Source organism: Sorex fumeus, unplaced genomic scaffold (assembly GCF_029834395.1).
Source record: "Sorex fumeus unplaced genomic scaffold, SorFum_2.1 ptg000035l, whole genome shotgun sequence".
NCBI lineage: Eukaryota > Metazoa > Chordata > Mammalia > Eulipotyphla > Soricidae > Sorex > Sorex fumeus.
The window spans coordinates 10,822,672-11,399,387 of NW_026606092.1; the positions used below are offsets into that span (position 1 = coordinate 10,822,672).

General features: G+C 38.8%; 1 protein-coding gene and 1 non-coding gene across 2 annotated transcripts; one reads left to right on the forward strand and one right to left on the reverse strand.

Moving 5' to 3' along the window:
* The first annotated feature begins 95,867 nt into the window (after positions 1–95,867).
* Positions 95,868–96,216, forward strand: RPRM (reprimo, TP53 dependent G2 arrest mediator homolog). The gene has a single exon (XM_056117692.1). The coding sequence runs from the start codon at positions 95,875–95,877 to the stop codon at positions 96,202–96,204; it is 330 nt and encodes a 109-aa protein (XP_055973667.1). The 5' UTR covers positions 95,868–95,874; the 3' UTR covers positions 96,205–96,216.
* A 212,078-nt stretch (positions 96,217–308,294) lies between these two features.
* Positions 308,295–308,401, reverse strand: LOC130027047 (U6 spliceosomal RNA). The gene has a single exon (XR_008792986.1). It is a non-coding gene; the product is annotated as a U6 spliceosomal RNA (small nuclear RNA).
* Between the last annotated feature and the right edge of the window lie 268,315 nt (positions 308,402–576,716).

Sequence of the window (576,716 nt, forward strand, 5' to 3'; positions counted from 1 at the left end):
TAAGAACTAATATTTGTTCCTATGGTTAATTAAGAAGTGTATGATGAGTTGGTAAGCCATTATACAAATGTCAGTACAGGAGAGATAGTACAATGAGTAGGGCACTTGTTTTGTATGCTGCTGACCCTGATCCCCCAAGCCCTACCAGGAGTGATGTCTGAATTCAGTGGTAAGCTCTTAGTACAGCCAAATGTGCCTCCTCATCCTACCCCACCTCCAGAAAAAGAATGGAGGGAAATAATAAATAAGAATCACTAGGTCACAAACAGAGGCCAGAGATTTAGAACAGAGGGTGAGGCTCTTGACTTGCATGTGACCGACCTGTGTTCCATTCGCTGGGTCCCAAATAATCCCTAGAGCGCTGCTAGGAATGATTCATGAGTAGAACCATAGGTAACCACTGAGCATTGAGAGGTGTGACCTCGAGACAAACAAATAATTAGTCACAGACTTTTCATCAGAATTTAGGCAGGATAATAGGAAATGGCAAAGTCCTAAAAAGAAAATATTTTATTACACTCTTTTTGCCTTTGGTCCACACCCAGCTGTGCTCAAGTTTTACTCCTGGCTCTGTGCTCAAGGATCACTCTTGGTGGTACTGGAGAACCACATAGGGAACATGGTATTAAATCATGTTGGCCATGTGCAAGGCAAGTGCCAAACCATTGCACTATCTCTCTGAGCCCCCAAAGGCTTTCAATTGATAATTTATATTGATTATAACCATGAGCTAAAATAATCTATAAACAAAAATTAAAGCAATCATTTATCACCATACAGTTTGTAAGAAAGATTAAAAAGACTCATGAAATGAAAAGCAATCTTTTCTTGAAGGTGCAAAAAACCAATATTATTCATTGCTAGGAGATGGAGGGAGAAGAGCAATAATATGGTCTCCAGTCTTGTCAAGTGTAAGATCACTCTTTTCAATAGGTAAGAAACACAGAACTTTTAGGATAAACCTTTGGAGGAATTTATAACAAAATCTACCATAAAAAGTCAGACAAAAAATGGGGGGGAAATCCTCAAACATAACAGAGAAGGATATTAAAGTGCTAGAGAAGAAACTAGGAGAAAAATCTCCTAAGCACAAATAATGACAATAAACAACTTTCAGTCACTGTCACTGTTCTCCCGTTGTTCATCGATTTGCTCGAGTGAGCCCAGTAACGTCTCCATTGTGACAATTGTTACTGTGTTTGGCATATCAAATACACACTGGTAGCTTGCCAGGCGTTGCCGAGCGGGCGAGATACTCTCAGTAGCTTTCCGGGCTCTCTGAGAGAGGGGCAGAGGAATTGAGCTCGGGTTGGCTATGTTGGCCACTTGCAAGGCAAACGCCCTACCCGCTGTGCTATCACTCCAGTCCAACTTTCAGTCATTACCCTAAATATTGATAGTGTTATTTTTTAAAAATTAAACCTTTTAAATAAACCATTAAAAAATCCAGATATTACTGTCTTTTTGAAACTCAGCATTTTGTGAGTTCAAGTGTGTGATGCATTTGTTGGCCAAGAACCGCCTCCCCAGGACTCACTAGCAGAAGAAGAGAGATGGGGGAACTCACAGATAGATAGTCAAGTGGCCCTTTCAATGCAAAGCTGTTATTATACTTATAGAACATCTGAGGGGGTTTGAGGTATAGGACTATACGTAGTGTGATTGATTATTTACAGAGGTAAAGCATTTCGACAGAGAAGGATCTCTTGGTAGGATTACCTCAAGGAAATACTCTGTCTCTCAGAGGCTATATGAAGAGATTTTTTCCAGGGGTGACAATAATTATATTACTTGTACTCTTTCCCTTGCTACTAGTACATTTTTAAAAATTAAGTTTATTTCTATTAATACTTACAATTATTTGTATAAACACAGTAAGAGATATAGATTCCAAAACAGTTCTCTGGGTTATGAGGAGAAATGAGGCTTTTACTGTAAATCCCAGACTAGATCCTCAGACCAATTTAGCTTTCCTTCGACCTGGGGGTTCCTGTCTCCTCAGTCATAATGGCTTGCATCAAGACCAGGCCCTTATGCTTTCTAGATCGTTCCATTTTGATGCTAGGATAGCTTTGCCTCTTGCCACAGGTCCATCCAAATTAAGTTCCACAGAAGGACAACCTTTTTGAAGTGTTAGGAACTACAGCAACCAAAGCGTTAGTCAAATAATTATGATGGATGCCCAGGAGTAGATATATTTCAGGGTCTATTAACTCCCAAATATTAGGAGCATAACATTAACAATTTTTTGTGTTTAAGTGAAGAACATTGCTCTGTAGCATAATGTGAAAAGGTTATATGGAAATAGGAGAGCAAGTAATTCACTACAAATACAAAGTCCAGAGTGGTCAGAAGTTTTGACTTATAAGTAACCAAGCCTGTCTTGGGGAAATTGTAACAATAAAAGGTAAAACACAAAAGAAAGGTTAAAGATAAACTCAGGGGATAAGAGGTGCTCATGGAGCACTGTAAGCTTCTCTATGGGGAGGATAAAGGGACAATTCACTGATGAAGCCTAAAACAATTAGGGTTAATTTCCAGCAGCATCTGATGCAAATATAGACTCAAGGCAAAAAATTGGAAGGAAGTCTGACTAACTTCAAAGGTGTTTTCAATGATGTGATTCCACTGGCAAATGCAATAGAAACAGAAATAAAACAGTGGGATTGCATGAAGGAATTTCTGCACAGTGAAAGAAATACAGGCTAAAGCAAAAATACATCTGATGAGTGGGAGAAAATTATTTGCACTCAACATATCAAATAAAGGTTTAATATATAAGATACATAAATAACACACACACATACACACATGTAAACACACATATATGCCATTCCAGAAAAAAAATAGGGAGAAGGAATTAACACATACTTCTCTGAAGACAGATGAATAGCTAATAGGCACATGAAAAGTACTCATTATCATTTATCAGGAAAATCCAAATCAAGGCAATAATAATATATCCTTTCACACCAGTGTATGGCACACATCAGAAAAACTGGAAACAATCTCTATTGGTGGGAATGAGTTGAAAAAAGAATTCTCATCCACTGCTGGTGAGAATGCTGTCTGGTTTGACCCTTGGAAAACAGAATGCAGATTTTTCAGAAAATTAAGAATAGAGCTGCCATAAGACCCAGAAACTCTGCTTCTTGTTATCTACCTCCAGAACACAAAGCATTTATTTTAAATGATATATGCACACCATTATTCTTTGCAGCACTTAGAAAAATACCTATGACGTGGAATATCTAATTTTCTAGGTATATATCTAGGTATATATGTATCTAGTGACAGGTGTCTAATATCTCAGTATCTGGTGACAGGTGAGTGGATATAGATGATAGATAGATAGATAGATAGATAGATAGATAGATAGATAGATAAGTAGACACATAATGGTACTGCAAGGAAAGATGAAATCATGCAATTTATTGCAACCTAACCAAGAATATTTTATTTAGTGAAGTAAGTCAGAAAAGAAACAAAAATACTGGATTATCTCACTTGTCAGTGAATAACATAAAAAGAGAATGCAAGATTGCAAGATAACCCTTATTCCTGGATTATATAACTGAGAAGGAAGAATAGGGAAGGAAAGAAATCAAAATGGGAAAGTAATAAGAGGTGGACAGGAGACAGCAGGAGAAGGAAGCAGTTTCCTCAGATTCATTGGTGATGTAGAGCTGTGTATATCTACATGTCTGAACAAAAAGATTGAAGACATTAGAACCAAGCTTCAACAACCAATAGTGTGCCTATGAAAGAGGTAGGCTGAATGGTGAGACAAAAACAGGGGATATTGGTAGAGGGAAGAGGATACTGGTGATGACATTAGTGTCAGAATATGTATACCTGAAACTCAACTTTGAGTTGGGTCAGTCACATACAAGACAAATGCCCTACCACTATGCTAATTGCTCTAGCCCCAGAAGAATAATTTTTACTTAACTTTTTGTTGATAAGGTGCCTATGTATGTCTGCTAAGCTCTCTCTTCTAATTCATCCTTCAAGGGCAATATTTCCTGCTTGAGTTTTTGCTTCACTGGTCTTACCATCAGTGACAGAGGAGTGTTAAAGTCTTCCGCTTCTATTCCTGTCAATATCTTTCTTCAGTTCTATTAAAGATTGTAGGAAATTGTCCCTTTATTTACACTGAATGCCCTTATCCCCCAGAAATCCCTACTTATATTTTGTCTCAAGCACTTTAGCGAACTTCTATTGTGGCCTGTTTGACTTATTTCAGTTTCCCCAAATTATAATTAAGCACCATTAAAACAGGGCTTTTGTGGAATGGCCTTTGTTCACTATATGTGTCTAAATATGTGTCTAAAATAGTACTTAGAAGATCAAAAATTTGTAACTTTCTGTCAAAGAAATTAATAACACTTCATGCTTTATCTTAGTTCAGAAAGCTTAAGGTGTGATCTTTATGAACCCCTTCAAATATACTGTTCTCTTGCTAACGTTAACAATTAATGGGCTGTTTTTTGTCCTATGTTTTGTTTTATTTATGAAATTATAGGAGATTAGTTGGATAAGGACCCACATTGAACTAAATATTTTCTCTTTCTGAGATTTTTCTAATATACATAGCAAAATCGATGCAAGGCTATGAATACACGAGAATGCCCTAGTAATTTTTTATTAGATGGTTAAAATTGTTACTGCATATTCCCTTTTTTTTAATAAACTTTCAATGACTTGGTAGAGATTTCCCTTTTTTATCTTCCTTTTTCATCTTGTGTATACCCATATGAAATAAAAGTCTCATAAGGCTTACATATGAGACTTATAAGACCTTGAATTTTGTTTCTCTGTATTAAAATGATTTTCTGGTAGCATGACACATCTGGACTTTATTGTACAATGAAATTTTCATTCATTTATAATACAACTGATTAGACTGACAGTGTGGACCTAAATAGTTTTCTACTGTTCAAGTTGAGAAATTTCTTCTGACATCAAGTTAAAGGACATGTGTGGGAGTGTTGAAAGCAAAATGAGAGGTGCAGAGGTGGAACTAGCGGGAACTGGACAGTGCCTCTCCTGTAGTAGCAGATTCGGGAAGACTTCTGGATACAAAACTTATGGCCACCCTCAGAACCTGGTTCACCAGGTCTTGGATGAATCTCAGTAGAACAACTCGGTATGAAACTCTGCTGATAGTAGTGATGTCACCAATAAAGGGTCAATGGCAGCCCGAGGTTTCTGATAAAAAAAATAAGTAACAGAATCTGCCTTGAGCAGAAAATGATTGCAGATCCCAAATCTAATTAAATTGACTATGGTACACAGAGAGCTGAGCTCTATTAACACACTACAAGAGTAATCTTTGGACTCTCTAAATTCCCACCCTATAGCCTCTAGACTAGTTTCTTTGGCTCTAGCTATCCTGTGTGGTTATAAGGATGGAGACTTTACAAAGATAGAAATCACATTTTCCAAGAAAAACACAATAAGCTACTAGCCTGCAACTTTCCATTTTCACACATACAAAAATAAAGTCTGGGAAGAAAGCCTTTAAGCATCACATATAGAAGTTAGTAGAAAGCAACAGATAATAAAATAGAGTTCAACTTCCAAGTAATGGATCAAGACAATGCTGGGGCAAGTGTTTATACACAAGAACAGGAGTTTTACATACACACAATAAAGGAATTTCATCTCCACTAAATTAGGTTTTCAAGAACACTAAAAGAACTTCTGTGTAATGAAATGAAATAGCAAGACATTAAAAACAAGATGGTTGGGAGAGGAGAATAATAATGGAGACTTGTAGAATGTTTGAGATGAACAAGTTTTCAATTTTGAATATAACAGCACCTTATAATTTTGCATTTGAACCTCAGAACAACCAAATTACTTAGAAGAAATAAATGAGAATGGGCAGATTCAAATATCACAGAAAAGACAGACCTCAAATAAAACACAAAAATGTAATATTATTAGTATCCCTAAATATCAGTAGCCTCGATTCATCAGTCAAAAGGCAGGAAGAGGGAGTTACGCTATGGCACATAAGTGAGAAGAAAGGCAATTACTGGGTGATCCCATTAATATATTTGGTATATGTAGAAACAAAATAATGAAGTAGACAAAACCAGTTCAGAGCTAAAAATTGAATTTTGACCACAAAACTAAAATTTTCTATAGGAGAATAGCTCAGGGAGGCAACTGGTTGGAGCTTTATAGGATGGAGTCGAAGAATTTTTATTATATTAGTAGTGATTATTATATGAGAATTAGAAGTTAAGAAGCATTCTTAGAGTGGCCAGAGAGATAGTATAGTGGATAGAACTCTTGACTCAACTCTATATGATACCTGAGCAAAGAGCCAGGAGTAAGCCCGGAACACCATTGGGTGTGGTCTTTCAAAAACAATAAATAATTAAAAATAAATAAAAAGATGCATTCTTGTAAATAAAATGGTATAAACCATTAGCTTCTTGATAAAAAAAAAACAAAACAAAAATAAAAACTGTTGAAAGGAAAATAAGTCATTCTTAGGTCCTCCTGAACTCCAATGTGTCACATTATTTAGTCATTAAAATTGTTAGCATCATCTCCATGTTATTTTTCCTCATAGTTTACTTTGTAAAGTTTGTGTATATTATGTTGTATAGTCATACATCACTAACGATAGTTTTTAGCCATTGTTTCTTATATAGACTGTTTCAGGAATATGAATGTTAAAATCATAGCAAGAAATTTATTAATGAGCAGAGTATTTAAAAATAACTCGATTTATAAATATTTTTAAAAATTAATTGTACTATATATTGTCAGAACAAAAATATGACAAAAGAAAACAACAGTTTTATGTTTAACTATGCCGTGGTAAAATATTTTGATCATTTTGTTTTTGGATTTTTTTCTTCATTTTGGTCACAGCTGGTGTTGCTCACGTCTTTACTTCTGGCTTGATACTCAGAAATTACTCCAGAGGGTGCATAGGGGACCATATGGGATGCAGGAGATGGAAGTCAGGTCGCTGCATGTAAGGCAAGCACCCTACCTGCTGTACTATCATTCCGGCCCCAATTTATTGCTCTTCTTAGTTTATTCTCTCACAGTGAATTAGAAAATTATCATTATTGGATTTCAGGCATACAATGTTTCAAAACCAATCACTTCACCATTGTCTACTTCCCTCTATGAAGTACCCGCCTCATCCCCAAATATTTCTCTCCCATTCTCCAGTCTGCCTCTATGAAAGGCATTTTTTTTAAAAATATATAACATTTTTCTCTCTCTGGTTTATAGTACTGTTACTGATAGATTTTTACGCATACACTTTTCTACCTTCCCCTTCCCATGTTCTCTGATTGAGCATGAACTCTGCACCATTGCTATAGTCCTTTCTGTGTCCTATTTCCCCAGCTCCAAACCCACAAGTGACCTACATCCTACTGAAGACCTGTTCTCATGTTAATTGTTTCCATTGCCTTTGAACACCTGTTCTTCCACCATTATCTTTCTTTATATTCCTGCATAAGAGAGAGATCATTATGTGTTGTTATCTCTTCCTCTAACTAATTTCACGCAGCATGATGCTATAGAGATCCATTCAGATAAAACCAACTTTGATTTTTATCTTTTCTTATGATCAAGTAATATTTCATTGTGTTTATGTACTCCAGTTTCTTTAACCAGTCATCTGTTCTTGGAAACTATAGCACTGCAGCACTGCCCTCCCATTGTTCATCAATTTGCTCGAGAGGGTACCAGTAACATCTCCATTGTGAGACTTGTTGTCATTGTTTTTGGCATATCAAATACACCACAGAGAGCTTACCAGGCTCTGCAGTTTGGATGGGATACTCTCGGTAGCTTGCCGGGCTCTCCAAGAGGGACAGAGGAATCAAACCTGGGTCGGCTGCATGCAAGGCAAACACCCTACCTGCTGTGCTATTGATTCCTCCGTCCCTCTTGGAAACTAGTTTCCAGATTTTGATAAGTGGATAAAATTGCAAAAAATATAAGGGTGCAAAAATCTTTTTTTGCATTGTGTTTTGGGCCCTTGGGGTATATTCTTAGAAGTGTAATTGCTGGATCAAATGAGAACTCAATTCTTAACTCCTTGAGTATTGTCCATATTGTTTTCCAGAAAGGCTGGGCCACTTGACATTGCTCTTTGATTTATTTCATTTTATTTTTTGCCTCCATTATCAAACTTCTGGTTTACAATTTATTTTCTGAATACATTTTTCCTCCATTAAGAATTCATATGATTTGAGAAAGTAGACTATAGACCAAACATGATTGCCACCCTATCCTCTTTTGCAAACCACAACACCCAATAGGAGAGAGAGAACAAAAGGAAATGCACAGAGTCAGGGTGGGAGGGGGGTATGGGGGGTGGGAGGGATACTGGGATCCGTGGTGGTGAGAAATAGGCACTGGTGGAGGGATGGGTATTTGATCATTGTATAATTGAAACCCAAGCACAAAAATGTGTAAGTCTACAACTGTACCTCATGGTGTCTCACTGATTAAAAAAAAAGAATTCATATGATATAAAAAAAAGAATTCACATGATGTGTATATTCAATTCCCTTCCTAGAACAAATGCTTACATTCCTCTGAATTCATGTATTAAAGCAATACTTGCCAATAGGATGATATTTGGAAATAGAGCAGTTGGGAACTAATTAGCTTTAAATAAGGCCACGAAGGTGGGTCTTCCATGTGGGACTAGCAGCCTTAGGAAAAGAGAGAGAGGTGCTGGAACAATAGCATAGACCATAAGCAACTTGCTGTGCATGCAGAAGTCCCAGGTTAGATCCCTAGAATGCCACGTTTTCTCCTGAGCCCCACCAGGAGTCCTGAGCAGCACTGGGTGTGGCACAAGCAAGTGAGCAGAAGAGAGAGAGAGAAAAGTGAGTGAGAGAGAGAAATTTCTCTTTCTACCATGTGAGAACAAAGAGAGAAGATGACTTTCTGCAAGCTGAGAACTTGCTGTTAGAACCCTGTCATGTTGTCACCCATGTTTCATATTTTCAGCCTCTATAACTGAGCTAAATAAATTCCTGTCCTTTGTGCCAACCAGTCAAAGATTTTCAAGTATTTATGGGTGTGAAATGCCCAATCTGTATATTTTCTTATCTCACCATAATGTATGAATGGGTTATTTAGCATAACGAACTCTATGAGTTAGATTTGTATATTTTTATGACTTATCAATCTTTGTTTAGCTGGAGCTCCTCATCTGAAATACTCCAAAGACACAAATTTCAATGGATCCTTTCACTGTTCTTTCAGAGGTGGCACTTTTGACATCAAATGCTGAAGCTATTGTTTATGTGTACTACGTTCATTTTCTAAAACAATGAATAAACGAAGGCATCAAGATTTTAATTTATCTTATTTAAATTCCAGTTAAGAAACTTCCATTTGATATGGTATAAAATTGAAAGAATGCAAATCTGGAGTTATTAGAATCCCTTGGGCTGGAGCGATAGCACAGCAGTAGGGCATTTGCCTTGTGCACAGCTGGCCAGGCCGAGCCGGGTTCAATTCCTCTGCCCCTCTTGGAGAGCCCGGCAAGCTACAGACAGTATCTCACCCACACAGCAAAGCCTGGTAAGCTACCCTTTATGTATTCAATATGCCAAACACAGTAACAACAAGTCTCACAATGGAGACATTACTGGGCCCACTCGAGCAAATAGATGAACAATGGGAGGACAGTGACAGTGGACAGTGGAGCTTAAGGAGGAAGGATATAATCAGAACCTAGAGCTGTAACAGAATAGTTTCTTGACCGTACAGATGATGTTAAATCTGAAACTGGCACCACATCTGTAATGTTTAGTTGTACAAATCAAACTAACTTCATTTTAGTTTACATATACTTATGTAGGATATTTTGCATTTGCAATAGAGTACTCATAAATATATTTGCATATACCATATATACAAATATGGGAGGAAATAAAATTCCATTTTATATTTTAAATGTAAAGCATTATCTTTAGAGAGTATGAATAAGAAAATGTTTGATTTGAACTTTCAAATAAATGGGAAATAGGCAAGAGATCAATGGCAAAGAGAAACACAGAGGCTGTATGGATATGCCATAAGTTAACAAATGTATCCAACACCTCTCCTTTACCTTTAGACCTTTCAGATTTTGACTTCTCTTCTATCAAATGAAGAACTAAGGTGTTTTTAAATAACTGAGACTTCCTTTCTTGGAATTCATCTTCATAAGTACAAAATCATCTAGGTGAATTTTGTTGAATAGAAAATAACAAGAAATAAGACAAAATGCATGGTTTAAAAAAGTCAGTAAATTATGAGGTGTTTTGTTTTCCAATAATGGACAAATATAGCACTAATATTTTATTGTTAGTATAAACTGATTATTTTCCTTTTTATCCTCAATCATTATATTTGCTTTCCTGTTTATATTTGAATGAGTCATCTGTACATTGTATTAATATTAATACAGTATAATTCTAGGTAGATATCTTAAATTCTAACATAATTTAAATTGAGTAAAAGTTAATATTTTTATAAAATAGTAAATGCTAATATTTTATTTTTTATATTTTATTTCCATCTTTTTGGGGGTGGAGGCGGTAACGATTCTAGGGGACTGGGAAACTGGGGAGCTCCCAGTACACAAAGCAGGAGTAACTTTCATACTTTGAGCTCTCTCCCAAGTCCTATACCATTATAATAAGTTCTTATTTTACTTCATTTCAAAATTATTTAAAAATGTTATGAATAAGCGTTGATCATTGAAATTTTAAAGAATATTACCCAATCATCCTCTAATATTTCTAAAAGAATATTTTGGGGTCTAGAGCGGTAGCACAGCAGGTAGGGCATTTGCTTTGCACCCATCCAACCCAGGTTCGATTCCCAGCATCCCGTATGGTCCCCCAAGCACTGCCAGGAGTAACTCCTAGGCATCACCAGGTGTGACCCAAAAGAAAAAAAAAAGATTTTTTTTTCTGCTTTTGGGCCATGTCTGACAGTGCTCAGGGCTTACATCTGACTCTGTCTGTGCTCAGGAATCACTCCTGATAGAGCTGCGTGGGAGGTAATATGTGGTGGCAGAAATTATGTGTCAACTATGTGCAAGGCAAGCACCCTCCCTGCTCTATTCTCTCTCTCTCGCCTCAATAAACATTTTATATACCTAGTAACTGGGCTAATGTAATAGCCCACTTTGGAAGATTTTCTTTAATATATTATTTCTCTATATTGCAATAAATATGTCTGGTTTTAATTTGACCATTATGAGATTTTACAACATAATCATTGTTTCCTAATATTTAGTACATAATCTGAATAATCTAATTTAAGGATAATTTTATACTTCAAACTATACAAGTAGACCTGTATAACATTTTATCAAAACTCAAAAGAATGATATAAACAGAAACCATAAATATAGAAAGATATTTATATTTTCATCACCTTCTAAACTTTTCTCTTTCCACTAGTAGGTCATGGTTGCATTTTATATTTTGCATAGTTTGAAATAATACATTTTCTATGGTACTTAAATTATTTTGTCATTAATATTTAGGTAGATTTTATATTACTTTTTATATTGTTTTTGTTTCTGAAAACTTGAATTTGATTTGCCTCTTGGTTTGACTGAATTTTGTAGGCAAATAGTTTCTTTTTTAAAATCTCAAGACTGCTGTAAACATGAGTTTTCACAAACTTGAAAATTATCAACGAAAACATCTACTTCCCGAAGTTCTAAGAGTAGGCAAACTAATATGTAAGCACCAGCAGATACAATGTCTTGTAAGAACCCACCTCTTCATTATGCCCTTCTCTGTATCTTTATGAGGTAGATGTGCAGAGTCTCCTTGGGGTATGAACTTGGGTAAGTTCTCCAAGCTCCTGACCCAATCACCTCCTAAAAGACTTACTGCAGCATATTTGCACAGCTGAAGTTAGGTTTCAACATGTAGATTTAATGGGGAAACATAGATATTTGGACATAACAACTTCTATGCTATCCTATTCATTTTACTGGAGAAACTATGTACAGATCTTTATATTTTCTGTCACAGAGGCAATCTTCAAATTATCAGTCAGTCACTGTCACTGTCCTCCCGTTGTTCATTGATTTTCTTGCACGGGCCCAGTAACGTCTCCATTGGAGACTTTGTTGTTACTGTGTTTGGCATATCAAATACATCACAGGTAGCTTGCCAGGCTCTGCTGTGCGGGCAAGATACTCTCAGTAGCTTGCCGGGCTCTCCGAGAGGGGCGGAGGAATCGAACTCAAGTCGTCCATGTTGACTGCATGCAAGGCAAACGCCCTACCGCTGTGCTATCGCTCCAAATTATATTTGTAATTATTTGATTAATGCCTTGTTCATACACCAAATTTTAAACCAAATGAAAGTAAAAATTATGGGTGTTAATTGCCTGTTTGGGTTTTTTTTTTTGTAAGTTTAGCACCTAGCCCTATAACTTGTTTACAGTGCATGCCAAATAATTGTGTAAACACAAAAAGGAGGGCAGTGGCCATGCTCTATCTCTCCCCAACGCCCATATTCAGTAGTCTCGGGACACTTCCCCCACCCTGGGAAGACCGATGGCCATGAGCAGGCGAAGGATGGAATGAAGGCCAGGCTGGTTGGTTTCAGTTGCAGTTTATTCCATTCCTATCTACATCTCCTCTGATTCTCCTCCTACTTCTTCCTCCCCCATGCTACTTCATTCTCCTCCTTGATCTCCCTTCATTCTCCTGGCTCTGGAATCTGGATCCCCCAGCCCACTCTTACAGTTCAGTTAAATCCCAAAACCATGAGAGTTTGGCGCTCACACATAGGTGTGGTCACAATCAATAGAGGTAAAGTACTTTCCCTTGGGGGATACCTCTTCTAGGACAGATACCCATTCAGCAGGACGGCCTGCCCAAAAGCAGAATCTCATGGGTGTGTTTCTCCTCTCCTTGTCCAACAAACATATGAACATTTATAATATTAATCATTTTGTATGGACACAGTAAGAGAGGCATTCGGTCACCGGTCACTGTCCTCCCGTTGTTCATCGATTTGCTCGAGCAGGCGCAGTAACGTCTCCATTGTGACACTTGTTACTGTGTTTGGCATATTGAATACGTCACGGGGAGCTTGCCAGGCTTTGCCGTGTGGGCGAGATTTAAGCTTATAGAATTGCTTTACTGTATCATCTCGATCTCAGAGTACAGTGCTCGGGCCAGTTTAGTCTTTCCTATCCCTAGCAGGGTCCTAGTCTTGTCGACAACATTTGTCCATGATCAAGCTCTTAACTTACAGTTAATAACTGTGGCGCTTTGGCTTGGCCCATTTTGACGCCAGGGTAGCTCACAGCTTGCCCTGGGTCCATTCAGTCCCTCATTGGGACCTTGCTTTTGGGGTGCTAGGGCAACTGAGGCCAAAGTCAAGAAAGCAGATGCCTGGGAGTGAATAATACTCGAAGCCAATTAAATCCTATGTTACAAAAACATAATATTAACTGTCTTCCTGTATCTATACAAAAAGGACATTGTTTTAAAGTAAACTATTCAAAAGACATAAGGAGCGGAGAAAGACAATATTTCACTCATACATATAAAATCATAGATCTCTGAGGAATCTGACCTTAGAAGTTAAACAAAGTCTGATTAGGGGGAAAAGCTGATTAACTGGTTGGGGAGGAGAGCATAGGGAAGTTTACAGAGAAACACAATGGAATGGAAGTGCCTCAGGAGGACTGTAACAAACCTGAATTCCTTGTGGCAAGGGAAACAGGACATGCCAATATAGTCCTAAAATGTTTAGAGCTACATTCCAATAAACACATAGGAATGGAGGTGCTTCAGTAGTACTGTGATGGGTATCACCCGAAAAACCTAAGCTCTCTGTAGCAAGAGAGAAAGGACAACCAATGTTATACTAGAATAATTATGAGGTTGGATAAAATAAATGATTTGAAATAAAATATTTTTTCATATTCAATAAAGTTGCTCTGTACTTACGAATTTATGTTTTAAAACATCTTATATACCTAAATCTCTGTACTTGAAAAATGGTTATTTGGGGGTATGGTGCCACCAGCAGGTCAATCTGTACCTGCGAGGAGAGTGCATCAGCAGCCTGATGGCACCGTCAGACTTTCAGATACCCCTAAATTAGTGCTGTGCCTTTGGTCAGACCCCAAAAACTTGGGGCAAAGTTTACCAAGAAAATAAATGGCCAGAAGTTAGGTATGTGGGAGACACACCTCCGGCTCAGCTATATAATTGGAGGCATAATGGCCTCTCTGGTTCCTTATTGAACTGCTTAAAGGCCATGATCCCAGAGACTAAGAAAGGAATCTCGGAACCCAAAGGTTTTTGGCAGAAATGCATCCTGCTTCTGCAGTAGGTTACTGGCACTGAGCCACTCCAGGTGGGAATAGGTTTCGTGTCTTGGTTGGCCTGTTCCCCATGGCGGCCCGGTGACCACCATTCTCCAGAGGCCACTGGACAGTCAGATTTGGGCCTGCAGTGACCAGACAAGTGGGGCCTCACCAGATGGGGGTGGAACTGGCCCTTTTCTCCCCATCCCAGTGAGACCCTGAGTCGCCGCCTACAAACTGCCTCTCTGGCTCCTGATCAAGCTAATTAATGGCCATGATCCCAGAGACTCAGAAACAAATCTCAAAACCCAGTGGCTTTTGGCAGAAATGCATCTGGACCGCATACAAGGTGGCCACTGCCTCAGAGCTTATTGGAAAGCCAGGTATGAGCCAGCGGTGAAGGGGCAACTGAAATCTCATGGGAAGGGGGACAGTACCAGCTCATCCTTCACACCCTAACGAGGTCACAAGTTGCTCCCCACAAGCAGCTCTCTGGCATGGCCATGGCTCCAGAGGCAAAAGACTTAATCCAGAGCCCGGCAGCTTGCAGCAGAAAAGCGAATGGACCATGCATTAAACTCCGGCGCCATGCCTCCCAGGGAGGGAAAGGGTGTTGCTCCCTTCTGCCTCCCCCCTTCCCCACCCCACCGCCTGGCAGCAAGAGCATATAGGAAAGCCAGGTATGAGCCAGCGGTGACGGGGCAACTGCAGTCTCATGGGAAGGGGGGTGCTACCGGCTCATCCTTCACGCCCTACCGAGGTCACAAGTTGCCCCCAACAAGCGGCTCTATGGCACGGCCATGGCTCCAGAGGCAAAAGAACTTAGTCCAGAGCCAGACATCTTGCAGCAGAAAAGCGAATGGACCATGCGTTAAACTATGACATCATGCCTCCCTGGGAGGGAAAGGGTATTGCTCCCTTCTGCCCTTTTCACCCCAGCAGCAAGGTAGCCGCTGCCTCAGAGAATATTGGAGGGCCAGGTATGAGCCGGAGGTGACAGAGCAACTGCAGTCTCATGGGAAGGGAGGGCGGTACCGGCTCATCCTAGGTCACGAGTTGTCCACCACAAGTGGCTCTCCGGCACAGCCATAATACCAAACACACAGAAACCAATCTTTTAATTATCTGGCTCTTTGCAGAAATCCAAAATTGCGTGGCCGCTGTCATGGTCGAGCGACAGTATATGCTTCTCATACCAACTATAGAAAACAAAGTATTTCACAATGCCTTTTCAACAATTCTGATTGTTAGGGGAAAATTCTAAACAATAATGTTCATCATTTGTTGAATAATGAATGCAATCAATGTAGAGAATAGTTGAGTGGAAATCATCTGCCTCACAGGCATTGGTAGGGGTTGGACGGGGGTATATTGGGGTTCTTGGTGGTGAAAAATGAGTACTGGTGAAGGGAGAGGTGTTTGAGCATTAAACCTGAAACTTAGTAACTTTTCCCACAGTGATTCAATAAATAAAGATGCAAATGTATACTTATAAATAATGAAATATTTATTTAAAGTTTAAAAAAATTTGGGGCTGGAGTGATAATACAGCAAGTAGGGTGTTTGCCTTGCAGGTGGCCGACCTGAGTTCAATTCCCAGAATCCCATATGGTCCACCGAGCACTGCAAGGAGTAATTCTTGAGTGCTGAGCCAGGAGTAACCCCTGAGTATCACCGGGTGTGACCAAAAGGCAGTAAATTTAAAAAATTTAAAACAATAGAAAATTATTGTTAGATATTATAATAGAAATTCAACTCTTAAATTAATATTTTTATTTTATTAAAATTATTTTTCATGACTATATATTTTAGGGGTACAAATTCATGCTGTTTAAAAATATCTACCACTAAAGTGCCTATTTTAATTAGACATATGTATACAAATATTGTACTGTACTGCTTGATTAACCTATGGCCTCATATATGCAAGATAAGTGGCCTACCACTGCGCTAAATACCTGGGCCATGGGATAAACATAATCATTTGGGCCAAAACGTTCATATGACTTTTAGTGTCTGAAGATTTTGAACTACTGTTTAACCAGCATTTTATTCTTTACTAAATTACAACCAATCCTTATTTTTTAGAAATGTGTCAGGTAGTTGCATGTTTCAAAATTTAATACATATACAATAGAATAACTATTTAAATATAAAATATATTCCAATGGAAATTACTCTGTGTCAGAGTAAGCATGTCTGCATTTACTCCTAATATGGTCATCATTGTACAACATTAATCAAATTAAGTGAAAATTGAATGCAATTAATGGCTTAGGAACTACAAATATTCTCTCAATTAAAACGAAAAAAATAGTTGGTGCTGCCTTTCAGGATTAGCAAACAATAAAATTGAACTATTTTTTTAAAAATATTCAGGTTACTGAGCACTTCCCAATAACCCAAAAGATTCCAAAGTACTCTTCCCTTTTTCTTATTAGAGGTGGCAACTTTAATTTGCCCTATAAATGTAGCTAAAATGTAAGCCTGAAAATTTCACAAAGGTGAAGTTTTGAAAGCAACATGTTATAATGTATTTCCACTTATGAATAGCTATATGAAGGCCAAAGGATGAGGAAAGAAATAACATAAAATTATTATCTATTCGATTATGTCAAAACAAAGGAAAGTCAAGGAAACAAAGTGATTTCTGGTGACAAAACCCAGACATTTTAATTTTTACAAACTTTTACTCATAGTAAGTCATTAGAATGTCTTTTAAAAATGATTCAGTGAATAAGTAAATTAATGACTATACACTTGCTTTTGTTTTTTACACATCACACTTCATTCATATTTAAAGAAGACACAGAGAAATGAATCATAAAGAGAGGGACAGACGTAGAATGACTTCACTCATTTGTGGAATATTAAGTAACATAATAGAAGACTAGCACCTAAAGACAGTGATAGATAGGGCCAGGAGGATTGCACCATGGCTTGGAAGCCAGCCTCACATGCTGGGAGAAAAGGCAGCTGGGATAGAGAAGGGACTACTAAGTAAATGATGGCTGAAGGGACTGCTCAGGATGGGAGATGCATGCTGAAAGTTGACTATGAACCAAACATGATGGCCTCTTAGTAACTGTACTGCAAACCATAACACCCAAAGGGAGAGAGAGAGGGAGAGAGAGAGAGAGAGAGAGAGAGAGAGAGAGAGAGAAAGAGAGAGAGAGAGACAGAGACAGAGAGACAGAGACAGAGAGACAGAGACAGAGAGACAGAGACAGAGAGACAGAGAGAGACAGAAAGAGAGAGAGGGAATGTGTCTACCACAGAGGCAGTAGGTGGGATGGACTGGAAGTGGAGGGAGAGATACTGGGAACATTGGTGGTGGAGAATGGGCAATGGTGGAGGGATGGGTGCTCCATCATTATATGACTGAAGTGTAACCGTGAAAGTTTGTAAGTCTGTAACTGTATCTCATGGTGATTCAATTAAAAAATAAATATAAAGGAGACACAGAATCATACCTGCAATCACAATAGACTTCATTCTTATGGATATTAGGGGACAAAACAGACCTATACACAACATGATGCATGCTCTCTCTATTCTCTCTGTCTGTTGGTCTGTCTGTCTGTCCCTCTCTTTCTCGCTCACTTACACACACACACACACACACACACACACACACACACACACATAGAAACACACACATTGCCGTAATGTAAACTGAAATAAAATATTGCTGCATGGAGGAAAGAACTTTTTAAAAAAGCTTTATATTTAGGAGTTTAATTTGAGAAATTCTTGCCTGGAGGAAGCACAACATAGAGTTCTGATTAGCAGTTCCCCCACCCTTTTCCCACCAGGACAGATTCCTACTTTATATGTTTTAGGAGCAGATGAGCTATTCTCAATAGAGAAAAATTTTATATTAAAGTAATCATTAAAATAACAGAGCATTTATCTTTGTCAGACATATGGCAGTTCTTAACATCTTGGATTTTTAAAAAAGCATATTTTTCACTCAGAATCTTGTCTCAGATGAGAGGAAATGTAAATTAAGAGATCAACTCCTAAGAAAATATTTGGTTAGAAAGACATTTGGTTCTTCATGGCTATAGCAGTAGACATAGACTCTTCAAATAGTCACCTCTGGGAGCTGGAATGTAGATGAGCCTTTGCTGCATGGATTTTTTTTAGAATCGAAGAAAAAAGACTTTTTTTTGGATGACTCAGAAAATTCTGTAATTATGTCACCTCAACTCTGCCTTAGTAAGAGGACAATAATTTCTTTTTCCTATATAATGATTTATTAGGATACTGGTTTTTAATTTTTTTCTAATTGAATCACTGGAAAATAGACCCTTACAAAGCTTTTCATGATTAGATTTCAGCCATAAGTTTTCCTAAGGATCTTATATAGTTTTCCTATAGACCACAGAAAGATTTGTCTTCTATCCAGTTTCCTAACAGCAAGAAGGATCCTGATCCCCACCTTTTTCCAGAGTTGTGGATGTATTTTCTTCCCTTTTGTTTACGTTGGGGCATAATATTTTAGGCACTGATGCTAAGAAGAGTATTTTTCCCACTGGTTAGGACTTCCACAATTGAAAAAAAAACATTATTTGTTATTCTTTCTATGAGATTTAGCTATATAAGGAAAAATAAATGCATGGAAACTTTCACACCATGCTACACACTCCTTTTCTCAAATTATATTCAATCATTTTTGCATTATCTTGAACCTTATTTTAACGTGCTTAATTTATTTCACAATTTAAAAGTATGAAGTTCTAATAGCATTACAATTAGAATTGTAGTATATTACTTTCTCAAAATGTTCTCTGAATGACATGATGGTATGAAATGACCTTGCTTCTATTCAGGGACTATCAGTCTTTTTTTAGTGTAATCTTGAGTTTTAATAGGAAGTCTTAAGACTTGAATGCATATATTAAGAAATGAAAAGGTGGTGGAGTATTTGTGCTGGACAAAAGTATTCCATGTTCTGCTTAGTTTTGTTTTTAAAGCATAAAACCACCAGGAAAAATCCCTTTGCACTAGCTAGATATTCCATTTAGGGCCAACATCTCGCTTCACCCAATAATCCATCTAGGGTCAACAATTTAGGATGGATGGATCTTAATTCTTAGATTGTCAAGAGTGGCACATAAATCCATCATCTAAAAGCAAGGATTTTAGATTTCCTCCAGCTATGAGATAAAATCTCTGGAAAAGAGGTTTTCTTTTTTCCACTTTTATCTAAACAGATATAATTTAAAGACCAGAGAATACAATACCTTAGTATGGCTAAGGCTGTTACTTGAGAATGCCCAGAATTTATTAGCTATGTAGCATATTCAAAGAGATATTTGCTCATTGTTTTATTTAATTGTCATTTTAGTAATGCAAATTATATTATTTAAGTTTTTGTGGCATTTATGTCATTTTTATGGTCCTGTGTACAATTATTTTGTAATTTGTCAGTGACAGTTATCAAGTGTATAAAATGCACAACTATTTTTTAATTTGCCAGTGGCAGTTATCAAGTGTATAAAATGTACAAAACACATTTGCATCATTCCTGGAATTGCTGGGAATTAAGCAAATGTTTTTTGCATCTGTGAAATTCCCAAAAAAATATTCCTTAATGGCTCTTGTTAAATTGACCACAATATCATTGTAGTTCCTGGACCTCTGTTAAACTACAGGTGCAAGAATTCTCATCATTTGAGATAAAATCATGTCACTCTTGTTCTTATTTTGTCGTCTTTGCAGGCTTAATAATTAAAGTCATTGATTTTCTGCCTACATAATCTTAAGGTCTTTATTTTTATTCTGACAGGTCTATAGTGAAAGTTACTTAACTGTAAGTCTTCAATTAGTCTCTATACACTTCATTTTCCTATTGTGAATTTTCCTCACAGAGGAGAGGTATGGATTAATAAGTGATGCATCATAATTTACTCTGGATAATTTGACTTTCTGTGACCTAATGATAATCATTTTAGCAAAATGCTATTATAATGGTTCTATGCCAAATGCATTTTCTTAAATTTGAAATTACAACTTATAAATTTAAATGTTATGAAAAATTAGAATAAAACAGTATTAAATTAAAATTAGTTTTGTTTGTTATGTTCCTTGAGCTGCAATTAAACTGTAGCCATCAATTATGAAATAAAAAATATTTTATTAAGTCAATTATTGATATAATCTTGAGAATTGGACTCAAGAATTGACATAAAATATATCACTTATCTCATTTACTAGAATGATCACAAACGTGCAAAGGAAATTAGCTGGATCTTGCACAATCTGGGTTGAAGAGTGAGGGTCCAACTCTACAGAGATCTTTTTCAATAGAGTGCTCCACATCTCTTGAATCAACTAACTGTGAACACAGAACATAAAATTATACTCTAGAGTTGGAACAAGAGTACAGTGGGTAGGGCACTTGCCTTACACACAGCTATTCCGGGCTTGATCCTTGGCATCAGATATGGTCCTCCAAGCCCACCAGGAGTGATCCCTGAGCTCAGAACCAGGAGCAAGCCATGAGCACTGCTGAGTGTGCCTTCCCTCCAAATATATGTGTGTGTGTACAGACACACACACACACACACACACACACACTCACATATAATGATCACGACCATCCTTGTTGTTCGTCGATTGCCTTGAGCAGGCCCCAGTAACGTCTCCTTCATCCTAGCCCTGAGATTTTTTAAAAAGTGCCATATTCAAGGCTATTTCAGGGTTAGGAGAATGAGACCTATCACTGTTACTGGTATTTGGCATATTCGGTACACCACGGGGAGTTTGTCAGACTCTGCTGTGTGAGCAGATTACATTCAGTAGCCTTCCAGTTTGTCCAAAGTAGGAATGAGATAATAAGATGTCACACAGCCGCAAATGCAGCTGCGCATTTCCGGGAGCTGGGTTTTATAGTCTCTGGGTCTTGACCATTGATGGGATTACACGGCACCAGGGGGCCAGTTGGTGGGTGTGACCCCTGCCTTCTGGAATTTGGAGGATCTGGGTGGAGGATGCTCAGCCCCAATCCGAGCAGGCTTGGAGATCTCAGACCTGGGACCTGTATGCCTTTGTTCCTCTGCCGGTACCTTCATGCGTGTGGAGAGTGGTCTCAGCATGGTGGTGGCTGGTTCTGGAGGTCTTCGGCTGCTGGAGCTCTGGTCAGGGTGGGGGAGGGAAACTCAAGCCACTCCCCTCCAAGGGGCACCGGCGAGGACAGCCAGGCATGGGGGCAGGAGACTCTGCACTCTTCTCTTCCAAGAGCTGGGTTTTATAGTCTCTGAGTCTTGGTCGTTGATGGGATTACATGGCGCCAGGGGGCCAGTTGGTGGGTGTGACCCCTGCCCTACTGGAATTTGGAGGATCTGGGTAGAGGATGCTCAGCTCACACACACACACACACACACACACACACACACACACACACACATTACTGTATCACTGTCATCATCAATTTGCCTGAGCAGGTGCCAGTAGTATCTCCATCTGTCACAGTCCTGAGATTTTAGTAGCCTGTCCTTGTTCATCCTTCCTAATGCTGCTGTATTGGAGGCTCTTTCAGGGTCAGGTGAATGAGACCCATCATAGTTACTGTTTTTGGCATATCGAATACATCTCGGTAGCTTGCCAGATTCTGCCGTGAGTGCAGGTGAAATACTCTTGTTAGCTTTCTGGGCTCTCTTAGAGGGACAGAGGCTTTTGCAGGGCACAATAGAGGCCACAATAGTTCATTACAGATAATATTCAAACACCCACCCAACCAGCAAGCATCTTCCCACCACAATAAGAGAAAAGTGTGTGAAGGTTGTTGTATTTCATTCTGGGGCCATTTAAGCCCATATATAAGAGAATACAAGCAAGTGTGTTAAAACCAAACACATGTTTGCTGCTTTAGCTACATCAGTGGGCTAGACTATATAAGAGGCCATGCAGCTGCGAATGTGGTCACGTGCTTCTGGGAGCTTTGTTTTATAGTCTCTGGATCTTGACATTGATGAGATTATATGGCACTGGGGGCATTTTGTGGGTGTGACTGCCAAGCTACTGGAAAATGGGGGATCTGGGTGAAGGAGGCCCAGTCCTGATAGGAGCAGGCTTGGAGATCTCAGCCCCAGTTCCCGCATACCTGGGTTCCTCGGCCGGTTCCTTTATGCATGAGGGTCATCCCAGTGGCCTTGAGCATCACTGTGGCTGGGTTCTAGAGGTTTTCAGCTAACAAAGTTTTGCTTGGAGCAAGGAGGGAAACTCAACCCACCCCCTCCAAGGGGCCCCAGTGAAGACAGCCTAGTGCTGGGGCAGGATATTCTGTGTCACTCTCTTCTGGGAGCTGCTTTATAGTCTCTGGATCTTGACCATTGATGAGATTACATGGTGCCAGGGGAAGTTTATATATATATATATATATTTATATATATGCATATGTGTATATACATATATATCTATATATCTATATATCTCAACTGTAAGTAATATGACTTACGACTGAGAAAAGGCTGACATTCCTGACCTCAATGTTGTTCAAAGGTCAGTTGGATTTTAAAGTGAGATTGCCATGGAAAACTAAAGTTTACTTTTGTTTGGTTTGGTTTGGCTTCATATTTTAGCCACACCTGGCAGTGCTCAGGACCACTCCTATCTCTGTGTGCTGAGGGTACCATGGATTGACACGGGGATCAGTACCATGCAAGGCAAGCACTTTAATCCCTCACGACTATCTCTCTGGCCCCAGTAAATCTGAGTTTTAAGCAATAAACTAAAGACACATCACTGAATACAAAAAAAGTGAATGTGTATATATAATTATATATAAACATATTCCAAGACACATATCTTGATTATAATATCCTTGAAAATCATCTTTTGGTATATATACATTCAAAAACCACAGAACTAAAAAAAAAGACAATTGAGCTAGAAAGTACCAAGAAAGTACTAAGAAAAGTTAGAATACTAACTTTTCTCCTCTGTCCCCACTCTTTTTTTTTTAGGCAACATGGCTTATAATAAGTACTGTAAGTGGTGTGGTTTCATGCATAAATTATTCCACTCCCTAAACTAGAGTGTCTGCTCTCCCCAATGTTGTTCCTGCGCCCCCAACACTGCCCACCCTGCCTCAATCCTCTTCCCTTCATCCTTAGTGAAAACCTGGACTAGGTTTCTGTTGCCTTTGGGCTTTTGTTGTAACATTTTTATCAAGTATAAAATAGTTATATCATATATAATTACTTTATATCATAGCACAGCGGGTAGGGCGTCTGCCTTGCATGCAGCCAACATGGCCGACCCGAGTTCGATTCCTCCGCCCCTCTCGGAGAGCCCAGCAAGCTACCGAGAGTATTCGCTATGCCAGACACAGTAACAACAAAGTCTCCAATGGAGACGTTACTGGGCCTGCTCGAGCAAATCGATGATCAACGGGAGGGCCTTTACTTTACTTTACTTACACATATATATGCCTCTCAGAGAGCCCGGTAAGTCACCGAGTGTATCTCACCTGCACGGGCAGAGCCTGGCAAGCTCCCCATGGCATATTCGATACGCCAAAACCAGTAATGATAACAAGTCTCATTCCCCTGACCTTGAAAAAGCCTCCAATAATAGGAAAGGATGAGTAAGGAGAGGCTGCTAAAGTCTCAGGGCTGGGACGAATAAAGGCGTTACTGGCGTCTGCTCAAGTAAATTGATGAACAATGGGATGAGAGTGATACAGTGATATATTATATATAAGACATATCATTGTGTCTGCCTGTCTCTATTAATTGATTTCACTCAGCATGATATTCTCCAGAGCCTTTCATGAAGCAAAAAATTACATGATTTTATCTCTTCTTAGATTTGCGCAGTATCCCATTGTGTATACATAGCACAGTTTCTATATCCAGTCATCTGTTCTTGAACACTTGATTTGTTTCCAGATTTTCGCTATTGTGGGCATAGCTGCAATGAAAATAGGAGTGTAAATATCTTTTCTGAATAGGGGTTTTGGGATACTGGAGTCGATGCCAAGAAGTGGAATTGTTGGGTCACATAGATGCTCAATTTTTAGGTTTTTGAGAATATAGTTTGCCTAAAGCTTAACTATAAATAAGTTTGTAAATCATGATGTATTGTAAAAAATTAAAATTTAAATGAATAAATCTGTCACTGTCACTGTCACTGTCCTCCCATTTTCATCAATTTGCTCAAGCGAGCCCAGTAACGTCTCCACTTTGAGACTTGTTGTTACTGTGTTTGGCATATTGAATATGTCACGGGTAGCTTGCCAGGCTTTGCCATGCGGGCGAGATACTCTCAGTAGCTTGCCCAGCTCCCTGAGATTCCTCCGCCCCTCTTGGAAATAAATAAATAAAATCTTAAAGTATCTGTATTGTTTTCCAAAAGTTTCGATCAGTTGACATTCGAACCATCAGTGAATACAGGTCCTTTTTCTGCCCCATCCCCCGCCTGCCCACATCCATGCCAACAAAGGTTGTTAATGTTTTATGATGTGTTTCAATCTCACTGATGTGAGGTGGTATTGCCTTATTGTTTTGGTTTTCATATTCCTTATTATAAGTGATGCAGAGCATTTTTTCAGATACATTTTATGCAACTATATATTTTCTGAGGAAGTTTTCATTCATTTCCTCCAACATTTTTTAATCAGATTGTTAATATTTTTCTGTTTCATATAAGGAAGTATCAATTCTGTGAGCTATACAAATAAACACATATTCTAATGAACAGAAAAACTAGTGATAAAAGAATAAACTTTCTGAGTTTAAATAAACAAGTATACTTGGATTTTTGATTCATCATGACACTAAGAACCATAGCCTTGACAAGTTAAGACATTTATATCAAATATTTTTATATCATAATCTAAATTTTGGGCTAGAGCGATAGCACAGCGGGTAGGGCATTTGCCTTGCACGCAGCTGACCCAGTTCTCATTCTTCCGCCCCTCTCGGAGAGCCTGGCAGTCTACCTAGAGTATCTTGCCACATGGCTAAAGCCTGACAAGCTACCTGTGACATATTCAATATTCCAAAAACAGTAACAACAAGTCTCACAATTTATTGTGAGACGTTACTGGTGCCCGCTCAAACAAATCGATGAACAACAGGAGGACAGTGCTACAAGTTCTAAATTTTAGAATAAATTAAAAATATGTTTATGTATCAGTGAGTTAAATAATTGAATACAGTTCTCTTCTTTAGACATCTCTCTGGAAATATTCTTGGTAAAAGTTTCCAGGAGTATATGAATATGATTCAGAAAGATAGAGAACATGTTTGGCATGTGTTAGACCCTAGGGTTGGATTTCCAGTATCACAGCAACCCCAGTAATACTGGTTAAAGTTGTGTTGGATTTTGCACCGCCACCCCCCCCCCCAACTGTAATAACATTGCTTCATGGTTCTGAGCACTAAACTACAGGCCAGCACTGGGGCAGAGTGTTGCTAGCAGTAGATCTGGGACTTCTAGGTGGAAAATGCTAGACATCTTTACAACATAATGTGGTAAAGATCGCGATCACGATCATCCTGTTGTTCGTCAATTGCCTTAAGCAGGTCCCAGTAACGTCTATTCGTTCTAACCCTGAGATTTTAATAAATGCCATATTAAAGGCTCTTTCGGGGTTAGGAGAATGAGACCCATCATTGTTACTGGTGTTTGGCATATTGGGTACACCACAGGGAGTATGTCAGACTCTGCCGTGTGGGCAGGTAACATTTGGTAACATTTGGTTGTCCTGGATGTGAGAGCAATCTGATTGCGACATCTGTCACCCCATTGATTGCCAGGGTTGATTCGGTTGATCTGGTTGTGGTAGAGATGTCTTTAATATATAGTTGTAGAATAATTAATATTCATAAAACAGAAATGCCTTCACCTTCAATGTTATCAAACACACACACATACAAACATATTGTCAGTGGTTTTCAAATTTAAGTTTAGAGTAGACAGTGAAACAATGAAACATTCAGAAATAAATAGAATGTCTTGTCTGTGAAACTGAAGAAGACAAATGTTTCTTAATTAGGAGATAAAAGCAGTGACAGAAAAATATATAAATCTAACTGGTATAATTAAGTCTTTCTGCATTGTAATAGAGATTATTAAGATTATAAAGGTGACCACAGAGAGTGGGAAAGGCTTCTGTCACATTTATTCAACAAAGAACTCAGCAAATTACATAATCAACTCAAATTAAATAATGAATAAATAATAAGCCAACAAAAATTCACAAAAGGCTTCAGCAATTAAAATATATTCTATTTAATGTGTTCTCATAGTCAATAATATGAGATAAGTGTTCTCATCAATCATACCAAAAATTAAAGTCATGAGCAAAACCAGCATCAATACGGGGACTCTTGAAAAGAATGTGGAAAATTTTTTGGGGGGTACATATAAAAATTTAAATTCTTCTCAAGTGTCACTTAGTTTATATCTTTCACTAAAAGTAGTGGTTAAGGGGTTTGCCTTTGCATATAACTAAATTTTCTTTGATCCATGGCCTCACATATGGTACCCTGAGCACTGTGATTCCTGAGCACAAAACAAGCAATAAGTCTTCCATGCCACTAGATGTTCCTTACCAAAAAAATTTAATTGTTTAAAGACTTTTCCAACACTGTTGAAGGAAAACCTTTAAGTCCTAAAACCTGACCACAGAATCTTCCTATGGTGGTATTCTTCATGGGCAGCTCACCTAACAACCAACAGAAATGTTTCTGATATCATATTGCTAATACAGAATGTTAAACAATCCATAATAACCATCAGAGTCAACTTTCCATTGCCTATGCAATAAATTATGACCTAAACAAGAGAGAGTATTTGGTGAATTCAATTTATGGTATGTCTCATATGTCTAGTATGAGAGTAATGTGATAAGAATTATTTTCTAAGAATCACTAATCAAATTTAGTCAGACCTAACCTTTCACCTTAGTATAGACTTCATTGAGATTTCCTTTTAGTGAGAAACAATGTTTTTAACTCTGTAAAAAGAAACTGATGCTAATATGTTGACCTCACCTGAACTTTGCCTCCACAGGGTCTTTAATTATTTACATCTACTCTTTTCACATGTTTCATTGAAAATCACTCATAAAATATTGATGTCAAAGATACCATAGTTGTCATGAGATTTACTTTTTGGTTTAGAATTTATATTGAAAATCTTGTTCTTCATTATGTCAAACTTCTACTAAAAGCAGAAATGCACTCAATTTTAGTTGAGTATCAGTATTCACAACAAATTATAAAAATCAGCAGGAGTGGAATAGAGAGTTGGAAATGCAGAGAACATATAGTTAAGAGATTACATATAGTTAACATATAGTTAACTATATGTTAACTATAACACATAAAAAACAATCTGGTTAAATAAATAAATAAAAAGATACATTTATATCTGGAAAAGATCAAAAATATCTAGTGACTACTTTTTTTGTTTGTTTTTGTTTTTATTAGCTTCTGAGAATATGAATTAGCAATATCAGATCATTACCAAGTATCACAATCTAAGCAACAGAAAGATAGTATAGAGCAGAGAAATGGGAACTCCCAAACAACAAGTAACTGGAAAATTTCCATTTTAAAACACAATATATTCTTTGGGGAATTCTTAGTCATGTAAATATAAGAATAATCCATGAGTGTCATTGATAGATACACACTGGCTCCACTTCAATAGTGAATTCCATAGGGACACATAAGAAACATGTAAGTGTGTAACATGTAAGTATGTAACAACATAAGTATATAACAGCATAAGTGTGTAACATGTAAGTATGTAACATGCATGTAACAACATAAATGTGCCATGTAAACCCACACATTCTGAAATTTGAAATTACTGAGCAAAAGTTATTTTTATAAAAAACAGAAACCCAAGGGATGAAAAGATTCTCTGAATAGATTACAAAATAGAATTAAAAGAGGATCCATAAAGATAGTCCAGTGGGTAAGGTGCTGGCCTGGCCCATGGCTGACCCAGGTTTGACCCTCAACACCATACACAATCCCCTGAGCACTGCTTAAAGTGATCCTTCAGCACAGAGTCAGGAGTAAGCTTTAAGTACAGCCAGTTGTGGCCCCAAGCCCCAAAATAAGGGAACAAATCAAAAACCTAAAAGAGAAAATCTTCATCATTTCTTTTTTTCTTGTTTTGGGCTTACATGCAGTGGTTTTGGGGTTTATTTCTATGCTTAAGGCTTAGCCTGGCCAGCTGTGTGGGTGACTTGCTATACCTGAGATCAACCCAGGGGCTCACGCATGCAAAGTATCTACTCAGCCTGTTGAGCTAGTTCCTCAGTAGCTCCAAGTTTTAAATTCCTCGTTGCTGGTGAGGTGAGGTCTCAATCACATTTTTCTTAAACCTGTGTACATGGCTAAACACAAAAATAATATTTCTGTGTGTAAGCATGTTCACTTCATTCATTGATTTTTATTTTTGATATTTATTTTTATGTTGAGTTTCTCTCTCTGACCTGAGCAGAGCCCCGGCAGCTGAAGACCTCTGGAACCCAGCCACAGCCATGCTAAGACCACTCTCCACACGCTCAGACAAGCCTCACGTATGAAGGAACCAGCAAAGGAACCCAGGTGTGCGGGACACGGGGCTGAGATCTCCAAGCCTGCTTGGATCAGGACTGGGCCTCCTTCACCCAGATCCCCCAACTTCCAGTAGCAGGACAGTTACATCCACCAACTGTCGTGTAATCCCGCCAATGGCCAAAATCCAGAGACTATAAAACCAAGTATTCACGACCGTGCGACCTCTCATTGTCTAAATTTCGCTCTCAGAGAACCTGGCAGGCTACCAAAAGTATCCTGCCTTCATATATGCCTCACTGGGAACACCTGTAAAGGTGATTAAAGGCTGCACCAAAAGCCTCCATCCCTCTCGGAGAGCCCGGCAAGCTACTGAGAGTATCCTGCCCACACAACAGAGCCTGGCAAGCTACCCATGGTATACTCGATATGCCAAAAATAGTAACAATGATGGTTCTCATTCCCCTGACCCTGAAAGAGCCCCCAATATGCCATCGGGCTATACTATCATGTGACAGGGATGAATGGAGATGTTACTAGTGCCACCTTGAGAAAATCAATGAACAAATGGGATGACAGTGACAGTGACAATTTTTATGCTATTTACTCTGTGCCATAACTCCCCACCACATAGTCACCCTTCCTTCATGGAAACCTCAGTTCTGTTGTAAGAGTCCAAAGCCATATTTTCATTTGCACTATCCACTCTAGTCTTTACTTCTTTACATATCTCATATTGGTGAAATCATAAAGAATTTATCCTTCTCCCCTTGACTTATTTCACTTAAAATCTAGTTCCATCTAAGTCACGGCAAAAGCAGTACTTCAACATTTCTAATGAATGAGTAATATTTCATTATATGGAATATTACATCATGATCTCTTTAGCCACTCATTATTTGTTGGATATCTGGGTTGTTTCTAGATCTTGACTATTAAAATTAGTGCTGCAACGAACATACTGGTTCATATATCTTTTGGAGTTAATGTCTCTACTTTCCTTGGGTAGATACCAGCTCTTGGTGGAATAGATGATGTATATTGTAGCTACATTTTTGTTCAGAACTATCCATATCATTTTTCTAGTTGATAGTCAGTTGATAGTCCCACCAACAGAGAATGAGGGTTCTTTTTTCATCAAGTGCCTGTCAACACTGGGTAGTTTAGGGCTTTTAAAAATGTAGCTATTCTCACTAGTGTGATACAATATCTTATTCTCATTTTTATTTGCATTTTTCTGATAGAAACTTGAATATAATTGGAAGAGTTATGCTAAGTGACGTGAGTCCAAAATAAAAAGACAAATGTGAAATATCGCACTTATATGTGGAGTATAAAGAAACAAACTCTGAGATGATGTTAACATAAATGTGAGCTGAGGATGCTAAAGGGTCAGGGGAGGGGAAAGTGTCTTTAACATAAAGGCAGAAGGAACTTGGTACCCTGATGGTGGGCATGATGGTCAATTATAGTAAATAAAGTAGATAATAATCAAAATGAATGGTATAATAAAGATGATTATAATACATGAATGCATGATGACTATAAAGCTAATATCGGGGGTATGGTGTCGCCAGTAGATCTATCTGTACCTGTGAGGAGAGTGCATCAGCAGCCTGATGGTACCTTCAGACTTCCAGATACCCCAAAATTGCTGCTGTGCCTTTGGCCAAACCCCAAAAACTTGGGACAAAGTTACCAAGAAGGTAAAAGACCAAAAGTTAGGTATGTGGGAAACACACCCACAAACCACCTCCGACTCAGCTATATATTTGGAGGCAAGGCCTCTCTGGTTCCTGATTGAACTGCTTAATGGCCATGATCCCAGAGACTCAGAAACAAATCTTGAAACCCAACGGCTTTTGGCAGAAATGCGTCTGGTCTCTGCAGTAGGTCACCGGTGCTGGGCCAACCCAGGTGGGAATAGGTTTTGTGCCTTGGCCTGTTCCCCCTAGCGGCGCAGTGACCACCATCCTTCAGAGGCCACTGGACAATCAGGTTTGGGACCCCAGTGATGAGACACGCAGGGCCTTACAGGATGGGGGTGGAGCCAGTCCTGTCCTCCCAACCCAATGAGACCCCAAGTCATGGCCCACAAATGGCCTATCTGGCTCCTGATCAAGCTGTTTAACAGCCATGATCCCAGAGACTCAGAAACAAATCTTGATACCCAGTGGTTTTTGGTAGAAATGCGTCCAGACCCCACAGTACGTTACTGTCGCCGGGCCACCCCAGGGGGAAAGGGTGTTGTCACTCCCCCTTGGTGGCTGTCATCCTCCAGAGGCCACTGGACAGTCAGGCTTGGGCCCGCAGTGACGAAACTTGTTGGGCTTCACGGGATGAGGGGGGAGCTGGACCTGTCCTCCCCACCCCAACGAGACCCCAAGTCATCACCCACGAACGGCCTCTCTGGCTCCTTATCAAGCTGCTCAACGGCCTTGATCCCAGAGACTCAGAAACGAATCTCAAAACCCAGCGGCTTTTGGCAGAAATGCAGCAATACCTCACAGTAGGTTACTGTTGCCAGGCCACCCCAGGGGGAAAGGGTGTTGTCCCTCCGCCTGCTTCTCCCTGGCGGCTCAGTGGCCATGATCCTCCAGAGGCCATTGGACAGTCAAGCTTGGGCCTGCAGTGACAAACCTTGTTGGGCCTCACAGGATGGGGGTGGAGCCAGGCCTGTCCACCCCACCCCAACAAGACCCCAAGTCATCGCCCATGAATGGCCTCTCTGGCTCCTGATCAAGCTGCTCAACAGCCATGATCCCAGAGACTCAGGAGCAAATCTTGAAACCCAGTGGCTTTTGGCAGAAATCCCTCCAGGTTTAAGTGTTAAAATTTCAGAATTTCAAAATCACATGGCCCTACTGCAGCCACACAACATCATATGTTATTCATAACCAGCAATAGAACACAAATTGTCTACTGTTGCTTTTTGAGCAGATCCTAGTGTTGGGGTATGGGTCTGGTGTCAAAATATTGAATGTGTTCAAAGTAGAGAAAGAGTAATGTGGAAATCATCTGCACCACAGGTAGGGGAAGGGTGTGGGATGGGGGTATACTGGGGTTTTTGGTGGTGGAGAATGGGCACTGGTGAAGGTATGGGTGTTTCATTGTATGACCGATACTTAGACCCAAAAACTTTGCAACTGCTCTCATGGCGACTCAATACATAAAATTATAAAAAATGAAAAAAAAGTAAGGTGGAGTTAATGCACAATTCAATCAGCTAATCAGTGGCTGAATAAATAGCAGTACTCCTACATTAAAAAAAAGCTAATATCAATAAAATGGAAACAGAATATGATCGAACAGTATAAGAGCATATTACTGCTACAAACTGTGTTTTTTTAAAAAGTAAATTATATGGTATATGTAAGTTCACTATCTCACAGTATGAAAATTGGCATAAAAGACTATCATCTCTAATTCAAGTCTATGGTATAGTGAGATAAAAATGAAAACTACTATTAAACAACCATTAATGCTGGTTTATTAAACCACTATTATACCATTAATGCTATGCTTTTGCAACTTGGAGTTAATTGACTCTGAAAAATATTCATTCCTGGGTATCTGTTCTATCGACTTAAGCCTCAGTTGTCCTTACTTCCTAGCACCCCAAAAGTAGGGTCCCCATGAGGGACTGGACTCAGGGCAAGCTGTGAATCTGGCATCTAAATGGGCTAGGCCAAAATGCCATAACACTTAACTATAAGTTAAGAGCATGGTCCTGGACAAATTCCATCAGGATACAAAAAGTAACAACTAGATAGTACCCTGTTAGGTTTAGGAAAGATTAATCTGGCCTGAGCACTGTAGTCTGGTATCTATATTGAGATGTCCCCAGGAGAGCAACCCTACAAGCTTAATCTATCTCTTACTGTGTCCATACAAAATGTTAATTAAGTTATTGGACTAAGGAAAGGAGAAAACCCCCTAGATGGTATTTCACCCTTGAGTGGAGGGCTTTCATATGTCGATTGTGCTACCCCCACATGCAGGAGTTAGGGAGAGACTAGGGAGAGACCAAGGCATGGAGTTAGGGCATGAAGAGATAAGCAAGAAAGACAGGAGGAGACAGGAATGAGGGGCTTAATGAGATTAGGACAGGCACATGGGGAGAATGGAATAAACGGCAACTGATCACCAACCTGCCTGGCCTCATTCCCTCCTTCATCCACCCAAGGCATTACCTGTCTGGGTGGGAAAACACGGGAAACCACAAAACGCAGGCAGCGAGAAAGAGCCATGGGATTCCTAGTTGCTTAGTGAGTACACACGTCCCATGCCCCAAGGAGAAAGGGATTTAAAGTTGAACTGAAATAACTGATGACAAAGGGGGATGGCAAGAGATTACAACAGGTAGAGCACTTGTGTTGCCCTTGGCCAACTTGGGTTTGAATCCCATCATCCCATATGGTCACTGGAGCACTATCAGGAGTGCTTCCTGAGCACAGAGCCAGGCACTGCCAGGTATGGCCCCCAAACCAAACCAAAACAAAACAGAAGAGAGAAAAAAAATGATGAAAACAAACAACTGTTGAGTACCAGTGAATGGTAAACAAGAGTTTATTGATTATCTATTTTATTTTATTCTGTCTTGGGGACCAAACTCAACAGTGCTCAGGGCATACTCTTGCTCAGAAATACAATTGTAGCACTGTAGCACTGTCCTCCCATTGTTCATCGATTTGCTCGAGTGTGCCCAGTAATGTCTCCATTGCGAGATTTGTTGTTACAGTGTTTAGCATATTGAATATGTCACAAGTAGCTTTCCAGGCTTTGTTGTGCGGGCGAGATACTCTTGGTAGCTTGCTGGGCTCTTCAAGAGGGGCGGAGGAATCGAACCCAACTCTGCAGGGCTGGCCACACACAAGGCAAACACCCTATCGCTGTGCTACCTCTCCAGCCCTCAGAAATGCAATTAATTCTTTTAATTGTACATTTAATAATAAAATATTTTTGCTAATTTTTCTCTTATAGTGCATATATTACTAAGCTCTGTCTATTGAATTAAGGTCAGACTAAGATATCAGACTATGGGCCATATAACATTTCCAACATTATATAATTATAAAAAGAAAATAGTGATCTTTGGAAATAATAGCTAAGGTCTGGGGTGGTAAATATCTTACTAAATAAATCTGAATTCAATCTTATCTCTTTATTTATCTCTGATAATAAGACATAGCAAACTAAATAACCATTCAACCAAAACCAAAACACTGCATTTCATTTAACTTAACTTCTGTATGGAGGGATTTTAGAGTGTAAGAGACACTTAAAAGACATAATGATAAAATGCAATATATCAAAGGTCCAGGTCCCTTCCCAGACATCCAGGCCTCTTCTTTTACCCCTGAGTGAATGACGTCACCAGTCCAGTCCCATGCCATCTATTCACCTCCTGTGAATGATGGTCAGATCCTATTCCTACACTGCCCTCTCCATCCTGTATTCACTTTTCTTAATTTCCAGCCACAGTCACATGCACATGGATGAGTCTACTGAGCTCAGTACCTTGCCACTACTTCCCAACTGTACGCCAGAAATTCCTGCCGTCCTAGGCTTTCCTAGTCTCTGGCCTCTTCCATGTGCTTGTGGGTAAGACTCCTGTGTTCAGTACCTTGTCAGTACCTAGGTGTCCGGGTCCTGCCTGAACTTGAGCTTTCCTGGGCATCTATCTGAGCCCTGCCTGTACTCTGCCCCTGCCTGACCCTGAGTGGCCCACCTGTACTGAGCCCCATGTTCGCACGCACCACCCTACATGATCCTGGAGGTTCAGGGAAAGAGGAGAGAGTGCAGAGTATATGTACTCAGAAGTAATGAGGAGAGTGAGCAGGGGCAGAGAACCTCCTTTTATCTACTGCCAATCATACTCATAGTTATCCCATTGTATATTCTGATTCACTACCTGTTTCACTGGCAGAGATTTACTAAAGTGACCTGGTGCTCCACAATTCTTTTCCTGTTGTATCATTCTTCCTCAAGGAGTGGTTACCCTAAATTTTGGGGGGGAGGGTTGGGGTGAAGGTTTGTCTTCTGAAACTGCTTCCTGTTGACATGGGGGTACTGGTCTTCCTTTGGCCCCTAGGGTACCACTCCTGTTCCCTAACTGAGGAAGTGGTGGAGACAGTTTCTATGATGACTGGTTGAATATTCATTGGGGTTCCAGAATACTGGAGAGACAGACATGGTTAGACAAGTGACAATTAAAAATCATTTAATTAAGACCACAGAACATTGGAGAAAATATTCCTGTATAAAGAGATAGAAAGTATAAAGAAATCCCTTACATCCATAGAAATATATAGAACTATTTATAAGTGAAGAACACACTTAACTAGTGACTTTGAAGAGACAGTTCAGATTTTCTAGATGTTGCACTTCATATTTCTTGTCCTTGTGGTTCACTCTGTAATGTAGGTTCATTTCCACTGGTGAAGAGCTGCCTTTATCAGAGTTTTTGGTGTCCTGCTGTGAAGGAGCTACGCCCCCCCCCCTTTTTAACACTTTGCTCCTTTTCTAATGCACTCTGGTAAAATAACTTTAGTATTTCATTAAAATATGAGGCTAGGCTTGTATTTTCCACAGCCTGCAATATAATACATGCATATATAAACTTTGGTGTTGGTGATCAAACATGGGTCTCATGCACTTGTGCTCTATCATTGAGCTACATATCAGTCCCAAATGCATATATAAGCCATCTGAAATAAGAGTAATTATTAGAGATGAATACTCACGTATTTATGGGTATAGAATATTTGTGATTTGACTTAATGTAGTTCTGAAATAGTATTAAGTATAGGGTTTTCAAAGTTGTTAATATTCATTTTATCATAACCAAAATATGATAAAGTTTACATATTCCAAGATATATAACTTCCCAGACATATTGCAGCATGTTATGGATGTTATTGGAAAATTGTCCCTAAATTTTCAGATGGATATGTATCTGAAATATATTAAATATTTATTTTATAAAGTCCATATTTATTTTATAAAGTCCATTATACTCAATAAACTACATTTATCTGTTGGCAATAAAGCAAAAGTACTTGATCACCTGACCTACAAGATTTCATGAGTTTTAAGTATAACTATAATATCTAATTTCAGAAATATACAACCAACATATCTTAGATAAATATAAATGTCTAGCAGTGAATACCATTACACAAACATAATGTGTCACATGTACACAGACGCCCTTAAATGATTTTCCTATTTTGGGAGTAACTACTTTAAAACAAGTTAGTTACTCCTCCACCTATCTCAGGCTTATTTTAAAAAACAGCATATCTAGATGTGACTTACAAATGTCAACCTACAAAAAATTTGGGAAGAGGACCATAGAGCTTCATTTCATACTTATAACACCAGCTACTATTAGAAACCAAAGAAAAAAGTTCATCACTAGATGTTTATTATTTTATCTCTCTAAATATGTGTGCTGCAACTGGAAGAATTATTGCAAATGACAGAACAACTCATCATAAACTGCTTCTGATTCGTCTCGGTGAACTCAAGTTCAGTTATCTGCAAACTCAACCCACTGACTTTCCTTAGACTTCCACAGAGTAGTGGAAAGTAAGAACCTCCCTAAGGAACCTAGATTCTAGTTAGGTGTTCTAATTTGACAATGTTTTTTAAGCACTGATTGCTCTGTGCAAGCACTGGGTTTTACTTTATTTAACCATCTGTTCATTCAAAACATTTATGATGCATGTAATCTTTGAACAAAAGCAGAAAAATTGTTCAGCTGTACTTCCATCCAAGTGAAGAAGACATGATTTTACCAAATGACATACTGGTGAGCACATAATCACAAATTGTAGCAGATAAAATTCTTTGCATAAACATGTATATATGTATGTATATTTGCATGTATGTATATATGTATATATACATATATATCTGAAGCTTTTTTTTTTAGACAGGGGATGGGGCTATTCAGGGAAGCTTTTCTAAAGTATAGACAAACTCTTGTCACTTGAAAGAAGGAAGAAGAATGTTCTGGCAAAGTTGGTAAAACAGGACATTTTCAGATAAATGGGGACTGAAAGAATAAACATGGTGTTACAGGAAGTCATATGTGTTACTGTGCAGAGAACTAAGGGAGAAATGAATGGAGATGATATGTAAAAATAGTAAACTAACCTTTTCAAAACTCTATGGCAAAGTAAAAGAATTTGAATATTAAGGACAATCAAAAGCCATTGAAGGTATTAAACAGAAAAGTAGCGAGTTCAGACACATATTTTAAGATTACACAACTTCCAGCTTTGAAAATGAGTTATAAAGAAACTTAAACCAAAAGATTATAAGTGACTGCTGCAAATACATAAGCAGAAGATTACAGAATATAAGAAAAATGTAGGGACAGTGGAGGTGGGTGGAGAAACTCAAGAGATAAATTCAGAAGATATAATTGACAAACTTTGAGGAAAGAGATCAGATAGAGAGGAAGAAGACTATATATGGGACTTGTCAAGCAAACTTTTAGATTTCTTTTTTAATAGCTAAATGGTGGTGGCAGCACATTTGTGAAGACAGAAAACAATAAAATAAAACTAGATTTAGGATATTTGGACTGAGATGTGCTGAATAGAGTATTTGGAAATCTGGAAATACTGGATATCTCAAAGAGGAAAATAAATGTAAACATATGTCTTTAAACAAGTATCTGTAAATGTAGGAATAATTTGACAGAAGGTTAAAAAGTCCTAAGGTTTAGATGAGATTTCTTTCCTCCTTATTTCTTTCCCTCCCTCCCTCCCTCCCTCCCTTCCTTCCTTCCTTCCTTCTTTGTGACAAAAGGGTTAGGTTTTCTCTGGAGGTGCTCAAGGTCTACTCCTGGTATGGTGTTCAGAGATAACTCCTGGTGGTGGTCAAGTGACCATATATGGTGCTGTGGATCAAATTGAGGTCAGCTGCATCAAGGCAAGTAACCTAACCACAGTACTCTCTACCACTGCACTCCTAAATGACATATTTCCTACAATTCTTTAGCTGAATAAAACCAGTTGAAAATTGATTGATTTTTACCAGAGAATTTTATTTATTTTTTTCTTTTTTATGTAGGAGTACTGCTATTTATTCAGCCACTGATTGGCTGATTGAATTGTGCATGAACTCCACCTTACTTTTTTTTTCATTTTTTATAATTTTATTTATTGAATCACCATGAGAGCAGTTACAAAGCTTTCGGGTCTAAATCTCGGTCATACAATGAAACACTCGTACCTTCACCAGTGCCCATTCTCCACCCCCAGTATTTTCTGAATTTAAGAATATTCAGATACTGCATGCATTTTCTAGTTCAGCAGCTTATCCTGTCTTCTACCAAGTTTCTTAACATATTTGTAATATCTGCTGGCATTGAAGGCATTTGAGATTTCAAAATATGGATTGAGAGGAAAGAGGATGTAGGCCAGCCTTAAGAAATTTAATTACATAGTGAACATCTGGGCAGACACAGATGAAACCTACAAGGGAGGTTGAAAAATGACTAAGGTGTAAAAAGTAAGTACAGAGTCATTTATTTTTTTGGAAAATTTTATTAAATTATGTTATAAAATGATATTTTGCTTAAAGATGCTCTTGATAGGACAATGCTAACAGTAATAATATATTATAAAGTAATAATATTTTAATACCCTAATTGACTGGATTTAGTTTTAAAATTAAATATTTTAAGGTGCTTCAGAAATCCTAAAATAAAGCAATTTTTATATGTACTTCATGGTTTCAGATGTCCAAAACTATCACATTTCAATTGTTTAGTTTTAAATATTTTATATCTCTGTTTCTTATATATAACAAATATATATAACATATATATAACATAACCGAACTGGCAGAGGAACCCAGGTGTGTGGGACCCGGGACTGAGATCTCTAAGCCTGCACGGTTTGGGACTGGACCTGTCAGTAGCTAGACAGTTACACCCTCCAACTGCCGTGTAACCCCAACAAAGGCCAGCATCCAAAGATTATCACAACAAGCTCCCGGGAGAGCACAAGGCAGAGTCTCCTACCCTGTGTCTGACTATCCTCGCCAGGGCCCAACAGCTGAAGACTTCCAGGTCCCAACCAAGGCCTTACTGGAGCCACTCTCCACACACTTGGATAAGCCTCAGACATAACCGAACTGGCAGAGGAACCCAGGTGTGTGGGACCCGGGACTGAGATCTCTAAGCCTGCACGGTTTGGGACTGGACCTGTCAGTAGCTAGACAGTTACACCCTCCAACTGCCGTGTAACCCCAACAAAGGCCAGCATCCAAAGATTATCACAACAAGCTCCCGGGAGCGCGTGGCCGCATTCGCGGCCGCGCAACTATTTATTTAATTTTCTCTAAATTTTCAGGATACCTTAAATATCCTTAAATATCCAACCCACACGGCAGAGCCTGGCAAGCTATCCGTGGTCTATGCCAAATAGACTAAATTGATATGCCAAATCCAGTAATAAATGGATCTCATTTCCCTAACCCTGATTATGCAGAGTCGAGAAGGATATGGAAGGAGAAGCTGATAAAACACCAAGGCAGATATGGGCTGCCAAAACGCAGAAAAACAAAAATGATTGTCTGTACTTTTAATGCTCGTACGCTGGCATCTGCTGCATCCATTGAAGACCTTATGGTACAAGCACGAAAGATCAAGTACGACATCATTGGTCTGACCAAAACGAGAAGACATCAATCCCATCATGCTGTTTTCGACACTGGAGAAGAACTGTTCCTTGGAACATGTGATAAAACAGGCGTCGGTGGTGTCGGTATCCTTGTCAACACAAACTTAGTCACAAGCATTGATTCATTTGAATGCCTAACAACCCGAATCGGACGATTACACTTGAATAAATGTGGCTCACTACCGGCAGTTTCTATCTTTGTTGTCTATGCACCAACATCCAGTTATGGTGAAAAAGAAACTGAGAAATTCTACATGGAGCTGGAGAAATTCTATAAAGAAGATCACACATTCTACAAGATCATTGTCGGTGATTTTAATGCCAAGATAGGACCAAGAAGATCAGTCGATGAACTCCACATCGGAACCCATGGCCTGGAATGGAACGAACAGGGTGACAGACTGTCTGAGTTCATCATGTCAACCAAAACCTTCCATGGTAACTCACAATTCCAAAAGGCTGAATCTAAACGTTGGACATGGGAGTCTCCCGATGGACGGTTCCACAATGAAATAGACCACATCATATTCAATCGGCGGTTTTGCCTAACCGATGTTGCTGTTGTCCCAAAATTCCAAACGGGATCAGACCACCGTCTTCTTCGTGCAAAATTCTACCTCACAGAACGAGGAGAAAAGAATGCAAGGTTTAAGAAGAAAACTCCCAGAACAACCACCAACTGGGAACTCTTTGGCTCTGTTGCAGCAACATGGGAAGATGCCGTCATTGACAACATTGATGAGGAATACGATCGAATGATTCAGCACCTCCATGATTGTGCAAGGAATGCCAAGAGAGAGATAACCACAAAAAACCGTCTTTCTTCGAACACTCTTGAACTTGTTCGCCAACGTGGCGTGGCACGTGCCTCAGGCAACCACAAGCAAACGTCCGAACTGGCAAAACAGTGCAGAAAAGCCATCAAGGATGACCTCAAAAACAGGAGAGCAGCAGTACTGGTAGATGCAACAGAAGCTGGGAAAAACATTCGTAATGCCCGCCTGTCCTTCACCAACTACAAAACCAAGATGACTGCCCTCCGACATCATGATGGATCTATCACATCTTCCAGAAGGGCAATGGAGAAGATTATTCATGACTTCTACTCAGATCTCTTTAATAGCCACATCCACTTGCCCACATACCACATACCACATGATGGATATGTCGTTCCCAATGTTCTCCCTTCCGAAATCCAACATGCCATCTCGTCGGTAAAGAAACAAAAAGCACCTGACCCAGACAAGAAGAACACCGGAAGAACTTACCATCAGTACTCATCAATACATTAGCTCGACTCTTCACACGCTACCTGTCTGAATGCAAGGTTCCATCCCAATGGAAAACCAGCAAGACTGTACTACTATACAAGAAAGGAGACATCCACGACATTGGCAACTATCGCCCAATCTGCCTATTGTCTGTCATCTACAAACTATTCACTCGAGTCATCCTGAATAGGATTAGCAGAACACTAGATGAAGGACAACCATGTGAACAAGCTGGATTCCGAAAAGGATTCAGTACCATCGACCATATCCACACAATAACCAAGCTCATTGAGGTATCTCGGGAGTTCAAGATGCCGCTCTGTCTAACGTTCATTGATTTAAAGAAGGCCTTTGATTCTGTTGAGACGGAAGCGGTCATGGAAGCCCTAGCCAATCAGGGCGTACAAACTCAATACATCAGGATCCTTCGTGAGCTCTATTGCGGATTCACTACCAAGATCTCACCATTCTACAAAGAAGTAATCATCCATATCAAGAGAGGGGTTCGGCAGGGTGATACCATTTCACCAAAACTCTTCAGTGCCACCCTCGAGAACATCATGCGACGACTAGAATGGGAAAACATGGGAGTGAAGATAGATGGTCGGCAACTACACCACCTCCGCTTTGCTGATGACATCGTTCTAATAACACCAAACATCAGCCAAGCGGCACAAATGCTTGCGGACTTTGACCGTGAGTGTGGAAAGGTCGGACTACAGCTGAATCTTACGAAGACAATGTTTATGAGAAACAGCCTTGTTCCTGACGCTCCATTCGCTCTCAACGGAACCACCATCTCCGAATGCAACAGTTATGTATACTTAGGTCGAGAAATCAACATGATGAATGACCTGGCACCTGAGTTACGCAGGAGGAAGAGAGTGGCTTGGAATGCCTTCAAGAGCATTGAAGAAATAACTAAAAGGACAAAGAACCTCCAGCTACGAGCACATCTCTTTGATTCCACTATTCTTCCTGCATTAACATATGCCTCAGAGACCTGGACCCTACGAAAACAGGATGAGAACACTATTCGGGTCTCTCAAAGAGGAATCGAAAGAACTATGCTTGGAATATCATGATTCACTCAAATGAGAGATAGAATCCGGAGTTCTGATCTTCGTCAACGCTCAAGAATCAGGGACGCTGTCTCATTTGCCAAGACATCAAAAATCAGATGGGCTGGACATGTAATGAGGTTTACAGACAACCGCTGGACTAGAGCCATTACTGATTGGATTCCACGAGACATCAAAAGATCACGTGGACGCCCACCTATAAGATGGTCAGACTTCTTCGTTAAGACCCTAAATGATCGGTTTGAGGCTCTACATGTTCCTAAAACGAACAGATACCATTGGGCTACGCTAGCACGCAACCGGGATGAATGGAGACGTTACTGGCACCCCCTCGAATAAATCGATGAATAACGGGGATTAAGTGATTCAGTGATTAAGTGAAGTTTCTTATATGTAAATGGGATGATAACTACTTCATGGGGTTGTTATGAGAATTAAATGAATCACCATAAATAAAGTACTTAGAATAATGCAAGCACATAAAAATAACACTTAATCAATGTTTTTTATTATTTAAAATTGAAGCTTCTATTTGTTTCCCATTAATAATTATAAAATTATAAAATTATAATCAGAATGACTTCAAAATACATTTTGGTAATGATATAGATTGAATGTTGATGCCCCTCCAGTTTATAATTGAAACTTGACACTAATCTGATTAGTTCAACTATTAATTAGTAAATTAAGTAATTAATTAGTTAATCTGTTCTTTGAGGCAGGGCTTTTAGGAAGTGGTTAGTTATTATTACTGAACTCTTGTGAATGGAATTAATACCTTTAGAAGGATGCTGAAGAGAACTCTTTTGCGTCTGACAGAGGACACAGCAAAAATGAACCAATAAGCAGACTCTTACCAGACAGGAAATCTTCTATCACTTTGATTATGAACATTCCAGTCACCAAATTGGTAAGAAACACATTTATATTATTTATAAGCTACCAAGGCTATGGTATTTCATTATAACACCTAAACTGATGAAAACAGGAGATCATCCTTCTTTCCACTCTACTCATGTATTGATTTTTGAAAAGCACCAAAGTTTAATCATTTTAAAACTGATTTGATCACATATTATTGAGTATGTTTCTCCTGTCTACAAGATGATATGTTTTACCTGGAAATACAGGAAAATCTCTTCCTGTTGTAACAGAGCTTATATTTTAATGAGAAGATAGACAAATAAACTACCATACCCTTTATCTCCTCCCACCTTCTTACTCTCATGCTGTCTGTCTGTCTGTCTCTCTTGTTCTTTCTCATAAACACTCACAAAGATTATCTAACTGTCACACATACAATTTCTTATTTTGAAAGAGGTTTGTAAGAGGCAAGCAAAGTAGGCTAAGCGCATCTGGTTGACACTAGGAATTTACTAGACAACCATAACCTCTTTCAATTAGGAAATTGCTACTCAAACATAGAGTGTGGTCAACATAAAATCTCCCTCACATTCTGCCACAGGTGAAAACGTCACCTTCCATCATGCCAGGACTAAGCAAAGCATGCACTCAAAGTGCCAGTCATTTTAGTCAGACATGGGACAACATTTCCTGGTTGTACTTAATCCAAAGACTGCTGCTGTGTGAGTCAAAGTTTAGTTGCACCACAACAAGGTTTTATTTTTCATGTAAAATTGCAATAGTATACCCAAGAGACTCTAGAAATCTTCTTGTTTTATTTTTCCCATTGTATTTTTCTCCTATCTTATAAACGAGAGATTTAATTCTTTTAACATTAATTTTGTTTTGAATTTTTGTTTAGAAACTCTGGTTTATAAGGTTATTCATAATAGAGCTGTTTCAGGCATACAATGTTCCAACACCAATCCCACCACCAAATGCCCCCTTTCGTCCTAATATCTTTACCACCACCCAGCCTGCCTCAAAAATAAATCAATAAAATTCAATCTGTAATGATTGACTGCTAGGTTTGTAACCTTTATTAATCTAGTAGAAGGAAATCATAAGCACCATTAGTGAGTGCCATATGCAATGCCACGTGTTGGGAAGTTTCTCCTGTCCTTTAAAGCAGCTCTTTTAATGCTTTTTGCAAAACTGGTTTCAAGGCTAGGAATTCCCTAAACTGCTTCCTATTCATGAAGCTCTTTGTCATTTCTTCAACTCTGAATGATAATATAGCAGAGTATTATTGGTGAGGTGTTCATTTTATTAAGTTCTTTAACTATATCTTTCCATACTCTTCTTGTTCATGGAGTCTCATCTGACAGAACTGCTATATATCTTATGGGCTTTTGTATTTTTGTAGTTTATTTCCTTTTATGATATTTCTGCTTTCAATATTCTGTCTTTATCTTTGGATTTTGTCAATTTAACTTCACTGTGCCTTGGAATTTTCCTAGTTAATTTTGTTTTCAGTGAGACCCTTGAGGTCTCTTGAATCTTCAATCTTGGTGCCTATATTCCTCAACTGTAGGAAATTCATATCTATTATTTTTTTACTATTGTTCCTTCACATTTACATTCCTGTTATTTAGAGACTCTGATTTTTATATTACTCCTCCTGAATTCATTCCATAGTGCTCTGGTGTGCTGCTCATTTCTTTTCAGACTATTTTCTACCTTCTGCTCTTTTCTAGGGGTTTCCTCCTCATCTTTGAGGTCCTCAATCTTTTGCTCAGCTGCTGTTATTCTGCTAATCAGAGATATTTAATTTTTGTATCACCTGGAGTGATAGCACAGAGGGTAGGGTGTTTGCCTTGCATGCGGCCTAAATGGCCGACTTGAGTTTGATTCCTCCGCCCCTCTCTGAGAGCTCGGCAAGCTACGGAAAGTATCTCACCTGAATGGCAAAGCCTGGCAAGTTATCTGTGACGTATTCAATATGCCAAACACAGTAACAAGTCTCACAATGTTACTGCGCCCGCTCGAGCAAATCAATGAACAGCGGGAGGACAGTGACAGTGACAATGCTCTTCATTTCTATCATTGTGATTGTAGTTTTTTTTTTTTCCTTTTGACTCATATTTCCTTGTGCTCTGCTATGACAACATATGTCATCATTTCTTTGAGCTCAAAGAACATCCTCATCATGGTGCCACTAATAATTATCTGAGGATTTACTTAGCTTGTTTGTGTTTTTGGTGATACTCTTTCACTCGTTGAACTTAATGAGCTTCTACTTGTCCCCATTGGTTATCTAGTTTATTACTGTGCTGGCAGTGAGGTTTTGTAGTTAGACCTTCTAGAAGATACTGAGGGATTAGACTGGAGGTTGCACTCTTTTTTCTTTTTCCATCTACACAAAACGACAGGAAACATAACTGTGAGCAGCATAAGTACGTTGAGTAGATCTGCTTATGTGATCACACACTTCAGGAGCTGTGGTATGGTTTCTTCTTATGCAGGTCAAATGTGGAGGTTACTGGAACCTCACTAGAAGAAAGCACTCTGCCTCCCATTCCAGAATAGGACCCAATAATGTCAGAAGAAAACAAATCTCCCTTAGAGTAATGGAGCAGCAAGTAGAAGGTCCCATATATTTAATTTTTAATGCATTCTCACTAGAATATATTCTCCATAAAAGCAGGATTATTCTGTTAATTGCTGCATCCTCAGTATTGATAAAACTATCAAGGCCATATGGTATTCAACAAACAATTTGCTATATTAAGTAATTAGATAATTTGCTCATTTATGTATCAACAAGTTTGATATATAATGACAAAATCACCAGTCATTGAATCATGACTACTATAAATTATATGAAGTTTAGTAATATCATTATAGAAATACTTCGAAATTAAAGCACATATAAATAAATGTCTGCTAATTGCAATAAACCATAAGAAGTGTATGTTAGTCATGACAATAGCCACGGGATTTATACATATATCTACTAAATATTCCATGTGCCAGGGGACACTTCTCTTCAGACTTAAGTTTGATGTGACTGCCAAAGTCCAGTTAAGTACTAAAATTAATTTTATTCATTGTCAACATGGGCCTATGTGTGTAAATAATCCAAAGTGAGAGATCACTTTTCTTTTAGCTAGCTGCAGTGTTAAAGATACAGGCTATTAAACGGTATTCTAAGAAACAGTGAGTAGAAAATGAACGATCTCTGGGTCTTTCAGTCAAGATTTTTATCTCTGGCATAAAACCAAGTGTCCAGTTGGACCAATCCCATTAAGGCTCCTAGAGATTGATGTGGAGTCATATAGATCATACTTGTACTGATTCAGAACACTGAGCTAGAAAGTTCTTGGGAAATTAAGACTGAGGAAGGAAAAGAGGGTATAAAGAAGATACAAAGAAAATGCTGCCAGATATTTCAGGTTTTTTTTTTATTTTCAGTATAATCTTAACAGCAAAGTACTGTTCGGAAGTGAGATATATTTCACTTTCTAGGACCTTATTTCATGAATAACAACCTCAGAACTTACTTATTTAAAACAACAGTCATTTATCTGCTGAAGATTCCATAATTAAGCAATTTGGACTGGAGTCGACCAAAAAAAGCTTATCTCCATTGAGCCCATTTTTTATATTTTAGATAATTGAAATGTCTGGAAAAGTCAAGATTTTCTTCCCAGGGTGTCTTTTTCTAATGTTTTTTTTTTCACCCAGACTTTGTGAATAGAAATGTTACACATCGGGGGCTGGATTTATAGCATAGCAGGTAGGGCATTTGCCTTGCACGTGGCCAACCCAGGGTCAATTCTCAGCATCCCTGAGTACCGCCAGGAGTAATTCCTGTGTGCAAAGCCAGAAGTAACTCCCCCACCCACCCCGTGCATCGCCAGGTGTGACCTAAGAAGAAAAAAAAGTTACACATCACTTCAATTATAGTCTACTATTCAAAGCAGACAAGAAATCAGCCTGTTTCAAAATATGATGTGTGTGTTGTTGATTTTAACTCATACAGGACAAAACTCAGCAATCTAAGACATAATTTGATGGGGTTTGGTCTATTAAGAGTTGTACAATAGAGGCTGGAGTGATAGTACAGCAGGTAAGGTGCTTGCCTTACATACAGATATCCCGGTTTGATCCTTGGTACACCATATGGTCCACTGAGCCATCCAGGTGTGACTCCTGAGTGCAGAGGCAGAAGTAGGCCCTTTCCACTGCTGGGTGTCACAACACACACAGACAGACACACACAGAGTTGTACCATAATTATTGCTAATTCCAGAACATTTTTATGATCTGGGAAAGAGTACCCATCCCTAACAGAAGTCACTCTTCATTCATCCCTACACATGTCACTGAAATTCATGAATCTATTTTCTGTCAGTATGTATTCACTATTTGGGGGATATTTTTTTTCTTTTTAGTTACACCCAGCCGCAGACCCATGGAATATTTTGATGAGTATCACTGAGTATCACTGTCCTCCCGTTCATCGATTTGCTCGAGCGGGCCCAGTAACGTCTCCATTGGAGACTTTGATGTTACTGTGTTTGGCATATCGAATACATCATGGGTAGCTTGGCAGACTCTGCCGTGCGGGCGAGATACTATCGGTAGCTTGCCGGGCTCTCCGAGAGGGGCGGAGGAATCGAACTCAGGTCAGCCTTGTTGGCTGCGTGCAAGGCAAACACCCTACCGCTGTGCTATTTAATGTTATATAATACATCACCTTCTATTTCTAGGTTCATACGCTTTCTATTTTCTTTCTTTTCCTTTTTTTTCTTCTTTTTTATGTTTTTTGTGTCATATCTGGTGATGCTCAGGGATTACTCATGGCAGTGCTTAGGACCCAAATGGGATATCAGATATTGAACCCTGGTCGGCTGGTGGTCCACATTCTAGGCAAGTGCTCTATCCACTGTACTATCTCTCTGGACCTAGGGTTCACACAATGTTTTTAATGTTTTTAAAGTATATATAAATTGAACCAGAGAGCTAGACAGTGAGACTAGTGCCTGCTCTGCATGCAGTCAACCTAAATTTGATGCCTGGTACCACATATGGTCCCCAGTATGTCTTACAAAAGTGATCCCAAAGCACAGAGCCAGGAGTAATCCCTGAACACATTCAGGTAAGGCTTAAAAACCAAAATAAAATTGCCTTAATATATAATATATATTGCAATGTAAGTATCTCATTGCTTTCATGTGAACAAGACTAAAGGCATTTTCTTTTGTTTGCTTGTTTTTGTTTTGTTTTGTTTTGTTTTTGACACTTTGGGTTGCACCAGATGACTAGCTAACACCTGGGCCCTGTACCCTCTCATCTGCCTGCATCTTAAATATATATATTTAAATACATGTACATAAGATTAATATAAATTTATATGTACATATATATTTTTGAATATCATCTCTTTAATTACAAGTATGTCATCTTTTTTATAGTCTAACCATTTTCTTTTTTCTTTTATTTTTATTTATTTATTTTTTATTAGTGAAACACCATGAACCAAGTATGTCATCTTTTGATAAATGTCTATTCAGACTTTTTTTGCTGTTCTTTTATTTTTGTTTGGGGAGTCACATTCAGCAATGCTCAGGGATTACTCATGGCTGTGCACTCAGGAATTACTCCTGGCAGTGCTTGGGAGACCTTATGGGATGCTGGGAACTGAAACCAGGGTGGTGGCATGCGGGACAATGTATGTCTCTACCTGCTATACTTTGGCAGCCCCAATAAGACTAAATTTTTATCTATCCATTCAATTGATAGACATCTGGGTTTCCACATTCAAACATTATTTTTAATGTTTTTTTTTCTGACTACCTCTGTGCCAGTTTTTGTGAATATATGTACATGTGTTTAATTTTTGGAGTTGCCTCTTGGAAATGGAATTGTTTTGTCATAAAAATGGTACAGTTACATTCAGTTATTTTTTGTTATATGATGGTTTACAGAAGCTTACTGCTGTACATTATACTTTTATGTGGATCTGGAGGTGGGAATAAATTAAATTTGATATACATTTATGACAGGGCAGGCCAAGTAGAAGAAAGCCTTGGGGTAACTTATTCCAGTGAGCTCAGATTCATTACTGTGGTTCCAAGGTATTAAGATATTTCTTCAGATGGAGCTGCAAAAGAAGAGTGATTCTAGTTCTGATGAACCTGTGCATTTCCTGTCACCTACATATATATACATATATATGTATATATATATAGTTTTATAAGAAAGAAAACATTTCCCACACTGTCCTTCGGTGTCATTGATGGAATTTTCAGTTGAGATCATTGGTATGACTTTGTGCAAGAAGGAACACAACGTAATGGAGACTTACAGAGGCAGGTGTTGTTGCCCCCTTACCATTGTCAATTGTTACATTAAATATGATTCATAGAACAGTTGCCACAGTATAGGCATCACTTGTGAACTTCTTAAAAATGCAGAATTGTGAGACTTAATCTAAATAAATTTAACATACATTTTATTAAATTTTGACAATACTTCCAAGAATATTCATGCACATAAAGTTTGAAAGGCAATACCAGAGAACAATCTTAATTTATTAAGTGCCTATTGAACTTAAATCCAGAGCTACTTCTATTCATAGTTTTCATGTGAGAATAACAATATTAAGTATTATTATCAGTAGCAATAAAGCAAGTAGTTGGCATGTATGAGCTATGTTTTAAGCATTAGACCAAGTGCTTCCCAGTATTTTTCTCATCCTATACCTATGATAATCAACTATTTCTGTCATATTTTACAGATGCCAAAATAAATACTCACAAGAACTGGAAACAGTACTGTAGCACTGTAGCATCGTCCTCCTGTTGTTCATCGATTTGCTCTAGTGGGCCCGGTAACGTCTCCATTGTGAGACTTGTTGCTACTGTGTTTGGCGTATCGAATACATCATGGGTAGCTTGCCAGGCTTTGCCATGCGGGCGAGACACTCTCCATAGCTTGCCGGGCTCTCTGAGAGGGGCAGAGGAATCAAACCAGACTAGGCCTGGCTGGCTGTGTGCAAGGCAAATGCCCTACCTATAGTTCAAGCCCCGACAATACTACTAAACAATATTACTAAACTATAAGTAAAGATATGAGTGGTTCTAGAGAGTATAATGCTTAATAAGTTAGACAGATAGATAAAGACACACAACATGTAATTTTAATAATATGTGGTATCTAGAGAGAAAAATAATGAACTAAGACAAAACCGGACCTGTAGATTATAAAACAAAATTAGTGATTGAAAAAGAAAATGAAAAAATAGGGAGATAAATAAAGCAAACTAAGATGAATTAATGTAAACTCCAAAGTACAGTAACACAGAAGATTTAGTTTAAATCTTGTATTAATGACAGGTGAGGTGAGATATAATTATTACCATAATGAAATCTAAGTGTAAAATTAAATTTAATGCAATATATGCTAGATTCCAGAGTTGAAAATATATGTGTAAATGAGAATAGACATTTTATTATATTGTATTAAATGGTTTTAATTTTCTTATTTACATAGGTCAAAATCACATAGTCATCACAAATTGGCTGTTACTGATTTATTTTCTCATCATTCTATTTGCTATTTCTTAAAGTTTTGTTGGAATAAGCAATATAAAGTAAATGTATTATGTGCCTAAGGGGCAGTTTGGGATTGGGAGGGAAACTGGATATTGGTGGAAAGATCACACTGGTGACATTGGACTACTAAATCTTGAAATGACTGTATAATGAACAACTTTGTAAATCATGCTGTTTTAAATAAAATTAATTAAAAACTTATTTAAAAGGTGATATATGATATGGTTTAAGATGGAACTTTTAGTGGTGAATTTAATGTAGTGTATATGCATGCTAAATTTCCATTGTACCTTCCTGAAATTGATGTAATGTTTAATACAATGCTTTTTCAATAAAAAATAATAAAACTACAAAATAAGAGTTCAGGAAGGTCATACTCCCTGACTAACGTTACAATTTTCAAAAAGAGCAGGAACTCAGATTCCTAATTATCTTATTCATTAGTTTCTCCCCACTATTCTATCTTCCTTTCCAATGTCTACAAATTACTGGGGAGGAACAAAAAACAAAGAAAGCAAATGTGTAGATTTTCTATAATTCCTTTAATTCCTTAACTATATGTGTTATAACCTATTCATGAGAACATGAATTTCAAAAGGGCAAGCATTTGGGGGCGTGAGTGAGGAGTCATCCTTCATACTGTTATCATCAATATCTGGACTAGTACCTAGTACATTAAGATCTCACTAAGTTTCTCAAAAGGGAAACTCAACGGGTACTTCAAATTTCTTGTATTATTAAAATCAACAAAATTTTACATTTACTAATTTATCACCCAACTCCACAGCTATGGGTTTACCTGTAATATGAATGCTGACGCCTGGTTTGTTGTGGCACTGATGCGTTTCTTTCCAATATAAACAGAAGTGACAGGGTATTGTGCATCCACAGTAACTCCTCATAATGCCATCTTATCACACAGCTTTTTGACACAGCACAACCTTGAAGCTGTATTTGTAGCAAAAAAACAAAACAAAACAAAACAAAAACGTATCTTATCATTTGTTGTTTTATTTGGAAACATCAATGTGAAAATGTCAGTGAAAATGGGTCACTCACACTGGAGCATTTTGTAAGAACTAAAATTGGGCATAATGGTAGTCTAATATGCATTCAGAGAAGTTAAGATGTATTACCCAAGGGACTAATAGAGCAGGAAATTCTTAAAACCGAACATTCTACTTCATCAATCTTGCGCATGATTATTTTATAGTGGAACCACTTGTTATTCACCTCAATTCCATTAGGCGACCAAATTACATGCCAAACTAGCTATATAAATAGAGCCCTGAGTAGGTGGGCCACAGCCAAAGGAAAACAAGAGGATAAAATCATTTGTATAATTTCATCTTTTAGAGCAAAAATTGTCTTTTTCATTTATGCCATTAGAGTTAGACAGAAAGAGGTATGAAAGGGCACAATTATTTAAAAATACTTCGGAAACAGAACCCTTCAGTGTTTCTTTAATATAATAAAATGATATAAATCTTTATCAGACGTGCTGGAAATTGCATTGCAGTTATTAAGGCCATGTATGAACTGATTTATTGACATGGCTCTAGTGTCAATTAATGCTAATTCCAATCTTGATCTGCACACAGTCTTATTAGCATTAATCAGAATATCTTATTTAGCTAGGAATGGTGAATGGATAAATAGGTAATGAGATGAAGGTGAACATAAGATCTTGTTTGTAATCTGACAAGAAGGGCGAACATGCACAGCCAAAGGGGAGCTGTTCTAATTAATCCTTTCACAATATTTTACAGACTTGTCTCCAATACCTCAGGAGCAAGATAGTTTCATACGTCAATAGGACAATACACCTTTCAGACAGCTACGTAATTTGTGGGGCTCAGTACCAAACGAAAATGTGAGGCTGCTTGTACAAAAAGCAAGCATGGAATGGAGAAATGCCATTAAACGGATTAAGATATAAAGCTTTCTCCTTCCTTCTGCAGTCTCTTCAGATCAGTCATGATGTTTTTATATTTGCTCCCTAATTTCATTTAAAAGATATTAAGGTTTTAAGTTATTAGCATGAATTTTACCATTTATCTTTATATGATGAAATGCCAGTTTTAAACGCAATTAACGAAGCATTTAACTCATCCTGAATCACCAAAACTAAGATTAATTTCAGGCCATATCCCTTGAGAATGTCTGGAGCTGACCATAAGAGACAAACCAGTTTCAGGAAAACACTGTTTCCAAGAACAGTTGATATATTCCTGGGGAAGTGCCCATCCTCAGATCTATCAGAGGCCCGGCCCACATCCCTGGAACAACCTGTGCTGGTAGGTAACCATGGCTGGGTACAACTTAGTCCCAGCTCCCGGAGATCAATGCAGTATGGCCAGTGTAGGAAAGTCAGGCATTCTTACACCACAAGCTGCATCATTCCAACCCACTGGAGTCAAGGACACAGTAACTTCAGCGCAAAACATCTAAATATAATACTGGAGCTAGTTGAAAGTCTTCCAGGGTATTGCCGAGACAATTTTAGGATGTGAGGATAACTGGTACTGTGTTCTCCCACTCCAAATGTGGGGGCTTGACCTCAATCCTTATCTCTCTATCCTCTCTGGAAGACAGATGTCAGCAGTGTTAGGGTGAAGGCAAAGAATAGATTAGCAAGTCAGAAAGGTTCCAAAGAGGTAAAGAAATGAACAAACTAGAGCCCATTTCTGGGACTTTGGGATCTTTTGCACTGTACCAGTTCCAAACCATGAAATAACTTTGTATAACACATTCTTCTATGGAGGCAGTTTGGACAGGGACAACAGTTTGTCTTTCAAGTTGCAGCTGCCCCTTTTATTGTAATGGAACAATGAATTTTCAGCTGAGCACATGCACATCTGAGATAAAAAGTGGGCATTTTCGAGTCAGCTTTATCATGATATATGCCATGTCACAAAGTTATGGTTAATCACGCATTAGTGTAAAATCAGTATATGTGCCATTCTTTATTTTTGTCTTCTAGCCTGCTACATAGAACATGAATATGAACCCTAAGAACATGGGATGTTCTTCAGGGATGAGCAACTTGGAAGCTCAAAGGAATGAAGCTCTTAGGATTTCATGGCATAGAGCCACCTCAGGAGCTGTAGACTGCCTGCCATTGTTTCTGAGAAAACATACCCCAGCAATTTGTTTACATCTTCCCTTTTTCTGAGTCTCTGCTTCTATCAGATGAATTACAATCCTAAAAACAGCATAAAAATCACAACCCGATCTTCAGGCAATAGCACCCCCTTTGACCCTTGTTGGGAGTGTGACTTATACAACTCAAGACTTCTTCCCTTTTCTACCTGCCTTACCATTTGCCCTTCAACGGTTGGATAATGGTATTTCTCAAAGATTGTATTTTACATCTTATTAATTAATCAGATTACATCTTAGAAGGATATGATTCCATTTATTCACTGAAAAAGTAGGATGTGCTGAATACTTAAGAGAATTATATGCTTTAGTAGACTGGTTCAAATTTGCTATTTTAAAGAAACTGAATTCCCAACTATTGAACATTTCATTGCTGTAACTTAGTGTATGCTGCTCAGGAAGCTTTTTCAAGTCAGTTCTAAATAATAATAAGATTAGGGTTGGAGCGATACTATAGCAGGAAGGACATTTGCCTTGTATGCAACCAACAGAGGTTTGATCCCTGGCATCCCATATGGTCCCCAGAGCACCACCAGGAGTAATTCCCAAGTGCAGAGTCAGGAATAACTCCTTAGCATCACTGAGTGTTATCCAAAAAGCCAAAATAATAATAATAATAATAATAATAATAATAACTCATGAGTTTTCATCTAAACTAAATGATAATTTTTGTTAAATTAATTCATTCAAATTATTGAAGCGAGCTTTGGAAAAACAAATGTGATTCTCTATACTGTGGATGATAAAAGGAAATATTATTCATAAATTGACCACATTTTCAAGTGTTTAAAAATACTACCTTTCTAAGTCATACAACCTATAAAGAATGCTTGTTAATGTTTTATGTGCTTGCAGATATGTAATTTTTTAAACAAGGCTAAGAGGATAAGCAATCCAGAAGCAAAGAAGGTTTGTCAGTAGTAAGATATTTTTCTACATATTAGAAATTTAGGATAACCTTTAACGATAACCCAATGGTTTTATTTGTTATGTTTCTATTTGAGGTGATTGCTCCCTTGCTTATGGTGACAATGGGATACTGCCTGCATACTTGACCAATGAGGGGGTAACACTAACTCAGATCTCACAATGCAGTGCTGCTTATCTCTGTGGCACTGGGCCACGAGAGCCACACTTGGCAGGAAGAGATATCCAGGCTATACCTAACGGTGCCCAGGGTAAACATGAAGTGACCAGTTTCAAACCGTTCACTGTACATGCATTGCACATGTCCCTAATGCCTGAACTCTCTCCCCAGTCTGCACAGAGTTTTTATTGAATCTGTATCAATCCTACCTTCAGGGTATGCTTCTTAAATCTAACTATGCCCAAACGAACATCATCAGTTTTCTGACACAGAAACTATGCACTTATGTAATTTGTTCTGTCGTTTTCTATTGTGTTTGTCTTTTGTTCACTCAATCACCAGGCAGAGGAAGATAAGCCTCAGCATATTTATGGGGAGCACATCAGAAGACCCTGCTGTGAATTATGAGCTCAGTGGATGATGTGTGCTCTCAGTTGGAAGCTGAAGGAGTGAGAACACTGGTGGAACCCTTTAGAAAAGGCGCATAAAATGCACCTGCTTGTCTGCTTCATTTAACTTTCCCTAATGAAAGTCCCCAGGGGGCAGTACCTGGAAATTCTTTCCTTTCCTACTATAAATAGAGTAAGGTGTTTAAAAGTTCCCATTTAAATGTGAGCACTGTTATCACTAACAGTTTGCAAGAACATAATATCCTTCGGGCATATAAATGAGCCCATCCTCCCATGTCTTCACAGTGAACGTGGACAACAGGAAGGCAGTTCTCTTGCAGTGTGCTGAAAATTTTATTCTCCTATAGGATCAATGTCACAGGCATCTTCTGCTTTCTTCACCTAACACCTGCTCACCACTCACAAAAACCTCAGCTCAGGCATTACAACTTCTAAGAAGCGTAAAGATTTCCTACTCCCAAACACACATAAAGTGCACACTCCAATAAGAACAGAGAATGTGTATTAAAGCACTTAATCTGTAATGTTAACACCGATTTACTTTATGCCTCTCAGGCAAGGACAATAACTGATGTTCCACCAAGTCCCCAGCCCTAATGCAGCCACCAGAGCACGCACATTCAATAAAAAAGTGTGGGTCACTGCAATAATCACAAGAATAATTGTCTTCCTTAAGCTGTGCGAGACTGTTCAGCACCTCCCTGGCAATGCATCTTAGTCTCCTTTTATCTGTTCATTTAACTGCATCTTTAACACAGGCACCACCAGAATCCACCTCCACCCCTCTAGTATTTTCATACCATAAGTCTTTTTTGTTTGTTCCTTCGTGGCTTGGGGCCACACTTGATGGTGCTCAGGGCTCATCCCTGGTGATGCTCAAGGGGGGCCACATGTGGTGCTGGGGATCAAACCCAGTTATAAAATTTTGATTCTATATTGCCAGACCCAGTTAGCAGAAAATAAAAATAACTTTACTGAGTTTACTAAACTTAACTACTAATCTTCCCAACAAAAACAACATTCTATGCAGCCTGAAGTGTGTTGTTTTATTATTATGAATACTTACCAAAAAAGCCAAGAATGATCAATTTCATTATGTCATCTGCCCAAAATGGAAATAATTATACTGATGAAGATTATTAAAATAAGTAAAGCTGAAATATATGTGACGTATCATTTTTAAATGAATGTCTTCTTTTAATAAAACAGGTGGATGTTCAGCTGATATTAATATCCTGTGCAAAGCAAGTGTCCTACCCACAGTCCATTACTCAGGCCCTCATATTAAAGTTCTGATGTAAGCTCATTTTCAGACCTGTTTAAAAGCAGTAGCTTCTAAGTGGCTATATGCAAGACAATCAGTTGAATATGGAATTATGAGTGTAAACATTTTCAGTCAAAGATATTTTTCTTCAATCTCAGCCTTTTAAAATTTGTATTAATAATATTGCGAGCCAAACTGCATAGATATTAAGTCCCTAGAAACACACGTAAAGTTAGCAACAAGCTCAAGATTTTATTGGCTGTGTAATTCTACTGTGAGGTGTAAAATATGGAAAGTAATGAATATGTGTTACCTTCCCCAAGCAAAGGAACGGATGTTGTAACCTTTCTCACATCAGTGGTGCCTCATGACCTTTTCCAACTTTAGCAACGAGGATCAGTATTCACCCATCACTTAAAATTGGAGACACACAGGTGATCACAATCACCCACTTACCAACAAATCTATGGTACAATCAGATCTCAAATTCTTGCTCCACAAAGAGATGCTTCCTGCCATTCTTTCCCAACAGCTACAGCATTAGTAAGGCCCTTGCCCCTACTTGGAACAATATCACATGATTTACCTCAGCAGGAGTCCTCTTTGGAAAACTCAGTTCAAACTGCTCTTTAGAAAACTTATTGGGAACTGTTTGAAAATTCTTCAATAGGGCCTGGAACAATAATACAGTGGGCAAGTCATTTGTCTAGCATACGGCTGACCTGGATTCAATCCCCAACATCCCATATGGTCCCCCAAGCATCACCAGAGTGATTCCTAAGTGGAGAGCCAGGAGTAAGCCCTGAGCACCGCCGGGTGTAACTCCCCCCCGAAAATAAAACCAAAAATCTTCAGTAACCACCACTGTCCCTCCCCCAAGCCTCCCAAAATAAAACTTTCAAGTTCAAGTTCAGTGCTTCAGCTCTCCTCTCAGCTGCCCAGGGAGAGCACCCATGCTTCCCCGAGCACAGCAGGCAGAGTGCACTTCTGGGAAGTCACGTGCTGCTTTCTTTTAGTGGATTCACCTTTCCTATATGGGGCTTTCTCAGAGTATTCTTCCTTTGAAAAGGAGTTCAATATCTGCCTCCAATGTTATATGTCAAATACCTTTCAATACTATTGGAAAAAAAAAAAGAAAACAAAGCTTGATACTTCAGTCTGATGCAGCTACCTTTCAACTTTCATGCTCAAAACACAAATGCAAAGTACAGTCCAAGTTGTATTTAATATCTTTTATCATATAATGTTTTACTTTATATACTTTTATAATTTTATCTTTGGCTTTCATGATATTAGAATTATAGGCGGTATCTTTTTACACTATTGTAAAACTCCTGATTTCCATTTCCATGTGTTCTCTTACCACAGTATCAGTGGTCTGAGGACAGAAACTATTATTATTTTATAATGCATTGCTCTACACTGCTGGATGCTCTGTGTTAATTAAATAAATGAATTCCAACATAAGGTGGAAAAGATTAGCATAATAAAAAAGAAGCAAATATCTGTTTTGTTTAGTTTAAAATGATTATATTATGCCTTTTGGATTACATAAACATGGGCAAGGAACTTAGATTTTTATGCTCTAACTTTTCCATTAGGAAAATAATCTATTAGTCTGTATCATCTACTGTGCACAGTGTTCCTGTGTAAATGAAATAGACTGCTTTAAAAAGGTATGCTTGAAGTTGGAGCAATTGTACAGGAGGTAAGGCACTTGTGTTACATGTTGCCAGCCTGGGTTCCATCCCAGCACCGTATATGGTCCCAGCCAGGAGTGATCTCTGAATGAGAACCCTGGTGAGTGGATGTGGCCCCCAAATAAAAACAACAACAACAAAAAAAACACTTATTTTGGAGCTCCTTCACAGGTAGTACTAAATACTGATACCCACCATAAGTATGTGGAAGATTTAGGTGTCATTTACTAAGTGTTATTAACAACTTTTAAAAAATATTTAATTGGCTTGCTCTTTAAGCCCGTGTTCTCCTTTGATTACAGATTTTGCTTGCTGGTCTCAATGTTTCTTTTCTTGCTTATTTTCTTTCTGGAGAAGTCTGTAGAACTTTTTATGTTTTATTTATTTATTTTTTAATTGAATCACTGTGGGCTGGAGCGGTAGCACAGGAGGAAAGGTGTTTGCCTTGCAAGTGGCCAATATGGCCGACCTGAGTTCGATTCCTTCACGCCTCTCGGAGAGCCTGGCAAGCTACCGAGAGTATCTCGCCTGCACGGCAGAGCCTGGCAAGCTACCCGTGACGTATTCGATATGCCAAACACAGTAACAACAAGTCTCACTATGGAGATGTTACTGGGCCCACTCGAGCAAATCGATGAATAACGGGAGGACCGTGACCGTGAATCACTGTGAACTACAGTTACAAAAGGTTCATGTTTGAGTTTCAGTCATACAATGCTAGAACCCTCATACCTCCACCAATGTACATTTTCCATTACCAGTGTTCCCATTATCCCTCCCCATCCTTTCCATCCCTCCTTCCACTCCTCTATGGCAGACAATTGCCCGCTTTCTCTCTCTCTCTTTCTCTCTCTCTCTCTCTCTCTCTCTCTCTCTCTCTCTCTCTCTCCTATGGGTATTATGGTTTGCAATACAGATTACAGATAATGAGAGGTCATCATGTTTGGTCCTTTATCTATTTTCAACACACATGTCCCATCCTGGGTGATCCCTCCATCAATCATTGACTTAGCTATCCTTTCTCTATCCCAGCTGCCTTCTCCCCCAGCTCCTGAGTCAGGCTTCCAACCGTGGAGTAATCTTCCTGGCCCTCTCTCTACTGTTTTGGGGCATTAATCTCAGATTATGATAGTTTATATTTCATAAATGAGTGCAGTCATTCTATGTCTGTCCCTCTCTTTCTGACTCATTTTATTTAGCATGATCCTCTCTCCATGGCCATTCACTTATAAGCAAATTTCATGGCTTCATCTTTACTAACAGCTGCATAGTATTCCAATGTGTAAATGCACCAAAATTTCTTTAACAAGTTGTCTGTTCTGGGGTACTCAGGTTGTTTACAGATTCTAGCTATTGTGAGCAGCACTGCAATGAACATACAGCTGCAGATCTCATTTCTACTGTGCTGTTTTGGACCCGCAGGATCTATTCCCAGAAGTGGTTATTGCTGGGTCAAGTGGGAGCTCAATTTCTAGATTTTTTTGAGAAACGTCCATGTTGTTTTTCAAAAAGACTGGACCAGTTGGCATTCCCATCAGCAGTGAAGGAGAGTCTCTCCCCACATCCATGCCAACACCAGTTGATTTTGTTCTTTCGGACATGTGCCAGTCTCTGTGGTGTGAGATGATATCTCATTGTTGTTTTGATTTGTATCTCCCTGATGATTAATGATAAACAACATTATTTTCATGTTCCTTTTCACTATTTGAATTTCTTCTTCGAGAAGGCTTCTGTTCATTTCATCGCCCCATTTTCTGATGGGATTAGATGATTTCTTCTTGTAGAGTTTAATCAAAGCTTTGTATATCCTTGATATTTACACACATTTCTCCCTTTCTCTGCCCTCACATTTTTCTAAATTAGTTTCAATACAAACTACCTTTTTTTACACAGAAAAAGAAATAAGAATAAAAAATATAATTGACTCAAACTACAAAGGAAGATTATGAATTAGCTTTTTGTTCACCAAAAAGGAAACTCTTAGTGCCAGGGATGTGGTTCAAGTACTGAAATTTGTGCCTGACTTGTTTAAGGCCCTGGCTTCAATCCCTGAGACCACATGTAATCCCCCAACCCCAGAACCAGGAGATATAGGACCCACAGAAATTTTATAGAATTTTGAATCATATTGCCAAATCCAGTTAGCAGAAAATAAAAAATAACTTTCCTGAATTTACTAAACTACTAATCTTCCCAACAAAAATCAACAACCTACCCAGCCTGAATTGTGTTGTCTTATAAATTCTAATAAAAAGCAAGAATTATCAATTCCATTATGTCATCTACCCAAAATAGAAGTAATTATACCTATTAAGACTATTAAAATAAGTAAACCTGAAATATGTGGATGTATCATTTCGAAATGAGTGAATGCATTTTTTCTAATAAAACAGGTGGATGTCCAGCTGATATTAATGTCATTATATTCAATCGTTTAATTTAGCATCTGCTGTTTTTGCAACCAGCCCTGCAGAGTAAGATCAAAGACGGATCACATCTGCAGTTAGTAATAGACAATAAAGTCAGCCATGCTCTAAAAATCAAAGATCTTCACTCCACATGACGTGCTAGCCATCATTCACGATATGTTCAGACCACTACAGGTATTCTACATTAATCTAAGAAACAATAATGAACTTGAAGTGCCATAATAAAGCCACAGCGATGAAATATAATGGATTCTGATAGCGTCTTGTCATTTCATTTTCTCATTCCCATAACTTCAGCTTTCTCGGTGTAGTACAAGGAGAAAAATATGTATCACAGATGCTTCTCCTTCAAGCTTGTTGCTATATATTTTATAGCAAGATAGACCTGGCAAAGAAGGCTGTACCTGCCGATCCAGTAAAGAAATTTTATGTGAATAAATCCTACCTGCATAGATAAGATATATGTGAGAAGCCCGCAAGGGGGCAACCAACTTGTTAAATAAATGAAGCAATACTTCTAGGCCAGCAGGTGGCGCTGCAATCCGTCATTGTTAAGTCAAACGTAGCCACTTTAGAAAATCCATATTATTCTGTTTACTTCTAATTTCTTATACGAACTCTGCCTGTCGTTTTAATTTCGTGCAGTGTGCCAAGATCTGTCCAATTGTTTTAAATTATCATAGAACTGAAATCAAAAGACACTACTAAATGTACAGAGTGACCAATTCTTTTATAATATTTTATAATTGTTATCAGGGCTGGAGTGATAGCACAGAGGTAGGGCGTTTGCCTTGCATGCAGCTGACCCCCACCAACCCAGGTTCGATTCCTCTGCCCCTCCAGGAGAGACCGGCAAGCTACCGAGAGTATCTCGACTGCATGGCAAAGCCTGGCACGCTACCCGTGGCGTATTCGATATGTCAAACACAGTAACAACAAGTCTCACAATGGAGACTGGGCCTGCTTAAGCAAATCAATGAACAATGGGTGGACAGTGCTACAGTTATCAGCACTGTAGGTTATTAAATTTTAACTTTGGAAAATACTTATTTTAGATACGTATGTGTGATAAAAAGCAGTAAGTTAGTGTAAAGTTAGATCAAATGGGCCTAGGATTCTCAGACAATAATAGAAATGCTTACTAACTCCTTAGCATATATCTTAGGAATACTGATAGCAATTTATAAAATCAATATAGCATTTATAGCATGACATAATAAACATAATTTTAAGTAATAGGATATGTAACCTATTCCAAAGATAGAAATGATCTGTTAACATGAATCATATATGCCCTAATGTGCTCAAGGCAGAAAATTACTAAATCATTATAACTATTGTACTAATTAAATACAAGACACTTGATCTTTTCAACCCAGCTCTTATTTCAAATGAAACTAATTTTCTGCTCTAGGAAGGATAAGAATACAAAACCCAGAGTGACACCACCAATACTGATGCAGGAGAACCTTCATCTCCATCCCTCAATAGTTATTCTAAAACAATAATAGTGCTGGGAGAATATGGAGTTCACTTACACGCTTAAACCATGCAATGGAAGATAAATAACATCGACAATGGTAAAGTATCTTTTAAAAATAGAATAGCCATACAACAGAAAGAAAACAGTAGCCTTATTTCCTTGCATCCTATATCATCCAATTCTCAAACTGAAGTTACTCAGTGCCAGCCTCTAACTTCCCTGCTGTAAGAATCCCAACACTAGTAAAGCAAGGTCATGAGAAGCCACCAGCGAACTATTCCCAAGCTCTGTAACGTCTTACAAAGCTCCTCTTTACCTTCACTGTACCCAGGCTAGCAAAGGCCAGATTCAAACAGAGAAAAGCACTAGGAACAGGGAAGAAAAATAGAAGCTACCAGTAGGAGTATACAGTAAGAACACCATGGTTCATGCTGACATGTGCTCAGAGATCACTCCTTGTAGTGCTCAGGAACTATATCTGCGCCTGGGGTCAAACTTCATGCAAGGCAAATGCCTAAACCCCTAAACTATGTCTCCAGCCCCAACCTACACATTTTCGAGGTAGATCCTCACTGATATCTAAAGAATGAGATACATTTTGTTTTTATGATATGTTATAGAGCAAAGTAAGTAGAAATGATTAGACTTACCAGTCTACTACCACTAATGTGCCGGTAGAGAATTCTGCAAGAAGAAACCCAATAAATCTGCTTTTTTCAGACTCAATTTCTTATCCAGGTCAACTGCAGTTTCCTCTTATCCAGGATTAAATTCTATAAAGAGAAGTTCCTCATAGAGAAAAATACTTGTTATTTAGAATTGAATAATACTTATTGGAGTGTTTTTTAAGTTAAGAATTGAGAAGGGCGATAGAGAGTAAAGTAAAATTAAATCCTTTAAGACAAGTTTATTTAAGAAGAGAAAGGACACCTTCTGAGTAGCTGTGTACAAGGGAATTGGGCAAGGATAAAGGGAGTTTAAACATATTTTGGCGTGGCTGGACAGACGCTATAGCTGGTAGGGCATTTGTCTTGCATGCTACTGACCTTGATTCAGTCCCTGGCACCCCATTTGGTTCCCTGAGCACTATTGGAACAAAGCTTGAATGCAGAGAGCACCACAAGGTGTGGCCCAAAAACCAAACAGAAAAATTATACTTTTTTCTTTATTATAAAAATTATATTTAAAATTTATATTAAATTTTAAATTGTTTTGAATAAGTTATTTTGTAGCTCTGAACTTAATATCTTTTAATGATATCCATGCTTAATCGTGTCAGTTATTTAACAATTTCTAAGTTCTTATCTAACCCATTGTAGAAATTTTACATGGTGACCTTATTATAATTTTTGAGGATGTTCATATTTTATTCTATAAAATTACCATTTCTATATACAATATGCAAATATCTATATACAAATATCCAGACATACCCAGTTCCCAACTGATGCCTTTCTCTTCTATTATTTTGTATTCTTGGGAGTTTCTTTTTCAGGGGTGTGTAGCCATACCTTGTAGTACTTAGGCTTACCTAGGGTATCAGATGATACCCTGCCTCTGGGCTCAGAGATGACTCCTGGTGGGCTCAGGAAACCATCTGGGGTGCTGGAGAGTCAACACAAGTTGGCCACATGCAAGGCAAGCATGCTCTTCTCTGTGATATCAGTCTGGCCCAAATACCTTTTTTTAAATATTTTACTCAGAAATTAGAAGTGATTAGACAGGAAATCCTTCTACCATCATCTTAGGAAACTTGCATTATACCTCAAAGCTATAGTCATACTTATTTCCTATTACTATAAAACCCACATCACTATTTCTATTTAAGGGCCAACACCCCTTTTCTCCCTTACTCCAACTTTTACAAATTTCCCACTTCCTAACTCCTTGGGTCCCTTCCTGCATGTTCTTCAGCTGCCTGAAACATTCTGCCAATTTTAATCATCATTCTTTCATTCTGGTATATGGTCCCAGCATGCTTCCACTGTGCCACTCTGCTAGGCTGGAGCAACAGCACAGCGGTAGGGTTTGTCTTGTGCGCAGCCAGCCCGGCCGGCTGAGCCAGGTTCGATTTTTCCAACCCTCTCAGAGGGCCCGGCAAGCTACCTAGAGTATCTCGCCCACAGGGCAAAGCCTGGCAAGCTACCCGTGAGGTATTTGATATGCCAAACACAGTAACAACAAGTCTCAAAATGGAGATGTAACTGGGCCCGCTTGAGCAAATCGATGAACAACAGGAGGACAGTGTTTGTTTGACAGTGTTGTCTTTCATTCTACTTCCCATGGAATTATTCATCAGGCTCAGAGAATTTTATGAAGAAAATAGGGGCCAGAGTGACAGTGCAGCAGGGAGTGTGCTCGCATTGCACAGTTTGATCCTCAGCATCCCTAACTGAGAGTCCCAAGCCCCACCACGGGTGATACCTATATGCAGAGGCAGCAGTACGCCCTGAACAACGCTAAGTATGACCTTAAAACCAAAATAATAAAATAATAATAATATCTACGTTTATCATATCAAGTATAAATTATGAAGAAAAATAATTAAAACACTCTGCCAAGCATATAATAAATAGTAATGGTATATATGTAGGAGAAGTGGTATATAAATAGGAACTTTGCTTTCAACTATTCCAATTCAAGTCGTATTTGAGTAAAGTGCAACAATCTTTCTTTCTCTGACACTAACCCCAAACCCTATCATTCTTTCTGCAGCCAGTAGCCAGAATGCCTCCTCAAACATAAATTTAATTGTGAAATTCCTTCCATGATAGAATACCTGGATAACTCCCACATGTCTAACAGGGTATTTAGTGGGTTGACGCCTGTCAATATACACAGCTTCTTGTCACATTCCTACTAGATATTTTCATCAAAATGAATACTTCTTATTTTTCAGTCATCCTTTTTCCTTCTTACCCTAAAATTTTTGAATATATGAAAATGTATCTCTTTGCAGAGAGTAATTTCTGAATCCCTTTTGTCCCGTTAACCACTAATAAATATTTAGGACACTTTGAACATCAAAGCTTACTTAATTCCACTTGTCAAATTTCACTGGGCACCATCACTAAGTGATCCCAGAGGGTTTTATACTTCATGTAGTATCTGTAACATTTTATAATAATTTTATTTTCATTACTAAGCTATCTTCCTTATCAAATGAGGTTCTAAGAAAACAAGACTACTTTTCTGACCAGTGATTGGTACATAGGTGCTGTGCAGCAAATGTTTTTTGGCTAAATCACTGAAAATAATTTTTCAATGTTTTATGACTGGTAAACATTTCTTTTCAAGATAATGTTTAATAAAGTTCTATAGAACTTTTCTTGCAAGATAACTAGAAAGTTTAAAGCACAGAAAGTTGTACTAGTAGCACATGTGCATAGGATAGCAAAGGGGTCTCTTTTCCTAAAACAGAGAGGACTGGACAGATGAGTGGGCATATTCAACTGGAAAAGAAGGTGAAACACAATATAATGGATGGTCTCTGTGATTTATAGACACTTCCTTACTGAAGCTTTTAAAATTGTAAAACTCACTTTTAATTTGATGAATATAGAAAAAATAATGGTGAAACAGCCTGATCTACAATATCTCTTTCCCAAAATCCAACCTGAAAGAGAGAAAATGAAAGGATTATGGATGATAAAGATACTTAGCACTTAACCATAACACTTAGATAATCTTGAATTTTGGGTTATTTTGGAGGGATGCCACACCCATTGGTGCTCAAGTTTTACTCCTAGGTCAGTGCTTAGGAATCACTCTTGGTGGTGCTTGCAGTGCAGGGGATTTAACCAGGGATGGCCTAGTGCAAGACAAATATTCTAATCCCTGTAATATCTCCCCAGCCTAACATTCAGAACCTTTTAAGTCTTAAATTTTAAGGTGGTAAATGCTCTGAACTTATAAGAGAAGACCAAGGAGCAACACACCAGAAAGAAAGGGTTGAGGGTGGACAAGTCAATGAACTGTATTTTGTCTTTTTATTTTCCTTTTCCTGTACCAGAATTGACCAGGATCACTGGGCAAGAGAGAAGCTTTCTGAGTATGCTTTCTAGCAGCATAGGATTATAACATGCATTGATCATAATAAAGGAAGAACCAAGAACATGAAAACAAACATATGCGTGTTCCTCATCTTGAATCCTTTATAAATTCGTGGGAAAGTATAGATATTCAGAGACAAGTTGCCGTTGTCTCTGAATAATGGCAAAAAATGGAACAGCAATCCAGAGAATTTGCCTGGAACTGGAGGGTGGTGAAGTATAGGGAAGGGATGAAAATTAATGGTTTGAAATTTGATTCTAGAAATGCCCATCTATAAAAGAGCATCTCTCCAACTCCAAAATTCTCCTGTAGAAACACAAGTGAGGGACCAGGATTTCCCCCTCTCAGAAAGGTAGCATTATTAGCAAGAAGTGTTTTGACCAGCCAATCATCATGAAAGTCAGACATTTAACAAATGAAACAATAGAATAAATATAGAACTAAAAATATCAATGTATAATAAAATAACAATGTGCCTTTAGAGATATGGGCAAGACAAAAACAAGCCATGAAATACAAAAACTGATGATTGTGGGCTTGAAAAATACAATCACTAGAATAAAAAACTCAAAGGATCTATTTTAAAACAAAATTTAATAGACCTTGAAAATAATTTCATATACTTGAGGATTAGGACAAGAAATTCTTTAGATAGGAATGACCCAAAGAAAATGGGAGGAAATAATTGAGATAAATATGTATTGCTGACATTATAATGCCAACATTAAGGATTACAGAGAGATAATAAAGAATAAATAAGATTAGTTGAAGAAATAATGGAAAAGAAATCCCCAGATTTAGAGAAAAATAGAGTTCAAATTAGGAGTAATGCAATGTTATAAATATCCTTTAGAAAACAGGGCTAGAAGCTTAGGCTGAAGCCTTTTCTAAAATCTTGAGAAAGGAGTGAAAAATAAAGCAAGAGAAATGGAAAAGTAAGTACAAGTTTGTGTGTTTTCAAGTTAACTGTAGTCTCACAAAAATAAAGGGAATGGAGCAATAGCACAGCAGGTAGGGTGTTTGCCTTGCACGCGGCCAACCCGGGTTCGATTCCCAGCAACCCATATGGTCCCCTGAGCACCTCCAGGAGTAATTCCTGAGTGCATGGGCCAGGAGTAACTCCTGTGCAATGCCGGGTGTGACCCAAAAGGCAAAATAAATAAATAAACAAATAAATAAAAACTGGGCACATAGGTGTAATAGATACAGATATTAACATAGATCTAAACTATAGATATAGACATAGAAATTTCTGAGCATATGTGGCGCTGCTCTGGGGTTGCTCCTGTCCCTGCATGCAGATCACTCCTGGTAGTGTTCAGAGAAACATATGGGATGTTGGTGATTGAACCTGCAATGGCCACATGTGATGCCAACATCAAACCCTCTGTACTATCCCTCTTACATCTATGGATAACAAGTGCTCAAAGAATAAAATTAATGTTCAACTTTTCCCACTTTCTCTTCTTCATTATCTCTCTCTGTCATGGTTTCACAGGGATCAAATTTTCCTGAACTGATGTTAAATTTCTCTTCTTCCAAACAACTGGGCCACTTCTGTAGCAGCATAGGTAATTTCCCCCACTCCTGGCTTTTCCTTCAACTTGCAGACATTGAAAAAAGTCATAGCATCCCTTAATTCTACTTCAATCAGTGAATTCACAGTGGCTGAGATGATCAAGACTGTGTCAGCCTTATCCTGGGTAAGTTACCGAGTTTGATTGAGCCAGTATAGCCAGCAGTGGTCTCTGGGGCTCCCAATAGATTCCTTGTGAGGTACTAGCACCCCACATAGTGAAATAGAAGGTCTTATGGCATAGAAGAGCTTTTTTAACTTACAAAATAAACTTATCCATGGAGAAAACCACTTAGAGATTACTCTCCAGTAAGAGGAAAATTTATCCAGGAGGAAGAAATAGATGTAGAAATTAAGAAGTCACCGTAGTAATAAACTGTTTTGTTGTCTAGAAGAAAAAACCAATGAAAGGTAAAAATATAAAACCCAGGCACCAAAATGACAAAGTCAATGGGAAATATAGGGTGCAGGAAGAATATTAGTGGATGATAGATAAATTTACATCCTTGATATTTGGCATGATTTCATGGGTATATACTTACCAAGCTGCATATGTTATGAGGTCCATTTATTTATTTATTTATTTATGCTTTTGGTCACACCCAGCGATGCACAGGGGTCACTTCTGGCTTTGCACTCAGAAATTACTCCTGGAGGTGTTCGGGGTACCATATGAGATGCTGGGAATCGAACCCAGGTTGGCCGCATGCAAGGTAAAAGCCCTACCCTCTGTACTGTCGTTCCAGCCCCATGTGTTCCTTTTTACATAACAATCATACATATATTATTTTTGAATAGGGTAGAAGAAAGCAGCCTGAAAGAAGTGAAAGAGATTTTAAATTATTTTCTTATTCATCAAACAAAGATACTGACAAAGCTCTAGATATTAATATGAAAAAGTAAGCAACATTTTCATGAAAAATTTAGGGTTAACTTGAACAAACTTGCAGGCTATCGAATGTAGCCTGCCCACAGGGCAGAGTCTGGCAAACTCCCTGTGGCGTACCAAATATGCCAAATACCAATAACAATGATGGGTCTCATTCTCCTAAAGAGCCTTGAATATAATCTCAGGGTTAGGATGAAAGAGACGCTACTGGGGCCTGCTCGAGGCAATCGATGAATAACAGGATGATGAAATGAAAATGAAATGAAATGAACTCTAAGTAAAATTTGAAATTATATCTATCAAAGATGCATAAAAAATGGTTTGTTTAAAAAGTAAGAAATACATAAAAAAAAGTTGGTAAAAAGAATTTCTAAATAGCATGACAAAAATTAAGTTCTAGGGGACTAAACAGTGATATTAATAAATATAAATCTACAAAAATAACTAAAATTCAAAACCAAACCAATCAAAACCCAATCAAATTATGAAAAAATATAAGACTAATACATTGTTATAAGAAATATATTTAGCTACCAAAAAGGACAAGACTGAAAAATGTAAGCGCATTTAGTTCTTTCAGTATGAGTCCCTCTCGGAGAGCCCGGCAAGCTACCGAGAGTATCTCGCCCGCACGGCAGAGCCTGGCAAGCTACCTGTGACGTACTCGATATGCCAAACACAGTAACAACAAGTCTCACGATGGAGACGTTACTGGGCCTGCTCGAGCAAATCGATGAACAACGGGAGGACCGTGACCGTGACCAAAGTATGAGCTCTGTAGATACGTATTTTATCTTAGGTGAAAATTCAATACTGTGTTTGTGACTCAGGCATCCAACAGATGGCTTTGCCACTTGATATTTCTTTTCTAAGAAGATGTTAGAATTTTTTAAGTTAAATAACATATGCCGAGAATTATTAATCAATGTTCAATGTCCTGATGTTACTAAAATCTAATATATATCATATGGAGACCAAATGTTCAAACAAAATTAAAATAAACTCAGCTGGGAAGAAAACAGTTTTACACATTTTTTGCCAAACATCTGCTTTTCTCTCCCTAAAGGCAAATATAAAATGAGTAATAATAACAATAGTAATAATAGTAAATCACTTTTGTTCCTCCTCGAAGGCAAATTAAAAATGAATAATTATCGTCATTTCTTGGTTACATATTCTTAATAAGTGCAGGTGTTATCCTGTCTTTTGATATGGATTAAATCATTTACTCTGCATAGTAATTTTATGAGACAAATACTGCTATTTTCTTAACAACATCGATGAAGAAATCAAGGAACAAAGGCATTAAATATCACAAAGTAAGGAAAGGCACTATGACTAGAACATAAAAAAATTGGGCTTCAGGTCTCACATTATTATTGTTTGTTTTGTTTTTGTTTTAGAGACACATCTGTTGGTGCTCAGGGCTTACTCCTGGTTCTGCATTCAGGGATCACTCCTGGAAGTGCACAGGGGACTATATGCAAATGTCAGGGATCAGATCCACATTGGTTGTGCGCAAGGCAAGAACCTTACCTACAGTGTTATCTCTCCAGGCCCAGAGCTCACACCCGTATGTATTGCAACATTTCACTGCTGTCAAGGGATTTTCAAATATAACTTTTGTTTGTTCTAGTATAAAGCATTTGCAGTTCTCTCAAGAAGAGGCTCTTTCTTCTACAGACGTTGCTCATTGTGCCTGAAAGTGGTAGAGATATTCTGCATACCCTGCTTATTGTTGCTTCCCAAAGAGTAGTTCTCCTTCTATCCTAAAAATGATGTGGAGCCCAAAGCATCAGTTTCCATCACTTGTATCTTTGCCTTGTGCAGCCAGCTACAGGCTCTAGGTTTCATATCTTTCCCTTGAAGACTTTATAATCATTATCATTTTTTCAGTACTTCCCCTGACATACATTGCATTTGTTTTAGTGTTGTGATACTTTCAAGAACCGTATGCTCTTAGTTCAGTTACTTCTGAGAACTGGGAGACCTGATCCCAGAAGTATCTTAGCCACTTTTGCCCATAGTCACATAGCAGGTGATTCACACAAAGATCAGCATTTACTGCATTTCCTCCATATATCCACATATGCAAGACATTTTCTCAGTCACCATATCCTCTGGTCTTTCTAACATTGAGTACTCAGAATCTAACTAACTTTCAGCCCCATGGGGCCTGATTGTTTTGTCTGACCATCAATGCCTGCTTCCATTGCTTTCCTCTTACCAATGTAAGATTGCATGATTTATAATTATAAACATGGTCTTTTAACTCCAAAAAGAATTTACATAACTGCATTGTTTTGTTGTATGCATTTGTCGAGACTCGAATCTTGGTTAAAAATTCAGCTGGAGCGATAGCACATCGGGTAGGGCGTTCGCCTTACAAGCGGCCAACATGGCCGACCCGAGTTCGATTCCTCCGCCCCTCTCGGAGAGCCCGGCAAGCTACCGAGAGTATTCGATATGCCAGACACAGTAACAACAAAGTCTCCAATGGAGACGTTACTGGGCCCGCTCGAGCAAATCGACGATCAACGGGAGGGCCTTTACTTATTCACCTTCATTTTCTCTGAACCTATATTCACACAGTTGATACTGACTTGTGAGTTATATAATTGGCATGAATTTAATTTTGTGACCACACTAATGTTGTGTCATCCTGGTTCATTCACTTTTGTATCTTCTAAAATCATGTTACTGTCTGGCATTCTACATCTGACGCATTTCCCTCCCTGGCTTCCTCTGCATTGAGACAATAGAAATCATTTTAAAAGAGATGCAACCTTGGCAACCTCTTTGAATCTATACCCAAATTCTGCTTTTCCCCCTAATATCTGTGAAGAACTTGCTTCAACTCTCTAATCTACGATACATACTTTTTTTTTATGAAATCCCATCTCTTCTCTTCCACACTTCATACCACTCTTTTAAAAAGTTATTTTTGAACTGCAGAGACAGCACGAGAATAAGGTACTTGACTTGCAAGCTGCTGGTTTGCACTTCCCCTACACACACAAAGAAAATTCTACCTTTTGTTATGACCTAGCACTTTTTTATTTTCTTCAGGATTATTCTGAGCATACAAACATATTTTAATGGTCCTATAAATTGGGGAGAGTAAGTCGAGAGTGAGAGGGAGAAGAGGGGAGCAAGGACAAGGGGGCTTAGGAGAGAGGGAAAGGAGAGCAGGTCGGTGAGGGAGAGAGAGTCTTCCTACCTCTTCAGAGAGTGCTCTTGACCAACAGTGCCCTACTCGTGACTGTATTTGACTGGCTAGTTCTCCTTGAAACGTTTTCTTCTGTTGAAATCTATAATAGTTCTCTTGTCTAATTGTTACCTCTCTCACTGCACTGTCTCTCTTTCCTCTGCTGATAGGCGCTACTCACTCCAGCTTCTAAAGCAGTGCTTCTAAATTCTGGTTGCATGAAAGCCTCTGGGAAGTTTTTCAAATGTATTGATGCCCAGACCTCAACCTGCTGAATTAAGTCAGAACCTCTGGGGCAAAATGATGGGCTAAGACAATTCTGTTAAGATCCCAGGTGATTCTATGCACAGCAGGTGGACAACAGCAGCATAAATACTAGAGTACCCCAAGGCTCTATCTGAAACCTAAGAGTCTTTTCCATCTATGCTTTCAAATCCATGGGCTTCAAATGCTGTTGACACGTGCATCTTCTAAATTTGTATCTTCAGCCCAAACCTCTGTTCTTATCTCTGACATTCTGTGTTTAACTCCCTATGTCATTTCTATGTCCCTGTTGTCATCTATGTTCAAATGTGTATTATATTCTCCAAAATTGACATGTTTTTACTTTCACTCTCACTTCCATAACTAGCAAGTCTGTCTTTCCAGCTATATGGACCCTTAGAGGAGAATTTTATTACCTCAGAGTCAACATTTATGCCTCTTTCTTATAGCACATCACAATACAATCTGTCAATGTTTCCATCGATAAGTACAGATTCTTATTTGTTCTTGTGACATAACTAAAGTAAAAGATAAGGATCTTTCCCACTCTTAGACTGGAAGCCAAGATTGCATTCCACACACTATTAGTCTTTAGTTTATATTGCACACAAATGATTGTGTTCAATTCATATTGTACAAATAGTCCTCCAGCTAATACTGAGATGTGGATTCTCTCAACCAGCTGTCTGTCATTCATCTACATGTAACCAGTAAATCCCTGTGACTCACTCACTGCTGGCCCTCCTCATGCTTCCTTTGGAACCAACCACCCTACATACAAGCTGTAGATTTAGGCTTGTGAAATTACAATTCTTTTAATTTTTTTTTTTTTTTTGGTTTGGGGGCCACACCCAGTAGAGCTCAGGGCTTAATCCTGGCTCTCTGCTCAAAAATCACTCCTGGTGGACTCAGGACACCATGTAGAATACTGGGGATCAAACTTAAGTCAACCGTGTACAAGGCAAGTGACTGCCACACTGTATTATTGCTCTTCCCCCTCTTATGTATTCCACGCTATGCTCTAATTTGAGTTCTTTATTAGCATTATTATTAGAGTTTGAACCTAGTCTACTGGCTGTCATCCTTGCACCAACAAGTGGTCAAAGGGATGATTTAATAATACTGTTTAAATTACATTATTCCATGCTTTTCTCTGGTCCATGACACTCATCACCTGAATCCCTTTTGATGACCCCTTGTTACAACTGTGAACTATTCATCACCCCCGCCCCCGACCCACATCCTCCTCCTCTTTTCACACTAAGCATAAAAGTTACTATACTATTTCAGAAGCATACCAGGAACGTCAGAAAAATTCTTACTTTTGTGTGTGGTGTACCATCTGTCTAGAACCTAGAACCTATTATCTCAAATATCTTTTCTTTTCATACTCCATCAATTGTATTTTGATCACCAAAGTCTTTCCTGGCCACTCAGAATAAGTTGTCACCCCTCATTCTGTACTCCCTTTTCCCTAGTGTTTTCTTCATATTTGTATTTGTTTTTATTTTTCCCAAATTAATTACATGATCCTTAAGATCAGGGTCTTTATCTAAGCCAAGAATGACTTTTAGAGCAGTGTATACACTCAATAATCACTTGCTGAATAAATGAAAGGAGCTGGAAAGGCAGGATTCCCTGTATAACCTCTTTGATGTCATTATAAGTAGTTGTATACCAGGAAGCCAGAAAAGACTTTTGGAAACTATGTACAACTCAGACACCGTTCTCCTGCCCCATCTTATTAGAATTAACCCTTTGATTTGGGGTAGACAAGTAAAATTGGATCAAAATTTAAAATGATATTGCAATACTGAGATTTAAAAATAAATAATAGTTATATTTGCATTCTCTGGGTTCTGCTTTAACAGTTTGCACTTGAACTTAGATACTCTGTCTCTTCTGAATTCTCTGAGATTCTGAAGAGCAGTTCATGAAAAATAAATCACGCTACAGCAACTACAGCTTTTATCAAATAAAATCAAAAAACATAATGCAAAGTAAAAACGATGCATTAAAATATATTTTATAATAAAAGTCTCACTAACCAGGAAAATTCAATCCTTCACATGAATTAAAATATTTCATTATAAGTAGAACTCTCATTTTTGCCCCACTTATCCCTACTTACCCCTGGCTAAGTGAATAGAATAGAGCTGAGTTTCTTTGTGCAAAACTGAGTTTTCTTCCAATCCAAGAGCTGTTTGGCCTGTCAGTCCTGAGACTCTTAAGGGTCAAAGTTTAGCATGTTGTAACTGTGAGAAAAGAAGAAACTTGTTATTGGTTCTTCCGTGACTGTTAAGCTCCTTGACTAAGCGGAGATATCATATGCACACAGATAAATGCTGCGTTTGAGGAAGTGACACTTTCTATTTACCTGGATATAACCACAATGCTTAAAAAATTTTTCATCAACTCCAAGTAAATGCATTTACAAAATTAGAACCCCTATTATTATTATGGTATTATTATTATTAATTTTAATAGGGGCTAACCCAGAGTTGCTCAGGGAATGGGGTAATGGAGATCAAATTCAGATTATGGAATATGCTAGCTATGTCTCTGCCACTTGAACTGCCTCTCTGGTCCTTAAAATATCTTTTATCTAGGGGTTGGAGCAATAGTTCAGCATATGGGCCACTCATCTTGCAAACTGCTGACCCATGTTCAGTTCCTGTCACCCCATATGGTTCTTCAGCACTGCCAAGAGGAATCCCTGAGTGCAGTCAGGAGTAAGCCCTGAGCAATGCTGGGTGTGGCCCCAAAACAAAACAAAACAAAGCTGTATCTAGGATTTGACTTTACTGCTATGAATGAACATTATCCAATTGATGAACTACTTATAGCTCTTAAATATGAGCAACAGTTATAATTTTACTCTTACTTTACATCTCCAAGACAAGCTCCCTAAAGAAGTTTTTAAACATTCTACCAATTTGAAGTCAGCTGGATATATGAAATCTGGCATACTATCTCTCTCACACACACTAGATGTCACTGCATGACCTGAAATATTGGCTGTACTTTGATTTCTTTCTTTACTATCCTTAAAGGCAAGACTAATACATGGTGAAAATATATTATTTTAAAGTTATATTTTTCAATTGGTACCATTCCAACATTAAACTCTAAAACATTATGGTTTTTCTTTCTACCATTTCCCTTTTTCTAGAATACTAATATAATGTAAATTCTTTTATGTCATGAGTTGTCCCTAGTCTAAAAAATAAACTAAAAGATAAACCAAAAACCATAGAATTAGGGCTAAAGGAATAGCTCACCAGGTTGGATACATAATTTGGGTGTGGGAGACCCAGGTATGATTCCTGCCATGGCATGGTCCCTTAGCACTGCCAGTTGTAACTTAATAAACAAAAATAAGAATTATCGCAGAGATTTAATTTGATTAAAATTCAACATATTGGGGCTGGAGCAATAGCCAGCTGGTAGGGTGTTTGTCTTGCATGCAGCCGACCCAAGTTCGATTACCAGCATCCCAGCATCCCTGAGCACCGCCAGGAGTAATTACTGTGTACATGAGCCAGGAGTAACCCCTGTGCATAGCCGGGTGTGACTCAAAAATCAAAACAGTAGTAACAATAATCATGATCACGATCACGACCATCCTGTTGTTCGTCGATTGCCTTGAGCAGGCCCCAGTAACGTCTCCTTCGTCCTAGCCCTGAGATTTTTAAAAAGTGCCATATTCAAGGCTGTTTCAGGCTTAGGATAATGAGACCCATCATTGTTACTGGTATTTGGCATATTGGGTATGCCACAGGGAGTTTGCCAGACTCTGCCGTGTGGGCAGGTTACATTCGGTAGCGTCCCGGTTTGTCCAAAGTAAGAATGAGATAATTAGATGTCCGGGAGCTGGGTTTTATAGTGTCTGTGGGTGTGACCCCTGCTTACTGGAATATGGAGGATCTGGGTGGAGCATGTTCAACCCCGATCCGAGCAGGCTTGGAGATCTCAGTCCCAGGACCCACATGCTTTTTTTCCTCTGCCAGTACCTTCACGTGTGTAGAGAGTGAAGGCCCCTGGCGCCGTGTAATCCCATCAATGGCCAAGATCCAGAGACTGCAAAACCCAGCTCCTGGAAGAGAACAGTGCAGAATCTCCTGCCCCCGCACCTGGCTGTCCTCGCTGGGGCCTCATGGAGGGGGGCGGGTTTCCCTCCCAGCCCCGACCAGAGCTCCAGCAGCCGAAGACCTCCAGAACCAGCCACCACCATGCTGAGACCACTCTCCACACACGTGAAGGTACTGGCAGAGAAACAAAGGCATGCGGGTCCCAGGTCTGAGATCTCCAAGCCTGCTTGGATCAGGGCTGAGCATCCTCCACCCAGATCCTCCACCTTCCAGTAGGCAGGGGTCACACCCACAAATAATAATAAATAAATAAAATAAAATTCAACATACATTTATTGAGTATCCTTATATATTAAATGCCAGAAGATACCTGAAGACAGAAAATATAAAGAATATATAAACAAAGAACTATGGGGCTCTGAGAGGAAGGGTCTCATAGTGAGGCAACATAATTTAATCCCTAAAGCTTCATTTGAGCTTGAGCGATAGCACAGCGGGTAGGGTGTTTGCCTTGCATGCAGCTGACACGGTCAACCGGAGTTCGATTTCTCTGTCCCTCTTGGAGAGCCCAGCAAGCTACTGAGAGTATCTCGCCTGCACCACAAAGAAAGGCAAGCTACCCGTGATGTATTTGATATGCCAAACACAGTAACAAGTCTCACAATGTTACTGGGTCCGCTTGAGCAAATCAGTGAACAACAGGAAGACAGTGACAGTGACAGTGAAAGCTTCATTTAAAAAATTCTTCCACATATTTGAGGTAGGTAATTACCTGCTCTCTCTTAACTTAGGAAAATATGGTTCAACTATATTTAGTGCTCCATGAGATGAAAATAGATGTCAGTGAAAGAAAATTCAATGGTCACATAAAGTCTGAGAAATATTTGGCTATTTAAAAATCAAGACATAGGGGGTATGGTGCCGCCAGCATGTCAATCTGTACCTGTGAGGCGAGTGCATAAGCAGCCTGATGGCGCCTTCAGACTTCCAGATACCCCAAAATTGCTGCTTTGCCTTTGGCCAAACCCCAAAAACTTGGGGCAAAGTTTACCAAGAAAGTAAACGGCCAAAAGTTAGGTATGTGGGAAACACACCCACAAACCACCTCCAGCTCAGCTGTATAATTGGAGGCAAGGCCTCTTTGGTTCCTGATTGAACTGCTTAATGGACATGATCCCAGAGACTCAGAAACGAATCTCAGAACCCAGTGGCTTTACGTAGAAATGCGTCTGGTCTCTGCAGTAGGCTACCGGTGCTGGGCCAACCCAGGTAGGAATAGGTTTCGTGCCTTGGCCTGTTCCCCCTGATGGCCCAGTGGCCGCCATCCGTCTGAGGCCACTGGATAGTCACATTTGGGCCCCCAGTGACGAGACACACAGGGCCTCATGGGATGGGGGTGGAGCCGGGCTTGTCCTCCCCACCCCAATGAGACCCCAAGTCATCGCCCATGAATGGCCTCTCTGGCTCCTGATCAAGCTGCTTAATGGCCATGATCCCGGAGACTCAGAAACAAATCTCAAAACCCAGTGGCTTTTGGCAGAAATGCATCTGGACTCCACAGTACGTTACTGTTGCCGGGCCACCCCAGGGAGGAAAGGGTGTTGTCCCTCCGCCTGCTCCCTCTTGGCGACTTGGTGGCTGTCATCCTCCAGAGGCCATTGGACAGTCAGGCGTGGGTCCACAGTGACGAAACTTGTTGGGCCTCACAGGATGGGGGGGGGTGGAGCCGGGCCTGTCCTCCCCACCCCAACGAGACCCCAAGTCATCGCCCACGAACGGCCTCTCTGGCTCCTCATCAAGCTGCTCAACGGTCTTGATCCCAGAGACTCAGAAACAAATCTCGAAACCCAGCGGCTTTTGGCAGAAATGTGTCAGGACCCCGCAGTAGGTTACTGTCGCCAGGCCACTCCAGGGGGGAATGGGTGCTGTCCCACCGCCTGCTCCCTCTTGGCGACTTGGTGGCTGTAATCCTCCAGAGGCCTTTGGACAGTCAGGGTTGGGCCCACAGTGACGAAACTTGTTGCGCCTCACGGGATGTGGGGGAGGGGGGGGAGCCGGGCCTGTCCTCCCCACCCCAACGAGACCCCAAGTCATCGCCCACAAACGGCCTCTCTGGCTCCTCATCAAGCTGCTTAACGGCCATGATCCCAGAGACTCAGGAGCAGATCTCTAAACCCAGCGGCTTTTGGCAGAAATCCCTCCAGATTTAAGTGTTAAAATTTCGGAATTTCAAAACCACAAGCCCTACTGCAGCCACACGACATCATATGTTATTCATAACCAGCAATAGAACACAAATTGTCTATTGTTGCCTTTTCAGCAGATCTGAGTGTTGGGGTAAAATCTCAAATAATGGTGGGTCTGGTGTCGAAATAGTGAATGTGATCAAAGTGTAGAGAGAGTAATGTGGAAATCATCTGCCGCACAGGTAGGGGTAGGGTGTGGGATGGGGGTATACTGGGATTTTTGGTGGTGGAGAATGGGCACTGGTGAAGGTACGGGTGTTTCATTGTATGACTGAGACTTAGACCCAAAAGCTTTGTAACTGCTCTCATGGTGATTCAATAAATAAAATTATAAAAAATGAAAAAAAATCAAGACATATTTTTAATTGCAGAATTTCTGAAAGCTTCTAATATTTGAATGTGAACTGTAAGTTTTGAAAACATGTGCTAGGGCCAGGGTGATAGTATAGCAGGGAGGGTATTTGTATTACACGTGAATGACCTGGTTCAATCCATGGCATCACATATGACCCCTGAACATAGAACTAGGAGTGAGCTCTGAGCAATGCTAGGTGTGGTGAAAACCTTAAAATAATTTTTAAAATATATTTTTAAAAAGTGGGCAAGAGTACATTATTATATCTTATTTAATGGTAACATCATTGAGTAAAACTATCTCTTATTAAACAGAATTACACTAAAAATAGATTAAAATGGCAATAGATGCTTGAATATAAAAAGTTAATATTTATGACTTTTAATATTTTATGGGTTGGAGCAATAGCACAGCAGGTAGGGCATTTGCCTTGCATGCAGCCAACCCGGGTTCTATTTCTCCGCCCCTCTTGGATAGCCTGGCAAGCTACCGAGTATCTCGCCTGCATGGCAAAGCCTGGCAAGCTACCTGTGATGTATTTATATGCCAAAAACAGTAACAACAAGTCTCACAATTTGTTGTGAGACACTACTGGTACCCGCTCGAGCAAATCCATGTACAATGGGAGGACAGTGCTACAGTGCAGTGCTAATATTTTATAGTTTAAATAAAAGTAATATTTTTTTCTTAATAAAAGTTATAAGTAAAAGTAATATTTTTTTCTTAAAAGACTAAAAAGGTAGGATATTTTTTAGTTTTGACTTTCTCTTTTGCGTGTAATTTCAATCTAAGAATGAACAGATATTTTATACAACACAAGTTGAAAACTCATTATCAATTATTTAGCTGAAACCAACAATGAGACTTAGGAGAAACTTCATGTGCACAATAAATGTCTAAATATTCTCTCAGATTTCCTGAAGGTTAAGTATTGATTGCTGGTAGGCATTAGGGGGTCCTTGAGAACAAAAAGTTCAAAAGGCTTTAAGAGAAAAACCTAACTTTTGTAAGCTTGTTGAGCTTAAGAAAATAAGACAATAATGCTATGGGTCTGCTACTGGCAAGTGGGAATATTCTGTCTGAATGCTGATCAGTTGTAGAGATTTTGCATTTGCATTTTTCGGTTCTACTCTGAGTTATTTTCTGCCTTCTGCGCCACTGGTACTGGATGTACCACATCAACAGGGCCACTGAAAAACCATTTCCTATTAATTTAGTCCATGGAGCCCTGCTTGATAAAGACTGAAAAAGAAGGAGAATAGTGAGGTCAGAGTATTTACTCCTCTGGGCATTTATTCACCCTGAAAAGGCCCTGTTCTCTCTTGAACACCATTTCTCTTGTTTTCTCCTCTCATATCTTTCTAGGTAAATTTCAGTCAATAAAAAAAAATTCATGTGGAGCCAGAGAGATAATATAGTGGGTAAGATACTGGCCTTGCAAGCAGCTGCCCTGGGTTTAATCTCCAGAATCCCCTGTGGTCCCCTGAGAACTTCCAGGAGTGATCCTGGAGTGCAGTCAGGAGTAAGACTTGAATATCATCAGGCGTGATCCCCAAACCAATTAAATTAAAATAAAATAAATAAAATGGCCTTTCTTTTAAAAAGAAAGGAACAAAAAAAGGAAGGAAGGAAGGATGGGAGGGAGGGAGGGAGAAAAGAAAGAAAGAAAGAAAGAAAGAAAGAAAGAAAGAAAGAAAGAAAGAAAGAAAGAGAGAAAGGAAGGAAGAAAGGAAGAAAGAAAGAGAGAGAAAGGAAGGAAGAAAGGAAGAAAGAAAGGAAGAAAGAGAGAGAGAGAGAGTGAGAGAAACAGAATATTTACTCCCTTGGTTTCTTCCTTGCAAAATTATTTTAGATTAACTTTTCACCTCTGTGAAAGGCCTTTGTTCCCCTCAAGTAAGCCTTTGATGGGTATTGATAAATGTATGTATAGGGAAACCACCATTACAAACAAGTCAGAAACAAAAGAATTTCAACTTTTCCTTAGCCTCCTTTGCTTCCTCACTCATTACCAGTCCCACTAAATCATTTTCAATTTTGGCATCATGGACTCCAGTCCCTTTTTTGGTTGGGTGCTGGCAGTTTGGGTCATACCAAGGTGGTGATCAGGGCTTACCCATGGTCAGTCCTAAATTAAGGATTTCTCCTGGCTAGGCTCTGAGAACCATACATGGTACTGGGGGATTAAAGCCCAGAAATCCGAGTGCCAGGCAGGCACCTTCACTGCTGTACTATATCTCCAGCCCATCATTCTCCTTCTTTAGAGATTTATATAAATAGAACAACTTAGTATGTGCTCTTTTGCTCTTTATTAGGAGAGTTTTATCCACTTAGTATTTTGAGATCTACCCAGTTTTTTAGGAGTTATCTTGGGTTTTTATTTCCTTTTCTCAGAAATTATTTTGTTAAAGACATTTAAAATATTAGTCCATTCATATATTGGAGAACATTAGTTTTTTCTAGATATTGATACTGTACTTTTAGCTACCACTAATTGTTTTAATAAGTCTTAGAATAAGATAGTATTTTATTCTTTTGGATAAATGCTAATTGTGCTGTCGGATGTAAATGTCAAACAAGTTAAGAAAAATTGCCAGATGGGCCCAGAGGTATATAGTACAGAAGATGAAGCAACTGCCTTGCGTGCATGCAACCTGTTTTAATCCCTAGAATCCATATGGTCTGCCAAGTCCCACCAAGACTTATCCTTGAGCACAGAGCCAGGAGTAAACCCTGAGCTCTGTAGGCTGTGGTCCAAACCAGCTCCCACCCTGAAAAATTGTTCAGCTTATTTTTTAAAATGTCTTTGAATGTTCCATGTTGTTTTAATTTTGATCTAACTTAAGAAAACAAAACAAAACAAAACAAAAAAAAAACCAACCAGATTACCTCATTTTTTTTATTTTGGGAAAGTTTTATTGGAATTTCAAAAAAAATAATATGAAAATTCCTGGGAAAATTATTGTCTTAAAATCCAAAGATTTGGGACTGGAGCGATAGTACAGCAGGTAATAAGACAATTGCCTTGCATGCAGCCAATCCAGATTTGATTCCCAGCATCCCATATGGTCTCCTGAGCACTGCCAGGAGTAATTCTTGAGTGCAGAGCCACGAGTAACCCCTGTGCATTGTCAGGTGTGACCCAAAAAGAAAAAAAATTCAAATATTCAACTGACTGGATTAGATTTCTGGTACCCCAAATGGACCCTCTGATCCTACCATGAGTGATCTCTGAGCTCAGAAAAAAGAGTAAGCCCTTAATTCAGCCTTATATGGCCCAAAGCCAGAGAGAGAGAGAGAGAGAGAGAGAGAGAGAGAGAGGAGAAAAAGTCCAAAATTCAGATGCATATACAGGGTGTATTTTTTTTTATTTACTTAGATTTTTAATTATTTTCTCTGCAATGTTCAGTAGCATTAGGAAATCATGTTCTTCTTTTGTCAAGAATTCATTTTGCTAATAAGACCAGATAATTCAATATTCTGGCCCAGCAATGTTGTGGAAGGGGCTACTGAGATTTAGTCTTTAGTGCTCATGGGGTTATTTCCTTTTAAAATTCTGATGGAATTCATCAGCGAAGTTTTCTGAAAATTTCTGGGGAAGGATTTTTAATTAAAAGATTCCTTTTAATAAATATCAACCAGGGATAGACCCAATATTGTTTCAAATTGTATCCATTTTTGAGTTGTGTTTATCAAGAAACTCATTTTTTTGTTTAAGTTGTAGAATTTAAAAATAAAACTTGACATTCTTTTATTTTCCTTTTAATATTTTTATGCTTATCTTTGTTACTGCTCATTTTTCTTCCTCTTCCACTAAAATCATGATCATTTTCACTGAAAATCACTTCTCAGTTTAGTTGATACCTTCAAGGGGCCAATTAATTTTGCTGATTTTTATTATTGTTCATCTGTGTTTTAATTTCATTGACTTCTGCTATTTGTTTTATTATTTCCTATCTCCTAGTTAAGGGCTTATTTTGTTCTTATTGAACAGGAAGTCTTGTAGCTCATCCTCAGTTCTCACCCCATTAGGTTGGTTCTTCAATGCATAGGCCCCAAGATGTGATGTTACTTGGGTCTTAGATTATGGGGCATCTCCCAGGCCATTTCAGGATGTGTAATTCCATCCCAGCCTTAAGGACCACATGTGTCAGTGTCTGGGGCCATAGGCTCACTATGAGATACTGGAGGACCGGGTATCTCTGAGCCAGGAATCCCACCAGATTCAATCCATGAAAGGCATTATCCCTGATTTATTTCTTCATGAATACTTCTTTATTTATACCACTTAAACTATAAATGTCTCCCTAAACAGTCTTTTGCTACTTCTTAGAGTTTGAGATGTTCTTTTCTCATTAGCATTCATTTCTCAATTTCGTTTTTGCCTTTCCACTAATGTGTAAACTCACACAAGAGGGGCACAGCACACACACAGCGGCGGTGACTCTATCTCTCCTGCCGCCCGCGTTCGGTAGTCTCACCCTTCTCCCACCCCAGAGAGGTAGATGGCGATGGTCAGGCAGAGGAAGGAACGAGGGCCAGGCTGGTAGGTATTAGTCGTAGTTTATTCTGATTCTCTCTTCATCTGTCTCTGCCCCCCATTCTTCCTCTCCCAGCTACTTCATTCTCCTTCTCCTCTCCCCTTCATCCTCCTTCTGTTCCTTCTCCTCCGCTCTGACCTCTCTTCTTCCTTCTGCCCCTAGCCCATTCCTACAGCACAGTTAAATCCTTTCTCCATGAGGAATTGGGGGAACAATTACACATAGGTGCGGTCACAATCAATAGGGGTAGAAATCTTAGCCTCAGGGAAGGCCACTCCTAGGACAGATCCTCTCTCAGCATGAGGACCCACTCTAGAGCGGAATCCCAAGGGTGTGTCTCTCCTCTCCTTGTCTGACAAGCATATAAGCATATATAATAAATCATTTTGTATGGATACAGTAAGAAATATCTTAAACTTATAGAATTGCTCTCCTAGGGCCATCTCGATCTCAGACTACGGTGCTCAGGCCAGATAGTCTTTCCCGCCCCTAGCAGGATCCTAGTCTTGTCGTTACCTTTGGATCATGACAGCATTTGTCTATGATCAAACTCTTAACTTTATAGTTAAGAATCGTGGCACTTTGGCCTGGCCCATTTCACTGCCAGGGTAGCTCACCGCTTGCCCTGAGTCCATTCAGTCCGTCATCGGGACCCTGCTTTTGGGGTGTTAGGAACTAAGGGCAACTGAGGCTTAAGTCAAGAAAACAGATGCCCAGGAGTGAATAATATTCAAGGCCAATCAAATCCTAAATTACAAAGCATAATGTTAACGGTCTTCCTGTATCTATACAAAAAGGATATTACTTTAAAGTAAACTGTTCATAAGGCATAAGGAGAGGAGAAAGGCAATATTTCACTCATACATATAAAATCATAGATTTCTGGGAAACTGATCTTAGAAATTAACAAAGTCTGATTAAGGGGAAAGCTGATTATCTGGGTGGGGAGGAGAGCATAGGGAAGACTGATAAACACAATGGAGGTGGAAGTGCCTCAGGAGCACTGTGATGGGTGTAACCAGATTGATGGGTGTAACCAGATAAACCTAAGCTTCTTGAACTCCAACATACTAATATACGTGGATTATTTTAAAATAGGTTGTCAGATTTCCAAGATGATTGCAGTATAAACTGAATACTAATTCATAATATTTCAGTCCTAAATTTAATGAGACTAGTTTTAGGATCAAACAGATGGTCTATTTAGGTGAATGTGTGACATGTAATTAAAGTGTTATGAAAAATTCTATAGTTGTAGTTTTCTGTAAACATTAATTAGGACAAGATGGCTGTAGGTTATTTTTATTTGTTCTTTGAGTTCTACTACTATCTCCACTTTCACGTGAGCATCTTATCCTTTTTTCATTGTTATTCCTAATCCGCAAACTTGTTGACTATTTTCAGCTAAGTGGAATTTTTATCTGGAAGAGAGATATGAGCGCTTGACTGAGTTAATCATCTCAGTGTCTCCCTTTATATGTATGTGCTTGAGTGTGTGTGTGTGTGTGTGTGTGTGTGTGTGTGTGTGTGCATGCAGGCATGTGTGCATGTGTGTGTGTGTGTGGACAAAATTGTTCTCTCTCCTTTGGGGATTGTACAATCCAGTTTGTAAATTTATTTGTGAATTTCGGCCATGGCCCCAGAAGCACAAGGACTTAATGCAGAACCCAGCAGCTTGGAGCAGAAAAGTGAACGGACTATGCGTTGATCCAGCCCATCAAGTCTGCCGGAGGGGAAAGGGTGTTGCCCCATTCGCCCTCTCCTCTCTGGAAAGAAAGATGGCGGCCACATGGGAGCCTTGTGGACAGCAGGTATGAGCCGGGAGTGTGGGGGCGACTATAACCTCATGGGAAGGGGGGCGTTTCGCTCCGCCCTTCACGCCCTACCGAGGCCACCGGTTGCCCCCCGCGAGCGGCTCTCCAGCACGGCCACGACTCCAGAACACAGAAACCAATTTCTTAACTATCTGACTTTCAGTAGAAATACTTCCAGGGTCAATAGGTAAAATAGCAGAAATCCAAAACCAACATTTAATTCTTGAACCCAGCTGTAGAAAGCAAATCACGTCACAATGCTTTTTCAGCATGTCTGATTTGGGGGGGGGGGGGTAAACTCTAAATAATAGTGGTGAATCTTTTATTGGAACAATGAATCTAATCAAAGCAGATAGAGTGTTAACTAGAATTCATCTGCCTCACAGGGATGGGGAGGGGTGGGGGGTGGGGTTTTATTGGGGTTCTTCATGGTAAAAAATAAGTATTGGTAAAGGGAAATGTGTTTGATATTTGCATGACTGAGACATAAACCTGAAAGCTTTGTAACCTTTCCCACAGTGATTCAATAAATAAATAAAAAAAAATAAATAAATAAATAAAAATTTATTTGTGAATTTAATTAAAAATTTTTATCCAGAATTCTTCAATTGCTTCACTGAGTCTTGGATGAATGCCAGTGACTTGATATCTTCATCCAATGTGTCCACATATGGGGTTGTTTTCCTCTGCTTCTTCCTGCACAGATGCTACTACTACACTGATCTTCTGTCTGTCACTGATCTTCCCATCAGTGCCTTGTCCCAAGTATTTGGGTTAATGGAAAATATTTTCACCTTGTTTGATGATAAATTATGCCCTGGGCTTTTATTTTATTATCCTAGTTGCTCTGTGTATTTTAGCAGAATTTTGAGATGGTCTATAAACCATTTACTATCAGCATCATGCATCATCCACCCTGGATCCTTTTCCTTTTTGGAGGGGGGCACACACGACAGTGCTCAGGGTTTACTCTTGGGTCTGCTCTCAGGGATCACTTCTGGAGGCGTTCAAGGAACAAGAATGGGTGCTAGGAATTGAAGGCAGTTGGGCTGTGTATAAGGCAAACACCCTTTTTTTGAGCCCTTGCTCCCCAAATCCTCTTAACTCTTTTAATATTAAAAGAGAGGGGTTCAACAGGGTGACACCATTTCACTGAAAGTCTTCAGTGCCACCCTCGAGAACGTCATGTGATGACTGGAATGGGAAGGAATGGGATTGAAGATAGACGGTTGGCAACTACACCACCTCCACTTCGCTGATAACATCATTCTAATAACACCAAACATTAGCCAAGCGGCACAAATACTGGCCGACTTAGACCGTGAGTGTGGAAAGGTCAGATGAGAGCTGAATCTCATGAAGACAATGTTTATGAGAAAAGGACTCATCCCTGATGTTCCATTCACTCTCAATGGAACACATATCTCTGAATGCAACAGTTATGTGTACCTAGGTCAAGAAGTCAACATGACGAATGACCTAGGAATTGAATTACGCAGGAGGAAGAGAGGGCATGGAACACCTTCAAAAGCATTGAAGAAATAGCTAAGAGGACAAAGAACTTCCAGCTCTGGGCATCTCTTCAACTCCACTATTCTTCCTGCATTAACATATGCCTCAGAGACCTGCACCCTACAAGAACAGGATGAGAACGCTATTCGGGTCCCCCAAAGAGGAATCAAAAAAGCTATGCTTGAAGTATCACACTTCATTCAAGTGAATCCAGAGTTCTGACCTACATCAATGATCAAAAATCAGGGATGCTGTTTCATTTGCCAAGGTGTCAAAAATCAGATGGGCTGGACATGTAATAAGATTTGGAGACAACCACTGGAGTAGAGCCATTACCAACTGGATTCCACAAGACATCAAAAGATGGCGTGACCGCCCACCTACGAGATGGTCAGACTTCTTCGTCAAGACCCTGAACAATCGGTTTGAGGCTCTTCATGTTCCTAGAATGAGCAGACACCATTGAGCTACACTTGCATGCAACAGGGACGAGTGGAGACATGGTGTCCGCTTGAAAAAATTGTTGAGTAACAGGATGTCAAGTGATCAAGTGATCAAATGATGTTCTTATTTATTTTTAGTTAACAGTTTTAACCAACTTTGATTTTCTTTTTACAAATTACCTATAATAGTTTTTGAGTATATTATGAAGTTCATTTTTTCTGTTTTGTTTTGTTTTTGCAGGGAGTGGGGGTGGGGGGCACAACCAGCACTGCTTAGGAGTTAGTTCTGTCTCTGTCTTTAGGAATTACTCCTGGCAGCTCCGAGGGACCGTAGGAGGTGCCGGGCATCAAACTTGGGCAAGTCACATGCAAGGCAAGCACTCTATCCACTGTACTCTCACGAGTCCCTGTGGTTCATCTTCTAATTTTACGTTTTTTATCTTTTTTTGTTTTTTGGGTCATACCTGGTGATGCACAAGGGTTACTCCTGGCTCATGCACTCAGGAATTATTCCTGATGGTTCTCATGGGGCCATCTGGAAGTCTGGGAATGGAACTCGGGTCAGCCGCATGAAAAGCAAATGCCCTACCTGCTGCTGTGCTATCACTCAAGCCCCATCACCTTCTAATTTTAAAAATAAAATAATATTGTTTTGGAGATTAGAGAGCTAGTATAGTGGGTGGGTGCTTGCTTTGCACGTGGCCAACCCAGGTTTTTTTTATGCTCCCCAATAAAATTTTAGTGCTCTGTTGCAATGGTTCACATTTTTATGTTCAGTTTATGCATGTATTTGTTACATTAGTGCCATAAAATGACTCATTTATATGTTATGATCTGTTATTGTTTATAGAAAAATTAATCATTGTATTTTCATCTAAATAAATTCACCAAATTTAAGTGAAAATTGTATTTTTCACTTAAATTCCTAATTAGGTGAATTATATTTATTGTTATATAACAAATCAACATTAATAATGTTTATAAAATTAAGTACTTTTTACTAGATTAAATCATAACTGGTTGGAGTACAAATATTAGACTGAATTAATAGAAAGTTTCCTTTAAACTTCATGTCTATTCATAGATTTGGTCAGTCTACGTTTATTTTTGGTATTTTCTTTCTAAAGTAGGGTGTTGGGGTAAAGATATATTTGATAATTCTTACACATACATAATCCAACACTAAACTGTCTGATTAAATATATGCATTTATTTGTCAATCATACTACAACAAAAATGGGGGTAGTAGAAGTACAGGAGATTATTAAACCACTTGTATGAATCTATCAACTTATTTCTAAATATCTGAGTATTACACATACTTTTATATTCATATTTTTATATTCAAATAATCTTTGTATTATAGGAGATAAGAGAAATGAAGAAATTGAATGATAAAAATGTAGGCTAGGGCTCTCTTTTTCCTTGGAGTTATTAATCATCTAAATCTTAGAATAATTTAAATAATGTTAACTATCGGCTGGAGCGATAGCACAGCGTTAGGGCGTTTGCCTTGCAAGCGGCCAACATGGCCGACCCGAGTTCGATTCCTCCGCCCCTCTTGGAGAGCCCGGCAAGCTACCGAGAGTATTCGATATGCCAAACACAGTAACAACAAAGTCTCCAATGGAGACGTTACTGGGCCCTCTCGAGCAAATCGATGAACAATGGAAGGGCCTTTACCTTTACCTTTTAATGTTAACTATATTATGAATGCTGCACCAAGAACCTGGATGAGTTTCTTTTTGTTTGTTAGTTTAGTTGGCTGTTCTTGGTCATCCTGACAGTGCTTAGGGTACTTTACTGTGCTGAATGTTGTCAGGAATTATTGCTGGCAGTGCTCAGGTGCTGGGGACAAAATCAGTCTTGGCCACCCCTTTTCTATCTCTCAAGTCATACAACTCATTCAACAAAGCCACTACATGAGCGCCAAGGTGCATAACTACAGGGAAGACTCTTCAGAGATGGTTTTGCAGATGGATTCATGAACCACCAAAGACATCATTAGCTAAATAGGGGCACATGAAGCTGACCAATGACTATCAACATGAAAGAGGGGCACATAGAAGTCTGAAAAACATTTTATTTGCAAAGTTTGCTGAGGCTCCAGTTGCAGTTGGGCATTCAAGCTCTGGGCTGCAGAGATAAGTAGTGCCTAAAAGAGCCCCCTTTTAAGAGGGACAGTCACTACTCAGTATGTGAATATGATGTTCAACACAGAGACAAAGTGCATGAAAGTCCCAGTTGTCTTAGTGAAGCAATCAAGGTTAACCTGAAGACCTCTCTGATCATTTCCGTCAGTTTCCTTTTGGTAACTGTGCTTCCACAAAGAGGTCCAGTTCAACCAGAGAAACCGAACTCCCAAAGTGTATGTTTGTACATTACTTCAGTAGATTATTATAAAAACAAGGAGCCATTCAGTTCTTGTGCAGCCAGGGGTGTCTATTTGTTTTTAGTTTAATACCTAATAATCATGACCTGATATTCTTCATGGAGCTTTGATCCATTTGAATCATTCTGAGCATTGGAGAAATTCTTTTAAAACTGTGAATAACTTTTACAGTTAGTTGGCTAAAACACTGCCATGTCCTTTTATGTCTCTCAAGTATAACTCCAAAGTCAATAATATATCATAACAAACCAGGTTCTCAAACTCTTCAGTCATTTCCCATCTTATAGTTGTTAATACTGCAAAAATACAGAATCATTACAGAGGGGAAATAAGTCAGAAAAGGAAAACTCATGTGCTCTTATTCCTTTGTGTGTCCAGAACACTTCACTTAACTGGCTCTTTGATTCATTCTTTACTTCACTGTTTACCACTCTCCCATGCCCCAGTCTGGACTGGATGCTTCTTGCATAACTTCCATGAAATGTATCATGGTTCACAATATCTGCCTACCTGTTAGTTTGCTTTCCTTATTGCTAAAGCTTAGGAACTTCTTAATTATTTTGAGGTTACTAAAACAAAAGTACTACAGATTATAGTACTTAAATGAGGAACATTTTTTTCTCACCATAAGGTAAGAAATCCAACATCAGTTTTTGTCAAAATCAGTGTCTAGTGAGAAACTTCCCAATCCACAGATAGATGTATTTGTGGTACAAATTCTCATGAAATGGGGATAAAGAAATGTTGAGGGAGCTCTTAAAAGGGAAGACAATTCTTTACCTAATCACCTCCCAAAGGCTTCATCTAATAACATCACATTAGACAATAGCGTTTCAACTTATAAATTCTATGGAGACATATTACATCTATGAGAGTAGTGTACACCTAGATAATGTCACATGTAAAAAATGGTTCAGAAATACTTCCTAAACTCACCATTGTTAAATTATAGTGTTATGATAAACAATAATACTAGTATTCATGTTTTGAACATATTGCCACATACACCTGACACCAGAGTACCAACATTCCTCCATTATTCACTTTAGTTCCCTTCTTATCCTTCTGTCACACCAATGACCACTGCTTAGTAGACTCTTACTCTGATGGCATGACTTCTAGGTCTGTTTTCACTGCCCAATGTCTATTCCTTTTGTGATTGAGATCATTTGGCATTTGCTATTTCACTTAGAATGACACCCTGAATTTCCATCCAAGTTGCAGTGAACCGCAAGAGTGTATCTTTACATATTATCACATTTACTCATAAATTGACTTTAAAGATAGATCTTTTCCTTGGATGGAACTGACAGCTATCGTGCTTGAGTGAAAAGCCAGAAGGAAGGGGATAGATACATAATGATCTCTCATATATGTGTGACTTAAAGATACACATCATGCTAGCAACAAAAGTCCAAAGGTAATATAATGAGAGAACTGCGTCATGCAACTGACTTGGGGCTGGGGGTTGGTTTTGAGAGGGAGGGGTGTTGGGAACCTTGGGAGAGGGAGGTGGATACACTGGTGAAGGGTGTGGTGTTAGAATCACGTGCATGAGAAACAAACATTATAAATGAGTACTATAAACCACAGAATCTCAATCAAGAAAAAAAAACTTTAAAGCAAGAGATTTTTCACCCATGGGAAAAGGTGTGCATATAATAAAAGTTAGAGTATTGTTATCATGACCATGTCGAATAAAAAACATGGAAATGACACCACTGCTGCTTGATGTCTGAAAATAGATAACCATCTATTGCTTCCACAAATTTACACAAAATATGAATCACCACGGGTCCAAATATGGAGATTTAAATTTAACATGGCTTTTGCCTTTCTCCTTTGCTTCCAGGATGATCCCTTGTTCATATACTTATATAAATATTCAAAAAAAACAGTACTCGTCTTGTGGAAGTGGAAGATATAATTCTGCCTCAAATTAATTGAACCAGTGTTGAGAAATTGGAAATATTGCTTCTTTCATGCCTCCTTGCAGCCATCTGCTTCTCCCCACTCTGAGGCGGGTGAAAGTCCTATTTCTTTAATGCTGAAAGGGATGCACCAGTGGCACTAAAGGCTTTCTTTAAGTAGCTCAGTGGCTTTTCCACTTTAGAGTCTAAATCATGCAGACTTTAATGAGTGGGCAGCAAATCTAAATAAAATAATGGCAAAATTTCTGAGAAGGCAAAAAGTCTATTCTGCACATCTAAAAATAGAATGCCAAGGTTCTAAGATGTTTCATTCCGAAAACTTCTTGGCAGGTGCAGTGGTCAGGTTCTTAAAATTAAGCCTGTTGGTGAATTACTATTTGCCTTTCTTGGCTCTTCATCTCAACAGCAAAAAGGCATTAAAAGATGAGAGCATCATAGCTGCTATACATTGTATTATCTATATTATTTCACATTTGTATGCACTGAATGAAAGCTCTGATTCAAGATATCACCTGTTCAGTCCCACAAGGGCAATTTTCCCTCTCCTCCCATAGGAAGAAGACAACTGCTACCAGAACAGATTTAGGTCTGAGATTTAGAGAACACATTTAAACCAAGAGGATGCTAAGATCAGAAGATAAAATTAGAAAGACAGAGTCTCTACACATTTGAATCTTAAAATTTAAACATTTTATTAGGCTGGAGTAATAGTACAGCAATATTACAGTTGCCTTGCATGCAGCCTAGCTGGGTTTCAATCCCCAGCACCCAATATGGTCTGCAGAGTTCTCCAGAAATGATCACTGAGTTCAGAGTCAAGAGTAATTCCTGAGTTATGGCCCAAAACCAAAATGAAAAAACAAAAAAAGTAAAACAGACATTTTTTATTGTAGAAAGATTAAAATTAAGTATTTAAGTTCTACAATATTTTTTTAAGTTCTTCAATATTATTAATTACTGATTAATAGAATATTCAGAATGGGGACAAATTCACATCAAAATAGGTTCCAGATAAATGAGTGTGCTAAATAAAAGCACTGTAGCACTGTCCTTCCGCTGTTCATAGATTTGCTTGAATGGGCACCAGTAATGACTCCATTGTGAGACTTGCTGTTACTGTTTTTGGCATATCGAATACATCACGGGTAGCTTGTCAGGCTTTGTCATGCGGGCGGAATTCTCTCCATAACTTGTCGGGCTCTTGAAGGTGGGCAGAGGAATCGAATCACGGTCGGCCGCATGCAAAGCAAACGCCTTACCCGCTATGTCATCACTCCGGCTCCCTCTAAATAAAAATAATGAGAATATTTTAATGTTTTAAAATAGCGTACAAGTAATAAATCCTGGATAAGAGTGAGTCTTTTAAATTTAGAAGCAATGTTAAAAAAAATCCATAGCTTCCTGAATCTGTGACACACATTACTTATGTTAATATTAACCACACATCAGACAACATTTTCTTACAGAGTGTCAGGGGCCAATATTTACAAAACACTTCAGCTTCCTTTTCTTTCCACAGTACATCTGGGAGATTATCTTCTTTATCTTAAACCACTAATTCACCCTTTCAAAAATTTTACTGAAAAAAAAAAACCTGCCCATATTTAAGTTGTTTTCCTGTGCTCATATGGACATGTGTATACGTTAGAGAGGTCAATTTAATATCAAATCTGCTCTTACATTTTGAAGCACACATTGCCATATTACTAGGTATGGACACTATGTTGTACAGCAGATCTTTAGATCTTAATCACTGAATCTCAGTGAAATTTTATACCTGATAAAAATTTTATTTTTATTTTATTTTTTATTCTCCCCACCAACCTCTAACAATCATTATTCTGAGTTTAATAACCTACATACTTCATGTACATAGAGTCACATCGTGTTTAGCCTCCTGTGATTAAATGATTTTATTTAGCTGAGGTAGTCCTTATATAATCATTGCATTAACTTAATTTTGTATTTCTTAGTAATTCATTTTATGACCTTCTCTATGCTAGGGTTTTATAATTGACCAAAATAATGAAGGCATAGATGTGTTTGTACTGTGAATGGACTATCAGTTACTCCCATCCACTACTCACCATCGTGTTCAAGATCAGCCAAGCAAAGAACAAGTTGGATGCAAAAGGTCTCCCCAGGTGGATGACTTCTCAACGTCTTCTATAGAATGACTATAATATCTATAATCTGAGATTCAGAGTTGCTACTTTGGGCCTAGTGAGAATTCAAAATACAAGCTCTGCTGGGGATGATGTTGGACTGAAAAAATGAAGGCATTATACTTTATTAGGCAAACTTAACTTTAGGATAGTGACTATGGACTGTTTATAAGAGGAAAAAAACCAAAAAAGTTTGCAACAGATTGCAGTGCAATGTCTTTATGGATGTTTTCAGAGTTTACAACCAGATCATTAAAGCTGAGTGAGGTTGATTTATCTAACCCTGCGTAGGCAATATAGTTCTTACACAAAATTGTTTTCCTCGTTTTTTTTTCTTTTTCTTTTTGGGTCAACTCAGGGATATTCAGGACTTACCACCCTGGCTCTTTGCTCAGGGATAACTGCTGGAAGGGTTCCAGACAACGTATAATTTGCCAGGGATTGACCCCAACTGTACTATCTCTACAGCCCCAGATTATGTTTTTTTCCCCAAATTATGTTTTAATATTTTTAGGTATTGCTCAAATTAGCTAGGGTAGAGGCTGTATAAGGCCTAAATACTTTATATGCAATTACTTAATAATTACTCTCAAAAAGTGCCAGGATGTGAAATATTCCTTAAGACTAATAATGGGAATCATAAAGTGGTGATAATGGGATTGCAATTATATGGAAAAAGGACAATAAACAGATGAGATGTGGATATCACCCACAAACCTGGATCTTCAGCTATTAAGCATTCCATACAAATAATAACAGGTATGTGGGAGTATCTAAGCTTAGTAAAGCTGATATGAAACCAACATCTCAAACTGGAAAACTCTTTAAAAAGAAAAAGGACAGTTCATTCTATTTTATGAAGATAATAGAACAGTTAAAAAGTCTCCAAGAAAAGCTCTGAACATGGAAGATTATTTCTCTGAAGAAAAAAATAAGAGAGTTTAACAAGCAAATAGGATATAATTGAGAAATAGTTCAAAGTGGCAGTAGAGTTCATATGTTTTATTGAAAATTTAGTAAATGCATTCTATCAAAAGTGGACTTGACCTCAAAAACCACTATAAAAGCTGCTTTATGCTCTCCGGATAGTTTTGTCTTTCCCTCTCTTCTAATTTCCCTTTCTTTTGTTACCGTTAGAAAAAAAAAGTGAGGGGAGGAAGGAAGAAAGAAGGGAAAAAACTCCAAACATCAAGTATTCTAGCATTTATGAAACAACCTGACAGGTTTATAACATCTCAATGAAACCAACAGCAAAAATCATAAAACGAAGTCTCAGTCTGATCCCGACAACATGGGCCGTTTTGTTGAAAATGACTAATGTGAAATCCATCAGCTTATGGAAACTAGGGAGGGCTTCCAGAAGCTGGTCAGCGCTCCTGGAGATAAATGTTTCTGAGCAATTCTCTTAAACAACTGAGACTCTGCCAAAGGTGAAAAACACTGCAAGCGCATCCAAAAACTCACTGCAAAGAGGACCACGAACCAGTGACCACTCTCCCTCACCAGGGAGGTGATGTTGGTCGGAGTAATCATCTCCACACAGACCTTAAAACATCTTCTGAATCCCTTCCATCCCCTCACAAGTCACTGTAAACCCTTCTTTCTAGGTGCATGCCTCCCTCCTTCCCTTCTTCCCTGCTTTGCTTATCCCTCTCCCTCCCTCTCCCCCCGGGTTTTTCCTTATTCCAAAAGCCACTACTTTAATTAGCGCGCGCGCACACACACACACACACACACACACACACACGAGACTACATCACAACACCGCCAGATCTCCACCAGGAATCCCTAGCAGGCAGCCACAGGCGAACCCTGAACATTCATAAACCTATCCAGCACTTGCCCATCTTTGCCAATTTCCAGCCCCAGAGGTGCGAGGGGGACGCAGAGCACACACGGACGGTGTCACCCAGCTCTTTGCAAACCTCCAGCTCGCCGGGTCCCGCCCCACGCCCTTGACTCCCTCCAAAAAGCCAACAAAGTACAGTGAACCGCGCCCAGCCTTTGGAGTTGGCAAAGCCGAGCCCGGGAGTTGACGCTTGCCTTCCTTCTTCCCCTGCGCCCCAACGGCTGCCCGGGCAGCGCGGCGGCACTGACGGACGGGGGCGCTGTTCGCTCGTAACAGCGTCCCCGCCGCCGCGGCCGCCGCACCTCCCACGGCACTAACTGTACCAGCCCCGCCAAGTTGTGCAAAACCCCCAGCGGAGCGAGAGCCGGCTACGAGGAGCACCGCGCGGGCGAGGAGCGGACGGCGCGCTCGGGCTGCAGCGTGCGTCGGAAGAGCCGCGGGGAGAACTCCCCGGCCCAAGCGAGCGAGCGGGCGGGCGGGCGAGCGAGTTGGAGCGAGGGAGCCGGCGCTCGGGCCTCGGCCAGCCTGGCGCTCGCGCGGCGGCACCTGTTTCCTCCCGCGCCACCGGCGTCTGCAACCCCCCGCTCCCCGCTCCACGACCAGCACCCGGCTCGCACGATGAATCTGGCGCTGGGCAACCAGACCGAGGTGGCCGGCCTGTTGCTGGCCAACAGCAGCGAGGCGCTGGAGCGCGCCGTGCGCTGCTGCACCCAGGCGTCCGTGGTGACCGACGACGGCTTCGCCGAGGGCGGCCCGGACGAGCGCAGCCTGTACATCATGCGCGTGGTGCAGATCGCCGTCATGTGCGTGCTCTCGCTCACCGTGGTCTTCGGCATCTTCTTCCTCGGCTGCAACCTCCTCATCAAGTCCGAGGGCATGATCAACTTCCTGGTGAAGGACCGGAGACCGTCGAAGGAGGTGGAAGCGGTGGTCGTGGGGCCCTACTGACCCGGCCCTCGGGGGGCCGCTACTGCCGCCGCCTCTGCCTCACTCCTCCCTTCCCCCAACTTCGCCGCCGTACCCCTTCCTTGACCCTCCGACCCTGGACGCAGCAGACCTGTCGTCGTCGTCGTCGTTGATGGTTTTCTGTTTGTTTTTCTCTCGAGTTGCACCCGTCGAGAGGAAGCGCCCCGTTTCTCCGAAACCCTCCCGTGACCGACTGTTGGGAGGAGGACGTCCCGACCCCGGACTGGGCAGCAAGTGGCACGGAGCGGCAGTTAGGGCGCAGAACTAGGGGAGCCGCCGCTGGCTGGGGAGACCGACGGGGCGAAAGGCTTTCTGCACCCGCAGGTGGGCCGCACACGGAGGTCAGCTGGTAGGGGTGGGCAGGGGACAGACCCAGAGGCACTAAGGGCTTCTCGCGGGCCGGAAAAGTCACCTGCTCCACGCAACAAATCCGATGGAGACCCTTTGAAATCCGAGTCGGGAATCACACCTGCTCCAGGCTCCTCTGAGACCTAGCTGGAGGGGCCATAGATGTCTTCAATTGTCTTGTTACGGGGTGTGTGTGTGTGTGTGTGTGTGTGTGTGTGTGTGTGTGTGTGTGCGTGCGCGCGCGCTTGAATACAAACATTTGATAAGCCTTTGGGGGGTTTTCTTTTCTTCTTCTTTATCTGCCCTAGTGGCCTGTTTGCCTGCCTGGGGGTTTAGGAGTTTTGTCTTTGTGGTGAGGTGGGGAGTGGGGTGGGAGTGGGGATGGGGTCTCCATCAGCCTGTGAATGTGAAGGGGGGGGGGTGAGTGTTTTCTTTTCAAAGCATTTCCAGCTGGGATATCTTTGGAGGGGTGGGTGCACCACCCTGGCCCCAGGGCAAAGACCTGGGCTACATACAGCTTACTAGTTCACAGACTGACTGCACGGTTTACTACAAAAGTGCTCTTGACTTTTGTGACGCCATTTCTTTTCTTTCTTATTTGACGTTTCCTTAATAAATGCGATGTTGAAGTGTTTCCTTGCTGGCCTCGTGGTGGTCATTCTGTGCTCTGGGTAGAAGGGAAACCCAGGTTACCTGCTGGGGAGTTTGCTCCTGGATCTCCTGATGCCCAGGGAACTAGTGAGGCTAAGAGGGTGCTGGGGCACAGGAGAGGTATCCGGGAGGCAAAGGCCTTTGTTTTCTCTTGAAGTTCCTGTTTTAAGTTTCTTTTGGGCTTGGTTCTTTAAGCCTGGGGAGACCAGGAGAGCTCCCCTGTGGGAAGATGACACTTTCGCTTAGTGCCGGGTGGGAGTGCAGGACCGCTTAACTGATGTAAAGAAGACCCGACTCACACAGCCCTCAGGGATGGCGTCAGCTCCCTGACCGGCGTCAGCAACGCAGGAGGGAGCTGGAATGCTGCTCCCAGAAGAAGAAAGAGGAAGAGAGAAAAGCACAGGAAAATTGCTGCTGGCTGCTAATACACAGTGCTGCTAATTCTCCCAGGGGCAAACCATTGTTACTAAAATCACGAGTTGCATGGTCTTTGCCGTATTACATTTTCTAGCCAAGGAAATGGCATGAGATTAATGGACCATCCCGCTTTTAATTTAGAGAGATCAGTCCCCTGTCCAGAAAAGGGGTTTTCAGGAATTAGATGAAGTCCTGAAGATCAGAGATAGGTATGAAGAACAAACAAGGAAGGGTTGGGCAAGAGTGGAGTTACAGATGGTTGCTGGCACCCATTGGGCCTAGAAATGGAAAGAAGAGCCTAGAAAGCAGCGAGTGAGAAAATAAAAGAGAAAATTATTCTCAACCTTATATATGTTGAAATTTGGAGCACTTTCTTTTAATGACTGGGATAGCCCTAAAACATTCAAGCATCTCAGGGTTGCTGTCCTAAAGCATTTAAAGATTTCACTGTAGCAGCTCTAATAAGGCTGGCTAAAATTAAATAATATTACATGGCTTGTTTACTCTGAAACACCCACAGTCTTTCTGTCAGGGATTCAGAGTTCTACTCTGAAGGTAGGGGGGCCCTTGAACATTATGTCCACTACAAAAAGATTGGTTTCACCCCCAAGGAAAATCTTGTCACATTTATAACCTCAAATGATGGGGGGGTGGGGGGAAGAAATAGAAACTGATTAGAAATTGATAATAGTCTTCAGGGATAAAGGGGAAAGATTTTGAAATTTTACCTGTTGCTCCTGTCTAGCAGATGAGGAATTGCTTGGCTTCTGTGTTAAGGGCTTATTTCTTTATTATTTATTTTGCTGCTATTTGCTTATTTGTGATTTTTGTATCTGGGAAGGGGAACAGGGTCAACATATAGTCAAGGATAAGTCGGGCACACAGTTCAATTTTGCTAAATGGGTTGGACAGACACTAGAGGTTTCCTAATTTGGGCAATTTCTTTAGGACCAAATAAATATCCTGCTTTCACATTTCAAAGGGAAAAACAAAGCAGAATAACACGTGCAGCCAGGTTTATACTTTAAAAATTAAACTAAAAACTAAGCAAAAATCACTTTAAAAATTAAACTAAAAGCTGATTTATTTTATTTTTTGTGACTTCAACAAGTGCTGAGAGCCCATCTTCCTGCAAATCCATTAGCCCATCAGTGAATTCAGTGCTTTGGTAAAATTGATTTAGGATCAAAATCCAATCAGCTAGAGTTTATAGAAATCACACTGCCTGCTCTGCTGTGTACCAGGTACATGCTCAGAGTGAGTTTCAGACACAAAAAAGGTTTTAAACCTACAGGTCAATTTTCACTTGGCACCAGGAATTTTTTTCATTTAAAGACCAAATCCTAAAAACTGAGTGAGTGACCCATCCATTCTCCTGACTGCTCTCTGCACTGCTCTATTACCTCTCTGCTCTCACTGTTCTCATTTCTGTCCCTTTTCTTCCTCTGTTTTCTTCACATCATTTTTCCTCTCCTGTGCACCTCAGGAGCAAAATTTACATACAGCTTCTCTTTATCTCAACTATCCAGAATCATTTTCTTACCCCAAGAAGTTGTATTTGAGGAACCAGAATCTGCACAATTGAGCTCTTAAGCAGAAAAGATGCATGAACAGAATTGTGCTTCCCCCGAGGTCTATGCATTATGGGGAAATGCACGTGGTCTGAATCTATCATCGCCCTGAGGACCATTTCCTGCCAACAATCCTCCTCTGCAGCCCTGACATCCATTTGTTACTTAGAGGGCAGTTCTGGGTTTTATAGATGAGGTGATGTGTGCAAGGAGGTTTTTACACTCTCTTTTCCCCAAAGGTCATACACAACCACTTTCTCCAGCCCCACACCACTCCCTGTCTCACTTTATATTTGACTCTTTTCCCTGGTCCAAAGAAAATGCATTAAATGAAGCTTTTTAAGCCTTCCCAGAGGTCATGGAGTGCTGGCCCTTTCACACAGAGAGGCTACAAGGAAAGTGTGTTTTTAAAGTTGCTTATTGTGCATCACAAAGAAATGGAGCACATTTAAGAGACTGGGAATTGGGAGGTAGGCAAACAGGAAGATTTTATCATCCCACAGTAAGGTTGACTATTTCCATTCCATGCTGAGGTCAACTATTTAGACAATAATTATTGGGAGTTCACTATTTGGGAGGCTATGAGAGAGATGACTTTCTATAAAAACTTGGTATGTTAAGAGGTGGGAATAATAGTACAGCAGGTAGTGTGCTTGCCTTGCAAGTGACTGACCAGAGTTTGTTCCCCGGTATCCCATATGACCCCCTGAGCTTCACCAGGAATCATTTCTCAATGCAGTTATGAGTAAGCCCTGAGAACCTCTGGGTGTGACACACACACCCCACACACACAAGCAAACAAACAAAAAAACCCAAAAAACCCAAACCAAAAAATCCCCTGGTATCTATGAAATATCCTGTTGGGAACCCCTTTTGGATACATAGCAGAAGCAGGGCGAGGTTTCTCTAAGACAGGAAAGGTAGATTAACAGGATAGTGATTCTTAGGCTGAGCAAACAGCCTCTAGAGCTTCTGAACCTAGTGAGGTGGCCTCCATGTAAGAACCTAAGCCAACTATTAAGAAATATTAATTTTTCTAAGATGCATAATATGAAACTTACTGCTCTGAAAATGAATCAAAGACCCATTTGCTGGCCACCATGAGAACTGTTTGAGGGAAGTCAAGGCATGAAGTCCACCCCTATAGTTACCACACCTGCCCTTCATAGGTTTCAGTGTCTAGTTTCTGATTTCCAAGTCACTTTCTGGCCTCCCACAGAACCTTGTGATACTGTGTTTTCCCCTGCTAAGTGAAGAAAGAAAAAGCACGGTGGGCTGGCATGTCAGAAAGTTCAGTTCTGTTCTCTGGGTGACTGAAGTGACTTCATCCCTACAGTGAGGAAGATGAATTCTGAAAGGACTTTCTAATTCTATGAGTCTCCTTAATTGAATAAGGTATTATCTCATTATATTTCATAAATCTTTTCATCATGTATCTGCGAAATATGTTTTAGCATTTTAATCTTGGTCCTTCAGAAAGATAAAATCATCTTTCCAAAAGTCAAGTGTTCCTTGTTTCAGAATATTTACAGTAATAGATCAAGATTTTAGATCAGTGAAAGAAAAATATTCTGTTAGACAACTGACAGACATGAATAACAGTCAGATGCTTTGATATCATCTAACAAGTGTCTTAAACATTCCAAATTTCATCCGGAGAGATAATACAGGGAGCAGGGTGCTTGTCTTGCAAGCAGCTGGCCCAGATTTGGTCCCTGGTACCCCAAATGGCTGCCCCAGAACTCTGAGGAATAATCCCTGAACAGAGAGCCAAAAATAATCCCTGAGCACAACCAGGTATATCTCCTAAGTCAAAAATAAAGTAAAATTCAAGCTCTGTAAGTTCTCAAGTTCTCTTAGTAAACTAAGCAATGAAAGCAACATCCAATGAACTGGGCCATTAATAATACGTAAATAATTCTAGGTATCCAAACAATCAGAATAATATGTATTCTTGTTTACAGAAACTTCTTGGGCATTTGAAGACTAATTAACAGCCAATCTTTCTCCCCCAAAGCATTTTCCCTTTTGGACTTAGAGTACAACAGCTGTTCCACAGGAAGTTTAGAGCCATCCATAGCTTTAGCTCATTACTCTTGTCACTTTGGGGAATTGTAATGGCGGGAAAGGATTCCAGGGTTCAGTTTTTTATGTAAGCCTCAAACTTAGTTTAAAAGTCTGTTGAAACACCAAGTCTACATCAACCCCTGAAATAGGAACAATACATCTTTATCCACGTGCCAAATGCCGCTTGACTCTACCAGAACTCAAATAGAATGTATTTTTAAAAGTCTGCTTTAACAATAGCAGTTGTTTCCTAAGGTCTGTATTTAAATGCTCAGTGGATGTCTCTATAGTCAGTCTCACTTTGTTCTTTTTTCCAGGTATTTTTATATTAGTTGCTTAAACTGCGTGATATTCCAGTATTAATTTTATACATCATTAAAAATGTTGGAAAATATTGCTAGAAAAACTGTAGCACGTAATATTACTGAAAAATCATATATTACTGAATGCTGTTCATAATAGTCCCAATTTATTGCATATTTCAGAAATTAAAATATTTTAGAACCTCCTAGAAGAGCTATTGTAGAATTGTAGTGATTATATTGATGTTGTAAATTACAAGAAACATTTTAAATACTCAGTAAATTTGCAAACTGTAAACTTGATTCTAATAATGAGAATAAACAAAACATCTTTTTATTTGACTGCAAACAAAGTAGCATGATAGAGAAATTTCTTTCTGAAATTTATTTCAAGAGCTTGCTCACTGAAATACTTTTGAGTGAGTAAATGAAAATACCAAGTGATCAATACTTAAAAGGTCAAGCCATCTCAGAACATTGGAGCAAAACTCTGTCCTGCCCCCACCCCATTTTAAAACAAGTATCCATTATATAGTAATATTTCTGAACTCGATTTTAATAGTGTTCAGTGAGCACCCTGAGTACCTGCAACTTATGATTTAAAAAATGAGATGCTTCCTATCCATTAAAAGCCATAAAATTTGAGCACAAATAAAACACACATAAAATTAAGGTATGTATGCCCTATCCCAATAATGAATGTTTACTATTTACTATTTCTGGAATTCATAGTAACTTAAATATGCATACACAATGATGCTATAGCCTACATGATGGAGTGAATTATTATAGGGATTAGGGTTACAATTTTTATCACCATTTTTTTATCTGCCTTCCGCTCTTATAATTTCTCTGTCATTATGTACTCCTGCCTGTGCCTACATACAAAGGTACACTAGCCAGAAAGAGTCATTGATTTTTATCAAACCAATAAGGCTACAGATGTCTGATTGCTTTGGGTAAAGAATTCCTCTGGGACAGAGAGTGTCTCTCTTGCTTTATTTATTGTCCTATAAATTGGGCACGCACGTGTATTTCACATACTAAATTGCATTGACTAAGGCTGATGAACATGATCCCATATACACGTTTTCATAAACAGCATATGGTAAATTATACTCCACGTGCTTTATATACTGATAAAAATATCTTTCTACAGACAGAAAGTAAGCATAATGTAGTCTCCAATTCTTTGTTTTACACTATTGATTTGTTTATAGAAAAACAATGCATAAAAAACATTGCAAGTATATTGCCCAAAATGTTCAGTGATTAAGATTTATATGAGGTGCTTGAGGTCTTACAATAAATCTTTCTCTTGAGATATATGTTTTAATCTTCATCTAGGAATTGAAAGAAAAAAAGAAGTTAAAAACCCAGGGGCCAGAAATGTCAAAGATTATATATTGGACATGCCTGAAAATCTTTAAAAGCTAAGTTAAAAGAAACTAGAGGCACCCTAAATTTGAAGAAGGTCAATCAAAACAAATGAACCTATCAAGTTAAGGCCCTAGAAATTTACAGGCTGATTGTGGATTCTCAAAATAGTGACAAGAAAATTTTATATTTAAATGACCTAATAAAAGGATCAAAGACTATCAAATAGAAAAACTAAGCAAAATAAGAATTGTGAAAAATAATTTGGGGGGAGCATTTTTTTTCAGATTGGCGACAGTACTCAGGGCTTGTTCTTGGCTCTGTGCTTAAAGATGCCACCTGGCAGTTCTCAGGGAACTTTGTGAGGTACTGAAGATTGAATTCAGATTGGGTGCATGCAATGCAAGTGCCCTACCTTCTGTACTATCTCTCCAGCCCCCCAAACTTTCTCCATTTTATTGTCTGTTGTCTTGGACTAATTGCAAGCATCCTGTTGGCTAATTCAATTTTCTTACATCTAAATGTCAAAGGGGACTTGCCAGATCTTTTTATATTTATCATCAGTAGACATTTATTATTTAGTATCCATTACAGGCATGACTCTGTGGAACATAGAAAGTTGTATGCAAGGCATCATTGGAATTTAAAGGGACCTTATGAGATTCCATCCTGCTTTCTTATTGATTTGCAATTAATGTGACCTTGTAGACCTTGCAGCTATATGAGCCACACACATTGGGGACAAAGTGGTTCCCAGTCTTTTCTATAATTAATGTGTGGGACTAAACAACACAAACAACCTCATTCCACTTTCCTCCATGTCTTCAGGCAAGCAAAGCTTGTAATACATTATATATTCAAACTGAGGAACGAGGCATGAATATGGAAGTACTGTAAAAAGTATTTCCAGTGGGTTTCTCAAGGCTACCTTTATTATTCTACAAATTCACTCAGAAACAGGAGTCAAGAATTGCATTCATTTCCTTTATCCTGAATTTTTAACGTCTGAATAGCAAAAATGACCAGGATGGGATGAGGGAATGGGGGTTGGGAGGGATACTGGGATCCGTGGTGGTGGGAAATGGGCACTGGTGGAGGGATGAGTATTTGATCATTGTATAATTGGAACACAAGCACAAAAATTTGTAAGTCTACAACTGTACCTCATGGTGTCTTACTAATAAAAATAAAAAAATTAAAAAATTTAAAAAAATGACCAAGTACAAAATCCCCACCTCTTCAGTTCATAGATGAGCTTTCTAACAAAATGACATCACTCCATTATAAGTTACATAAATAGATTCTAAATTCATGAAATGTTCTTGCTAGAAGGGGCTATATTAACGAAGGCTAATAAGTTTACAACCAACATAGACACAATCAAAATAAATTAAAAAATATTGTACTAGCATGTAACTCAGAATTCCAAAAATACAGAACACAGGTATAATATCGTCTGTTTTTTTTTCACATTTTCTGTCTTTCTGAAAGCCTTTTTTTTTGACATCATTCAGAAAAGAAAACAAAGGGCAAAACTTAACTCTAGAAGAGAGCTCAGCTCTAACCAGTTTAAAACTATCACAGCAAATAAAACATACAAAAATAGTCTTTTTCTGGGTGAACACTGACCCACTTTAGGTCATGTGTCCATTTTTTGATGGATGGAACTAGGAGGGTCTGCTTGGTTAATACCACTACTTTGGTGAGGGGATAGAGAAGGGGAGCAGAGAGTCAGTTCTAGTCAGACCACAAGAATGTAAGTTTTCACATGAGAGACTCAATTGTCAGAGGAAGCAAAGAGCTGGCAGTTGGATGACCTCAAATGATTATCGTCATCTACTTCAGTGAAACCCAAATCTGGAGAGAATGTGTCCTTTCTTCAAGGTCCCACACAGCTTTCCAGTGGACGAACTCAGAATGAGACCTGCGTCACCTGATGCTTGATTTGCTACCCTGTTTAAAACTAATCTTTCAAGGGGAATAGAAACCTTTTAGGATTTCTTTCCAAGAATCCCTGAGTTAGTGTATTTCCAAGCATCCTGGATTTCCAGATCAGGTCTGTGCCTACCTGTATTTGATGATACAGAGGTCCACCAGTCATTTGAAAACTGTTTATGAGAATAAAATTATTACTGTCCCTACATCTAAATATATAAAGATGTCTTTAATAGGGAAGATAATGCTGATAGAACTCTACAAGTATATGTGGCTTTTTAAAATTATTACCTATCTTTTGAAAGTCTGTTACTAAATGATCCTAATCCACTGAGTTGATTTAGCTTTCTTATCTGCATAGAAATTGAACTGTCATTGTTCATTTCTTTGGATTGCCAGCTGTTCTGCCTCTGCATACTCCTGACTTAGGGAAATTACTTTGCTGTAACTAGTTGCTTGGTAAGTATCTGTGCTCCCTGTGAGACTTTTAGTAGTGGGGAGCTTCATTCTTATTCAGGAATGGAGAATGGAGAGGGAAGTTGATGATTGAGGGAGGAAATCTGTCAACCATAAAGACTGGTGTTTAGAGCTTGTTTCTCACTCAGTTTATCACAACAGGTGAGTTCATATGGTCTTCAGAGTTCTAAGGGTGAATGTATGGATATGAGAACTAGAAGCACAATGTTCTCAGTACAGGGTCTTTGAATTTGCAACATACATAATGGTCTTTAAGGGACTTTGACACAAATATAAAAGTTGTTTATAATTATTAATATTCTTTGGAAATTTATTCTCTTTTTCTTAGCATGACAGTCTTCCTATATTTTGACTACTTCTTTTCCAGTAAATGGTAACTTTAAATAAAAAAGGGGAAAAAACAGGCTTTTCATAATAAATGAATTTATTCACTTTGTGTTTAATAATTGATTGCTTTATGTCCAAGAAATTTATATATACATATACATATACATACATATATACATATGGGCTGGAGTGATAGCACAGCAGGTAGGGTGTTTGTCTTGCAAGAGGCCAATATGGTCTACCCGAGTTCGATTCCTCCGCCCCTCTCAGAGAGCCCAGCAAGCTACTGAGGTATCTCGCCCAAACAGCAAAGCCTGGCAGGCTACCCGTGATGTATTCAATATGCCAGACACCGTAGCAACAAGTCTCAAAATGAAGACGTTACTGGTGCCCACTCGAGCAAATTAATGAACAACGGGAGGATAGTGATACATACATATATATATATGTATATATATATATATATATATATACACACACACACACACACACATAGCTGGAGTGATAGCACAGTGGGTAGGGCATTTGCCTTGCACGTGGCCAACCAGCTGAATTGTGTTCGATTTCTCTGCCCCTCTTGGAGAGCTGGGCAAGCTACCGAGAGTATCCTGCCTACATGGCAAAGCCTAGCAAAGTACCCGTAACTTATTCAATATGCCAAACATAGTAACATAGTAACAACAAGTCTCACAATGGAGACATTACTGGGCCTGCTCAAGCAAATTGATGAACAACAGGAGGACAGTGCTACAGTGCGATATGCACATATATATATGCATATATATATATAGAAAGAGAGAGTGATAGATTTCTAAATCACTTTTTTTGTTGATTTTTAGTTTCTTGCATTTATATTTGGCATCTAGTCTTTTTGCACCTTAATATTTGGCCATTGTGTCAAAATTCATTACACAGTGATTAATAAAATCTTGTTCTTATTGTATCATACAGATTCATATGCTATCCTTGTTTATTTGAAAAGATATATGTATCTCAGTCTATTTGGATTTTCTTTTTTTCTGTTGAATATTTAATCTTTTTATCCTCATTGAATAATAAGAGGATTTTTTATTTGTTTTTTATTTGGGGGCCACATCTGGTGCTGCTCAAGGCTTCCTCCTGGCTCTGTGCTCAGGTATCACTCTTGGAGGACACAGGGGAACATATGGGGTGTTGGTGATCAAATCCCTTGGATGGTCACATTCAAGGCAAGAATCTTACTGGCTGTATTATCTCTCTGGCCCAATAATAAAGGTTTTTAAACAAAATTACTTTACTAAAATTTTATAATATTAGAAGATTCATAAGTAGAGTCATTTAGGTGTGACAGAGAAGTTAACTCTGGTAAGTAAGAAGGAACCAGCCAAGGAACCCAGGTGTGCAGGACCCGGGACATAGCTCTCCAAGCCTGCTCAGATTGGGACTGGGGCCTCCTCCACCTAGATCCCCCCACCTTCCAGTATGTAGGCATTATACGCACCAACTGCCCCCCAGCGCCATGTAATCCCATCAACGGCCAAGACCCAGAGACTATAAAACCCTGCTTCCGGAAGCGCGCGGCCACATTTGCAGCCGTGTGACATCTTACTATCTAGGTCTTACTCTGGAGAACCTGGCAGGCTACCAAAATTATCCTGCCCACACGGCAGAGTCTGGCAAACTCCCTGTGGCGTATTCAATATACCGAAAACCAGTAAGAATGATGGGTCTCATTCTCCTGACCCTGAAAGAGCCTTGAATGTGGCACTTTTAAAATCTCAGTGGTAGGATGAAGGAGACGTTACTGGGGCCTACTTGAGGCAATCGATGACCAATAGGATGACAGTGATACAGTGAAGTAAGAAATCTATGACTTCAAAATAACTATATAAGAAACCAATTGATAAAACTGAAAAATTTTAAGAATTGCCATATAAATTCTTGGTGCAGGTGAGTGCTCCCAAAAAATACTCAGGAACCCAGGGGAGCCCTCAGAGAATAGGAGGCTGATGATGCATTGCTACATAGGTATTGCAGTAATTTTTTGGGTCCTCCAAGATACACCCCGGGTTGCTCTGGGAAACATATGATGCTGCTGCATGTAGGCACTGTGCCTTAACTTTTGTATCGTCTCTCCTGTAGGCCCTTGAAGGATAACTGAGGGATGCCTTTCAGTTTTGGGGTAAATATCTTCTTTGAATTTAAAGCAAATCTACAGCTACTTCTGTATGAGATTGAATACTGAAAGGACTATAATACACAGATCAAATTGTATTGAATTCTCTGCATTTCTTAACAGCATTTTAATTCACCAACATCATATTTCCATTCTACAAAGCAAATAAAGACTTCACTGCCTACTGAGATAAAGAAAAGCTATTCAAAGGATGAACTTTGGTCCTTTGATGTTGAGTTTCATTTCATGTTTAATGTGCTGTGCAGAGAAAGAAAATGCTAACATTGTTCTATGATTCAATGATTTTGGAGATAAAGGTACTTTGAATTTATAATTCTATGAATTCAGTACAATACTTAGACACTGAAAGAATGTGTAAGAAAATTTTATCACAAATAAGGACATTGTCATAGAATTTGGGTTTCCTGGAATGGAGAAGTCATTTGAGACAACTTGAGTGAAGTTAGAAACATTTAATATTCCAATGATTCAATGAAATAATATGCAAAATATTACATTATTATTTAAAGATCACCAAAAATACTAACTTATATGACTTTCTTGTAACCTAAATTTTCGATTAAGAAATAATATGTATTGGGACCAGAAACAGCTAAGTACGGCTTTAATGATCCCCAAGCACTGATCCAGGAGTAGTTCCTGTGTACTACCAGAATATGGTCCCAAAACCAAACTAAAAAAAGAAACAAGTAAAACAAAAGCAAGCATACAAAGAAATGAGTGTCTAATTTATTGTTTTTTTTACTTTTAAACTGATTCAAAAGCACTTAATCATATAGTGTAATATGGTTCTATTATCTATGTTCTTGTCTTACGGTTATCTTCTTGCTAGATTTCATTGTTGATATAACTGATTTTCTAATTCTGCTCACAGAAACTTGGTAGGCTTCAAGTAATTCATTATTGATTATGATCATCATTGTCCATTCAATCTATTAATTGATAAAAATGACTAATGTTAATCAATTTGGTGATTTGTACATGTTATTTCAAATTTTCTCCATGTCAACCTACTGATTCTTCTGGTAATCATGCATGGTGCTTTGTCATCAACAACTTGTACCTACCACTACAGCTTTGAGTAATGATTTTGCATAGGGGAGTTGGGAAGCAATTTACCATTGTGATAAATTTAGAGTTTACTAGTAGTAGATAGTTCTAGGAAGTGGAGATAGGCATTTTAGGCGAAAATTCAAAAGGAGACACTGCTTGTCCAATTATTTAAGATTAATACTAGGAAATTTACAGAAAATTTTAAAATAATTCACGGGCCGGAGCAGTAGTTCAGAAGATAGTGTGTTTGCCTTGCACAAGGCTGACCCAAGTTCAATCCCCAGAACCTTATATGACCCACACGTGTTAGGAGTGATCCCAGAGCTCTGAGTACCACTGGGCGTGTCACCCAAACAAACAAAATTTTCTTGAATTCTGTAGTTATGAATTCCTCTAGTGTTCCTTTATAATAAATTAAACACTTTTTAATTGAAGTTAACTACCTTACATTAAAAAAATAATTTATTGATATTTTTGTCTGTTTTGGGACCACACCCAGCAATCATCAGGGGTTACTCCTAGCTATGTATTCAGGAATCACTCCTGGTAGTGCTCAGGTGACCATATGGAATCCCCAGAGATCAAACCCAGATTGGTTTTGCACAAGACAAACACCACACCCACTGTACTATCACTCTATTAGCCTCTATTTTATACTTTTGACTATCATATTCTATTCTAAAATATTTTAGTAAATCAAAATTTTACTTTGAAGTTAAGACATGTTTCTAGACTGTGCTTGCTTATCAAATAATGCTTTATCTTATCAAGCACTTTTGTATTTGACCCATTTTAAGAACATTTCATGTCTCAGATTACAGTCATCATGATTAACATGGATTTTTCTTAATTTATAAGGAAACTTGGTCATGGGGGGATAGGCTGATTGACTAGAAACAAAACAAAAAATATCTGAGGGACTTGAGTAACATTCCTGCTTTAATAAGAGAAAATTTAAGCAGGAAGACAAAATCACAAGCTTGGGGTTTGCAACTACAAATACAGAATGATAATGTGTCTGGCTTATCAATCAGTCATGAATATAAAACATGTACTTTTGGTTCAAGAAGGAAATGTAGTCAAGTCAATAGAATATTGTGAATGCTAAGGGAAAAAAAGGTAGTGGGAATTTAATATGCATTGCAAGCAATATTTGGGTTGCATGGAAGCAATGAATCTTGCAAAAGTCCCGGCCTCCTGTGTTGATTATTCCGTCCAATCTTAAGAGTGGTTCTGGCCCTAATGCAATGTCTATTTTAAGGTTATTAACAAACTTAGTATATTCAAAAAAGGGAACAACACTGGCAGGGGTTCAAAAATTGTATTAGATAAAAAATGGTCAAAAGAGTTGGCATTTTACCATTGGGGAAAAAAGAAAGCCCCAAGGATTACAGAAAAACTGTGCTCTAATGTCCAAGAAACTAACACCAACAGAATCACATTTGTTTAATGTAAAGGCCCTCCCGTTGATCTTCGATTTGCTCGAGCGGGCCCAGTAAGGTCTCCATTGGAGACTTTGTTGTTACTGTGTCTGGCATATCGAATACTCTCGGTAGCTTGCCGGGCTCTTCGAGAGGGGTGGAGGAATCAAACTCGGGTCGGCCATGTTGGCTGCTTGTAAGGCCGCCCTACCTGCTACCCAAATAATAAAAATGTGAGTAGATGAACCTGCATGCAGAGTATTCAACTCACTTGCAAAGTGTTTGTAACTTTGTAGGTGGTGCTGTAAAAAGATGAAATAAACTGTTTTTTGGAGAGAATAAATTCCCAGTGTCAGAATGACAGAGGATCATTCAGCAGGAATATTACAGAGAAGATAGAGGAGGTCAAATAATTACAACTCTTGTATATTTGTTTGTGGGAGTTTTTTTTTTTGGTGGGGAGTTGAGGGGATATACCCGACAATGCTCAGGGATTGCTCCTGGCTTTGCTTTTAGGGATAATTCTTGGCAGTGCTCAAGGAACCATATAAAATGCCAGAAATTGAACCCAGGTCGGCCTCATGCAGGGTAGGTGCCCTACCAAATATAAGATCACTCCTGCCTGCCTGTTTGTTTCTGAGCCACACCTGCAGTGCTAAGGGCTTACTCCTGCTTCATCACTCCTCCCGAGGCTCCGAGGACCATATGAGGTGCTAAGCGGGGATCGAACCAGGGTGCAAGTGCAAGTGCAAGGGAATTGCCTTACCTACTGTATTACCCGATGTACTATCTCTCTGACCTCAGAATAAATCTCTGAGTTGCCTTTCAAACTGTGCTTTTGTAACTCAAGACTGTTTCCTGTTGGACAGAGAAGAATGAGGACTGGAATTTTTTGCCTGACCAAATCAAGAAGCAACTGGCTCAAGGATTGAAGACCGCCCCACGTTATGGAGTTAATCAGAAATCAGACCTGAACTGATTAAGAAGGCGGAGTCTCTTTTTCCCTCTTGCATGCCTACCTCACAAGCCACCACTGGGCTAATGTCATCTTTTATTACATACTGGATGTAAATAACAGTTTCTGATCCCGTTTCTGCTTGGGTCACTCTTAATTGGTCTGTCCAAGAATTAACACTCAGAATGACTTTGATAGACATTTTTACTGAGATAGAGTCTCAGCTTTCTTCAAGTTCAAAGGTTAGCTCTTACTTAAATTCCCTGCCTCTGCAGGGAAATGAAGCTGGCTCCAGGGTGTTTATTTATCCAAAACAAAAGGAACCCTGAGGTACAGACTCTCTTGAATTTAACAGGATTTAGTTTCCTTCCTATATGAGCAAAACTTGTTAATGGATAAATCATTCTTTATAACCAGCTCAGTATGTGGTCTCTGCCACACTAAGTAATCAGATTTGGAGAACAATTCATTATTTCTAGGGAAGAAAACCTTATAGGCTTATGTCTCAAAATTTGAGAAAACCTGTCTTGGAATCAACACGACTAATAGAACAGTTCTGGTACTGAAGGACAGGAGGTATTTGCCAGTTGCTTTCAAAATTCCAAAATATCTTTTCACAATCCTGCAGTTGCTTATTATGTCATACATCCTAAAGGGGAAAAAATTCCTCACAAGAATAATATTTCAGGCTACATTGCTTTCTAGAAGGAAGTCCTCTTAGTAGCTGCAGACAGTTTGGAGAAATGAGACCTGGCTTTATGAATGCAGATTGATTCTATTTACCAACTGGATAGAGATTAGGTAGTGAGTTTCATTGAAGAGCAATTTATTCATCATGAATAAAAATAAGTCCCGTTGGATTTGTACCATTGAGCTGCTTGTCTTTGATCCCTCAAAAGAGATCTTCAGATATGAATTTTCCAAAAATTCAAAAAGTAAACACATTATACTTTTTAGCAAAGTTTATAATATGATCCAGATATTTTTATCATAATTTTTCATAAAAAATTACACAATATTTGTTAGAATTTTCTTAATTATGATGTCTTGAATTATATTTGTACATATAATATATATATATATATATATATATATAGTTTGTTTTATTGGACCACATTCAGTGATGCTCAGAGATTACTCTCCTTCCTGATTCTGTACTCAGGAATTACTTCTGGAAGGCTCAAGGATTATTTGGGATGCCTGGGATTGAACCCAGGCTCACCACACACAAGGCAAACATCCTACCCACCATACTTTGTATCTCTCCAGCCCCAGCATTTTATAATAAAAGAGAAAGAATATGGAACCATACCCAAATTGTCTGTGTTTCTCAGTGACACCACACTTACACTTAAATTATTATAAAAAATGTCCTGACTTAATTTTACAGCCCTTTTGACCTCTCAATCTTATATCTCAAAGACACTGCAATTGTCAATGTCATCTTAGGATCTTGCTTGAATACTCCTTGCTATAATACAATTTCATGTACTGTCCTTAGTGTGGACTTTAGTTTGAAATTCTGCCAAGAATACCATCATTCTGTGCTAGAGTTTGACTAAGCATAGCCCCAGAGTGTTTCTCAAAGGATATATTTTATAAAAAAAAAAAAAAAACTATTTCCCATTTATAAAAAAAAAACTAGCATAGGCGTTGAAGTGGCAATAAATCATTTTCAAATTAGAGACTTAGAAGTAACAGATGATTTGATCCTAAACCCTAATCAGAGGAAAGAATACATCCCAGATAGAATCTTGTCATTTATCCATGTCATGAATCTCCTAGGCACCTAGAGACACTATGGGATGAGTGGAAATATGTTCCAAACTGTGGATTAACATAAATAACTGGCATTCCTGACTTCCTCAGCTCTACCAAGTATTCATCCTTGAGGTCTTCAACCATTTCAGTGTAGTTTTTTTTTTCCTAAGCAGTTTACAGAGTATAATAGTAACCACCAGATATCCAGCTTTTGGGATTTTTTTTAACCTTAATCTATAGCATGTTCAAAATGATGCCCTGACAATCTTTTGTCCAGAGAATGATAGCATTTTCCCTGAAGTCCAGTATGACAGGTCTACAAGGTTACTTCCTTTTCATGCAGTCAGGTTTTTTCTGTAGAATTAGATTTACACTAAAACCCAGTCAAAATTTTGCTATTAGGTATCCTTAACGTTGCTCAAAGGCTGTGACCACCACCTTTCATCCAAAGTTTAATGCTGCTTTGAAACTACTATCTCAACATTTGCAGCACATGGTTTGGGAATAATTTTCATTATCAAGATAACCCAGCAAGCTACTGAGAGTATCCTGCCTGTAGGGCAGAGTCTGGCAAGCTCCCCATGGTGTATTCGATATCCCTGACCCTGAAAGAGCCTCCAATGTGGCACTTGCTAAAATCTCAGGGCTAGGAGGAATGGAGGCCTTACTGGTGCCTGCTCAAGGAAATCAATGAACAATGGGATAACAGTGATACAAAACAGTAATCAAGATAACAAAAAACTTAATCCATTTCTAAGGATTTAGATACTCTTGGCTTCTCTCATCTGGAGACAAAATACTGGGTGAGTCAGCTTCCCAACTCTGCTCAATCTCTATTTTTTTCCCATTTCCCTGATCTGCTATGAAGACACTACTATACTCTTGGGCCTTAAGTTGCACTTGGTGAGTAATAAGGTTCAAATAAAAAAAAGAAAAAAATATATATATAAGATTAAGAGTCATATCTATCAAGTCTACTCAACTGACAATGCCTTAAAAGAGAGGCCTTGCATTTATGCACAAAGGCTAAGAAGATAATCTAGACGTTATTTTGATCCCGAATTTGAGAAGCACAGAATATGCCACTACTTTAATGCACAATTGAATTTGGGGTGGGTGAGCTAATAAAAGCTCTAAAAACATCAAATAGATAACATTACATTGTTCCTCTCTATGTAATGCTCTTGTGACACTGCAGGCCAAGTTCATATTACTTTTTACATTATTTATCACTCTACTTACAGGTTCACTCATCTCTCTCATTACTTGAGTTAAATCAGGAGTTGGTTTTCTGTGGAAGAAAATCCTGTAAGAGAAAAAATACGATAATACTATGAAATATAATAGATTTTTAAATATATTTCTTTCCTCAGATATTGAAGTCTAAAGAAAAAATTTTGTATAAAATTTTATTTATTTTTGGGTCAGATCCATTGATACTCAGGGTTACTACTGGCTCTGTGCTCAGGAATTACTTGTGGCAGTGCTTGGGGAACCATATGGGATGCCAGGGATTGACCCCTTGTTGGCACCATGCAAGGCAAACGCCCTACCTGCTGTACTATTGCTCCAGTCCCTGTCACTGTCACTGTCACTGTCCTCCCATTTTTTATCAAATTACTCAAATGGGCACCAGTAATGTCTCACAATAAATTGTGAGACTTGTTACTGTTTCTGGCATATCGAATACGTCATGGGGAGCTTGCCAGGCTTTGCCATGTGGGCAAGATACTCTCAGTAGCTTGCCAGGCTCTCTGAGAGGGGTGGAGGAATTGAACCTGAATCCAGTATAGAAATATTGTATTCAATCTTATCAAAGGGAGCAGAGTGAGTCATAAGATTTCTAAAAACCTTTCTAGGAGATCTTATGAAAGGATAAAGCTACCATTTATGTGTCAGTGATTAGGAATTATGCATATTTTTTGCAGCAATAATCTGGCATAGCTATGACTACTTATCAGGCAGAGCCAGAGACAATCCATGAGTTTCTTATTTATAGGTAAATATGTCAACACATTTTTTTTTTCATCATATGGCAAGGCTTTCAAATTGTGAAAAATTTTAAATCCCTTTGTGAGTGGCAGTACTGTGTCTAATTTGGATTCCATTTCCTTTGGTTCTAGGAAATTGGGAAGATGAGTGTAAAATGACTTTGGTTCCTGACACCAGTTGCATAGATTTATTTTAGTGATTGATTAGAAGATCACATGGTTGTGCTAAGCACTGTAATGTTGCATCAATCTTTAGGAGAACTGAAACTCCCATTGATTCTGCCCTGCTGTCTCAGGGAGAAAATTTTGAAAGACTGCATCCGGCCATTAACAGTAAAAGCAGAGCTAATAGTTGTTTCAATTGTTGAGCAATAGCCGGCTATGAAAAGTAGCAGGTAAATCAAGAATATTTCACAGTACTATTTTTTGAAATCCCTCATCTATTTTATGTGGTCCATTAATTTAACATTAAATGCAGAAAGTATAAATGATTACTGTAATTAATAATGAAAGGAATGTTTATGTCGGAAACATGTAATTTTCATTTTCTTATTTTTTATATTTTGGGAAAGCCACACCCAAATGTGTTCAGGGCTTACTCCTGGCTCTGTACTCAGGGGTCTCTCCTGACTGACTTGGGACCCCATGGGGTACCAGGGATCAAACCCCTGTTGGCTATATGCAGCAAGTGCCCTGACCACTGTGTTACCACTCTAGTCCCACCTACCGCCGCAAATGAAAGAACTACAGTGTGGAAGTAGTTTTACCATAGGTTTACTGATTAAAAAAAACTGCCAAAATTTCAAATAAAGACTAAGCCATTTTTAATATAAAACAATACATACCCTTTCACGCTTTTCCATATCACATCCTCATTTCCCATCAAAGATTACTAGAATTTATTCTAGTAGCTCAGGTTGCAAGGCAGAAACCCAACCTGGACAGGAAGCTTCCATGCTTCCATGCTTACTTTGACAAGAAAATTTACATACATCAATGAACTTCATGTGCATAATTTGGACATGTGGGAGAAAACTGGAATAGACAGAAAATATCCTGGGTTAGAACATATTCATTTTTATTATTAACATCACTAAGAAAGCAATGTATTAACTGTAGAGATAGGTTACTTTAAAATATTATGTTCTTTAAATAAAACCACAGTCAACACATTCATATAGATTTCCATATACATCTCAACATTTTATTCTATAGATATTTGTAGATACCTGAATGTAGCATAATTGAGCAGAAGTATATGTACAATGAAAGGTTTCTAAAGTTTCAATGATTGCCTACCTATCATCATCATCCTGTTATTCGTCGATTGCCTCGAGCAGGCCCCAGTAACGTCTCTTTCATCCTAGCCCTTAGATTATATTCAAGGCTCTTTAGGAGAATGAGACCCATCATTGTTACTGGTATTTGGCATATTTGGTGTGTCACGGGGAGTTTGCCAGACTCTGACCTGTGGGCAGGCTATCGAATATAGCCTACCTATCATCATAAGTATTTATATATTCTTTTCTTTCATGATTGACAGCACTGAATATTTTTTTAATTTTTGGCAATTTTAGGTGAAAATTTAAAATTTTTAATTTTTATTACATTTTGTGTATAACTGTGCTTGTATTTTCTGGGCACTATACTGTTTCCTTAAAATTTTCTCTTTGTTCATCTATTACTAATTTACATATATAAGCTTTTTTGCATTGTCAATATTGACCTTTTGGTTTTATATGTAAATTGGCAATATTTTCTCCCCACCTATGACTTACCTATTGAATTAGCTCCAAATAAAGACATTACACATCCACAAAGTCAATATATTTTCATTTTCAACTGCTATATAGCCATTGTAATAATACTTCCAATTTTAAAATTATTTTATAATAGTTTCTTGTTTATCTATAATTTTTATTGACATACTGTAATGCTAATACATCTATCCTCTTAAATATATAGAATTATTTAAATACCTGTAATTATTTCTTATACTTTTATATGTATCATGGCTAGTCAAAATTTATTAGTAATTCCAAGTATTCCTGAAAATTCTGGAGTGTTTCCTCTTTGCTTTGAATATTAGTAGTCAATTATCAGGGTTATGCTAAGGTCAAAAACAATTTTTGTTTACATTTATTTTTATGTTAAATAAAAAGTGCTTATATTTATTTTAAGAGTCAAATGCACATAAATATTTAAATCATCTTATTCTTGGTGACTGAGATAAAACATCATAAAAGCACTTGTGTCACGTGCCTTTGGAGGTAAAGATCTCTTAAATTTTTTTTTATTTCCCCTGTGATTATTGAATGACAGTCTTCTAATCTTTGAGTCAAATATATGCTTTATATTTTTTGAGGAATGCTCTACGTTTATAACCAAATTTTCTCTTTAAAAGATTGCATATGCTATTATTTTATTATCTATTAATTTTAATTATTTGATTTCTAACGTTTGTTTTGTTTTGTTTTGTTTTGTGGCCACTTGTGGCTTGAACACAAGACTTGCTCTTGAATCTCTGCTCAAGGATCAATTCTGGTAGGGCTCTGTTTTATTCCTGCAGTGCCTGAATTCAGATCTCCTGAATACAACGCACTTTACTTACTGTACTATATCTTCAGTCCTGATTTCTAATTTTTTTTGGGGGGGACTGGTGGTGGGGAGTAGGAGGCCACACTTGACAATGCTCAGGATTTTCTCCTGTACTTGCATTCAGGATTCACTCCTGATGGTGCTCAGAGGATCATATGGAATGTCTAGTCTGGAACCTGAGTGGGCCACATGCAAGCCCTGATCACGCTACTATAGCTCTGTTCCCTGATTTCTAATTTTGTGTTTCCTGATTAATTGTACTGTCTTCTCATTATCATCCAATTATTCAAGGGTTGTTTTGTTTTGTTTTGTTTTTAGTTTTATTTGTGCTTTCAGAGAATCAGTTCTTGGGAAAAATAGGTGCAGAGCCAAGAGCCAATATCTACTGAATTTAATTAATGGTTGAATGTTATTTGTTTATACTATTTCCTTAAAACAAACAAACCAACAAAAAATAAAACTTGTCTTTATTTCACTCACTTCTTTTTTTTATCGTTATAACACATACCATTTTCCCCCAAAGGTTCCAGTAAGCAATACCTTTCTTCTTTGAATATCACAGAGTTTATAAATTCTGTGTTGTTGGGGTTACTTATGCCTTCTTTATTTATAGGAGAGATGCACCTTAAAATTAAGCACCAGACAGTGCACTTTTGCTGTTTCATCCCTTTTCCTCCTCCCTCAATGTTATCTCATATCTTGTGCCACAGGGAAAAAAATATTTTTGTCATTAAGCAAATAACAATTGGTATAAATTTCCATAAAACTTATTAGGAAACTGATGGTCAGACTGTGAGACAATCAATCTAGCAGATGTATGAGTCAATACTGAAAATGGGATTATCTGGTTAGAGGCTACATCTTCCCTTTATTGAACATTATGGTTTTATTGTCTAAATGAATTACCATGATTTGTACTACAACAAGTGGTTCCAATTTTTTCAAATCTTTAAGTCAATATTGTCAAGACAACAAATTATTTGTCTTTGGGGAGTCTTGGGGTCATACTCTGTAGTGCTCATTGTTTGCAATGAGGTCATAGATGACCACTGACTTGATAATTTTTGAAAATACATAATTACCTCTCAGTCTTTGCTTCATCATTTTAATGGTGTGAAATTGTATGCACTCAGAGATTTCATGGAGGTTAAGTAGGATATTACAGGTAAAGTGTCTAGTTTAATAATGTCTAAAACCTATATTTTAAAAGGAAGATAAGATGATCTAATTTTTAATGTATAGTGTCCATGTGTATACAACTCATCAGAATCTTTATTTGATGTTTGAGAAAGCAAAAAAATTAAATCATTTTTTTCTCTACTCAAATACATACATACATACACACACATTGTTTAACTCTGATTGTTCTCAGACTATTAGTTCAGCAGGTAAGTAGGCATTTGCCCAGCACGTGTTACACTTACATAAATATTGAGACTGAAATCAAGAATTTAAGAGCTTGTTTTATTAAAGTTGTCCAAATAGTTGTTATACAGGTGAGTTGTTCATTCATTCTGATATTACACACAGTATATGGAAAGAATGGAATTTTCTTGGTTGTGGACAGTTGTATTTATTATGCCAGGAAAATAGGAAGCTGCCTGGTTATCTCATGTGTGAAAGTACACTACATTAGCATTAATCTGAAGTAGGACAGAAGGTGTGAACTGCCTTTTAAGTAACTGTTTGGGTTTTGGCTTCTCATAGAAAATCAGAAAATCTGACAGCACTAGATTTGTTCTCTGATCTTTGGTTCACAATACCCATGCTTTCTGCTTTACTTTAATCTGACCTTTTGTGTTCAGTTATCATACCTACCTATATTCTGAATTCATAACCCAGATCCTTATTTTAATATTACCAATAGTTAATAACTTGGGTCTGGAGCTAGACCACATGGTTCTAACCTCAGAGTGATGTTCATTAACTTACATGGTCAAGTTATCAAACCTCTTTAAATTTCAGTCTTTTTCACTTGAGGAAAGATGTATTGATACTTAATTTTAACGTTGTCATTTGGACTAAAAACATAGTACACACATATAAAATATATGATCGTATGTAGTGATCAATAGTGAGAGTGATAAGGCTCTAGGGAAGTGGGCAGAAATCCTCCTTAGTTATTTTCTGAAGGTTTAAGACACTTTCTAGGATTCAACAACTTTCAGAAAGCCAGTCAAGAAAACATTACTCATTTCTAAAAGGCAATAGAAACAATGAGCAAGAGAATTGCTTTTTAGTTGGAAGCTTGCCACTGAGAGGAGGTAGAGGGATAGATCAGGGAAGGGTACAATATGACGTTGTCCTTCATAACTATGAAGGAGAGTGAAAGATGAACGGAGACACAAAGAGTCTACCACAAAGGCCAACAATGGAGGATAGGAAGGAAATTGGGGTCATTCCAGTGGGAAATAGTTGCTGGTAGAAGGGATGGGTCCTGGAATATTGTATAACTGAAACTCAATCATGAATAACTTTGTAACTTTGAAATTCCTTTGCAGTGATTCAATAAAAAAAACACAAGACAAAAATATTACTCATTTTCTTAAGTTTGCCTTAATCAAGATTTATATACATATATGTTACTAGCACTAATCTAGGCTTCAGGTTTGCCTGCACATGTTTTGTAATTTTTTCTTCCAGAAGATGTCTCAAATTTTGGCTCAAAATTTTTTCAAAAGCATGTATATGCGCAAGTTTGGCAACTCCAGAGAAAGAGATAGCATTATGATGCAATTTCAGTATTTCTGGGAAAACACTGATACTGAAATCTTAACTTCCATCTCATTATATTTAATGTTTTGCTCTTCAGTTATATTCTTTTGAGGTTAAGCTTTGTCTTGTTCTTTAAAACCTTATCTCAGTATAAATCCCTCAGTATTTTTAAAAAGCCTTAACTTATCCTGCAAAAAAAAGCAGAAAAATTTTAAACAAAATTGTTGTGGCTGATTAGGTAGCTAAAACAAAGAAAACAGAAGATCTTCCATTGTAGCTTCATTTCTTTGACTGATATAACCTTGTTGTTCATTTTTTAGGTTAAAGGTTTTGAAAAAATATAAATATGCAAGTATATAATTTATATTTATATATACAAATATATTAATATAAGTATTTTTATATGTATAAGTGGAATCACATGTCTCTTTCTGAATAACTATACATTTAAATTTATCTAATTTAATGGTTGCACAGTATTCCTCTATATGTGATTGTGAATGAAATATCTAGGCAATTATTGTTGATTATTGTTTAATATTATATTACTGTGAATGCTCACACATCCAGTTTTTCCCTCCCCATAGACAGACATAATTATATACGAGCATCTTGGTGTCCTTTTCACTCAAAAACTGCTGAAGACATCATTGTCAGATAAGTCAGTGATCGTGTAGACATCAAATGGAGAGATTATGAAATTTAACACAGGGGACGATAAGAACATTTCAGGCAATTGCCAGATTTCTTTTTTGGACAAATTATTTATACATATAACATCTACTGAACAAAGAACGTAGGAGTAGAAAGTGGTTTTCACAGGGAAAGTGATGGCTTCGGTTTACACAGGTGATATTTCAGATGTCCATAGGGCATCCAAGTTGAACCTTCCAGTAAGTAATTAGCCATAACTGCCTGAAATTCAAGAAACAGACCTCAACTGCTAAGTTTACTCTGCAGAAGTTTGTGAAAAAAGCACAGTATCAGAAATGAGTGGCCTTGTCCAGGAAGTACTTAAAATAACATTCTATATGAGTTAGAAAAACGAAATTTAAAAATACAGTTCTGGGGCCAGAGTGATAGGACAATGTGTAGGGCTCTTGACTTGCCAACTGAGATTCAATCACCACCAACCCATAAGGTCCCCAAAGGCCACCAGGAGTAATCACTGAGTCTAGAGCCTGGATCAGCCCTGAATACTACCAGGTGTAGTCTCTCTGTCTCTCCAAAATACTGTTCTGACTGTGAACAATATTAAGTACAAGACAGCAAACTGTTTCCAACTTGAATGACTCCAGCTGATTGATAATCATTAATGTACTTATTAATAATAAATGCATATCTTTTAGTGTGTTAAATTATTTCTTAAATTACAAAAATGGCATTTGGTAATTCTTCAGTTTGCTCAGAAAGCTGCTTGTTATGTTCAGGGAAATGGGCATATTCTTAAATCACCTGCTTCATTTCATCAACAGGAGCAGTTGGAGGGAAAAGCTCTAAGCAGTCTGAAAGAGGAGCAAATATTGACGGTGAAAACCCTAAGTTATGAAACTTGATAAAAACATGTCAAAGATAGCACATTAGGAGATTATCCCTCAGGTACATTCCAGTTCTGAGTGTGATTCTGATGTATGCCGAAGTATTTAAGTTCGCTTAGGAAGCCAGATGCTATTTAAAAATCAGCCAGAAGCCAAAGGAATCCTCTGCTTCTTCCCTGGATTCCCTACCAGCTCTGTTTCATAGATCTGCGACTGTATTCACAAGGGCACTAGGGCTGGAATTCTAACTGCATCGAGAAGGGAAGCGGCAGACACTCTGACACTGCCTCGAGACATGCTTTTCAATTTCTTAGTAGAAAATGAACATTTTCCCAAAACTTAGTTTTAGCTCAGAAGAAAAACAGAGTATACTTGAATTCTTTTAAAATTCTAGTGGTGATGGAGCATATCAGGATATGGATCTGGATTCAGGATCTAGAGTGCTACTTTACTCTCACCTTCCCTTTGCACACTAAAAAGTAGTTGTGACTGTTTATCTCATTTTTACTTAATTATTCAATGTTATTTTGGTGAAATGAGGCTGAAAATACATAGCAATGAGAAACTTGACATCACATGTTTTCAAGGTGCTTGGAGATATAAAATATGATAATAAAGTATAAATAAATCATATTTTGTATTAATAGTTTAAACTTCTAGGAAAGTATCTTTGTGGAACACTGTTTGGAGCTTAATTTAAAATCGTGTACCCTGGGGGGAAGGGAAAATTAAAATAAAATTGTGTACCCCATTGTCTTGCAGTCCAAAATTGAAATTGTTTGTGGAAAATTCTAGGAAAAGAAAATTCAAAGTGGAAAATATAGTCAGACAAGTTTCCAGTAAATGATCATGAAAGTTTCTCCCAGTCAATTGAGACTAGCTATTATAACTTAAGAGAGAGATTTCAATGACCTGTGTACTACTATACTAGAAGGTCAGCTTAACTCTAAAAGAAAATGCCTTTGAAGACGCAGTTGATATGCTTTCATCAGAATATAATAGACATCTGCAATCAGATTCCATCCAGAGAATTTTCTAGGCACCGTTGAAAGTGTGAAGTACAAAAAAAATTTTAAGGTCAGAGATGCAGGACTCAATTACCTGTGGGAATCAGAAATCATCATCTGTCTGATACATCATCTAAAGATCCATCACAGATCTTAAAGAAAGCCCAGTGACAAAATCAGTGTGGGCTCAAAATTTCTTATGAATCTCTTAGTTTTAAAATTTACTAAATTTTACCATGGATCATTCAAATTATATAGTTTTGAAAAAATTAAAATTACAGGCATATATAACAAAAGAACTGACTAAATGAGGAGGTGGAGTGGAGAGCACTATAGAAAATAAAAAATGAATGTTTTGATTTGAAATATAGCATAGCAATATTTTAACTTTCAGTTTTGTATTATGAAAGTTATGAGAAAAAAGAGAGACTTTGGTCAACATAAGAAAGAAATTTTGGGGCTGAAGTGATAGCACAGAAGGTAGGGCGTTTGCCTTGCACGCGCCCAACCTGAGTTCAATTCCTAGCATCCCATATGGTCCCCCTAGCAATGCCAGGAGTAATTTCCGAGTGCATAGCTAGGAATAACCCCTGTGCATCGCCGGGTGTGATCGAAAAAGCGAAAAAAAAAAAGAGAGAGATTTTTACCAACTTGTGACTCAGGTACATTCTCAAGAAGCTTAAAGATGTTTTACCTTAGATGAGAATCACACTTGGCCACATGAAAAGTGCTTTAGATTTAACTGGAGTCCTCACAGATTTCAGGCTTGCAAAGCTGGCACTTTCTGCCTTGATTGTAGCTATATTTCCACAAGAAAAAGGAGGGTGGAGGGACTGTCTGGCTCCTCCCTCTTAAATGCACACTGTTTGGACTTCTGAGTGAACAGCAGATCAAAAATGCAATGGAGATCCCTAAATCACTGAACCTTACTGATGTTGTCGCCATCAAAACATCACTCACAGCAGTTTGCTCCAGCAGCTGCCTCTTATTTCAGAGGATTTTTTCTCCCCCTCTATGTAAACAACTTTGTGCTTGGTTTAATCTCATGTTTTGTTTATCATGGACTCTAAATGTACAAGGTCCGTTTCTAATTTTGTCAGTAAGCAGTCATATCGTTATTAACTCAGAAAGAGATTAAAAATGACTAAGGACCACTAAAGTGGAAAATCAGTTATAGTTATTGCTTGTCAGTTGAGCAGTTCCATTGTACCATAAATGGAATATTGAAGAACAATAAAGCAAAGTGATCTAAGATGTTGAAAAGATCTATTTTATGGAAAGCAAGGAGACATACAAAAATACAAACTATTTGGAAATTACCTACTTCAGATAAAAATGGAACTGATTTTAGGGTGCTACACTATCCCCCATTAGTACTGAGTGGTAGTGGTAACCTACCTCTCAGGTGCATTGCTCATGTAAGTTCATACCATGCATTCTTGGACCAAAACAAGCTCCCACATACAAAGCAGGTTACACAATCCATTGATCCATCCACCTGCCCATCTCTGGAGAAATTTGAATGACCTGATCTAAGACCAGACATTGAAGTTTTTCCTCCCTACTCCACAAAATCATGACAAAAGCAATTTTGGTTTTGTTGTTGAAAGAAAAGTTATACCATATAATATTGAATTTACTGCTAGATCGGTGCCAGTTAAAGGACGCAAAGGACCTTTATTCATTACTTATTTAGGTGTGATGAATCTTTGAATGCTGATGAAAGTGAATCATCAAAAACTTGATAACTAAATAAATACTGTATATAAAAATAAATTACACTCCAGACCCAACCTTTAATATAAATGAAACCTTTGCATAGTGGAAACAGTTGCTCAAAGGGACTTTTCAACCCAAAAGAAGGACAAATCTTCCAAGATTTAAATTCTTGTTCATTTTAGGGTCATACCTTGTGTATTTAGGGTTTATTCCTGGCTCTGAGTTCAGGAATCACTCTTGGTAATGCTTAGGGACCATATTCAGTAGTGGGATTTAAAGCCTGGTTGACTACATGTACCATAAGTTTACATGTACCTTACCCTACCTTCTGTACTATCTCTCCCATCCAGATTTTAATGTTTTTAAGGATAGGACTGTTTTATTTGGGAGCAATGTTGCAGGCAAAAATTAAAACTCTTGGTAATCTGAACACATATCAATTATACTAACTGCCAGTGTATTACAAGAGCAATATGAAGTGCTAATAAAACCAGCCTCATTCCAAGATGCCCTTACTACTTGCTAGCCCTCCAAAACGGACTTTTATTTGCAGAGTAATGGATCTTTCAATAGTTTTTTAAAAAATATATATAGTGTTCTTTGATTGATGATCTTCCCAATGTAAAAGTAATTTTTCTCTCTTTCCAAACATCGTCTTGCTGATCCATCAAGCACTGGATTAAGGAGTTGTAGCAGTTTTTCTGGTCAACTTCCTTAGAAGGATATTATTTACTCTTAATTACTTTTTTAGAGTATCTTTTTCCAAATACAATCATATTTTGGGTTAGGTCTTCAACATATGAATTTGTGAAGGTAGATATAAACTTTCAATTCTAGTATTGACTTTGTTGAATTTATTGAGATGAACAAGAGAGAAGAATCTGGAAATATACTCAGAAACATAAAACAAAGAGAGTGAAATAGATCTGAGGGTGTTAAACTGTACAATATCTCCGTTTTATTTTACTATAATTTCAATGAAACACAAAAAGAATCAAATATTGGAATTAAATGGACTTAATATAATTTTGTGAAATAGGTGTTTCTTAATTACTACAATAGTAGATCAATATCTGTCAGCAAATAGTCAATATATGTCAGCAGATTTTATAGTTGTCAAATTATTGGGCACAGAAAATGGATAATATGACTAAAAATAATTCCACCTAAATTTGAAAGTGTATGAGTACTGTATGAATCATCATACTAATTTTGTTTCTAAACAATAAGTATTTTCATACCTAATGGAAAAACAGTTCTCGATATAAAATGAAAATAGAATTCTGTTCTATAAAACGTAAAAAGGTATTAAAAATTTCTTATTAACCCACTCATTCATGTTTGACATTACTATGGACAAATATTAAAAAATATTCTTCAGTTTAATGGGGTCAAAAACAAAGCATATCATCATTTGCAAACTTTCATAAGAAACTACAATGGCTATGTGGGTCAACCAAGATACTTTTACATTTAATTCACACGTTTTCAGGAAATGAGGGAATACTAATGACTAACTAAAATCATTAACAATAAATTCATGTAAAAAATACAATGTCCCTTTAAGTGGGGTTTCTAATACATAATGCCCTTCCATTTAATTTCCATCTTTAAAAAAATAATCCAAGACCTGGCAATACATATAAAAAACTTTAGGTTCATATATATAATATTCATTTTTCTGATTATATTTTGTATATCTAGGAAACAAAAAGTCTGGAAACTATTTACACATACATGTATTCATTCTAATTTATGATACTGCATGTTAGAAACTAAAGTTTTAACAATATTAGGATAATTAAAGATCATGGTACAGAGATATCATATTACCAATAAAACTGTGGTTGTAATGAGGTTTATAATATAGTAGATAATAACTATAGGTACTTCAGAACAGTGTTACATAAAAATATGGAAAATAGGAATAAGCAAGCTTTAACTGCTACGTGTTAATGGTGGTATTTCTTAGTGTTTGAAACTATGGGTATTTTTTCCCACCCTTTTCTCTTTGGTATACATTTCTACTTTGAACACATAATAATTGAGGGAGAAATATAGGAAAACAATCAGTGCTAGTATCTGATACCTTTTCATTCCATTTGGTCTTTTTCAGTTTCTCTAATTTTGTATAGTTTGAAAGTCAGCAGTTGAGAGCTCAGCTGTTAATCTGGCCAGCACTCAGTGTTCTCCTAGCCTCTTCAACAAAATTCACACGAATCTACTAAGAACTATTATCTGCTGAGTATCCATGTTATTGCAATCAAAAACTCAATGAAATCTTACATATCTCTGGTGCAAGTTTGCGATGTCATTAGGATACATTATACACTAGAAATAAAAATTGGGGAGCAATTGAAACAGTACTTGAGTAGTACTTAATCTGATATCAGGATGTTTAATATCAGTGACCAGTGGCTTTCAAGTTTCAAGTCTTTTAAAATAAAAACTACATTTTACACTGCCAGGATGATGTAGATACAGGATGAGAGATATATGCGGAGAGTGGTCTCAGCATGGTGGTGGCTGGTCCTGGAGGTCTTCGGCTGGTTGAGCTTTCCTCCCCACCCCGACCAGGGCTCCACTCTCCGCACACATGAAGGTACTGGCAGAGGGACAAAGCCACGCGGGTTCCGGGGCCGGGATCTCCAAGCCGACTCGGATTGGGGCGGAGCATCCTCCACCCAAATCCTCCAAATTCCAGTAGGCGGGGGTCACACCCACCAACTGGCCCCCTGGCGCCATGTAATCCCATCAGCGGCCAAGACTCAGAGACTATAAAAACCAGCTCCCGGTTTTTTATTCATCTTATTATGACATCTTATTATCTCATTCCTACTTTGGACAAACTGGCAGGCTACCGAACGTAGCCTGCCCACTCGGTAGAGTCTGGCAAACTCCCCGTGACGTACCCAATATGCCAAATACCAGTAACAATGATGGGTCTCATTCTCCTAAAGAGCCTTGAATATAATCTCAGGGCTAGGATGAAGGAGACGTTACTGGGGCCTGCTCGAGGCAATCGACGAATAACAGGATGATTTGTGATTTGTGTGAATTTTTAAGGAACTTTTCTAGTATTTTTCATAGAGAACTTAAATTCCAGTCAGGTGTGCACAGATAGTCCCTTTTTTCCATGAATGTGGCAGCATTTATTTATTTTTTGGGGGGTGTTCCACACCCAGCTGTGCTCAGTGCTTATTCCTGGCTCTATCCTGAGGAATCACTTTTGGCCGCTCTTGGGAGACATTATGGGATGCCGGATGCTGGAGATTGAGCCCAGGAGGGCCTAGTGCAAGGCATACTCCATAAACACTGTTTTGGCCGCAGTGGCAGTCTTTATTGTCACGTGTTTTTGATAATAGTCACCTTAATAAGTCTTAGGTGATCCTATTGTGGCTTCATTTTCCTTATAATTAATTATTTTAATACATGTATATTTATATAATTAAATTATGTTTTTAATTACCTGTTGGCAATTGAATATCTTTTTAGAGAAAAGTCTATGTATTTTTGCTATTATTTTTACTATCTATTTTTATTTTATTTTTTGATATTTTACTTGTTTTTAAATATTTTTAACACTTTTGGCATTTTTATACCATTATTTATTTTTATATTTAGAAAGTTTAGAAATACCAAAGACAATACTGGGAAAGAAAAATAAAATTGTATTGCTTTTGTTTTGAATTTGTTGTTGTTGTTAGCTGGATTTTTTGGTAACACCCAGTGTTTCTTAGGGTCTACTTCTTGCTTTGTGCTCAGTATTGCTCCTAGCAGTGCTTAGAGGATCATGTAGTTCCAGGAATTGAGCCCAGGCTAACATTATTTTGAGAAACTGTGACTTGCATAAATTAGAGGTAAAATACCATTAATTTGCATCTACATATCTAATCTTCCCAGTATCATTTATTGAAGCTATTATCCTAAAAGAGCATTGAAATGACTCTTTTAAAATCTCAGGGCTAGGTAGAAGGAGATGTTACTGGTGCCTGCTCAAAACAATCGACGGACAACAGGATGATCATGATCGTGATTGTGATCGTGATCGTGATTATCCTTTATCCACAGAGCATTTCTGACAACTTTGTCAAAAATTAATTGATCACACTTGCAGTTATTTTCTGGAGCTTATTCCACAGATGTATGTGTCTTTTAAAAACAATGCTACATTGATTTGATTACTAAAGCTTTGTAATATAGTTTGAATTTGTGAAGCATTATGGATCCCACTTAATTTTCTTGCTTGAGAAAATTTTGGCTATTTGGGGTGTTTTGCAGTGCCATACAAATTGTGGAATTTTTCTATATGTAAAATATGCCTTTGAAAATCTGATAAGAATTATATTGAAAATATAAATTTCCTTGAATATTGCAGACATTTTAGGCTTATTCATCAGCCACTCTATTTTTTTTTCTTTTTTTATTAGTGAAACACCATGAGGTACAGTTGTAGATTTACAATTTTTTGTGCTTGGGTTTGATTATACAATGATCAGATACCCATCCCTCCACCAGTGCCCATTTTCCACCACCATGGACTGTGGTCTGCAAAAGAGACATTGAGTGGCAAACATGTTCAGTTCATGGTCTACTTTCAACATGCATCTCCCCTCCTGGGAGGATCCTCCAAACACCCTTTATTTGGTGTTCCCTTCTCTATCTGAGCTGCCCTTTCCTCTAGAATGCCCGACTGGCCACTAAGCTATGGAGTAATCCTCCTGGTGCTGATCTCAGCTATTCTTGGGTATTAATCTCATATTTTGTTACTTTATATCCCCCAGATGAATGCAATCTTTCTATGTCTATCCCCCTCTTTCTGACTCATTTCGCTTAACATGATACTTTCCATATTGTACCACTTGTATGTAAATTTCGTGACTTCATTTTTTTCTAACAGCTACATAGTACTCCATTGTGTAGATGTACCAAAGTTTCTTTAACCAGTCATCTGTTCTTGGGCATTCAGGTTTCTTCCAGTTTCTCATCAGCCACTCTATTGAATGGAAATTTTAATCCATTTATATTAACACAGCTATCAGTAAGTATGGACTTAGTATTTTGTCAATTATGTTCTAGTTGTTGTATAATTCTTTTATTCTATAATTCATTGCCTATAATCTGATGGCTTTATAAGTGTTATATTTTCATTTCTTTGCACTTACTATATATATATATTAAATTGTCACTACCATATGAAAGGTTATATGAAACATCCTATAGTTTTAGATTTGGGAGGAAACACAGGTTAAGTCATATGAGTGTATGCTTTATTTGTAAAGATTTCTGATTGTGCTCAAGGCACCTGGCCCTTACTCCTATTACGTCCAATCCACCTCTTCTTAATCCCAACAACCCTGATTTCTTTCCTTACCTGTCCTCATTTTTATAATCAGGGCCAAAAGTAATCTCTATATTTCCTCTTTCCTCATTTTTTTCTTTTAGATATTGGTACACAGCTGTCAGTGCTCAGGGATTAGTCCTGACTCTGGACTCAGGGATCACACTGGTAGAACTTGGAGAACAACATGGAGTGCCAGGGATTAAACCTGGGTTGGTCATGTGTAAGGTAAACACCCTACTCACTGTACAATCTCTCCAGCCCTAATACCCCACTTTGATATCTTACATCCTCTTCTCCAGCGATTATTTATATCATAGAGAAATGAGGTCCTCTGGTATTTGTCCATCTTCTGACTGATTTCGTTTAGTATGTTATCCTCTATATTCATCCAAGTTGAACCAATTCTTATTTCATCATTCCTTGCAGCTGCATAATATTTCATATATCACACATTCATTATCCTGTCATCTGAATAGATTTTAACATGTGCCTTTTTTGCATCTTATATATGACTTTCTAGATTTTTGTGAGATTTCTAATATGGATGGAATAATTATAGATAATTGTGTATTTCACTTCTTATCATTTATATTTTATCTATTCTATTGATGTGCTATACTGAAAATGGAAATTACTTTCTCTTATTGAAAAGTATCAATCTTTATATATTAAAATAATTATTTCTGTACTTTATGCAGTTTCCTAATACCAGAAAATATAGGAAAAGAAGAAATTTTTTATATATATTTAAAAATTCTCAAATTGATAGATTCCTCAATAAGAACTTCAAAAAATAAGATATATTAAACTTTCTCATTTTATTTTATTATTTTATTTATTCATTCATGCAAAAATATTTATTAAATATCACTGTGCGTCATGTTTTGTGTCTTAGTCAAGATTTCAACGGAATTTATAATCTAAAACATTACTGAAGCAATCACCTTCATTGTTAGGTAGTAATTTGAGATTACTGACTCATAATTAAATTACAAGTTAAATTCTGTCAAAGTGAATTATATAATTCTAGTACTTTAAATAGAGTATTATAATAGCTCCAACATGGTCTTATTAGAGTTAGTAGAAGGAATAAGGAGACTAATGAGCAATTGACTTTTGAGCAGAAATTTTAAGTAGGCAATTAATAGAAAATCATGTTCCAGACAGAAAGAAGAAAAGTATTTAGGGCTTGAAAATGAGTGGAAATGAGACATTTATAGTAGTAGAGGCAGTCTAAGATAAATAAAGATTAGAGAAAATGAAGAGAGTTCAGATACTGCAGAGCTTTATAAAAAAATTTTGATCTTTCCTCACAGCAACTGGAAATCTTGATGGTACTTTCAAAAGATATCTGGTTTTAACCTAGAAAACTGGAAATCAAGAATTAATTAAATATTGTAAATTATGAGGCTACTTTGGTGGAACAGGTGAGAAAATATAAATGTATTTTTTATATTTTACATACTTTACATTTGCAGAAAGTAAAAATAGTTTATTTGGTATTTAAGATAGCTGTTAAAACTAGATTAATAGAGTGTGAGGGAATGAAAACAGAAAGTTGCAAATGGAGTTGAAAAAATAGCACCCAGATTTATGACTTTGATTTTATGTATATGTTTGCATCATTCATTGAGGAAAAATATATCAGAAAAGACTAAAATTTATTTTTACAGCTTTTATAACTTTTTATAATATTCTCAAACATATTGACATGAAAAGTTTTTTGTTGTTGTTGTTTTTGTGAGGAGGGCACACCACGCAGTGCTCAGGGCTTACTCCTGGATCTGTGCTCAAACATCATTCCTGTTGAGGCTTGAAGGACCATAAAAGATGCCAAAAATAGAATCTGGGTCAGCATCCAAGGCAAGTGCTCTACCTGATCAGGCCCAGGCAAAGAAGAATTTTTTTTTAATCTCATTAAACTAGGATTGAGAAATAAATGATAAAAATATAAGATTTATCTTGTTTGGGTCTGGTTCTGCTACTTCACTTTTCTGTCAGAATCATCATCTTTTAAATTGTGTGCATTTTCATGGGAGGCCATAACAATTCAAACTAGGTAGTTTAGAAATGTGTTAGAAATATAATCTTAAATATAAAAAAATTGGGGCTAGAGTGATAGCACAGTGGGTAGGGCGTTTGCCTTGCACACAGCCAATCCAGGTTCGATTCTTAGCATCCCATATGGTCCCCCGAGCACTACCAGGAGTGATTCCTGAGTGCGGAGCCAGGAGAAACCCCTGAGCATCACCAGGTGTGACCCAAGAAGCAAAAAAAATAAAATAAATTAAAAACAAAATTAAAATATAAAATTTGTTACTTCACAATTTTGGATTCAACATTCACAATTCAGATGTCCCGAGGGTTTATTTCTTCCCATGGACTCAGAGGGAATCTATTTCAGGTTGCTCTGTCATAACTTGGGAGTTCGTGGAAACATAACTCCAATCACTATACTCTTGTATGGTGTTCTTCGTGTCTGTGTCTATAAAATGAAGTTTCCTTCATTTTATAATAGCAGTTTTTGGACTAGAGTTTTCTTTAATCTAGTATGACCACAACTCAACTGTATTATATCTGCAGAGACCTAATTTCTAAATATGGACACATTTATACATATGAGGGTCAAGAACTTTAAATTGATGCAATTTTTGTTTGTCTGGGGGCCACACCTGTCAGTGTCTAGGACTTACTCATCATTCTATACTCAGGAAACACTCCTAATAGTAACAGGGACACATGTGGTGCTGGATATTAAACTCGGGTCACCGTTTATAAGGCAAGTACCCTATCTCTCCAGTCTTTTGCCTTTTTAAAAGAAAATTTTAAAAATTGATTGAGAGTCTCTGGATTACAATACTTTTAATATTGGTTTCTTATGTACTAAATTCCAAACACCACATCCTTCACCAGTGTACCCATGCTCCTGTCTGAAGAATCCCAACACCCCTCACTCTCAAACCCTGGTCCCTGCCTCAATATGTAGATCAATTCTCCCATTATGTTGCCTTTGGCCCTTTGTTGCTACCTTGCTGTGTCTCTTTAAGTTTCACATGTGAGAGAGATAGTTCTGTATTCATCCTTCTCATTGTCCTCTAGATATGGAAATGCCCAATTAAAGATGAATGGATCAAGAAGCTGTGGTAAACAAAACATTATGGCCTCTAATTATCTGCATTGCAACCATAATACCCATAAGTAGAGAGAGAAAAGGGAAATTGCCTGCCATAGAAGTAGGGAGGGGTGGATAGGGTTGGGAGAGATATACTGGGGATATTGGGGGTGAAAAATGTATATTGGTGGAGGGATGGGTGTTCTAACATTGTACGAATAAAACTTAAATATGAAAGTTTTGCAACTGTAGCTCATGGTGATTTAATAAAAAATAAATAAAAAATAAATTTAAAAAGATCACTGTCACTGTCATCCCGTTGTTCTTCAATTTACTTGAGCTGGCGCCAGTAACATCTCTATTCCTCCCAGCCCTGAGATTTTAGCAGCATCTTCTTACTTGTCTTTTCCCAAGGATTGGAGGATCTTTCAGGGTCAGGGGAATGAGACCTATTGCTGTTACTGTATTTGGCATATCGAATATGCCATGGGGAGCTTGCCAGCTCTGCCTGTGCGGGCGGGATACTCTTGGTAGCTTTCTGGGCTCTCCAAGAGGCATAAATGGGTAGGACATATCTTATAATGTGTCCGGAAAGCAAACATATTATAATTTAAAAATTAATTTAAATATAATTAAAAAAGAATTTGTGGTAAATAATTGGATGCTATATACCTCTAAAAAGAAGAAAACATGCAATTTGTAGCAACATGGATTGAACTAGAGGATATCATGCTGAGTGAAGTCATACTAAAACACCTTTAAAAATCACAATTCAATGCACACATAAGGGATAATAATCACATCTATCAAACTCAATGATTATTGTGAGGATAAATGGGACACTGTACAAAAGAAACTTCACATGATTCTTCCCACATAGTAAATGCTCAATGTTAACTTACATATAAGAAAAATTAGAGTTAGAGGGAAAAGAGATGTTGTCAATTCATGAAATTTCTTTCCAAAATTAAGAACATAAATAATTTGATAAATAAGTTTGCTCTTTTTCATCACACAATGTATATTTTCCTTTCCAGATTAATCTTAGGGCCAAAATTGGGAAACTAAGAACTAAAATACCATGAAAAATTAGAAGGAAAGCCAACGAATGCTGAAATATAGCTATGAAGCCACGAGGCAGAAAGCAATTAGGTATTTTTTTTTTATCTTTCTCAGTCTGACAGAAGGCTTTTTTTTTTCCCTTTATTTTATTTTATTTTATTTTATTTTTTTTAAAGTTGTAGAATTACAATTTTTTGTGCTTTGGTTTCAATTATACAATGATCAGATACCCATCCCTCCACCAGTGCCCATTTTCCACCACCATGGATAATATCCCTCCCACCCCCATCCCCCCATCCCCCCTGTCTCTGTGGCAGGGCAATCCCCTGTGTTCTCTCTCTCCTTTTGGGTGTTGTGGTCTGAAAAAGAGGCATTGAGTGGCAAACATGTTCAGTCCATAGTCTACTTTCGACATGCATCTCCCCTCCTGGGAGGATCCTCCAAACATCCTTTATTTGGTGCTCCCTTCTCTATCTGAACTGCCCTTTCCTCTAGGATACCCGGCTGGCCTCTAAGTTATGGAGTAATCCTCCTGGTGCTGATCTCAGCTATTCTTGGGTATTAATCTCATACTTTGTTACTTTATATCCCCCAGATGAATGCAATCTTTCTATGTATATCCCTCTCTTTCTGACTCATTTCGGTTAGCATGATACTTTCCATATTGTACCAGTTGTATGTAAATTTCATGACTTCATCTTTTCTAAGAGCTACATAGTACTCCATTGTGTAGATGTACCAAAGTTTCTTTAACCAGTCATCTGTTCTTGGGCATTCAGGTTTCTTCCAGTTTCTGGCTATTGTAAAGAGTGCTGCAATGAACAAACAAGTGCAGATGTCACTTCGACTATACATTTTTGCCTCTCTGGGATATATTCCCAGGAGTGGTATTGCTGGGTCAAATGGGAGCTCAATTTCTAATTTTTTGAGAATCGTCCATACTGTTTTCCAGAAGGGCTGAACCAGTGGACATTCCCACCAACAGTGAAGGAGTGTCCCTTTCTCGCCACATCCACGCCAGCATCGGTTGCTTTTGTTCTTTTGAATGTGGGCCAGTCTCTGAGGTGTGAGATGGTATCTCATTGTGGTTTTGATCTGCATCTCCCTGATGATTAATGATGTAGAGCATTTTCTCATGTGCTTTTTTGCCATTTGGGTTTCTTCTTTGAGAAAGTTTATGTTCATTTCATTGCCCCATTTTTGGATGGGGTTGGATGTTTTCTTCTTGTGGAGCTTAACCTGTATTTTGTATATCCTGGATATCAACCCCTTGTCAGATGTGTATTCGGTGAATATCCTTTCCCATTCTGTAGACTGTCTTTGTATTTTGGTCACTGTTTCTTTGGAGGTGCAGAAGCTTCTTAGTTTAAGATAGTCCCATTTATCTATCTCTGTTTTCACTTGCTCGGCCAGTGGCGTGGCATCTTTGAAGATACCATTAGCTTCAATGTCATGGAGGGTTTTGCCAACTTTATCTTCAATGTACCTTATGGTTTCTGGTCTGATGTTGAGGTCTTTAATCCATTTTGACCTTACTTTTGTACATGGTGTTAGGCAGAGTTCTGAGCCTATTTTTTTGCGTGTAGCCGTCCAGTGATGCCAGCACAATTTATTAAAGAGGCTTTCCTTACTCCACTTCACATTACTTGCACCTTTATCAAAGATTAGATGAGCATATGATTGAGGAGAGATGTCAGTGTATTCAACCCTGTTCCATTGGTCTGCAGTTCTGCCTTTGTTCCAGTACCATGCTGTTTTAATTATTACTGCTTTGGAGTAGAGTTTGAAGTTAGGGAGGTTGATTCCTCCCATTTTATTTTTCCCAAGAATTGCTTTAGCTATTCGTGGGGGCTTATTGTTCCATATAAATTTCAAGAGTGTTTGCTCCATTTCTTTGAAGAATGTCATGGGTATCCTTATAGGGATTGCATTGAATTTATACAATGCTTTCGGTAGTATTGCCATTTTGACAATGTTAAGTCTCCCGACCCATGAGCAGGGGATAGCTTTCCATTTCCTCATGTCCTCTTTTATTTCCTGAAGTAGCGTTTTGTAGTTTTCTTTGTACAGGTCCTTTACTTCCTTAGTTAAGCTGATTCCTAGGTACTTGATTTTCTGGGGCACAATTGTGAATGGGATTGTTTTTTTCATGTTGCTTTCTTCTCTCTCACTGTTTGCATATAGGAAAGCCATGGACTTTTGGGTATTGATTTTATAACCTGCAACTTTACTATACGAGTCTATTGTTTCTAGGAGTTTTTTGGTGGAAGTTATTGGGTTCTCTAAGTAGAGTATCATATCATCTGCGAATAGTGAGAGCTTGATTTCTTCCTTTCCTACCTGAATGCTCTTAATATCTTTTTCCTGCCTAATCGCTATTGCAAGTACTACCAGTACTATATTGAACAGCAGTGGAGAGAGTGGGCATCCCTGTCTCATCCCTGATCTTAGAGGGAAGGCTCTCAGTTTTTCCCCATTGAGGATGATGCTTGCTGTAGGCTTGTGGTAGATGGCTTTAATTATGTTGAGGAAGGTCCCCTCTATACCCATTTTGGCTAGGGTTTTCATCATAAAGGGGTGCTGGATCTTATCAAATGCTTTCTCTGCATCTATTGATATGATCATATGCTTTTTATCTTTTCTTTTGTTGATATGGTGGATTATGTTGATTGATTTCCGAATGTTAAACCATCCTTGCATCCCTGGGATGAATCCTACTTGGTCCTGGTGTATGATCTTTTTGATGAGTAGTTGGATTCTATTTGCTAGTAGTTTGTTGAGGATCTTTGCATCTGTGTTCATCAGGGATATCGGCCTGTAATTCTCTTTCTTTGTGGTATCTCTGTCTACTTTTGGTATCAGTGTGATATTTGCTTCGTAGAAACTGTTCGGAAGTGTTTTTGATATTTCAATTTCGTGGAAAAGCTTAAAGAGCATCGGGAGTAAGTCCTCTTTAAAGATTTGGAAGAATTCACTAGTGAATCCATCCGGGCCAGGACTTTTGTGCTTGGGGAGACTTTTTATTACCATTTCAATTTCCTTGATGGTGATAGGTCTGTTCAGGTATTCCAGGTCTTCTTGATTCAGCCTTGGGAGTCTGTAGGAGTCTAGGAATTTATCCATTTCCTCGAGGTTTTGATGTTCTGTGGCATAAAGCTTCTCAAAGTACTCCCTGAGGATCCTCTGAATTTCTGTGGTTTCTGTTGTAATGACCCCCTTTTCATTTCTGATTCGGTTTATTAGGGTTTTCTCTCTCCCTTTCTTTGTGAGTTTTGCTAGAGGCTTATCGATCTTGTTAATTTTCTCGAAGAACCAGCTTTTGGTTTCATTGATCTTTCGGATTGTTTTTTGGGTTTCCATCTCGTTAATCTCTGCTCTGAGTTTTATTATTTCCTTTCTCCTGTTCGGGTTGTGCTCCTTTTTTTGGTCCTTCTCCAAGCTCTTAAGCTGTGAGGTTAGGTTACTTATGTGTGCTCGCTCCTCCTTCCTGAGGAATGCTTGTAGAGCTATAAACTTTCCTCTTAACACAGCCTTTGGTGTGTCCCATAAGTTTTGGTAACTCGTGTTCTCATTTTCATTCGTTTCTAGGAATCTTTTGATTTCCTCTTTTATTTCCTGTCTAATCCACTCGTTGTTCAATAGTGCACTGTTTAATTTCCAGGTGTTTGATTTAGTTTTCTGTTTTTGTGTGTGATTTACTTCTAATTTCAGCGCATTATGGTCTGAGAAGATTGTTGATACAATCTCTACCTTCTTAATTTTATGGAGGCATGTTTTGTGGCTCAGCAGGTCTATCTTGGAGAATGTTCCTTGTACGCTTGAGAAGAATGTGTATTCAGCTTTTTGTGGATGAAGTGTCCTGTATATATCTACTAAGTCCCTTTCTTCCGTTGTTTCCCTCAAGTGAAGTATGTCCTTGCTAAGCTTGAGTCTGGTTGATCTATCAAGAGGTGACAAAGCAGTGTTGAAATCTCCCACTAGTATTGTGTTGCTATTGATGTCTTTTTCCAAATCTATGAGTAGTTGTTTTAAGTACTTTGCTGGTCTCTCATTAGGTGCATATACATTTATTATTGTAAGTTCTTCCTGTTGTACAGATCCTCTGATCAATAAGAAATGGCCTTCACTGTCTCTTATGACCTTCCTCACTCTGAAATCGATGTGGTCTGATATAAGGGTGGCTACCCCAGCTTTTTTATGGGAGCTGTTTGCCTGTAGGATTGTTTTCCAGCCTTTGACTCTGAGTCTGTGTTTGCTTTGACTATTGAGATGCGTTTCTTGCAGGCAGCAGAATGTTGGGTTCAATTTTCTAATCCATCCTGCCACTCTATGTCTTTTAATTGGTGCGTTTAGCCCATTGACATTGAGAGGGATTATTGTTATGGGATTTTGTCCCATTGTTCTGTTAAAATTTGGTGTATTTGAGGGGCCTTTCTTGCCTTAAAGTAGCCCATTTAGTTGTTCTTGTAACCATGGTTTTGAGTCTATGAAGTTCCTGAGCTGTTGTTTGTCTGTGAAACTGTGTGTTGTTCCTTCTGTTATCAATGAGAGTCTTGCTGGGAAAAGTATTTTTGGAGAGGCATTTATTTCATTGAGTTTTTTTACTATGTCCCACCACTGTTTTCGGACCATGAGGGTTTCATCAGAAAAATCAGCTGTGAATTTTAAGGATGCTCCTTTGTAAGAGATTTCTTTCTTCGATCTTGCTGCTTTCAGAATTTTGTCTCTGTCTAAGGTTTTGGTCATTTTGATCAGAATGTGTCTTGGGGTATTTTTATTCGGATTTCTTCTAGCTGGTACCCTTCGGGCCTCCTGAATGTGGTCACAAGTTTTCTTCAGCTCTGGAAATGTTGTAGCAATGATGTCTTTGACAGTTTCTTCTTCATCGAGGTTTTCTTCCTGTCCCTCTGGGACTCCAATAATTCTTATGTTACCCCTCTTGGCTTCATCACGATCTTCTCTTGCCATCTGTTCCCGAATTGTGAGTCTCTTTTCCATTTTCTGCTCTTTTCTGGAGAGTCTCTGAACTTCATCTTCGAGCTCACTGATTCTGTTCTCAGCCGCTCTTACTCTGCTGCTGAGGCCTTCCACTGAGCTTTTCAATTCGCCTACGAGATTTTTCAGGTCTGACATTTCTGATTGCATTTTCCTCATTTCTGCCTTCAGATTCTCTTGTCTTCTATTGGCATTGGTTTCCATTGTTTCTTTTAATTCCCTAAGCATCCTAAGTAGCTCCCTTCTGAATTCCTTGTCAGAGAGGTTGTCTAACACTACAGTACTGTTGGTGTCATCTGGGCTAGACTCTTCAATATGAAAGTTTAGTGGGCTTTTGCGTTGCTTTACCATTGTGAGAGGTGTGGTTTAGTCCTTCACATTCACTGTTACTATTCTGCTTGATATGCAGTGTGAGTTAAGATAGGCTTATGAGTTATTGGCTACTGTGTTTCTAGTGGCTGAGCTAAAATAGAGAAGTTTCCATCTAAGAAGTTAGCTTATGGTTCCTATGGCATATGTAGTGGGAAAATATTTCGCGGCCGCGTTAGTGGCCGCGCCTCCGGAAAGAGTCCCTGGCACTGGGCGAGGAGTTGGGAACGTCTCCTGTTTGGAATTGGAGCCATTCAGCTTTGTTGCCAAGAGCTGGCCCTCTGTGCCTGTCCCACGCAGATCAGGGGTTGAAAACCGGCTGTCTAGGGGCTGTTTCTAGCTGCGCATGCCTAGAGAAGGACCCAGGCCCTTTCTGAGCGGGCTGTACCTGTTGGAATTGGAGCCGTTCAGCTTTGTTGCCCAGAGCTGGGCCTCTGTGCCCGTCCCACGCAGATCAGGGGTTGAAAACCGGCTTTCTAGGAGCTGTTTCTAGCTGCGCGTGCCCAGAGACGGACCCAGGCCCTTGGGGGCGGGCTGTACCTGTAGGAATTGGAGCCGTTCAGCTTTGTTGCCCAGAGCTGGGCCTCTGTCGCAATTAGGTATTTTTGACCACGTGGGTTTTTGCACTGACATTGACCTTTGAAATAGAAGTGTGTTGAAAAATCTCTAATTACACTAAGATATATATTTCTTGAAAGCTTGTTGGATTTTCTAGGCAAAAGAATATATGTAAGAATGATTATGACTGTATGTTTTAACTACAGAATAAATATTTTAATTTACATATTAAATAGAGCTTAAATTTTACTTAGGATAAGAAAATAGAATTCAAAAATAATGTATTGGTTATCAGTCTTGAGATACAGGTATTATAGAATCAAGGTAAATCAAGGCAAATATTAACCAAGTCAAATAATTAAAAGTGTCCATGGTATTGGGCAATTAACCTTACTACTGAGAGCAACAGAGAAGACATTCTATAAAAAGAGTTCTTCAGTCAATAATTCAGTAGAATTATGTCACTGTCACTGTCCTCCCGTTGTTTATCGATTTGCTTGAGCGGGCCCAGTAACGTCTCCATTGTGACCATTGTTACTGTGTTTGGCATATCGAATATGTCACAGGTAGCTTGTCAGGCTTTGCCGTGCGGGCAAGTTATGCTCGGTAGCTTGCCGGGCTCTTTGAGAGGGGCGGAGGAATTGAACTGAAGTCCGCCATGTTGGCCACATGCAAGGCAAACGCCCTACCTGCTGTGCTACTGCTCCAGCCCTAGTAGAATTATAAATTGTTTTATAGTTTTATAACTATAAAATATAATTATTATAAATTTATATATATATATATTTATAAGGGCTGGAGCGATAGCACAGCGGGTAGGGCGTTCGCCTTACAAGCGGCCAACATGGCCGACCCGAGTTCGATTCCTCCGCCCCTCTTGGAGAGCCCGGCAAGCTACCGAGAGTATTCGATATGCCAAACACAGTAACAACAAAAGTCTCCAATGGAGACGTTACTGGGCCCGCTCGAGCAAATCGACGATCAACGGGAGGGCCTTTACCTTTACCTTATAGAGAGAGAGAGAGAGAGAGTCTCATACCTTTGTGCCTGGCTGTCCTCACCAGGGACCCTTGGAGGTGGCAGGTTGAGTTTCCCTCTCCACCCTGAGCAGAGCCCCGAAGACTTCCGGGACCCAGCCACAGCCATGCTGAGACCACTCTCCACACACTAGGACGAGCGTCACTCATGAAGGAACTAGCAGAGGAACCCAGGTGTGCGGGACCCAGGGCTGAGATCTACAAGCCTGCTCGGTTTGGGACTGGGCCTCCTCCACCCAGATTCCCCATCTTCCAGTAGCTAGGTGTTACACCCACCAACTGACATGTAACCCCATCAATGGCCAAGATCCAGAGACTATAAAACGAAGCTCCCAGAAGCACTCAACCTCTTATTGTTTAGTTCTCACTCTGAGAGTACCCAGCAGGCTACCAAGAGTATCCTGACCGCATATATGCCTGACTCGGAACACCTGTAAAGGTGACTAGAGTCTGCCTCCAAAGCCTCCATCCCTCTCAGGGAGCCCAACGAGCAATGAAAGTATCCTGCCCGCGTGGCACAGCCTAGCAAGATACCCGTGGTGTACTCGATATGCCAAAAACAGTAACAATGATGGTCCTCATTTCCCTGACCGAAATAGGCCCCAATATACAATTGGGCTACACTAGCATGTGACAGGGATGAATGAAGATGTTACTGGCACCCACTCAAGCAAATTGATGAACAACAGGGTAATAGTGATAGTGATTTATATATGAATATCTGATAAGCTCGTAACTTTTACATTAAAAATGTTTTTGGATTTTGTGATATTTATAGAATTCTCTCCTAAGAGCAAGAAACTTAAAATACACATACTATTTTCAATATTTTAAAAGTAAAAATATCAAATTTTTAATAGGGATTAAAAAGATAGTGCAGCAGGTTAGGAGTTTGCCTTAAATATAGCTGACCCAGGTCCAATCTCTGGGACCCATACGGTCCCTTGAAACTTCTTAGGCATGATCCTTGAGTGCAGAGGCAAGAGTAAGTCCTGAGCACAGCCAGGGTGGCCCAAACCGTTCTTCAACAAGTAATAAATTTTGACTAGATTTCTATATATCTTCAAATTATTTTTCAAAGAATGTTCCTTTTAAGAAATAAATTTGATATTAAAATATGAATATTTTACTTAAAATTATGTAGATTAATTAATATTCATTTTTAAATTAGAATTTATATGGAAAGAGAAGCTACAAGGAAGTATACATTTCTTATTTTGCTTTTTGTGTCACACCCAGCAATGCACAGGGGTTACTCCTGACTCTGCACTCAGGAATTACCCCTGGCTCTGCTCAGGGGACCATATGGGATGCTGGGAATCTAACCTTGGTTGACCGCGTGTAAGGCAAACGCCCTACCCTCTGTGCTATTGCTCCAGCCCCGGAAGTATACATTTTTCTACAAAAATAATTATACCAGAATAAGAGAAGATTTCCTAAAACTCAATTTAGTGTGCAATATTAATTATCAAAGGTATTGCATATAATTATTCACTAAATTATACTTAACATTAAATCAGGGAAAAAGAAAAACACCTTAAATCATTCAATTGCCATCACAAATAAACTAATACAATGTATGAGAACCTCATAAAATCATCATTTATTATTTTTTAAGTAAGGAAAGTAAAAGTTAAATTGTTTTAAATTATTTTAAGTTAGTCTCTGAGTCTTGAGTCTTGGCTGTTGATGAGATTACAGGGCGCCAGGGGGCCAGTTGGTGGGTGTGACCCCCGCCTACTGGGATTTGGAGGATTTGGGTGGAGGATGCTCAGCCCTGATCCGAGTAGGCTTGGAGATCTCAGCCCCGGGACCCGCATGCCTTTGTTCCTCTGCCAGTACCTTCATGTGTGCGGAGAGTGGTTTCAGCATGGTGGTGGCTGGTTCTGGAGGTCTTTGGCTGCCGTAGCCCTGGTCGGGTCGGGGAGGAAATCTCAACCCGCTCCCCTCTAAGGGGTCCCAGGGAGGACAGCCAGGTGCGGGGGCAGGAGACTCTGCGCTGTTCTCTTCTGGGAGCTGGTTTTTTTAGTCCGGCAGCTGAAGACCTCCAGAACCAGCCACCACCATGCTGAGACCACTCTCCACACACATGAAGGTACCAGCAGAGGAACAAAGGCATGCGGGTCCCGGGCTGAGATCTCCAAGCCTACTTGGATTGGGGCTGAGCATCCTCCACCCAGATCTTCCAAATCCCAGCAGGCATGGCTCACACCCACCAACTGGCCCCATGGTACCGTGTAATCCCATCAACGGCCAAGACGGTCACGGTCACAGTCACGGTCCTCCCATTGTTCATCGATTTGCTCGAGCGGGCCCAATAACGTCTCCATCATGAGACTTGTTGTTACTGTGTTTGGCATATCGAATACATCACGGGTAGCTTGCCAGGCTCTGCCGTGTGGGCGAGATACTCTTGGTAGCTTGCCGGGCTCTCCAAGAGGGGCAGAGGAATCGAACTCGGGTCGGCTCGGCCATGTTGGCTGATTGTAAGGCAAATGCTCTACCGCTTTGCTATCGCTCCAGCCTTTACAGCCAAGATTCAGAGACTATAAAACCCAGCTCCCAGAACCGGACATCTTATTATGAGATCTTATTATCTCATTCCTACTTTTGGACAAACTGGCAGGCTACCTAATGTAACCTGCCTACACGGCAGAGTCTGGCAAACTCCCCGTGGCATACCCAATATGTCAAATACCAGTAACAATGATGGGTCTCATTCTCCTAAACAGCCTTGAATATAGCACTTTCTTAAAAATCTCAGGGCTAGGATGAAGGAGGTGTTATTGGGGCCTGCACGAGGCAATCAACGAATAACAGGAAGGTCGTGATTCGTGATTTTAAGTTAGGGATGAGAGTATGTTTTTGCCATTTTTCTTCACTTAAATGTAATGGTAAGTCTTTACATTCATTCCTACAACATAATTTTTGGTAATCGTTTTGATATATTCAAGTTAATATCTCACCTGCAACCGTGTATCCTGCAACCGTGTATTATCCTAAACAGAAAAGAAATTCTATAGCTCCAATTGCTTTGAAGCGATAGCACAGTGGTAGGGTGTTTGTCTTGCATGCAGCCGGTCCAGCTGACCCGAGTTCGATTCCCCTGCCCCTCTCGGAGAACCTGGCAAGCTACCAAGAGTATCTTTCCCACATGGCAAAACCTGGCAAGCTACCCGTGACGTATTCAATATGCCAAACACAGTAACAACAAGTCTCACGATGAAGACATTACTGGGCTCGCTGGAGCAAATCAATGAACAACGGGAGGATTGTGACCGTGACCGTGTGTGCATGTGTGTGTGCATGCATGCATGCATGTATGTGTGTGTCTGTGTGTGTCTGTGTGTGTCTGTGTCTGTGTGTCTGTGTAGACTCAATGGGAAAAAGAGAAAGACAGCAAGGATAAATAGACAAATCATTAAATCAGGTGGGGTTTTATGATACCGTCTAATAAGCATATTATATTTGATGGCCATTCAATATTTTCCAAAATAAAAATTAATCTGATGAGACCATTGTTGTCTTAAAATCATAACACATTATGATCCATGAATAAAAATAAAATAATTAAAAACATTGCACAGATTGCTATCACTGCCTTACTCACTCCCTCTTTCCAATCAAATCAAAACAGAGTAGAATGAGACAGAGTTTCAGAAAAGTACTAGCAGTAGAATCAGGTACATGACAAGTGGTGAATGGCGCTGCCCAGCAATGGCTACAACTAGGAACCCTGTGGTCATTAATCTAAGCCACCCATCAACTTGTTTAGTCATTGACCTTGAAGAAATGAATTTTAAGAAATGAATTTATTTCTTTGTCAAATACTTTCTGAATAGGTGCTCCCAGTTTAATCAATTTTCAGGCCCTCACTCAGGTCCAGATTAATTTGTACAGCTGAGAAGTTAATTAAACCCCTTCTTCCAACAAAACAGATTCATTCCAAACCATTTGATGCTAGCTTACAACCATTTCTCAAAAATGCTCCTGGAAAAAAAAAATCCTGTTGGTGAGAATGGAAAATGAGAATCCTGGGGATTCCTCACATCAGCTTTGAAATGCTATCCTGTGGCTTTTAGACAGAGCATTAACAAATTTCAGTGACACACCAGTGTACTATTGACCTCCTAGCACGTGCTTTCAAGCTTATACTTGAAAGCAAAGTTGTTGGTTTTATGGAGAAAAAAAAAGGAACAACAAAATTCCTCTATGATTTCTTCCCTTTCATTTCCAGTTACCTGAGTATTTCTTAATCAGGAGACTAAAAAAGAAACAAGAAATAATTAATTATTTAAAGATGTTACACAAGAGGGAAAAAATTAGTTTGAAGCCAGAATGTTCTTGAAGGTTTGAACATTCTTCTATATTTTTAAAACTTCTTAGAAGCCATTACAACTCTAGTTTGAGGGGGAAATAAATGAAGTCAGTGTCACTGAGTATAATGTCATTGTCTTCTGCCTATAAATCATCAATGATTGAAGGCAATAGTATTTTGCATGCAACCAATTTGTTCTTGTAGCCATCACATATGCAATATGCTACCTGTCTCAAAGAAATGGGTGACCTCTTTAATGTTATCCTTTGAAAAAGAACAGAAAGAAAAAGGAAATCTTTCTCCCCTTGACTTTCACAGAAACAGAAAGTTGGAGAACATCCAGAGATGTGACACTTGCCTGTTCAATTCAACTTTCACCAAAACCAGAGAGCAAGAGGCTAAAACTCAGGAAGTGAAAGGGTAGATGGGTCATATGACCTTTTCTTTAATGGGATAAAACACGGTCTTGGGAACAGTGGGACAGAGCAGCTGCCGTTTTCTTTACCTTTTTGTGCAACTTGAATATGAATCAGGCAGAGACAACAGATAGTCCAGTTTTAGATCGCCCTCAGTTGTACAGTCGCCACTTAAGGGTCAGTTTGAGAAATGTTATAAATTGAAAGATTTCAACACATTACATGCCTTATGTTTAACTGTAACATATTATGCCCCAGAGCCAAAATGACAGTAAACCTATCAGAGAAAATCAGAACAGTGCCAGAGGCCGAAAACAAATTAGAAAGGATCCTAGAAGGTTATTAATTTATTAACTTAAACTAGGCAATCCCAGAGGGATTAAATTGGGTGGGTGGGTGGGAAGGCTAGCTTAAAGTTTAGTTTAATAACATCTGTAAAAACTGTCCTGGTAATGTATAATGTACATAATTCTGTCAAGACATATATATTTTCCCCTTTATAAGCCCTGTGTTTACGAGAACTTGTTGACTTAAATATAACCAATTTGCTTCGTCTCCAAAATTAAAATGGTTGCGATCAATGGAGAGGCAAGTCTCATAGTAAGATAATATAATTATTGTTAAGTGAGTTCTAGATACATGTGGTCTAAGAAGTTATCTTTCATTTCAAATACATGAAGCAGAGAGGGCCGGAGCAATAGTACAGTGGAAAGGGTGTTTGCCTTAAACACAGCTGACTCAGGTCTGATCCCCAGAACCCCAATATGGTCCTAGGAGTCTGCCAGGATGATCCCTGAGGACAGAACCAGGAGGAGCCCTTGAGCACAACTGGATGTATACCCCTCACCCCGCCAAAGAATTTCCCCAAAGCTTATGTATCATATATAGTCAATTATAACAGTATTAAATGCTATTTGTTTCTACTCATGATGTAACAAGAGCATAGAAAATTATAAAGATGCTCATTCATATCTGTAACATTTTAGCAAGTTTCCACCATAATATTTACATATGATTTCCTATATGGATAAAACATATTGACTACCTTTTAAAATGATCCCTCCACTTGTTTTTAGAAGCTCTGGGATTTAAAGTATGTGGGAATTTTCTCAAACTTCAATAACCCATATAGCTGTCTCTATGTCTAATAACATATTCAGTCGATCCAACCCAAAATTTATCTTTCAAAGAGGAAGCAAGTCATTTTATGCTGTGAAAATCCACCCAATTGCATCATTGTTGTTTCCACTAAAAATATGAATGCACAAAAAAGCAATTTCTACAAAAACAAAATTCTCATAACATAATATTTTTATATCTTTTAGTGTACACACTCCTGTTGAAGATATAATTTATATTTGTTATGATAAATTGGCTGGAGTGATAGCACAGCGGGTAGGACATTTGTCTTGCATGCAGCCAACCCGGGTTCGATTCCTCTGCCCCTCTCTGAGAGCCCGGCAAGCTACCGAGAGTATCCCACCCGCACAGCAAGCTACCCATGATGTATTTGATATGCGAAAAATAGTAACAACAAGTCTCACAATAGAGATGCTACTGGTGCCCAATAGAGCAAATCAATGAGCAATGGAAGGACAGTGCTAAATTAAAGACTGATGTAATAGTTACCTTGTGTTGTAAAATTTGGGATCAGAGTGAAACATTTTGACAAAGATAGTTATTGTGAAGCAATATAAATTAAAACAGTTGGATGAATAAGGTAAATCTATTTTATAAATGTAAGATGTCATTATTTTATTGTTATATTATTTTAACTAAACTATATATATTGGTTTAACTTATATTATTTTAACAATAATACAAGATAAAGAAACTTTCAGCTTCAAACTTAGTCTATTTATTAAATAGTTTATGACTAAGTTTAACAAATTTCTAAAAAGAATTGGTTAGCACATCAAGAAACAGTAATTTTATTTAAAAAACAAGAAAATAATTCTAAAGCTTGGTTGTTTATATCACTCAGTGCCTCAGTGAATATAACAATGCACATATATTTCCAAACTGTGTCCTTGCAATGGATATCCATGGTTATTTATTCTGGATGATATGATCTATTTTTAATTTGTGGGAGCCTCCCCCTCAGTCTTCTGGCAGCCTGAGTCCCACTTCTGTGTAATTCACAGTCAAAACCAGTCAGCCATTCGATATCAGGGCCTGAGCTTGCCTTGTTTTTATGGTCCAGGGATTGTCAATGCAAAGATGCTTGAGGCCTTTGGGGATGCATCCAGCAATGTTCGAGGACCACGTGGGACCAGGTATAGAGCCCAGGTAAAGTACATGTTAGACATGTGTCCAAACCCCTATACCATCTCCCCTATGCTGCACATTTTTTTTTGTGGTGGGGACCCAATGGGCTTGAACCCAACTCAGGTACTTGCAAGGCAAGCATGTTCATTACCCTTTAACTCTCTCTGCCTGACTCCCAGCCCCTGTTTTTAAGTTTTAGAGAATTCTCAATACTAACTACTCCATAAAGACTGATCTAGTTTACATTCCCACCAACAGTGAAGATTTTTTTGGTTTTGTTTTTGTTTTTGTGTATGGTTGCAGTGCTTAGGGCTGAACCTTGGCTCTGTGTTCATGGATCAATACTGGTTAGGCTTGGGAGCAAATGTGGTGCCAGTGATGAAATCTGGTTACGTGAGCAAGTGCTTTATCCTCTGTACTATCTCTCCGACCCCAAGGTTTTGTTCTGTTTTTTCCCTCATTCAAATCCCCACTTACTCATGTTGCTTCTGACTAGTTTTGATTAGACCATTTTCCCTGAATTGAGGTAATATCTCATTGTCTTTTGTTTGTTTGTTTGTTTGTTTGTTTGTTTGTTTTGGAGTCACATCTGGAGATATACAGGGCTTACCCCGGCTCTGTGCTCAAGATTCACCCCTGAAAGGCTCAAGGGACCATTGGGATGCTGGAGATCAAACCTGGCAAGTGCTTTTCTACAGTACTATGGCTCCGGCCCCACCTCATTGTCTTTTTGATCTGTGCTTCTCTGATAATCAATGAAGAGGAGCCTGTTTTCATGTACCTATTGGTCACCTGCATTCTTTTGATGGGAATTGGATGTTCAGCTCCTCTCATTTTTTATGAGCTTGTTTTCTGATTGTTGAGTTTTATAAGTTATCACATATTTTAACATTAACTCTTTGTCAGATGGATGCTCTGTGATTAGTTTTTCCCATACAGGTCATATTTTCATTTTAATAATAGTTTCTATATCTGTTCAGAAGCTTTTTAGATTGATGTAACCCCTTTCAGTTATTTTTGCTCTTGTTTGTTTTGCCAATAGAGTCAAATTCCTGAAAAAGTCATTGCAGTCAATATCACAGAAAATATTACCTATATTTTCTTCATTGTGTTTTATGGTTTCATGGCCATGTTTGTGTAGACAAGGACACCAACACCACCAATGCTTCTATTGTTGCATGTTTCAAGGAACTGTTCTTCTCCAGTGTTGAAAATGTCATGATGTAATCAATGCCGTCTCATCTTCATCAGACCAATGCCATTTTAAACACTGGGGAAGAACTGTTCCTCGGAACATGCAACAATAGAGGCATTGGTAGTGTCAGTGTCCTTGTCAACACAAACATAGCCATGAACATTAATTCATTCAAATGCCTAACAACCTGAAGCATTCGATAACGCTTGAATAGACATGGCTCACTGCTGGAAGTTTTTATTTTCATCGTGTACGCACCAAGATCCAACTACGATGAAGAAGAAATTGAGAATTAATACGTGGAGCTGGAGAAGTTCTATAAAAAATAAAAAATACCACACCTTCTACAAGATCATTGTTGGTGATTTTAATGCCAAGATAAGACCAAGAATGTTGCCCAAAGAACTCCACATTGGGATCCATGACCTAGAATGAAATGGTGATATTGTCTGAGTTCATTATGTCGACCAAGACCATCCATAGTAACTCACTGTCCAGAAGGCTGAATCTAAATGTTGGACATGGGAGTCTGACACTGTACAGTTCCACAATGAAGCTGATCACATCATATTCAGGGATCTGTGTTCAGGGAGGAAATTGACAGTATTGTCTGATTGATGTCCCTGTTTTCCCAAAATTGCAAACTGGATCGAACCACCCTCTCCTTCTTGTGCAAAATTCCACTTCACAGAGTAGGCAAAAAGGACTGCAAACTCCCAGAATGACCACCAACTAGGAGCTCTTGGGCACTATTGCAGCAATATGGGAAGATGCCGTCATTGAAAACATCGACGAGGAATATGATTGACTGGTTCAGCACCTCCATGACTGCATGAGAAATGCCGAGAGTGCAAAAACCACAAACAGATGCCTGTCTTGGGAAACTCACAAGCTCATTCACTAATGTGGTTTGGCACAAGCCTCAGGCAATCACAGGCTAATGTCAGAGCTCACAAAGCTGTGTAGAGAAGCAATAAAGAAAGACCTCAAAGAGAAGAGCAGCAGTGTTGACCAATGCAGCAGAAGCCAGGAAAAGTATGGGCAACACTCGTCTGTCCTTCACCAACTATAACACCAAGATGATCCGACATCCTGATGGATCTATCACATCTTCCAGAAGGGCAATGGAGAAGATTATGCATGACTTCTACTTGGATCTTTTAGATAGCCATGTCTGCCTGCCCACATACCAAATTCTGCATGATAGATATGTCTTTTCCAATGCTCTCCCTTTTGAAATCTGACACGCCATTTCATTGGTATATAAGATTACAGCACCCGGTCCAGACAAGGTCAGACTCGAACACCTGAATAATCTGCTGTCAGTACACTGGCTTGGCTCTTCACATGCTACCTGTCTGAATGCAAGGTTCCATCCCAGTGGAAAACCAGCAGGACCGTTCTGTTATTCAAGAAGGTTGACATCCACGACTTCAGCAACTATCACCTAATCTGTCTGTTGTCCATCGTTAACAAATTGTTCACTCCAATCATCCTGAATAGAATAGGCAGAACTCTAGATGAAGGACAACCATGCAAGCAAGATGGGTTCCAAAAAGGATTCAGCATGATCAACCATATCCACATGGTGACCAAGCTCATTGAAGTTTATCAAGAATTCAAGATGCCATTTTGTCTAGCGTTCATCGATTTAAAGAAGGCCTTTGATTGTGTTGAGACTGAAGTGGTCATCGAAGACCTAGCCAAATAGGGCGTTCAAACTCAGTACATCAGGATCCTCACCGAGCTGTATTACGGATTTACCACCAGGATCTCACCATTCCACAAGGAATTGATCATCAACATAAAGAGAGGTGTTTGGCAGAATGATACCATTTCACCAAAACTCATCAGTGCTACCCTCGAGAATATCAGACGACTCCTGGAATGGGAAGAAATGGGAGTGAAGATAGATGGTCGGCAACTACACCACCTTCACTTTGCTGATGACATCGTTCTAATAACACCAAACATTAGCCAAGCAGCACAAATGCTGGCCAACATCAACCATGAGTATGGAAAGATTGGAATGCAGCTGAATCTCACCAAGACAATGTTTATGAAAAACGAACTAGTCCCTGACATTCCATTTGCTCTCAATGGACTCAATGGAACGAACATCTCCAAATGCGTCAGCTATGTGTACCTGGGTCAAGAACACAACATGAGGAATGACTTGGCGCCAGAGCTGCACAGGAGAAAGAGAGTGGCATGGAACATCTTCAAGAGCATGGAAGAAATTGTTAAGAGAATGAAAAATCTCCAGCTCCAGGCACATATTTTCGACTCCACCAATATTCCTGCACTAACATACACCTCAGAGATCTGGGGCCTACAAAAACAGGACGCGAATGCTACTTGGTTATCCCATAGAGGAATGGAAAGAGCTATGCTTGGAATATCACATTTCACTCAAGTGAGAGAAGGAATCTGGAGTTCCGACCTCATAGACAATCAAGAATCAAGATGCTGTCTCGTTTGCCAAGGTGTCGAAAGTCAGGTAGGCCAAACACGTAATGTGATTTAGAGATGACTAGAGCTGCTGGACTAGAGCTGTTACTGACTAAACTCTTTTGTCATAAACTATTCATATATGTGAAGATTTAATTCAGCGTCTTTCAATTTCATTTAATTGATATCTAAGTCTATTTTATAATTCCAATACTACACTGTTTTGATTAGAATAGACTTATTATATAGTTTATTTTTATTCTTGGTATTTTTTGTTTTTGGGGATCACATCCAAAAATGCTCAGAGGTTGCTCCTGACTCTGCACTCAGAAATTACTCCTGGGGGTGCTTAGGGTACCATATGGGATGCTGAGGATACACCTGGATTTGCTGCATGCAAAGCAAATACCCTACTCACTGTTCTGTCTCTCTGGCCCTAATTTTATAGTTTAAAGTTGAAGACCAAATTTTTCCATTTTTATTTGGTTCAGGATTGCTTTGACTATTCAGGGTGTTTACAAAAATGTTGTTACATACTAAAAGAATTACAAACAAAATTGTTCCATATTGATTCCAGTATGTTTGCTCAACAGCAGAGCCTGGCAAGCTCCCCGAGGTGTATTCGATATGCCAAAAACAGTAACAAGTCTCACAACGAAGACATTACTGGTGCCCACTCGAGCAAATCGATGAACAATGGGAGGACAGTGCTCCAGTGCTACAATGTTTGTTCTGTTTTCTTGAAGAATATCATTAGCTTTCTTGTTTTGTTTTTATTTTATATTTTGATAGGGATTGCACAGAATCTATATGGTATGTTGATAAGATAAGCATTTAAAGGTGTTAATTTTTCTAATCCATGAGCATCAAATGTTTCTCCATTAGTGACATAGTGTTTTCAATGTACAAGTCTTATATATTCCTTATCATTTATTCTTAGATATAGAATTATTATAACTATTTTGATGTATTTTTAATTTATTTCTCTTCTAGTTTTTTTTTCAGAAAGAAGTGCAACACAGTAAAAGATTTGTAGCCACTTTTGTTTATTGGTTTACTGTCTTGTATTAGTTACTGAATTCTCTAAAATTTTTTATGTATCTTATCCTGTCACCTGCAAATAATAGTAGTGTTACATATTTTTTCTAATTTGCATATCTTTTCTTATCTTGTGTAATTGTTTAAACTAGGTCATGTACACTATGTTGAATAGTGAGAGTAGACATCCTTGATATGTTCTTTTTGATAATTCAAAATCCCTCTTTAATTAGAATACAAGGAAAGGAGAAACAAGGAAGAAAAAATAAGTAGTTCAACAGATATTTATTGTAATCTTTAAGCACCAGGCATTGTTCTAGTTGAAAGTTTTACAATTACAAATGAGAAAAATCTGTCTTCCTAAAACAATTTTTCTTGCTGGTAAGGGTAATAAACAGATATATAATACATTAGACGGTGATAAATACCATGTATAAGAGCTTGGTCTAATTGATGGGGATAACAAAGTACTGAGGCATGTCAAATCACGAATTTGTTCTTTTAGAAGTTAAAAAAATATATAGTCTAATGCCTGAAATTCCATTTTATTCAATCAACATGTAGGATGTACTTTCTTAAGTTTAAAATATTCCAAATTTCTATCCGTTTATGCTTTGATATTCCTCAGCAAATAGACCCACCTCCACCCTTACCAGTTAAATTTCTTCTTAATTATTCCTTTCACTTCACTCCCCAAATTTTATCTTAAAATCTTTGACCAAAATGTCTTCAGCTAGTACCAAAGAGATACTACAGTGCAGGTGTTTGCCTTGCACACAGTACCAGGCTTCCATCCTTTATGGTTGCCCCACCCCCATCCCCAGCATTTTCAGGGGATCCCTGAACGCAGAGCCATGAGTAATCCCTGAGTGTTGCCTGGTATGGCCCCCAAATTTAAAAAAAAATAAATTAACCTCTGCAGCTTAAAAATCCTATAGACTTAATCTGCATATCAACTTATTGTGATCAATTTTCCTCTTTTAATATTTCTAGTAGAACTAGTCTTTATTAGTCCCATGGTTATTTAGTGGCTTATTGTTATTTAGCTTTCCATGAACATGATCCCTGTAATTTCAATCTTATCATTTGGGGACGTAAAGTTGGCAAAGGGATGGACATCCGATCATGCTTAGGGTTTAAGCATGGCTCTGTGCTCAGAAATCTATTTTGATAGTGCTCCGGGGACCACATATGGTGCCAGAGATTCGATCCTAGTTGCACACTTGCAAGGAAAATGTCCTACCACCTTTATGATCTATAGGGAGGTCATCTCAATTTTTTTGTTTTATTTTGTTTGTGGGTCACACCAGGCGGTGCTTAGGGCTTCCTCCTTTCTCTGCCCTCAGGAAAGAATCCTTGCGGGCTTGGGGGTCCAGATGAGATCAAACCCAGGTGGGTTTCATACCAGGAAGTGCCCTACCCTCTGTATTATCACTTTTCCTCCCAACTTCCTGAAATATTAGTTTTAATGACACCACAAACGCTTTAGAAATACAGGTGGCAGATCGCACTAAGTAAAGCACAGTATATTCACCCCCAGAGCAAGGAGGTGTGGCTACTCTAAGATAAAAGTTCTCAAAATATCAGTTTCCAATGTCAGAGAGTAAGTGTAGGGGTTAAGGTAAATGGTTCAAATACATACCCCCACCCTCTTCCACATGGTCCACCATGAGTAACTGAGCACACAGAGTTTGGCCAAAAAACATTTACAAAGAAAAAACCAAACCAAACAGAAAAATTTCAAATGAATTAAATATTTTTCTTGCTTCTATGAATTCAGATTTTAGATTTTATCAATTCTAGTAAGTTTGGTGCTCTGAAATGCGTTAAAATTCCAGGAAACGTGGCCTAGATTTCCTTGTATTCAAGAACACAAAGAATGCAAGAAAGTGGTCCTGTCCTCCTCAGCATTAATGAGTATAATTCCTATACTCAAAAGTGAAAGAATCCATGACTGCTTATAAAATATAAAAGTAAAAATTGTGTAAAAATAATGAACATACAGTGTATTTTATTTTACTTACTTTGTTGTACTTACTTCATTTCTTAAAATACAAAAAAATACTTTGGTAAAGCAGAAAAGAGCACTTAAGTATTTTTCAGTAAGTTTACTGTCAAAAAAAGAAGACTAATGGCTTTGAATTCTACAATTCAGTGCAATTTTGTTTTAACCTCATTAAACGATGGCTTACCTCAACTTAGACATGCCAAGGAAAACACTCAGTGTGAAAACAAATGGAAACTAGATTTGAATTTATAGGGAGAATTTTAAAAACAAACATAATTTTGAAGATTACAGTACAGATTAAACTTGCATAAATGTGTTATAAATAAAATGATTACCACTAAACTTGTTTTATTGAAAGTTCTATTTTTGAGACTGTAAATAGCTAAGGTTCACTTTAGAAATCTCTAGACTATAAGGACCCAGAAATTAAATTATAACACTAGCTTTCTTAGACAGGAAGTTATATGACCTAGGAAAGACATTAGTGTAGAATCACATACTAGCACAAAATAGGAATTTATATTTTGTACTAATGATTAAAATATATGGAAATCATTACTCTGATCAATTGGAAATTCTATTTACCTGTGGTCTTGTGTTCAATTTTAGCTTTATGTGTTTTAAAGATATGAGATCTATGAACGTGAGACAAATAAATTTAAAAGACAATGATCTGCTTTCTGGGCATGCGCAGCTAGCTTGATCCCCTAGAATAGCCGGTATTCCCCCTTATTCTGCGCGGGATAGGAACTGAGGCACATCTCGTGGAAACAAAGGTGAACAGCTCCAGGCATTCTCTCCACATTCAAACAGGTACCGCCAGGCGCCCAGTGCCAGGGACCCTTTCCAGAGCCGCAACTGCATTAGCAGCCGCAAATTATTCTCCTACTAAATATTCCATAGGAACCATAAGTTACCCTCTTAGATGGAACCTTCTCTAGGTTAGCTCAACCACTAGAAATACATTAGCCAATAACTCTTTAAGCCTATCTCAATTCATTCTGCATATAAAGCAGAATAGTAACAGTGAACGTGAAGGTCTAAACCACACTAGTCACAATGGTAAAGCAACGCAAAAGCCCACCAAACTTTCTTATTGAAGAGGCTAGCCCAGAAGACACCAACAGTACTGTAGTGTTAGACAACCTCTCTGACAAGGAATTCAGAAGGGAGCTGCTTAGGATACTTAGGGAGCTAAAAGAAACAGTGGGAAGCAATGCCAATAAAAGACAAGAGGATTTGAAGGCAGAAATGAGGAAAATGCAAACGGAAATGTAAGACCTGAAAAACCTGGTAGGCGAATTGAAAACCTCAGTGGAAGGCCTCAGAAGCAGAGTAACAGCTGCTGAGAACAGAATCAGTGAGCTCGAAGATGAAGTTCAGAGACTCTCCAGAAAAGAGCAGAAAATGGAAAAGAGACTCACAGTTCTGGAACAGATGGCAAGAGAAGATCGTGATGAAGCCAAGAGGGCTAACATAAGAATTATTCGAGTCCCAGAGGGACAGGAAGAAAACCCTGATGAAGAAGGAACTGTCAAAGACATCATTGCTACAACGTTTCCAGAGCTGAAGAAAACTTGTGACCACATTCAGGAGGACCGACGGGTACCAGCTAGAAGAAATCCGAACAAAAATACCCCAAAACACATCCTGATCGAAATGCCCAAAACTTTACATAGAGACAAAATTCTGAAAGCAGCAAGATCGACGAAAGAAATCTCCTACAAAGGAGCATCCTTAAAATTCACAGCTGATTTGTCCAACGAAAACCTCATGACCCGAAAACAGTGATGGAATATAGTGACAAAACTCAAAGAAATAAATACCAAAAGTACTTTACGCAGCGAGACTCTCATTCATAAGAGAAGGAGCAACACACAGTTTCACAGACAAACAACAGCTCAGGAACTTCATAGACTCAATACCATGTTTACAAGAACAAATAAATGGGCTACTTAAAGACAAGACAGGCCCCTTAAATACACCAAATTTCAACAGAAAAATGGGACAAAACCCCATAACAATAATCTCTCTCAATGTCAATGGGCTAAACACACCAATTAAAAGACACAGAGTGGCGGGATGGATTAGAAAATTGAACCCAACATTCTGCTGCCTGCAAGAAACACATCTCAATAGTCAAAGCAAACACAGGCTCAGAGTCAAAGGCTAGAAAACAATCCTATAGGCAAACAGGTCCCATAAAAAACTGGGGTAGCCATCCTAATATCAGACCACATAGATTTGAGACTGAAGAAGGTCACAAGAGACAGTGAAGGCCATTTCTTATTGATCAAAGGATCCATACAGCAGGAAGAACTTACAATACTAAATGTATATGCACCTAATGAGGGACAGCAAAGTACTAAAAAAAACTACTCATAGATTTGGAGAAAGACCTCATTAGGAACACAATATTAGTGGGAGACTTCAACACTGCTTTATCACCTCTTGATAGATCAACCAGACTCAAGCTTAGCAACGAAATACTTCAACTGAGAGAAACAATGGAAGAAAGGGTCTTAGTAGATATATACAGGACACTTTATCCTCAAAAAGCTGAATACACATTCTTCTCAAGCGTACATGGAACATTCTCCAAGATAGACCTGCTGAGCCACAAAACATATCTCCATAAAATTAAGAAGATAGAGATTGTATCAACAATCTTCTCAGACCATAATGTGCTGAAATTAGAAGTAAGTCACACACAAAAACAGAAAACAAACACCTGAAAATTAAACAGTCCGCTACTAAACAACGAGTGGCTTAGAAAGGAAATCAAAGAGGAAATCAAAAGTTTCCTAGAAATGATGAAAATGAGGACACGAGTTACCAAAACTTATGGGACACAGCAAAAACTGTGTTAAGAGGAACGTTTATAGCTCTACAAGCATTCCTCAGGAAGGAGGAGCGAGCCCACATAAATAACCTAACCTCACAGCTTAAGAGCTTGGAGAAGGAACAAGAAAAGGAGCACAACCCGAACAGGAGGATGTAAATAATACAACTCAGAGCAGAAATTAACGAGATGGAAACACAAAAAACAATCGGAAAGATCAATGAAACCGAGAGCTGGTTCTTCAAGAAAATTAACAAGATCGATAAGCCTCTAGCAAAACTCACAAAGAAAGGGAGAGAGAAAACCCTAATAAACCGAATCAGAAAGGAAAACGGGGCCATTACAACAGAAACTACAGAAATTCAGAGGATCCTCAGGGAGTACTTTGAGAAACTTTATGTGATGGAACATGAAAACCTCGAGGAAATGGATAAATTCCTAGACTCCTACAGACTCCCAAGGCTGATCCAAGAAGACCTGGAATACCTGAACAGACCTATCACAAACAAGAAAATTCAAATGATAATAAAAAGTCTCCCCAAGCTCAAAAGTCCCGGCCTGGATGGATTCACTGGTGAATTCTTCCAAATCTTTAAAGAGGACTTACTCCCAATCCTCTTTAAGCTTTTCCATGACACTGAAATATCAAAAGCACTTTCAAACAGTTTCTACAAAGCAAATATTACCCTGATACCAAAAGCAGACAGAGATACCACAAAGAAAGAGAATTACAGGCCGATATCCCTGATGAACACAGATGCAAAGATCCTCAACAAACTACTAGCAAATAGAATCCAACTACTCATCAAAAAGATCATACACCATGATCAAGTAGGATTCATCCCAGGGATACATGGATGGTTTAACGTTCAGAAATCAATCAACATAATCCATCATATCAAGAAAAGAAAAGATAAAAAGCATATGATCATATCAATAGATGCAGAAAAAGCATTTCACAATATCCAGCACCCCTATATGATGAACACCCTTGCCAAAATGGGTATGGGGGTACATTCCTCAACATAGTTAAAGCCATCTACCACAAGCCTACAGCAAGCATCATCCTCAATGGGGAAAAGCTGAGAGCCTTCCGTCTAAGATCAGGGACGAGACAAGGATGCCCACTGTCTCCACTGCTGTTCAATATAGTACTGGAAGTACTTGCAATAGCAATTAGACAAGAAAAAGTTATTAAGGGCATTCAGGTAGGAAAGGGAGAAGTCAAGCTCTCACTATTCGCAGATGATTTGATACTATACTTAGAGAACCCTATAACCTCCACCAAGAATCTCCTAGAAACAATAGTCTTGTATAGTAAAGTTGCAGGCTATAAAATCAATACCCAAAAGTCCATGGCTTTCCTATATGCAAATAGTGAAAGAGAAGAAAGTGACATGAAAAAAACAATCCCGTTCACAATTGTACCCCAGAAAATCAAGTACCTGGGAATTAGTAAACGAAGGAAGTAAAGGACCTGTACAAAGAAAACTACAAAACTCTACTTCAGGAAATAAAAGAGGACATGAGGAAATGGAAAGCTATCCCCTGCTCAAGGGTCGGGAGAGAGTTAATATTGTCAAAATGGCAATATTTCCCAAAGCATTGTACAAACTCAATGCAACCCCTATAAGGATACCCATGACAATCTTCAAAGAAATGGAGCAAACTCTCCTAAAATTCATATGGAACAATAAGCCCCCACGAATAGCTAAAGCAATTCTTGGGAAAAAGAAAATGGGAGGAATCAACCTCCCTAACTTCAAACTCTACTCCAAAGCAGTAATAATTAAAACAGGATGGTACTGGAACAAAGGCAGAGCTGCAGACCAATGGAACAGTGTTGAATACACTGACAACTCCCTCAATGATATGATCATCTAATCTTTGATAAAAGTGCAAGAAATATGAAGTGGAGTAAAGAAAGTCTCTTTACAGATTGTGCTGGCAAAACTGGACGGATACATGCAAAAAAATTGGCTCAGAACTCTGCCTAACACCGTGTACAGAAGTAAGATCAAAATGGAATAAAGACCTCAACATCAGACCGGAAACCATAAGGTACATTGAAGACAAGGTTGGCAAAACCCTCCATGACATTGAAGCTAATGATCTTCAAAGATGTCACACGACTGGCCGAGCAAGTGAAAACAGAGATAGACAAATGGGACTATCTTAAACAATGAAGTTACTGCACCTCAAAAGAAACAGTGACAAAAATACAAAGACAGTCTACAGAATGGTAAAGGTTATTCACCCAATACACATCTGACAAAGGGTTGATATTAAGGATATATAAATTACTGGTTGAACTCCACAAGAAGAAAACATCCAACCCCATAAAAAATGGGGCAATGAAATGAACAGAAACTTTCTCAAAGAAGAAATTCGAATGGCAGAAACGCACATGAGAAAATGCTCTACATCATTAATCATCAAGGAGATGCAGATCAAAACCAAAATGAAATACCATCTCACAACTTAGAGACTGGCCCACATTGAAAAGAACAAAAGCAACCGATGCTGGCGTGGATGTGCCGAGAAAGGGACACTCCTTCACTGTTGGTGGGAATGCCGATTGGTTCAGCCCTTTTGGAAAACAGTATGGACAATTCTGAAAAAATTAGAAATTGAGCTCCCATTTGACCCAGCAATAGCACTCCTGGGAATATATCACAGAGAGGCAAAAATGTATAGTCAGAGTGACATCTGCACTTGTTTGTTCCTTGTAGCACTCTTTACAATAGCCATCACTTGATCACTTGATCCCCCGTTATTCATTGATTTGCTCAAGCGGGTACCAGTAACTTCTCCATTCATCCCTGTTGCGTGCTAGCGTAGCCCAATGGCATCTGTTCATTCTAGGAGCATGCAGAGCCTCAAACTTATCATTCAGGGTCTTGACGAAGAAGTCTGACCATCTGGTAGGTGGGCGTCCACAAGATCTTTTGATGTCCCGTGGAATCCAGTCAGTAATGGCTCTAGTCCAGCAGTTGTCTGTAAACCTCATTATGTGTCCAGCCCATCTGATTTTTGATGCCTTGGCAAATGAGACAGCGTCCCTGATTCTTGAGCATTGACGTAGATCAGAACTCCGGATTCTATCTCTCATTTGAGTGAATCATGATATTCCAAGCATAGCTCTTTCGATTCCTCTTTGAGAGACCTGAATAGCGTTCTCATCCTGTTTTCGTAGGGCCCAGGTCTCTGAGACATATGTTAATGCAGGAAGAACAGTGGAATAGAAGAGATGTGCTTAGAGCTGGAGGTTCTTTGTCCTCTTAGTTATTTCTTCAATGCTCTTGAAGGCATTCCAAGCCACTCTCTTCCTCCTGCACAACTCAGGTGCCAGGTCATCCTTCATGTTAATTTCTCGACCTAGGTATATATAACTGTTGCATTCACAGATGGTCTTTCCGTTGAGAGCAAATGGAGCGTCAGGAATGAGGCTGTTTCTCATAAACATTGTCTTCGTAAGATTCAGCTGTAGTCCGACCTTTCCACACTCACGGTCGAAGTTGGTCAGCATTTGTGCCGCTTGGCTGATGTTTGGTGTTATTAGAACGATGTCATCAGCAAAACGGAGGTGGTGTAGTTGCCTACCATCTATCTTCACTCCTATTCCTTCCCATTCCAGTCGTCGCATGATGTTCTCGAGGGTGGCACTGAAGAGTTTTGGTGAAATGGTATCACCCTGCCAAACCCCTCTCTTGACATCGATGATTACTTCTTTTTAGAATGGTGAGATCCTGGTAGTGAATCCGTAATAGAGCTCATGAAGTTTCTTGATGTATTGAGTTTGTACGCCCTGATTGGCTAGGACTTCTATGACCGCTTCTGTCTCAACAAAATCAAAGGCCTTCTTTAAATCAATGAACATTAGACAGAGCAGCATCTTGAACTCCTGAGAAACCTCAATGAGCTTAGTGATCGTGTGAATATGGTTGATGGTACTGAATTCTTTTCTGAATCCGGCTTGTTCACATGGTTATCCTTCATCTAGTGTTCTGCTAATCCTATTCAGGATGACTCGAGTGAACAGTTTGTAGATGATAGACAATAGGCAGATTGGGCGACAGTTGCCAATGGCGTGGATTTCTCCCTTCTTGTATAGTAGTACAGTCCTGCTGGTTTTCCACTGGGACAGAACCTTGCATTCAGACAGGTGGCATGTGAAGAGCCAAGCCAGTGTATTGATGAGTACTGGTGGTAAGTTCTTCAGATGTTCTGATCTAATCTTGTCTGGGCCAGGTGCTCTTTGTTTCTTTACCGAGGAGATGGTATGTTGGATTTCGAAAGGGAGAACATGGGGAACGACATATCCAACGATTGGAATGTGGTATGTGGGCAAGTGGACATGGCTATTAAAGAGATCTGAGTAGAAATCATGAATAATCTTCTCCATTGCCCTTTTGGAAGATGTGATAGATCCATCAGGGTGTTGAAGGGCAGTCATCTTGGTCTTGTAATTGGTGAAGGACAGGCAGGCATTACGAATGCTTTTCCCTGCTTCTGCCTCATCTACCAGCACCGCTGCTCTCCTGTCTTTGAGGTCATCCTCGATGGCTTCTCTGCATTGTTTTGCCAGCTCGGAAGTTCACTTGCGGTTACCTGAGGCATGTGCCAAGCCACGTTGGCGAATAAGTTCAAGCACGTTCAAAGAAAGGCGGTTTTTTGTGGTTATCTCTCTCTTGGCATTCCTCGCGCAATCATGGAGGTGCTGAATCATTCGATTGTATTCTTCATCAATGTTGTCAATGATGGCATCTTCCCATGTTGCCACAACAGAGCCAAAGAGCTCCCAGTTGGTGGTAATTCTGGGAGTTTTCTTCTTAAACTTTGCATTCTTTTCTCCTCGTTCTGTGAGGTAGAATTTTGCACCAAGGAGGCAGTGGTCCGATCCCATTTGGAATTTTGGGACAACAGCAACATCGGTTAGGCAAAACCTCTGATTGAATATGATATGGTCTATTACATTGTGGAACCATCCACCGGGAGACTCCCATGTCCAACGTTTAGATTCAGCCTTTTGGAACTGTGTGTTACCATGGAAGGTCTTGGTTGACATGATGAACTCAGACAGTCTGTCACCCTGTTCGTTCCATTCTAGGCCGTGGGTCCCGATGTGGAGTTCATCGACTGATCTTCTTGGTCCTATCTTGGCATTAAAATCACCGACAATGATCTTGTAGAAGGTGTGATCTTCTTTATAGAACTTCTCCAGCTCCATGTAGAACTTCTCAATTTCTCTTTCACCATAATTGGATCTTGGTGAAGAGACAACAAAGATAGAAACTGCTGGCAGTGAGCCACATCTATTCAAGTGTAATGGTCCTTTTCGGGTTGTTAGGCATTCGAATGAATCAATGCTCATGGATAAGTTTGTGTTGACAAGGAAACCTACACCACCGACGCCTCCTTTGTCACATGTTCCAAGGAACAGTTCTTCTCCAGTGTCGAAAATGGCGTGATGTGATTGATGTCTTCTCATTTCAGTCAGACCAATGATGTCGTACTTGATCTTTCGCGCTTGTATCATCAGGTTCTTGATGGATGCATCAGATGCCAGTGTACGTGCATTAAAAGTACAGACAATCATTTTTGTCTTTCTTTGTTTTGGCAGCCTATTTCTGCCTTGGGATTTTATCAGCCTCTCCTTCCATATCCTTCTCAATTCTGCCGTATTCAGGGTCAGGGGAATGAGATCCATTTTTTATTTTTTTACTGGATTTGGCATATCAAATAGACCATGGAGAGCTTGCCAGGCTCTGCCGTGTGGGTGGGATATTTAAGGTAAAGGGAAAGGGAAAGGTCCTCCCGTTGATCATCGATTTGCTCGAGCGGGCCCAGTAACGTCTCCATTGTAGACTTTGTTGTTACTGTGTTTGGCATATCGTATACATCACGCGGAGCTTGCCAGGCTTTGTCGTGCGGGCGAGAGACTCTTGGTAGCTTGCTGGTCTCTCCAAGAGGGGCGGAGGAATCTTTAAGGTACCCTGAAAATTTAAATGAATGTAAATAAAAAGTCATTCGTGGCCACGCTCCTGGGAGCTTGGTGTGATAATCTCTGGATCCTGGCCGTTATTGTGGTTACACGGAAGTTCGTGGGTGTAACTGTCTAGCTACTGGCAGGTCCAGTCCCAAACCGTGCAGGTTGGAGATCTCAGCCCCGGGTCCCACACACCTTGGTTCCTCTGCCAGTTCTTTTATGAGTGAGGCTCATCCAAGTGTGTGGAGAGTGGTCCCAGCATGACCTTGGCTGGGGCCTGGAGGTCCTCAGCTGTTAGGCCCTGGTGAGGACAGTCAGGCACAGGGTAGGAGACTCTGCCTTGTTCTCTCCCGGGAGCTTGGTGTGATAATCTCTGGATCCTGGCTGTTGTTGGGGTTACATGGAAGTTGGTGGGTATAACTGTCTAGCTCCTGGCAGGTCCAGTCCCAAACCATGCAGGCTTGGAGATCTCAGCCCCGGGTTCCACACACCTGGGTTCCTCTGCCAGTTCTTTTATGAGTGAGGCTCATCCCAGTGTGTGGAGAATGGTCCTAGCATGACCTTGGTCTTCAGCTGTTGGGCCCTGGTGAGGACAGTCAGGCACAGGGTAGGAGACTATGCCTGTAATTTCCAGATTATAGCCATAATCTGGAAAAACCTGAGTGCCCAAGAACAGATGACTGGTTAAAGAAACTTTGGTACATCTACACAATGGAGTACTATGTAGCTGTTAGAAAAGATGAAGTCATGAAATTTACATACAACTGGTACTACATGCAAAGTATCATGCTGAGCGAAATGAGTCAGAGAAAGAGGGACAGACATAGAAAGATTGCATTCATCTGGGGTACATAAAGTAACAAAATAGGAGATTAATACCCAAGAATAGCCGAGATCAGTACGAGGAGAATTACTCCATGGCTTGGAGGCCAGCCGGGCATTCTGGGGGAAAGGGCAGCACAGATAGAGAAGGGAACACCAAATAAAGCGTTTTGGGAGGATCCTCCCAGGATGGGAGATGCATGTTGAAAGTAGACTATGGACCAAACATGATAGCAACTCAATGCCTCTTTTGCAGACCACAACACCCAAAAGGAGAGAGAAAACAAAAGGGAGTGCCCTGCCACAGAGGCAGGATTGGATGGAGGGGATGGAGGTGGGAGGGATACTGGGATCCATGGTGGTGGAAAATGGACACTGGTGGATGGATGGGTATTTGATCATTGTATAATCGAAACCCAAGCACAAAAATTTGTAAGTCTACAACTGTACGTCATGGTGTTTCACTAATAAAAATATATAAAAAAAAATTGATCTAAGACCTTTAAATCCCCCAAACTGTTCCATAATAACAAAGATAAACATAATGGAACTAAATACAGTAACCTGTATTTATACAGCTTTTCATTTTAAACGAATGATATAATAAGTATTCCTATTTTATCTCCATTCTTAATGTTAAATTATAAACTATGATTTAGAAATATACTAAGTGGCCTAATTAAAAAATGTTAAAAATTATAGAAATTTAGAACATCATGATTAACTGGGAGTCCCCATTTTCTTTTCTACTTCCTAAACCGTAACTGATTATAATAATTACCTTTAAAATAAGATAAGATATTATAGCAAAATGATTAATAAGAAAGAGCCAATCTCATATTATTGAACAATAGGATGTAATGAGAGAAGTATTGATAACTGTAAATTGTGCTCTTTAATATTTTAAATATAAGATTGATAACATGATTTAATCCTTGCTGAGATTACAAAAAATTGTTGACTGTTTGGTTGTTCTTGGCCACACCTAGCTCTGCTCAGGGATCACTTCTGGTGGGGCTCAGGGTTTATGGGTTCCCAGGGATTGAACCCAGGTTGGCCATGTGTAAGACAGGAGCCCTACTACCACTCTGGACCCACCAAATGTTCTTTATTGGGTACAGCTATGTCATTTTCCACAAGTGTTGCTATACTGACAACTTACATAAAAGTGGCATATTTATATGTACCATTATTTTCTCAGTACTGGAGTGAAAGCACAGCGGGTAGGGCATTTGCCTTGCATGCAGCCAACCCAGGTTTGATTCCTCTGCCCCTCTCAGAGAGCCCAGCAAGCTACCGAGAGTATCCCACCCGCACTGCAGAGACTGGCAAGCTCCCCGTGGCGTATTTAATATGCAAAACCACAGTAAAAACAAGTCTCACAATGGAGACATTACTGGTGCTTGCTTGAGCAAATCAATAGACAACAGGAGGACAGTGCTAGAGTGGACAGTGCTATTATTTTCTCAGATACATAGAATCTCAAATATGTTTCTCCTTTGAGGACCAGCTTCCCTGTGTGCCGCCCTAGCTCCGCTGCTTCCCCCAAGTGGTGAGTGGGAAACCCCAATCCCACCAGAGCAGAGGTGCCCCTGCTGACTCTCAGGACCCTGGTTTCTGGCCCCGAGTCCCCTGCACACTGCCCTAGATCTGCCACTTCCCCCAAAAAGGAGGAGCGCCTGAGAGTAAGGAAGTATTCTAAAAGGGGGAAAAAGGCAACCATCATCAATTGAGCTCAACCAGAATCCATTCTTGCACCAAGAGTGAACAGTGATAAAGAAATGGAAGGTTCCACCTCCATAATTCCACAACAATATGAAGAAACAGCGAAAATCCCCACCACAAGAGAAGATCAAGAAAAGTTTCCAGAAGTCCCAATAAGGGTTACCCACAAATATGATCTCTCAGTAAAGAATTCAGAGAAGAAATGTTGAAGATGTTCAACAAATTCAAAGTTACAATGGAACAGACATCCAGTAAATTAATGGAGGACATGAAAGAAACAGTGGAAAAGACTTCCAAGGAAATACAGGGAAAAAATAATAGCAGAAATTTCAAAGTTACAAACAGAAGTGACCCGAATAAAGGAATTGGTAGATGAAATATAAAATCTCAGGGGGTGCCATCAACAGTAGAATGGCTACAGCCAAAGACAGAATCAGTGAGCTTGAAGATGAGTTGCAGAAAGATTACAGGCAACAGCAAACAATGGCAAAAGACCTCAAAATAGCTCTAGGGTGAATCAGAGTCCTAGGGGATGACCTCAAGAGGAAAAATGTAAGAATCATCAGAGTACCAGAAGAACAGGGAGGTAAGAACAGGGAGGTAACCCCAATGAAAAAGCCACAGTTAAAGACATCATTGTTAAGAAGTTTCTAGAGAGGGATTGCATTCATCTGGGAAAGATAAAGTAACAAAATAGGAGACTAACACCCAAGAGTGGCCGAGATTAGTACCAGGAATTTTGCTCCATGGCTTGGAGGCCATGCTAGGGAAAAAAGGAGCTCACATAGAGAAGGGAGCACCAAATAAAGGGCGATGGGAGGATCCTCCCAGGATGGGAGAAGCATGCTGATAGTAGACTATAGACCAAACATGATTGCCACTCATTGCCTCTTTTGCAAACTACAATACCCAATAGGAGAGAGAGAACAAAAGGGAATGCTCTGCCACAGAGACAGTATGGGATGGGGGGAGGAGGGGTTGGGAGGTGGGAGGGATACTGGGATCCGTGGTGGTGAGAAATGGGCACTGCTGAAGGGATGAGTATTTGATCATTGTATAATTGAAACTCAAGCACAAAACTTTGTAAGTCTACAACTGCACCTCACGGTGTCTCACTAATAAAAATTAAAAAATATATATATTAGCATAGAAAAAAAAGAAGTTCCCAGAGCTGGAGTATGCAGGTATCCAGATCCAAGGAGCCTGAAGGGTGCTAGCCAAAAGAGATGCTAATAAAAAGACTCCAAGACATATCATGGTCAGAGTGATGGATGTCACAGATAGAGACAAAATATTGAAAGCAGCAAGGTCAAAGAAAGAAATCACATACAAAGGAGCACCCCTTAGACTTACAGTCGTCTATAAGAGGAAACCCTCCTGTCCCAAAGACAATGGTGGGATATAGTGAAAAACCTCAAAGAAATGAATGCTTCAGCAAGAATACTTTATCAGGCTAAACTCTCACTCAACCTTGAAGAAATGATACATTATTTTGTGGATAAGCAACAGCTCAGGAACTTGATAGACTCAAAAACAAACTTAAAAGAAGGACTAAAGGGGCGACTGTTAAGACAAGAAAATGCCCTACAAGCAGAACAAACCCCTATAGTACCATGGCACAAAATCCCATGGCTATAATCTCCCTCAATGTCAATCGTCTAAATTCACGAATTAAGAGACACAGAGTGGCAAAATGGATTCGGAAACTAAACCCAACATTCTACTGCCTACAAAAAAACACACCTGAACAGTCAGAGCAAACACAGACTCAAAGGATGGAAAACAATCCTGCAAGCAATCACTCCCTCAAAAAAGCCAGCTTGGCCATACTAGTACCTGACAACATAGATTTCAGGTTGAAAAATATTAGAAGGGACAGTAAAGGCCGATTTTAACCAATCAAGTGATATGTTCAGCAGGAAGAAATCACACTCCTTAATGTATATGCACCTAATGAGGGACCAGCTAAATACTTAAAATAACTGCTAACAGATTTTAATGAGGACATTGCTAGCAACACAATAGTAATTGGAGACCTCAACACTGCCCTATCACCTCTAGATAGATCAACATGATTAAAACTCAGCAAGGAAACACTGGCCCTGAAGGAAAAGATAAAAAGAGAGGGCTAATAGATCTATACAGGGTTTTGCATCCCGAAAAGAAAGATACACCTTCCTTTCCAGTGCAAGCAAACATTTTCCAAAATAGACCACATGCTGGGTCACAAACATAACTCAATAGAATCAGGAAGATAGAAATTATATCAACTATCTTTTAAGACTGTGGTGCACTGAAGATAGAAGTTAATCAGACACAGACAAGGAGAACAAAATTAAATACCTGGAAATTAAACAACTCAATGTTGAACAATGAGTGGGTTAGGAAGAAAATCAAAGAAGAAATAAAAAAATACCTGGAAACAAATGAGAATGAAGACATGAGTTACCTGAACCTATGGGACACAGCTAAAGCTGTGTTAAGGGGAAAATTATAGCTCTGCAATAATTCCTCAGGAAGGAAGAAAGGGCCTACATAGATAATTTGACTTCCCAGCTCAAAATCTTAGAAAAGGATCAACAAAAGAAGCCCAAACCAGACAGAAGGAAAGAAATAACAAAACTTGGAGCCGAAATTAAAAACATGGAAACCCAGAAAACAATCCGAAAGATCAATGAAACCAAGAGCTGGTTCTTTGATAAAATAAACAAAACTGATGAAACACTAGAAAGACTCACAAACAGAGAAAGGGAGAGATCCCTAATAAACTGAATCAGAAATAAAAAGGGGGACATCACAACAGAAACTAAAGTAATTCAAAACATCATCAGAGACTACTTTGGAAATCTGTATGCCACAAAACAAGGGAACCTAGAAGAAATGGATAAATTCCTGGAATCCTATAATCCCTCAAGGCTGAATCAAGAAGATCTGAAATACATGGATAGATCCATTATTATCAAGGAAATTGAAACTGTAATCAAAAGTCTTCCCAAAAACAAAAGCCCAGGTCCAGACGGATTCAGTAGCAAATTTTGCCAAACATTTACCGACCTGAGTTCGATTCCTCCGCCCCTCTCGGAGAGCCCGGCAAGCTACCGAGAGTATCTCGCCCACACAGCAGAGCCTGGCAAGCTCCCCGTGACGTATTCGATATGCCAAACACAGTAATAACAAAGTCTCCAATGGAGATGTTACTGGGCCCGCTCAAGCAAATCGATGATCAACGGGAGGGCCTTTTTTTTTTTTTTATTTAAAGAGGACATGTTGCCATTTCTTCTCAAGTTTTTCCGGGAAATTGAAGAAAAAGAAACTCTCCCAGGTTCTATGAGGTTCATATCTCCCTAATACCAAAAGGAAACAAAGACACCACAAGAAAAGAAAACTACAGGCAGATATCCCTAATGAACACAGATGCAAAGATTTTCAACAAAATACTAGCAAATAGAATTCAACAAGTCATCAAAAAGATCATACACCATGATCAAGTGGGATTCATCTGAGGGATTCAAGGATGGTTTAACATTCGGAAATCAATCAACATAATTCATAATATCAACAAAAGAAAAGATAAAAAGCATATAATCATATCAATAGATGCAGATAAAGCATTTGACAAGATCCAGCCTCGTTTATGATAAAAACCCTCACCAAAATAGGTATTGAAGGGACTTTCCTCAATATAGTCAAAGCCATCTACCACAAGCCCATGGCATGCATCATACTCCATGGGGAAAAACTAAAAGCCTTCCCTATAAGATAAAGGACGAGACAACGATGCCCATTCTCATCACTTCTGTTCAATATAGTCCTGGAAGTACTTTCAATAGCGATTAGGCAAGAAAAAATATTTAAGGGCGTTCAGGTAGGAAAGGAAGAAATCAAGCTCTCTCTATTCACAGATGATATGATACTATATTTAGAGAATCCTAAAGCCTCTACCAAGAAACTCCTAGAAACAATAGACTTGTATTGCAATATTGTAGGCTATAAAATCAATATACAAAAGTCCATGGCTTTCCTACATGCAAATAATGAGAGAGAAGAAAGTGACATGAAAAAAGCAATCCAGTTTACAATCATGCCTCAGAAAACCAAGTACCTCGGAATCAGCTTAACAACAACAAACAAACAAACAAAAAACTACAAAACGCTACTTCAGGAAATAAAAGAGGACACAAGGAAATGGAAAGATATCCCCTGTCGTGGATTGGGAGAATTAACATTGTCAAAATGGCAATATCCCCCAAAGCATTGAACAGATTCGATGCGATCCCTATAAGAATGCCCATGACATTCTTCAAAGAAGTGTATCAAACAGTACTGAAATTCATATGGAACAACAAACACCCCCATATAGCTAAAGCAATCCTGGGAAAAAAGAATATGGTAGGCATTACCATCTGCAACCTCAAACTCTACTACAAAGTGGTAATAATTAAAACAGCATGGTACTGGAACAAATAAAGAGCTGCAGACCAATGGAACAGAGTTGAATATCCTTTTACCATCAAATATATGATCATATAATCTTTGATGGACCAGAGTGATAGCATAGCAAGTATGGCATTTGCCTTGTATTCAGCCGACCTGGGTGCAATTCCTTCACCCCTGTTAGATAGCCCAGCAAGCTACCAAGAGTATCCTGCCCGCATGGCAAAGCCTGGCAAGCTACCCATGACATTTTCAATATGCCAAAAACAGTAACACTAAGTCTCACAATGGAGATGTTACTGGTGGCCACTTGAGCAATCGATGAAAAATGGGAGGACAGTAATACAGTGCTAATCTTTGATAAGGGAGCAAGAAATGGTAATTGGAGCAAGGAAAGCCAAGGAAATGGTGCTGGCAGAACTGGAAAACTACATGCAAAATAAATGGGCTCAGATCTCTACCTAACACCATGTATGAAAAACAGATCAAAATAGATTAATAAATCTCAACATCAGACCAGAATCCTTGAAATACATTAAAGACAAGGTTGGCAAAACCCTCCACGACACTGAAGCTAATGATATCTTCAAAGGTGACATATCACTGGCCTAGCAAGCAGAAACAGAGATAAACAAGTGGGACTATCTTAAACTAAGAAGCTTCTGCACCTCAAAAGAAACAGTGACCTATCTACAAAGACAGTCAACAGAATAAGAAATGATATTTACCCAATACCTATAGGATAACAGGTTGATATCAAGGATATACAAGACACTAGTTAAACTCTATAAAAAGAAGACTTCCAACCCCATCACAAAATGGGGCGATGAAATAAAAAGATACTTTCTCAAAGAAGATATCGAATGATCAAAAGGCACATGAAAAAATTATCTTCATCACTAATCATTAGGGAGATGCAGATCAAAACAACAATGAGATATCACCTCACACCACTGAGATTGGCCTACATCCAAAAGAACAAAAATTGGCCTATATCCAACAACTGGTGTTGGTGCGGATGTGGGAGAAAGGGACTCTCCTTCACAGCTGGTGGGAATGTCGAATGGTTCAGCCCTTTTGGAAAACAGAATGGATGATCCTCAAAAAATTAGAAATTGAGCTCCCATCTGACCCAGCTATACCACTTTTGGAATATATCCTGGAGAGGCAAAAGAGTATAGTAGAAATGACATCCGCATTCGTACATTTATTGCAGCACTGTTTACGATAACCAAAAATCTGGAAAAAACCCAAGTGCCCAAGAACAGGTGACTGGTTAAAGAAACTTTGGTACATCTACACAATGGAATTCCATGCAGCTGATAGAAAAGATGAAGTCATGAAATTTACGTACAAGTGATTCTACATAGAAATATCATGTTAAGTTAAATGAGTCAGAAAGAAAGGGACAGGCAGAGAAAGATTGCACTCATCTGGGGAATATAAAGTAACAGAATGGGAGACTAACACTCAAGAATAGTATATATAAGGCCAGGAGGTTTACTCCATGGCTTGGAAGCTGACTTCAAATGCTGGGGGTAAAGGCAGATCAGATAGAGAACAGAACACAAGTAAAAGGTATTTGGAAGACCAGCTCAGGTTGGGAGATGCAAGCTGACTGTATAGTCTACTGTATAGCCTACTTTATAGCTGATCGAACACAATAACCACTCAATGCCTCTAGTACAAACTACAACAACCAAAGGAAAGAGAGAACAAAAGGGAATGCCGTGCCACAGAGGCCACAGAGGCCACACAAGCGGGGATGGGGTGGGGATAGTGGGAGGTATATTAGTATCATTGATGGTGGAGAATGGGCTCTGGTAGAGGGATGGGTACTCGATCATTGTATGACAGAAACGCAAGCACAAAGGTTTGTAAGTCTATATATACCCCACGGTGATTCCTAATAAAAATTTTTTTAAAAATTTAATTCTGAAACTAAAATTCAAATTTAGATCTTTCTGCCAGAGAGAAAATAATCTGCTCTCTTTATTCATTGGAGAAATGTCTTGTCTTGAAAATAAAGAAAGTTAAACTTTAAACTGTCCTTTGCAAGGAGGGACCAGTAAGGGTTCTATCTTAATCTCTTCCAAAAACGGGGGGGGGGGAAGTTTCCCTGAAATCAAAATTTTAACAGTTAAATGTGATAATCATACCCTAATAAATTGTCTGCCCTTTACATTTATTCCTCCTTGAGTGGATCATTTATTGTTTCGCACCAAATTCAAATGCATTTTTCATACACACTGAAATTTTATGATCATTCTTATATTTTCTTATTAGGTTTCTAAATTGTTGAAACATGTGAATAATTTATTTTTGTTTTAAAAAAAACTGACATTTTATATGATCTTCCTGATCTTTCATGTGTACAAAGATAGTTTCTGTGTTACACAGTCTTATATTTTATAATACTTAGAAATTAAAAATTTTGTATACCTGTTTCTATAGACTTCAGTATAAGGTTAAATGAAATATTTGAAGTGTTTTTCCTGTCTTTTAGGACAATATTTTTTACATTTCATTGGAAGTATCATGCTGTATGTATGTAACATTTGGTGATTAACTTTTTGACATAGTAAATAGTGTCTCTTTCTATTTCTATTGCTAAGCTTATATCATCAATGACTGGTTGTATCAACTGTTTTCCTTGAACATACCAAGATAGTAAGGCCCTCCCGTTGATCATCGATTTGCTCGAGCGGGCCCAGTAACGTCTCCATTGGAGACTTTGTTGTTACTGTGTTTGGCATATCGAATACGTCACGGGGAGCTTGCCGGGCTCTCCGAGAGGGGTGGAGGAATTGAACTCGGGTTGGCCATGTTGGCTGGGTGCAAGGCAAACGCCCTACCACTGTGCTATCGCTCTAGCTTTACCAAGATAGTAATAGATCTTAAAAACTTTTAACTTGTTCTTACAATAAAACATAAATAGATGCATGAACAATCAGGGGAAATTTTTTTAAATAATTTAGATGCATATGATTTTCTGTTATATTTGGTAATATTTTAATTAGGATGTCGACATCTGTGATCTTGAGACAGAATGGTTAAAACTTATTTTTATTTTCTGTGGGTTTATAACTAATGTTAAATCAAATGTTAACTGTTGAGGACCTTTCTTATTTTTTTCACTTATTTTTCTTTTCTTTAGAAGAGTAAATAAAATAGGGATTATCTAACCCCAATTGGTGAAAATATATGGTAAACTAATTTAGGATTTAAATTTGTTTTTGTTTTGTTTTGCTTTTCTTACATTTAGACACAGCCACAATGCTGTTAATAATAGAGTTTTGGGCATACAATGTTCCAACTCCACCCACCAATTGTGTCAGTGTAGCCGCCGCATTGTCTCACAGTCTCCTCCCGCCTGCCCACCACACTCCCCTGCAAACTCTTTTTTTATTTGATTATTATAGTTTCTGTAACATGTTTACAATAATGTTTCTGCTTGTGGTTTTGATATGCACAATCTTTTTTGTTATTTTGCCATTTTACACTGATGTTTCTCTCAATGATTAAGTTGTTGTCTGCTGATTCAGTATCATTTATTTTAATAGAACTACTCCAAGTATTTCTTTCTTCTTAAATTTGAACTGTAAAGTGTATTCTTCTAAGAAATTTGTATTTTCAAAATCATTGTAACAGGGGCCAGAGCAATAGTACAGCAGGAAGTGGGGATAGGGCACTTGCTTTTGACCTGACCAAATAGGACTGGATCCTCAGCATCCCATGTGGTCCTCAAAGGACAGCTAGGGACCTGATTTGTGAGTACAGAGCCATAACCCTTATGCATTGCTGCGTGTGGTCAAAATAAAAAGACCCTACAAAATTATTGGTAGAATGTTATTTTGTAAAGATAAAGGCCCTCTCGTTGATCATCGATTTGCTCGAGCGGGCCCAGTAACATCTCCATTGGAGACTTTGTTGTTACTGTGTCTGGCATATCGAATACTCTCGGTAGCTTGCCGGGCTCTCCGAGAGGGGCGGAGGAATCGAACTCGGGTCGGCCATGTTGGCTGCATTGTAGCTTACTTTTTATTCATTTTTCTTTCATCTTCATCTTCTAATCTGCCAGAAGTGTTTGCTTCCATTTTTAAAAGAACCATAATTTCTTGTTGTTGTTGTTTTAAAAAAAATACTGTTATTTACATAGTTATTCATACTTGAGTTTCAAGAGTATAATGTTGATGAAAGGTTGATGAAACTGCTCCTTCAAGAAAATAAGGTAGGGGCCACAGTGATAGTACAGTAGAGTGGCACTTGTCTTGCATCCTGCCCACTGGTATTTGATCTTTAGTATTTTATATGATTCTGGGTTCCCCACCAAGAATATTTCTTGAGCACAGAGTCAGAAGTAACTCCTAAGCATGCCAGATGTGTACCCAAAATAAAGAAAACAGGACTAGAGAAAGAGAGGGAGAGGGAGTGGGGGAGAGACAGAAAGAGAGACAGAGAGAGAGACAGAGAGAGAGAGTATTGATACAGCATAGAGAAATTAGGTGCTGTAAAAATAATTTTTAAGTAGAAGATAAGGCACTTGATTTACTTATAACTGCAGTGAGCACAATTCTAGTTCATATTCCTGATATAGCATAATGGTCCCATGAATACTGCTAAGCATCAATCCTTAGTCTGCAGAGCCAGTAATACCCCCTAAGCACTACTAGGAATGACCCCCTAAATACAAAACACAACCTAAAGTTTGCAAAACTGAGAGCAAAAACGCCACCATCCTATTAATAACCTTGAGTATTATTCTGCTTTTATATTGCATATCATTTTCAATTTGAATATTTTTTGGTTTTTACTTTTCTCCTTCTACTTTTCTAGAACACCCGATTACTGTTTTTTCCCATTGCGCAAATTGGAAGCTGAGTTGATTTATTTTTAGTCTTTCATGCTTTCTAATAAATGCATTAAAAACTTTGCTTTCTAATTTCAGTTTTAGCTAAATACCACATATATTGATCTGTAGTGTTTGCATTATCACTAAGGTCTAAGTACTTTCTAATATAATCACCATTTTTTTCTTGAAGTATTTCATGTACTATTTAAATCTAAGTAATTTACATTTTTTTAGCTGTATGGATTTTTTTTGCTATGCTTTTCTGACTTTCAGTGTTACTGCATAACAGATGTTATTCCATCTGTTATAGACAGAAGCATAATCTTAATGCTTGATTTTATGCCTAAATATGTTGTCATTTGTTAAGTTTTACATATTAAAAAATACCTTAATTTTCAGGAATAGGTGACTGTACATACTGCTTTTCTAAGAGATGTTGTATATGATTAATATTTATATGAGTGTATATTTATGTAATATATATTCACTATATTCATACTTTTATATAATGTATGTGGTATGCACATAACTTTAAAATATTAGATCTAAAAATTACTTGAAGATGCACGATTAAGCGACCATGATGACTATAGATATAATTTAATTTTATCAGATAAAATTTTGTATCATAAATTTGGAGTGACACTTGTTTAGTACATTATTGAGTCCATAATGATGATTTACTTCTGCTTTTCAGCTTTAACTTTCATTTTCCATAATGGTTTTGATTTTAAAGACTATTTTATTGATATTATTATGGTTATTCAGCTCTTTTTGTTTCGTAGTTATCTGATATACAGCTTCCCATTCCTTACAGTCATCTTGGTATTTTTTTTAACCCTCTAAAGCTGTAGGATAATAAATTTATTTGTCCTTTACATTTTTTGTCTCACATTATGTGTTTTTTTTTCACACTATGTGTTTTTAATTAAATCTCATAAAACACAGGCAGATAGATTATTTCTTAAAGAACTCCAAGAATTTTTTGCCAACTTACAAATTTAGTCAATTTATTTTAAATTTATTTCTAGCATTTTATTTTATGAAACTTTTATTTTAATGAATAAATCTAGACTGTAGAATCAGCCCTTCAATTAATTTTTACCTGTAGTAATACTAACTTAACTATAATTTACAATATCACTACATAAAATTGATAGTGTTAGAAATAATAGAACTTACTCTGTTTCTAATATCTTTTCGTATACTTGTGTATTTGTATATATTTAGCTCTATGCAATTCTATACATGAAAAATTTGTGTAACTAACAACATTGTAAAAATCAAAACAGCTAGTCATTAGTTGCTCTACAAGCTAATAAAATCATAAATAAGCACAGGTGTAAGAAGACCAATAGCTATACCTGATAAAAGATATAACTTCTATGTGACAAAACGTGCCATAAATTATTCAATGGCAATTAAAAGGTAAAGGCCCTCCCGTTGATCGTCGATTTGCTCGAGCGGGCCCAGTAACGTCTCCATTGGAGACTTTGTTGTTACTGTGTCTGGCATATCGAATACTCTCGGTAGCTTGCCGGGCTCTCCGAGAGGGGTGGAGGAATCGAACTCGGGTCGGCCATGTTGGCCACGTGTAAGGCGAACGCCCTACCCGCTGTTACCAGTATAAAAATATTTGCCACAGATTTGATAAGGAAAAGTTGAATACCTTTAAGATACAAAAGCTACTCACTTAGGGACCAAATAGTCAACAAGTTAAGGTGCTTGCCTTGCACATGGCCTTCCCTGCTTTGATCCCTGTCACTGCAAATGGTATCCTGAGAACTGCTAGAAGAGTTCCTTGAGCACAAAGCCTGAACACTGTCGTGTGTAAACAAAAATTACTTAAAATGATGACTCCCCAAACATGAAAATTTTAAATATCTTACAGAAAAACAGGTCAGCAGTTATTTGTCAACTTTAATGAAATGATTTCTTCATGGTTTTGGAATAAAAAATGCATACAGCACAGAAGGAAGATGCAAACGACTGATGACTAAATAATTTTTCTTGTAAATTATTTTATTTACTTTTGTTAACATTCTTCTATGAACTCTAAAATTCAGGATATGTTGAGCAGATGTACCAATAAGACATTCTACCAATGTACCAATGGTAGATGGTAGATGTACCAATAAGACAGACTACCAATGGTAGATGGTAGATGTACCAATAAGACAGACTACTCTCATAAAACACAATTAGACACATGGTTTTGGATTTTACATTTTTCAAGAAGTAAACAGCACATTTTCTTATTCTAAATACAGTAGTAATTTGGGGATTATTTATTAATGTTGAATAAGAAAATAACTACTTATGAACCACAAACTTAGAAACCAAGGTACTTCTTTTGTATTGCTGTCTTGAGTTATAAGAACATTTCTATACATTTTAGAAAATATACCCTAATTCCAGTAGAACTGGTGGTAGGATGTCTTATTTATAGCAAAAGTTCTTAAAACAATTACCTAGCATGATTAAGCTTTCGAAAGGCTGTATTTATTTTTATTGTGGAAACTTGTTCTTTTCATTTTTTGGTAAACTTTTTTTATTGTAAAAATACTATCTAAATTATTGTAAAGTAAATTGCAATATACATAACAGCATAATAAATAAAATATTTTAATTCTCATCATAGTTTTTATTTTTGTATACTTATTACAGTGTAAATCTGAAACTACAATTTTAGCAACACTAAGATTATACTTTATATTTTGTTTTGTAATTCAACTTCATATTTTTGTAAATATTTCTCATAAGTATGCTGTTCAAAAATAAAAAATCTCCCAGTTTCAGTTTTATAAATGTGTTGTATTTTATTTTTGAGATAAAACTGAGCATATCCTTCTATTTTGTTCCTGAAAACTTTTCATTCAAGAAAATTTTATGTGATCCTGGACATACGAAATAAGTACATACATCAAACACTTACTGGCAATAAACCACAAATTTATTTTAAGACAAAAATTTTTGCAACACTCACATTTCAGTTATGTGACTTCATGTGGGGTTGTGACCAACAGTTTAAGAAGCCAGGATATTCACAGAAGTCTTTAAGCAACCAGAATCAAAGATTATCATTTCAAAAATTTCAAAGTATCTCCCTGTAATGCAAGGAAGGAATCAGGGTACACAAGGCAAAAAATTAGTCCACTGCTTTTGTAATCCTGATAAGACTTGGATGACAATTTATAAGGGGTTGTGAATAATCAGCCTCCCAGATACTCTGAGATATTCTGCTTCATCTTCATTGGCATTCTTCTAATGTTGCAGTCATACATATTTGGCCCAGGCTTTCTTTTTTAAATTTTTATTAGTCAAACACCATGAGGTACAGTTGTAGACTTACAGATTTTTGTGCTTGGGTTTCAGTTATACAATAGTCAAGTACCCATCTCTCCACCAGTGTCCATTCTCCACCCCCACCAATCCCAGTATCCCTCACACCCTCAAGCCCCCATCGCACCCTGCCTCTGTGGCAGGGCACTCCCTTTTGTTCTCTCTCTCCTTTTGGGTGCTGTGGTTTGCAAAAGAGGCACTGAGTATTAATCATGTTTGCCCGGGCTTTAGACATTCTGACCAAATAAGCAATACTATCTGTTGTGACTTTTGGAGGCTATTAAAAAGTTAATAGTCTTACTTGTGTTCTTTGAATCTTAAAATCTTATTTTTTCCTTCTAAGCAAAGAGTTAATCTTGTACAAACACTGAGTTGATATATTAAGAAGCCAAAACCATAAAGCATTGCTTTCCAGAGAAGTCTAGAATTCCTACTACCTAAGAGAGCAAAGTATTTTAAAAAAAATCAGTTTTTTAAAAATTATTCCATATACCCCCACAAAGAACACAGTGCACTCTGAACCAGGGTTCTTTTCCCTACTTGACTTAAAACACTTAAAAGATATGCTGTCCTTTGTAAATATCAACAGAAGAAAAATGTCACATGATAACCTTTCAATGGCTACAAATACCTATTTGAAAGTTGTGAGTGAAAGGGTATTTTTAGAACTAAGAAAAAACTCCAGTTAGAATAGGAAAAAGAATATTTTTAACTGTGAAAACTAGTGAAAAATAGATTGCTAAATCTGAATCTCTTGTGTCCTAGTCTTAAATGCCCATTCCAATATCTTTGTATAAATAATTCCATGTATTTCTATACAAATACCTAAACCAAAAACAATTAAGCACTAATTTTTTTCCATAAGCACTTTCATGTCTTTTACAGTGTTTCTTGTCACAATTTTATCTTTTTTTTGTCAGCTGCAGAGATCAATTTAAACAAAAAAATATCTTTACCCTTTCAGCATTTTAACCAGATGCCTATCATCTTTTTTTTTCAATATAATTAATTAGGAAACAGTATCTTGGCCTCATTTTAAAAAAATAAGGCCTGCTCAGAATTCTATAGAGCTTATTCCCAATGAGAAATCACTTTAGAGTTCTTCGGATTTGTTCCCTCCAAATCTCCTTTATGTGAGAATTGGATATAAGTACTAAAATTGAAAACAATGCTCAGTATTCATTCACTTACAAGCTGTTTAATGTAAGATACAGTGAAATTGCTCAAAAAATATTTTCCCATAAAATATCTAAATGCACTTATGTTTAAAGACTAATAATGCTCACTAATTTTTCCAGCAGAAGTCAGTTCATTGATATTTTGAGTACTTGGACTTGAACAAACAAGGTTCAAATGAACTCAATTAAGGTTGACCACAGCAGGATGTGACTAAAGCTTACATCATCATTTCAAAAATGTGCAGTTTATTGTCTAGCAGTCAATAAATGAGATCTTTCAATTCCCAAATATGATATAGTAAGAGTGTATGTGCACAAATAATACACATATATTTCCAGTTTCACCTGGATTAGGAACATAGAAATAAAAGATCAGTGTGCCGCATGGGGCAATGGAGTAGACATTTAACTACTGTGTCTTCTGACAACTCCCAGAGTAGACAACTATTTTACTCTGTTCATCTGGGGAGGCTTTCCTGTAGATACACTATCAAGAGACTCCTACTTTCTTGGGCTCTCTCTTGGTTTTGGTCATCAGAGTGCTCAGAAAGTATACAGAAGAAAAGGTATTAAATCAAGGTACAGATTTTCCATGATGTTGTCTTAAATTGGCCGTGTTTACAAACAATTCGGTAATCTTTCCAAATAGCCTAAACTATCTAACAATCTTCTGTGTCCTGGTAGACAATCTCCTCTCATCCTTAGTATCTATAATGTGACTAGCCCTGGTTTATTGTGGTACTTTAGGGTTCTTTTTACAATTTGCCACTGTTTTTTATTCATTTTTATAGAAATCTTTCTCAAATTATCCTAACTTATGTATAAGCCAAAATATTTATGCTAAGATTTTGACAATTATGTTTTTTTTGTTGTTTTTGAAGAGCAACTCCTCCCTTAAGAAATACCCCCATTCTTATTATGGTCCCAGCTCTGTGTTATATTTGAATAATATAGAGTCTACTTAACATTAAAGTTAACTTCCTTATCAAAACCTATACTAGGCCATTTACTTCCCTGCTTTAAACATTTCCCTGGCAATTATAATTGCTTCAGTATAGGATAGGAAGATTGGTATGATTCAGTCCTTGCTTACTTCTCCAGCTTCATTTCATACTGCTATTCCATTGAGTTCTGTACTGCAGCCTACCTGACACAATCAAGTTCTTGAACATTGAACAGTACAACATTCTCTCCATTATACTCTCACACATACGTTTCTTTATTTCCTTGTATTACTTTCTGATCTCAGTCTTTATGTCTACAGGAATGTTGCTCATCAATTTGGGTCATACACTCCCCTTGCTCTACGTAGCACTCTGAGCATATTATTTCTGTTTTGATTTTTTTTACTCCATTGCCAGGGCCACAGAGATAGTACAGTGTGTAAGGCACTTTCCTTACACACTGCTGACTCAGGTTCAATCCTCAGTAACCCACGTGGTCCCAAGAGCCCTGCCAGGAGTGATTCCTGAGCCAGGACCTAACCCTGAGCATCACCAGGTGTGGACCAAAGATCAAACCAACCAACAAAATAACCACATTGTTTCTCTCTAAACACTTCCAGTGATGATTTTCTTTGCAGTTCATAGTTTTGAATATATGTGTGTCTTCAAATTTGGACATAATATTTTAGGTTTGGAATATTTTCCATAGCATAGCAGGTGGGGCATTTGTCTTACACGGGGCCGATCCAGGTTCAATTCCTCTGCCTCTCTCAGAGAGCCCGACAAGCTACCGAGAGTATTCTGCCCACACGGCAAAGCCTGGCGAGCTCCCCATGACGTATTTGATATGCCAAAAACAGTAACAATTCTCACAATGGAGATATTACTGGTGCCTGCTCAAGCAAATCGATGAACAACAGGAGGACAGCGCTACAGTGTAGTGCTACACTTAGGTGCACTGCATAAATTTTACATTTGAAGGTTTGTGTTTAGTAAATAAAAAGTTTTGTTATTAAACAACATTTTCAATTTGGGAGGTGTGGGTGGGGAGTATAGGGTTGCATAGTTCTCTTAAAGCCTTGCTCTGTGTCATACACCAAGACTCACAATTCAGCCAGAGTGAAGTAGTGAAGAGACTCAAATATGTGATGTATTTATTCCAGTTGTTACCTCCTGCTTGGATAAGGTAGACATTATATAGGAGAATGATCTGCCCAACCTGCACCTGGGGGATGCTCACATGTTCTAGAGGTTGCCCAACAGGCAGTTACATAAACTTTGCGAATCATCCTGGGCTGGAAGTCAGGTCCTGTCAGGGAAGCTAGGCCCAGCATCAAGAAGCATAACCGAGGTCATGTACACACCTGGTGGCACAAAGAGCTTACATCTAGCTCTGTGCTCTACGAACACTCCTGGTGATGATTGGAGGGCCACATGTGGTGCCAGAGATCTATGAAGGCAAGTGCTTTAACCCATCCAGTCTCGCAATTTTTGTTCTTAGTCATTATTCCATACTCACTTTTATTCTGAGGCGAAAATAAGATTTTATTTTTTGATAGCTAATAAATTTTTAACCTTAACTTATCTGGACTTGAATGAAAACAACCGATTATTCCAACAACAAAGTTGGTTTATTCATAGAGAAACAAAGAAAGAGGCACGTGGAAGAGTCCATTCCACGCAAAACTAAGACGCAGGCACTTTCTTTAAGTCTAAGTAAGCCTCTGGAGGACCTATACCTGAATTGCACTGGAGAAATAAAAGGTTCACCTCTTCTGGGAGATGCTAGTCATATTGCATCCTGTAGGATTAAGCTGGTTTATGAAAAACTGAGCACTTTATTTTATTTACCTACCTGACCTCATTTAACTATGCTACTGAATATTATTGTTCACCATTCTATCATTAGGTTTTCCTTGTATTATGTCAGCAATTATATATTTTATCTTTTATTCTACTTCCTCTTTGTTTACAGGCTTTTCATGACAATAAGTTATGTGTACAAATAAAATAGATCTTTGTAATTTCACTGAACTTACTAAATTTTGAAATGCTTTTTATTTTTTTTTTATTGTAGCAGTGACTTATTTGTTCTTTCATGCTATTTTTTCTAAATATTTTATGATGCGTGGTTGTTGATGGATATTTATAAATGAAATGAGAAGTTGGGTTATATAATTATCACATGCTTCCTCAGAATTGCTCATATCTTTTTTCCACACCTAGCATGAAACAACTAGCTGTGGGCTCTGGGCTTTGTGGATAGAAAGACTGGCCATAGCACAGTCAGATGAGGCATAAGCCAGTGAGTCAGTGCCCTTCTAATTGATAGAGTAATGAAGTCTTTATGGCAAGGGAGGGTTTATTTTCAACTACTCATAATTTCCCCTTTCTCCTCCCTCCATCCTTCTTTATAAGCATACGTCATAGCTTTTTTTTCTTTTATTTTTTTCTGTTTCCTGCCTCTTGGTATTGCTATATTTTGGTTATATGGTAGTAATTTAATCCAGATGGGTATTCATTTGCCAGCTTGTCAGGATAGGTGTTAGTCAGAGAATACCATTTCCTATGTCCAAATAACAAACAAAATTCAGCTGATCTTAAATTTTTTTTGAGATGAGTCACATACATTCCCTAACCCTGAGACTCACTATCCATCCCTCTGCCTTTACAAAATAGTCACCAGTATTAGTTACCCTTTTTGTGTCATGCTGTGGGTTCTCTTGTAGAAAATTCTAATATGTACTGGGGGATTAAATAGTCAAGGAATATTTTGGGTCTTGACTCACTTCTTTTCAGGCACAGAACTGCTTTGTTGCAGAACTTTGGTAGTACCATTCACATTATTTTTCATGCTCTAAATAATGCCCTTGGGACCAGAGAGAGGTTGTACAGCATGTATGGCATTTACCTTGCACAAAGCTAATCTGGGTTTGATCCCTGGCACTATATAGAGTCCCTAGAGCCCTGCCAGAAGTGATTCCAAAGGACAGAGCCAGTAGTATGCTCTGAGGACTGCTGAGTATGGCCCCAAACCAAATAAAGTAAGATCAGAAATAAGACAATTTCATTGTCTATTCTCACAATTTTACATAATTAAATATTAGAGGTCTTAGAGTAGTTAGAAATCATCAGTATATAAAGATATCCCGATTACTATATAGCAAATGCTTTGCTTGTCACTGGACTTTGATTCATATTGCTCTTTTTGAAACCTGAATTTTACTTGATTAGATCTCAGTCATCATTGTTCAAATTGGAAGACAATGAGGTGAAGATTAAAGGGTCCAAGAGGGAACAACTTGCTACTGGGAAGGGTGGGCTGAAAAGGGATTTGTTAGAGATACATGACAGAGGATGGGGTGGTTGAGAAGGTGGATTGATGGGAATTGGAAAAAAGGTCACTGTTACTGTCACTGTCCTCCTGGTGTTCATCAACTTGCTCGAGTGGGTCCAGTAACATTATGATACTTGTTACTGTGTTTGGCATATCAAATATGTCATGGTAGCTTGCCAGGCATTGCCGTGCTGGAGAGATACTCTCGGTAGCTTTCTGGGCTCTCTGAGAGGGGCAGAGGAATCGAACTCGGGTTGGCCATGTTGCCCACATGCAAGGCAAATGCCCTACCTGCTGTGGTATTACTCCACAAAATGTAGAGCTCATGGACTCCCAAAATGTAAATTGTTAATAGTCAAATTCCTGCATAGACTCAAAAAGCTTAATCAGAAACTAAGAGCTTAGAACACTGTTAAGTGCAGGGTGGAAAACAAAAGTACTCTATTGCAAAGTAGAAAAGACTGAAAAAGTGCAACTGAAGCCTGTATCAGTCACTTGAGAGAGGGGTGTCAAAGACTTACACACCCTGCTGCTCTGAAACAGCGTGTTTCAGCTATGCCCAAATTATGGGCTCTGAAAGTAAGTAGTTTGCAATAAAATAAATAAAAATAAAAGATAAGGAAAGAAATACAGATTATAAAAATAAATAAATAAATGGGAGACTGTAACAATAATATAGCGGGTAGGGCATTTGCCTTCCACATAGCCAACTCAGGTTCAATCCTCAGCATCCCATATGGTTGACTGAGCACCGCAAGGAGTAATTCCCGAGTACAGAGCCAGGAGTAATCACTGAGCATCTCTAGGTGTGATCCCTTGTTCCCACAAAAAAGTGAAACTATCATTATTTGCAGACATATAAAATATAGAGAACCCTCTACTAGAAACAAATATAGAAGGTTAAACAATCAATACATAAAATATTAGTTGCAATCATATACACAAAACATGTGATAAAAAAAGAAAACGATCCATTTGCATAAATATTTGTAAGTCTTACAAAAAGAATTAACCACCTAGTAATATACCTATCAATGGATATTAATAATCCCTATACAACAAAAACTACAAGCTAATGCTAAATGGACAAGAGATTAAGATATGGATAGATACTTCATGCTCATTGATGGGAGAAATTAGCAGATTCAAAATGCAGATTCAGTGCAGTCTTTGTCAAAATTTAAATCCTACATTTTAGAAAATAGAACAAAATTAGTGAAGTTTATATAAAACTACCAAGGACCTGAGGTAGGAAAACCAAACTTAAGGTAAAAATAATAAAAAAAGAGGTTTCACATTACCTGACTTCAGATTATACTAAAAAGTGACAATAAATTTTAAATTATGGTATTGCATTAAAAATAGCTACAGTGATCAATGTAAAAATCCAGAAATAAACTCACACATATATTAACATATATTAACACTTAGTTTATTATGACAAATGTGCTATTGCTGTGTAAAGGAGTAGAAAAATGTCTCTTGGGCCAAAGAGATAGTACAGGAATTTGACATTTGCCTTGTACACAGCCAATCCAAGTTCAATTCCTCAGCACTACAAGGTCCTCGAGACACCACCAGCACTAATCTGAGCAACTCAAAAAGAAAACAAACAACTTCATTTAAAGAAAAAGTGTATATGAAAAAATCTTCTCCAAAGAACATACATAGATGTTCAACAGACACATGAAAAAATTCTCTTTATGTTAGGCAAACAAAAGCCACTATGAAATATTATGTTACACCTATGAGAATGGTGAACATCCAAAAAGAGTAACAATAGCAAGTGTTGGTGAGGATGTGAATAGGAACACCGTTGGTGTGGATGTAATGTGAGAAAAAATCTAAAAATACATTGACCAATAACATTTCTGATATCTAAAGAATAGAAATTTGCTAACTCAAAGAGGTATACATATGTTAATATTTATCTCAACACTATTCACAATAGGAGTACAACCTACTTATTGAAGAGACGACTGGATAAACAAGATGTGGTATATGCACACCATAGAGGATTGCTCAACTGTAACAAATGGTGAGATTTTGACATTTGCAGCAAAATGAAAGAAAATTTAGGGGATACTATTCAAAGAGAAATAGGACAGGAGTGGAAAAAGGTGGAGGAGTCTAACAGAGGTGGATGATAAAAAGTAATAAGGGTGTGAGCGATAGTATAGTGAATAGAGCACTTTGAGTTGCATGCAGCTAAAACCCTGGCATCCCATATGCCCCCCCCCCCCCCCGCACACACACACAGCACCAACAGAAGTGATCCCTGAGCACAGAGCCTTTTCCCTCCCTCTATCTCTCCTCTACCTGGAATCAAATCCAGGCCTCACCATAAGAAAGGGTTGTGCTGCTGAGCCACATTCTAGATGAGACTTCCTTCTGACTTTGTTTGTTTAACACAATGCCCTAGTTTCATCCAAGTTGTAATAAAATGCAAAATTTCATCTTTTCTTATAGGTGCATAATATTTCCTATATATTATATATGCTATATGCCACAGGTTCTTCATCCATTCATCTGTCATAGAAGATCTGGGTTATTTCTATATCCTAGCTATTAGATTAAAAATACACACACATATGAAAATATATATTAATTCATGGTTTTGAGTTGGGAGTAAATGAAAAGAAGTAGAATCTACATAGATCATATCAATAGCAAATGATGATAAACTCTGGAATTCAACCGAGAACACTAGATTGGGGCAGGGGGGTGGCAGGAGGACAGTAAATAGATTAGAGGTGAAAAAGGATCTTGTGTGAGTGTCATTAGGTGAGATAACTGTGTACACTAGGACCATAAATGTAAACACTTTGGTAAACAACTACCTAAACTATAATAAAATAATTTAAAAAGTAAAAACAGGCCAGAGGCATAGTACAGAAGATAGGAGGCTTGCCTTGCATGCCGTCAATCCAGATTTGAGCCCTGTGGTTTCATATGGAACCAATATGTTTCCTTGAGCACCACCAGGAGTAGCTTGAGTGCAGAGCCAGGAATAACTCCTGAGCATTGCTGTGTGTGGCCCAAACAACACCTTTCCCCCTCCCTACACACACACACACACACACACACACACACACACACACACACACACACGTAAAAGCAAATTCTTCATACTGTTTTCCATAGAGGCTAAATCAGACAACATTATCCCTTTTAAAGGAAAGACTGCCACTGAGCAGTATTAAAATTGAATATAATGAGTGGCAGGAGAGATAGCAAAGCACTTGCCTTGCAAGCTTCAGTCTCAGGTTTATTCTCCAGTACCCCATATTGACCCCCAAAGCCACTAGGGGTGATCTCTGAGCACAGAACCAGGAATAAGCCCTGAGCACTGCTGGGTATGCTCCCCTCCCCCACAAAAATATCTGAAATTGCAAAACTGATTGGCTGATGTTAGCATACAACAGAATTGCTTGCAGTCTATTACAACATGAATTTCTGGGTCTTCTGATTGAAGTTTTGATTCAGAATGTCTGGGTGGGCTCTGCGAGTAACAAGTTCCTGAATGATTGGGATTATATTTTACAAATCAAAAAGTAAATGGAAGTAAAAATTAAAACAAAGTACACCAACATTTTACATTTGACATGGGAAGTGTCAATCTTTTATGGTAACTGCTTTTAATCTTTATTTTAAATTTTTAAATTTTTATTTATTTATTTTATTAGTGAAACACCATGAGATACAGTTGTAGACTTACAAATTTTTGTGCTTGGGTCTCAGTTATACAATGATCAAGTACCCATCCCTTCACCAGTGCCCATTTTCCACCACCACGGATCCCAATATCCCTCCCACCCCCATCCTCCCCATCCCACCCTGCCTCTGTGGCAGGGCATTCCGTTTTGTTCTCTCTCTCCTTTTGGGTGTTGTGATTTACATAAGAGGCATTAAGTGGCAATCATGTTTGGTCTATAGTCTACTTTCAGCATGCTTCTCCCATCCTGAGAGGATCCTCCTAACACCCTTTATTTGGTGCTCCCTTCTCTATGTGAGCTCCCTTTTCCCCTAGCATGTGTGGCTTGCCTCCAGGACATGGAGCAAAATTCCTGGTACTAATCTCGTGCTTTTAATCTTTAAGGTAATTTAAATATTAGAGTACATAATAAACAACCAGTTTAATGAATTACTGATTTTGATTTATAAATTGAAGTTGAAAGGTATAAAAGTGTGTGACCAAGTAAGAAAATAGTTTTGGAATATGTTAGAGATCTTTTCAGTTGTTTTGATTTAACAATTAAATAAATTTCTATTTAATTAATTAGTTTTACAATAATATATTGGGAAAGTTTGCTCTTAGACAAAGTGCTAATAAACTAAAATTGTAAATGCAGGTTTAAAATGCTTAAGTTGTATAACTTCCCTTAAAAGTTATATCAATATTTATTACAATAGTAAACATTTAAATGGGGGCTGGAGAGATAGTGGTGTAGATTATATGCTTGATTTGCATGCAACTAATCTGGTTTCAATCTCCTGCAACACATAAGGTGCCTGCCAGGAATGATCCCTGGACAAAGAACTAGAAGTAAATCCCGAGCAGCATGGGGTGAAAAATAAAGAAAAATTAAATAAAGGAAATCCCAAGACTTGCAATCTTGGCCTCAAAATTTAAAGATTAGCTTGAAGTTAATCTGAAAACTCAATGATACAAGTCATTTTTAAAAAGAAGTAATCTCTGAATATTTTTTTTTTCTGTACACAAAAGTCACTAACGAGGATACCTTGGAACTTCTCCCCAAAATTGTATGGAATATTATTTCATGTTCCTTTCTACTACAGTACTACTATGGAATTGGGAAAGAATAAAAATTCTGCTTATAAATTGCTTTTAACATTTTCCTTCCAGCAATTTTCCCTTCTTCTCAGTTCAGAGACAGAGAGGGAATACTAGTTGTATTAGTTTATAACCTGTTAGTATTATCTTACTCACATTTGAAAATTTACCAAAGCCCAGAATACTGTTAAACTTGGATCTTTGTTGTTGATTTGTGTCTAATAATCTCCTCATGCCCAGAGGAACTTCAGAATTTTAAGATACAAACTGGAAAAATATTGAGGTGCCAAAAATAAGTACAATGTAGACACTATTATAAGCATAATTTGTATAACAATCTTTTATCAATTTATAATATCAAATATTGCATTTATATATCCCCTATATTAGTCTTGTGTTTCCACCACCTTCTGCATGATGAGCAAAATTTTCAATTTTTTTGGTTTTAGTAGGGTGGAGGGGTTGGGCTATACCTGGCTGTGCTCAGGACTTCTGAATCTATGCTTTAGAATAACTCCTGTTGGTGCTCAGGGGACCATATGCAGTGCTAGGAATAGGACCATAATAATTCATGTGCAAAGCAAGCACCTTAATCCTTATTCTATCTTTCTGACTTTCAATATTTTCTTAAGGTTCCATTTTGAAACTATTTCTGAGAATTTACATCTATAAATCATTTCTAGTGCTCATTGAAAGAGTAGGAATTCAGTATTAACTATAAGATTGGGCCCAAAACAATAACCTCAAGGTTGATTGCATGGGAAATTGATCAGCACTAGGTAACTTCTGAGAATAATCCTATAGGGCTTTCAAATATAGGAAGAACATTCCCTTTATCGATGTGTGTCCTCCCCACAAACTGAATTAGTCCAGTGGAGTTATATCCACATCTATACAAAGATATATGTGCCCTCACCGCACAAACCCACACTCACATGCCATTTCCCCTAGGTTGTGCTATTGCAGTCAGATTAGCTACGTAGGTTCTAGTATCAGCTTTCCAAAAGATTGAGAATTATCATCCCTTTTCAATCTCTCCTTCTCTATCTTCATAGAGGTTTTAATCCTTGTTCCTATGTAGAAAGTCATTATACTTTTTGCAATATGTATTCAGACAGCAGCCACTCCCATCCAGCATGTATTTTTATATTAAAAAACTAATGGGAAAGGGGATCAGATTTCCATAACTTTTTTGTCACCAGAAACTTAAGTCTTTGAACAGAACTTTGAGGTGAAGGTCACACCAAACTCTACCCAGTCATAGTATGCAAGCATCAAAATGCAAGTGGATATCTGGAAGGAATGTGATAACCCACTAAATCTAGATCCAGCAGAGGCTTTCCTCCAGCTGTATGAAGTTGGAGCCCGCTCACAGCTAAAATGAGATCACATATATATATGTAAATGTTTTTTGGAAGTGTTTTCATTTGTCCATGGGAAAATTAAGTTTCACCTTTAAAACAAATGATTAGAAATGCTTGTTAATCTGGTATTTGAGATATTTGTTTAATTCAATTTATTTTCAATTCTTAGACTTAGCTACATTTATTAGCAACTGCTAGTTTTTTATAGTTACTATTATCAATATCATGGTAGTTACTGATCCTGATCCTGAACAGTGTTTCAACACTAACTATAAGAAATAAACTATTCTTTCCCAGTTACCAAACTCATTATTAGAGATAAAAGATAGACTAATCATTTTTATAATTTTATTTGAGAGTAGTTTGTATAAAAAAATGAAACTCATAGATTTTTCTTTTTCTAAATCACAAGATCATTTTTTGAAAAAATGCAAGACAAGAACCATACTAGTAGGTCTATCAATTAAAAAGCTTTTACCTGCAAGGAACAACTTGATTAACAAATATGGTTATTAATTGTCACATGAGAAAACATCCAGAGGCAGGACAGGTTTCTGGGCTAGATGACTGATGACTCAGTCTGTTATTAAGATCTCCGGTCCATTTTTCCCCTCTCTGCTCTCACAAACACACACTGGCTTCATCTTAAGCCTTAATATCCTCAGTTTCATAAGATGGCTGCTGTCAACAACTGGGATCATATGTCTCTTTGTTCTGAAAAACAGAAAGAAAATCCTCTCTAAAAAGCCTGGAAATAAAAGACCTTCCTATCAGTCAACTTGGCCCAATTTAATACAAGCCACCAGGGTTTTGCACTGCACCAATGAGCCTAAATCAGTGCTTACTGAAGCCTCCCCAGTGACAGGAAAGATTTGCAGTATTGGATAAAAAATGAAGAGTTCTTAGACTAACTGACTCTGAATTTCAATGGAAGTCTGATAATATGTATATCTAAAATGGGAAGTCATGGTGTTTCACTAATAAAAATTTAAGGAAAAAAAACCAAAATAAAATGGGAAGTCTTAGAAATACATCATGATTACAATCACCCCGTTGTTCGTCGATTGCCTTGAGCAGGCACCAGTAACGTCTCCTTCCTAGCCCTGAGATTTTAAAAGAGCCATTTCAATACTCTTTCAAGGTTAGGAGAATGGGATCCATCATTGTTACTGGTATTTGGCATATTGAGTACGACAAGGGGTTTGCCAGACTCTGCCGTGCAGGCAGGATACTTTTGGTAGCCTGCCAGGTTCTCCAAAGGAAAAAAGAGATAATAAGATGTTGTACAGCCGCAAATGCGGCCACACGCTTCCAAGAGCTGGGTTTTATAGTCTCTGCATCTTGGCTGTTGATGAGAACAACCTGGCGCTGGAGGCAGCTGGTGGGTGTGACACCTACCTACTGAAAGATGGGGAGTCTGGGTAGAGAAGGCTCAGTCCCAATCCCAGCAGGCTTGGAGATATCAGCCCCGGGACCCACATGCCTGGGTTCCTCTGCCAGTTCTTTCATGCATGAGGCTTGTCCAGACATGTGGAGAGTGGTCCCAGCATGGCTGTGGCTGGTTCTGGAGGTCTTTGGCTGCCGTGGCTCTGCTTGGGGTGGGAAAGGAAACTCAACCCGCCCCCCTCCAAGGGGCCCTGGTGAGGACAGCCAGGCATGGGGGTAGGAGACTTTGCCATATATTGTATGCATTAGTGTATTATATTATCAGTGTATTATATGTAATACATATAAATACATACACATATATAATATTTTTATTCTGATATCATTCCTCAATTTTCTATCCTTGCTTCAAACCTCAATGCAAAGAGAAATTTTTCATACCTAATTTTAAATGTAAGAGCAAGGCAGAAAACATCTATTAAAAATATTGGAGTATAGGGGTCATTATTGGATAATGGAAAGTTTTCTCTGCACTTTTTTTAATGTAGGAGTATTGCTATTTATTCAGCCATTATTAGGCTGATTGAATTGGGCATGAAATCCACCTTACTTTTTCCCCCCCCCCTTTTTATAAATTTATTTATTGAATCACTGTGAGAGCAGTTACAAAGCTCTTGGGTTTAAGTCTCAGTCATACAATGATGAATCACCCATTCCTTCACCAGTGCTCATCCTCCACCATTAAAAACCCCAGTATACTCTCCATCCCACCCCCCACTCCCACTTGTGGGGCAGGTGATTTCCACATTACTCTCTTTCTACTTTGATTTCATCAATATTTAGACCCTAGACCCACCATTATTATTTGGGATTTTACCCCAACACTCAGATCTGCTGAAAATGCAACCATAGACAATTTGTTTTCTATTGCTGCTTATGAATAACATATGATGTCACATGGCCGCAGTAGTGGGCATGCGATTTTGGAATTCCAAAATTTTAACAATTAAATCTGTAGGGATTTTTGTCAAACCTGCTAGGTTCTGAGATTTGTTCTTGAGTCTCTGGGATCATGGCAGTTAAACAGCTTGATCAGGAGCCAGAGAGGCTGTTCATGGGTGGTGACTTGGGGTCTCATTGGGGCGGGGAGGAAAGGACCAGCTCCTTTGTGAGGTCCCACGTGTCTCATGACTGCAGGGCCAAACCTGAATGTTCAATGGCCTCTGGAGGATGGCAGCCACCGAGCCACCAAGGGATACCAGGCAGAGGGACAGCACCCTACCCCCCACACACACCAGGGGTGGCCCAATGTCGGTAACCTATTGCAGGGACGGGGCACATTTCTGCCAAAAGCCACTGGGTCCCAAAATTTGTTCCTGAGTTTCTGGGATCATGGCTGTTAAGCAGCTTGATCAGGAGCCAGAGAGGCTGTTCATGGGCGGCAACTCAGGGTCTCGTTGGGGCGGGGAAGAAAGGGCCACCTCCACCCCTTTCCTGTGAGGCCCCACGTGTCTCATCACTGCAGGCTCAAACCTGACTGTCCAATGGCCTCTGGAGGATGGCGGCCACCGAGCTGCCAGTGGGAACAGGCCAAGGCACGAAACCTATTCCCACCTGGGAAGGCCTGGTTCCGGTAACCTATTGCAGGGAACAGACGCATCTCTGCCAAAAACCACTGGGTTCTGAGGTTTGTTTCTGAGTCTCTGGGATCATGGCCATTAAGCACCTTAATTAAGAGCCAGAGAGGCTTTGCTTCCAATTATACAGCTGAGCGGGAGGTGGTTTGTGAGTGTGTCTCCCACATACTAACATTTGGCCTTTTACTTTCTTGGTAAACTCGGCCCCATGTTGTTGGGGCCGGGCCAAAGGCACAGCAGCAATTTGGGGGTATCTAGAAGTCTGAAGACACCATCAGGCTGCTGATACACCCAACTCACAGGTACAGATTGACCTGCTGGTGGCACCACACCCCCTTCTCTGCACTTTTTTATACTCTAAAATAATCAGCTCATATATTGTGGCCTATTTGGCCCTCACTGAAGCACAATTGTATTGTTTGGTGATATAACAATGTGCTGTAGAGAGCTATAAATTTGTATTTATTTCCATTCCTTGCCTTCAGTCATAGAGCCTTACCCCTGTCACCAATAAAATAATAATGAAATGTGTAAGTCCTCCTGGGGGTTAATATATATCCCATATAATATACATTTGATTAAAAAAATAGACATCCATTTAAAGACTCACTCAGATGATTCATAAAAAAATAAAGATCCCCCAGCTCTAAAATGAGAAACATCCTCTTACCCTGTGGCTCTAACAAATTTAAGAACATTTTTAATTAGAGCTGATGTTTGTTGTAGAATCACTGGCTAGATGTTTTAGATACAACTGTACATTTCTAGAAGAAAAATCATTAAGTCTGCAGTGTCTGTCCCCCATGCCACAACTCCTCATTATTTTACATTGTTATTTCTCAGCACAGTCATTCAACACGTGTCATAGTTAGAAATAAAGGTCTTTTGCTATTCATTTTGAGCTGCCCCTCTGATCCATTCCCCACAATGATAACACAGAGGGCTGGCATGGTCAACAGAAAAAGAGGGAATTTAATATTCCCAATGAACTATAAAGTGCCATCATCATATTAACAATAAAAAAATAAGAAATCACTTAGCCTGTCTGTAACAATTGACACTTGACCCAGAGGAATAGCTTCATATTTGTATCCATGGAAAGGAGCATCCCTTTTGTTATTTTTTGCTATGTGGCTCTTGTACAATTCACTGGAGAGTCTCATTATTCATCCTTGCACAACATTAAATACTCTGGCTGAGTATCCAGATCATTCACATGAAAATATTTTCTAATGTATGATGATTATTTCCCAGTTACTATATTAAGCAGAAAACAGATATACATACATTTATAAGAAAAATTAATGAATCAGTGTGTAATTGTGTAAGGTGTCTTTAATTAATACCATATATTTTCCATAATCCTTGACCAGCTGGAATGAAAACTGGATTTGTAAACTGAAGTTTGTCCTTTCCACTTTGCCTTCAAAGCTACTTTATCTTTGTTTCCTTGCTAATAGATGAACTATGTAACAGAATTTCTGTATCAAAATCTTCTTAGAATGCAAACTATTGGGGAAGGGATTTTCTTCTGTGTGGTTTACTGTGTATGTCCTGTGCCTTGAGAGCTCTCAGCCCAAAATAGGTAAGCAAAACCTCTATCACAATTCCCATCAGCTCCATCTCCTGTCCAACTCCACTTTTATTGCTTTCGAGCACGAATGATCTACTACCACGGTGACCATCTACATCCTGTAGTCCAAAATTCTATCTGTTGCCTCATTTTGCAAACAAAGTTGCACTGAAAACAGAGCCAGCTGTGCCATCGGGTTTTAAAAAGCCTATGGTTTTTTGCACATAGCAACAGAGTTAAACTGTTATGACAAAGATAGACACCTTTTGGACCACAGAACCTAAACTACTGTGGGGGTTCTTAGCAAAAGTGCTTGCTGACCACTGATCGATTGCTGTTATGTATCAGTAAATTCTCTTACTCAGTAGAAATATCGTTCTTAACCCCAAAAGCTGTTTCAACTGTCTGGAAAAAATAATTCAAAAATACAAATTGAATGTTTTTGGATCCTAATTTCTTTGCCTAAGTATTCACCAGTTGATACCTTTTTATAGACACGTAATTTTTCTCAATTTTCAAGTTAAAAAATTTCACATTAAATTTTCAAGTCTGCTCTTCCACACACTCATAACATGCATCTCAATCAGACTGTATGTTTCTTTACAGCAACTTGGGCTGGGACTGCTAGAGAAAGGATTGAAAGTAAGAAGAGAAATTCTTCTCAAATGATTTGGAGTGTAAGAAATAAGAAACAGCGTTGAGAAGAATACCCTAAGGATGTATCCTTGAATATATCTGGATCTACAAGTATTAAGATACAAGTATTAACGTTTAAAGGGTCATAATAACTAGGAGTATCTCATGCCCCTTTACCACAACTTCCTTATGTATTCTCTACATGTGTTAGGCAGAATTCTAAGATGACACCCAAATTCCTCATTTCCTAGTGATCAGGCCTTACTTAATTTGCCCATGAGTGTGGATGGTACTTGTGAATATGAAGTTAGTCTACCTAATAAATTATTAAATATATCAAGTAATGATGAAATGTTAATTTATAGGATTACTTTCTATTTTATGACTCCTTGAGCATACTGGAGAGTAACAGAACAAAGCACGGGAACACCTCAAGAAGGGGTCCTAGGAACTGGAGGGAGAGTACAGCTGGAGAACCTGTATCTTCTAGAAGCTGGGAGACAACCTCGCTGACAGACTCAGTCAAACAGCTGCAAAGAAATTGATTATGTTATTAAATGAAGAGACCTAGAGCTTTATTTTTCCCTTGTGAGTCTCTAAATGAGGACACTCAATTTCATTTCAGTCTTTTGAAATGCTGAGCAGATAATGTAACTAAAATGCACCAGGATCCTGACGCACAGCACCTGTGAGATAAGAAATTTGTGTTGTAAGCCTCAAAATGTATGGTATTGTGCTATGTAGCAAAAAAAAAAACCAAAAACACTTCATTGATGAAAGTAAAAAAAATATTTAAGCATTTTCTGTCTGCTACAAATATATTTCAATTGCTATTTTGCTTGGAATTAAAGGTCATTTAAATTTAAAAAATAGTTATTTAAGATTTATCTAAGGTTGGAGAGACACATTTATTTGGAACAACAATGCTATCTTTTTGATCATCACAACTGGAACAGCGTCTGTTCAATTCTAAGGTTAAATATCAGACCCTTTTTGATGAGACTATGAGAAAAAAGTAAGTTAATGGTTAGACTATATAAGCATAGAGTGGTTAACTTAAAATTTTTTCCTAAATCTCCCACTCTTTCTTTCCCCTCTGTGCTGTGTTGTGATGACCACTAAGATAATAAAAAATTTGGGTACTTACACACTTTCAGTTGTGATGCTTGCACATGTTCTCTTTCATTGTTCTGCTTGCATATATACACTCCAGAAGAGAGGTCACACACCTGGCCATCGTGACATTTTTAGTTACAGTAATTTCTAGGGGTTGCACACATCAGTTGCAGTGCCCACGCACCTGGCTGCAAATCACTAAAGATCATATGTTTTATTGCTGCTCTAGCAATCCAAACAGCAGAGAAACCCAAATTCTATTTGGAACATAGACTCAACATAGGAACCTCATGCTGGTAAGGCAGGAGTTTTTGTCACTGAGGCTTCCCTGAATTCTTCCTTGATGTTTAGAGTCAGGAAGGTGACAATGGTTTAGCATTCCTTTAGCTTGAATTCAGTATCTTTCTATTTCAAAATCAAGCTTATTCAGACTCTAACAGGCAATTTAGTAGTTTAGATATTTGCATATATCCAATTTAAATTCTTGTAATACCATTGTAAAAAATAATATTAAGGGAAACTGTAGCACTGCACTGTACTGTCCTCCCGTTGTTAATTAATTTGCTCAAGCAGGCACCAGTAATGTCTCACAAAAAATTTTGAGACTTGTTACTGTTCTTGGCATATTGAATGCGTCATGGGTAGCTTGCCAGGCTTTACCATGCAGACCAGATACTCTCGGTAGTTTGCTGGGCTTTCTGAGAGGAGCAGAGGAATTGAACACAGGTCGGCCACATGCAAGGCAAATGTCCTACCTGCTTTGCTATCAATTTCAGCCTGAGGGAAACTGTAAAATCTAGAAAAGAATATTCTGATCTTGAAGTATAAATTTTGGGGTGATTGTAGCAGTCAGCAAAATATAGGTTATATTTCCTTAATAAATTTTCTCCAATTCACAAAGGTTCACAAAAATATATGATGGATATTTGCTGAAACACTTTGTTCATAGTTGTTGGGGCTCTACTCTAAAGCTCCATTTCTCTGCTCTCACATTGTGTGAGACATCAAATGAATGTGATAATTACCTCTGTCCCTTGAAGCTTTACTTGGTATTAACATTATCACTTTTACCTGTATTTATTGGTTAAAATAAATATTTAATGAACTTCATGAAGTACTATAATAATTGTAATTTAGTATATTATTTGCTATTTCATGGTAAAAATAATGTGTATGTTAAATATAATTTATTTTCATTATAACACATAAATTTATAGTCTTAAACATTTTTACTCATTTATTTTTAAAATTAGTACTATTAAATTAATAACATTTTGTGTTATTAAATATTATTAGTCAATATAAATGTATATAATTGATACACATTCACTGATACAGGTTTTTCCTTTAGTGAAGACAGAGCTTAAAAGTATGATCTTTTTTCATTGCAAAGTAGTTTTTAAAAAAATAACTATTTCTTACTATTATGACTATTATGAAAGCAATCTATCTTTCACCTCAACAAAATTTTTAAGTGTAAAGGCACAGAAGAAAGCCTTAACACTAACGCTTCCCAGATTTCTTACCAGTGGGAATCAGCCTGTGCTGTTTTAAAGATCCACATTTCCCTTGGAGAAAGCATTGGATTTCATGACCACTGGCACAAAAGCTAAATGTTGCGTCATGTTTCAAATCTCAGTTGATAATTTAAAGACACACTTTAACAGTACTTAGGAAGAATTAGTCACAAGATTTTCAGTTTAGAAATACCAGGGCTGCCAGTATAGAAATGCCTTGAATGCCATCCTTAGCTGCTAGTAATAGGTATAAAGAACCCCTAAATTATTGCCAAAGTAACCATCATCTGAGCAACCACAAAGCTTTACTCTGAGTACCTCACTAATGGTCTCAGTTGAGCTACTACCGTCTTATTCCTAGATTCCTAAAATTACCTCTTGACTCCTATCCAAGATACCATCCTTGTCTCCCTGAGATTACTTCTGAAGAGACAGTTCAGAGAATGATATCACCTTTGTGTTCAGATGCTCCAAAGACCCCTCATTCTGCAACCATTTCCCTTAAAATAAATGCTCTATCCTCAAAAACTTCCTATAAGAAGGACAGGAGCAATAATACAGTAGGTAGGATACCTGTCTTGCACTTATTGAACCAGAGTTCCGCTCCCTGGCATCCATATACCCATCAGAGCCAGCCAGGAGTAATCCCTGAGCTCAGAACCAGGAGGAAGCTCTGAGCACCCCTGGGTGTGGCCCCCAAACCCAAAACAAACAAAAATTAACTGCCTCTAAGATTTTTTATACCTCCAATTTCTCTTTTAAATATCTCCCTTCTACTGGAATGCTCTTCCTCCAATATAAGAATACCATATTTTTTCATCAACTTGAGTTATCAGTTCAAATGTTATCTTCTCAATGAATTCACTAATAATTATTATTGTTTAAAAAAACTGATTCCAATGCTGGCCCTTTCCCCATTTTTCATACTGTTCCACATTTTTCTTCTTGGAATACGTATCTTTGTCTAATTGGTCATAATTATTTTTTATTTTTTATTTTTTATTTTATTTTATTAGTGAAGCACCATGAGGTACAGTTGTAGATTTACAAATCTTTGTGCTTGAGTTTCAGTCATACAACGATCAAATACCCATCCCTCCACCAGTGCCCATTTTCCACCACCATGGATAATATCCCCCCCCCCCCCCCCCGCCTCTGTGGCGGGGCATTCCCTTTTGTTTTCTCTCTCATTTTGGGTGTTGTGTCTGCAAAAGAGGCATTGAGTGGCAAACATGTTCAGTCCATAGTCTACTTTCAACATGCATTTCCCCTCCTGGGAGGATCCTCCAAACACCCATTATTTGGTGCTCCCTTCTCTATCTGAACTGCCCTTTCCCCTAGAATACCCGGCTGGCCTCTAAGCTATGGAGTAATCTTCCTGGTGTTGATCTCAGCTATTCTTGGGTATTAATCTCATATTTTGTTACTTTATATCCCCCAGATGAATGCAATCTTTCTATGTCTATCCCTCTTTTTCTGACTCATTTCGCTTAGCATGATACTTTCCATATTGTACCACTTGTATGTAAATTTCATGACTTCATCTTTTCTAAGAGCTATATAGTACTCCATTGTGTAGATGTACCAAAGTTTCTTTAACCAGTCATCTGTTCTTGGGCACTCAGGTTTCTTCCAGTTTCTGGCTATTGTAAAGAGTGCTGCAATGAACAAACAAGTGCAGATGTCACTTCGACTACACATTTTTGCCTCTCTGGGGTATATTCCCAGGAGTGGTATCGCTGGGTCAAATGGGAGCTCAATTTCTAATTTTTTGAGAAACGTCCATACTGATTTCCTAAAAGGCTGAACTTGTCGGCATTCCCATCAACAGTGAAGGAGTGTCTCTTTCTCGCCACATCCACGCCAGCATCGGTTGCTCTTGTTCTTTTGAATGTGGGCCAGTCTCTGAGGTGTGAGATGGTATCTCATTGTGGTTTTGATCTGCATCTCCCTGATGATTAATGATGTAGAGCATTTTCTCATGTGCTTTTTTGCCATTCGGATTTCTTCTTTGAGAAAGTTTCTGTTCATTTCATTGCCCCATTTTTGGATGGGGTTGCATGTTTTCTTCCTGTGGAGTTCAACCAGTACTTTGTATATCCTTGATATCAACCCCTTGTCAGATGTGTATTCGGTGAATATCCTTTCCCATTCTGTAGACTGTATTTGTATTTTGGTCACTGTTTCTTTGGAGGTGCAGAAGCTTCTTAGTTTAAGATAGTCCCATTTATCTATCTCTGCTTTTACTTGCTTGGCCAGTGGCGTGGCATCTTTGAAAGTACCATTAGCCTCAATGTAATGGAGGGTTTTGCCAACTTTGTCTTCAATGTACCTTATGGATTCCGTTCTGATGTTGAGGTCCTTAATCCATTTTGATCTTACTTTTGTACATGGTGTTAGGCAGAGTTCTGAGCCTATTTTTTTTGCATGTAGCCATCCAGTGATGCCAGCACAATTTGTTAAAGAGGCTTTCCTTACTCCACTTCACATTTCTTGCACCTATATCAAAGATTAGATGATCATATGATTGAGGGGAGATGTCAGTGTATTCAACCCTGTTCCATTGGTCTGCAGTTCTGCCTTTGTTCCAGTACCATGCTGTTTTAATTATTACTGCTTTGTAGTAGAGTTTGAAGTTAGGGAGGTTGATTCCTCCCATTTTCTTTTTCTCAAGAATTGCTTTAGCTATTCGCAGGGGCTTATTGTTCCATATAAATTTCAGGAGTGTTTGCTCCATTTCTTTGAAGAATGTCATGGGTATCCTTATAGGCATTGCATTGAATTTATACAATGCTTTCGGTAGTATTGCCATTTTGACAATGTTAAGTCTCCCGACCCATGAGCAGGGGATATCTTTCCATTTCCTCATATTCTCTTTTATTTCCAGAAGTCGCGTTTTGTAGTTTTCTTTGTACAGGTCCTTTACTTCCTTAGTTAAGCTGATTCCTAGGTACTTGATTTTCTGGGGCACAATTGTGAACGGGATTGTTTTTTTCATGTCGCTTTCTTTTCTCTCACTGTTTGCGTATAGGAAAGCCATGGACATTTGGGTATTGATTTTACAGCCTGCAACTTTACTATACAAGTCTATTGTTTCTAGGAGTTTTTTGGTGGAGGTTATTGGGTTGTCTAAGTATAGTATCATATCATCTGCGAATAGTAAGAGCTTGATTTCTTCCTTTCCTACCTTAATGCCCTTAATATCTTTTTCTTGCCTAATCGCTATTGCAAGTACTTCCAGTACTATATTGAACAGCAGTGGAGAGAGTGGGCATCCTTGTCTCATCCCTGATCTTAGAGGGAAGGCTCTCAGTTTTTCCCCATTGAGGATGATGTTTGCTGTAGGCTTGTGGTAGATGGCTTTAACTATGTTGAGGAAATTCCCCCTTTACCCATTTTGGCTAGGGTTTTCATCATAAAGGGGTGCTGGATCTTGTCAAATGCTTTCTCTGCATCTATTGATATGATCATATGCTTTTTATCTTTTCTTTTGTTGATATGATGGATTATGTTGATTGATTTAGAATGATAAACCATCCTTGCATCCCTGGGATGAATCCTTCTTGGTCATGGTGTATGATCTTTTTGATGAGTAGTTGGATTCTATTTGCTAGTAGTTTGTTGAGGATCTTTGCATCTGTGTTCATCAGGGATATCGGCCTGTAATTCTCTTTCTTTGTGGTATCTCTGTCTGCTTTTGGTATCAGTGTGATATTCGCTTCGTAGAAACTATTCGGAAGTGTTTTTGATATTTCAATTTCATGGAAAAGCTTAAAGAGGATTGGGAGTAAGTCTTCTTTAAAGATTTGGAAGAATTCACTAGTGAATCCATCAGGGCCAGGGCTTTCGTGCTTGGGGAGACTTTTTATTACCATTTCAATTTCCTTGATGGTGATAGGTCTGTTCAGGTATTCCCGGTCTTCTTGGTTCAGCCTTAGGAGTTTGTAGGAGTCTAGGAACTTATCCATTTCCTCAAGGTTTTGATGTTCTGTGGCATAAAGCTTCTCAAAGTACTCCCTGAGGATCCTTTGAATTTCCGTAGTTTCTGTTGTGATGACCCCCTTTTCATTTCTGATTCGGTTTATTAGGGTTTTCTCTCTCCCCTTCTTTGTGAGTTTTGTTAGAGGCTTATCGATCTTGTTAATTTTCTCAAAGAACCAGCTCTTTGTTTCATTGATCTTTTGGATTGTTTTTTGGGTTTCCATCTTGTTAATCTCTCTCTGGTCTGAGTTTTATTATTTCCTTCCTCCTGTTTGGGTTGTTCTCCTGTTGTTGGTCCTTCTCCAAGCTCTTAAGCTGTGAGGTTAGTTTATTTATGTGGGCTCGCTCCTCCTTTCTCTTTCTGAGGAATGCTTGTAAAGCTATGAACTTTCCTCTTAAGACAGCTTTTGCTGTGTCCCATAAGTTTTGGTAACTCGTGTCCTCATTTTCTTTCATTTCTAGGAATCTTTTGATTTCCTCTTTGATTTCCTTTCTAAGCCACTCGTTGTTCAATAGCGCACTGTTTTATTTCCAGGTGTTTGATTTAGTTTTCTGTTTTTGTGTGTGATTTACTTCTAATTTAAGCGCATTGTGGTCTGAGAAGATTGTTGATACAATCTCTATCTTCTTAATTTTATGGAGGTATGTTTTGTTGCTCAGCATGTGGTCTATCTTAGAGAATGTTCCATGTACGCTTGAGAAGAATGTGTATTCAGCCTTTTGAGGATGAAGTGTCCTGTATATATCTACTAAGTCCCTTTCTTCCATTGTTTCCCTCAGATGAAGTATGTCGTTGCTAAGCTTGAGTCTAGTTGATCTATCCAGAGGTGATAAAGCGGTGTTGAAGTCTCCCACTAGTATTGTGTTGCTATTGATGTCTTTTTCCAAATCTATGAGTACTTGTTTTAAGTACTTTGCTGGTCTCTCATTAGGTGCATATACATTTATTATTGTAATTTCTTCCTGTTGTACAGATCCTTTGATCACTAAGAAATGGCCTTCACTGTCTCTTGTGACCTTCTTCAGTCTCAAATCTATGTGGTCTGATATTAAGGTGGCTACCCCATCTTTTTTATGGGAGCTGTTTGCCTGTAGGATTGTTTTCCAGTCATGACTTTGAGTCTGTGTTTGCTTTGACTATTAAGGTGTGTTTCTTGTAGGCAGCAGAATGTTGGGTTCAATTTTCTAATCCATCCTGCCACTCTGTGTCTTTTAATTGGTGCGTTTAGCCCATTGACATTGAGAGAGATTATTGTTATGGGATTTTGTCCCATTGTTCTGTTGAAATTAGGTGTATTTGAGGGGCCTGTCCTGTCTTAAAGTAGCCCATTTAGTTGTACTTGTAACCATGGTCTTGAGTCTATGAAGTTCCTGAGCTGTTGTTTGTCTGTGAAACTGTGTTTTGTTCCTTCTATTATGAATGAGAGTCTCGCTGGGTAAAGTATTTTTGGAGAGGCATTTGTTTCATTGAGTTTTTTCACTATGTCCCACCACTGTTTTCGGGCCCTGAGGGTTTCATCAGAAAAAATCAGCTGTGAATTTTAAGGATGTCCTTTGTAAGAGATTTCTTTCTTCAATCTTGCTGCTTTAAGAATTTTCTCTGTCTAAAGTTTTGGTCATTTTGATCAGGATGTGTCTTGGGGTATTTTTGTTCAGATTTCTTCTAGCTGGTACCCTTCAGGCCTCCTGAATGTGGTCACAAGTTTTCTTCAGCTCTGGAAATGTTGTAGCAATGATGCCTTTGATAGTTTCTTCTTCATCAGGGTTTTCTTCCTGTCCCTCTGGGACACCAATAATTCTTATGTTAGCCCTCTTGGCTTCATCACGATCTTCTCTTGCCATCTATTCCAGAACTGTGAGTCTCTTTTCCATTTTCTGCTCTTTTCTGGTGAGTCTCTGAACTTCATCTTCGAGCTCATTGATTCTGTTCTCAGCAGCTGTTACTCTGCTTCTGAGGCCTTCCACTGAGGGTTTCAATTCGCCTACCAGGGTTTTCAGGTCCGACATTTCCGATTCCATTTTTCTCATTTCTGCCTTCAAATCCTCTTGTCTTTTCTTGGCATTGCTTTCCATTGTTTCTTTTAGTTCCCTAAGCATCCTAAGTAGCTCCCTTCTGAATTCCTTGTCAGAGAGGTTGTCTAACACTACAATACTGTTGGTGTCTTCTGGGCTAGCCTCTTCAATAAGAAAGTTTGGTGGGCTTTTGCGTTGCTTTACCATTGTAACCAGTGTGGTTTAGTCCTTCACGTTCACTGTTACTATTCTGGTTGAGTGAGGAGAATGTTCCCGGATCCGTTCAGCTTTGTTGCCACGGGATGTGATGTTGCCTCAGTTCCCGTCCGGCGCAGGTCAAGGGAGAAAACCGGCAATTCTAGGGGATCGCATTCCCTGGGGGAGTCCCAAGCCGTGGGGGCTAGCTGTACCTGGTTGAATGAGGAGAGACTGCCAGGAGCCGTTCAGTTTTGTTGCCGAACAATGGGCCTCGGTTCCCGCCTGGCACAGATTATACTATTCCCTCTTATAGTGGGAAAGGATTTTGGATAAGGTTTTATCGATGGTAGGCACCCTTCTACGTTTCTGAGTTTGACCTTCTTCTCAGTCAGGCGTTATTCTTTGTTTTATAACCGACATTGAGTGAAACTTTTGGAGGAGGTCCTATTTGGTACTGAGTTTATACAGCTATTTTCAAACAGGCCTTTGTTGGAAATTGAGTAGGCGAGTGGGCTGTTGTTGGATTGAAATAGAAGAGGTGGGAAATTTTTGGTTGGTATTAGGCGGCAAGTTGTGGGATGAGAGTCCTGAGTGCTTGATGTGAGTGATATAATTTCGGCCGCGTTGGCCGCCAACTGAGGAGAAGGCCACGCCCACTTTTAAGAGGCCACGCCCCTTTCCTGGTGGCCACGCTCCTAGCCTGTCCCAGGCGACTCCCACCCAGGATCCTGGAATGGAGGAAGGGTGGTTGACAGTCTCCCCACTGGGCTTCAGGCGGGAATCTGAGGCGTGGCTGTGGGGGCAGGAGCACTTCCCGGCTGGGTGCCCCCTACCCACCTGGAGGGGAGGGGCCCTAGTAGGTCATAATTTAAAAAAGTATTAAATATATGATCCTCCCCCCACTTGCTACTCTGCTGCAAGGTACACCCCAATAAGAGCCTTTGTTCGATGAAAGCTTTTGCCTGCTGGATCTCTAAATTTTGACAACTGCTTAAAGCAATGCTCAATAATAGTAATCACTCAAAGATATGTATTACATAAACAAATGACTGCAGCAAATAGCTACTATAGATAGATTTGCTGATATTAGTATTAATAATATCATTGTTTTCAATAATAAATCAAACCTAATGCTAAATTTAAATGCCCTCAGGCAGCACCTGTCTATAGAATGGACAAAAGTTTTCTATAGCTGATTTTCTTGTGGCATAGCACAGATTAGTATAGTTGTATACATCTTATAAATAGCTCCACGGCTGTTTATAATGAATTTTATTGTATAGTAGTCTTGCGAAATAAGTTTAAAAATTATTACTACATCTTATAAATTCAGCAATTGACTCTCAAGAACTTTAGGATACTTAGTTAAGACCCAAAGAAGCCCAGATTATTTTCTCCAGATCTATTTTCTACTTCAACATAACCTCACTAATTATTATACAGAAAGCCCTACTTGTATACCTTAGTTTGTAATTCTGTTACTTTCAGAGGAAAGTTGTGTAGGAATCTCTTTCTCATGTCCATATTTCACAAACTGTAAATGGAGCATTGGGAACTTGTTTCATCCATCAAAACTTCCTGATGTTAATTTTCTTGAAACTTTCTGATTTTAGTCCTGATGGTATTGTAGCACCGTAGCACTGACCACTTGTTGTTCATCGATTTGCTCGAGTGGGCCCAGTAACGTCTCCATTGTGAGATTTGTTGGGACTGTGTTTGGTATATTGAATATGTCAAGGGTAGCTTGCCAGGCTTTGCCGCGAGGGCGAGATACTCTCGGTAGCTTGCTGGGCTCTTCGAGAGGGGCGGAGGAAATGAACCCCGCTCAGCCAGGCTGGCTTCCCGCAAGGCAAATGCCCTACCGCTGTGCTACAGTAGTAATTGTTTAACAGGAATCACGTGTGATTCTGACCCTTATGCTTCTTTGGAGCTGAATTCCAGTTTGAAGTCAGTAGATATGAGTGTAGGGTGGAAATTGCCTGTGAGTCTTTCTCTTTTATGGCTCTCTATCTAGCTCTCTGCTGGTATATGTGCTATGAATGGCGAGATATATTGAAAAAAATCATTCTATTTAGAGCATTCGTAGTCAATTTTTATACATCTGAATGTATAATATGTATATTGACATAAGACACTAGCTCTCAAATTGGTTGTGCAGACATAACAGATAACGGATATTAATAAAGGAAAACGGTACTCAATGGATAATGGAAAATGACAAAACCTGAGTCCACTTTAGCTAGGCATTCTTATGCAAGTATTACAGAATTAGCACCTCATTCATGAGGGCAACTGGTAAAGTCAGTACCCCTCAGAGCATAAGATGATTTATATTGACCTAAATCAGGAAGGACCTCTGTGATTTTGATGCTTAGAAAATAGACACACTTTTTTAAGGTTTATCAAAATATATAATTGACATATAAAATTGTAGGGAATTTGTTAATAAAGTATTTCACCAAATTTGCTTCCTGAATTTTCATTGCGGTCTTTGAAAAAATGTCTAGCAGGTGTTACTTTTACCTGCGGCACATCAATTGTTAGAAAGCAAGTTAAAACCAGATTATAATAGTATCAAAGAAGAAAAATCTATAGCCTGCATGCCTTCCTTCCTTCCTTCCTTCCTTCCTTCCTTCCTTCCTTCCTTCCTTCCTTCCTTCCTTCCCTCCCTCCCTCCCTCCCTCCCTCCTTCCTTCCTTCCTTCCTTCCTTCCTTCCTTCCTCTACCTGATGACTGTTTTGGGATATGACTCTAGGAGGACTTCTTTCCCTTATCTTATTTTTCTTTGTGGGGAGGGGAGACTTCCAAGCAATGGTCAAGAGGCTGGGGATCCCCACCAGCATTTTGTAGCAAACTTGGCGGCCTGTGGTTGAAAGTAAAGACTCTGGGAGGTGCAACATGTGGTACTGACATGTTCCTCTGACATGTGGTACAGGGGACACTTGGGTGACCTTTGATGTTCTGGGAGCCTCCAGGACTGCACCTGGCAATGGTTTGGGGGAACATGTGACACCAGGAAACAAACTAGGAAACAAACCAAGAGCAGGCTAAATTTGCTTCTTCATTACAACACTGCATTATTCCCCTGCAGCTCCTTACTGATTTACTACTCTCAATACACAAAATCCAATTTAGAAGATTGTGGAATTTTTCATGAGGGTAGTTTAATCTTGTTATTGGCTTTTTCTGGTTTTTTTTTTTTTTTTGGTTTTGGGACCACATTGTTGATGCTCAGGGGTTACTCCTACTTTTGTACTTAAGGCTCATTCCTGACAGGCGTGGGGGACCATATGGTGTTCAGGGGATCAAACCCAGATTGGAAGCATAAGAGGAAAATGCTCTACATGTTGTATTATCACTCAAGCCCTGGCAGTGGTTTTTAGAAATTGTAGCATCTCACGTCTAAAAACTCATCTGTTTGCATATATTAGTAAAGAAAATATTAAAATTTATAGCCAGGAGGACATACAAATTAAAATTTTAGTAACTACTTAAAAGTTGTGTTGAATGACACTCTCATTTTATTATAATAAGTAAAAATAAACTTTCCTGTGCATTTTAAGCACATCTAAAGTCTCAGAGTAAGCAAATAAATGTAGTGGGTTGTTAATGCATAAATTTACCAATAATGTTTAGTAGTTATTTCTAGAAAGAATAAAAACGCAGTTGATACATAAAAATGAAACTATTTTAGAAGCTAGCTGTCACATGAAGTTAAAGTACCCATTGGGGACACGTTTTCAAAGCACACATGTAATGTAATTTTATATGTGCATATATAAGCAGAGTCTCCTGCCCCCACACCTGGTTGTTCTCACTGGGGTCCCTTGGAGGGAGGCAGGTTGAGTTTCCCTCCCCCCCCGCCCCCGAGCCGAGCCCCAGCAGCCGAAGACCTCCAGAACCAGCCACAGCCATGCTGAGACCACTCTCCACACATCCGGACAAGCCTCATGCATGAAGGAACTGGCAGAGGAACCCAGGCATGCAGGTCTAGAGCTGAGATCTCCAAGCCTGCTCATATTGGGACTGGGCCTTCTCCAGCCAGATACCCCATGTTCCAGTAGGTAGGCATCACACCCACCAGCTGCCATTGGCGCCAGGTTGGTCCCATCAATGGCCAAGATGCAGAGACTATAAAACCCCACTTTCAAAAGCATGCGGCCACATTTGTGACTGTGGGGTATCTTAATATCTCATTTTCCCTTTGGAGAACCTGGCAGGCTACTGAAAGTATCCTGTCCACACGGCAGAGTCTGGTAAACTTCCCTTGTCGTACTCAATATGCCAAATACGAGTAACAATGATGGATCTCATTCTCCTAACCCTGAAAGAGCATTGAAAATGGCTCTTTTAAAATCTCAGGGCTAGGAAGAAGGAGACGTTACTGGTGCCTGCTTGAGGAAATCGATGAACAGCAGGATTATCGTGATCGTGACGTGCATATTGCTTATGTATATGTATGTGTATTATACTTCCTGAACTCTCCTATTCTTTAATTTGATCATCATGGGGCAATTGTGACACTGTATGTTATTTCAACCTGTTCAGAAACCAAAATAACTAAAAAGAAATCTTACAGAGGAACCCTTCTTTCTCCCTTTGTTTTGTCTCCGTTCAAAGGTGGCTCCCTTTCAGGGAATGCCTTTCATCTCTTTCAAGTACAAGTCTTCACATTTCAGGCTTAGAACAAGGTGTCAGAACCAAATGCTCTGAAGTAATACCAAAAAAAAATCATTTTTCTTTTCCTTCTTCAAATCAGAATTTATGAGATCAGATTGTCAACACTGAGATATTTGAGGCAGGGGATAGGAGGGAAATAGGAGTTTATTTTTTTGAAGTTTGTCGAATGTCTAGGCTAGTTACTTTAGCTTAGTATAGCACAAATAATTTGCATAAAGCATTTCAGACTTGCACAGAAGTATTCAAGTATTCAAAAGTATTCAAAAAGTAGGCAGAGATCACAGTTGTTAGGAACCAGAATCTGAATTTATTTTTGCCGGAGACCCGAAAACAGATAATTATGGCAAGGAAACTCCATGTCCAAGCAGAAAGGCGAAATGAAATTCATGTGGCAATGCAGTGATGCTGGACCTTATCAGCCTTGATAAATCTGTCACTTTCCAAGCTCAGAGTGAGATAGAAACCTACACATGCCTTTTTCCTCCTAGAAGCACCAGGAATATTTTCCTCTTTTTATTACGTCAAGCTCATCGGATCCCTTATCTCCACAAAGCACCTCTGCCTTCCCCAGCTTTCATTCACATCTCATTTCTAAAGCTCACAAAGTTCAGAGAAGGACAGCAGTATACCACTAAATTACTTTTATCTTCTATTTCTCTTTGCTATCTCCTTTTAAAAAATCATATTACCTATAAGGGTATATTAAGACTCAATATCATTTCACTAGACCCTGTAAACACTCTGCATATTCAACACTTAATTAAATTGTTATCTGATAGATTTATACCAAAGTTCACAGTAATGGAGCAAAAGCTTCCAGCAATAATCAGATGCCAGAATAATTAAAAGGAACTTTGGGGTCCCAGTTTCTTAGACCTCTTCAATACATGCTACCCCTGGGACAAAGCCTTTCCTTTCCTACAAATATTCACGAGCAAAACAGGAAAGGGAACATAAACAATATTGAAAGAAAAAGGGAAGAAAAGAAAGTTTGATACTATAAAACACCAGGCATTGTACAATTTCCTTCTAACAGCAGTTAAAAAATCCTTTGGGTGTATAGGTAGATTCTCAAAGGATTTATGATCAAAAGAAAGGTGGAATTGGGATTCAAACCCAGAGTAATTGAGAGTTTAGCAATAAGGAAAACTGCATTCTTTTAATGGGGTGGGTAGGAGGGAATGAGAGAGAAAAACTTATCAAAGGGGGTAGGTGCATAGAGAAAGACAAGTTATAAATCAGTCTGTGTGACACTTGGATATTTCTTAACTTCCCCACCTCACACATACACAAAGACACACACACACACACACACACACACACACACACACACACACACACCAGTCTCCCACCCCCACTCCTTACAGAAAATAGATGGATTGTTGTTTGTTGTTTTGTTCTGTTTTGTTTTGTTTCGGGACCACATCCAGCAGTGCTCAGAGGATACTTCTGGTTCTGTCTCTGCATATCTGATTAAGGGAGGAGAGAAAGACTGTGGGGCTTAGGGGAAGGGAGCAAGGGACTGTGTATTGAACCTGGTGGACCTCAGTACAAGGCAAACTCCCTACCTGCTTTACTAGGTCCTTGGCCCCAGATGAATTTTTGTTATTGGGGAAATAAACATGGAATCCACTAAATTTTGGAGCAAAATACTACCTTTTTCAAGTAAACTGCATAATTATTTTAAATTACACAAAGAAAGTATCAATATTTTTCATTTCTCTGAAAATTGCCTATTACCTTTAATTCACTCCCCAGTTAACAACAAAGAGAGACTTATACATGACAAAACCAATAAAGAGTGCATGAGTTTAAGAGAATAAGTGAAAGGAAGTCTTGTTTTCTTCTGCATACTTCAGGGTGTTCTGCTTTATTGTCATATCAATTCAGCAGAAAATTTCCCTGTGTGTTAATAAGTTATTTAAATATCCTTTTTGAAAAAAGTCTAACCCATGTGGAAAACTAAATACTATTTTTTTTTTGCTTTTTGGGTTGAAACATTGTGAGAGTTGGTCTCACAGTGTTACTGGGCACGCTTGAGCAAATCGATGAACAACGGGAGGACAGTGACAGTGACAGCTTTTAGGGTCACACCCAGTGATACACAGGCGTTACTCCTGACTCTGCACTCAGGAATAATACCTGGTGTTACTCAGGGGACCACATGGGGTGCTGGGAATTGAACTCGGGTCAGCCTTGTGAAAGGCAAATGCCTACCTGCTGTGCTATCGCTCCAGACCCGAAAACTAAATACTTTTTGAAGCTTCTCATGCACTCATACAAAACTTGAAATATTTTTCAAAGATATATGACACTATTTTGATTAATTTCTTGAAAAATAAAAATTCTCAGAATCAATAAAATTTTTCATGGTACTGAAGCAGCTATTTATTTTCCTGTGAATGAATGCACCAGACTATTTATCACATCGCCAGTGAGTTTACGTATTGTTTACTATTGAAAGAAATTTTTAAGTGATAAGTGCTACATGATGACCACTTGTATTTTTATGATTATATATTGCTTTATTCCCAAGTCAAATTTTTTGTTTCTGTACTTATACATTATACATTTTTGTCTACCTATGGTCCTTGGGATATTGACTTCCCTAAGCTGTGCATTTAGTTAGTAAATAGCTTTGGTACTGATTTAAATATCAATCTTTTTTTTTATTTCTTCCAATATGCTAAAAATAGAAAACAAAATAGTCTTTAAAGCAGAGATTTTAAGCTAGCAAGACAGCACACATACTTATTTTATAGACCGATACAGATTTTTTTAGAAGAATTTCTTTTAAAAGGAGTCTTTTTTTTTTTTGGCTAAAGGTCAATGTGTTTTTCTCACCTTTAAAAATTGGAAGATCTGACAGAAGTGAACCTTAATTCATAAAGTAACAATCCACTGGAGTGAGGTGTGTTTCTTTTGAATGAGGACACTATCCAACTGACTTCAGTCCACAGCTTCTATTGTCTTATGTCTAGGTCGTTTCACTCATTTATAATATCTGCCTGATTAAGCTTCCTTGCTCTGACAAATAGCCTATTTTTAACACCTGAAAAATAATTTTTAAAATGTAGTCTGTATTCATTGTTTCCCCAAAGAGCTAACACAGGAAAAAAACTTTATAGAGAAATAAAATGTCTTCAGACTTATTTTGGTCCAAGTATTAATCACGTACCTATGGGCACAATTAGTTCTAAAATAACCAAGATCTTATAAACAGAGAATAAGAACAGGAAATGAACACATTTGAGAAGGGGGTGGAGATGAAGAAGAAGAAAGGGGGAAAAATCCATAAACTTTAAACAGTTTTCTCGAAATTGTGTCTGCTAATTTACAAATGAAGAGACAGACAAAGACATTTGCTAACTAACATTGGTTCTCAAGTCAAATTCTTTTCAAAGTTTTTCGGGTGTTTTTTTAAATTTTTTTAAAATTTTGGGGTCACACCCGGCGATGCAGAGGAGTTACACCTGGTTCATGCACGCAGGAATTACTCCTGGCGGTCCTTGGGGGACTATATGCGAGGCTGAGAATCGAACCTGCGTGCAAGGCAAATGCCCTACCCGCTGTGATATTGCCCCCCCCCCCCTTTCAGGTGAGTTTTTAAAACTTAAGGGGCTAAAGAGATAATGCAGTGAGTGGGAAGACACTTGTACATAGCTGACCTGAGTTCGATTGCTGGAACCATATATGGCCCCTGAGCTCTGCCAGGAATGATCCCTGAGCACAGAGCCAGGAGAAACCCCTGAGAATTGCCAGGTGCCCCCAAACTAAAAATAAATCAATTAAAATAAAATTTCATCCCCTGTAGCCACATTTTAATAGTTTATATTTTTACTTTATATGTTTATATTTGTACATTTCATATTATTTCCTCAATCCAAATAAAATTCTTTTTCTACTTAGACAAAGTATAGGTTTTTTTCAGGCACCAGTTTATTATAGCTTAACTCCTGGAATAGAACAGGTTCATCTTATTTCAGCTCAAGATTTATACAATTTGTTTCTTTTTTAACACTCAGAAAATAGAGATAGAATAATTTTTAAGGCATAAATTCAATAAAACAATGACAGCATCAAATATGACTACTTCAAAATAGTAACATTTTGTGTAGCTATAAACATCACCATAAAGAGTGTATGTGTGTAGTCATTACATATGTATGTAAGCAAATATACAAGTTCTCTGAACTGTGGATTTCATGCTATGTGGACAGTGAAAAACTGGTTTCCTTGGCAATGGTTACTAAGCACTTGAAAGATTGGAATTTTCCTGTGCTTTACTTATTGTTGTTTTCTTTTACCAGGCACCTCATTATTTTTAAAAGATAAAATTACTTCAGAATTGTCTGAATTTGATAAAATTACTTACTTCAATTTAAGTTGCATATCTGTTATGAATTTGCTGTTGAAAAACTGATTTTTGAGCCAGTTTCTTAAAATATTGATAACTACAGAAATTAATTTTAAAATTATTTCTCAGAGTTTTATAATTGAGTGAAATCCATGATGAATTATATAATTCAGTGCTTTCAGTAGAAAAATAGTTTTGCATAAGAGTATATGGAACCTCAATTCACTGAGTTTAATCTTTGATCCTTATTAATAATTCACCACACTTCCAATTTTTAATTGACCATTGATTGATTTTTCAGTTTTTTATCACTTATATTAAGCATACTTTTCTTTTATAGTGAGTAAAATTAAAGTTTCACTTGGGCTTGCATGAGTTTATTTATTTCTATGATTTCTGATCTGCCCCTAATATATGCATCTATTGTTCAGACCTCAATATTTCACTTTAATAATACGCTCAAAAAAAAATAAGAAAAGCAAAGCTAATAACTGAAGAAAACTTACCCAGTGGCTAAATAAAAATTATTTGAATCTGAAGTGGGTAGGTAATGTAAGGGATGACATGGCTAGGGAGGGGATTGATTCTATCAGGAGACTAACCTTGGCAGATGGAGTTCTTTATTAGCTTTGCAGAGACTCCCTCCAGTTTCTTGAGGAGACCAATCGTGGTTATTGGCATTGCTTAGTGCTACATGTTACTGGATTACATTGATTTCTACTTTTCCACCAGTAAATCTGTGGCATTATTTTCCTATAGACTATAATCCCACATGGGTAAACAGATTAGAAAGTCATTCGTACAACTTTTCTTTCAGCTAATAGAAAATAAAATTTAAATAACTATAAATTAGGGCGATTGGTTGGTTCAGTATTTAATGTCAGTTTCAAATGGGTATTTAAAAAGCTTAGATAACATTTCAGTAAAATGTTAATTCCAAAATTTATACTTTCATTCCAAAAGCCATGTTTCATGTCTTCTTAAAGATTTTTTAAGATAGACCAGGCTTCTAGGTATTGCTAATTAATCTGTCATTCTCTCATCACCTAACAGATACCTTCTAATCACTTGTTCCATCTCACCCCACATGCTTCACAAACTGATGTAGTCCACCACGTCCTCTACTCCAAGATTTGCTTTCAGAAACACTTTACATCACTTTTCAAGTTGGATCACTTCTCTGCAAAATTCCCTGCTGTGTTATGTGACCCGACTCTGCCCTGGTTTTCTTGCTATTTCTCTGACTAGTATTACATGCTTGTTCTAAGACCTTTTCTTCCATTTCTGTACTAAAATATAATAATCCTCCAAAATCTGGCACACGTCTTCTCTTCTCTGTAATCCAGCCCAGGTAGCCCTACTGTCACCTACCGATTCGAATTATACATGTGTAGGGACTTGCCTTCAGTGTCACTCCAATTCCAGGTCATATTGCCAGTTTTATATTATACTCAAAGAAGCCTAAATTCCATGGGCAACATAATCATAATTAAATCCATTATTCTTGCCTTCTACCTCCTTTCTTACTTCCTCTTTCTGGTTAATGACATTATCACACTAAAAGAAATCTGTGCTTAATATCAATGATGTCCACTATTTTTTTTCTTTTTTTTCTAGGCACAAAAGAGCATTTTTATTACAGATATAAATTTCCTTAAAATTGGGTATGGGTATGTGATATAATGAAAAACAAACACCTTTGATGCTTTGAGAAATTTAAAATGGGAGATCATTTTGTTAACAAAATGTCTAAGTCCACTTGGACAGTGGTGTGTATCATCTGGACATTATATTCAAATCACTATTTAACTTCACAAAGTAGTAAGGAATAGGGATATTTTAATAGTATCTAAATGACAAAGGTAACAACTTTTTTATGTTTAAATATGCCTATGGTTATTCTTTATTACTATATAACACAAATGGTTAATGATGTTGTGGCCTGTTCCATGTACATATGAGCCCATACCTCCTTTATTAGGGAAATAAAACTTCTCTCTCAATGAGAATGACTATATATGCTTTCCAGATCTTGATTTAATCTGACAAGCACATCCAGTTATAAAAATATTAAAATATAATCCATGAGTTTGGAGGTGAGGCTCCCAGATATACTCTGGGCAATGTTATTAAATCAAAAGGGAAGAATATGTATTGACAGGTAACTAGATACGTGTTACTACTAACCACAGTTACACTTGTCTGTTAATTTTCACAATATCAAAGTGTTTTTCTTTTTTTTTTCTGTTATGAGGCCACACAGCCTTGTTCAGGACTTATTCCTGGCTCTGCACTCAGGGATCACTCCTGGCCAGGCTCAGGAGGCCATGTGGGGTACAGAAAAGCAGTCCAAGGCAAGTGTCCTACCTACTGTTACTATCATTCCCAGTTTTCAATATCAAAATATTTTGATTCTTTACTTTCTGACTGTCACCCAGTTCTGGCTCTTTTTTTTGTTTTGCCTGAGTGATGTTATTGAAATACTTTTCACTAGGAACATTGCAATCGCTTAATAACCAATTTTCTTCCTTTTCCTCACTTTCTTTGAGAACTGGAGCATTTTATTTTTTAAATTATTTCTTTTAAAAATGTATTATAGATAAAATGACAAGTTTCCAGTACTGTTAACTTTTATGATCTTGGTGCAGCTACCTCATCTCACCACCACCAAAATATCCAAGAATCTCCACCTATGAGATTTAAGACTTTCCGTTTTAACTTTGGTCATAGTATATCTTCCCAACATCATTTTTCACTACACAATATACATTCATATACTCTATTATTGGGGGGTGGGGTTACTCCACAGGACCCTCTGTTGTTTCTCAGTTTCCAGGGTTGGCTTTTCAGTGTCAGGGCATCGGAATGAGAGGCACCTGGGCCCTGCAGTGCAGGGGGGTTACCCAGCCCACCATTGGTGCAGAGCCCCTGGTCTGTTTCCCGTGGTGTTGGGGACCTGGAGAGCTGCATTTGGCCAAGTCTCAGAAAGTCCTGTGGAGGCTGAATCAAATCATAATCACTGTACTATCCTCTAGCCCGTGTAATTCTTTCTTTTCTTATACTTTCACTCTCTTTCTACTTCCTGAGGGTAGACTGGAAAGGTGTCAGCCTCACATCTGATCACTGTTGTTTTCCTATTTCAAACATAATTTGAAAAAAGGATGCTTTTTAAGACTCCTCATAGTTCCCAAGACAGTCATATTGAACATTTTTGATCCACTGGAATTTTATTTATATTTATTTTCAACATTTTGATGTATAGTAATGTATAATTGTTCCTGTGTATGAATTGTCTATAAGAAATCATGTGCATATGAATATACATATTCATGTATATACATCTCTTCCCCACTGAATCATAAAATCTTTTAATGTAATGATTATGTCTTTCTGAATGAATCTGGGGATGTGGCTTAAAAGGCAGAGAGGGCTGGAGGCTGATCCAGGTTCGATTCCCATCCTCTCTTATGGTCCCCCAGCACCGCCAGAGGTAATTCTGCAGAGCCAGGAGTAACCCCTGTGCATCGTTGGGTGTGATACAAACATAAATAAATAAAATAAAAATAAATAAAAGGCAGAGAACTGAGACCTGAGCAATAGTACAGAGCTAAGGTGTTTGCCTTGTGTGTGGCTGACCCAATCCCCGGCAGGACTTATTGTCCCCTGAGCCCTGTCAAAAGTGATCTCTGAGCACTGCTGGCAGTACCTCCTCCCCCAATAAAACCCACACATATGATATACACACACACACACATATATATATATACATATATATGTAGAGAGAGAATGATTGTGTAGAGTGTTCATAAAATATTCTGCTCCACAGAGATCGTATCCATATGCAAATATTAGGACATAAATATGAAAATTGTCTTATTTAGTTCTATTGCATTACTAACAATTAAGCCAACATACTTTCTAAATCAGATTCCCAACCTCTTCACACACCTGTCATTACCTATTTTAAATATCCTATTATCTAAATGAGAGTCCTAATCAGAGTAAATGAAACAATATTGTCATATTAGTTTATTGACTTGGAATTAAAAGAAGCTTGAGTGCTATATAATTGGCAGGGTTATCACCTAGTAAAAAGTATTTCCCTAAAGAAGACATGTCAGTTTTAATTTTCAGTTGCTTGATTTCAGTCAGTGAACTCTACATAGAAAACCTAGACTTATCAGATGGTTTCTTACCATTTTCAAATTAAGCACAGTGCTACTAGTGTCAGGAGATAAAAAATATTATCTCTGTAGTTCTAGATATATATTTCTTGATTATTTTGAAACAAAAATACATACTTATAAGTATATAACTATATATGATATATATATATATATATTTATTCACAGCAGAGCCTGGCAAGCTCCCTGGATGGTATTTGATATGCCAAAAATAGTAGTAACAAGTCTCACAATGGAGATGTTACTGGCGCCCCCTCGAGCAAATCAATGAACAATGAATTGGAGGACAGTGACAGACAGTAAAATATACATATGTATATGCATAACTCAAGAAAAATATTTGATTATTATTATAACCTGGAGCGATAGCACAGCAGGTAGGGCGTTCGCCTTACAAGCGGCCAACATGGCCAACCCGAGTTCGATTCCTCTGCCCCTCTCGGAGAGCCCGGCAAGCTACCGAGAGTATTCGATATGCCAGACACAGTAACAACCAAGTCTCCAATGGAGACGTTACTGGGCCCGCTCGAGCAAATCGACGATCAACAGGAGGGCCTTTACCTTTACCTATTATTATAACCAAATTTGTGAACTACTAAGTTATTACAAAATGAGCTTTGCTTGTTTTTATACAAAATTTAAAATAAAAATCTTGGAGTTTTTTTTTTGGAGCAATTACATTAGAGAATCCTGTAGAGTATCTTTCACTTGGCCTAATATTAGAAATTATCCCAGTTTCAGGAGTAAATCCTTTTTGGCCACAATTTACTTCATGAAGTCAGGACCTGCTCTCATAATTGTTTGATCTTAAATACATGACGTCAATATCCAAAGAAGAATTGTCAAAAGAAACCCAGAAATAAGCTAATAGGTTTGATTGGTCCATGCCTTTAGAATGCCTAAACTCTAGACTTTCCATCAAGTTGACCAGCAAATTCTCTTTATTGTCAAAATCACCTGAATTTGCATCCAAATTAGAGAATTATCAAATAAAAGACCCCAATAAGAGACAGAAACCTGTCTCACTCTGCAACTGACCCATCATCAGATTATTCAAGCACTAAGAAACCAGTTGTTTTAAAAACAGAATTGATATTTCTTTTCAAAAGTTACATTCAACAATGGAATAAATTAATACTTAAGCTTGGACTGGAAACACTTAAGGATAAATACTGCTGGATAACTTGCACTCATTCTTGAGGAGAGGCAGTGATTAGGTCTTGATTTCAGTGGCCTACAAAAGCTACCCCCTTTGATCACTTGGCTCCAATATTGATCCTGCTTCCTCCGGTCAAGGAATCTGAGGAAATTATGCCTGCAAAAGATTTATTTTATTTTAAAAGCCATTATTTTAATATTGATATCATAAACTGCATGTTCTAGAAACACTGAAGTTTGCATGTATTTCTTAGAAAAATTTTTAAAGGCTAAAGATGTGTCATTTACTCAAAGTATACAATGCATTATTAACCTTATTTACCTTTCCAAGAATATTGCCTTAGTATAATATATTAAGAAAGCTTCAAAATTTCTTATAAATGAAAGGTCAACATATTGAAGCATATGACTTAATTAGTCTATGTCATAAGAAACATTTAAATCTTCATACTTGATTCCTGGATTTGATTCTTTCTGAGACTCTAAAGGATTACACAAAATGCACCTGGCAACAAAGATAATAGCAATTATAAAAAGGCAAATGATTCAAACATTTTAATGTTATAATACTTATTGCAGAAATGTAAACTTTATATTGGATTTAAATATTGCTTTCTAAAAAGTATAATAATCACAATAGCTAATTAATGAATATGTGCATTTAAAAATTACTGAGAATTTTTACATTCTCACACACAAAAATAATGGTTAAATATATGAGAGGATGATGTGTTAATAACTTAATAATCATTTAAAAACATAGAATATTTATTCCAAGGAATAAATAATGATGGAAACTATATCAATAGAATATCTATAGAAAATGTAAGGAATATCTGTTCTTTAACAAAGTTTTATGCTCCCTTGATTTTATTAATTTTTTTGCTATGTTCATGTAAATGTAACTTTTAATTATTGCTCATTTTATTCACGTATAAGAAATGCAAAAACCAAATACCACACATTGGCTGGGATAAATTATATACATTAATTTGCTTCCTGTTCTGGAGACTGGACTTCAAGGTCAAGCTGCTAATGGTATTAAGTGTCACTGAGGACTCTCTCTTTGACTTCCACATAACCAACCTCTTGCTACCTCCTCAAGTAGTCAGCTCAGTGCCTTCCTGGGGTTTCTCCTCTTATAGATACCACTAATGTGATTTTGGTTATAGCCCCACTCTAATAATAACATTTTAAGCTAAGTGCCAATTAAAAATTATACCTCCAAACCTAATGACATTCCCAGGTACTGGGGATTGGGAGTTCAACATTATCAGCCCATAACAATTATCTGACATGGATAGGGCTGTCAATATATACCTGCTGTATAGATTAAAGTGTAAATTTAATGTGTAGATATGTTAAATAAGCATGTAACGTAATAAGTAAAGATGTATATGATCCAATCTCACAATTGAGGTTTTTGTTGGATCATATATATTCTTCCATAATTTTTTTCCTTGGGACCCAAGCAAAAGTACAGTAGGTAGGGCATTTGTCTTGCACATGTTTGACCCAGATTCTACCCCAGGCATCCCACATGGTCCTCTGAGCACTGATTAGTTCCTAATCTACTGGCAAAGCCAGAGCACACTTGATGTAGTCCCAAAACAAAAACAACCACAAAACTTTCCTTCTTCATCTACTACTCTGGTAGTAGTCCTTTTCCCCCTTTATTCTATGTATTAGTTTTCCTTATGTTGGTTGTTGCTGCAGTATGCAAAGGTGGATCACACTGGGTGATATAGAGTAGAGATCAAACTTGCAACTCCGTTATGTGTTCAACAACTGAGTCACATCCCCAGGACAACATTGCTACCTGATTTCTGATTTCCTTCTCTTTCTTTCTTTCTTTCTTTCTTTCTTTCTTTCTTTCTTTCTTTCTTTCTTTCTTTCTTTCTCCCTCCCTCCCTCCCTCCCTCCCTCCCTCCCTCCCTCCCTCCCTCCCTCCCTCCCTTCCTTCCTTCCTTCCTTCCTTCCTTCCTTCCTTCCTTCCTTCCTTCCTTCCTTCCTTCTTTCCTTCCTTCCTTTTCTTTCTTTCTATTTTGTTTTGCTTGTTTGTTTTTGGGCTACCCTCAGTGTGCTCAGGGGATTAGTTTGCTCTTTGCTCAGGAATTACTTCTGGTAGATCTTGGGGGACTATCCCAGGGGGATGTCAGGGATGGAACTCAGGTATCCTGCATGCAAAGCAAAAACCTTACCTGGTATACTATAGCTCTGACCTTTAACCCAAGTTCTTAATGTCTCAATTTTTTTCCTAAGCATGCTAAATTGATAACAAAAATTTTGGTGATTCCATTGTTTTTTGTGTAAATTTGACCTTCCTTGTAAAATCTTAATTAAAATATTCCCTTCTTATCCTCATCATGGCCCAGAACTCTGTTTTATAGCCTTATGACATTGAATGGTGTATACAAACATCAAGTAACCAGATACATTGTATCTTTAACCATGATCACGTGCTCCGTTCCTAATTTTCTCATTTTCCTGGGAATGTGTACAATTTTTCATGTTCCTTTCACCAGAATTAAAATATTGAACCTGAGGACTCAGCTAAGAGGAGTTCTTTTCCTTTTGTTCAATACACAGTTTGAGTGCTTCTTTGGTTTCTTTTATTAGAGACTGAGTAAAAGAAAAGTTGGAAAGCTTTAAGCTATCACAAACATAAAGATAATTCAGAAAATCAACTGGTTCAAAATTCACTAGCATTCTATTTGGTCTCCCAAACCTACTGAAATGTCCCTGAGCTCAAAACCAGGAGTGAGTCCTGAGCACTGTGAGAAATGTGACCCCCAAACGAAAAGAACAAAAACAGCCCTCAAAAAACCCCAAATACCTGCTCCCAATCAAATGGAAGATCACTTGTATAGTGACAACTTCCATTTAATACCTTGAAGAATAGGAATTGTAAACCACATTTACAAAGGAAATTTTAAAAAGTTAGTAAGAAATACAGAATAAGAGGCCATAGGAATAGTGTTTGTCTTGCACATGGCCAACATAGTTTCTAGCCCTGGGACCCCACACTATCCCCCAATGCCCACCAGTGTGGAATATAGGTTGGTTGCATGCAAGCTGGACTATCAAGCAATGTGAAGTATCATATTAAAGCATAAAGAACAAGAGTGAAAAATCAGAAAAGACTTAAAGATAGATTGTATCTTATTAAAAGTGTTAGAACAAAATAGTTAAGGAAGTATGTAACAGAAGCAATGTTAGAAGACATGCCGTCAAAAAATTTTCCAAAGCTACTGAACGTTTTAATAAATGATAATAGGGAAATTGGATGTAAATGAAGTTGAAACTTACCTTGTATCAAATATAAACAATAACTCAAAGATTCCCAAACTATAAACTCCTTAAAAGTAAGTACAAGGAAAAGCATAATGGCATTAGATTTGCATTTGTCATAATTTCTTTAATACAGCATGAAAAGTACAAGCAACAGCAAAGAAAATAGGTAATTTCAAATATGCAAATATGTTAAAGATACAAAATTTAATGCTAATATTAGATAAAAAATACACCATCAGCAAGATGAAATGATAATTACAAAATAGGACAAAATACATATAGATCATATCTAATAATGGGTTAATATCTCAGAATAAAGTACACACTTGCTGGCTCAGCTGAACAAAACCATTGAAAAACAAACGTAGAAAATATTTGTACCACTATTTCTCTAAAGAAAATGTTCAAAAAGTTAATAAGCAATAGAAACATGCTCCATATTGCTAATTATTATGAACTAGAAGATTTTAACCACAAAGAGATACCACTTCACACAGATAAGATACTATCCAAATAGGAAATAAATGAGGATAAGGCTATGAAGAAATTGGAACTCTGTGCATCATCAGCAGAAATGTAAAATAATATAGTTATCACAGAAAAGTGACAAGAGAGTTTGTCAAGTCATTGGAAATAAAATTAACATACAAACCAGCAATTCTACTTCCTAAGCAATTGAAAGCACAGTCTTGGACAAATATTTATATATTCATGTTTAGACTATAATACTTACAAGGAGGAAGCAACACTAGTATTCACTGACAGAAGAATGGATAAACAAAATAAGATAGAAACTTAAAGCAAAATATTATACAGCCATACAAAGTAATACAATTCTGACACATTTTACAATGTGGTTGAACATGATCCTGTTTTATAGGATAATTATATGTTTTATTTTTAAATTGTCTATTAGCAGACTGTATATAACCTTACATCTTTACTTTATGAAGACAATATCATTTAACATTAAAAAATAAATTATATATTATTTAATCCTTTTCCAGAATTCTACATTTCTTTGTACAGACTGAGTTTTTCATGAACAAATTTCTCCTTTCCAAATGTTCTTTCTGCCTACACCTTTCTTGTAGAGCAAGTGTACTGACAATGACTATTCAGGGGATTTCTTTGAAATTCAGTTTTTATTTCATTTTTTCATTTCATCATCCTGTTATTCATCAATTGCCTCGAGCAGGCCCCAGTAACATCTCTTTCATCCTAGCCCTGAGATTATATTCAAGGCTCTTTAGGAGAATGAGACCAATCATTGTTACTGGTATTTGGCATATTTGGTACACCACGGGGAGTTTGCCAGACTCTGCACCGTGGGCAGGCTACATTCGATAGCCTGCAAGTTTGTCCAAAGTAGGAATGAGATAATAAGATGTCATAAAAAAGATGTTCTGATAAGATGTCGCGCGGCCGCACCAGGGGGCCAGGTGGTGGGTGTGACCCCCGCCTACTGGAATTTGGAGGATCTGGGTGGAGGATGCTCGACTCCAATCCGAGTAGGCTTGGAGATCTCGGCCCCTGAACCCTCGTGGATTTGTCCCTCTGCCAGTACCTTCATGTGTGTGGAGAGTGGTCTCAGCATGGTGGTGGCTGGTCCTGGAGGTCTTCGGCTGCCGGAGCCCTGGTCGGGGCGGAGAGGAAAGCTCAACCCGCTCACCTCCAAGGGGCCCCGGTAAGAAACAGCCAGGCGCGGGGCCAGGAGACTGCACTGTTCTCGTCCGGGAGCTGGATTTGATAGTCTCTGAGTCTTGGCCGTTGATGGGATTACACGGCGCCAGGGGGCCAGGTGGTGGGTGTGACCCCCGCCTACTGGAATTTGGAGGATCTGGGTGGAGGATGCTCGACTCCAATCCGAGTAGGCTTGGAGATTTCGGCCCCTCAGTTTTTATTTAAATTTTCAAAATTATATACATTGTGCATAGTCTGTTTTAGAAGGTATTTTTGTTTTTCACACCGTTAACTACTATTTCTTGATGCATTTGATATCTGAAGAGAAGTTCCCCATAAATCTTTGCTACGCTCTTCTGTACATAATGTTGACTTTTCCCGCTTTGGTTGCCTTCCAGATTTTCAGTTTGTCTTTTGTTTTCATCAGTTTGAATATGATATGTCTCTCTGTGTACATGTGTGTTAATATGTGTATTGATTTAATATTTTTTAATAATCTCTGAATTTCTTTTTTGTTTGTTTTTGAGTCACATCTGGCAGTCCTTAGGGTCATGGATCACTCCTGTAACCCAGTTGGCTGTATGCAAGATAAGTATCCTACCCACTGTACTATTGCTCGGGCCACAATTTTCTCTGAATTACTAAGTCTGGGATTTGATGTCTATCATATCATAGATTTAGAAAAATTTTCTTAACTTTTAAGTACTTTTTTTGCTCATATCATTTTTTTCCTTCTAGAATCCTAACATGTTAAAATGTTTCATTCTATCAAGATCTCTTGAAGTCTCTCTCTCTCTCTCTCTCTCTCTCTCTCTCTCTCTCTCTCTCTCTCACACACACACACACACACACACACGCACGCATGCACACGCACACACAGACACACACTCATCAATCAAACACTTCAGTTTACTCGTTGTTTTTTAGTTGGGGTCATTTCTGTTGCCTGACCTCCTAATTATCTTGTTATTTTATCAAATATACTGTTGATGAGTCCTTTAAAGGATCCTTTATCTCTGTGACCAAGCTATTAGTCTCTCCTGGTGCGCTCAGAGAACCATATATAGTGCCAGGAATCAAATAGTGCATAGCTGCATTAAGATAAAAACTTTCCCTATTGTACTACTTTGGACAAACTGGCAGGCTACTGAATGTAGCCTGCCCACACGGCAGAGTCTGGCAAACTCCCCGTGGCGTACCCAATATGCCAAATACCAGTAACAACGATGGGTCTCATTCTCCTAAAGAGCCTTGAATATAATCTCAGGGCTAGGATGAAGGAGACGTTACTGGGGCCTGCTTGAGGCAATCGACAATTAACAGGATGATTTGTGATTTGTGATTTTTGTGATTGTACTATCACTCTGGCTCCAGCACTATCCTTACAATATTTTGGTCTAATCACTTGCTATGTATCCAATAAGTATGATCACTGTCACTGTCACCGTCCTCCCGTTGTTCATCAATTTGCTCTAGTGGGCCCAGTAACATTGTGAGACTTATTACTGTGTTTTGGCATATCGAATACGTAATGGGTAGCTTGCCAAGCTTTGCCGTTCAGGCGAAATACTCTCGGTAGCTAGCCAGGCTCTCCGAAAGGGGCAGAGGAATCGATGGTGGAGAAAATAAGTAAGACAAAGATTGTAAAATTAAAAATAGTTCAGTAATTTTTCTTTTAAATGATGGCATTATTTGAAATGATGGATTGCCCTCTCTTTTTCTGTTTATCCTGGCACAGACCTGAAATTATTATTTTACTATTTAATTATGTGTATGTCACTTCAAAAATAATTAAATGGTCCTCATGGGTTCAATGTTCAGAAATAAAAATTAGGACAATTATTTCATACTTCACATCAATAAAAATTGACTTGTTTAGTGTGTCATGGTCACGGTCCTCCCGTTGTTCATCGATTTGCTTGAGTGGGCCCAGTAACATCTCCATTGTGAGACTTGTTGTTACTGTGTTTGGCATATCCAATACGTCACGGGGAGCTTGCCAGGCTTTGCCGTGCGGGCGAGATACTCTCAGTAACTTGCCGGGCTCTCCGAGAGGGGCTGAGGAATCGAACTCAGGTCAGCCATGTTGGCTGCGTGCAAGGCAAATGCCCTACCCACTGTGCTATCGCTCCCACCCGTTTAGTGTGTATGTTCACATTGTTCGCAAAATAAATAAGTGAGGGGTGGTGGTGGTGTGGTCTCTCTTGCTTGCCACGTGCATTCAGTGGTGGCCATGAGCCGCTATCTCACCCTGGCCTGCTGCCACTACCAACAGACACATGACACATGACGGAGGGAATAGGGCCGCCAGGCTGGTTGCTGATCAGTTGCTGTCTATTCCATTCTCCTCACGTGTCTGTTCCAGTCTAAGTGCCCCATTCCAGTCTCACACTGCCCCTCATTCCAGTCTCCTCCAGTCTTTCCATGCTCTGTGTTGCAGTCTTTGTCTCCCACCCAACCTCCAGGCATTGGGGGTACCAACTACACTCAGGTGAAATAGCACAATCAACATATGAAAGCCCTTGCTTCTGAGGGAAGCTCTTCTAAGATAGCACAGAGATCTCATGCAGCTATAGTCTCCTATTTTGTTACTTTATGTTCCCCAAACGAATGCAGTCTTTCTATGTCTATCCCTTTCTTTCTGAGTCATTTCACTTAACATCATACTTTCCATGTAGTACCACTTGTATGTAATTTTCATGACATCATCTTTTCTAACAGCTACATAGTACTCCATTGTGTAAATGTACCAAAATTTCTTTAACCATGGCTTGGAGGCCAGCCACACATGCTAGAGGAAAAGGGAGCTCAGATAGAAAAGGGAGCACCAAATAAAGGGTGTTGGGAGGATCCTCCCAGGATGGGAGAAGCATGCTGAAAGTAGACTATTAGACCAAACATGATTGTCACCCATTGACTCTTTTGCAAACCACAACACCCAATAAGAGAGAGAGAACAAAAGGGAATGCCCTGCCACAGAAGCAGGGTGGGATGGGAGGGATGGGGGGTGGGAGGGATACTGGAATCCATGGTGGTGGAGAATGGGCACTGGTGAAGGGATGGGTATTTGATCACTGTATACTTGAAACCCAAGCACAAAAATCTGTAATTCTACAACTGTACCTCATGATGTCTCACTAATAACAATTTTTTAAAAAAAGAATAGAGAATGGAAATTTTTAATAATGCACCAAACAGTAAGGAAATAGAGAAATCACGTTTAAGATATCCATTCTAAAATGAATAAATTGATCTATTTACTTTAAATACTTTCAAAAACAAACTTGATGATATTTATGTTTTAAATAATATGTAACATAAAACAGCAAACTATCTGAAACAATTACTCTTATGCTTTTTTATTTGTTACACATAATATGTACTTATTAAGACAACAAAGTATCTGAAACAATAACTTTTATGCTTCTTTATATTACAATAATATGTATTTATTAAAACTGACAAACTATCTGAAACAATTACTTTCTATGCTTTTTCATCCAGTGTTTTTAAAGTATTAATCATTTCTCTGGTCAGAAAGTAGGTACAGGGAGTTAGGCACTTGTCTTGCACATGGTTAACCCTGGTTCAAATATCCAACACCAAATGTCCCCCATCTGCTGCCAGGAATAAGGCCTGAGCATGAAAGGTGTGGGCCAAGCCACCCTCCTCCCCAGATCTCAAAGTTACTTCTGGAGTAAATGACAAAATCAGAGATAGTTATACTATCTTCTTGGAAAACAAAGAAAAGAAAGAGGAAAGAATAAATGGAGAATCAGGAAAAGAGATCAGAATGCACTGGTGAAGCATTTTGCACTTTTTATAGGTGTTTTAGTTAGAGTTACTATGACAAACTGCACAAACTGGATGAGTTCTAAATGACAGAAACCTATTCTTAAAAGTCCAGGAGGGGTGAATTCTCAGACTAAGTCTTCAGCATGGTTACTTAGAGCCTCTTTCTAGTTCATAGTTAGCACCTTCTTGTTAAATCCTCACCTGGGGTAAGGATAACAGATCACTGCAGGGGTCTCTTTTGTAATAACAATGGTTCCACTGGCTCCAGCATCATGACCAAACTCCAGGGCAAAGGACCTGCTTTTACTTTATGTTGTTGTTGTTGTTGTTGAGGGAATTTGGATAAGACAATTTCTGACAACTATAGCTCTAAAGCAATGTCTAGCAGTATGAATATGGATACCTTATGCACTAGTAGCACTGCACTGTCCTCCTGTTGTTCATTGATTTGCCTGTTGTTCATTGATTTGCTCGAGTGGGCAGGCACCAGTAACATCTCACAACAAATTGTGAGACTTGTTGTTACTGTTTTTGGCATATCGAATATGTCACAGGTAGCTTCCCAGGCTTTGCCGTGCGGGTGAAATACTCTCAGTAGCTTACCAGGCTCTCTGAAAGGGGCTGAGGAATTGAACCCAGATCAGCTGCATGCAAGGTAAATACTTTACCCGCTGTGCTATCCCTCCAGCCCACATTTCAAATATTTCCTAATTAAACATTCTGGACAGTTCCTGTTTATGTTATATGCATGTAAATTGTTTTCGTCCAAATAGCAATAACAAATTATTCCAAATATCTGTAGTTGACATAGTTAAGAGATGTTCATACAGATGTGACTTACACGATTTGTAATAATAATTTAAAGAGAAAAAACATCTCACTGGTGACTATATAAAACTTCTCACTGGTGATTATAAAAGTCATTACTGGTATGTGACTTTCCCACCAGGTACAGATTAAGGGGATAGTATTTGTATTTAGCCACATGCCCACCTTGCATAGAATGGTTGAAACTGTTACTTTCCAGTTGTCTTCAAAAGATAATATTCAAAGAAATTTGAAATTCTTAGGTTACTGTTACAGTTTGACCAATTCAGAAGCTTTTAAAATGATGAATGAATTTACCAGATTGATATTGGAATGATTTTACCTTTTAAAATTAGTGCATTCTTCTAACACTAGACTTTAGCAGTAGTATATTTCAGGATAATATTAAAATGTCAAGATGTCAGAGAAGTCAGTTCCATTTTCAAAAGATTCTTTAAATAGAACTTTTCAGTAGTCTGCAGAACTGCAGGTAACTAGGAGCATTCCAGTTTGTATTTGGGAACTCGGTTCTTAGTTCCTGTAAGTTATTAAATATTTCTAAAGCATAAGCTTATGTGACTATCCAAGTCAGTCATAAACAAAATATGTGTCTCTAAATGTCATTGAAAATCTATTCAATGATATTATATTATGACAATTTAACTTAACAGTATACAAGTGATGCAAATTTAGTGCTGTGACTAGGATTTAATTTCCATTAAAATTACTAGAAAAATAGCAAAGTAATGAGAACCAATATCTATGACTATTAAATACATTAATTTGATAAATATGGTAAAATCACAAAAGCATTTTTTAAAAAATTAACACAATTGATATCATTTCACACCACAGAGACTGGCCCACATCCACAAGAACAAAAGCAACCGGTGCTGGCGCGGATGTGGCGAGAAAGGGACCCTCCTTCACTGCTGGTGGGAATGCCGGCTGGTCCAACCCTTTTGGAAAACAGTATGGACGACTCTCAAAAAATTAGAATTTGATCTGCCATTTGACCCAGCTATAGCACTCCTGGGAATATATCCCAGAGAGGCAAAAAGGTATAGTCGAAGTGACATCTGCAATTGTTTGTTCATTGCAGCACTCTTTACAATAGCCAGAATCTGGAAAAAACCTGAGTGCCCAAGAACAGATGACTGGTTAAAGAAACTTTGGTACATTTACACAATGGAGTACTATGTAGCTGTTAGAAAAGATGAAGTTATGAAATTTACATACAAGTGGTACTACATGGAAAGTATCATGTTAAGCGAAATGAGTCAGAAAGAGCGGGATAGACACAGAAAGATTGCATTCATCTGGGGAACATAAAGCAACAAAAAGGGAGAGTGACACACAGGAATGGCTGAGATTAGTACCAGGAATTTTGCTCCATGAATGGAAGACCAGCCACAGGCTCTAGGTGAAAAGGAAGCTCAGATAGAGAAGAGAGTACCAAATGAAGGGTGTTGTGAGGGCCCTCCAGGGTGGGAGAAGCATGCTAAAAGTAGTCGATAGACCAAACATGATTGCCACTCAAAGCCTCTCTTGCAAAACACAGTACCCAAAAGAAGAGAGAGAGAACAAGGGGGAATACCCTGCCACAGAGGCAGGATGGGACGGGGGGGGGGGATGAGGGTGGGGGGGATGCTGGGACCCATGGGGATGGATGACGGGCACTGGTGGAGGTATGGGGACTTGATCATTAAAAAAAAAAAATTAACACAATTGGGGCCAAAGCGATTGCCTTGCAATTGACCTATCCAGCAACCCGTAGGGACCCCAGATCCTGCCAGGAGTGATCTGAGTAGAGTTAGGAGTAAGTACAACTGGGTGTAGCCCAAAAACAAAATAAAAAATTAACCCAATTATGAACCAATATACACATTTGACAGAGTGAAGATGGAGAATTAAGCTTAGAGTTGTTCTGCAGAGTTCAATATTCTATACCTATATTTTAATATTTAAAGAAGTGATAGATATCCCAAAAAATTCAAGTCAAGTAAGCTTTGCAAATGTCTCAAGAAAAACAAAAAATCGTCAGTAGAGCTTACCTTCTCAAATTGCTTCCAGTAATTTTATTTTGAATTCTCATATTTTATTATTAGTATGGAGATAGTAGAATTTCTTGTAAATGTTTCAGTCTTGCCAATATGAGAAAACTAAAAAATTTAATTATGATCCTTTATTAGTATAAATTAGCATCTTAATAGGTATAAATTGATAAAGCAATGTAATCATCAAGTTGAAAGAAACACCTACGGTAATAAGGTTTTACCAAAATAGTTGTTGAAGTGCTGTGATAAATCTAAATTATTTTTTCTGGTAAGTGTGTTCTGGATTCTGAATCATGATGACACATTTTTAAAATGAAAGCATTAAATTAAATATTTCCAGTGCACATTCATTGAATTCCAGGACAACGGGAGTATACATACAGAGACAAGGAAGATAAATAAATATCTTCTACAGTAATCAAATTAGCACTGTAGTACTGTCCTCCCATTGTTCATCGATTTGCTCAAGTGGGCCCAGTAACCTCTCCATTGTGAGACTTGTTGTTACTGTGTTTGGCATATCGAATACGTCACCAGTAGCTTGCCAGGCTTTGCCGTGCGGGTGAGATACTCTCGGTAGCTTGCCGGGCTCTCTGAGAGGGATGGAGCAATCAAATCTGGGTCAGTCGCATGCAAGGCAAATGCTACCTGCTGTGCTATCGCTCCAGACTAATCTGGATCACTGTCCTCCCGTCAGTTTGCTCGAGTGGGCCCAGTAACGCCTCCATCATGAGACTTCTTGTTACTGTGTTTGGCATGTCGAATACGTCACGGGTAGCTTGCCAGGCTCTGCCATGCGGGCGAGATACTCTCGGTAGCTTGCCAGGCTCTCCGAGAGGGGTGGAAGAATCGAACTTGGGTCGGCCATGTTGGCTGTGTGCAAGGCAAACGCCCTACTGCTGTGCTATCGCTCCAGCCCAGACTAATAATATTCAAATTAATTGAAGAAATTCCAGATCTGTGTTTCATTCTGTATTCTCTGGAACATATTTCTCTGTGTTTCTTCTAGGCCATCTTATAGAGCAATAAAGCACCCCTTAAACATACCTGCAATCAAATACTTCTTTATGAGAAACTGATGCATACAGCAGTTTAAAAGCATTTCATCCCATAAAAACTTTACCCAGCTTTAAGCATTACAACGTTTTACTTGCTTTCATACACAAGTTTATTGAGCATGTTCAGTAATTAATCATCTCAGCAGCTCTCAACAATAAAACACAAATTGATCAATCATTGATGAGCAATTATTTATTTTTTCGCTGTTATGTATCAGTGATGAAGGAAGACAATAAAAGAGAGTAATAAGATATATTTCTTGTCCCTTAAAGATTTAATACAATGACACATTAGTGAACTCTTAAATGTGGTTTGAAAAAAACAGTTAAATAGTAAAGCGAAAGAGAGTGTTTATTCAAAAACAAATAGAAGAAATAGGTAAGACGTGTGTGTTCATGGTGACAGCCACATGAATTTCAAGCTCTCCTTCTTGGGACCCCTTTCCTGTATGTCCTCTGAGGTGATATTCCAACTATCCCATACGTAAAAGAAATATTTGGAGAGTACAAGGACCTGAATATTAAAGTTGAAAAGACTTTTCCAAAAAAGATAAAATGGCCTGAACAAGTGGCAGGTCTATTTTTGACCTATATAAAAAAATTTTAGTCATTGGACTCTGGTATAAAATATGATTTTATCTATCATTCATGGCTCTCAAATCTGCTTTTTCTGAAAGTCTTTTGAGTGAATATTTTCTATACAGCAAAACTAAGCAAAAAAAATCATCAAGTTAGCTAAATGAGAAGCAATTTACCTATTGTGCTAATAAGATGCTTTAGACACTTTGCAAATATCATTTCATTTCATTTTCACAACAAACCTGATTTATTTTAGTATCTATTTTCTATAATATGTGTTGGGAAGAAAGCATAAGTACTCTTATTTCTAGAAAAGGCAGAGCTAGAATTCAAAACCAAGTGTCATTTTCAAAGATCTTTATATTTTGCAAACAGAGGGAAAATATTATATTCAAAGGATTGGTACTAATAATTAACATTCACTGATCACTTGCTATGAGTCAAGCAGTCTTCTGAAATTTTGAAAGATAATTCAGGTTTAAGTCTCATGAAGATCTTGAAGATACTATAATTGCCTTTCTGTTACATATTAAAAAATTAATGCTTAAAAGGTCACAGTGCTAACAGCTAACATAGCTTTTATGTATGCTTTAAGAAACCCAAACTTTTAGCCACTAAATAAAAATGAGCTAGTGTGACTTTACAAAATCATTCCTCTTTATATTCAATGTTTATATGCTCATATGTTTATTTTCTAATTGCCACTTTACACAAGACACTATGCCATATCCTAGAGACACAGAGAAAATAAAAATCTCAAATCTCTGTGTGGTACAAAATATACTGTTCTATTGAATGTTCTACCAAATGCCTATTGAATGTTCTTTTAAAGAAAAAACAAAGTAAAAATATGATATAAATATACAGAGAAAAATTATGACTGGGCACCTAAACAATTATTAGAAAATATGGAAATATGAGCTGAGTTTGTATCAGCAGTACATGTATTTTTTTTCCACAGCACCTTCTATTTATTTAAAAAGTAACCATTTTATATACTTACAATATTTCTATTATCTCTAATCAGACTCCTCTGATATAATATTCTAAGAGGAAAAGTTTGGAAATATTACCTTTGTTCGGGTTAACTGACAAGTTGAGCTAAATTATTAGCTCACTTCACATTCTCATGAAAAAAACTCAATAGACGTTTCTTTTTACTCTATTGGACTATGTGATATTTGGTTTGGACTATGTCGAATAAGAGAAAGCTGTCAGTTCATCCTTCTCTAGAGGATCCTCTTCATTTGATTGATTGGGAATAGAGAAATTCAATATTTTTGGACATTTCATTTCAGAATGTACTCTATTGTTCTTCATGTTTCTCTTTCAGCAATTGAAACAGCCTTTATTATGAGCACAGACTCAAAGTTTCTTGGCAAATGAATGGGTCAGTCTGAAAAGCAGTAACTATCAATGTATATTTGGACAAAACGATTTTAGGTGTCTTAAAATGTCAAGCTAATCCCCAAGGAGAATGGAATGGACGGGAAAAGTAGAAGTCTTTGGCTATAAAATACAAATTGAATCAGTTAGAATATTGAAGAAACTTAATGATTATCCAAACATAAGCAGGGTAGTAAGCAAGACTGGTCCCCAAACACACTGGATGTCTGACTCAGTTGAGGCAGGTGAAATGCAAACTGTCTCAGATTTCGCCAATCCTTCCAAAAGTGAGTCATAACCACTGACTTCTAGGTGACTCTAGATCTGCTGAAAACATATAGCAAACTTAACTATTTAAAACTTAAACCCTTTTAAGTTTTATTACATACTTGCTAAATTTCCATATTACATTTTCGCTTCTCATTGTGATCTTAATGCATACATAGCTCCCCTATTTCAAAATAAAATCCAATTCCTTGGCTAATTAGTTATAGGAACATAGAAAAATATTTCATCATGAACTAAAAGGCCAATTTGCCGCTGACATACCAATAAATCCAGCTGAACATTCTACTACCTTGGCAAGATTGCAGGATTAATTCTGGCAGGATTAAAGAGAAACCGTTTTAATGGGTATTAAGATTAAATGTTCCTTATCAGTTTGAGAATTTACTACTTGGAAGATATTTGTTCAAACTTTATCCACTCAGGAAAAATAGTCAAGCCCTCTTTTAAACCATGAGATTAAAAAAAGCAGTCCACTATTTTATATTTTATGTTTGGAATACTTAAAAGTTAATTACAAGCAACTTTGAAATTCTTAGATTGCAATCACTTGTTTTCCAGATAAGTTAGCTAAGAAAGAGCAGGGAATAAACCCTTCGCAAATGTTAAGCTGAGTTGCTCTAAGAAGCAAGAAATCACATATCAAAAAATAATTGAATATATTTAATATTCAAACACCAATCTCATCACCATTACACCTTCCCACTACCATATTTCGGATGTTTCCATTTTGATCCTCAACATGTGCCCTAAAGAAGAACCGAAATGATATATGATGTATTGTTTTTTAAGAAAAACTGCTAAAAATGCTACAAAAAAGTTCCTTAGAGGAAAGAGTGTGAAGACTGTTGTATTTTGCCCAGGGACCATTAAGCACTTCTATAATGGATAACTAACATTGTTATCCACTGAGTTGTTAAAGATAGAGCCTTTTGTGCTTTTATACGTATATCTGTCAAAAAAAATATTTTCCTCTAATATTGGTTTCCTACTTCTTTGAACCCAATCAAATGTGATGTGGTACTCTTGGAGTATGGGTAGGGTGTGTCCTATGAAGTGTTTTGTGGTTGAGAATGTAGGTGAGGGTTGGCCTGAGTTTTTGAAGTGATATCTTCTGAGGTAGGCGGTTCTGGTATGAGCAGAGAAAGAGCCCAAGGAAATGATTTTGTTTGTTTGTTTGTCTTTGAGACACAACTCAGTGGTAGTTGGACTTACTCCTAATTCTACACTCAGAGAATACTTCTGGCAGGGCTCAGGTGACCATATGGGGTGCCAGGGATCAAACCCGGGTGAAACACATGCAAGGCAAGTGCACTACCAACTGTGCTATCTTTCCAGTCCCCAAATTAAATGATTTTTAACATTTATTTTGTGTATCCTTAATTTTACTTATTCCATTAATTTATTTTTAAACATACTCATCAAATTATGGAAGGGTTTATGGAAGAAATAAATATATGTTTATGAAAGTTAGACCACATGGGGGAGAGTGAAAATTATAAGACAATCACATATAATTCATCCATGCCTTAGATTGCCTGTACCAAAAGCCAAACAAAAGAAGAGGCCATGTTAAGGAAGTGTCTGTACATTAGTTAGGCCAGAGAAGAGAAGGTCAGGACAAGTAGTTTGGAAGAGATATACTGGTGCGTAATGTGAGTTCTCAATACATAATTGATGCTTGAAAAATTTGAGATTGCCATGTTTAGGTTAAATTTTGTGTCCAGAGCTCCAATTACCAGAGAGGATGGGGGGTTAGTGTGGTAGTGGTGGTGGTGGTGGGGAGTACATCAATCAGTTCTTTATATAAAATTGGATTCTATGGTTATTATTCTCTTCTTCCATCCCCAGAACTAAAGGAAGAAGAATTGTCTGGTGTTCAAGTCAGAGACATTTGCAAAAATGTCAAAAATGAATATCTCACCTCCACAACATATTTATTTGTCCTAGTTTACAGGTTTTTTTCTGTGTGCCCACAAGCAGTTAAACCTCATTTAACTAGTAGATGGTTCAAGGCAAATTTTGAAATGATTCTCCTTTGGCAGTATCCCAGAGTAGATGGATCTGCCTGCTCTTTCAGAAATGCAGCTTGACTCTTAACATCATTCTTGGGACTCTGCCACCGTCCTCAAAAGCTGTCATCTAGAATTTATCTTCCTCTGGCTCTTCTTCCTCTCTCATGCAGGCAAGATAAATGACAGGAACCAATTCTAAGCACTCTCTTTAATACATTTTTTATGAAGCCATAGAGATGTAAATTTCTCTAATCAGTGAATTATTTCAGAATCTATACAAATATATTCTTAATAACATCAGGACCTGTGAGTCCAAAAAAGAAAAAGTGATAAAGTTAAGCATTGCACACACACACACACAAAAAAAAAATCATGTATGACCATCACATAACCAACCTTTTTGCTCCCTGACTCATTAGAGGCATCTCTACTCATTTTTAAAAGAAGAAAATACATGATCATGGAGCTTTTTTTTTTCAGTGAAATTTCCCCCTCTGAAGACAATGCTCTCAAGATGCTCTTAGCCAGTTGCCAGCTGATAAATGCATGACCTATGAAGCTCAATATTTCTTCCTGACAGCCCATTAGGTGAGATCTAAGGCCTAGGGCTTTAAAACGGACTGTCTGTAATGTTGTCCTGAATATTTGGAATTTTAAGATAATGTTTTGTTATCCTCTCGAAGGAAATTACACTGATTGCAGTGATACACAATAGATACTTCCAGAAAGATGTGGGATTACTGCCGAACCCTGTCCTCAGGAGACCAGCTCAAATCCCCTAAGCTCTGCTCCTCTGGCTCCCATCTGAGGTGGAAGCCTGTTGTGTGCTCAGAACAGGGCAGTAATTAAATCCTGAAGCTTTTAGCTGAGGTGATTTGCTTAGATATTAAGAATGCTTTTATGTCTTTCAGGTTAAAATAAGCAAGGCTTACATATATGAATTTTAATGTGTTCCTGAGAAACACAAAACAAACAACTGGCATTTCTAAGTCAGGAACCAGAGGAGAACTGAGCCATTCTATGTGTTTGGGGAAATACTTTTAACTTTTTTATGCATCATTTTCTACATCATGCTCTTATTACAAATATTTATTCCACAAATTAATTTGTCATTGTTAAAAGATAACTTCTTGAGATGAACAAAACCTGTCATTTTTCTTAAAAAGAAAAGAGAGGAAGACCTTGTGAATATAAATTCATTTCTGGGAACAGTTGCTCTCAAAATGAAATGAATATCACCAAGTAAGCCTTAGAATTCATCATTTTAAGGTGCCTTGTTTGGTTTACATATTAATCCACTTTCCCAGATCTCCTTTTGTGACCTAAAGGTTTCAGTTATGCACAATGGCACAAAGACAGCCTGCTGAAAGGTCTGTTCTTTCAAAATGTCACTCTTCACTGTGGAATATGTTTTATTAAGGGTAATAGGAAACGTGCAGGTCTGGTGGTGAATTTACTTTTCTTTCCTTGGCTGAAATTTGAACATGGACTTAAGAGGGAAATTTCTCATTAAATTATAAAAGCAAAATGGGTAGGGAATATATATCAGCCTCCAATTCAAGGAGAGGACACCAGCCTAATAGCCTGGGAAAGTGGCTGTCACACTCGTGGGTGGTCGCCATCTGAGGTTGGGAATCAGGAGGTCAAGATGAAGCTTAGTTTCAGAAAAGCCTAATTAATAAGCAAGGGAGAAAGTTTCCTGGTCATTATAATAGGGAAACTATTCTTGTTAGAGTTATAATAACGATGCATCAGCGTAATTCATACAATATGCTTTCACATAGATAATATTATGTAGACTACATAATGCAAAGCATAAGGATACTAAAAGTTAAGGAAATATGGTTAGCTTGTCCCATGACTGCATGGTGGACATTGGTCTTAGCTTCCAGAAGGATTCCTCTTATGTGGGGGAAAAATTCACTAAAGCAGGTGGCTTTTGATTCCTGATGAATTTAAGTCTTACTGTCTTTGATGAATAAGATGATGTTTATTCATCAATAAGAATGGGAGGGGATTCATCTTTGGAATCCTACATATAGCCATATTGGATTTCAAACTCTGAAATTTCTGCCTTCCATGCCAACTTGATGAATTGTGACTTAAAGTTTTATAAATTCTAATGTTGTTTGGAGGGGGGCTTTGGTGTTTGTTTTTATGAACTCTCACTGAAGGGAAGGCACAGTAGAGGGTTTAAGATGAAATATTCGTGGACTCTGAGATTTCACCTAACAGACATGGACATATATCAGGAGAACAGAAACTACTAGGTAAGGTCTTAACTTCCCTAATGCCATGCTTCTGTGGCAAATCTCACTGCCTGCTCCCTATTTCCCTTGCTCTCCAATTCCCACCCAGACTTCCGTTGCAGTAATCAGTGACCATGCTAACTTCTGCCACTCGCTGGGTCTAGGCATGAGAAGATTCAGTTGAGATTGTATGCACAACGCCATCAGGCACTGAGGCCTTGTGTTGCCTGAAGGTATCATTTGAATATACAGTAAGGGTAGCATTCAACACAAATAAAAATCATGAATGACAACTTAATTTGCAAGATAGGAAAAGGAAATGATTTGCCCTGCATTTTGACTAAGGGACTTATCTTCACACCTTGAATTTGGACACACAAGTGATGTTGTCAGGCCTCACTCTCAGAGGCATCGAGTGCAAAACACTAGTATAGGATTAGCAAAGTCTCAATTTCCCCATCTAGAAAATGGAAATAATCATGAAGACTGCAACAGAATTGAAGTGGAGGAAAATGCTTTAAAATGCATACGAAGGGTTAACATAGAACCTGGATCTGTGAGTAGATTAATAGCACTAATTATTGGTTTCAAAAGCTATAAAATGAACAAAAATATGGTATGACTTCATGCACTCCTGTGAACACAGAGCAAGTTCAAGACAATAATGTAATTCATGCTCTTTGAAAACACAAAATCTTTACTAAAAATAATTTTACCTATTCTATCTTAAAGTTTAAAGATACGAAGATACCAAGTTAAATTGCACATTTTCCAGGGTTAATGAAGTCATTGGTGTCTCAAGAAAGACAAAAAGAATCTCATTTAAAAAGAATAATTTATAAAATGTTGGGGGAAATTAAGAGAAAGCACTTGTGAGAGAATATCTCTCCGCTCTGGCTGGGGACTGAATGGAGACACTTTCTATAAAGACTAGATTTAGACTGTGCCCTGGGTGAAAAGAACTACTTTATACTTCACTTTAGAAGACTCTCAAGGAAAATATTCTATCCTTAGATGTAAACAATCCCTACAAACAATTTACATAAAAGAAATTTGTGGACTGGACTGATAGTACAGCAGGTAGGGCATTTGCCTTACATGCAGCCGACCTGGGTTCGATCCCTGGTATTCCATATGGTTTCCCAAACACTGAGTGCAGAGTCATGAGCATTTCTGGGTGTGATGCAAAAAGAAGAAGAAGGAGGAGGTGTAGGAGGAAGAGGAGAAGAAGGAGGAGGAGGAGGAGGAGGAGAAAGAAGGAGAGGAAGAAGAGGAAGAAGAAGAGGAAGAAGAAGAAGAAGAAGAGGAAGGAGGAGGAGGAGGGGGAGGAGGAGGAGGAGGAGGAAGAGGAGGAGGAGGAGGAGGAGGAAGAGGAATGGATGGTGGAAGAGAATTAAAAAAAATTTCAGGGCCAGAGACATAGTGCCTTGAGTATAATGCTTGCCTTGCATGAGGTTGACTAGAGTTCAATCGCTTCTACCTCATATTTTCTCCAGTGCTCTGCCAGGAGTGATCCCTGAACACTGAGTCAGGATCAAGCCATGAGCACAGCAGCATGTAGCTCCACAACCAAAACCAAAAAAAAAAAATGCTGGACAGAAAGTAAGAGGAAGGAAGGAAGGAAGGAAGGAAGGAAGGAAGGAAGGAAGGAAGGAAGGAAGGAAGGGAGGGAGGGAGGGAGGGAGGGAGGGAGGGAGGGAGGGGAAGAAGGAAGTGATGTAGGCAGGTAGACAGGGAGGGCCCCCTCCTGAGGCAAGGACAAAAGCCAGCCCTGCAGAAAATAGGAAAACAGGAACTAAGGCTTGATAAGACCCTCACCTGGCTCCAGCAACAGACCCAAAGAAGCTCCTCTAGGAACAAAAGGCCAGGAAAGGAATTTCAAAGAAGACCATCACCACACCCATCCTCCCTGGCAACCTCCTTAGCAATGGGACATTTACCTGGGAAGAAGCCCCATGTGGGGGCAGGTTGGAGGAACCCTATAAAGGCCACCTTGAACAAAGGAAGCGCACGCATTTGCTGCCCGAGTCCCTGTGCTGCTTGTGCCCACGTGGCCTAGCACATGTGGTTCCTGAGCACATGTGTCGCCCGCATCTCCCCTCTTGAGATGTGTACTTTCATGCTTTCGTGTCTAACTTTACTCTCTCACTCTCTCTCCCTCCCTCCATACCTAAAAATCCTCCAAATAAAATCTATTTACTTCACTGCTTGTCTACTCCTGAAATTCCTTTCTGCGAGGCGAGACAAGAACCCAGCAACCCTGGGTCCTGAGTGGCAGAGGCGGATGGGGAGAAAGTGACTGTCTTTCTCCTCCCCGCTTCACATAAGTCACCCATGGGGCCCACGGACATCAGAAGGGAGGGAGGGAGGGAGGGAGGAAAGGGAGGAAGGGAGAAAAGGAAGAAAGGAATGAAGATGTAACAAAATTGCTACTTTTCTATTTTAGAAATTTGGGTGTGGATATAAAATTTCAAGTAAGATGTGTTAATGTACCCCCTTACTAAACCTCAAATGTTATTTCATACTTTGTGCCATTCTGAGAGTGAGGGGTGAGATAGTAAACTACTCAGTGGCATTTTGAATAAACTTATCCCTCAAAAATAAATCAACCTATGGTTTGTAGAGATCTGGACCCTCTGTGGCTGTTAGCCAGCAATTCTTTAAGGACACTGCACACAAATTCTATCTATGACCACACATGAGGACAAATCTATGAGGTTTATTTGACATATTGTTGCCATTGCTAGACTGTAATATGAGAAGAAAATACCTGCTAAGAAATGCACACCCACTCTCTACAGGAAACTTGTAGCAAAAAAAAAGATTTTATTTACCTCCAGTGTGATTAAAACAAAATATTACAGAATTAGTGTGCCACACACCATATCTGAAAGCAAGAGTAATAAGCTTAATATTCAGAAATCATTTTCCCCCAAGATAAAATGAATAGCCAGTAGGAATTAATATGTCCTCAACCTAGTGTTTTCAGATGAATTGTTTAACTCTGTTAGAGTTTTGCTTGCTAATTTGTGAACATATGTCTTTCCTTGAGATTTAAAGGAAAGGTAAGCATTATTTCTAATTGATTGTTATACCTTCAGCATCAAACTAGAAACTTTGAAACTTGGTGCTTGCATTATCTATAAGATTATTGCTTGCAGATTTGAACTGCTATTCCTGTAAGAAAAATGTTTCACTTTAACAAATATTAAAAACAAACCAGGCCCCTTTTTTAATAATTATTATAACTAAAGCTTTTTTCCAGGATAATGTTATACAAACTTTGACATTCATTAACCACTGCCTGCCCTGAGTTCAATTTTCTTCTTAGGAGAGGCAGCATGATACACAATATTGGATCTTAAAGTGTGATCTCCTGATGCTCAACATCAATATTGTTTAGGTACAAGTTTGGAAGGCAAATTTTTGGGTTTTGGTCCAGATTGAGTGAAGAACAAGGCCTGGAGTAAGGCTGAGACATTTATACTCTGAAGCCAGAGCAATAGTACAGTGCTTGCCTTGTAACCAGCTGATCCAAGTTCAAACCCCAGAGCAGTCTCCTGAGCCCACCCAGAGTCGTCCCAGAGCTTAGAGACAAGAGAAGGCCCTGAGCACTGCCAGGTTTGGCCCCAAAGCAAAAACAATCAGAAAGAAGTTCGTGCCTTCTGTGTGGTTTTCATCACAAATTAAAGTTTGAAGACCACTAGTGCAAAAGAATCAAATTATGTTAACAAGATAATAGCCCCAATCTATAACTGGCTCTGTAAATGTCTGCAAATTATTTAACCACCTTACTAATCCATTTTTCTATGCAAAATTAAAGATAGCAAAACCTGTTTCAATGATCTTCCATAAAGAGTATAGGAGATATATTTACTAGGACACACATTAAAATATCTTTACTAAGAGTCCTTCACAAATGTCTAATATTCTTTCTTTACTTGCTTCTCCTTAAACTCTGCAGCCCAAATTGGTTTTCATAAACAACAATTATGACAGCTGTCTTATTGGGAAAACTTATGCCTGCTACAATTAGCTCTTTGCAACTAGAGAAGCTGTTATACTGTTTGTTAAGTACTAAGCAAATATTCCTTTGCACAGCATATCAATGATCAGCTGTGTTTAATTTCATATACGATACAAATTATCTACTTAACATGGATGAGCCAATCCAAGGGGAAACTAGACCAATAAAACTGAACTGGTTCCATACAAAGGATAACTGTTTTGTCAGTCAAGGCAAGGAGGAAAATCTATACTGAATATGCACCTTTTAATTACCTCCTCTGTTAGGCAACATGACTCTGGTGTGTATGGTGCTATATATCTGACAGTAAAGAGGTTAAAGAGTAAAGAATTGTTTTAGAAAGGGCCTTGTCAGGGAGGCTTGGAGTGGAACTTTCCCCAAGGCATTAATTACCAGAAATGACCACCTGGAGGCTGAGCTGGCCCCTTTGCTCAGGGTCTCAGGTTGCACAGCTCAGTGATGAAAAGCTTCACCATCTGTGATAACCACCAGTCACCAGTATCAGCAAGGTAATGAGATAAAATCCTTCCCTTTGCACTTTAACCCAAATGGGTGAGACAAAGATTCAGCAAAGGCAGCATGTCAGTAAATTTAATTTAGACTTCTGCAGTTTAGACTTCTGTTTTCGTCAATAAAATAAACGTGTTTGCATTTAAAATCATTGGCCAGGGCAGAAGCAATGAAAGACTGATGTCTAAGCTTCTAGGTAATTCGAGATTCTTGCCAGTGCCTGCATTCTTTACAAGTGCAAGAAAAACGAAATAGCTAGTGAAATGAAATAGTCCATTGCCCACTTCAAAGATATAGTCTGGTCACCATGACCAGTGATCTTATATCGTAGCCTAGCTCATAAAAGCTTACCACTTTTTGACTTTTATAAAATTTCTTTTTGAGATTGTGAATAATGATGTAATTATGTTGAGTCTGAATTATAGATTTGCATTTTCTAAGCAGAAGATACTGTCTTCACTAAATGACTTTTTAAAGAGTTTCCTAATGAGCAGTGGTGTTCAATATGTTGGTAACTGTGAGCTCTACATGTATCAAAGTGCTAGCTATTAAAATAGGTTTCCTTAATTAAAAGGAATTAAATTATCTTTAAAGGAACCATTTGATTTTATCAAATAAACACATTACAGTGATGTGGGGGAGGAGTCAGGCTCACTGCAGGTGGTAATGGAGTGACTGGAGACTAAATCAATTAAAGCTTCCAATGTTCTTCCTCCCTTTCCTAAACCACCTCTTTTACTTGCCTCTAACTGGACAGCACATAGATCTTTGATGTTCCTGATGATTCTGACTTTTGCTCCAGGTCTTCATTTGCCTTTGGAAATTTTGACTTCACAAATATTCAAGATACCTGATTACCTCAAGCACACATCACCATCCCATATTGAGAATTATAAATAAATTAAGCCTGAGTTCTTTGTTCTTGTGTTACGCAGCTGTGCAAATTAACATTACACATATGCCAAGTAAAAGACTTCAAAAGACTCTAAGAAAAGCCTACCCCTCTGAGTATTTTTCTTCTGGAAATCCTGGTAAAAAAAATTGCATGTGAAATCTGAGCATTATAAGACTTCTAGTTATAAAAATGTATATATTTTGGACATTGTTTATTTTTGATGAAGTGAAAAAAATTCTTTTAAAGTTAAAAACAAATTGAACTGGAGAGATAATACAGCAGGTAGGATACTTGCCTTGCAAGTGGCTGATATGGGTTTGATTCCCTGGCACATACGGGACCAGAAATAAGCACTGTGGCCCCAAATCAAAAAATAAAATAAAGTTAAACACTAATATCACTTTAAGTGTATTCCCTTGTAAATCTTTGAAACATTGTAAATCTTTCTTAGCAACACTGGATTTTGTCAAGTGAGAAAAATAAAATTTCTATTGATGTTAAGAACATGCAGTACTTATATCCTGTTTTCATTATCAGAAATAAAAAACAGTCATTAACCCTGTAACATAATCTATATTAAGCCTGAGTGAATTAGTTAAAATAAATAAGCAGCAATTAAAACAAAGAATCTCAGCCTAAAATTTGGCTATATTTGATATGGAGGGAGGCTGGAGAAGATTTATTGAAGAGATCAGAAGATACATAAATAAGATATTTATAAAAAATTACAAAACAGGACTATAAAACAAACTACAGCATAGTCATTTTCTGCATCTTTCAGACGAAAAAATTAAACCAAACTATTTTTTGTAAAGTGAAGAGGGTACTGGTAAATAACTATTATTTATTAGATTGCCTGTTCATCATCTCACATCAATAGGCTTAAAATAAAAATTTTCCATCTCATTAAATGTTGTGGGCAATTCAGAGTTGATAGTATAACATGCAAATGACATAAAAGGGAGTATTCATAATTTCAGTATTAGTCCCAAAGCCAAGCGTACCCCAGAATGTCAGTAAACAAGAGAAGAAATAGATTGAGATACACTGTCATAACTAACTCGTGACTTTGGGAAGCAATGATCCATTTGTCATTCTCTTCTGCATCTCCAGAAGCACAGAGCCTATACTTAGTATTTGCTAGGTACTTGTATATTCTTGATAAATAATACTAAATAAGGACCAGAGCGATACTATAACAGGTAAGGTGTTTGCCTTGCACACCACTGACCAGGGTTCAATCTCTGGGATCCCATATCATCCCCAGAGCACTACCAGGAGTGATTCCTGTGTGAAGAACCAAGAGTACCCCTGAGCATTACAGGGTGTAAACAACCCCACCCCAAAAAGCAAAAAAAAACATACTAAATCAATGGATGAATGAAGAAACAAATCAATGGGTTTCTGAGTGAATATTCATAAACATTTTTGAATATTTACATATAATTGAATAGAGTCCGAGTGACAACTCAAAGGGCTGAGCGAGTGTTTTGCATCCCGGAATCCCAAGTTTGATTCCAGATGCTGCATGATTTCCCAAGTACCACAGGTTGTAACCCCAAACATAGAGGCAGGCATTGCCCATTACTGGGTATAGCCCCAAGCACACACCAGTGCATATACACCGAGAATGGAAAAACAGAAAAAGCAGAAGTGAATAACTGCACACATTAGTTAACAAATGTTTGCAAATTGCTGTCAGAGCTGATGAGACTGGCCAATCCAGTCAACTCTATGTAGAAGGTAGTCTCTACTGAACGTTTTAATCTGTGAATTCTCCATAAGTAATTTTTTCTCAGATTGGCTGATCATCTGCTCTTTTCTAAACAAATCAAATGAAGAAAAAGCATTGGGCTAAAGTAATTCGATGAAGGTGTTTCATATGTCCACTTCTAGCCCTGGTGAGCAGTCTTCCAGACAGGGCACACAAGTAAAGAATGGATAGAAGCTGAATTTTCAAATAAAAATGGTGAGCGATAGCACAGTGGGTAGGGCGTTTGCCTTGCACGCAGCTGACAAGGCAGACCGGAGTTTGATTCTTCTGCCCCTCTCGGAAAGGGTGGCAAGCTACCGAGAGTATCTAGCCTGCTCAACAAAGCCTGGCAAGCTATTCGTGATGTATTCGATATGCCAAACACAGCAACAAGTCTCACAATGTTACTGGGCCTGCTGGAGCAAATCGAAGAGCAACGGGCAGACAGTGACAGTGACAGTGATTTCTGATAGACTAGAGTGCATAGCATAACTGGCCTGTAGAAAGCTCTGAGTTTGATCCCTGGCGCCATATGGCAATATGGCTCCCTGGTGACCTTGAGTTCCATTGGGCTCCAGCAGAATCATTTTGCTGAGTGGAGTATTGTTCCATCTGTCCCAGTTGGCTGATAATTGCCATGAATGGCCCTCCAATTCTCTGAGCATTGCTTGGGAGGTCCCCCATATGGTTTGCAAAATGGTGGTCAGCTTCTATCAAAATTCATCTCTATTTGCAGCTTGGGAGATGATTCAAATTTCTTTGTTGTCTATATTTTTACAAGGGTGGAAATTGCATCATTTGTAAACCCCAAATTTAAAACTTAATATTTTCATGGTTTCTTTGAGAGAAGTCTAGTGAGGACCTCACTTTATGATAATATAGTAGAGCCATCACTATAACTATATTATGTAATTTAAAGTTGTGGAGAAACTAAATATTAAACGCTTTCACCACAAAGTGTATAATGATTTTGTCACATAATACAGTGTCACTCAGGTTGCAATATTATAGTCAAAGTGACATCTGCACTCGTTTGTTCAATGCAGCAATCTTTACAATAGCCAGAACCTGGAAAAAAACCTGAGTGCCTGAGAACAGATGACTGGTTAAAGAAACTTTGGTACATTTACACAATGGAGTACTATGTAGCTGTTAGAAAAGATGAAGTCATGAAATTTACATACAAGTGGTATTACATGGAAAGTATCACGTTAAGGGAAATGAGTCAGAAAGAGAGGGATAGACATAGAAAGATTGCATTCATCTGGGGAAAATAAAGTAACAAAATAGGAGACTAACACCCAAGAGTGGCCGAGATTAGTACCAGGAATTTTGCTCCATGTCCTGGAGGCAAGCCACACATGCTAGGGGAAAAGGGAGCTCAGATAGAGAAGGGAGCACCAAATAAAGGGTGTTTGGAGGACCCTCTCAGGATGGGAGAAGCATACTGAAAGTAGACTATAGACCAAACATGATTGCCATTCAATGCCTCTTTTGCAAACCACAACACCCAAAAAGAGAGGGAAAACAAAAGGGAATGCCCTGCCACAGAGGCAGGGTGAGATTGGGGGATAGGGGCTTGGAGAGATACTGGGATCCGTGGTGGTGGGAAATGGGCACTGGTGGAGGGATGGGTATTTGATCATTGTATAACTGAAACCCAAGCACAAAAATTTATAAGTCTACAACTGTACCTCATGGTGTTTTACTAATAAAAATTAAAACAAACAAAAAAATAAAATCACTGTTGTGCATATTAAATTTATACAATGTTATATGTCAGCTGTATCTCAATTCAAAATGTGACAAATAGTTTAGAAGATATTTACAGCAGATATTTTTGTTTTCACAATATATTAGTGCTCATTTCAAATTTGTTAATCAAGTCAATTCCCTTGGAGAATACTGAAAAAAAATGCGAGTAGGGAAAAAAATAACATTTTCCCCATGTGGTAGGAAGTAGGATTAGACTAGCAAAAATGTATCCAAATAAAAAAAAATCAGGGTCTAAAAAAATCTGAGGACATTGGTGGCAGCATGCTAACACTGTTGACGGGACTGGAGTTGGAACATTGCATGCTGCACATTAACTATTAACAGTTTATAAATCATGATGTCTAGGAAACAATAAAATTATAATATATTCAAAGTAAAAATAAACAAATAAATAAAATCTATTACTTTAAAAAAAAAGAATCCCAGCTCTTTATTTTTTGCTGATTTTCATTCTTGTATTCTCTCATCTCTTTTGCCCCTTGGTTCATTATTAGATTAATAAATCATTAAAAAAAAAAACTTAGGCCCTCCCACTGTCCCCTGGAAATTGTAGTGCAGCTCAGGTGTTCTGAAAATATCAGAAGGAGGTGGTCTTATCCTTACATTACTGAAAGGTTTAAGCAGTGTGAAAAATAGATCTTTAGGGCCAGTATAGAAATGGCAAGAGATTCCCTCACAAAAAAAAACTTTCAGGGATACTAGGCTTTGTTTGAAAAAGACATATTTTATCAATAATTAATTTTCATAGACTATTGAAGAATTATTAGAAGCACGAAAGATCAAGTACGACATCATTGGTCTGACCGAAACGAGAAGACATCAATCCCATCATGCTGTTTTCGACACTGGAGAAGAACTGTTCCTTGGAACATGTGATAAAAGAGGCGTCGGTGGTGTCGGTATCCTTGTCAACACAAACTTAGTCACAAGCATTGATTCATTTGAATGCCTAACAACCCGAATCGGACGATTACACTTGAATAAATGTGGCTCACTACCGGCAGTTTCTATCTTTGTTGTCTACGCACCAACATCCAGTTATGGTGAAAAAGAAACTGAGAAATTCTACATGGAGCTGGAGAAATTCTATAAAGAAGATCACACCTTCTACAAGATCATTGTCGGTGATTTTAATGCCAAGATAGGACCAAGAAGATCAGTCGATGAACTCCACATCGGAACCCATGGCCTGGAATGGAACGAACAAGGTGACAGACTGTCTGAGTTCATCATGTCAACCAAAACCTTCCATGGTAACTCACAATTCCAAAGGCTGAATCTAAACGTTGGACATGGGAGTCTCCCGATGGACGGTTCCACAATGAAATAGACCACATCATATTCAATCGGCGGTTTTGCCTAACCGATGTTGCTGTTGTCCCAAAATTCCAAACGGGATCAGACCACCGTCTTCTTCGTGCAAAATTCTACCTCACAGAACGAGGAGAAAAGAATGCAAGGTTTAAGAAGAAGACTCCCAGAACAACCACCAACTGGGAACTCTTTGGCTCTGTTGCAGCAACATGGGAAGATGCCGTCATTGACAACATTGATGAGGAATACGATCGAATGATTCAGCACCTCCATGATTGTGCAAGGAATGCCAAGAGAGAGATAACCACAAAAAACCGTCTTTCTTCGAACACTCTTGAACTTATTCGCCAACGTGGCGTGGCACGTGCCTCAGGCAACCACAAGCAAACGTCCGAACTGGCAAAAAAGTGCAGAAAAGCCATCAAGGATGACCTCAAAAACAGGAGAGCAGCAGTACTGGTAGATGCAGCAGAAGCTGGGAAAAACATTCGTAATGCCCGCCTGTCCTTCACCAACTACAAAACCAAGATGACTGCCCTCCGACATCATGATGGATCTATCACATCTTCCAGAAGGGCAATGGAGAAGATTATTCATGACTTCTACTCAGATCTCTTTAATAGCCACATCCACTTGCCCACATACCACATACCACATGATGGATATGTCGTTCCCAATGTTCTCCCTTCCGAAATCCAACATGCCATCTCATCGGTAAAGAAACAAAAAGCACCTGGCCCAGACAAGATCAGACCTGAACACCTGAAGAACTTACCATCAGTACTCATCAATACATTAACTCGACTCTTCACACGCTACCTGTCTGAATGCAAGGTTCCATCCCAATGGAAAACCAGCAAGACTGTACTACTATACAAGAAAGGAGACATCCACGACATTGGCAACTATCGCCCAATCTGCCTATTGTCTGTCATCTACAAACTATTCACTCGAGTCATCCTGAATAGGATTAGCAGAACACTAGATGAAGGACAACCATGTGAACAAGCTGGATTCCGAAAAGGATTCAGTACCATTGACCATATCCACACAATAACCAAGCTCATTGAGGTATCTCGGGAGTTCAAGATGCCGCTCTGTCTAACGTTCATTGATTTAAAGAAGGCCTTTGATTCTGTTGAGACGGAAGCGGTCATGGAAGCCCTAGCCAATCAGGGCGTACAAACTCAATACATCAGGATCCTTCGTGAGCTCTATTGCGGATTCACTACCAAGATCTCACCATTCTACAAAGAAGTAATCATCCATATCAAGAGAGGGGTTCGGCAGGGTGATACCATTTCACCAAAACTCTTCAGTGCCACCCTCGAGAACATCATGCGACGACTAGAATGGGAAAACATGGGAGTGAAGATAGATGGTCGGCAACTACACCACCTCCGCTTTGCTGATGACATCGTTCTAATAACACCAAACATCAGCCAAGCGGCACAAATGCTTGCGGACTTTGACCGTGAGTGTGGAAAGGTAGGACTACAGCTGAATCTTACGAAGACAATGTTTATGAGAAACAGCCTTGTTCCTGACGCTCCATTCGCTCTCAACGGAACCACCATCTCCGAATGCAACAGTTATATATACTTAGGTCGAGAAATCAACATGATGAATGACCTGGCACCTGAGTTACGCAGGAGGAAGAGAGCGGCTTGGAATGCCTTCAAGAGCATTGAAGAAATAACTAAAAGGACAAAGAACCTCCAACTACGAGCACATCTCTTTGATTCCACTATTCTTCCTGCATTAACATATGCCTCAGAGACCTGGACCCTAAGAAAACAGGATGAGAACACTATTCGGGTCTCTCAAAGAGGAATCGAAAGAACTATGCTTGGAATATCACGATTCACTCAAATGAGAGATAGAATCTGGAGTTCTGATCTTCGTCAATGCTCAAGAATCAGGGACACTGTCTCATTTGCCAAGACATCAAAAATCAGATGGGCTGGACACGTAATGAGGTTTACAGACAACCGCTGGACTAGAGCCATTACTGATTGGATTCCATGAGACATCAAAAGATCACGTGGACGCCCACCTATAAGATGGTCAGACTTCTTCGTCAAGACCCTAAATGATCGGTTTGAGGCTCTACATGTTCCTAAAACGAACATATACCATTGGGCTACGCTAGCACGCAACCGGGATGAATGGAGACATTACTGGCACCCGCTCGAATAAATCGATGAATAACGGGGATTAAGTGATTAAGTGATAAGTGATTGAAGATTAATCCAAAATGTCAGCATTCATTTTGAAATACAGAAAAATTCTATGAAACAGTTTTAGGATTAGTTAAAAACATAAAATATGTTCCCCAAGAAAATAGGGTTTGTTTGATTAGCAATTTTTTCATACACTTAAAATCAGCAGGCTGGAAGCCAAAGAGCTTTTAGATGTTTTTTTTCTGCTTACCCACCAGGAACTTTAAAGATACAAATGATGGGGGTTATGAGCCTCTGCAGGTGTCCAGGAATGAAGATAAGTATCTCTTCAATAACCATGTGTTTTAAGAATACAAAGTATTGTCAAAAAAACCCTAACTTCTGTCTTTGCAACATAAAACTATAGAATTCAAAGGGAGCACAACATTAATATTAAATTTCGAAGATCTCTAACCTGCTGAATGTAATCATTTTTTCTTAACCAAGAATTTTGAATTTTTCATTGTTTTTAACTGTAACAGAAGTTAGAGAAAAAATAGTTTCTCTAAATTACATTTAGAAATAAGGAAAATCTTTTTTGTAAATATTTTATCTCAAGAGAGATTTCTTATTTTATTGTCTATGGAAGTATGTACAGATTTTCAAAGCACAGTCTCATTAATTTAATAAAATACACACACACGTCTATGTAATTCCATTATGTATCAATATAAAGAATATTGATGTTTGTCCAGAAATTTTAAGATGGAAAAGTACCAACTCACTTTCCTCCTTCTATCTTTCACTTCTCTAAGGCTTCATTAGTATCTCTTGTTTCCTTTCATTGCTGGATAATATCTCATGTTTTCTTATTACTGTGTTATAGATATTGGGACTGTTACAATTTGGGTAAATCATGAATAAAGTTGCTGTTAATATTTTGTGCAAATGTTTTGTGAATATTTACTTTATTTCTTTTGGACAAGTGATTAGGAGTTGGAGTGCTGGGTCAGAATGGGGGCTGGGAGTTCGTGAGAATTTTCCGCAGGGCTTTCTGCAACAGCATTACCCTTTTACATCCCTGCTAGCTATGGATGAGAATTCCAGCTGTTTCATATCTTCATCAGGACTTGCATTGCTAGTTTTTTGAATATCATGCATAGGACTCCACATGCTATTTTATTTGCATATTTTCTGGTAATTAATGAGGAATAATTTTTCTTGTGCTTATTTGCTACATTTATCATCCTTGGAGAAATGACCATTCAAATATTTACCCCCTGGAAGGTTGATTTTTCTTATTACTAGATTTTTAACTATACTGTATTGACTATATAAATATCCTGAGTCCTATATAAATAATGTGAATATTTGTTTTTAGTGCATAGCTTGCCTGCTTATTTCATAAAATTTTAAAAAATTGTAGTCATGTTGGAAATAATTTTTAGTCCTTTGAATTTATTTCTGGTCAATCAAAGTTTATTGCTAAAAAAATATGTTCTGGGCTGGGTATTATAGAGGGTAGGGCATTTACCTTGCATGCTCCTGACTCAGGTTTGATCCCAGGCATCGCAGATAGACCCCCTGGCACCACCAGGAGTAATTCCTGCAGAGCCAGGATTAACACCTGAGCATCTCTGGGTGTTGTCCCCCCAAAAACAAAAGAATGTGTTTTTTGCTTTATTTTTATCTTTAATTAGCTAGTTATAATTAAAATAAGCTAATTAATAGAGATACTATGTCTTATCTAACATTTTAATTTTTATGTTTATTTATGAATTAGTGAAACACGGATTTTGAAATTTTTGTATTTATAATTTGGGACAATTTCTCTATTATTTAAAAATTGTTGGGGCTGGAGTGATAGCACAGCGGGTAGGGCGTTTGCCTTGCACGCGGCCAACCTGTGTTCGATTCCCAGCATCCCATATGGTCCCCTGAGCACCGCCAGGGGTAATTCCTGAGTGCAGAGCCAGGAGTAACCCCTGTGCATCACCGGGTGTGACGCAAAAAAAAAATTGTTCCCTGACATATTTTGAATATTGTCATTTAGTTCATACTTATTCAGGGCTATATTTTATAAGAAATGAACTACTTTCCATTATAAAATGTCCTTTCTTCATAATTATCATTTTATAGCTATTTCATTGAGATTAATATATTTGTTCAGCTTTATTATAATTAGTATTTCTCTATCATATCTCCTGCTTTTGATTAATCTGCATATTTTTATTTGAAGTGTTTATTTTATGAAGACTACTTAGCAGTTATACCATCTCATTTCCCACATTCTCTCTTCTTTTTAATTGTATTTATTCATCATAAAATGCTGATTTGCACATTGAAGTTTATGTATGCTGTTATGCAGTCTTACTACTTGTTTTCTATATGTTCCATATGGGATTTTTGGTCTCTTTTTATGATCCATTATTGATTTCTTATAGATTAAATATTTTAAAATATCCCATTGTATTTCCTTTATTGTGATTTGTAATCTTCTTGGAGTTAAAATGTGAATTTCTAGCATACTCTGAATTAATATCTTAACAATTTCCAATGTTTACCAATGATATAAAAAACACATGATAATTTGCTACAGAAATGCTATTTCTTTTATATTAGTCTGTAGTTTTCTTCCTTGAGATATCTTTGCTAGTCTGAAAAACAGTAGCCTACAGAATTTTGGAAGTGTTTATAGTCTTTGTTTAAAAGGTCATTGGTTATTGAGGTAGGTTATTGAGCAGGTTATTGCCTGCTTGAGACAATTGACGAACAACAGGATGATCATGATCGTGATCGGGGTTATTGAGGTAATCTCTTGTTATAACCATTTACCTATACTATAAAGAGATTTTCAGTTTCTTCTTGAGCAAGTTTTGCTAGTTTGTGTAGCTGAAATTTGTTCATCTCATTTCACTGATTTGATTTGTAGGTATACAATTGCTAATGGTATTCCACATACTCCTTTCTATTTCTGTAAGTTGATAGTAATGTCCTTCCCTGCCACTTTCTCTTATGATTAGAGTGAAATACTCATTTCCTGTTTCTTTTGACCAATTTAAATAAATAAGAGAAATAAGCGTCTTATTTCTAACCTTTCCCCCTAAACTTTTGTTATTAGTCATTTTTTCACAACTGTTATCCTTCTAACTGACAGTAGCAACTAAATTTTGGTTTTTGAATTTTTTAACAAACGACACTAGAATGCCGTATTAGCATTGAGTTACATGAAATAAAAGTAAAGTCTTCCACAGCTGGAATAGAGAAGGGAATACTAAAAATATGATGGCTTGAGGAACTGGTTGGGATGGGAGATATGTGCAGAAAGTAGATAATGGACCAAACATGATAACCTCTCAGTGTCTGTATTGCAAACCATAATGCCCCAAAGTAGAGAAAGAGTATAGGGAATAATGTCTGCCATGGAGGCAGGGGGAGGGTGTAGAAGGGGGGGTATATGGGGGATATTGGTGGTGGGGAATGTGCACTGGTGGAGGGATGGATGTTTGATCGTTGTGTGATAGTAACCCAAACATGAAAGCTTGTAACTATCTCACGGTGATTCAATAAAATTAAAAAAAAAAAAGTAAAGTCTTCCTCCTGCATATATGCCTGACTGGGAACACTAGTAAAGGTGATTAGAGGCTGCCCTAAAAGCTTCCATCCCTCTCAGAGAGCCCGGCAAGCTACCGAGAGTATCCCAAACGCATGGCAAAGCCTGGCAAGCTACCCGTGGTGTAATCAATATGCCAAAAACAGTAACAATGATGGTCCTCATTCCCCTGACCCTGAAAGAGCCCCCAATATGCCATTAGGCTACACTGGCACGTGACAGAGATGAATGGAGACATTACTGGCACCCGCTCAAGCAAATCGATGAACAATGGGATGATGGTGATAGTGATAAAATCTTCCAGAAACCCAACAGGTATATTAAGATAAATTTTTATCATGCTTTGTAAATAAGGTCATTCTAGTACAGTACCTGTACTAGAAATGTTAGTCGTTGTTTTAAAGGCTATCAAATATGGGACATGAAACAAGATAATTAAAATGTTGTAAATTATATATAAATATGTTTATATATGTTTATGTATATACACACACACTAAAATTCAGCTAATATTTTTACTAAGGACAACCCATGATTCTACGAGGCTAAACAATTGATTCTATATTTTGTCTGCTTTTTTATTTCTTGAATTTTCTGTGTATAACATGTCACTGTCACTGTCCTCCCGTTGATCATCGATTTGCTCGAGCAGGCCCAGTAACTTCTCCATTGGAGACTTTGTTGTTACTGTGTTTGGCATATCGAATACGTCATGGGGAGCTTGCCAGGCTCTGCCATGCGGGTGAGATACTCTCGGTAGCTTGCCGGGCTCTCCGAGAGGGGCGGAGGAATCGAACTCGGGTCGGCCATGTTGGCTGCGTGCAAGACAAACGCCCTACCGCTGTGGGCTGGAGCAATAGCACAGCGGGTAGGGCGTCTGCCTTGCACGCAGCCAACATGGCCGACCCGAGTTCGATTCCTCCACCCCTCTCAGAGAGCCCGGCAAGCTACCGAGAGTATTCAATATGCCAGACACAGTAACAACAAAGTCTCCAATGGAGACGTTACTGGGCCTGCTCGAGCAAATCGATGATCTACTTTACTTTACTTTTATTTCTTGATCTTATAAGAAAAAAAACTTTTGCATTACTTTGTTCCTCCATTTTCACTGGTATTTACTTAAAAACAATTATTTTAAGATCCTTGACTGTGAACTCTAACATCATATCATCTCTAGATTTATTGTTTTCTCAGAATTGCAGAATGGATCAGACTTTACATATTTCTACTTTAAAATTTCTATTTTGCACTAAACATCTTAATGTTTTGAGCATTGTCATTTTAACCTACTGGCAGTATTTCTTGTGACATGGAAATTTTAATTATATTCTACATGGTTATACATGGTTCTTCATCTGCTGCTCATACAGCAAATGCTGAAGAATTTCTATGTGAACTCTTAAAGAAATTTTATTTATGCTATATTCTGTCCCTCATTTTACAACTGGGATTTAAAAAAACACTAATGTTCAGAAAGGGAAAATAATTATATGGCATTATATGTAATTTTGGAACAAGGTCTTAGCTTTTAATATTCAAAGCAGTGTTCATTAAAGTTATGAGTGCCTGGGGACTAAGCCATAACACAGCGGGTAGGGCGTTTGCCTTGCAAGCATCCAACCTGGGTTCAATCCCTGACATCCCATATGTTCTCCCAAGCACCGCCAGGACTAACCCCTGAGCATCATCGGGTGTGACCCATAAAGGAAAAAAGCTTTGAGCACCATTAAGTGTGGCCCCCAAATAAATAAAATATAATTATGCTCGTGTCTTTAATTTCTTTTGTTTTATTTGGGAGGGGGGCACAACTGATGGTACTCAGTGGTCACCCCTGGCTTTGAGCTCAGGAATTGCTCTTGGTGGTGCTAGGTGGTGCTAGAATGCTGGGGACTGGACAGATCAGCCACATGTAAAGCAAATGCCCACCCACTGTACACTGGCCCCACCTTTAACTTTGTTGGCTTTCTACTCAGTTTTAGAATTATATGTTTCATTCTGGTCAGAATGAGTAAGGTAGATATATTTTATGAGTTTATTTAGTTTTTCAGGACATAAAAATATGTTTAAGTTTGACACTAGTTTCATTTAAAGATATTAATCTTTGAAGTCTTCAAAATCAGATTTCTGGACAATCAGAAAAAAACACATTCAGCTATTATGGGTAAAACTTTTTACCTACTGAAAGGACTAATGATTGGAGTTGGAAGAAAACTCAAAGAGTTTGAGCACATGTTGTACATGTAGAAACCCATCTCTGGATGTGGACCTAAAAACAAACAAAAGAAAGTTTAATGATAAGGGACACTCCTTGATTTCTTATTATCCTGTGCCCTACCTTCTATTAATGTTCTAATTTCTGACTTTTGTTAGGATAGTTTCTTCCACTAGACCCATTAGCAACCATCATCAAAATAAAATTTTCTTAGCAATTTTTCCTTTTTTATTTGCTCGAGTGGGCCCAGTAACATCTCCATTGTGACACTAGTTACTGTGTTTGGCATATCGAATACATCATGGGTAGCTTAGCAAAATCGATGAACAATGGGAGGACAGTGACAGTGACAGTGATTGTTTTTATTAAAACAGTTCAATACTCAACACTTAACCAGGGAATCAGACTTTGGGAAGCCTGCCCATCCCAGTACATTCACTGTATCACTGTCATCCAATTGTTCATCATTTTACTTGAGCAGGTGCCAGCAATGTCCCCATTCATCCTGGCCCTGATATTTTAACAGACTCTCCTTACTCGTCTTTCCTAACGCTGCCATATTGGAGGCTTTTTCAGGGTCAGGGGAATGAGACCTGTTATTATTAATGTTTTTGACATATCGAATAATCCACGGGTAGCTTGCCAGGCTCTGCTGTGCAGCTTTACATACAGACTTTAAAATGTTATCTCTTGACTGTCAAAAGAACTTGCCCTAAACTCAAACCCTTTGAGTAAAGAGATACCAAACCATTCATATGATTTTCTGTTTTGGTGCCCACCCAGTGGTGTTCAGGGCTTAGTCCTGGCTCTGCACTCAGAGATCACTCCTGGCTGGCTATGCTTAAGAACCTCAACTCCTGCACTATATCTCCAAAAAATTTACATTATTAATCTTATAATATGTACCATAAAAAAGTTTATTAGAGGTCTCAACCATTTCCTAAGAACTGTAGAAGGAAATTTCAGTGAAAGAAGGAGGCATAGATGGTTCTTGTGACCATCCCTGCCATATGTCAAAGAGAGAAAATTTGATCACAAAGGAAGAGATAGAACTACAAAAGACAAGTTCCACAGGTCAATTAAATTCAGTGGAAACATTTAGGAGGTGTGTGATATATTTCAAAAGTTTCCAAAGTATCTTTTAGTATTTGTTCTTAGTTTCTTGCTTAAAAAGTGAGTTTAAGTTTAATAACAACTCAATACTCAGCAATGTTAGAATGATAAAGTATTCCTCTACCACTAAAAATAAAAATAACCCCCATGTTTGCAGTTTGCATCAGTTTCATAAGCAGCATCTTTTTTCTGATTATTTTTGTCTTGTCTTTCAAATGAGATACTGAATAACTACAGCGGGTAGGACGTCTGCCTTGCACGCAGCCAACATGGCCGACCCGAGTTCGATTCCTCCGCCCCTCTCAGAGAGCCCGGCAAGCTACCGAGAGTATTCGATATGCCAGACACAGTAACAACAAAGTCTCCAATGGAGACGTTACTGGGCCCACTCGAGCAAATCGATGATCAACGGGAGGGCCTTTATTATTTATTCTCTCACCCACACAAATTCTAATATATCTAGTTTCCTCCAGGTTTGTATCTGAAAAATCTGTTTATTTGCAGTAACATGTTTCATGTAACATGTACCATAAAAATAAAAGCAAATTAAGTTTCTTTACACATTGGCTTAGATAATAGGACTACTGATGACAGTAGTTTCAAATAAATTCCTGATATTTTGTACAAGGTTGAATATATTTTATTGTATTTCCAAAGTGTTAAAGCTTATTTTCTTTATAAAAATATTTTACACTGAATATCATGCCTGATCTTATCATTTTAAATAATCCAATTTTGATCTTCACATGAGGGGTTTCCTGGGAATGAACTTTTGGGAAGCTATTTAGTCACCAGTGCTGAAGTAGTTCAAAGGCACAAAGACCACATTCCTTTCTGATGCAAAGGATTTTCTGTCTAGAGAAAACAAATGCCACTCAGAAGCAGTTTAGGTACTACCAGGAAAAAGGTGGACCCCCTTAGAAAAGAGATGCTTCAAGAGAATCTGAAGGTCGTAGTAAGAATATGAGCTGTAGCATTGTAGCACTGCACTGTAGCACTGTCCTCCCATTGTTCATAGATTTGCTCGAGCGGGCACCAGTAATGTCTCCATTGTGAGACTTGTTATTACTGTTTTTGGCATATTGAATATGCCGCAGTGAGCTTGCCAGGCTCTGCTGTGCCAGTGGGATACTTTTTGTAGCTTGCCGGGCTCTCCAAGAGGGATGGAGGTATCGAACCCGGGTCAGCCGCGTGCAAAGCAAATGCCCTGCCTTCTGTGCTATCTCTCCATCCCAAGAATATGAAATGACAGCAAGAATCCAAAGCTCTTCTTGACAGCACCCCTGGCAACAGAGAAGCTCCAGGTTTTAAGTGATATGGGGAGAAACCCTACAAAAAAAAAAACAGGACTTGTTTGTTTGGGAGCGCACACTCAGCTGTTCTCTGGGCTTACTTTGTGTTCTACATTCAGGGCTGCCTCCTGGAAAAGCTTGAGGTACCATATAAGGTGATGCAGTTTGAACTCAGGTCACCTACATCCAAGAAAGGCCTTACCTGCTATACTATTACTCTGGCCCTATAAAACCACTCACTAAAGCCATGCAGAGCACTTTTTACTCTGAAATTCATCCAGATCTCAACCTGGGATGCATACTCTTGACTTTTTGGAAAAGCCTGAATTCTTTCTTGAGTATCTCTTTCTCTTGCTCACTTGCTCTCGCTCCCACTCTCCTTCTTGCTCTTGCTCTCTACCCTTATTTATCTAAAGGAAATTTCATTAAATAAAACGATTTTACTTCACTGTAATCCCCTCATAAAATTCTTTCCTGCAAGGGAATGGAAAGTGATAGGATGTTCCTTGAAAACTTGGACGAAGATTAGAAGAGACTTACCTTCTTCAAGGAGCATATAGATCAAATGGACTCCAAGTGTAATTTGACTGCTGCCTTGTGGGTCTGGTGGGATGATAGTGTGACGCCACACATATGCTCATTGCTGATTTTAAATTTCTAATTCATAGCCAAGAATTTTCGGGAGGACTGAGGAAATTTGCATACAGAGGAAGAAGCACCGTCTTCTCAAGGCTACCTCCCTCACTGTCCACTTCATTTCAGTAACCTCCAATGTAACTGTCAAGACAGCTAGCAATGATGTGACCTGGAACAAATTCATGAACCATCAGGGTATCTCAGCTCTCTCATTTTTTTAAAAAAAATTATTTTGTGGATATCACACCTGCCAGTGTTCAGGGACTACTCCTGTGCTCCACAATCACGCTAGGAAGGACCTCAGGAGACCATATGGAGTCCTAGGGATTGAACCCAGGTTGGCCGAGTGCAAGGTAAGTGCCTTATCTGTTGAGTAGGGATCCATCTCTCTCACCTATATCAAGTTGGTTTTATCTATCTGTGTGCACAATTTTTTTTTATGATTCTAGCAGTATACTTATTATAATTTCTTCTGGTTTTATCTAATATTATATATTAATACACATTGATTCCATTTTAATAAGATTTTTATTTTGGTAAAATACACACATAGATTAAACTATAGCTTTTAGTCTCCATTAACCTCATCTTTGGCTACCCTACAATTAAGACAAGGAAACTTTCTAAAGTAGATCCAATGGGATTCAGTTCAAGTGTCAAGCAATCAAGGAATACTTATTCTTTTGAAGTCTCACATATCTTAGCATTTCAACTTTAATGTCATCTTGCTAACTTGATAATCAATGAATTTAATTCCTCTTCTAACATTGTGAGATGTTCATAGTTCATAGTATATTGATTTCACCTGCATGATATCTGTAAGCTTAGTAGAGATGCATCCATATTTTACTAATTTATCTAAATTGTCCTCAAATGTATTGGCATTGGCGCTTCTGTGTGTTTACTTCTCACAGTGTATCTTGGAAGCTGGTATGGTATAATAATTCTTCTAGTAAGGATGCAGACAAAACAATATTCCCTTGTTCACAAATATGTAACAACAGGGTGCCATTTAATTCTGCACAGTGACACAGCCAATCATAGTCATTCTGAGTAGTGAGTCAATCTCCATAGAAACCTCAGAAATAAAATGTTGGATAGAATTCCATTAGTTCAAAAACAGAGAATTTGGGATTAGTCAAGGTATTCCTAATATTCTTTATATCACTCTATTTTTGTGTGACGCTAACACAATTTGTTTTGATAAGTGAATTTATATTATGTATAAGACACACAGAGGTTAAGTCAACAATTTAAAATAACTTCAGTCATACTTTTATTTCCAATAGATGTATTTCTAAAATCCAGCAGAAATACTGCTAAATTTCTTCCAAAGTCTAACTTACTCTCAGAAGTCTAGCTTACTTTTAACCCTCAAAAAAAGCAATCTAATTGAGGACACAAATGAAGATATTTTTGCAACTAAGATAACTTTGCAAAAAATAGTGCATCATATTCTATTTCAAAATTAATTATTTGAGAGTGGAGATATAGTACAGCTAGTAGGTCACTTGCCTTGTCTTTGGTCAACCTGGTTGTATCCCTGGCACACTATATGGTGCCCAGAACACAGTCTAGTGTGATCCCTGAGTTCAGAGCAAGGAGTAAGCTCTAAGTACCTTTGGATGTTGTCCCTGAAAAGCCTCAAGAAAACCAAAATTATTTATTTTATTTTATATGATAGAATTTTTTCTTTAGCTTATTCTTGAGATTATCATATGATTCAGGATATTTGCGGAAAAAATATTATGTGAAGATGAAAAGATGGAGGGAAATAATTTAGTGGGAAATGGTTTTCAATGTTGTATAAGTATGTTCATATTTTTCTAATATAAGAACTCAGAATTAAAGTATTATCATGAAACAGCATACTTGGACTCAGTCATTGGGGGAGTTCCATAAAGCAACCCATTTCTAAAAGAGTCAGTAGGTTTAGGTTTATAGAGAAATTAATAAGAGATACTATAGTGGCAAAGGTCTAGCAAAAATGCATAGGGAAGCAAGCAGTAAGAATTTGCATGGACAGAGCTACATTTTGGTCTTTCTGAAGTTGAAGCAGTCAAATAACGGTGATCTGATGGGACACAGCTAGAAAAATTAAAACCTTGGATAGCCTTTTTGTGTTCCCATTCAACTATTTCCTACTTCTTTTCAGAAAAGCCAGCACGCAAGAGAATTGTATATATAATCAATATATATGAGACTTTAGGAGCATAGCTTTTAGTGAAAATGTGGAGGAAGGGTCCCAAAAGCCTAAAGGACAACATCCGACACAATTTCCCATTGGCATCTTATCAAACATAATTCAATTTTTAGAAACTAAATCGTTCATCATCCACTTTTAAGATCAGCATTTTTATAGCTTATCCCATCATTTGCATGTAGTGTTTTCTTGAATTTTCATATTATTTATTTTTTTGTTCGAGTGGGCCCAGTAACGTCTCCATTGGAGACTTTGATGTTACTGTGTTTGGCATATCGAATACGTCACGGGGAGCTTGCCAGGCTCTGCCGTGTGGGCGAGATACTCTCGGTAGCTTGCCGGGCTCTCCGAGAGGGGAGGAGGAATCGAACTTGGGTCGGCCGTGTTGGCTGCGTGCAAGGCAAACGCCCTACCACTGTTTTAATTTTTTTTTTATTATGAAACACCATGAGGTACAGTTGTAGACTTATGACCTTTCATGCTTGGGTTTCAGTTATACAATGATCGAGTACCCATCCCTTCACCAGTGCCCATTCTCCACCACCAATGAACCCAGTAGTCCTCCCATCCCCCCACCCCATCCCCCCCACTCCCCCCACCCCACCCCACCTCTGTGGCAGGGGATTCCATTTTGCTCTCTATTTTCTTTGGGGTGTTGTGGTTTGCAATAGAGGTATTAAGTGGCTATCATGTTTGGTCTATAGTCTACTTTCAGCAAGCATCTCACATCCCAAATGAGTCCTCCAAACTTCCTTTACTTGGTGTTCCCTTATCTATCTGAGTTTCCTTTTCCCCCAACATCTGCTGCCAGCTTCCAAGCCATGGAACAGACCTGGTACTTATCTCAACTATTCTTGGGTGTTCATCTCCCATTTTGTTACTTTATATTCCCCAGATGAGTGCAGACTTTCTACATCTGTCCCACTATTTCTGACTCATTTCAGTTAGCATGATACTTTCCATGTAGAATCACTTGTTTGAAAATTTCATGACTTCATCTTTTCTAACAGCTGCATAGTATTCCATTGTGTATATGTACCAAAGTTTCTTTACCAGTCATCTGTTCTTGGGCACTTGGGTTTTTTTTCCATATGTGGGCTATTTTTAACAGTGCAGCAATGAACATAGAAGTGCAGATGTCATTTAGACTATATTTTTTTGCCTCTCCAAGATATATTACCAAAAGTGGTATAGCTGAGTCAAATGGGAGCTCAATTTCTAATTTTTCGAGAATTGTCCATATTGTTTTCCAAAAGGGCTGAAACAGTTAGCATACCCACCAGCAGTGAAGGAGAGTCCCTTTCTCCCCAAATCTGCCCCAACACCGGTTGCTTTTGTTCTCTTGTATGCAGGCCAGTCTCTGTGGTGTGAAATGATATCTCATTGTTGTTTTGATCAGCATCTCCCTGATGATTTGTGATGTAGACCATTTTCTTATGTACCCTTTAGCCATTTGGATTTCTTCTTTGAGAAAGTTTCTGTTCATTTCATCACCCCATTTTTTGATGGGGTTGGATGTTTTCCTCTTGTGGAGTTCAACCAGTGCTTTGGATATCCTTGATATCAACCCCTTATTGGATGGTTATTGGGTGAATATCCTTTCCCATTCTGTAGATTGTCTTTGTATTTTGGTCACTATCTTTTGTGGTGCAGAAGCTTCTTAGTTTAATATAGTCCCATTTGTTTATCTCTGTTTCCACTTGGTGGGTCAATGTCATGTCATCTTTGAAGATACCATTAGCCTCAATATCGTAGAGGGTTTTGCCGACCTTGTCAGTAGGGTGTATACCTTGCGCACAGCTGGCATGGCCAAGCTGGGTTCAATTCCTCCGCCCCTCTTGGGGATCCTGGCAATCTACCGAGAGTATATTGCCCACATGGCAAAGCTACCCATGACGTATTCTATATGCCAAACACAGTAACAACAAGTCTCACAATGGAGACTTTACTGGGCCTGCTTGAGCAAATCGATGAACAATCGGAGGACCATGACCGTGACTGTCTTTAATGTATCTTATGGATTCTGGTCTGATGTTGAGGTCTTTAATCAATTTTGATTTGACTTATGTGCATGATGTTAAGTCGAGGTCTAAGCCCATTTTTTTGCATGTGGTTTTCCAGTTATGCCAGCATCATTTGTTAAAGAGGCTTTCCTTGCTCCACTTCACTTGCAACCTTATCAAAGATTAGATGTTTATACATTTGGGGTTTTGTTTAGGGATATTCCACCCTGTTCCATTGGTTTGCGGCTCTGCCTTTATTTCTTTTATTTTTATTTTGTTCTTTAATCTTACAAGACTTTTGTAATTGACTTTCTAATCACTAACACCATCTTTGGTCTGAGAATAAATGTGATAAGTTGTTGATAGTTTTCAAATAGGGGTAATCGTGAGACATCTCTTCCTAGATTCTCCCATTGATCTAAAATTTGGGGGGAGTTTATTTCATAAGAAAAGCAGTATTTTCACAAATTACAGTTATTGAGATTTTATAAAAGATACAGTTGGTGGGACATTGAGAGAGCATAGAACTAAAAACAAAAGCAGTAAGCATTACTTCAAACTCTATGTTAGATTGGACTCCTCCATTAGTTATGTAACAAGAACCACTGGTAGTAGGCTTTCAGCTTTTTCCTCTCCAGGATCCTATACCAGTGGGTAAAATTTTGTTCCCTTCTTTTCTTCTTTAAAATGAGGTCCCTTTGTTTTCAATTTTCAGAGAGGTTTTAAGTCAAGTTATATCATGCAGTGACAGAACTTCAGGAAAACATACAAAATACAGGTATGGGGACTGCTAAGGGAAACGAAGCTGGAATAATCATTACAAGATACAAATATCTTGAGGAGAAAGGAAGCAGGTGAGAGGACAGAGGGGATTTCTGCAGACTATGCATTTAGAACTTTCTCATTTTTCGTTCCAGTAAATATTTTGAAATATTGTTGAAATTTTTTCCCATTGGTGACTACTTCTTCAAATTATACCATTTTTTAAAACTAGAACTAGAATTTTTCACTGCCAAAGTTGTGAAAAATTACTTTTTTGGAGAACATCAGGAGTCTAGATCTTGTGAAGTATATGATTTGTACCTAAATTCAGGTCATCTTTCTCTCCCTAGGCTTAGGGAGATTATTTACCACAATTGCAAATACTTGAGAGGTTTCCATGGGTTTGGGGGGTAAGTACTGCCCACTTCTTTCTAACCTCTCTCATCTTATTTTCAGATGTCTTCATCTATATGGCAGAAACCACACACAGTAAATCATTAATAGCTTAAAATGAATGCATTTTCTATCAGATATCTAGATCTTTAGCTAACAAGAGAAAGCATTTGGGTGCCTAAGAGAGCAGGGGTTTTGTAAATGGGAGAGGTTATACTAGCAGACAAAAGGAGAAATCAGCAGAGATTCTTTAACATGATTTATAATTGATGAATTTTACAATTCACATTTCTGTAGGTGGGCTGCACACAATTTTCAGTAAAGTTCTAAAGAAGAAGATAAAAGGGAAAGAGAATAAAGATGAAAAGTAAAGTAAATAAGTAAGCTTTTTGGCCCCCAATGAATTGATTAATAATCCACAAATCACTTGCTTTAATTAAAATTATGAAATAGTGCTTGAATCCTCCTGTTCTCACCTTCTGTTTCAATAGTGTTCACTAACCTCTTGCTATATCTTGATCTCAGTATAATTTAGGTCCCTTTCTTTATAAGTTTTAATCTGCATATAGTTAAATTTGCAAGATCTAAAATAGTCTCCAAGGACCAAATCTTGGTGGAATTTTGGTTCCACTGACAAATGGTTTGAACTTCAGGAAGCCTCAGTTAGGCCTCAGTCCTGAAAGCCCAAAATAATACGTGTGTCTGTCTAAACCTGAATATCAGTCATTATCTACCTGGACCCTTTCCAAAATTCCACCTTACATGTTCAATTCTACTATGGTTCATGATGAAAGACCATCAAGAAAGTCAAATGGAAAAAAGTCAAGACACTGAAACAGTTGTCAGATGCACAGGAGAGCTCATAAGTAATCACATTACAATAGCAGCTATTTAAACAACAACAACAAAACATAAAGCCCTCCTTTTTGGGGAGAAAGAAAGCACAATCTTTAATTTTGAGTGATCCTGCTTCTAGATGTTCTTTTTTCCCTAAATGATAAGCTCACAACCTATCGGCTTTAGCTGCATGCAGGACTGTCTGAGAGCTCCTTTATACCAAGGTGTGCTTATTCTTTCTCTTCTGCAATCTGTTGAATCACTCAGCGTGAAATGTTCTCTTGTCTTCTTCTTCTTCTTCTTCTTCTTTTTTTCTGGTTTGCCTATTGTGACATCGTAATTTAGAGAAACCTGTTTTCTTGCATTTCACCTCAAAAGATATATTTTATTCTCCACCAATTCAATCCACATCTGTTATTAAATTTAAAAAAATATTTTAAGCACCATGATTTACAATGCTGTTAGTGATAAGGTTTCATGCATGGCAAGTTGAAACACTACATCCCCCACCAGAGTGCACCCCTCAACTCAACCCCCTCATGCTCCCAGCAAGGCAAGCTCAGTTTTGTAGACCAGTCGGCCTTAGCAAGTGTGTGATAGCACTCTCAATAGTCTTTATTTCCTTCCCTTTCTTTTAAAAATTAGTATCATACACACACAAAAAAAATCTTGCTTTACAAATCACTAGCTCATCCTTATAGATTATGGTGAACTTAGTGAGTAATGTTCACATCTGCCATTCCTAAAACAAATACAAGAAATCATTTTTAAATGTTTAATGCAACTTCCTAATTCCACACTGTCACCTTCTTGAAGGACCATACTTTTTTCTAACTATTGTGTGCTGAATATCAGGTAAAATCCTTTCTTGTTCAAGTGCTCTACAATTTCATGCCTCCTCTACTTTCTCTTTATAAATTTTCATGTAATTTTCCTGGTTTTCAGACTTTAAATTGTCCTCCTGGCCTCACAGATAAATTTTCATGTAATTTTTTCTGGTTTTCATATCTTCAATTATCCTCCCCACCTCACAGTTGCAAGTAGAAAAATAAGAACCTCCTTTGGGTTGACATTTAAAGGTTTATTATTCTCTCTTTGATAGATGAGTTTAATGCTCATTAACACCGAAATGAAACAGCTGAGAAAAAAACTGCCTTCAGAGATCCTGGGATAAATAATGTAACAGTCTTTTCTTCTCCCGAATAAAATGATATTATTCAATCCCACATACTTTTAAGGCAAACTTTTAAAAGTTTAAGACTCTCTGTTTTCAGTTTTCTAAGGGGTGCTGAAGTCATCTTGCAGTCTGATTGCTTTGTTAGGATTTCTTTCCCCTCAAAAGAGATGCAGTAGGTACTCCCTCCCAAGCCCTCCCCAACCATATATATCCATAGTATTTAAATCTGAAGCAACTTCAAAAGCTCAACTCATTTTAAAACAAATATAAAATATGTAATCCTTCAGGAAACACCATCAGTTAGTCCCATTGGGATGCAGAATTCTCACTATTTGAGGAAAGAACTTAATTGGAAATTTAACATAAATATTTAAATCAGATTGTTTTTGTTGTTGTTTGTTGTTGTTCATTATTTTAATACTCCCTTCCTGCTATGTGCTTTTACCATCTTCTTTCTGTGCACCTTTGCTAGAACAACTTGTTTCACTAGTTCTTTAAATAATGTTCTTTCACTCTACATCAGCCAAGAAAGTGTCAATTCTATAAGATGTTAATGGTGTTGATCCCAGCTGCCCTTTCCCCTGGCACATGAACTGGGATAGAGAAGGGACCACTAAGTAAATGATGGCTGAAGGACTTGCTCGGGATAGGAGATGCATGCTGAAAGTAGACTATGGACCAAACATGATGACAACTTAGTACCTGTATTGCAAACCATAACACCCAAAGGGGGGGGGGAGAGAGAGAGAGAGAGAGAGAGAGAGAGAGAGAGTAAAAAGATATGTGCCTGCCCCAGAGGAAAGGGGTTGGAAGGATTGGGGGTGGCAGGAGGGATACTGGGAACATTAGTGGTGGAGAATGGGCACTGGTGGAGAGATGGGATCATTGTATGACTGAAACATAATCATGAAAGTTTGTAAATCTGTATCTCATGGTAATTCATTAAAATTTTTAAATGATTAATTACATTGAAAAATATTTAGCTTATTGATAAGATAAAAGAGAAATTTCACTATTATACAAATGTCATTATTCATGACCAAGTGGTGTATCTTGCAATAAATACTACAGACATTAAAATAATAATAAAAAATATATTTTGAACAACAACAACAAAATAGATGTTAATTGTGTTTAATATATGAGTCAACCATTGGAAATAGTTTCAGAAAACTTTTGAGTTTTCTCTATCAGAAGCTTCTGCTTACTAAAAGCATTAAGACCTGGGTTTCTGAAGGTGAAAATAACTGGAATTCTAAACAAATACTATCAAATTCCCTGAAATAATAAAATGGTGTAAGCTTTGTTAAGTGGGTACCAATGATCTGAAATCTTCATTCTTGGAACTTAATCTCAGTGGATAACCTGTCTTCACTATGATAAGCTTTGAAAATAGAACTTTTCCAGGAATTGGAAGTATCGATAGACACCTGTTCTGATGCTTATTTCATTCCCACTGAGGGTTCCCTTTCCAGAATTTTCCACATGCTCAAATTCTCCTTGCTCAGGTTTCAATTCTTAATGACAATCCAGATTATCTCAGGGTTCAGTTTAATGTACCAGACTGCACTCAGAGATAACAAGATAGCTTAAGTTTTGATATCAGATGGACTTCACTGTTTCAGCAGTCTGGACAGTGGAGCAGTATTTTCCATAAGCTTGTCTGGCGTATAGCATTAAGAACTCAGTAGGTTCTCTAACATGGGTCTCGGTCCTTATGTTTCAGCAAAGAAATAAGAATCAGGTGTCACAGACTTCATTCAAGAAAAACTGAAAATTAATTCATTAATTTCCAGCTCTATCAATCTAATTTTACATGACATATATTTTCCTTTAGTATGTTACTGGGCCCGCTCGAGCAAATCGATGAACAAACGAAGGACAGTGCTACGGTGCCTCAGAAGTTTATTAAAGAATTTCTCCAACATCAATGTGCCTGTGACTCTCTGAGAATCTTTTTATGATATAGATTCTGACATAGCAGGATTTGACATGAAATTCTAATAACCACCCAGGTAATGCTGAAGTTAGTCCATTGATTAAACTTTTAGACTCCAAGAAGACTACAGAAGCTTAGATTTTTTTTCCCAAATTTTGGTAGGCAATAGAGTTGTCTGGAAAAATTGCTTAAAATGAAGTTTCAGACTCCATTCTCAGTGAATTTCAGGGAGAAATCAGGCAAATGTTTGCTTGGTTTTGGGGTCTCCCAAGTGATGCCCCAGTGGTCCAAGGGTAGAATCAGAGGTTATGGCTCCGAGGGGCTCTGGAGTGCCACCCCCAATGCTGCACCAAATAATGCTCAGACACAAAACTGAATTCATCTGTATACAAGGCTAGTTCTTTAACTCCTTTGCTATCTCTCTAGGCCCCTCTATTTTTGTCTTTTAAAGCAGCCCTGTAGCTCAGGCTTTGGGGTGGCAGCAGATGATGGTCTGGGAAAAGCAAATTCAGGGTGCACTAGATTGAACTTTGTCTTAAACATTCTAGTCTCCGGTGCCAATCTTCACTTTAAAAATTACTGGGTCTGTCATCTGAGATCAATAATTTAATGTCTCTTAAGAAAAGTTGCCAAGGCTAAAATAGCTTTTGTATCCTGGACTCCATTGATGTCCCCATGTGGCTCTGAAATTCCAGTGATATGTATGTTCCTGAGCTGTGGACATGTAAGTTGTGCACATGGCAGTCTGCTCTGACCATTCCCAGAGTGATTTTATATCCAGATGTCAACATCTCCTCCTGATGTAGGTAATGAAGCTCACTTTTCCATCTTTTGAAAAATTCACAGAGGATCCCAGGAAGAAGCTTGAGAGAGACCTGGAACCTCAGATGCCGAGAAATGCTGCAGTCCATCTCCCTAGAAGTCAGCAGAGACCAGGGCTTTGTCTATGTTCTTAGATTTCGCTAGCATTCAGGTCAGCAACAAGCACATGTCCAGATTTGATTCTCTAGAGTTTTTCTCTCTTCACACTCCAATAATACCGTTCATGTTATTTTTCTCTTGATGTCAAAGCTTTGTTTTTTTCACAATACAGTGACCAAAGTTTTGTTTTTGTTTTTCCTGCTTTTCGAAAGTAAAAAAGGTGAGTGATTCTAGGTTTGCACCAGATATGTCTTGGAGGCTAAAGGAAAGACAATTGATCAACCAAAAACAGTTTAAGTATCAAGTAACACTGGTTATACCTTTCCTATTTCTTTCATTTCATTGAATTTCATTTCATTGAACTGAATTTCTATTCAAAATCCTAATTCCATTAACCAGCAGCAAATATCCTCTAATCCAAATGTATTCCCAATACCCACGGTTCCCTGGCATTCAGAGTCTATTGTTTGAGCTACAACAATTTTCCTTTAGAGAGAAATCACAATTCAAAGGCACGTGAATACAGTCCTTCCTTGGAAATTGTCTAGCATACAATTTCTACAAGTGTCCTTTAAAAGTAAAAGCAGCTGAGATAGAGAATGGACCATCAAGTAAAGATGCTTGGAGGACTCGCTTGGGATGGGAGATGTGTGCTGAAAGTAGACTATAGACTGAACATGATGGCCATTAATGCCTACACGGCAAACTGTTGTCCCCAAGTTTCAGATCCCCAGTTGCGGAGAGATCAAGTCCACATATGATAATGCAAAAGTAAAAGGAACTTTATTACTAACCTGAGCCAGTGCTAGTTTGAGCTAAGGTTCAAGTCTCAGCCAATACAGTGGAGTCTTGACGAGGAACCCGACTCCAAATCACAAGCAGCTTATACAGGGTTCAGAGTTAAGAGGCAATTTATATTACTGGGCTGGAGCGATAGCACAGCGGTAGGACGTTTGCCTTGCACGCAGCCAACATGGCCGACCCGAGTTCGATTCCTCCACCCCTCTCGGAGAGCCCGGCAAGCTACCGAGAGTATCTCGCCCGCATGGCAGAGCCTGGCAAGCTCCCCGTGACGTATTTGATATGCCAAACACAGTAACAACAAAGTCTCCAATGGAGACGTTACTGGGCCCACTCGAGCAAATCAATGATCAACGGGAGGGCCTTTACCTTTTTACCTTTATATTACTGATTTATTTTTAACATTAGTCCTATTACATTGCTGGTCAGCAATTAGGCAATGGTTAGTAACAGTTTCTAAGGAGGGTACAGTGACCCTTCATGACAGGCCAGACCCAAGTGCCCAATTCCTTATCTTGGCAAATTACTCAACTGGGAGTTTACCAGAAACTGCAAGTTCTGCTCCAGGGAAACAAAAACTGAGGTCTAGTTGAGACTTAATGTTAGCTACAGCTTGTCATGGCTACTAAGGAGCCTTCTTTTTGGGCCTCACACAAACCATAACACCCAAAAGGAGAAAGAGCGTTAAAGGGAAAGTGCCTGCCACAGAGGTGTGGGGTGGGGGAATATTGGTGTTGGAGAATGGGCACTAGTGGAGGGATGGGTACTCAATCACTGTATGACTGAAATGTAAGTACAAAAGTTTGTAAGTCTGTAACTGTACCTCATGGTGATTCATTAAAAAAAATTTTTCAAGAAGGGGCTGGAATGATAGCACAGCAGGTAGAGCTTTGCCTTGCATGCAGCCGACCCAGGTTCGATTCCCACATCCCATATGGTCTCCATAGCACCTCCAGGAGTGGTTCCAGCCCCTGTGCATCACCAGGTGTGACCCAATAAAAAGCACTGCACTGCACTGCCCTCCTGTTGTTAATCGATTTGCTCTAGCGGGTCCAGTAACATCTCCATTGTGAGACTTGTTGTTACTGTGTTTGGCATATCCAATACTTCACGGGTAGCTTGCCAGGCTTTGCCGTGCGGGCAAGAGACTCTTGGTAGCTTGCCTGGCTCTCCGAGAGGGGCAGAGGAATCAAACCCGGCTCAGCAGCGCCAGCCGCACGCAAGGCAAACGCCCTACCATTGTACTATTGCTCCAGCCCCTCCCCCCAATTTTTTGGTACATCTTTTCATTTTTATTTTTATTTTTTTAATTTTTTTCCTTAAATTTTTATTAGTGAAACACCATGAGATACAGTTATAGACTTACAAATTTTTGTGCTTTGTTTTCAGTTATACAATGATCGAATACCCATCTCTCCACCAGTGCCCATTCTCCACCACCATTGATCCCAGTATCCCTCCCACCCCCTATCCCCCCATTCCACCCTACCTCTGTGGCAGGGCATTCCCTTTTGTTATATCTCTCCTTTTGAGTGCTGTGGTTTGCAAAAGATACATTGAGTGGCAATCATGTTCGGTCTATAATTTACTCTCATCACGCATTTCCCATTGTGAGTGGAACCTCCCAACACCCTTTACAAAAAAATTTTTTTTAAAAAGTAAATGGGTTGGGCCAAAGCGATAGTACAGTGAGTAGGGCAATTACCATGCAGACAGCCAAGCTGGGTTAAATCCCTAGCATCCTCTATGGTCCAGTGAACACTCACAGGAGTAATTCCTGAGTACAAAGTCAGTAGCAACCCCTGAGCACTTCTGGTATGGCCCCAAGCCAAAAATCAAAATAAATATCTTACTTTTAAAATATAAAAGAAATGAAATACTTTTTCCTCTACTCTACAAAATCTTCCGAGGATATTTCTACCTTCACCAAAAGCCTTTTTCTCTACTAATCTTTCCAGGAAATGACCAGACAGTGAGAGTCTGTAATGTATTCCTTGAATCCCAGAAAACTAATTATATAACATTATAAAAATTGCTATTTACTGGACTGGAGAGATACGAAGGTTACAGAATTTTCTGACTTGTGATTGGCCCTAGATTGATCCCTGGATGCAAATGATTCTCCTGGAACCACTAGTCACCACTAGTTTGATCCCTGGAACCAAATGATCCTCTTGGAACCTGATTACAAAGCCAGTAGTAATCCCAGAGTACTTCTGGGTATAGTACAAAGGTTAAAAAAAAAGTGCCTACCATCTTTGAACAATGTGCACAATGACACAAAGCACATACAAACAAAATAATATAAGTAAGCATCAGGAACATCCATCTTAGGTGTATAGATAGAAAATCCAAGAAAACTTTTTTTTTTAACTGTAGGGGCTGGTTATGGCTACTTAGATTTCTTTCTGTAAAATGCTTTTGAATTTTGTTTGTACATCTATTCTCATGGAAGGTTTTTGCCCTAGAGTGAACTCGTTAGGTAGAGGCTTTCAAGCAAGTATTGAAGACATACATGATTCAGTTTAATCAAATGGCAGGTGACTTTCCAACATGTCTCTCAACAACCAACTTTTTAATTTTGAATTTGGAAACGTTTATGCTTGATTTGTTGGTTCACTCAAACAGATGATTTTTTTTGAGTATCAGCAGTCTAACATAACTATCAAATTACTATGCCACACTTTTTATTCCGTGGACTAGGCCCTGTGCCAGAAACAAGACCAGGAGCAGGGAAATACTTGTGTTTCAGCTGGAGAAGCAGGCGTCATCTTACACTTTTGGCTAACTCCCAAGCCCACATGTTAATAGGAATGGAGACTTAAGGAGATGGAGCTGAGAACTAACCACAATAAGGAAAAATAGAAATACTTGTATGTGAAATAAGATAAAACATTCTGTAACTACTTGTAGGCTACTGTGTGATCTAATATTATGAATGAAAAAAGAAATCAGAGACACTATCTCCAATGAGTTAGTGATGAAGAAAAACGTTTCTTTTTCAGGTACATGGTTTAGAGTAGCGTTGATAGTTCTCCTTTAGGCAGACAATGCTATACCACTTGAAAAGCAGATGCTCTCAGCACTCTCTCTCTCTTCATTGTTCAGATATTGAAATCTTTTGAACCTAAAATTCAAGGTCACATATTATATGAATATAGGTATAATAAAAACAATGTTAATGCTCTTTTTCTAACTCATGGAGACAATCATTTTTCAGTTACAAACCAACTGAATATATTTCATTGTAGTTTTGGTAATTTCATCAATCTCACCTGATGAATAAACAAGACTGCCACTGTTGGCTGAGTCAGTAATAATAGATCCTAAACCCTCTGTCAAATAAATCCCCAGGAATCAGTTTTATTGTCTTCCTAAGAAAACACAGAGGGGGAAGCCATTTTTTGTTAAGATATTTTAAAAATTTCTCTTTAAAAAACAAGTTGAAATGGGGAGTGAAACCTAAAACAATATCAAGACTTTAGATTTTCTAACTTTCATAATTAGTAGTAGGAAAACATACTGAATAGTTATACTATATTTAAATGTTAGTGTTCTAAGTAGGTGATAATAAACTGCAATGCTATGCTATGTTTTCATGAATGTACAGAATGGCCCATATGTAATTTTGTATTTCTAGAATATAAAGTTGCAGCATTAAATTTTATTTTTTTAACTAGAGAATTTGTTAAGGAAATTTTCTGTGTAGTAAGGTACAAAATGGCACTTTTAAGGGACAAGGGCATAACATGTATGAAAAATTCTAAAAGTTGAGTTTCTGTTTGCTTTGTTAATTCTGGGGACTTCAGTGTTCCAGTCTCCCAATACTTTGTTAAATGAACCAGAAGTTTAATACGAGGATCTGAGAATATAGAGCTGCTCAGGGCTTATGGTTCCAGGAACACCAGGGCTATCCAGGAGTGCTTACGGAATGCTAGGTTCACACTAGCTGATTCTTGGAGACAATGGGGTACCAGAATTTGAAATTAAAAATTCTCAATAGCCAAAGAAATTCTGAGAAAAGAACAATTAAAGTGTCACTTTTCCTGACTTTAAACTATATTAAAAACAACAGTAATTAAAATGGTGTGGTATTAGAATAAAAACAGACACATAGAAAATAAACTAGAATAAAGAAACTTTAAATGAATACACAGGTATATGGACATTTATTCTATGATACAGAAGCCAATAAGACCTCACAATAAAGGAAAACTACTTCACAGGATGGTTTTGGGAAAACTGAAAAAAAAAACACAGATAAAAATAAAAGAGACTAGCTAACTAGTTAATATCACATGGAAGAATTAGCTCAAAATCCACTTTGGATGTCAGACCTCAATTCATTAAATAAAGGAAACATATACTCCAGGATCTCAACATTAGAGATGTTCTCCGGGACTCAACTCCAATGGCAAGGGAAACAAACACTAGAATAAGTGGTAATGCAGCAAATTAAAAAGCTAGTATACAGCAAAAGAAACTTACCACCCAAACAGTAAAATAAACTACAATTAGGAGAAAATAATGTCATTGCATATTATACATCTAAAAAGAGGTTAATGTGCAAATAAAAAAAACCCTAAGAACTCACAAAACTCACCACCAACAAAAAATTTCAAGATAGCCCAGTCAAACTTTGTCAAAAATTTGGATAGCTTCTTCTTCAAAGATTTACATATTGCTACAGAGGCATGTAAAATGTTTAACATTACCTACTATCCAGGAAATGCAAGTCAAAACTATAGTATCATACCAGTCTATGCCATAAAGATTAGAAATAGTGAGACCAAGAGTTAGTACAGAGGATAAGGTACTTCCTTGCCTTGGATGTGGCCAACCTGAGTTCATTCCTGGTACCCAGTAAGGTGCCTGACTCCTCCAGGAGTGATTTATGAGCTGAGAGCCATCCTTGAGCACAGCTGGGTACACTCCCAACGAAAAATAACAACAACAACAACAACAAAATTGATTTCAGCATGCTATATGTACCTCCTTTTTTATTGAATCACCCAGAGAAACACAGTTACAACATTATTCATTATTGGATTTCAGTCATACAATGTTCTAACACCCATGCCTTTACGAGTGTTAATTTCCCACCACCATTTTCCACAGTTTCTATTTTGCCACCCTCACCTCCAGACTGTCTCTCTGCGCCCCTCCCCCACCTCTCTCTCCTTTTAGGCATTGTAGCTTGCACTACAGGTAATAAAGGGTTATCCTGTATATCCCTTTACATGCTTTCAGCACTCAGTTCTCCAGAGAAATCATTTCCAATTGTTTTTGCCAGAGTGTTTTCTTTTCTGCTATAACTGCCCTTCCCTGACACTTGTGGCAAGCTTTCCACCATGGACCAGTTCTGGCCCTTGTTTCTCCTATCTTTGGATATTAGTCTCATACTATGTTTTTGTACATCGCACAAATGAGTGCAATCATCCTATGCCTGTCTCTCTCCTCCTGACTCATTTCACTCAGCATGATAGTCTCTGGATACATGAACATATAAGCAAATTTCAATACTTTATTTTTCCTAGTGACTGCATAGTATTTCATTGTGTAGATATATCATAATTTCTTTTTCCAGTCATCTGTTCTGGGTATTCAGGATGTTTCCAGATTCTGGCTATTGTGAATAGTGCTGCAATGAACATAGAAGCACAGATGCATTTTGTGCATTGTGTTTTGGGGACCGTAGGGCATATTGCTAGAAGAGGTGTTGCTGGCTCTGTAAGAGCTCAATTTTTTGTTTTTTTCAGTAATGTCCATATTGTTTTCCAAAAAGGCTGGACCAGTCAGCATTCCCACCAACAGTTTGCTAGATTGTAAAACAAACTATTAAGCAAAATAAAAAATAGTAGTAATTATGATTACTAATATTTTAGCTAAATGTTTTAGATACTTTTATTTTTAATATTAATTAAACTAGCTTTAAATTTTTTCTAAGGGAAAATGTTTAAAGTCCCAAAGAGATCTTAGAGAATGGATAATAACATTGTTTAAAATTAAAACTGTTTAAAATTATTGTTTAAAATTAAATTTTTAAAAATTAAAATTGTTTAAAATTAAAACTTGAGAACTATTTTTTGTATGCTTCATCATTTAATGTCAAAAAGTATTTTACTTTATAAAAAGTCATCAAAGATTTTCTGTGGCAATGGATACCAAAAACACTATTACTGTTAAAGTACTTGCCTGTATCTTTCATTTCATTGTAGCAACCATCAAACTATTATTATAAAGTACCCATGGTGGTAATAAGGCCCAACTCACCATACCAATCTCCCTGTTTTATTTCTATTGCACTTTGTAACTTTATGTGGAAGAATTTTTCCCCTTAGTATGCACCCTATAAAATAAGAAAAAGCTCAAGGCATAATTTTTTTATGAACTTGATAGATGCCATAGTAATTAAAGCATCTGCCTTGCACATGACCAACCCTGGTTCATTCCCTGGACTGCATCTGATCCTTCATGCACTGCCAAAAGTGATTCCTGAGCAAAGAATTAGGAGTAATTAATGCCTGAGTACAGCTGCATATATCTCCAATTTATTCCCCACTAGTTTATTACTGGTTTATTATGTTCTAGAACTTCTGGAGTTTAGCTTCATATCTCTCATCTAGACTTACCACATGACCTACCATACCCACCACCAAAGTTCCAGTGCCTCCCAACCACCAAAGAGACCCTCTGCTTATCTCTCCTACTCTTCACCTCTTCTCCCTTCACTTTCCCTCTCATAGTCAACATAGTTTTTGTTATTGTTATTGTTATTGTTATTGTTCTTGGCCGCAACCAGCAGTACTCAGGGTTTATTTCTGGCTCTGAACTAAAGAATTACTCCCAGAGAGCTCTGGAGATTATATGGGATGCCATAGATTAAACTTGGGTAAGGCTCATGCAAGGCAAATGTCCTACCCACTGTACTCTCTCTCTGGCCCCTAGTCACCATAGTTTCACTAAGTCAAGAAATTTAGCTTCATTTTTGCTAGTCTGTTTTATTCATATTACATGTATGAAAGAATCTATAAATAATTGGATTTTACTTCTTTATTAATATCATATAGTATACCCACTTTGAATTCTAACCATGATGTCCTCAAAGGCACAATTTAATCTTTTTCATGGCAGAGTGCTAATTCACTGGATATTAATAGTACAGGTTCTTTTACAGTCATCTATTGATAAGCATTCAGGTTGACTCTATGTTTGTACTGTTACAAATAATGCTGATATGTACATAGAGGTGAAAATATCCTTTTAATTAGTGTCTTCTGATACTTTAGATTCCTGGGACTAGTATTAATGTGTCATATGCAATTTCCATCTTCAGGGGTGCTTTTGTTAAAAATAGATCTCCAAAAAGTAAAAGAAAAGAAACATATCAAACATTATTTGATAATACATCACTCTAGGTATATAATGCAAAATTTCTTGATAATATTCCACTTCATCTGTTTAGTGCAAAATTTACCATGGCAACATGGTACCAAATTTTGACATAGATATGTTTTATTTGGATTGCAATTTATTTCCTGTTCATTTCATTTATCTACATAGTTTAAAGATATTTGGTTTGCGACTACTGAGATAATACAATATTCATTTCAAATTATTTGCAAATTGCATTCTATTTTATGTTAGATGGTAAGAATAAATCCAAAGTTTAAATGAATCTGAGACTGGAGAGATTGTACAGCAGGTAAGGCACTTGCATTGCACATGGCTGACCCAGGTTTTATCCTCAGAAAACCATATATTCACCAAGCACCACCTGAAGTAATTCCTAAATGCATAGCCAGGAGTAACCCCTAAGCATTGCCAGCTGTGGCCCAAAAGCTAAAAAGTTAAAGATTCAATAAGAACTCTTATGGCCCCAAGGAAACAGTGCTACAGGACACTGTATTTTTCAGGAATAGTTTTTCAGTAGTTATAAGTATGTTATAACTGTTTCCTGGGTGGAACAAGTAGAAACTCAGACCCATACCCTACCATCTCTGCTTTCCTTTTACTTTCAAAACAGCCTGAAGAACATAAGATCTGTCAGGTTATGTTTTAGAAGGAAATGTACAAAAAACGCATTATCATCTAGGAAGTCAGATAAACAAATGTGTCGAGGTACTCATTCTTTTTATTCCAAAACCCACATCTTGTTTTCTAAAATGTGGACAATATAAAAACATCAGGCTCCTCCTTATACCTGAAACAAAGGGAGGTAGATTCGCCTTCCCACATTGCACTTTGGAATGCAGTGAAGTCTTTCTTACCTAAAACTGCTGAGTGATCCTTAATGTTTTTTTAATGTATGGGACAGCAAACCCTTGCTCAGTTTTAATGAGCCTGGACTGCCTGAAGCCCAGATAACTGAGGTTACTCATCACAGAACACACTGTAAAGGAGTGGGAAGAGCAACAGTTCTCAGGTAAAGATTTAATTACACTAAAGAAAGTTTTCAAAACCACCTTAATCTTGATTTCATTGTTTACAAAATTAATGAGGTTCAGGGGCCAGAGTGGTATTAGAGCGGGTAGGACATTTGCCTTGCACATGGCCAATCCATATTTTAATTCTTTAAACCTACGTGCCCCCCAACCTCACCAAGAGTGACCCCTTAGTGCAGAGTTGGGAGTAAAAGTGAGCCCTACAAGTTGTGGCCAAAAATAAACAAACAAACAAACAAACAGAATAATAATAATAAAGTGAGATTCATACCCATAATTTAGTCTCACCAGATATAGTGAGACTAAATTTGATTATATAAATATGTCCTCCAACAGAATATGTAACACCTGTTAATCATCTAACAAACCCTCCATAAAAATTCATTTTCCTGTCATTAATGATTGAGGACCATGCTAGCAGTTTGTGAGGAAATGAAGTCAGTGGATAAAAAAATTAACATGCCATCTCTCTCACTCCAAGATACAATCCTACCTACCTGGTGAATACAGATTAGCACCTTTATTAAATTTGAAGAGCATGATCAATATATTAGCATGCTAAATGAAAAAGGAGTCAATATTTAACTTGGTTCTTAACAATAAAATTAGTGTACTTATGATAAAATTGTCACAGAAAGAAATCCAAAGAGTAATAAGAATAAAAGTTTAAGCTTTCTAAAACTCAAAACTTCAGCATCATTTCAAAAATAATCAGTGTTGTCTCATCCATATTTTTCATGTTCTAATAGTTATCATAGCACATAATTTATAAGGATAATAATAATTCTATGCAATTATATAAAACAGGTAAGAATATACACAAATTATATAAATATTTATAATGCATACAAAAGGATACTACACAAATGGGTATATACATGCACATATTTTAATTAAATATAATGAACTCTCCATAAAAAATTATTTTTCTGTCATTAATGATTGAGGACCATGCTAGCAGGGTGTGAGGATATGAAGTCAGTATGCTTTATGTATAATTGTATAATTTTATAACTGTGTATAACTATGCAGAATTTTTTCTGTATTTTAAACTTCTTTATGCAATTATAAATGATATAATAAACATATGTTAAATGTATTGGGCTCTCTAAAATAATAGACATGTTATTAATTAAGTTTGGTTTCACCATCTATTCTCCAAAAAGTGTTCGTCCCCCCAAATTGGGATGTGAGTGTCTATTCACTCTCAAACTCTCCAATTTGATCATTGAAAAGGGGAAAGGAAATCTAAGTGCATTAGCTTAGTAATTTGTGAAGAGGATAAGTTACCAGCTGCAACAGAAATACAAAGGCTTGTAAGAGTACTATGAACATTTGAATGGCAGAAAATTGGATAATCTTGGATTTTAAAAAGATAAGACATTACAAGATAACATCAAGAAGATACAGTAAACCTGGAAAACAAATCTATCATGAGCAACAAAATTGAAACTAATCAAAGGTCTCCTCTTAAACTAAAACCTCAAGGCCAGTGATGAATCTAATTTTTTTTTTTTAAATTTTGTGGCCACACACTATGATGCTCAAGTGTGACTCCTGGCTGTACACTCAGGGCTCATTCTACCCTCATGAACTACTCGTGAAAGTGCTCAGGGGACCATATGGGATGCTGAGGACGGAACCTCAGTTGACCGTGGAAGGCAAGCACTCTACTCGCAATACTATTGCTCTGGGTCCTCTATTTATTTATTTATTTATTTAATTGAATCACCATGAGGTAGAGTTACAAAGCTTTCACAATTGAGGTTTGGTCATAAAATAATTGAACACCCATTCCTCCACCAGTGTATATTTCCCACCACGAATGTCCCCAGTATCCCTCCTGCCACCCCCATTCTACCTCTCACCCTCTGCCTTTATGGCAGGCACTTTCCTTTTTACTCTCTCTCTACTTTGGAGCATCATAGTTTGCAATACAGATACTGAAAGGCCATAATGTTTGGTCCTTTGTCTACTTTCTGCACATTTTTAAAGAAAATTTAATCATTTTTTCTCAAACTCTTGAGATTAAAATAAAGAAAAAGGATTAAAATAAAGAACAATGTCCTAACATATTATATGAAGCCATTTCCCTGATTCTAAAATCAGACGAGGGCATCATAACAAAGGAAAATTGAAGTCTTTCATGTTTCATAGACATAGAAGCCAATATCCTCCACAAGAGCCAGGGAAGGAGTGCAAAGGACTTGAGTACATGTTTTCAAGCATGAGAATCAAGTCTGATCCCATGCATCACATGATCCTCCTGAGCACCACCAATGGTCTTTGGTAATGCTGGACCCAGGCAACACTCTGCTGCTAGCCCAAGCACAAAACTTTTAGGTCCACAACACTAAATCAAGAGTTTTGCTGGGAGTGGTCCCTAAACAACCAAACAGAACACCCCCTTTCCCACCCTCATGGCTTCAAAAAAAGATCATACAAAAAAAATGAAATCAATAGAGCATAAAAGCAATCATACAGCATAATCATGTAGATTTTTCCCAGGGATGCAAGAATGGTTCAACACATTTACTGTATCACAATTAATGTGATACACCAATCCATGAAAATGAGACTCCCCCACCAAAGTAGATCAAAATTATCTCAATAGATTTAGAAAAAGCATTGACAATATTTAACATACTTTTTGATTAAAAACTATCAACAAAATAAGCATACAGGTGAGATAGTTCAATATAATAAAGACAAAAATATAGTCACCATCATAATGATAAAAATTGAAAGTTTTTTCTCTAAGTAGCACTGTAGCACTGTTCTCCTGTTGTTGATTGCTTTGCTTGAGCGGGCCCAGTAACATTGTGAGACTTGTTGTTACTGTGTTTGGCATATCGAATATGTGACGGGCAGCTTGCCAGGCTTTGTCGTGCGGGTGAGATACTCTTGGTAGCTTGCCAGGCTCTCTGAGAGGGGTGGAGGAATCGAACTCAAGTCAGTCGTGTCGGCCATGTGCAAGGCAAATCCTCCACCCGCTGTGCTATCACTTCAGCCCTTTTCTCTAGGTATAAGTAAAAAAATAGGCAAAACATAAAGGAAGTCCACTCTTAGCACAATACTATTAAATATAGCATTGGTAGTTCTTACCACAATAATTAAATAAGAAAATAATATAAAGATAATTTAAATTGAGTAAAGGTAAAAAGGTAAAGGTAAAGGCCCTCCCGTTGATCGTCGATTTGCTCGAGCGGGCCCAGTAACGTCTCCATTGGAGACTTTGTTGTTACTGTATCTGGCATATCGAATACTCTCGGTAGCTTGCCAGGCTCTCCAAGAGGGGCAGGGGAATTGAACTCGGGTCGGCCATGTTGGCCGCTTGTAAGGCGAAAGCCCTATGAATAATATTTTGTTTTAACATGATTATATACATAAAAAGTCCCAAAGACTGGAATAAAATTTTCTTAAAAATAAAGAAAGGAAGACCCACAGAACAGGATAAGCAGAACTCTCTGAGACCTTGGACTCCAGGCTCGGCGGACCCAGGGACAGAGCTTCTCTGCTTGCTCCCACCACCACAGCCGTCGCCACACTCCAGGACGCTTTCCGGACCCGCGCGGCAGCTCCAGCCGAGACCCACGCACGACTGAAGACCCACAGAACAGGATAAGCGGAACTCTCTGAGACCTTGGACTCCAGGCTCGGCGGACCCAGGGACAGAGCTTCTCTGCTTGCTCCCACCACCACAGGTGACAAAGGGATTCTAATCAGGAGCCCCACCCTACCCTGCCCCATCTGCTTCCATCAACCACCCAGGGATCGAATTGTGCACAGGAGACCCACCCTACCCAGATAAATACCCCACTGGCAGACTTCCACTCTCTAGACAGTACTTCCACTACCCAGCCGTCGCCACACTCCAGGACGCTTTCCAGACCCGCCCGGCCGCAAGCGGCCGCACGACACATCATAAGACACTAAATACCCATCTTCCGGAATTGTCGTACCATATTTGATAGGGTTCGAATATGGTAACACCTACAAGCGTGATTAGAGGTCGCCCCAAAAGCCTCTATCCCTCTCGGAAAGACTGGCAAGCTACCCAGAGTATTCCGCCCGCACGGAAGAGCCTGGCAAGCTATCCGCTGTGTATTCGATATGCCAAAACCAGTAACTACAACTGGTCTCATTCACCTGACCCTGACGGCTTCACCAACATGGTAGCACTGAGAAGGATGAGAAAGGAGAGGCCGACAAAATCTCAAGGCCGACCTAGGCTGCCACAACGAAGGAAGACAAAAATGTCATCTGTACTTTCAATGCACGTACGCTAGCATCAGATGCATCCATCGAGGACCTGATGGTACAAGCGCGAATGATCAAGTACGACATCATTGGTCTGACTGAGACAATAAGGCATGAATCTCACCATGCCGTTTTTGACACTGGAGAAGAATTGTTCCTCGGAACATGCGATAAAAGAGGTGTTGGAGGCGTCGGTGTCCTTGTCAACACAAACTTGGCCAAGAGCATTGATTCAGTCGAATGCCTAACAACCTGAATCGGACGTTTACATTTGAATAGATGTGGCTCACTGCCTGCAGTTTCTATCTTCGTTGTCTACGCACCAACATCTCATTATGATGAAAGAGAAATCGAGAAGTTCTACATGGAGCTAGAGAAGTTCTATAAAGAAGACCACACCTTCTACAAGATCATTGTGGGTGATTTTAATGCCAAGATAGGACCGAGAAGATCAGCTGAAGAACTTCACATCGGGACCCATGGCCTAGAATGGAACGAACAGGGTGAGAGACTGTCTGAGTTCATCATGTCGACCAAGACCATTCATGGTAACTCACAGTTCCAGAAGGCAGAATCTAAATGATGGACATGGGAGTCTCCCGGTGGACGATTCCACAACGAAATAGACCACATCATATTCAATCGACGGTTTTGCCTGACTGATGTCGCTGTTGTCCCAAAATTTTGAACGGGATCGGACCACCGTCTCCTTCATGCAAAATTCTACTTCACAGAGCGGGGAGAAAGGGCTGCAAAGTTCAAAAAGAGAACTCCCAGAATGACCACCAACTGGGAACTCTTTTGCACTATTGCGGCAACATGGGAAGATGCCATTGTTGACAACATTGACGAGGAATATGATCGACTGGTTCAGCACCTCCATGAATGTGTGAGGAACGCCAAGAGAGAGATAGCCACAAAAAATCGCCTATCTTCAAAAACTCTTGAGCTAATTCACCAGCGTGGTTTGGCGCATGCCTCAGGCAACCGCAAGCTAACGCCCGAGCTCGCAAAGCAGTGCAGAGATGCGATCAAGGAAGACCTCAAAGAGAGAAGAGCAGAAGTACTGGTAGATGCGGCAGAAGCCGGGAAAAGTATTCGTAACGCCCGCCTGTCCTTCGCCAACTATAAGACCAAGATGACTGCCCTCCGACGTCCTGATGGATCCATCACATCCTCCAGAACGGCAATGGAGAAGATTATCCATGACTTCTACTCAAATCTCTTCGATAGCCATGTCCACTTGCCGACATACCAAATTCCACAGGATGAATATGTCGTTCCCAATGTTCTCCCTTCCGAAATCCGACACGCCATTTCGTCGGTAAAGAAACAAACAGCACCCGGTCCAGACAAGGTCAGACCTGAACACCTGAAGAACCTGCCATCAGTACTCATCAATACACTGGCTCGGCTCTTCACTCGCTACCTGTCTGAATGCAAGGTTCCATCCAAATGGAAAACCAGCAGGACCGTACTACTGTTCAAGAAGGGAGACATCCATGACATTGGCAACTATCGCCCGATCTGCCTATTGTCTGTCATCTACAAGTTGTTCACTCGAGTCATCCTAAATAGGATTGGCAGAACACTAGATGAAGGACAACCATGCGAACAAGCCGGGTTCCGCAAAGGATTCAGCACCATCGACCATATCCACACGATAACCAAGCTCATTGAGGTTTCTCGGGAGTTCAAGATGCCGCTCTGTTTAACGTTCATTGATTTAAAGAAGGCCTTTGAATCTGTTGAGACGGAAGCGATCATTGAAGCCCTAGCCAATCAGGGCATTCAAGCCCAATACATCAAGATCCTCCATGAGTTGTATTGCGGATTCACTACCAGGATCTCACCATTGTACAAAGAAGTAATAATTGATGTCAAGAGAGTGGTTCGGCAGGGTGAGATCATTTCACCAAAACTCTTCAGTGCCACCCTCGAGAACATCATGCGATGACTGGAATGGGAAGGAATGGGAGTGAAGATAGATGGTCAGCAACTACACCACCTCCGCTTTGCTGATGACATTGTTTTAATAATACCAAACATCATCCAAGCGGCACAAATGCTGGCCGACTTTGACCGTGAGTGTGGAAAGGTAGGACTACAGCTTAATCTTACGAAGACAATGTTTATGAGAAACAGCCTTGTTCCTGACGCCCCATTCGCTCTCAACGGAATGACCATCTCCGAATGCAACAGCTATGTGTACCTAGGTCGAGAGGTCAACATGACAAATGACCTGGCACCCGAGCTGCGCAGGAGGAAGAGAATGGCTTGGAACGCCTTCAAGAACGTCGAAGAAATAGCTAAGAGGATGAAGAACCTCCGGCTCCGGGCACATCTCTTTGATTCCACTGTTCTTCCTGCATTAACATATGCCTCAGAGACCTGGGCCCTACGCAAACAAGATGAGAACGCTATTCAGGTCTCCCAAAGAAGAATAGAAAGAGCTATGCTTGGAATATCACGTTTCACTCAAATGAGAGAACGAATCCGGAGTTCTGACATCCATGGACGATCAAGCATCAGGGATGCTGTCTCATTTGCCAAGGTGTCGAAAATCAGATGGGCTGGTCACGTAATGAGATTTAAAGATGACCGCTGGACTAGAGCTGCTACTGACTGGATTCCACGGGATGTCAAAACACCGCGTGGCCGCCCACCTACCTGATGGTCAGACTTCTTCGTCAAGATCACGAACGATCGGTTTGAGGCTCTTCATGTTCCCAGAGCAAACAGATGCCATTGGGCTACACTAGCATGCGACAGGGACAAATGGGGACGTTACTGGCGCCCGCTTGAGCAAATCGACGACTAATGGGAAGTTAAGTGATTAAGTGATGGTCCCAGATATCAAACTATATTCCTATAGTACTAGAAATTATGGCATTAGAATAAAAAGAGACACATAGTTCAGTGAAATCAAACTGAGAGCTCAAAAGTAAACCCACACATAAAGAAACTAATTTGGGGCTGCAGAGATAGTATGGCAGGTAGTACACTTGCCTTGCATGCGGTTAACCCCGGTTAAATACCCAACATCCCAGAAGGTCCTCCGAGCACTGCCAGGAATAATTCCTGAGAGCAGACAGAGCCAAGAGTAATCTCTTGCCAGGTATAGCCCCCAACCAAAATCCAAAGCACAAAGAAAAAAACATACAACAAATCTAATTTACATCACTAAACATGTAATAGTGTAAGGAATGCTTTTTTCAATAAATAGTTGTGGAAAAACTGTACAATCAACACATACCAAAAAATGTTTAAAAGGAAGTATGGAATATTATAACATTTGACTTGCACACAGCTGATCTTGGTTCTGTTCCAGAGCTGCATCTGTTACCCCAAGCATTGCCAAGAGTGATTCCTGCGCACAGAGCAAGGAGTAAGGCCTGAGCACCACCTGAAAAGAAAAAACAAAAATTAAAGTTTAAAAAAGGATCCTCCCAGAGTTTTCGCGCCGTTTCTCGGACCCGGGACTTGGATTCCACAGTGCAAGCCCTGAGGCGTCCCCTGGACACCGGGAGACAAAGCAGATCTGAGACTCTCTGCCTCTCCCTTTCTACCGCCCAAACCGAGCTGGTCTCTTCTCCCCACCCAGTCTTTACTCCTGGGACACACAACAGGTATCCATGGGGCTGCGGCCACTTTAAAAGTGGGTGTGGCTTTAAAAAGTGGGCATTGCCTAATTTTCACTGGGCCAACACTTACGTGGCCGCAGGTAGTTTACTCAAATCAAGAAATTTGACCCCTACACTTACACAACAACACGAAGAAACAACGCAAATCCCTGCCACAGGGAGACTACGAGAAAATAAGTCCAGAAGCCTCAGTAGGTGCTAGCCACCTTAAGGACCTCTCTGACAAGGAATTCAGATATGAAGTCATTAAGATGTTCAATCAACTCAATGAAACAAACAGATATCCGCTAAATTTAAAGAGGACATGAAAGAAACAATCGATCACACAATCGACAAAATACAGCAAGAAATGAGAGCGGAAATTGGAAAGCTTCGCAGAGAAATGGCACGGATCACAGATTCCATAGATGAAATCCAAAACTCACTCTGTGCCCTCAAAAATAGAATGACCGCAGCTGAGGAAAGAATCAGTGAGCTGGAAGATCAGCTGCACAAAGCAAAACGCCACAACAAACAGTGGCAAAGGACCTCAAAATAGCTCTACAGAGAATCAGAGTCCTAGGAGACGATTCCAAAAGAAACAACATTAGAATCATTGGACTGCCAGAAGCTCAGGGAAACAATCCCAATGAAAAAACCATGGTTAAACAAATCATCGCCGAGAAATTCCCAGAGCTCCACAATACAGCCATTCAGATTCAGGAAGCCCAAAGGGTGCCAGCTAAAAGAGACCCTAACAGAAACAATCCAAGACATATTATAGTTAGAATGTTCGATGCTGCCGATAGAGACACAATACTGCAAGTAGCAAGGGCAAAAAAGGAAATCACATACAAAGGAGCAACCCTGAGATTCACAGCAGACTTATCAGAGGAAACCCCCAACCCTGAAGGTAGTGGCGAGATATAGTGAAAAAACTCACTGAAATGAATGCTTCACCAAGAATACTCTATCCGGCTAAACTCTCACTCAAAATGGAAGGAACAGTACACTATTTTATAGATAAACAGCAGCTCAGGAACTTCATAGACTCAAAACCAAACCTAAAGCAAGGCCTAAAGGGGCTACTATAAGAAAAGACAAACCCTACAACCACAACACACCCGCACAGAAAGATGACACAAAACCCCATAACCATACTCTCTCTCAATGTCAATGGTCTAAATTCACCATTTAAGAGACACAGAGTGGCAAAATGGATACAGAGACAGAACCCAACATTCTGCTGCCTACAAGAAACTCATCTCAACACTCAGAGCAAACACAGACCCTAAGGATGGAAAACAATCCTGCAAGCAAACAGCTCCTGCAAAAAAGCTGGGGTGGCCATACTAGTATCCGACAGCATTAATTTCACCTTGAAAAAGACTAGAAGGGAAAGTAAAGGATATTTTCTCTTCATCAAGGGATACGTACAACAGGAAGAAATCGCACTCTTAAATGTATACGCACCTAATGAGGGAATAGCTAAATATTTAAAACAACTGCTAACAGATTTTAAGGAGGACATTGCAGGTAACACAATAGTACTTGGAGACTTCAAAATCCCCCTATCACCTCTGGACAGATCAACAAGAACAAAACCCAGCAAGGAATCATTGGCTTTGAAAGAAGAAATAGAAAAGAGAGGGCTTATAGACCTATACAGGGCTTTACACCCCAAAAAGAAATAATACACATTCTTCTCCAGTGCACACGGAACATTTTCCAAAATAGACCACGTGCTAGGACACAAAACATACCTCAACAGAATCAGGAAGATAGAAATAGTATCAGCCATCTTTTCGGACCATGATGCACTGAGGATAGATGTGAATCGCACACAGACACAGAGAACCAAATCAAACACCTGGAAATTAAACAACTCAATACTGAACAACGAGTGGGTCAGGAATGAAGTCAAGAACAAAATCAAAAGATAACTGGAAACAAATGAGAATGAAGACACGAACTACCAGAACCTTTTCCCCTTAATACGGGATAGAGCGAAAGCCGTATTAAGGGGAAAATTTGTAGCTCTGCAAGCATATCTTAGGTCTGTAGAAACGATGCACATAAACAACTTGACCTCATAGCTCAAGACTGTAGAAAAGGATCAACAGAAAGAGCCTAAATCAGGCAGAAGGAAAGAGATCATAAAACTTAGAGCAGAAATCAGTGACATGGAAATGAAAGAAACAATCCGAAAGATCAATGAAACCAAGAGCTGGTTCTTCGAGAAAATAAACAAGATAGATAAACCGTTAGCAACACTCACAAAGAAACAGAGAGAGAGAACCCTAATAAACCGAATCAGAAATGAGAAGGGGGATATCACAACAGAAACCAAAGAAACCCAAAAGATCATCAGAGACTACTTTGAAAGTCTGTATGCCACGAAACAAGAGAACCTAGAAGAAATGGACAAATTCCTGGACTCCTATAATCTCCCAAAGCTGAATCAAGAAGATCTGGAGTATCGGAATAGACCTATTAACATCAATGCAATAGAAACTGCAATCAAAATTCTTCCCAAAAACAAAAGCCGAAGTCCAGATGGATTCACTAGCGAATTTTTCCAAACATTTAAAGAAGACCTGCTGCCAGTCCTTCTCAAGCTTTTCCAGGAAATTGAAAAAATGGAAACTCTCCCAAACAGTTTCTATGAAGCCCATATCTCTCTAGTACCAAGAGGAAACAAAGACACCACGAGAAAAGAAAACTACAGGCCGATACCCCTGATGAACACGGATGCAAAGATTCTCAACAAAATACTAGCAAATAGAATTCAACTACTCATCAAAAAATCATACACCATGACCAAGTAGGATTCATCCCGGTGATGCAAGGCTGGTTTAACACTCGGAAATCAATCAACATTTTCCACCATATCAACAAAAGTAAAGATAAAAATCATATGATCATATCAATAGATGCAGAGAAAGCATTTGACAAGATCCAGCACCCATTTATGATGAAAACCCTTGCCAAAATGGGGATAGAGGGGACTTTCCTCAATATAGTTAGAGCCATCTACCACAAGCCTACAGCAAGCATCGTCCTCAATGGAGAAAAACTGAGAGCCTTCTCTCTAAGATCAGGGATGAGACAAGGATGTCCACTCTCTCAACTGCTGTTCAATATAGTACTGGAAGTACTTGCAATAGCGATTAGGCAAGAAAAAGATATTAGGGGCATCCAGGTTGGAAAGGAAGAAATCAAGCCCTCACTATTTGCAGATGATATGATAGTATACTTAGAGAATCCTAAAACCTCTACCAAGAAATTTCTGGAAACGATAGGCTTGTATAGTAAAGTGTCAGGCTATAAAATCAATACCCAAAAGTCCATGGCTTTCCTATATGCAAGTAGTGAAAGAGAAGAAAGTGACATGAAGAAAATAATCCTGTTCACAATTGTGCCCCAGAAAATCAAGTACCTAGGAATCACCTTAACTAAGGAAGTAAAGGACCTGTACAAAGAAAACTACAAAATGCTACTTCAGGAAATAAAAGAGGATACGAGGAAATGGAAAAATATCCCCTATTCATGGATCAGGAGAATTAACATTGTCAAAATGGCAATGCTTCCCAAAGCACTGTATAAATTCAATGCAATCCCTATTAGGATACCCATGAAATTCTTCAAAGAAGTGGAGCAAACACTCCTGAAATTTATATGGAACAATAAGCCCCCACGAATATCTAAAGCAATTCTTGGAAAAAAGAACATGGGAGAAATCAACCTCCCTAACTTCAAACTCTACTACAAAACAGTAATAATTAAAACAGGCAACTGCAGATGTCACTTCGGCTATACTTTTTTGTCTCTCCAGGATATATTCCCAGGAGTGGTATTGCTGGGTCTAATGGGAGCTCAATTTCTACTTTTTTGAGAATCGTCCATACTGTTTTCCAGTAGGGTTGAACCAGTCGGCATTTCCACCAGCAGTGAAGGAGGGTCCCTTTCTCGCCACATCTGTGCCAGCACCGGTTGCTTTTGTTCTTGTGGATGTGGGCCAGTCTCTGTGGTGTGAAATGATATCTCATTGTGGTTTTGATCTGCATCTCCCTGATGAGTAATGATGTAGAGCATTTTCTCATGTGTCTTTTAGTCATTCGGATTTCATCTTTGATTCGTCACCCCATTTTCTGATAGGGTTGGATGTTTTCTTCTTGGGGAGTTCAACCAGTACTTTGTATATCCTTGATATCAATCCCTTGTCTGATGTGTATTTGGCAAATATCCTTTTCCATTCTGTGGACTGTCTTTGTATTTTGGTCACTGTCTCTTTTGAGGTGCAGAAGCTTCTTAGTTTAAGATAGTCCCATTTGCCTATCTCTGTTTTCATTTGCTTTGCCAGTGGTGTCACATCTTTGAAGGCACCATTAGCTTTAATATCATGGAGGGTTTTGCAGTCTTTGTCTTCAATGTACCTTATGGATTCCGTTCTGATGTTGAGGTCTTTAATCCATTTTGATCTTACTTTTGTACATGGTGTTAGGCAGATATCTGAGCCCATTTTTTGCATGTAGCCATCCAGTTTTGCCAGCACCATTTGTTAAAAAGGCTTTCCTTACTCCACTTCACATTTCTTTCTCCTTTATCAAAGATTAGGTGATCATATGATTGAGGGGATATGTCAGTATATTCAACTCTGTTCTATTGGTCTGCTGTTCTGCTTTTGTTCCAGCACCATGCTGTTTTAATTATTACTGCTTTGTAGTAGAGTTTGTAGTTAGGGATGTTGATTCCCCCCATTTTCTTTTTCCCAAGAATTGCTTTAGATATTCGTGGGGGCTTATTGTTCCATATAAATTTCAGGAGTGTATGCTCTATTTCTTTGAAGAATGTCATGGGTATCCTAATAGGAATCGCATTGAATTTGCACAGTGCTTTGGAAAGTATTGCCATTTTGACAATGTCAATTCTCTTGATCCAGGAACAGGGGATATTTTTCCATTTCATTGTGTCCTCTTTTATTTCCTGAAGCAGCATTTTGTAGTTTTCTTTGTACAGGTCCTTTACTTTAGTTAAGCTAATTCCTAGTAGTTGAATTTTTAAAACCAGAAATTTTTAAAATAATAGAATTCCAACAAATTAAAAAGTTTCTACTGAATGAAATAAAATATCACCTAAATTAAAAGATATTCCTTAAAATAAAAAATATAGTTGCAAATTTTACACATGAGAAGGGATTAACATCCCAAATTCATAATTTGTAAAAAAAAACTATAAAAACCCAGTTAAAATTTTATATTAGATGATTTGAAAAGATACTTTTCCATAAAAAACACATAAAGATTACCTAACATTACTTGAAAAGATTCATCTTCTCTAAGATTTTTATCACTATCAGTGAAATACAAATCAAAATAACAATGACCTAATCATCCCAGATCTGTGAGAATGGATGGTATTTAAAAGACACACAAAAAAACAAATGCTAGGCTACACAAGGTTATCCAGCAGCAGGGCACTTATCTGGCACACATTCAACACAGGTGTGATCCCTGAGCACTGAATCAGGAGTAAGCCCTGAGCACTACTTGTTGTGGCCCAAAAGCCCCCTCCCCAAACAAAAGAAAATCTATATGCAGCACATAATAATAAGAATGTAGAGAAGGGAACATTTTTACATTGTTGCAATGTAAACTGACCAACCATCCATGACCAACCATCATGGAACTCTACAGGAAAGTGAAAAAGCAAAACACAACACACACCCATACAATCCATATGATATAGTTATTTTAGTCTGTGTATTAACCTGAAGAACATGATAAGGCTAAGACATATGCACCTCGTATCCATTACAGATTTACTAACAATAATCAAGAGGTACAAAGAACCTAAATGCCCATCTACAGGTGAAAGGATCAATGTATACACAAAGGAACGCTACTCAGTAATAGAAAAATTAAATTCTTCCTTTTATCACAACATACCGGGGTCTAGAGGGTATGAAAATTAATGCAATGTGACAGATGGATAAAGACAAAACCAACAGATGTCCCTGTACACATAGTGCACAAAGAAAGACAGTGAATGAACTCAACAAGGAAAAACAATGTACATGTTTAGTTGAGTATAGAATCTTATTCATTACCATAGAAAGGATGAGAGAAGATGAACAGGCAAACTGAATCAGAGTCAACTGTGTGGTGAAGGATAGGATTAGACATCCCCCTGTTCCCAAGCCTCTTTAGCAGTGATGAGATGACATGGTGGCCACATGTGATATTTGGGCACTGTGCCAAGCAGAACAGTGCTAGGGTATGCAGCTACTCAGGACTTGTGAAGCGAGGGATTGCCAGAGCCACCCTAGCAATGGTCAGGACTATACCCAGTGATGCTCAGGGTACCCTGTGTTGCCAGGTTTCAAACTCATAATATGGCATATGCAAAGTCTGCCCTCCAACCCTGAGCCATCACCCCTCACCTCTGTGTGTGCAACTTCTTTTACTTGTTGGTAAAAGAAATGTACCATTTCTGGTATAAACTGCCTCCTAATGTAGTGTGTACAATTTCTTTCTTGTACTTTACAGGGTTCTCTCCTCCCTTTACTTCCTAAATAACAACACTTCACTCCTGCATGATACACTACAGTAGGATTTGATTTTACAAAACTGGCTTTATGGGTCTTTTCCAAGCTGCCCCAGTTGGGACTTTCAATGCAGAAAAGAGTCTCTTGTTAAGAAGTTTTCATAGAAAAAAGACTTTGAGTGCCTGTGATCTTCACTCAGTTCTAGTGGGGCCTTTGTTTCTGCTAAATGGTCTCTTGATAGAGCCAGGTCAAAGAGCTTGAGTTGATGTTTGAAACTCAGAGGTGGTGGCCAGAAGCTCCTTTACAGATTTTATCTTTTTTTAAAAAAAAAAATATATTTTATTCTCAAAAAAGTAGTTCACAATAGTTCATTACAGATACTATTCAAACACGAATCCCACCACCAAGCATTTTCCCACCACAATAAGAGGGAAGTGTGTGAAGGTTGTTAAATTTCATTCTGGAGCCATTTAAGCCCAAATATAAGAGAATATAAACAAGTATGTTTGAAACCAAACAAATGTGTGCTACTTTTGATAAGTAAGTGAGGTAGAGTGTAAGAGGTTGCATGGCTGCATGCTCCGGGACATTCTTTGGTGCGCTCTTCCAGGAGCTTTAGTTTATAGATAGTCTCCCAGTCTTGGCCATTGATGAGATTACATGGCACTGGGGGCAGTTTGTGGGTATGACTGCCAAGCTACTGGAAAAGTGGGGAGCTGGGGGAGAGGAGGCCCAGCCTCAATATGAGAGGGTTTGAAGTTCTCAGCCACAGGTTCCTGCATACCTGGGTTTTCCTGCTTGTCTGCTCTTGAGTGAGGTTCATTCCATCTTTGGTGAGGTTTGTTCCCTCTTGGGTTAAACTAGTCCGAACCTTTGGAGAGTGGCCACGGGCATGGCAATGGTTGGATTCTGGAGGTTCTGGGCTGCTAGCGATCTACTTGGGGCGAGGAGGGAAACTCAACCCCCTCCCAAGGTGCTTTGCTGAAAACATCTGGTGTGGGGTCAGAAAATTCTGCGGCGCTCTCTTCCAAGATATAGATCACATCTTAATTTGATGATGTTTGAAATAGATTTCCATTACCCCTGCCTATTTGAATTCCTACTTTATTTTTTTTGGCTTTTTGGGTCACACCTGGTGATGCACCGGGGTTACTCCTAGCTCTGCACTCAGGAATTACCCCTGGCAGTGCTAGGCAAAAGCCCTACCTGCCGTGCCATTGCTCCAGCCCCCTGAATTCCTACTTTAAAACAAAAATCATAAAATAACATTTGTCAAATTAAACTAAATTATTTTTCTATACAACATAAAGTGTAAAGCACATCATAGATAAGAAAGATAAATATATGAGACCAAAGAAAATCAACTGTGAGACACAAAATGCCTTTGTATTCAGTAAGAAAAACATTGTGATGAAAAAATAAAGAATACTGGTATTGTAGTGATTTGGGGAAGTGGGGGTTGAGGGAGGTAGCCTTGAGACAGAGGACCCAGTTCTCTGCTCAACCCACCTCAGCCACCCTGGGGAGGAAATGCCCAGCATGGGTCAGGAGTAGAAAGTTGGCTCAGAGCACCTACCTGACACAGACACTCACATTCAGTCAGTCCCACGAAGCAGTTGACAAGTCACGCCTGAACCCTCTTGTTCCACACAGGCCAGGAATGGGGCCCATCACCTGAGTTCTCATGATGCCGAGTACTCGGGTTGGAGGGAGGATAAGTCAGTCCTCACCTCCCCATGGGTGTTCCCAGTCAACTTGCATCACAGGAAAGAAATTCAGTAAGAACAGAAACAGTGAAGCTTTATAGTTTTATTGAACAAATTTTAGAAAGACGTGAGAGGAGAGAAAGAGAGAAATGTGTCTGAGAGAGAAGCTGGGTTTCTCCAGAGTAGAATAAAAGAAGAGAATAGTTTTGGGGAGAAGGTTATACACAGTTTTTTTTCAAATTGTCTTGGTCTAGAGTTTTCTGACTAAATGAAGGTTAATGTAAGCATTATTTTGGAAAGCCTTGCATTGTCGACCATGCTTTCATATTCTTACCAGAACCTTTAAGTCTCTTGCAGCTCTCCTTTTTCAGAGGGAGGCTTCAATCCTTCTCTGGGTGGTGCCTGGGCTGTGTTTCTCCAACCCCAAAGAGCTCAAGATTTGCAGTTTAAAACAAATGTGTCTCTCATGACTCTGGGCTACTTCAGAGCTTGGCAATTTCTTTTCCAAAAGCTCATTACTAGGGCCCTCCTGTCTATCTGCCTTCAGTGTTAGGAATTAACAAGAAACCCAAGTAGACATAAAAAAACGAAGATGCTCAACCTCATTAATAATTCAGATGTGGCAATTAAAACAACAAAGAGTTTAATTACCAATAACTTCCAGTACAATTTAAAATATTAATTCAACATGGATGATATTGCAGGGAAATAAGTAATCTCATGAATGTTTGGAAGGAATATAATTGATGGGAAGGATAGCTATAGAAATTTCAATTGAAAATGAATCAATAGGACACAAAAATGAATCTCGAACCCGAGCAACTTGATGCAGAGATGGCCCTTTGCAATAGGCCATTTCCACTGGGCTACTCCAGATGGGGGCATGTGCTATCTCTCCAGTGGCCACCATTTTCTAGAAGTCAGCGACAAGCTCCAGGTCTGGGTGGCAATGGCAGCAAACATCAGGCCTAATGGGAGAGGGGAGGAGTGGGCCCTTCTCCTTCCCCCAACCCCGATGGGACTCTGAGATGATGCCACATCCGGCCACTGTCTACTTATGCTCCCACACAGCCATGATTCAGAGACACACAAACAAATCTTGGACCTGAGCAACTAAATTATTAAATTTTAGAATTCCTAGAGACATTATATTGTCTCTACAATATAAAACAAGCAAAATAAAACACATTGTCTAGCATTGCCTTTTCAGCAGGTGGTGGGACTGGTCTCAAAATATCAAAGGTAACGAAAGTGGAGAAAGAGAGTATTGCGCAAATTGTCTGTCACACAGGCACGAGGAGGTGTGGAATAGTGGGGGTGGGGGGAATACTGGGGATTTTGGTGGTGAAAAATGGGCACTGGTGAAGGAATGGGTGTTTGATGACCATATGATCAAAGCTCCGCCCGCAAGGCAGAATCTCGCAAGCTATCTGTTGTGTATTCGATATGCCAAAACCAGTAACTACAATGGGTCTCATTCCCCTGACCCTGAAGGCGTCACCAATATGGCAACATTGAGTAGGATGAGAAAGGTTAGACCAATAAAATCTCAAAGCCGAACTAGGTTGCCACAACGAAGGAAGACAAAAATGATCAGCTCTACTTTCAATGCACACATGCTAGCATCAGATGCATCCATTGAGGACCTGATGGTACAAGCATGAAAGATCAAGTACAATATCATTGGTCTGACTGAGACAAAAAAGCACCAATCTCATTACGTCATTTTCGAGCTGGAGAAAAATTGTTCCTCGGAACATGGGATAAAAGAGGCATCGGAGATGTTGGTGTCCTTGTCAACAAAAACTTGGCCATGAGCATTGATTCATTTGAATGCCTAACAACCCGAATTGGATGTTTACATTTGAATAGATGTGGCTCACTGCCTGCAGTTTCTATCTTCGTTGTATATACACCAACATCCAATTATGATGAAGGAGAAATAGAGAAGTTCTACATGGAGCTGGAGAAGTTCTATAAAGAAGACCACACCTTCTACAAGATCATTGTGGGTGATTTTAATGCCAAGATAGGACCGAGAAGATCAGCTGAAGAACTTCACATCAGTACCCATGACCTAGAATGGAACAAACAGGGTGAGAGACTGTATGAGTTCATCATGTCAACCAAGATCATCCATGGTAACTCAAGGTTCCAGAAGGCCAAATCTAAACGTTGGACATGGAAGTCTCCCAGTGGACAATTCCACAACGAAATAGACCACACTGGAGCATAGCACAGCGGGTAGGGCGTCTGCCTTGCACGCAGCCAACATGGCCGACCCGAGTTCGATTCTTCCGCCCCTCTAAGAGAGCCCGGCAAGCTACTGAGAGTATTCGATATGCCAGACACAGTAACAACAAAGTCTCCAATGGAGACGTTACTGGGCCCGCTCGAGCAAATCGACGATCAACGGGAGGGCCTTTTACTTTAGGGCTGGAGCAATAGCACAGCGGGTAGGGCATTTGCCTTGCACGCAGCCAACATGGCCGACCCGAGTTCAATTCCTCCGCCCCTCTCGGAGAGCCCGGCAAGCTACCGAGAGTATTCGATATGCCAGACACAGTAACAACAAAGTCTCCAATGGAGACGTTACTGGGCCCGCTCGAGCAAATCGATGATCAAGGGGAGGACCTTTACTTTACTTACTTTACTTTATATTCAATCAACAGTTTTTCCTGACCAATGTCGCTGTTGTCCCAAAATTCCAAATGGGATTGGACCACCATCTCCTTCGTGCAAAATTCTACTTCACAGAGCGGGGAGAAAGGGCTGAAAAGTTTAAGAAGAGAACTCCCAGAACGACCACAAACTGGGAGCTCTTTGGCACTATTGTGGAAATATGGGACGATTACATCGTTGACAACATTGACAAGGAATACAATCGACTGGTTGAGAACCTCCATGATTGTGCGAGGAACGCCAAGAAAAAGATAGCCAAAAAAAATGCCTATCTTTGAAAACTCTTGAGCTTATTCGCCAACGTGGTTTGGAGCATGCCTCAGGCAACTGCAAACAAACACCCGAGCTCGCAAAGCTGTGCAGAGATGCGATCAAGGAAGACCTCTAAGAGAGAAGATTAGAAGTGCTAGTTGATGCGGTAGAATCTGAGAAAAGTATTCAAAATGCCCGCCTGTTCTTTGCCAAATACAAGACCAAGATGACTGCCCTCTGACGTCCTGATGGATCTATCACATCTTCCAGAAGGGCAATAGAGAAGATTATCCATGATTTCTACTAATATCTCTTCAATAGCCATGTCCACTTGCTGACATACCAAATTCCACAAGACAGATATGTCTTTCCCAATGTTCTCCCTTCCGAAATCCAACATGCCATATCGTTGGTAAAGAAATGAACAGCACCCGACCCAGACAAGGTCAGACCTGAACACCTGAAGAACCTACTGTCAGTACTCATCAATATGCTGGCTCGGCTCTTCACATGCTACCTGTCTGAATGCAAGGTACCGTCCCAATGGAAAACCAGCAGGACTGTACTACTGTACAAGAAGGAAGACATCCACGACATTGGCAACAATTGCCTGATCTGCCTATTGTCTGTCATCTACAAGTTGTTCACTTGAGTCATCCTGAATAGGATTGGCAGAACACTAGATGAAGGACAACCATGCGAGCAAGCCGGGTTCCAAAAAAGGATTCAGCACGATCAACTATATCCACACGATAACCAAGCTCATTGAGGTTTCTCGGGAGTTCAAGATGCTGCTCTGTCTAATGTTCATTGATTTAAAGAAGGCCTTTGATTCTGTTGAGACGGAAGCGGTCATTGATGCCCTAGCCAATCAGGGCATTCAAACTCAATACATCAGGATCCTCCGTGAGCTGTATTATGGATTCACTACCAGGATCTCACCATTCTACAAAGAAGTAATCATTGATGTCAAGAGAGGGGTTCAGCAGGATGATACCATTTCACCGAAACTCTTCAGTGCTACCCTCAAGAACATTATGCGTCGATTGGAATGGGAAGAATGGGAGTGAAGATAGATGGTCGGCAACTATACCACCTCCACTTTGCTGATGACATTGTTTTAATAACACCAAACATTTTCCAAGCAGCACAAATGCTGGCCGACTTTGAACATGAGTGTGGAAATGTTGGACTACAGCTGAATCTTACGAAGGCAATGCTTATGAGAAACAGCCTCGTTCCTGATGCTCCATTTGCTCTCAATGGAACGACCATCTCCAAATGCAACAGTTATGTGTACCTAGGTCGAGAACTCAACATGACAAATGACCTGGCACCCGAGCTGCGTAGGAGGAAGAGAGGGGTTTGGAACGCCTTCAAGAGCATCGAAGAAATATCTAAAAGGACCAAGAACTTCGGGCTCCGGGCACATCTTTTTGATTTCACTGTTCTTCCTGCATTAACATATGCCTCAGAAACCTGGGCCCTATGCAAACAGGATGAGAATGCTATTCGGGTCTCCCAAAGAGGAATTGAAAGAGCTATGCTTGGAGTATCATGTTTCACTCAAATGAGAGAAAGAATTAGGATTTTCGACCTTCGTTGATGACGATCAAGAATCAGGGACGCTGTCTCTTTTGCCAAGGCATCAAAAATCAGATGGGAAGGTCACGTAATGAGATTTAGAGATGATCGCTGGACTAAAGCCGTTACCAACTGGATTCCACGGGATGTCAAAAAACTGCGTGGCCGCCCACCTACCAGATGGTCAGACTTCTTCATCAAGATCATGAACGATCAGTTTGAATCTCTTCGTGTTCCTAGAATGAAGAGATGCCATTGGGCTACACTAGCACGTGACAGGGACAAATGGGGACGTTACTGGTGCCCACTCGAGCAAATTGGTGATTAACGGGAAGTCAAGTGATCAAGTGATGATCAAAGTTCAAACATGAAAGTCTGTTATTGTACCTCATGGTGAATCAATAAAAAATAAAATAAATAAATAAATAAATAAATTTAAAGGAAAAAATGAATCAATAAAAATAAAAATTTAGTTAATCTTTTACTTCAAAAGCACTTGACTATGGATTTGTTGTTTATATTATAATTGCTTATATATTTCACAAACCCTGTATTGAAGCCTGCTTCTTGTCATTGTCCTGTCAAACTGCTTTAGCTTCAGGCAAAGTGAAAAGGGCCTTTTATAGCTTTCAGCCTCACTGCGCCTCAGTGAATGATGGATTTGTGTCCAAGAAATATTTAAAAAAAAAGGGAACTTGGGGACACCAGTGCTGGGAAATGTATACTGGTGGTGAGATGAGTGTTGGAACACTGTGACTGAAACCCTACCATGAACAGCTTTGTAACTGTATCTCAAGGAGTTTCAATAAAATCAAACAAAACAATAACAAAAAACCCATTGCTTGAAGGAAACAGGAGGTGGAATTGAAGAGTATAAGATCTTAATTGTATTCAAATCTCTGGTAGTAAATGAGAAATAAGTAAATAAAGAACAAGAGCAAAGAGAATGAAATCACACTTTAAAACCAGGAAGATTTTTTAATGATAAGGGGAGAGAGGGACTTTAAGACAGTAGAGGAGGAAAGTTAATTGTAGAGGAAAACTGGTGAAAGGTGAGGTATTCATATATTTTTTTGCATGAAACCCTGCCATTATCAATATTGTAAATCATGGTCCCTAAAATGAAAAACAAACAAAACAAACATGTGGCCAGAGTAATTGTATAGCCAGTAGGACACTTGCAGCCTATCTGGGTTCAGTTTCATGGCACCCCATACAGTCCCTGATATGGGCCAGAAGTAATCAATGAACATAGACCAGGAATAATCCCTGATCACTTCCAGGCATAATCCCCCAAATTATATATATATGCATACATATTTAATATATAAATATATAATGTATATAATTTAAAACATATATATAATTTTTAAATATATAACAAAGAAAATATCACTATTAATAGAAAAATGGGATTTAAAATTTTTATTTGGTTTTTAAATTTTATTTAAGTTACCAGTGATTTATAATAATGATAGGGTTTATAACTGATGATAGGATTTCAGATGTTCAACTTTCCAACACCACACCCTCTACTTGAGTGTCTGTTTCCTTCAAACCAGAAGTGTTTGTTAGAAGAACAAAGGGTTCTGAAGTCAGGAAGCCCCCAAGGAGGGCCAAAATGAGGCAGAGAGGAGAGTGAAGGCCACTTTCTCCTGATCCACCTCCACCACCCCAGAACTGGCTGGGAAGTTTACAACTGATAAAGTCTGCAATGAGTCCCTGCATGGCACAAGTCAGAGCCCCACCAGTCCCTGATGCCCTCTTGACCTTTTCTGCAAGGGAGTTAATCCTCACTCCCCAACTTCTCAGGGAGCCCTGGTCTCAGGCTGGAGTGAGGAATTGCCCTTTGCAGGAAATCAAAGCCAGTCCTAGGTCTTACCCAGCCTTTTGGATCCTTGTCCTTTTCTCAGGAAGAATTTCAGGAGATGAACAGTGAAGTAAAAACAGATTTTATGTGTAGGCTCTTTGAGGAAGGGAAGAATAGAGAGAGGGTAAGGTGCTCAAGAGAGACCGAGGGTTCCTCTAAAGGCAGAGAGCCTTGAATGGCCTTTTTTTTCGGGGGGGGGCTTTTTGGGTTCACCTGGCATACTCAGGGGTTACTCCTGGCTCTGCAGTCAGGAATTACTTCTGGCGGTGTTCAGGGGACTATATGGTTTGCCGGGGATATAACCTGGGTGGGCTGCATGCAAGGCAAACAGCGTCCCCACTGTATAATCACTCCAGAACCCCTTGAGTGAATGGCCTTTAAGATTGGCTTTTATATAGACATTCTCAGCATTGCCTTGGTCTGAAGTTTTCTGCCAGAGGTGAGGGTTGATCAGGTATTAAGGAATAGCTTTGAAGGTTTTAGTGAATCTCCTTTGAGTCTTTTATCACAGTCTCTGTATTTGCTGAAGTTTGTCTCTCTAGAGCCCATTGGTCTGTTACTGGTGCCAGCAAGACCTTGATTTTTGTGCTCACAGGCGGGCTTTTTTCATCTTCAGGATTACTGGATTTAGTACTTCCCAGGAATTCCATTGCCATTGCTATCTGCCTGCTTGTCTCAGTTTCATAAGGCATTGTCTGCCCCACACAGGAATTGGAAGCCATCTGAGATCATTTTGTATTCCCTCCCAGTTCTGTTATAGAACAGCCAGTAATGTGGAGCAATCACAATTACCCAGCTACTAAGATCCTAGACTTTTCTTTTCAGGCCACTAATAGACTGACTAAAGACCCAGAAAGCCAAGACTCAAATAATGACAGACAGACTATGATTGAGAGATGTAAATTACCTTAACATTTATGAGAATCACCAGAGAAAACCCTGCTGAACATGCCCAGCCTTTATAGAATGCATGCTGTGATAAGCAATCAAAATGAAGCTGTACTAAAAGGAAAATAATAGGCCTAATCTTCATGGTATCCTGATGCTTATTTCAATAACTATTAGCAATATAAAGTATCTATTGTAGTTTTCTACTATCTAAACTATGGATGAAAAAAAATATGTAATTACACATAAACACTCATTTGATCAATAGCTATGGCATTTAATTGTTCTCCAGTTGAGACAACTAAATGAAAAATTTTCACCCTCCTGTGACATTCATTGAAAGTACAGAGCTAAATATAATCTTCTAGGTGACACCTTTATGAGCAAGACCATTTTAGTCCCGAGATGTGATCTTTAGTCATATACAAATATTGCTGCAACAACTGTGACTCTTTAGACACTTTTTAATTATCATAATTAATTAGGATAGTTATGATGACCATCAATGTCATCTGTAGTGGTCAGCATTGCATCAGCACAATGTCCAATGAGGGGCATTTTTGGGATGCCATTTAAATTAGAAAAATAGGTTAAGTGGCAATTTTATTAGAGACCATTTAATTAAAGCCATAAAAATAACTCAAGGACAATGAAGTAGCATTCAGCGCCAAACTTTTTGCCTGGTACCAAGCAAATCAATTATTTTGACTTCACATAATCTAATTCCTCACTTTCTCTGTATTTTGCAGTTGGTCACATTTGAAAAATTACAATGGTGTGTTACTGCAGTCAAAATTGCAATTGGAATCAAAGCAAAGGAAACCACCTAGAGATAGGAATGATTTGTGATACTGGAAATGCCTGGTCAGGTCCATAGGTCCTCACCATGGTGCCCAGTTCATTTGACCACATGGGAAAGAATTCAATCACAAGTCAGAGGAATAAAAAATAGAAAAGACTTATTAAGCAGTAGTATTCACTCAAGAATCAAAATGTAGGTATACTAAAAGAACGAGAAGTTTTGTTTCTAAGTAACACAGTTTACTAGAAGTCATAATGTACACTCAAGAAACTCCAGATAGGAGAGTGCCTAGTTTATATGGTTAAAGGAACAGGGAAAATTAGTTAAGCATAGCAATAGTCATAAATATGCAAGGAAGAAGGACTCTGGGGTGGAAATTTCCTGGAATCCATGTACTACTCAGATTCTTGTTATATTGGTCCCTCCAGTTGTCATAGCAATTGTAAACTGTCATAGTACAGGCATGACTTTTACTGTACTTCTTTGTATTTATTATTGAACATCTACAAAAAATATGAATAGAAACTATAAAACAAATATAAATTGAATTAACAATATAATATAAAGTGATGGTAAATGTTGTTTTTTGCTTTTTTAAAAAAGCAAACTAGTCGAATTTCAATGTTAATATAAAAGTAATTGTTTCAAGGAATACTCTTTTGAGACTTCCAAATCCCAATGTTGTTTAATAATTTAATCCTACCATACCCCCTTTCATATTAAGACATTATAAAACCTTGTTTATAGAGCATATTATGACACCTGGTCTTCATTTTACACAAATCTATCATTCAACTATAAATCTGCCTATTTTCTTTTGTATAAACACACAACAATTAAAGCATTATTTTAGTATTAAAAGGCATCACCCTAATAATGCATGAGTAAATGAATAAATGTAATTCTCAGGTACAGAAAAATAGGTACTTATGCACATAATCACGATCACGGTCACGATCATCCTGTTGTTCGTCGATTTCCTCAAGCAGGCACCAGTAACGTCTCCTTCTTCCTAGCCCTGAAGTTTTAAAAGAGCCATTTCAATGCTCTTTCAGGATTAGGAGAATGAGACCCATCATTGTTACTAGTATTTGGCACAATGAGTACGACACAGGAAGTTTGCCAGACTCTGCCGTGCGTGCAGGATACTTTTGGTAGCCTGCCAGGTTCTCCAAACTAAAAATAAGATAATAAGATGTCGCAGGGCCGCGAATGCGGCCGCACACTTCCGGGAGCTGAGTTTTATAGTCTCTGCGTCTTGGCCACTGATGGGACCAACCTGGCCCTGGTGGCAGTTGGTGGGTGTGACACCTACCTACTGGAAGAGGGGGGGTCTGGGTGGAGAAGGCCCAGTCCCAATCCGAGTAGGCTTGGAGACCTCAGCCCCGGGACCCGCATGCCTGGGTTCCTCTGCCAGTTCTTTCATGCATGAGGCCCGTCCGGACGTGAATGCACATAATACATAAGTTAAAAGCAAGATAAATTTGCTTCTTTCTATAAGTTGAATACTTGTGACTTTCCAAATTATATACTGAAACTTAAACCCCAAGGCAATAGAATTAGAAGATTATAATTTGGGATGGAGATTAAAGTATATAAATGGACTCAAGGAAGCTCTCTTATACCACCCTTTGTGAGGTTACATTGAGAAGACTGTCAGTGTGCTGTTCCGCAACTGAGAGAAATACATTTTCTGTCATATGTAAGCTTACATATGCTGCTGGAGCGATAGCACAGCAGAGGCATTTTCCTTGCATGTGACTGACCGGGGTTTGATTCCTTTGCCCCTCTCGGAGAGCCCGGCAATCTACTGAGAATATCCCGCCCACATGGCAGAGCCTGGGAAGCTGCCTGTGGCGCATTTGATACGCCAAAAACAGTAACAAGTCTCACAATGGAGATGTTACTGGTGCCTGCTCAAGCAAACTGATGAACAATGGGACTGCAGTGCTACAGTGTTACAGTAAACTATGCAGCTTATGCTGTTTTGTTAGAGCAGCCAAAATGGTCTAAAACAGCTGCCATTGTTGGCTCAGAGACCAGTAAGAAAATGACCAAGAATATGAATTAATTGAAAATGAGTTAATTAAAACTTTTTCCCAAAGAGTTATATGTAGATATCAGGAAGATTTTAACAATTATAGGATCAAAAATATAAATTCAGGGCTGGAAGGATAGTACAGCGGGTAGGGAATTTGCCTTGCACGGGACCAACTCGGGTTCAATTCCCAGCATCCACTACCGTCCCCTGTGCACTACCAGGAGTAATTCCTGAGTGCAAAGTCAGGAGTAACCCTTGTGCATTGCCGGATGTGACCCAAAAAGCAAATATATATAAACTCAAGTAGAAATAACTAAAAAATAACCCTAAAGTGTTTATGATCTGTGGCCAACTGAAATTATTATGACTTGCCAAAAGGAAGCAGTTACCACTCATCACCCAGAAAACGGTGAGCAAGTAAGAACTAAGCCACCTTCTTGTTTCACATGCATTTTCAATGTTTTAAAGAATGGATGATGGGGTTGGAGCGATAGCACAGTGAGTAGGGTGTTTGTCTTGCACGCGGTCAACCTGGGTTTGATTCCCAGCATCCCATATGGTCCCTCGAGCACCGCCAGGAGTAATTCCTGAGTGCATGAACCAGGAGTTACCCCTGTTCATCACCGGGTGTGACCCAAAAAGCAAAAAGATAAAAAAAAAAAATAATGGGATGAGTATTGTGTGAAAACCTTTTAAATTTTATTACTTGTAAAGCAATTGAAAAGATTAAAGTACAGTATGGGCCAAACAAAATTTTATTTGCAATCCAGATCTGTCCTGAGTATCTAGATCATATAATCTTTCATAAGTGCTAATGGTCTTATCTAGAACCAATCCACAGGTCAAGAGACATTGGTGACCTCTGAAGTAATAAAGGAAATACCTATAAAAGGAGCTACATGGGAAGATATCACTGATGCTAGCTAGTGGATGAGTCCACTGTGACCTATGTCACAAAGATAATGAAAAGAGTCTCCAAGAGTATTGGTTCAGTATAGGCTTGCATGGCAGAGGGTAGTTGATCTATACAACTAAAAAAATCTGCTACTGGGAATAATATATCAGGAAGAAGGTTAAGGGAAGTAACATATTTTTGGAGCTGAGAATTTACCCAAAAACCCTCTTACTCCGTAGTCACCACTGAGAGTAGAAGGCTGAGCCTTGCCATTTTTTCAATATAAAATTCACTGCAGGGGCTGTAGCAAGCAGGCAGATAGGCCGCTTGCCTTGCATAAGGCTGACTCAGGTTTGATCTCCTATGTGCATCCCATATGGTACCCCCAGATACCAGGAATGATTCCTGAGTGCAGAGCCAGGAGTAAGCTGTGGGCACTGCCAGGTGTGGTCCTAAAACCAAAACAAATAAATAAATAATTTTTTAAATTTAAAAATAAATAAAGTTTTTTGAGGAGTTCAATGAACTTCCTTCTGAGAAGGAAGATAATAAGATTTGCCAGAATAGTAGAAAAACCTTAAATTATATAGACTTTGATTATGGTTGGTTATGGTCAAAGGAAGAGGGCTATAAATAAAACAAATAAACTCACATTGTTAGAATTTCTGCCCAGGTAATGAGAGAAGCAAATTGCTTCCACTTCAGATGTACCACGTGACCAATGACTATTAAATGCTCTCTAAACAGCCTCCAAGGTTTTTACACTAATATCAGAAAATGTGTGGTTTTTAAATTGCTCTCTTAGTCTCGACCTGAATTTAAGGTTTAGTCTGTGTGCCTTTATAAATCATAGTCAGTGTTCTGACCAATCTTCCTATGCCTTTACCACACATTATTTTACTGAAAATCTCTTCATTCCTAAATACATAAACACATCATGAATCCATGTTACATTTGAATTTATTGGGGTGGGGGAGGTGATGATGCTGGAATGAAAGGCTAATGTTATTCTGACATTCTACCTGAGCACTGATGGGGAGGAGGCCTATTTTGGCTTTTCTTTAGCCAGCAACTGAAAACCACCACTCAGATCCATCATAGGGCATGTGGGACCAGCAGAGGAGTCATTTTAAGAGTCATGTCCTCAAGGGTCACATGTTCAGCTACTGAGACCAACCTCATTTAACCCCAAACAAACTCTGCTTTGCTTAATGGGACCTCTGTATGCAGCAGATGAATATTGTCGTTTCTTCCTCATCTAGGAGAAATAAGCTATGTTTAGATATCCAGGGAAATGTTAGCCAGAAATGAAATTTACCCTTTTTAAACAGTTCAATGATGAACAATTTATTTGTGATATTTTTGGTAAGAAGAAAACTAGCAGGTCAAGGATACTAAAGCTGAAAGTGGGAAATGTATGGGTGTGTATCATTTATTTCACAAAATAACTTAAAGGAAACTTAATTGAGGTAGCTGGATGTTGTCTGTCTTATAGAGTTTTTAAATTACTGGATTTTGTAAATCTGAATATTCTGAACTGTTGAAGTTTGCATAAATTCTATAATTGTGTTCTGTTTAAAAATTAAACTTTGGTTCAAAAATAAGGTTCAAATGCAGTGCAGACTGATAAAAGAACATGATTAGGACTCAATCAAATTCCAGTCCATATCGACAGCAATTCCCCATTTTCAATTCTTCCCTGAAAAGGACAGACATCAAAATCCAAAGAGGATGCTAACACTTTCCTTACTCTAGAGAAAATTTGCCTCTATTTTTAAAAAACTGATCTCAAATTTCAAAATTCTCATTTAAAAACTTGAGACAATTGGTTTGGGGTGGGAGAAGAAACCTAATGCGTCTGCTGGCATGATTCCAGCCTCTATATCATCAGCCTACATGCCTAGGAGTAACTCCATTAGCTGGAGGTGAAAAAGCTAAAATGCCCTTTAAAACAAGGAAAGGGATTGGAAGAGAAAAAAAACACCAAACATGTGAAATAGTGGAGGAACATTAATCTACAATCAGTCACTGGTTAGGACACCACAAAAGCATTCTGTTTCCATGTCAGAGCAAAGAAAAAATAAAATGACTCAAGGAAATAGGGAAATAGGGTAGTGGACAATGGTGAAGGAATTGGTGGTGGATACTCCTGGAACTCAATCATAAATATCTTTGTAACTTTGTAATTCATGGTGATTAAATAAAAAATAAATAAATGTAAAACAAAATACTGATCTGGAAATGATTAAGAAAATAAGAAAAGAGCATTTTATTTTTTTTAATTTTTGTTAGTGAGAAATATGGAATGCTTCACGAATTTGCATGTCATCCTTGCGCAGGGACCATGTTAATCTTCTCTGTATCGTTCCAATTTTAGTATATGTGCTGCCGAAGAGAGCACAAAAAGAGCATTTTAAAACCTCAGTCCTCAGGCCCTAAAGTCTAGGGCCTACCTTATAGATATCAAAATGTAAGAACTATAAATTTAATTCCTGGCATCTAAAAGACTATGCTATAGGTTTTTAACTCTAACATCAAAAATAGAGTGTGAATGAACCAGTTACTAGACTCTAGGAATGGTCATGAGGCTGGATGGAAGGAAGAACAATATGAATTATTTCTAGATGTGCATTTATATTTAAATCATGAGTTGTTACTAATTGTCTTAGGAAAATATGATTACTTTATTGCAGGTCTGAATCTCTGACTACCCTTTCTCAGCCACCTTGTGCAACATAAAAAGCATTAGTCATAATATAATGAATTATTTGTGGGTCCTCCATATAACAACTAATAACATTGTGACTTCATGCTATTATTAAGTCTGCATCAGACATGGGCTGATTCAAGGCAGTAAGATTCATCTTTGTCACAAAAGAAGTTCCTTCCAAATAGTACCATGCAGGAAAATATTCACTACTATAACACTAGAATGTAACGGTGTTCTGAATCATTCTTTGATTTCCTACAGTCTCCGATTGATGACATTTATTTTAAAAAGTTACCCAAAAGTTTCTCAATATTCTCATGAGGAAATTAAAAGCAACTCTCTGTAAATTACATGAGGGACCTGAATTCTCCCTTATCCTTGGGTGGGGATAGGGAGAGGCACAAATTATATTAATCTCATAGAATAAATAAATAACTGACTGGTCCTGACACTTTATTGCAGAAATTAATCCCTTCTCACCCCACATACTCAGGGCCACTTAGCTCTCACAGCCTTTTGGAGAAGAACCTGTATGAATTCATTTAATCAAATATTTAACGGTCTGATCAAATTTCTTAGAGAGTGTAAAGCTTTCCAATATGGTCAGAAAACTGGAGCACAGTGATTTTACCGGCTTTAATCAAAGGTGCTGAGTATATATAGAAGTAATACAACACCATTAAGGGGAGAATTTAGTCGTCTCCGTGTTCTCTTCTCCTCTAAGACTGACTTCTTTCCCTGCCATGCTTTTAAAAGTGCTATATACATCCCTCTGTGGAATGCCAGAGCAGCTTGTGAAATGGAGGTGACATCTAAGAACTTTCCAATGAATTTAATTCCCAATTACTGTCTGGGCAGATAAAAATTAGGAGGCACTACTCTCTAACTTACCCTCAGAAAATGCATATATTCAGACAACTATCAAGTCATCAGCAGATACAAAACTATCTATACCAGTCTGGGCATGCTATTCATATTGATTGAAAAAGAACAAGGACAAGTGAGTGGTAAAAGTAAGTTTATCCTGTAGAGTCCCGTATAACCAGTGATCATTTTCAGGAAGTATAATTGGTTTTGACTGAATAATGGCAGATGATTGCCTCAGATAAGTGGTCTGTCATTTAGTTGCACTTTACAAAAGGTTGCTGATTAAGAACTATATAAAGAATTTGCCCAGAAGGTTAATAAACACAGTCTCAAGAATAAGATCCTTTGGCAGGATAGGAAACAGAATGGATAAAGAACCGAGGGTAAGAAAGCAGTTTCACCTAGTGATGAGTGACCTGAACCTCATATGTCATGAACCTCAATATTAGAGACAGGTTGCTTATTAAGTTGAAAGATTAAAATCTTAAAGAAAGGTTAGAGAATGATGACTTTCCTGATAGTTTAAAAGCTCTCAAATTCAAGCTCTCCTTCACAGAGAGTAAGATAGAGAATAATAAATGCTACCCTTTATAGAGCATGTACCACCTGTGACTGAAAAATGGATCTGGGACAAGAAGTATGAGCAGAATCACAGTCTGGAGAATAGACTCACCCAGAGAAATCAGAGGATGTAATGGAGAGGAAAAAAATTTTAAGGGGCAACTCACCATGACTTAGCTCTAGTTTGGATACAATATGATCAATGTTAGGCAATTTCTACATTCTTAAACACATCTTAATCAGAGACTTTTAGCAGTTTCAAGAATTAAAATGTATTTTATACAGGTATGTAAACTAAGGAGGGAATGCAATACAAATATTAATTTCATATTGTTATTGAAAGCTAATGAAGATGAATGAAACTGTAACACTTACTTGTCCAAGTCTCTGCTAATGACAGAATAAATGTAGACAATATTGATAGAGAAATTAAGTACATAATATTTGTTAGGACATACACTAGTGATTCAATTTTAAAGTTAAGAAATTTCTAAATGAGCTCCTTTTTTTATTACTCCACTTTATAAATCATAGACATACTGTTCTGCAGTTTAACATCCAACTTACTCAGGACCATAGAAATAGTCAACTTAAAAACAACAAATTTTTATGTATACTTTTTCAATAGATACATTTTTCATGAATGAGTTAAGGATTTTACTGAATTAAGATTTCACTATGATTTTCAATAGGAGAGGTAAGATATGACATCCTAGCCTCATTCCCAGTCTTAGGTCAAAAGTGTTTTTAAACATACGCTATATTAGCCCTGGGTATTTTATTGTATTTGTGTGTGTGTGTGTGTGTGTGTGTGTGTGTAATTGGGGGTTGGGTGGCACACAGCTCTGCTCCTAGCCTGCACTCAGAGATAACTCCTGGCCATATTCAGGGGACCATGTATGGTACTGGGGATAGTATTGGCATTGGCCCATGCAAGGTTCCTGCATTATATGTCGGCCCAAGGAATTTTATTGATATCCATTATTAGGATGTTCTTCAGCTCTCTATTTCTAGTTTGTTGAGTGTTACCATAATTTAGTTAAAAATGATAGATAAATGTACCTTGAAGAAGATGTGGTTTATGTGCATAATAGAATATTACACAGCTATAAAGAATTGTATCATACAATTCACTACAACATAGATGGAATAATAATATTTTATGTTAAAGTAATACATAATAAAGACAAACATGGGGTGCTTTCAAGTATATGTGGTATTTAGGAGAACTGGATAGAGGATGCAATAGTTTAAGGGGAGGATGCTGAGATTACCCTTGGCCTCAAAGTATAGGGACACAAAAGACACAGAAGGAATGAAATCAAGCAGGAAAGAAGAAACAGATTGATATGAGTACACTGATATTGTAAAGGAGTGCTATAGATAAGTAAACAAATACAGAGTCAACAATGCTGAAATCATGAGATGCAAATCTTAATAGTCAAACTTAGAATGTGTCTTTTGAAGAAGCAGGCTACAGGTTGAGATGGGGAGAAATAACCTAGGAAAAGTAGTGGAGGGAAGTTGATACTGGTAGTGGGATTGGTGCTGGAACATTGTATACCTAAAATTAAACTACTAATAACTGTGTAAAGAATGGTAAATAATAAAATTAAATTTTCAGCATCACTTGATAAGATTTTATGGTACTTTGTTGACATTGGCAATTACATTGGATATATTTAAAGCTTAAATAAGTCTCCAACATATGGACTGCATATCATTTGGCATGTATATATTTTTTATATCAATGGAGTTGATAAAACTTTGTTGAGGTTTTTTGCATATATATTCATAAAACATTGGCTTATTATTTTCTTCACTTGTGAAATATGTTCTGATATTTATACTCAGGAAATCATGCCTCAATAGAACTAGAATTTTTTCCTAATTTACTGGGGGTGAAAAGGAAGTATACTTATATTAATTCTTGGTATATTGTAACAGTAAAATAATCTGCACATATTTTTCCTGAAAAGTTATTAATTATTGAGTCAAAACTGTATTGTTGCTATTTTGGATTTTGAGTCACACCTGGAAATGCTCAGGGGTAACTCAAGTCTTTGAAATCAGGAAGTACTCCTGGCAATGCTCAGAGGACCTTATGGGATCTCAGGGATGAAACTCTGGTCCGCTGTTGGGGACCAGAATCCAGAATGCTGGAGTTTCTGAGATGGAGTGTCACACTTGGACCAATCTCCTAAGAATTTACCTGAAGGAAACCTTTTATATCTGTTAATATTTATGTTCAACCAAACCCATGTTAATTCTTATTAACCCACCCATACCCTTATGAATTTGCTACATAATCCCTGTCAGATCCCAATAAAAATGTTGCCAGCCTGATGGCCTATGGCCTATTCTTCCATCCATCAACAGAAGGAAACACATATTGGCCCTGAATGCACCAAGAGACCAGGTCACGATGAGCACGGTAACAAAGAAAGTTGGCCTCATGCAAGGTAACTGACCTAACCACTATGTTAACTCTCCAATCCCTAAATCAACATTTTTTACTTAAATGAATTGAATAAAATTTTATTTTTTATAAAGTTTTTCACAAAGATTTATTACATTCAGTATTCCAACATCAACCCCACCACCATTACACCTTCCTATCACTATTATTTCCAATTTTCCCAAACAACATCCAAGCCTGCCCTAGTAGCAGGTCCTAAATTATTTATTTTGTATTGATTGTTATGATTTTTTTAATTCACTAAAAATTATCAAAAAATATATCCTTAGATCTGTGTGAAGATTGTTGTATTTCACCCTGGAGCTATTAAGCCATTGTATAAGAGATTCTAGCATGTTGCTACAGATTAAACCTTGTGTGTTATATTTTCTTAATCGAGATTCGTTGCCTCCTACTTTACTTCCCATTCAATCTGGTTGCTACTCCTGGTTTATCAGTGGTGAAGAGAATGAAAAGTCATGTGCACGTTCTCCAGGAATTCTAAAATTTTGGTGGAGTTGAAAGAACTACTGTGACTCCACTTTGGAAAACCAGACTCAATTTTGTGCTCAGGGTCATGAGTTTACAACCTAGTAAGAAGAACATGCCAGACCCCATGGGCATGGACATAAACATCTAGCCCACAGATAACCAGGATGATTCAAGTAAACGTAACAAGATGTATTGACTGCTCCATTTTGCTTCTGTGCCCTTTGTTTGTTTGTTCAAGGCCATGAAAATGCACATGGTAGTGGTTTATCTATCTTGTTTATTTTCTCGAAGAACCAGCTCTTTATTTCATTGATCTTTCAGATTGTTTCTTTGGTTTCCATGTCATTGATTTCTGCTCTAAGTTTTGTGATCCCTTTCCTTCTGCCTGATTTAGGCTCTTTCAGTTGATCCTTTTCTAAGGTCTTGAGCTGTGAGGTCAAGTTGTCTATGTGCATTCTTTCTACAGACCTAAGATATGCTTGCTGGAGTACTATGTAGCTGTTAGAAAAGACGAAGTCATGAATTTTACATACAAGTGGTACTACATGAAAAGTATCTTGTTAAGCGAAACAAGAAACAACAAACAAACAAGGGCACAGAAACAGAATAGAGCAGTCAGTACATTTTATTACGTTTACTTGAATCATCCTGGTAAGAAAGAAAGGGATAGAAATAGAAAGATGCCATGATTGCCATTCAATGCCTCTTTTGCAAACCACAACACCCAAAAGGAGAGAGATAACAAAAGGGAGCGCCCTGCCACAGAGTAGGGTGGAATGGGAGTGGGGGGGGGGGATACTGGGATCTGTGGTGGTGGGAAGTGGGCACTGGTGGAGGGATGGTATTTGATCATTGTATAATTGAAACCCAAGCACAAAAATTTGTAAGTCTACAACTGTACCTCATGATGTCTCACTAATTAAAATTAAAAAAAAGAAAAAAGAAAATGCACATGGCAGGGTCCACCTATACAAACAAGCATGCACCCAGGCGTCTAGGCAGGAGTGCATACAGTTTAAAATGCTCTCCCTGAGGGTGATCATGGTTCCTAGTCTCTTAGTCTTGTGAACCCTCAGTGCTAAGTCCCTTTTATGAGTGTGTTTTGGTGTGTGAATAAAACCTTGAAATATCTGTCCTACCTCTATATGTCTCAGTCCGCAGCTAAGCTCAGGTTTATGGCCAGTTAACATTTGGAGGTGCCACCAAGAACTCTGACAGGGTGATACAGTTCAAATTAAATTTTTAACTGGATGGTGATTTTGGGATCTGGAAGCATCTCTGTAGATTGCTGATCTCTTTCAAGATCTATTTATGAGTCTCTGGATCATGGCTGATTAATGAGCTTATATTAGCCAGAAGCAGTTCATGGGTACGACTGTCAGACTTCCAGAAGAACAGAGAGATGCTGGGAGGTCACCCATCTCCAACTTGTGATTTTGGTCACAAAGGCTGCATACTTGAGTTTTTCAGCAGAGTCATTCCTGGATGAGGATCATCTAAGCCTGTGGAGTTAAGCCATGAGCATAGTGGAGATTGGTTCTGGAGGTTTTCAGCTGCCGGGGCTTTGTTTGTGGAGGGCTCACCTGACCCCCTACAAGGTGCCCCAGATATGAAACTCCACGTGGCCCTAGGTCTGGAAACATCTCTGCAGCTTGCTGATGTCTTGCGAGACTTATTTACGAATCTCTGGATCATGGCTGGTTAGTGAGCTTATATGATGCCAGAGGCAGTTCATAGGTATGAATACTAGAACAGAGGATAAGGGAAAGTCACCCACCCCAAACTCCTTAAAAACCTGATAATTTCAGTCACAAAACCCACGTACCTGAGTTTTTCATCAGAGAATCAACATCTTTAATATCTAAGATATTATTATGGCAATGTTGCCTATTTGTTTTGGTAGTTTATGTTTTTCTTTCTTTCCTTTTTCCTTTATATTTAGGGCACACCTGGCTCTATGTTCAGAGATTGACCCCTAAAAGTTCTCAGGATACCATAGGTAGAATCCAGATTAGCCATGGGCAAGGCAAGCAACTAATCTGTTATACTGTTTTCCCAGTGTCCACAGTTTTACATTCTTTCAAATAATTCATCATCATATTATGGTAAAATTTGTATGCAAAAATATTTTTATAACATTTCTTTTTCAATTTTGCCTCTTTTATTTTTGCATAAATCATTCACATTTCTATATTTAAGAATTAATTGAATTTCGGTCCCTACAAAACACCAATAACATTTTTAAAGACATTGATCAAATTCTGTTGAAATTTATATAGAGTAATAAAGTTCTCTAAATAAGCAAAGCATTAGTATATGGGAAAATGATGTAAGAATAAAAATGAGAGGCTTCTCTCTACCCAACTTTTTTACTATAAAGCAATAGTAATCAAGCTAGTGTGGTAATGGAATAAAAACAGATTCTCAGACCAACAGAATAGATATAAAATCCTAGAAACAAATTCCCAAGTATATGGACAGTTAATCTTTGACAATAGAGCAAGGAGTGTGAAGTGAAGCAAGGAATCCTCTTAAACAAATGGTGTTGGAAAAACTGGTAAGTCAAATTTTTAAAAAATGAACTCCTTCCACAGGAGTCAATTCAAAACTGGTTAAAGACCTTGAAACCATTCCTGAATCAATAAATTATATTGAGGAAAACATAGGTAGCTGTTACTGAATCTAGAGGGATCTTCAATAATTCAATGCCATTGACCAAGAAAATGGAAGCAAATATAATTGAATATGACTTACATAAAAATTAAGAATATTTTGTAATACAAAAAAAATAAGTAGAATAAAAAGATAGCCCAAAATTGGGAAAAATATTATTCAATAACTCATCTGATGATGGATTACTATCTACAGTATATCACTTGATCACTTGACATCCCATTACATGTCCAGTCCATCTGATTTTCGATGCCTTGGCAAAGGAGACAGCATTCCTGATTCTCGATTTTCGATTGTCGATGGAGGATGGAACTCTGAATTCTTTCTCTCACCTGAGTGAAGCATGATACTGCAAGCATAGCTCTTTCAGTTCCTCTTTGGGAGACTCAAATAGCGTTCTCATCCTGTTTTCGTAGGGCCCAGGTCTCTGAGGCGTATGTTAATGCAGGAAGAATGGTGGAATGGAAGAGATGTGCCAGGAGCCGGAGGTTCTTTGTCCTCTTAGCTATTTCTTCTACAATATATAAAGTATGTAAAACTTAACAAGGAAAAAATCAACCCCATCAAACATTGGGGAGAAGAAATGAACAAAAGCTTCCTCAAAAAAGACATAAAGGTGATATATATATATATATATATATATATATGTATATATATATATATATAAATGCTTCCTGGAGAGAGAGAGAGTACAGCATGTAAGGCACATGTTTAGCATATTGCTGACCCAGGTTTGATCCCTGGCACCCAATATAACCTCTGAGTGTTGGCAGGAGTAATTGCTGAGCCAGGAGTAAGTCCTGAACACAGCACTGCATGGCCCTAAAATAAACAAACAAACAAAAAAGCCCTACTTCCATTATCATCAGGGAAATACAAATTTAAACAACAATGAGACAATGTCTCACATTAGTAAGATTGGAAAACATTAAAAAAATAAAAATAAATAAACACCAGTGTAGGGTCAATGTGAGGGAAAACAAACCACATCCCTTGCTAGTAAGAATGCCAACTTCTTCAAACTCTTGGGAAACCAAATGCACACTTGTAAAACAACTAAGAATTAAACTTCCATATAACTCTGCAATTTTATTTCTTTTCATCTAACCCCCAAATTCTATTTCATAAAAGATATTTGCATTCCTAAATTCAGTGCAATACTGTTCACATAGCCAAACCATGGAAAAAATTCCAAATGTCCAAGAAAAAAAATGACTAAGAAACAACAATATGGTCTGCACAATAGAATACTTTTCAGTTTTAAAAATAGAAAAATCATGTACTTTGCTTGCAAACAAAGGTGTGTCAAGCTGAGTGAAGTTAGTTAGAAGGAGGGGAGCAGATATAGAATGATCTCTCTAAGATGTGGTACATAAAGAAACAGTACAGAAATAAATGCAAAAAGACAAAAGAGGGCTGGAGAGTAGCACAGTGGGTAGGAAATTGTTTAGCATGTGGCTGATCTGGGTATGATCCTTGACATCCCATATGGTTGCCCCGGCATGCACGGTCAGGACTAATTTCTGAGTGACTGTCAAGACTTACCACTGAACATCACCAGGTGTGCCTGCCCAACCCCTCCAGAAAAACCTCAAAATCAAAGGAAACTGAAAACTGTTCTAGAGAACTAATCTTACTACTATGGGGGTTGGAGGTAGTGGTAAATCAATACAGACTCACCCAGTGATGGGGTGGGTATTACTGAGAAAATACTGGACATGTATGTACACTCTAGGGGTGAGTCTGGTGTTGTAATGTTGTATGCATGAAACCCTGCCATTAACAGTATTATAAATTATGGTGAATAAATTAAAAAATAGAAGAAAGAAAGAAAGAAAGAAAGAGAGAAAGAGAGAGAAAGAGAGAAAAAAGAGAGGAGAGAGAGGAGAGAGAAGAGAGGAAGAATAAAGGAAGGAAGGAAGGAAGGAAGGAAGGAAGGAAGGAAGGAAGGAAGGAAGGAAGGAGGAAGGAGGAAGGAAGGAAGGAAGGAAGGAAGGAAGGAAGGAAGGAAGGATGGAAGGAAGGGTATTTCTTTATCATCTACGAAATCTTAATGATGTCTATGAAATATTATTGGCAATTATTTCCTCTTTCATACTGATAATTTGTATCTTCTCCTTTTTCTTGGTTAGCATGACTAGAATTTTTATAAATCTCTCTGATACGTAAAAACTGCTATATTTTGTTTATTTTTTGTAGTTCCATTTTTATTGAATCATATCCTCATTTTTATTGCACTTTATTATCTATATTGTAGTCTCCAAATGTTCTTTATCTAGGGTAAGGAGATAGCTCAATAAGCTGTGTGCTTATTTTGCATGTGGGAGTTCAACATCTCATGGTCATCAAGGGTCAACAGGAGTGACGAACTCATGAACAGACCCTGAGGATTACTGGACATGGTCCCCCAAACATAAACGAACTAAATAAAAATTTCTTTCTCTATTTTCCAAGAGCAAAGGTTCACGTTATTAATTTTATTTTTATTTTGTTTTTGGTTTGGGGCCTCACCCAGCAATTCTCAGGGAAAACTCCTGGCTCTGCACTCAGGAATTACTTCTGGAGTGCTGAGAAGACCATGTGAAATGCCAGGCATCAAATCCAGGTTGGTAACAAGCAAGGCAAGTCCCCAACCCACTGTACTATCACTCTGGCCAGTTTATCAATTTTTATTCTCATCTAGCATATTTATTGATCCTACAAACTTGCTTCAGAACTTTTGCTTCATATTCTTTACATATTTTGATAAATTATATGTTCATTTACATTTAGCTGAATATATTAAAATTTTTCTTTTAAGACTTATGAGTCATGTATTTTGGAAATTGTTTTTGCTTAAATTTCAGAAATAGGAGGACTTTCTAGTCTTCTTGATGTAATCTATAAAATAGTTCTATTATGGTTTGAGAGCATAATTTGTATGATTTCTATTCTTCTATACTTGATGTTGTACATGGCTCATTTCATGACTCAGAATGTGTTATAGCTTGATGAATGTGCTCTATAAACCTAAGAGGAATTTGCACTCTATTATTGCTAGATGGAATATTTTATAATCCTAGTTGTATCAAGTTGATGCATAGTAGATATAAGGCCAACTATATCGTGCTTATTATTTGCATAATTGAAATTAATTATTGACAGAAAGGTGTTAAAATAATTAAGGCTGGAGAACTAGTACAGTAAATAAGGTATTTGCCTTTCATGCTGCAGACCTGAGTTAATAATATCCTTGAAGCGCATTATAAGTCTGTTTTCTATAAATGGATATAGGCTGGGATGTGGTTTAGTGATAGACCTCTTGCCTTGCTTATAGAGGACCTAAGTTCAATCCCTTGCACTGCAAAACAAAATAAACAGTAAACAAAAGCTATGTTAAATAAATATGCCTACTCCAACCTTTTTTTGATCAATGTTGTCATGATGCATTTTTCCATTACTTTTAATCTATCTGAACTTTTATACCCAAGGATAATATAATACAATATTTTTTACAAAAAATTTGGGTCTTAATTTTTTACCATGATGACATATTTTAAAAGTTTATCATAATTGGGTTAAAATCTACCACAATTTTTAGTGCCTTACTCTTATTCTTTTTTTCCCTCTACTTTTTTGTCTTCCCAGTGTTAAATTGTTTACATGTTGCTATTTACTTAGTGTCAGTCTATCAAATATACTTTTATTACTTTTTTGGGCTTGAGCAATAGCACGGTGGGTAGGGTGTTTGCCTTGCATGCGGCACACCCAGGTTCCATTCCTCTGCCCCTCTCAGAGAGCATGGAAAGCTACCGAGAGTATTCCACCTGCACAGCAGAGACTGGCAAGCTCTCCGTGGCTTATTCAATATGCCAAAACCAGTAACAACATGTCTCACAATGGAGTCATCACTGGTGCAATCTCAAGCAAATAGATGAACAACGGGAGGACAGTGCTACAGTGCTACTTTTTTAGTTTGGGGGCCACACCTGGCTCTGCATTTTGTGATAACTCCTGGAAGGGATCAGGGGACATTTTGAGGGTGCCAGGGATCAAACCCAGGCCTCTCACATGCATGGCAAGGCCCTTTTCTGCTGTACTATTTCTTCAGCCCTTGTAATATAAACTTTTGAATGTGTCTTTATTCATTACCCTAGAATCTACAGTAAATATTTTAAATTAGCATGTGTCTACCTTCATTGATATAGTGCTTCACGTGTAGCATAGGATTATAAAAATGTGTTTTCAACCCTTCTCTTTGGTCTCTGATGTCATTCATTTATCCATATTCTATTGTCACCAATACACTATTATTATTATTATTATTATTTTTAACACTTATATTTTAACTTAGGAAGGAAACATGTTTTATTTTGTTTTTACTCATTAATTCTCTAATGATTTCTTTTGCTAATGCATTCATGTTTCTGAACTATATTGCTTTGCTCTTTAAAAATTTTTTGGCTTTGGGCCACACCCAGCAATGCTCAGGGGTTACTCCTGGCTCTACCCTCAGAAATCATTCCTGTGGGTGCTCAGGAAATCATATAAGATGTCAGGGATCTAACGAGCAAGTGCCTTACCTGCTATACTATCTCTCTTCTCTTAACCATTCTTTTTTCTTTTTCTTTCCCTCCCTCCCTCCCTTCCTTCCTTCCTTCCTTCCTTCCTTCCTTCCTTCCTTCCTTCCTTCCTTCCTTCCTTCCTTCCTTCCGTCCTTCTTCCTCCCTGGATAACACACAACTGGGCTCAAAAGCTTAATCTCCGCTCTGTGCTCAGGGATCCTGAGCTAGGAGAACTAAATGAAGTATCCAAGAATTGAACCCAGGTGAGCTGCATGCAAGGCAAACCCTGTCTTAGCTCTCTGCCTCACTCTCTTAACCTTTTTTACAGAAAAGTTCTGTTAATTATGCATTTTTTGAGAAAGTCAGTTTCACCTTCTAAAGAATAATTTGACTAAATAGTAAATTTCCGGTGGGTGGTTTTTCCCTTTCAACATTAAATATTTCATCCCTTCCTCTTGGTTTATGTGGGATCTGATTGGAAGTTGGCTTTAATTAATGCTCCTTCATAGCTAAGGGCTGGAGCGATAGCACAGCGGGTAGGGCGTTTGCCTTACAAGCGGCCAACATGGCCGACCGGAGTTCGATTCCTCCGCCCCTCTCGGAGAGCCCGGCAAGCTACCGAGAGTATTCGATATGCCAGACACAGTAACAACCAAGTCTCCAATGGAGACGTTACTGGGCCCGCTCGAGCAAATGACGATCAACGGGAGGGCCATGGGTAAGATATATTACCTCCTCTAGCTTCTTTCAAGACTTTCAATTTTTTAAAATATATTTTTCTGTAGCTTGAATATGACATTCCTAGGTATACTTAATTTGGTTTGGTATTTATTTTCTTTGGTAGTCTGAACTTCTTGCATCTATATTTTTTATCTGTCATGAATTTTGAAATCTGCTTACTACTTAAATACTTAATTCAATATTTTCCTGACTATTAAAATTTTCTTTAAATATTCCTTCTATACATTCTCTTTCTTCTAGGTATGCCTGACTTTTCAACAATATATATGTTACAACTTTTAGCATTGCTGCTTCATTCTTATATGTTCTAGTCTTGCTTTGCTTTTATTATATTTTTTCTAAGTTTGTGAAGTTTCTTTCATTTTATATTCTACTTCACTGTTTATTTTTTAGACAGTTTAAATCTGTTAATGTGTGCATAAATTGCATTACTTTGGGTTAGCGTTTTCTATTTCTAGTATTTAAATACGTTTGTGTTGTTCATCTATTCTTGTATATTTTCTAATTATTTTATTATTAATCTTTGCAAATTAGTCATAGTTATTTTACATACTATGATAATTTTAAAATTCTGAGCTAATTATGATGTTTCTTTACCTTCCACACTATGATTTTATTTGGTTTGATCATGTCCCAAATTTTAGTAAAAACTGAACTCATTGTATTGAGATAAATAAGCTTTTATTGTGAGTATATTAATTAATCCTGGTGGGAGTTGCACTTTGTCTAATGCTAACCAGGGATTTAAATTTTTTTCTCATTCGCCACCTGTTACCCTATCTATCCCCCACTACCCCATCCCCATCCCATCTCACCCCACTGCTACTTCCTTAAATATTCCCTATTAGAGAAAGTGTCCATCTGATAGGTCTTCCGGTTGTAAGTTATTACATTATACTAGAATCCTATCATCATGAAGATAGGAAATACAGGAGGTAAACATTGTATAATTTTCTAATTAAATATCAGTCTCAGTGATAGAGCAGGAGCTGAGATCCAGAGCACAGGTCTCTAAATTTCTGCCCCTGGAACAGGGAATCATTCAGAATGTAGAGTAGGATGGCTGGGAGTGAAGTTTGGTGGCAGATAAAGGGAGAACTCCAGCCACCCCCTTTTATCTATTATCTATCCATCTATCTATCTATCTATCACTTCCCTTCCCCCCCCTCTCTCTTTCTTTCTCTCTCTCTCTCTCTCTCTCTCTCTCTCTCTCTCTCTCCATGTACACTCTAGACTGTCTTCTTTGTCCCCAGACCTCATGGATCAGGTAAGGCTTCCAAGCCTAGGCACAAGACCCAGTATAGGAGAGTCACTCAGGGCCAGAGAAGGGCAGAATACAAGAAGGGCTCAGAGCTCAGTTTCAGGCAAGGCTTGGATGCCTAGGTAATGACATGGTACTGAACAAAGGACTCTCACCCACGTGCTTGTGTTCAGAGACTAGGAAAGCTGGGGCAATACAACAGGAACTGCTGGGACACAGTTGGGAGGCTCAGTGACAAGGTCCTGGGCAAAGGAGTTTCATATGTGCCCATGTAGACTGATCGGATACTGAGGAAAGAGTACACAGGATAGAGTGAGCAGACATGGACCAACAGAACAGTGCAGAGACAGGACTTGACCACTGTTCACAGGAGGCAAGTAGACAGCGTGGAACAGAACTGGTGATGTCTGTTCACAGTTAAAGGAGAAGCCTGGACATATGGGAGGGACCAGACCTATCTACTTTATCTGTACAATTAGCTAACATTCAGTATTCCAAGTTTTGTATGCAAATCTTTCATACAATTCAAAAAAACCCACCAGCACAAGGAAAATCCACTTTTGTGTTAACATTAGTGTACATGAGATTCTAGAATGTGACTTTTACGTGTTTTTTTACCATCCTTAACTCCCAACCCTGCCTGAAATATACTTAGTTTGCTTTCCTGAAGTCATAATTTCTATAAACTATTTCCTTTTCATGGGGATTCAGGAAGTGAGGGCTGGGATGGAAGAAACTCTTCTGCTGAGATAAAATTTAAATAACGCACGAAGGTACTAGCAGAGGAACAAAGGCATGCTGGTCCTGGGACTGAGATCTCTAAGCCTGCTCGGATCGGGGCTGAGCATCCTCCACATAGATCCTCCATCTTCCAGTAGGCAGGAGTCACATCCACCAACTGCCCCCTGGCGCCGTGTAATGCCATCAAAGGCCAAGACCAGAGACTATAAAACCCAGCTCCCAGAAGTGCATGGCTGCATATGTGGCCGCACAACAACTTATTATCTCATTCTTGCTTGGACAACCTGGCAGGCTACTGAATGTAACCTGCCCACATGGCAGAATCTGGCAAACTCCCCATGGTGTACCCAATATGCCAAATACCAGTAACAATGATGTGTCTCATTCTCCTAACCCTGAAGGAGCCTTGAATATGGCACTTTCTAAAATCTCAGGGCTAGGATGAAGGAGACATTACTGGTGCCTGCTCAAGATAATTGACAAACAACAGGATGATTGTGATCATGAACGTGAATCATAAAATTTAAACAATTAAAAAATTCTCATTCCTACACAAAAACCCAGGGCCAAATGGTTAATTAGTGACTTTTTCCAAGAGGATGTTCTGCCCATATCCTTCTCAAGTTCTTCCAGAAAGTAAAGGAAGAAGAATCTTTTATAAAAATTTCTATGAGATCAATGATATCCTGATACCAAAAACAGACAGAGTCATGGAACATTATCCAGGATAGATCACATGTTGAGGTACAATGAAAATATCCACAAAGTCACAAAAATAGAAATACTGTCAAGTATCTTTTCAGACCACAGTGCTGGGAAAGTAAAAATAAATCACAAAAAGGAAACTCAGGAAAAGCTCCAATATTTGGAGACAGAACAACACACTATTAAATAAAACTTGTATCAAAGATTCCTTGAAATGAATGGGAATAAAAATATATAATATCAGAAACTAGAGGATATAGCAGGAAAATCAGTACTAAGTTAGAAGAGGGAAGTTCATAGCAATACAGGTTTATTATGGGAAAGAAGAAAAAGTTAAAATCAAGGGTTGGCATGATTGTATAGTGGGTTAGGTATTTCCCTTACTTGTGATCAACCCAGGTTTGATTCCCGACACCCTGTATGGTCCCCTGAGCTACCAGGAATGATCCCTAAGCACAGAATCAGGAGTAAGTCCTGTACATCGCCATGTGTGGCCCTCAGAAAACAAAAACAAAAGTTCAAATCAATTTCTCAAACACATGTCTTGAAAAACTAGAAAAGAAATAAAAACTAATTGCAAAGTAAGTGGAAAGAAAGAAAGATCAGAGCAGAAACCCATTGGTGGAGGGAAGCAGATGAAGGGTATGGTGATGCAATGTTCTATGCATGAAAGTTTATTTCTTAAAGGATTTTAAACTATCATGCCTCAAAAAAGATGGGGGAGAGAACAGAGTAGAAGTCAGTGATGGAGAAATTAAGAAAACAATTCAAAAGATCAATAAAATTAGAATCTCCCACCCCCCACCCCAGTGAGTAAACAAGATTGATGAGTCCTTATCTAGACTTACAGAGGGAAAAAAGATAAAACCCAAAGAAGTTGGTCCAGAGATGAAAGTGGAGAACCTATAAGAGTTGTCTCAGAAGTATAAAAGATCACAAGAGGAGTTGTGAACAACTATATGAACAATTATACAAACAACTATTTGCCCTTAAGCTGGAGAACCAAAAAGAAATGGGTGAATTCTAAAAATCAGACAACCTCTCAAGATTAAATCAGGAGGAAAGGAGGGTATGTGAACAGACCAATCAAGAGAAAAGAAATTAAAAGAGTAATTAAAAAAATTTCCCCCCAAACTATGGAGCTGGAATGATAGCACAGAGGGTAGGGCATTTACATTGCACATTGCCAATGAGTGGGTTCTATTCCCAGCATCCCATATGGTCCCCTGAGCACTGCCACGAGTAATTCCTGAGTTCAGAGACAGGAGTAACCCCTGAGCATTACAGGGTCTGACTCAAAAAGAAAAAAATCTCCCCCTAAACAAAAGCACTGGAACAGATATGCTCACTAGAGAGTTCTCCAAAAACTTCAAAGACTGGATATCTATGCTCATTGGGCTTTTATAAAGAATTTGAGACATGGGAATCCTTCCTAACAACTTCCATAAAGCCAACATTATTCTAATACAAAAAGTAGAAAAAGATTTCACTTAAAAAGATAATTAAAAACCTGTATTCCTAATGAATCCCAAACAAGGGGTTCAATCATCACTGAAATCTCCAGACTTACACAGTCAGGAATGGGGGACCTTCCTCCATCTCCCTGTGCCTCTGGTAGTTTGACAGTTATGCCCAGGTACAGCCTCAGGTGCCATAAAAGTTCATTTATGCCCATGATCCAGGTACCCCCAAATAAATCTCTTTGTGAGAGCAACACAGAACAATACACCTTAGAGATGCCTCTGGACCCCAAAGGTTTCATCCAGTTAAAAAAATATTTAATTAAATTAACCTCTATTCCTGGAGTATTCAGCTGTGATATTTCATACTCTACACTATTGATGTACCAAGAGTAGCACACCACATTTTATGGGGTATAGAATAAAAGGCGACCTATCTCACGAAGAGAAAAATATATATGCATATGTATGTAACATATAAGCACACAAGGCTCAACTTTTAATAACATGTTAGTAAACTTTTTTTACAAGGGATTAATAGTTTGAGGGTGAAATACAACAATCTTCATACACTCTCCTCTAAGGAAAATTTTTTAATCATTTTAATGGATATATTCATAACACAAAATAAATTATCTAGGTCCTGTTAGGGGGCAGGGTTTGGAGGTTGGAGTGGAAACATTTGAAACTGGTAGTGGGTAGGTGTAATGGTGGTGGGATTGGTGCTGTAATATTAAATAGAAAAATATTGTGAACAACTTTATAAAAATAAAATAAAAAGAAATGATTATAAAAACAAAAACAAAAAATGAATGAAATAAACGTATATTTGTCAGACAAATATTCAGTGAAGCTTTGATAATCCTCCTTATAGAAATCAGGAGATAAAAATACATCACTGTTATCCAAATTGGAAAAGAAGTTAAACCATTACTATTTGTAGATGCTAGGATACTATAAATAGAAAACCCTAAAGACTCTAACAACAACAAAATAAAACACTTAGAAACAATTAACAAATATAGCAAAGTAGCAGGATACAAAATCAATACACAAAAATCAGTTGTATTTCTATATGCAAATAATGAATTAGAAGAAAAAGAAACAGAAAGATAGCCTCATTCAAAATAATTCCTAAAAACATCAAAGACCTAAGAAATTATGAAACAAGGGATATGACTTATTCAGTAGAAACTACAAGTCACAATTAAAATAAAGAAAATCAGAAACCAGAAATGGGAAAATGTTCCATAATAATGAATTGAAAGAATTAACATGGTCAAAATGACCATATGACCCAGAGCTCTATGCAGATTTAGTGCAATTCCTATTAAGCCTCCAGTGACATTCTTCAAGTACTTAAATAAACCCTGTTAAAATTTATAATAAAATTCCCCAAATAACAAAAGCACTGTCGCACTGTCATCCTATTGTTCATCAATTTGCTGGAGCAGGCCCAGTAACATCTTCATCATGAGACTTGTTGTTACTGTGTTTGGCATATTGAATATGTCATGGGTGGCTTACCAGGCTTTGCCAAGCAGGCGAGATAATCTCGGTAGTTTGCAAGGCTCTACAATAGGGGCGGAGGAATCAAAGCCAGCTTGGCCAGGCCAGCTGCACACAAGGCAAATGCCCCACCACTGAACTATTGCTCCAGCCCAACAAAAGCAATTTAGAGAAAAAGATGGGAGGTATTGTATTTCCTAGCTGCAAATTATAGTACAAAGATGCAGTAATTAAAACTGTGCAGTACTGTTAGATTCCCAGACCAATGCAACAAAATTCAGAGTCCAGAATTAAATCCTCAGATTTATGGACAATTAATTTACAACAAAATGACTGGTTACATAAAACATAACAAGGAAAGTCTCTTCAAGTAATAGAAAATCTTTGCACACCATACATCTCATAAAGGGCTCAATGGAATAGAACTGAGCCCAAAGATAAGCCCTCAGATGTATGGACAGTGAATACATGACAGTGAGGCGAAGTATATTAAGTGGAGAAAAAAATCCTTTTCCAACAAAAGCAACCAGTGCTGGCGCAGATGTGGCGGGAAAGGGACCCCCTTCACTGATGGTGGGAATGCAAACTGGTGCAGCCCTTTTGGAAAACAGTATGGATGATTCTCAAAAAATTAAAATCGAGCTCCCCTTTGACCCAGCAATACCACTCCTGTGAATATATCCCAGAAAGGCAAAAAAGTATAGTCGAAGTGACATCTGCACTTGTTTGTTCATTGCAGCGCTCTTTACAATAGCCAGAATCTGGAAAACACCTGAGGGCCCGAGAACAGATGACTGGTTAAAGAAACTTTGGTACATCTACACAATGGAGTACTATGTAGCTGTTAGAAAAGATGAAGTCATGAAATTTACATACAAGTGGTACTACATGGAAAGTATCATGTTAAGTGAAATGAGTCAGAAAGAGAGGGATAGACATAGAAAGATTGCATTCATCTGGGGAACAAATAACAAAATAGGAGACTAACACCCCAAAGTGGCCGCGATTAGTACCGGGAATTTTGCTCCAGGATTTGGATGCCAGTCACACAAGCTAGGGGAAAAAGGAGCTCAGATAGAGATGGGAGCACTAAATAAAGGGTGTTGGGAGGATCCTCCCAGGATGGAAGAAGCATGTTGAAAGTAGACTATAAACTATAGTCCAAACATATTGCCACTCAATGCCTCTTTTGCAAACCACAACACCCAAAAGGAGAGAGATAACAAAAGGGAATGCCCTGCCTCAGAGGCAGGGTGGGATGGGGAGGATGGGGAGTGGGATGGATATTGGGATCCGTTTTGGTGGGAAGTGGGCACTGGTGGAGGGATGGGTACTTGATCATTGTATAACTGAAACCCACGCACAAAAATTTGTAAGTCTACCACTGTACCTCATGGTGTTTCACTAATAAAAATCAAAAAATTTTTAAAAAATTTTTTAAAAAAAAGGAAAATTTTTCCCCCCAAAACCTCGAGTAATTGTACAGAAGGTAGGGAATTTGCCTTGCATACAGCTGATCCAGGTTTGATCTCTGGCACTAATATGATTATATGACCCCGCCCCCCAACCCATCAGGAGTGGTCCCTAAGTGCAGAGCCAGAATCACCACCAGATGATTTTTGTGTGGTCAAAAAGAAAAGAAAGAAAGAAAGAAAGAAAGAAAGAAAGAAAGAAAGAAAGAAAGAAAGAAAGAAAGAAAGAGAGGAGAGAAAGAAAGAAAGAAAGAAAGAAAGAAAGAAAGAAAGAAAGAAAGAAAGAAAGAAGGAAAGAAAGAAAGAAATGCAGGAAGGGATGGATGGAGGAAGGAAGGAAGGAAGGAAGGAAGGAAGGAAGGAAGGAAGAAAGGAAGGAAGGAAGAAGAAAAAGATTATCCTTTTTTAAAATTATTCTAGAAAAGCTGGAATCACATGCCAAAAAAAAGTAAAGTTATGGCCTAGTCCAAAATTAATTTAAAATATTTTGAATGTGGGCCAGTCTCTGTGGTGTGAAATGATATCTCATTGTTGTTTTGATCTGCATCTCCTTGATGATTAATGATGTAGAGCATTCTCTCATGTGCCTTTTAGCCATTCGTATTTCTTCTTTCAGAAAGTCTCTGCTCATTTCATTGCCCCAGTTTTTGATGGGGTTGGATGTTTTCTTCTTGTGGAGTTCAACCAGTACTTTGTATATCCTTGATATCAACCCCTTGTCGGATGTGTATTTGGAGAATATCCTTTCCCATTCTGTAGACTGTCTTTGTATTTTGGTCATTGTTTCTGTTGAGGTGCAGAAGCTTCTTAGTTTAAGATAGTCCCATTTGTCTATCTCTGTTTTCAGTTGCTTGGCCAGTGGCTGAGTTGGCATGGATGTGGCGAGAAAGGGACCCTCCTTCACTGCTGGTGGGAATGCCGACTGGTTCAACCCTTTTGGAAAACAGTATGGACGATTCTCAAAAAAGTAGAAATTGAGCTCCCATTTGACCCAGCAATACCACTCCTGGGAATATACCCCAGAGAGGCAAAAAGTATAGTCGAAGTGACATCGGCACTTGTTTATTCATTGCAGCACTCTTTACAATAACTAGAATATGGAAAAAACCTGAGTGCCCAAGAACAGATAACTGGTTAAAGAAACTTTGGTACATCTACACAACGGAGTACTATGTAGCAGTTAGAAAAAATTAAGTCATGAAATTTACATACAAGTGGTACTACAATGGAAAATATCATGCTAAGCGAAATGAGTCAGAAAGAGAGGGACAGACATAGAAAGATAGCATTCATCTGGATAACATAAAGTAACAAAATAAGAGACTAACACCCAAGAGCAGCTGTGATAAATACCAGGTTGTTCATTCCATGGCTTAGAAGCCAGCTGCACTCTGTAGGGGCAAAGGCAGCTCAGATAGAGAAGGGAACACCAAATTAAGGGTGCTGGAATGATCCACCCAGGATAGGAGATGCATGCTGAAAGTAGTCTATAGACAGAACATGATTGCTACCCAATGTCTCTTCTGCAGACCACAGCAGTCAAAAGGAGAGATAGAACAAAAGGTAGTGCCCTGCCACAGAGGCAGGGTGGGATGGGGGATGGGAGGGGTGGGAGGGATACTGGGATTGGTCGGGGTGGAGGGTGGGCACTGGTGGAGGGATGGGTTCTCGATCTTTGTATAACTGAAACCCAAGCACAACAACTTGTAAGTCTACAACTGTACCTCATGGTGTTTCACTAAAAATAAAAATAACAAAGTAAGTTTAAGAAATTGATCAAATAAAAAAATATTTTGAAGACTTTGATATCAAATCTGTTTCTGTAAAATACATTAAGGAAGATATAGGTGAGACTTTCCAAGATTTAGACCTTAGAGGAGCCTTCAATTATGTAACCCTGTTGGCAAAGAAAACAAAAGCAAAATTAAATAAATATGGTTAAACTGAAAAGTTCTGCACTGTGAAAATATTGAGGCCTACAAAGATTCTCCACTGACTGACAGAAACTTTTAACACATCACATATAAAAGTGTTAATATCCAAATACTTGGGGCCGCCGAGCGAGCGCAGCCGGAGGAGGGAGGAGAGCGCGGACCCCCAGCAACCCCAAGCCCCAGTGCGCGTCCATCCGGAGCAGCGCGCCCGGCAGCACACCGGCCCCTCCCATCCAGGTGGGTTGGAGGACCCGAGCGGAGCCCCGCCCCTGAACCCGGACGCTCGGCGGGCCGCCCAGCGAGCGCAGCCGGAGAACAGCGGGGATCCCAGGATCCTGGGAGGGAGTGGCCTGGGATTGTGTAGGGGCGTGGCCTCTAAGAAGGGGGCGTGGCCTAAAAGTGGGCGTGGCCTACTTCCTGGCGGGCGGCCACTTACGCCGCCGCAGGTATATCACTCACTTCAAACAACTTGGACCTGCATCCTTTCATCCTTTTCATCAATTTGTTACCTAATACCAAACAAAATTCCTCACCTCTTCTACTACAATTCAACAAAATCCCACTCGCCTACTCCATTTCCAACAAAAGTTCAGTTGGAAAATAGCTCTATAAGTTCAGTAGTAAATAGTAACGCCTCCAAAAGTTTCACTCAATGTCAGTTATAAAACAAAGAATAACGCCTGATTGAGAAGAAGGTCAGACTCAGAAAGGTAAAAGAGGCGCATCTAACAGCAACAAAGCTGAACGGCTCCTGGCAGCCTCTCCTCACTCAACTAGAACAGTAGCAGCGAGTGTGAAGGACCAAACCACACTGGTCACAATGGTAAAGCAATGCAAAAGCCCACCAAACTTTCTTATTCACGAGGCTAGCCCAGACGACACCAACAGTACTATAGTGTTAGACAACCTCTCTGACAAGGAATTCAGAATGGAGCTACTCAGGATGCTTAGGGAACTAAAAGAAACAATGGAAACCAATGCCAATAAAAGACAAGAGGATTTGAAGGCAGAAATGAGGAAAATGCAATCGGAAATGTCGGACCTGAAAAACCTGGTAGCCGAATTGAAAACCTCAGTGGAAGGCCTCAGCAGCAGAGTACCAGCGGCTGAGAACAGAATCAGTGAGCTCGAAGATCAAGTTCAGAGTCTTGTCAGAAAAGAGCAGAAAATGGAAAAGAGACTCACAGTTCGAGAACAGATGGCAAGAGAAGATCGTGATGAAGCCAAGAGGGGTAACATAAGAATTATTGGAGTCCCAGAGGGACGGGAAGAAAACCTTGACAAAGAAGAAACTGTCAAAGAAATCATTGCTACAGCGTTTCCAGAGCTGAAGAAAACTTGTGACCACATCCAGGAGGCCCGAAGGGTACCGGCTAGAAGAAATCCGAATAAAAATACCCCAAGACACATCCTGATCAAAATGACCAAAACTTTAGACAGAGACAAAATTCTGAAAGCAGCAAGATCGAAGAAAGAAATCTCTTACAAAGGAGCATCCTTAAAATTCACTGCTGATTTTTCTGATGAAACCCTCAGGGCCCGAAAACAGTGGTGGGACATAGTGAAAAAACTCAATGAAATAAATGCTTCTCCAAAAATACTTTACCCAGCGAGACTCTCATTCATAATATAAGGAACAACACACAGTTTCACGGACAAACAACAGCTCAGGAACTTCATAGACTCAAAACCATGGTTACGAGTACAACTAAATGGGCTACTTTAAGGCAAGACAGACCTCTCAAATACACCAAATTTCAACAGAACAATGGGACAAAATCCCAAAACAATAATCTCTCTCAATGTCAATGGGCTAAACGCACCAATTAAAAGACATAGAGTGGCAGGATGGATTAGAAAATTGAACCCAACATTCTGCTGCCTGCAAGAAACACATCTCAATAGTCAAAGCAAACACAGACTCAGAGTCAAAGGCTGGAAAACAATCCTACAGGCAAACAGCTCCCAGAAAAAAGCTGGGGTAGCTATCCTAATATCAGACCACATCGATTTCAGAGTGAAGAAGGTCATAAGAGACAGTGAAGGTCATTTCCTATTGACCAAAGGATCTGTACAACAGGAAGAACTTACAATAATAAATGTATATGCACCTAATGAGAGACCAGCAAAGTACTTAAAACAACTACTCATAGATTTGGAAAAAGAAATCGATAGCAACACAATACTAGTGGGAGACCTCAACACCGCTTTGTCACCTCTTGATAGATCAACCAGACTCAAGCTTAGCAAGGACATACTTCATCTGAGGGAAACAATGGAAGAAAGGGGCTTAGTAGATATATACAGGACACTTCATCCACAAAAAGCTCAATACACATTCTTCTCAAGCGTACATGGAACATTCTCCAAGATAGACCACATGCTGAGCCACAAAACATGCCTCCAAAAAATTAAGAAGATAGAGATTGTATCAACAATCTTCTCAGACCATAATGCACTGAAATTAGAAGTAAATCACACACAAAAACAGAAAACTAAATTAAACACATGGAAATTAAACAGTGCGCTATTAAACAACGAGTGGCTTAGACAGGAAATTAAAGAGGAAATCAAAAGATTCCTAGAAACGAATGAAAACGAGGACACGAGTTACCAAAACCTATGGGACACAGCAAAAGCAGTCTTAAGAGGAAAGTTTATAGCTCTACAAGCATTCCTCAGGAAGGAGGAGCGAGCCCACATAAATAAACTAACCTCACAGCTTAAGAACTTGGAGAAGGACCAACAAAAGGAGCACAACCCTAACAGGAGGAAGGAAATAATAAAACTCAGAGCAGAGATTAACGAGATGGAAACCCAGAAAACAATCCGAAAGATCAATGAAACCAAGAGCTGGTTCTTTGAGAAAATTAACAAAATCGATAAGCCCCTAGCAAAACTCACAAAGAAAGGGAGAGAGAAAACCCTAATAAACCGAATCAGAAATGAAAAGGGGGTCATTACAACAGAAACTACAGAAATTCAAAGGATCCTCAGGGAGTACTTTGAAAAGCTTTATGCCACAGAACATCAAAACCTCGAGAAAATGGATAAATTCCTAGACTCCTACAGACTCCCAAGGCTGAACCAAGAAGACCTGGAATACCTGAACAGACCTATCACCATCAAGGAAATTGAAATGGTAATAAAAAGTCTCCCCAAGCACAAAAGCCCTGGCCCGGATGGATTCACCAGTGAATTCTTCCAAATCTTTAAAGAAGACTTACTCCCAATCCTCTTTAAGCTTTTCCACGAAATTGAAATATCAAAAACACTTCCAAACAGTTTCTACGAAGCAAATATCACACTGATACCAAAAGCAGACAGAGATAACACAAAGAAAGAGAACTACAGGCTGATATCCCTGATGAACACAGATGCAAAGATCCTCAACAAACTACTAGCAAATAGAATCCAAATACTCATCAAAAAGATCATACACCATGACCAAGTAGGATTCATCCCAGGGATGCAAGGATGGTTCAACATTCGGAAATCAATCAACATAATCCATCATATCAACAAAAGAAAAGATAAAAAGCATATGATCATATCAATAGACGCAGAGAAAGCATTTGACAAGATCCAGCACCCCTTTATGATGAAAACCCTAGCCAAAATGGGCATAGAGGGGACTTTCCTCAACATAGTTAAAGCCATCTACCACAAGCCTACAGCAAGCATCATCCTCAATGGGGAAAAACTGAGAGCCTTCCCTCTAAGATCAGGGACGAGACAAGGATGCCCACTCTCTCCACTGCTGTTCAATATAGTACTGGAAGTACTTGCAATAGCAATTAGGCAAGAAAAAGACATTAAGGGCATTCAGGTAGGAAAGGAAGAAATAAAGCTCTCACTATTCACAGATGATATGATACTATACTTAGAGAACCCAATAACCTCCACCAAAAAACTCCTAGAAACAATAGACTTGTATAGTAAAGTTGCAGGTTATAAAATCAATACACAAAAGTCCATGGCTTTCCTATACGCAAACAGTGAGAGAGAGGAAAGCTACATGAAAAAATCAAGCCCGTTCACAATTGTGCCCCAGAAAATCACGTACCTAGGAATCAGCTTAACTAAGGAAGTAAAGGACCTGTACAAAGAAAACTACAAAACGCTACTTCAGGAAATAAAAGAGGACATGAGGAAATGGAAAGACATCCCCTGCTCATGGGTCGGAAGACTTAACATTGTCAAAATGGCAATACTACCGAAAGCACTGTACAAATTCAGTGCAATCCCTATAAGGATACCCATGACATTCTTCAAAGAAATGGAGAAAACACTCCTGAAATTTATATGGAATAATAAACCCCCACGAATAGCTAAAGCAATTCTTGGGAAAAAGAAAATGGCAGGAATCAACCTCCCGAACTTCAAACTTTACTACAAAGCGGTAATAATCAAAACAGCATGGTACTGGAACAAAGGCAGAACTGCAGACCAATGGAACAGAGTTGAATACACTGACATCACCCCCCAATCATATGATCATCTAATCTTTGATAAAGGTGCAAGAAATGTGAAGTGGAGTAAGGAAAGCCTCTTTAACAAATTGTGCTGGCATCACTGGACGGCTACATGCAAAAAAATGGGCTCAGAACTCTGCCTAACACCATGTACAAAGGTAAGATCAAAATGGATTAAAGACCTCAACATCAGACCAGAAACCATAAGATACATTGAAGACAAAGTTGGCAAAACCCTCCATGACATTGAGGCTAATGGTATGTTCAAAGATGACACGCCACTGGCTGAGCAAGTGAAAACAGAGATAGATAAATGGGACTATCTTAAACTAAGAAGCTTCTGTACCTCCAAAGAAACAGTGACCAAAATACAAAGACAGCCTACAGAATGGGAAAGGATATTCACCCCATATGCATCTGATAAGGGGTTGATATCAAGGATATACAAGGTACTGGTTGAACTCCACAAGAAGAAAACATCCAACCCCATAAAAAAATGGGGCAATGAAATGAACAGAAACTTTCTCAAAGAAGAAATCCGAATGGCAAAAAAGCACATGAGAAAATGCTCTACATCATTAATCATCAGGGAGATGCAGATCAAAACCACAATGAGATACCATCTCACACCTCAGAGACTGGCCCACATTCAAAAGAACAAAAGCAACTGTTGCTGGCGCGGATGTGGCGAGAAAGGGACACTCCTTCACTGTTAGTGGGAATGTCCACTGGTTCAGCCCTTCTGGAAAACAGTATGGACGTTCCTCAAAAAATTAGAAATTGAGCTCCCATTTGACCCAGCGATACCACTCCTGGGAATATACCCCAGAGAGGCAAAAATGTGTAGTCGAAGTGACATCTGCACTTGTTTGTTCATTGCAGCACTCTTTACAGTAGCCAGAAACTGGAAGAGACCTGAGTGCCCAAGAACAGATGACTGGTTAAAGAAACTTTGGTACATCTACACAATGGAGTACTATGTGGCTCTTAGAAAAGATGAAGTCATGAACTTTACATACAAGTGGTACAATATGGAAAGTATCATGCTAAGCGAAATGAGTCAGAAAGAGAGGGATAGACATAGAAAGATAGCATTCATCTGGGGGATATAAAATAATAAAATATGAGATTAATACCCAAGAATAGCTGAGAGCAACACCAGGAGAATTACTCCATAACTTAGAGGCCAGCTGGGTATTCTAGGGGAAAGGACAATTCAGATAGAAAGGGGAACACCAAGTGGAGGGTGTTTGGAGGATCCTCCCAGGAGGGGAGATGCAGGTTGAAAGTAGACTGGACTGAACATGTTCGCCACTCAATGCCTCTTTGGCTGATCACAGCGCCCAGGAGGAGAGAGAGAACAGGGGGGAATGCCCTGCCACAGTGGCAGGGGGGATGGGGGGATGGGGGATGGGGGATGGGGGGGGAGGGATATTATCCTGGTGGTGGAAAATGGGCACTGGTGGAGGGATGGGTATTTGATCGTGGTATGACCGAGATCCAAGCACAAAATTTGTAAATCTACAACTGTACCTCATGTTGCTTCACTAATAAAAAAGAAAAAAAAATATCCAAATACTTAAAGCACCAACACAAAGAGACAAACAACCCCATCAAAAATGGGGAGAATTGCCCTCTGGAAAGAAAGATGGGAGCCGCTTGGGAGCTTAGTGGAAAGCCAGGTATGAGCTGGTCACGGTGGGGCGACTAAAACCTCATGGGAAGGGGGACGTTCCCGGCTTGTCCTTCACGTCCTACCGAGGTCACCACTTGCCCCCCACAAGCAGCTCTCTGGCATGGCCATGGCTCCAGAAGCACAAGGACTTAATGCAGAGCCCAGCAGCTTGCAGCAGAAAAGTGAACGAACTATGCGTTAATCCATGCCACCATGTCTGCCTGGAGGGGAAAGGGTGTTGGTCCCTTTCGCCTTCTTCCCTCTGGAAAGAAAGATGGCAGTCGCTTGGAAGCTTAGTGAAAAGCCAGGTATGAGCTGTTTGTGGTGGGGCGACTAAAACCTCATGGGAAGGGGAACGTTCCCAGCTCATCCTTCATGCCCTACCGAGGTCACCAGTTACCCCCCATGAGTGGCTCTCCGGCACGGCCATGGCTCCAGAGCACAGAAACCAATCTCTTAATTATCTGACTCTCAGCAGAAATACTTCCAGGGTTAATAAGTAAAATAGCAGAAATCCAAAGTCGCGCGGCCGTTATTGCAATAATGGCCTCGCGACATCATTTAATTCTTGAACCCAGCTGTAGAAAGCAAATAATTTCACAATGCCTTTTCAGCATGTCTGATTTGGAGGTGTAAACTCTAAATAATAATGGTGCATCTTTTATCGAAACAATGAATCTAGTCAAAATAGAGTGTGAACTAGAATTCATCTTCCTCACAGGCATTGGTAGGGTTGGGGGGGTGGGGGTTTATTGGGGTTCTTTGTGGTGAAAAATAAGTATTGGTAAAGGGAAATGTGTTTGATATTTGCATGACTGAGACCTAAACCTGAAAGCTTTGAAACTTTTCCCACAGTAATAAATAAATTTTAAAAAAAGAAGGAAAAAATGGGGAGACTTGTATACTTCCTCAAAGATGGCACAAAGGTGACAAATCAGTCTATGAAAAAATGTTTTTCACCACTATCAGGGAAATGCAAATCAAAACGTCAGTGAGATATCACTTCATACCACTGAGAATATTCTATATAGAAAAGAATGGAAATATGTGCTAGGTGGGTGAGACTGTTACTCCTTGAAAAATCGTTTGAAGATGTCTCAAATGTTAGTAATAGAGTTTTAATATGACCCTGTAATTTCACTCCTGGGCAACTATTCCAAGAACAAAAAAATACATTAATTCAAAGAAACATATGCATGGTATTTTCACTGCAGCATTATCAAGATCTGGAAACAAACCACGTGTTCAACACCAAATGAGTGGATAATGAAAGTGTGGTATATGTACTATTTAGCTATGAGGGGAAAAAAAGAAATCTTGCAGTTTGCTACAACTTGGATGGAACTGGAAGGTGTCATGCTAAGTCAGTCCAAAATGAAATAAAATAAATAAATAAAACTACTCTCTAGAAGCCAACTTTCTAAAAGAAAAATCAGATATAAAGAGATAATATATGGGGCTGAAGAGATAGCACAGCGTGTAGGGCACTGCTGCCTACCCTGCTTTGATTCCCATAATCCCATATGATCCCCTGAGCACTGCCGGAAGAAATTTCTGAGTGCTAAAGCCAGAAGTAACCCCTGTGCATCACCAGGTGTGACCCAAAAAGCAAAAAGGAAAAAATATATAATATGTATTATGACAAAAGCATTTTAATATGACTAGCTGTATCTACTGTTACTGTGTTTGACATATCGAATACATCACAGGTAGCTTGCCAGACAGTAACAACAAAGTCTCCAATGGGGACATTACTGGGCCTGCTCGAGAAAATCGATGAATAATGGGAGGACAGTGACAGTGATATCTGTATCTAACAGCCTGGAAGATCAGAAAAAGAGAACAATTGATCACTTGATCACTTGACATCCCATTACTCATCGATTTGCTCCAGCGGGCACAAGTAACATCTCCATTCATCCCTGTCATGTGCTAGTGTAGCCCTATGGTGTCTGTTCACTCTAGGAACACGAAGATCCTCAAACCATTCATTCAGGGTCTTGACAAAGAAGTCTGACCATCTCGTAGGTGGGTGGACACGTGATCTTTTGACATCCAGTGGAATCCATTCAGTAATGGCTCTAGTCCAGCATTTGTCTCCAAATCTCATTATGTGACCAGGCCATCTGATTTTTGATGCCTTGGCAAATGAGATAGTATCCCTGAACTTCAATTGTCGATGGAGGTTGGAACTCCGGATTCTTTTTCTCACTTGAGTGAAGTGTGATACTCCAAGCATGGCTCTTTCAATTCCTCTTTGGGAGACCTGAATAGTGTCCTCATCCTGTTCTCATAAAGCCCAGGTCTCTGAGATGTATGTTAATGCAGGGAGAATGGTGGAGTCAAAGAAATGTGCCTGGAGTCGCAGGTTCTTCATCCTCTTAGCTCTTTCTTTGATGCTCTTGAAGGTGTTCCACGCCGCTCTCTTCTTCCTGTGCAACTCAGGTGCCAGGTCATTTTTCATGTTGACTCCTCAACCTAGGTACACATAACTGCTGCATTCAGAGATGTTTGTTCCATTGAGAGTGAATGGAACATCAGGAACAAGTCCATTTCTCATAAACATTGTCTTCGTGAGATTCAGTTGCAGTCCAGTCTTTTCACATTCATGGTCGAAGTTGGCCAGCATTTGTGCCATTTGGCTAATGTTTGGTGTTATCAGAACGATGTCATCAGCAAAGTGGAGGTGGTGTAGTTGCCGACCGTCTATCTTCACTCCCGTTTCTTCCCATTCCAGTCATCACATGACGTTCTTGAGGGTGGCACTGAAGAGTTTTGGTAAAATAGTATCACCCTGCCGAACCCCTATCTTTCCGTTGATGATCACTTTCTTGTAGAATGGTGAGATCCTGGTGGTGAATTCTTAATACCGCTCATGGAAAAAGAGATACTAGTGCTATATCATAATATTTGCTAATAAAGTTATTAATAGATTAGTCAACCAATATTTGTTTAGCACCTACTACTTGATTAGTATCTGTCACTGTCACTGTCCTCCCATTTTCATCAATTTGCTCGAGTGGGCCCAGTAACGTCTCCATTGGAGACTTTGTTGTTACTGAGTTTGGCATATCGAACACATCACGGATAGCTTGCCAGGCTCTGCTGTGTGGGCGAGATACTCTTGGTAGCCTGCCGGGCTCGAACTCAGGTTGGCCATGTTGGCTGCGTGCAAGGCAAACACCCTACTGCTCCAGCCCGACTTGATTAGTATAAGATTAATAATTTTTAATTATTAATCATTGTCCTAACTTGGTATTCAAAAACATAAATATAAAAAGTTGTGCTCATTTTATTTTTTGAAAATTGGTTCAAGAACTCATCACATTCCTATTTTAACAACAAATGAGTGTCAGATTAGTGCTTAGAACTCAGGTATTCCTAACTAATGGACTAGACTAGATACTTTTACTGTTATATAAAAGAAAGATTTTTTTTACTTTTTTATCAACAGATTCAGCAATCACTTGGCTTAGAGCACTTCCAGACAGAAGAGGGTGGAAAAATTCCAATACCCATGATATATTTTGAAATAGGTTTTCTATCTAGAGTTTCCTAAATCTGCTAAAGAGTTTCAACTGAAAAATGATTGTGTTGTAATAACTAGGTGGTCTAGTATATTTTTCCCATTTCTAAACTGAATGATACCTAAAGTAAAGATTAGATTGTACACCATAAAATGAATTGGTAACTTAATCTTATAGCAGTCAAACACCAAAACAATATAAAGTGGGTGAATATTGGAAAATTGGTTCTCAGGAAATGCTTTCAAGACTTAAATCTTCTAGTGTAGAAAGCGGGTTCTATAATCTTTGATATTACTATTAGTATGGAAATAGTCATAGCACAGCGGGTAGGGCGTTCGCCTTACAAGCGGCCAACATGGCCGACCCGAGTTCGATTCCTCCGCCCCTCTCGGAGAGCCCGGCAAGCTACCGAGAGTATTCGATATGCCAGACACAGTAACAACAAAGTCTCCAATGGAGACGTTACTGGGCCCGCTCGAGCAAATCGACGATCAACGGGAGGGCCTTTACCTTTTACCTTTTATGGAAATAGTATGGAAAAATAATAAATTAAATCAACTGGTTTATTTAGTATAAGTAATCATACACCATATACACCATATATAGTGAAGAAATGACTTATAGATCATCTATGAAATGAGTGAGAAAAGTGACCTGAAATTCAAATGAAAGTTTTATATTTTCAACAATGAACCAGAGGACAGTCAACTCAGGGGGAACTATCTTGTTTCATCAAAAATCTTCTAAGTGAAGTTATAAATTTCTACTTGTGCTTAGCAATAATTTTTGCTTTTATCACAGCTCACCTGACCGCTTTTATATTTTCTAGAAAAAATTCTGAGAAAATGATTGAATAGATAAGGGATAAATTATTTATTTCTTATTCATTATATTGTTGTAAGCCTAGGTATAGACATGGGATAGAAAATTACATCTATTGACATTTAAATAATAGATAATATGAAACATATCTTTCATATGATTACATCTCATTTATAGAAAACGCCAAAGACTCCGAACTATAAAGAACTCTTAGTAATAATAATCAAATTCAATGAAATTGTAGAATAGAAAATTGACTTACAAAATCAGAAGTTTTTATACACTAAAAATAACTTATTAGAAACAGTAAGGAAATGAACCTATTTACAATAATTTCACAAAAATATGGTAATAAATTTAATCTAAAGCTTGAAATATTTACACAGTAGTAAGACATTGATAACAATGATACAAATAAATTATGAATGTGTAAGCAATAAAAACAAAAATAACCAGGGAGGGTTGTACTATAATTAAAACATTTCTGAATAGCAAAGAAAAATAATCAAAGGCCCTCCCGTTGATCATCGATATGCTCGAGCAAGCCCAGTAATGTCTCCATTGGAGACTTTGTTGTTACTGTGTCTGTCGTATCGAATACTCTCGGTAGCTTGCCAGGCTCTCCGAGAGGGGCGGAGGAATCAAATTCGGGTCGGCCATGTTGGCTGCGTGCAAGGCAAACGCCCTACCACTGTGCTATTGCTCAGGAATTACTCCTGGCGGTGCTTGGGGTACCTTAAATATCCTTAAATATCCAAACCGCACGGCAGAGCCTGGCAAGCTATCCGTGGTCTATGCCAAATAGACCAAATTGATATGCCAAATCCAGTAATAAATGGATCTCATTTCCCTAACCCTGAATATGCAGAGTCGAGAAGGATATGGAAGGAGAGGCTGATAAAACACCAAGGCAGACATAGGCTACCAAAACGCAGAAAAACAAAAATGATTGTCTGTACTTTTAATGCTCGTACCCTGGCATCTGCTGCATCCATTGAAGACCTTATGGTACAAGCACGAAAGATCAAGTACGACATCATTGGTCTGACCGAAACGAGAAGACATCAATTTCATCATGCTGTTTTCGACACTGGAGAAGAACTGTTCCTTGGAACATGTGATAAAAGAGGCATCGGTGGTGTCGGTATCCTTGTCAACACAAACTTAGTCACAAGCATTGATTCATTTGAATGCCTAACAACCCGAATCGGACGATTACACTTGAATAAATGTGGCTCACTACCGGCAGTTTCTATCTTTGTTGTCTATGCACCAACATCCAGTTATGGTGAAAGAGAAACTGAGAAATTCTACATGGAGCTGGAGAAATTCTATAAAGAAGATCACACCTTCTACAAGATCATTGTCGGTGATTATAATGCCAAGATAGGACCAAGAAGATCAGTCGATGAACTCCACATCGGAACCCATGGCCTGGAATGGAACGAACAGGGTGACAGACTGTCTGAGTTCATCATGTCAACCAAAACCTTCCATGGTAACTCACAATTCCAAAAGGCTGAATCTAAACGTTGGACATGGGAGTCTCCCGATGGACGGTTCCACAATGAAATAGACCACATCATATTCAATCGGCGGTTTTGCCTAACCGATGTTGCTGTTGTCCCAAAATTCCAAACGGGATCAGACCACCGTCTTCTTCGTGCAAAATTCTACCTCACAGAACAAGGAGAAAAGAATGCAAGGTTTAAGAAGAGGACTCCCAGAACAACCACCAACTGGGAACTCCTTGGCTCTGTTGCGGCAACATGGGAAGATGCCGTCATTGACAACATTGATGAGGAATACGATCGAATGATTCAGCACCTCCATGATTGTGCAAGGAATGCCAAGAGAGAGATAACCACAAAAAACCGTCTTTCTTCGAACACTCTTGAACTTATTCGCCAACGTGGCTTGGCACGTGCCTCAGGCAACCACAAGCAAATGTCCGAACTGGCAAAACAGTGCAGAGAAGCCATCAAGGATGACCTCAAAAACAGGAGAGCAGCAGTACTGGTAGATGCAGCAGAAGCTGGGAAAAACATTCGTAATGCCCGCCTGTCCTTCACCAACTACAAAACCAAGATGACTGCCCTCCGACATCATGATGGATCTATCACATCTTCCAGAAGGGCAATGGAGAAGATTATTCATGACTTCTACTCAGATCTCTTTAATAGCCACATCCACTTGCCCACATACCACATACCACATGATGGATATGTCGTTCCCAATGTTCTCCCTTCCGAAATCCAACATGCCATCTCGTCGGTAAAGAAACAAAGAGCACCTGGCCCAGACAAGATCAGACCTGAACACCTGAAGAACTTACCATCAGTACTCATCAATACATTGGCTCGACTCTTCACACGCTACCTGTCTGAATGCAAGTTTCCATCCCAATGGAAAACCAGCAAGACTGTACTACTATACAAGAAAGGAGACATCCACGACATTGGCAACTATCGCCCAATCTGCCTATTGTCTGTCATCTACAAACTATTCACTCGAGTCATCCTGAATAGGATTAGCAGAACACTAGATGAAGGACAACCATGTGAACAAGCTGGATTCCGAAAAGGATTCAGTACCATCGACCATATCCACACAGTAACCAAGCTCATTGAGGTATCTCGGGAGTACAAGATGCCACTCTGTCTAACGTTCATTGATTTAAAGAAAGCCTTTGATTCTGTTGAGACGGAAGCGGTCATAGAAGCCCTAGCCAATCAGGGCGTACAAACTCAATACATCAGGATCCTTCGTGAGCTCTATTGCGGATTCACTACCAAGATCTCACCATTCTACAAAGAAGTAATCATCCATATCAAGAGAGGGGTTCGGCAGGGTGATACCATTTCACCAAAACTCTTCAGTGCCACCCTCGAGAACATCATGCGATGGCTGGAATGGAAAAACATGGGAGTGAAGATAGATGGTTGGCAACTACACCACCTCCGCTTTGCTGATGACATCGTTCTAATAACACCAAACATCAACCAAGCGGCACAAATGCTGAACGACTTTGACCGTGAATGTGGAAAGGTCGGACTACAGCTGAATCTTGCGAAGACAATGTTTATGAGAAACAGCCTTGTTCCTGACGCTCCATTCGCTCTCAACGGAACCACCATCTCCAAATGCAACAGTTATATATACCTAGGTCGAGAAATCAACATGATGAATGACCTGGCACCTGAGTTGCACAGGAGGAAGAGAGCGGCTTGTAATGCCTTCAAGAGCATTGAAGAAATAACTAAAAGGACAAAGAACCTCCAGCTACAAGCACATCTCTTTGATTCCACTATTCTTCCTGCATTAACATATGCCTCAGAGACCTGGACCCTAAGAAAACAGGATGAGAACACTATTCGGGTCTCTCAAAGAGGAATCGAAAGAACTATGCTTGGAATATCACGATTCACTCAAATGAGAGATAGAATCTGGAGTTCTGATCTTCGTCAATGCTCAAGAATCAGGGACACTGTCTCATTTGCCAAGACATCAAAAATCAGATGGGCTGGACACGTAATGAGGTTTACAGACAACCGCTGGACTAGAGCCATTACTGATTGGATTCCATGAGACATCAAAAGATCACGTGGACGCCCACCTATAAGATGGTCAGACTTCTTCGTCAAGACCCTAAATGATCGGTTTGAGGCTCTACATGATCCTAAAACGAACATATACCATTGGGCTACGCTAGCACGCAACCAGGATGAATGGAGACATTACTGGCACCCGCTCGAATAAATCGATGAATAACGGGGATTAAGTGATTAAGTGATAAGTGGTGCTTGGGGGACCATATGGGATGCTGGAAATTGAACTCGGGTCAGCCGTGTGCAAGGCAAATGCCCTACCCACTGTGCTGTCACTCCAGTCCATCAAATGGAAGACTTTTAATCACTTGATCACTTGACTTCCCGTTAATCGTCGATTTGCTCAAGCAGGTGCCAGTAATGTTTCCATTTGTCCCTGTCGCGTGCAAGTGTCGCCCAATGGCTTCTGTTTGTTCTAGAAACACGAAGAGCCTCAAACCGATTGTTCATGATCTTGATGAAGAAGTCTGACCATCTGGAAGGTGGGCGACCACATGGTCTTTTGATGTCCTGTGGAATACAGTTGGTAAAAGGCTCTAGTCCAGCAGTCATCTCTAAATCTCATTATGTGTCCAACCCTTCTGATTTTTGACGCCTTGGCAAACAAGACGTGTCCCTGATTCTTGATAGTCAACAAAGGTCAGAACTCCAGATTCTTTCTCTCATTTGAGTGAAATTTGATACTCCAAGCATAGCTCTTTCAATTCCTCTTTGGGAGACCCGAATAGCCTTCTCATCCTGTTTGCTTAGGGCCCAGGTCTCTGAGGTGTATTTTAATGCAGGGAGAACAGTGGAATCAAAGAGATGTGCCTGGAGCCAGAGGTTCTTCGTCTTCTTAGTTATTTCTTCGATGCTCTTGAAAGCATTCCAAGCCATTCTCTTCCTCCTGCACAACTCAGGTGCCAGGTCATGCATCATGTTGACTTCTCAACCTAGGTACACATAGCTGTTGCATTCGGAGAGAGTGGTTCTATTGAGAGGTAATGGGGCATCAGGAACGAGGCTGTTTCTCATAAACATTGTCTCTGTAAGATTCAGCTGTAGTCCGACCTTTCCACACTCATGGTCGAAGTCGGCCAGCATTTGTGCTGTTTGTCTAATGTTTGGTGTTATTAGAACAATGTCATCAACAAAGCAGAGGTGGTGTAGTTGCCGACCATCTATCTTCACTCCCATTTCTTCCCATTCCAGTCGTTGCATGATGTTTTCGAGGGTGGCACTGAAGAGTTTTGGTGAAATGGTATCACCCTGCCAAACCCTGCCTTGACATTAGTGATTACTTCTTTGTAGAATGGTGAAATCCTGGTAGTGAATACATAATACAGCTCACGGAGGATCCTGATGTATTGAGTTTGAATGCCCTGATTGGCTAGGGCTTCAATGATCGCTTCCATCTCAACAGAATCAAAGGCCTTCTTTAAATCAATGAACGTTAGACAGAGCAGCATCTTGAACTCCCAAGAAACCTCAATGAGCTTAGTTATCATGTGGATGTGGTTGATCGTGCTGAATCCTTTGCGGAACCCAGCTTGCTCGCATGGTTGTCCTTCATCTAGTGTTCTGCCAATCCTATTTAGGATGACTCGAGTAAGCAACTTGTAGATGACAGACAATAGGCAGATTGGGTGATAGTTGCCAATGTCATGGATGTCTCCCGTCTTGTACAGTAGTACAGTCCTGCTGGTTTTCCATTGGGACGGAACCCTGCATTCAGACAGGTAGCGTGTGAAGATTCGAGCCAGTGTATTGATGAGTATTGACAGCAGGTTCTTCAGGTGTTCAGGTTTGACCTTGTCTGGTTCAGGTGCTGTTTGTTTCTTTACCGACGAAATGGCATGTCGGATTTCAGAGGGGAGAACATTGGGAACGACATATCATGAGAGACTGTCTGAGTTAATCATGTTGGCCAAGACCATCCATGGTAACTCACAGTTCCCGAAGGCCTAATCTAAACTTTGGACATGGAAGTCTCCTGGTGGACGGCTCCACAACAAAATAGAGCACATCACATTCAATTGACTGTTTTGCTTAACCGATGTCACTGTTGTCCCAAAACTCCAAATGCGATCATACGACCATCTCCTTCATGAAAAATTCTCCTTCACAGAGCGGGGAGAAAGGGCTGCAAAGTTTAAGAAGAGAACTCCCAGAACGACCACAAACTGGGAGCTCTTTAGCACTATTGCTGCAACATGGGAAGATGCCATTGTTGACAACATGGACGAGGAATACAATAGACTGGTTCAGCACCTCCATGATTGTGTGTGGAATGCCAAGAGAGAGATCGCCACAAAAAAATGCCTGTCTTTGAAAACTCTTGAGCTTATTCTCTAACGTGGTTTGGCGCACACCTCAGCCAACCGCAAGCGAAAGTCCGAGCTCGCAAAGCAGTGCAGAGATGCGATCAAGAAAGACCTCAAAGATAGAAGAACAGAAGTGCTGGTAGATGCAGCAGAAGCCAGGAAAAGCATTCATAATGCCTGCCTGTCCTTCGCCAACTACAGGACCAAGATGACTGCCCTCCGACATCCTGATGGATTTATCACATCTTTCAGAAGGGCAATGGAGAAGATTATCCATGACTTCTACTCAGATCTCTTTGATAGCCATGTCCACCTACCCACATACCAAAGCCCAAAGGATGTATATGTCGTTCCCAATGTTCTCCCCTCCTATTTTTAATTTCTAAGTAAAAACAATGTTCTAAATACTAATTTCAAATTTTCAGCCAAAACATTATGTGATAGTTTATGTAAATAATATGGGTTAAATATACATTCATATACACACATACACAAACACACACACCCCAAAAATAAAATATACAGGAAGATTGTATAATGTTATGTAAAGAAAATTACAAAATGGAATAAAAAACTCTATCTCCTTTTTCTCACTTTGGTGGTGTGGGGACACTTAAGCAGTCCTCAGGGGCCCTGGGTACCACTCCACAATGATCCTCAGTCTGGCCTTCCTGCTGGATAGTTCAATGCTCAGGCCTCGTGATGTGATGCTGCTTTGACCCAGCAGTAACTAGAGGTGCTCATGGGCCACCACTATACTCAGAAGTTCTTGGGAAAACACATGGTTCTGAGGATCAAGCTTAGTCTTTACAGATAGGCACTTTGCCCAGGTCTTAACCCTTTTCAGAAGATTTAGTCTTTTTTTTTCTATTTATTTATTATTAATTGAATCACAGTAATAGACACATTAACAAATTTGCCCATAATTGGATTTTGTCATGTAATGTTCTAACATCTGTTCCTTCATCAGTGTACTTTTCCTATCTCCAATAGTCCTAATGTCCCTCCCCACCCTCTGTCCTGCAATTTTCTAATCTTTCTCTCTTTCTCCCTCACCCAACTCTGTCTCTGTCTCTGTTTATGTCTCTGTCTCTGTCTCTCTCCTTTTGGGCGTTATAGTTGGCAATGCAGATAATAAAATGTTTTCAAGTATATCCCTATACCCATGCCCTTCAACCCCCACACACTCTTGTGTCAAGAGAAGATTTGGTCTTAATCCTGAAAATGTGCGACATTCCTGTGTCTCTTGGGAAGGTTACTTCACTTTCTTAGTTTTTCTCTGAAAATAAGTTGTTAGCATTTTGGAGAATGCCATGGACTTGTCAGTCAGATAAACAGCTCTCATTACAAATCCTTTCACTTTCAATGTTCTTTAATAAAATGCTGAGTGTGTTCTAAAACTTCATAGAAAATGAGTTTTATCCAGAAAATGCCAATAAAAAACACTAATGCACAAGTTAAAATAAATATGCACTATGTTGAGGGAGGTTGTGAGCAAATACTCATTTTTCATATTTAACTGCATCTAAAACTTCCCTGATAAACTAATTGCAGTGACTACTTAATTAGGAGGAGTGGTGGGCATGTGAATAGTGAGAATTTGATGAGAAAGAGCAATAAGAGGCAAATTTCTCAAAATGTTTGGTAAAAATGTGAATCTATTAATTTTCCAAAGCACAGGTAAGAAATTAAATCTATGAGATAAAAGATCCATGTTAGGACCTGTCACTTAGAAGGAAGTTATTTCAAGGCTAACAGTAGTGATAGATATTGTTATAATATTCCGAACGGGATCAGACCACCGTCTCCTTCATGCAAAATTCTACTTCACAGAGCTGAAGAAAAAGGGCTGCAAAGTTTAAAAAGAGAACTCCCAGAACGACCACCAACTGGGAGCTCTTTGGCACTATTGCGGCAACATGGGAAGATGCCATTGTTGACAACATTGATGAGGAATACAATCGACTGGTTCAGCACCTCCATGAATTGCGAGGAACGCCAAGAGAGAGCCACAAAAAAACGCCTGTCTTCGAAAACTCTTGAGCTTATTCACCAGCGTGGTTTCACGCATGCCTCAGGTAACCGCAAGCGAACGTCCGAGCTCGCAAAAAAGTGCAGAGATGTGATCAAGGAAGACTTCAAAGAGAGAAGAGCAGAAGTGCTGGTAGATGCGGCAGAAGCCGGGAAAAGTATTTGTAAGGCCCGCCTGTCCTTCGCCAACTACAAGACCAAGATGACTGCCCTCCGACATCCTGATGGATTCACCACATCCTCCAGAACGGCAATGGAGAAGATTATCCATGACATCTACTCAAATCTCTTCGATAGCCAGGTCCACTTGCCGACATACCAAATTCCAAAGGATGGATATGTCGTTCCCAAAGTTCTCCCTTCCAAAATCTGACACACCATTTCGTCAGTAAAGAAACGAACAGCACCCGGCACAGACACCTTCCATCAGTACTCATCAATACACTGGCTCGGCTCTTCACATGCTACCTGACTGGATGCAAGGTTCCATCCCAATGGAAAACCAGCAGGACCGTACTACTGTTCAAGAAGGGAGACATCCATGACATTGGCAACTATCGCCCGATCTGCCTATTGTCTGTCATCTACAAGTTGTTCACTCCAGTCATCCTGAATAGGATTGGCAGAACACTAGATGAAGGACAACCATGCAAGCAAGCTGGATTCTGCAAAGGATTCAGCACCATCGACCATATCCACATGATAACCAAGCTCATTGAGGTTTCTCGGGAGTTCAAGATGCCACTCTGTTTAACGTTCATTGATTTAAAGAAGGCCTTTGATTCTGTTGAGAGGGAAGCGGTCATCGAAGCCCTAGCCAATCAAGGCATTCAAGCCCAATACATCAAGATCCTCCATGAGTTGTATTGCGGATTCACTACCAGGATCTCACCATTCTACAAAGAAGTAATAATTGATGTCAAGAGAGTGGTTCGGCAGGGTGAGACCATTTCACCAAAACTCTTCAGTGCCACCCTCGAGAACATCATGCGATGACTGGAATGGGAAGGAATGGGAGTGAAGATAGATGGTCGGCAACTACACCACCTCCACTTTGCTGATGACATTGTTTTAATAACACCAAACATCAGCCAAGCGGCACAAATGCTGGCTGACTTTGACCGTGAGTGTGGAAAGGTAGGACTACAGCTGAATCTTACGAAGACAATGTTTATGAGAAACAGCCTCATTCCTGATGCCCCATTCGCTCTCAAAGGAATGACCATCTCCGAAAGCAACAGCTATGTGTACCTAGGTCGAGAGGTCAACATGACAAATGACCTGGCACCCGAGCTACGCAGGAGGAAGAGAATGGCTTGGAACGCCTTCAAGAACGTCGAAAAAAATAGCTAAGAGGACCTAAGAGGACGAAGAACGTCCGGCTCTGGGCACATCTCTTTGATTCCACTGTTCTTCCTGCATTAACATATGCCTCAGAGACCTGGGCCCTACCCAAACAGGATGAGAACGCTATTCAGGTCTCCCAAAGAAGAATAGAAAGAGCTATGTTTGGAATATCACGTTTCACTCAAATGAGAGAAAGAATCCAGAGTTCCGATATCCATTGATGATCAAGAATCCGGGACGCTGTCTCGTTTGCCAAGGTGTCAAAAATCAGATGGGCTGGTCACATAATGAGATTTAAAGATGACCGCTGGACTAGAGCTGTTACCGACTGGATTCCAAGGGATGTCAAAAGACTGCGTTACTGCCCACCTGCCAGATGGTCAGACTTCTTCATCAAGATCATGAACGACTGGTTTGAGGCTCTTCATGTTCCCAGAGCGAACAGATGCCACTGGGCTACACTAGCATGCGATAGGGACAAATGGAGACGTTACTGGTGCCCGCTCGAGCAAATCGAAGACTAATGGGAAGTTAAGTGAAGTTAAGTGAAAGATACTTTACAAAATAGTTTTTTTAATGGTATTCATTCTAATATGCAAACATTGCAGAAAAAGACAATTTGAGCACAACTTCCTGGTGGCTGGAATAGGAGAAATCAACTTTTATTTATTTATTTATTCATTTATTTTTTATTTGATTTTTGTACTACACTTGGTGGTGCTCAGAAGTTTCTCCTGGCCGTGCGTTCTGTAATCATACCTGGCAGACTTAGGGGACCATTTGGGATGCAAGGGGTTGAACCCAGGCCATCCACACAGAAGAAAAGTATCCTTCCAAGGTAAGGGTAGCATTGTACTACCACCATGGCCCTAGGTAATTTTAAAATGTCTTTGTAAATAAACTTTTCCTCAAGAGTGTACCCTATTAATCCCCATTTTTAGTCTCCTTGTTCCATCATTTTTTATCTTGCAAGTGGATTTTCTTATTAAAAATTATTTTTTCACACAGAACAAGTTGTGCTATTCTAAGCATTAAAATTATGGCTTTATGTTTGGTCTATAGACCACTTTTAGCATGTCTCTCCCACCCTGGGAGGGTCTTCACAACACCCTTTATTTGGTGCTCTCTTCTCTATCTGAGCTTCCTTCTCACCTAGCACATGTGGCTGGCCTTCAAGTCATGGAGCAAAATTCCTGGTACTAATCTGAGCCCTTCCTGGGTGTTAGTCTCCCGTTTTGTTGCTTTATGTTCCCCAGATGAATGCAATCTTTCTGTGTCTATCCCACTCTTTCTGACTCATTTCGCTTAGCATGATACTTTCCATGTAGTACCACTTGTATGTAAATTTCATAACTTCATCTTTTCTAACAGCTACATAATACTCCATTGTGTAAATGTACCAAAGCTTCTTTAACCAGTCATCTGTTCTCGGGCACTCAGGTTTTTTCCAGATTCTGGCTATTGTAAAGAGTGCTGCAATGAACAAACAATTGCAGATGTCACTTCGACTATACATTTTTGCCTCTCTGGGATATATTCCCAGGAGTGCTATAGCTGGGTCAAATGGGAGATCGAATTCTAATTTTTTGAGAATCGTCCATACTGTTTTCCAAAAGGGTTGGACCAGCCTGCATTCCCACCAGCAGTGAAGGAGCGTCCCTTTCTCGCCACATCCGCGCCAGCACCTGTTGCTTTTGTTCTTGTGGATGTGGGCCAGTTTCTGTGGTGTGAAATGATATCTCATTGTTGTTTTGATCTGCATCTCTCTGATGATTAGTGATGTAGAGCATTTTCTCATGTGCCTTTTTGCCATTCGGATTTCTTCTTTGCGAAAGTTTCTGTTCATTTCCTCGCCCCATTTTTTGATGGGGTTGGGTGATTTCTTCTTGTGTAGTTTAACCAGTACCTTGTATATCCTTGAAATCAACCCCTTGTCGGATGTGTATTTGGTGAATATTCTTTCCCATTCTGTAGGCTGTCTTTGTATTTTGGTCACTGTTTCTTTTGAGGTGCAGAAGCTTCTTAGCTTAAGATAGTCCCATTTGTCTATCTCTGTTTTCACTTGCTCGGCCAGTGGCGTGACGTCTTTGAAGATACCACTAACTTCAATATCGTGGAGAGTTTTGCCAACTTTGTCTTCAATAAACATTATGGATTCGGGTCTGATGTTGAGGTCATAAATCCATTTCGATCTTACTTTTGTGCATGGCGTTAGAGGCAGAGATCTGAGCCCACTTTTTTGCATGTAGCCGTCCAGTTTTGCCAGCACAATTTATTAAAGAGGCTTTCCCTGCTCCATTTCACTTTTCTTGCCCCCTTATCGAAGATTAGATGATTATATGTTTGGGAGGAGATGTCAGTATATTCAACTCTATTCCATTGGTCTGCAGCTCTGCTTTTGTTCCAGTACCATGCTGCTTTGTAGTAGAGCTTGAAGTTAGGTAGGTTGATTCCTCCCATTTTCTTTTTCCCAAGAATTGCTTTAGCTATTCGTGGGGGCTTATTGTTCCATATAAATTTCAGGAGTGTTTGCTCCATTTCTTTGAAGAATGTCGTGGGTATCCTTATAGGGATTGCATTGAATTTGTACAGTGCCTTGGGAAGTATTGCCATTTTGACAATGTTGATTCTCCCCATCCATGAACAGGGGATATTTTTCCATTTCCTCGTGTCCTCTTTTATTTCCCGAAGTAGCGTTTTGTAGTTTTCTTTGTACAGATCCTTTACTTCCTTAGTTAAGGCGATTCCTAGGTACTTGATTTTCTGGGGCACAATTGTGAATGGAATTGTTTTCTTCATGTCACTTTCTTCTCTTTCATTATTTGCATATAGGAAAGCCATGGATTTTTGGGTATTGATTTTATAGCCTGCCACTTTACTATACAAGCCTATTGTTTCTAGGAGTTTCTTGGTAGAGGTTTTAGGGTTCTCTAAGTATAGTATCATGTCATCTGCGAATAGTGAGAGCTTAATTTCTTCTTTCCCTATCTGGATGCCCTTAATATCTTTTTCTTGCCTAATCGCTATTGCAAGTACTTCCAGTACTATATTGAACAGCAGTGGAGAGAGTGGGCATCCTTGTCTCGTCCCTGACCTTAGGGGGAAGGCTCTCAGTTTTTCCCCATTGAGGATGATGTTTGCTGTAGGTTTGTGGTAGATGGCTTTAACTATATTGAGGAAAGTCCCCTCTATCCCCATTTTGGCAAGGGTTTTCATCATGAATGGGTGCTGGATCTTGTCAAATGCTTTTTCTGCATCTATTGATATGATCATATGATTTTTATCTTTTCATTTGTTGATATGATGGATTATGTTGATTGATTTCCGAATGTTGAACCATCCTTGCATCCCTGGGATGAATCCTACTTGGTCATGATGTTTGATCTTTTTGATGAGTTGTTGATCTTTTTGATGAGTTGTTGAATTCTATTGGCTAGTATTTTGTTGAGAATCTTTGCATCCGTGTTCATCAGGGATATTGGCCTGTAGTTTTCTTTTCTTGTGGTGTCTTTGTTTCCTTTTGTTATTAGAGAGATATGGGCTTCATAGAAACTGTTTGGGAGAGTTTCCGTTTTTTCAATTTCCTGGAAAAGCTTGAGAAGCCCTGGCAATAGGTCCTCTTTAAATGTTTGGAAAAATTCGCTAGTAAATCCATCTGGACCTGGGCTTTTGTTTTTGGGAAGACTTTTGATTACAGTTTCAATTTCCTTGATGTGAATAGGTCTATTCCGATACTCCAGATCTTCTTGATTCAGCTTTGGGAGATGATAGGAATCCAGGAATTTATCCATTTCTTCTAGGTTCTCTTGTTTCGTGGCATACAGACTTTCAAAGTAGTCTCTGGGGGATGGGGGGTGGGAGGGATGCTAGGACCCGTGGTGGGGGAGGATGGGCACTGGTGGAGGGATGGGTACTTGATCATTGTATAACTGAAACCCAAGCACAAAAATTTATAAGTCTATAAGTGTACTTCATGGTGTTTCACTAATAAAAAAATGATAAAAAAAATTATGGCTTTATAATTTTAAGAACTCTAGCAAAGTTACTTGAAAAAAATCTATTTAGAAGATATTACAAGAGAAGTCTCTAGTGTGGTGACTTTTAATTGTCACATCACAGAATATGGCCATTCAATGTTGTAACTCAGTTCTTGTGAGAACATATTTCCAGTTTTCGAGAGCATACAATCTGGTATTCATAATATTCACTGGCTGTCCAAAACATGGAAAAATATATTTCATAGTGGAGAAATATCTTTTTCTTAAAAAAAAGTTTTGTCAAACTCCAACTTTTCCATTTCAACATTCACTGAGCCTATATCCAAGCACTCCATAGGGAAGAGTTTATACAATGCTGCCATTCATCAGCTTTATTTTTCTGAGTTAGCTCTACCAATGTAGAAATTATCACTTAAATCTACTGTTGCACAAAAAGTTCCAGAGTCTGATATTTCTAAGCAGCATTCCATTTTCCAGGACCTTTTTAATAGTTCATAGGATTGTCACTGTCACTGTCACTATCCCTGTCCTCCCGTTGTTCATCGATTTGCTCAAGCAGGCCCAGTAACATTGTGAGACTTGTTACTGTGTTTAGCATATCGAAAATGTCATGGGTAGCTTGCCAGGCTTTGCCATGTGGGCAAGATACTCTCGTGGCTTGCCAGGCTCTCTGAGAGGGGCAGAGGAATCGAACTTGGGTCAGCCTTGTTGGCCGCATGCAAGGCAAACGCCCTACCCGCTGTGCTATTGCTCCAACCCCATTGTTTATAGGATTATCAACCACTATTAAAAACGGACCATTATTTTAAAGTATTTCATCCATTTAATACTTGGTTAACAAGAAGGGAAAGGGTCATGATATAGTTTCAAAGGGCTGTGTGTTCTTGTATGCAACCAGCCAGAGTTTAATCCTTAGCACCACGTGGTCACCCAAGAACTACCAGGAGTGACCCCTGAGTAACATTCTAAAAGTGGTCCCTGATCACTGTTGATATGACCCAAAATATAGAGCAATAAAATATTAATAATAAATATTTTTAGTTTAAATCAGGCGTAGAGGCCTTCTGCCCTCAGAGAAAAACATTTGTGCTCAAGTTTATCAAAAATTAGTGTTGTATCATAATGACTTAGACTTCCTTCTTTCAAAGATTAACCAGGTTATATTAAACATGAGATCTTAGCTTCTCTTGTCTTACTCATTTGAAAACATTACTGCTCTTAATTATGGAAGTTCTCATAATTATATCAATACTTATACTAACAAATTTGCCACAGTTTACTGTATATTTATTTTATTTCATCTTCAAAGATTTTTCAGAAGATAGATATTGTATTCATCTTACATGCAGGAAAAATGAGATTCAGAGTACCTAAGTAAATAATAAATAACTAAAATGAAAACTAGATACCTGCTAGTAGCAAATATAGGATTGGAAACTCCATATGTGTAATTTCTTCCCCCAAAATCTTGCCCAATGTATTGTATTTCCTAACCTCAAGACATCATGTGTATTCTGTCTCTGTCTGTCTCTCTGTTTCTTTCGTCAAACACTGAACCATACTCCCAACTGCTTCCTCTTATCACCCCTTACAGAATATGAATTAATATGTACTTAATGTTGCAATACAATTCCTCATTGAATTTCTGGACATTCTTAGACAATCCTTCTAACACTGTTTATATAGCAGTTTTGAAAGATAGAGACAGGTTTCCTCTGGGACAGAGGGTTATTTGTTTCCTGCTTATGAAGCTAAATATTATTCTTTCTTGTGGAGTAAATGGTGGACAGACTTTGATAGATATCTCTTTAGAAGATTCAAGGGGTGGTTACTCTCTAACACAAATGCACATGGTGTACTGCATCCACATAAACCCATAAGAATTGGAATTAGATAGGGAGCTTGATTTACATAAATATAAAATTGATATCTCCCTAAAGTATCTCATGTGCACAGCAAAGCCTGGCAAACTCCCTGTGACATATTCGATATGCCAAACACAGTAAGAAGTCTCACAATGTTACTGGGCCCGCTTGAGCAAATCAATAAACAATGACAGGACAGTGACAGTGAGATATATATATACATATATATATATGTATATGAGGGGTCTCATATATATATCACATAAATATAACATTTATATGTATTTGTATGTGTTTGTGTATATGTGTGTATTGATATGCATAACAACATGTATATGGTATCTATATATACATATATGTATATTTTTGTGTCTATATGCACATACCTGTAGTATTTTGAATATATATCTAATTCAGTAGTATTCAAATATTTGACAGCTTTGCCAACCATGGATTGATTTCAAAAATCTGCTATTAACAAAATGCCACTAATGAGAATTTTTCAGGTCTCTGATGCAGTTTCTGATATAGTAACAGGACTTAACTAATCATACAAATGCCTTATCTTTTTATAACAATAAAAGCAATTTCTATAGAATAAGAAATTATGAGTGAGATCATTATGAGTGAGATCATTTTCTATTCTGAGCATCCAGACTACTATGAAATATAATTAGGGATATCATGTTAATAATTATAATAAGAAGCAAGAAGATACTCCCCACTATCTAAAGTGACTGAGATTGGATGTCCTGTTCTATTTTTTAATTATAAAAAGATAGTGTGCAACATTTCACTCTTTTTTTAAAGAAGTTTTTTTTTCTAACATTATTTCAAGTCTATTATTTGCCTACTAAAGATTATAACATCATCTGAGTCACAAGTAACCTGTCACTGTTTTTTAGGCAATTTAAACTGCAAATGCCTGCAAGAATTAATCATCCTCTATTTATTTTGCTCTCAGATTATCTTCCTAAATTAGAGGCTTGTGATCTTTAAACTTCTTTTACTTAATTTATGAGCATAATGATGCAATGTGCATAATGGAAGAAAATTCTGGCTTTTAGAAGACAATATAGAGTAATAAAATATGAGGCTAAGTTAAAGGGAATTAAGATGGCCTTTAGAGTTAGGAAAAAGCCAAGAAAGGGCATTAAAAGACATTAGAGTATCTCATCTTTTCCTTTCTAAGTAAAGTCAGGGAACTATAATGTATTTATAAATTCTATTTGACTAGTAATGTCAAGAATATTAGAGAAGGGTGTGAATCAAGAAATAAAGGAATAATCTTATTAAGTATGGGCAATCTAAAGAATATTTAAAGGTAATTAGGCAGTTAAATTTGTTGGCTGTTTAGTACATCAAAGAATGAACACAGCAGCCAGATTCTTTTAAAACAAGTATCTCTATCCTCTCTGTAAAATCTTAATTTCACCCTCAGAGTCATTTTATACAGAGGGCGTAAGTCTGGGGAAAAGAAAATGGAAGGCATTGTTGAGCATACTCTATTCTCAGAAAAATCTGGACCTTTTCCTATGATCCAGATTGTAACTGACAACAAAGTGTATTTTTAAATGAATAGAAGGGGGAAAACCTCTATCTTATTACACTATTTTTGTTTTGTTTTGTTTTGAGGTCACACCCGGCTGTGCTTAGGGCTTATTCCTGATGGAGCTTAGGGTACCAAAAGGGGTTCCAATAGAACCCAGATTGGACATGTGCAAGATAAATGCCTCATAATCTATGTTAGAGCCCTAGCCACTACTGTACTTGTTAAATTCTCCTATTTCCAGTAACACCAAACCCTAAGAATTGTTTATCTGGTCAATGTTCCCCCATTTGAGTAAGCTTCAGAATTGTCAAAGAATTTGTAAAAACACAGACTCTTCCCTATGTGTTGGTTCAATGTGCATATAGAACATTAATTTGCTTCATTGGAAACTCCAAGGTGGTGTTTCTGCTGCTGAATCTGTGATTATTACTGTTGCACAAGTCATCATCAAAAGTGAAGACTGGGAAGTGAACCAGTCTTGGAGGCTTTTAGCTATTACTCTTTTTTCCTCTTAAAGATTAATGGTATGAGTAGAAGAGAAGATTTTTGTTTATGAAATTTGCTATCTTATTACTATAATGGCCCTAAAAGATAATGTATATATATATATATATATATTTATTTATGGCCCATTAGGTCCTCTGAGCCCACCAGGAATGACCCTTGAGCTCAGAGCCAGAAGAAAGCCATAGGAACTGCTGGGTGAGGTCCAATTCCCACCCTCTCATCCCCTTCACCCCAATCCCTCAACTCCCCCCGCCACCGCCAAAACATAATCAAGAGACAAGAAGTAGACCAAGAAAGATGTCCAGGTCTAGCAATTAAAGTAGGTACCTATCTGGGGATTCTGACAAGCCGTCAGGGACCCCTAATTTCTCACTTTAGGAGTAAGAGTTCTGCCAGTTCAAAATGAGAGTTGATCCTCACAATACCCTTTATTTGGTGCTCCCTTCTCTATCTGAGCTCCCTTTTCCCCTAGCATGCATTGCCACTCATTGCCTCTTTTGCAAACCACAACACCCAAAAGGAGAGAGAGAGGGGGGGGGGAAGGGAATGCCCTGCCACAGAGGCAGGGTGGCATGGCGGGGGGGGGGGATTGGAGGGGGGAGGGATACTGAGATCCGTGGTGGTGGGAAATGGGTACTGGTGGGGGATGGGTATTTGATCATTGTATAATTTAAACCCAAGCACAAAAATTCGTGAGTGTACAACTGTACCTCATGGTGTCTCACTAATAAAAATTTTTAAAAAATGAGAGTTGAATAGGAAAGGGTTGAATGATATCTTTGGGACCCAGGCAATGCTAAAACCACACCCTCAAATTAGCATCTTACCAAGTGCAGATCTTCACCTAGAGTCAAGACAGCATTTTTTTTTTCCTTCAGAGACTCAGGAAAACAAGAGCTACTATCATGAGTCCCCATTTGCTTCTGATAGTTGGGGCATTGACTCGACAGCCATTTGGTGTGACAGACAGCAGTGACTTCTGGGAGGCACCAGAGGTCTGTCATTAGGTTGTATAGCCAGTAAAGTAAATTAGTGACTACAGATTCTCCACAGCACTTCAGAGTTACACAAACTCCATGCCAAAGTTAAAGTGGAGTTAGTGAGTATAAATCCTGCACTGCAACAGACATGCATAAAACCAGTCACTTCTCAAGCTCACAGTGTCCCAGACATGATGAAGAAACAAGGGGCTCACCAATAGACAAAACCCAGAAAGAACTAAACATGGAGCTCTTTAAACTCCCTGGTAAACACTTCAGAGACAAAACAATGGAGGAAATACATAATCAAAAGAAAGAAAACCGTATTTAATGATGACATAATATCTGCTTATAAATCACAAAGCATCTCCTCCAAAGGTACTAGAACTAATAAGTGAGTTTAGCAAGATAAAAAAATCAATTTACAAAACCCAACGACTATATTAAAAACAAATAACCGCCAACTGATTTTTAAGAAACATTTACATTACTGTGAAGAATCATGGAATTTAGTTTTGAAAAGTGAAAAATATGTACTTCAAAAATTACAAAACGGTGCTGATATTTTTAAAGTAGATTTAAGGAAACAAAGAAAGAAATAGTGTGTCCAAAGAACAGAAGATTCAATATGACTTAAGGTGTTAGTTCTACCAAAATTAATCTAGAGATTCAGAGCAATCCTAATCAAAATCCCAGAGGATGTTTGTAAAACTTTAAAAGCTAATTTTAAAACATATTACAACATTCAAAGGACTGAGAAGAAACAAAGTATTTTGAAAAACAAGGTCAAAGTTGGAAGACTCAAATTTTACCTGATTTCAAGATTAATTATAAAGCTCCAGTAATCAAGAAAGTATATCATTGGCCTAAAGGCAGATACATAGTTCAATTAAATTGAATCAGAGTTCAGAATCATGAAGTACATAATTTTTTACAAAGGTATTGGTAAAATACAATGGGAAAATGAAAGCTGCTTTAAAAAAAAGGTGAAATTATAAATCCAAATTCAAACTAAATGAGCCTGAACCCTTATCTTGCACCATATATATTTAAAATTTCAAAATCCATATGCAAAAAATAAAACAAAAAGCTTCCACGAAGAAGCCACAGGGGGAAAATTTCTTATAACTTACAAAGAGTTATATTCGCCAGCGTGGTTTGGCGCATGCCTCAGGCAACCGCAAGCTAATGTCCGAGCTCGCAAAGCAGTGCAGAGATGCGATCAAGGAAGACCTCAAAGAGAGAAGAGCAGAAGTACTGGTAGATGCGGCAGAAGCCGGGAAAAGTATTCGTAAGGCCCGCCTGTCCTTCGCCAACTATAAGAGCAAGATGACTGCCCTCCGACGTCCTGATAGATCCATCACATCCTCTAGAACGGCAATGGAGAAGATTATCCATGACTTCTACTCAAATCTCTTCGATAGCCAGGTCCACTTGCCAACATACCAAATTCCACAGGATGGGTATGTTGTTCCCAATGTTCTCCCCTCCGAAATCCGACACGCCATTTCGTTGGTAAAGAAACAAACAGCACCCGGCCCAGACAAGGTCAGACCTGGACACCTGAAGAACCTGCCGTCAGTACTCATCAATACACTGGCTCGGCTCTTCACTCGCTACCTGTCTGAATGCAAGGTTCCGTCCCAATGGAAAACCAGCAGGACCGTACTACTGTTCAAGAAGGGAGACATCCATGACATTGGCAACTATCGCCCGATCTGCCTATTGTCTGTCATCTACAAGTTGTTCACTCGAGTCATCCTGAATAGGATTGGCAGAACATTAGATGAAGGACAACCATGCGAGCAAGCAGGGTTCCGCAAAGGATTCAGCACCATCGACCATATCCACACGATAACCAAGCTCATTGAGGTTTCTCGGGAGTTCAAGATGCCGCTCTGCTTAACGTTCATTGATTTAAAGAAGGCCTTTGATTCTGTTGAGACGGAAGCGGTCATTGAAGCCCTAGCCAATCAGGGCATTCAAGCCCAATACATCAGGATCCTCCGTGAGCTCTATTGCGGATTCACTACCAGGATCTCACCATTCTACAAAGAAGTGATCGTTGATGTCAAGAGAGGGGTGCGGCAGGGTGATACCATTTCACCGAAACTCTTCAGTGCCACCCTCGAGAACATCATGCGACGACTGGAATGGGAAGGAATGGGAGTGAAGATAGATGGTCGGCAATTACACCACCTCCGCTTTGCTGATGACATTGTTTTAATAACACCAAACATCAGCCAAGCGGCACAAATGCTGGCCGACTTTGACCGTGAGTGTGGAAAGGTAGGACTACAGCTGAATCTTACGAAGACAATGTTTATGAGAAACAGCCTTGTTCCTGACGCCCCATTCGCTCTCAATGGAACGACCATCTCCGAATGCAACAGCTATGTGTACCTAGGTCGAGAGGTCAACATGACAAATGACCTGGCACCCGAGCTGCGCAGGAGGAAGAGAGTGGCTTGGAACGCCTTCAAGAACGTCGAAGAAATAGCTAAGAAGACGAAGAACCTCCGGCTCTGGGCACATCTCTTTGATTCCACTGTTCTTCCTGCATTAACATATGCCTCAGAGACCTGGGCCCTACGCATATTCAGGTCTCCCAAAGAAGAATAGAAAGAGCTATGCTTGGAATATCACGTTTCACTCAAATGAGAGAACGAATCCGGAGTTCTGACATCCGTCGACGATCAAGGATCAGGGACGCTGTCTCATTTGCCAAGGTGTCGAAAATCAGATGGGCTGGTCACGTAATGAGATTTAAAGACGACCGTTGGACTAGAGCTGTTACTGATTGGATTCCACGGGATGTCAAAAGACCGCGTGGCTGCCCACCTACCAGATGGTCAGACTTCTTCGTCAAGATCATGAACGATCGGTTTGAGGCCCTTCATATTCCTGGAGCGAACAGATGCCATTGGGCTACACTAGCACGCAACAGGGACAAATGGAGACGTTACTGGCGCCCGCTCGAGCAAATCGACGACTAACGGGAAGTTAAGTGATTAAGTGATAAGTGACAAAGAGATAGCACTCAAACTTAGTAAAGCAATGAAATTGAAAATAAATAAATAAAATAAAATATTGCCAAGTCTGGAGTGATAGTACGGTGGATAAAGCACTTGCCTTGCATACAACCAAAGGAGTTCCATCCTTGCCATCCCACATGTGGCCTGAATACTCACAAGTGACTTCTAAGCACAGTCAGGATTAAGCCTTCAGTGTAGCCCCAAAACCAGCAATAATAAGAGCAAGAATAATACCATGTTTTAGTATAGATACAAAGCATCTAGAACTTCATCTATTGCTTATAGAAATGCAAAATAATAAAAACAACTTGGGCAAATAGTTGTATAGTTATCTATAAAGTTAAATATATGCATATTCCACCCACTAACCCTCTTACACACATACCCAAGATAAATGAAAATAAAAGTACAAAAGATAACCTATATCTAAATGCTTACATTATTCATAATTTCCATTAAGTAGAATTAGGTTAAGTGTTCATCAATTGGATAAACAAACTATGCTCCATTTCTACAGCGAAGTAGTCATATGGGGATAAGGAAGTGGGATTAATCTACAAATGGAAACAGCATCAAGAAACATCTCAGTCATTTACAATATGCCGACCTTTGTTTAAACTGGGCATTAGATAAAATATAAATAAAATGTGATGTTTGTGATATAGAAAGAACACTTTTAAGTATTCTGAGTCATTTCTGGTAATTGATAGCAGAGAGATCTCAATGTGCTGACTATATGTTTGCATACAGGATGTCTAGGTTTGATCACCAGCACTTCATTGTTTCTGAGTACCATCCAAGAGCTACCCTATCACTGCCTGCCTTGACCTCAAAAGAAAACAAACCTGGTAAAATGCTTGTCTTGCATGTGCCTGACCCAGATTCAGTACTCCATGCCCCATATGGTCTCAAGTAATTTCTGAGTGCAGTGCTAGGAGCAAATCCTGATATTTCTGGGTGTGGCTCTATAACAAAACAACAACACAAACAAATTCTGACAATTGTATTAATTTATTTTTTAATAAAAAGACCCATCATTTTTTATAGATGTGTGGTAAAATATTTGGGAAGTGAGCAAAAAGCTAGAAGTATAGATAAAATAGTAAATGTGGGGGGCGAGGGAACAGAGGAGGGGGGAGTAGGTGACCATGCAGGGGTTAAGATGCAGACTCTGTATGCAGACGGTCCAGCTTCTATCCTCATCACTACCAGGTACCGAAGCATTGGCAGATGTTACCCTTGGGACCCTTGAGCTCTGCTGGGGTGGCACTCGTAATCTTCACATCACCTGGGGGCCCAAGAAGCAGCAAATATTCAGTTTCTTGCATTGAAACACTCACACAATCAGCTGGGTGTACCCCCCAGGTGTCTCTTGAATACTGCTTGGAAGCCCTTCTGCACATCATCAGCCTAGGACTTTGGCTATTCTTTTGTTGTTGTTTAGCCACACCCAGTGTTGCTCAGGGCTTATTTCTGGCTCAGGGATTATTCCTGGTGGGCTCACTGGGGGGGTGGGGAGACCATGTGGGGATCCACTCCTGGTTAGCTGCATACAAGGCAAGTTTCCTACCTGCTCACGCCCCATAGGTTTGCAGTTCTTTAATCAAGGGAAGGGGTATAATGTCTTAGGGAGCACCGCAGGATAGGGAGTTATTATACTATGCTGACAGCTTTTTAAAAGCTGTTTAGAAGTTTTTGTAATAAAATAAAATGGGAAAAAATGTTTCTTGAACTTATTTTAGCTGACTCTAACAAGTACGTCACAATTTCAAACCTTAATATAGCCAACACTTAAAGGTATGAAGAGATTTGACCTTTATTATTTTTCCTTTTTGATATAAATTTTCTTTTGTCATTTCTAATCTTGTAGTTAATAAGCCCATAAGTTATATTTATCTTTAAAGTATCTTAAAACCAAAATTCTTTTCAGAATGATCCTTGAAAATGACCTAATATGCCTCTCAGATCTACTCCAGTGCTGTTCAAACTTGATACTAAACTCTTGGGCAATTGTAAAAGTTTTTATGTGTTGAAGTGAACACTAATGTTTTAAATATAACAACAAACCTTCAAAGTATTCTATCACTGAACAAGGACCTGTAGAAGACTTTGAGAAGGGAATGAAATGAAAGGAAATCATTACTCTAAATTTTATTAGATAGAAGAAAATAATGTAGAAAGCGATGTAGAGAAGCAAATATCTTGGTTTGAGTGCCATAACCAGTGGTGCTCAGGGCTTACATCTGCCTCTTCATTCTTACACTTTCCTGACAGTATTCAGGAAAACATGTGTATGCCAAAACATGTGTATGCCAAACCTATAAAATCCAGATAGGTTGCATGGAAATCAAGTACCTTAACCATTACATTCTCTTTCTGGTCGTATTTATTATTATTATTATTATTACTTCACTGTGAGGCACAGTAACAAAAATTTCATGTTTGAACTTTGATCATACGGTCATCAAACACCCATCCCTTCACCAATGCACATTTTCCACCATCAAAATCCCCAGTATCTCTGCCCCCCATTCCACACCACCCCTGCCTGTGCGTAGACAATTTGCAAAATATTCTTTCACTGGTTTAGTTACCTTCGACATTTCAGGACCAGGCCTACCACCTCTCATACCTGCTGAAAATGCAATGCTAGACAATGTGTTTTGTATTGCCTGTTATGGATGTAATGTAACGTCCATGGCCACAAGAGTGGCCGCACACTCTAGGAATTCTAAAATGTTAATAATTAGGGTCTGAAGAAATTGCTGCAGCAAGTTGCTCAGGTCGGAGATTCATTTGTGTGTCTCTGGATTGTGGTTGTGTGGGAGCTTAAGTAGATGGTAGATGGATGTGGTGTCATCTTGGCGTCCCATTGGGGTGGGGGTGGGGAGGAGAAGGGCCACTCCTCCCCTGTCCTGCAAGACATGGGATTTGTTGTCACTCATACCTGGAGCTTCTTGCTGGCTTCTAGAAAATGGCGACCGCTGGAGTTCTTAAAGGGCAGGCATAGGGACAACACCTTCCCCTGTCTGGAACAGCCCAGTAGAAAGGGCCTATTGCAAAGTCCAGGGCCATCTCTGCAGCAAATTTCTCAGGTTCGAGATTCGTTTGTGTGCAGTTGTCCTATTTTTAAAATCAAGAAACACTATAAAATTAACAAAAATTTAATCTGAAGTCAATGTAAGCTTAATTAGTAGTAAAGGTTCTGAAAAGCTATCACAAAAAATCAGTTTTGTGCAAGCTTTGAAATTAAATTAAAATAGATAAATTAGAACAACATTCAGAACAAAATTAAATAGTACTTGATCTTATCTTTTATTACTAAGATTTATGCTTTGGGGCCACACCCAGCTGTATCTCATATCCTGGCTCTGTGCTGAGGGGTCACACCTATTGGTGCTCATGAAAAACATATGTGATACCAGGGATGTAACCTAGAGGGTAGCATTCAAAGCGAGTGTTTTACTCTCTGTACTATCTCTCTGGCCTCTGTACTAGATGAAATAGGGATCCTTCCCAAAATATTTGAGGCAGCATTGATATAGTAAATAAAGTTTCATAAAAATGTATTCCTGAAGCTCAATTCTTGTATTACTTTGTAACTGCACAGTGACTGATAAAAATTACTAAATTTAAAAAAAATAAGCTAAATGTAGTTTTATAAACTTAAGTGGAATAAAATAGAAGAAAATTCACTGGGTTCCACCAATCAGATTGATTAGATTGACTAGGTTGCTGAAGATGGATTGATTTGGTTTCATTAATAAAAAAAACTTTTCTGAGAATAATGTATGAAAGAAATTACAGGACATTTGGGAATAATATTGGAATTATGTGAGTTAGATAAATGATAGAAATGAGCAAGAGCATAATAGAAATGATATAACATGGGACTTGGATTGTCTATCTAGGTGACTTAAAAGAGCTATGCATTCTTCACTTGGAATTATCGAAATAAGAACTTTGAGGTTTAAACATTAAGTACTTCTACATTATGATTTTAGTTAAGGAAAATTATCTCAGCAGCTGTTTTAGGATAAACATGGAGAGCAAATATTGAAGTGATGGAGATCAGTAAAAGTCACTGAGTTCCATCCAGCAAATAAGGATCTGAATAAGCAGTAAAAAGCAAACTGTCAGGAGTTTAGTAACTTGCCTCAAAACTTCAAACATGAATGGTTGCAGTCCATGTCAAGCATTTTTTTTTATTAGTGAGACACCATGAGGTACAGTTGTAGACTTACAAATTTTGTGCTTGGGTTTCAATTATACAACGATCAAATATCCGTCCCTCCACCAGTGCCCATTTCCCACCACCACAGATCCCAGTATCCCTCCCATTCCCCCATCCCCCCCATCCCACCTGCCTCTGTGGCAGGGTATTACCATCTGTTCTTTCTCTCCGTTTGGGTGTTGTGGTTTGCAAAAGAGGCAATGAGTGGCAATCATGTTCGGTCTATAGTCTATTTTCAGCATGCTTCTCCCATCCTAAAAGGATCCTCCCAACACCCTTTATTTGGTGCTCCCTTCTCTATCTGAGCTCATGTTAAGCAAATTTTTACACAATTCCATTTAATACTAAGAACAGTTCGGCAGGATAAATGGCAATGTGCATGCTTTGCATGCTTGAGACCTAGGTTTTGATTCCTTTTCATCCCCAGAATCTAAAAAAAAAAAAAGAAAGAAAGAAAACAAAAAATCCCCCCCACCCCCAATATTATAGGATATTATAGAAAAGTTTCATTGTGTAAATAATATTAAAGAATTTTGGGGTCAATTTGTTTGGTAAATATTTTAGACTTATATCATTTTTTGCCAAAACCCCACAAACATCAAGACTCATAAAATTGTTTCTCCAACTTTTTTTCTTTTTCTGGCCAACAAGCAGAGGTTTAATAGAAAATTTTTAATAGTGTGGTAAACTCCCCAGTGGAAAACAGCCTGAAATGTCTAGATAATCTTCCTCCTTCAGACTTTTGGACAGGACATAGAATCCTTCTAAGAAAGGAATCAAAAATAATTTGCACATGTAGTTAAAAAACAAGAAGAAAAAAATCCAAAGAGATCTTAGAGTACTCTGGGGTTCCTGGAAGACAAATCATTTGGAAAGAAAAAAGACTTATGTACGGTTAGCTAGACTGAGGCATGTCTGATGCAATAGTTTATGGAACAGCAGAGTTGCTATTACTAAACTTAACTCAGCCTTAGTTATGCCTCTTGTAGGGTGGGAAGTTAAGTGAACTTTACAAGAAGATATTTGGCAACTTAGGTAACATTTTGGTGCCTCTCCTACATATACTGGAGGAAAATTATTTTGTAGACCTTTACACATGGGTCAAGAAAGGAACTTCAGTATATATGAAACAGAGAAGAGAATAACCAAAAAAGCCTAAAGAAATAGTCCTTGGGAAAGACAATAATAATGTCAACAGAAGTTTGAGGTAACACAGATATGTGCAAAGTAAACTGAGAGATCTTAACAGAAATCTGAGTCTTTAGTTACATGTACTAATATTAAGAACTATCAAAAAAACTAGATACAAATAACTGCTGCATTCAGAGTGAATGGAACGTCAGGAACTAGTCCATTTCTCATAAACATTGTCTTCGTGAGATTCAGCTGCAGTCCAATGTTTCCACACTCACAATTGAAGTTGACCAGCGTTTGTGCCGCTTGGCTAATGTTTGGTGTTATTAAAATCATGTCATCAGGGAACAGAGGTGGTGTAGTTGCCGACAATCTATCTTCACTCCCATTCCTTCCCATTGCAGTCGTCGCATGACATTCTCTAGGGTGGCACTGAAGAGTTTCCGTGAAATGGTATCACCCTGCTAAACCCCTTTCTTGACATGGATGATCACTTCCTTGTAGAATGGTGAGATCCTGGTGGTGATTCCATAATACAGCTCACAGAGGATCCTGATGTATTGAGTTTGAATGCCCTGTTTGGCTAGGGTTTCAATGATCACTTCAGTCTCAACAAAATCAAAGACCTTCTTTAAATCAATGAACGTTAGACAGAGCAGCATCTTGAACTCCCAAGAAACCTCAATGAGCTTGGTTAATGTGTGGATATGGTTGATCATACTGAATCCTTTTTGGAACCCAGCTTGCTTGAATGGTTGTCCTTCATCTAGTGTTCTGCCAATCCTATTCAGGATGACTCAAGTGAACAGCTTGTGACAGACAACAGGCAGATTGGGCCATAGTTGCCAATGTCGCAGATGTCTCCCTTCTTGTATAGTAGTACAATCCTACTGGTTTTCCATTGGGACGGAATCTTCCATTCAGACAAGTACCGTGTGAAGAGCCAAGCCAGTGTATTGATGAAGTACTGATGGCAGGTTCTTCAGGAGTTCAGGTATGACCTTGTCTGGGCTGGGTGCTCTTTATGAATGAAATGGCGTGTCAGAGTTCGGAAGGGAGAACACTGGGAACGATCTATCCATCCTGTGGAATTTGGTATGTGGGCAGGTGGGTGTGGTTATTGAAGAGATACAAGTAGAAGTCATGGATAATCTTCTCCATTGCCTTTCTGGAAGATGTGATAAATCCATGAGGAAGTTGGAGGGCAGTCTTCTTGGTCTTGTAGTTGGTGAAGGACAGGTGGGCATTGCAAATGCTTTCCTCGGCTTCTGCCACATTGGCCAGCCCTGCTGTTCTTCTCTCTTTAAGGTCTTCCTTTATCACTTCTCTGCATTGCTTTGTGAGCCTCGATGTTCGCTTGTGGTTGACTGAGGCTCGCGCCCAGCCATGTTGGCAAATGAGCTTGAGAGTGTTTGAAGACAGGCATCGTTTTGTGGCTTTCTCTCTCTCAGTGTTCCTCGCACAATCATGGAAGTTCTCAACCAGTCGATGTCATCAGTCTTCAATTCTTCGTCGATGTCATCAATGACGGCATCTTCCCATGTTGCTGCAATAGTGCCAAAGAGTTTCCAGTTGGTGGTCATTCAGGGAGTTCTCCTTTAAACTTGGCAACCGTTTCAACCCACTCCGTGAAGTAGAATTTTGCACAAAGGAAACTGTGGTCTGATCTCGTTTGGAATTTTGGAACAATAGCAAACTGTTGATTGAATATTACGCGGTCAATTTCATTGTGGAACTGTCCATCATGAGATTCCCATGTCCAACTTTTAGATTTGGCCTTCTGGAACTGTAAGTTACCATGGATGGTCTTGGTTCACATGATGAATTCAGACAGTATTTCACATTGTTCATTCCATTCTAGGCCATGTGTCCCAATATGGAGTTCTTAGGTTGATCTTCTCTGTCTTATTTTGGCATTAAAACCACCGACAATGATCTTGTAGAAGGTGTGGTCTTCTTTATAGAACTTCTCCAGCTCCATGTAGAACTTTTCAATTTCTTCATCGTAATTGTACATTGGTGCATAGAAAACAAAGATAGAAACTGCCAGCAGTGAGCCACATTTATTCAAGTGTAATTGTCTGATTTGGTTTGTTAGGCATTCAAATGAATCAATGCTCATGGCCAAGTTTATGGCCATGAGCCATAAACAGGACACCAACACCACCGATGCCTCTTTTGTTGCATGTTCTGAGGAACAGATCTTCTCCAGTGTTGAAAATGGTGTGATGTGATCAATGGCTTCTCATCTTCATCAGACCAATGATGCCATACTTGATCGTCTGCACTTGCACCATCAGGTCCTCAATGGATGCTTCTGATGCCAGCGTAGTGCATCGAAAGTATAGACAGTCCATCTTTGTTTTGGAAGCCTACTTCAGCCCTGAGATTTTATCAGTCTGTCCTTCCTCATCCTTCTTAATGCTGCCATATTGGGAGCTCTTTCAGGGTCCGGGGAATGAGACCCATTTTATTTACTGTTTTTGGCATATTGAATACACCACAGATAGCTTGCCAGGCTCTGCCGTACAGACGGGATTCTCTCGGTAACTTGCCAGGCTCTCCGAGAGGTATAGAGGCTTTTTGGGCAGCATCTAATTGCACTTTCAGGTGTTCCCAAGGTTCAAACTATTTGAACTTCATCATATATGGTGCAGTAATAATAAAAATGGGTATTAAGTGTCTTATGATGCGTCCAAAACACAGTCTAGAATGTGTCAATGGCTGGGTAGTGGAGGTAGTGGAGGTAACCACTGAAGTATTTATCTGGCTCTGGCAGGGTGAGTCTTTTGGGTGTGATCTCTGGGTCATGGGAGATTGGTGGAAAATGGCAGATCTTTGTTTCTGGGTTCCATTGAGTCTGGAGTCCAAGGTCACAACAGAACAAAAATCTCCAAATGCAGCAGTTATGAGCACCTAGGTCGAGAACTGAACATGATGAACTACCTGTCACCTGAGTTATGCAGGAGAAAGAGAGCAGCATGGAGTGCCTTCAAGAGCATCAAAAAAATAGCTAGAGGATGAAGAACCTCCGGCTCCGGGCACATCTCTTAGACTCTACCATTCTTCCTGCATTAACATACGCCTCAGAGACCTGGGACCTGTGAAAACTAGATGAGAACACTATTCAAGTCTCCCAAAGAGGAATCAAAAGAGCTATGCTTGGAGTATCACACTTCACTCAAGTGAGGGAAGGAATCTAGAGTTCCAACCTCCATCAGTGATCGAGAATCAGGGATGCTGTCTCATTTGCCAAGACGTCAAAAATCAGATGGGCTGTACACATAATGAGATTTGGCTAGAGCCATTACCAACTGGATTCCATGGGATGTCAAAAGATCGCATGGCTGCCCACCTATTAGGTGGTCAGACTTCTTCGTCAAATGAACTGAACAAATGGTTTGAGACTTTTTGTGTTCCTAGAGCGAGCAGATACCATTGGGTTACACTAGCATGCGACAGGGACGGATGGAGATAATACTGGTGCCCACTCAAGCAAATCAATGAGTAATGGGATGTCAAGTGAAGTGATCGAGTGATCAAAATAACAAGATCTGATTAGTAAACACAGAGTTGCCAATAAGGTGCTTAAGAGATCAGTAAGTAGCAGGTGTGTTATAGGTTACTAATCCCTTTTCTCCCTTATACAGCACCCTAGATAACAGGCTGGAGCGATAGCACAGCGGGTAGGGCGTTCGCCTTACAAGCGGCCAACATGGCCGACCCGAGTTCGATTCCTCCGCCCCTCTCGGAGAGCCCGGCAAGCTACCGAGAGTATTCGATATGCCAGACACAGTAACAACAAAGTCTCCAATGGAGACGTTACTGGGCCCGCTCGAGCAAATCGACGATCAACGGGAGGGTCTTTACCTAGATAGCCAATGTTGTTGATGAACACCCTATTGTTCATTTGCTGTTATATAATCATATTCTACTTATAGTCAAGATGATACTATATTTAACCAGAGAGATATTAATAGGGAATTGCTTGCCTGGAACATGTATTAATAAGGGATTAATTGCTTGCCTGGCAAGTAGACAACCCAGGTGCAAATCCCCAGCATCACACATGGTCCCCTAAACATCTCTTTAGCACAGAACCAAGAACAGCATCTGGGGACCAATGACGATGGCCTAATTCTTACCCACCACCCCCACCCTCCCAAAAGGTGGTGCTATATGCTATGGTCAAATTAGAGAACCAGACAATGAGTCCAGGGAGTTTCTATAGGTTTATTTCAAAAATCAAGAAGATAGTTATGATTAATATAGGGGAATGAAGTGTGATAACCTAAAAATACTTCTACACTCTATCAGGGACAGTATCATGAATGACTTAAAATTCTAAATATGAATATCTCCTATTGCATTGACAATATTCTCACCTTAATAAATACCCACATTTCATCTGCAAATCAAAAAACTTCAACTTTAAAAATAATCTTCAGGACTAGAGAGGTAGTTTAGTGGGTAGGGTGCTTACCTTGCATGAGGTTGACCTACGTTCAATCCCCAGTATCCCATTTTGTCCTCTGAACATCACCTGGAGTAATTCCTGAATGCAGATCCAGGAGTAACCCCTGAGTATGGCAGGCGTGACCCCAAATAAACATAAAATAATAATTTTCAGTCTTGTGAATTTTTGAATGAAAGATCATTGAAATTTTCTCTGTCAGTTAGAATAGCTTAGAGGAGGAGTGAGAATTGCTTCTCATTAGTCAACACATACTTGGTGAACATATATTGTGTACAAAGCCCTTCTCTGGGTTCTAGGATATACTAAGAGACAAGATTCCCTTGGGGATAGATTAATAATGAACAATTCAGATATAAATGTAAATACATATTTGTATATAATATCTATCATTTGACAATAAGAAAAATGCCATGCAAACCAGGAAGAGAACCAGAAAAGACCTTGTAAAAAGTGATATTGAATTCATTAGAATGATATCTAATCAGGAGTGCAGAGTCTTTTGATATAAAACTTGATTTTGAAGTTATTTTATAAAATCAGAAGAGATATAAAAATATAGGTGACATGTTCAAAGCTTACAAATGATTGAAGCAGTGGTAGGATTTTTGTCCTCGGACCAAAGTGATCAGAGCTTCTGTAAATTGTCTGAATGGATCCAGAATCAGAATTTTGTAGGATAAGAAATTAATTGAGGGAGAACAGAATCAAGATGCCCAAAAGGAGAGAATTTGTGTTGCTCTTCTTAGACATCAGTATTTGGATGACACTTGACAAAAGCTAACCTGAAACCATGACTCATCAAGTTTCACATCAAGTTCTCTTAAATTGAGAAAATGTTTTATGGAGAAGTTTAATTCTAATATTGTTTAATTCCTTTCATAAATCTCTAATTATTTTATCTTACTTAAGTATTTGTTGGTTTTGAGGTAACAACCAGCAGTGCCCAAACATTACTTTTAGCTGTGCACTCAGGAATCACTCCTGGCAGTGCTAAGGGGACTATGTGGGATGCTGAGGATCAAACCTGTTTCAGCCACATGTAAAGCAAACATCCTACTTGCTGCACTATCATTTTGGCCTTCTCTGATTATTTTAAAGATAATATAAAACATACTCCAAAGACAATGAAGAGAAGGTTTATCTGAGACTAAGTTTCCATAATAATGCAGAAATTAGGGTAGCACTGTAACACTGTCCTCCCATTGTTCATCAATTTGCTCGAGCGGGCAGCAAGAACATCTTCATCATGAGACTTGTTACTATTTTTGACATATCGAATACATCACGGGAAGCTTGGATAAATACTACTAACAAAAAACAAACTACTGTTATTTTTTGCTTGTTCATATTCAGGCCACATCTGGTGGTACTCAGGCCTTACTCTTGGTTCTGTGCTCAGGAATCTCCCTGGCAGTGCTAGAGAGACCACGTGGGATTCCAGGGATCGAGCCTGGGTTGGCCGCATGTAAGGCAAGTGCCCTGTCTGCTATTCTCTCTGGCCACCTACTGTCATTTTTAATGAAAAAGATGTGATTAAAAGTGATTTTAGTTTCTTTCATATGCTGAATTTCTCTAATATATGACATACATATTTTTATTACTGTAAATAAAAGGAACCAAGGCCACACATTTCTTTAAACACATTTCATTATTTCCCCACTGACACAGAACTAAATATAAAATCTCTCTTTGTCTTCTGTCTACTCTAGCATTGCACTTCTTTTCCATTTTCCCAACTTACTCATCTTTTCTTTTCCATATATTTCTTAGCTGTAGACTTGTAGAGTAATTTATACACTCCTTTATATCTTTTATTATCACTTAGTATTGCCTAACTCTATGTGAAGCATGAGTACCTCCTGAGAACAAGCCCTCTTAAAAGAGTCGTTTCATTGTACCACATCCAATGTAGACAGGAGAAAAGAAATTGCACCTATCTTGTTCTTCAAACAATTACATCCTGCATGTCTAAAGCTGCACTCCTTGTGGACTGCACTCCATTACCATTGACTATCATTCTCCAGTAATTCTTCATTTATAAATAATTTAATAACAGATTCATAGTTTTCCTCTTCCTCCTATGTTCGGCCATTATTCAGACTGAAAGCAATCTCTGGCTGAATCCGCATAGAACTCAGCAAGTATTCTAGCCTCTTCTCAACTTATGACCATCACTGTCACTGTCACTGTCCTCCTGTTGTTCATCAATTTGCTCGAGCAGGCCCACTAACATTGTGAGACTTGTTACTGTGTTTGGCATATCGAATACATCACAGGTAGCTTGCCAGGCTTTGCTGCGCAGGTGAGATACTCTCGGTAGCTTGCCGGGCTCTCCCAGAGGGGCGGAGGAATCAAACTCAGGTTCAGCTGTGTTGGCCGCATGCAAGGCAAATGCCTTACCCATTGTGCTATGGCTCCATCCCATCATCCCATCAATTTTATTATATTAATTTCAGTCATTCTCATGTTTCCTGAACATTTTGTTGAAATGTGTCACTACCAAAAAATAAAATGACTAATACAGATACCCCAGTCATTTATCCATGAGCTTGCAAGTCATTCTTCCAGTGAATTTGCCTAATTACTCTTGCGATAGATTTGTAACCCTGTAACCAGTACAGAATTTCAACGATTCTCATAACTCTTTTGACCTATATTTCTTTAATCTGGCCAAACCTCAATTCAGAATTAATTTTTTCTGATTTCAGCAGTCAACAAACACAAATGTCATCCAGAGCAAGAAATATTTGCAGATAAGCAAGTAAAGTACAGGGTTACACATAGGGCAATGGAATAATGGGAGAGAAACCATGCATAAATTATCTTCAATTTTTTTTCTAAATTACCTTAACTAAAAAAGTGCATTAATTCCCTTCTTATTGAGAAATTTAAATAGCTGACTAAGTATTAGATAAAATTTCACTTTACTTCATCTAAATTATGTCTGGTTAGGAAAACTGTTATATGTAACTGAGCCAAATTAATGTTGAAGTCCAGTTCTTTTCAGTTTCTTATAAAATAAATTTATGTGCAACATTTTCTAAACATAAATAAGATAATTACCAAAAATGCATTTGTAAAATCTGAATAAAGTCTATTTTCCTTTCTCCTGTTCCTGTCAGCAATGTGTCTTAAGCATTTAAAAATAATAAAACTGCATTTTAAAATTAAATGTTCTAGCTCAACTTGTTACTAAAATAGAATTCCTTATCCTCATATTATTTTAACTATTTTAATTCATTTATAAAGAGCTTTAGCAATACTAAGACTAATTTTTTTTCTTAATGCAGCTTTGATCAACAATAAATAAAATTTCAAAATAATTGAAAGGACTACTCATTTTTTAAAAATCACCCATAAGGTACATTAAGATTTATTCCATTTTATTGTTTTCAGGTAAAGTAGTTCTAAAATAAGGAAGCTGCTGTTTCTTTCTTTCCTTCCCTTTCCTTCCTTCCCTCTTTCTTTCTTCCTCTCTCCCTTTCTTTCTCTTTCTTTCTCTCTTTTTCTTTCTTTCTTTCTCTCTTTTTCTTTCTTTCTTTCTTTCTTTCTTTCTCTCTCTTTCTTTTTCTTTCTTTCTTTCTCTCTCTTTCTCTCTCTCTCTTAAAACTAAAATAAAATAAAATAAGGAAGCTAAAATTAGTTCTCAGTAGGAAATCAGATAATATTCAAACATGTATTGTCCTTTACGTTGACCCATAAACCATTTCCAATGATGTCCCTGTTGCATCTAAAAATCTCCTTAGAACAACCTCTACAGTAAGTTCCTGAGCCTCTCAATAGAAAAAGACAAAACAAAAACTCACTGTTCACAATATTTTAAGTGTGACCAAAATCATTGTTATTATTTTTATTCTCTAATATTGACAATAAATAAAATGAACATTTAAAAAAGAAAACACTCTCAAATGTTATAATTTATAGTTATTAAAATATATTCTTTGGAAATCACTTTCAATAGGGGAATTTCAAGTAGATTTCAAATTCAATCTTTTATTATTAAAATATTAGCAGACACCAACCAGCATATTTGTCTCTTTATTTCATTCAATTAAAAATAACTGCCAAGCACATTACATAAAATCAATGACGTGCATGATTCACTTAATGTCAGGTAATTCTAGAAAAGTTGATCACTAAGTTGTTAATAAAACATTAATGGTGTTAGTGATGGCCAGCAAAAGCCCATTTTTACACTAGATGACTGCAATTATGTAGCAGGTTAGAGGGATCATTCCCATTCATAACTTGAACCAAGCTCCTGGAAGGAAACAAAGCAGAGTCTCTTATCCCCGTGCCTGACTTTCCTCATGATGGCCCGACAACTGAAGACCTCTGGGACCCAGCCAAAGCCATACTGAGAACACTCTCTATATGCTTGGATGAGCCTCATGCATAAAGGAACCAGCAGAGGAACCCAGGTGTGTGGGGCTGAGATCTCCAAGCCTGCACGGTTTGGTACTGGGACTTCCAGTAGTTAGAGTTACACCCACCAACTGCCGTGTAACCCATCAATGGCCAGGATCCAGAGACTATAACACCAAGCTCCTGGAAGCTTATTATTCTTATTATTCTTATTATTCCCGGACTTCTTATTCTCTAATTCTCACTCTCAGAGAACCCGGCAGGCTACCGAGAGTATCATACCAGCACATATGCCTGAATAGGAACACCTGTAAAGTTTCTTTGTGTTTTCAGGCTACCGAGAATATCCCACCCACATGGCACAGCCTGGCAAGCTATCCGTGGTGTATTCGATATGCCAAATCCGGTAAATTAAATGGATCTCATTCCCCTGACCCTGAATATGGCAGCATTGAGAAGGATGTGGAAGGAGAGGCTAATAAAATCTCAAGGCCAAACTAAGCTTCCAAAATGAAGAAAGACAAAAATGACTGTACTTTCAATGCACGTACACTGACATCTGATATATCCATCGAGGACCTGATGGTACAGGCGCGAAAGATCAAGTACTACATCATTGGTCTGACCAAGACGAGAAGGTATCAAGCACATCACACCATTTTCGACACTGGAGAAGAATTATTCCTTGGAACATGCGACAAAAGAGGCATCGGTGGTGTAGGTGTTCTTGTCAGCACAAACTTAGCCATGAGTATTGATTCATTTGAATGCCTAACAACACGAATTGGATGATTACACTTGAATAGATGTGGCTCACTGCCAACAATTTCTATCTTCGTTGTCTACGCACCAACATCCAATTTTGGTGAAGGAGAAATTGAGAAGTTCTACATGGAGCTGGAGAAGTTCTATAAAGAAGACCACACCTTCTACAAAATCATTCCTGGTGATTTTAATGCCAAGATAGGACCGAGATCAGCCGAAGAACTCCACATTGGGATCCATGGCCTAGAATGGAACGAACAGAGTGAGAGACTGTCTGAGTTCATCATGTCGACCATGGTAACTCATAGTTCCAGAAGGCAGAATCTAAACGTTGGACATGGGAGTCTCCTGGTGGATGATTCCACAACAGAATAGACCACATCATATTCAATCGACGGTTTGGCCTGACCGATGTCGCTGTTGTCCCAAAATCCCAAATAGAATTGGACCACCATCTCCTTCGTGCAAAATTCTACTTCACAGAGCAGAGCGAAAGGAATGCAAAGTTTAAGATGAGAACTCCCAGAACAACCACTAACTGGGAGCTCTTTGGTTCTGTTGCGGCAACATGGGAAGATGCCGTCATTGACAACATTGATGAGGGATACGATCAACTGGTTCAGCACATCCATGATTGTGCGAGGAACGCCAAGAGAGAGATAACCACACAAAAAAAGCCTGTCTTCGAATACTCTTGAGCTTATTCGCCAACGTGGCTTGAAGCATGTCTCAGGCAACCACAAGTTAACATCCAAGCTTGCAAAAACAGTGCAGAGAAGCAATCAAGGAAGACCTCAAAGACAGAAGAGCAGCAGTGTTGGTAGATGCGGAAGAAGCCAGGAAAAGCATTTGTAATGTCTGCCTGTCCTTCACCAACTACAAGACCAAGACGACTGCTTTCCGATGTCCTGATGGATCTATCACATCTTCCAGAGGGCAATGGAGAATTATTCATGACTTCTACTCAGATCTCTTTAATAGCCATGTCCACTTGCCCACATACCAAATTCCGCAGGATGGATATGTCATTTCCAATGTTCTCCCTTCCAAAATCTGACACGACATCTCATAGGTAAAGAAACAAAGAGCACCTGACCCAGACAAGGTCAGACCTGAACACCTGAAGGACTTACTATCAGTACTCATCAATACACTGGCTCGGCTCTTCACATGCTACCTGCCTGAATGCAAGGTTCCATCCCAATGGAAAACCAGCAGGACTGTACTACTGTACAAGAAGGGAGACATCCACGACATTGGCAACTATGGCCCAATCTGCCTGTTGTCTGTCATCTACAAGCTGTTCATTCCAGTCATCCTGAATAGGATTAAGAGAACACTGGATGAAGGACAACCATGCGAGCAAGCCAGGTTCCACAAAGGATTCATTACAATCGACCACATCCACACGATAACCATGAGAAAGCTCATCGAGGTTTCTCCGGAGTTCAAGATGCTGCTCTGTCTAACGTTTATTGATTTAAAGAAGGCCTTTGATTCTGTTGAGATGGAAGCCGTCATTGAAATCCTAGCCAATCAGGGCATTCAAACTCAATACATCAGGATCTTATGTGAGCTGTATTATGGATTCACTACCAGGATCTCACCATTCTACAAAGAAGTGATCATCCATGTCAAGAGAGCAGTTCGGGAGGGTGATACTATTTCACTGAACCTCTTCAGTGCCACCCTCAAGAACGTCATGTGAAGACTGGAATGGGAAGGAATGGGAGTGAAGATAGATGGTCGGCAACTACACCACCTCTGCTTTGCTGATGATGTCGTTCTAATAACACCAAACATCAGCCAAATGGCACAATTGTTGACTGACTTCAACCGTGAGTGTGGAAAGGTCGGATTACAGCTGAATCTCACAAAGACAATGTTCATGAGAAACAGTCTTGTTCCTGACATTCTACTCACTCTCCACTCTCAATGGAACAACCATCTCCGAATGCAACAGTTATGTGTACGTAGGTCGAGAAGTCAACATGACAAATGACCTGGCACCTGAGTTGCGCAGGAGGAAGAGAGCAGCTTGGAACGCCTTCAAGAGTGTCAAAGAAATAACAAAGAGGATGAAGAACCTCCAGATCCGAGCATATCTCTTCGATTCCACTGTTCTTCCTGCATTAACATACGCCTCAGAGACCTGGGCCCTACGCAAACAGGATGAGAACACTATTCGGGTCTCTCAAAGAGGAATTGAAAGAGCTATGCTTGGAGTATCACGTTTCACTCAAATGAGAGAAATAATCCGGAGTTCCGACTTCTGTCAATGCTCAATAATAAGGGACGCTGTCTCGTTTTCCAAGGCATCGAAAATTACATGGGCTGGACACGTAATGAAATTTAGAGACAACTGCTGGACTAGAGCCATTACCAACTGGATTCCACAGGACATCAAAAGATCGCGTGGATGTCCACCTACAAGATGGTCAGACTTCTTCACCAAGACCCTGAACGATTGGTTTGAGGCTCTTCATGTTTCTAAAACAAGCAGATGCCATTGGGCTACATTAGCACACAACAGGGATGAATGGAGATGCTACTGGTGCCCACTCGAGCAAATGGATGAGTAATGGGATATCAAGTGATCAAGTGACTTGAATTAACATTAAACCTTTGTGAGAGAAGGTAGAAAAATTACTATCTCACATAGATTTACTGTTACCTAAATAATTTTTTTAAATTATGTATACAAATATATAGACCTATATTGTCTATTTGATAATTATAATAGTTCTGTCCATTTAATGACACAAAGCATCACATCGAAAATCAACAATACCAGTGCCCATATTCCACCACCACTTGATCATTGTATAACTAAAACCCAAGCACAAAAATTTGTAAGTCTACAACTGTACCTCATGGTATTTCACTAATAAAAAAATTTTAAAATAAATAAATAAATAGCACAGCGGGTAAGGCGTTTGCCTTGCCAGTGGCCAACATGGCCGACCTGAGTTTGATTCCTCCGCCCCTCTCAGAGAGCCCGGCAAGCTACCGAGAGTATTCGATATGCCAGACACAGTAACAACAAAGTCTCCGATGGAGACGTTACTGGGCCCGCTCGAGCAAATAAATAAATAAGAAAAAGAAAATCAACAATACCACATTTTCTTTGTGGAGAGAGGCTGGATGGGAGAATGCTCTTAAAATTCATACAATTATTATTTTGGAAAACTATCCTTTTGGTATAATTTTTGTACCCATTGAATTCACTGTAATAATCTTTAAACACGGACTGAAGTACAGTGCTGGGCGTTCCCTGACAGAGTGGCAAGGAAAGGTTTCCTGAAGGAGCTTGTACGTGAACATAGATCTACAAACCAAGATGAAGCTTGTCATTTGAACAAGGAGAAGCTGAGTCCAGGAGGAGGAAAGATTCATATAATGGAAAGCTGAGTCGATTCCAAGGAACTGAAAGATCTCTCTTGTGGCCAAATGTATGACAGAGAGAGAGAGTGACATAGGGACCAACTGTAAGAGAATAAGAGAACAGAACAGAGACACACAAGAGTCATAGGCACACGTGGGCAAGACAAAGCAGAACCTAGCAAACCTGGTTAGGACGTCATGGCATTCTGACCTGTGTGAATGGGAACACTCTTTCCAAGTCTACATAAGCCTGTGCTTGAGTATGAGAGTGCTGTGGGCAGGTAGAAAGAAGAGACCCTGGTAAAGAGTTTTGGGGGAAATAACATTTATAAAAACTCTCCTAGCCCGAAAGCTCATGCCTTGTTTGTGTGGGGGCATAGGTTTGCTGCCCTCATAATGAATGAATGAATGAATGAATGAATGAAATGAATGTATGAAATGAATGAATGAAATAAAATTAAATTTGGGTCATGCAATTATTAGTTATAGCAAATCTTGCTTGCACTTCTCTTGAACCCTACCAATCTGACCAACACTGGACTTCAATCCAGGTTCTTGGTGCTTTCCAACAAACTACTCATTTGGGAAAACCTGGATTTGATCTTGGACTATGAAGTTGTACACAAGTGAAAGAAAGAAGTGCTGGGAGTATGGTTTCCAACTCAACTTGTGTTGAATTAAATTTACTTTCCAACTCTTTTTCCCTAGAATAGCAAAACTGCAATGTATTTTTCAAAGTCCCAGGAGAAATTCAACTGAGGCTGATACTGCCAGAAAGCGATCTTTCAGCTGACATTTTCTTGTACTTTGGGAACTATTAATTCACTAATTGGACTAAAATTTTCAACTTAAGTATTTTTTTAAAGAATAACTGTATCTTCTCATTCTTTTATTCTTATGTGCAAAGTTTTATTCATGTATGTAACCACTTGCCTATTCTTATTAAACATTTACTGGTGAATCACTGCAGTAGTTAGTATTTAATGAATAAAACATACTTCGTCTTAACTCCACAGCTAAGTATAATATATCATAAATTAATTAGATTACTTGGATTTAATTAACACACTGTTTTATATGCTACTAATCAGATTGACTAAAATTAATTTCATTTTATATTGAATCTACTGACCAAGGAAAGTACCATTAAAGATGAAATGTTTGCAGATGTGTGCAAACTCTAAATTATTCTTGAAATAAATATGTCTTTAACAGAATCAAATACATGTAGTATTTTAAAACCTTTTTTTGGTTTTTATTTTTGTTTGTAGACCACACCTGATGATGATACTCAGGAGTTACTCTGGGCTCTGCACTCAGGAATCACTTCTGGTGGTAGTTGGGGGACCATATGGGATGCCACGGATCAAACCTGGATCAGCCATATGCAAGGCAAGTGCCTTACCCACTATACCATCTGTCTAAGTAAGTAAGTAAAGTAAAGGCCCTCCCGTTGATCGTCGATTTGCTCGAGCGGGCCCAGTAACGTCTCCATTGGAGACTTTGTTGTTACTGTGTCTGGCATATCGAATACTCTCGGTAGCTTGCCGGGCTCTCCGAGAGGGGCGGAGGAATCGAACTCGGGTCGGCCATGTTGGCCGTGTGTAAGGCGAACGCCCTACCCGCTGTGCTATCGCTCCAGCCCTAGTCCTATGTATTTGAAAATCTTTAAGGACATAAAATAGTAATGTACATTTAAGATAAAAGTGGAACATGTGTAGCATAAATGAATATTCAAATTATTTTATAAGTAGCTCCAATTTATACTGTTATGTTAATGCAATTTTTAAAATGTTCTCTTTTTACTGAAGTAGAATATTATTGTTCTTCTTATTATTATTTAGAAAATGTATTTTGAGGAATATAAGGAGAGAGAATTGTTGAAGGGAGAACATGAGCTTTTCTCCAGCGAGAGAAAAGGCTTTAGAGTATACATATCAGGTCAAGATGTGAGGGATCAGGGCTGGAGAGATAACACAGCAGGTAGACCAGTTGCTTTGACATGGCCAACCCGGGTTCGATTCCCAGCATTCCACATGGTCCCTTAAACACTGCCAGGTGTGATTTTTGAGTGCAGAGCCAGGAGTAACCCCTGTGCATCGCCGGGTGTGACACAAGAGCAAAAAAACAAAACAAAACAAAACAAAAAAGATATGCGGGATCTCCAATAAAGAGAATGTGGACCACTGTGGACCACTTTTCTTTTACAGTTGGTTTTATGGTAGGGCTTTTCTTGGGTATGTGGGGGTTGTAGGGGTGGGGGTGGGGCACCTGGGCTAGTCACACCAAGGAGTCCAGAGGGTTTACTTTTGCTCAGGGATTACTCCTGGTGATGTTCTAGGGACCATAAGCAATGCTGACAAATGAATGGGGGTTGGGGCTATGCAATACAGGCATATTAATCCTAGTAGCATCTTCCCTGACTTTTTCGGGCTTTTTCCAAACTGCCCCTACCTGGGTAGAGTTTGTTACTGGGGTGAAGTCAAGGTCAAGAACATCAAGAGCTTTGAATTCTTGATGGTCATTTTATTCTCTCTTTTTCTGCCTCTCTCTCCCACTTTCCTTCCTTCTTTATTCTTCTATTTATTTCTTCCATTATTTCTTTTCTCTCTTTTCTCTCTTTCCTTCCTTCCTTCCTTCCTTCTTTCTTTCTTTATCTCTTTCTTTCCCTTCCTCCCTTCCTTCCTTCCTTCCTTCCTTCTTTCTTTCTTTCTCTCTTTCCCTTCCTTCCTTCCTTCCTTCCTTCCTTCCTTCCTTTCTTTCTTTCTTTCTTTCTTTCTTTCTTTCTTTCTTTCTTTCTTTCTTTCTTTCTTTCTTCCACTCTCTCTTTCTAAGGAATCACTCCTGGCAGTGATTCCAGATCAAGTGATCATAAGGTCCTTTTGACCTGCTATACTATCTCTTAGGGCCCTCATGATATATTTTTAATGTTCTTATCATAACCTTTAGATTCTCTTGAATCCTTTTCTGAGAGTGGTTGTTCTCAGGGCCAGAGAGATGTACAACAGGTACATTTTCCTGGCATGTTGATGACCGAAGTTCAATCTCTGGTACCCATATGATCCTCCAAGCTTGCCAAAAGTGAACTCTGAGCACAGAGCCAGGAATAAGACATGATCATCACCAGGTGTGCCTCACCTCACAAAGAGACTTTGATTATTCTATATTTTCCTCAGTCCTCTAATTAATTCACCATCTCTTCACAGTCAAAGTCCTCCTGAAATTCAGTAAGATATCTTTCTTCCCCGGGGAGCAAGAAGAGTCACACAAAATCTTTTAATCCCAAATAAGGAGGTTTTAAAGGATGCACATACAGCTGGCTGGAGGCAAGGATTGTGGTGCTAAGCAGTGTTTGATAATTCTACAGAGTTTATTGTCATTAGTACATTTGAAATAATCATGAAATGTGTAAGTATAAAACATTTTTATACAACAAACCTATTTGAACATGAATTCAGTGAGTGACTATTTATATCTCAAGAATTATGCTTTACTTTAAAGTTAGACAAATAAAGAAACAGAATCTTACGAATAAATATACGAATATGTTTCTGATAAAGGGGTCATCAGTTTTCCAGATCTACTGGGAAATCTTTATCTTCTGGATGTTCAGGGATAAACTTTATGAAATATGTCCCCTAGAAATGTGTAAGTATTTATTTGTTCTATGCTCAATGAAAGAAAAATAATCTTCTTCTTTATATACCATTTCACATAAATAGAATTGTGTCAAGATGGAACTAGGACCTGCCTTCCCCTCTTTTATTGATCATTCCTGGAAAAGGAACATAGCTCAAGCATTACTACTGTGTTAGATTTTCTCGTCTCAGGGTGAAATTCAGATGTTAATTTCATTCCAGTCTTGTTGTTTCCAGCAAGTATAATCAACTGAGAGACTATTTTTTTATTCTCCTAAAGACTTGACCGACCAGAAGTCAATTAAAATAGTATATATTTACCCAGGAGGCTAAATATTTCCCACCTTAACATAGTTTTATTTGTTTACAGTTTAGGGAGTTTATGTTTGTTTTTTTTTTTCATTTTTAAGTACCTAACACATAGGATATCAACATGTTCAGATTTAGATCTAGAAAATTAAGGGGGAAACTCTGTAGGCATCATAGATCTTCAAGAAGTAAGACTGCTCTTCTGATACATAGGCTAACAGTCTTATTTCTGTTTAAAATGCACTGCTTAGAAAGAGATAGAGAAGAGAGAGGTGCCTGCTATAGAGGCAGGCGGGGGGTAGAGAGTGATCAGGGATTTCAGGGGTAGGGGGAACTGAGGACATTGGTGCTGGGTAATTACACTGGTCAAAAGACAGGCATTGGAATATTGTATGACTGAAACTCAATCATGAACAGCTCTGTAATGTTCCATCTCATGGTGATTCAATAAAACTAAAAATTAAAACAAAAAGAAAAAAATTGTATCATAAAACTAGTAGTGGTGAGGGCGGGGCCATAGTACAGCAGGTAGGGAACTTTCATTTCAGATGCCCAACCAGAGTTCAATCTCCAGCATCACGTATGGTCCCCTGCGCTTGCCAAAAGTGATCCCTAAACACAGAGACAAGAATAATTTCTAAAACCCTCTGGGTGTGACCCTAAAACTAAAATCAAAACAAACAAACAAAACCTCATGAAAATACAACAAAAAGTCTAGTAAGGGTGAGAAAAAAATTGATGATGTAGAAAAAATATCACTTATCACTTAACTTCCCGTTAGTCATCGATTTGCTCGAGCGGGCGCCAGTAACGTCTCCATTTGTCCCTGTCGAGTGCTAGTATAGCCCAATGGCATCTGTTCGCTGTGGGAACATGAAGAGCCTCAAACTGATCGTTCATGATCTTGATGAAGAAGTCTGACCATCTGGTAGGTGGGCGGCAATGCGGTCTTTTGACATCCCGTGGAATCCAGTCAGTAACAGCTCTAGTCCAGCGGTCATCTTTAAATCTCATTACGTGACCAGCCCATCTGATTTTTGACACCTTGGCAATTGAGACAGCGTCCCTGATTCTTGATCATCGACGGATGTCGGAACTCCGGATTCTTTCTCTCATTTGAGTGAAACGTGATATTCCAAGCATAGCTCTTTCTATTCTTCTTCAGGAGACCTGAGTAGCGTTCTCATTCTGTTTGCATAGGGGCCAGGTCTCTGAGGCATATGTTAATGCAGGAAGAACAGTGGAATCAAAGAGATGTGCCCAGAGCCGGAGGTTCTTCATCCTCTTAGCTATTTCTTAGACGTTCTTGAAGGCGTTCCAAGCCGCTCTCTTCCTCCTGCGCAGCTTGGGTGCCAGGTCATTTGTCATGTTGACCTCTCGACCTAGGTACACATAGCTGTTGCATTTGGAGATGGTCGTTCCATTGAGAGAGAACGGGCTGTCAGGAACGAGGCTGTTTCTCATAAACATTGTCTTCATAAGATTCAGCTGTAGTCCTACCTTTCCACACTCACGGTCAAAGTCGGCCAGCATTTGTGCCGCTTGGCTGATGTTTGGTGTTATTAAAACAATGTCATCAGCAAAGCGGAGGTGGTGTAGTTGCCGACCATCTACCTTCACTCCCATTCCTTCCCATTCCAGTCATTGCATGATGTTCTCGAGGGTGGCACAGAAGAGTTTCGGTGAAATGGTTTCACCCTGCCAAACCCCTCTCTTGACATCAACGATCACTTCTTTGTAGAATGGTGAGATCCTGGTAGTGAATCCGCAATACAGCTCACGGAGGATCCTGATGTATTGGGCTTGAATGCCCTGATTGGCTAGGGCTTCAATGACCACTTCCGTCTCAACAGAATCAAAGGCCTTCTTTAAATCAATGAATGTTAAACAGAGCGGCATCTTGAACTCCTGAGAAACCTCAATGAGCTTGGTTATTGTGTGGATATGGTTGATGGTGCTGAATCCTTTGCAGAACCCGGCTTGCTCGCATGGTTGTCCTTCATCTAGTGTTCTGCCAATCCTGTTTATAACTATGTTTCTTATTAAAACAAAATGTCTTTGTTCACTATTAATTTAGCTTGGATTTAGTTTTAAAGCTTGATTAATTTAAGATAATGAATGGAGATCTACTGCTCAACCAAATATCTCGAAAGAAGAAAATATAAATAAATGTGTGAGAGCCACAGATGTGGGATTTGCTGGTTCAGGGCCGTTTATAGGTGCAGGTGTCACTTAAATTCAGAATATTCCTGAAGAAACATTGAAGTTATAATTTCAAATCATTATCAGTTTAAGACCCTCCCTGGAGCATCTGAAAATTCTTGATCCTTGGCAGTGCTCATGGGTCCATATGAGATACTGGGGATCGAGCCTGCGTCACCTGCATGCTAAACAAGTGTCCTACCTGCTGTACTATCTCTCCAGCCCTTGTACGTACTTTCCAAACTAAATTTACTTTCTCTGTTTTAGTCTTCATGGTGTTTGTTGTATCCCAATTCTGGCATCAATTCAAATGTGAAAAATAATTACTGCCCCTTGACTCCCACCCAGTATAAATATACATAAACTATAGTTGCATGCAGTAGAGTTATTATCAAATTTGTATGAGCCTCAAAGGAAAAGTGAAAGACTAAACCTCAATTAACAATTTAATAGATCCTGTTAGATAATTAAATTCTTTATGTTTGTTAAATATATTTATATGTATATACATATATCTCATGCACCTACAAATAATTCAAATAATACATAAGTATGTAGGCTAAGAAATAAATATATTAAACGTTGTAAAGGTTTGCTTTTTTCCCTTTTTTCAAAAATAATTCCTAGGTGGCATATTGTGTTATTGTATGATACTTTAATTGTCACCTATATGGTATCTACAAACTTTATGAAAGAACTCTTTGGGCTCAGGATTTTATCATGCTCTGTCATTTATGCCAATTCTTTAGTATTCAGTTATGTATTTTCCAGGGAATATTAGCTATGAATGGTGAAGAAATACACACACACATATGAACTGTATATATACATATATATATGCATACACACATATACTCTCACTCTGCTGGAGGCCCTCCCGTTGTTCATCAATTTGCTCGAGTGGGCCCAGTAACGTCTCCATTGGAGACTTTTTTGTTACTGTGTTTGGCATATCGAATACATCACGGGTGGCTTGCCAGGCTCTGCCGTGCGGGTGAGATACTCTCGGCAGCTTGCCGGGCTCTCTGAGAGAGGCGGAGGAATCGAACTCGGGTCGGCCATGTTGACTGCGTGCAAGGCAAACGCCCTACAGCTGTGTTATCATTCCAGCCCTATTTATAAATAAATGTGTGTGTGTGTGTTTTATTTATAAATAAGTGTGTGTGTGTTTTCCTTAGGGAAAACAATGGACTCTAGCACTTGGATAATTGAACTTGCCTCCTAAGCAAGACTTTTTCACATACACAAGTATTCATTCACATACAAATGTAGACTCATACTCTCACTCTTGCCCATGTTCTCAATCTTTTCTCTTACACTCTCACATTACAATCTTGTCACTTTATCACAAACATAGGACACTTTTTCATTGAACACTTATCTATATTTTGTCTCTTTCATCTTTCTTAGATACAGTCTTTCACGTCCTCTCTCACAGCTTCACATGCTCTTTACACTGATGCACACTTTCTCATATTTAGATTACTTACTTTCTTACATACTATCTTAAATGCAATAATTTACTTTATCTAAGTTTTTCACTAGTATTTTACTCATCATCATTTTAACTTGGATCACATTACAAATATGTTATATTTATAATCCTACTTCCAGGTCTTAAAACATATACTTTTTTTGAAATAGTTGAAATGGGAATAGTGGATATCACATTTATATGTGGAAGATCATGAAGGTGTACAACTACATTCTGATAATAATTCGTAAAAAATATGCAGAACTATGTTCATTACAGCATTATTTATAATATCTAAGATCTTGAAATAACCCGAGTGTCTTGACAGATGAGTGGCAAAAACAGTTTTAGCATATAGACACAACAAAATACTTTTAATCTATAAGAAACTATGAAATCTTGTTATTTGCTACTAAATGAATAAAACTGGAAAGGGCCTTCAAAGCAAACTATATCAGAAGGAGAAAGTCATATACCACCTGATTTCATTAATATTAGGTATATAAAAAAAAAGTAAGAGAATAGAAAATGGTCAATGAAAAGAAACACTTAAACTCTGACAACACAATTAAGGTTACCTAAGAAAGGAATGTGGAAGGGATAGGGAATGCAGTGTTTCTCAACTTTTTTCAGACCATGGCTCCCTTCTAACCTTAGTTCCTCCTTATGACCTTTTATCATACCATTGGCTCACAGGTCTTTTACCCAATCGTCATTTTTAACTTTGATCACTTGGAATATCCCAGGGGCCCACCTGGAGGCCAAATGTCCCACAGTTGAGAATCACTGGTTAATATATAGAGGTCAAGTGTTAGGGGAAAATTGGTAGTAGACCAAAACATTTGTTAATGTTTTGGTGGCATGGTATTTAGCCTTAAAAAGCATAAACAGTTATGCTTTTGTAAACTAATTTTACCTTAATAAACTAAAAATAAAACTCATCTAACAGTATCAAAGATTATAATGATTGATGAATGTTTCAAGAAGTTTTCTGGTAAGCTAGTACATCGCTCCCAGGTTCTAATTTATTATCCTTCATACAATTATTGAACCCAAAGAGAGATAAAAATTATTACTTTGAACAAATGGAAAATCTGAGACCTAGCCAGATGAAGTAATTTCTTACAGTGTAAATAGTTAAGCAGACACTGTGGCAATTAGTTTCAGGCAGTTCAATGCAACCATATAGCACAGTGATTGAATCTAGTTTGTAGACTAACACTTCCAACACTTGAAGCCTTACCCATTATCCCACTGGCAAAATCATTTCTCTAAGGATCAATCTGTTCATCTATAAAACTAGTACAAGAGCATCTATATCAGGTTGCAGTAATGGATAAATTAGGTAATCTATAAGATGCCATGATTCTGCTAACTGGTTCATAAAATATGTTCAAAAGATGTGAACTATATTGACTGAAAAATTGGTATATCTATATCAAAATATTGCTTTAAATCATTTATTCATTAATTGTTAGATATTTAAAAGGGACGGGGTCATGGCATTCTATCTAAGGTATTTATTCCCAGTAATTGTATGAGACTATTGAACTCTATGCTACCAGGAAAAATAAATTTATTTGGTCAGGAAATAAAAGAAATATGAATTGTTTCAGGTTCTTTGAGGTAGCATCTAATATACTACTAATATACTAATATACCGGCAAGCTACCGAGAGTATTCGATATGCCAGACACAGTAACAACAAAGTCTCCAATGGAGACGTTACTGGGCCCGCTCGAGCAAATATACTACATGAATCCTAAATATTTAAATAGTGAATGCATGACATAACTTCTTGAAAGCAGATTCATGACACCTTTTCTGATTCTTGAACCATCAAATAAGGCCCCTGAAGTTCATACCAAGTATACATCCAGAAGACATTGGAAGAATCTGGAGAACCGTAAATAAACTGGAAGGTAAAAGAACAAAGAAATGCATACTGGTCTAAAAAATGGCAACAGAAAAGATAATTATTGAGATAGAAACAGAGAAAACATAGTATGTCTTATAGTTCTGTTTTCAATGAACTATTAGAAAATAATAGTTGCAAAATAGAATCAAATTCTATCTTATCTGCTCTGTTTATAATAATTCATTATACATTTTAGAGATCAAAGTTTACATTATAGATAAGAGTATAAGCATATTTTTAATTACATACCATTACTGAAAATTAGTTTTATATATGTTTGAATTATTTATGAGTTTCCAAGAAAATAATTAAATCATGTCCATTCTCAACACACATACACGGAAAGTCTGGAATCAGGTGTTGATTCTGACTAGAAATTGAACAAGGATTGTGTTATCATACTGTCAATTATGCTGCAGATTTGATAGGTGGCAATTGGAAATTATTACACCCACCTGTGTGATGTCCTATGAGCACTGTGGTCTTCTCTGTTTCCTGAAATTTTCTTTTCTTTTTCTCAAACAATTTTATTAAGACACAATGGATATACTGTTGATAACTGATATCTTTAATGTGTACAACCCAATGAGTTCACATCTTTGAAACTATTACAAGTTTATACGATATGTATATCTATCATCTCTAAAAGTTTCTTCCTGTCTTATTTATCTTTTGTGTATGATAAAATCCTTGACATATGATCTCTCTTGCTAGAAGATCTTTTTAGTATATTGTATATTATTATTAGCTATTGATTTTTTATAGATGGTTCAGTATTACTAACTACAGGTACTATAGTATATTTCAAGAATTTATTTCTAGAAATTGCTAGATTCCATACATTTCTACAACCCATTTATTTCATATAAGAAACTTGAAACCTTCTGAGTAATACCTGAATCTTCCCTCTCCCCCGTACTGGGTAAGTACTATTCCACTTTTATGACTTTGACTATTCATATTTTTGTATTGTGTATAAGTGCTAACTTGTAGAATTATTCCTTTGAATTTTGGCTTATTTTCTTCAACATAATGTAGTGAAACTTAATCTATACTGTCAAAAAGACAAAACATTTTTAAAGAATAATTAATATTGCTGAATCTAAACGTTGGACATGGGAGTCTCCCGATGGACAATTCCACAATGAAATAGTCCACATCATATTCAATCGGCGGTTTTGCCTAACCGATGTTGCTGTTGTCCCAAAATTCCAAACGGGATCTGACCACCGTCTTCTTTGTGCAAAATTCTACCTCACAGAACGAGGAGAAAAGAATGCAAGGTTTAAGAAGAGGACTCCCAGAACAACCACCAACTGGGAGCTCTTTGGCTCTATTGCGGCAACATGGGAAGATACCGTCATTGACAACATTGATGAGGAATACGATCGAATTATTCAGCACCTCCATGATTGTGCGAGGAATGCCAAGAGAGAAATAACCACAAAAAACCGTCTTTCTTCGAACACTCTTGAACTTATTCGCCAACGTGGCTTGGCACATGCCTCAGGCAACCACAAGCGAACATCCGAACTGGCAAAACAGTGCAGAGAAGCCATCAAGGATGACCTCAAAAACAGGAGAGCAGCAGTACTGGTAGATGCAACAGAAGCTGGGAAAAACATTCGTAATGCCCGCCTGTCCTTCATCAACTACAAAACCAAGATGACTGCCCTCCGACATCATGATGGATCTATCACATCTTCCAGAAGGGCAATGGAGAAGATTATTCATGACTTCTACTCAGATCTCTTTAATAGCCACATCCACTTGCCCACGTACCACATACCACATGATGGATATGTCGTTCCCAATGTTCTCCCTTCCGAAATCCAACATGCCATCTCGTCGGTAAAGAAACAAAAAGCACCTGGCCCAGACAAGATCAGACCTGAACACCTGAAGAACTTACCATCAGTACTCATCAATACATTGGCTCGACTCTTCACACGCTACCTGTCTGAATGCAAGGTTCCATCCCAATGGAAAACCAGCAGGACTGTACTACTATACAAGAAAGGAGACATCCACGACATTGGCAACTATAGCCCAATCTGCCTATTGTCTGTCATCTACAAACTATTCACTCGAGTCATCCTGAATAGGATTAGCAGAACACTAGATGAAGGACAACCATGTGAACAAGCTGTATTCCGAAAAGGATTCAGTACCATCGACCATATCCACACAATAACCAAGCTCATTGAGGTATCTCGGGAGTTCAAGATGCCGCTCTGTCTAACGTTCATTGATTTAAAGAAGGCCTTTGATTCTGTTGAGACGGAAGCGGTCATGGAAGCCCTAGCCAATCAGGGCGTACAAACTCAATACATAAGGATCCTTCGTGAGCTCTATTGCGGATTCACTACCAAAATCTCACCATTCTACAAAGAAGTAATCATCCATATCAAGAGAGGGGTTCGGCAGGGTGATACCATTTCACCAAAACTCTTCAGTGCCACCCTCGAGAACATCATGCGACGACTGGAATGGGAAAACATGGGAGTGAAGATAGATGGTCGGCAACTACACCACCTCCGCTTTGCTGATGACATCGTTCTAATAACACCAAACATCAGCCAAGCGGCACAAATGCTGAACGACTTTGACCGTGAATGTGGAAAGGTCGGACTACAGATGAATCTTACGAAGACAATGTTTATGAGAAACAGCCTTGTTCCTGATGCTCCATTTGCTCTCAACGGAACCACCATCTCTGAATGCAACAGTTATATATACCTAGGTCGAGAAATCAACATGATGAATGACCTGGCATCTGAGTTGCGCAGGAGGAAGAGAGTGGCTTGGAATGCCTTCAAGAGCATTGAAGAAATAACTAAAAGGACAAAGAACCCCCAGCTACGAGCACATCTCTTTGATTCCACTATTCTTCCTGCATTAACATATGCCTTAGAGACCTGGACCCTACGAAAACAAGATGAGAACGCTATTTGTGTCTCTCAAAGAGGAATCGAAAGAACTATGCTTGGAATATCACGATTCACTCAAATGAGAGATAGAATCCGGAGTTCTGATCTTCGTCAACGCTCAAGAATCAGGGACGCTGTCTCTTTTGCCAAGAAATCAAAAATCAGATGGGCTAGACACGTAATGAGGTTTACAGACAACCGCTGGAGTAGAGCCATTACTGTTTGGATTCCACGGGACATCAAAAGATCACGTGGACACCCACCTATAAGATGGTCAGACTTCTTCATCAAGACCCTAAATGATCGGTTTGAAGCTCTGCATGTTCCTAGAACGAACAGATACCATTAGGCTACGCTAGCACGCAACCAGGATGAATGAAGACGTTACTGGCACCCGCTCGAATAAATCGATGAATAACAGGGATTAAGTGATTAAGTGAAGTGAATTAATATTGCATTGTATGAACTCATTCCACTGTTTTATTTTGTTCATTTTTCAATGAATAGTTAGGTTGTTTATTTATCTTGGTGGGCTGGAGAGATAGCACAGCGGTAGGGTGTTTGCCTTGCACAGAGCCGGCCTGGCCAACCCAGGTTCGATTCCTCCGCCCCTCTCAGAGAGCCCGACAAGCTACAGAGTGTATCTCACCAGCTAGGCAAAGCCTGGCAAGCTACTTGTGACCTATTCAATATGCCAAACACAGTAACAGCAAGTCTCAGGATGGATACATTACTGGGCCCCTCGAGCAAATCGATGAACAACAGAAGGACAGGACAGTGCATTGTAAACAATGCTGCAAAAATATAGAGTGTAGCTATCTTTTCAATACCAAGTTTTTGATTGATTTGGTAATATAATCTCAAGTGGCTTTGCTGGGTTTATTTTAGAGATTTGCTTTCTAATTTTATTAGTTCATGAAACCACAATTTCTTTTAATAGTGGCTGCACCACTTTACATTCCCAGAAGCAGATCACAAGAGTTTTCTTTATTCTACATCCTCATAAACATTTGTTTTCATTTTTATTTTTTATAGAAGAAGTACTTTAACAGGTATGAGTTTCTATTTCATTGTGATTTTGATTTGTATTTCTCTGATGATTCATGATGATCAGGAATTTATTTTCTGTAACACTTATGTGTTTCTGTGAAATCTAGGAGTCAGTTGTATATTTATGAAGTTAGCTTGAAGACCCCTGGGGATAGAGGATGCTAAATGAAAAAACTGTGTGGGATTTGTACACGTGGCTGAAAAGCCTGACCTGTATCCTCATAGATTACATAGAAGAAGAGAGAGGTTAGCCCATGGGATTACAAAGCAAGTTGAAAGTTGTCTGTTTTTAGTGTAATCAGCAGAGTGGCTGTTTTGATATAGAGTTTCAGCTACCTTGGATGAGTCATTAAATGCTTCTAAAGGAAATTATTGTGCAGAAAATGGTTGAAATCTCAATAGCATTACCATGAGAAAAACTACCAGTCACATTTATGAAATTTTGAGTTGCTTGCCACTAATAGTCTATAGTTCATATAGTAAGTTTTCAGGTACTTAGATTTCTTGTATTTTGAAATAATTTGGATAACTTTAGATTTATTGTAAGGGAGTTGGTGAAAGATAAGAATGCTATGGAGCTAAAGTGATAGTATAGCGGGTAGGGGAGCTTGTCTTGCACACAGCCAATCAGATTCAATCCCCAGTACCCCATAAGATCCCCAAAGCTCACAGGAGTACTTCCTGAGCACAGAGCCAGGACTAAATCCTGAGTACTGTCAGGGTTGTCCCCAAAACAGTGTGTCCCAAAAACTGAAGAAAAAAAAAGGAAAAAAAGAAAGTTATTTCTGGATGCAGTGTTGAAAATGTTGGGAGAGAGGATGTGAAAATAAAAGCAATGTTTTAAAAAGAAGGCTATGAAGGTCATTAAGACTTACATTAACCATGAAAAATATCTTTGGGTTTTGAAGTCTTTATGACTTAGTTAATAATATAAGGTAAGGTAAAGTCCCTCCCATTGATCATCGATTTGCTCGAGCGGGCCCAATAACGTCTCCATTGGAGACTTTGTTGTTACTGTGTTTGGCATATCGAATACGTCACGGGGAGCTTGCCAGGCTCTGCCGTGGGGGCGAGATACTCTCGGTAGCTTGCCGGGCTCTCCGAGAGGGGCAGAAGAATCGAACTTGGGTCAGCCATGTTGGCTGCGTGCAAAGCAAACACCCTATCGCTGTGCTGGAGCGATAGCATAGTGGTAGGGCATTTGCCCTGCAAGCAGTTAATAATATAAATCAATATAAAATCATGATCAATATGATGCCATCACATATGTCATGATCATGATCACGATCATCCTGTTGTTCGTCTATTGCCTCAAGCAGGCACCAGTAACGTCTCCTTTTTAGCCCTGAGATTTTAAAAGAGACATTTCAATGCTCTTTCAGGATTAGGAGAATGAGCCCATCATTGTTACTGGTATTTGGCATATTGAATACAACAAGGGAAGTTTGTCAGACTCTGTCATGTGGCAGGATACTTTTGGTAGCCTGCCAGGTTCTCCAAAGGAAAAATAAAATAATAAGATGTAGCGAGGCTGTGAATGCGGTCACGCACTTCCAGGAGCTGGGTTTTATAGTCTCTGCGTGGCCGTTGATGGGACCAACCTGCCACTGGCGGCAGCTGGTGGGTGTGACGCCTACCTACTGGAAGATGGGGGTGGGGGTCTGGGTGGAGAAGGCCCAGTCCCAATCCGAGTAGGCTTGGAGACCTCAGCCCCAGGACCCGCATGATGCCTGGGTTCCTCTGCCAGTTCTTTCATGCATGAGGCCTGCCCAGACGTGTGGAGAGTGGTCCCAGCACGGCCATGGCTGGCTCCGGAGGTCCTCAGCTGCTGGGGCTCTGCTCATCACATATGTAAAACCAATAAAGAAATAGATGCTTGGGGGGGGGGGGCGGGGTAGGCGGAGAGAAGGATGGAACTTATAATCAATTTAGCTTTCAGTTTTCTTCACTCTATAAGTTGACTGCTTTAGACATATGGTCAGAATAGATAAGTAGCTGCGTTATCTACCTCAGTCCTGCAGGAAATACTCTCTACAACTCAAAATTCATAACAAGCCACTGAATAGCATAATCTAAGGTGAGATCTCCTTCCCCATATCTACAGTGCCAGGTATAGAAGGTACTACAGAGAGCAAGATTATTCCCACTTCAGGGAAATGCAGATGAGGATAAGCAGATGTAGGACCAGGTGGACTTGCATGATTCTGTCTTATCAAGAGTCAGAAAAACAAGAAAATTTCAGGGGAAATTACTGTTGGAAATAGATTTTCTCAGTCTCTGGGAAAAACATAAGGAAGAATACAATTGAAACTTATAGTTCAGCTGATGTCATAAAAGTCAATAGAAATTATGGTGCCACTAACAGTAAGAGTGTACATCACTTTCCTATAAGTCTGTGGATTTAGTCTTGCCTGTATTTGTGTGGAAATAAGTATGCTATGGAGAAATATACATTGTCCTAACTTGTCTGCAGAAGAACCCTGCACATTATATTGATCTGTATGTTATATGATTCCAAAGTCAGCTTATTATATTGACTCAGTATTTATTATTGAATTAAATAAAAAGACATTATCAATAAAATATGTTATGTCTTGAGTATATCTGACTGATACAGTTTTTCAAGCCTAACTGAATAGTAATAACACTGGACTTTGAAAGATGATCAGAAATTTTGATAAAGGCTCTCCAATGTCCAGGATTTTTGGTGGACATCTCAGGAACAGAAATTCTGATTGCCTTTGATGCTACTCAAAGGAGAAGAGAATGTAACTGAAATTATTAAAGTTTGACTTTAACTCCCAAAGGTACTGAGGAAGGTAGAATCTATAGCCACCACCATCTTGCTTCATATTATTGATTTGGCAAGAAAAGTAGGCATATGAATAGCAACAGAAACAACTCCAAGAAGAATGAAAAGATAGGAAAAAATGGAAAAAAGGGAAGATAATGGGAAAATGATAGTGAATTGTGAATTATTTCACTATCTTTTCTTCAGTCCCACCAGGAGGAAAAGCTCCTGAAGCTGGATTTAACTAGGTATAGATGCATTAAATAGCTATTACACTAGCATCCATCATCCATATATCTTTCCACAGAAAGAGTTACATTTGAACATACATTTGAATTACATAGCCTTTTCTTTCTCCTCTGCTTTATTCCCCTCAAATTAAAATGAAATTTAACTAATTTTGAAGTCATATCTGATTCTCCCCTGACATTTAATGAGCTTCAAATTTTAAATATTTTAAACTTTATTTAAAGCTATTCTTCTACTGCAAATTCATTACTTAATATTTCTGTCATGTCTTTTTTTATTCTTTATTTAAATATCATAGTCTCCAAAGTTGTTCATAACACAGTTGTTACAGGCATTTAATGTTCCAACACCAGTCCCACCACCAGAGTGACCTCCTCTCCATCATGTCCCCATTTTCCCAATCACCCCACACACACCTGTCCCCTTAGTGCGCACAAAATAATTTATTTCATATTGCTTGTTAAAACTGAAATGGTTATGGAACTATCAAAATACAAAAAAAGAATAAAATGCTAAACTACTAAAAATAAGATAAAAGAATGTTGGGGAACAGTTTTCCCCCCAGTGGTGCCCAGACACATTACGCACCAGGTCCGGGCAGACATCGGATGAGGGAGAACAGGCACGTGGAAAACCACCCTCCTGGAGCAGCTGATGGCTGTTCACTTTATTTCAAATACACACCTATTTTATAGAGGGACTCGGCTTACAAGAAAGTCCAATCACATGAAGTTCAACATTATTGGCCTATCACCAATCCTCTGCCATGCCCCAGTCCAATCCCAGTCAATGTTGGATGCTGCAGTTAGGATAACTTGTTAAGCAGTCACTTGATCACTTGATATCCTGTTACTCATTGATTTGCTCGAGTGGGCGCCAATAACGTCTCCATTCATCCCTGTTGCGTGCTAGTGTAGCCCAATGGCATCTGCTCATTCTAGGAACATGTAGAGCCTCAAACCAATCGTTCAGGGTCTTGGTGAAGAAGTCTGACCATCTCGTAGGTGGGCATCCACGCAATCTTTTGACATCCCGTGGAATACAGTCGGTAATGGCTCTAGTCCAGCGGTCATCTCCAAATCTCATTACGTGCCCAGCCCATCTGATTTTCGACACCTTCGCAAACAAAACAGCATCCCTGATTCTTGACAATCGACGGAGGTCAGAACTCCGGATTCATTCTCTCATTTGAGTGAAGCATGACACTCCAAGCATAGCTCTTTCTATTCCTCTTTGAGAGACCCGAATAGCATTCTCATCCTGTTTTTGTAGGGCCCAGGTCTCTGAGGTGTATGTTAATGCAGGAAGAACAGTGGAATCGAAGAGATGTGCTCGGAGCTGGACGTTCTTCATCCTCTTAGTTATTTCTTCGATACTCTCAAAGGCATTCCAAGCCGCTCTCTTCCTCCTGCGCAACTCAACTGCCAGGTCATTCTTCATGTTGACTTCTCGACCCTAGGAACACATAATGGTTGCATTTGGAGATGGTTGTTCCGTTGAGAGTGAATGGAATGTCAGGAACAGGAAGGAGAGATGATAAAATCTCAAGGCTGAACTAGGCTGCCAAAACGAAGAAAGACAAAATACTAAGCAGTAAGTAACAGTTTCTGTGTATAGGGCTTATGTGACTAGGAGGTCAAGTGAGGCTCAAGGCCGAACACCTGGTGCTGGTTAACACCCTGTTCTTGCCAACTTAGCCCAGATACTCCCTCTTTCAAGGCTTTGCTTCTGAGCTGCTTTGCAAGGTCAGATTTTATGTGCACCAGTGTCTGTCACCATGCTCCACAGATGAAAATTTGTGAAAATTGCTATATCTCGGTATGGGTTTATTAAGTCCTTATCTGTGGTTTACTAAGTGTTGTTATTGAGCCTTTGTGTTACTGTTTCTATATATGGAGCTTAGTTGACTTCTATGTTACTTTCCAATTTATATTTTAGCGCCCTGGCTCACATCAGATCCAAAATTAAGTTGTGAGTCTATAAAACTGGGCCAATAAATGAGCTTGGATAATTCGCAGCTGTCTATCCCTTTGATTTTCATATGATAAAGTACTTTAATTTCAACTGGAAGTAAAATTATATTTTTCTAAAATTTGAAATAAAATATGCATTAAATTTGCATTCTAGTTCGTTCTGAAGAATTTAGCATTCTATAGTTGTAAACAAAAATCAAAGGCATAAAGTTAATACTACAGAAACAATTTCCCCACCATCTTTTTCTTTTTTCAGGAACCAAGTTTTCAGTGGCAGTTTTCAGATGAAATTAATATGTCCTGATATTTAGCCAATGAAATCGGCTGTTTTTCATTTATACTCTAATGGATTGACCAGATGTATAAAGTTTTTCACTGAACCTCAGGAATTATACAACCTAATTTTCACTATGTCCATGTCAAAACTGAGAGTCTGAAATATTTCCTAATTTGAAATATTTCCCTCAGGGGATCTGTTACATTGGACAGATATCCTGACTTCAAGACTTCCTACACTTCTTTTTAATTTGCCACCTAAGTAGCAGAGAGAGAGAGAGAGAGAGAGAGAGAGAGAGAATAGAGAGACTGTAGATGTCGAATTAGGTATCTATATGCTGAAAAGATTAACAAATAAATTTACCACAAATTTTAATTGGAAATTTATATGATAACCATCTTTATTGATATGAAATGGAATTTTATTCCGATTGTATTGGATCTACAGAGCAATTTGAGAAAAATTTATATATTTCATCAGTTCACAGTTGTCGCATCTACACTTCATGGAACTTTTACTTCTTTTTTTCCAATTTGCATTGCTTTTCACTTTTTCCATTGTTTTAATGACTGGGACTTTTAAGACATGCTTATAAGTAGTCATGGTGAGTATTGTTTTCTTTATAATTTCAGAAAAGAAGATTTTATTTCTTTTTCACCTCTAAGTATAATTTTTTTTTTTTTTTTAGTGAAACATCATGACACCATGAGGTACAGTTGTAGATTTACAAATTTTTGTGCTTGGATCTCGGTCATACCACGATCAAATACCACCAGTGCCCATTTTCCACCACCAGGATAATATCCCTCCCCCATCCCCCTATCCCCCCATCCCCCTCCCCCCCCCCCCCCCCCCCGCCACTGTGGCAGGGCATTCCCTTTTGTTCTCTCTCTCCTTTTTTTTTTTCATTTATTGAATCACCTTGGGAAAGGTTACAAAGCTTTCAGGTTTAGGTCTCAGTCATGCAAATATCAAACACATTTCCCTTTACCAATACTTTTTTTTTTACCATGAAGAACCCCAATAAAACCCCACCCCCCACCCCTCCCAGTCCCTGTGGGGCAGATGAATTCTAGTTAACACTCTATCTGCTTTGATTAGATTCATTGTTTCAATAAAAGATTCACCACTATTATTTAGAGTTTAACCCCCCCCCCCGAATCAGACATGCTGAAAAAGCATTGTGACGTGATTTGCTTTCTACAGCTGGGTTCAAGAATTAAATGTTGGTTTTGGATTTCTGCTATTTTACTTATTGACCCTGGAAGTATTTATACTGAAAGTCAGATAGTTAAGAAATTGGTTTCTGTGCTCTGGAGTCGTGGCCGTGCTGGAGAGCCGCTAGTGGGGGGCAACTGGTGGCCTTGGTAGGGCGTGAAGGGCGGACCGAAACGCCCCCTTCCCATGAGGTTTTAGTCGCCCCCACTCCCCCGGCTCATACCTGCTGTCCACAAGGCTCCCATGTGGCTGCCATCTTTCTTTCCAGAGAGGAGAAGGCGACTGGGGCAACACCCTTTCCCCTCCGGACAGACATGATGGCCTGGATTAACGCATAGTCCTTTCACTTTTCTGCTCCAAGCTGCCGGGTTCTGCATTAAGTCCCTGTGCTTCTGGGGCTGTGGCCATGCTGGAGAGCCACTCGCGGGGGGCAACTGGTGACCTCGGTAGGGCGTGAAGGACGGACCGGAACGCCCCCTTCCCATGAGGTTTTAGTCGCCCCCACTCCCCCGGCTCATACCTGCTGTCCACAAGGCTCCCATGTGGCTGCCACCTTTCTTTCCAGAGGGAGGAGGGCGGAAGGGACCAACACCCTTTCCCCTCCGGGCAGACATGATGGCCTGGATTAACGCATAGTCCTTTCACTTTTCTGCTCCAAGCTGCTGGGTTCTGCATTAAGTCCTTGTGCTTCTGGGGCTGTGGCCGTGCTGGAGAGCCGTTCGTGGGGGGCAACTGGTGACCTCGGTAGGGCGTGAAGGACGGACCGGAACGCCCCCGTTCCCATGAGGTTTTAGTTGCCCCCACACCCCCGGCTCATACCTGCTGTCCACAAGGCTCCCATGCGGCCGCCATCCTTCTTTCCAGAGAAGAGAGGGCGAATGGGGCAACACCCTTTCCCCTCTGGCAGACTTGATGGCCTGGATTAACGCATAGTCCGTTCACTTTTCTGCTCCAAGCTGCTGGGTTCTGCATTAAGTCCTTGTGCTTCTGGGGCTGTGGCCGTGCTGGAGAGCCACTCGTGGGGGGCAACTGGTGGCCTCGGTAGGGTGTGAAGGACGGACCGGAACGCCCCCCTTCCCATGAGGTTTTAGTCGGCCCCGCTCCGCCGGCTCATGCCTGCTGTCCACAAGGCTCCCATGTGGCCGCCATCTTTCTTTCCAGAGAGGAGAGGGCAAATGGGGCAACACCCTTTCCCCTCCAGCAGATTTGATGGCCTGGATTAACGCATAGTCCGTTCACTTTTCTGCTCCAAGCTGTTGGGTTCTGCATTAAATCCTTGTGTTTCTGGGGCTGTGGCCGTGCTGGAGAGCCGCTCGTGGGGGGCAACTGGTGGCCTCGGTAGGGGGCGTGAAGGACGGACCGGAACGCCCCCCTTTCCATGAGGTTTTAGTCGCCCCCACACCCCCGGCTCATACCTGCTGTCCACAAGACTCCCATGTGGCCGCCACCTTTCTTTCCAGAGGGAGGAGGGACCTCTAAGTATAAATTTATTAGATTTTTAGTACATTTAGGACTCTTTATTTGAGAAAACTTTCTTTTATAACTATTTTTTTAAAATCTTGACTTTTTACAATCACCATTGATCTCACATTTTGGAAATGATATGTAATTATATTAAGTATATAATTATAAATAATATCACTTGATCACTTGATTCCCCGTTTTTCATCGATTAACTCGAGCGGGTGCCAGTAACGTCTCCATTAATCCCTGTTGCATGCTACCATAGCCCAATGGCATCTGTTCATTCTAGGAATGTGCAGAGCCTCAAACCGATCATTCAGGGTCTTGACAAAGAAGTCTGACCATCTTGTAGGTGGGCATCCACACGATCTTTTGGTGTCCCGTGGAATCCAGTCAGTAATGGCTCTAGTCCAGCAGTTGTCTGTAAACCACATTACATGTCCAGCCCATCTGATTTTCGATGTCCTAGCAAATGAGACAGCGTCCCCGATTCTTGAGCATTGACGGAGATCAGAACTCCGGATTCTACCTCTCATTTGAGTGAATCATGATATTCCAAGCATAGATCTTTTGATTCCTCTTTGAGAGACCCGAATAGCATTCTCATTCTGTTTACGTAGGGTCCAGGTCTCTGAGGCATATGTTAATGCAGGAAGAACAGTGGAATCGAAGAGATGTACTCGTAGCTGGAGGTTCTTTGTCCTCTTAGTTACTTCTTCAACACTCCTGAAGGCATTCCAAGCCACTCTCTTCCTCCTGCGCAACTCAGGTACCAGTCATACATCATGTTGATTTCTCGACCTAGGTATATATAACTGTTGCATTCGGAGATGGTGGTTCCATTGAAAGTGAATGGGACATCAGGAACGAGGCTGTTTCTCATAAACATTGTCTTCGTAAGATTCAGCTGTAGTCCGACCTTTCCACACTCACGGTCGAAGTTGGTCAGCATTTGTGCCACTTGGCTGATGTTTGGTGTTATTAGAACGATGTCATCAGCAAAGCGGAGGTGTTGTAGTTGCCAACCATCTATCTTCACTTCTTTCCCATTCCAGTCATCACATGATGTTCTCGAGGGTGGCACTGAAGAGTTTTGGTGAAATGGTCTCACCCTGCCGAACCACTCCCTTGACATGGATGATTACTTCTTTGTAGAATGTTGAGATCCTGGTAGTGAATCCGTAATAGAGCTCATGGAGGATCCTGATGTATTGAGTTTGTATGCCCTGATTGGCTAGGGCTTCTATGACCGCTTCTGTCTCAACAGAATCAAAGGCCTTCTTTAAATCAATGAACGTTAGTTAGACAGAGCTGCGTCTTGAACTCCTGAGAAACCTCAATGAGCTTAGTAATCGTGTGGATATGGTCAATGGTACGGAATCCTTTTCGGAATCCTGCTTGTTCACATGATTGTCCTTCATCTAGTGTTCTGCTAATCCTATTCAGGATGACTCGAGTGAAGAGTTTGTAGATGACAGACAATAGGCAGATTGGGCGATAGTTGCCAGTGTCGTGGATGTCTCCCTTCTTGTATATTAGTACAGTCCTGCTGGTTTTCATTGGGATGAAACCTTGCATTCAGACAGGTAGCATGTGAAGAGCCGAGCCCATGTATTGATGAGTACTGATGGTTAAGTTCTTCAGGTGTTCAGGTCTGATCTTGTCTGGGCCAGGTGCTCTTTGTTTCTTTACCGATGAGATGGCATGTTGGATTTCGGAAGGGAGAACATTGGGAATGACATATTCATCATGCAGAATGTGGTATGTGGGCAAGTGGACATGGCTATTAAAGAGATCTGAGTAGAAGTCATGTATAATCTTCTCCATTGCCCTTCTGGAAGATGTGATAGATCCATCAGGATGTCGGGAGGCAGTCATCTTGGTTTTGTAGTTGGTGAAGGACAAGCGAGCATTACGGATACTTTTCCAGAATTCTGCCGCATCTACCAGCACTGCTGCTCTCCTGTCTTTGAGGTCATCCTTGATGGCTTCTCTGCATTGTTTTGCCAGCTCGGACGTTTGCTTGCGGTTGCCTGAGGCATGTGCCAAGCCAAGTTGGAGAATAAGTTCAAGAGTGTTCGAAGAAAGGCGGTTTTTTGTGTTTATCTCTCTCTTGGCATTCCTCGCACAATCATGGAGGTGCTGAATCATTCAACTGTATTCCTCATCAATGTTGTCAATGACGGCATCTTCACATGCTGCCGCAACAGAGCCACAGAGTTCCCAGTTGGTGGTCATTCTGGGAGTTCTCTTAAACTTTGCATTCCTTTCTCCTCATTCTGTGAGGTAGAATTTTGCACGAAGGAGATGGTGGTCCAATCCTGTTTGGAATTTTGGGACAACAGCAACATCAGTTAGGCAAAACCGCCAATTGAATATGATGTGGTCTATTTCATTGTGGAACCGTCCACCAAGAGACTCCTATGTCCAACATATAGATTCAGCCTTTTGGAACTGTGAGTTACCATGGAAGTTCTTGGTTGACATGATGAACTCAGACAGTCTGTCACCCTGTTCGTTCCATTCTAGGCCGTGGGTCCCGATGTGGAGTTCATCGGCTGATCTTCTTGTTCTTATCTTGGCATTAAAATTACCAACAATGATCTTGTAGAAGGTGTGATCTTCTTTTTAGAACTTCTCCAGCTCCATGTAGAACTTCTCAATTTCTCTTTCACCATAATTGGATCTTGGTGCATAGACAACAAAGATTGAAACTGCCGGCAGTGATCCACATCTATTCAAGTGTTCAAATGAATCAATGCTCATGGCTAAGTTTGTGTTGACAAGGATACTGACACCACTGACGCCTCTTTTGTCACATGTTCCAAAGAACAGTTCTTCTCCAGTGTCGAAAATGGCGTGATGTGATTGATGTCTTCTCGTTTCAGTCAGACCAATGATGTCGTACTTGATCTTTTGCGTTTGTACCATCAGGTCCTCGATGGATGCATCAGATGCCAGCGTAAGTGCCTTAAAATTACAGACAATCATTTTTGTCTTCCTTCGTTTTGGCAGCCTATTTCTGCCTTGGGATTTTATCAGCCTCCCCTTCCACATCCTTTTCGACTCTGCCATATTCAGGGTCAGGGGAATGAGATCCATTTTTTTCTATGATTTTATAGAAATTATTACATAATATAAACTATGTATGCTATTATATAATTACATAGAATCCCCATATTATATAATATATAATATTTGCATAAACAAGTTTTGACCCCATGCATGCCTTCATATTTTTGAAGCATTTTCTCTACTATTGAACAAAATATACAATCTTGCAAACTCATTGCTTCTATTTATCTAGTTATATATTGTTTAATTTTGAAATATTAAGTAATCTTACATTCCTAGAATAAAATCCTCATGGTTACAATGTATTATCTTTTTTATATATTGCTGAATTTCTTCTGTTAATTTTTTTTTCTTTTTGGGTCACAACTGACTTTGCACTGGGGTTACTCCTGGCTCATGCTCTCAGGAATTACTCCTGGCAGTACTCGGGGTACCATATGGGATGCTGGGAATTGAACCTGGGTTGGTGCAAAGCAAATGCCCTACCTACTGTGCTATCGCTCCAGCCCCTTCTGTTAAATTTTGTATAACGTTTTTGTAAGAATTAAGCAGAAATGCAAATTGCCTAGGAAACGTTCTTTGCAGAAATATTTAAATTTGGACTCAATTAATTAGTAGAAGTCACATTCTCCAGTTTACTCATATGACCATCTTGAAAAGTAATGTTTACTTCCTCTAAGTTGTCTAATTCATTGTCATAAAACTTTTGGAATGCCAGCTTACTTTTGCATTTATAAAAGGTTATAGTATTTCCTCTTTCAGTCAGCTACTATTTCATTTTTTTAGTCTATGTTTAGAGCTCATTGATTTTATTAATATTTTAAAGAATTATTTTTAGGTTTTACAATTTTAAACTTTATTAACTTGTTTGTTTAAAGTTTTCCCATTCTTGAAAGGATATTCGCTGAATACACATCCGAGAAGGGGTTGATATCAAGAATATACAAAGTACTGGTTGAACTCCACAAGAAGAAAACATCCAAACCCATCAAAAAATGGGGCGATGAAATGAATAGAAACTTTCTCAAAGAAGAAATCCAAATGGCTAAAAGGCACATGAGAAAATGATCCACATCATTAATCATCAGGGAGATGCAGATCAAAACAACAATGAGATATCATTTCACAACACAGAGACTGGCCCACATCCACAAGAACAAAAGCAACTGGTGCTGGCATGGATGTGGCGAGAAAGGGACCCTCCTTCACTACTGGTGGGAATACCGACTGGTCCAGCCCTTTTGGAAAACAGTAGGGACGATTCTCAAAAAATTAGAAATTGAACTCCCATTCGACCCAGCAATACCACTCCTGGGAATATATCCCAGAGAGGTAAAAATGTATACTCGAAGTGACATCTGCACTTGTTTGTTCATTGCAGCACTCTTTACAATAGCCAGAATCTGGAAAAAAAAACCTGAGTGCCTGAGAACAGATGACTGGTAAAAGAAACTTTGGTACATCTACACAATGGAATACTATGTAGCTGTCAGAAAGGATGAAGTCATAAAATTTACATACAAGTGGTACTACATGGAAAGTATCATGTTAAACAAAATGAGTCAGAAAGAGCAGGATAGACACAGAAAGATTGCATTCATCTGGGGAACATAAAGTGACAAAATAAGAGACTAACACCCAAGAGTGGTCGAGATTAGTTCCAGGAATTTTGCTCCAGGATTTGGAGGCCAGTCACACATGCTAGGGGAAAAGGGAGCTCAGATAGAGAAGGGAGCACCAAATAAAGGTAGACTTACAAATTTTTGTGCTTGGGTTTCAATTATACAATGATCAAATACCATCCCTCCACCAGTGCCCATTTCCCACCACCATGATCCCAGTATCCTTCCCACCCCCCATCCCTCCCATCTCACCCTGCCTCTGTGGCAGGGCATTCCCCTTTGTTGTTCTCTCTCTCCTTTTGGGTGTTGTGGTTTGGGAGAATCCTCCCAGGAGGAGAGAAGTATGCTGAAAGTAGACTATAGACCAAATATGATTGCCACTCATTGCCTCTTTTGCAAACCACAACACCCAAAAGGAGAGAGAGAACAACAAAGGGGAATGCCCTGCCACAGAGGCAGGCTGAGATGGGAGGGATGGGGGGTGGGAAGGATACTGGGATCGTGGTGGTGGGAAATGGGCACTGCTGGAGGGATGGTATTTGATCATTGTATAATTGAAACCGAAGCACAAAAATTTGTAAGTCTACAACTGTACCTCATGGTGTCTTACTAATAAAAATTTTTTAAAAATCCCATTCTTGTTTCTTTTTTTCTAGTTTTCTCTCTTAGTTCCTCAAGATGAATAGATATGATGATTGGTTCTGTTTTTGTAACAACTTCTTTTTTATTAATTTATTCCATTTAATATTTAATATTTATAGAACTGACATGAATTTATAATATTATCTATGACATATGGGTACATAATTATAATGTGATATTTGTGTGTACTATATACTTTCTTAATTTATTTATTGAATCATCGTGAGAAAAGTTACAAAGCTTTCAGGTTTAAGTTTCGATCATACAATGATCAAACCCCCACCACTTCACCAGTGCACACTTTTCACCACCAAGAACCCCAATCTATCCTCCTTCCCACCGCTTCTGATGCCTGTGAGGCAGATGATTTCTACTTATCTCTCTCTCTACTTTGATTACATTCATTATTTCGACAAAAGATGCACCATTATTATTTGGCATTTTCTCCCAACAATCAGAACTTCTGAAAAGGCATTTTGAAATAATTTGTTTTCTATTGCTGGTTATGCAGACCATATGATGTCTGCATTTTGGATTTCTGATATTTTACTAATTAAGTCTGGAGGGATTTCTGCCAAAAGCCGGGTAATTATGAGATTGGTTTGTGTGTCTCTGGGGCCATGGCTGTGCCGGAGATCCGCTTGTGGGGGACAACTCGTAGCCTCAGTAGGGCATGGAGAACGTGCCGGTTCCACCCACTGTCCCATGAGGCTGCAGTTGCCCCGTCACTGCTGGCTCATACCTGGCTGTCCAATAAGCTCTGAGGCAGCATCCAATAATTTCTGAGGCAGTGGCCACCATGCTGCGGGGGAGAAAAAAGGCGGAAAAGACAGACACCCTTTTCCTGGTGGGAAGGGGGGAACGGCATCATAGTTTAATGCATAGTCCATTCATATTTCTGCCTCAAGCTGCTGAGTTCTGAATTAGGTCCATGTGCCTCTGGGGCCAATGCTGTGCTGGAGAGCAGCTTGTGGAGGGAAACTTGTGGCCTCAGTAGGGCATGAAGCTTGTATGTACTATATTATAATGTAGACCACTGATTCTTAATTTTCCTTCTTTTCTATTTTATACTTTTTATATGCTTTTGTTTTCGTGGTTTGGGAGGTGCCACACCCAGGGCTTAAGTTACCTTATTGGTGCCAGGGATTGAACCCTAGTTGGCTGCGTGCAAGGAAAATGGCCTCACTGCCACCTGTACTCTTTTGCCAGTCTTTCTATTTTATACTTTTGAAGTTATAACCAACCCCCACAAGTACTACTGTAGCAGTATTCCAACAGATTTTACCATCATATATTCATTATCATCCACTTCAAAAATATTCTTTGCTTTATTTCTCTCCATAAGTTATGGAAATATGATAATTTTAAATCATTTAATAATTCTCTAGTTACCATTGTTACTTATTTCTTAATTCCAAATGTATCACAGAATATCTTATATGTGATAGAAAACTTTAAAAAATTTGTTGATATAGCTGTGCTATTTAGTCCAGGTCTATTTTGACACATTCTGGGTGCACTTGAAATGAGTGAGAACTCTAGGTGCTGGATACAATATTTTGAACATGTCGTTAGATGAAGCCTATGGTTATTTTTCTTGATTCTTTGTATACTTATACTATCATTATAGCACAGCAGGTAGGGCTTCGCCTTACAAGCGGCCAACATGGCCGACCCAAGTTTGATTCCTCCGCCCCTCTCGGAGAGCCCTGCAAGCTACCGAGAGTATTGGATATGCCAGACACAGTAACAACAAAGTCTCCAATGGAGACGTTACTGGGCCCGCTCGAGCAAATCGACGATCAACGGGAGGGCCTTTACCTTACCTTATCATTACTTAAAGAGGTTTATTAACACATCCAAGTATAATGTTTGTATATCTATTTTCTTTAGTTTTATTAAGTATTGTGTGCATATTCTACATTATATTAATGTGGCAGGAAGAGAAGGGGTAAAGAAGTTTACACTAAACTGAGATATATCAATTCTGGGCAAGAAACCATTTACTTTATGAAATGTTGTTTATCTCTTCTAATACGCTTAGTTTTAACCTACCAGCTTTGCTAAGTTAATAATTACAGGGTGTATATTTCATCATGCCCGTACTTTCTGTTTATTAATGTGTATATTTTACAATCAGCATGCATTGTTGTCTTCTTTTGATATGAACTATTTTCTTTTATTGGAGTGTTTAGTCCAATTACCATTAATGTAGTTTTATATAGTTGCATCTAAGCATGCCATTCTCCTTTCATTTTCTAATTTATTTGAGTGGGGTTTTTTTTCATTCTTGAATTTATCCTTCCCTTCCTGCTATGAGAATCAAGAGTTTTATAATTCTATCTTCATCTATTGGCTTTTTAGTTACATATTTTAATTTTAGTGCATGTACGTTGTATTAAGTTTAATTATTATCTTGGGCTGGAGCAATAGCACAGCGGGTAAGGTGTTTGCCTTGCATGCGGCCCACACAGACGACCCGAGTTCAATTCCTCCGCCCCTCTCAGAGAGCCTGGCAAGCTACCGAGAGTATCTCGAACACACGGCAAAGCCTGGCAAGCTACCCATGATGTGTTCGATATGCCGAACACAATAACCAAGTATCACAATGTTACTGGGCCCACTCGAGCAGATCGTGAACAATGAGAGGACAGTGACAGTGACAGTGAATGATTATCTTAGAATTATACTAAACATACAATCTCTCATAAGTAAGCTAAATTAATAATTTGCCACTTCCCTTTAACTGCAAAAATCTTACATTAGTTAATTTTTTACCCCATTGCCATTTTTTTTGCTATAATACATATTCATTTTTCTCCAATTTGTTTTATGTCTCAAAGTTTTTGCTGTTGTTTTAAAAACCAATGTTTGTATTTACTGACATAACTACCCTTCCCAAGTTGTTTATTCATTCTTTTTTTCTTCTGCCACAGCCAGCTGTGCTCAAAGTTTACCTCTGGCTCTGCTTTCAAGGATTATTCCTGGCAATTCTGAGGAGATTCTATGTGATGCAAGATCAAATCCAGGTCAGTTTCATGGAAAGCAAGTGCTCACCAGCTTTACTATTTCTGCAGGTCCTCTTGGTTCATCCTTAAACTTCTTTTTCAATCTGCAGTCATTTCCTTTTTGACTAAAGATTTTCCTTTAGGATTTTGGTTTATTGGGTCAGTTATAAACAAATTCTCTAAACTTGTTTTGCTTGACAAAATCTTTGTTTTATATCCTCTCTAAATATGTCCACAGATTATAGAAATTTAAACTGGTAATATTTTTCTTTTATAATTGAAATGTCTTATAAATTTATTTTCTCATTTTCCTACAATGACTGTTATATTTAGCTTTATGTAGTCTTCTAGATATAGTTTGCTCCCTGCCCTTGTGTACTTTAAAGAATTTTTGTCTTTGTTTTCCAGAAGTTTATTTAGGATTTCCTATACAAAAATGTTTTGGTGCTTTTGTTTTGCTTTGTTTTGGGGATGCATCTGACTGTGCTCAGGACTTACTACTGGCTCTGCACTCAGGGATCATTTCTAGCACTCAGGAGACCATATTGGGTGTCAGGAATTGAATCTGAGCTGGAAGCACGCAGGACAAGTGCCGTACCCACTGTACTATCACTCCAGTCCTCAATAAGTTCTTAATTTAAGATTTTCAATTTTTTAGTTCAGACTTTCACAATCAATTATTTTTATAGATAACCTCTGTTGGTGCTAAGCCAGGACATTAGGACGAGACTCTGGATGCTGCCCTGCAAGCAGGAAGCAGAACCAAGGCCCCACTCTGAGTTAAGTGAGCAAGGAGTACTTATGAGTATGATGGCCTGGAGAAGTACAGCATGCTCTCATGCGCCCGCCTGGGCATTCATTATTTTGACAGTAAAAGGCAGCAGTTTCCCCCTCTCTTACACATCCTTAATCTGGTTTGACCTTCAAGTATCAGTGTGAGCCTTCTCTTTGCCCTATGTGTAACCAACCACAGAATGTGGGGACGTGATCTCTAGAGCTTACATGTTCAGCTTCATATCTTCCTCTGACGTTTTAATCATGACAACCTAGCTTTGACAAGACAACATATACCCTGATGTTCTTTTGATGAATGCTCATACTATAACTGTTAGTACTCTCGATAGTAATTCTTTCTCTCTGATAAAGTTATTAGGATGTAACTGATTTAAAAAAAATAGAATAAAAGGAGGTCTCTGGCAGATGCTCTTCTTCTCTAGTCAGATCGACGCCTTGACCCTCCATTCCTCTCCTGTGTTTTCTCTCTGCGTCTCCAACTGACTGGTACATCACTTCATGCAACCACCTCACTACTGAATCTATAATTTATTAATTCAGTTTGTCCATCTTTCCTTCTGTTCTATTTTACTTATCAAAGTTACTTCATACATACTTCATAGTTCTATTGTAGACACAATGCAACAGCTTCATCACTAATTCTTCCTTCATTGTCATCACATGATGTCCTTTAAACTTTTATTGTATGATCAACATTATAAAAGAAACTTAGGGCCTTCAGATGAGAACATTTTCTTCAAGAGAAGGTTGATCTTTTTCTCTGGTAGGCAGAAAGGTTAAAGGTCTAATCACCTAAATCCAGTAAACAATTTAATTGTGTTACAACTGGGTTGCAAATTTAATTAGACTCAATTTATCTTTTATTTATCCCTGTTCCTCAGGTTAATTACCCCCCTGGGTTTATGATTCAGAGTTTGTCAGGCCTGTTTCCTCTTCCCAGAAATATTTCAAAATATTCCATTCTTCCCCTAAGAGATGTTGGCTTACTCTTTAGTCTTCTGTATATTACTGAAGCAAAAATGTGTGTGTGTGTGTGTGTGTGTGTGTTAACTCAGCATTCTCTCCCCATTATGACATTGATCCAGAGTCCCTGGCATTGATAGAGATTTCATTCTTTCAATTCTCCTTCTTATCTCTGATGATACTGATTTCTATTTCCCTCAAGACAGTCATCCCTCCTCTCTGTCAAGAACATTTTTTTCCTTTATAACTTGAATCACCAAATACTTATCATAACAAAAAGTCAATAATATCCAGATTATTTAACTACAGTTTTAGCATGGCTGTTCTTCTAGTTCTCAATACCCTTACAACTCTCTGATATGTTCTGTAATATGATTTTTTCACTTATTCCAATCATTTTCTAAGGAGGATTGTTCACTTGCTACCTACTTGAACCCACATGAAAGAAAAAGCACACAAATTACTTTCTGACTTGAAAGAGCAATAGCACTGCTGAAAGATACTCCCCTGGTACTTAGAAAGTAAATAACTAATTGATTCACAGCCAGAAATGGCTTGTTATACATACTATGATATAAGAACTTGAGTCAGCACTTAGTCTTCTGTCCCTATCCATGCACAGCTTCCCATAAATCTGTCCTTATTTAGTTCTAAACTTTTTTAAAAATTTTTTAAAATTAAAAAAAAATTTTTATTAGTGAAACACCATGAGGTACAGTTATAGACTTACAAATTTTGTGCTTGGGTTTCAGTTATACAATGAGCAAGTACCCATCCCTCCACCAGTGCCCATCATCCATCACCACGGGTCCCAGCATCCCCCCACCCCCCATCACCCCCATCCCACCCTGCCTCTGTGGCAGGGTATTCCCCCTTGTTCTCTCTCTGTTCTTTTGGGTACTGTGTTTTGCAAGAGAGGCATTGAGTGACAATCATGTTTGGTCTATAGACTACTTTTAGCATGCTTCTCCCACCCAGGGAGGGTCCTCACAACACCCTTTATTTGGTGCTCTCTTCTCTATCTGAGCTTCCTTTTCACGGGGAGAGAGAAAAGAATTAGACAATGTGGGCACCATGTTTGGTAACTTTCAAATTATTCATTCCATTTCTTGATCTTTTCTTTATTCTTCTGTACACAGACATACTAACAAATAGAGATAGTATTTACTGCAGTATAACCAAAAAAGTTAAGTTCAGGGCTGAGAGCAATAGTACGCTTGCCTTTCACACAGCCGACTTGGGCTCTATTGACAGAACAGCACAGCCAGGAGTGATGCCTGAGCACCATCAAAATAAATACACAAATGAATAAATAATTAAAAACAAAAATTAAGTTCAAATTCTAGAGTTCAAGAGCCTACATTTTCTTTTTAAAAAAAAAAAAAATATTTGGGGGCCGGAGCGATAGCACAGCAGGTAGGGCTTTGCCTTGCATGCAGCTGACCCAGACTCGATCCCCAGCATCCCATATGGTCCCCCAAGCACCGCCAGGAGTAACTTCTGAGTGCAGAGCCAGGAATAACCCCTGAGCATTGCAGGAGTGTGACCCAAAAAGGCAGAAAAAATTATTTGATCTCTGTGAGATATACAGTTACAAAGCTGTTCATGATTGAGTTTCAGTCATACAATGTTCCAAGACCCATCCATCCACCAGTGACACATTTCTCACCACCAATGGCTCCAGGATCCCTCCACTACCCCTGCCCCAGCCCCTCTCTATGGCAAGCACTTTCTCTTCTTTCCTTCCTTCCTTCCTTCCTTCCTTCCTTCCTTCCTTCCTTCTTTCCTTCCTTCCTTCCTTCCTTCCTTTCTCTCTTTCTCTCTCTCTCTCTCCTTTTGGGCATTATGGATTATGGTTTGTAATACTATAATACAGATACTGAGAGGCCATCATGTTTGGCCCTTTACCCACTTTCAACACACATCTCCCATCCAGAATGATGAATTCCAACCATCATTGTCTTAGTGGTCCTTTCTCTATCCCAACTGTAAAGCCTACATTTTCTGTTAACATCTATGTACACTATTTTTTTTTTACTAAATAAATGGAGACATCTTAATTAAAATATAGTTATATTTAGGGAATCCTTCCCTTGCTAGATTCAAAAGCTTAAAATATTAGAAAGGGACTATTTTTGTGCAGTTGTGATCAATTTTATCAAATTGGCTAGTCTATGTCTATTTGTTTGCTCATATTTGAAGTTTCTCTCCATTGAGTGAAAGGTGATATTCCAAGCATAGCTCTTTCAATTCCTCTTTGGGAAACCCGAATAGCGTTCTCATCCTGTTTGCTTAGGGCCCAGGTATCTGAGGTGTATGTTAATGCAGGAAGAACAGTGGAATCAAAGAGATGTGCCCAGAGACGAAGGTTCTTCGTCCGCTTAGCTATTTCTTCGATGCTCTTGAAGGCGTTCCAAGCCACTCTCTTCCTCCTGCGCAGCTTGGGTGCCAGGTCATTTGTCATGTTGACTTCTCGACCTAGGTACACATAGCTGTTGCATTTGAAGATGTTCGCACCATTGAGAGCGAATGGGGCATCAGGAACAAGGCTGTTTCTCACAAACATTTTCTTCGTAAGATTCAGCTGTAGTCCGACCTTTCCACACTCACGGTCGAAGTCGGCCAGCTTTGTGCTGCTTGGCCAATGATTGGTGTTATTAAAACAATGTCATCAGCAAAGCAGAGGTAGTGTAGTTGCCGACCGTCTATCTTCACTCCCATTTCTTCCCATTCCAGTCGTCGCATGATGTTCTCGAGGGTGGCACTGAAGAGTTTCGGTGAAATGGTATCACCCTGCCGAACCACTCTCTTGACATGGATGATTACCTCTTTGTAGAATGGTGAGATCCTGGTAGTGAATCCGCAATACAGCTCACGAATGATCTTGATGTATTGAGCTTGAATGCCCTGTTTGGCTAGGGCTTCAATGACCGCTTCCGTCTCAACAAAATCAAAGGCCTTCTTTAAATCAATGAACGTTAGGCAGAGTGGCATCTTGAACTTCTGAGAAACCTCAAAGAGCTTGGTTATCGTGTGGATATGGTCTATGGTGCTGAATCCTTTGCGGAACCCGGCTTGCTCACATGGTTGTCCTTCATTTAGTGTTCTGCCAATCCTATTCAGGATGACTCGAGTGAACAACTTGTAGATGACAGGCCATAGTTGCCAATGTCGCAGATGTCTCCCTTCTTGTACAGTAGTACAGTTCTGCTGGTTTTCCATTGGGATGGAATCTTGCATTCAGACAGGTAGCGTGTGAAGAGCCAAGCCAGTGTATTGATGAGTACTGGCGGCAGGTTCTTCAGGTGTTCAGGTCTGACCTTGTCTGGGCCAGTTGCTGTCCGTTTCTTTACTGATGAATTGGCGTGTAGGATTTCGGAAGGGAGAACATTGGGAACGACCTATCCATCCTGTGGAATTTGGTATGTCGGCAAGTGGACATGGCTATTGAAGAGATAGAAGAGTAGAAATCATGGATAATCTTCTCCATTGCCATTCTGGAAGATGTGACAGATCCATCAGGACATCGGAGGGCAGTCATCTTGGTCTTGTAGTTGGCGAAGGACAGGCAGGCATTATGAATACTTTTCACGGCTTCTGCCGCATCTACCAGCACTTCTGTTCTTATCTCTTTGAGGTCTTCCTTGATTGCATCTCTGCAATGCTTTTTGACCTCGGACGTTCCCTTGCGGTTGCCTGAGGCATGCACCAAACCACGTTGGCGAATAAGCTCAAGAGTTTTCGAAGACAGGCATTTTTTTGTGACTATCTGTCTCTTGGCATTCCTCGCACAATCATGGAGGTTCTGAACCAGTTGATCATATTCCTCATCAATGTTGTCAACAATGGCATCTTCCAATGTTGCTGCAATAGTGCCAAAGAGCTCCCAGTTGGTGGTCATTCTGGGAGTTCCCTTTTTAAACTTTGCAGCCCTTTCTCCCCACTCTGTGAAGTAGAATTTTGCACAAAGGAGACGATGTTCCGATCCCATTTGGAATTTTGGGACAACAGTGACATCGGTCAGGCAAAACCGTCAATTGAATATGATGTGGTCTATTTTGTTGTGGAATCGTCCACCAGGAGACTCCCATGTCCAATGTTTAGATTCTGCCTTCTGGAACTGTGAGTTACCATGGATGGTCTTGGTCAACATGATGAACTCAGACAGTCTCTCACCCTGTTCGTTCCATTCTAGGCCGTGGGTCCCGATGTGAAGTTCTTTGGCTGATCTTCTTGGTCCTATCTTGGCATTAAAATCACCCACAATGATCTTGTAGAAGGTGTGGTCTTCATTATGGACTATCACACTTGGGATATCACGTTTCACTCAAATGAGAGAAAGAATCTGGAGTTCCAACCTCCGTAGACGATCAAGAATCAGAGACGCTTTCTCGTTTGCCAAGGTGTCAAAAATCAGATGGGCTGGTCACATAATGAGATTTCAAGACGACCGCTGGACTAGAGCTGTTACCAACTAGATTCCATGGGATGTTAAAAGACCGCGTGGCCGTTCACCAATCAGATGCTCAGACTTCTTCATCAAGATCATGAATGATTGGTTTGAGGCTCTTCGTGTTCCTAGAGTGAACAAACTCCATTGGGCTACACTAGCCCGCGACAGGGACAAATGGAGACATTGCTGGTACCTGCTCGAGCAAATCGACGATTAACGGAAGTCAAGTGATCAGCGATCAAGTGATATTAGAAGTTTAGAAGTTGCTCTGGAAGAAGTTTTGGTTATAATTATCAACTCCAGTTGTGATTAATCTAGATTCATCTAAAGCATATTCCTCTCTATAATGAGAACAAACCTCATCAAATTCACTGAACGTCTTAAAAGAAAGCCTGGAATTCCCAGAAGCCAGAAGAAATCTATGTTTTGATTTAAGAAGGCCACATGAACTTTTCTCTGGATTTGGGTTTTCCCAAAGCTACTCTACCCTGAAGGATTTTGAATTGCCAATTGTGAAACTTGTGTAAGTAGATTCCCAAAGATAAAAAATCAACATTGAAAAAATTATTTTTAAATTTTGAGAATGCTCAGTGGTTACTTCTGGTTGCATTCAGGAATTACTCTTGGCAGTGCTCTGGAAATAATATTTGATACTAGGAATCAAACTAGTGGTGGCTACATGCAAATCAAATGCCCTACTCACTGTCCTAATTCTTCAGACCCTAAATCATAGACTTTTAAAAGGTGAAGTTATCAACTAGGATCCAGGGGATGGAGATGATATCCGTGAACTTCAGAGAACCAAACCCACAAGAAATTCTTTAAATTCTTTAAAATGTAAAGAAACTTTCTTTGAAAGGTAATGAAACATGTACTTTTAGGTTCAAAATTGCTTGGGACCTTTAATTCTGTTCTTTTCTGATTGTTCCCATATAAAATTAAAATGTCTTTGATCATTGTATTTCTGAAACAGATAACTTACTTAGCTCCATAGATTTATTACTAAAGAAACCAATATTACAGCAGTCATCTACAGGGGGTCTAGGACTCTTCAATATAAACTTAGCCTAGAATATCAGCTGGAATAGTAAAGGGATCACTAAGAAAATGATGGCTGGAGGAATCAGTGAAGATGGGAGATGTGTGCTGAAAGTAGGTAATGGACCAAACATGATAACCTCTCAAAATCCGTATTGCAAACTATAATGCCCAAAAGTAGAAAGAGAGTATGGGGAATATTGTCTGCCATGGAGGCAGTGGGAAGGTGGGAAAGGGGGAGGGTATACCAGGGATGTTGCTTGTGGGGAATGTGCACTGGTGGAGGGATGAAAAAAAAAACAGCCTAGAAAATCAAACATGAATTTGTGCAAAATGTGCTTTGCTTTATACTTTATCTGTGCAAGATTTCAATAAAGGAGGATTAATGTGTTTCTCATCTTTGCAACTCTGTACCCTGTCATATGTTCTTACATAAATTCTTAAGTTTTACCCTTCGTTCCTCAATGAGCGCCCCTCATGTTATATCCTTCTACTTTCTTTGTTTATACCTCATTCTGCTTCTTAATGAGAGGATTATTTATCCTCTCTTCATACACTCTAGATGGTAGGGACTAGCACTTTATATGTTAATGTTCAATTTTCAGTTAGAATTTCTTCAGAACTAATTATGAGAAAATGCCAACCCAATTTGACTTCAACAGCAAAGAAATGAAATTATCTGATGTGACAATTCAAGATAAAATCATTCTAGTTTCATAAATTCAGTATTCAGCTGTCTTGAAAGACAGATTTCCTAAACATTTTGTGCGACCATCATGAACACATTGACAGTCACATGACATCTGCTACCATTTCAAGTGTTAAGGGCAGAATAATTTTTATTCCTTTCTCCCTCGTCCAGTTCTTCCTTTTCCCTTTGTATTTTTTCCTAAAATTGAAGATAACACCAGCATGTTATTCTGGCGAACAATATTAGCATTAAAACTTAATTTTCATTTAAACTTTTTCCTGGGGGGGTAACACCTGGAGACATTTAGCTCTGTGCTTGAGAGTTATTCCTAATGATGCTCATGAAACATTTGGTGCCAGGATCAAACCTATACCTCTACTTTTAAAATGCAAGCTCATCCCTTTTAGCTATGTCCTCAGCACCACTTAAGTTTTTAGAAGGACTTCCCAAACAGCACTCAGAAGACCCCAGGATCCCTCCAAAAAATCTCAGTCAAGTGGACTGGCATGTTAATGCAAGTGCCTGACAATTGTGCTGTTTGGGCCCTTTGGTACTGGAAATGACCTAGGTCACCCCGCTGGAGCTCAGAGGTCTCTAGGCCTATATTAGGCAGTGGTACTATGCATTGAACCAGGATCAGCTACGTGCAAGGATTTTACCTTATTCTTTGTACTGTCTCTTCATACTCCTTAATTTTTAATTTAATTTTGATTTTTTTGCTTTGATGGTCACATTCAGCTCTGTGTTCCAAGTCACTCCTGATGGTGTCCAGGAACCATGTGGTTCCAGGGATCTAAACCAGGCCTCCTGCATACAAAGTTCATGCTTAAGCTCTTTGAACTATCTTCCTAGTGTCACTTACTTTTTCATTAGCCATTTTAGTCAGTACTACAATGTAGATTTTATTAGGAAGATGGGACATTCAAGAAAAATAGTCATTCTAAGATAAAGTAATGTATAGTGTTACTAAGGTCATATTACACACCTTTTAACACTCATTAACAATCTATTTATATAACAATTTTCATTCCTTTTTGTCAAAATAATGATTCTTGTGACTTTCTGTTGCAAGAAAAATCTTGATTAGAAATGTAATATCTCACTTTTCAGAAATGCATTATGTGCTTATACCTAAACTAAACTGGGAAAGGGAAAAAGAACAATTTGTTGGCTCAGATAAGTCATGATTCAGCTCTGGACCAGTTCTGATACTTAGCTTTCTAAGGTTCAATGGCATAACTGAACTAAATCAGGGTTCTATTATAAAAGAAAAAGGAAATTTTCTGGCTATTGAATAGGAAACCAAAAGTGCAGATTAAAAATTGCTAAAGGAATTTTTAAACAATCATTTTATATCTTAACAAATTTAAGCTTTTAAAATTATTTTTTCCTGCACAAAATCTTACTTGGTTTATGTGAAGCTAAATGACTTCTATATTAGGCAAATGATGAATCAGAGTACCTAGTCATGTAATGGAAACACAAGAGAAAACATATTAATATATTTCAATAACAATTTCCTTACTGACTTAAAATCTGCCTGCTATCAAAACGTTATGAGCTACATACTCTGAATTTCAAATGGGGTAACATTTGTAAGATCACGTTGACTTCTGTTGGTTCAATTGGCTAATGACCAATATATATCTGGAAGTCAGCAAGTTTATACTTAGTCATTTAATGCAACATTTGGCTAGTGTCACTGTTATTTGGCTTACACTGAGACTTTTCTCTCGTATTTCATTTCCTTTTCTTTGCCAGCTGTTTAAGTTAATTGCAAATTCCTATCTGTTGTCAAAGATGACCTGTTCCAGACTTTAACTCACATATATATATATATGTTTTGATAATTATATAGATATTTCTTTTCATGACCAGCATAGGATCAAAGAAAGATAAAATTGTTAACACAGAGCCTAAATTTTCCTTATCCCCCTGAAATACAAAAAAAACCCTCAAATCATCAGTATATTTGAATCAATATATTTTATAAAAATCATTATTAAAAATTTATAATTGTATTATTCACTTAATCACTTAACTTCCCGTTAGTCGTCGATTTGCTCGAGCAGGCGCCAGTAACGTCTCCATTTGTCCCTGTCGCGTGCCAGTGTAGCCCAATGGCATCTGTTCGCTCCGGGAACATGAAGGGCCTCAAATCTTTCATGATCTTGATGAAGACGTCTGACCATCTGGTAGGTGGGCGGTCACGCGGTCTTTTGACATCCCATGGAATCCAGTCGGTAATAGCTCTAGTCCAGCGGTCGTCTTTAAATCTCATTACGTGACCAGCCCATCTGATTTTCGACACCTTGGCAAATGAGCCAGCATCCCTGATTCTTGATCGTCGATAGATGTCAGAACTTCGGATTCTTTCTCTCATTTGAGTGAAACGTGATATTCCAAGCATAGCTCTTTCTATTCTTCTTTGGGAGACCTGAATAGCGTTCTCATCTTGTTTGCGTAGGGCCCAGGTCTCTGAGGCATATGTTAATGCAGGAAGAACAGTGGAATCAAGGAGATGTGCCTGGAGCTGGAGGTTCTTCATCCTCTTAGCTATTTCTTCGACGTTCTTGAAGGCGTTCCAAGCCGCTCTCTTCCTCCTGGGCAGCTCGGGTGCCAGGTCATTTGTCATGTTGACCTCTCGACCTAGGTACACATAGCTGTTGCATTCAGAGATGGTCATTCCGTTGAAAGTGAATGGGGCATCAGGAGCGAGGCTGTTTCTCATAAACATTGTCTTCATAAGATTCAGCTTTAGTCCTACCTTTCCACACTCACGGTCAAAGTCGGCCAGCATTTGTACCGCTTGGCTGATGTTTGGTGTTATTAAAACAATGTCATCAGCAAAGCAGAGGTGGTGTAGTTGCCGACCATCTATCTTCACTCCCATTCCTTCCCATTCCAGTCGTCGCATGATGTTCTCGAGGGTGGCACTGAAGAGTTTCGGTGAAATGGTATCACCCTGCCGCACCCCTCTCTTGACATCAACGATCACTTCTTTGTAGAATGGTGAGATCCTGGTAGTGAATCCACAATACAGCTCACAGTGGATCCTGATGTATTGGGCTTGAATGCCCTGATTGGCTAGGGCTTCAATGACCGATTCCGTCTCATTGTATTATTATAATTTTATAATAGTCCAGTAGTGAAGGTACTTGCCATGCCTAGTTTTATCCTACTTTGATTCCCAGAATCATTTATGACTAACCCTGAACAGATAACTAAGACCAAGTCCTGAGCACCACCAGGTGAGGGACCCAAAGCCCACAGTCAATTTTAAATGACCATTTTTAGTATATTGTTTTACCAATCAAAGAGATGTGAGAATTTAAGAAATGTGTTAGATTTACTCAATCATTTCTGTTTTACTAATCAGATCCTAAATTTGCTTAATTAAAATAATGCAGTCTTCTAGTCAAACGTACTCTTAAAATTTAAATCTCCATTTTTTTAAATCTCCAAAGTAAATTTGAAAGGATTTTACTAGCCTTATAAATTATGATTCATACCACCAGCTAATTAAATTGGCTTTGCATTAATAAACTTTAAAATTTATTGGTTGGAAACAAATATGTCATTCAAGCAATGTTGGATAAGGAAATGAATAAGGGAATGAACAGAAATTCTTCTCTAGGTAAAAATAGTCAAACTACACATGCTAATGAAGTCAAAGACCAGCACCTTCCAAATTTCTATTTCCATATATTATCAAAAAAGCAGGATTTCAACCATAGTAAAGGTGGTTTTTTATTTTTTTTTATTAAATCACCAGGAGATAAGCAGTTACAAAGTTGTTTGTGATTGGGTTTCAATGATAGAATGTTCCAACAATCATCCCTTCACCAATGTACATTTCCCACCATCAGTATCCCCAATTTCCCTCCTTCTACACCCCGGTACCCAGTCTTTAGCACTTCAGCCTGTACAATAGAAAACACTCTCTCTCTGTCTCTCTCTGTTTCTCTCCCCATCCCCTTTCCCTCATTCTTCCCTCTCTTTCTTGCTCTGTTTTCTTCTGGTCATCCTGGTTTGCAATACATGTATTGTAAGCTTATTATGTATAGCCCTCTACTTACTGTTGAGTAATCGTTTCCAACTGTTATTGTCATAGTGGTCCCTTCTTTCCCCAAACCCCACCTGTTACAAGCTTTCAACTGTGGCCAGTTCTCCTGGCCCTCATTTATATTGTCCATGGTTAATAATCTCATACTGTGCTTTTTATATCCCACAAATGAGTGCAATCATTCTGTCTGTTCCTCTCCTTCTTACTCATTTTACTCAGCATGATACCCTCCATGCCCACCCACTATTTATAAGCAAATGTGATTATATCATATTTTCTAACTGCTGCGTAGTATTCCATTATGCAGACGCACCTTAGATTGTTTATCTAGTTGTCTGATCTTAGGCACTCTGGCTGTTTCCAGATTCTGTCTATTGTGAATAGTGCTGTAATGAACATAGACATGCAGATGGCATTTCTGCTGTATTTTGCGGTCCCCAGGATATATTCCTTGATGCAGTAATTCTGGGTCATGTAGAAGCTCAATTTATAGCTTTTTGAGGAAAGCCCATATTGTTTACCCAAAGACTGGAACAGTCAGCATTCTCACAAGCAATGAATGAGAGTCCCTTTTCCCCCTTATCCACACTAGCACTGGTTGTTCTTGTTCTTTAGGATGTGTGCCAGTCTGTGATGTGAGGTGCTATCTTTGTTGTTCTGATTTGCATCTCCCTGATGATCGGTGATGTAGAACATTTTTTCATGTGCCTTTGGCCATTTGCATTTTTAAGGAAGTTTCTGTTCTTTTCTTTTCTCCATTTTTTGATGGGGTTGGATGTTTTTCTTGTTAAGTTCTGTCAGTGCTTTATCTCTGATATTTACTCCTTATCAGAAGGGTATTAGATAAATAACTTTTCCCATTCTGTGGCAATTGTGCCTCAGAAAATCAAGTACCTCAGAAAATCAAGTACCTCAGAATCAGCTTAACTAAAGATGTGAAGGACTTATACAAAGAAAACAGCAAAACACTAACTACTTCAGGAAATAAAAGAGGACATGAGGAAATGGAGACACGTCCCCTGCTCATGGATTGGGAGGACTAACATTGTCAAAATGGAAATACTCCCCCAAAGCACTATATAGGTTCAATGCTGTCCCTAGAAGGATGCCCATAGCATTTTTTCAAATAAATAGATCAAACACTCCTGAGATTTATATGGAACAATAAAACCTCACAAATAGCTAAAGCACTCTTTGGGGAAAAGAAGATGGGAAGCATCACCTTCCACAACTTCAAACTGTGCTACAAAGTAGTAGTACTTAATATAGCATCATATTGGAACAAAAACAGACCTGTAGACCACTGGAATAAAGTTGAATTTCCTGGAACAGACCCTCAAATACATGATTATTTAATCTTTGATAAAGAAGCAAGAAATATGAAGTGGAGCAAGGAAAGCCTCTTTAATAAGTGATGCTGGGAAAACTGGGCAGCTACCTGCAAAAAAAATATGAACTCAGACCTCTGTCTAACCCCATGCACAATAGTCAGATAAAAATGGATTAAAGTCTTATAAAATCTTACTGATGATTTCTTATTTATTTATTTATCCACTGTCTACTGTCCTCCTGTTGTTCATTGATTTGCTCAAGAGGGCCCAGGAACATCTCCATTGTGAGACTTCTTGTTACTGTATTTGGCAGATCGAATACATCATGAGTAGCTTGCCAGGCTTTGCTGAGCAGACATGATACTCTTGGTAGGTTTCCGGGCTCTCTGAGAGGGACAGAGGAATCGAACCCGGGTTGACCGGACTGGCAGCATGCAAGGCAAACGCCCTACCGCTGTGCGATCGCTCTTTATTTATTATTTATTATTCATCTAATTCAACTTCTCAATTTTTCAGGGACCCTGATGATTACGTAATGTCCCTCTTGAATTCATCTTATAAATGGCCTGGACACTCCCAGTGAAAATCAACACAAACTGGATAACTGTGCAGTGCTTTGTATTCAAAATAGCCCTCTCCCGTTGATCATCGATTTGCTCGAGCGGGCCCAGTAACGTCTCCATTGGAGACTTTGTTGTTACTGTGTTTGGCATATCGAATACGTCACGGGGAGCTTGCCAGGCTCTGCCTGCGGGCGAGATACTCTCGGTAGCTTGCCGGGCTCTCCGAGAGGGGCGGAGGAATTGAACTTGGGTTGGCCATGTTGGCTGCGTGCAAGGCAAAATGCCCTACCGCTGTGCTATCGCTCCAGCCAAAATCCAAATATCAAAACAGGTATGGAAATTAGAAAGATAAAAAAAGGAACTTATATAAAAAGAAAACCCATATTATTCACAGCAGATTTATCAAAAAGACTGCTAGTCAGTAAAGAATGCAGGTATATAGTACAAAACTCAATGAATTGAACAAGTCAACAAAATACTTATTCTGTGCAGGTGGATTACCATTCATATTTGAAGGACTGATACAGTGCTTCAGGGACAGGCAACAGCTTAAGGAATCCATACCCTTGAAATGAGTCTTACAAGATGATTGTATGTCTAAACATTATATGTCTAAATTACAACTATCAATAACTTTGTAAATCAGGGTTCTTTAAAAAAATTTGGACTGAAAACAAAATGATCTCAGTGCTAATACAACAGGTCAAACTTGCAAAAAGCCAACCCAGGTTTGATCCTTGATACTACATATGGTCTCTCATACCCCACAGGTGTGCTCTTTGAGCACAGAGCAAGGAGTAAGCCCTGAGCACTGTTAGGTGTGGCCCTAAAATAAAAAACACAAAATATTTCCAATGAAAAACTAGTATCCAGGATGAACTATGCTGTGAATGCAAACTGTAAACAAGATCTTGAAGACAAAGTAGCATAAGATCATAAGATACTTCAATTATACTATTTGTCTTGATTATATGTTGAAATACATATATATGTATAGATATAAGGCACAATATATTTTGGGCACATTTTTGTACTAAATTAAACATATTAAACTTTAAAAATCAAAAAAACAAAAAAAATGAATTAAAGACCTCTATTACAAACCAGAAATCCATAAGGTTCATGGAGGAAAATGTGCACAGAAATCTTATGAGAAATCTTATGATAAAACAATCTCTCAAACTTCACATCCAATTTGATTTTGAACTGTACATGAGATTATTTTGTTTCCTTTGGAGGGGATCAATACTGTACTACACCCGGCAATGCTCGTGGATGACTCCTGATTCTGTGCTCAGTTTCATCCCTGGCAGTACGTAGGGGATAGATGCAGATAACAGGGATCAAACTGTCGCCAGCCATATAAAGGAGATGTTTTACCCTCTGTACTATCTCTCCAGTCCCAGATTTTATTTTAGACTGTTTGCCTTCACCTAATAGTTTTTCTCAGCTTCCACCAATAAATTATGAATCTGCCCTGCCCATAGGTCAAGTCTATTTTCCTAGAAGGAAATTTTAGCATACCATGCACCTAGGCAGGGCTACTATTAACAAATGGGTTTGATACATACATACTTAGTAGATAGTATCCCTGTGGTCAGAGAAATAGTACAATGGCTAAGTACTTGCCTTGCATGCAACTGACCTCGGTTTGCTCCTCGGCACCCCATATGATCTCTTGAGTTCCTTCAGGAGTCAACAGTAAGGGGGGCTAGAGCAATAGCACAGCCGGTAGGACATTTGCCTTGTATGCGGCTGACCGGGGTTTGATTCCCAGCTTCCCATATGGTTCCCCGAGCACTGCCAGCAGTAATTCCTGAGTGCAGAGCCAGGAGTAACCCCTATGCATCACAGGGTGTGACCCAAACAGCAAGAAAAAAAAAGTAAGCCCTGAGTACAGTCATGTGTAACCCAAAAACCAAAAAAGAAAATCACCTAATCAAATACCTACTGTATGAACTGATGCACAGAAAGCAAGTATTCTTTCTGAAGCATAAACGTTTCTAATGCTTATTAGCATAACTTTAAAAAATTCAACTTTGTTGCTAGAGAGCAAACAGCTGGTGAGGGGACTATGACAAGAAAGGAGGCTTAAACAAAGCTGTGAATTTTACAGTTTTTCTAATAAATGTGTGATTTGGCCAATCTGGAAGCACAAGGGGGAAAATGGAAAATGAATGAAATGCTACTTTAAAAACCTGAGATCTTCTCTTTCATTATATGGTCAGAAGTTTAAGTATTATGAGCTATGTGTGTTAATAAAAGTAGATTAGTTTTATCAAGCAGCTTATTTTACACTAGCTGCTTTCTGCAATAGCAGGAAGGTTTCCTTTCATTGATGAGGAAACTAAATTATGAGAACGAACTTACTCAAGGTCGGTTATATGCCAACTGAATGAAATATTAGGAATTCACACCTGGGTACAACGATCCCAGAGAATTTTAATATAATACAAGACAAAGTTAACTCCTGGTTAAGAATGAATTCACTAATTCTTATGTACCTTGTTTTACATTACAAGAGTTACAAGGGAATTTAGGAATACAACCTTCCTATTCATAATCTAAGTCCTTTTTGTGTATCATTGAATCAACTTTGCTATGATTTTGCCTAGGACATTAGAATCTATCTTCATCCAAGATTTTTTGGTTTTTAGTCTTCTTATTTTGTGTGGTGTTTTTGTCTGGTTTTAATAGTGTTAATTTTTGCCTCATACATTATGTTTAGCAGCACTTTGGGGAAGAATTGAAGATAGAGACTAGGTCACCTTTCAAGGTGATATAAAATTCACCACTAAAACTCTGTGGACCTGAACTTCTAATTTGGGAGGGCTTATTTTTTTCTTTTATCTACTGTTTCAATTTTCCTGCTTATATTTGGTCTGCTCAAAGATTTTCTATTCTGCTTTTGATTCTATTCTGAAAATTACGTTATTATAAGAATGTATCCATTTCTTCTAGATTTCACATCGTTGGCATGCAGATATTCATGGTAGTCTCATGAGCTTCTGAGCTCATGAATCTCTTTATAATATTATGAGTCTGTTTATAATATTTTTCTTCACTTTTTTAGTGAGTCAAAGTCTATTTTGTTAATTTAGAAAATTGACGTTGGCTTCACTATTATTTTCTATTCTTTTTACTTCTAGTCTACTTGTGTGAATTCAAATTTTTATTATTTCCAACCTTCTATTTATGATTTGCCTCATTTGTTCCTACTTCTCATGTTTCTCTGAACATAAGATTAGATTAATCAAAATTTCTTTCCTATTTAATGGTAGAGATGGCCTTAATACTACTTTTGCAACATTTCAAACAGTGTAACAGCTTAGGCCTTCATTTTTATTTTCTTTTTTGAGATATGTTTATTTTCCTTTGGATTTTTTTCATTGATTCAGTAGTTGCTCATTCATCTATTGTGAATTTCCATATGCTGCAACTTTTTCCTGTTTTTTTTTTCTGATTTCTAGTTCTATACCACTGTGATCAGAAAAGACACTATATGATTTCAAATTTTGTGTGCCTCTACTGAGATTTTTTTCTTGTCCCTTTGTATGATCTATGCTCAAAATTCTTCCATGATTAAGAAGATTGAGAAGGTCTGAGATCGAAAAGAATGCACACTCAACTTTTCTCTGCTGAAATAATCTGTAGTGTATAGTAAGTCTAATTATTCCAGTTTCTCCCTCTCAGAGAGCCCCGCAAGTTCCTGAGAGTATCCTGCCCCCACGGTAGAGCCTGGGAAGCTACCGGTGATGTATTTATTACGCAAAAAACAGTAACAATAATGAGTCTCCTTTCCCTGATCTTGAAAGAGCCCCCAATATGCCATTGGGCTTTTCTAGCAAGCAACAGGGATGAATGGAGACCTTACTGGCGCCTGCTCCAATCTATGAGCAACGGGACAAGTGATACAAATGATACAATTATTCCTGTAGGTTGTTTTTTCTATGGATTTTCTATCTAGTCGATCTGCCTGTAGATGATAGTAGGGTGTTAAAGTTCTTTCCCAACTTTTATTATACCATTGTCGATGTAAATTTTTATGTCTGTTAATAATTGCTTTATGTATTTTAATGCCCTTTAATTTGGTGGTTGTCTTAATGTTTTAACATTAACGAGTGTTAAGTATTCTTGAAACAATGATTTCTTGGCCACTGTAAAATTATCATCCTAAATAAGCAAAAGCTGTTTATTTTATCTTACTTAAAGCCTATTTTATCTAAGCATAAATCACGATCACAGTCATGATCATCCTGTTGTTTGTCAATTGCTTCGAGCAGGCACTGTAATGTCTCCTTATTCCTAAGACCTGAGATTTTAAAAGAGCCATATCAATGCTCTTTCAGGGTTAGGAGAATGAGACCCATCATTGTTACTGGTATTTGGCATATTAAGTACGACACGGGAAGTTTGCCAGACTCTGCCATGCAGGCAGGATACTTTAGGTAGCCTGCCAGGTTCTCCAGAGGAAAAACGAGATAATAAGATGCCACGTGGCTGCAAATGCAGACACGCGCTTCCTGGAGCTGGGTTTTATAGTCTCTGCATCTTGGCCGTTGATGGGACCAACCTGTTGCTGGCGATAGCTGGTGGGTGTGAGGCCTACATACTAGAAGATGGGATATCTGGGTGGAGAAGACCCAGTCCCAATCCAATCAAGCTTGGAGATCTCAGCCCCAGGACCCACACACTTGGGTTCCTCTGCCGATTCCTTCATGCATGAGACTAGTTTGGATGTGTGGAGAGTGGTCTCAGCATGGCTGTGGCTGGTTCTGGAGGTCTTCGGCTGCTAGGGCTCTGTTCGGGGGGGGGGGGGGTGGGTGGGACAGGGAGAGGGCAACTCAACCCGTCTCCCTCCAAGTATAGATAACACTACCATTTTAAGTTATTATTTGCTTGTAGGATTATTTTCTAGCTTTTTATTTTGAGCATATGTTTATCTTTGTATCCATATGTTCCTCTTTGCTAGCAGAAGGTTGAAACATGACTTCTTATTTATCCAACCACTTGGTGCCTTTTGATTGGTTAGTGGAAGTGACTGACTTTTTAGGAGATTATTAAAATAAAATTGTTTATTGTCACTTTGTTTTGTGTTTTCTTTGATGTCTATCTTTTATGTGCAATTGTGCTCCACTTTCTCTGGCTGTCTTTTTCTAGGAGATTTTGGTCTGAGATTGCACTGAAGTTCTTGCATTCATGTTTACACATGAAGGTCTAAGCTACAACCTCTTTTTGGTTTCTTTGTTTTTGATTTAGTGCCACACCTGACTGTGCTCAGGACTTACTCCTGCATCTGCTCTTAGCAAATGTAAGGAGAAAGTAAGTAAGGGGAACTTATGCGGTATTGGGCATTGGACCGGAGAGGTCGGGGGACGGCAGCATAGGCAAAAAACAAATGTCCTGTTGTACGATGCCTCTGGGTGTTCTAAGCTTATAACCTATTTTAAATTTTTAGCAAATATTCTCAAGCTCACCATAAGAATCTCCATTATCATTCAACACTTTCTCATTTTAAGTTTTCGGTATGTTATTGCTTCAAAGCTGTGCTCTCTTTACACTCTAAATAGTCTCTTATAAGGTCAGTTTAGTTAAGATGAACTCCTTTAGCCTCTGTTTATCTCTACAGTTTTTGTTTGTTTTCACAGCTCTTTCAGTTAAGATAGCCAAAGAGTATTCTTAGTTCAAGATTTTGTCTATACCGTGCCATTTTCTCTCTAACTCTGATGCTTATTTGGGGGTGGGAAGAGCAGCACACATGCTGTTCTATGGGCTTATTCTTGGATCTCATCTCAGGAATTACTCTTAGTGAGGCTCGGGGGTCATATGCAATGCCAGGGAATGAATCCCTATTATCTGCGTGCAAGGCAAGTGACTTGTCTGCTATTCTATCTCCCCAGCCCCATCCTATTCTCGTTTGACCTGTAGAGCTTCTACTGGAAAATCGCAGATATTTATATCAGTTTTTGCTTTTTCGGTTGCTGCTTTTAAGATTCCCTCATCTTTGATGTTTGCCATTTTAATTATACCATTTCTTGGATATGCTTTCTGAGTTTATTTTATAAAGCTTCAGGAATATGGTTATGAGCTTGTTTATCCACTTTGGGAAGTTTGTTATTTCTTTTGTTTGTTTGTTTTGCTTTTGGAGTCACACACGGTGATACTCCTGGCTCTGCACTCAGTAATTACTCCTGGCTGTGCTCAGGGGACCATATGGGATGCTGGGAATCGAATCCAGGTCAGCGTGTGCAAAGAAAATGCCCTATCCCCTGTGCAATAGCTCCAGTACAGTTTGTTACTTCTTAAAGTGACTGTTCTACCCCTACTCTTTTTCCCTTCTGTAAACTCTGTGATGAGTATGTTGTTCTTGATATTGTCACATTGAAGTTTTATTTTAATCACAATCTATCTTTCTCAGCCCTAAGATTGTTTTTCCTTACTTGAAAACTATTTCAGAAAACTATCTTTGGTTCCTTTGTTGTCCTTGGTTTCTATAAAAACCAAGACAAATAAAAGTAGTTATTTAAATGTGTACTGCCCTAGATATATTCACTCCCTAAGGTCTCTTTCATCTATTCTTTGTCAACTATCAATTAACATTTTCACATTAGTCACACAGATGATTTATGTCACTAGAATAGCTAATAAATACCACCTATGCAAAGCAGCTTCTATCAAAATAAGAGAGAATGCTAGCCTTCTTGTTTCCACAATTAGTACATATTATGTGTTTTCAAGCCAAGCTGCTCAAATAAAAGGCAGAGAGTACACTGAATGTTAATGTTTGCTTACCAAAAGCAAATTTCTAAATGCTAATTTGGCCAATTTTATTTTTCCTAAGAATAAAATCATGCAAAAATTTTTCAAAAATAAGTTGGCAATAATAAAGCTAGCCGTTTATAGCAGTTTATGGCATATATAATACACATACAATGAGGATTGTTTTGTTTCAAGAGAAAAAATCATTTCAAAAGAGAATGCAAGTATTTTACAGTACATAGTTTGTGCTGTATTGCTATATTATTCAAATTCCTGTTTGATGGAAATTATAATGTTTTTTTCACACTATAATAATGAAAGTACTCTTGTCTTTCAACAGTTTCATTATGCAATATTATATTTACACACAGCTGCTAGATGTTGTTGGCAACACAAATTGCAATATAATTTCTGGCCCCATAGATTTCATGTTGTTCTTATTCTTAAAGACAATGTAACATAGTATGACAATCTAAAGGAGAATCGGGCTTATGAACCATTCATATATACTCAAGTTGACATAATTAAGGAGATGCTAATAAAATAGTGAAATAAAACTTTTATATAATGTAAAATCAAAAAGAAAAGTAATTGAAAGCATTTCATTAGTCATGTTGTAAAAAAATAGGCACCGTCATTTTTTTAAATAAGATGAGAAATTGGGAGTCTTATTGGTAAGCATTTGATAATATTCATCTGAGCCTAAAAATATAAATAGTAGATATTTTAACAAGATTTATAGTCACAAGCTAATGATATTTTATCAAGCTTGAGCTCCTATAATGTTAAAAATATGAAAAAGAAAGCAAAGCACAGATTTCTGTACAAGTAATATTCCCACACATTAAAAATGGGATATGCAATGTGTATTATATATGTATATATATAAACATATTTTATAAACTTAACTTTTTTCCTAAAAGGATAAATAATAAGTTGTGAAAAGTACCTGGCAAAGGGAAATAAATTATAGAATACAAACATAGCTTTTAGATCTATTTAAAATTTTTACCATTCAATATTTTTCAATAATAATAGAATAAAAAATAAATTAAAAAATGAAAAATGACTTTATTTGAATGAATTGGATGAAAACAGACACTGCAAGACATATTCTAAATATAATTATAGAGGTTTATTTGGCTTCTCAGACTTTCTTTATTTTAAATATTCTTTAGAGGTCAAATAAATGGTAGTACAGTTGCCACTCAGATTACTAATTCATTCTCTGGTATTTGGGTGGTATTGTCGCATTGCAAAAAGCTTCTCACACTGTGTGCTCTTCTTATGTTTATCCTGTTGGGCTCATGTTCACCTTCTTAAAGTACAAAGCTTGAGGGCTGTATGGTTGAAACCACAGTCTGAGATACACCCAAATCCCAGATCAACTGATTCTAAAGGTTAAAGAGTCATTGGGTGAGAAAGTAAAGAACCCCCAGTTGATTAATCAACCCCCAGTTGATTAAAATTACTTTGATTACTTCATTTTTTGTCACAAGGGTAAGGTATTTATAGAATTGGTTCCCAGAATTTAAAGACCAGATCAAAGTCATCCCAAATTCTCAAATCCACCTTAGTTTAGGCTGTTCACATCACTAAATTAAGCTCAGACTCTGCCTTGGTGTTTTAAATCAGATATAACTTCGTGACTATTCACTGTGGCCCTGGATTCAAACAAATGGGACTTATTTTGTCATAAACTTAAGTAAAACAAATATAAATAAAACAAAACAATTTGGCACAGGTAGGAAACAATAACAAAATATCTAGTATGATAGTATGAGTGGAGGCAGAGATGGGAAAAGAAAAGTTTATGTATTAAAATAAACTTTTAAAATGTCCTAACTTTTCTCCTGTTTCATTACTATTTCAAGAGACATAACTTTTATTGCACTCATTGTTGTATTCTTCAGTACCTCTGAGCCAGAACTGTTATTTTTTCCCCTAATTTGTACTCACATGGGTTGATAACATGGCATCTTGGCATCATAACCCTGAATGAACAAAGGCACATGAGCACTACCTCATCTCCTAAATTACTTTAACACTATTAGGAATAATGCGAGTCCTATGGTACATAATTCATTGTCTCACTAGATTTACTATATTCTGAATTAAGTACTAATATAAACTACAGAGTATGAACATTGTTCCTAAAATACATGTTATCTTCACATAGACATCAAAATACAGTATGGGTTTCTTAGGAGCACGTAGGAAGATGAAACTGTAGATATATTTGCAAATTCTTCTAGGAGCTCAGCTATTTGTTCTTCTTTATTTAGCTTTAGAGAACCTATAACATTCCCTCAGGGGCTGACTTCTTGAAATTGCCTTTTGTCATCTGAAGTTGGATACTTTCCCACTTAGTTGAAGAAAGGAGAAGAGCATTTGCACATCTCCAGGTTTTAAGATGAACTCCTTAAAATTTCTTCTATTATGCTGGTGCTTCCTGTTCCACATTTCAAAAGGTGCCTATTTTTAAAATAATAAACTAAACTTAAAATAGCTTTCTTTTAAAAATTAAGTAGAAAAATTGGTAAACTGATACAGTTTAAATTATTCATTGTTAAACAATTTTAAAAATCACACGACTAAAGAGCAGCCCTTTGATGTATTTAAATGTTCAAGAAGTGACTGTTGTCTGTCAGAATTGCAAGGTTTTCCTCTGATAACACCCAAATGAACTTCTACATATACAAAACTAAAAACAAAAATACACATTTGGAAGAACTGTATAAAAGCTCCTTCTGAAAGTCATTCTGGGCTTGTTCTTCAAGCCAGTGGTCTCTGTTGAACACTTACCTCACTTGCTTGTTCTTTTGTTTTCCTTGTTTGCCAATTTCCACTCTGGAGAATCCTATGTTCTCTCTTGAATACACACATCTCCCTTTCTCTACCCTCACATCATTCTAAATATGTTTCAATAAAAGCTTTCTTGCTTCACCATTTCACCTCTGTCTGAAATTCTTTTCTGAGGAAAAGGTGATGGACACACAGAGGCCTCTACTTAGATTAGGACTGATGTGAGATAGTCAGGGCATTCCCCTGAGAGCTGGTAGCCAAGGTGGGTCAAGCAAAGAGATCAAAACACTCTTCTTGAGTCTACCGCCTGTGCTTCCCACTTAGCATACCACTGGCAATAAGACCCTCTATTTTCTACCACAGATCCATGTCTGTAACAAGAGGGATAATTTCACATCTACACAATGGAACACCATGCAGCTGTTAGAAGAGATGAAGTAATAACATTTGCTTATAAGTGGATAGAGATGTCAAGTATCGTGCTAAGTGAAATGAGTCAGAAAGAGAGGAACAGACATAGGACTGCACTCATTTTTGGAATATAAAATGACAACATAAGATTGATACCCAAGGACAGTAGACACAAGGGTCAGAGGGATTGCTCCATAGTTGGAAGCCTGCCTCATGAGCTGGGGGAGAAGGCAGATGGAATAGAGAAGGGATCGCTAAGAAAATAATGGTTGGAGAGATAGGTCCGGATGGGAGATGTGTGCTGAAAGTAGATAAAGGACCAAACATGATAACCTCTCAGCATCTGTATTGGAAATCATAATGCCCCAAAAGAGTGAGAGAGTATGATGGAAATTGTTTGCCATGGTGGCAGGGGGAGGGTGGGAAAAGAGGGATATACTGGGGAGATTGGTAGTGGGAAATGTGCACTGGTGGAAGGATGTGTTTTTGATCTTTGTATTATTGTAACTCAAACATGAAAGTTTATAACTGTATCTCATGGTGATTCAATAAAATTTTTTAAAAAAATTACAAAGAGGGGTGCTTTCATACTTAGGTGGCATAACTAACTATGAACACCAATAGATAATCCTAGCACTCTTTAGCAAATCACAGATTGTAGCGACCAGAAACCCTTTTTCTGTCCTCTCACAATTCTTTCCATCCTTTAGGAAATCAAAGAGCATGAACAGCCCTTTTATGTAGTGAAGTAAATTCAATCAGTGTTTATGAAGATTTGGGGTCACGTTCTTTAGTTAGGGCAAAATTGGAAACTGAGAAGTCTCAACTGAGGAATCTCTCAAGTGTATAAAACACTAGAAAATCAAAATCCAGTTGTCCTCTGCCGTGATTTCCTGTTAACACTGTTGCCAGTGGCACAGTAAAGTCGGGAGCTAGGGATGTTGACTCAAGAAAACAGTGTTTCCATCAATCTGCTCAACCCACCTCAACCACCAGTACTTTGGAAATGCCTGCAATCCTAAACTCAGCACAGTCACCTTGGGTCCATCACAGAAAAGAATTTCAGGTGGAGGCAAAATGGTGATGCGTGAAAGATTTTTAATTGAAACCTATTTAGAATATAAGGGTAGAGAAAGGAGAAATTGTGTACATGTTTGAGAGAGAACACAGTCTTCTTCAAGGTGCAAATAAGCAAGCAAAGAAACTAAGAGACAAGCAAGTGAGATATGTATTTAAAAGCGAACAAGGCCTCAAAGAGCAAGTCCAAGAGAAACTTTTATAAGTTTTCTGGAGTTTTTCATATGTAAAGATGACAGTGGGTAGTATAACAATTTAGCCTTGCACTGTTAATGGTCTCATAATTTCATGAATTCTTCTGTAACTTCTCCTTTTCTGAGAGGTGCAAACTTCTCTGGGTGTGTCTTTGAATTTTTGCATCTCAGTGGTGCCTTAATTTCTCCTTTCCAAAGAGCACAAGATGTACATGTCAAAGGGATGTGTTCTTCATGACAGTCAGGCTACTTCAGTGCTAGGAAATCTCTGCTTAAGTTTCAATCCTTAGTATTTCCCAAAAGTACATTACCAGGGTTCCCATTTCATCTTCTCTCTCTCTCTCTCTCTCTCTCTCTCTCTCTCTCTCTCACACACACACACACACATCCTTCAAATCAGGTTCAAATGTTACCGTAATGGTACCATCCCAGGGCAGGAACAATAGTACAGCAGGTATGGTGTTTTCCTTGCATGAGGCCCACCTGGGTTCAATCCCTGGTGCCCATATGATCCCCTGTGCACTGCCAAGAGTTATTCCTGAGCCAGGAGAAAACACTTGAGCATCACCAGCATGACCCCCAAAAGACAAAAAAATAGCAATAGCACAGCAGTAGGGCATTTGCCTTGCTCGCAGCCAATATGGCCGACCGGAGTTCGATTCCTCCACCCCTCTCGGAGAGCCCGTCAAGCTACCGAGAGTATCTCGCCTGCACCGCAGAGCCTGGCAAGCTACCCATGCCATTCAATATGCCAAACACAGTAATAACTAGTCTCACGATGGAGACGTTACTGGGCCTGCTCAAGCAAATCGATGAACAACGGGAGGACCGTAACCATAAATACAACCATTCTCTCCTCCAAGAGTTCAGATCTTCTCACCCTGTTCCGTTTCTTTTTTTTATTTTAAACATAATCTAACAAGATTATTTGTTTGTTTTTATTTTGCATTGTAGACCACACCCAACAGTGCTCAGGGCTTACTCCCGGCTCTGCTTTCTCAGGGATCACGCCTGGAGGGATTAAGGAACTATGTGTGACCCAGATGATGTAGGCAGGTAGGTTTATGGAAGGGCTTCTCTGCAACGAACTTTCTGGGAAGTAAAGCCACTAGTCCTAAGGACAACCCACCAGATGGATAAAGAAAGCAATTATCTGATAACACTTTCTCCAGCAGCAGACCCAGAGGAGACTGGAACCCTCCCTACAAAAAATGACTAAAGAAAATTACTCCAGAACTCCCAATTCCTTTCTTAATCTGGGTATCACTTAGCACAGAGAAGGCTGGACCCACTCTCCGATAGAACTGCAGCACTGCAGCACTGTGGTCCAGTTGTTCATCGATTTGCTCAAGCGGGCACCAGTAATGTCTTCATTGTGAGACTTCTTGTTACTGTTTTTGGCATATTGAATACACCACAGATAGCTTGTCAGGCTCTGCTATAGCGGATGGGATACTCTAGGTAGCTTGCCGGGCTCTCCAAGAGGGATGGAGGAATTGAACCTGGGTTGGCCACGTGCAAGGCAAATGCCCTACCCGCTGTGCTATTGCTCCAGCCCAGCTGAGAGAACATCCAGCAGAAACAAAGTTTAAGTAAAGGAGTTTCAACAACCACTCTCACCTCTACCCCCTTGGCAACAACCCTAGCAATGGACTCTTATCTAGCTAGAAAGTCCCACATGGGGTGGATTGGAGAAACCCTATAAAAGCCAACCTTGGGGGCAAAAGAGAAAACCTTGAAAGATGGAAGAGAATGCATATGCTGCCCAAGCCCATATGCTGCTTGCATCCATGTGGCTGAGCATATGTGATGCTCCAGCACATGTGGCACCTGCATCTGCAATCTTGAGATGTGTACTTTCATGCTTTCATGTCTAATGCTGGGAGGTGTTTAGGGATTCTCTCCACCTTTGGAGAAGCCTGCACTTGTTCTCTCTAGAGCACATTACTCTCTCTCTCTAACTTTCTGTCCCTCCTTCCCTTTCCTAAATCCTCAAAATTAAATCTGTTTTACTTGACTGCATGTCTACTCCTGAATTTTTTTCTGCAAGGCAAGACAAGAACCCAATAACACTAGGAAAGGTAGAACTGACTTTCTTTTCCTGCAAAGAGCAATTCCTTTCTCAACATGACTTCCCAGCAAATTAGGTAGTAGGGATCAACTCCCATGCTGTTAAGACCAAGTAGATGTCAGGTGTGACCTGGCGACCAACTCCTAGGTCTGATGGGACTCTGATCCATGCCGTACAGGGGCTCATTGCAGACTTTATTAGACGTAGCCTTCCAAGACAGCCTTGGGGTAGCAGAGGCAGATCAGAAAAAAAGTGACCATCTCTCTCTTCTGCCTCAGTTAAGCCACTCCTGAGGGCCACCACTTCACAGAGATTGAACCCAGGTTGTTAGTGTACCACGCAAACACCCTACTTGCTATACTATCACTTGGGGTTCATTGAACAAGATTTTTTTCTCCCTTTTTTTTGGGGGGGGGAGTGTTGAACCACATCTAGTGATGCTGTACAGGTTACTCCTGGCTTTGCACTCAGGAAATACTCATTGTACTGGGGGGACCCATAAGGGCTGCTGGGGAAAGAATCCCATCTCAGCCACGTGCAAGGCAAAGCCCTACCCACTATACTATCACTTTTGCCCCTTAACCAAATTCTTAAATACTATATGTTTTATGTGTACATATTTCTCTCTAACCAACTTATCCACTCACACACATACACAAACACACTTAATGGTGTATATCATAATGGTATGCATAAATTTTTATCTGTTTTCTTCAATTATGGGTCCCTGATATGTCTAGAACGGTGTCTGAAGCATAACAAATAAACCCAAGGCATTAAATGATTACATAAAAGAGCAAGTCAGGTCAAGGTCAAAGAGGCCCTGGGGCCAGCACTTCCAAATGGTGTCCAAGCAGTGTAAAGACTGGCAAAATCAAACAAGGTCAAAGAATTAATGCAGTAGCACTTGCTTCAGTCTTTGGTAGTAATTGCTGGGGTAAGTCTGGTCAGCAGTGGCTTACGATCCCTGAAGGATCTTACTGCATTTTTGTTTATATCTTTACCTACTAATCTAAGTGTCCTGCCCTGTTGCACAAATGTTCAAATGTTCCCTCTGGTTTAAAGAGTTTTAAGTTAGGAGAAGAAAGGCCTGGGGGGGGGGGGGGGGGGGGCTCCACAGCTCCCGGAGAATGTTCCAGGTCCCAAAAAGAGCCGAGGTCACTGGGAAGTGATGGGGTAGGTGCCACATCCCGCCTCCTCCAGATGGAACCGCGGTGACCATGAGCCTCTACAAGCATAGCTCGAGTATGCAGGAACCAGGACTTGGACTTTTACTCCATCTCCCTATATACAAAGTGATCAATAGAAAGTAAATCATCCAACGTTTCTCCCTGAAAATCAGGCTTAACTCTTATACAAACCACAACACCCAATAGGAGAGAGAGAACAAAAGGGAATGCCCTGCCACAGAGACAGGGTGGGGTGGGGGGGTGGGAGGGTTACTGGGATCCATGGCGGTGGGAAATGGTCACTGGTGGAGGGATGGGCATTCAAAACAAATAAATAAATTTAAAAAAATAATAAAAAAATTAAATTTAAAAAAATAAAGAGTTTTAAGTAAGGAGCCAGAGCGATAGCATAGCGGGTAGGGTGTTTGCCTTGCACGTGGCCAACCCGGGTTTGATTCCTCCTTCCCTCTCATAGAGCCTGGCAAGCTACCAAGAGTATTCCACACAGCAAAGCCTGGCAAGCTCCCCCGTGACATATTCAATATGCCAAAAACAGTAACAACAAGTCTCACAATGGAGACATTGCTGGTGGCTGCTCGAGCAAATTGATGAACAATGTATGGACAGTGCTACAGTGCTTTAATCATAACACCTTGTATTTTTATTTCCTCTTGAAGTGATACTTTCTTTGATAGGAAAAAAGAACCAAAAGACACACATTAAAAATGATTAGTGTTATTGAGCAAATACAACCTACTAAACACCTTATAGGTGCTATCATTTTTTATATAATATAGAAATACTGTTATTTATTCAGTCATTGATTAAGATGATTGAATTGGGCATGAATTCCAAATTCACTGTATCACTGTATCACTGTCATCCCATTGATCATCAAATTACTGAGCGGGCGGAAGTAACATCTCTATTCCTCCCAGCCCTGAGATTTTAGCAAACTCGTCTAGCTCATCTTTTCCCAACAATTGGAGGCTCTTTCAGGGTCAGGGGACTGAGACCTATTGTCATTACTGTATTTGGCATATCGAATACACCATGGAGAGCTTGCCAGGCTTTACCCCAGTGGGCGGGATACTCTCGGTAGCTTGCCGGACTCTCCGAAAGGCATAAAGAACAAACCTGTAATGGCTTTCAGATTGATAGTTCTCTCGCTCCGTGTGGTTTGTATTGGTTATCTTCATGCAACAAGAACTCCAAATTACTTTTTTTAATTCAAAATGTTTATTTTATTATTTTATTATTACTACTTTCCCCTTTCTTATTGATTCACCATGAGATACAGTTACCAAGCTTTCATGTTTGAGCTTTGGTCATATAATCAGCAAACACCAATCTCTTCACCAGTGCATTTTCCACCACCAAAACCCCTGTATTCCCCTCCCACCCTGTTATCTTAATGTTCAACTTTACAAGAAATTTTCTAGAGAAATAACATAAGTTTTATCCTATCTGCTAGATTATAAACTACTTGAATAAGTAATCATGCTTATGTTGTTATCATTGCCTTCCATAAAGCTAAACAAATCATTTTGAGTAAATGAATAAATAAAATTAAGTGATTACACTTTCACTTACATATCTTCATTAATTATAATTTTATATCCAGTCATAATAGATGAGGCTAGGTCTTGAAATATATTAAGTACTTTCATATCTCAAGATTATGTCTTAATGTAAATACAATGATCATTAGAAATTTAGTTTATACTGTGGAATATCAGACTGGATCTGTTTGATTTGAGTCTGACATAGAATCTTTAGTAAAATACTCGTGATGTCAAGTGTTGCTCTATTTTCAAAATGGACATTGAAACAGTATTAGATAAAATTCAAGACTTTATACAGTTGACAATTTTAATGAAAATACTATGTTTTTAAAACATAAGATTTCTTCATCATACATTATGTGTTATTATGGAAGCAACAGCAATTTAACCTGTTTTATTTTTATGTGTGAAATAAAATAGTATTATTTAAATAAATTTATTCGGAGAGGAAAGAGAGAAATACTTGTTCACAATGGAAAACTTCTTTTTATTTTTTAACTTTCTTTAAATTTTTTACTACAGTCGGTCCTCCCGTTGTTCATCGATTTGCTCAAGGTCATCGAACACAGGTCGGCCATGTTGGCCGCTTGTAAGGCAAACACCCTAACTCACTTTAAATTATTTAAATTTTTTAAAAATCCCATTAGATAGAAATTCACGGTCACGGTCATGGTTCTCCTGTTGTTCATCGATTTGCTCCAGTGGGCCCAGTAACGTCTCCATCATGAGACTTGTTGTTACTGTGTTTGGCATATCGAATACGTCACGGGGAGCTTGCCAGGCTCTGCCGTAAGGGCAAGATACTCTCGGTAGCTTGCCGGGCTCTCCGAGAGGGGCGGAGGAATCAAACTCGGGTCGGCCATGTTGGCTGCGTGCAAGGCAAATGCCCTACCGCTGTGCTATCGCTCCAGCCTTAGATAGAAATTAATCAATAGATATTACCATTTTCTAAGCTTAAATCTAGTAAGATGTTAAGAAACTAGGAATGGTTAATTTTCTTGTAGTAGAATGTGACTATTTATTAATGACCATTTTAAAACAATTAATTTTTAGTTGTATTGATATTCTAGTCATGGTCTAATTCAGATTAGTAAAATCTAAAAAAAAAATGATTTCAACTTTAATTTTTAATTTATTACCAAAACTATTTTATAGCTGTATAGAGCTTGTCATAAGATAACGAGAAAAATAATATTAAAAATCTTTTAAGCATTTTTTTATTAAACATGCTAGTAATTTTATTTATGTACAATTTGGCTTGTAAAATATGTATTCAAACATTGGGGCTGGAGTGATAGCACAGCGGGTAAGGCATTTGCCTTGCCCGTGGCAGACCCGGGTTTGATTCCCAGCATCCCATATGGTCCCCCAACAGTGCCAGGAGTAATTCCTGAGTGCAGAACCAGGAGTAACCCCTATGCAATGCCGGGTGTGACCCAAAAAGAAAAAAAAATTTATGCAAACACAAAGACAGCAATGAAATGTAACATTCTTTTGAGCTAGGAAAAAGTGATCTATACACAAATTTTAGGGGAAAATATTGATGAGTTGCTAATAAAACAAGTTGAAATGCCTTACATTTATTGGCAATATCAAGTACAACATATTCCAAGTCATAGTTGTTTCTATTTTTATTTTTTCCCCAATTTTTTTTATTTGGCCCTTGGACTACACTCATTGATGTTCAGAGGTTATCCCTGGCTTTACACTCAGAACTTGCTACTGGTGGTGCTCAGGGGACCATATAGGATGCTGATCAAAACAGGGCTGGCAGTATGCAAAGCAAGTGCCCTACTCGCTCTATTATCTCTTCAGCACCTCTTCTTAAACATTTGGTGTATTTTTAAGAATGCTTTCTTTCTGTCAAACAAGCTTTAAAATCAAGGAATATGAGAATTCCTACTAAAATTTTATTATAGCGATTATCCTAAATCTATATATTTATTCAGGATTAATTGTTATATTACAATATTAAATCATCACATAAAGCATGGCAAAAATCTGCAATTTTTCCATATTTGTTACCACAATTTTATATACTTTAGAAAAATACGGAGACTGAACTTTTGTTGTTAAATTTATTTATAAAGTTTTTGCTGTTATAGAAAATGGGTTGTTTCTTCAAATATACAGATAGATAAGAAGTCTATAAAATACTACTTAAACTCAGTTGTTCTTGAATTTGATTACCAATATAAAATCATCAAGTCACAATCAAGAAGTGGTGTATGTACTTATGTACTTATATCAGAAAATAAATATTTCCAAGAAAATGAGATGGCCTGATCAGTAACATATGTACAAACTGATGATTTTTATATTTAACTTTTTTAAAAAGCTAAGACAGCCCCACTTTAAGTCCAAAATCAAAAGAGAAATAATCTGAAAATATCCCATAACATAGATGACTGCTGCAAGAGACAAGGCAAAAAAATGGACAGTGAGCTTTTTTCTTGTATTATTTGCTAAAAATTGCAAAAGGTACACAGAGAGATACAGTTTGGGTTTTGAAGTTTCAGTTTAATTCTCCTCTTCAAATCCTGTGCAAAATACTTATGTACTGATGAGCTTATCCTTACAAATTAAAGGTTGCCATTTTAATGACAAAACAATTACTAAAGAAACAAATAGGTGACTTTTATTTAAAAATAAGATTGCAGCTTGTGTACATCATTTTAAAAACTTCTGGTGCTTAACTGTCATGGAAACAGAATCATTTGCTAGACCTTGTTTTTCTCCATATTCCGAATGTCTCCATATTTTTTTTCTCCTTTATATTTACGAATTACTTCTCCACCTATTGAAACCCAGTCATTTCCAGATTTTGAGAGATGAAGCAGACACTTCATGGAACTCTAAGAATAGTATGTCCAAGTTAAGAAACACAGATGGAATAGCTAATGCTGTCTTGCTTCATCTATACTGCCAACATTGCACAATTTATACTTTTATCAAAACCATACAAGTTTTTACCTCTGTAAAAAAAGAAAGAAAAAAAAGGCAGCTTTGGGGCTGGTTCTGTATATAAAACTATATATGTACATATATACATACATACATACACATTCATGCATACATCTATGTAGCACTGTAGCACTGTCCTCCTGTTGTTTATCAATTTGCTCAAGCAGACCCAGTAATGTCTCCATTGTGAGACTTTGTTGTTACTGTGTTTGGCATATTGAAAACATCATGAGTAGCTTGCTAGGCTTTGCTGTGCGGGTGAGATACTCTCGGCAGCTTGCTGAGTTCTTGGAGAGGGGCGGAAGAATTGAACTCAGGTTGAACCAGGTTGGCCGCATGCAAGGCAAACGCCCTTCACTCTGTGCTATCACTCCAGCCCATACGTATATGTATATGTAATTATATTGCTATCATATATAATATATACTAATCTCTCTCCATAGAGAGAGACTGTATTAGAAAGAAACTGAAATAAAAATGACCTCATTTCATAAGCTCTGAATGTTTCTGTTCTAAAAGTCATTAAATAACAGATAAAATTAATAGAAGACACTATTGAGAAAGAGTGATATTTCTTAAAATAGGTTTCCCAACAGAATCCTGATTTTATTAGTTGAGTTGAGCTCAATGTTTTTTCTGTCCAATTCTAAGACAGCTCCTACAGAGACATCATATTTATGATGCTTCCCTGGGAGAAGTTGTTCTCTTGCATCAATTATCTGCACAATCAGAACTTTATTAAAAGCCTTTCCTTTGAAAAAGTTTCAGAATTCTATTGCCACAGATTTCAGAATGCCTACTGATGGACAAGGGATTGAAGACCAATGTTTTGTACTGTTTCTCTTCCCAACCACATTACCTTTAAAGATCCCATCTATAAAGTGTAAATAATTAACACACACTCAGGGTACAAAAGCTGACCAAAACCTCTTTTATGTGGCTATCAATGGTAACAATGTGTCATATTTCTTCTTCTAGTAAGCATTTTCCTGAAATCAAAGATGCTGAGAATTCAAATGAATTGAGAAATATAAGAATTCAGACTTGCCATTTTCATTACATGAAAAGATTGGATGTAGTCTAATTTTACAATCTGATATCTATTTATGAATATGTGATCGAATAAAACTGAAAAAAAATCACCGGGGATGAGATTATAGTACAGTGATAAAGGCACTTGCTTTGCAAATGAATGACCTAGGTTTTATCCCTAGTAACCTATATGTTCCACCAAACACAGGAATAATAACTGAGTGCAGATCCAGAAGTAACCCCTGAGTATCATCAGGTGTGGTCCCTAAACAAAAATAAACAAGTAAAAAGAAATGGCAGGCAATAAAAGGTAGACTATAGACAATATATATATATATAAAACTTGGTTTTTAGAGTTCTTTTTTAATAAATTAGAGAGTGATGACTTGGAGTACCTATTCTCGTTAGAATTCCATTTTCAGATCAAAGCTGGTGTTAACTTTTGTGCTACTCTCTCATTCTGAACTTCAAAGTTTCTGTTATTTCATTTTTGCTTGCTTTTCTTTATTAGTAGTAGTATCATCATCATCATCATCATCATCATCATCATCATCATCATTGTAATTGCAGAACTAAGCCAAAATCTCCTACTAGTAAGAAATTCACTTTACCACTAGCTATATCCCCAGTTCTATTATCTTATTCTGGAGGACATATCTACAGACAATGTTTTTCTCAGAATATTTTATCATTGACAAATAATGTGTAAAAATAAAGCATAGAGTACACTACATTGATGAAATTTGAAGTAACCTAGGGTACAGAGCAGATGGTGATGTATATTAGGGCGAAGTAGGTTATGCCACGGTAACAAGTAAACCCCGAAACATGAGTTGCCTAACAAAGTCCATCTGTTGCCATATCATAGAAAATGTTCACTGAAAGGGTATCTTGGTAGCTTCCATGAATTGTGATATAGTCCTCCTATCTGAAGTTGTTGATATCTTCAATGCATGTGAGTGTTGAGTATGATAGTAAGTGGAGAGAACCAGGAGAAAGATCTTAAGTTTCTAATTGTCAGACTGGAAGGTATACAAGTGACTTAAATCACGACCAGAACTCAGTCTAATAACAAGCTTCATAGAAGAGGGAGACTAGGAAATGCTTGTTTTTTCCTGGCACCCAGAACAGAGGAATGCTAATCACTATCTCTATTACAAGTCTTGAATTTGGGACTCAAATAGGTGACACATAGTTTACCAGGGAACCTTGGGCAAGTTGTAGTTCAACTCTCTCTAATCACTGATTTTACCATCAATAACATGGAAATTGAAAAACATCTTGCAGGACTGATGGAATGATTAAGTTAATTATGTGGAAGAAGTGAGCCCAGATGGCAGAGATAAATGCCCTCTGAATTGCTCTGAGTCAAAAATGTTACGAAACAGAAATGATGCAATGAGTCCATGAGTGATCCCACAAAGCAATAATTTGGCAATAATCTACCCTGAGCTTGCCCATGTACAAAGAGAGCTGGATTCTGTGGCTATCGGGCTAGGGAAGGGGTGAAGAAGACCAAAAAAGCACTGCAGCATGGTGGTATGTGGAGACTGCTCATGGTGACACTGTGAATGTAGTGAAATCTGGGGGTTAAAGATGCACCCGTTGCCTTTTAGAGCTCCACCTGCACAGAACCTAGAGGGGAGGTATCTACTGAGTTACAACTTCGAGGGTTAAATTATGAATTCACTGTGACTTGGATAGAACTAGAGTATGTCATATTAAACAAAGTAAATAAGAAAAAGACAAATACCAGGTGACCTCACTTACCTGTAGTATATAGATTAACAAGAAAAGGCAATGTAATACATCAAAGGGGATATCTAGACTACTATCATCCTTAGATTATAGCATAGGGAAGGAAAGAACTCAAGGGCGGGGGTATTAAGAAAAGGGTGATAAGAGGTAACAGGTGTCAAGAGGCCTCAGAAAGATTGGCAAACTGGGGGCTAGAGCAATAGCACAGCAAGTAGGGCGTTTGCCTTGCATGAGCCCAACCCAGGTTTGATTCCTAGTATCCCGTATGGTCCCCCGAGCACTGCCAGGAGTAATTCCTGACTGCATCGCTGAGTGTGACCAAAAAAAGAAAAAGAGAAAAAAGAAAGAGAGAGAGAGAGAGAGAGAGAGAGAGAAAGAAAGAAAGAAAGAAAGAAAGAAAGAAAGAAAGAAAGAAAGAAAGAAAGAAAGATTGGCAATGCTGAAGTATGGTAAATACTGTATGCCTGAAACTCATAAATAATTTTATGAATCACACTAGCTTAAGAAGAATATTTTTAAAAATAAAATAATCAGGGGTTCAAATGATAGTACGCAGTGGGATGCTTTTGCCTTGCAATATGGATTCAAATTCCTGTATCCTATATAGTCCCCCGAGCACCACCAGGAGTAATTCCTGAGTACAAAGCCAGGAATAACCCCAAACATCATTGGATATCCCCCCAAAAAATAAAAACAAAGACAATTGAATAGAAAAAAAATAAAATAAAGGAATGATAATACAAATCTCCAATATAAAAGAAAACAAAAGTGTGAAAGAGGACATAAGAAAATTACAAAACTAAAGAACATGGTCGGTGAAATAAAAAATTAATTAGAAGGCTTCAGTAACATAATGACTGAAGCCAAGAAACAAACTTGTAAACCTGAAGACAAGATGCAAGAAATAATCAAGTTGGACTAAAAATGTAAAAAGACATCGCAAGAGATACACAGAAATTCCAAGATCATCCATGACTAATATGAAAAACTTTATGCCACAAATTGGATAAATTAAAATAAGTAGATAGATTTTTGGAAAGCTATTACTTCCCATCATTGAGTCTCGAGAAAGCATAGCAATTAAAGAGACAATTACTAAGAAGGAAACTGAAACAATAATCAAACCTTCAGAGACTTCTAATTTCCTCAGGTTCTTCTATAAAGTTGAAGGAACAAAATTACTTTCAAAAGATTTCTATGAGACCAAAATATTCTCATACCAAAAATAAAAACATGCATATTTTTATTGGTCTATACCTAAAAGTAAAGGTATAGACCAATATCCCTGATAAACATAGATGCAAACATCCTCAACAAAATATTAGGGAACATAATCTAATTGCATATTAAAATATTCATACACCAAGACCAGTGGGGTTTATCCCAGGGATGCAAGGATAGTTTAATATACAAATCAAACAATGTAATACACTACACCAGTATAAGGAAAAGTAAAAATCATAGCATTGTGGTTTTGATCTGCATCTCTCTGATGATTAGTGATGTAGAGCATTTTCTCATGTGCCTTTTTGCCATTCGAATTTCTTCTTTGTGAAAGTTTCTGTTCATTTCCTCACCCCATTTTTTGATGGGGTTGGGTGATTTCTTCTTGTGGAGTTTAACCAGTACCTTGTATATCCTTGATATCAACCCCTTGTCGGATGTGTACTTGGTGAATATCCTTTCCCATTCTGTAGGCTGTCTTTGTATTTTGGTCAATGTTTCTTTTGAGGTGCAGAAGCTTCTTAGTTTAAGATAGTCCCATTTGTCTATCTCTGTTTTCACTTGCTCGGCCAGTGGCGTGACATCTTTGAAGATACCATTAGCTTCAATATCATGGAGAGTTTTGCCGACTTTATCTTCAATAAACATTATGGATTCTGGTCTGATGTTGAGGTCATAAATCCATTTTGATCTTACTTTTGTGCATGGTGTTAGGCCGAGATCTGAGCCCACTTTTTTGCATGTAGCCATCCAATTTTGCCAGCACAGTTTGTTGAAGAGGCTTTCCCTGCTCCATTTCACTTTTCTTGCCCCCTTATCAAAAATTAGATGATTATATGTTTGGGAGGAAATGTCAGTATATTCAACTCTGTTCCATTGGTCTGCAGCTCTGCTTTTGTTCCAGTACCATGCTGTTTTAATTATTACTGCCTTATAGTAGAGTTTGAAGTTAGGGAGGTTGATTCCTCCCATTTTCTTTTTCCCAAGAATTGCTTTAGCTATTCGTGGGGGCTTATTGTTCCATATAAATTTCAGGAGTGTTTGCTCCATTTCTTTGAAGAATGTCATGGGTATCCTTATAGGGATTGCATTGAATTTGTACAGTGCTTTGGGAAGTATTGCCATTTTGATGATGTTGATTCTCCCCATCCATGAACAGGGGATATTTTTCCATTTCCTCGTGTCCTCTTTTATTTCCTGAAGTAGCGTTTTGTAGTTTTCTTTGTACAGGTCCTTTACTTCCTTAGTTAAGCTGATTCCTAGATACTTGATTTTCTGGGGCACAATTGTGAATGGGATTGTTTTCTTGATGTCACTTGCTTCTCTTTCACTATTTGCGTATAGGAATGCCATGGATTTTTGGGTATTGATTTTATAGCCTGCCACTTTACTATACAAGCCTATTGTTTCTAGGAGTTTCTTGGTAGAGGTTTTAGGGTTCTCTAAGTATAGTATCATGTCATCTGCGAATAGTGAGAGCTTAATTTCTTAATTTCACACCACAGAGACTGGCTCACATCCAGAAGAACAAAAGCAACCGGTGCTGGCGCGGATGTGGCGAGAAAGGGACCCTCCTTCACTGCTGGTGGGAATGCCGGCTGGTCCAACCCTTTTGGAAAACAGTATGGACGACTCTCAAAAAATTAGAATTTGATCTGCCATTTGACCCAGCTATAGCACTCCTGGGAATATATCCCAGAGAGGCAAAAAGGTATAGTCGAAGTGACATCTGCAATTGTTTGTTCATTGCAGCACTCTTTACAATAGCCAGAATCTGGAAAAAACCTGAGTGCCCAAGAACAGATGACTGGTTAAAGAAACTTTGGTACATTTACACAATGGAGTACTATGTTGCTGTTAGAAAAGATGAAGTTATGAAATTTACATACAAGTGGTACTACATGGAAAGTATCATGTTAAGCGAAATGAGTCAGAAAGAGCAGGATAGACACAGAAAGATTGCATTCATCTGGGGAACATAAAGCAACAAAAAGGGAGAGTAACACCCAGGAATGGCTGAGATTAGTACCAGGAATTTTGCTCCATGAATGGAAGGCCAGCCACAGGCTCTAGGTGAAAAGGAAGCTCAGATAGAGAAGAGAGTACCAAATGAAGGGTGTTGTGAGGGTCCTCCCAGGGTGGGAGAAGCATGCTAAAAGTAGTCGATAGACCAAACATGATTGCCACTCAAAGCCTCTCTTGCAAAACACAGTACCCAAAAGAAGAGAGAGAGAACAAGGGGGAATACCCTGCCACAGAGGCAGGATGGGACGGGGGGGGGGATAAGGGGGGGGGATGCTGGGACCCATGGGGATGGATGACGGGCACTGGTGGAGGGATGGGCACTTGATCATTGTATAACTGAAACCCAAGCACAAAATTTGTAAGCCTATAACTGTACCTCATGTTTTTTCACTAATAAAAAAAAGAAAAAAAATCATAGCATTATAAAATATATAGAGAGAAAGCATTTGAAAATGTCTAACACTGGTCCATAATATGGTTCTAAGAAAAAGAAGGATAGAATAAACTTCCTCAAATATAGTAAAAGTCATTTATCACAAATACACAGCTAACATTAAGGTGGTGATAAACTATAAGCCTTTCCTCTATGATGAGGCATGAAACAAAGATGTGATTTCTCACCACCATTATCCAACATAGTTTTAGAATTTCTTGCCACAGCAACTAGACAAAAAAGTGATTGTAAGGATTTCCAAATGGAAAAAAAAGTCAAACTATCACTATTTGCAGATGACGTATTATTATAGTTAGAAAACCCTAAACACTAACAAAAACTATGTAAAGAAAGTGGCATACTACAAAGTTAAGAAGCATAAATCCATGACATTTACATATGCAAAAAGTAAAGCATAAGAAAGGGAAATTTAAAAATTGCATTTACTACTTTATAAGGCTGGAGCAATAGCACAGCGAGTAGAGCATTTGCCTTGCATGTGGTCAACCGGGCTGACCTGAGTTGGATTCCTCCACCCCTCTTGGAGATCCCGGAAAACTACCAAGAGTATCTTGCCTGCATGGCAGAGCCTGGAAAGCTACCTGTGACGTATTCAATATGCCAAACACAGTAACAACAAAGTCTCACAATGGAGATGTTACTGGGCCCGCTGGAGCAATTCGATAAACAACAGGAGGACAGTGCTACAGTGCTACCACTTTATCATTGGTTATGGCCCAAAAAACAAAACAAAACAAAGACAAAAGATAAAATGAAAATAAAAGGATGATAATACAGACCTCCAATATAAAAGAAAACAAAAATGTGAAAGAGGACACCCTCAAACCCTGCCAAATAGAGTACCTGAGAAACAATTTAAGAAAGGACATGAAGGGTGTCACAGTCACTGTAACTGTCCTCCCGTTGTTCATCGATTTGCTCGAGTGGGCCCAGTAACGTCTCCATTGTGACAATTGTTATTGTGTTTGGCATATCGAATACATCACGGGTAGCTTGCCAGGCTTTGCCGTGTGGGCAAGATACTCTCGGTAGCTTGCTGGGTTCTCCAAGAGAGGCAGAGGAATTGAACTCGGGTCAGCCATTGTTGGCTGCATGCAAGGCAAATGCCTTACCCACTGTGCTATCGCTCCAGCCCATGAACTACTTTTATGAAAATAAAATATATTTTAAAAAATTAAGAATTGAGCTTCTATATGACACAACAATTCTACTTCTCAACATCTACCCCAGAATCCATAAGTTATACTTTGAGAATATATTTGCAGTCTTTTGTTCATAGCAGTGCAATTCACAGTGCAATTCACAAAGTGCTATGACAAGACCTGAAACTCAAGTGGTCAAGACAAATTAGTAGTTAAGGAAACTACCATTTAGTACTACATGGATAGAACTGGAGGCAATAATTTTGAGCAAGACATCTAGAGGAGAAACAATGCAAAAATTATTCTTCTCATATGTGGAATATAAAGAAACATAGTAAAGGAATAACATAGTAAATTATTAATACAGTAAAGGAATAACAAATGGCCAGTGGCAAAGTACTCTGAAAGCTGACCTACAGAACTGAGTTTGTGAAAGGGTGGGACCTTGAGACATTGGTGGAGAGACACTGATGCTAGAAGATAGTACATCTGAAAAGTTATTATTAACAGTACTGTAAATTATGGTACTGACATCACTTAATCACTTAACTTCCCGTTAGTCGTCAATTTACTCGAGCGGGCGCCAGTAATGTCTCCATTTGTCCCTGGCGCGTGCTAGTGTAGCCCAATGGCATCTGTTCCTCTGGGAACATGAAGAGCCTCAAACCGATCGTTCATGATCTTGATGAAGAAGTCTGACCATCTGGTAGGTGGGCGGCCACGCGGTCCTTTGACATCCCGTGGAATCCTGTCAGTAACAGCTCTAGTCCAGCGGTCATCTTTAAAACTAATTACGTGACCAGCCCATCTGATTTTTGACATCTTGGCAAATGAGACAGCGTCCCTGATTCTTGATCCTCGACTGATGTCAGAACTCCGGATTCTTTCTCTCATTTGAGTGAAACGTGATATTCGAAGCATAGCTCTTTCTATTCTTCTTTGGGAGACCGGAATAGCATCCTCATCTTGTTTGCGTAGGGCCCAGGTCTCTGAGGCATATGTTAATGCAGGAAGAACAGTGGAATCAAAGAGATGTGCCCGGAGCAGGTGGTTCTTCATCCTCTTAGCTATTTCTTCGACATTCTTGAAGGTGTTCCAAGCCGCTCTCTTCCTCCTGGGCAGCTCGGGTGCCAGGTCATTTGTCATGTTGACTTCTCGACCTAGGTACACATAGCTTTGCATTCGGAGATGGTCATTCCTTTGAGAGCGAATGGGGCATCAGGAACAAGGCTGTTTCTCATAAACATTGTCTTCGTAAGATTCAGCTGTAGTCCTACCTTTCCACACTCACGGTCAAAGTCAGCCAGCATTTGTGCCGCTTGGCTGATGTTTGGTGTTATTAAAACAATGTCATCAGCGAAGCAGAGGTGGTGTAGTTGCTGACCATCTATCTTCACTCCCATTCCTTCCCATTCCAGTCATTGCATTTTGTTGTCGAGGGGGGCACTGAAGAGTTTCGGTGAAATGGTATCACCCTGCTGAACCCCTCTCTTGACATCAACGATCACTTCTTTGTAGAATGGTGAGATCCTGGTAGTGAATCCGGAACACAGCTCACGGAGGATCCGGATGTATTGGACTTGAATGCCCTGACTGGCTAGGGCTTCAATGACCACTTCTGTCTCAACAGAATCAAAGGCCTTTTTTAAATCCATGAACGTTAAATACAGCGGCATCTTGAACTCCCGAGAAACCTCAATGAGCTTGGTTATCGTGTGGATATGGTCGATGGTGCTGAATCCTTTGCGGAACCCGGCTTGCTCGCATGGTTGTCCTTCATCTAGTGTTCTGCCAATCCTATTTAGGATGACTGGAGTGAACAACTTGTAGATGACAGACAATAGGCAGATCGGGCAATAGTTGCCAATGTCATGGATGTCTCCCTTCTTGAACAGTAGTATGGTCCTACTGGTTTTCCATTGGGACGGAACCTTGCATTCAGACAGGTAACGTGTGAAGAACCGAAGCCAGTGTATTGATGAGTACTGACGGCAGGTTCTTCAGGTGTTCAGGTCTGACCTTGTCTGGGCCGGGTGCTGTTTGTTTCTTTACTGACGAAATGGCGTGTCAGATTTCGGAAGGCAGAACGTTGGGAACGACATATCCATCCTGTGGAATTTGGTATGTCGGCAAGTGGACATGGCTATGGAAGAGATTTGAGTAGAAGTCATGGATAATCTTCTCCATTGCCGTTCTGGAGGATGTGATGGATCCATCAGGACGTCGGAGGGCAGTTATCTTGGTCTTGTAGTTGGCGAAGGACAGGCGGACGTTACAAATACTTTTCCAGGCTTCAGCCACATCTACCAGTACTTCTGCTCTTCTCTCTTTGAGGTCTTCCTTGATCGCATCTCTGCGCTGCTTTGCGAGCTCGGATGTTAGCTTGTGGTTGCCTGAGGCATGCACCAAACCACGCTGGCAAATTAGCTCAAGAGTTTTCGAAGACAGGCGACTTTTTGTGGCTATCTCTCTCTTGGCGTTCCTCGCACATTCATGGAGGTGCTGAACCAGTCGATCGTATTCCTCGTCAATGTTGTCAACAATGGCATCTTCCCATGTTGCCGCAACAGTGTCAAAGATTCTTAGTTGGTGGTCATTCTGGGAGTTCTCTTTTTGAACTTTGCAGCCCTTTCTCCCCGCTCTGTGAAGTAGAATTTTGCACGAAGGAGACGGTGGTCCGATCCCGTTCGAAATTTTGGGACAACAGCGACATTGATTAGGCAAAACCATCGATTGAATATGATGTGTTCTATTTCATTGTGGAATCGTCCACCGGGAGACTCCCATGTCCATCGTTTAGATTCTGCCTTCTGGAACTGTGAGTTACGCATGGATGGTCTTGGTCGACATGATGAACTCAGACAGTCTCTCACCTTGTTCGTTCCATTCTAGGCCATGGGTCCCGATGTGAAGTTCTTCAGCTGACCTTCTCAGTCCTATCCTGGCATTAAAATCACCCACAATGATCTTGTAGAAGGTGTGGTCTTCTTTATAGAACTTCTCTAGCTCCATGTAGAACTTCTCGATTTCTCTTTCATCGTAATGAGATGTTGGTGCATAGACAACAAAGATAGAAACTGCAGGCAGTGAGCCACATCTATTCAAATGTAAAATCCGATTCGGGTGCTGACATAAAAATTTCAAAAGTAAAATAAAACCAATTAACTGCATTGATCAACTAATTTAATGCTCAATGCATAGGTCCATTGCTGCTCACAATAAAATAGCTTAATTTTTTAGTATGGCAACCCTAAAACTAAAGCATATTTCAAGTTCAGCACCAACAGATATAAAATAATTTTTTCAATAGTCAAAAGATTATTTTTAGTTTAATTTTTTTGCAGTAACATTGATTTACAAGAGTGTACATTTTTATATGTATTAGGGGTATAATCATATCTCAAGACTTCTATGGCCTTACAATTAACCTGTATAAATCTGAACTTATTCTCTTTCATGGTTGATTCACCAGATCAAACTTTCCCCACACACTCACCTTCAGTTTATCATTTCATTGTCTTCTGTGCTCTCTAATGAACATTTCAATTGCAAAATTCTTAAGGGTTTTAACCTGATCATTAACCTGTGTAGTTCTGGTATTTGCTTTGTATATTTCCTTTACTCTTACTTATTTTAGGAATATTGGAGATAATTTTGTTTATTTAGTGTGTCTTTCTTTCTAAAGGGATGTTATGTTTCAGAATGTAGGTTGAAAAAGATCCATGACCCCAGATGTATTCATAAAACAATGAAATTGTTATTCCTTCCCTTATTAATCTTGTTTTCCCTCAAACAAAAACTCAATTTACCAGACATAAATAATTGTACCTCTAATATTAAACATCACTGAATCCAGATGTAGGAAAGACAGATCCATCTTCCAACTCCTTTTGTTTGGGGGTAAGGAGTGAGGGTTTGAATGACACCCAGCAGTGCCTGGGGCTTACTCCTGGCTCTGTGCTCAGAGATAATCCCTGGCAGGGCTTAAAGGATCATATATAGTGTCAGAGGTCAACTGGGGTCAATTGCATGCAAGGAAATACCCTATACTGTTTCTCTGATCCCCAATCCCTTCTTTCTAAACAGCCAAACAAGAGTTGTATAAAGAAGTGCATGAGAGCTTGTATTGCTTTTTCTCATACCAATGAAGATTGGGTTCATACTACAAAGGATCTGTCAACACAATCATTCAGGGTGCAAGACAGACAGCAGCTAATAGGAAATGGGTATTATTCCTGGAGTGTGTTTGGTCCTGCAGGGTTTGGATTAACTCAAGATGGATATTTTCTCTTTGGTGCTTTGTTACAAATCATTTCTGATAGAACCAGAGGTGCTGCAAGGAAGTATTCAACAGCCACAGAGGAGTTATTTAAAATGAAATATGAAGCATTCCGACTGATTCTGGATTATCTTTGCTGTGCTTAATGAATTTTTTAAAAGGAAGTAACAGATTTTCTGCTTTTAGAGTTTTTGAAAAATATGCATATGCATTTATCAACTCAACGAAGACAAAACTGTTGAAATACTCTCTAAGAAAAGAGAAATTGATCTCTACTATATAGAGTTGCTATTGCACATTGAATTCCTGTTGTTTTACCAGAGATCACAGACAATTTGGACTCAAGCATGTTCAAATTCCACTAATATCTTGGGGTCCCTCCAGTAATAAGAACACTGATAAATGACTACTACAACCTTCAGCTCTTCCTAACGTATTACTCCCCTCCCCAAACTAGAAAGGTTGGAAATTCTCTCACGCCCCCAAAGGCTCCTCAGAGCATGGAAAATTAGGAGGCAATTCTTCTCATGTTCTAACAGGTCATGTTAGTCGCCCACAGATAGCATGTTAGCAGGATTGGATCCTGGAACCCAAAGTACAGAAAGAAGATATGCATAACATGAACTGATATTTTTTAAAAAGCCTAAAAGGGCAATGAGTCTATTTAGCTGTATGTCTCAAATAACTCATGTCCCCTCTCAGAATCACAATTGTTCATCAGAAAAATGTAAGATTCCTGACCTTCTCTTCATAATCATTCAGACAAGAATTTTCAGTTTTGTCTTTAACATCTCATGTCTCATCCCTGAGATAAAGTGAAAGTAGCAAATAATAAAAGAAGGGACTGTTAATCAAGTTCATTGCAGATAGAAGACAGAAACAATTGTAAAGAAAAACTCTGAATTGTAATGAATGTCAGGTTTCATGTATTAGCCAGAGATAGCTCAATGCATGGAACATGTTTTTGAAATAATAACGTGGAAATCATGTGCCAAATGTACATTCTCTGTCCAATGTCCCTTTGAGTTGAGCTCCTGAGCACTTTAAAAATACAGCATACCTAAGAGGAGTAAAGTTAAGTAGGAATGCCTTTTTATACTGAATGAGCATATTGGGAGATATCTAATCATTTCAAAACTCATGATTAGATCCCATTAAGTTTTGTTAGGTACAAAGTAAGGCAAACGAACCAAAGAAAATAATTTTTTTTTTTTTGCTTTTTCGGTCACGCCCGGCGACACACAGGGTTCATGAACTTCTGGTTCATGCACTCAGGCATTACTCCTGGTAGTGGTCAAGGAACCATATGGAATGCTGGGAATCGAACCTGGGTCGGTTGCATACAAGGCAAAAGCCCTACCCACTATGTTATCCCTCCAGCCTCCCAAAGAAAATAATTAACTACTGAGTGAAACTTAAGTATGCTGAGGAAAGGTAACAGAATCAGAGTTACTAGAAAGCTAGAAATAAAGGAGGGTCTGAATCACAAACATATGTGATAAAATTCTATGGACAGAATCAGAAACAGGATCTCCAAAGAGACATTTCTCTATACACTGACATAAACTTCCTCAAAATAAGATCTTCTGAAAATGCAGTTGATCCACAAATCTGTGGTTGGCCTAAGTTTGTATTTGAAATTTCAGTGGCACCCGCTGTGACTGGATGAAGGCCCACAATGCCTCACGGACAACAAGTTAAAGGCAATTTTCTTTTCATCACTTCACCTTGTTTCTCTGTTAGTGATAAGAACTTGAGTGTCATCTTCTATCACTGAGCATTTTCACTCACTTCTTTCACTGAGTACATGGAGCCTCTTCAGTGATTCTATATGAATTTATATTAATGGTATCTGAAACTAAGAGATCAAGGTTCGTATAGAGTTCGTCTTTATTCTTACAGAGAAGTTGAATTGTCAAAAGGATGACAACCTAATATTTTATTGTTTGGGTTTGGGGGGGTCTTTATTAGGGGGGAGGGGCTGGGAGAAGGCACATTTGACAGTGTTCAGGGATTAGGCCTATCTCTGTGTTCAGAGATCAATCCTTTCAGGCTTCAGGAGACCATATGGAGTGCTAAGGAATCAAACGTTGGTAAGCCACATGCAAAGCATGCATCTTACTTTGGTATCTCTCCAGCCCCAAGCCAATCTAATATTTAAAACCAATATCTTGAACATATCAGAGTGAGGAATAGTAAAGAAAACCCATCCCTTTGCCAAGTTTGTATCTGTCAATTTCTTAAGAAATTCTACATAAAGATTGTTTTACATTCTTTTGTGCATATGGGAAGTCAGGATTGTTTTGCATTCTTTTGTGCATATGGGAAATTTTCCAGAGTCTCAAGCAAATAGACTCAGATTTTTCTAGAACAGATCTTTTGTCCCACTTAAGATGGTTTCACAAAGGCTTAGTTCTGGACTCATTATATTAATTCTCAGTTCTAATTATGATAACAAATAACATTTGTTGAATAACTCAAGCTCCCTGTGACGTATTTGGTATGCCAGACACAGTAACAACAAGGTCTCCAATGGAGATGTTACTGGGCCCGCTCGAGCAAATCGATGATCAACGGGAGGGCCTTGTGGTGTGGTGGTGAGTAACTAATTATATACCAAGTGCTATTTTTAACATTTTATACCTTTTTCATACTTAAAAGCAGTGTGAAAATTAAGATACTTTGTAGGAGTAACACCATTTATACTATATTTTACAGAGAGGAAGATAAGATACAATGGCTTTCATAACCTGCCCATGGATATAGAACTGACAGGTGGTGCTGCTACGATTTGTAAAGATCAGAATGACTCCAGAAATTAACTATCTTCAGCTATTGCTTATACCTGGGACAAAATATCCTTTGAAGGACTTTACAGGGGAACTCTTGAGTAGCAAGCTCTAGTGAAACTCAATACTTAATAGCATGGGAACCATTGCTCAAACTGTATTCTTCAGAATTTCACCTTCAGGAATATTGATAAACACAACAGTGAAAGGAACACCTCTGCAGAAATAAGTTGAGAAATGCTGAGTGTTACATCCTTTTGCATCGAATTACAATTCAAGTGTGCAAATCGAAGGCATTTGGAAATCCTCAGTAAATAAGAAGTCCTGAAATACAAAAATTTATTTGACTTTGTTTAACCTAGCAGATATCAAAAAATCTTGGAATGATTATTTTGCTTTTGACCATGTGCCAACTGATGTTCTAAAGAGAAATCTTTGTGTAACAGCAGAGTAAGAAAAGCTGGTGTAGACCTTTGACAATACATTCAAGCTACTCTAACTCTGCTTTGTGAATTCTGTGCATAGTGACCCCTGGAAAATGAATCTTTTTCTTGGTGACTTTGAATTTCATATATCACTGTGATTTATTGAAAGTTGTTCATAATGCAGATGTTTCAGGGTTTCAATGCTCCAACACCAATCCCACGACCAGTGTGACCTTTTCTCTATCCTAGCAACTGTGGACAACCCAAAGAGCAGGGTAGGCTATATGGTCCTAGAATAATGGCTCTCAATTAGGGATAGCTCAGTCCCCCAATGGACATTTCTATTTTATTGTGCTAAGAACAATCTGATATTGGTAGAACTAGAGGTTGCTATTGGTATCGAGTCAGTAATAATGAATGATGCTGAGATACATCAGACAATGTGTAGGATGACCCAATAGAACAAAGAATGATAGGGTCCAAAATGTCAATACTCTTTTTATATAGATAGCACACTGCTGACATATTTATGGAGAGATTTTCCCACTAGGGATAGCCGTGAACAAACAGCACATGGCAGTGTTACTGCTAGATACACTATGTTGTTGATGATTTCCTGGGCTAAAGGACTTTCTTCTTATTTCTACAGAATAGTGGTGTAGTGAAACTTCTAGCTGAAGGAAAAATCTAAGACATACCTCTCAGATACAGGAAATCTGGCCTAATTTCATCTTAGAGGAAAGTATGAGGAGATGCTAGAATCAGACATCCTTGTCACCATCTGTAAGTCTGCAATGTTCCCCACAGTCATGAGGATACTGCCTACCACTAAGTGCAATAACTGAGTCAAATAATCAATGAGTGTTTCTTTTACTGCAAGACAATGCTTTCTGCAGTGACTTTGGGAATCATAGGGTAAAAATGTATGCATTCACGAATGGGTGATATAGAGGACTGAATAATAGAGTGAATGAGGAACATGCTTTGCACATGATCAACCCAGGTTCTATTCCTGATATCCCATATGGTCCCCCCAACCATGGCTAGGAGTGATCCCAGAGCAAAGTTCCAGGAGAAGTCCTGTGCACCACATTGAGTGATCTGGAAACCAAGCAAAGAAAAGAAGAATTGATGATGTAACATAATGATAGAGTATATGTCTTGCATATACAAGACCATGGTACTGAAAACAAAACAAAAGATAAACTAACCATTCAGAATAAATAGAATTTTGGAAGTTAGAGAGATAGTACAGCAGGTAAGATACTTGCTTTGTATATATCCAATCTAGATTTAATTTGTAGTACTCCATATGGTCCCCCCGAGAACCACCAGGAGTGATTCCTGATTGCAGAGCCAAGAGTAAGCCCCTGAGTATTGCTGGCTGTTGTCCCAAAACAAAGTTTTTTTTTAAAAAGAAGAGAAAAAATACAATTTGGCCTAATAATTTTAGAAGAAGGAGTTAAAAGAACTATTAAGCAAAGTATCGTGTAAATACACTGAATGGGAATAAAATTAATCATATCCTTGAAGAGCCAACAAACAATATTCTGTTGACTTGGTGAGATACCGAGAGGCCTAGAAGAGGAAGACATTGATAGTTTAAGGTCATGCTGGTCCCCAGAAACTTAGCTGCTCTGAAAAAACGTTCATGGAGGCGCATATTACCCCAAACTCAATGTACATAATGATTGAAGTTTCAGCTTCTGAGAACTTAACTTCTTACACATTCTGTTCAAAGTAATGTAGTGGGAGCCATCTGCCACTAAGCTTCTGGCTCACAGTGAACTCAATCCATCTCTTCCAGGTGCCTAAAAATCCCAATGCCAAAATTATAAGTGAATCAAGGACCTGAGGTTTCTAAAATTATCCAATTAAGAAATATTTTTAGAGCTTGGTTTAATTTTTCTAAGACTGAAACTTTCAGCGGTCTTATTACTACATAATTAGTATGCTATCGAATAAAATACAATTGGGTATATTTTCTAAAGATTTCTAACTACAGTTTAGCAACTTTGTTGATACAATCAAAGTGTATGTATCTGTACTCTTTTCAGGATTTAAATGATTTTTAAGCTTTATATTTGTTTTGGTTTGGTTTTAATTTTTTTTTTTTTTTGCTTTTTGAGTCACACCCAGTGATGCTCAGGGGTAACTCCTGGCTCTGCATTCAGTAATCACTCCTGGCAGTGCTCGGGAGACCATATGGGATTCCGGTGATTGAACCTGGGAGGGCCACGTGTAAGGCAAATGCCCTAACTTGTGATACTATTACTTGCTGTACTTACTATCACTCCTGCCCTTTGATTTGGTTTTAGAGTCACACACAAGACCATGCAGGGCTTACTTCTGGCTTTGTGCTCAAGGATCACTCTTAGAGGGCTCAGTGAACTGTATGTGGTGCTGGGGATTGAACCAGGATAGGCTACTTCAAGCAAGTGCCCTGCCCTCTGTATTATCTCTATATTTCCTTGAACATCTTTTTAAGTATGATAGCATTCTAAACCCTTCGCTAAAAATTGCAGGTAACCAAGAAATATTACTTTGTTGTTCTTTGTTCTGATGATAAAATACATAAATTAGGGATGCTGGAGCGATAGCACAGCAGGTAGGGCGTCTGCCTTGCATGCAGCCAACATGGCCGACCCGAGTTCGATTCCTCCGCCCCTCTCGGAGAGCCCGGCAAGCTACCGAGAGTATTCGATATGCCAGACACAGTAACAACAAAGTCTCCAATGGAGACGTTACTGGGCCCGCTCGAGCAAATCGATGATCAACGGGAGGGCCTTTACTTTACTTTTACTTTACTTATAAATACTGTTATTCAAAATTATTAATCAAGAACCACAAAACAGATGCTCCAGTGATTATACATGGAGCACAGTAGATGAACACTTTCTCTCAGTAGCAGGATTTTAAGGAGCCAAATATATAACACAGTGATTAATGCACTTGATTTGCAAGAGACTAACCCTCTTTTAATCTATGGAACCTCACATGGTCCCATGAACATTATCAGGTGTGGTCCCAAAAACAATACAGAAATAGGACTTTAAGGTTTTGTTAGTTATAAAACCATTCCTTCCACCTCTTTATAACTGATAATATATTAAGTATCCATTGAATAATTCAGAGAGTAAACCTAATTTTATTATGCTGTGACTTTAATAATATGATGGGAATGATAGCTAATGTGTATTTTGAACTTTCTATTTGTTAGATATGCTACTAAACTATGTATATATTTATATGTATATATTCACAAGTCTAGCACCTGAGATAGAAAGATTATACAATTTTCATAAAGATATAAGGCACATTGAAGCCATAAAGTCAGATATGTCTGACTTGAGAACTTACTGCCTTAATTACTGCTTTCCCCAAGCAATGAATACCTACATCTTTTGGTTTCCTATTGACAGTAGACCTCGTAGAAAAAAGTTTTTTATGTATTTAGACGTCAACTAACATCTTAAATTCTACCTATTCTTTATGCCAGCTGCTTCTGGGACCAATTTTTGGTGCATAGAAACTACTTTTCTCTTTTAATGAAAAACATGGAACTTTACAAGTTTCAGTACTCAGATCCTTTTCCTGATGAGACTAAAAAGGTAGCACAGAGTTAAAACAAGTGTTTTTATAATACCAATTGCTAAAAACAACTCTCAATATCATCAAGTACAAGTCCTCATTCTACATGGGCTCAAGAATAGTAGGGACTTCCCCAAGCTCATATGGATAATTATGGCCAATCCAAAATTATTCTCTACTCTGTAGGATCCTGTTACCACTTCACCATATTCTCTCTCTGAATTACTCCAAGGCAAATAAATACCATATTTTATACAGGATGATCCAAGGATTTTTCCAATGACCCTTCTTTCCTTGGCACTTTCTAAAAATGGAGAAAGGAATTATTTATAGCCCTTATTTCAAGGTGCTTTTCAAATATCTAATTATCCATTGACCCACACAAGAGCTAGAGGTGGCAAAGGACAGTGAACTTGGCTCTGTATTTTGTAATCATCCTTCATGTGATGATCAAAACTTTAGTACTTTTGCAATGAATATCCAAAGTGATGATATTAGGGGAAAAAAGACAAATATCTGTGCCTGTCATTTAAAGAAACATTGAGGGGGAAAAATTTTGAAACTGTCTGTCCCAATAAAAGTAGGTAACAATGTGTTTGATCTCTAAATGACATTAGCAAACTTTGCAAGAGTTTTCTGGGACAGATTTTCTCTTTCATGCCATTGTTAAGAGCTCTTTAGGGTTTTCTAAACGATACACTACAGTAAAAGCCAATTTTGAATTTTGCAAAGATTTCAACTGGCAGCACTTGTAATACAATTCACAAGTCTTAGAAATGTTTTCATCTGCTAAATTAGACTACCTCCATCTGGCAAACACTGCTACTTTCTTTGGAAGATGAATAGTATTGAAACATGGCTGCTTTTCAAAGGTTTTAATTCAATTCTCCTGCCCAGGTCTAACTTGGTTTCATTGCTCTGAGACTATAACACTACAGTTATTACAGCCTAAAGAGAAAAATCAACTACCTTGGAAAGAACCAGACAAGACAAAATTATAATCATGAATCCTGGGATCTGACTTTAGGTGTTAATACACATGAGCCAAAGGAATCTTGCCAAAGAATGATAGAAGAACCATAAAGAAAAGTATGTAAATTAGCAAAATGCAAAATGTATCTTTTTCTATTCTCCTCTTTAGCCATTTTTATAAGTAAATAGTATGTTAGAACACACACACACACACACACACACACACACACACACACACTGATGAGGTATATGTTTAACACAACACCAAAGGATATAATGACAATAACGAGAATACTGGCCTGAAATCCATCATTCAAAATTCAGCAAATTAAAGCTTTTTTAGGTCTCTTCTCAGGAGTATGGATTTAGGAATACCCAATTATTTTTTTCCATCACTAACTGTTTTTATTTTTGCTGGGGTTATGTCTCCTTGAAACTCCATTTCCTTGCCTCTATCTTTTCTGATGAAAGGTAAAAGCCCTCCCGTTGATCGTCGATTTGCTCGAGCGGGCCCAGTAACGTCTCCATTGGAGACTTTGTTGTTACTGTGTCTGGCATATCGAATACTCTCCGTAGCTTGCCGGGCTCTCCGAGAGGGGCGGAGGAATCGAACTCGGGTCGGCCATGTTGGCCGCTTGTAAGGGCGTTCGCTGGACCAAGAGTAGTTCCTGAGTGCAGGGTCAGGAGTTAACCCTGAGTACCACTGGGGTTAGTCCCACAAAAAATAAAATAAGAGCAGACAAAGTCCTCAGCACTTGGCACTCATGCTGCTTACGATTGCCCTCCACTAGATTAAGAAAGTTTGTTTACTTCTGTCTTGCTAAGAGATTTTATACATTTGCAATAAGAAATTAATATTTCACTTCTACTGAAAGTTATATATCTTATCAGGTTGTATATTTTTACATCCACATATATTTTATTAGAAACTTTTCCTCTTAATGCAGACATCTAGCAGTATCTACAATATAATAGCTTCTAACATAAAGTCAATATTCCCTTTCTTAGGTTGGTGTTTTTTTTAGGAGCTACACATAGCAACGCCCAGGGGTTACTCCTGATTCTCCTCTCATGAATTAGTCCTGGATGGCTCAGGAGACTTTATAGATACCAGGGATTGAATCTGAGTCTGCTTTTGCAAGGCAAGCACACTACCCTCTGCACTATCTCTCCAGTCCAAAGGTGGTTGCATTGTTTCTTTTTTAAATTTTGGGGCCACACACAGCAGTTCTCAGGGCTTACTCCTGCCTATGCTCAAGAATCACTCCAGGTGGGCAAGGATATGTGGTGCATGCAATCAAACCCAAGTTGGTTATGTGTAAGACAAGTACCAACATATTGAACTATTGCTCTGGGGTCCCCATTTTCTTAGAATAAAACACATTTTTATACTTCAGAGCAATAGCACAGCAGTAGGGTGTTTGCCTTGCGCACGGATGGCTGGCCGAGTTCGATTCCTCTGTAATTCCTCCACCCCTCTTGGAGAGCCCAGCAAGCTCCCGAGAGTATCTCGCCCTCACAGCAAATCCTGGCAAGCTACCCATGAAGTATTTGATATGCCAAACACAGTAACAACGAGCCTCACAATGGAGACATTACTGGGCCCCCTCGAGCAAATTGATGAACAATGGGAGGACAGTGCTACAGTGCTACTGGCCTATTCATATTCTTACCTTACTCATTATTATTTTGGTTTTTGGGTCACACTAGGCAGTGCTCAGGGCTTACTCCAGGCTTTTCACTCAGGGATCACTCCTGTAAGGCTCAGGGGACTACATAGGGTGCAGGGTTTGAATGTGCAAGGCAAATGCCCTTCTCTATATTATCACTCCTGCCCCTCTCCTTATGTTTAATTTTTTAACTTTCTCTATTACTGAATTTTACGTTTGTAAGACTATCTATTCCAGATAAGTTTTAAATGTATTATAACAGAACTATTAACAAAATTAATTTTTTAATTTACATAATTGGGGCCAGAGTGGTAGTACAGTATGTAGGGTGCTTGCCTTGCATGCAGCCAACCAGGTTTGATTCCTGGCATCCCATATGGTCACCCTTGAGCAACTCCAGAAGTTCTGAGTGAAAAGCCAGGAGTAATCCTTGAGCTCCACTGAATGGGGCTAAAAATAAAAAAAATAGATTAAATTTACATAACTATAATATATATATATGTTTTAAAAATCTATTGTATCAATTTGTTGCTAATTTATAATTTTGTCAAATTTCAGAGATTATTTCCATTTACTGATGGGTGTAGGTATCACAACCTCCACCACAAAGGAGAGAGAGAGAGAGAGAGAGAGAGAGAGAGAGAGAGAGATATCTATCCCAAATATAATATTACAAAAGAAAGAGAGTGAGGGAACAAGAGGTTAAAGTCATCAGAATGAAAGACTTTGCTTACCAGAGATAACATGAGGGGGACACTGGGACACTGGTGGAGTGCAGCGGGCTCTCTAGTGGGCGCTGTGGGGGTGGAATGGTGTATGTACACAAAATATGATTATCATAAATCCCAGTATGTCAAATAAAATGGTCTAAAAAAAGAAAAACTGAAAGAGCAAGATCTGGACTTGTTTGTTCGTTGCAGCACTCTTTACAATAGCCAGAATCTGGAAAAAACCTGAGTGCCCAAGAACAGATGACTGGTTAAAAAATCTTTGGTACATTTACACAATGGAGTACTATGTAGCTGTTAGAAAAGATGAAGCCATGAAATTTACATACAAGTAGTACTGCATGGAAAATATCATGTTAAGCAAAATGAGTCAGAAAGAGAAGGATAGACATAGAAAGATAGCATTCATCTGGGGAACATAAAGTAACAAAATGGGAGACTAACACCCAAGAATGGCCGAGATTAGTATCAGGAATTTTGCTCCATGGCTTAGAGGCCAGCCACACATGCTAGGGGGAAGGGGAGCTTAGATAGAGAAGGAGCACCAAATAAAGGGTGTTGGGAGGATCTCCCAGGATGGGAGAAGCTGAAAGTAGACTATAGACCAAAAATGATTGTCACTCATTGCCTCTTTTGCAAACCACAACACCCAAAAGGAGAGAGAGAACAAAGGGGAATGCCCTGCCACAGAGGCAGGTGGGATTGGGGGGGGGGGGGGGGATGGGAGGGGAGGGATACTGGGATCCGTGGTGGTGGGAGATGGGCACTGGTGGTGGAATGGGTATTTGATCATTGTATAACTGAAACCCAAGCACAAAATTTGTAAGTCTACAACTGTACCTCATGGTATCTCACTAATAAAAATTTTAAAAAAAGAAAGTCACCAGCTCATTCTTTGAGATCAATAATACCTGAAAACCAAACATAAAGATATTACTACATTAAACTAAGTTGTGTACTGCCCCTCTTCCACAGATTGAGGTGCTAAACCTGTAATCTAACCATATTTGAAGAGAGGGATTGTAGGACATAAATATGGTTGTGAAGACAGAAGGGTTGAGCCTCAATCCAATAGAACTGGTGACTTTTTGAGAGGAAAAGGGAATCATTATCTATCCCTCTCTCCTCCTTCTCTCTCTACCTCTCTCCTGTGTGCTCAGGAGAAAGGTCAAATGAGGACAAAGTGATCATCTGTGAGCCAGGGAAAGAGCTCTCACTGGGAACCATATCAGAAGGTGTCAGAATCTTCATCACCCCAGTCTACAGAATGGTTAGAAGTTTATTTCCTAAACCACCCCATCTGCAATATTGGATTATGGTAACCCTAGTGAACTAATAATCACACAAAAAATAGAAAAAGAAAAGTGTGGGGACAAAACTATCAAACTGAATCTAATTCATGCTATACACTATAAACAATATACAACACACCTCATACATATTATGCTCTATACTATGTGAGATTATCCTAGGAATTAAGAATAGTTCCATAGCTATGTTATATTTATGTAATAAAACACAAAAAATACATGACAATTTTCATATGTGGAGAAAAAAACACACTTGGAAAAATGTATTAATGATTAACAAGAAAAAAGTACACAACAAACTCAATCACCCAGGAGCAGACAAATATTTTCTTAACTTAGACATCTGCAAAAATTCCACAGTTAACATTATACTTAATGATAAATGACTGCATGCTCTTTTTCTAAGGACAGAAGAAAGATAAAGTCATTTTCTCTATGTGCTTTTATCCAATATTGCACTAAAAACATCAGCTGAGAATTTGGGCAAAACAAAGTTGTCAAGATTAGGAAAAAGTAAAGTTATTCCTGTTTGCAGATACATAATATTGCATAAAAATCTTTAGAGATCAATTAAAAATCATTATTATGAGTAATGAAAGTTCAATATAAACACAAGATACAAAATATACAACTAAATTGTATTTCAATTTACTTCCATGAAAAATCTGAAGATAAAATTGGGAAACCAATTTATTTGTAAAACCATAAGAAAGAATAAAACACCAAGGAATAAATTTAAGCAAAAGACACAAATTTTATACTCTGAAAACTATAAAACTCTATTGAAAGAAATTAAAGAAGACCTATTAAAGTAACCCATGCTCATAGATTGGAAAATTCAGTTTAGTTATATTGTGTTATTGCCCAACAACTTGGAGAATAAAAGGCTTGCAGATTCTATAAAATGAAGGTTTCTACTAAAACTCCAATCGGTTCTACCTGTTCATATTCTATTCACTCCCCAAGTTTGTGTTCAAATGCCACCTCTTCCAAGATGCCTCTGCTAATCTTATTCCTCTTGTTCCAGCCATCTCAGTAGAAATAATCCCTTCATTTTCTTTCCTTCCTCCCTCCCCCTCTCCCCACATCTTTTCTTTAAACCAGATCATCTTTTATTGAATCAAACTTGCTTTGAAACGTGTGAGAAGAGAGAAAGAAGAAAACATTGTCCAAGAAAGAACGCAGGCTTCTCCAGACTGGAAATAGGCAAGCAAAGAAACAGGCAAACAAGCTAGATACATGTTCAAGGGAGAACAAAGGCTTGAGAGCAAGCACAATCTCTTCTTTTTCTTACTCTCATTAATACTTCCATTGTAAATCTTAAAATCTGAAACTTCGCATCCCTTCTAGTCATGATTTTTTTTAAACCATTGACCTTATCTTCTGAAACTTAGCATTCAAAGGACAGATAAGCACCAGGTCTTGCATGTAGAAGGAATTAAAAAAACTTCTGAAATAAATTTAAAAGCTGACCATGAATATGCTCTTCATAGCATGTCTGAGGAAAAATATATGTTTTCTATTCCAGGGTTATAAGAATGTGCTGTGTGAAATAGCTGTAGGATTATCTTGAAGCACCATCACAAAAAGTGGCTGAAATAGAATCTTACCATTCAGAAATCTCACATTGACTGCTTAAAAACATGAAATAACACGAAATGAAGACAGTGTGCCTTCTGTTGAATTTAAATTTGTGACTTAAGTTTAAAGAAAAAGTGCTTGAATAAATTTTTTATGAATTCTAAATAAGTCAGTAAAAAGAAGATAGATAGAAAATTTTTCACAGTCTCAAATATTTCCAGGTAAAGTGCTAAATTGGATATGCAAAAAATGGAGAAAGCTTTATGCATAAAACTCTATCAATCTGCATCACTAGTCATGTTAAAGAGATTCAGGCTATTTTGGCAAAATCGTTCAACTAATAAATAAGACATAACTGAACAATTTACCACCAGCGATATGTGGAGTATGTGTTTAGTATAAGAGGATGTATTGGGATTTATTGGTATATTAAGATGGATGGAGAAAATAATAGATCTTGAGTAAGAAATTAATTCCAAGGCGAGAGAAATAGCACAGGAGGTAAGAATGCCTAGCACAGGGCCATCCCAGATTCTATCCAAACACCATATATAATCCCCCAAACACCACTAGGGGTCACTTCTGAGCACAGAGCCAGAAAGAGCTCCAGAGCACTGCCATCTGTGACTCACCCATCACATTATTACAAACATAACTCATAGTTACTTAATATCTGATAATTATGTGATGTCCCAAATCTATAGATAATAAAAAATCATTGATCTTGTTTCCCCATCTTTCAAAGAAATGAACTAATTCTAAGCAGAAATATCACTTTCACATTTAATATGACAGGTAGGTGAGAGAAAATAAAAATCAAGAAACAGAAATATACTGGAAATTTTTGTCTTGGATATCATTTGACAATATTGCTATCATTTGCTCCATGGTGCTTATTTTAGCACTTGCCTCAGGTTTTGTTTGACAAACTCAGAAGTACAGAAAAAAGAGGATTAGCAATGAGATAAAGTGTATCTTTAGGAGAGGGTCTCACACACATAATCTTTAAATATAATCTTAGTCTCTAGAAAAGCAACTTAAACCACTTTGATTATTCCTTACAGTCCTAGACCACAACTGGAAGTATATGGACATATCAAAATAATCCATGCATCCTCACTCACTTTTTTAGAACAAGTTCTTAATTGACTTGAAATATACAAGAACATATATCGCATCATCTTTATTTTTCATGCAAAATATGGTCATCCATGGTAGTTGAAATAATTGAAAGTTTTTAGACTACGTGGTAATACATTAAAATGCTCCTGATGTGCTTCTTACCATATAGGTCTTATTTACTTCTGCCGAGTAGCTAAAAAACCTTTCCACACCATGCATTGGTGTTTAGTTTATTGGTTATATTGTTATAGTCACCGCTCCTTCCCTTTCTCCACCCTGACTCTTAGAAGATCACACTGGATATGATCTGACAGAAGATAACGTGCCTATTGGCTAAGCAAATTCCATTCGGATTTTTTTTGGGGGGGGGGTAAAACTTTTTTCTTGAATCAATGTGAGATAGACCCTTACAAAACTGTTCATTATTAAATTTCAGTTATGCAGTATTCCAACACCCATCCCTTCACAACTGTACATTTCCCAGGATCAGTGTCCTCAGGTTCCCTCCCACCATGACTCCCCAGCACCCACTCCCTGCCTGCCTCTATAACAGGTGCTTTTCTTCTCTCTCTCTCTTTCTCTCTGTCTCTGTCTCTCTGTCTCGCTGTACTTTGGGGCATTATGGTTTGCAGCATTGATACTAAAAAGTTATCAAGAATATACCTTTACCTACTTTTAACCCTCAGTAGACCAGAACTCTTACAAAGTTTTTCCTATATTTTATTTTATTTTTATAAAGTCGTTCATGATAATTCATTACATTTAATATTCAAATACCAATCCCACGATCATTGTACCTTCTTTTGTGTTTCTTTTTGTTTTTATTTTGTTGTTGTTGTTGTTGTGGGGCCACACCTGGCAGTGCTCATGGTTTACACCTGCCTCAGTGCTCAGGGATCCCTCCCGGCAGGCTCAAGGAATCGTATAGGATACTGGAGATCCAACCCAGCTAGGCCACATGCAAGGCAAGTGCTCTAACCACTGTACCACTGCAACCCCCAGAACACCTTGGATGTGGCAGACCCAGCACCTCATATGGACTCTTGGCCACTGCCAGGAGTAATTACTGAGTAACTACTCAGTACTACTGAGTAGTTACTACTGAGTAGTTACTCAGTAATTACTAAGACTTGATCACTGCTGGGTGTGGCCCTCCATCAGAATTTGTCAACAAGAAATATACATAGAAAAGTTCTATTTTTCGATAGAAGCCCTTCTATATATTCAAGTTCCTATTTTCAAAATTAGGTTTATGATTCTTTTTTTAAAAAATTAATTAATTAATTTATTTTTGTCTTTTTGGGTCATACCCAGTGATGGGTTACACCTGGCTGGCACTCAGGAATTACTCCTGACTATGCTCAGAGGACCACATGGGGTGGCGGAGACCAAGTCCCAGTTTGCCACATGCAAGGCAAACACCCTAGTCTCTGTGCTATGGCTCCAGCACCAGGCTTATGATTTTTGTCTATGTGAAAAATTTGTGATTGTGAAAAGGAATATTATCCCTAAACTCAGGTAATTGTATAAAGATAATTGACTTTTTGATTGTTGTTTGGGAGAGGGGGCTGTTTTTATTTTACAGTCATTCATTTGGGATGAGTTAATTCAAATCTAGGTATTCTTTTGAAGTTCTAAAGGAATTTCCTTAATTTCTATATAGTGATTAACATGAGGTTTAGTTGAGAATGACCATATGTTCAAAATGAAATAAACTAATGTATTTTATATAAATAATACAAAAGCATTATACATAAAAGTATATTAAACATATTCATATAAAAATATAAAGCTATTTTAATCAATTAGATACATATTTTATCACTAGAAAGTATAAACTATTTGAGGTAGATAGATCTATGTTAGTCATATAGATCTAAAAGACATCCATTCCCAGCTGAGCTGGTCTTCTCTCCCCCACCCAGGTCAGTTTATCCACCTCATCTCGAACCCGGGACTTGTATTTCTCCCTGCAAGCCCCCCAGGAGTCCTCTCAGACGTTGAGAGAGCAGCTCTGAGCCTCGGCATTTTCCTCTCCATCCCCCAAGCTGAACTGGTCTTTTCCCCCACCCAGTCTTTACTCCCCTGACACACACACAAGGTTCCCATGGGGGTGTGGCCGCTTCAGAAGTGGGCGTGGCTTCTGTAGAAGTGGGTGTGGCCTAAGTTTTGGCCTGTGACTGCTCACATGGCCGCAGGTAGTTTAGTCATACCAAGAAATCTAGTCCCCACAATTACACTCCAACATGAAGAAACAACGTAAATCCCCACCACAAGGGGAGGTAGATGAAAAGAGTCCAGAAGCCTCTGTAGGTGCTGCTCAACTAAGGGACCTCTCTGACAAAGAATTCAGATATGAAGTCATAAAGATGTTCAATCAACTCAATGAAACGGTCAGACAGATGTCCAGTAAATTGAAAGAGGACATGAAAGAAACAATGGATCGGACAATCGAGAAAATACAGGAAGAAATGAGAGCAAAAATTGGTAAGCTACACACAGAAATGTCATGAATCAAAGATTCCGTAGATGAAATAAAAAACTCAGTCTGTGCCCTCAAAAGTAGAATGACCACAGCTGAGGAAAGAATCAGTGAACTGGAAGATCGTCTGCACCAACAACAAACAATGGCAAGGGACTTCAAAATAGCTCTAAAGAGAATCAGAGTCCTAGGAGACGATTCCAAGAGGAACAATATTAGAATCATTGTACTACCAGAAGCTCAGGGAAACAATCTCAATGAAAAGGCCATGGTTAAACAAATCATCGCTGAAAAATTTCCAGTGCTCGACAATGCAGCCTTTCAGATTCAAGGAGCCCAAAGGGTTCCAGCTAAAAGAGACCCTAACAAAAACACTCCAAGACATATCATAGTTAGAATGATCAATGCTGCCCATAGAGACACAATACTGCAATAAATAAATAAATAATAAATAAAATAAAATAAACCTAAAACAAGGGCTAAAGGGGCTACTATAAGATAAGATAAACCCTACAACCACAACAGACCCTTACAAAAAGATGACACAAAACCCCATAACAGTAATCTCTCTCAATGTCAATGGTCTAAATTCACCAATTAAGAGACACAGAGTGGCAAAATGGATTCAGAGACAGAACTCAACATTCTGCTGCCTACAAGAAACTCATCTCAACAGTCAGAGCAAACGCAGACTCAAAGTCAAAGGATGGAAAACAATCCTACAAGCAAACAGCTCCTTTGGAAAAGCTGGGGTGGCCATACTAGTATCCGACAACATTAATTTCACCTTGAAAAAGATTAGAAGGGACAGCGAAGGATATTTCCTCTTCATCAAGGGATACGTACAACAGGAAGAAATCACACTCTTAAATGTATACACCCCTAATGAGAGAACAGTTAAATATCTAAAACAACTGCTAACAGATTTTAAGGAGGACATTGCTAGCAACACAATAGTAGTTGGAGACTTCAACATCGCCTTATCACCTCTGGATAGATCAACAAGAACAAAACTCAGCAAGGAATCATTGGCTTTGAAAGAAGAAATAAAAGGGAGAGGGCTTATAGGCCTTTACAGGGCTTTACACCCCAAAAAGAAAGAATACACATTCTTCTCTAGTGCGCACGGAACATTTTCCAAAATAGACCATATGCTAGGCCACAAAAACATACCTCAATAGAATTAGGAAGATAGAAATAGTGTCAACCATCTTTTCAGACCACGATGCACTGAGGATAGAAGTGAATCACAGACAGACACGGAAAGCCAAATCAAACACCTGGAAATTAAACAACTCAATGCTGAAGCCGACAGGTTCATCCCTTTTAGAAAACAGTAGGGACGATACTCAAAAAGTTAGAAATTGAACTCCCATTTGACCCATCAATACCACTCCTGGGAATATATCCCAGAGAGGCAAAAATGTATAGTCGAAGTGACATCTGCACTTGTTTGTTCATTGCAGCACTCTTTACAATAGCCAGAAACTGGAAGAAACCTGAATGCCCACGAACAGATGACCGGTTAAAGAAACTTTGGTACATCTACACAATGGAGTACTATGTAGCTGTTAGAAAAGACGAAGTCATGAAATTTACATACAACTGGTACTACATGGAAAATATCATGATAAGCGAAATGAGTCAGAAAGAGAGGGATAGACATAGAAAGATTGCATTCATCTGGGAAACATAAAGTAACAAAATAGGAGACTAACACCCAAGAATGGCCGAGATTAGTACCAGGAATTTTGCTCCATGGCTTGGCGGCCAGCCACACATGCTAGTGGTAAAGGGAGCTCAGATAGAGAAGGGAGCACCAAATAAGGATCCTCCCAGGATGTGAGAAGCATGCTGAAACTAGACTATAGATCAAACATGATTGCCACTCAATTTGCAAACCACAACACTCAAAAGGAGAGAGAGAACAGAGAGGAATGCCCTGCCACAGAGGCAGGGTGGGATGGGAGGGATAGGGGGTGGGAGGGATACTGGGATCCTGGTGGTGGGAAATGGGCACTGGTGGAGGAATGGGTATTTTATCATTGTATAATTGAAACCCTAGCACAAAATTTGTAAAGTACATGAGTCAGCATGCAAAAGAAAAGGAGAGATTTCAAAGGACAGAGTTAGGGCAAAGGGCCTTTGTGCGAGTGAATTACCGTATTTGAGAGCCAGCATGCTTATCTTCAGCAAAATAGAAAGGGGAAAAATGAGTGTCCAAAGTGCATATCTTAAGATTTGCAGAAATTTTTGTTTAGTAGCACATTATTAGTTAAGTTTTGTAAAAATAGGTGACGACTCTGTTTAAATTCTAAACTCTGTGATTGTGCAAAGACCGAGAGTACAACTGTACCTCATGGTGTCTCACTAATAATAAAAAAAAGCAAATGTATACTAAATAAATGAGAGAACAAGACTGTCAAAAATAATAAATAAATAAATAAATAAATAAAAGACATCCAAACATTCTCATAATACAGATAACAAATGGTAGGATAGGATCCTGCTAGAGCTATTGGTGAAATCCTTAATCATGTGTTCCTGTGTTTCTACTAGGATTGCATACATAATAAAACGTAATATTGGTAGCATACAAGGGTTAGTTCCCAGTGATACCAACATGAAACCCTGTTTGCTAGAGAAATCCTCATATCCTCTTCTAGGTGTGTTTCTACTGATCATTTCTTGTTCTCATTTATTGGATATCCAGGCCTATCTACCTTGAAATCATGACCACTTCATATTAAGGCATTGATACTCCTTTTACGGACCTCTCGGTCTTTGCACAATGAGAATCATTTATTTCTGATTCTGAAGCTGGTGACTGGCCCTCCTCAGGGGACTTATGTGAAGTGGAGAGAAGACAACCACTTTCCCCTGATCCACCCCTGCCACCCTGGGACCAGTTGGGAAGGCCAGAACAGATAAAGTCTGCAATGAGCCCCTTTTCAGCACAGAACATCAGTCTCACAAAGTAGATATAAAGCCACACCTGATGTCCACTTACCCTTCTCAGCACTGGGGTTAATCCTGACCACCCAATTTATTGGGGAGCTGTAGACTTAGGCTGGAGTGAGGAATTGCTCTTTGCAGGAAAGGAAAATCAGTCCTTGGCCTTCCAGATCTTTGTCTCTCTCACAGAAAAGAATTTCATGAGGAGATGAGCAGTTCAGTAAAAACAGATTCTATTTAGTGCCTTTTGAGAAAAGGAGAGAGAGTTCTAGTATACATTGGAAGAGGGGAGATGCAGGCAACATATGTGCTTGGCCATGTGGATAAATGCAGCACATGGGCTCTGGTAGCATTTGCACACACTTCCTTAATTCAAGTTGATTTTTAGTTCATGAGTTCACAGGGTGGGTTCTGACAGTCTTATTGCCCGTATTTTTATTACTTCCCAAGGAATTTCATTGTTGTGGGGTCCCTTTCCTAATCTACCTGCCTACATCAATCCCACATACACATACTCTTCATTAGCAATGAGTTAATTTGCAAGTAGTTGTTGTCTCTTACTAACTTTTATTTATTGAGGGACCAGTATTGGGGGTGGGGTGAAGGTTGGGCCACACCACGCTGAGCTCAGAGGTTAATCCTGGCTCTGTGTCAAGAATCATTCCTCTTAGGACAAAGGAACTATATGAGGTTCTGGGGCTCAGACCTTGGGTTGACCACATGCAAGGTAAACATCCTACATGCTGTATGACCCCTCCAGACCCGAGGGACTTTGGTGTCGTATGTCTCTCCACCCCACATCTTCAACTGCTTTATCACCTTTCAGTCCATTTTATAGATTGCACAATTTCCCGTATCTGTCCTCTTGTTTGTTGCAAAGCCCAGTTCTCAATATTGCTTTCTCAATGAGCTTTTTTGTCATCTCAATGCATAAATTTTATGGTCAATCTGCTGAGCTCAGCCAGAAACTGAGTCCAACATCTGAGTATTTGCAGAAGACAAGTTTGAGCTAAGTCCCAACAACATGAAGCTAAGACAGAGATGGCTTGCACTCAGCAGCCAAGCCTTCCTCCTCTTTAGGGGAGAGATGAGGTATTGAGCCAACAAAGGTCCCTAGAGGTACCAATAACCTCCAGATTCTGAATACTTTTTCTCAATCACAATCTTAGCTTTAATCCAGGCACACATTCATGTCACCCCTATTTACTGCCCCTATTGTGTTCACTGTATTTTTTTCATTGTTCAGCCCTCTTACTCAAAAAAGTTACATTAAAACAAACTACTTGTAGGTTTTTTTCTTCCAGTATTGCTTAGAATCTATAACAGAACTGGTATTAATCTTTCAGAAACGTTCTGAAAAGCAAGCATGAAATAATTTTTTCTTCTGCAGCTGCTACCTAGAAATTCTCTCTAAGTTCAGCTATTAGACATCCATGAGTTAACTCAAATGGCTGAAATAACTGCTTTGCAAGGGTGAATCACAGGTCATAGGTGATGGGAAAGTCACAGAATAATCCCTTGAGCACCATCTGGAGTGATCCTGAGCACTGACATGCAGCCCCTGACATTGTTTCAATGAACGTGGATCCAAAACCAAATATGCATGAATTTTTAAAAAATCAATAAAATCAACTTTTAATAAGAAGAGAGAAAGTTTCCAGAGACATGTCTGAAAATACTAAGGATATCTGAAAATGCCTGTACCACTACATAGAATTCATTAACAATTCCTGAAACACATTTAGAGCCTTTAGAACTCATCTGGAGTTCATCATAGTTTGGTGTGCACTTCCTAAAAGTATTTTATGTATCAAATAGTCACATATCAGTTAGCTTTGGTGATTATATCTCATCAGATAAAAACACTGCCTGTGTATATTTTCAAGAACTGTGTATATATTCCTAGAACTGATCATCTAAAATCATCCTAACAAATGTCCTGGGTCCTGAGGAATCTCTTTCTCACTTGTTCCCTCTCAGCTATGGAAGACACAGAAAGACAATGCTCTCAGCCAGCTAAGAAGGCTTCACCCATATTGGCCATCCTTTTAGTCATATTTTAGCCATCCAGACTCCAGAACTATGATAAATGAACAACTGAGGCTTAAGTCTTAAAGTTTTCAGTGACTTGTTATTCCAAGCTAAAATATATCAGGGTACATGCTCTATTTCATCTTCTTCAATCCCCAAGCATTTTGTTCATGCTTAATTTATTTAAGTTAAATGTGCACATAATGTACCTCTTTGGTAACACATTGAATCGTAATTGGTCCTGCTACCTTAAATGGAAGAGGGGATCACATTTGCTGGCCAGTCATAAAGCAAACCTTGGGAGGTTGAAATCCAAGGCAGTACATAAAGACAAAGGAAAAAGAGTCAGGGGACAATTCATCAGGCCCAAAGCTTCTATAGAAGAAAAATTGAAGTATATATATTAAGAGACAAGATTGAGCTTAATCATCTAAAGGATAGATGAAAAGGGGGCTGAACTTCTTAAGTCTGGAGGAATACTCGCAAAGGAGATAAAGAAAATAAAGATAAGATGGTAGCAAAGACAACTTTCTCAGTTTTGCCTACAGCTATTCCTGTTCATAAGTACAATAAGTGTGAAATCTTATTGTATTATTAATCTCACAGTAGAGAGAACAACAGCCCACTTATTTGTTCTTTATAAGACCCTTCTCTATTCATCCACTCAGAGGATGCAAGGAGAAAATGCATTTTCAGAAATTACAAAGGAGGAAGAATGCCTATTCTTCTTCTCACCTATATATAAAAATGTAACCACACTTAGAGCAAAAGATAGGAGAATCATCTTCAGAGGAAAGAAAAAATTATCTTCAGGAAGGAAAAAGAAGTCACTTCACTTACACCTTTTAACAAACTAAAATTTGAAGCAAGAGCTATTGGATGCTGAGGATTTGAGATAGCTTTTAACTGACTTTAATGGATTCTTCTCTTTTTTTGGAGACTTAGTTCTTTAAGGTCTTTTTGAATTTTCAATTTCCTCCATCCTAACTGTCAAAATAGAAGGGATACTTTGCCTATTACAGTAATTAGTTGAAGCAAGGAGAGAGCAATGAAAGGAATTCAGAAGCCACAGAACCTTTTTTTCAAATATGAATAGGCAGTGATATGCATGCCAAATGACAGAAGGAGCCAATCTGGCAAGAGTATTTTTTTGACAGCTATTGTGTGAGGTGCTCCATGCCTGACTGCAGTTTGGATAAAGAAAGAAATTCAAGACAGCCCTTATCTTCTGCTACAAGGGCTGCGGACTCCATAGAGGGAGAAATTAGGGAGGCAAAACTCGTCTTCTAAATAAGAGGTCATTATTTTCAACAACCAAGGTTGATGACAACTACCAAGGACTGAAGTTGTATCTTTGTTATAAAAAAATGTAAAGTTGTAGAGTCCTAAATTTAAGGAGAACAAGTAATTTCAGGAGACAGAAACTCTCATTCCTCTTCAGAAAGGATCAATTTGCTTATTGTTGTAGCTCAAAAACTATAAAGTTCAATAAGAAAAAATTCATAATACATAACCAACTTCTAATCTTCAAGATAAAATCAGTATGAGGCATTCTTTGAAATACTTCCAAAAGGTGAGCTTTGACTCTGGTACTGGTAGAATCATTCTACCAGCAGAATTTGGATTTACTCCTATCCTTTCACTATTTCAAAATAAAGACTTTCTTGAAAGGTTCTCCTTTGAAAGACTGCACAGTATTGATCCATGTTAATAATTTCTTTCACAATGATTTAAAAATAAAGTTTGTGAGAAATTCTTGACTTGTACAGAAATATTTTTAGGCTGACATGAGAATTGATACCATGCTAATGAGGCAGTACTAATGAGGAAGTAGGCAAACATAGCAAGCATGACTCATGAGATGGAGTTATAAACAACTTCATTTTTCTCTCTCACCATCTTTTCAAATTGTTTTTTGAGCTAGTGTTTCCACTTGTCTCCATATAAAAATATGGAAAGTACCATTACCTTTTATGCATGCACTTCAGCAACAAAAAAGACAGAATAAAACTACATTTTATTTCAGTAATAAATCAAACATTCAAACCAAAAACACTGCTCGAGTTTCTTCCTCCCCACAGTTCAGAAAGGGAAAGACTCAGAGAAGAAATGAGTTCTTTGCCATTTTGAGCTTCTGTTTCTGCATCCACAACTTGAGTTGGAAAATAAGAGGTTCAAGAGTTGGCTGATACTCTTATGAGCTAGAGTTTGTCCTCCAAGATTTATGAAATGTTTATTTATTTACTTATTCATTTATTTATTTTGTGTGTGATAATCCCTAGACAAACATATGTATAAACAAAATTGGAGATTTCTCAGCTGCCATGCCTTTGATACAAGGAATAAATACTTTATTATTCCCAGTTAATATCCCCTTACCAGCAGAGGCATGTAGCAATCTTTCCACATTCCTCTGTGGCCAGGTCATCTTCCAGATGTCTTCTTGGGTATAATTTAATACCAGACAAGTTCTCTCTCAGAGCATATGACCCATATCTGTCTTATAGAGAAAACTCAAGAATTAACCTATCTATTGGTTCATTAGAAAATACTTTATAGAGCTTTTATTTAGTGCCAAGTACATTTACAAACATTATTTGCTGTAAAATAAATCAACGCGTCTTAAAGGCTACCTTTCCCAAAGAGCATATGAATTGCAAAAATACATTGTTTTTAAACCACATGAATAAATCAGACAACCCCAATCTCACAGATGGGTACAGGGAGTCCCAAAAGATATTATTCAAAAGATATAACATAAGACTTCTATATAGAAAGTACTCCAGATATTTGGATGCAGTCTGAAAAACAAGGGCAGGGGGCTTTGAACCGTAGATGTGCAGTAAAACCAATTTTCTTTAAAATTTTATGACTATTTGGAATTAGTTAGGGATTACTGGGAGAGAATAGAGTCACTCCTTGATTCTGTATCCACATCACTAGTATTTATTTTTCTGAGTATAAATTTTTAATAAGAGAATAAATATCCTAGAATATTTATGCTGGAAGAGAGCTTAAAATATCTGTCGACATACTTTCCTGTGTATGTGAGGTTGAGTTTCTGTAGAGACCTTTGTTAGGTAAGAATCTATCTGTAAGACTTTTATCAGGTTAGAATCTAGTTGTATGGAGATGGACAGATTGTAGCATGTTTGTCATATACCCAACTGACCCAAGTTTGATCCCCTAACAACACATATGGCCCCACGAGCTTAACAGTTACACACAATTGACCCAAGTATGATTGCCAACACCACATATGTTTCCTGAAAACAAAGTTAGAAGTAAACCCTGAACATTGTCAGGTGTGACCTCCTCCCCCAAAGAAAAGAATCTAGTTGCATATGAAAACTTATCAGTAATCACTTCTGGTTTGTTTCAGCAGGTTTTTGTACTACACACCATTTATTTTGAGCCTTTAACTCCCAAGGATGAAGGCTTAAAATATCAATATTGGTTGGTTATGTATTTTCTTATATTTGAGGAAAGTACAATCTGGTTTAGCTTGAGGCTTTAGACTCAGGGAGAAAAAAAATACAAGAAGTTAATCAAGATCCTTCTGAAAGAGGAAGCCTCAGTTTACCCTTACCAGCTGCTGTGAGAAATTTTGTTTTTTGCTGGTCCATCCTACACTTTTTACCTCCTGCAAATTTCTGGGCTTTTCTGATAAAAAGAAAGTTAACCATTCTTTACCATAATTCTGCCCCAGAGTTTAGGCTCACAGGGAGACTAAGATAATGGACAATACTTGAGGCAGATGACCAGAAAGACTCAAAACAGCAAGACCATCCTGTCTGGTTTGCAAGTTCCCTGCATTCTCTGTAATGCATTCTCATTCCCTGCATTATCAGACTCTCCCCTCCCACCAAACCCTCCAGGTGGCTGCACCTGATTTCTGTTTGGTCTTCTCAGAACAGGAGGTCTTCCCCACCACCCAACTTCTCAGGGAGCTACAGACTCAGGCTGGAGCAAGGAATTGCTCTTTGCAGGGAAGAAAAGTCAGTCCTAAGCTTTTACCCAGGGTTTCCAGGTACTTTACCTGTGTCACAGAAAAGAATTTCAGGAGTAGATGAACAGTGAAATAAAAACAGATTTTATTTGGAGGGTTTTAGGATGGGGAAGGAGGGAGAGAGAGCAAAGAGAGAGAGAGAAATATGCTCAAGAGAGGAAGCGGGCCCCAGTACACATCTCAAGAGGGGAGATGCGGGCGACCTATCTACTCAGGCACCACATGTGCTTGGCCACATGGGCAAAAGCAGCACATGGGCTCAGATAGTATATGAAAGCTCTTCCTTTGTTCAAGGTTTTATAGGGTTTCTCCCAATCCGCCCTAATTGGTGCTTCTACCTAAGTAAGAAAGAGTCCATTGTCTAGGGTCGTTGCCAAGGGGGTACAGTGAGGAGTGGTTGATGGTTCTCTTTGAACTTCCATTCCTGGCTCTTTTTCTGGCTGGAGCTTCTCTTGGAGGTGGGGTGGGAGGGAGTGGGGTCCAGCCTGCTCTGGGTCGGTTGGTTCCAGGTCTTATCCAGCCTTAGTTTCTGTGCTCACAAGGTTGGTCCAGACAGCCTTAGGGTTAGGTGGTTTTACTACTCCCAGGAATTCCATTGCCATAGGGGCCTGAGTCTGAACATCTTTATTATTCAATATTTTCATTCTTAAAACTATTGAAGAAGCTGGAAATTACTAACAAAGACCTGACACTTCTGCGTCATCTGCATCACTTTCACTCATGATGTTTTGTGATTCTTTCTTGGAATATTCATTTTAAAGACTAGAGGGAGAAAATAGCAGCCAACACAAAAACTCTGAGTTGGGGGCAGTGTATGGTGTATTAAAGAGTTAACAGGTTATCTCTATGCAAGAGTGTATGAAGGGAGAGAAAATAAAGGCAAAAGGCAGAAGGATAAGGAGGGCAATTATAAGTGATTAGTGATGTAGGCAAGTAGATAGGGAAAGGCCCTCAGCAATGAAACTCAGTCATCAAAACTTCTGGGAGGAAAATTCTAATGCTGATCCATCCTGTGGACATGGATAAGACCTTGAGCATCAATGGACCCTGAGGAGATTGGACCCCTCCCCATAAAGGAAATTCCTCGAATACCCTCAGACCTCTCCCTTAATCTGATGAACTTTAGTGATTCAGCCCAAAAAAGACCATCACCACTCCCAATCCCCCTGGCAATCTCCTTAGCAAAGTACTTCGACCTAGGTATAAGCCCCTATTGGGGGCAGGTTGGAGAAACCTATAAAGGCCACTTTGAACAAAGGAAGGGCATGCATATGCTGCCCGAACCTATGTGCTGCTTGCGCCCATGTGACCAAGCACATGTGATGCCCAAACCTATGTGTAGTCTGAATCTCCCCTCTTGAGATGTGTGCTTTCATGCTTTCGTGTTTAATGCTGGGATGTGTCTAGGGGCTCTCTCCGCCCTTGGAGAAGCCTGCATTCTCCCTTGAGCTCGTTATTCTCTCTCTTTCACTCTCTCTCTCCACACCTTAGCACTGTAGCACTGTAGCACTGTTGTCCTATTGTTCATCAATTTGCTCCAGTGGGCACCAGTAATGGCTCCATTGTGAGACTTGTTACTATTTTTGACATATTGAATATGCCACGGGTAGCTTGCCAGACTCTACCATGCAGGTGGGATACTCTCAGTAGCTTGCTAGGCTCTCTGAGAGAGATGGAGGAATCGAACCCAGGTCGGCCGTGTGCAAGTCCAATGTCCTACCCGCTGTGCTATCAGTCCAGCCTGATAAAACCCTCCAAATAAAATCTATTTACTTCACTGCTTGGCTATTCCTGAAGTTCCTTTCTGCGAGGTGAGACAAGAACCCAGTAACGCTTGGTCCCAGATGGCAGAGGAGGATAAGGAGAAAGTGACCATCGTTTTCCTCCCAGCTTTATGTAAGTTACCATGGGCCCACCGATATCATAAGGAAAGTGATTTTCAACACTGAATGCTCACTGGAATAACAAGGGAGCTATCAAACACCACAAAACCAGACATCAACATTTCAGAAATCAGATTCCAACAAGAGTATTCTCTAAAAATTCACCAACATGTCTAATGTGAGGGCTAAGATAGAGAATCCCTTGTAGAGCCATGAAAATGAATGGAAAACTACTAGAAATAGTTTTCCAAATGGCCTTTTTTTCTCCCCTATATTTCCTTTATAAAAGCCACCCTTATCTTTGATCTTAGAAAATGTAGCTATCAGAGGTATAGTCAAATAGTTATGCTTAAAAGGAACCTTTCTTAGAGGACAAGGCTATTTTCATTTTAAATGAGTGTTTTAAGCCTCATGAATAAAGATCTCTTATGTTTTCCTGTTGATGGTCTTTTGCTTTGTTTTTGGCAGTTGCAGGAATCAAAGTCAGAGCCTTATACCTGCAAGACAAGCTTTCTACCACTGAGTCATACCTCCAGTCCTAAAATAAAAAAACTCTTCTTTTCACTCATTTTATCGAGGAAGTCTAAACTGCAGCAGATCTAGAATGTCTACTTAGGAGGGACTGTAGAGACAATAATATGAGTTAAGGGAAAGTTCAGGGAGCTATTTTGAAGCTTAAATAACCAGTCCTCTGGGTTTTTAAGCCACAAACTATTTGAAGTAGTTTATATAGGAGATTGAGGGATTGTGGAAAGAAGGGGGGTTTAAGGTAGGAAAGAAGGTAAAATACCAGAACATCTCTTGCTACCATATCTATTTTCATAAACATTTAATTTTTTTTACATCATCAGTTTCAAAATCTTAATTCCATTTAAGTACCCACAAACTTCAGAAAATAGTATTTAGACATACTTCAGTGACCATTATTCTGCTTGCCACAGTGATAGGATAAACAAAATACATAGGTTAACACATACATTAATAAACACATAAAATAGTTTCTAAAGAGATATATTACCTTTTCCATTGGATAAGTATTTTTAAAAATTTATTGATTTTTATTTAAGACACCATGATTTACAAAGAAAATTGTTTTAGGATACATTATTGCAACATCAATCCCATCACCAGGGTCCTTGCCATCCTCAGGGATTTCTTCCTCAAACAAAACTAAAAGAAAAAGGCAAATAGAATATCAGAAGATAAATCAACAAAAGTCAATTTGTGATGATGAGTTTCTATATGTCTTTAACCTTTCTTAATCTAGTAGAGTACAACCATATACAGCATTAGTGAGTGCCATCTCAGTACCACATAATATGAAGCTTCTCCTGGCCTTTAAAAGAGCTCTTTTAATGCTGCTTGCAAAACTGGTTTCAAGGTTATAAGTTCCTTGAGTTGTTGTCTGTCCGTAAAGTTCAGTGTGAACTATTCAAATCTGAATGATAATCTAGCTGGATGGTTTATTCTTTCTTTATGAGATGCTCATTTTATTGAGTTTTTGTACTTATCCTTACTTATCCTTCCATACTCTTCTGGCTGGGAGAGGCTCATTTGATAGATCTGCGTACATCATATGCACTTTCCTTTGTATCCAAGTTTCTCTTTGATCCTTCTGCTTCCAAAATTCTGTTTCTGTCTTTAGATTTTGTTATTTTGCATTATGTGTCTTTGAATTTTTCCAATTGGGTCTATTTCTTTCTCTTATTTTTTCTTTCTGGGTTACACCTGGTGATGCTAAGGGGTTATTCCTGGCTCTGCACTCAGGAATTACTGCTAGCAGTGCTCAGGGGACCATATGGGATGCCAGGGATAGAACCCAGGTTGGTTGCATGCAAAGCAAACTCCTTACCCGCTTCACTATCGCTCTAGTCCACTAATTGGGCCTATTTTCACTGCACTAAGATTCTTTGGTGCTTTCATATCAATGCCTACAATCCTCAATTCTGGGAAGTTCTAATTGACAATTTATTTTAACTATCAATAAATATCTTTAAAATTTATTTTTATCACCGCCCCCCACAACAGGTACTTCTGGTGCACACTCCCCACCCCAACTAAACTCTGGACCCAGAAACCCAGCTGCCTCCGCCGACCACCAGACAGTGGCCCCACCAGCAGCCTGACCCACTTCTGCAGGGAGCACAGGTCCATGTAACCGCCGCCCCCGCCCCCCCCCCCAAAAGGTCTGTGGATGAGCATCTTTACTGGCTGGGGGCGTGGTCATCTCTGTGGGGGCGTGGTCTCCATCGCAAGTGGGCGTGGCCTACCCAAAGTGGGTGTGGCCTTCTCCAGAAACAAATGAGACTGAAGATATGAGCTACCAGAACTTATGGGATGCAGCGAAAGCCGTATTAACTGGAAAATTTATAGCTCTGCAAGCATACCTCAAGATGGAAGAAAGGATGCACATAAACAACTTGACTTCACAGCTCAAGATCCTAGAAAAGGATCAACAGAAGGAGCCCAATGTAGGCAGAAGGAAAGAGATCATAAAACTTAGAGCGGAAATCAACGACATGGAAACCAAAGAAAAAATCCAAAAGATCAACGAAACCAAGAGCTGGTTCTTTGAGAAATTAACAAGATAGATAAACCACTAGCAACACTCACAAAGAAACAGAGAGAGAGAACCCTAATAAACCGAATAAGAAATGAGAATGGGGATATCACAACAGAAACCAAAGAAATTCAAAAGATCATCAGAGGCTACTTTGAAAGTCTGTATGCCACAAAACAAGAGAACCTAGAAGAAATGGATAAATTCCTGGATTCCTATAATCTCCCGAAGCTGACTCAAGAAGATATAGAGTACCTGAATAGACCTATTAACATCAAGGAAATTGAAACTGTATTCAAAAGTCTTCCCAAAAACAAAAGCCCAGGTCCAGATGGACTCACTAGCGAATTTTTCCAAACATTTAAAGTAGACCTATTGCCAGTTCTTCTCAAGCTTTTCCAGGAAATTGAAAAAACAGAAATCCTCCCAAACAGTTTCTAAGAAGCCCATATCTCCCTAATACCAAAAGGAAACAAAGACACCACAAAAAAATGAAAACTACAGGCCTATATCCCTGATAAACACAGATGCGAAGATTCTCAACAAAATACTAGCAAATAGAATTCAGCAACTCATCAAAAAGATCATACATCATGACCAAGTGGGATTCATCCCGGGGTGCAAGGATGATTTAACATTCGAAAATCAATCAACATAATCGATCATATCAAAAAAAGAAAAGATAAAAAGCATATGATCATATCAATAGATGCAGAGAAAACATTTGACAAGATCCAGCACCCGTTCATGATGAAAACCCTACCCAAAATGGGGATAGAGGGGACTTTTCTTAATATAGTTAAAGCCATCTGTCACAAGCCTATGGCAAGCATCATCCTCAATGGGGAAAAACTAAGAGGCTTCCCCTTAAGATCAGGGACCAGAAAAGGATGCCCACTCTCTCCACTACTGTTCAACATAGTACCGGAAGTACTTGCAATAGCGATTAGACAAGAAAAAGATATTAAGGGCATCTAAGAAGGAAAGGAAGAAATCAAGCTCTCACTAGTCGCATATGATATGATACTATACTTAGAGAACCCTAAAACCTCTACCAAAAAGCTCCTAGAAACAATAGATCTGTATAGTAAAGTTGCAGGCTATAAGATCAATACCCAAAAGTCCATGGCTTTCCTATACGCAAACAGTGAGAGAGAAGAAAGCTACATGAAGAAAACAATCCCGTTTCCAATTGTGCCCCAGAAATTCAACTACCTAGCAATTAGCTTAACTAAAGACGTAAAGGACCTGTACAAAGAAAACTACAAAGCGCTGCTTCAGGAAATAAAAGAGGACACAAGGAAATGGAAAAAAAATCCCCTGTTCATGGATCCGAAGGATTATCATTGTCAAAATGGCAATACTTCCCAAAGCACTGCACAAATTCAATGTGATCCCTATTCGGATACCCATGACATTCTTCAAAGAACTGGAGCAAACACTCCTGAAATTTATATGGAACAATAAGCCCCCACGTATAGCTAAAGCAATTCTTGGGAAAAAGAAAATTGGAGGAATCAACCTCCCTAACTTCAAACTCTACTACAAAGCAGTAATAATTAAAACAGCATGGTACTGGAACAAAGGCAGAACAGCAGACCAATAGAACAGAGTTGAATATACTGACATCTCCCACCAAACATATGATCACCTAATCTTTGATAAAAGAGCAAGAAATGTGAAGTGGAGTAAGGAAAGCCTTTTTAACAAATGGTGCTGGAAAAACTGGACAGCTACATGCAAAAAAATGGGTTCAGATCTCTGCCTACCACCATGTACAAAAGATCAAAATGGATTAAAGACCTCAACATCAGACCGCAATCCATAAGGTACATTGAAGACAAATTCGGCAAAACCCTCCATGACATTGAAGCTAATGGTGTCTTCAAAGATGTCACGCCACTGGCTGAGCAAGTGAAAACAGAGATAGACAAATAGGACTATCTTAAACTAAGAAGCTTCTTCACCTCAAAAGAAACAATGGCCAAAATACAAAGACAGTTCACAGAATGGGAAAGAATATTCGCCAAATACACATCCAACAAGGGGCTGATATCAAGGATATATAAAGTACTGGTTGAACTCCCCAAGAAGAAAACATCCAACCTATCAGAAAATGGGGTGACAAAATGAGCAGAAACTTCATCAAAGATGAAAATCAAATGGCTAAAAGACACATGAGAAAATGTTCCACATCATTAATCATCAGGGAGATGCAGATCAAAACCACAATGAGATATCATTTCACACCACAGAGACTGGCCCACATACAAAAGAACAAAAACAACCGGTGCTGGCATGGATGTGGCAAGAAAGAGATCCTCCTTCACTGCTGTTGGGAATGCTGACTGGTTCAGCCCTTCTGGAAAACAGTATGGATGATTCTTAAAAAATTAGAAATTGAGCTCCCGTTTGACCCAGTAATTCCACTCCTGGGAATATACCCCAGAGAGGTAAAAAGATATAGTTGAAGCGACATCTGCAGTTGTCTGTTCATTGCAGCACTGTTTAGAATAGTTAGAATCTGGAAAAAACTTGAGTGCCCAAGACCAGATGACTGGTTAAAGGAGCTTTGGTACATCTACACAATGGGATACTATGTAGCTGTCAGAAAGGATGAAGTCATGAAATTTACCTGCAAGTGGTACTACATGCAAAGTATCATGCTAAGTAAAATGAGTCAGAAAGAGAGGGATAGACATAGAAAGATTGCATTCATCTGAATAACATAAAGTAACAAAATAGGAAACTAACACCCAAGAATAGCCGAGATAAGCAGCAGGAGGATTACTCCATGGCTTTGAGGACAGCCACACATGCTACGGGAAAGGGCAGCTCAGATAGAGAAGGGAACACCAAATAAAGGGGGTTGGGAGTTTCCTCTCAGAATGGGAAATGCATGATGAGAGTAGACTATAGTCTGAACAAGATTGCCACTGAATGTCTCTTTTACAAACCACAGGACTCAAAAGGAGAGAGATAACAAAAGGGAATGCCCTGCCACAGTGGTAGGGTGAGATGGGGTAAGGGGGGTGAAAGGGATGCTGGGACTGGTGGTGGTGGAGAATGGGCACTGGTGGAGGGATGGGTATTCGATCATTGTATAACTGAAACCCAAGCACAAAAATTTGTAAGTCTACAACTCTATCTCATGGTGTTTCACTAATAAAAATTTAAGGAAAAAAATTTAATTTTTTAAAATATTTTTTACTTTTAGGGCCTTATCTGTGGTACTCAGGGCTAACTCCTGGCTCTTCACTCAGGATTTAATCTTAGAGGGCTCAGGGAACCATTTAGAGTGCCAGTAACCAATCTGGATCTGCTGTGTGCAAGAAAACTGCCCTACCTGTTATAATTATCTCTCCAGTCCAGTGAATCTTTAATTTTCATGAATTCATTACTAGACAAAAATATTAATGGTAAAGATGTCAGAGAACATTTGTCTTCATATCTCTAAGATGGCAGAAGATGACATAGTCTTAGAAAAACTGAATTTTTTAACTCAGCGGTTCAATTGCTTAAAGGAGAGGGATTTTATCTCAAAACAAAATTCAGACTCTTCAGATATGAAAAAAATCCACTCAAATTTCAAGCATCAATAATATCTTAACTAGATTATACACGTATAATAGATGTATAATCTATTCCTATTTGTTTATATCACCATATCACTGTTATCCCATTGTTCATTGATTTACTCGAGCAGGCGCCAGTAATGTTTCCATTCGTTCCAGCCCTGAGATTTTAGTAGCCTCTCCTTACTCATCTTTCCCAATGCTGCCATATTGGATGCTCTTTCAGGGTCAGGGGAATGAGACCCATATTGTTACTGTTTTTGGTAAATTGGATACGCCACGGGTAGCTTGCTAGGTACTGCTGTGCATTTGTTTATATATTATATATAATAGCTACTGAAACAGGTTGCAAGTTTATTTGCAAAGTAAATCCATGATTCTATTTCCTTCTCTCGTCCCACACATCTAAAATAAATGTTGATCTATACCCATGCAACTGTTTAAAACTACCTGTGTATGTGATCGTGTTTAGTTTGTTTTCACAACCAAGTGGAAAATATATGTGTAAGCATGTTATGCGTATGTTTTTTAAATAGATAGCTATACCACAATGCAGCCAATCATTTAATTCTTAATAAGTATACTTCTTGTATTTTAGCCTTTAGGAACAATGAAAATAACTCTATTATAGGGCGTAGTCTCTGAAAACTTCAGTCAGAGTAACTTACTAAAAAAATCTCCAATATTCATTCTATAAATTAACTAAATAGACCATTCTTTCAAAAATTTAGATATAATATTTTATTCATAAAATATATGAATATATTTTAAGGGTGTGTTGATGGGAATGGGAAGGAATGGGAGTAAAGATAGATGGTCGGCAACCACACCACCTTTGCTTTGCTGATGACATCGTTCTAATAACACCAAACATTAAGCAAGCAGCACAAATGCTGGCTGACTTCGACCGTGTGTGGAAAGGTCAGACTTTAGCTGAATCTCACGAAAACAATGTTTATGAGAAACAGTCTCGATCCTGACGTTCCATTCATTCTCAACAGAATAACCATCTCCGAATGCAACAGTTATGTGTACCTCGGTGGAGAAAGCAATTGACCTGGCACCAGAGTTATGCAAGAGAAAGAGAGGGGCTTTGGAACGCCTTCAATAGCGTCAAAGAAATAGCTAAGAGGACGACAAACCTCTGGCTCCTGGTACATCTCTTCAATTCCACTGTTCATCCTGCTTTAACATATGCCTCAGAGACCTGAGCCCTACAAAAACAGGATGAGAATGCTATTTGTGTCTCCCAAAGAGGGATTGAAAGAGCTATGCTTGGAGTATCATGCTTCACTCAAATGAGAGAAAGAATCCAGAGTTCCGACCTCCGTCAACAGTCAAGAATCAGGGACGCTGTCTCGTTTGCCAAGGCGTCAAAAATCAGATGGGCTGACACATAATGAGATTTGGAGATGACCGCTGGATTAGAGCCATTACCAACTGGATTACACGGGACGTCAAAAGACTGTGTGGCTGCCCACCTACCAGATGGTCAGGCTTCTTTGTAAAGACCCTGAACGATCCGTTTGAGGCTCTTTATGTTCCTAGAACAAACACACCATTGGGCTACACTAGCATGCGATAGGGACAAATGGGAGATGTTACTGGAGCCCCCTTGAGCAAATCGATGATTAACGGGAAGTCAAGTGATCAAGTGATCAAGTGATTTTAAGGGTATAATTTCATCTCTCTTATAATGATAGCACTCATTTGAGGGATATAAAGAAATACAGCATTAGAATAATACCCCAAAACAGTAGAAAAAAGGGACAGGAGGGTTAGTCCAAGGCAGGAAGCTTGCCAAATGAGGCAGGGGGTGGGGAAGGGAGTGCACTTAGGACAGAGATAACACTAATATCACAATGATAGTTGGGAATGATTAGACACAAGCTGGGTACTAAAAGGAGGTAAAGTGATAAGCATGACTACGTTTTAGTAACAGTAAAACAAACCACAGTATTTAAAAGGAAAAATACTGAAGGAGGGAGAGAGAGACAGAGAGAGAGAGACAAAGCTGAACGGCTCCAATTCCAAACAGGTACAGCCCGCCTCCAAGTGCCTGGGACCCTTTCTGGGCATGCGCACCTAGATCCAGCCCCTAGAAAGCCGGTTTTCAACCCCTGAGCTGCGCGGGACGGGCACGGAGGCCCAGCTCTGGGCAACAAAGCTGAACGGCTCCAATTCCAAACTGTAGATATTCCCAACTCCTCGCCCAGTGCCAGGGACTCTTTCCGGAGCCACGGACGCTAACGCGGCCGCGAAATATTTTCCCACTACATATGCCATAGGAACCATAAGCTACCTTCTTAGATGGAAACTTCTCTATTTTAGCTCAGCCACTAGAAACACAGTAGCCAATAACTCATAAGCCTATCTTAACTCACACTGCATATCAAGCAGAATAGTTACAGTGAACGTGAAGGACTAAACCACACCTCTCAAAATGGTAAAGCAACGCAAAAGCCCACCAAACTTTCATATTGAAGAGTCTAGCCCAGATGACACCAACAGTACTGTAGTGTTAGACAACCTCTCCGACAAGAAATTCAGGAGGGAGCTACTTAGGATGCTTAGGGAATTAAAAGAAACAATGGAAAGCAATGCCAAAAGAAGACAAGAGGATCTGAAGGCAGAAATGAGGAAAATGCAATCAGAAATATCAGACCTGAAAAATCTCATAGGCGAATTGAAAAGCTCAGTGGAAGGCCTTAGCAGCAGAGTAACAGCTGCTGAGAACAGAATCAGTGAACTCGAAGATGAAGTTCAGAGACTCTCCAGAAAAGAGCAGAAAATGGAAAAGAGACTCACAATTCGGGAACAGATGGCAAGAGAAGATCGTGATGAAGCCAAGAGGAGTAACATAAGAATTAATGGAGTCCCAGAGGTACAGGAAGAAAACCTTGATGAAGAAGAAACTGTCAAAGACATCATTGCTACAACGTTTCCAGAGCTGAAGAAAACTTGTGACCACATTCAGGAGGCCCGAAGGGTAACAGCTAGAAGAAATCCGAATAAAAATACCCCAAGACACATTCTGATCAAAATGACCAAAACCTTAGACAGAGACAAAATTCTGAAAGCAGCAAGATCGAAGAAAGAAATCTCTTACAAAGGAGCATCCTTAAAATTCACAGCTGATTTTTCTGATGAAACCCTCATGGCCCGAAAACAGTGGTGGGACATAGTGAAAAAACTCAATGAAATAAATGCCTCTCCAAAAATACTTTACCCAGCGAGACTCTCATTCATAATAGAAGGAACAACACACAGTTTCACAGACAAACAACAGCTCAGGAACTTCATAGACTCAAAACCATGGTTACAAGAACAACTAAATGGGCTGCTTTAAGGCAAGAAAGGCCTCTCAAGTACACCAAATTTTAACAGAACAATGGGACAAAATCCCATAACAATAATCTCTCTCAATGTCAATGGGCTAAACGCACCAATGAAAAGACATAGAGTGGCAGGATGGATTAGAAAATTGAACCCAACATTCTGTTGCCTGCAAGAAACGCATCTCAATAGTCAAAGCAAACACAGACTCAGAGTCAAAGGCTGGAAAACAATCCTACAGGCAAACAGCTCCCATAAAAAAGCTGGGGTAGCCATCCTTATATCAGACCACATCGATTTCAGAGTGAGGAAGGTCATACGAGACAGTGAAGGCCATTTCTTATTGATCAAAGGATCTGTACAACAGGAAGAACTTACAATAATAAATGTATATGCACCTAATGAGAGACCAGCAAAGTACTTAAAACAATTACTCATAGATTTGGAAAAAGACATCAATAGCAACACAATACTAGTGGGAGACTTCAACACTGCTTTGTCACCTCTTGATAGATCAACCAGACTCAAGATTAGCAAGGACATACTTCATTTGAGGGAAACAATGGAAGAAAGGGACTTAGTAGATATATACAGGACACTTCATCCACAAAAAGCTGAATACACATTCTTCTCAAGCGTACATGGAACATTCTCCAAGATAGACCACATGCTGAGCCACAAAACATGCCTCCATAAAATTAAGAAGATAGAGATTGTATCAACAATCTTCTCAGACCATAATGCGCTGAAATTAGAAGTAAATCACACACAAAAACAGAAAACTAAATCAAACACCTGGAAATTAAACAGTGCACTATTGAACAACGAGTGGATTAGACAGGAAATCAAAGACGAAATCAAAAGATTCCTAGAAACGAATGAAAATGAGAACACGAGTTACCAAAACTTATGGGACACAGCAAAGGCTGTGTTAAGAGGAAAGTTTATAGCTCTACAAGCATTCCTCAGGAAGGAGCAGCGAGCACACATAAGTAACCTAACCTCACAGCTTAAGAGTTTGGAGAAGGACCAAAAAAAGGAGCACAACCCGAACAGGAGAAAGGAAATAATAAAACTCAGAGCAGAGATTAACGAGATGGAAACCCAGAAAACAATCCGAAAGATCAATGAAACCAAAAGCTGGTACTTTGAGAAAATTAACAAGATCGATAAGCCTCTAGCAAAACTCACAAAGAAAGGGAGAGAGAAAACCCTAATAAACCGAATCAGAAATGAAAAGGGGGTCATTACAACAGAAACCACAGAAATTCAGAGGATTCTCAGGGAGTACTTTGAGAAGCTTTATGCCACGGAACATCAAAACCTCGAGGAAATGGATAAATTCCTAGACTCCTACAGACTCCCAAGGCTGAACCAAGAAGACCTGGAATACTTGAACAGACCTCTCACCATCAAGGAAATTGAAATCGTAATAAAATGTCTCCCCAAGCACAAAAGTCCTCCCTCAGATGGATTCACTAGTGAATTCTTCCAAATCTTTAAAGAGGACTTACTCCCAATGCTCTTTAAGCTTTTCCATGAAATTGAAATATCAAAAACACTTCCGAACAGTTTCTACGAAGCAAATATCACACTGATACCAAAAGCAGACAGAGATACCACAAAGAAAGAGAATTACAGGCCGATATCCCTGATGAACACAGATGCCAAGATCCTCAACAAACTACTAGCAAATAGAATCCAACTACTCATCAAAAAGATCATACACCATGACCAAGTAGGATTCATCCCAGGGATGCAAGGATGGTTTAACATTCGAAAATCAATCAACATAATCCATCATATCAACAAAAGAAAAGATAAAAAGCATATGATTATATCAATAGATGCAGAGAAAGCATTTGACAAGATCCAGCACCCCTTTATGATGAAAACCCTATCCAAAATGGGTATAGAGGGGACCTTCCTCAACATAATTAAAGCCATCTACCACAAGCCTACAGCAAGCATCATCCTCAATGGGGAAAAACTGAGAGCCTTCCCTCTAAGATCAGGGACGAGACAGGGATGCCCACTCTCTCCAATTCTGTTCAATATAGTACTGGAAGTACTTGCAATAGCGATTAGGCAAGAAAAAGATATTAAGGGCATTCAGGTAGGAAAGGAAGAAATCAAGCTCTCACTATTCGCAGATGATATGATACTCTACTTAGAGAACCCAATAACCTCCACCAAAAAACTCCTAGAAACAATAGACTCGTATAGTAAAGTTGCACGTTATAAAATCAATACCAAAAAGTCCATGGCTTTCCTATTCGCAAACAGTGAGAGAGAAGAAAGCAACATGAAAAAAACGATCCCGTTCACAATTGTGCCCCAGAAAATCAAGTACCTAGGAATCAGCTTAACTAAGGAAGTAAAGGACCTGTACAAAGAAAACTACAAAACGCTACTTCAGGAAATAAAAGAGGACATGAGGAAATGGAAAGATATCCCCTGCTCATGGGTCGGGAGACTTAATATTGTCAAAATGGCAATACTACCGAAAGCATTGTATAAATTCAATGCAATCCCTATAAGGATACCCATGACATTCTTCAAAGAAATGGAGCAAACACTCCTGAAATTTATATGGAACAATAAGCCCCCACGAATAGCTAAAGCAGTTCTTGGGAAAAAGAAAATGGGAGGAATCAACCTCCCGAACTTCAAACTGTACTAGAAAGCAGTAATAATTAAAACAGCATGGTACTGGAACAAAGGCAGAACTTCAGACCAATGGAATAGGGTTGAATACACTGACATCTCCCCTCAATCATATGATCATCTAATCTTTGATAAAGGTGCAAGTAATGTGAAGTGGAGTAAGGAAAGCCTCTTTAATAAATTGTGTTGGCATCAGTGGATGGCTACATGCAAAAAAATAGGCTCAGAACTCTGCCTAACACCATGTACAAAAGTAAGATCAAAATTGATTAAAGACCTCAACATCAGACCAGAAACCATAAGGTACATTGAAGATAAAGTTGGCAAAACCCTCCATGATATTGAAGCTAATGGAATCTTCAAAGATGCCACGCCACTGGCCAAGCAAGTGAAAACAGAGATAGATAAATGGGACTATCTTAAACTAAGAAGCTTCTGCACCTCCAAAGAAACAGTGACCAAAATACAAAGACAGTCTACAGAATGGGAAAGGATATTCGCCGAATACACATCTGACAAGATGTTGATATCCAGGATATACAAAATACTGGTTAAACTCCACAAGAAGAAAACATCCAACCCCATCCAAAAATGGGGCAATGAAATGAACAAAAACTTTCTCAAAGAAGAAATCCGAATGGCAAAAAAGCACATGAGAAAATGCTCTACATCATTAATCATCAGAGAGATGCAGATCAAAACCACAATGAGATACCATCTCACACCTCAGAGACTGGCCCACATTCAAAAGAACAAAAGCAACCAATGCAGGCGTGGATGTGGCGAGAAAGGGACACTCCTTCACTGCTGGTGGGAATGCAGGCTGGCCCAACCCTTTTGGAAAACAGTATGGACAATTCTCAAAAAATTAGAATTTGATCTCCCATTTGACCCAGCTATAGCACTCCTGGGAATATATCCCAGAGAGGCAAAAAGGTATAGCCGAAGTGACATCTGCAATTGTTTGTTCATTGCAGCACTCTTTACAATAGCCAGAAACTGGAAGAAACCTGAATGCCCAAGAACAGATGACTGGTTAAAGAAACATTGGTACATCTACACAATGGAGTACTATGTAGCTGTTAGAAAAGATGAAGTCATGAAATTTACATACAAGTGGTACAATATGGAAAGTATCATGCTAAGCGAAATGAGTCAGAAAGAGAGGGATAGACATAGAAAGATTGCATTCATCTGGGGGATATAAAGTAACAAAGTATGAGATTAATACCCAAGAATAGCTGAGATCAGCACCAGCAGGATTACTCCATAACTTAGAGGCCAGCCGGGTATCCTAGAGGAAAGGGCAGTTCAGATAGAGAAGGGAGCACCAAATAAAGGATGTTTGGAGGATCATCCCAGGAGGGGAGATGCATGTCGAAAGTAGACTATGGACTGAACATGTTTGCCACTCAATGCCTCTTTTGCCGACCACAACACCCAAAAGGAGAGAGAGAACACAGGGGATTGCCCTGCCACAGAGACAGGGGGGATGGGGGGATGGGGGTGGGAGGGATATTATCCATGGTGGTGAAAAACGGGCACTGGTGGAGGGATGGGTATCTGATCATTGTATAATTGAAACCCAAGCACAAAAAATTGTAAATCTACAACTGTAAAAATAAATAAATAAATAAATAAATAAATAAAAATTTAAAAAAATAAATAAAATAAATAAATAAATAAATGATATATGTATTAGTTGAAATCACAATATCAACCTAAATGAAAAAATCAATACAAGAGACAATATGGCAGAGAAGAATTTTTGTAATAGTACTTATTGGAGAGCTACATAGATGCAAACCCTTGACTCTAGCTTATACTTTTAAGTTTACTTTGGATAAGTCATTGAAAATCTATTTAAAAAAACTTTTCTTTACTGATTCTTAAATGATAATAAAAAGCCTAACTCTTCTGGCTGTAGAACTGTAGAAAGCATGAAACAAATATTAACTGTAGGGTAGAACAGTTACCTCATAGGTATTTTATTAAGATATAATAGCCAAAATAACTTCAATGTCCTCATTATTCCTTTTTTTTTTTTTTTTTTGCTTTTTGGGCCACACTCAGTGATGCACAGGGGTTACTCCTGGCTCTGCTCTCTGGAATTACTTCTGGTGGTGTTCAGGGACCATATGGGTTGCCGGAAATTGAACCTGGGTCGGCCACGTGCAAGGCAAATGCCCTACCCACTGTACTATCTCTCCAGCCCAACTTATTCCTTTTATCAGCTAGAAATATACTTGGCTTCATTCAAGTAGAATTATATCAATTATATCAGTTAAATCAATAATTCTTGACATAAAATGAAACACAGAGCTCAAGAAGGTGGCAAAACTCAGGCTAGAAAACAACAAACTCAGTTTAAGATAGTCCCATTTGTCTATCTCTGTTTTCACTTGCTCGGCCAGTGGCGTGACATCTTTGAAGATACCACTAACTTCTGCACCTCAAAAGAAACAGTGACCAAAATACAAAGACAGCCTACAGAATGGGAAAGAATATTCACCAAATACAGATCCGACAAGGGGTTGATATCAAGGATATACAAGGTACTGGTTAAACTACACAAGAAGAAATCACCCAACCCCATCAAAAAATGGGGCAAGGAAATGAACAGAAACTTTCGCAAAGAAGAAATCCGAATGGCAAAAAGGCACATGAGAAAATGCTCTACATCACTAATCATCAGAGAGATGCAGATCAAAACAACAATGAGATATCATTTCACACCACAGAGACTGGCCCACATCCACAAGTACAAAAACAACTGGTGCTGGCGCAGATGTGGCGAGAAAAGGACCCTCCTTCACTGCTGGTGGGAATGCAGGCTGGTCCAACCCTTTTGGAAAACAGTATGGACGATTCTCAAAAAATTAGAATTTGATCTCCCATTTGACCCAGCTATAGCACTCCTGGGAATATATCCCAGAGAGGCAAAAAGGTATAGCCGAAGTGACATCTGCAATTGTTTGTTCATTGCAGCACTCTTTACAATAGCCAGAATCTGGAAAAAACCTGAGTGCCCGAGAACAGATGACTGGTTAAAGAAACTTTGGTACATTTACACAATGGAGTACTATGTAGCTGTTAGAAAAGATGAAGTTATGAAATTTACATACAAGTGGTACTACATGGAAAGTATCATGTTAAGCGAAATGAGTCAGAAAGAGCGGGATAGACACAGAAAGACTGCATTCATCTGGGGAACATAAAGCAACAAAACGGGAGACTAACACCCAGGAATGGCTCAGATTAGTACCAGGAATTTTGCTCCATGACTTGAAGGCCAGCCACATGTGCTAGGTGAGAAGAAAGCTCAGATAGAGAAGAGAGCACCAAATAAAGGGTGTTGTTAAGACCCTCCCAGGGTGGGAGAGACATGCTAAAAGTAGTCTATAGACCAAAAATGATTGCCACTCAATGCCTCTCTGGCAAAACACAGTACCCAAAAAAAGAGAGAGAGAACAAGGGGGAATGCCCTGCCACAGCGGCAGGGTGGGACGGGGGGAGGGGGGGATGGGGGGTGGGAGGAATGCTAGGACCCGTGGTGGGGGAGGATGGGCACTGGTGGAGGGATGGGTACTTGATCATTGTATAACTGAAACCCAAGCACAAAAATTTATAAGTCTAAAAAAAAAATTGTACCAAAATGTATAGTAATAAAACCTATATAGTACTGAAAAAAAAATAAATAAATAGATTTAAAAAAAAAAGAAAACAACAAACTCAGGACTCAAATGAGAACCATAGATTCTCAGTGATATGTGTATATATATATAGTGATATATATATATATTCCAAGGCCATACTATAAATTCAGAAAATAAAAAGGTAGCTGGAAGAATAGGCAAATTATAAATAAGAGGGCGGTAAGACTAGATTTTGCATGCCACTAAGCTAGGTGCCATCTAAGCGTCTGTCTCAAAATATCAGATTCTTGTCTGGAAGTAGAAATGAGTAAAAGGCCAGTGTCCATAGGCCTAGAATGTTTGAGTGCTTTGGTGTGAGGGGCTAAAAGTCACTTGTAGAAGGGTATTGATAAAAAATATCAGCTCAGGGAGGAATACTGGAGTCATGTTCTCCCATAATTTCCACTTTATATTAAAATTTCCCTCATCAGGTATATATGGATAATGATCATAAAACTATTCTAGCACAGCACTAAGTTCAAATAAATATGCTACTTGATAATACTCTTCACTTCAGTATGCCTAAGAGAGAAATCAGCTACTAGGGCTCATGGCCTCTATTGTAAAACCTAATGGATATTTTAGAGAGGAGGATAAAATCATAGGATTCTTGACTTATAATGTACCAGAGGGAGGGGGAGAAAGGAGAAAAATATAAAGACAGGTTTCCATTATCTACCCATGCCATCAAAATAAAATACTGTGTGACTAATTCAGAGATTCTTGTGCAGTTTTTGTATTTTTTAGAGATTTGATTTTATATCCTTTTAATTTTTGGTTCATTTCCTGGCAGCTGAGATGATCTGCACTTTGTCTCAACCACCAAAGTACTTTTTACATCAACCCTGAAGGCCTAGGATCAGTCAGCCAGTCAGCAAAAAAAAAAAAAAAAAAGTCTGGGAGACATCCTGTGCAAACTCAGCAAAGTGGGGCAGATACAGCTTTAACTTAGCAGCAAGAGCATCCTAATAAAATATTCAGAGCCACACACTACTCTGAATGGAGATGAGAGCAGCTATCAGAATTCTAAATGAAAAAAGAGTGAATTTCCATTCCTTCTTTAGTATTTCTAAGTAAGTCATTTTCAGGCTACAAGAGATTCAGATGCTACATTCCAAGAAACAAGGCCTAGAGTGTCTGATAAATCCTGCTTTCATTATAGCACTTGATCTATTTTTGCAAAGTAAGTACAGTTTTTTCAGACCTGTCCGAGAAATCTTAAGGAAGTGTGCCGTATTGGAAAATACTCTTGGCCTTGAAGTCAGAAAATACCTGTTGGAATTGGACTTGCTGCATTGTATCCGTGCGATTTGATCACATATTTTTTCTTTTCACCTGTTTTCATTATAGTTTCTGAAATTTGGGAAAAAAATAAGTAAACATATTTTTGATTAGAAAGATTAATCCATGCATGAATCATTAAATAAGTACTTTTATTTCAACATAAATAAGTTTTTCTTATCATCAAAAGTAAATACATAACCAATACTATGTGTTCATTATATATTTTTAACGAAGTATAAATACAATCTTTCTTCATAAAGAGAGTCCTAACATTTAATTGCTTCACAAATATTGTTTGTGGGGCTGGAGGAATAGCAGAGCGGGTAGGGCATTTACCTTGCATGCAGCTGACCCAGGTTCAATTCCCAGGATCCCATATGGTCACCTGAGCACCCACCAGGGGAATTCCTGAGTGCAGAGTCAGGAGTGATCCCTGTGCATTGCTTGGTGTGACCCAAAAAGAAAAAAAGGTATCATTCGTAATTGGCTTACAGATTAGGCACCAAAGAAGACAGAACTATTGGAGATTTACTAGTGGAATTTATTTTTAAAAGCATGTAATTTTATTTCTTTCCATTTAGGATAAATATACTGGAATAAGCAAGGCACACAATCTAAGTGGTATTCATTCAGTTTCTTTAATCACTGGGCTTGCTCTCTTTCTGCTTTTACTTTGCCAGTTCATATTTTCCCACTGTACTTGTTATCCTAGAAAAAAATACTCTCCATAAACCCATTATCAATAAAAACACATTATGTAAATTATTCATGTAAATTTATTCAAACAATTAAAGTCACATAAATATTCAAAGTGCAAGAACAAAAGTAAAGAAATAGTCCTAATTAGGCAGCAATCACATACAAGTTCAAGTTTTCTTAATACCAGTTAGCAAGAGGCTTCTTAATGTCTGCTCTGTAGTATTTATGCATATCACATAATTACTTTAAAAACTTATAGGTATACATATGCTAAACATGAAAATATAAAAACTCCTTGGAAGTGATTTTGCCCCCTATAAATTTCACCAATTTAAAATATGTCCCCATATACCAATCATTACTACAATTGAGTTTGAAATTAAGTTCGTTTATTTCTACTCCCTTTTACGGGAACATGAGGGTGTACAACAGTACCATACATTAATGTGACCAGACTGAACTTTTATTTGGAGAATGAGACCCATTGATTGTATAAAGAACATCAGTTTGATCCTTTAATGATCTATGAGCTTCTTTCAAAAGCAGTTCAGTAATGGTTACTACATTAAAACTTCAAACATGCACAACCACAAGATGAATTTCTAAAGCACCACTTTCATCAGCATTACAGGGCCACATGGGAGGAAGAAGCTAGCTGCTAGTACAAGTGTGTTATTAACTGGTTTCATGACCTTAGTCACTCTAAAAAATACATAACATGTAGTTCTATTTTAGTTTACACAACAAATTATTCTTCAGTATATGTTCCAAATAGTATATGGTACATGTTTAGTGGTTGTGGTAGAAGGGGTTGTTAAAGGAGGGGTGTAATGCTCAGGGGTTACTCCTGTTTCTGTGGAGTAATACTCCATGGAGATTTAGGAGTAATACCCTTGACAATGCTCAGGGGACCATATAGGATACCGGGGATCAAGTCCAATAGTCCACATGCAAGGCAAACACCTTGCCTGCTCTACTATCTCTCCAGAGCCTACATGTTTGTGTTTTAAGAAATTATTTACTTCATAACATGAGACTGACACCCATGAAAAGTAGACAAAAGGGTCAGGAAGATTTCTCCATAGCTGGAAGCCTGCCTCATGTGCAGGGAAGGGGCGGGAGAAGGCAGGTGGAATAGAGAAGGGATCACTAAGAAAATGAAGTTTGGAGGGGTCATTCAGGATGGGATATGTGTGCTGAAAGTAGATAAAGGACCAAACATGATGGCCTCTCAGTATCTGTATTGCAAACAATAATACCCAAAAGTATGGGGGAAATTGCTGTGGAGGAAGTGGGAAGGGGAGAAGGGGCATACTGGTATACTGGAGAGGTTGGTAGTGGGGAATGTGCACTGGTGGAGGGATGGGTGTTTGATCATTGTGTGTTTGTAACTCAAACATGAAAGGTTGTAACTATATCTCACAGTGATTCAATAAAATTTGTAAAAAGTGATATGCTACCTAAAATTCAAATATAACTGTCTATACTGCAGTGTTATTTGATGAATCTAGAAACCTTACTTGACTAACAGTGTGCCCATTATTTTGAAAAATACAGACTTCAAAGTGTGAGACCATGAACATTTCTATTTATATGTATGAATCCTACATAGGATTCATAGACAAGCAAGAGGCAGAACACATCATATAAGTCTTTCCAGGTTATTAAGCAGAGATTTATAAATTCACTTACATTTTCAGTCTAATGGCAGAGAATATTTCAATATTTTGTGAATTTTCTTTCTTTTATGTTTTTCTGGTAAAGCAAGAAAGTTTTTATTGAAACTTATTTTAAAAGATGTGGGGAGAGAGAAGTACAAATTCAAGAAAGAACATAGTCTTTTCCAGTGCAGGCAAAGAAACAGAGACAAGAAACAGAGACAATATGTGCTCTTGGCAGAACAAGGGCTTGCAGAGCAAGCCTACTTTTGCAAATTTTCAAACATAAAAGGAAAGAAAGATCAAGCATTCAAATAGCTCTGTATTGGCTATCTACTTTGGTTTAATAAATTACATTCAAATTTCAACAATTAAAACACTTATTATCTCAGTTTCTGTGGGTCAGAAATCCACAAACAACAGTGTCCTTTTATACTATAGTGAAAATTTGGCCTGCGTTATAGCTATCTAAAGTGTTAAATGAGGACACTTGCAAATTTAAGTTACCCAAAGGTGTCAGTTCCCCTTCTTCTGGGCTTGTCTGTGGTCCTTACTAAAAATCTCCTATTTCCTACTTCCAGTGGGTAGATTTCATATGGGAATCCCTGCATGTAACGTCTACTCTTCTTAGTTTTCTTTCTTTCTCTTTTTCTGAGTTTTTAATCATTAGAGATCAATTCCATTTTATTATGCTGCTCAAAACATCCACTTTAAGATTGACAAAGAGGTCAATTATTCTGGAAACATACTCCAAGGGCCCAAAAACCACTGCAGAAAAGCTACAAAAAGTTATGTTCATTGCAGCACTATTCAAAATAACCAAAATCTGGAAACAACACCAGTGCCCAAGAAGAGATGATTGAATAAAGGAATGATGGTACATCTACACAATGGAATACTATGTAGTCACCATGAACAATGAAGTCATGAGATTCACTTATAAATGGATGGATGTCGTGAGTATCATGCTGAATGAAATCAGTCAGAGGGAGAGGGACAGACACAGAATGATTGCACTCATTTGTGGGATATGAAAAAATATATTCTATGAGACTAATACCTAAGATCAGTAGAAACACGGGCCAGGAGGATTGGTCCATGTTTGGAAGCTTGCCACAAGAGGTGGTGGGAAGGGCAATTAGAATAGAGAACAGACCAATATGACAATGATAGCTGGACATGATCAATCTGGATGAGAACTGAGTGCTGAAAGTAGGTATAAGGACAAACACGATAATCTTTCAGAACCAGCCACAACCATGCTGAGACCACTCTCCACACGCGTGAAGGAACCGGCCGAGGAACACAGGCATGCGAGTCCCGGGGCTGAGATCTCCAAGCCTGCTCGGATCAGGGCTGAGCATCCTCCACCCAGATCTTCCATCTTCTAGTAGGCAAGGGCCACACCCACCAACTGCCCCAAGCGCCAGGTAAGCCCATCAACAGTCAAGAACCAGAGACTATAAAACCCAGCTCCCAGAAGCAAATGCGGCCGCACAACATCTTATTATCTCATTCTTACTCTGGACAACCTGGCAGGCTACCGAATGTAACCTGCCCACACAACAGAGTCTGGCAAACTCCCCGTGGCGTACCCAATATGCCAAATACCAGTAACAATGATGAGTCTCATTCTCCTAACCCTGAAAGAGCCTTGAATATGGCACTTTTTAAAATCTCAGGACTAGGATGAAGGAGACGTTACTGGTGCCTGCTTGAGGCAATCGACGAACAACAGGATGATAGTGATGAAGTTCTTCATCTGTTGTTAATCATCTGTTTCTGAGGTTTATCTCATAGAATGATTGATACATCTTTATTACTGTAAATGTATTTATTCTAAGGTATTGCCCTGACAAAGATGTTTCTATATTAAGGAAGCCTGAGGTTCATTCAAGGATTTTGTCTTTAGCTTTTAACTAACATGTTAAAATAATGAGGCTGGTTTTTCTTTTAAAAAGTAACAGCATGCATATTTTCTCAGCATTTAGTCTGCAGTGTAGTGACAAGAGGCCAGACACTTTTTTTTCCCTATTAACACTGCCATCTCTCAGAACAACACTGGAATTCTTTTAAAATCCTCATCAAAGTCTACTGTACTGTTTAATAGCATCAAAATCTTATGCTTGCTTGCTTGCTTGCTTGTGTCCTTCCTTCCTTGCATCCTTCCTTCCTTCCTTCCTTCCTTCCTTCCTTCCTTCCTTCCTTCCTTCCTTCCTTCCCCTTTCTTTTTTTTATTATTAGTGAAACACCATGAGGTACAGTTCCCCTTTCTTTCTTTCAGTTTAGGGGCTATATCTCACAGTGCTCATAAAGAATCACTAAAGAGTGCACTGAAGAATCACTCCTGGAGTTATTAAGGTAAACAAGGTCCAAACTGAAGTAAAATTAATGATAACAACATTCCTCTATTTTCCTAGGGGAAAAAAGATATATATTTTTGTGAGATATACATATATATATACATATATATACATATATATGGGTTGGAGCAATAGCACAGCAGGTAGGGCGTTTTCCTTGCTCGCGGCTGACCCGGGTTCGATTCCTCTGTTCCTCTCAGAGAGCCCGGCAAAGTACCAAGAGTATCCTGCCCGCACAGCAGAGCCTGGAAAGCTACCTGTGGCGTATTCAATATGCCAAAAAACAGTAACAAGTTTCACAATGGAGTCGTTACTGGTACCTGCTTGAGCAAATCAATGAACAATGGGAGGACAGTGCTACAGAATAGGACAGTGCATAAACATATATATATATATATATATATGTAAATCAAAAACACAAGGTCTAAATATAAGGAGCTTTGGAATTAACACCTTCAATTATGTTTATTTTGTTCACTTAAAGGACAATATTTTTACTTTGTTATAAAATCTTAGTATTCACCATTCTTGAAATTTTTTAAATTAAAAGACTAACAGGACCGAAGAAATTTTTACCCAAAATTTAATAGATTTTGAGGTTTTTAGAAAGTAGACTAGTCACCATTAAAAATTTCAAGACAGCCCAACTTAGATTGCTTTATTATTAATTTAAATCTTGTCCTTTATATATAATGTAACATTCTGAATTTTTTTGTTTAGCCCCTAAAACCACAAGCTAATTTAACCATACATCAACATTTTAGATATCACAGCTGAAATGTTAATGAACACGTTTGAAAAATACCACAGGCTAATTTTTTATTAAAAGTAAAATACCCTTCGGAAAAGAGTCACAGCGATTGATCATGACTGAATGCTGTTCCCTGAGGACAAAGAAATGACCTACGTTTAATTGGTTCTCATAAAATGATTCTTATTAGACACATCTAATAGAAACCTTTGACTGAATGTCATCCTTGTCACCAACTACTTTCATAAATGCATAATTATAAACAATGCATTAATAGTTCAATTAAAACTAGACATTTTGTTTGTGTTTAGTATTTGTAGTATTCTAAGCATGGTGTTATGTAGTAAAGACAGAAGAAACCAAGAGACAGACATGGTACTTAGCTAACAGAGTTCATGCTCCTGGTTTCTGATTTTGATTAAGAGTTTCTGATTTTTAATCTCCCATTGTACACTGAAACACTGACAATAATCAAGTGTCTCATGCATTTTATTTTGACAAATGTTTTGGATATGATCACAAACACATAGAAAGTATGAGAAAAACCTTTTAAATGATCATGAATTCATAAAAGTCTGTTGTAATTATATGACAAAACATGCTGATGATTTTTACCAGCACATTTCATTTGAGTGCAATGATTTTATTGCATTTTGAGATATAAACAGATGTTCTAGAACTTGGATTTTCCAATTACCTTTACTAACTCTTCCTTTCCTGAATTGTCAATGGGAAATTTTTATATTCATTTGGAATGTGAGACAGACTGAAGCATAGAGCAGAATGAGATGAAATTTCAAGACAAGATGACATGCTCTCATTTTATTAATTATAGAATTTTAATAAATTAATGAAAGTCAAAAATAAGAACTGGGAGAACTGGTCCATGATTGGAATTTGCCACAAGTTTGGGGTATTGATGGGAGGCAGTTCAGATAGAGAAGAGATCACTATGAAAAGGAGAGTTGGAAATGATCACTATGGACAAAAACTGAGTGCTAAAAGGAGGGATATATATGTTCATTGATTATAGTGCAAACAAAAATGCCCAAAAGGAGAGAGAGAGAGAGAGAGAGAGAGAGAGAGAGAGAGAGAGGAAAAGTGTGGGCCATAGTGGCAGATTGGGGAAGGGAAACCCAATCATGAACAACTTTGAACTGAGTATCTCACAGTGATTTTTTTTGAAAAAAGAGAGAGAAAAATACTAGAAAAATTGTTATTTGGCAATATCAAACCCTTCTCTATCCAGAAAATTTCTGTTTAGGGAATAATATTCACAGAGAAAGCATTCTCCTTAGCAATTTCTACATCATTCCATGATAGTAATATTTACTTTACTTTACTATCATTTTACTTTTTAAAAAATAGCTTCTATGTCATGGAGGGTTTTGCCAACTTTTTTCTCAATGTACCTTATGGATTCCGGTCTGATGTTGAGGTCTTTAATCCACCTTGATCTTACTTTTGTATATGGAGTTAGGCAGAGATCTGAGCCCACTTTTTTGCATGTAGCCATCCAGTTTTGCCAGCACAATTTGTTAAAGAGGCTTTCCCTGCTCCACTTCACTTTTCTTGCCCACTTATGGAAGATTAGATGCTTGTATGCTTGGGGGGAGATGTCAGTATATTCAACCCTGTTCCATTGGTCTAGAGCTCTGCTTTTTTCCAGTACCATGCTGTTTTAGTTATTACTGCTTTATAGTAGAGTTTGAAGTTAGGGAGGTTGATTCCTCCCACTTTCTTTTTCCCAAGAATTGCTTTAGCTATTCGTGGGGGCTTATTTTTCCATAGAAATGTCAGGAGTGTTTGCTCCATTCCTTTGAAGAATGTCATGGGTATCCTAATAGAGATCGCATTGAATTTATACAGTGTTTTGGGAAGTATTGCCATTTATACAATGTTAATTCTCCCGAACAATGAACAGGGGATATTTTCCCATTTCCTCATATCCTCTTTTATTTCCTGAAACAGCGTTTTGTAGTTTTCTTTGTACCGGCCCTTGACTTCCTTAGTTAAGGTGATTCTTAGGGTCTTCAAAGATGTCACACCACTGACCAAGCAAGTGAAAACAGAGATAGACAAATGGGACTATCTTAAACTCAGAAGCTTCTGCACCTCAAAAGAAACAGTGACCAAAATACAAAGACAGTCTACAGAATGGGAAAGGATATTGCCAAATACACATCCGACAAGGGGTTGATATCAAGGATATACAAAGTACTGGTTGAACTCCACAAGAAGAAAACATTCAACCCCATCAAAAAGTAGGGTAACAAAATGAACAGAGATCTTCTCAAAGAAGAAATACGAATGGCTAAAAGGCACATGAGAAAATACTCCACATCATTTATAATTAGGGAGATGCAGATCAAGACCACAATGAGATATCATTTCACACCACAGAGACTGGCCCATATCCACAAGGACAAAAGAAACTGGTGCTGTCGCGGATGTGGCGAGAAAGAGACCCTCCTTCACTGTCGGTGGGAATGCCGTTTGGTTCAGCCCTTCTGGAAAACAGTATGGACGATTCTCAAAAAATTAGAAATTGAGCTCCCATTTGACCCAGCAATACCACTCCTGGGAATATATCCCAGGGAGGCAAAAAAGTATAGTCGAAGTGACATCTGCAATTGTTTGTTCATTGCAGCACTCTTTACAATGGCCAGAATCTGGAAAAACCTGAGTGCCCGAGAACAGATGACTGGTTAAAGAAACTTTGGTACATTTACACAATGGAGTACTATGTAGCTGTTAGAAAATATGAAGTCATGAAATTTACATACAAGTGGTACTACGTGGAAAGTATCATGTTAAGTGAAATGACTCAGAAAGAAAGGGATAGACACAGAAAGATTGCATTCATCTGGGGGAACATAAAGTAACAAAATAGGAGACTAACACTCAAGAATGGCCGAGATTAGTACCAGGAATTTTACTCCATGGCTTGGAGGCCAACAACACATGCTAGGGGAACAGGGAGCTCAGATAGAGAAGGGAACACCAAATAAAGGTGTTGGGAGGATTCTCCCAGGATGGGAGAAGCATGCTGAAAGTAGACTATAGACCAAACGTGATTGTCACACATTGCCTCTTTTGCAAACCACAACACCTAATAAGAGAGAGAGAAAACAAAAGGGAATGCCCTGCCTCAGAGGCAGGGTGGGATGGGGGAGGGGGATTGGGAGGGATACTGTAATCCGTGGTGGTGGGAAATGGGCACTGGTGGAGGGATGGGTATTTGATCATTGTATAATTGAAACCCAAGCACAAAAATGTGTAAGTCTGCAACTGTACCTCATGATGTCTCACTATTAAAAATTTTTTAAAAATTAAAAAAATTAAAAAATGAAAACAAAAACAAACAAAAAAAGTAGCACATACATGCACACATATCCAAGTGTTTTCATCTTCAGTATAGGAGGTCATATTCTTTTTTTCAATGATGTTGCCATTTCTGAAACCAACACCAGAATTACAAACAACCCTTGAAGTGGGTGATTGCCTTTCCTTACCAAGACTCATTGGTCATCCTCTTAGCTATTTCTTGAACGTTCTTGAAGGCGTTCCAAGCCGCTCTCTTCCGCCTGTGCAACTCAGATGCCAGGTCATTCGTCATGTTGACTAGGTATACATAACTATTGCATTCGGAGATGTTTGTTCTATTGAGAGCAAATGGAACGTCAGGAACGAGTCCGTTTCTCATAAACATTGTCTTCGTGAGATTCAGTTGCAGTCCTACCTTTCCACACTCATGGTTGAAATCGGCCAGCATTTGTGCTACTTGGCTAATGTTTGGTGGTATTAGAATAATGTCATCAGCAAAGTGGAGTGGTGTAGTTGCCTACTGTTTATCTTCACTCCCATTTCTTCCCATTCCAGTCATTGCATGATGTTCTCAAGGGTGCCACTGAAGAGTTTTTTGTATCACCCTGCCGAACCCCTCTCTTGATATGGATGATCACTTCCTTGTAGAATGGTGAGATTCTGGTAGTGAATCCATAACACAGCTCACGGAGGATCCTGATGTATTGAGTTTGAACACCCGGTTTGGCTAAGGCTTCGATGACTGCTTCAGTCTCAATAGATTCAAAGGCCTTCTTTAAATCAATGAACATTAGACAGAGTGACATCTTGAACTCCCGAGAAACCTCAATGAGCTTGGTTACCGTGTGGATATGGAAAACTGTGCTGAATCCTTTTTGGAACCTGGCTTGCTTGCATGGTTGTCCTTCATCTAGTGTTCTGCCAATTCTCTCCAGGATGATTTGAGTGAACAGCTTGTAGACGACAGACAACAGGCAGATCGGGCTATAGTTGCCAACGTCGTGGATGTCTCCCTTCTTATACAGCAAGCAGAACAGTTCTGCTGATTTTCCACTGGGACGGAACCTTGCATTCAGACAGGTAGTGTGTGAAGAGCTGAACCAGTGTACTGATGAATAGTGATGGCAGAGATGGTGTTCGGATCTGACCTCCACTACCTTCACTACCTCCATTACTCAGCCACCACCATGCTCCAGGCTGCTTTCTGGATGCTCGGGCCAAGCCTCATGCATGAATGAAGCCCCGCAGAACCAGGTAAGTGGAACTTTGTGATCTTGGACTCCAGGCTCAATGGGACCCAGAAACAGATCCTCTGCCCGCTCCCACTTATCTCTAGGGATCAGACCCAGAAGCCCTACCCTACCCTGCCCTTCCTGCTTCCACCAATCTCTGGTGACCCAGGGATCACACCCAGAAGCCCCACCCTGCCAGTACCAGATAAATACCTCATTGTCAGACCTCTACTACCTCCACTACCTCCAATGCCCAGCCACCGCCACACTCCAGGCCACTTTCCAGACCGCACGGCCGTGACACATCATCATAAGACACTTAATATCCATCTTCCAAGATTACCACACCATATTTGATGGGGTTTGAATATTTTTTGAACCATGGGAACACCTGCAAGGGCGATTAGATACCGCCCTAAAAGCTTTTATCCGTCTTGAAGAGCCTGGCAAGCTACCAAGAGTATCCCGCCCTCATGGCAGAGCCTGGCAAGCTATCCATGGCATATTCGATATGCCAAAAGCAGTAAATACAATGGTTCTCTTTCCCCTGACCCTGAAAGAGCCCCCAATATGGCCGCGTTAAGGATTATTATTATTATCATCATCATTATTTATTTATTTATTTGAGTCATATCCAGCAGTGTTCAGGACATTCTCCTGGCTCTGCACTCAGGAATTACTTCTGGTCGTGCTCAGGGGATTATAGGGGTTGCCGGGAATTGAAAGCAGGTTAGCCACATGCAAACCAAACACCTTACCCACTGTACTATCTCTCTTGTCCCTGAACTATGTCTTAAAATACAAGTTTGTTCATTGGATCTTAACAATATCACAATTATCATCTATTATGTGAGAAAATTGGGAGTTGAATAGACTTAGTAATGCATGCTTCATAGCCCATCAGAGTAATAATCAGGGTCTTAGTCTTACTCATATTGAGATGCTTAAGTGCTAAAACTAAGTCTACAAAAGAAAGGCATAAAGATTAAGAAAAGTACAAGAGAATATCAGTAGATGATAAAATTTTGCCAATGATCACAATTTTACTATTTTTTTAATTAATTGAAGTTACATTTGTTTGCACTAGTATAGTTGTAAATGCTTTAGGAGTACAATGTTACCACCCCAAACCTACCCCCAAAGTGTTAATATCCTTCCACCACTTCCTTTCCTCTCACCACGACTCCTCCACTTTAGTTATCCAGCTCTCTCATGACCCCCACCTTAGATAGTCAGTGCCATTTTCAGGTTAAGGCTTTATTTTTATTAGATTATTGTCTATTCTCTTAATTTTATTTAATAGCATATACATGTGAGATTTGTCGAACTTTTGTCTTTCTCCTTCTAACATTACTGTATTAGCGTGATGTTCTCCAATTCCATTATTACTGCAGAAAAATGCAAAATCTCCTCTTTTATAATAGCTGTATTGAGTAGATACAACACAACTTCTTTATCCTTTCATCTGTCTTTGGGCACTTCAATACTTTTCAGATCTTGTCCATTGTAAATTGCAATATATGTGTGCATATATCTTTTATGGATAGCTTTTGTGTGTGTGTGTTCTTTAATACTTAGGAGTAAAATTACTAAAAATCGTGTATTTCATTTTTAATTTGCTTGGATTTGTGTGTGTGTGATTTTGCTTTTTTTTTTTTTTTTTTTTTTTTTTTTTGCCGCACCAGCAGTGGTCTGGGCTTACTTTTGGCTCTGTGTTCAAAGATGACTCCTGGTAGTGCTCAGGGGACCATGTGAAATGCCAGTAATCAAACAGAATTCAGAAGCATGCAAGACATGTACCTTACCCACTGCAATATCTTTTCAGCCCTTTAAAATTTTTTTGAGGTCACCAAACTCTTTTCCATAAAGACTGAATCAGTTTTCCTTCCCATCAACAGCAAATGAGGATTCCCTTTCTCTTACATCCTTGCTAGCACATCTTTCTTTACCAGCCTTTTGGTATTAGATATTCCCACTGATGTGAAGTCACGTCTCAATGGCATTTTGATTTTCATTTCATTTATAGTAACACTAGGATTATAATCATACAGAAGCTATCTACATGTATGTCTTCCCATGTGTCCTGTGTGCCTAGGGCTTGATTTTACTCAAGGGAATACATACATGTTCCCAAAAGTTGTGACATTTTTGTAATAATGACTTTAAAATATTCTTACCTAATGGCTGAATCAGTAGTACAGTGAGTAGTGTTTGTGGCATGGAGAGAAGTATCTTCATTTTTCTCTTATAAATTAAAGCTAGACCACAACATCTATTAGCTGATATAACATTTAAAATGTGGTGATGAGGGGCTGGAGAGATAGCACAGCTGGTAGGGCGTTTGCCTTGCACACGGCTGACATGGGTTCGATTCCCAGCATCCCATATGATCCCCTGAGCACCGCCAGGAGTAACTCCTGAGTGCAGAGCCAGGAGTAACCCCTGTGCATCGCCAGGTGTGACCCAAAAAGCAAAAAATAAATAAATAAAAATAAAGAAGAGATAGTATAGACTATAGGGTTCTATCCTAGCATGCAATAGACCTGGGTTTGATTCCAGAGATCCCATACAGTTCCCAGAGCCCCACCAGCAGTGATCTTTGAACACAGACTGAGTAGCCTCTGATTATCTCCAGATGTGTCCTCAAAATATTAAAATTTTTAAAAATTACAAACAAAACATAAAAATAAATTAAAATGAAAATTGATGGTGAGAATTATTCTCTTAGAGCTATATTAAGGAGATAAATGGTCTTGGTTTTTACCAAGGAAAGTTAGCACACAAAATTGGGTATTAAAAGGTGTTTTAACAATTAAGAGCATAAACATTAACTTAATTCAACACCCTCTTTAATTTTCTAATTCTTGTCTATTTACTCTCTAAAAAAAAGAATTCTAGGAATAAAAGATTAACATAGTCAGAATCAACACAATTTATTTGGTACTTGATATGGGCTAATTAAAACATTCTTACCCACTTTTACATGGGATTGAGTAAATAAAAGGAAAAAAGATGGGGTAGGAGAAAATTACATTCATGACCAAAATAGCTGAGTAGGTAGATGTAACCTGTATTAATAGAATAGTGTTTCCTAATATTGAACCTGAAATGAAACTATGCAGTTATATTCACTGTTAGATAAGACAGAGATACCTACCTGCACCCGATAACCAATAGAAGGCAGAATTTTTATTGAAGAAGTGGAAAATATATATATTCCCAATAGGCATTTTTCCCAGTAGAACTAAAGAAAGGATTGGATCCAAGAATTGCCAGTTTAGCCATCTCACAAGTCAATCCTCTGTACACCAGAAAGTGGGTAAGGAAAGAAGCAGAGAAAATCTAAAAACAATATTCTCTGACCCTCCAGATGCAAGGAAACAGGAAAGGGGAAGAAATGCTATTCCTTAATTATTGCTAAGTCACTTGGTTTGGGGTTGAGGATAGGGAACAAATTTATATCCCCATCATCTAGTTCAATCTTTTAAAGAAGTACTAGGTAAAAATATTCTATGCTGGGGGTCGAGCAATAGCACAGCAGGTAGGGCATTTGTCTTGCACGTGGCTGACCTGGGTTCGATCCCCAGAATCCCATATGGTCCCCCAAGCACCACCAGGAGTAATTCCTGAGTGCAAAGCCAGGAGTAACCCCTGAGCATTGCTGGGTGTGACCCAAAAAGCAATATGTATATATATTATGCAAATGTTCACTTGTGATCATAATAGTTAGATTTCTAACAATGTAATTACCAGATACATAGATACACAGGGCAGTTACATCTGAATATAATATTACAACTATCTGTGATAGCAACAAATTTCCTACTCTAAAGTAGGGGATGAACAGATAAAACTTCAAAGCAAATGATACTACTGTGCACTAGTATGATAAAAAAAAATACATTCTAAGGAAAGTGTACTAAAATCATTCTGATTTCCGCAGGGTATCCAGATGTTTTGTGATGCTCACCTAAATTGTATCTAAATCAAGTTCAAAATTAATTTTTCAAGCTGGAAATCTGAGTAGTAAACTGTCTAATGACATTGCTTTAAAATCAAATTTCTCGACCTTTACAGCACACAGCAGCAGAGAAGAAAGGCCAATGGGAGGCGCTACAGCTCCCAGAGAATGCTCCAGGTCCCAAACAGAGCCGAGATCACCGGGAAGTCCCAGATGGGGTAAGTGTCGCATCCCGCCTTCTCCAGATGGAACTCCGGTGACCATGAGCCTCTACATAGCTCGGGCATGTGGGAACCAGTACTTTTACTCCAAACTGCCGGGACTGACCAGGCTCCCAGGTAACCTCTAATTCCGGAAACCACGCCCACAACCCGCACCCCAGTGCCATCTTTACAGCACACAGCAGCAGAGAAGAAAGGCCACGGGGAGGCTCCACAGTTCCCAAAGAATGCTCCAGGTCCCAAACAGAGCCAAGATCACTGGGAAGTCCCAGATGGAGTAAGTGTCGCATCCCACCTTCTCCAGATGGAACTCCAGTGACCGTGAGCCTCTACAAGCATAGCTTGGGCATGCAGGAACCAGGACTTGTATTCCAAATTGCACGACTACTTATGCGGCCGCATGACATCTCCTTATATACAAAATGATCAATGGAAAGTAAATCATCCAACGTTTCTCCCTGAAAATCAGGCTTAACTCTTTTACAAACCACAACACCCAATAGGAGAGAGAGAACAAAAGGGAATGCCCTCCCACAGAGGCAGGGTGGGATGGGGGGTTTGGGGGGTGGGAGGGATACTGGGATCCGTGGTGGTGGGAAATGGGCACTGGTGGAGGGATTGGGTATTCAAAATAAATAAATAAAATAAAATTTCTCTGCAGCTCAAGAGATGGTACACTCTTAAGACATATATATTCTGTATGCATTGCACATAGCACATCCCAGTTTGACTATTGGCCCTACAGATCCTAGAACTTCTGAGCACTGCGAGCCTCACTCTAAAAAATAAACATATTTCCATCTTTTCACCAGTATGCTCCTTCACACTGAATTTCTCTTTAAATGATACTTTAAGTTATTTAAGTTATTTAGATTTAAGTGAGTTATATTCACTTTCTCACCTATAAATACAGGCAAAACTATGACTTTTTTTTTTTGCTTTTTGAGTCACACTTGGCATTGCACGGGGTAACTCCTGGCTCTGCACTCAGGAATTAAGGAATTACTCGTGGTGGTGCTCAGGGGACCATATGGGATGCTGGGAATCAAATCCGGGTCGGCTGCATGCAAGGCAAATGCCCTAGGCGCTGTGATATCTCTCCAGCCACCAAAACAGTAAGATTTTATCCTGAGTAAGAAGATATGGAATCTCTAAGCAAAATTAAGCCTAAGATGGATGCTACCTTGGGGGAAGGAGGTGGTCGAGGGCTAGGGTAGTGAAGGCACATCCAACTGGGCTCAAGGCTTATTCCTGACTCTGCACTCAGGAACCACTTCTGGTGGGCACTTGGTAAAGGGCTCTCTAGCATTTCTTGTTCTGTTTGGTTTGTTTTGCTGTGGAGCCACAACCAGTGGAACTAAGGGGTTACCTAGCTCTGCACTCAGGAATCACTCCTGGTGAACTCGGGGACCATATAAGATGCCGCAAATATTTTGTGCCTGCTGAGAGGGCAGAGTTAGGGTTTGGGTAGAAAAAGGGAGGAGGCACTGGTGGAGAGAAGGTCACACTGGTTGTGTGATTGGTGTTGAAACATTAAGTATCTGAAACGCCTGTATTATGAGCAACTTTGTAAATCACAGTGTTTAAATTTCAAACAAAGAAACAAACAAACAAAAAAGCAATGTGGAGAATGTTGGTCTAAAGTATTGAAAAAGTAGGTAGAAGGCTACATTTCAAAGAGTTTTCACTCATATTTTAGTACATTTGAAAAAAAAAACGGAATCGGCCACTGTCTCCTTTGTGCAAAATTCTACTTCATGGAGCAAGGAGAAAGGACTGCAAAGTTTAAGAAGAGAACTCCCAGAACAACCACCAACTGGGAGTTCTGTGGCACTACTGCAGCAACATGGGAAGATACCATCATTGACAACACTGACAAAGAATACAATCGACTGTTTCAGCACCTCCATGATTGTGCGAGGAATGCCAAGAGAGATAGCCACAAAAAGATGCCTGTCTTCGAAAACTCTTGAGCTCATTCACCCATGTGGCTTGGCTCAAGCCTCAGGCAACCGCAAGCGAACGTCCGAGCTTGCAAAGCAGAACAGAGAAGTGATAAAGGAAGACCTCAAAGAGAGAAGACAGCAGTGCTGGCTGATGCGGCAGAAGCTGTGAAAAGCATTCGCAATGCCCGCCTTTTCTTTGCCAACTACAAGGCCAAGATGACTGCCCTCTGACGTCCTGATGGATCTATCATATCTTCCAGAAGGGCAATGGAAAAGATTATTCATGACTTCTACTCGGATCTCTTCAATAGCCACGTCCACCTGCCCACATACCAAATTCCGCAGGATGGATAAGTCATTACCAACATTCTCCCTACTGAAATCCAACACACCATTTTGTCGGGAAAGAAGTGAACAGCACACAGCCCAGACAAGGTCAGACCCGAACACCTGAAGAACACCGGCTGAGCTCTTCACATGCTACCTGTCTGAATGCAAGGTTCTGTCCCAATGGAAAACCAGCAGGACTGTACTACTGTAAAAGAAGGGAGACATCCACGACATTGGCAACTATCACCTGATCTGACTGTTGTCTGTCATCTACAGAATGTTCACTTGAGTCATCCTGAAGAGGAATGGCATAATACTTGGTGAAGGACAACCATGCAAGCAAGCCTGGTTCCAAAAAGGATTCAGCACTAGTGACCACATGGTAACCAAGCTCATTGAGGTTTCTCGGGAGTTCAAGATGCCGCTCTGTCTAACGTTCATTGATTTAAAAAAGGTTTTTGATTCTATTCAGACTGAAACAGTCATCAAAACGTTAGCCAAACAGGGTGTTTAAACTCAATACATCAGGATTCTTCGTGAGCTGTATTATGAATTCACTACCAGGATCTCACCATTCTACAAGGAAGTGCTGATCAACGTCAAGACAGGGGTTCAGCAGGGTGATACCATTTCACCAAAACTCTTCAGTGCCACCCTTGAGAACATCATGTGATGACTGGAATGGGAAGGAATGGGAGTAAAGATAGACAGTAGGCAACTACACCACCTCCACTTCGCTGATGACATCATTCTAGCAACACAAACAGTAGCCAAGTGGCACAAATGCTGGCCGAATTCGACCAGGAGTGTGGAAATATTGGACTACAGCTGAATCTCACGAAGACAATGTTTTTGAGAAATGGACTCATTCCTGATGTTCCAATGGAACAAACATCTCCAAATGCAACAATTTTGTGTACCTAGGTCAAGAATTCAACATGACAAATGACCTGGCACCTGAGTTGCACAGAAGGAAGAGAGCGGCTTGGAACACCTTCAAGAGCATTGAAGAAATAGCTAAGAGGATGAAGAACCTCCAGCTCCAGGCACATCTCTTTGATTCTGCCATTCTTCCTGCATTAACATACACCTCAGAGACCTGGACCCTATGAAAACAGGATGAGAATGCTATTCGGGTCTCCCAAAGAGGAATCGAAAGAGCTATGCTTGGAGTATCACACTTCATCCCAGTGAGTGAAAGAATCCAGAGTTCTGACCTCCATCAACCATCAAGAATTAGGGATGCTGTCTTGTTTGCCAAGGCATCGAAAATCAGATGGGCTGGACATGTAATGAGATTTGGAGACAACTGCTGGACTAGAGCCATTACCGACTGGATTCCACAGGATGTCAAAAGGTTGCATGGCCGCCCACCTAGGAGATAGTCAGACATTTTTGTCAAGACCCTGAATGGATGGTTTGAGGCTCTTCGTGTTCTTGGCGTGAGCAAATGACATTGGGCTACAATAGCATACGACAGGGACTAATGGAGATGTTACTGGTGCCAAATCGAGGAAATGGATGAGTTAACAGGATGTCAGGTGATCAAGTGATCAAGAAAGAACTTCCAAATGAGTTTGACAGGATTTGCAAATGACTTAATTTCATCAAAAAGTAATGTGTTCTTCATGTATATGTACTAATCCAAGCAATATCTTGCTCTTATTCTTGTCTTAGTCTTGGTCTTTTTTCTTTTTTCATTTAAAATGAATTTTTATGGGTTTTCTTTTCACCACAGAGACAAAACAAATATACATCCAGCCCCAACTATAAAATTAGTTAACTTGTTCTAAAGTTTGGTAAAATGTCTAGGATAGCATATTCACAAATCAAAAATAAAAACAATTTACCTTGTGCTTTCATAGTTTATTTTTTATACAGTATTTGCTCAAGCGTGCCCAGTAACGTCTCCATCATGAGACTTGTTGTTACTGTGTTTGGCATATTGAATACATCACGAGTATCTTGCCAGGCTTGAGGGCAAGATACTCTAGGTAGCTTGCTGGGCTCTCTGAGAGGGGCGAAGGGATATAACTCGGGTCAGCCATGTTGGCCGCTTGTAAGGAAAACGCCCTACCACTGTGCTATCACATACAGTATAATTATCATTAATAAATCTTTAACTTTAAAATCTGATCCTATCCAAGTCCCCCTGTTTTGTGCACACTCAGATCATAGATGAATTCTTTAAGACTTTAAAAGAATTAAAATTGATTTGGACTTACTGAAAATATCATAGAATTTTCTCTTGAGATGACCGTGAACTGAAAGACGAGTGCAGAGGAGCAATAGAGTTGACATAATTATATACTCTTGATCTTCCTAAGTGACAGATTAGGAGAATCAGTAAAGCAGGCATGATAGAATTTTCAGTCCAAAGAGTTCCTACTATTTATGGTAACTCCGTTGCAGCAAGAGACATTAGGTTATTTCCTATTAGTCACAAAACATTGGGAGGTCTTACAAGAGTGGATAGAAAAGTCTTTTTCCCTAAATATTAATAGAATCAATAAAACTCTTTCTTAGTCTATTCAATTGCCAAAAAAACCAGTGTGTACATTCCTTCAGAGCAGGATCAAATTTTATAGTGCTTTGTTTCCACTGTGCTTGGGAAGCGTTTAGGTGCCATGAACTGACTATCAATGGTGATGGAGGATATGACTTAAAGATAACTTTTTTTAAAATTTTTATTAGTGAAACACCATGAGGTACAGTTGTAGATTTACAAATTTTTGTGCTTGGGTTTCGATTATACAATGATCAAATAACCATACCTCCACCAGTGCCCATTTTCCACCAAAATGGATAATACCCCTCCCACCCACATCCCCCCATCACACCCTGCCTCTGTGGCAGGGCATTACCTTTTGTTCTCTCTCTCCCATTGGGTGTTGTGGTCTGCAAAAGAGGCATTCAGTGGCAAAAATGTTCAGTCCATAGTCTACTCCCAACATGCATCTCCCCTCCTGGGAGGATCCTACAAACACACTTTATTTGGTGCTCCCTTCTCTATCTGAGCTGCCCTTTCCCCTAGAACACCCGGCTGGCCTCTAAGCTATGGAGTAATCCTCCTGGTCCTGATCTCAGCTATTCTTGGGTATAAATCTCATATTTTGTTACTTTATATCCCCCAGATGAATGCAATATTTTTATGTCCATCCCTCTCGTTCTGATTCATTTCGCTTAGCATGATACTTTCCATGTTGTAACACTTGTATGTAAACTTCATGACTTCATCATTTCTAAGAGCTACATAGTACTCCATTTTGTAGATGTACCAAAGTTTCTTTAACCAGTCATCTGTTCTTAGGCACTCAGGTTTCTTCCAGTTTCTGGCTATTATAAAGAGTGCTGCAGTGAACAAACAAGTGCATATGTCACTTCGACTATACATTTTTGTCTCTCTGGGATATATTCCCAGGAGTGGTATTGCTGGGTCAAATGGGAGCTCAATTTCTAATTTTTTGAGAAACGTCCATACTTTTTTCCAAAGGGGCTGAACCAGTCGGCATTCCCACCAACAGTGAAGGAGTGTCTCTTTCTTGCCACATCCACGCCAGCATCGGTTGCTTTTGTTCTTTTGAATGTGGGCCAGTCTCTGAGGTGTGAGATGGTATCTCATTGTGGTTTTGATCTGCATCTCCCTAATGATTAATGATGAAGAGCATTTTCTTATGTGCATTTTTGCCATTCAGATTTCTTCTCTGAGAAACTTTCTGTTCATTTCATTGCCCCATTTTTTGATGGGATTGAAAGTTTTCTTCTTGTGGAGTTCAACCAGTACTTTGTATATCCTTGAAATCAACCCCTTGTCAGATGTGTATTCGGCAAATATCCTTTCCCATTCTGTAGACTGTCTTTGTATTTTGGCCATGTTTCTTTGGAGGTGCAGAAGCTTCTTAGTTTAAGATAGTCCCATTTATCTATCGCTGTTTTCACTTGCTCGGCCAGTGGCATGGCATCTTTCAAAATACCATTAGCTTCAATGTCATAGAGGGTTTTGCCAACTTTGTTTTCAATGTACCTTATGGTTTCTGGTCTGATGTTGAGGTCTTGAATGCATTTTGATCTTACTTTTGTACATGGTGTTAGGCATAGTTCTGAGCCCATTTTTTTGCATGTAGCCGTCCAGTGATGCCAACACAATTTGGTAAAGAGGATTTCCTTACTCCACTTCACATTTCTTGCAACTTTATCAAAGATTAGATGATCATATGATTGAGGGGAGATGTCAGTGTATTCAGTCCTGTTCCATTGGTCTGCAGTTCTGCCTTTGTTCCAGTACCACGCTATTTTAATTATTACTGCTTTGTAGTACAGTCTGAAGTTAGGGAGGTTGATTCCTCCAATTTTCTTTTTCCCAAGAATTACTTTAGCTATATGTGGGGGCTTATTGTTCCATATAAATTTCAGGAGTGTTTGCTCCATTTCTTTGAAGAATGTCATCGGAATCCTTATACGAATTGCATTGAATTTATACAATGCTTTCGGTAGTATTGCCATTTTGACAATGTTGATTCTCCCGACCCATGAGCAGGGGATATCTTTCCATTTCCTCATGTTCTCTTTTATTTCCTGAAGTAGCATTTTATAGTTTTCTTTGTACAGGTCCTTTACTTCCTTAGTTAAGCTGATTCCTAGGTGCTTGATTTTCTGGGGTACAATTGTGAATGGGATTGTTTTTTTCATATAGCTTTCTTCTCTCTTACTGTTTGTGTATAGGAAAGCCATAAACTTTTGGGTATTGATCTTATCGCCTGCAACTTTACTATACAAGTCTATTGTTTCTAGGAGTTTTTTGGTGGAGGTTATTGGGTTGTCTAAGTATAGTATCATATAATCTTCGAATAGTGAAAGCTTGATTTCTTCCTTTCCTACCTGTAAAGGTAACGGTAAAGGCCCTCCCGTTGATCTTCAATTTGCTCAAGCGGACCCAGTAACGTCTCCATTGGAGACTTTGTTGTTACTGTGTCTGGCATATCGAATACTCTCGGTAGCTTGCCGGGCTCTCCAAGAGGGGTGGAGGAATCGAACTCGGGTCGGCCATGTTGGCCGCTTGTAAGGCGAACGCCCTACCCGCTGTGCTATCGCTCCAGCCCTACCTGAATGCCCTTAATATCTTTTTCTTGCCTAATTGCTATTGCAAGTACTTCCAGTACTATACTGAACAGCAGTGGAGAGAGTGTGCATCCTTGTCTCATCCCTGATCTTAGAAGGAAGGCTCTCAGTTTTTCACCATTGAGGACAATGCTTGCTGTAGGCTTGTGGTAGATGGCTTAAACTATGTTGAGTAAAGTCCCCTCTATACCCATTTTGGCTAAGGTTTTCATCATAAAGGGGTGCTGGATCTTGTCAAATGCTTTCTCTGCATCTGTTTGTATGATCATATGCTGTTTATGTTTTCTTTTGTTAATATGATGGATTATGTTCATTGATTTCCGAACGTTAAACCATCCTTGCATCCCTGGGATGACTCCTACTTGGTCATGGTGTATGATCTTTTTGATGAGTCGTTGGATTCTATTTGCTAGTAGTTTGTTGAGGATCTTTGCATCTGTGTTCATCAGGGATATCGGCCTGTAATTATCTTTCTTTGTGGTATCTCTGTCTGCTTTTGGGATCAGTGTGATATTTGCTTCGTAGAAACTGTTCGGAAGTTTTTATATATTTCAATTTCGTGGAAAAGCGTAAAGAGGATTGGGAGTAAGTCCTCTTTAAACATTTGGAAGAATTCACTAGTGAATCCATCCGGGCCAGGACTTTTGGGCTTAGGGAGAGTTTTTATTACCATTTGAATTTCTTTGATGGTGAGAGGTCTGTTCAGGTATTCCAGGTCTTCTTGGTTCAGCCTTGTGAGTCTGTGGGAGTCTAGGAATTTATCCATTTCCTCGAGGTTTTGATGTTCCGTGGCATAAAGCTTCTCAAAGTATTCCCTGAGGATCCTTTGAATTTGTATTTTCTGTTGAAATGACCCCCTTTTCATTTCTGATTCGGTTTATTAGGGTTTTCTCTCTCCCTTTCTTTGTGAGTTTTGCTAGAGGCTTATTGAGGTTGTTAATTTTCTCGAAGAACCAGCTCTTGGTTTCATTGCTCTTTCGGATTGTTTTTTGGGTTTCCATCTCGTTAATCTCTGCTCTGAGTTTTATTATTTCCTTCCTCCTGTTCGGGGTGTGCTCCTTTTGTTGGTCCTTCTCCAAGCTCTCAAGCTTTGAGGTTAGGTTATTTATGTGTGCTCGCTCCTCCTTCCTGAGGAATGCTTGTAGAGCTATAAACTTTCCTCTTAACAGAGCTTTTGCTGTGTCCCATAAATTTTGGTAACTCGTGTCCTCCTTTTCATTCGTTTCTCAGTATCTTTTGATTTCCTCTTTGATTTCCTTTCTAGGCCACTCGTTATTCAATAGCGCACTGTTTAATTTCCAGGTGTTTGATTTAGTTTTCTGTTTTTGTGTGTGATTTCCTTCTACTTTCAGCGCATTATGGTGTGAGAAAATTGTTGATACAATCTCGACCTTCTTAATTTATGGAGGTATGTTTTCTGGCTCAGCATGTGGTCTATCGTTGAGAATGTTCCATGGACGCTTGAGAAGAATGTGTATTCAGCTTTTTGAGGATGAAGTGTCTTGTATATATCTACTAAGTCCCTTTCTTCCATTGTTTCCCTCAGATGAAGTATGTTCTTGCTAAGCTTGAGTCTGGTTGATCTACCATGATGTGACAAATCGGTGTTGACGTCTCCCACTAGCACTGTGTTGCTATTGATGTCTTTTTCCAAATCTACGAGTAGCTGTTTTAAGTACTTTGTTGGTCTCTCATTAGGTGCATATACATTTATTATTGTAAGTTCTTCCTGTTGTACAGATCCTTTGATCAATAAGAAATGGCCTTCACTGTCTCTTATGATCTTCTTCACTCTGAAATCGATGTGGTCTGATATTAGGATGGCTACCCCAGCTTTTTTATGGGAGCTGTTTGCCTGTAGGAATGTTTTCCAACCTTTGACTCTGAGTCTGTGTTTGCTTTGACTATTGAGATGCGTTTCTTAGAGGCAGCAGAATGTTGGGTTCAATTTTCTAATCCATCCTGCCACTCTATGTCTTTTAATTGGTGCGTTTAGCCCATTGACATTGAGAGAGATTATTGTTATGGGATTTTGTCCCATTGTTCTGTTGAAGTTTGGTGTATTTGAGGGGCCTCTCTTGCCTTAAAGTAGCCCATTTAGTTGTTCTTGTAACCATGGTTTTGAGTCTATGAAGTTCCTGAGCTGTTGTTTGTCTGTTGAACTGTGTGTTGTTCCTTCTATTATGAATGAGAGTCTCGCTGGGTAAAGTATTTTTGGGGAGGCATTTATTTCATTGAGTTTTTTCACTATGTCCCACCACTGTTTTCAGGCCATGAGGGTTTCATCAGAAAAATCAGCTGTGATTTTTAAGGTTGCTCCTTTGTAAGAGATTTCTTCTTCGATCTTGCTGCTTTCAGAATTTTGTCTCTATCGAAGGTTTTGGTCATTTTGATCAGGATGTGTCTTGGGGTATTTTTATTTGCATTTCTTCTAGCTACCCTTCGGGCCTCCTGAATGTGGTCACAAGTTTTCTTCAGCTCTGGAAACGTTGTAGCAATGATGTCTTTGACAGTTTCTTCTTCATCAAGGTTTTCTTCCTGTACCTCTGGGACTCCAATAATTCTTATGTTACCCCTCTTGGCTTCATCATGATCTTCTCTTGCCATCTGTTCACAAATTGTGAGTCTCTTTTCCATTTTCTGCTCTTTTCTGGAGAATCTCTGAACTTCATCTTCTAGCTCACTGATTCTGTTCTCAACAGCTGTTACTCTGCTGCTGAGGCCTTCCACTGAGTTTTTCAATTCGCCTACCAAGTTTTTCAGGTCTGATATTTCTGATTGCATTTTCCTCTCTTCTGCCTTCAAATCCTCTTGTCTTTTCCTGGCATTGCTTTCCATTGTTTCTTTTAGTTCCCTAAGCATCCTAAGTAGCTCCCTTCTGAATTCCTTGTCAGAGAGGTTGTCTAACACTACAGTACTCTTGGTGTCTTCTGGACTAGCCTCTTCAATAAGAAAGTTTTGTGGGCTTTTGTGTTGCTTTACCATTGTGACCAGTGTGGTTTAGTCCTACATGTTCACTGTTACTATTCTGGTTGAATGAGGAGAGAGTGCTGTACCCATTAGCTTTGTTGCTGAGAGGTGAGCCTCAGTTCCCGTCCAGTGCAGATCAAGGGAGAAAACCGGCTATGCTAGGGGATCGAGCTAGCTGCGCATGCCTAGAGAGAGTCCCAAGCCCTAGGGGCAGGCTGTACCTGGAGAGGAGGGGCCGATTAGCTGATGGACTGGTCCCACAGAGCTGGACCTGAGGCGGGGGTCTCCCTGCTGGGGTTTGGCGGGAAAAGGCGCGCGGCTGTGGGGGAGGTGCGGCTCCTGGCTTGGGCTCCCCCTATCCTCCTGGAGAGGAGGGGCCGATTAGCTAATGGACCAGTCCCACGGAGCTGGACCTGCCGTGGGGTTCTCCCCACTGGGGGTCGGCGGGAAAAGGCCAAAGATATCTAGAAGTTATTTTTAAAACACTAGACAAAGTCTGAGGACCTTTAAATTTTTTGAAACTAGATTTTCCTGTTTTATTCATCTTGTAGACACTTCTTTTCTGACTTTTATCATTTTTTCACCTTTAAGATGTATGATTCTAGCCTATGATGTGTATACATATATGTGATACCTATCATATATATCACCAAAATTTAGTGTTACATATGGGAATAGGAAAGATAAGGAAATCTTTTAAGAAAAAGCCCTAAGCAAGTCAATCTAAATCTCTAGAATCTCTTGGATATGAGAACCCTGAGGTTATATAGTTTATTCAATAAAATGTCTCATTTGGGCATGTGGCTAGAAATTATAGTCCCAATTTAGAGCAGCAAGAAATGAAAGAGAGGAGAAAACTACAGCAGCCCCATGGTTATTTAGCAAGCTAATAGAAATTGCTGTCATTTTCTATCCTTTGTAAGTGCTATCATGAAACTGTTTTTGAGTTGTAAAATGTTTGAATCATAGGACTACTTGTTGTTTGGGGAAGTTTATCTCACTGAAACTGAAATTCTCAGCCGTCACCATTTAAGAATATCCTTAGTCTTCAGGTAGTGGGATTATTTCTACTTTCACAGACTTAGGTGAGGGTTATTACTATGACATAATAATAGCAATGTTCTATATAAAGGTAAATTAGTTATTAATTAAAAAAGCTGAAATCAGTATCTTCGCTCTTTTTTTCATAAATTCCTTAATGTTTCATTTGATTATTTTTATTTGATAAAATGGGATAATTTGTGGGATTTTTGTCTTCTTTGTTTATTTTCAGGCCACATATGGCCATGCTCAGGGATCACTACACCCTTGGATCTGTGCTCAGGTCTCACTTCTGAAGTCGCTCAAGAGATTTTATGTGGTGCTGGAAATTAAACTAGAGTTGGCTTCATGCAAGGCAATTCTATGACCAGAAAAATTGGCATATATTAAGCAACTAGAATGTGTAAAAGGGAAAAACAAGAAGTTAGAAAATAATTGCCATAAAGATTACAAATTATTCACCATATTCAGAGAATAAATCCCCCTTCCCAACCATAACACACATAGCATATAATTCAGCACTTTTTATTATGTCACTATGCCTTTGTTATAACGTCTTAGGGAAGTTGTTCTTTTGACATATTTGAAAGTCACCGACTTCATATAGATCTGGATGAACTACACACTTCAGTCCCTACATACAATCATTGACTTGGTCATTCACTTGGTCATTGACTTAGCCTCTGGCTCTGAGAGCTTTTAATGTCTGACTATTGACCTTCTCTCTCAAAGCAACTCAAGTAATTTACCTGCACTTTAGTTTGGACCTCATTTTAGTGTTGGATATAAATACTGCAAGGTCACCAAGTTCCCCAAATTAAGATAAACAGACACTAAATTAGAGAAGCATGTCTAGATGTGACCTATTTAAAGTTAGCAAGGTCTTTATTTTTGAAAACCCATTTACCTACTTCAGCTATTCTCTTTTAAAAGTGTTTTGCTTATAAAACTCAGCTGCTGCAATTTACTCCTCTAAGTATTCAATCAGATTTTCAACCCAATTAAGATAATTATCAGTACAATTTAAAGAGATTTCTTAATTATAGCTACAAATATCTTTCCCAGAGAAAACAAGTCCCAGAGATTTTAACAAAAAAGAGTGTTCTGTAAATAATAGGTGAGCACTAATTTCCATTCTTCACACCAATAAAAAAATATTTTGTAGCTTCTACTTGCAGGTCATAAAGGCATTCTTCACCCGCACACCTAATACTGTTGAGCTCTGACCTACATTTTTGGTGTCTAATATTTGGATACACATCACTTCACACTAACATTGGCCATCTCGTTAATTAAAGAGGAAGGAAACTGTCTTGGGCATCCTTTCTCTCAGCTTGTATTTCTCATTTCTTTATGAGTTCTTCATTTTATAGTTAAGAAAACGACAGCTTGTGCCACTGTGCCATGATAACTTCTCTCTGATTTTGTAGCATCCTGATATGATATACCCTACTCAATCATTCACTTATGTCCAACAAAGTTCACTAGAAGAGAGAGAGGGCTAAACAAACACTTCAAGGAGACATTCAGATGGGTTGAGTTCAATGAATACCAACTTATCTGTGTTCTAAGATATGCCAACTACAGGAGAGGTAGAGATGCATAATTCATCACCATCTTTTTATTTTTTGAAGGCAAATACGTTTTGCCACAAATTTTCCCCCTTTCATTTTGAAACCTAAGTATACTTCAAGGGGAAAAAAACACATGCTAAACTCTATCGAATGTAATTCTTGTGAGAGATATTGAATAATAATATTCAAATGAATTAGCGTTTTTAAACCTTCATGCAATGCATGCATAGAAAATATACAGCAGGTAGGCATAACACAGTAAAAACATTGTCTTCTGAACAAATGTCAGGAGATCAACAGAGACATGTCAGTTGTATGTATGTCAAAGTTAATAATTGAAATCAAAACCTACAGAAAAAAAATTTTTTTGCAAAAAGTGATAGGATGTAAGAACTAGAGTGAATCTTAGAAACAGAATCATCACACATCACTTCTACTTTGTAGAGTAAAAAGTACAATCTAAATTGTTTAAATGTTTTCTAAAGAAATCTGAAAGAGTGATAATAGAATCCAAGAATTCAACCTTTTATAAAAATCCACATCTCAATGCTTCATGGCAAATAGAAACATCTATGAGAGATACCCCTATGTTTTACAGCTTTACATCTTTAGGTAATGGAAAAATTCAAACTTTGGAACCAAATAGAGCTGGATAGGAGTAAAGTTGTCTCAATATACTTATTATTGAATTTCACAGACTCCAGTATATAGACTCTAAGTATGTACTACACATGAATGAGGTAAAACCCAGGTCATGATGGTGAACCTTTCTAGCACTTTTCATGAAGCTATGTGCATTCATTGCTGCCACAGTGCCCTATTTTTTAGGAAAACCAGAAGCACAAAATATCTTATGAAATCTAATTTAAATGGTAGCAGTAATGCAAAAACTTTAAGGGATTGTGAGAACAAAAAAATCATATCTGCAGGCTGTGTTTAGACTGTGAGCTGCCAGTTTGCAATTTCTAAATGGAGCACATCTGGGCAAGGAAAACATAAGGAATGAGGCCAGATCAGAAAAAAATATATATATATATATTTAGAAGTAGAATGCTGTTATTTTTTTAAACAATAGAATTTCAAATAAAGAAGAGAGTTTATATAAATTGAAAACTTGTAAATACTTTGGAAGAATCAGTTAAGGAGGAGGTAGTGGAATAGACACTGTTCAATTGGATATAACATTGTTCATAACACTGTTCAATGCAGATAACATACATATTGAATAGATTTAAAATACACTCTCAATATATGGGTTGTAGTAATGAATTTGGCATGGGAGATTGTGCCCTCAAGCAGCATACACATTATCACTGAGTGGCAAATCAAATTCAGGAAAGCAATCCAAGAAAATATTCTTTCAAGTATGAAATTGTTAAAATAAAATTACTGGGTCAGGAGTAGACATCCCTCATTTACTGCAAAATTCCTGAAACTCATCTGGTCTACTGCCCCAGTTTCAGAAACTAAATTACTCACGCCATTCCTTTCCCTTTAAGATCTTCACTTCTTTAAGTAAAGTAAAAAAACGGCCCTCCCGTTGATCATCGATTTGCTCGAGCGGGCCCAGTAACGTCTCCATTGGAGACTTTGTTGTTACTGTGTCTGGCATATCGAATATGTCACAGGGAGCTTGCCAGGCTCTGCCGTGTGGGCGAGATACTCTCGGTAGCTTGCCGGGCTCTCCGAGAGGGGTGGAGGAATCGAACTCGGGTCGGCCATGTTGGCTGCGTGCAAGGCTAATGCCCTACCACTGTGCTATTGCCACTTCTTTAAGTAAAAAAAATGTAGAAATTCCCCTAATTGTACCCAAGGCCACTTCCACCTGATCATTACACTGACTCCCCTGGGGAGTAAAGTGTTGCCTAGTTCTAGAAACACTGGTTTACAGGGATGGCATGACTCACTCTGAACATTCATATGAGAGCTAGGGGATCCTGAAAAGCAAACACTGCATATGAAATTGGGTTATGCTTATTTACCTAAAATCCCATACCTACCACTACTAAAGAAAATATACCTCCTCAAACTTTGTCTTTGCATAACACATACAGAAAGAGAGAGTAACTGAGATCTGAGTAAAGTAGAAGAAAAGCATCTCTGAGGAGGTCATATTTAAGTTGGAAAGTCAACTATGAGTAGTTCTGGAAAGTGTGCTATGCAAACAAAAATAGTGAGAATTAGAATCAAGAAGACATTGATTTTGACAATGTTCAAGCACAGAAGAAGTAGTGTGTTAAGCAGAGTGAATGAGATGTTTATAGTACAGGGAGATAGATCAGCTAAGATTAGTGCAATAACAATTAGCAAGTAGAAAGCAAATCTGTCAGGCCACAAGATGTAGTTTGGTTTCATTCTGGTTACTGTGTAAAGTCATTGAAAGACTGCAAGGAAAATAACATGATCTTATTTGAGCCTTAGAATATTCAGTCTAGTTAGCTAGTCTTTGAAATACGTACATTTAATACCTTGGGCTATGCTTCAGAGACATGGCATCCCTCTTGCCAACTTGCTTTTCCTCTGATTTATTATGTAAAAGAGGCTATTACCAGTACCATATTTTGCCACATGACTAAGTCAGTTCAGTTATCAGCTCTTATAAACAACATTTACAAAAAAACATTTTCATGTTGATTAATATTAAACACTCAAAAATGTTTAAATAAATTATTTTTATGCCAATAGAACTTTTTAGTTTGTGTCATTAATTGCTGCTTAGAATAAACTTCTGGAACACTAGCACCACATAGATAATCAGGCACAGGCAAATGAAAACTCTGGGAGGCAGAACCTGAAATGCCTGTCTCGAGGAACACAGCTGACTCAAGGAGTGTGTGACAAGTTCCCAAAAGTGGTCTAACTTTTGGACTAACACAAACATAGAGCTACCACTGTCAACCCTAGACAGCCACTGAGGCCTGCATTAAATCTGACACAGAGTTTGCTCAATGGGCTGAGCGCATGCTTTGGGTAAAGGAGACCCAGGTTCAATCTTCAGCACCATACAGTGCCCCAAGCACTGCTAGGAGTGACCCCCACGCCAAACACGAGCCAGGAGTAGTCCATAAACACTGGCAGGTATCCCCCCCCCACCTATAAACCCCGAAATACACTAAAGGAGCTTAGTATCAGAGTGACAGAAGATATAAAACAAATCTGTGTGTTAGAGGATAACATAGATGAAATCATAAAAAAGAACATAAAAAAGGAAAAATAAAGCATACAGTCCTCTGCAATGTTGGTAGTACTGGAAGGTACTGTGTTAAGAAAATAAGTCACAGAGACAGGAACAACTACCAGATAATCTCGCTCCTCCATGGAATACAGAGACATAAAACAAGACAATAGACTGTCCTAAACAATTAAAAACCTTGGTATTGTGATACAAAATTAACTAGCAAATAATGAGGTGAGGGGGACAAAAAGACAAGAAGACTGGACTAGATGTGGTATAGGGAAGTGATGGGATTCATGGGTTTTTAGGTGGTGGTGAATATTGTATGGTTATTTTACAAATCAATACCATAAACCTGAACACTATTGTAACTACCTAAACTGTAGTAAATTATTTAAGGTCTAAAAATTAAATTTGTGGGGCCGGAGAAATAGCACAGTGGTTAGGGCATTTGCCTTGCACGCGGCTGACCCACGGTTGATTCTTGGCATCCCATATGGTCCTCTGAGCACTGCCAGGAGTGATTCTAGAGCGCAGAGCCAAGACTAACCCCTGAGCGTCATGGGTGTAACCCAAAAAGCAAAAAAATTAAAAATTAAAATTAAATTTGTTTGGGGCTGGTGTGATAGTACAGAGAGTTGGGTGTTTGCCTTGCATGTGGCCAATCTGGGTTTGATCCCTGGAATCCCATATTGTTCCCTGAGCACTGCCAAAAGTAATTCCTGAATGCAGATCCAGGAGTAACCCCTGAGCATAGCCAGATGGACCCCAAAATTTTTTAAAACAATCAGTTTTTTTAAAAAGCAAGAAAAATGAAGAAAATATGAGAGATCTTCAATAGCAGCAATATTTGCATTATAAAGCTTCTAGAAGAAGATGAGAAAAAAGACAATGAGAGACATATTGGTTGCATTAAGTTAGCCAATAACTTTCTAAACCTGAGGTTTAAGACATTTACCAATATTTAATAAGCTCCAAGAATTTCAAACAAATATGCCCAAGTGAAAGAGCTTTATTAAAGCAACAAATGACAAGCAGAGCAGCCAAGGGAATCACTGAAAGATTCAGAACAAATCTATCCAATGAAACCCTAAAAAAAGGCTGGAAGGAATGATATGATTCAGGCAACACACTGAATGAAATAGGCATCTAACCAAGAACACTCACGCCTGCTAAATTATCACTGACAAAATTTCAAACAGATGACAAAAAAACTTTATAGAAAAACAACTAAAAAACACGGCCACTCAACCAGATCTATGAAAGTTAAAGAAATCCTATGTGGAAATAGTAAGATACCCAAAAATAAAAAATGTGGGAAATGAGAATAATAGCCAAAAATTTTAATACAACAATGTATTCAAATTTTACTTACTTTGAACTTATTAGAGAATTTATGCTTAGACAGAGAGGTAAATTTCTTGGTATTCTGAAGACAAAAATACCTAAAGGCATAAATAAGAAGAGGCATAAAAAACTTGACCACTTTATTAAAGGCCAATATAAAGTACAGAGGAATTGAATAACAGAAAGCCAAAGAAACAAATATTAAGTTAACAAATACCCAGAAGCTACATAAAAATATTGCAATAAATTTATCAATTTCACTTACCTTCAGTGGTCTGAACTCACCAATCAAAAAACACAGAATGGATGGATGACTGAACCCAACTTTTCAAGATACTGCTATCTGAACTATCATGACAAACACAGGCTCAGAATAAAAAAGGCTAGAAAAAACTATACCTGCAAATAGTAGTCTAAAATTTCTAGGATAGTAAGACTTATGTCAGACAGAATAAACTTCACAAGAAAAATTGCAATAATTATGAGAAATACATATTATATTATTAAGTTATCTGTACATCAAGAAGATCTAATATTCATTATTATTAAAGCACCAAATGAGGAACACCAAAATATATAAAGCTAACACTAACATGCTTCAACCAAACACTAGAATATTTCTAATAGTCTTTTGTTCATCACTGGATAAATCAATCAGACAAATAAATCAGTACATAAACAGTATCCGTAAAGAACCAGGGAAGCAGAACTTTGTGACCTAGGACTCCAGACTCAACAGACCCGGGAACAGAGATCTTCGGCCTGCTCCCAGTAGCCCGGCAGACCTCCACTACCTCCACTACCTCCACTACCCAGCAACCGCCACGCTCCGGGATGCTTTCTGGACACTTGGGCTGAGACTCACACATGACTGAAGCCCCACAGAACCAGGGAAATGGAACTCCGTGACCTTGGACATCATAAAACACTTAATACAAGATTACTGCACCATATTTTATGGGGTTCAAATACGGTTTGAACCATGGGAACACCAGCAAGGACTATTAGAGGCCGCCATAAAAGCCTCTATCCCTCTCAGAGACCCTGGAAAGCTACTGAGAGTGTCCCTCCCGCACAGCAGAGCCTGGCAAGCTATCCATGGTGTATTTGATATGCCAAAACTGGTAAATACAATGGGTCTCATTCCCCTGACCCTGAAAGAACCACCAGTATGGCAGTATTAAGAAGGAATAGGAAGGAGAGGCTGATAAAATCTCAGGGTCAAACTAGGCTGCCATAAAGAAGAAGGACAAACATGACTGTCTGTACTTTCAATGCACGTACGCTGGCATCAGATGCATCCATCGAGGACCTGATGGTTCAAGCGTGAAAGATCAAACATGACATCATTAGGCTGACCAAGACGAGAAGGCATCAGTCACATGACACCATTTTCAACACTGGGGAAGAACTATTCCACGGAACATGGTAAAAAAGAGGTGTTGGTGGTGTTGGTGTCCTTGTCAACATGAACTTGGCCATAAACATTGATTCTTGCGAATGCCTAACAACCCGAATCAGAAAATTACACTTGAATAGATGTGGCTCACTGATGGCAGTTTCTATCTTCATTGTCTACGCACCAACATGCAGTAATGATGAAGGAGAAATTGAGAAGTTCTACATGGAACTGGAGAAGTTCTATAAAGAAGACCACACCTTCTAAAATATCATTGTTGGGGATTTTAATGCCAAGATAGGACCAAGAAGAACAGCCAAAGAAATCCACATCTGGACCCATGGCTAAGAATGGAATGAACACGGTGAGAGACTGTCTGAGTTTCTCATGTTGACCAAGAGGGTCAATGGTAGCTCACAGTTCCAGAAGGCTGTATCTAAACATTGGACATTGGAGTCTCCCAGTGGACAGTTTCACAATGAAATTGACCACATAATATTCAATTTATGTTTTTATCTGACCGATGTCGCTGATGTCCCAAAATTCCAAACGGGATCGGACCACCGTCACCTTCATGCAAAATTCTACTTCACAGAGCAGGGAGAAAGGGCTGCAAAGTTTAAGAAGAGAACTCCTAGAACAACCACCAACTGGGAGCTCTTTGGCACTATTGAGGCAACATGGGAAGATGCTATCATTGACAACATTGGTGAGGAATACGATCGACTGCTTCAGCACCTTCATGGTTGTGGGAAGAATGTGGAGAGAAAGATAGCCACACACAAAAGACACCTGTCTTCGAAAAATCTTGAGTTCATTTCCAACGTGCCTTGGAGCAAGCCTCAGGCAACCGCAAGTGAATGTCCTAGCTCACAAAGCAGTGCAGAGAAGCGATAAAGGAAGACCTCAAAGAAAGAAGACAGCAATGCTGGCAGATGAGGCAGAAGCTGGGAAAAGCACTTGCAATGACTGCCTGTCCTTTGCCAACTTCAAGACCAAGATGACTGCCCTCTGACGTCCTGATGGATCTATCACATCTTCCAGAAGAGCAATGGAGAAGATTATCCATGACTTTTACTCTGATCTCTTCAATAGCCGTTTCCACTTACGCAGGTTGGATATGTTGTTCCCAACATTGTCCCTTTTGAAATTTGACTTGCTATTTCCTCAGTAAAGAAGCGAACAGCACCCGGCCCCGACAAGATCAGACCCAAACACTTGAAGAACATGCTGTGAGCACTCATCAATATACTGGCTTGGCTCTTCACACACTACCTGTCTAAATGCAAGGTTCTGTCCCAATTGAAAAACAGCAGGACTCCACTACTATATAAGAAGGGAGACAACCATCTCCTAGAAAGCCAGTTTTCTCCCCTGATCTGCGCGGGATGGGCACGGAGGCCCAGCTCTGGGCAACAAAGCTGAATGGCTCCAATTCCAACCAGGTACAGCCCGCCCCCAAGGGCCTTGGACCCTCTCTGGGAATGCCCAGCGAGATCCATCTCCTAGAAAGCTGGTTTTCTCCCCTGATCTGCGAGGTATGGGCACGGAGGCCCAGCTCTGGGCAACAAAGCTGAACGGCTCCAATTCCAACCAGGTACAGCCCGCCCCCAAGGGCCTGGGACCCTCTCTGGGTATGCGCAGCTAGATTCAACTCCTAGAAAGCCGGTTTTCTCCCCTGATCTGCACGGAATGGGCACGGAGGCCCAGCTCTGGGCAACAAAGCTGAACGGCTCCTCATTCCAACCAGGAGAGATTCCCAACACCTCGCCCAGTGCCAGGGACTCTTTCCGGGGCCGCGGCCGCATTAGCGGCCGCGAAATATTTTCCCACTATATATGCCATAGGAACCATAAGCTACCTTCTCAGATGGAAACTTCTCTACTTTAGCTCAGCCATTAGAAACACAGTAGCCAAAAACTCATAAGCCTATCTTAACTCACACTGCATATCAAGCAGAATAGTAACAGTGAACATGAAGGACTAAACCACACTGGTCACAATGGTAAAGCAACACAAAAGCCCACGAAACTTTCTTATTGAAGAGGCTAGTCCAGAAGACACCAAGAGTACTGTAGTGTTAGACAACCTCTCTGACAAGGAATTCAGAAGGGAGCTACTTAGGATGCTTAGGGAACTAAAAGAAACAATGGAAAGCAATGCCAATAGAAGACAAGAGAATTTGAAGGCAGAAGAGAGGAAAATGCAGTCGGAAATGTCAGACCTGAAAAACCTGGTAGGCGAATTGAAAAACTCAGTGGAAGGCCTCAGCAGCAGAGTAAGAGCTGCTGAGAACAGAATCAGTGAGCTCGAAGATGAAGTTCAGAGATTTCCAGAAAAGAGCAGAAAATGGAAAAGAGATTCACAATTCGGGAACAGATGGCAAAAGAAGATCGTGATGAAGCCAAGAGGGGTAACATAAGAATTACTGGAGTCCCAGAGGTACAGGAAGAAAACCTTGATGAAGAAGAAACTGTCAAAAACATCATTGCTACAACGTTTCCAGGGCTGAAGAAAACTTGTGACCACATTCAGGAGGCCCGAAGGGTACCAGCTAGAAGAAATCCGAATAAAATACCCCAAGACACATTCTGATCAAAATGACCAAAATTTTACACAGAGACAAAATTCTGAAAGCAGCAAGATCGAAGAAAGAAATCTCTTACAAAGGAGCATGCTTAAAATTCACAGCTGATTTTTCTGATGAAACCCTCATGGCCCGAAAACAGTGGTGGGACATAGTGAAAAACTCAATGAAATAAATGCCTCCCCAAAAATACTTTACACAGCGAGACTCTCATTCATAATAGAAGGAACAACACACAGTTTCACAGACAAACAACAGCTCAGGAACTTCATAGACTCAAAACCATGGTTACAAGAACAACTAAATGGGCTACGTTAAGGCACGAAAGGCCCCGCAAATACACCAAATTTCAACAGAACAATGGAACAAAATCCCATAACAATAATCTCTCTAAATGTCAATGGGCTAAATGCACCAATTAAAAGACATAGAGTGGCAGGATGGATTAGAAAATTGAACCCAGCATTCTGCTGCCTGCAAGAAACACATCTCAATAGTCAAAGCAAACACAGACTCAGAGTCAAAGGCTGGAAAACAATCCTACAGGCAAACAGCTTCCATAAAATAGCTGGGGTAGCCATCCTAATATCAGACCACATCGATATCAGAGTGAAGAAGGTCATAAGAGTCAGTGAAGGCCATTTCTTATTGATCAAAGGAACTGTACAACAGGAAGAATTTACAATAATAAATGTATATGCACCTAATGAGAGACCAGCAAATTACTTAAAACAACTACTCATAGATTTGGAAAAAGACATCAATAGCAACACAATACTAGTGGGAGACTTCAACACTGCTCTGTCAACTCTTGATAGATCAACCAGACTCAAGCTTAGCAAGAACATACTTCATCTGAGGGAAACAATGGAAGAAAGGGACTTAGTAGATATATACAGGACACTTCCTCCACAAAAAGCTGAATACACATTCTTCTCAAGCGTCCATGGAACATTCTCCAAGACAGACCACATGCTGAGCCACAAAACATGCCTCCATAAAATTAAGAAGATAGAGATTGTATCAACAATCTTCTCAGACCATAATGCGCTGAAATTAGAAGTAAATCACACACAAAAACAGAAAACTAAATCGAACACCTGGAAATTAAACAGTGCGTTATTGAACAATGAATGGATTACACAGGAAATCAAAGAGGAAATCAAATGATTCCTAGAAACGAATGAAAATGAGAACACGAGTTACCAAAATTTATGGGACACAGCAAAAGCTCTGTTAAGAGGAAAGTTTATAGCTCTACAAGCATTCCTCAGGAAGGAGGAGCGAGCACACATAAATAACCTAACCTCACAGCTTAAGAGCTTGGAGAAGAACCCTAAAAAGGAGCACAAACCGAACAGGAGAAAGGAAATAATAAAACTCAGAGCAGAGATTAACGAGATGGAAACCCAAAAAACAATCCGAAAGATCAATGAAACCAAAAGCTGGTTCTTCGAGGAAATTAACAAGATCGATAAGCCTCTAGCTAAACTCACAAAGAAAGGGAGAGAGAAAACCCTAATAAACCGAATCAGAAATGAAAAGGGGGTCATTACAACAGAAACTACAGAAATTCAAAGGATCCTCAGCGAGTACTTTGAGAAGCTTTATGCCATGGAACATTAAAACCTCAAGGAAATGGATAAATTCCTAGACTCCTACAGACTTCCAAGGCTGAACCAAGAAGACATGGAATACCTGAACAGACTTATCACCATCAAGGAAATTGAAATGGTAATAAAAAGTCTCCCCAAGCACAAAAGTCCTCCCGCAGATGGATTCACTAGTGAATTCTTCCAAATATTTAAAGAGGACTTACTCCCAATACTCTTTACGCTTTTCCACTAAATTGAAATATCAAAAACACTTCTGAACAGTTTCTACGAAGTAAATATCACACTGATCCCAAAAGCAGACAGAGATACCCCAAAGAAAGAGAATTACAGACCAATATCCCTGATGAACACAGAAGCAAAGATCCTCAACAAACTACTAGCAAATAGAATCCAACGACTCATCAAAAAGATCATACACCATGAACAAGTAGGATTCATCCCAGGGATGCAAGGATGGTTTAACATTCAGAAATCAATCAACATAATCCATCATATCTACAAAAGAAAAGATAAAAAGCATATGATTATATCAATAGATGCAGAGAAAGCAATTGACAAGATCCAGCACCCCTTTATGATGAAAACCCTAGCCAAAATGGTTATAGAGGGGACCTTCCTCAACATAATTAAAGCCATCTACCACAAACCTACAGCAAGAATCATCCTCAATGGGGAAAAACTGAGAGCCTTCCCTCTAAGATCAGGGATGAGACAAGGATGCCCACTCTCTCCACTGCTGTTCAATACAGTACTGGAAGTACTTCCAATAGCGATTAGGCAAGAAAAAGATATTAAGGGCATTCAGGTAGGAAAAGAAGAAATCAAGCTCTCACTATTCGCAGATGATATGATACTATACTTAGACAACCCAATAACCTCCACCAAAAAACTCCTAGAAACAATAGACTCGTATAGTAAAGTTGCAGGCTATAAAATCAATACCCAAAAGTACATGGCTTTCCTATATGCAAACAGTGAGAGAGAAGAAAGCAACATGAAAATAACAATCACGTTCACAATTGTACCCCAGAAAATCAAGCACCTAGGAATCAGCTTAACTAAGGAAGTAAAGGACCTGTACAAAGAAAACTACAGAACGCTACTTCAGGAAATAAAAGAGAACATGAGGAAATGGAAAGATATCCCCTGCTCATGGGTCGGGAGAATCAACATTGTCAAAATGGCAATACTACCGAAAGCATTGTATAAATTCAATGCCATCCCTATAAGGATACCCATGACATTCTTCAAAGAAATGGAGCAAACACTCCTGAAATTTATATGGAACAATAAGCCCCCACGAATAGCTAAAGCAATTCTTGGTAAAAAGAAAATGGGAGGAATCAACCTCCCTAACTTTAAACTCTACTACAAAGCAGTAATAATTAAAACAGCATGGTACGGGAACAAAGGCAGAACTGCAGACCAATGGAACAGGGCTGAATACACAAACATCCCACCTCAATCATACGATCATCTAATCTTTGATAAATGTGCAAGTAATGTGAGGTGGAGTAAGGGAAGCCTCTTTAACAAATTGTGTTGGCATCACTGGATGGCTACATGCAAAAAATGGGCTCAGAACTCTGCCTAACACCATGTACAAAAGTAAGATCAAAATGGATCAAAGACCTCAACATCAGACCAGAAACCATAAGGTACATTGAAGACAAAGTTGGCAAAACCCTCCATGATATTGAAGCTAATTGTATCTTCAAAGATGCTATGTCACTGTCCAAGCAAGTGAAAACAGAGATAGATAAATGGGTCTATCTTAAACTAAGAAGCTTCTGCACCTCCAAGGAAACAGTGACCAAAATACAAAGACAGTCTACAGAACGGGAAAGGATATTCGCCGAATACACATCTGACAAGGGGTTGATATCCAGGATATACAAAATACTGGTTAAAATCCACAAGAAGAAAACATCAAACCCCATCAAAAAATGGGGCAATGAAATGAACAGAATCTTTCTCAAAGAAGAAATCTGAATGGCAAAAAAGCACATGAGAAAATGCTCTACATCATTAACCATTAGGGAGATGCAGATCAAAACCACAATGAGATACCATCTCACACCTCAGAGACTGGCCCACATTCAAAAGAACAAAAGCAACTGATGCTGGCATGGATGTGGCGAGAAAGGGATAGTCCTTCACTGTTGGTGGGAATGCCGACTGGTTCAGCCCTTCTGGAAAACAGTATGGACGATTCTCAAAAAATTAGAAATTGAGCTCCCATTTGACCCTGCAATACCACTCCTGGGAATATATCCCAGAGAGGCAAAAATGTATAGTCGAAGTGACATCTGCACTTGTTTGTTCATTGCAGCACTCTTTACAATAGCCAGAAACTGGAAGAAACCTGAATGCCCAAGAATAGATGACTGGTTAAAGAAACTTTGGTACATCTACACAATGGAGTACTATGTAGCTGTTAGATAAGATGATGTCATGTAATTTACATACAAGTGGTACAACATGGAAAGTATCATGCTAAGCGAAATGAGTAAGAAAGAGAGGGATAGACATAGAAAGATTGCATTCATCTGGGGGATATAAAGTAACAAAATATGAGATTAATACCCAAGAATAGCTGAGATTAGCACCAATAGGATTACTCCATAACTTAGAGGCCAGCCAGGTATTCTAGGGGAAAGGGCAGTTCAGATAGAGAAGGGAGCACCAAATAAAGGGTGTTTGGAGGATCCTCCCAGGAGGGGAGATGCATGTCGAAAGTAGACTATGGACTGAACATGTTTGCCACTCAATGCCTCTTTTGCAGACCACAACACCCAAAACGAGAGAGAGAACACAGGGGATTGCCGTGCCACAAATGCAGGGGGGAATGGGGGGACGGGGGTGGGGGGGATATTATCCATGGTGGTGGAAAATGGGCACTGGTGGAGGGATGAGTATTTGATCATTGTATAATCGAAATCCAAGCACAATAAATAGTAAATCTACAATTGTACCTCATGGTGTTTCACTAATAAAAAAAATAAAAATAAATAAAAAGAAGGGAGACATCCATGACATTGACAACTATCGCTCGATCTGCCTGTTGTCTGCCTATTCATTCGAGTCATCCTGAATAGGATTAGCAGAATACTAGATGAAGGACAACCATGCAAGCAAGCCAGGTTGTGAAAAGGACTCAGCACAATCGACCATATTCACATGGTAACCACGCTCATTGACGTTTCTTGGGAGTTCAAGATGTTATTCTGTCTAACATTCATTGATCTAAAGAAGGCCTTTGATTCTGTTAAGACCGAAGCAGTCATTGAATCCCTACACAAACAAGGCATTCAAACTCAATACATCAGGATCCTCTGTGAGCTGTATTGCGGATTTACTTCCAGTATCTCACCATTCTACAGGGACGTGATCATTGATTTCAAGAGAAGGGTTTGGCAGCATGATGCCATTTCACCAAAACTCTTCAGTGCCAGCTTCGAGAACGTCATGCAATGACTGGAATAAGGAATGGGAGTGAAGATAGACGGTCGGCAACTACACCACCTCCGCTTCACTGATAACCTCGTTCTAATAACACCAAACATCAGCCAAGCGGTACAAATGCTGGGCGACTTCGACTGTGAGTGTGGAAAGGTCAGACTACAGCTGAATCTCATGAAGACAATGTTTATGAGAAATGGTCTTGTTCCTGATGTTCCATTTGCTCTCAACAGAATATTCACCTGCGAATGCAACAGTTATGTGTACCTAGTTTGAGAAGTCAACATGACGAATGACCTGGAACCTGAGTTGTGCAAGAGATAGAGAGGGGCTTGATATGCCTTCAAGAGCATCAAAGAAGTAGCTAAGAGGATGAAGAACCTCCGGCTCTGGGAACATCTCTTATATTCCACCATTCTTTCTTCATTAACAGATACCTCAGAGACCTAGGCCCTACAAAAACAGGATGAGAATGCTATTCTGGTCTCCCACAGTGGAATCGAAAGAGCTATGCTTGGAGTATCACACTTCACTCAAATGAGAGAAATTATCCAGAGTTCCGACCTCCGTCGATGATCAAGAATCAGGGACACTATCTCGTCTGCCAAGGCATCGAAAATCAGATGGGCTGGCCATGTAATGAGATTTGGAGACGACCGCTGGACTAGAGCCATTACCGACTGGATTCCACAGGACATCAAAAGATCACGTGGCCTCCCACCTAGGAGATGGTAAAGATTTCTTTGTCAAGACCCTAAATGATCGGTTTGAGGCTCTTCATGTTCCTAGAATGAGCAGACTCCATTGGGCTACACTACCATGCGACAGGGACGAATGGAGATGTTACTGGCACCTGCTTAAGCAAATGATGAGTAATGGAATGTCAAATGATCAAGGGATCCTTAAAGAACACAATGTAAAATCTGGCTTTAAAAAATGAATAGGGATCTCCTCCAAATGTTAAATACACTTATTTCACCTCTGGTACACATGAAGCATTTTCCTGTATAGAAACATGTTGAGACACAAAAGAATGCTATAAAAATCGTGAAGATAGAAATCATGTAAGTAACTTAAGCAGAAATAAAACACAAAGTGAAACTGGTAAAAATCCAACATTCTAATGAACAAGGTCAAGGAGGAAATAAAGAACATAAAAGTTCCCTGAGAACAAACAAAAATGAATGCATGAGCTTTATGAACATACAAGACACAACAAAAGCAGTACAAGAAACAAGTTCATAGTGATAGGCAAAATAGACATGAGCAACAGAGGGAGAGAAAACAGGGTGGGTCCATGAAGCAGCTACAGTTTCCACAGCCATTCTGGGCTGGCCAAAGAGGAGAGAAGACTTTTAACAGACATCAGACCCCAAGTTCTTTTTGTTATACTGGATAGAGTAACAATTTGTGCAGATCTAGAAAAATCTCCACCTTTTCAAAGAAATTAACATAAGGAGCAACAATGTGGGGTACCTAAATCAAGAATTAAATCAAACATACAAAACCACGAAGAGTGTTTCATTCAGAATCCCACCTTCTGTTCAGACAGTGGTTATAATTTCATTTTTTTGTTTGTTTTAGAGCGACACCCAGCAGTGCCCAGGGCTTACTCCTGGCTCTGTTCTCAGGGATCACTCCTGGCTGACACAGGGTACTATAGGAGATGCCGGATTGAACCCTGGTTGGCCACATGCAAAGCAGGCACCCTACTTGCTATACACTGCCAGCCCTTGGTGCTTATTACTTTCACTTTCTCAATAAATACTGAACTTGCCTACCTTGGTGGTCCTGTGAATTATTTTCTTGGGATACGCACATACCAGACAGCTCCACATCAGTGACAGTAGCAATTTACAAGCTCTCATCAGGATATCCTGAGCTCTTTGGAGATAGAGAGACTAAAGGTCTTTTTTAAACTATAAAACTATTGGCTATAATTAATCCAACCACAAATTCTACCCCATTGTCTCTTTCCTCTATGTCTAGAATATAGAACAACTTTATGGCACTAAACTGGAGAACCTACAAGAAATTTTATAAAAATTATAAAATTTTATAAAATTATAAAACTGTTTATATAAAGTATAAAACTTTTTCAGTTTTTATATAATTTTTACTCTGATGCAGAATCTGAGAAACCACCCAAAGAGTGGATCCTTCTATTTTCAGAATTTATTTATGGGGAAAGGGCTGGAGCGATAGCACAGTGGGTAGGGCGTTCACCTTACAAGCGGCCAACATGGCCGACCCGAGTTCGATTCCTCCGCCCCTCTCGGAGAGCCCGGCAAGCTACCGAGAGTATTCGATATGCCAGACACAGTAACAACAAAGTCTCCAATGGAGACGTTACTGGGCCCGCTCGAGCAAATCGACGATCAAACGGAGGGCCTTTACCTTTACCTTAATATAGTTAATGGAAAGAAAAGTGTTTGGAAAAGTAAACTAACCTAGATCTAATTAAGGTTCTTGAACATATGAGTTCTACTATTTTTAACAAATCATATTACCAAATAAAACTTGTATTACTCGATAGGTCTCAGTTTTCTCATCTGAAAAACAAAGACATGGTCTCCTGCTGCCAGGATCTTTTATAGGCTCAATGTTCTACAGCAGAGTGTAGCTAGAATTGGGCATTGATTAACGAATGTACATATGGAAGCAAAGAAATGCTAATAATGATGGTTTTATTTTTCTCCAAAACCCTCTTAATAAATATTTATTTAGATGACCATGAGTAGTCAAATAACTATTTATATGGTTTCATAGACTGTTGACAAAATAATATATTTATATTTTGCATAAATACTGTCACTGTCACTGTCCTTCCACTGTCCATCGAATTGCTAGAGCGGGTTCAGTAACATTATAAGACTTGTTACTGTGTTTGACATATTGAATTTGTCATGGACAGCTTGCCAGGCTTTGCTGTGTGGGCAAGATACTCTCGGTAGCTTGCTGGGCTCTTCGAGAGGGGCAGAGAAATTGAACTTGGGTTGGCCAAGGTGGCCGCATGCAAGGCAAATGCCCAACCCACTGTGCTATTGCTCCAGCCCTATGTAATTCTAAATATATATAAATAATAGATATGATAAGTCAGTTGAGATGTAAAAGGAAACATATGCTTAGATACTTATGATCAAATAGAGCAAAGATGATAAAAAAATAGTCATTTTCAGTGGAGCATAAAATAATATTGATAATTCCAAAAGAGCCATAAACCTCTCAAGTCTCATTTAAGAAGCCTAAATTTTTGTTTCTTTCTAAAAAATTTCCCTACGTACATTTATCTGAGAGTTCCTACACTGACACAATTTGCTCCTCTGAACAAAATTAAGTAGAAATTTATTGCCATAGACAGCTGGCTGAATGCTGCAATTGCATCTGCTACTGTCTCTGGTATGATAAGAAGGAATTGCTTTCCTTGTTGTCACTCACTGCAGCTTCTCTGGACAAGAGCTACGTCAGTTATTGGTATATGCTTTCTAGCTAGAAAACCCAAAATGTCAGGTTCCTGCCATCATTTGGAGAGTCTGGAGGGTTTGTAATTTGGTTTTTATTTTGGTTAAAATTCACCTATTTGTTTTCGGTTCATTCAGATCTTTGCTGGATAGTGCACGTGCTTAGAGAACTCACCTGATCCTTTCAAAGAATTTCTTCTGAATTTTGCAATTGTTTATTTAATTGTGGTTATACTACAGGAGAATCACAGGAAAATGTAGCATAATAACTTTATTTTTCTAAATTCATGATTTTGTACAAGATAAACAGATGTCAAAAAAATTCATATTTTCTAGACCTGTTGTCATAATTGCTAAGACTTCTTCAGTACTACTTTCCACTCTATTCAGAAATATTAGTGAAGTTCAACTCTAAAACAAACACACCTGTAATTCTGGTTCCAGACTAAGTGAATATTGTATGATAAAAAGGTAAATCAAGTGTTCTGGAGCTGGAGACATAGTTCAGTGAGTCGAATGCTTGCCTTGCACACTGCTGGCTTGGATTCAATCCCTAGCATCCCATATGGTCTCTTGACCACTGCCAGGAGTAATTCCTGAATGCAGAACCAGGAGTAACCCCTGAATATGGACATATGTGGCCAAGATATAGGTTGGTAGATATCTGTCTTTCTATGGATCTTTACATTTGTCCAAACTACATATATATGTACATACACGGTAAATGTATATATGTGTGTATAAATATATATGCATCGAATACATACATAAATATATGCATTGAATCAAGAATTGAATATATATTAGATATATAAATACCTGTGTGACATCTCATTAAATGAAGGAAATTAGTAGACATTTCATATGTTTTACACAAACCTAAAACTTAGATAACATGAAATAAACATAGAACATATAACATTAAGTACTAGCATACTGCCTAATTTTCCCATATCTATAGATGTTATAATATATTACATAAAGAAAAATATTCAGCCATTTAACATCTGTTTCCTTTAAGCATAGCTATTTTAACTATAATATTTTTTGGTATCTTTATAAAATGCATTCTTCTTTTTGTTTGTTTGCTATGGGGCCACACTGGCAATGCTTAAGGGTTACTTCTGGCTCTGCACTCAGGAATTACTCCTGAAATCACTTATTACCAGTGTATTTTGAGTAAGTAGATCATGTACTAGCAGTACATGAGTTCCATAAGTAGTAGTACATGAGTTCCATTAGTAGTAGTAGGCCTAATTTTTACCATATAAAAAACAAAAGTTAAAAATTATGTTTTCCAACACTTCTTCCAAATTTAAGAGACAATTTCACAGATTAATAATGAAAATGGAAGTTGTTATAATCCCTTGAACAAGATTTTTTATTTTATTTAGCCAAGTAGAATTTACACATATTCTATGGCTCTGGAAATCTACTTGAGCTAATTTGATCATGAAAATTATGTGCATAAATATTTTAAACTAATTTGATCTAGAAAATTATATGCAAAAATGTTTTAAAAATCATAACAAAATATTCACTATTTAACATCAATATAATGGATAAATCATTGCATTATAAATATGTAGAATACATACTACAATAAAAAAGAATGAATTATGGCCACAAACAGTGATAAAAATAAATCACAAATATAAAGAGTAGATAATACATACTAGTTTCATTTACATAAGATTTTGAAAAATCAACACATAATATTTGTAGAAATGTATACTTACACGATATAAATGTAACAAAGCAAAAAAAAATTTACCATGGTTATATAACGATCATTTCTAGGGAATCTGAGTATAATTAGGAATTCGGATGTTTTCTTGATTAAAATTAAACTGTTAAGAATAAAAGATAACAAACTGTTATGAATAGCAAGAGTTCAGGGAATACTATTCTCAGAGTACATGAAGAAAGAATTAGGACAACAAGTTTCAAAAAACAAAAATTACCAAGCAATTATGAAAATCTGGGTGGTGACCATTAAACATATTTGAACGAATAAGAACTAAAACTAGGGACTAGAGAGAGTACAGCCAGGAGAGTGCTTTCCTTGCTGGTGGCCAACACCATTCAATTTCCAGCACCTGGTCCCCAGAGTAAAGTCAGGACTGATCCCTGAGCTCAGAGCCAGGGGAAAGCCCTGAACACAAGTTGTTGTGAGTCAAACATCAAAGGAGGGGGGGGATGGAGGGGGGGAAGCATGGAGGGAGAGACAGACAGAGAGAGAGAGAGAGGAGAATGCACTAAAATTGAATGACAGTTTTAAAGGAAACTAATTGCTAAGTCACAGGTATATTGTCTGATTATAAAGAGAGTGCAGATATTAAAAATTAATAGAGAAATTATAACAAAGATAAACCAAACTAAATTAACTGACCTGTGTTTTGTGAGCCCACTCTAACTTTGTCCAGAATTGGACTCCCAACCAAACGTAAAATAGTTCAAATGAAGGCTAAATGTGAGCCAGTAGGCAAAACATATTCAATAGTCTAATGCTTTAAGTCTGTTGTCAGCCTTCTTTACTCTCTACAGAAAGTTTCCTTTTTGACACAAGTGTCATTTCACTCCCTGCAACTGGTCAGAGGTGAGTAAGCTCCTTTTGTTTGGTTTTGTGAAGAAAAATGTTATCTATTGCGCTGCAGTTCCACCCTTGACTTGAAGTGGCAGATTTTTTTCGTACCTGTCTAATGTCTGGCACAGAGCTGCTGAGGTCAGTGGACACCCTGCCACTGTAGGTACTGACCCAATTCAGGATCTATCATAGTAGAATTCTTAGTCTGAGGGCACCAACTCTCTCCCATCGCTCCTCTACTTCTCAGAGGCAAAGTTCCACTCCCTCATATTCTCAGTGAACCACCCTACGGTTTTACAGCTTAATTTTCAGTTTGGCTGAAACCAGTTCCCCAATAGTGAATCTCCCAGAGATGAGGGATGGGTTCTCTAGTGAATTTTCTTAGTATGATCCCACCATGTTTAATTCCACTTTTATACACTCCTAGTTTTGATTCTGTGATAGTGCTCTTAGATTGTGTCTTTTAGAGCCATATCATTTTTTCAAATACATAGTTGAAATAAAATCAAACAAGACAAACAAGACAAACAAGTAAAAATAGCTGTGAAAAAGAAAATAAACTAAGATTAAGCATGACCAGATATAAAATATATCATAAAACTTCAATGCTTAAATGTTAGGTTATCAGAGTTTAGTACACACATAATCCAGTGAAATAGAACAGAAAATTCAGATAGGTTTAATTGCATGTGGAATTTTAGAGTACAAGAAAAAAATCAATAAGAAAATGATGGATTTAAAGTTCACTGTGATCATTAGAGCTTTAAGCATAACATATTCAATAGTTTAATGCTTTAAATTATCTGACAAATAATATCATAAAAATTATTTAAGCAAAGGCAAATAGCTTTATGACCTGAAACAGGGACATATTTCTATGATTCAAAATCCTGTAATGTAGTTGAAATTGATAATTCCATAAAAATGTTTTATTGCATACATCATTCAACAACCTGATAAAAATACAAATAACATACTGGGAAAATACATTTGCAAAATATTTCATTTTTTTCTATATTTAGGAGACTAAATGTTTGCTATGAGTTCACAAGAGAAGTGTTTCAAGAACATAAACACACACACATACACACCTTTAACTGTCTGATAATCATAGAAAAAGATGATAATATTGAAGACTCTTGTCTCTACCATGTAAAGAAAATGAATATGCTAGTATGCTAATATTTCATGAGGCAACAAAACTTCCTTGGTATTGTGCTTAAATGGAAAATTATTAGGATACCCTCAAGTTGTTTTTAATCTTTAGAAACTATTTTCCTAATGACTATCTGAATTAGCCTATACAAAATGATCAATGAACACTCTGTATTAATTAACAATCCTACACTCAATCGCCTCCACTTAATTAATTTTTCCACCAAAAATGAAAAATAAAATCCAAGACTCTGGGGAGAAGAATGATTACAGAACTAAATAAGAAAACATTCATAATTAGCCTGGATAGTATTTGGGCCACTTCCCAAGCCATATTTAGAAATCTCAGGGACTATTCCCACTGACTCCCAACCTCAATATGAAATGATGTGGTGCTTCCTTGGCCCTAAAATGCTGGGGATTACCTAGACTACCCTTGCTGAGATGGGAGCCTCCAGGGTCACAGTAATGTTTGGGTAATCATGTGATTCTGAGGATTAAACCAGGCTTGACTATATGCAAAACCTATTCTTTAACCCTTGTACTAACTCTCTGCCCCTTTGCCTGGAAAATATAACCATAACAAGAAAGTTATAAACTTGCTAAAACATTTTAAGAAACAATTTGAAGAGGCTACAATTGGTCTAAGTTGGGGGAAATGGAGCATAAATAATCACTTCACTTAATCACTTAATCCCCGTTATTCATCGATTTACTCGAGCGGGTGCCAGTAACGTCTCCATTCATCCCGGTTGCCTGCTAGCGTAGCCCAATGGTATCTGTTCGTTCTAGGAACATGCAGAGCCTCAAACCAATCATTCAGGGTCTTGACGAAGAAGTCTGACCATCTTGTAGGTGGGCATCCACGTGATCTTTTGATGTCCCGTGGAATCCAATCAGTAATGGCTCTAGTCCAGTGGTTGTCTGTAAACCTCATTACGTGTCCATTCCATCTGATTTTTGATGTCTTGGCAAATGAGACAGCGTCCCTGATTCTTGAGCGTTGACGAAGATCAGAACTCCGGATTCTATCTCTCATTTGAGAGAATCGTGATATTCCAAGCATAGTTCTTTCTATTCCTCTTTGAGAAACCCGAATAGCGTTCTCATCCCGTTTTCGTAGGGTCCAGGTCTCTGAGGCATATGTTAATGCAGGAAGAACAGTGGAATCAAAGAGATGTGCTCGTAGCTGGAGGTTCTTTGTCCCTTTAATTATTTCTTCAACGTTCTTGAAGGCATTCCAAGCCGCTCTCTTCCTCCTGCGCAACTCAGGTGCCAGGTCATTCATCATGTTGATTTCTCGACCAAGGTATATATAACTGTTGCATTCGGAGATGGTGGTTCCGTTGAGAGCAAATGGAGCATCAGGAACAAGGCTGTTTCTCATAAACATTGTCTTCGTAAGATTCAGCTGCAGTCCGAACTTTCCACATTCATGGTCAAAGTCGTTCAGCATTTGTGCCGCTTGGCTGATGTTTGGTGTTATTAGAACGATGTCATCAGCAAAGCGGAGGTGGTGTAGTTGCCGACCATCTATCTCCACTCCCATGCTTTCCCATTCCAGTCCTCGCATGATGTTCTCGAGGGTGGCACTGAAGAGTTTTGGTGAAATGATATCACCCTGCTGAACCCCTCTCTTGATATGGATAATTACTTCTTTGTAGAATGGTGAGATCTTGGTAGTGAATCTGCAATAGAGCTCACAAAGGATCCTGATGTATTGAGTTTGTATGTCCTGATTGGCTAGGGCTTCCATGACCGCTTCTGTCTCAACAGAATGAAAGGCCTTCTTTAAATCAATGAACATTAGACAGAGTGGCATCTTGAACTCCCGAGAAACCTCAATGAGCTTAGTAATCGTGTGGATATGGTCGATGGTACTGAATCCTTTTCGGAATCCGGCTTGTTCACATGGTTGTCCTTCATCTAGTGTTCTGCTAATCCTATTCAGGATAACTTGAGTGAACAGTTTGTAGACGACAGACAATAGGCAGATTGGGCTATAGTTGCCAATGTCATGGATGTCTCCCTTCTTGTATAGTAGTACAGTCCTGCTGGTTTTCCATTGGGATGGAACCTTGCATTCAGACAGGTAGCGTGTGAAGAGCCGAGCCAATGTATTGATGAGTACTGATGGTAAGTTCTTCAGGTGTTCAAGTCTGATCTTGTCTGGGCCAGGTGCTCTTTGTTTCTTTACCGATGAAATGGCATGTTGGTTTTCGGAAGGGAAAACATTGGGAACGACATATCCATCATGTGGTATGTGGTATGTGGGCAAGTGGACGTGGCTATTAAAGAGATCTGAGTAGAAGTCATGAATAATCTTCTCCATTGCCCTTCTGGAAGATGTAATAGATCCATCATGATGTCGGAGGGCAGTCATCTTGGTTTTGTAGTTGGTGAAGGACAGGCGGGCATTACGAATGCTTTTCCCAGCTTCTGCCGCATCTACCAGTACTGCTGCTCTCCTGTTTTTGAGGTCATCCTTGATGGCTTCTCTGCACTGTTTTGCCAGTTCGGATGTTCTCTTGTTGTTGCCTGAGGCATGTGCCAAGCCACATTGGTGAATAAGTTCAAGAGTGTTCGAAGAAAGGCGGTTTTTTGTGGTTATCTCTCTTGGCATTCCTCTCACAATCATGGAGGTGCTGATTCATACGATATATAGTATGAATAAATAAATAAAAAAATAAAAAAGCATAAATAATATTGTAAAAATTGAAAGCACATTATTTAAATTCAAAAGTTCATAGTGATTATAGGGACTGGAGCAATAACACAGTGAGTAGGGCATTTGCCTTGCACATGGCCGACCCAGGTTCAATTCCATCATCCTATATGGTCCCCTGAGTACTGTCAGGAGTAATTCCTGAGTGCAGAGCCAAGAGCAACCCCTGTGCATCACCAGGTGTGACCCAAAAAGCCAAAAAAACTTCATAGTTATTAAAAATATATACATATTCTATTGGTCATTCCTCAAAAATAGTTCGGAAGTGGGATCCGAGAATGATAGTACAGTAAGAAGGGTCTTTGCCTTGTATGCAGCCAACCTGGGTTTGATCCTGGCATCCTACGTGGTCCCCCAAGCACCACCACTAGTGATTCCTGAGTGCAGAGCCAGGAGTAATCCCTAGGCATCGCTGGGTATGGCCCCAAAACTAAAAAAAAAAAGCAGTAGGGAAGTGATTCAGTATTTTGAGAAGTTATAATTCAAAGTTGCGATCTCAGAGTACACAAATGAACGTCAGAGCAGTTTTATAGTTAGTGCATTACTATTTCTCTTTAGAATTAACTCAGCAAATAAATGAAGTAAGACTGTTAAGTTAGAACACCACTACTTTACTATCCTTAATGAATTAATGGATTTAGGCAATGAACATTTTCATGAACAAGTACTGATAATATTGAAAAAAAAACTTTTCCTAACATAAGTAAATAATACCAATTTAACATTCTTGGTAGAACATTTGAACCTAAATCTGATCAAGCCTCTGGATGTAACCATCAATTTGCAGTAACTTAGGAAATAAGAAGCATGGTAAATAATCCTATTTCAAAAGGGATGAAATGAGCAAAGTCACAAGAAGCTAAAGTCCAATGACCCAGCTACTTTTCAAACGCTAATTGCAAAAAGGAATGTGAAAAAGAGAAGCAATCTATAGAGTAAGACGTTTGAGGAGCATGCCAGTTAATTTTATTGTAATGACTTATTCAGATCATGAGTTAAATACTTGAAAATAAAATATGTGCAACAAGAGGAATTCAAGACTTAACTAGATATAATTTTAAGTTATTGCTAAAATTTTGATAGCAATGCAATTATAAAACTTTTAATGAGCCCTTATTAAAAAGGCATAATGAAATATTCACAGAAATTGGTAAGATGACTGAATTTTTTAAAAAATTAACCTGGGTAGGAGAGTATAAGTAAAACAATTTTGACCACAAACTGACCAGCAGTTGAAAAATAATGGCAAATTAAAATGAATCATTTTATTTTTATACCTTTGCATATGTTTGGCATTTTGCCTATTATTAAGCTAAAGAAAAAACCTACATAATTTCTAACTTTATCTTCAAGGTTTTGTTTCTTTCTCTGCTATGCCATTAACTTTCAGATGGTTTGTAGACCACATTAAAAGTAAGTGATGGTACTCTGGTTTTATTTTCTTATTATTAATTTTATGATAGTGGAAATAAAAATATATTGAACATCTATTTTTCTTCACAACAATTTGTTAGATGCAATGAAAATCATAAAACACAAGGATCTACTACCCCCTTCCTGGATAATCTTGAAATTTATTGAGGAATAGAAATATAAACCAGTCTATGGCCTTATAAAATAGAAGCCCTCTCCTCTGCACAGCACATTGCATTTCAAAATGTGTGACATTCTTGTGATTTACTTTATTAGAACTGCTTCATTAGAATTGAAGTGAGAATGTGTGAATAGATCTCAGCATCATAGCTCACATAACAAGGCAGTGTTCCATAAACAGTGACTATAAAACAACTTAATTCTTAATCTTTGGGTCTTGTCACTAAAACATGTTGACCACTTTAATGTAAGAAATAGAAGGATGCACAATACAAGACAGGATAAAGCACATTTCTGTAGCATAGACAGTCAAGAGTCCTTAGAAGAAGTGAATTTTGAACTGGGCTCTTATTTAAAGGGTGACTATGAATTACAGAAAGAAAAATACACCACTAACTGGGATATTAGGAAATTCAAGGTACAGAAACAAGCCTAAAGAGATCATATTTAGTATATTTATGTTCTGAAGCAAAGGAAAGTAATGAGAGGTAAAACAGCATTTGGTGGGCAGCAGAGATGAGAAATTACATGTCTTGCATACAGACCACATTCAGGACAGAAGGGCTCAGTAACTATCACCATACAAAGCATTAGACCACTGGAGAATTTTGGCATGCTTGAAGTTTAAATGAGAATTATAAAAGACTAAATAATGTGCAAGAAATTATGCAGGAAGGCATACACTTTCTGGTAATATTAATTGGTTTCACAGCACTCAAAAGGAGAGAGAGAACAAAAGGGAATGCCCTGCCACAGTGGTAGGGTGGGATGGAAGGAAGGGGGGTGGGAGGGATACTGGGACTTGTGGTGGTGGAGAATGGGCACTGGTGGAGGGATGGGTATTCGATTATTGTATAACTGAAACCCAAGCACAAAAATTTGTAAGTCTACAACTGTACTTCATGGTGTTTCACTAATAAAAAATTAAGGGAAAAAATATTAATTGGTTTCTTTTGTGAAGAATATCCTTAATGATAGTTCTCATTCTCCTATAATAGTTCTCATTCTCCTAGCCCTGAAAGAGCATTGAATATGGCTCTTTTAAAATCTTAGCCTGAGGGCTAAGAAGGAGACGTTACTGGTGCCTGCTCGAGGTAATCGACCAACAACAGGATGATCGTGATCGTGATCCTAAATATAAATTAAAGCTTTTTTTTATCAGCTGGATATGCAACATTCAGATCTTACATTTTCATACACACAAATAGAAAAAGCAGTCTCTCTTACTCCACAATTCTAGATATACATCTATAAAAATTTTATATATGAAGAACATATCCCAAACCAAACATAACCCAAAGGGAGAAAAAATTTTAACTACAGTCTTTCTAAAGACTGTACCCTGCAAAATTGGATGTTTAACTGCACTTACTTATGATTTATGACTCTTAAAATGCCTATGGGCTAAATATAAGAAAATAATTTCAGTGTTTTTATTCTTTTCTTAGTCTCATAACTCATATTTGAAGAAATTGAGTTTCATATTCCCTTTAAAATTCACCCTTGGGCTAAGACAAAGATTAGAGATATTTCAGGCTGGAGAAAAAAAATACTAAATAGAAAGAAAGAATAGTTTTCTTTCTGAGAGAAATGAACAAAGGATACTACTAAAATAAAGATTTTTCGACCTTAATGAATTGTATATAGATTTGCATGTGTACACTTTCTTTAAGGAATGCAAAGTCCTATTTAGAGAGTCCCTTAGAATGTCAAAGAGGCATTGAGTGGCAATCATGCTTGGTCTATAGTCTACTTTCAGCATGCTTCTCCCATCCTGGAAGGATCCTCCCAACACGCTTTATTTGGTGCTCCTTTCTCTATCTGAGCTTTCTTTTCCCCTAGACTGTGTGGCTGGCCTCCAAGCCATGGAATAGTGCTCATTTTAAACAAGACTGTATTTCCTTTTCTTTGTGTCTTATTTTATCTTTTAGTAGTGATTCATAGTTTTCTGTTTGACAATCCTACCAAAAGTACTAAACAAATTCAATGCAGTATAAAAAAAAAATAATGACTTTTCTAAAGACATGGACCAAAGGTTGTTGAAAAGTATTTTGAGTAATAAAACTCAATAGGCAAAACAGAAAATGAAGATTGGAAGCTTTTTCACCTTAACTTTAAAATTATATTATAAAACTATTTTAACCAAGACAGTGTGATACTAGACAGACTCTTGAACCAATGAGATAAAATTTAGAGTCCAGAGACAGATCCTTAAGTAACTATATATATATATATATACATATATATATGTATGTATACATATATATACACTGTATCACTGTCATACCCTTGTTCATTGATTTACTTGAGTGGGCTCCAGTAACATCTCCATTCATCTCAATCCCAGCCCTGAAATTTTAGCAGCCTCTACTTACTCATCTCTCCCAATGGAGGTTCTTTCAGGGTCAGGGAAATAAATAAGACCCATTATTGTTACTGTTTTGGGCATATTGAATACGCCATGGGTAGCTTGCCAGGCTCTGAGATAAATATATATATATATATATAAACTCTCTCTCTATATATATATATACACACGTGTGTATACTTAAGGATATATGTAGTTTATATATGCCTTAATATATGCCTTAATATATACATGTAGGCAGCTAACATTATGCAGAAAACTACTGGATAGCAACTGTCACTGTTACTGTCCTCCCATTGCACATTGATTTGATCGAGTGGGCCCAGTAACATCTCCATTTTTTAGATTTTGTTATTATTGTGTTTAGTATATTGAATACATCATGGGGAGCTTGCCAAGCTTTGCCGTGCTGGCGAGATACCCTCGGTAGCTTGCCAGGCTCTGCCGTATATATATACATACACACACACACGTATGTATACTTAAGGATATATATAGTTTATATAATATATATGTAGGCAGCTAATATTATGGGAAAACTACTGGATAGCAACAAACAAAATAATTAATCTGGCCACGATATGTGGTCTTGATGGCACGCAGCATATTTGGGCTTTAATAGCACTGCATCATTGAGCTTAATGAACCATTATGTCCTCATATCTAGGCAGAGTAACACCAAAGGTAACCTTTTGGTCCCTGAGCACTGCTTTTGGATCTCGCAAAAAAAAAGAGAGTGAATTATAGTAGCTGATTATGATCATGTACAAAAATAACTTAAAAGAAATTGAAAAGCTTGGATTTTAGATGTGGAACATACTTTTTATTTTTCCTGTTTTTTGGCTTAATTTTTGTTTGGGATCCACACCCAGCAGTGCTCAGGGATCATTCCTGTTGGGGACTGTTGGACCATATAGAGTAGCACTGTAGCACTCACCTCCCATTGTTCATTGATTTGCTCAAGCGGGCACCGGTAACGTCTCCATTGTGAGACTTGTTATTGTTTTTTGGCATATCAAATACACCACAGGGAGCTTGCCAGGCTCTGCAGAGTGGGCGAGATACTCTCGGTAGCTTGCCTGGTTCTCCTAGTGGGATGGAGGAATCGAACCCAGGTTGGCCTCGTACAAGGCAAATGCCCTACCCGCAGTGCTATGGAGTAGCAGAGATTAATTGAACCTGGAGTGGTTGGCAGCATGCAAGGCAAGTGTTCTACACATTGTACAGTTGCTTTGGCTTCAGTGCATACATTTTGAAGAGGTGTGAAATTAAATTCCTAAAATATATAGTTTTGCAGACTTAACATTGCCACAATAAAGACCCCTGTTTAAGAATTACAGGCATGTGTAAATATGCATATATTACTATTTATAACATAGTACATACAGATGTTATATCTGTATACCTGAAATTTATATAACATGATAAATCTTTGTTACTTTAAAATAATAATCAAAAATTAATGGTCACTAAAAATTTATCTGGTTACCCAAGTGTTCTGATAGAGATAAAGAAGAATATTACTATTTCCTTTTTTTTAATTAAATTTATTGAATCACTGTGAGATAGTTATAAGCTTTCATGTTTGGGTTACATTCACACAATGATCAAACACCCATCCATTCACCAGTGAACATTCCCCACCACCAATCCCACAATTCCATTCCATAGCATTCCATTGTGTAGATGTACCAAAGTTTCTTGAACCAGTCATCTGTTCTAGGGCACTTGGGTTGTTTCCAGATTTTGGCTACTGTGAACAGTGTTGCAAAGAACATATAGGTACAGATGTCATTTCTACTGTGCTTTTTTGTATCCTCGGGATATATTCCCAGAATGGTATTGCAGGGTCATATGGAAGCTCAATTTCTAGTTTTTGAAGGACTATCCATATTGTTTTCCAGAAAGGCTGGACTAGTGGGCATTCGCACCAACAGTGAAAGAGTGTCCCTTTTCCCCCCACATCCACACCAACACTGGTTGCTTTTGTTCTTTTGAATAAGTGCCAGTCTCTGTGGTGTGAGATGATATCTCATTGTTGTTTTGATTTGCATCTCCCTGATGGCTAGCGATGTGGAGCATTTTTTTCATGTGCATTTTGGCCATTTGTATTTCTTTATTGAGTAAACTTCTGTTAATTTCTTCTCCCCATTTTTTGATGGAGTTGGAGGTGTTTTTTCTTGTGCAATTCTACTAGTGTCTTGTATATCCTGGATATTAATCCCTTATCTGATGAGTATTGAGTAAATATTCTTTTCCATTATGTAGGCACTTTCTGTATTTTGGTTACTGTTTCTTTTGAAATGCAGAAGCTTCTTAGTTTGATGTAGTCCCGTTTGTTTATGTTTGCTTCCAATTGCATGGTCAACGCTGTTTCATCCTTAAAGATGTTTTTAGCTTCAATGTTGTGGAGAGTTCTGCCAACACTTTCCTCTATGAACCTTATGGATTCATGTCTGATATTGAGATCTTTAATCCACTTTGATCTGACTTTTGTGCCTGGCATTAGACAGAGGTCAGAGTTCATTTTTTTTGCAAGTAGCTATTCAGTTTTCCCAGCACCACTTGTTGAAGAGGCTTTCCTTGTTCCACTTCACATTTCTTGCTCCTTTGCCAAAGATTAAGTGGTCAAATATTTGGGGGTCTGTGGCAGAATATTTGACTCTGTTCCATTGGTCTGCAGGTCTGTTTCTAGCCCAGTTCCATGCTGTCTTAATTATTATTGCTTTGTAGTACAGTTTGAAGTTGGGGAGGGTGATGCCACCCATCCTCTTTTTCCCAAGGATTGTTTTAGCTATTCCTGGGGGTTTATTGTTCCATATGAATTTCAGGAGTGTTTTGTCTATTTCCTTGAAAAATGGCATGAATATCCTGATTAGGACTGCATTAAATTTTTATAGTGCTTTGGGCAGTATTGCCATTTTGATAATGTTAAACCTCCCTCTCCATGATCAGGGGATGTGTCTCCATTTCCTGGAGTCCTCTTTTATTTCTTGAAGTAGTGTTTTGTAATTTTCCTTGTATAGGTCCTTCACCTATTTGGTTAAGCTGATTCTGTGGTACTTGATTTTCTGAGGTACTATTGTGAACGGGATTTTGTTTTAATGTCTATTTCTTCTCTTTAGTTGTTTGTATATAAGAAAGCCACGGTCTTTTGCGTGTTGATTTTGTAGCCTGCCAATTTACTAAACTGACCTATTGTTTCTAGGAGATTTTCGGTAGATTCTTCAGAGTTTTCTAGGTGTAGTATCATATCGTCTGCAGTGATAGTTTGACCTCTTCCTTTCCTATATGTATTCCCTTGATACCTTTCTCTTGCCTAACTGCAATGGCCAGGACTTCCAGTACTATACTGAATAGGAGTGGTGAAAGTGGGCAACTTTATCTTGTGCCCAATCATAGAGGGAAGGCTTTTAGTTTTTCCACATTGAGAATGATACATGCCATGGGCTTGTGTTAGATGACTTTGACCATATTGAGTAAAATTTCTTCAATGCCTATTTTTCTGAGACTTTTCATCATAAACAGGTGTTGGATCTTGTCAAATGCTTTCTCTGTATCTTTGATCTGATCATATGGTTTTTATCTTTTCTTTTGTCGATATGATAGAATATGTTGATCGATTTCCGAATGTTAAACCATACTTGCATTCCTGGGATGAATCCTACTTGGTCATGGTGTATGATCTTTTTGATGAGTCGTTGGATTCTATATTGCTAATAGTTTGTTGATGATCTTTGTGTCTGTGTTCTTCAGGAATATCGGCCTGTAATTCTCTTTCTTTGTAGTATCTCTGTCTTCTTTGGTATCAGTGTGATATTTGCTTCGTAGAAACTGTTCAAAAGTGTTTTTGATATTTCAATTTCGTGGAAAAGCTTAAAGAGGATTGGGAGTAAGTCCTCTTTAAAGATTTGGAAGAATTCACTAGTGAATCCATCCAGGCCAGGACTTTTGTGCTTGGGTAGACTTTTTATTACCATTTCAATTTCCTTGATGGTGATAGGTCTGTTCAGGTATTCCAGGTCTTCTTGGTTCAGCCTTGGGAATCTGTAGGAGTCTAGAAATTTATCCATTTCCTCAAGGTTTTAATGTTCCATGGCATAATGATTCTCAACATACTCCCTGAGGATCCTTTGAATTTCTATAGTTTCTGTTGTAATGACTGGTATAACTGGTGTTCTCATATTCGTTTGTTTCCAGGAATCTTTTGATTTCCTTTCTAAGCCACTTGTTGTCTAATAGTGAACTGTTTAATTTCCAGGTGTTTGATTTAGTTTTCTGTTTATGTGTGTGATTTACTTCTAATTTCAGCACATTGTGGTCTAAGAAGATTGTCGATATACAATCTCTGTTTTCTTAATTTTATGGAGGTATGTTTTATGGCTCAGCATGTGGTCTATCTTGGAGAATGTTCAATGCACACTTGAGAAGAATATATATTCAGCTTTTTTAGGATGAAGTGTCCTATATATATATATATATATATATATATATATATCTACTAAGCCCCTTTCTTCCATTTTTTCCCTCAGATGAAGTATGCCTTTGCTAAGCTTGAGTCTGGTTGATCTATCAAAAGGTGATAAAGCAGTGTTGACGTCTCCCACTAGTATTGTGTTGCTATCTATGTTTTTCTTCCAGTCTACTAGTAGTTGTTTTAAGTACTTTAATGGTCCTTCATTAGGTGCATGTGCATTTAGTATTGTAAGTTCTTCCTGTTGTACAGATTCCTTGATCAATAAGAAATGGCCTGCACTGTCTCTTGTGATCTTCAATCTGAAATCTATTTGGTCCGATACTAGGATGGTTATCCCAGGATTTTTATGAGAGTTGTTTGTCTGTAGAATTGTTTTCCAGCCTTTAATTCTGAGCCTGTGTTTGCCCTGACTATTGAGATGTGTTTCTTGCAGGCAGCAGAATGTTGGGTTTAATTTTCTAATCCATCCTGCTACTCTGTGTCTTTGAATCGGTGTGTTTAGCCCATTGACATTGAGAGAGATTATTGATATGGGGTTTTGTCCCATTTTTCTGTTGAAATTTGGTGTATTTGAGGGGCCTGTCTTGTCTTAAAGTAGCCCATTTTGTTGCTCTTGTAACCATGGATTTGTGTCTATGAAGTTCCTAAGCTGTTGTTTGTCTGTGAAACTGTGTGTTGTTCCTTCTGTTATGAACGAGAGACTCGCTGGGTAAAGTATTTTTGGAGAGGCATTTATTTCATTGAGTGTTTTCACTATATCCTACCACTGTTTTCAAGCCATGAGAGTTTCATCAGACAAATCAGCTGTGAGTCTTAAGGATGCTACTTTATAGGAAATTTCTTTCTTTGATCTTGCTGCTTTTAGAATTTTGTCTCTATCTAAGGTTTTGGTCATTTTGATCAGGATGTGTCTTGGGGTATTTTTATTCTGATTTCTTCTAGCTGGTGCCCTTGGGCCTCCTGAATGTGGTCGCATGTTTTCTTCAGCTCTGGGAATGTAACAATGATGTCTTTGACAGTTTATTCTTCATTAGGGTTTTATTTCTGTCCCTCTGGGACTCCAGTAGTTCCTCCTAAAGGGGGTAACTTATGGTTCCTATGGGATATGTAGGGGGAGAATAATTGCCGTTTGGCGAGTAACTGGATGAGTGAGCAAGAGGGTGATGGAATGGCTCAGCTTTGGGTTATCGTGGTGTGCCTCAATTTCTGTCCCCCCGCAGTCCAAGGATGAAGACAAGCTGTTTTCAGGGGATCTATTAAGATGCACAGTTCCCGGAAGTAGCCCTGCCACTGGGTGGGCACCTAAATGAGTGAGCTGAATGTTACTATTTTCCTGTATGCTGACTCTATGCCCATTCTATAAACAAGTCTCAATAGTTAAGAAAAACATTTCATAATACATTCTCATCAATAGAATTTTTTTTGGATATCAAAAAGTAAATTGAAAACTTTTACGAAGTAATTCCCTATTTTGATGCCACTAAAAACACTGATGAAACACAGAAGAATGTCAAGAGAGTAACGTTAACAGGATATTTCAAGGAAGTTTATTCCAAAACCGAGAGACATTTTTGAAAGGTTTCCAGACTACAGTGAAGAAAGTAACTGTGATTGTGTTGAAAATAATTAGGTAATTGAAATGGATCACTTTGAATAATTACAACTAAAAATATATAATATTGAATATTATTGTTGTCCTAGGGCTGGAGCGATAGCACAGCGGGTAGGGCGTCTGCCTTGCACGCAGTCAACATGGCTGACCCGAGTTCGATTCCTCCGCCCCTCTCGGAGAGCCCGGCAAGCTACCGAGAGTATTCGATATGCCAAACACAGTAACAACAAAAGTCTCCAATGGAGACGTTACTGGGCCTGCTCGAGCAAATTGACGATCAACGGGAGGGCCTTTACCTTTTACCTTTTATTATTGTTGTCCCAAAATTCCAAACGGGATCGGACCACCATCTCCTTCATGCAAAATTCTACTTCACAGAGCAGTGAGAAAGGGCTGCAAAGTTTAAGAAGAGAACTCCCAGAATGACCACCAACTGGGAGCTCTTTGGCACTATTTCAGAAACATGGGAAGATGCTGTCATTGACAACATTGATGAGGAATATGATCAACTGTTTCAGCAACTCCATGATTGTGCGAGGAACACAGAGAGAGAGATAGCTACAAAAAGATGACTGTCTTCGAAAACTCTTGAGCTCATTCGCCAAAGTGGCTTGGTGCAAGCCTCAGGCAACCATAAGCGAACATCCAAGCTTGCAAAGCAGTGCAAAGAAGCAATAAAGGAAGACCTCAAAGAGAGAAGAGCAGCAGTGCTGACAGATGCGGCAGAAGCTGGGAAAAGCATTCACAATGCCCACCTTTCCTTCACCAACTACAATACCAAGATGACTGCCCTCCAACGTCCTGATGGATCTATCACATCTTCCAGAAGGGCAATGGAGAAGATTATCCATGACTTCTACTCGAATCTTTTTGATAGCCACGTCCACCTGCCCACATACCAAATTCCACAGGATGGATATGTCATTTCCAAAGTTCTCCCTTCTGAGATCCAACATGCCATTTCGTCGGTAAAGAAGCAAAAAACACCTGGCTCAGACAAGGTCAGACCTGAACAGCTGAAGAACCTGCCTTCAGTACTTAGCAATACACTGGCTTGGCTCTTCACTCGCTACCTGTTTGAGTGCAAGGTTCTGTCCCAGTGGAAAACCAGCAGGACTGTACAAGAAGGGAAACATCCACAACATTGGCAACTATCACCCAATCTACCTGTTGTCTGTCATCTACAAGCTGTTCACTCGAGTCATCCTGAATAGGCTTGGCAGAACACTAGATGAAGGACAACCATGAGAGCAAGCTGATTTTCAAAAAGGATTTAGCACAATCGACCATATCCACACGATAACCACGCTCATTGAGTTTTCTCAGGAGTTCAAGATGCTGCTTTATCTAACGTTCATTGATCTAAAGAAGACCTTTGATTATGTTGAGATGGAAGCAGTCATCAAGGCCCTAGCCAAATAGGGCACTGAAAGTCAATACATCAGGATCTTTTGTGAGCTATATTGCGGATTCACTACCAGGATCTCACCATTCTACAGGGAGATGACCATTGAGGTCAAGACAGGGAATCACCTAGGCTATAAAATCAATACCCAAAAGTCCATGGCTTTCCTATACGCAAACAGTGAGAGAGAGGAAAGCTACATGAAAAAACAATCCCGTTCACAATTTTGCCCAAGAAAATCAAGTACCTAGGAATCAGCTTAACTAAGGAAGTAAAGGACCTGTACAAAGAAAACTACAAAACGCTACTTCAGGAAATAAAAGAGGACATAAGGAAATGGAAAGATATCCCCTGCTCATGGGTTGGGAGACTTAACATTGTCAAAATGGCAATACTACCGAAAGCATTGTATAAATTCAATGCAATCCCTATAAGGATACCCATGACATTCTTCAAAGAAATGGAGCAAACATTCCTGAAATTTATATGGAACAATAAGCCCCCGCAAATAGCTAAAGCAATTCTTTGGAAAAAGAAAATGGGAGGAATCAACCTCCCTAACCTCAAACTCCACTACAAAGCAGTAATAATTAAAACAGCATGGTACTAGAACAAAGGCAGAACTGCAGACCAATGGAACAGGGTTGAATACACTGACATCTCCCCTCAATCATATGATCATCTAATCTTTGATAAAGGTGCAAGAAATGTGAAGTGGAATAAGGAACGCCTCTTTAACAAATTGTGCTGGCATCACTGTACGGCTACATGCAAAAAAAAATGGGCTCAGAACTCTGCCTAACACCATGTACAAAAGTAAGATCAAAATGGATTAAAGACCTCAACATCAGACCAGAAACTATAAGATACATTGAAGACAAAGTTGGAAAAACCCTCCATGACATTGAGGCTAATGGTATTTTCAAAGATGCCACGCCACTGGCCGAGCAAGTGAAAACAGAGATAGATAAATAGGACTATCTTAAACTAAGAAGCTTCTGCACCTCCAAAGAAACAGTGATCAAAATACAAAGACAGTCTACAGAATGGGAAAGGATATTCGCCGAATACACAGCTGACAAGGGGTTGAACTCCACAAGAAGAAAACATCCAACCCCATCAAAAAATGGGGCAATGAAATGAACAGAAATTTTCTCAAAGAAGAAATCCGAATGGCCAAAAAGCACATGAGAAAATGCTCTACATCATTAATCATCAGGGAGATGCAGATCAAACTACAATGAGATACCATCTCATACCTCAGAGACTGGCCCACATTCAAAAGAACAAGAGCAACGAATGCTGGCGTGGATGTGTCGAGAAAGGGACACTCCTTCACTGTTGGTGGGAATGCTGACTAGTTCAGCCCTTTTGGAAAACAGTAATGGATATCAACCCCTTGTGACTACATGTCGAAAGTAGACTATGGACTGAACATGTTTGCCACTCAATGCCTCTTTTGCCGACCACAACACCCAAAAGGAGAGAGAGAACACAGGGGATTGCCCTGCCACAGAGACAGGGGGGATGGGAGGATGGGGGTGGGAGGGATATTATCCATGGTGGTGGAAAATGGGCACTGGTGGAGGGATGGGTATCTGATCATTGTATAATTGAAACCCAAGCACAAAAAATTGTAAATCTACAACTGTAAAAAAAAAATAAAATAAAGGGAAAAAATTTTTTAAAAAATTAGAAATTGAGCTCCCATTTGACCCAGCAATACCACTGCTGGGACTATATCCCAGAGAGGCAAAAATGTGTAGTCGAAGTGACATCTGCACTTGTTTGTTCATTGCAGCACTCTTTACAATAGCCAGAAACTGGAAGAATCCTGAGTGCCCAAGAACAGATTACTGGTTAAAGAAACTTTGGTACATCTACACAATGGAGTACTATGTAGCTGTTAGATAAGATGATGTCATGAAATTTACATACAAGTGGTACAACATGGAAAGTATCATGCTAAGCGAAATGAGTAAGAAAGAGAGGGATAGACATAGAAAGATTGCATTCATCTGGGGGATATAAAGTAACAAAATATGAGATTAATACCCAAGGATAGCTGAGATCAACACCAGGAGGATTACTCCATAGCTTAGAGGCCAGCCAGGTATTCTAGGGGAAAGGGCAGTTCAGATAGAGAAGGGAGCACCAAATAAAGGGTGTTTGGAGGATCCTCCCAGAAGGGGAGATGCATGTTGAAAGTAGACTATGGACTGAACATGTTTGCCACTCAATGCCTCTTTTGCAGACCACAACATCCAAAAGGAGAGAGAGAACAAAAGTGAATGCCTTGCCACAGAGGCATGGTGGGACGGGGGGTTGGGGGGGCATATTATCCATGGTGGTGGAAAATGGGCACTGGTGGAGGGATGGGTATTTGATCATTGCATGACCGAAACCCAAGCACAAAGATTTGTAAATCTACAGCTGTACCTCATGGTGCTTCACTAATAAAAAATATATATATATAAAAAAGAAAGAAGAAATGCAAAAATAATTATTGAGTTTCCCTTGGAATAAACTAGAGAAATATCAAAAAAAAAGAGAGGGGTTCAGCAGGATGATACCGTTTCACCAAAACTCTTCAGTGCCACCCTCAAGAATGTCATGTGACGACTGGAATGGGAAGGAATGGGAGTAAAGATAGATAGTAGGCAACTACACCACCTCCACTTCACCGATGACATCGTTCTTATAACACCAAACATCAGCCAAGGGGCACAAATGCTGGCCAACTTAAACTGTGAATGTGGAAAGGTCGGACTACAGCTGAATGTAATGAATACAATGTTTATGAGAAATGGTCTCATTCCTGACGTTCCATCACTCTCAATGGGATGAACATCTCTGAATGCAACAGGTATGTGTACCTAGGTCGAGAAATCAACATGACGAATGACCTGGCACCTGAGTTGCACAGGAGGAAGAGAGCAGCTTGGAATGCCTTCAAGAACATTGAAGAAATAGCTAAAAGGACAAAGAATCTCTGGCTCTCGGCAAATTTCTTTGATTCCACTGTTCTTCCTTCATTAACATATGCCTCAGAGAGATGGGCCCAACGAAAGCAGGATGAGAACAATATTCGGGTCTCTCAAAGAGGAATTGAAAGAACTACGCTTGGAGTATCATGCTTCAAATGAGAGAAAGATTCCATAGTTCTAACATTCGTTGACGGTCAAGAATCAGGGAAGCTGTCTCATTTGCCAAGGCATCAAAAATGAGATGGGATGGACACCTAATGAGATTTGGAGATGACTGCTGGACTAGAGCCATTACCGACTGGATTCCACGGGACGTCAAAAGATTGCATGGCCACCAACCTATGAGATGGTCAGACTTCTTTGTCAAGACCCTGAACGAATAGTTTGAGGCTCTTTGTGTTCCTAGAATGAACAGGTGCCGTTGGGCTACATTTGCTCGAGACAGGGATCAATGGAGATGTTACTGGCACCTGCTCGAGCAAATTGATGAGTAACGGGATGTCAAGTGATCAAGTGAATATTGGATAATAACAATTAAAAATAGATTACAATTATAGATACAAATTGAAAATGAGTTGAATCACTATACTCTCATAATCAAACTTAGAATAATGAAGAATTGTATCTTTTAGTTGAGTAAAGAAAGTGTTTCCTAGAAAAATAATCTATTCCTAGTGAATATGTTATCAACACATTGAAATTAAAATAAAAGACAAAATATTAAATAAACTTAGTGATAAAGTTTATCAACTAAGTTTGTCACTGTTGTCCCAAAATTCCAAACTGGATCGGACCACCGTCTCCTTCATGCAAAATTTAACTTCACAGAGCAGGGAGAAAGGGCTGCAAAGTTTAAGAGAACTCCCAGAACGTCCACCTACTGGAAGTTCTTTGGCACTATTGCGGCAACATGGGAAGATGCCATTGTTGACAACATTGATGAAAAATATGATCGACTGGTTCAGTATCTCCATGTTTGTGTGAGGACCACCGAGAGATAGATAGCCACAAAAAGATGCCTGTCTTCAAAAACTCTAAGTTCATTCGCCAATGTGGCTTGGTGCATGCTTTAGACAACTGCAAGTGAATGTCCAAGCTTGCAAAGCAGTGCAGAGAAGCGATAAAGGAAGACCTCAAAGAGAGAAAAGCAGCAGTGCTGGCAGATGCAGTGGAAGCCGGGAAAAGCATTTGCAACACCCGCCTGTCCTTCACCAACTACAAGACCAAGATGATTGCCTTCCAACATCCTAATGGATCTATCTCATCTTACAGAAGGGCAATGGAGAATATTATTCATGACTTCTACTCAGATCTCTTCAATAGTCATGTCTACCTACCCACACACCAAATTCCGCAGGATGGATGTGTCATTCCCAACGTTCTCCCTACTGAAATCCAAAACACCATTTTGTCAGTAAAGAAGCAAACAGCACCGGCCCAGACAAGGTCAGACACGAACACCTGAAGAATCTGTTCTCAATACTCATCAATACACTGGCTCAGGTCTTCACATGCTACCTGTCTGAATGAGAGGTTCTGTCCCAATGGAAAACCAGCAGGACTGTACTACAGTACAAAAAGGGAGATATCCACGACATTGGCAACTATCACCTGATCAATCTGTTGTCTGTCTTCTACAAGTTGTTAACTTGATTCATCCTGAAGAGGATTGGCAGAACACTAGATGAAGGACAACCATGCAAGCAAACAGGGTTCCAAAAAGGATTCACATGATCGAACAATATCCACACGATAACCAAGCTCATTGAGGTTTCTTGGGATTTCAAGATGCCACTGATGCCACTCTGTCTAATGTTCATTGATTTAAAGAAGGCCTTTGATTCTGTTGAGAAGGAAGCGGTCATCAAAGCCCTAGCCAAACAGCGTGTTCAAACTCAATACACCGAGATCCTCTGTGAGCTGTATTATGGATTCACTTCCAGGATATCACTATTCTACAAGGAAATGATCATCCATGTCAAGAGAGGGGTTCGGCAGGGTGATACCATTTCACCGAAACGCTTCAGTGCCACCATCGAAAATGTCATACAATGACTGGAATGAGAAGGAATGGGAGTGAACATAGATGGGCAGCAACTACACCACCTCCGCTTTGCTGATGACATTGTTCTAATAACACCAAACATTAGCCAAGTGGTAGAAATGCTGGCCAACTTTGACCATAAGTGTGGAAAGCTGATCTGATCCTGTTTGGAATTTTGGGATAACAGCAACAAACTTAGTTTATAAACTTTATCACTGAATCTCATGAAGACAATGTTTATGAGAAATGAACTCATTCCTGATGTTCCATTCACTATCAATGGAACAAATATCTCCAAATGCAACAGTTATGTATACCTAGGTAAAGAAGTCAACATGACGAATGACCTGGCACCTGAGCTGCACAGGAGGAAGGGAGCAGCTTGAAACACCTTCAAGAGCATTGAAGAAATAACTAAGAGGATGAAGAACCTCCAGCTCCAAGCACATCTCTTCGATTCCACTGTTCTTCCTGCATTAACATACGCCTCAGTGACCTGAACCCTATGAAAACAGGATGAGTACACTATTCGGGTCTCCCAAAGAGGAAAAAAAAGAGCTAAGCTTGGAATATCATGCTTCACTCAAATGAGTGATTAGAATCTGGAGTTCCGACCTCCATCAATGCTCAAGAATCAGGGACGCTGTCTCGTTTGCCAAGGCTTCGAAAATCAGATGGGCTGGACATGTAATGAGATTTGGAGATGATCGCTGGACTACAGCCATTACTGACTCGATTCCTCAGGACCTCAAAAGATCACGTGGCCAGCCACCTACAAGATGGTCAGACTTCTTTGTCAAGACCCTGAATGATCAGTTTGAGACTCTTCGTGTTCCTAGAATGAGCAGACACTAGCACGCAACAGGGATGAATGGAGACATTACTGGCGCCTGCTCGAGTGAATTGATGTGTAACGGGATGTCAAGTGATCAAGTGTTCAAGTTGATAAAGCAAGTATTGGTAAAGTTTGAGATAGGATCAATTTTTTTAAATTTTATTGAATCACCGTGAGATAGTTATAAGCTTTCATTTTTGGTTTACAATCACACAATGATCAAACACCCATCCCTCCACCAGTGCACATTCCCCACCACCAATATCCCTGGTATACACCCCCTTTCCTATCCTCTCTCTGCTTCCATGGAAGACATGATTTCCCATAATCTCTCTCTACTTTGGGGCATTATAGTCCACAATACAGATTCTCAAAGGTTATCATGTTTGGTCCTTTATCTACTTTCGGCACACATCTCCCATCCCGACCAATTCCTCCAGCCATCTTTTTCTTAGTGATCCCTTCTCTGTTCCAGCTGCCTTCTCCTCTTTGCTCATGATCCAGGTTTCAAGTTATGGAGCAATCTATCTGTCCCGTGTATCTACTATCCTTAGGTGTCAGCCTAATATTATGTTTTTTATACTCCACAAATGAGTGCTCTATGTCTGTCCCTCTCTTTCTGACTCATTGCACTTAGCATGATATTCTCCATATCTATCCATTGATAAGCAAAGTTCATGACTTCATCTCTCCTGACAGCTGTGTAGCATTCCATTGTGTAGATGTACAAAAGTTGTGATGGGACCAATTTTGAAAGCTTTCCTCTGGATAAAATTCTATCATTACTAAGAGAAATCTTTTGTAAAAGTAAGAATCAAATGTAGCAAACATTTATTAGTGTCTTAATTTAATAAGTTCCACAACTAACCCCCAAATTAAACATTGCTATGCTAATAAATTATCGTCTATCAATATCTAGGCAAGACTTCCAGCAACAAAATGATTTGGATTTCTGAAGGACTAGATGATTAACAGTTTTTATATATAAGGTATTTCTATGTATATACCATACATTTAATGGACTGTAGTGAAAACATAACTTTTCTATGTCTTAGAAACCAGAAAACTTTGTGATTTTCTTAATCGCAGCATTCACTTTATAGTAGTGATCTGGAACAGGACCCGCAATACCACTCACTGAGGTACAACTATATAATATCATTTTTTTTAAAAAAATGACAAAATTGGCTAAAATATATTTCTTGCATATTGCCTCTCATTCCAGGGTATGATCAAAGTCAGGCACTAGCATGGCAGAGAAACATAAAGGATATAAACATACCTGCTTATTTCCGGACATGTATCCAATTGTCAAATAGCTGCCAATAGACATAGGAAAAGGGAAAAGGAGCCATTTTCAGTTATGTTGGTGCTGGTGTCGGACCCCATACTCTTATAAAGGAGATCCTTGGTAAGCTTACATTTTAGCAAATGTTACTGAACAAATCAGGACCTCAATTCTCTTTCCTGACACTTAAGAGCACCAAGATTTCATCAAGCCAATTTTCCACTCTTACATTCAAACTCTTCATTTGCAGCATGTTGCCCCTCCCGAATCAGAGCTATTGTGAGGATCAGAGAAGATTGAGATAAGTAGCAGAAATCAAGATGATTCATGTAGAAAACTGCCAAACCTTTTCGAAGTTAACTCTCTGAGTCCAGTAATGTCAATGTGGCTGTTTGAATGATTCACCTTAACTACCCCTCTATCGACCCTGACACTCAACACAGAGGAGGCGGTATGGGGAGGGCTATTTCATACAGCACTGTGAGTAGACCTTAAGCTCCCTGCAAAGTATCAAAGACAACCCAGTGTTATCCAACAGTATCTTTAGAGCATGATACTGATGTTGCCTTGCCAGTTGACTTCAACAGTTAATTGTGTAATGAGTTCTTCCTGTTCCAACACTGTAAACTATTTTACTTTGTGTAGGAAGTTTTCCTCTATTCCTTCTCTAAAATTTATGCCTGGTTCCTAGTCTAAAGTTATGGGAAGTTTTGGTGAAGGGGTCTCCAAGAGGTCCTCAGGAGGCCCATGGGCTTCTCCTAGTGATTTTCTGCTAACACAGCAAGTGGTTCAATGCAGGGTCTGAGGATCTGAAGATATTTGGGTTAGGGATTATGCAGGTCACCCAGAGGTCGCTGGGGGCTTCCAGGATAGCAAACAGTGATGCTTGGAGGACCAAGTTAGGACAAAGATAAATAGTGGCCTGCCTCAAGCAAGGCATGTGCTTTAGTCAGTTTACTATCATTCCAGTCCCTAAAAATTCGTTTTATGTCATTTAATGGCTGTTAATGGTTCTAGAATATTTCAGATATAGTCACGTAAGTGGTGGTGGCTTGATTAAATTTCAGATCTTTAGATTCTGTCTCTTTATATTTTCGTCCTACTCCTACAGTTTGTTCAAGCTAGTCAGAGGTGGTAGTGGGGAGTAACAGTTTTATTAAATTACCTTTTTTAACAATTTTCTATGACACCTCCAAATTTGGTCTTCAAATATATTTATATATTTATACAATGAACAATGAACTCCAAACAATGAACTTGGCTACAAATCTTCTTTTCACTCTTCAGTGATAGGGATGAACATTGAGAACTGTCAGAACTCAGTGTGGCCAGGAATATAGATCTTTTTTGCTTTTTGTTTTTGTCTATTTCTATTAAAAAGAGATGCTTATCTTGGTTTATGCTATGTCTTCTTGCCTCTTTATTTTAATATTGCCATTTATCTAGAATGCAGGTGGTTGATTCAAATGTAAGCTCGTAGCATTTTAACTATATTCCTTTGTTTTCAAAGCAATTAAAAATACTGATATTTTTAGAATATTTTAAAATATTTTTATTCTAAAAATATCATTGTTATTTTTGTCTACATATGCATTTAAGAGTAAAGTTATGCCTTGTTGGTATACACAGATGCCAAAGTTAGCATACAACTTTTCTATGCTGTATACTTAGCGTCTGTATCTCTGCTAAATTTGTTAAGGTATTAGTTTGCCTGTCCATTCCTAAATATGGCCATATTCAGGGATAAATCCTGGAATGTTGCTGGCAGTTACTGTGGACAGTATTGTGGGATCAAGCTGTACTGGGGATTGAACCCATGTGTCATACATGCAAAACATACACATTTACCCTTTAAAATGTTTGTTATTATTCTTTTTTGTTACACTCAGCAGTGCTCAGGACTCACTCCTGGCTCTGCACTTGGGAATCACTCTTGGTGGGCTTGGAGGACCATACGTAGTGTTGGGATTAAATCCAGGTTTTCTGCATGTAAAACAAGTGTCTTATGGCTGTACTATTGTCCATCCTACACTTTCCCTTTTAGACATCAAACTGTCCGTGAGCTATTTCTCTTTTAAACCATAAAATTGTCCCTTTAGCTATTTCTTTTTTAAACCAATTGTCAAAACCAACTTAGTCGGTTTGTTTTACATACACTATGTTTCCATGCTACTTTCAGTTTTTATTTCACTTTTTGACTAATTATAGTTTAGCTCACTTGTTTACAATAGGGCTAACATTTATAGTTTTGATGTATACGGCTACCTCATGCCCAAGATTCCAATCTATATCTTTTTGTTACTTCTAGTCCATCTCGTCATTCCCAGAAACCACTCTATATCTTGCGTGGTATAGGCTGGTTCTGTAATCCAGAGCCAAGGTTTTGTACCATTTGATACTGTCTATTCCCTTCTTTTGTTTTTCTACATACCACAAATTAATATCCATATAATGCCCTTTCCCTCTATTTTGCTTAACATGGTAAGTTCCTCAAGCTGCTGCAAACAGCACGATTTCATTTTTTTTATAACCACATAGTATTCCATTGTGTATTTATATCAGATCTTCTTCATCCATTCAACTCTCACCACACATTTGAGTTTTGATATTGTGGCAAATGTATTAATCACAGCAGTGAACATAGGAGTACATATTTCTTTTCAAATTCATGTTTTTGTGTTTTGAGGGTAGATGCCAAGAAGTGGAATTGATGGATCATAGAAAAGCTCTATTTTTAGATTTTTTTGAGAAAACTTTATACTCCTCTTCATAAAAGCTAAGCCTGATAACATTATCACTACGAATATCTGAAGGACAGTTTTAAACAATGGCTTTAAAAAGGTTAAATGACATCAGAAATGCAATAGATTTTTGAGATTTCAAGTATGAACCTGCTAAAATGGTTTAGAACAGAAATAATGCCCTTAAAATTATAATTAATCCAGCTGAAAAATAGCTTAACAATAAACAAAAGAAACAATAGTTAATTGAAAAGTATGATGGTGGAAAATGCCAAAGAAGAAGAACAAATAGAAAAAGGAATTATAAAATGTGAAAATCACATAAGAGCCCCATTGGACCACATAAAGAGGAACGATGCATATATTAGAAGGGTCTCAAAAGAAGGAAAAAGGGGGTACATACCATGTTTGAAGAAATGGAGCCTGAAAATTTCCCTAATACAATGAAAAATCAAAGTATTCAAATACAACTGTCTTAAAGAGAACATAAAAAAAGAGAAAGAAACCATCAAACAAATACATTGAACATATTGTTAGAAGTTAATGATAAAAAAGTATGATCATATAACAAATATAACAGATTAGTTATGAGAGTCACCATAAGATTGTTTGCCGACTTTTCCACAGAAATATATAAAGAAAAATATGAGATCTGGAAAGTTATAAAGGATAAGAATTTTCAGCTGAAAATACACTACCCTGTACTAGCATCATTAAAGCAAAAGTAAAATATTTTACAGAAAAATTAAAATTAAAACAATGCATCACCAGTCTACCAGTCTTTCAAGAAATATTGAAGGATCTCATAAAATGAAAAGCAATTTAACCTAGAAGTAATAAACCAAAATTATACAATATAGGGCTGAAGGGGAGGAGAAATGACTAAAATAGTTCTACCTAATAGGTCACAAGTATAGAACTTGATATATAAACCTATAACAGTCTTTAAAAAATCTTTGAAAGAAAAACATCAAAAGCTGAAGAAGAAGCTTAATCAAATCCATAGCACTGTAGCACTGTACTCCCAATGTTCATCGATTTGCTCAAGCGAGCACCAGTAACATCTCCATTGTGAGACTTGTTGTTACTGTTTTTGGCATATCGAATACACCACAGGAAGCTTGCCAGGCTCTGCCATGAGGGTAGGTTATTGTCAGCAGCTTGACGGGCTCTCCGAGAGGGATGGAGGAATCAAACCCAGGTCGGCCGCATGGAAGACAAACGCCCTATCTGCTGTGCTATTGCTCCAGCCCATCAAATACATAAGGATGATATTATAGTATAAGAAAAGAAAATTCACACAAAAGTAAGATCAAAATGGATTTATGACCTCAACATCAGACCGGAATCCATAATGTTTATTGAAGACAAAGTTGGCAAAACCCTCCATGATATTGAAGCTAATGGTATCTTCAAAGATGTCACGCCACTGGCCAAGCAAGTGAAAACAGAGATAGACAAATAGGACTATCTTAAACTAAGAAGCTTCTGCACCTCAAAAGAAACAGTGACCAAAATACAAAGACAGCCTACAGAATGGAAAAGGATTTTCACAAAATACACATCCGACAAGGGGTTGATATCAAGGATATACAAGGTACTGGTTGAACTCTACAAGAAGAAATCACCCAACCCCATCAAAAAATGGGGCGAGGAAATGAACAGAAAGAAACTTTCGCAAAGAAGAAATCCGAATGGCAAAAAGGCACATGAGAAAATGCTCTACATCACTAATCATCAAAGAGATGCAGATCAAAACAACAATGAGATATCATTTCACACCACAGAGACTGGCCCACATCCACAAGAACAAAAGCAACTGGTGCTGGCATGGATGTGGCGAGAAAGAGACCCTCCTTCACTGCTGGTGGGAATGCCGGCTGGTCCAAGTTTTGGAAAACAGTATGGAGGATTCTCAAAAAATTAGAAATTGATCTCCCATTTGACCCAGCAATAGCACTCCTGGGAATATATCCCAGAGAGGCAAAAAAGTATAGTTGAAGTGGCATCTGCAATTGTTCATTGCAGCACTCTTTACAATAGCCAGAATATGGAAAAAACCTGAGTGCCTGGGAACAGATGACTGGTTAAAGAAACTTTGGTACATTTACACAATGGAGTACTATGTAGCTGTTAGGAAAGATGAAGTTATGAAATTTACATACAAGTGGTACTACATGGAAATTATCATGTTAAGCAAAATGAGTCGGAAAGAGTGGTATAGACACAGAAAGATTGCCTTCATCTGGGGAATATAAAGCAACAAAATGGGAGACTAACACCCAGGAATGGCTGAGATTAGTACCCGGAATTTTGCTCCATGACTTGGAGGCCAACCACATGTGCTAGGGAAAAAGGAAGCTCAGATAGAGAAGAGAGCACCAAATAAAGGGGATTGGGAGTTTCCTCTCAGAATGGGAAATGCGTGATGAGAGTAGACTATAGACCAAACATGATTGCCACTCAATGCCTCTCTTGCAAAACACAGTACCTAAAAGAAGAGAGAGAGAACAAGGGGAAATGCGAAGGCATTTCCACATACAGAGAATTAATATAGTCAAAATGTTCACTTTCTAAACACAATCATGGATATTGATCTGAAGTTTAATCTTTTCTTTGTGATATATGCTTTGTTGTAGACTAATGATGACCTCATGAAGTGCATTTGAAATTCCCTTCCTCCCTCCCTACCTCTTTCCTTCCTTCTTTCCTTTCTTCCTTCATTCTTTTTTTTTGGGGGGGGGCACACCTTGGCAGTGCTCAGGACTTATTCTTGGCTCTATACTCAGGGATTGCTCATAGCCATTACCGACTGGATTTCATGGGACATCAAAATAACGCCTGGCTGCCCACCTACGAGATGGTCATGCTTCTTTGTCAAGACCCTGAATGAAGGGTTTCAGACTCTTGGTGTTCCTGAAGTGAGCAGATTCCATTGAGCTACACTAGCACACGACAGGGACAAATGGAGACATTACTGGAGCCTGCTCAAGCAAATCGATGAGTAATGGGGTGTCAAGTGATCAAGTGAAGTTGCTGGAGAGAGATTAAGAGGTTGCAAAGTAACTGACTCAGGTTAGATCCCTGGCCACACAAGTAATGCAGCATCATTAAGTGCAACCCCTGAGCCCTGCCCTACCTGAATACCCGCAGGATATCCCAGGTACCACAGGGTCCCAGCTCCACCACATCCTCAGTGCACCCCCACCCCCACCCACATTGACTTTCCACCCTGGTTGGCAGGGAACCACTGGGAGCACCCCTGCACCTCAAAAATCTAAGAAAGAGGACCCTCACACTTCCAATATCCAAATAAATAAACCCTAATTTTTCTCTGGCAAAACTCGGGACTAAACAGCAAACAACTCTACAAAAAAAGAGTTATTTTTATGCTAAATGTCTAAATAAGAAACAACTAAACTCCACAAAAGCATCACTTTACCTTTTTGGTTATTTACTTTCATTCCATTAATATGTACAGTTATGACATGTGCAAACTAATTTGCCATAAATTCATGTGCAGAAGGAAAAATAGAACTCCCTGTTTGTTTCTCTACCTTGATAAGGAATCAACACTCTTTTTTTCTAAAATCAATGGCATAATGTCTTGGCAACCGAAGTAAACCGAAGGCAATTTTCTATTTCTTTGGGTCTTAATATTCAGTTATGTTTCAGATGTCATCTACAGGCTTTTTCTGAATTAACAACCTCTTATTTACCATCACCAGAACACATAATGGATAAGCCAATTACTACAAATAATAGATTAACACATGCTTCACTCTTCAACAATGGCTGCTAACCTTGATGCTGTGATGAGGAGAAAATTAAATATTTTTTCTTCTCAGAACATGATAGTTCACACTTTAAGACCTAAGACATTTTAATATTGACCCACTTTGTATGATAGTTACTGGTACGTTATATAGTTCTTTAGAATTAATGGTAAAATACTCTAGTCCTAGAACCTGAAGGGAATGTTTGCATTTGCTAATAAGAAAAAATAATCTAACAATGTCTAGTGATTATCTTATTCTTTTAAGAGTGATGTTTTATCAACTTTCAGATACCATATATAACTTGTTAATATGCACTATCTTTAGAAAGCATAAAATATCCTGCATAATAGCATGAAATGAAAGAGAGGATGTATCTCAATTACAAGATGCATATTATTCAGATAGTCAATGCAGGGAAAGAAATGCATCTGATATTTGAAAAATAAAGAAATTATGTGTTAGATCCATATGCTGGGGCAATTCTCATTCATTTAATTTCCTACATTCTGATATCTGAAATAAACAAACACATTTATGAATATATTCAAAGCTTGCCCACTCGAAGACTAGCAGTAGAAAGTGAGATTCCAACTCTGTACCATAATACATCAACTACAATAAGCAATGTGCTGGCATCAGGCTCAGAATAAGGTAAACACATAGATTGGTAAATTTTCAAGATTCTTATGAGATGATTATTATAGCCAAAAAACATTAATCACATTAACCAAAAATTAATTTTAATAAAAACAAAAGTAATAAATACCTATATTTATCACACTGTTGCACACTTTAAGAACAAAGATAATAAATACTTATATTTATTGTACATATTGTACTGCTTTCATATAGATGAAAGCAATGAATCACAGAAATAAGAGAAATAAGAGACATGGACGCTAAAAAGAAAATTTTTAATCTAAACATTGACCTTAACACAAATTGAAAAGCTTTATAGAAAATTATATGACTTATATTATCTGAATTATTCAGGAAGAAAGCTTATTTCAGCTTTCAGTATTCAAAGCCATAACTGACCTTCTCACCTTACTGCTTAATAAAATGCAGATGCTAAACATTGCAATTTTTTTAACTATATATAAGCTCTAATTTGAGTGGGGTTACAATTTAGCCATTGTTTTCCAGTAAATGAGAGAAAATATTGCTATCATTTTTCAATGTCAACAACCTGGTGTAAATTTGACTGTATAATATTGACCCCAGCATCACCTTCCTCATCTACAAACTAGTAAAACTCAACTGGGTAAAATAAATTTTGTATTCTAAACCTCAATAGCTGAAACAATCATCATTTTTTAATTTTTGTAATTTCATG

What these genes read in the sequence shown, in the direction of transcription:
- RPRM (XM_056117692.1), top strand. Translation starts at nt 95,875, where the DNA reads ATGAATCTGGCGCTGGGCAACCAGACCGAGGTGGCCGGCCTGTTGCTG.